The sequence below is a fragment of the Anser brachyrhynchus genome (genome assembly GCF_964034855.1).
Source record: "Anser brachyrhynchus genome assembly, chromosome: Z".
NCBI lineage: Eukaryota > Metazoa > Chordata > Aves > Anseriformes > Anatidae > Anser > Anser brachyrhynchus.
Genome location: NC_137697.1, coordinates 76,017,553 through 76,562,552, shown reverse-complemented (window position 1 = coordinate 76,562,552; position 545,000 = coordinate 76,017,553). Strand labels below are relative to the sequence as shown.

General features: G+C 39.1%; 6 protein-coding genes and 6 long non-coding RNA genes across 50 annotated transcripts in view; 4 read left to right on the top strand and 8 right to left on the bottom strand.

Moving 5' to 3' along the window:
* Positions 1-5,867: 5,867 nt before the first annotated feature.
* Positions 5,868-17,620, bottom strand: LOC308185121. Its single transcript, XR_013943136.1, has 4 exons — positions 17,369-17,620; positions 13,040-13,130; positions 12,536-12,612; positions 5,868-5,994 (listed from the first exon to the last, which is right to left on the bottom strand). It is a non-coding gene; the product is annotated as an uncharacterized lncRNA (long non-coding RNA).
* A 70,860-nt stretch (positions 17,621-88,480) lies between these two features.
* Positions 88,481-100,829, bottom strand: LOC308185506. 2 transcript variants are annotated; one of them, XR_013943428.1, is made up of 5 exons: positions 99,165-100,829; positions 96,060-96,163; positions 93,078-93,207; positions 91,242-91,355; positions 88,481-88,602 (listed from the first exon to the last, which is right to left on the bottom strand). It is a non-coding gene; the product is annotated as an uncharacterized lncRNA (long non-coding RNA). The 2 variants fall into 2 exon arrangements; XR_013943429.1 differs by lacking the exon at positions 96,060-96,163.
* A 1,682-nt stretch (positions 100,830-102,511) lies between these two features.
* Positions 102,512-110,205, bottom strand: LOC308185507. The gene is made up of 3 exons (XR_013943430.1): positions 109,840-110,205; positions 103,565-107,805; positions 102,512-102,890 (listed from the first exon to the last, which is right to left on the bottom strand). It is a non-coding gene; the product is annotated as an uncharacterized lncRNA (long non-coding RNA).
* Positions 110,206-110,411: 206 nt separating this feature from the next.
* On the top strand, positions 110,412-123,718 carry ARRDC3 (arrestin domain containing 3). Of its 3 annotated transcripts, XM_080574940.1 has the most exons (8): positions 110,414-110,941; positions 113,423-113,504; positions 115,966-116,113; positions 117,345-117,447; positions 117,806-118,062; positions 118,500-118,662; positions 119,374-119,528; positions 120,954-123,718. In XM_080574940.1, exons 1-8 carry the CDS (start codon positions 110,662-110,664, stop codon positions 121,008-121,010), a joined length of 1,245 nt encoding a protein of 414 aa, XP_080431066.1. In that variant the 5' UTR covers positions 110,414-110,661; the 3' UTR covers positions 121,011-123,718. The 3 variants fall into 3 exon arrangements, with proteins under 3 accessions (XP_080431065.1, XP_080431066.1, XP_080431067.1); XM_080574939.1 differs by lacking the exon at positions 120,954-123,718 and having other exon boundaries at positions 110,412-110,941; positions 119,337-119,517; XM_080574941.1 differs by lacking the exon at positions 115,966-116,113.
* A 32,322-nt stretch (positions 123,719-156,040) lies between these two features.
* LOC308186067 lies at positions 156,041-169,082 on the bottom strand. Its single transcript, XR_013943892.1, has 2 exons — positions 168,112-169,082; positions 156,041-156,656 (listed from the first exon to the last, which is right to left on the bottom strand). It is a non-coding gene; the product is annotated as an uncharacterized lncRNA (long non-coding RNA).
* A 21,697-nt stretch (positions 169,083-190,779) lies between these two features.
* ADGRV1 (adhesion G protein-coupled receptor V1) lies at positions 190,780-480,750 on the bottom strand. 14 transcript variants are annotated; one of them, XM_080573059.1, is made up of 91 exons: positions 480,602-480,750; positions 468,925-469,109; positions 466,005-466,154; positions 464,823-464,918; positions 463,583-463,687; positions 462,065-462,178; positions 458,600-459,165; positions 457,108-457,378; positions 455,977-456,306; positions 452,691-452,867; positions 451,982-452,205; positions 444,731-444,763; positions 442,857-442,983; positions 442,583-442,768; positions 440,557-440,737; positions 439,779-439,942; positions 439,022-439,145; positions 438,366-438,632; positions 435,738-435,864; positions 433,424-433,641; positions 431,458-432,201; positions 429,731-430,104; positions 427,722-427,898; positions 424,583-424,763; positions 423,760-423,962; positions 422,978-423,107; positions 421,283-421,363; positions 419,801-419,940; positions 416,801-417,410; positions 415,639-415,854; positions 414,444-414,659; positions 412,999-413,243; positions 412,623-412,804; positions 411,070-411,881; positions 409,434-409,643; positions 405,090-405,220; positions 404,728-404,827; positions 403,546-403,725; positions 401,822-401,985; positions 401,165-401,258; positions 398,665-398,743; positions 398,037-398,175; positions 397,391-397,532; positions 396,642-396,904; positions 394,879-395,054; positions 393,911-394,035; positions 392,833-392,999; positions 392,604-392,747; positions 391,279-391,386; positions 390,542-390,794; positions 389,791-389,913; positions 389,363-389,585; positions 388,142-388,346; positions 387,022-387,168; positions 384,012-384,267; positions 382,044-382,246; positions 381,106-381,279; positions 380,449-380,631; positions 379,581-379,760; positions 378,778-378,942; positions 377,368-377,485; positions 376,662-376,785; positions 375,016-375,154; positions 374,694-374,879; positions 374,122-374,354; positions 372,315-372,463; positions 370,874-371,075; positions 370,012-370,231; positions 368,643-368,882; positions 366,912-367,061; positions 365,586-366,059; positions 364,710-364,853; positions 363,282-363,453; positions 362,706-362,841; positions 359,809-360,656; positions 357,547-357,664; positions 356,676-356,847; positions 354,579-354,821; positions 351,793-352,200; positions 350,526-350,710; positions 348,629-348,878; positions 348,312-348,451; positions 347,011-347,171; positions 344,511-344,611; positions 279,403-279,519; positions 269,438-269,616; positions 245,873-246,030; positions 232,406-232,527; positions 201,281-201,472; positions 199,223-199,400; positions 190,780-191,238 (listed from the first exon to the last, which is right to left on the bottom strand). In XM_080573059.1, exons 1-91 carry the CDS (start codon positions 480,621-480,623, stop codon positions 191,120-191,122), a joined length of 18,690 nt encoding a protein of 6,229 aa, XP_080429185.1. In that variant the 5' UTR covers positions 480,624-480,750; the 3' UTR covers positions 190,780-191,119. The 14 variants fall into 14 exon arrangements, with proteins under 14 accessions (XP_080429185.1, XP_080429180.1, XP_080429186.1 ...); XM_080573054.1 differs by lacking the exons at positions 452,691-452,867; positions 455,977-456,306; positions 457,108-457,378; ... (5 more) ...; positions 468,925-469,109; positions 480,602-480,750 and adding an exon at positions 449,296-449,500 and having other exon boundaries at positions 451,982-452,379; XM_080573060.1 differs by lacking the exons at positions 452,691-452,867; positions 455,977-456,306; positions 457,108-457,378; ... (5 more) ...; positions 468,925-469,109; positions 480,602-480,750 and adding an exon at positions 449,375-449,500 and having other exon boundaries at positions 451,982-452,379.
* LOC308185228 lies at positions 287,638-290,908 on the bottom strand. The gene is made up of 3 exons (XR_013943213.1): positions 290,629-290,908; positions 289,268-289,373; positions 287,638-288,567 (listed from the first exon to the last, which is right to left on the bottom strand). It is a non-coding gene; the product is annotated as an uncharacterized lncRNA (long non-coding RNA).
* A 1,615-nt stretch (positions 480,751-482,365) lies between the features above and the next one.
* LOC308185727 lies at positions 482,366-495,452 on the bottom strand. Of its 4 annotated transcripts, XR_013943705.1 has the most exons (5): positions 491,560-495,452; positions 490,763-490,882; positions 490,585-490,665; positions 485,109-488,711; positions 482,366-484,557 (listed from the first exon to the last, which is right to left on the bottom strand). It is a non-coding gene; the product is annotated as an uncharacterized lncRNA (long non-coding RNA). The 4 variants fall into 4 exon arrangements; XR_013943704.1 differs by having other exon boundaries at positions 482,366-488,711; XR_013943706.1 differs by having other exon boundaries at positions 482,366-488,711; positions 490,585-490,644.
* A 100-nt stretch (positions 495,453-495,552) lies between these two features.
* LYSMD3 (LysM domain containing 3) lies at positions 495,553-512,708 on the top strand. 6 transcript variants are annotated; one of them, XR_013943676.1, is made up of 3 exons: positions 495,553-495,924; positions 497,739-498,655; positions 498,987-501,472. XR_013943676.1 is itself a non-coding variant. In XM_080574214.1 (3 exons), the coding sequence occupies exons 1-3, from the start codon at positions 495,568-495,570 to the stop codon at positions 510,559-510,561; spliced, it is 741 nt and encodes a 246-aa protein (XP_080430340.1). In that variant the 5' UTR covers positions 495,553-495,567; the 3' UTR covers positions 510,562-512,708. The 6 variants fall into 6 exon arrangements, 5 of the variants coding, with proteins under 5 accessions (XP_080430340.1, XP_080430341.1, XP_080430342.1 ...); XM_080574214.1 differs by lacking the exon at positions 498,987-501,472 and adding an exon at positions 510,493-512,708 and having other exon boundaries at positions 497,739-498,053; XM_080574215.1 differs by having other exon boundaries at positions 497,739-498,053; positions 498,992-501,472.
* On the bottom strand, positions 501,765-520,621 carry POLR3G (RNA polymerase III subunit G). Of its 11 annotated transcripts, none has more exons than XM_080574228.1 (9): positions 520,603-520,621; positions 519,733-519,791; positions 517,394-517,522; positions 515,175-515,304; positions 509,515-509,577; positions 508,751-508,801; positions 505,313-505,383; positions 504,343-504,471; positions 501,765-503,845 (listed from the first exon to the last, which is right to left on the bottom strand). In XM_080574228.1, exons 3-9 carry the CDS (start codon positions 517,511-517,513, stop codon positions 503,759-503,761), a joined length of 651 nt encoding a protein of 216 aa, XP_080430354.1. In that variant the 5' UTR covers positions 517,514-517,522; positions 519,733-519,791; positions 520,603-520,621; the 3' UTR covers positions 501,765-503,758. The 11 variants fall into 11 exon arrangements, with proteins under 11 accessions (XP_080430354.1, XP_080430352.1, XP_080430344.1 ...); XM_080574226.1 differs by lacking the exon at positions 520,603-520,621 and adding an exon at positions 520,504-520,523; XM_080574218.1 differs by lacking the exons at positions 515,175-515,304; positions 520,603-520,621 and adding exons at positions 510,938-511,263; positions 520,504-520,517.
* A 23-nt stretch (positions 520,622-520,644) lies between these two features.
* On the top strand, positions 520,645-527,925 carry MBLAC2 (metallo-beta-lactamase domain containing 2). 2 transcript variants are annotated; one of them, XM_080574230.1, is made up of 3 exons: positions 520,645-521,143; positions 524,327-524,484; positions 527,439-527,925. In XM_080574230.1, the coding sequence occupies exons 1-3, from the start codon at positions 520,708-520,710 to the stop codon at positions 527,451-527,453; spliced, it is 609 nt and encodes a 202-aa protein (XP_080430356.1). In that variant the 5' UTR covers positions 520,645-520,707; the 3' UTR covers positions 527,454-527,925. The 2 variants fall into 2 exon arrangements, with proteins under 2 accessions (XP_080430356.1, XP_080430355.1); XM_080574229.1 differs by having other exon boundaries at positions 524,327-527,925.
* A 7,086-nt stretch (positions 527,926-535,011) lies between these two features.
* The window catches only part of CETN3 (centrin 3), a 15,973-nt gene continuing 5,984 nt past the window's right edge, over positions 535,012-545,000 (top strand). Inside the window, exons 1-5 of one of the 4 annotated variants that reach the window (XM_080574231.1) lie at positions 535,022-535,141; positions 537,242-537,413; positions 538,557-538,692; positions 540,360-540,474; positions 543,558-543,749. In XM_080574231.1, coding sequence (XP_080430357.1) covers positions 537,322-537,413; positions 538,557-538,692; positions 540,360-540,474; positions 543,558-543,749 — 535 coding nt within the window. In that variant the 5' untranslated portion in view covers positions 535,022-535,141; positions 537,242-537,321. Of the gene's footprint in view, positions 535,142-537,021; positions 537,057-537,241; positions 537,657-538,556; positions 538,693-540,359; positions 540,475-543,557; positions 543,750-545,000 lie in introns of those variants that run through there. The other 3 variants (XM_080574234.1, XM_080574233.1, XM_080574232.1) reach the window with 3 other exon arrangements.

The window sequence follows — 545,000 nt, the reverse complement described above, 5'->3', positions numbered from 1 at the left end:
ATTATGAGATTTTTGGACAATACACATTATAAAAATACTTCATTCTCATTATTGTTCACAGTGGCACAAAACAGCACACACAGATGAAAGAGAAGACACAATACCTTGTTAATTTTTTTCATGATACACCAGAGAGTCATGGTATTTCCCCTGACCTCAAAGAGAGTCCTGCATTTGGAGTCTCTCTCCTTTTTTTAGATGAGTCAGCCAACCATAATATCCGTATGATATCAAGTACGTCCTCAACGAGATAATAAACAGGCCCATAAACATCACTTGTCAGTTTCAGGTGTCAGCTGTAAATGTACCTTTTTGACATTCAACTCATCTTGACTACTCTATTTCTTGAGTACTACCAAGAAAATCAGTAGGATTACTCACTGATTAAACTATATGTTAAACATTGAAGTTAAACTGTGGGAACAAATTTTGTTCATATTCTATTGGAAAATGTGACTTTGTTATATTATCCCATATAACCTTGTCTGTTGTGGTACGCATATTTCAATACACTGAAGCAGTCCAGCAAAACGTGGACACGAGTATCTCCGTAAAGCTGAAAGTCAGTCTTGCAAATGAAGACCCAATACAACTCGAAGAAGTCTGTCATGTCCCTCAGCAGTCTTCTTGGCAAATTTATTAAGAGTCTTAAATTGTTGAACCTGCAGACTACTCCAAGTGAGATTTTATAACATATTTTAACAAGGCACCTATGTACCACTTACCATGGTTTTACAGACCACAAGGCTGGGAACCACTGTTTTTTAATTTGATGTAAGTCGCATTTCACACGCATGCAGAAACGCATACGCAAATTGTCTTTTTACTCAGTATAGTCAATTAGAAAGGTTTTATTAAAAAAAAAAAAAAGCAAAATGCACTAAATGATCAGGAAACAGTTCATTGAACTTAGAAATTTACTGGAATATATATATATATATTTTTTCTTAACTTTTACTTGTATTGGTAAAAATGACCTATCATAGATCAATTTTCCACTGTTTCCACTCCTTTGTCTTGGTTGCTCATTGCATGCTCTCCTTGTGCAACTTTCCACTTGCAACAAGAGAAAGGATTTAAAGATCAAAGAATATTGATCTTCATTCCAAAGTCAATGCCACATCTCCTAATGTGTGCACCAAGGAATGCAAGTTAATTTACAGTCATGCACATGAGGCCATGCAAGACAAACCTATCATCTCTATCAGAGCTACTGTTCAAAAACAAAAAAGTCCAAGAGGCCAAAACTGACTCAAGAATGCTGTATTAACTATTAATGCAAAATGGAAAAACTGAGCCATTTAGCAGAATATAAATGCAAATGCATCATATTTGTATTTTCATTACAGTTTTCCCCAAGCATTTTTTTTAAGACACTACACTTCAGCACATAATCTGTTTTTCTAAGTTCTGCATGCCTTGTTTGCTCTTAAAAAGACTACTGTGAACATTTCTTATTGTTCTGGAGACTATACAGTCTTTATTAATTAAATCTAATGCTAAAAGGACTTGTGAAATGATCTTGTGAAATGATTTTTACATGTTCATATGAATAATTTTACATATTTCATCAGCTATACTTTGGTATCACAGTGGCCCTTAATCATGCTGGAGATTCTCAACTAAATGAAGCAGATTTGTCTTTACTTATTTCTGTAGCTCTTTAAAGAATATTTGCCATCAGTTAAAATGTGTTGTTGCAAAAGTGACAGTGATTTAATTTTTAATTTTATTATTTATTTAGTTTATTTTAATTGATTATTATTTATTTTATTATTTCTCTTTTTCACAAAGGTGAAAATACTACTAAAGACAGCTGTTCAATATTGCAGTATTCAGGGTAGGGAATGAGAAACTGAAGGGTAAAAAAGTAAGTGAAGGGATTTTGTTGTTGTTGTTTTGGTATATGGTATGTTCAAAAGATAAAGGTTTTGTCCATAAAAAGATTATAAAACTATACCCTGCTGCTTATAAAACTTAAGACATATTTTTTCTATGCTTCCAAGGAGTCTCCTTTTGTCACTCTAACTCGTCCTGAGCAATATTTTATATCAGTATTACAACAATATTTTCTCTGTGTTAATAAATGGTAGAATAAAGTAGGTTCCTTTTTATTAACTGCTTTTAGAAGTCTGTTTCTCTAAAATGTATTTTTAAATTTAGAATTATTCTGCTTTTGTCACAATCCTCTCCCCTTCAAATCAAAATGGCTGATATGTAAAAGTTCACAATAGGTGACATTTCAAAGGCTGATCCTCGGGAAAAAATTAAAACAGAATATCAAGCAACCAGTCACCCAATTCCACTACTCTTGGGATGGGAAGATTAATACAAAGGATATGAATGATAGCAAAGTCTGGAAAGTTACTTAAATGCTTTTCAAACCTACTTTAGACCCAGCTATGAATATGCTATGAAGCCATTGTTCAAGAAAGCTATTCTTTCTGACAAAATAAGTGAAATTTCTCTTGATTGACAGCTATGATAAAAAGTTCTCCTTGGCATCAGTGGGACCAGGATTTCTCTACAGGGATCTTTCCTGCTTCTTATTTGCTATCCATTCAAAAAGCTATTACCTGTATAGCTAGTTGCTCCAGCATGTAATGGAGTGATATTTACTTTGGGTGAGGATCCACAGTAATATTTGGATTGTTGTGAATAAACTGCTCACCTACCTTCAAATATCTTTGTGAGTGATACTACAGTGCTTTTCCTCTCTTTCGCACACACACATAATATCATATTATTGGATCTCACTGGTTATGAGAATGTTTACAAAAACCTCTTAGGTGCCATATTATGAACATGAATTAATGGCATTTCATTAATGTGGTAAAACTTTTTTTTTTTCTTTTTTTTTTCTTTTACATGTGCAAGAACAAGGTTAAAGTTTAAGCTGGTTAACTAAGAGAAGATGAGGAAGATTAAAGAAGGATAACATTGATGAGCTAAAGAAATAGATGTAAGAGGAGCTCCTTCACACTCTACAATATTTGACACAAATTATAGCATAATCTCAAATTATCAAGACTATGCAGGCACATCACTTACTGAATTTTTACACAGAATGAATTTGTCTATTTGTGTGGTATACGTCACATTTGTCGCACAGATGCTCCAGAAATCACTGTGGCATCAGATCCAACTCTAGGTTTAGTTATCCTAGACTAATTCTGATCTTTCTAGTATGTCTCATGGGTTTGTTAAAATGACATCTGCAAAGGCACATCTGCAAAGCCACAGTCCCTTTATTCATAAGTATTTGTCACTTAGCAGATACTTAAAACTTTGTAGAGTCCTTTCCTGACCATATGAGGTTGACCTTTTTAGAAGAGTGCCCTTCATGTGAAAAATGTAGGTTGCCTTAGGACTCGTGGACCACTACTCTGTCAAGCAAATAATAACTAATATCTTAGGTTGCAGCACATCAGCATCTGAGGAGTCACATGCCTTTAAGGATCTTGCTGTAAGGGAATTACTCCCTCACTTTGCATCCACATATTCGGATTGGCTGACAGTCTCAAAATCTTAATCCTAATCCTGTGTGACTAGACAGCATTCCTAACAGTTGAACATCTGAGAAAATACCACCATCATCACCTCTCCAGCTGACAGAAATAACATTTGGGAAAGTGAACAGTGAACCTGGTTTTATTTTCAGGAAAAAAAAAGAAAAGAAAAAAAAGAGACAGTCAGAATTTCTTGCAGAGTTATTTCTTACTCTGGTGAATTAATAAATTCTTTTACTGCTGTTTTTGGATATTTATATTAATTTGGATATAAAAAAAGTAGAGCTCCAATTGGCATGAGGACAATTCTTAACCATATTTCTCGACCTTGTAGTAAACTTCCAGACTACTTTATCTGCCCGTATTACTTGTTACTGTGCAGAAATATGCGTATATGTACAAATCTTAACAGCTTTACAGCAGAAAAACAAGGATTAAAGAGAATTTACCTTTTCATCCTTTCTATCATTATCAGCCAGCATGGGATGTGCTCCTGTATTACATGAAAAAGAACATCCCCTGCTTCATCCCCATTTAGAGTAGTAGTTCTACTTCATTATGTGTACCCAGACATATATTAAATAAACATATTCCTTCTGTTTATTAGTTCTTTATGTATGATTAATACCATAAATGAAAACAAAACAAAACAAAAACAAACAAAAAATGACAACAACAACAAAGGAAACAAACAACAAAGAAAAAAAATAAAACCAACCATTCCAGAAAGTTTGGCGTTCCATACAATTACATGCGAAATAAATGCTGCATAGCTGAATATAACTTTGGACAAGGAATAACATTTACACACAAGCTTAATAAACAGGCAGGTCAAGTAAGGTATAAGAACCATGTCCATTCTGCGTAACTCCCCTTGGGTGCATAAAGAACGGCTCTATATAGTCTGGAGAGAAGCCACTTGGAGGCAGAGAGATTAGCTTTTATTAGCTGAGGGCCACTGAATAGTTTGAGTTTTAGGTGTGTCAATTGCATTTTTGTCATCACTGGAATAAAGGTGAAATATTCTTAGTATTAGGAATAAATCAGATGCCAACCTTTTTTTTTCTTCCCTTTTTCTTTTTTTCTCTTTTCAATGTAGTTGGGGTCAACAAGAAAAAAAGAAACAAACAACAAAAAACTGAAACACTACAAGACAAAGAGTAACCAAAACCAAAATGAAATGTTTATGTTGCAGTTCCACAGAACATCTGAAGTCCTTCCTGCTGGTGGGAGAAAACAGTTCCTTCCCAACCCACTTTAGCTTTTGAATGTACAGCAAGATGTTTTTTACTCAGCTGAAAAGTCTCTAATTTAGGAGCAGACTGAGAAGAACAATGAACTTAAGTCACACAAATTCTCTGTGAAGTTCTAATGTCATAGTAGTCCTACACCACTTAATTGAAGGAGTGTTGATGGATTTCTCATGAAATATTCTATCATTTTTATACTTCAGTGGTTGTTGTAATATTGCAAAATATTTTTTTTTATTCAACGGTTCATTTTTTCTCTTTTCAGAAAAATAAATAAACATTTCTGCTGTGGTTGAAGCAAACTGGATTTCTTTGTTGCCTTTTTCAATTCTTCATTTTCTTTTTTTGTACCTGAAAATGTTGTGGGGGTTTTTTGTTTGTTTGTTTTGTTTTTCACAGACCTGTGAAATCATTTTCTCTATTCTTTCAATATTATATATTTTTAGAAACACATTAATATGTAGGTGGTCTTACATATGTAAAGTATACTCCATAGGTTGAATTCTGATATTTAGCCAAAAAGCTACACGTGCTGCACTTAAAACTTACACAATGAGGAATCTGCAAGCAGAAGATAACCTTACCAAGACCCTGGTGATAAAAACATTTGTGAAAAGTGATGTAATACCACTGGCTTACAGTATTAGAAAATATTTTTAAATAAAAAATAAAAATAAAAAATACAATGCTAGAGTTGCCTATATGAATCACTATTTGTGGTGAGCTTTCCCAAAAGTATTACACATAGTATAAAGCCTGTTTTTAAAATATGTAATTAATTATTGAATAATAATCAGAACACTTTCAGTTTTAAAGAGCAAATTAAATTCAGGCAGGTTTTTGGAACACTTTCAGACAGGAATGGTCATCTGCTTGCAGACAGACTGTGATGCTGTTGCAGCTGCTTCTATTCATTATACTGTATTTCACGTTTACTTCACTGTCAACCTTTTATGCATTGAATCAACAGAGCCAGGGAAGGACTGACTATAGGAGCATGTTGCTGAGCTGCTCTGGGCTTACAGCTCCGCACATGAAAGCAGAATATGCCCTAAAATGAAACACAGAAAAATTTACTGAAAAAAAAAATCTTTCTGTTTATTCTTCTCCTGGTTTTATTTCTTCAATTTCCTCACCTATGGAATGAAGCAGCAACTTTCTTCTGTGGCATTGGTTGAGAGTTAATTTCCAGGATTCCCACTTTGATTCTTCAAAGTTCCAGGGAACCCACATTCCTGCCAAGAGGAAAATTAGAAAATCTCAGCTTTTGTAAATATGATGCCATCCAGCAGATTAATCAGACTTTCAAAGCAAATAGCTATGGGATTTGGTAAAGAGTTATAACAAAGCAGAGTGTTAAAATATACATATATATATATAATGCTTGCATTACAGGAGGGAAACAATTAATGCCTAGAACAACTGCATTATTAGTCACAGCACTGTGACCTCTCACCTCAAGTAATAAAGTACACAGGTCAGAATTGACAATACATACTCATGGCTAATCATGGCTGCCAGTTATTGATCCAAGGGGGAGGGGAGGGGAGGGGAGGGGAGGGGAGGGAAGGAAGGGAAGGGAAGGGAAGGGAAGGGAAGGGAAGGGAAGGGAAGGGAAGGGAAGGGAAGGGAAGGGAAGGGAAGGGAAGGGAAGGGAAGGGAAGGGAAGGGAAGGGAAGGGAAGGGAAGGGAAGGGAAGGGAAGGGAAGGGAAGGGAAGGGAAGGGAAGGGAAGGGAAGGAAGGAAGGGAAGGGAAGGGAAGGGAAGGGAAGGGAAGGGAAGGGAAGGGAAGGGAAGGGAAGGGAAGGGAAGGAAGGGAAGGGAAGGGAAGGGAAGGGAAGGGAAGGGAAGGGAAGGAAGGGAAGGGAAGGGAAGGGAAGGGAAGGGAAGGAAGGAAGGGAAGGGAAGGGAAGGGAAGGAAGGGAAGGGAAGGGAAGGGAAGGGAAGGGAAGGGAAGGGAAGGGAAGGGAAGGAAGGGAAGGGAAGGGAAGGGAAGGGAAGGGAAGGGAAGGGAAGGGAAGGGAAGGGAAGGAAGGGAAGGGAAGGGAAGGGAAGGGAAGGGAAGGGAAGGGAAGGGAAGGAAGGGAAGGGAAGGGAAGGGAAGGGAAGGGAAGGGAAGGGAAGGGAAGGGAAGGGAAGGGAAGGGAAGGGAAGGGAAGGAAGGGAAGGGAAGGGAAGGAAGGGAAGGGAAGGGAAGGGAAGGGAAGGGAAGGGAAGGAAGGGAAGGGAAGGGAAGGGAAGGGAAGGAAGGGAAGGGAAGGGAAGGGAAGGGAAGGGAAGGGAAGGAAGGGAAGGGAAGGGAAGGGAAGGGAAGGGAAGGGAAGGGAAGGAAGGGAAGGGAAGGGAAGGGAAGGGAAGGGAAGGAAGGAAGGGAAGGGAAGGGAAGGGAAGGGAAGGAAGGAAGGGAAGGGAAGGGAAGGGAAGGGAAGGGAAGGGAAGGGAAGGGAAGGGAAGGAAGGAAGGGAAGGGAAGGGAAGGGAAGGGAAGGGAAGGGAAGGGAAGGAAGGGAAGGGAAGGGAAGGAAGGGAAGGGAAGGGAGGGAAGGGAAGGGAAGGAAGGGAAGGGAAGGAAGGAAGGGAAGGGAAGGGAAGGAAGGGAAGGGAAGGGAAGGGAAGGGAAGGAAGGGAAGGGAAGGGAAGGGAAGGAAGGGAAGGGAAGGGAAGGGAAGGGAAGGGAAGGAAGGGAAGGGAAGGGAAGGGAAGGGAAGGGAAGGGAAGGGAAGGAAAGAAAAGAAAAGAAAAGAAAGAAAAGAAAAGAAAAGAAAAGAAAAGAAAAGAAAAGAAAAGAAAAGAAAAGAAAAGAAAAGAAAAGAAAAGAAAAGAAAAGAAAAGAAAAGAAAAAAAAGAAAAAAAAAGAAAAAGAAAAAAAGAAAAAAAAAGAAAAGAAAAGAAATCTTTGCAGGAAAAACATTGCTCTGAATTACAAACACGCATTCTCCTGAGACTCAGCAACTCTCTGGGTTTCTCCCACTGGAGCTGGAAAGCAAGAAGTGAGTTCAGTCAGTATTTAATATCAAGTGAATGTGGTGTTTAATCAATACTATTCTGCTTTTGTTCCACGATGTGGAAAGCAGTGTCTATTCATTCAGTAAAGGTTAATGCCAAGGGTCAAGTGATTTCACACTCTCTGTAGGATCCACAACATTTCAGTAGTTCAGATGCCTTGGACAATGATGACTCAGTTGGACTGATTTATTGCCACTCTAAGGCCCTGCTTAATACTAAAGTGCTGTCTTATGATAATACCTCAGAAAATAGCACTGATAAAAGAGGAGGCAATAATTACCTACATTTTGAAGTAATGTCTTCATTTCTAACATCCTATAAAGATGTAAGGTCCATTTAAAATTATCTGCTTCTTGTATTAGCAAGTCAGTTAAATTAGATATTATCAGTGTTCTCTGGTTTATGAAATGCTATCTGTGCAAAAGAAATCTGTTGGACGTATTAAGAAAAATGCAAATTGGAAGTAAATGTAATACAGTACTTCATTTAACATACATTTTAAAGAATAACTTATTTCCTTTTCTACTTGCCCAAATAAAGAAATACTGTTCTAAGACAGGTTAATAAGGCAAAAAAGGGAGAAAATTGTCAGACAATGTAGAATAAAAATATAACATTCATAGACACTCTGTGTTCTAATAAGGCTTTAATATGTGAGATCACATAACAGTATTTATAATTGCTTCTGTTTTTTTTTTCTTTTTTTTTTCTTTAGAATTTCTAACTTGAGGGTAGATATGCAAAAAAAAGGAAAGCTATATATCCCCTTCAACATGATACACTGAAAATGGCATTAGGTGAGGTCATTGTCTAAATCAGAATGCATTTGACTTTGTCAGGGGTTCTAATTTTGAACATGTTAGGATCCCTGATTATTATTCAGCAATGTCTTATTCAAGATGTGTTTTATATAATGAAAGAAGTTCAGATGTCACCAGGAAAATAGTGTGAGAAGAATTAATTGGAAGGCTTATCAGAGAAAAGTCATTTAGAATCCAGCTCTACCTAATATATCATTGAATGATGAATATACCAATCAATTAGCGAAATAAAATAAATTCTGCAAATTTGACTGAAGACATCCTATTATTATAAGTGGGAGGATATTTGGAACAGTTAATTACTCCTTATTTTAGGTTCTAAGTATGCAAAAATCCTTTATGTGAATTTTCAGCATCCCTCTCTCCCCCAGTTACAGATATTTAGAAGTTTCTTCTGACTTGTTTTAAATGATGGTGTCATATTTTCTATAACACTACGGCAGATATAGAAGAAAGGCATCTTAACGTGAGTTAAAGGAAAAAAATCCTAAGGTCTTACATCTGTAAGATATTCTGTTGTCTTACAAAAATAGCATAATCAGTGCAAAAAAAGACACAATGTTTAGCACTGTATTTATGGATAGATGGACTAGTTATTATGTAAGAAATATGTATTGTAATGCAACCATTTTTTGATGTAATATTTTTGATGATTATATCATCAAAATTTTGATAATTATATCATCAAAAATATCATCAATATTGATTAATAAATTGTTACCGATACTGTGAAATGCCCAGCAAATAAATTTGTCTTTCACTCTTCAACTACTCTTTGAATAGGAAATGTCAGAAGTATCAATAAAGATTATGACTGGTGGTGAAACAGTACTGTTAAAGACCAAAAGCAAAAATGTTGGGATTCTCCGTTTAATTTTATAGATTCAAAAACTCTAAACAGTTTCCAGTTCTAGACACCGGTTTCTTACTGTCTGACATCTGTTGATTTCTTCTTCTCCCAACAAGGTGTCAAAGTCACAGCCTGAAATACACAGTCCCACCACCTTTCTAGTTAAAATTTCATAAAGAAATTTAGGTGGCAGTGCCAAATGTACTTTGGAGATAACTACAACTGTGTCCTAATAAGTTTGGAACAGGAAACAAAAAGTTTGTCTGCTGAAAAAAGATACAAGTTTAAAACATAAAATCCATTGTATTAGGAAGGAAAGTTTAATGTTTTGAACAAGATGCTTTTTTAAATTTATTTAAAAGCAAGATGCCTTGGAAAATTGCACCTTCTGATAACAAAGACTTAGCCACACTAAATCAGTCCATCATGCCATTAAGGTCAGAATATCACCTCCAGCCACAGCCAATGCCCAATAGCTTCGACAGCAGGAACACCCAAGGAAAAAGACATGTTCGTTCTGATCCCAATGACAGTGAGTGTCTACCTTGAACTTTATTAATCCTACTTTTTTTCTGCACAATTCAGGGTTGGAAATTATTTGCTGGTAGATTTTAACATTCAACAAACACATATAGATAGAAGAGTGTACAAAAAGCAGTCTGTCCTAATACTGACTAATTTTTACATGAGTCTATACAGGTCCAAAGAACGTGCAATAAGTATTTTCACTGTGAAGTGGAACAACCATCTGTCAGCCATATCTCAATATGGCAATGAAGAACAGGAATATTTGCTTAGTCAGTGGGATAAAAAACCAGGAGAGATGAAAGTTGCAAAATTGGGCTAAAAGACATTCCTAGACAGTTTTGTGTAATCATGTGATCTAATGATTTAAATGTTTTCAGGTTTAATCTAACAGTTCAATGGCATATTACTTTTTTTTTCTGTCTTGCACACTACGTTGGAATTCTACCACAGCATGTACTTTGGAAATGGAGTACTTAAAAAGAGTAAGTGGTAGAAAGAGGAGAATGGATATTCATGTCAACATCTCAGTAATACCTAATAGGATACCAAGAATAAAAAGAAAAGAAAGAAAGACATGCCTAAAATTAGGCTTCTGAATCCATACTTAGGCAATTAAATAAAAGGCCTAATTACCAAGACTGCTAAGCAGTCAGGAGCTCCTATTATAGTGAGTGTCATCCTATTGCAGTGAGGGCAGTGAACTAGCTGGCTCCTGAAAACTGTGGCTGAGTATCCGGGCTAATTATGCAAAATACTTGCTTTGTGACAGAGTGCAACATCAGTGAGATTTATACAGGCAGATTTAGCTGCCTTTTATATACCGACAGATACACACTGAATTTGGATCTCCGTTCATGTACAATTTATATGTGATGTGAATAGACATGTGAATCAATCATGAGTAAAGTGTTTATTACAACCATGTTCCTTAGTTCTGATTTATACTTTTTCCTACTGTTTTGTTTTCTTTTTATTACTTTTTTGTTTTATCTTCAGTTTCAGGGTTTGGAGGGTTTGCAGTAGGTTTTTAACTGTGTAACAATGTTAGAGCACAAAAGAAATTAAAAAAAAAATCTAAATATCACAATAGGATAAAACAAAATTATTCAAAATTTGGTGATTAGAAAACAGAAGTACAGATTTCTTATTACTACACCTTCTGCCAAAGTTGGACAAAATAATGAAGCAGTTAACTTTGGTTAGTTCTGTGAAAAAAAAAATGACACATTTTTTGAGGAAAGTCAGTTTAAAATAAGTTATTTGTAAGACAGTGATTTAGTGTTACTAAATATATGTATAATCAAAAACCACCCCTGTCTTGGTTTCAGTTAGGACAGAGTTAATTTTCCTCCTAGTAGCTGGTAGGGTGCTATGTTTTGGATTAGGATGAGAAGAGCGCTGATAACATGCTGATGTTTTAATTGTTGCAGAGCAGTGCTTACACCAAGCCAATGACTTTTCGGCTTCTCGCTCTGTCCTGCCAGTGAGCAGGCTGGGGGTGCAGCAGGAGCTGGGATGGGACAGACCCAGGACAGCTGACCCAAACTGGCCAAAGGGGTATTCCATACCATCTGGCGTCATGCTAAACAATATATAGGGGTGGCTGGCCGGGGTGGGGGGCCGGCTGCTCGGGGATAGGCTGGGCATCGGTCAGTGGGTGGTGAGCAATTGCATTGTGCATCACTTGTTTCGTACACATTATTATTAGTAATACTATTATCATTATTATTATTATTGTTGTTGTTGTTATTATTATTTCCCTGTCTTAATAAACTGTCTTTATCTCAACTCACAGGCTTCACTTTCCCGTTTCTCTCCCCCATCCCAGAGAGGGAGGGGGGAGGGTGAGCGAATGGCTGTGTGGTGTTTAGCTGCCAGCCGGGTTAAACCACAACAGTAATATGAATCCTTCTTCAACAACAATTCCTTTTCTGCAGCTAATTGACGGTAAAACGACCCTACTCAGACTCAGGGCTCCTGCAGAAAAACTTTCTGGAGGACTGAAACCCAAATTTATAGAAAATTAAAACCAATGTTTTCTTTCTAACATGGGGATATCTACCACGGGGCTTTGAGATGAAGTCTTTTCTTCTAGAATAATTTCTGTGCCATCATGGAGGTATGCAGTGGATTTCATGCACTCAGGTGCAACCTGTTAAGAATGCATACGTGCATCTTAAATCTAAAAATTTCAATCTTAAAAATTTCAACTTAAAAATTTCAATCTGAAGTCTCCAGCTGCTAAGGGTTGGCTTCCACTGACCTAGAAGATTAAACTACTATTGCCAGCATGCTAAACAAGGCTGGCATCCTAACTGAACCTGCAGAGTGGCTTTGGAAAAACAAGACACTGTACACTCCCAGCTGTACAAGTGTAGAGTAAATGTGTTTTTTCAACATCACCATGAGTTGCAATGGACACCGTAACAAACTGAAATAAACAGAAATCCTTTCAGAAATTACTGAGATTATATCCTTTAGACATCATCAGTTTTTCTATCATCAGTTCAGTCATAAGAATTAGAACGAAAGCAGTTCACCAAGCCTTAAAAAATTCAGAAGAATATGTTACCTGTCTTCTCATTTTCTTTCTTTCAAGCTTTTCTTCAGTTATTTACATTGGAAGTACAGGTCATCATGAGGGTGACTCTGGGAGAAAAAGATTTCCCTTTATTTTCAATTCTAATGAAAAATCCCATCTTTCCTCAAAATATTCATACCACTAGTTAAAGTGCCATTATTCTCTGAACTGTCTTTGCTGTCCACAATGTCCCTAAAACAGGAAATTAAATCCATCATTGTGGACCTGTAAGCCAAATCCCCGCCTTTACTGAGAGTTATCAAATGCTGTCTCTCAAAAAGCTGCACAGCAGCAAGCGACCACACACCTCCAGGCTGCACAACTACTGCTCAGCTCCATGCGATGCCCCTTGCTGTCTTCCCTCCACCCTGTCAGGTGTCCCCCCAGGGTACATCTGATCACTCTCTGCTCTCTACAGGGCCCACCTATGAGCCCAGAATTACTCCCTGTGTCCCATCCCCAGGCATATTCAACAGCTTTGCAGGTTCTCCTTACCTGTGAAGTAGGTGATGGAGAACATGTCAAAGGCAGCTGTTTCACTGTGCAGCATTAGTCTGTTTTTAATCTCGTCGCTTCAGTTGCTGAACTGAAATGTTATATAAATATGTCATTCTTTATGACAAAAGCCAAAAAAATGCTAATACTATCATTAAAAAGTAACTTGTGCCTGGGGTGTAATGGGGAGATCAAGTGACAGAGGCAGTAGCTTTTGCTCGAGGAAAGCAAATGTAAGTGTTCTTCATGTTAAAAGAGAGAAACCACTGCAGTGCATGGTTGGAGCCTGGGTTACACTGAGATGGGTGCCACTGAACACAGACACTCCAAACCAGGTCTTTACCTGCCATAATTAAACAGAGAAACTCATCACTGTGACCAGCCTCATCTTGTGCGAGACTGGGCTTGGCTGGCCCCATTCTGCATACCAGCCCCTAACTGTCCCTCACTGTGAGGCACAGTATGCCAGAACATGGTCTCTTTGGTACAAAGTGAGAAGTTTTTCAGAAAATACATTTTTTATTTTTTTTAATCAGTAATATACATACCTTTCCCATGAATGAGGCCTCACCACTTCATTTCTTTGGTGTGATTATCAAATAGCACATATTTAAACTAGATGTCAAGAGGAAACAGAGCTCTCTTTGAGTAGATTGAAGACAGTATGGTTTGTCTAGCATGGATAAAGAAGGCTCTAATCTTTACATGTATATTATTTGTTCTGTCTTTGCACAGTGCCCACCACAGTGAGACCCTCAACCAGTGCTTAGATCACACAGACAGAATAAAAATACAGAATATTCTCACTTCCCTTCGTAACTGATGATTTATGATCTTCTCAGGCATCTAAATACTGTGTTTACACATAATACTGACTAGAGATCAAAGGATCTCATAGACAGCATCCCTCCACAACCTTCCATCCTTTTCCACACAGCTGTTCACATCATATTTGAGGTCAACTCAATCAAAGCTACCTCAGCTTTGTTAAATTTTTTGACAATACTGTGGCTTTTGGATGCCAGTGCAAACAAGCTGCCATCACATCCTCAGGATGAGGAAAGATTTTAAATTTCAGTCAACTTGGCCTTGTTTGTTTGCCTTAGCTAAGATGAGGAGTTGTCAAACTACACAATTTCCATAGCTGTCAAGGATGTTTTTGAACATGCAAATCTGCAGTACATTTTATCACAAACATTGCAAAAAGCTTTAAAACCAGGACATATGAAATATGTATACTTTCATTTTGTTAAAAAAAAAAAAAAAGAAGACTCTAACCCAGCTTATAGGCCTTCACCCTGCATATCAATGTATTTCTGTCTTGCTTGTTTTGTAGCCAAGTGGAAACAATAGAGCATCAACAGCATTGTCAGCTTCTTCCATTTATCACATTTGAGCCCTTTATAATATGAGGGCATGAAGAATGTTATTCAGTTTATATTTTGCTTGGAAACCTTGAAATATTTTGAGGATGTGACCTAACCCCACATCACTCCACCAAGCAAGTAGTCAGGAGTGGTTGGTACACAAAGAATGAGTTTGGCTTAACTTGTCAGCAGGAATGGAAAGCAGCTTGGAGCTGGGTCTGTTTCTCAGTGCTCAGATTGTCCTTGCTCAGTGACCACCCTGCCAGTCCCTGCAGCACTTATGAAGGTGAGTGGGAGATGTCACTCTTTTCACTTAATGTTTGGAAAACCAAGGTTACCACTACAAGAAAATTTACTTCTGCCAAGCATCACCACAATTTAATATTAGTTACATTGTCCAAACAAGTAGATATAACATTGGTAAAGTTAACACAACATATTTGTAGGAAACTTCTCCCACACATTCAACTTCATACATTTCAGCTTCTTCCCTCACCCTCCTCCCCTGCCCCCGCCCCCCCCCCAAAAAAAAGTGCAAATGTGTAGACTTGAAGCCCATTCAATCTTCTTTAGGCACATAGTCACCATCATTGGCTCTCTCCCAGTGCCAAAGCTGTGCTCTGCTCCCTCTCCATAGACCTTCTGGCCCTGTTGACACAGATTGGAGCAGATGCAGTGGTGATTCATCAGCCTGGAGGTCTCCTGTTGACCTCTGTGGTCCTCCCCTGCCTTCTAAGATAATGTACATGTAATCTGGGTCTCACACACAAGAGAGAATTCTCCCTTTTTCATGAGAAAAGGTTGGTTCTTTGAGTTTTACCTGCCTTGAAGTCTTTGTCTTGATTAAAATTGGTGATTCCGTGTAAAATGGGCTAACTCTGCTACAGCAGCAAGCGAATATTTGAAATGCTAATGAAAGACCCAGACAAAACAGACTGACGAATCTGTTGGAGAAACAGCAGAATCAACCAAGATGTAGAGGAGAGAGACTGTGAAGAGAGTATAGTATTTATCTCCTACTGTTGCAAGTACATTGCCTTAATCGGGAAGAAATGTTGGAGAGTATTCCCTGGTTTCCAGCCTTTAGTTTAGGTTCATTTCATGTCATTTATTTCGAATAAGCCAGATCACTATGTTCTGCCTACAGAACCCCAATACAAAATACCATGTTTCTACACTTCCCACATGGAATCAACGTACAGGAGCAAAACAGACAAGATTTCATATTATATTTGGCAGTTAGTCTAATGACTCATTGCCAATACAGACTTCTAGAAACACACTGCATATAGTCTATATGGAGTGTTAAAATCTTTATATTCTAGAATATTATAAAACTAAGCTAAACACAGCTATTTCCAGTACAGAAATACAGTTGTCAAGAAACAAGGGTGATTCAAATACTGCACTTTTTCTTAAGGACAACAATCCTCTTTGCTCCTGCAGACATCTTGAAGTGGTTGTTGAAATGTATTATTCTGCACGTTTTATACCATGTAGGACTCTGAAGAGATAAAGCTATACAGTGCCTTAGGCAACTATAAGCAAGGACTATAAGGAAAAAGAAGGCTGTAAGGTAGAGGATAAGTGGCATGATATAAGCAGAATATTTAATACTTACGACAACAAAATAGATACTACACTGCCTTGGCTATTGCAATGTCAGACACCATTCATTCCCTATGCAGTTCAAGCCCGTTTATCTGAACCAGCAATGTTCAGATTCATTAATGAAGCCATTATTGATTTGTGGAACATGACTTAAAATCTCAGCAAACACTGAACTATCTGTGAGGAGCTCTTAAATACTGAACGTATGTAACTAGACATCTCAATTTAAGAACCAGACATACATTAAACAGCATTAATAGCTAGGCACTTAATGGATCAATTCCTACTGTTTGTGTAATGTGGAAATAAAAAAGGCTTATTAAATGACAAGCTTTCCCTGGTTTGTGCTAATTAATTATACACTGCATCTGACTGCTAATTTAGTGGGAAAATGCAGCCCAAAACTATGTTTTCTGCTTGAACTTTGCCTCAGCACCACCTAATTCAGCGCAGAGTGCAGCTGCGACCTGCCTCTGAACGATGACAGTATTAAATTAGAGCACAAGGCCATCAATTTAATAAGTACTGTAGCAGGTAATTTGAATAAGGACAGTATTAGTATTCTGCCAGTGCACAACTAAAAGCAGCTGACCTTTCAGACCAGAGAAGATCCTTGAACACATCTAGCTGAATCAGAGAACACAGTAATAATCTGGCCATGTTAAGAGTGCCAAGAGAGACTTTTACAGCTCTACACCCATTACTATACATCAGCTACTCTACAGTATATAAGAACACTTTATGTACAAAAAAAAAAAAAAAAAAAAAAAGGGTTATAAATAGAAAAAAGGCAATGTGAAAGATATATTTGCAGTGGCACATTTGAAAATTCTCCTTATTACCTTGATTTATGGTACAAAGAATGTAAAATTAATCAATGCACATAAAAATGCACTATGAATACCCACATAACAACTCAGTGACTTTTCACCACAAATTTAGTACTGAGAGGAACATAGGTATGTGTTTGTAGTAAAAGTACAGTATATAAAAATATTTTGCTACCATAACTGCTTTAAACGCAGTAATATAAGATGAAAATAGCATTCAGGCAGGAGAAAGATAGTGTTTTTCAACTAATTGGCAAGTTTTTCAGAGGTTTATAACTACAGTAAAAATTCCTTTCAAACAGATTGTTGTTACAGCCACAGCCCAATGTAAAATTCCTCTAAAAGTAAATCATTTTTAAAGGAAAGAGGGCTTTTTCTTAAGGGCCCATTTCTAAATATTAAAAGTCACGTATAAATGCAATCAAAGAAAACCACAGTCACACTCATGCAATTGAAAGCATAAAAATTTAGAAAAAAAGAACTATCATTATTCTGAGGGATTTGGGGTTTTTACTATTTACCAGGTGGCAGGATGATTCTTTAACAAGCAGGTAATTCCAGTCCTCAGAGATTCATTCTTGATCCTCTAGCAGATTTTCTGAAATAGGAGTCGAGTTTTCCATAAGGCCCTGGAACCTGTCTATAAAGTTTTCCCTTTCACTTCGCAAATAATTCACAGACTGAAAGAGTGGGAAAGTACACCAACCTACCAGACCTGCTCCAGAAGCTCAGATGCATAGTAAAACCCCACTGAGAGCCTTGTCTTTAATTTCCTTCCTAAAAGACACAGTTCCTACCATATCTACCACTTATTTAAGAAAGGGGCACACGTTCATGCATACTATACGTGAAAAACTGTTTATTGATGCAGAACAGAAACATTCAGTAACACCTGATGCCTCTCAAACTAGCAAGACATTTATTTTTAGGGACATAAATCTGTCATAACAGATTTATGGGGGGGACCAAAAAAAAAAAAAACAAAACAGGGACATAAATTTTGTTAGATCTTAGAGTAGAATTCTGAAAAAAAAAAAAACTAAGAGGCTTAGAATACAAAATAATTATCTGGACATATGAAATGCTTAATAGGCATTAAAGAATTGTTATTTCTTTTGTTTGATGGAGTATGCTGCTTCTTGGAACATCGCTAACAAATATTAAACACAGTCTGAGCTTTTAAACCTCTCATCACAACCAACGGACCTAAGTTCATTTTGGATGTCTACCTTTTATCTTCCTGAGCTGGAGCTAATGAGACCCACCTGGTCTGGTTGCCAGTAAGACTCAGCTGAACATCCATGCATATTTATACAGATTCCTGGAAACTGACACAATTTGTCACATCTCCTCAGAAGCTAGGTCCAGAAATTTCAAACTGTTCTTATTTTGCAAATGCTGGCAGAAAAATCAATGAAATTTGTTGATATTTTGATATTATTGCGATACTGAACACATTTTTCATGGCCATAACCAGGCATACATCATACTGACAGACAATTTACAAAATGGGTATTGTTCAGTTAAAATATGCATAAAGCATTGTGGACTATATAAAATATTTATGGTCCAGATGCAAATGGCAGGTAGAGGACCCCTCTGGGGCAGGAGGAGTCCAGTCTGGATGGAACACAAAAGAAAAGCAACATGGAGGATAAAAGAGCTGTTATGGAAATGGGGAAGGAAAAAATCTCACATGGGGGTGACATGCTGCCTAGAAAATAATGTCATCCTCTGTTGTGGGTTCACAAAGTCCTGTAGTGTTCATGCCATGAAAATGTTGTTATTCTATATGTATTCCAAACTGAAACCAATGCATTGTCACAGATTACAAGTTCCACAAGTAAGTAAGTAAAGTCCGGGGGGGCAATCAAAACAAGCAAACAAACAAACAAAAAAGATGGATTAAAATTATGACATAATTATTCAGAAATTTAAAAATAAAACGATGAATCATGACCAGGACCATGAATCAGACAAAAATAATGATGTAATTCTACTTTTGTTTGTTTACCCAACCTAAATTCTAGTCTAACTCATGCTTTCACATGGTGAAATGCTAAATATACTAAATATATTAAAACACTCCAACCCTAATGAAATGTGAAAGAAAGAAGATCCCCTTTGCTCTTCCATCTCCTCCAGCTTGTGCAGATATTCCAATTGCCCAACAACATGAGAGTCTTCTCCTAGTTTCCTGGGCTAAATTAATTCTGGGAATTAAAAATCATAAAATAAATTTGTAGCTCATTGGATTTTTAGAATTAAAAAGTTTTTTAAACCAATTTAAAGTTTCTCTATTTTACTCATGCTTAGCACATTTATATGTATATATGTTCATATATATATATTCATTTTAAAAAGGTTTAGCTACATGAAACGTTACACAAAAGATACATGACAAGATATTTCCATTAAACTTACACTACATAAAAATGGAGTGTAAACGGGACATGATTCATTCATGAATAGAGCCTTTAGTCTGATTTGTGGCAGTAAGTATGCTGTCATAGGCTTACTTATTGCTAAGAATATATCAAATTACCTTTGCTGCAGTTATTAAAATTCCTTCTCCACCTTCCAAGTGAACTTGATTTCAAGTGCCAAGAATCTCCCCAGTGAGCTTTCCCATCAAATATTTCATAACTAAAACGTTAAATACATCTGCTTAAAAGAGGACAAGTAATAGTATAATCCATTTTATTTCAAAAAGGCATGCAATTTCAGAAAGTACTAATACTAATAATATAACCACCTAGTTTAAATACGATACTGTGTAATACCTTACCTGCCAGTCTGCTTATCTAGCATCCACAGTGGCCATACATACAGATGGCACCGCTTAACACAAATTGCTTAACTTTAGAACCAAAGTACTTGAGATCAGTTTTAAATCAGCCCAACAGATAATGATAATTACTGTAATAAATACTGATTTTCATCAGGGTATCTATGTCACACTAGAAAAAAAAAAAAAAAAAAAAACAGTGTCTTAATTCTACTTAATTAGGCAACTCAAGTTTTCACTACCAAAATGGGATAAAAGTAGTCCATAAATTTGCTAATTAACTAACTGTATTCTGTGATTTCTGACATAACTATGATCTGGACAAAAAGAATCCTAATGATGAAATTCTATTACCTAACAGACCAGAATTATAATGACATACCTATATTTCTAACAAGTGTACTATTTACATTAAAAAGGGAAACATCACTCCCATTTTTAGAAAGGGTAGAAAGGAGGAACTGGGGAACTCCAGAGCGGTGAGCCACACCTCTGTGCCTGGCAAGATCATGGAACAGATTCTCCAGGAAACAATGTCAAGGCACATGCAGGACAAGGAGGTATTCCAAGACAACCAGCACTGCTTTACCAAGGGCAAATTATACCTGACCAATCTGGTGACCTTCTAGGATGGAGTGACTGCATCAGTTGACACGGGATGACCAAGTAATGTCATCTACCTGGACTTCTGTAAGGACTTTGACACATGACATCCTGATTTCCATATTGGAGAGAAAGGGATTTGAAGGGTGGACCATTCAGTGGATAAGGAGTTGGCATGAAGGCTGCACCCAGACAATGGTGTTCAATTGTGCGATGAAATTCATCTGATGTGAACCCAACCTTGATAGTCCCCTTCTGACTTGCACCTCAGCAAGAGCTCTGCTAGGCTTATTCCTGTTCATCCTTACTCCTCTTCACACAACAAAGATCTTTAATGCCATCAGTGATGCAATCCCTTTTGCCCTATCTTATTTCTGTGATTTATCACTTGGAGAAACATAACTATTACTTGGCTCTAAATTACTACTTGTCAGGAAAGAAATCTCTGGAAATGCTAAAAAGCACTCCAAAGTCAAACAGAACGTTAAGAATTATTAAGAATGGAATTGAGAACCCAGGAGAAAACATATCACATAACGGAAAAGAGTATTAGTAAATCCTGAATAAGCCCACATCTTTCATGTTAGTTCAGATCCAGTCACTCTAGCTCAGAAGATTATCACAGACTGAGGGTGGACTATGTTACACAACTGAACGCAAGAATGATCCAATGAAGGGACAAATTTTCTACAGGAAAAAAATAAAATAAAATAAAAAAATAAAATAAAATAAAATAAAATAAAATAAAATAAAATAAAATAAAATAAAATAAAATAAAATAAAATAAAATAAAATAAAATAAAATAAAATAAAATAAAATAAAATAAAATAAAATAAAATAAAATAAAAATTAAATTAAATTAAATTAAATTAAAATAAATAAAATAAAATAAAATAAAATAAAATAAAATAAAATAAAATAAAATAAAATAAAATAAAATAATAAAATAAAATAAAATAAAATAAAATAAAATAAAATAAAATAAAATAAAATAAAATAAAATAAAATAAAATAAAATAAAATAATAAAATAAAATAAAATAAAATAAAATAAAATAAAATAAAATAAAATAAAATAAAATAAATAAAATAAAACATTAGGAATTTATTAGAGGAAAAAATAAAAAAATAAAAAAAAAGAGGGGAAAGGATATGGAAAAGGTCCATATAATCATTAAGGGTACTTTGATGTTCCTAGACAAAAATTACATTATTTCACCCTGAGAACTACAGGTATTTAGAAAAGTAGTTTTAGCACAAACAACAGGAAATTCACACACGTGGCATTAAACATACACAATCTTCTTCATGGGATACAGTCAAGGACAAACAATTTCAAAAAGAATTCAAGGAGTCCAGGAGGGGTATACATTCTTCTGGATATCCAGTTCTCAGCATAATGTTAGCATCATCACAGAAAACTAATCTTTCTGTTGTTTCAGGCATCCTATTACCAATGCAAGGTGAACATATATGTTGAATTATTCCAATTTTGTCAAAATCAAAATGCTGGGTGAAAACCCAGCATTGTGAAAACCCAGCATGGCTTCTGTTTGTGATCTGTTGCAAGGTCTGAAATATGTGAAGATCATGAAGAGATGCAGGCCTCAATGCCAGTTGATTTGCTATTATACCGTCTTTGTGCCTGAATTCAGACTTTCAGGATTATGCTTATCGCTCACTTTCCAGGGACTGTAGAAACCACCCCAGTCCTGTTCCTGATGCTTATAGTCTGGACATCATTTCTGACAGGGTCCTCCTCCTGAGGCTTAAATTCTAGGCTTTAGCTAACTGTGCTGGTTCTTCCTGCATAAAGAATCTCTAATATACTGTCTTATCTATTCATCCTCATAGCTAACCACCCCCGCAAACTTATGTCCTGATTACTAAGACATCATCTTCCATGACCTTGTTAAATAAAACCTTGCCCTCCTCATATCCTTCATAATGCTACTGGGAAGATACAATGTATTGCTTTCACGTGTGATCTTTGTCTGGTTGTAATACAAACAACCCACAATACTATTACTAATAAAAGCAACAATAATATCATGGTAAATATAATAATAATGTTTAAAAGTAATTACATGGTACACACCACCACACACAAATCTCCAAAAAAGATCTACGTCGTGTTCAGTTTTATTAAGGTAGACCCCAAAATGACTTGATTAACTTCTCAGTCACTCTGTATTTATGGTGGCTCTTGGAAGAGGAAAAATCACTATCTTCTGATCTTGGGTGGCCCAAAGACCCCCAAAACAATCAATTCAGAAATGCCTAGGTATTTTCCTAAGGATTGTCTTAGTCTGTTCTTGTTCTTATATGTAACTATCTGAATGTGGCAGACAGAGAGGACTCATCTGTAGCATGCTGGTTTCAATACTTATAACATTTCTGCTTGATTCTAACTAGCCCTTTTTGCTGTATCTACTACTTACAAGGGATGGAAAACTTCATAACTGGTCAGGCAATTGAAGAACCCTAAACAAAATACAGTGAGAAAGAGAGAATGAAAATTCCTACTGTATGAAAGTTTATATTTTTTAACTAGTAAGCTGGCTTTCTTAAATTGGTCCATACACTCAAAACTCCACCATAACAAGAAAATGAGGAGCAAAATTATATGTAATTAATTCAAAACATTGTACACTGTAATCCATTGAAAATTAGAGCACTATTGTGTAAAGGTTTGAACAACTCTTAAATAATATCAATTTACTTTACATCATTTTAAAAATTGAAGTAATAAATAAAATAACTTGGAGGAAATTCAATACACTAGCATGAGTCAGTGACCATTGTAAAAGGAAGAAAAATTACCACAGGTAAACCTGAGAAAATACAAGCTGCCTGCCATATATCAAACATGTCTTTAGCAAGACCTTTTTTTATTATTATTATTCATTTGTTCTTACCTTTATTAAAATCTATGTAAAGGAAAAAATGTTGAAAAGTAAAATAGGAATAAATATCAAAAGCTGACTTTTATACTAAGACTGGAACCATGTTATTCAGTTCTTTGACAACCTTCTCTACCACGTTTTTTGGGGGAGACAGCAGAAATGACTTTTGTACGAAGAAGAGATATAATAACAAAACAAACAAATCAACAAAAAGCTATTAAAATACCTGAGGGCCTTATGAGACCAAACAATCAGCTACCACAACAGAAAATGATCCTATCACCCTTGCGTTTATGTTTATTATCACCATAAACTTTTAACATCTCTGAATGAACTTTCTCCACGCCAAATTCATTCCTTAGACAGATCCTACACTTCCTGGTAACTATTAGAAGATTTACTTTATGCAATTGCTCACAACATCTATGATTAAAAAAATAAATCTTAGAAGGCATAAAAACAAAAGAATTGTCATAACAGGTCAGACCGAAGGTCTGTCCCCAGCACCAGCCTAGCGGAGAAGGAGCATACAAAACCTCTGGTACACTACCACAGACTCCAACAGTCAGAAATTTGGGTGTCTTCCTGGCTGTATTTTGCCTTCTTATCACGTGTACTGGCCACAAGTGGATTTAGCATTCCCGAACCAAACCAAATTCAACCTATTTGGCACTGTTGCCTCCACAAAACCTTACAGCCATGAGTCTCACAACACGGCTGGGAGTTGTATGAGAAAGTACTTCCTTGTTGTTCATTTTCAGCTGTCTGCCTGATTATTTCTTACAATAAAAGAACCAGCAGGAACACAATGAAACTGTAAATAATTGTTTCTTATACACCTACTTGCTGGCTGTGGAGCTGTAATCACCCCTTGGCTGATAGCAGAGCAGCAGCCTTGCAATAGATGTTTTGTCTTGTGCTCCTGTTACCTGGGGACTGTCAGTTTCCAGGTTAGTAATAGCACAACATAACACAGCAAGAACACTTTAAAAACAACAAAAAAGGACTGAGGTGCATCAGTTTTCCAGACACATGATGAATGTTGTGGGACTTGAACTCTACCTCCAGTGGAACCGCTTGTCAGCCAGAGAGCTAATTTTGTGCTCTTAAGCATGAGAAAGTACAGTGCACTGTGCAGAGCTGCTGTGAAGGTCCCTGCAAACCTTGGGTAGTGAATGTCCTTTCTGGTCCACGCAACACCTCAGTTATCCCAGCCCCACTGAGCAAGGATGGAGAGCTGTGCCTGGCTCTGCAGCAGTGTTCATTCTGTGAACAAACAGATAGAACAAAATTATTCCTCATTAATTTCTATTTCTAATTAATTATTCCTAATTTCTAACGTACATGACATTCTTCAAGGTGAAAGGCCAGTGCACCCAACAGCATCCCAGCTCCAGCTGCACTAATTTCTGAAGCTAGATGGATAATGACAGAGCTACAGGAAGGAAAACGTGGTGAGGTCTTAGCTTTATTGTAGGTTTAAGGAAATAATCATCTTCAGACTAATGGGAAAGTGCAGTTACAAAAGCAAGAGTGAGAAAAGAGTGGTTACTTTACCTGGTAGTTACGTGACGGCACACACTCCTCCAGGTCCAAACTGCTTCATCAAAGTAGAATTATGTGCCATAAAGAACACTGTCAAACTCAGAATGACAAAAGAAACCAGAATGTACCACATTCTGCTATACTAAAAGGTAACAAAGTTTACTTGAAATAAACACCATCAAAATAAAATATACTCCATTATGTGTGAACAAGACCTTAACTGAGTTGGAACTGACCCTGTCAGTCAGAGCAGTTACTATTTCTACATCAGATGTATCTTTACCAGAGAAGCTATTCTGCAGATAGATTAAGTTAGTCTGTCAAGTGGCATTCCTTACAGTGTTATTATATAGCATAATAGAAACACAGTATGTATAAAATAAAAGAGAAGAACAATAGCATCTAAAAACAGTCACAGAAAGCAACAGTTACCCTGAAATAGGCAGGGAAAAAAAAAAAAAAAGACTGACAAAAAAAGCACTTCTCAGAGTAAGGATTCTGAAAAGGGAGCCAGGAAATAAGGGAGACAAAGAGGAGAAAAAAAATAATAAAAATAAATAAATTAATAGTAATAATAATAATAAAAGTAAATAGAGGAGATACACCTATTTAAAAAAAAAAAAAAAAAGTTCAGCAGTTTCTGCACTACCTGTATTCTCTATTACTTGGTGTATTAGAATAACAGTCATCTAAATTATTTTATCATATGCAAAATGTAATGCACTGTTTCTGCTCAATTTGTTATCCTATGCACAGGCAAAATTTTGTCAAAGTATAGGATGCCCTCAGTAGCAGAGAGCCAAAAATGTTAAAGAAGGGAGAGGGGCTGGAGGGTTTGCAAGGAACTGCACAAGCTGGCAGAGAGGACGCTGCACTTTGCTCTCCTGGGGAGATGTTACTGTCAGGTGTCAGAAGAAAGACAGGTCTGAGCTCTGGCCTGAGATATTTCCAAAAGCAAAGCAAACACAGAGTGGACCAGCACTACCAACAGCCAGCAGCTGTGTCAAATCCTGATCTGTTCTAAAAGGTAGTTGTGGAAGGAGACTTTCTCAAGAGACTTCATTGTGGGGACAGAGGAGCAGGAGGCTGCGTTCTCCCATAACTGCCGTGCAATACCCGTCCGGCAGCAGCAGTTCCTGCCCTATCCCATCTACCTTAGAGCAGCTGGGCCATTTGTTGGTTTCTCTTTATCCTCCACCCATGAGAAAATGAGCTCTACAACTTCACTACGTTAGAGAAAGTCACAGCTCTGTACAATGCAGTGCTCAGCACGCTGTTGACTACACCAGTGGGGCAGCTGAGTAATCCCCTTTGTGTTGCACATCCTTCTTCCCCCAGGTTCATGGCAACCTGGTCAGCAGGAAAGTGCTACTTGCATACACTAGAACAGTGCTTGATCACCTCCCAGGTTTATTGCATTTTATTTTATTTTTCTTGTGCAAACCCACTAATATTAGAATATTTGCTCTGTGGCATAGATGAAAAGCTAAATTCTCATTCCAGATTTGCAGTATACATTCCTGTAAATGTTAAAATATCTCTTGGAGGGGTCATAATGTGATCTAGAATTCTTACTATTTCATATCTCTCTCTCTTTTTTTTTTTTTTCTATTGGATCAGGTGAGAAATTGAAATCAAATTCAAATTGCTGCCACCCCGTCAGAGGAATATTGAGGTCTATGGAGTCTTAGAACCTCTAAATGCTCTTCCCAACTCTCTCTTATGGCAAGAATGTTTTCTCTGCCTATCTGGTTAAAATGCAGTCATGTTATGTTACGAACAACTCTTAGTATTTAAAGAGTATTTATTAAAACATATTAAAAATCAAAATCGATACTTTATAAGTCAATTACAGGAATTAGATACTTTATAAGTCAATTACAGGAATTACTTGTAGTATAGAAATTTTAAAGAAGTCTTGGCCTGGCAGACTTGATAGTATCTAAAATATTAACTAAGTAATAAAATACATTTTATCTTATTAAATTTCTATGAGTTAGTTCTAAATGTGCTCTCAGACGTGGATCAGTTCAGACACATTCTTAGGTGGTCCAGTTCGCATATACAGTTTCTGGGGAAGACTTAATTACTGCTCCATGTTAATCGGAATGGAATATCCTTATTGTTATTCTGAATGTAAAAAGCAAGTTGGGAGTGTGCAATGGGAAAAAGAATTTGTGTTTTAGAATCAAAGGTGGGATCATATATATAATTTATATTAACAACTCTATTAGTAAAGTAAAAGAAAATTTAAAATATGAGGAAAATTCTAACTATATATTCCCAGCAACAGCCAGCTTCCTTCGCTGTTCAACCATCCCAAACAAATCCTTAAAACACTTATATTTATATGAAACACTTAAAACATTAAATTTTTGTTGACAAATAAAGTGGTATATGCTCACATACTATAGTAATGCTAGGGAGTAGAACTCTACATCAGTACACTTGGTTTCTGCAGTAAAAAATAATACAAAAAATAATCAGCATTTTTGCATGCAGAAATAAGAGCTGCACATAAAGCAATCAGATGCTTAACTAGTCTTACATCTGTTGGCATTAATTCATTTGAATGCATGCATTTGCAGACTTGGTGCATGTTAATCATCTACTTCAGTGATATTGAAAAGCAGTCCTATTGCCTCCCTACAAGCAACGGTAACATCACAATATCATCCACTTTACCACATTATTTCATAAATTATCTTTCTACTATATCCAGATTCTACAATTTTTTGGAGTGCTAAGAGTTCTCCTCTAATCCTCTTTGAAATGTTTTCTATGTATTATATCACTTTTCTGATAACATTGAGACATTGAATATTTTAAGTGAAGCTTCAACACTGACTGACTTTTGCCCATATCTACAGCAACTGAAGATAATATAAAGAAAATGGAAAAATAAACAGCAGAGATAAAATATTTGGTCATATTAGGAGACTCAGATGACACATACAAGTTCATTATACTACGTTAACAGTGAACATGCAGAGAGTTGTTATTGCTGAGCAATGCTAAGTAGATAAGCATTAGAGTATTGACCAAAGAAAAAGAGAGAAAAACAAACAAAATTTAATTTGGTAAAAATTCATTTTATTAAAATAAAAAAAATATACATTAGAAAGGTTTATTCTGAAACTTTATTTAGCAGCCAATAATGAAGAAAGAACAAAAAAAAATTCTCAGAGCACAATATAAGCAATCAAAGTCTAGCTAGGAATGTGACAGATTAACATGATGCTGAATGGCAGCACATTATCACGAGCACTTTGAACCCACCAGTTTATCAGTGTCAGAGGAAGGTAATTTCAGCGGAGACAGTAAAGTTCTTACCAACGAGGGAGAGACTGCAGGGCCAATAAATACTTGCTGTGATGCAAAACGGGGAACTACGTATGCTATCCATCTCCTTGCTCTGTTGTTACTGTTGGTTTGAGAGCAGAGGCCACCCCTAGGAGAATCCCACAGTAGGGAGGCGATGGAGCACACAACAGCTCCAGTACCTGGGAGCTATTTGACTGAGCTACATGTGCTCACGCTACTGACTGATCCCTCTTCTAGAGAAAGTATTTGGCACCTCCAGAGGTCGCAGAGATGCAGACATAGTTCATTATCTGGCTGCTGTCATGAGCACACCACTGTGGGCCATCCCATCCGCCCTTTTCCTCTCTACCTGTTTACTTGTAACCATGTGCAAGCCAAATATATCTTATGAGTCAAAAGGGCACATATTTTTAGGCACGCACCTTGGGGTGCAAAGGAGAGCTGAGGGAATAGCAATAACACTAAAACCTGCAGCAACAAGTATGTGTTAGTCTGACATTAATGGGTAGAGTATGGATTTTGTGTCATTTTGCCAGAACGGAGAAGGAGTGTGAAGGCAAATTCAATTTACCAGTATACTCTTGCAAGAATATCTGCATAACAAAAAGGTCAAATGGTCCAAAAGTATATCTTTTAACATATTAGAGCTGAATAGCTCTGTGCGGTCTACCTAGCAAAACACACTATTTCCTGCCCAGCTTACCCCTGCATTAAATAAGATGGACTATATTCTGCTATTCTGATCTTTTAAGTTACTTATTTTTTCTATTAGGAAATTAGAAGTGAAAATGGGTCTAGAAGAGATGATTTGTGACAGCCATGGCAGATTGTGTATCTGACAAGCATAAGCTCTAAGAATAAAAGAGCTTTTGATAATTTTATTCCAAGTGACATTCGATAGGATTTAGGATTCTACATTGCTCAGACACCTTTGAAATTTTTCCCCACAAAAGGAAAAAAAAAAAAAAATCCATTCTTCAGATGAGAAAATTAAAATCTTAGCTCAAAGCCACAAGTCTTCTCAGAGAAGCAGTCTCAAGGTGTAACAGAGGTTTGTACCAGCAGCGACATAGCAAAAATACCAACGAAACTGAGGCAAAACCTTCCGTAATCCCGCCTTTCAGATAGAGACTCTTCTCCAGACAGTGAGATATTTGGGGAGCTTGCTTTCAACGGCTGGCGGCCCTTCTCCCTCCAACCAAGTGTTGTGGGAACATGGGCCAGAAGCACACTGATTGGGTGAGAAAGTGGAGGAGAGGAGGGAAAGGCTGCAGAGGCCTCCTTAAAGCCACATGTCGTACCTTCTGACCAGCTCCCACTTGCACATTTTGCATTCTAAGCACAGTCACTACTGGATGAGCCCTGAGACGCTTCTGAAACATTGCTACTCCCATACTGTTGGATTAACTGATGTAACTAAAGCCAAGCCAACAAAAAATGAGTCACTGTAAGGCTTTGTTAGATTTTGTTGCTCGTGGTTCACATAAGCATGTTGTTTTCCAAGCAGGCTACAGCTGAGCAAAAGCACAAGGAAAAGAGGGAGGCGGGGAAAAGCACTGTGAAAACGACTGAAAAAAAATTACTAAATATGCTGGCATTTTCGCATGTGGATCATATTTTCTCTCATGCTTTGTTTGTTTTAAAAATATCCAACTAAATTGCCTTCCTTCCATTGTTAAAAACATGCCAAAAAAGCAAGGTGTTCATTTCCTGCTCGTAATTTCCAGAATCAAAGTGCTATAGAGAAAAGGAATCAAGCAGTACAATCACAAGCAGATAAGATGCATAAACTGCAAAGACATCTACTCTACCCATAAAACTCCTAATCTCATTAGGCCTCTTTGGGCCTGTTTTTTGTTGTTTTTTGCCTTATGGAGTTACTTACACAAGTACAAAGTAGGTGTAAGGTTAGGGCAAAGACAAATTACGTCTCTTTAACTACAGAGAAAACTCTGTACAGGTGGAAAACTGGTTGATATTTTCAAACTAGGGGATTTAGCCACACAGTTCCCATTGAAATTAATTAGAAGTGAGCAGATTATTCTCTCAGTTTGCCTTAAGAAGCCTCAAGTACCGAGTATAAATGACAAAAGCAATGGGAGGAGGGGAAGACAGTGAAAGCACCATAAACCCTTTAAACAAAAACAGTCTGAGCAGAATGTGTGTTTCTGTTGCAACAGCCAAAAGATTTACGTGCTTTGTGGAATATAATGCATACCAATACACAAAGCTTATTAAGAGTACTCAAGCCATTTGGGTTACATTGTAAACACAAATTACTTCATAAACCAATACTGTTAGAGGTGTAAGTTACTGTGCAGGCACACAGTAAAAAAAAAACAAGCATACACACACACAAACAAACACAAAAGATTTAAAATAAAATAAAATTAAAATTAAATAAAATAAAATAAAAAATAAAATAAAATAATAATAAAATAAAATAAAATAATAATAAAATAAAATAAAATAATAAAATAAATAAAATAAAATAAAATAAAATAAAATAAAATAAAATAAAATAAAATAAAATAAAATAAAATAAAATAAAATAAATAAAATAAATAAAATAAAATAAAATAAAATAAAATAAAATAAAATAAAACAAAATAAAATAAAATAAAATAAAATAAATAAAATAATAATAAAATAAAATAAATAGAAAATTCCCTGATTTGTTTCCCAGAATTATGGAATCAAACCAGAGATAAAATTTCAGCGTTAGCATCTGCAGTTAACAGCAGATATACAATGGTACTGAATATGCCTTAAAATGGTTAAGGCTCCCTTTCCATGGATATTCAAAGGCAATCCAGATTTCAGTCAGATATATTGAAAGTATTTGCAATGCAAAGCTATGAAGAATAGGTTCCCAAAAAAACTTAAAAAATCCATTTGGCCAGCCAAAAGTCTGCCTTTGGTATTTTTCCATTTCCATTTTGAGGTACTTGAATACCTTTACATGTACTATACTAAATTGTAAATCAAAGAAGATTGAATCATATCTCCTCATTTTTAACAATAATACTGTAGTTCCTAAAAGGAATATTAGTTGTCACCTAACTGATAATCTCTGGAAGCATTACCAAAGTCATGGCTTTCCATTGAAAGTGATGACCACTTTATTACGGCCACCTCAGATAAGCAGTAATATGAGTTTTACAGAGCACTCACAGTGAAATGCAATCACGGACACATTTTCGTTGTTATTTGAAATTCCATCCATACTTCTTTACAATTCTGAGCTTTCCATTTACCGTATTTCAGCTCGAAATGTATAATTTAGAATTGTCATTGATGATTTGGGTAAAACTTTCATTGCACCCAAATTGGAAGAAAAAAATCTTCCAATATTTGCACAAGTATTAAAAAAAAAAAAAAAAAAAAAAAGCACCAACTTTAACAACAGAAGCAATAGACAATAGTGCATTTTGGACTAAATATATCTTTTTCAGATAGGTTATTTGCAGCAATGAAAGTTTAACTCTGTTCCTCATAAAATGAATGTACCTAAAACATATGAAATCTTTTCAAGAAATTCAGAGTCTGTGAAAAACAGAAATTGTTATGAAGGCAGAATGAAAAAGAGCATTCATTTATGATAATACAGTGCAACTTATTTTTTCTGTAAAAAAAAATTTACCCTCACAAGATCATGGATGGCAGCATCAGATTTCCATGTTCTTCAGTTCTCTTCCTTCTTTCCTTGTTAGTTGACTGTAGTTTATGAAATCCAGTGCCCCAAAAATAATGAAGTGTCAATTTCTGCTTTCTAAGTGGATATATATGAAGATCAGTTTTGCTATCTACAGAAGCAGGATCCACTTCAGAACCTCACATAAAGTTCATACTATTGCTTTTCAACTTTTCACTTCTCATTGAAACATTTTCTCTATTAGATAGCCAAACGAGGTCAGAGCAAAGATCCTTTTAGGCTAGTATTTACCTCTGACCATAGCAAATAGTTAGGACAGTGACCCTAAGGAGGATTCAGTAATGGCACTTGCCAGTAACTAATGCCAAAAGAATACAGTAAGACCAAGGCAAGCATGTAGTAATACCAGCTACTTCATTCTCCCAGCCTCCAGTAATAAGTTCTTCTTGAAGTATGTGTTGTGTCTTTTTATTTAATAATCTTTTTTTTGATTTTTCTTTCATTTCTTTTCCTTTTTTATTTCCTTTTTTTTTCCACTTTAGCATGCCCTAAGGAAAACACCACTGAGGATGACCATCTAACCAAAAGTGAAACAAATTTACTCTAAGGAGCCAAATGTTCACACTGTCGTGGTGGGTTCCAACAATGCAAATACAAAATGGCTCAATCCACCTATTCATCCAGTTTTCAAGATAACAAAGTCACCCTTATTAACCCACAATATTGTAGTTCATGAGTCTACATTATTCTAGATCAGACCTAAATTCTTGGCATTTCCGTTCATAATTATGTGCATATTCTGCACATTGCTATACCAATATTTTTACAAATTTAGCTACAAGAAAAACGAGAGAAAAAATGTAAGGTCAATTAGGTAGTATCTTCCAATGTTTTGTGCCCATGCTCTTGATAATAGCCAGAAGTCCAAAACCAATGACAATTACTACAGCACAAAGATATTTAGAGATGACTTTAAAGACAAAGAAAGCAGTCTTAAAGAGATGAGATTTTACATCCAGTTCAAAATTAAGAACCAAAATAAAGCTTTATATTATTCATTATTTCTTTGGAAGTTTCCTTAATACATATATATATAATATATATATATATTACAATGTGATTATTTACATGCTGTGCTAAGTATATCAAAAATAAATAAATAAATAAAAATAAAAAGTAAAAAAGTAAAAGATGTCATCCCTGCCAGGAGGACTTTACAATCTAATTTTATATATCACCTCAAGGTAGAACAAGGCAGGAAGAGTAGGCCTTTCAATAGTTAACTTTTACAATTTATTGGAACTGTTCGTATGCTTTGCTAGTTCCGCTCCATGTTATTTGATTGTCTTGCCCAGATCCTGTTCTCATTTCCTGTTTTATATGACTGTGGGGCAAAGAAAACTTTTGACTGATAACACCTGTACTGGAAGGGATGTGCATCTTCTGAAGAAATGAGAAAAACCGAGAAAGACATTTTCAAATTACAGGACAAGTGAATACATTGCAGGGACACTGAAGAAACCTCAGAAGACCAAAAGAAGATCTGAAAAAAAAAATAATAATAATAATAATTAAACCTATAAATAACAGTAAACCCCTGAGATCTGATAGGCAGATCCAAACACAGCTGTGCAAATACTTTTTAAAAATGCAGTACGAAGTCAGGAAAAGGTCTGCAAGACAGCATGATGTGGGAAGGTGAGTGTTTGGGTCACATGGAATAAGAGCATAGAAAACAGAGATAACGGGGATGGAGTATTCTGTAGATAAATTGACTAAACTCAAATGTTTTGACCATAGTGGCAGTGGCAAGTGGATATACAAATGGACTCAGGAAGGAAAAATCAGAACAATTTCACTTCATTCACGGCTGCAAAAACAAACATAGCAAATTATCACCAATGTCATCTTTGGGAATGAAAAAGGCCTTGGTAACTTTATCTGTGTATGCAGATATTCAAATTTAACACATTAAATTTGATTTTGAGCCTGCTTGTGGCTATACAGAGAAGGAGAAAACTAGATAAATGGGACTGGGCAGAGGGAATTTGCCACTTGATTGTCAAATACTTTGAAATACTGATATATACAATGCTTTGGAAGTACTTAGCTGTGGAACAAATATAAACTTTTATTTGATAATATGATAAGAACGAGGTTGTGGAGAAAACCAGAGATGAAAGAACTTGCTCATTTAAAAAAAATCTGTACACATTTTACAATTTGCAATAGCATATACATTTCCTCAACATCCCATGTACTGAAATCTCTTGCTTGTCCTATAATCAAACTAATCCTCCGTCTCTAGCCAGTTTTTCTAGGCCTTTCTTCTGTTTTCAGCCGGGTTGTCAATTGCTCGTGATCACATCAGAAGCTTTAGAAGACTACTAGGCATCTCTAATCCCACTTACAGCAGGGTTTGCTAAAAAGAAACAACAAATAGTTTAGAGACAGAACAGAAAAATAAACCAAAAGTACAAAAAGAAGGTAGTGAAAGTAGATACACAAAGGAATCAGGAACACAGTGGTGGCTGGACAGGAGTGCTGGGTCCAGCTCTGGGTTCTCAGGTACAGGGGAGAAATGGAGCTACTTAACAGAGACCAATGAAAGGCCACTGAGATTACGAAGGTATTGGAGCATCTCTCCTAAGAGAGCTGCAAGATCTGGGACTGTTCAGACCGGAGAAGAGAAGGCTCAGGTGGATCTTGTCCACGAGCATATGCTGTCCAGAGGTGTTGTAGAATCTCCCTTCCTGAAGATATTCAAGAGTGACCTGGACATGGTTTTGGGCACCCTGTTCTGGGTGGTCTTGCTTGAGCAGGGGTTTGGACCAGATGGCCTTCAGAGGTCCTGCAAACCTCAGCTATTCTGAAGTTCTGTGATCCTGGGACTGAAGCTGGAAGCAGAAAGACAAGGAGGAAACTTGAATGTCAAATGAAACTAAAAAGGACTATCAAAGCTCCTGTAGAGAAGGTGTACAGCTAGTGAAGTACATAGAGTTTGCATAGAGAAACAAAGCAAATGTGTGGGCTTAAATTAAGAGATCTCAAAACCATCAGATATTAAAAACATAAGCTTGCATCATTACTTAAAATAAATAAATAAATAAATAAGGAATTAATAAAAAGAAACACAAAGAAGTTACAAGGTTTAACTGTGAGACTAGTAAATAGTCGCATGTAGTTAAAATTAGTAGAACGCCAAATGAAGTGGAAAATGACTGTAGCTAAGTGATATTATTGCTCATAGCAATAATTTAATAAACATGAATATATTACTTCACTGTACATTGTGCAATAATGAGGGATGTTCATGTTCCACAAGCATCAAATGACATATCATGGTGTGACAAGACAACTCACAGCAAGGCAATGCAGAAATTTGTGCAGAAGGCTGGCAGAAGGCCTCCACTGAACTCACAGAATGAGAAGCCACCCTAACAATCTCATCATAACTCTTTATTGTAAAACACATTGTGATATCCCAAGGTACAGAAGGAAAAAAGAAAGGAAGAAAAGGAAGAAAAGGAAGGAAGGAAAAAAAGAAAGGAAGGAAGGAAGGAAGGAAGGAAGGAAGGAAGGAAGGAAGGAAGGAAGGAAGGAAGGAAGGAAGGAAGGAAGGAAGGAAGGAAGGAAGGAAGGAAGGAAGGAAGGAAGAGATAGAAAGAGAGAGAGAGAGAAACAGAGAGAGAAAGAGAAAGAAAGAAATAGAGAGAGAGAAAGAGAAAGAGAAAGAGAAAGAGAAAGAGAAAGAGAAAGAGAAAGAGAAAAGAGAAAGAGAAAGAGAAAGAGAAAGAGAAAGAGAAAGAGAAAGAGAAAGAGAAAGAGAAAGAGAAAAGAGAAAGAGAAAGAGAAAGAGAAAGAGAAAGAGAAAGAGAAAGAGAAAGAGAAAAGAGAAAGAGAAAGAGAAAGAGAAAGAGAAAGAGAAAGAGAAAGAGAAAGAGAAAGAGAAGAGAAAGAGAGAAAGACAGAATGAGAGAGAAAATGAGAGAAAGAACGAGAGAGAGAGAAAGAGAAAGAGAGAGAAAGAAAGAGAGAGAGAAACAGAAAGAGAAAGGCAGAAAGAAAGGGAGAGAGAAAGAGAGAGAGAGAGAAAGAAAGAGAGAGAAAGAAAGAGAGAGAAAGAAAGAGAGACAGAGATAGCGAGAGAAAGGGAGAGAGAAAGAGAGAAGGGAAGGAAGGAAGGAAGGAAGGAAGGAAGGAAGGAAGGAAGGAAGGGAGGGAGGGAGGGAGGGAGGGAGGGAGGGAGGGAGGGGAGGGAGGGAGGGAGGGAAGAAGGAAGAGGAAAGGAAGAGGAAAGGAAGAGGAAAGGAAAGGAAAGAAGAAAATAACAGAAGAAAAGAAAAAGATGATACAAGCCAATACCTGTACCATTATCTGTAGCAATCTTCACTGGAAATCTGTGGTCTTAACCAGGCCTTAGCACAATGTCAGTCTCCATCTTTCTGGATCTAAAAAGGGACCGTCACCCACTTTTGAGCTTTGAACTTATTCATATGATTTAGTCCCTTCTAAAATTTCATTTTCAGAAAGTGCCAAAAATTAACACTTAAAATAGCATGCAGGAATGTCTTAGTTTTTATTCACACTAGAACAAGCCAATCTAATAATCAAGGTCACCACTCTTGAGCTTCTATGTGACATGTGGTATAACTAAATATATGTACTTATTTGCATCAATTTTCGTTGCAAGCCAATTGAATTTGCAAATCATTTCCATCTGCATACTTACATAATTTGACAACTTTGCCCATCCTCAACTAACTTATTTTCAACTTGCCTGAACAACTCAGAAAGAGTAAATAATTATTATTTATACTACATTGATATGGAGGTAATACTGAATCAAATTTGCAACAGAGCCCGGGACACCATTGGAACAGGAAGTGGAAAATTACCTACTGTGAGTATTTTCAACCAAAAAGAGCTTAAACAAGAAAGGAAGAACAGAAACAAAACATCACATCTAAGTAGCAACTTGCCTAATGTTCATCAGATTAATAGCCCAGATTAGCATCTCATAATGTCTCTCAAGTGGTGAACATTTTTATCCTTAACTTTTGCATTAAACTTTCCTCAGTTCTTTTTGTGCAGTTTCATTTTAACTTTTCAAAATATCATTTGACAAATTTTGAGGATCCAAACGTTTTTCCACAGACACGTTTGTTAAATTAATTTCTAATTCAAAATGTCATGCTTTTTCACTTCATGCATTCAAAATGTCATATACAAGTGCCATGGCAGCAGACTATGGAAATCTTGGCTTGTGGAGGGAAGACGGGAAGGAATACAGTAACAGATGCTCACACATATTTATAGACTATTGTACAGAGAGACAGACACACAGCAGGTAAGGCTAGGACAGAAAGGGATGAAGTTTTCTCTGGAGCCCCTCTGTGCTAATTTAAAAACACTTAAATATTTCTGCCTAGAAGATGACTTTAACCCTAATTGGGTTAATTTCCTGGCTGGAAATTTCCAGTCGGACAGTCAGTGTTGCTACAACTTCCTAATAACAAATCTGCTGCCTCCGAACTGAGCAGCTCGTCCTGGTGCAAGGCACAGTCTGCTTCACTGGTTCCTGTGCCGGATTTGCTGGTGGGCGGAGGCACAGTACTGGCAAAGGAAACATGATCCAGTTTTAGTGATTACTCCCAACAGAGCTCCAGGCCATTTCTTCCATTTCTCTGGTGCTCTTGCCCTTCTCAACAGGTACAGAAGTAGCCTTTGGATGATGCTGGCTGGCAGCACTAAAACATGTGGCAGTCCTAGGACTGGTCTGCGCTGCACTCCACCAACCTTTAACTGATGCTACTTCTGTCACCTGCATCTTCAGGTGTGTCTTCAGGACTGAGCCTTTCTCTTCCTTTTTGTCCTACAAAGAGGGTTCAAAGAGCATTTAGACACTTTCTTAATACTGCTTTTTAACTGAAGCCATCACAGGTATCAGAGAAAGACTGCATTAAATTTTTAAGGAAATGATAATCTTTAATAAAAAATAGTGTGCAGCATTTAAATGCCTGAGAATCCACTGTCTGAGTGGTTTCAGTAGCAATTATTAATATATTTATTTTTAAATATTCTCCTTGATCTAGAAGTGAAGTGTAAAACATTTACTTCTCTTAAGGTGACTAAGGATTTTAAAGGAATTATTCTGGGGCCTGGAAAAGTAGCTGTAAATATATGATTTTGTAAGCTGACAGAACATTGTTAGAAATTTCCTTTTCAATATTGTTTTTTTCAGCAGTCATTTTTTCAACCAGCAACAAGAAGTCAACAATCCAGAACCTGAGGTAGCTTTTCAGTCTGTTTTATCAAAGTCTTGAGTGAAAATAGGATTTAGCACCCTTCCCCTTAAATGCAACTTCATGGTGGCAGAGAACACTAATGCACACAGACAAAAAGTGACAACCTTCCTCACCTTAGGGCACTGTAAGACAGTATTTCACAAGATACAGAAAGATGAGAGAAAAGGTCATTTTTTGCTGCCCTTTCTTATTGTTGTTATTATTATTATCTTTTCTAGTTTTGAAATCCATCCAGAAAGCAAGGGAAGTCTCACAAAAGAAAAAGAGGTCATGTACATGGAAGAGAAAGAAAATATCCTTCTTTTGCATGCTGCTCCAATCATTTTCATTATGTTAGAGTTCAGACATTAACAAAACCACTACTCTGTAAAATAGATTGATACTGATACTAAACCACTTAACATTACAGGTATAGTGGCTCCTAGTAAATAATAGATCCATCCATTTCCATAGCTGTGATTTCTGTGTGACTGCTTACGGCAATTCACAGTATAACTGGTGATAAGAGTTTACAGAATGAACTCTAACACTAACAGCAAGCAGAAAAATCAAGTCGCAATGATCATATTTTTCCCAGAAGTCTTCAAGATGGATGTCTAGCATTTATGTTACTTTTTATATTATACATGTATTCATTATAATTCCAGATTTCTGTAACATCACAAGAGAAAAGTGAACTATGATGGGGACATAAAAGTAAATAGGCAGAATTTTCCTGGACTCCTGAGCTGTGTGTCTTTTCCGGTTTTCACGTGCTTCTCCCTATCTGTTGTATGTCAACCTTCTTGATCTTGTCCCAGCCACAAGAAAAGTACCAGTCTAAATTAAAACCAGCTGAGGAATTATCTCAAGACTGGTTCTAAAAAAAAACTGCTGTTTAAGTCCATCTGTTATTAGGACAGTATACTATATATACATGACATGTACGCATACACATCTACCAACATATATCCGTACTCATGCACACATAATTTATGCATGCTAACACATACTTGCATTTAGCTAAAAATCTCACAAGGTAGAAAAAAAAATTAGGCTACAAATAAGAGGAAGAGGAAGAGTGCTTGGAACATTGAAGTGCTTAGGCTGATGAACCCTAGACACAAAGTCACATTCAAGCTATACCACTGCAAGGCCATGCAAGGGCTTTCTTCTGCCTGTCAATTCACAGAGGGTATCAGTTTGTACACCCTTCAGATACTACAAAGGATCTCTTTGCAACCTTGGCCTGGACTATCATATTTTGGAAGTGACTACAGGGTACAGAAGTCAACCGCAGATGTGAGACGCCAACCCTAACACAGAATTTAAATCAGCACTTGTCTTGCAGAAAAAGAAGCAAAGGGCCATGTTGGGGCTTTGAACATGGCCCAGTGACTAACACAAAGGAGCTGAGAGTTTTGTGAGACATATTCTATTTTTAATTCCAGATTTCTTCCAATTTATTTCAACTGGAGCCTCCCAGTGCATCATTGAAAATCATATCAATATCTGGGAGGAAAATAGAGGATGAGAGAATGATTTTGCCTTTTCATACCAAATGCTACAAGAGCAAAGGCACAGGAATAAATGATCAAGAAAGAAAGGAGGGTGGGGAGAACAAATACAAAATGGAAACACGATGCATACCTTTGCGGTGAGATGTTTCTGAAGTTTACAGCAAAATCTGCTCCTTGTGGTTTACTGAACTCTGATTATTTTTCTTGAAGGATTAGTAGCAATTATCATTAAGGTTCAAGCATTTAACTGTGACTGCTGCAATAAATCTTATTAAAATAACTGAAACATACTTTTTTTGCATGTGGCAACCTGTCTCTGAATCACAACCATCTGTATATAGTTATTGCCTGGTGCACACAGATGGCAGTAAAACAACTATAAAGCTATACCATTCTTTAATCATAACTTCTAACACAACTAAACAAAGTGAAATTTCAGTCAGACCATTAGCATTTGAAAGACTATATGATCACTGTAATTAACAAATACACTAGAATCCTGTTATAAAATGTTTTATTGGTTTCTGATTGAAAAAATAATAACACTTGCACTGGGCAACAGCTTGTTTTAATCTTTGACAGTTCATTTGAAGAAATCATATGTTAACAATAGAATCACAGTCTTAAAGTTTTTATACTGCACAGTTCCTTTACAGATTTAAAATGACAGTGAAAGGTAGTAGAATAATTTATTCCTTCTTGCTTAAGGCACAGAATCATGAATGCTTCAGGTCAGTAACTGCAGGGCTACACTAAACCCCTGTCACTCCAAATCAGTTACAAAGTGAGCATCTGTACTCTCTGCTTAGCCTTCAAGAAAAAAAAAAATAAAATCCACATTACTTACAAATGCTGGGCCTCTGAACATGAACAGCTCTAAATGAAGGCAACAAGCAGCTTCCTGAATGTCTTTTTTTCTAAGTAATACCACATATTGACCTGCTAGATCTAACATCATCTTATTAGATAGAAGGTACATGCTTATTTCTGCTTCAAATGCCTGACCCTGTGCTGTAATTTTTGGTTAAAGAAGAAATGGGAATTTATACTAATGACTACCAACTGATTCAGGAGCTTTAAAGTGCACTCACTAGACAGGTTTTGAGATCTGCAAGACTACTACCAAGAATAAGCCCTCCCACAGGTACATATTGATATTTTCACCAGAATATGCCTCCATTCTGCCTAAAAGGCTCCCCATGTGAAGTGCTATTCTTTCTTCATCTGCTATTTACGTCCAAAGAAGCTATGGGCACAAAACATCTTCCAAGTTCAACACCTCGCTTTTAACTGAAGCAGCAGGGAGGAGGACAGGGAATCACAAGCAGCTGAGTCGTCAAGGCTTAAAAATTTACCATTTATCATCTGACCTGGATTAGCTAATAACATGGACACTTTTTGTAATGCCTCATTATAAAAGCAAGAGCAATGAAAAAGCTCTTCTGTATGAAACAAGCCAGAAGCATGAACGTGATCAGCTACATCGTTCAGATGAGGAGAGGTAGCTTGTCAAGCTGTGGTGGCTTGCTCCAGATCCATTTCAGAAAGCAGACGCATTTTACAGCATTCTCTGGTTAGCTCAATCTTTGTAAGGATAGCTCTCAGAGAAATCAAAAAGGAAATGAAGAAGGCAGCAGGTCCCTGCATTAAGGCTGCTTGTACTGTGTTTTGAGACTGTCAAAGCACCAGATGAAAATGAACAAATTTAGATTTAAAATACTTAAATAGGCTGTCTTGGTATTTAAATCAATGATTTGGTCTTTTATAGTTAAAGTACAGATCAGCTACAGAAGTATTTCACAAAATATACAAAAGAATTTTCATTATGAAATTATTCACTGATGTTTACAAGACTGGTCTTTTAAAAGCACCTTGTTCTTGCTCAGTATTAAACATGCACGTGTTTATCTCAATCCTTTGTCAGTTCTGAGTACAAATAATATGAGACAGATGTGGTGCATGTATATGTATCTCGCAAAGTATAATAGCGATTCCTTGATGGGTTTAGGGTAAGCAATTACCCTCCCTGGGGCATATTTGATCTGTTTGAGATTCTTTGCTGCCAGCTACACAGCTTGCTACCTGTCAGGAACTGGAATTGGCAGAAAACAGCTGGTAGAAATCAATGGATGTGCCAGTTCTGGTTCATCCAGCAGAGATACTATGGAATAGTGCCGTAACTCTGATAGGAATTAGGCAGCATAAACACATTTTATTTGCACATAGCATTAGAGCCTTCTCAACTGGGGAAAATTAAGGTTCAAATGATTTTAGGCAATTATTACATTTTAAAACCTTCAATTCACACAAGTTATACAACAAATCATTTGTAAAAGAGGAAAAACATACACCAAAAATTCAGATGCGGTCCTGCAACAAGATACATCAGCCATGTTATTGGATGTATTGTTCCTGGCCAGAAGAAAGAAGAAGAGCTCAGGGCAGTTATTCAAGGACAACATCCTCCAAGTGCAAGAATGGTCCGACCCAATACTCCAGACAACAAGTAGTTATATAAGAGATGACCTTGGCATGTTAAATGCACCAGGAACTTCTGATGGTACATTGATAGTAAAGTGATGAACAAGGAAAATGCCAGACCATTGCTGAAGAGAGTGGTTGGTTTCTAAGAGCAGATACATACAAGGCTGAGGTACTTAATGCCTTCTTTTTCCAATTTATCACCAGCAAGGCTGTAGACCACCAGGGTCTCCTGAGCCTGAGGTATTCTTAGAGGAAGGAATCAAGGAGAAAAATGAAGAGCAGTGGATGAAGATTGAAAAGAACATGATCCATAGAAGCCCATAGGACTAGAAGGAATGCCTCCAAGACAGAGTTGAGACAAATGCTTAATGTCCTGGCAAGGCCATTATCTTTGAAATGTGACACAGGTCAGGAGAGATTGGTGACTAGTGGAGTCAGGTTACTGTTGCACTTATCTTCAAAAAAAGGCTAACGATGAAATTTCAGGTCAGACAGCCTCAACCAGTCAGGAAGATTACTGAACATATCGCCCTGAGACACATTTGTGGACTTGCTTGTGAGAAGGTGACTGGGAACAATCAGCATGCATTTACCAAAAATAAGTTATGATAGACCAACCTGATTGCCTTTTATGATAAAACAACTGAATCTGTGGACCAGGAGAACAGTAGATATCACTCACATCAGCTTTAGAAAGGCTTTCAACACTGTCTCCTACAATATTCTCAAATGGTTGTATGATCACGCTCAGAGAGTAGTCATTAATGGGCTATATGAGGACAGACTGAGTGAACCAGGCTTCTTTATTCGGGAGGAGGGTGTGGGCTTAGAGGGGCCTAATAGCAGCATTCCAGCACCTTCAAGGGGATGGAACAGCCCAGGGTGGGAGAATGGCCGACCACAGGTACAAAAACTGAAGCAAGACAGGTTCCAACTGGATATAACGAAATACTTTTTACCAGGAGGACATTCAAGCAGCAAAATAGTTATCCCAAAGGTGTTGTGCAGTTTCCTTTCTTGGAAATTTTCAAGACCTGGCTCGATAAAGCCCCTAATAACTTTGACCTTAAAGCCGATTTTCTGAGTGGGAGGTTGGACTAGATGACTTGATCCCTTCCAATCCATAAATTATCCTACAATCCTCTAAGAAAATAAACAACTGTTGATGATGCTGTAATTCTACCACCTCATAGTTATAAATAAAGAATAGGACTAAAACACTTTCACAATATATCTAAGCGGACAAGAAGGAAGGACGGAAGGAAGGATGGAAGGAAGGACGGAAGGAAGGACGGACGGAAGGACGGAAGGAAGGACGGACGGAAGGAAGGATGGAAGGAAGGACAGAAGGACGGAAGGATGGACAGAAGGAAGGACGGTAGGACGGTAGGACGGTAGGACGGAAGGACGGAAGGACGGAAGGACGGAAGGACGGAAGGACGAAAGGACGGAAGGAAGGAAGGAAGGAAGGAAGGACGGAAGGAAGGAAGGAAGGAAGGAAGACCGCCTCCTAATCTGTTTCTCTATTCAGATATAGAATACATATACATATTACTATATTAAAGCCTTCTGCTATTAGATTTTGTGCTTACAATTTGGCTTAGCATCACAGCGTAACCGAGCTTTAAAAAGAGAAAGAATACCTGGAGACAGAGGAGAAATCAATTCTACAATGCTTCAGTTTGTGTAATTCTCTTCCCTATCAAATGTAAACACACTGCATAAGTCCCACACTTATGTACAATAGAGCTAAAAATGTCATTATCACAAGATATGATAAGAAAAACAACATCTGCACACTGAAGGAGGGAAAAAATACTACTTTAAAAGGAAAAATAAAAAGAGAGGAGATTGTATCAGAGGTTTGTGGGTTTTTCTGAGGAAACACCACAATGGGGAATATTTGAAGTTAAATGTATTTTAATATTTATACTGCAGAAATTACAGGTTTAACCAAACCCAGTTGGGAAAAACAAAAGCTAGAATGGAGAAACCAGGCAATAGGAGAGGACTTGGATACATCCCAACTGAGTTTGGAAGCTAAGCACAAGGCTTTGTTAATACTTTGTGAGTGTGCAATGAACTCTCACTGGCTGTCTTTCAAATCTGAACAGACAGTGCTGACCTGATGCTAGTTATACTATTCCTGTCACAGCTCTGGCTGAATGAGTACTGCTTCAAATCCTCAAAAGAGAATCCCACTAAAGAACATTAATGTGAAAAAAGGCACCAAACAGCTATCTGAACAGGCTTTTCTTCAGCACGTAAACAGATACACACACACACACACACAAATCCTCCAAATAAAATTATGAAGGATTGAAGCTTTTGTAAATGCAACATAGAAATATCTCCTACTGAAAATGAAAATGACAGCAGCAATTTACAGTGAAATACCACTTGTGCAGGACCTCCAGAGCTGAAAGCTTGATTGCCTGTTTCCAACAAAAGCACCAGGGTTTAAGGAATGAACTGAACTTAAGGGATTCCTCTGACTGCGAGTGTAGCCTGCTGCTTATTCTGCAGAGCCTATAAGTTTTGCCTCATATATGAAGAATGTGAGGCAGCTGCAGCCTAACTGACCAGCATGCAAATACAGAGTGAGTATAAACAACAAATGCACAGATCTCAGTAGCTTTCAGCCTGTGTAGTTAACACTCTGTTTTTGTAGTTGAACATTACTGAAACAATACTCAGCAGACACCTGGGAGCTAGAGTGCCCACTCTTAAAATGGAGCCCGAATAACTAGACTTTCCTGGTTTGACATAAAATAATTTGGTCCAGAGAGCACGTTAAGAGCTTGGTACTCCAACCAGAAGTTTGGAAAATTTAGAAAGAGTTTTGAGACCTAGTATCATGTCAGACAGAGATTTTCTGTCCAAGCACTTTACCAACTGCCTTTTTCATGTTTCATGGATGGATGAGCAGGTCTCTGTTTATGTCCTTTAAGAAAACAAAGCTTTCAAAGTCTCTAGATGTATACACCACTATTTTCAAAATACTGTTTAGAAACAAGGAAAAACAAACAAACAACAACAACAAAAAAATAACCCACAATACAAACTATGTGTAATTGCATGTTGTGGTTTGTATGTTTGTTTGTTTGTTTGTTTTCTCCTGGGCTTCAGACATCACTGAAATGCAGTCCTAACCGGAGGATGGAGCATAGCATCTTCTCAATTAGGCATGATAATATAACAATAGGGACCAGGAGACTTAGCTGGATTAAAAGAAAACAGATTTTTTTTTTTAAGGAATGTAAGTGAAACCAGTAGGAGTAACCTGACAAAAAGTAATTCCCTATGACACATAGGAGGTAGTAATAGTCCCTACAGCCTCCAAATCTATAAAATGATAAAAAGTTATATCTAGCTGAAAACAAAATTTTGATTTAGTAATACAGAAGACCAAGATTTCCACTTATATTTTGGTTATGTGAATCACTGAAAATCCAGCAGTATTTGTGATTCAGACTGCTATATTCTCTGTTTTCATCCGAAGTGTACTATGTTTAATACTAAAGTGCCTCCCAGTCACCATGCCAACGCTTCTCTGCTTTTACATCCTTTGATACCTGTTATTCTATCATGACCTCCACAATCAGTCCAGCTTAATTATGCTTCTGTCCTTCCATGCCTTCTTTTAAAAAGATTCTTATCTCTTTATGGTACTACCCATCACACTTTTTTTCCTTCCTCTATTAACAAAACTTTTGTCTACAAACAATAGCTCCAATTAAAGTGAAAAGCTCATACTACTCAAAAAAATGGTTTTGCAGATGTGTCTGATAGCTTCTAAGGTAACCATGCAATCTCACAGGCCTTCCTTTGTCTCCTTATCCCCTCCTGTCTCCTCATCAGCACATTACCTTCCATAGCTATTATTTTCTCTCAGTATTGTAGGAATTCATGTGCAACAAATCTAGTTTCAGTTTGTTTGGTGAAATGCCACTCTTATCATTTGAAATCATTTGAAGTCACCAGAGCTATGCTGATTTACTCTTGTTGAAGATCTGGCCCTAAAATACATTGTGGATGCCTCTTCTCGGTTCAGACAAACAGGTAAATACATAGAAGGAAATCTTGTAGTACAGTATTTACTTTTCCCAGTGTGATGAGGCACATCTTTGCTGAGATCTTAGCTTCTGAAGCAAGGCACAAGTGGAAGAAGACATTCATTTGCTGAAGAATAAAACTGAAAAACACACAGCACAACCCTGTATTTCACCAATTCTGGAATGAATTGGTGGCAAGAACTAGAAAAAACCTCAGTAAATTATATGCCAAAGTTATTAGCCTTTTTGAAAAAGAAAAAGAAAGAAAAAGAAAAAGGAAAAAAAAAAGAAAAAAAAGAAAAAAAAGGAAAAAAAAGGAAAAAAAGAAAAAGAAAAAGAGAAGAAAAGAAAAAGAAAAGAAAAAGAAAAAGAAAAAGAAAAAGAAAAAGAAAAAGAAAAAGAAAAAGAAAAAGAAAAAGAAAAAGAAAAAGAAAAAGAAAAAGAAAAAGAAAAAAAAGAAAAAGAAAAAGAAAAAGAAAAAGTAAAAGAAAAAGAAAAAGAAAAAGAAAAAGAAAAAGAAAAAGAAAAAGAAAAAGAAAAAGAAAAAGAAAAAGAAAAAGAAAAAGAAAAAGAAAAAGAAAAAGAAAAAGAAAAAGAAAAAAAAGAAAAAGAAAAAGAAAAAGAAAAAGAAAAAGAAAAAGAAAAAGAAAAAGAAAAAGAAAAGAAAAAGAAAAAGAAAAAGAAAAAGAAAAAGAAAAAGAAAAAGAAAAAGAAAAAGAAAAAGAAAAAGAAAAAGAAAAAGAAAAAGAAAGAAAAAGAAAGAAAAAAAAGAAAAAGAAAAAGAAAAAGAAAAAGAAGAAAAAGAAAAAGAAAAAGAAAAAGAAAAAGAAAAAGAAAAAGAAAAAGAAAAAGAAAAAGAAAAAAAAAGAAAAAGAAAAAGAAAAAGAAAAAGAAAAAGAAAAAGAAAAAGAAAAAGAAAAAGAAAAAGAAAAAGAAAAAGAAAAAGAAAAAGAAAAAGAAAAAGAAAAAGAAAAAGAAAAAGAAAAGAAAAAGAAAAAGAAAGAAAAGAAAAAGAAAAAGAAAAAGAAAAAGAAAAGAAGAAAAAGAAAAAGAGAAGAAAACAAAAACAAAAGAAAAAGAAATAAAAGGAAAAAAAAGAAAAAAGAATGAAAAAAAAGAAAATAAGAAAATCATGTGAGGCGCTTAAGCTTAAAGAAAATATCATTTGACTGGTTTATATATGGGGATTATGTGCATCAGTCTCTAATAAGTCTAACTATTATAGGCTAGGTATGCAGAAAAAGGGTTTTCTTTCTGTTAGCGCATGAAGTCAGCAATGTGTGTCTGCAAAGTGAACTGCTAGGGAAGCCATCTGTGAACTCTCTGCTAATAAATATATAATATAAGTTTTTCAGGAACATTCTTATCTTGGAAACAGAAGGCAAATTTCTTCCATATTAAGTTTTATGTTTCTCTGCAGAATCCTTTCTAACATTAAAAAGAATTTAGATATTTTGTCTCATGCTGAATTATCACAACTCAAACCTTCCAGGAATCATGTAATCTGTTTTCTTTTTGCTATATTCTGCCCACTTTGGATTACTGTCAAAACCATTTGAATGTCAGGCATTTGGAGTATGCGCACCTTCCTTTCCCCCCCTCCACACTTTTTGGCTCCTACTTCTGCTGAGTCTGACCCTTTCCACGCTGGCATGGAGATCAAAGTCCTGTAGTCTTTGGATGACTAGCAGCCTCTCAGCACCAAAGATACTTTTACTTTTGCCATTAGAACAGCAGCCGTTCCTAAAACAGCACCTCTAATATTCTTTGCTTAATCCATATTGATAGGAGCTTGCTGGGCATTTCGTGCATGCCATGCCAAGTGAACAATTGTTGTGGAGTTCTCCGCCAAGAGGAAAAAAGTGTTGAATTGCTGCTAAACACTGGAAGTCACAACACGGAGAAACTGTTCCAGGCTACACTTCCCAGTTACTCCAGGCACTGTGGCAGCCAGCCTTTAAGTACAAAACTTCTTCAGATATCTTCAGTAAGATCTTCCCTATGTTGTGATTGCTTCAGAGATAGTAAAACAGAACAACCATTTTCAGAAACCATTCAGAAAGAGCAAAAAAATCCTGAGGTGGCTATTCTGCCATATCTTTATCCCCTAGTCCCTCTAAGAAGTGATTACAAGCAGAAGAGAGACAGACACAGGAGGGGTTCTGTTGTACACCTGCCCATTTCTGTTGTACACCTGCCCATTCCTTTGTTTTATTTATTTTTTTAAATTCATATTCTTTTATTGAAGTTCTATAATGTATTCCAAGCACGCATGTTTTTGAGTAACCATCCCACCACAAAGCATTCATCTTCATAGTTTACCAGCTGTTGCATCACATTTTCAAAGCCATTAACCTGAAACCTGCAGAATTTACCCTTTATTATTATTATTATTATTTAAGCATTGAAACAATGAAATCATTCTGTAGTACCTTAAATTATGACAACCACAAGGAGCAATAGCAGCACCATCCTCCCCCTTCTTCTACCCACCCTGTCATACCCTTGCAGGAGGGTGAACAGGTTTAATGAAATTACTAAGCAGTCCGGGCTTTAAAATTTTTATCTAAACGTTATGGAACATAACAGCATTTCTTGATTGAAGGAACGTTCATGAAGAATTAACTGGGTTTCTAAGTGTGAAGCAGACTACAACTTGCAGCCTTCGGGACTCTTTGGGCAGATGCTCCCCTCGAAGGCAGCCAGCTCTGAAGCCAGCATAGCCTCACAAGGCTCAGCTTGCCGCTCTGCCAATGGGCTAGGAACAGCTGCTTCAGTTCCTGGTCAGAAAGTCACCTTCTCTTAGCTGTCAGAGCAAGAATGGAAGAAGAGTTTATATATCTGGATAACAGAACATACTCTCCTGGAAATCCTTTCTAGTCACCAGCTGTAATCTCCCTGGTAGCTGTAAATAGCTTCAGCAGATATCATAGAGCAAATGTGCTCCAGCAGAGCAACCCAAAAGGCTTCTGCAGCTCAAGGGAGTTAAAAAGAGAGCGGAGGTTTCCGTGGATGCTGATTCACTGAACTCAGCAGTGCTAACAAAGCAGCCAGTGCACAGGTCTGTGAGTTACCAAAGGAAACTCCTCAATATTTCCCCAGGAAGCACAAGGGGAATGCAAGCGTGCAGTTCAGAAATTGATTCCCATGCTGTAAATTGTTTTGTTTTCTTCTTCGGCCTTATTGTACTTCAATAGCCAGCCGATGGGCATGATGAGACAACATTTGTGCCAGATCTCCTTGCTTCAGAGATACCTAAAACAAATCAATGAGGCTCCTTTGAAAAGGCACTCACTTTTTTGGTTGGTTGGTTGGCTTTGTTTTTTTGAAAAACTTTGCTAATTTTATTTTTGCTGAAGAATAGCTTGGTGCATTTTTAGGTGGGGAGGCAGAAAACAGTGGCTGTATGACTCCAGAAGCAAGAAGCATTTGTGTATTTCTCTCAATCAGACACTCATGCAAATACCACTTTGGTTGTTGGTAATGAGACCAGTTCTCCCTCAGTTCTCTGGATTGGGTGTTATTACTTTCATTGTGAAAATATAAAAGGCCAGTACAAAGCACTAATTTGACACAACTTTGGGGGGGAGAGAGGGGAGGAGAGATAGGAGGCTCCCTATCATTCCTCATTTTCCCATCTTACTCTTTTTCTTATCTCCACCTTACTTTTCCGTATTTATTTGCAACATTTAGGGCATCCACAACTTCTCTGGGCAACCTTGTCCAGTGCCTCACTACCCTCCGAGTGAAGAATTTCTTCCGAATACCTAATCCAAATCTCCCCTCTTTCAGTTTAAAGCCATTCCCCCTTGCCCTATCCCTACACCCCCTGACACAGAGTCCCTCCCCAGCTTTCCTGCAGCCCCCTTTAGGCACTGACAGGCTGCTGTGAGGTCTCCTCGGGGTCTTCTCTTCTCCAAGCTGAACAGCCCCAACAACCCCAACTCCCTCAGCCTCTCTCCATAGCAGAGGTTCTCCAGGCCTCTGATCATCCTCATGGCCTCCTCTGGACCCACTTCAACAGGTCACTGTCCTTCTTGTGCTGGGGGCCCCAGTGCCGAATGCAGCACTCCAGGTGGGGTCTCCTAGTCTTCTCCTTGTCTCCAGGTGGGGTCTCCTAGTCTTCTTGCTTCTGGAGAGAGGCTGCATGTATAGGTACACCATAAATAGATAGTTTTTGCAGCTGCCATGCTGTTATAAGTTCCATTTTATGATTTCCAGGACTTTAAGTGATGTACGCCTTTCCAGAAAGCTTGACTTAACATCCAGCAACATGAACAGGAAATGATTTAGTTGCTCTAGCCAGAGAAAGGTTTCCCTGATCAAAGGGTGGTGCTAGGTATTCATTAACATCTCTGTCTCCCATTCATATAATATATTCATCGTAGTTTACATGAAATTATTCCATTCCATCAGAAGATCATATTCCTACCCAGATGGCAGTACCGATTCAGACTGCACAGTTTCAAGAAAGCAGATGGAAAGAGAGGCTCTTAAACCTCTGGAAATATCCCAAAGATACTGTATGCCACAACTGGCAAAAAGAAAAAAAGATAAAAATAAAAAGAAAGAAATGAAAGGGTAAGGAAACATCCAGAAGATAATGAAGGGTTCAAGAGCAGTGAATTCCACCACAGAATGACAGAGCTGAGATAAAATCACCCCAAATTTAAACAAAATAAAATAAAAAGACCAAAAAAAGGCAGGTACTTCTCTATTGGCCTTAAAACAGCGTTGCTGCAATCTATAATGTTTAACATGATTAAGAAATGAGAGGAAGAAAAGGATATTTAGCTGTTCTATAAGACTTTACTCAAAGACAACAAAGAACTTTACTAACACAAGCAATTGAGAGTTTCTTCATGATTTCCCAAGACACTAAGCTATCAAAATCAAAAAGTTTGTTAAGGATGTGTTGCCTGTTGCTAAATTCTGACAAACATCGGAAGAACCTGTCCTCAGGGCAGACCCTCAGGCAGGCTGCTGCAGACCCCAGGTTCCCAAGCCCCTCGGCATCCCAGGAGGGCTGCACGACACAGTCACCCCTGTCCTCCAGTTTCTACCTGGCAGGCTATTGGAGATGACCCAAGAAGCCTCAGAAACGCCCTAAGTATTTAACAATGAAATGTCACTCTGACCTTCTCTAAGCAAAATGTCAGAATTTTCATTATGTGGAAAATTTCAAAATGTCATTTTTGTTGCATTTCAGAATGATGCTATTTTTAATTTCCAGAGAATAGGAATTCCAGTGTTTGTTTAGCTGTAATCAGTACACATTCTCTTCCCTGGTGAAATCCACGTTCATTGACTTATTGTCTAATGTTTTAATGTCTGTTCTAAAACATCAAAAGAGCCAGAAGCTGAGTACGCAATGCCCAGTTTTATGCTGTAAGCAGTCCACTCCTCATGTTCTCCTCATGCTTGGGATAATTTTCCTAACATCTTCTAAGACCATCATAACTTTTTCAGTGCCTTCATGTTACTTTCAGAGGAAGCGAATCCTGGTAACATCTCAAAATGTTTCTAGTAAGATTTTCCTAATGGCACAGGAGTTGAAGCAGCAACAATTTCCTCTGCTCATAGTTAGATAATGTCACACCATTTGCATCACTCTGATTTGTAATTACAATGTTCAGGCCACATAAAAAATCACGTTTTAGCTGAGAGAATTACCACCAAAAAAAAATGCTCATTTGTAGGTCGTGAAATTTTTTCATTGACAGATTCAGGAGAGAAAACACGTTGATGAGAAGGCACAGAAAGTGATTATTTGACCTCTCTGGCCACATACGTGCTATCTACTCGATGCAGTCTTGTATTGGGAGATGCAGCATCTCAGCCACTAGAGCTGATGCACAAGACAAGGACAGCTTGGTGCCTTAAGAATATTAATTCTTGAAAAGGCTGCCACATTATCATTTGTTGGCATACCTCCAGCAGAACTCAGCCATTTTAGCATTCGCAGCTCCTTCAGTTAATATTCTTTGATATCCATCCTGAACAGATGTTATTACCAGGGTTATCTATAGTTCTGTCTCCGCTGCTGATTGAATGGAAATGTTTGGAATGACAAGCACTTTTGGCAACGGTGACACCCGTTTTTGTCTATTAAGGCCTGAGTCATTTTTCTTTCTCATCGAAATCTGTCCACATTACTTTTCTAGCTGCTGCTGTTTTATATTATCCTTCCAAAATAACAAGTAAGAAGGAGACTATGAACATCACTTTGCCCCTTACTTTTTTTGTTGTTGTTGTTCTTTCTTTCTTTTAATTTTTTATTTTTCAGATTAAATTTCAAAAAGCACTATGGCACTTTATTTGTTTTAACTGCTTCAGTTTTAAATAATTTCCATCCATCGTATCCAGTATCATGACTGGTACAGAGCTAATAGACAAAGCAGCTCCAGATGAAGTCACATCCATGCCACAGAGGAAAAAGTGGATGAGGAATTGGCAGGGGAGGCAGGTGGAAGATTGCTGGGGAGAGACACAAGACCACCAGAATGAGAGGAAGTGTTTTGCTACTTACTCTGGTATACATTTCCTAATGCAGAACAAGAGAAAAACTGTCTTTTTGAACAGTAACTAACAATAGCATGCAGCCCTAACTTCAAACCCACATAAGAGGGAGAGACAGAAGACAGTTTTGCAAAAATGTAATTGTATGGTTATGCACCTACTTTGCACACATCAATCACACACAGGCACAAGCAAATAACCAAAAAGGCTTCTAAATGCAAATCATCTGCATGCATGCCTACTTGAGCTACAGGAGGCACTTGATCCACTGCAAATGCAATGCAAGTCTTATTTACAGTTTTGCTTCCTGCTTCTGAAAACCCTTGCAAGAAAAGACACACCAAATGTCTAAAATTACAGACAACTAGATTCGGCTGCAACACCACAGCTTGAATGGACTTTCAAAGACGAATGAAAACAGCAGTTTTTGCTGCAACCTGTCAGATATGTACCACTGAGGCATATGTGTTTCTCTTCCTTCCTTCCTGTGCTAGCAACTCAATCAACAAGGAGAAAATCAAGCAGGCTTTCCCTGTCTATACTCCTCTTCTCTCTCTGAATGGGCTATCATGGGAGGAACAGGAATTTACTGCAGTCTCCAGCTTCTTGATAGTGCAAAAATAGTAACCTTTTTGTGTTAACTCCTGATGAGGTTTGTAGGACTGAAAAACCTCCTTGTTTTGGCACTCACACTTTCAGATATCTGGCTACTAAATGCTTTCTAATGGTGGTCACCCAGAGATGCCAACGTTCACGCTGTTCAGAAAATTTATTTTCTTTTTGCTTGTCCCCCCAGAAGCAGAGAACATTTTGATTACACAGCACCTGAGCTGATGTCTGCAGGGGTTCAGGGGACGTTGTCCTGCTCATCTTTCAGAATTTACTTTTCCTCCTACAGTCCCAGCCAGGGTTGTTGCATTGTTGGTGACGAATTTAGCTTTTATCTTGTATGTACCTAAGAGAAAACAAAGGATTGCATTACGTTTGTGTTAAAGGCAATAATTACACCTTTCTTTTCTTATGAACAGATGATACACATGGCTGGGACGTTAACACAATGAAACGAAGCAGCATCAATAAATGAGCATGGAGGCAGGAAAATGAAAGGGAAATAAAGATGTGTAAACTGTGTGAATATAGCCCCGTGGTATTCCCAGTCCCATCCCTGACACTAATCAGAAAGAGCTTGCTTAACCTCTGTGAGCCTGTTTCCTCGTATGTAAAACAAATAATACATACCACCTGGATAATAAGGCATTTTACACATTACTGCTCGTAACGTGTCAAGGGCCATGAGTAAAAAGGCAGTAAACAAATGAAGACTATTAATATTTACTGTTTTGAATCCTGGAACACCAATTAAGTAAAAAAGAGGTCAACTTTAATAAACACTGTAAAAATGGTATGACATAATCAGGGAAATACTTCAATCATGTTTTATCATTTGTAGCCAGTTTTCTTACAGTGAAATATTCATTTGACAATTAAAAACATGTCTGGTAGAAGCCTTTCAGAGAGTCTATTCTCTAATTTTGAACAATGGTTGCATTCCTGCTTTTCAGGATACACATGCGTACACTGAAGATGATATAAATGTTACACTGGCTCTCCTGTATTCCTCATTAATGAATAATTAACAGGAATTAATTTACCCTAATTATGTATTTTAAAATAAACAGATCTTTAAAAATGCAGATACAGCCAGTGAATAAGGCTGGTATTACAAAAATGCAAATACACCTGTCCTGTGATTAACCTCACAAGCAACTGAGTGCAAAAATTGACTGTTCAACCTGCATGTTAGAGCCAGACAGAAAAAGAAAGAAGAAAAAATGTTGTGTTTTGAGTCACCTATTTTTTATCCCTCTCTGATAGAAATACTTGGAAGGCAAAGTAGATTTTATTCACGTTTGGCCTCTAAGATAGCTTTTTCTTTCTCACTAAGTAATATATATATATTTTAAAAACAACTACTAGAAAAAGGTGAATATTTTCATAAAATGAGGAATGACATCCTAATCCCACCTTTTCAATTCCAGCCCAGTGCTTATCCCTGGGACTATCTGCTTGTGCTGTAAACCTGGCAGACTCGGGCACCAGTGATGCAATGCCAGAAGCACTACGATATTAACATTTCAGGTTTTTAATCAGGTGCTGCTGATTTTATTTCACCTTGCAAGCTGCAGAACAGCTTCTGCTGCCTGCCAGAGCTACACAGACCGCAGCACCCCGCCACCTCTTTAACACCTGCAGCCTCGCCACGTCAAACCCAGAAACGCCGAGTGATGTCGGTGATGTTATGTCTGGTCCAGTAATACCAGCACTTCCTTAAGCTGCCCTGAAGACTTTTGACTGGGAACATAAGGCTACGTCCTGCTGTGGGCACAGCACAGCTCCCTGCACACCTGGGGCTGGCAGCAAAGTAGCCCTGACACAGGCTGCCAGGGAGCCCAAGCAGCCCATGAGGATGCACACGGCTGCCCACCCCAAAACCACTGCCACCTCCTGGCTGGGGGAACGAGGAGACAACAGAAAAAGAGGGAAAGAAAGGGAGAAGGAGGAAAATTGGCCAGATCATAGCTGGAGGAGACTTGACAAGTCGCTTGGCCCCATATTCAGAATTTATCTCGTTTATCCACGCACCTGTGTGTCCTGCATCAAGCGGAAGCCACTGCAATGCCTGATCTTATTGCTCTGCCCAGTCTTACCACACCATGCAGCTCCAGTGACAACAAACATGCTGGAAACAGTGCCAGAGAAGTAGGTTTCATTTGACTCAATTGCAGGCGGAAGCAGCCCGCTGTGCAGAGAGGGAGCGGCGGGCAGGAGGACATGCTGCCACATCCTGAGGCTGGTAGGTGGATAAGTCTCTGTCCAGCATAGCCCAAATTTGCAGCTGCTGTCCCTGCAATATATTAATTACAATAGTCTTATTTCACTGGTGATTCTGCCTTTGGGACTCTTTGGGCTGCAACAGCACGCTATGCAGAAACATTTTAAAAAAGGGAAACTAAATTTTGTTTCTCATTCAGGTGAGCATGTAGACCACCCATGACACAGTGGTGCTCAGTGCAGGTTTTCTCACCACTGTGCCCCAAAATGTGTCTCTGTATCATGCCACAGCTGTACCACCCAATGTCATGGAGAACCCAGAGGGATGGCAGAGCTGTTTGGATGGTGGCAGACAAGGAGTCACCAGCAGTCAGAAAATTACTATTTTTGTGGTTTACAAAAGTATCCTGAGCTAAGATGATACATACTAAGGAAATGACTGCTGCAAGGAGAAGAAGCCTCAGGTTTCAGGACAGCTTAACACCACTTATGCTTAGAGAGCAATTTACTACATTTTGCTGTTCTTACTGTGATAGATCTGAGCCCAGGTTCTGTCTAGCCCAGTGTCCCAGTCCTTACACAGGCTCTTATGGTATAGCTTGGCGATGCCAGAAGATCAACCAATCAATCAATCAATAAATAAATAAACAAACAAACAGACAAAAAAATGCTAGACGCATTTACATGAATAACAAGAAGCCCAAGATCTGCCATGCGCCCCATTGAGGGGCAGGACAAAGGAGGATGAGGAGCTGTTCACGCACTAAATCTTCATGTGGGACAGGAATGGAGCTGTACCACTACGTGCTACGGGTCACTCACTTGTAGTATGAACACAGATGAACAACTGGCACACGTTATCTGTCATCACCCCATCATCTGCTTGGTGGATGAGCAAAGACAATTCCTTATGCCAGAGGCTAACCAGCAATCCCAATTAATAAAAATCAAATAGCTAAAATTTAGCAAACAGCCTGTATTCCTTATATGATAAAAATTCATAAAATGCCCACGCTTCCAAGTGAGGTTATAAATAAGCAAATATTAGTTGCCATCATGGTCTGAAGAGAAGATAAGCAAGGCTGCAGTGGGATTTGGCCTCCTGATGCATTTGGAAATAACATACAGGCTTTCAGGCCTCAACTTTCTCTATCAGACCTCATAAGAAACAGTAAAATCTCCTGCAGGCAGACATTAGAAATAGTTTTTATTAGTTTAGACTGTTGATTATAAGATTGATTAATCATCTTGAAAGAAAGTTAGTTGGTGCTTGTTGCATAGAAAGATGTTAGGAAGGGGAGAGATCACTGCAACATATGTAACAGGCTGCAAAGCCAAGGTTCTTATTTACTCACGCTGTTAGCATCCATTAGAGTTTTGACCTTGAGCTTGCAGGCATAGGTCTTGGAAGATACTTTACATGTCTTAACTGGGGCTCAGAACTGAGCAATCAGTTCTGGGAGAGTGGTAAGAAGTGTTTTGAAGAAGTGTTTCCTCACTCATAATTCGGTACAGAGCCCCTGTCAACTGTCTGTGTGCGATATGTTCACTCTGGTGCCTACTGATTATTTGGTTTCAAGCCCTGAAATTGAATGAAGACACTTGGTGCATACATGATGTGTGTACACTTATTGATGCCATGGTTAACGATGATGAATAATAAAGTCTTTGAGAAGAAAACAGAATCAACTTGCAAAGCAAGCCAGTAAGAAAGAGGAATGAATTCACAGTCAAAGCTGTAAGACATTTTTCTACCAGCCTCACTGGAAACCACCAGACAGTAACTTTGCAGAACCTAACTGCAGCCAAAGACCAGTCAGATCGGACGGCAATGGCAAAAATTGTTGGGCAGGCAGTGGTCTGTCACTGTAGTCCTTTTCCCCTTCTCCCTGAAAGTGATGAGAAAACTATGAGTCTGAAACTATACATGAACTTTTTCAGAGACATATGAAGTAAGGATGGGGAGAGTTCAGCTGACAGAAAGAAGAACAGAGGGACAAAACTGGCAAGAGAAAATGAAAAAAAAAAAAAAGAAAGAAAGAAAAATTACAAGAGAGGAAACACAAAACAGGACTAAGACAGGAAAAAATGTGATGGAGGAGGAAGAAGGATGGAGATTGTAGTTGGATGAACCATGGAAAAAGGTGAGCAGAGTAAAATGTTTAACACAACCAAGTGAGGAGGAACATGACAGAAAAGAGAATCCATCTGGAAAAAAAAAAAAAGGAAGAAAAAAAAAGTGTATAAGGGTCATGTGCATCCAGAAACAAAACATGGGGAAAAAAAAAAAAAAAAAGAGTTAGTGGGAAAAATAGAAAAGAGTGAAGAGGGGGGAAAATGGAAATGTGCATAAAGAGTGACAGTGAGTTTTGATGATGGGAAAATCTACATTTAAGTTTAGATAGGAAAGTTAAAAGAAGGTGTGAAAAGTGAATAAGTGAATAAATGAAAAAATAAAATGTTACAAGCTGGGATCAGCTTGGTTTACTTGAGGTAACAAACTTCAGGTGAAGTTTAAAAACAAGCAGAGCCCCAAGTCCTGTGTTTGTGCAGCCAAATCCCAATAGCACCTCACAATCAGCAATTCCAATTGCAGTTGAGGAAGTTCTGTAAAAGGCGCTGGGACCCAAAACAACATCTCACAGCGTGACTGGAAAAGATGCTTTTCAAGGAAATCCCTTCTGCTGCATTTGCCCCATCTCGGACCTCACCGATTGCGAAGGTGGATATACATAATATTAAATATCGTTACATAGGGGTGGTTATGAAGGCAGAGGAAGGCTCTGCGGGCTCGGATCCATCTTCCCAAATCCCCCCTGGCCGCAGGCAGCCTCCCGCAGGGCCGGCGGCGGCGGGGAGCCCTCTCCCGGTCCTGCAGTGACATCCAGTGTCGGCAGCCGACAGCGGCCGGCCCGCAGCGATGCTCGTCCCCTCGGCTCGGTTTGTAGCAGCAAATTCACGAGCCCGGGGCCCCGCCGCCTCCCCACGGGAAGGTTTGGAAGAGCCGGCACTGATTGTGGCAGGAGCGGTGCGTTTGGATGTGTTTATAAGCAGGATCCTGCTTAAAATGGGCAGGGGTTAGGAGCAATAGCTTTGTGACAAGCCATTATAGATGAGGCTTTATTTTTCTGACTTTAAAGAATTTCTTCATTTGCAATGGTTATGCTGCACAAAGGCAGGATGTGCTGCCAGAGGTCAGAGATCACATCTGCAATAGGCAAGCAAAGCATGGTCAGACAGGCAGAATGCTCAAAAATAAATAAATAAATAAATAAACTTAAATTCTCACTACAGGGTCACAAAGACCCATTCCTCCAAAGGTAGGCCTGCAACAACCTAGAAGAAAGTTTGTGACAAGCAGCCCCTTAGAGTAATCAGATTGCATGGGAGGACCGGAGAAGTGCTACCGAACGAGACAGCTTTGAAGCCTCTCTCCTTCCTCCACCTACCAAAAACATTAGCCCTCTGTGTTTGCAAGAATAACAGTATCTGGAGGTGCGGCTGTCGTTTTAAAACTTTACGGTTCTGACGGGAAAGTTTCGCATTTCTCCAGCACCCCGCACGTTGTAAAACTCTGCGGTTTTCGTTACGAGGTGCTCTTGCTGTTTTCCTTTCTGACAACACGTATGTCTGTCTGTCTGCACCCATTCGGGTGCGTGCAGGAAGAAAAGAAGCCTGTAAGAGACGAGCTAAATTTCAGGCAGAGTTTCCATAGATCTGTCACCCTTTGGCTGCTGAGGTACCTTAAGGCAGCCTTCATAATCTGCCCCAATTCACAAACCCTCAGTTTTTTAAGATGACGGCTACCCGGCTCCTCTGTGCCTGGCAGACGCGATTTGCAAGGGCTCTATTCACTCACAACAATCTGCAACCTTTGATGTCAAAGGAGCTGTGGAGCGGCTGGCTGCAAGCTGCAGAGGGTCACAGCTCTCTGCTCCACACCCAGCTTCATCTATTCATCAGAAATTCATCCAGGCCATGGAAACTTTTTTATTTTCACTGCACAGGCCTCAGAAAGCCAAATGGCATGGGAAATTTACTGTAAGTCGCTCTCACATGCCCTGAACATGAAAGTGATTAAAAAAAAAAAAAAAAATCTTCTGCAGCTAAATACTTTTTGTAGTCATTTGATATAAAAGGCAATGGTCTGTCACTTATACCCATCACTAAACCAGTGATGAAGCCTTGATGGGGGGGGGGGGGGGCGGGGAGGCGGGGGGATCACTGCCAAAACGGAGCCAAAAATCGTGCTTCAGCACCCAGAGCAGCGGTGATGTCCGCGGAGATGTTGCCCTTCCTCTTTTCCGTGTGTCTGACGGTGTCCACGTTGCTTTCTCCCAGACCTCACCTGGGTCTGCTGCTGTGACATGAAAGGAACACAAGGGCTCGTGGGGCTCCACTGGGGCATGCAGACAGCCCTGGTCTCAGAGAATCACAGAATCTGTAAGGTTGGAGAAGACCTCCAAGATCATCTGGTCCAACCATCCCCCTACTATCAATGTCACCCACTAAACCACATCCCTGAGCACTACGTCCAACCTTTCCCTGAAAACCCCCAGGGACGGTGACACCACCACCTCCCTGGGCAACCCGTTCCAATGCCTGACTGCTCTTTCTGAGAAGAAATGTCTCCTCATTTCCAACCTGAACCTCCCCTGGCACAGCTTGAGGCCATTTCCTCAAGTCTCTTCTGTCTTTGCACTCTCCTTGGCTAGGCATAGGGCATCCCCATAAGAGCCACCCACAGACGCACCCCAGGTGGCAAAGATGGGTGCTGAGCTGGCCTTTGAGCCTCAGATACACTCAACACAATGATAAGGAAAAGTTAAACCCACCCGAGGGAGGAAACAGGAGAACATGAATGGTGACGAGGCTCTGTGACTGCTGCTGCACAAAGCCTGCGTGAGTTATGACTATCCTCAGCATTCGTGACACCAATTATCTCTATAAATGGTCATCAAAAAATGAAAGGAGTACAGTCCTGTAAATATGATGTGCTTCGTATTTGAAGATAAATATGCTGAGAATGTGCTTGATGGGAAATAATGTGTTTTTGTCCTTTTAATTTAAAAGGGAGCAAAAGATTGTTACTATTATGAAATATGGGAGATCTGCTTCTGATGAAAAATCTAAATGTTAAAAAAAAAAACACAGCAAAGATCAGAAACATTTATCATAAGAGTTCATGTTTCTGATAAATATTTAAGTGTGCAAGGCAGAACCACTGAGAACAGTAAATACTTTATAGCTGGCACTTTGTCAAAACTATAAGTGGCTCTGCCTTCGAATTTTACATCATCACTAAATTTACAGTCATTTGATAAGTGGCACAAGACAAGAATTACTTCTTTCTAAATCTAAACCAAGTCATAAATCTAACATCAGGATTCCTCTTATTGTCCGTTATCGTCTGATGACAATGCCTTTTACCTTCATTGTCTTGACAGAAATATGATATGTAAAATTGTAATGTCACATCACTCACTATGATTTAACACTATCCAGCCCATACCATTTTAATCAATCAAAATTGTCGCTTTTTAGTGTAATGATTTTCTGGTGGATTCCCTGTGTTTAATATGATATATATGTCTTATCAGCAGTTGATTTACTATTTCATTTCAAAGTCTAACAGCTCAGAAGGCCATTCTTGCCTCCTTCAGACACCACTGGAATTAGCAAACAAGCATCATTTCAGGTACTACAGGAGAACTAATTGTAGTGGAAAGCAGCTGAAAGGCACAAAATCATTTTTACCACAAATTGAAGGGACCTGGAGGGTGAGAAAGATAAGTAAATATTGTGAAATAAAGGGACAGGAGGAAAATGCCTCACTAGGGTCACACAGCACAAGCAGGAACACTCGTTCTGCCTTTGGTATTCTGGTATGGACTCAGTCACCCCCAACCAGGCAATGCAATTGCTGAGCTCCTCAGTTTGCTTTTAAGACAATGTGAACAGAGCCGCAGGTTTTTCGTAAGCAAAGCAGCTCTTTTTATTACTTCTCTCTGCATATTATATAGTCTTTTTATTTATTACTCACAGGAAACTACTGCATTTATTTCTCAGACAATTGCAAGAAAAACAATTTGTGCCTGTAAAGCTCTTTCAAACACTATCCAATACGATTGGAATAAACAGCCTACATGTCTTGTGTTAGGCTGTAGCAAAGCACAAATGCTTAGAGCTATTGGGGAATGCTAAAGCAACAAGTTTAAGATGAAAATTTGCTTTTACATTCTCTTGAAGAACACCAGAAAGGCTACATGCATGCACAAGCTCAAATCATGAAGTAATGGGTGGAAATTACTAGATTTTGAGGCAACAGGTTCTTTATTAGTAACCTCAGTAAGCTAATGTTTGCCAATGCGTAAGATGTCAGGTTTTAAGGGGCAAAATTACTCCAAACTGAATAAATGTACCACAGATAAAAGCATACCATAGATAAAACTGGAGAGATGACAAAATCCTCCCGTCTTTGACCAGGCATTGCAGAGGTCCTTCAGTCCACATGGCTGTTACCTAGCACCTACACGGAAAACTCCGCTGCAGGAAGCATTTTGGCAAGATCAAGCACATACCACTTGACAGACCGAAGAGAGTTGACTCAGGTTTTGGGGGCTGCAGATGCACACACGAACTGGGCAGCACCAGGATGGCGTCCCCACCATGCTTGCCCACGGAGAGATGACCACGGAGCTCCACACCCATCACGTTCAAGGGGTGGTTGCGCCTCAGACTCATAGACTTGCTGGCAGTGGTTCAAAGGCACAAAACACATTACTGATGCCCTGCCCAACAAGCAAGGGTTGAGGGGCAATCTGCATGAGCTACAAGGGTGCTTTTTCAACAGAGCTTTAAATCTCGCAAAAAACAGCTGAGACAAGTTGTTTTGATTCTTCAGTGTAACTTCATTCTTTGGTATTATTTAACACCTTTGTTCGTGACATGGATAGTGAGATCAGGTGCACCCTCAGCAAGTTTGTAGATGACACCAAGTTGAGTGGTGCAGCTGACATGGAGCAAAGGGATGCCATCCAGACGGACCTGGACAGGCCTGAGAGGTGGGTCTGTGCGAACCTCAGGGAGTTCAACGAGGCCAGGGGCAAGGTCCTGAACCTGGGTTAGGGCAATTCCAAGCCCAAACACAGGCTGGAGGGAGAATGGATTGAGAGCAGCCCTGAGGAGAAGGACCTGGGGTGGTGGTTCATGAGAAGCTCGACAAGGGCCAGCAATGTGTGCTTGCAACCCAGAAAGCCACCCGTACCCTAGGCTGCACCAACAGCAGCGTGGGCAGCAGGGCGAGGGAGGGGATTGTCCCCCTCTGCTCTGCTCTCGTGAGACCCCGCCTGGAGCCTGCGCTCAGCTCTGGGGCCCCAACACAAGGACAGGAGCCTGCTAGAGAGGGCCCAGAGGAGGCCACAAGGCTGATCAGAGGGCTGGAGCACTGCTCCTGTGCAGCCAGGCTGAGGAAGTTGGGGTTGTTCAGCCTGGAGAAGAGAAGGCCCTGGGGACCTCACAGCGGCCTGCCAGTGCCTAAAGGGGGCTGCAGGAAAGCTGGGGAGGGACTCTGTGTCAGGGGTGTAGGGATAGGACAAGGGGGAATAGCTTTCAACTAAAAGAGGGTAGGTTTAAATTAGATATAAGGAGGAAATTCTTCCCTCAGAGTGTAGTGAGGCCCAGGCCCAGGCTGCCCCGAGGAGCTGTGGCTGCCCCATCCCTGGCAGTGCCCAAGGCCAGGCTGGATGGGGCTGGGGGCAGCCTGGGCTGCTGGCAGGTGTCCCTGCCCATGGCAGGGGGTGGCACGGGGTGGGCTTTAAGGTCTACTCCAGCCCAAACCATTCTGTGATGTCCGTGATTCAGGAACAATTAGCCAGCTCCCTGGTGACAGACAAAGAAACAGAGATAAGACAAGTAATGTGACCAACTGAGCTCACTTGTGTACTACAGATTGTGTAGTTAATGGAGGGAGTGTTTCAAAGACATGGAGGTCCTTCCATCCATTCAGGAATGGGCACATGCTCAATATCTTACTCAGAACCAAAGAAATTAAAGCATTGTTTTTCTGTGAAAGAGCAAAAATAATTAGGAACATTTTTTCCCACAAAGCTCATTTTCACAATAAGAAAACATGTAAAATGTTTTCCCTTGTCAGTGCACTTTTCCTTGTTTCATTAATTTTCCTTTCTTTTAAACATATGATGTAAGTTATTCAACTTAGGACATTGAAACTTTTTAGAACAATAACAAAAATAAAAAGTAAAGAAAGTGCAGTGGGAACTGCCAGGAAAGAGGAAAGTCACAGCTGTGTCGTATTGTGCAATGCAGAACTTTGATTTACTTTGACTGGTTTTGGACATCAACAAAATGCTTCTTAATTCCTACTTTTTGTATTTTCCTTATAAAAGTTCACAACCAAAGTGACAAAACCTAATTGCAAATTACCAAAATCACATTGTCCCTGTTGCAGGGAAAGTCCACTCAGAACATTTTAGGTCTTAGTCAGCCTTTATTGTGGAAAACAAGTAAATAAAAAGCATTAGTCTTATGTTACAGAGGAACATTAGACTAAATTGCATTATGCCTTGACTTTTTTTTTTTTAACTGTCCTTAAAATATTCCTTAGTGGCATGCTGTAAAGCTATCAGACTGCTTTGTCTGGACCCCAGTAACCAACTAGATTCCTCATGCTGTTTCCCAGTTCATTCCACCTCAGGTGGTAGAAACTCATATGCTGCATCACAACAGCCTTCAAATGCCATGGACTTCATTCTTACATGTTTGAAGTAAGCATCATTGAACAGGAAGAGCAAGCACCTTGACTATACCCATCTAAATACAAATTCACCCTCCACATACATATTTACACCTCTTGTGGCAAAGAGGTGTATGGGTGAGAAAGCCGTGTTTGGTTTCAAAAAGGCTTAGATGTGGGAGCCTTCAGTAAATGAAGTGATAGGGTGATACATGGGGACAGTAGGAGGGCATACCATGAAAATAACAGGAAATTAAAAATACACTTCAAAAGCTGAGATATCTCAGCACTTCTTGTGGACAAACAGACCAGATTCCACTGGGAGGATTAAACATTGGGGGCAGATTCGTTCAACTGACAATTCACAGCTGCTGATGGTGAGTATAGTCTGTGGCTGAACCTTTTTGATCATGGGGCACTCCTGTGCAGGACCCCCCAGCCTGCAGCACATCACAGCCCTCACACACACCAGAACGTACGATGTTGCTATCTGATGCTCGAACAGCCTGACAGCCACCTCTGGAAAAACAGGTCCGGAAAAAAAGACAAAATGTAATATAGGGCTTGGGGGCTGGGGGGGGCGGGTGGAGGGGGGAAGAGTTTTTCCTTCATCTGTTCTTTGTTTCTCTTGTCCTCAGAGCATTTCACAGTCACAGAACTATTTTATTCCTATTTCTCTGTACACAGCCTAGTTAGTATACTCTTAGCTATCAATCATACAGGAGAGGGAAAAAAAAAAAAACTCTAGCAAGCTAAGAATAACGTTTTCTTGTGACCAGGTAATACTCCCTAATTTTCTGGGTCAACTTCCTCCCACCCTTCTCTGAAGTACATAGGTGCACTTGGAGTCCCAGTCATGACAGCAGTCTCGTCTGGTACTACAGTTCCTCACTTTCCCATATCTCCGCATTACTGTGAGTTGACTGGGGAATGCCAGTCCTTTTTAATTTGACCCTTGGGATGAATCTGTGCACTGATCATTTGTGTAAAAAAGGAGCAAACTGCAAATTTTGGGTTCCAAGATGTCAGAACTAATGCAGCTTCCAAAAAACACCTACCCTGCAGCTCAATACATTGCAATTAGTCTGTAACACTCTGAACTAAATACACCTACGATGCATTTCAGCACAATACTATCAGTCTATACAGGACACACGCCCACATTTCAACTTTCAAAATGCCTTCTGCTGTTTAAAGGGGAGAAGATACCATATGTCATATCCAAGTTTTCATTAATTTTATGTAAGGCATGGTTTCGAGACTGAAATGTGTTGTGATAACTTAAAACACTACTTCCTTGTTATTACCTCATTGTTATACTCTACATTTTTTTGGTTATGACTATTAGTATACTTTACTTTAAAAAATATTTTCTTTGGAAAAGGTGCTTGGCCTGATACACAGACACCAGGCAGAACCTTGTTCAGCTATAAAACCCTGGAACAAGAAATATAAGTCAGGAGAAAAATAGTAGATGATTTCATCAGCAAGTGATGAAATAATATTTTTAATAAATAAATAAAATAGGTAATAGTTTAATAAATAAAAAGTAATATTTTTACTGCACTGAAAAAAAAATAAGGAAAAAAAAAAGCAATAGATTTGAATTCCATTTTTAATAAACCTTTGGCTCTTTGCCCTTATGAAGAGTTCAAATAAGCTTAGTCTCATTACCTTCTTTCTAAAATTCTTTGATCCAGAGGTTTTTCTTGCATGGCGCATAATAAAAGTACTTAAAAACAGCTAATGTAATATAAAGTGTTAGGCCTAGATCTACCTGACAACCCACACACAGGTTCCCACTCCTGTCAGTGGGATAGGACAGTTTAAAACCAGGATTTTTAAACCATCTGCTAGGTCTAATCCTGATGCACACAGAAGAACAGGTTGTGCTCTGCATTACCTCTGGCTGGCATGGAAACTTCTTGCTGAAGCACGGTGTGAACTGAGCAAAACCACCTCAGGTACTGGGAGATGAAGCCCAGAAGTTGTGTTTGTGTTTCACAAAGATAGTCCAGAAGACTGGCATGACTTTCTTCCCAGAGCATCTGTTTGGAAGCAGAGGAGCGCCGTGCCACAGAAGATTGCTGTTGTAACCCATTCTTCTTATGATTTTGCTAAAATACTGTTTTGAAACTCTGTTTTTCTCCAAATCCCCAAAGCCAAGGTAATGTTTAGGTTCCTATTAACTAGACAACCTGAAGTGACCATTAGGAACTACTGAAACTTGCAAAGATTTTCTTCCCTTGTTTGCCTTAACTCTAGCATTGGAAAAGTACTTCCAGAGTCCTAGATGGAGACAAATATGGGAGAAAAAGCAAGCCAAGCACTGCCTTTGCAAGAAGGAGCATCAGAACACCTTGCAAGCTACAGCAGTGGCCCTGTCAGGCTGGGAATCGCCCCATTTTTAGGGCATTGCCTAATGCAGCGCGGCGGTTGGTTGGAGGTCATTTAATTGTCCAATGACAGGTGGAGGAGAAGGAAGACAGAAAAGCAAAATCCCTTATTCTAAACCTATTGCTCCAGCTGTCATACAACATCTGCATATCAGGTGATTGATACATAGCCTCAAGATTAACCTGGAAAATTTAGATGAGTATGCAGCACTACTTTCTTCAATAGCAGTGCATAGGGCAGATCAGTCAGCAAATGTCTAGGGCTCAGCAGTTCTGCAAGTCAGAATCACCGCTAGCAGAAAGTAATTCTCCATGCAAAGCACTTGAGCTCACACAAATCAAGTGACGCAAAGAAGGTTTCATCTCCTTAGCCAAGATCAGGTTGATAACCATGACAGGTTGATATTGGTTTTCAATGCATCCTTCCCTGATAAAATTGGACTGCTGGAAACATACAGAAAACAGTTTGCCTTATACTGAATTGCAGACATCCAGGCTAGTTGCTAAGGTCATATTTCTTTCTACCAGATCCCTTTATAGGCACAAGAAAGTCACCTTTCATGAAAGAATAAAGTTTAATCTCTTTCCTCCCTTTCAGGGAGAGGATTTCAGACCTGAATGGAAAGCACAAGTTTGGTTCTGTGCCATCAGACTGGACTTTGTCAGCTAAACCATGCCCAGACAGCAGCAAAACACTAACAGTGTCTCAATCAGTATCTGGCTAGGATCCTCTGGACATTAACCATTCAGGAATCACATCTCCCACACACACATTACTCAGCTTCTTCTTCAGTACAGATCTGGGACTTGTTTATGACAGACAGTTAAAGCAACAGCTGAAATATTTTAATCAGATTATTTTAATTCAGAAGCAGTTTGAATGAGCTGAATTTTGTTAGAAATAAAAATATCCCTATTCATACCCATGAAAAGCATGGAAGGTGGTGATCCTGTTCTCTGCTTCTTAGAATAATACCCTTTCAGAAAAAAAAGAGAAAAAAAAAAGTTTATATTTTGAAACTCAGCTTTAAAGCGTAAATGATACACAAGTTCAAGTTCACAAGTTCACAAGTTCAAGACCGTAACTGAGTTTGCAAAACCAGGATACTGCAGTTATCAGAAGCATCATTTCAGTTTGCATGTAGAGTAATTTTTATTATAACTTGATTAATTTATTTGTTTTCATTTTTTACATTGGTAAGTCACACAGATTTATTTATTTATTTATTAACAGAACTGTGTCATTAGTAAATAGTGCTATTATTTTTCTAAGCCATCATTTCATTCTGACGGACGCCACAAGTCAACTGGAAATCAGTCCTGGGCTCAAATGTCGCGAAGCCACGGCCTCAGCTGGTGGCACAAGAGCAACCTTCCTTGTGTGAACGTATGCAGTTTATGCAAGCAACTCACCTTTAGCATTTGGGTCAAGAGGGAGTGACCTCCACAAAACATTTGTGAGCCCCATTTCTGGAAGCTGGAGAAAAACAGCACGTGACAAAGCTGTCAGCCACCCACACTCTTTATTGGCAACGAGACAGTGCAATATTGAATATACAACATGAGGAAGAGCAGTGAGTTGAGGAGCACAGAAAGGGCCAAGGTCACAGCTGAACCCACCCCACATCCTCTTGCTGTACCCCAACACCTACAACTTGCACTTCTTAGCGTTACAATATAGTTCCAGCCAAATAGGATACTATATAGGATAGTATTTCTTTAGAACTGCACGGGCAGAATACATCCCCAAACATGGGATAAGGCCACCATCTCACATGCCACATGACTTAGCCAAGCACAGCTGTAAAAGGATGTGCATCCCAACAGAAAACAATATTTTCAGTGCAGAAAAAAGAAAAAAGAAAAAAAAACTTATTTGCCTCCCACTCTAAGAAGTGAAAAGAAGTTCTGAATTGGTAGCTAATAAAGCAGAATATAAACTCTGCAAATATCCAAAATAACAGACCAGTTAAATTATGCAAATGTGCAAATGGCACACATGGAAGCAGACATGTAGAAGCTGATAGATACATTTTCATCCTACCTTTATAGTTCAGGCATTTTAAAATTCCTCTCCTTACACTGAACAAAATGAAACTGTGGACAGCAGCTGCTGTGTACATGGACCACGGACCATGATGGTAGGACATCTTGTGGGATGTTGCGCACATCAGTGAACCAGTATTTGTAATGAACAGTACTGCACCTGCTGCTTTGCATGTGTTCAGCTCCAAACAGCGTAGAGACGCGAAGGAAACACCGAACTTGCTGGCAGTCAGCTCTCCAGCGTAAATCCCTTCCTTACGTATGGAAGTGAGCCACGACTGGCTGTGCAAGTAGTAATACAACAGCAAGTGCCAAAGTAGATGCAACATACTTTGTAGGATAGTAGGCAAAGCAAGGACACGTGAACTGTTTTATTTCCAGAGATACAGAGCACCCCAGGAAAGACCTGGTCAGAAATGCAGAATTAAACTCACCATCTTACAAAAAGCCTAAAAAAATAGTCAACCACCTAATGGACAGTGATTTGGATTTGGGATTTATTTAGGTGACAGTAGAGGGTGGGAAGGAAGATGAAAGGTTTGGGTTAATTTCAGTATGTGCTATAGGTGCACTGAATTTGTTTGCTGTATAGTCATCAAAAAGCTAAGACTACCTCCAGTAAATTTTACCTCATAAATAATGGAACTTGGTCCTTGTTAAAAAAGCATAACTCCACTGACTTGACTGCCTGCAGTGTTTCAGAGGAGTACATCCATGTTGTCCATTAACCTTTGTCTGTGATTTACAAAAAAACAACCTGACATATTCACTTGAATTTGTTAAAAATGGGCATGAAAGTGTTCATTTTAAGTGATAAAGAATTAATGCTTGTTCAAGCCATTGGAGAGTTAGAAGATATTTATTTAGCTTTAGTGTGGTTGTCCTCAGACAGCAAGCTGTGACTTTCAAGTAGGAATTGTGAATTCAAGTATTTTTACATTACATACACACACAACATACTCAGTACATGTTACTTCCTATCAGTTGTTTGTGTTTGGCAGGAGGCACCCCACACAGAAAAATGAGAAATTGTGAGTCTTTGGTATTGGATTTTATCCAAAACAAAGTCATAGGCACTTTAACTGCACAGATTACATTAATTTTAGAATTGCGCAACAGAGAATGCATACGTTCCCACTTGGATACATCCTGCACCAGGACATTCTGATCAGGGACTGCAAAACCTACTGGAAAAATATGGATTTTAAGGAAGGCAGTCTCAATCTACATAATTGCACCATTATAATACTTCTTCATATTTGAAACCCCTAAAAGGAATACGTTATTTAGCCTAGCACTTGTTTTAAGAGTTTAGTGAAGTTATCATATTCCCTTGATACTTTAAAAAAAAAAAAAAAAAAAGTAAAAATCTGCTGCTAAATACAGAATCGGCTCCACTACTGACACATCTTTTTCCTTGACCACTCACTCCTGCCTTTCCCAGTTGACCAATGCAAATGACGAGTCCTGTATCTCCAGCAAGCAGCACAGATCAAACCACCAAATGTGCTACAGAGGTTGCACTCAGGATAGCAGGAGGTCATACAAGAACTCAATACAGCTTCCAAAGTTATGCACAGTGCCAAGGTGGTAATTAAAGAAAAAAAAAAAGTTTAAAACTTCTCAACATTATGTCCTATTTATTTCAGTTGTTTTGGAGAGCTGAGAAAAGTATGATTCTATGAAAAACACATCTAAACCTTTCCCTGAAGACACTGCCACTGTATTTGCCATTCTCCCAAGTTTCTAGCAAACTTAAAAGGATCAGTCTACCTTTTGCCACACATTAAGGATCACCTTGCCAAAAGAGCTGGTGAGGCACCACCTGAAAGAAATACACCATCAAAGAGTGCAGATGAGGACAGTTTCCCAAGTGTTGGCACATGCTAGCTATAAGAAGCAATTGTGTTGCTTTCCTGCAGTGTGCATGGAATGTCTTGTCACTGAATGATAAACCCTTACCACTGAGAAATAATAAAAATTAATCTCTCTAATAAAAAGAGACACGGATAATTTCCAGACGAATTCCTCATATTCCTCAGACCCTTTTCTGATGTGTGTAAAAGTTCTGTGGTTTAGCATAAAAATTGTGGGAGCTTGACCAAAAAGTGTTCACCCTAACTATGAAAACAAAAAAACAGAACAAAACAAAAAAAAATGTAGCATAAAACCAGAAGAAAGTGTAAAGTACATACAACAAGTCTGCAGACTGACATATCTACAGGGAGTTTATAATGCTTTCAGCTGTCATCGATGCACTTTGAACAAAAACAGTGGCCAGAACACCCAAAATGACAATGGCAATTTCCAGTGGCAGTTTTCAGCACCATCCATTGCTGACCAGGCTCTGTTGCTTCTGAGATCAATGGAAGTTTTGCTAAAGAGATTAATGAAAGTGTATTTGGACAACTACCGAATGCTTTGGGAAATGCTAACCAAAAGTGAACACTGTATTGAGAAGGTCAGCAGTATTGAGACCATAACCTGAAAAAGCTGATGGTCCTGTATCAAATACAGACATATGCCAAAGGATTGTGCTAATCACATTTGTTCCTATCTTGACCTTACAATAATTAAAAATTGATGCTTACAGCGTAATACAGCTGTGCAGCCATATTTAAACCTACTAATTTCATAGAAAGAAGAAAGTTGTATCAAAAGGTCACAGTCTAATTTCATGACTGTATATTTACTCTTTATTCCCACAGTGAAAATGTCTAATTTCCAAAAGAGCAAACCAATAATTACTTATTATGAAAGTATTTTAGTCAATACCTAATTTCTTAGTATTGATTACTATTTAGACATTTAAAATGTACCCTACAGCACCAACAATATGTTTATCACACTGTTCTTCTTACTCATGCTTGTAAGTATTAAAGATATTGATTAAAGGCAGTGGTCTAAATGCCAAACATTGCACTCATTAAAATATAAATAAATTTTATTTACCCATTTCAAAGTAGAATTTAATTAACAAGTAATTAAAATACTCAGCAGCTAAAGATACGTTTGTGAAACTATGCAGATTTCTGTCACAAAATGCAATTAGTTCTTCACTGGATTAGACATTATGAATTGTGATTTCTGTTCCAGGGGTACATTGCAAGAGGGAGAAAACCCTACTACACAACTTGGTCTTGATCTAGAACATCAAGTCACCTATGCCTTGATGAAACAAAACAAGTTATTCTTAAGCTCATGTAAGTCTTTGATAAATAACAGATGCTATTTTGTGTTCTCTGTTCTACTTTTCTGCTTGTTTTTCTCATGTGTCAAGGCATTTTGTTCTTCAATGACAATCTTTCAGAAATTATGAAGAGACATTTAGTTGAGAGGTGGTTGAATATCTTATTTTAATTTACTGGCATCCTGCTATGTACAGCACTCCTGCACTTCATTATGTTGTGTTGTAAGTGATCAGAAAGCTAAGATCACAAAGTCAAGCTGGTGAAAAATGGAAAGTGAATAGATGTTTCAAGCAAGTAAGAACCTTTAGGGTGGAATTTTTCTCTGAATCTGTCCTAGGCCTCTTTTTTGTAAAACCTGGGCTGAAAACTCTGCACGGACACTTGGCAAACCAACCTTCTGAGCAAACTCAGCTAGATATAAGAACAGCTTTGTAGTTATTATTTCTGCATGATGACCTCAAAGAGTGGATAGCTACAAAAGAGAAAAGGAAGGAAAGAGGAAGGAAGGAAGGAAGGAAGGAAGGAAGGAAGGAAGGAAGGAAGGAAGGAAGGAAGGAAGGAAGGAAGGAAGGAAGGAAGGAAGGAAGAAAGGAAGGAAGGAAGGAAGGAAGGAAGGAAGGAAGGAAGGAAGGAAGAAAGAAAAAAAGAAAAGAGAAAAGAAAGAGAAGGGGAATTGGAGATTTGTTTATTTTTATTACAGAGAGGAAAATATCAATATCTTAATATTAAATATTCTACAAAATTTGTGGTTTTTTTTTCTTTTTTTTTATCAGATCATCTTTTTTTTTTTCTGTGCAACATCATAGCATTTGACCAGCAATGACCAGGTCATAGCATATGACCTTTGACCTATGCAAATCACCTACCTACCCTTTCTCTGAACGATTTCTGACATTTGGATCTACTTCTTACTATTTTAATTGATAAAACACAGAAAGACTATTGCTCACTTTTTCTTTTCCATTTGAAAGAATGTGGAATACATTTGGCTTATACACACACATGCTTCTCAGCAACCAGTTAAGAAAAGTTGATCTCCTGAATTTTACCTACCTTGACTCCCTTGTTGATAGTATCTGAAGATATGAAAAGAATGTCCTCAGAGGAGGTTCCTCGGATGAGAAATTTCCAGAGCATGCTCCTTCTATATGGAATAGTGCCAAAAGCTTATACTAGGCATGGTACCATAAGGAATAAACGTTCAGAAATGTATGAAGTTGACATATAAATACTGTAATTGTTTGAAGTTCTTACAAGCTTCAATGTGTATGCAAAAATGTTCTGGTGTTTTAAGATAAAATTTTAGTTATTATGAATAAGTATTGAACTTTCTTCTCCTTCCGAATGCTTGCAGACTTTGTTTTTACCTACACATATAATTAACAACATTAAAATAATTATGTTTTGTACACTCTGTAGATATGAATTCTACCCCAAAGGAAAACTAGTAAGATGTACTTTTTAGCAGGAGACATGTAAAAACATCAGTCTCTTACTTCTCTAAGAAGTATGTAGAAAAAAGAGACTTTGCAGTGAAAGTGTATATTTAATAGAAAAGCATATATATACTACTCAGTTTTATGTTCTTCTGAAATTCTTCTCAAAATGCACAGTGCATAGATTTTAAAAATGTCTTTACATTAAAAATAAATGTATGTGTAAATTCCTAAGTTTCGAAATCTGTCATAAATTTAAAAGCTGTGTGTGCTTGTGGGCATGCTTTCTTTACATGAGGTTAGTAGGACAGCTGTCACATCACCTCTTCCAAAGCCAATTTTCAAGCTATAAACAAACACTGTTTTTTATGAATATAGGTATATACTAAACTGAATATGACTTAAGATTGCAGGTGTTGCTTTAAAACTTTTTGCTTTGCAGTTGAATATAAAGTGAGTTTTATATTTTCCCTTATTTTAGTGTTATTTGTACTTTATGAAACATGCCAGACTGACAACACATCTTTATCTGAATGGTACAAAGGTGGTAGGCAAGTCAAAGCACAGGCTATGAACATAGGGGAACAAATGTGACCATCCAAGGTTCATTAAAGAATAAATAAGGACCCCTTCTACAGTTACCAATAGCTTTGAAGAGACTCCAGTGAAGACTGTCAACTGTGTTTGTGATATAGTTTTAACTCTTAACACAAACAGAACCCTAAATCAATAAGCAACTCATAAAACCATGAAATACTAACAACATATGGACACCACCAAGTAGGTCTTGAACTAGCAGCTTAAAGTATACAACACCATGCCAGGAGTCTACAGCATCAAGCTGAAGTTAGTGGCACTCTTTTCATCTGCTTTGGCTCAGGCCTTTGAAATTATGGCTCTTGTAATTCTTACTGAATTAGCACTCCACTAATCTGCATTTTGTGGCCAAGAACAGTCTTCAGCAGACAGAGCAACAGATCAAAGAGTGCAAGGAAACAACTTTTAGATGAGGGACAGATCAGACAGTTAAAAGTAACAGAGAATGACCCCTGTCCATTGCAGACTTTTACTATTTACAGAAAAGGTTAGAAACTGGGGCCTGCTTGTCTACCACTGGGCTGGAAGCAACCCTACATGTTAGCTACCTTATTCATCATTCTTCTCATAGAGGTCTCTTTATCAAGGGGAATCAAGAATTTTCACTAGGCACCAGGGGGAGTTGAAGAATGCAATAAAACATTGACATTAACTGAGAAGGTTAATTAAACATTTTTGTAACAGTAACAAGAGTTCAAATAAAGTGCTTCTCAAGATTTCACCAGCTATACACAAGTATATTTAATACTATAAAATGGTCCACAGAGTCACACCTAGTCAAGAAAAATTCCACATTAATGTAGCAGCTTTTTTCATTACAGGGGAATGAGCATGACCCTTAAGTTTTGCAAGATGCACAGACTATACTGTGAGATCTTGAAAAGGATCCAAGTTCACAAAGAGAAACGGTCAAGTTATTACTACAGATACTTAACAGGTATTTGTCTGGGTGTACTCTGCTCATAAGCCAGCCATTCTTGATAATTTATTCCTCATTAATTAATAATGAGGGCATAATCATACACCTGTATGGTATTCACAAACATCATTTTACTTTATTTTGCTCTTGGTTGCTTCTGGTTCATATCTGGTCAGCTAAGCCAGATGATTCTTCTATTCAGTTTACAGAAATTAAAAGAAATGAAAGAAAAAGAAAGTGGGGGGGGGGGGGGGGGGGGTGGAGATCTTAATATAGTAGGTGGATAGCCTAGTTCTTCTATAGACACTGTCCCATTTATGAATGGCAAGAATTAACCAAAGCCTGTAAAATACGGGAAAACCTTGTGAAATAATGTAATGGGAAGATTCAGACACAGATGAAAAGGACAGCTACCCCTTAATATAAACAAATGTTGCACTTCTATCTTGCTCCGTCTGCACAGATTTCTTCTACAGTAACATATCTGTTTCTTTTTTTGCTGCTTGTATAACAAAATATGTCTTTAAATTAAAAAGTTACCTCTCGTATCGGGGATAGGAAAGCAATCCTCCTCTTGCCCATAGTGCTCCAAGACATTAGTCTTACTTGCAGTATAGGACAGAAAAATTGAGAAGACAGTTCGTATTTCTAAAACCCTGTGCACACAAAAGCTCTTATGAGATTTGAAATGCTTTTGACTATTCATCTCCTAAAGAATGAGCTTTTAGCAGGACTTTGAGAGTGGTGATACTGAGGTGAAACAAAACGCACACCTATTTAAGCAGCACAGACACGGGTTTCTGAGCAAAGGCTGCATTGAAGTCAGGAACCTTGAGCCGCCCCTGCATCTCACCCCCTCATTGAAAGAAACAACTTCACAAGCAGGACTGCTACCAAAAACTGGCTTTGGTAAATTTGTATCTAGAGACTGGGTTTCTCTAGGATCTAGTTACTGTGAAGTTTATCCTTCACTGGAAGGTTAACAAAACCTATTTCCCTCTTTACAGATGCCTACTGAATCTGTAGAGGCTTAGTTACCTTCACAGCCACTGCCCCTCTACCAGATTTATTCAAAAATGGCCAACATATTTAAAAGTTATTATGGAGGGGGGAAAAAAAAAAAAAAAAAAAAAAAAAAAAAGAGAGAGAGAGAGAGAAACTCACACACAAAATACTGCAGCACAAACTTTGTTCCCTTATGAACAATATTAGTGATGTTTCCTGATTCTCATCTTTATTGATAGATTTATTTTATAAACACTTCAACATGATAACTAACTCCTTGCAGACTCACTCTGTAGCTTTCATGAAGGGTCCCAATATCAGTTTTGTTCTCTTAACAATTAGATATAGATTAGATTAGGTATAATACAGCCACTATATGGTGGGTTTCTTTCAATATGTATAATTTAATTACACGGGCCTAAATGTGGTGAGGAAATAGAGCCAGTCTCCTGCATTTGGGGATTCAGCTGTAACACTATAAGTGGATTCAGATGTATAAAACTAGTAAAGTGAAAGAAAAATAGTTCAGTATGTGAGAAAGCTAATGAATAAATCTTATTTGACAGTGCCTTATCTCAGAAGGAAGAATTAATAGCAATCATCAGGGCCCTTTAAGTATATATCAAATGCAAAAAACTGAGTGTCCCCAAGCACAGCAGGCAGCCTGAACGTGGGAAAGGAGATGCACTCCACCCAGAACAGAGACCCCCAAACTAAATTATTCTTGTTTGGATATTACAAAGAAATATTACCTACTATCACGTGTCTGCCATGCGTTGCATTGAATCCAGCTCTCTGATATTTTGGGTCAGCATTTTGAATGTTTGGATATTTGGATTCACTCCGGTGGTGTAACATACATGAGCCAGCGATGTGTCCTTGTGGCAGAGCCCGATGGTTTCATGGGCTGCGTTAGGCAAAGTACTGCCAGCAGGACAATGGAGTGGATCCTGTCCCTACACTCAGCACTGGTAAGGCTGCACCTGGAGCACTGGGTCCAGCTCTGGGCTGCCCAGTACAAGGCAGTCCTAAATGTACTGGAAAAACTCCAATAGAGGGACAACAAGTTGATCAAAGGATGGGAGCCCCTCTCCTGTGAGGAGAGGCTGAGAGAGCTGGGACTGCTCAGCATGGAGAAGGGGAGGCTCAGGGGGATCTCACTGGTGTCCTTCAATACCTGAAGGGAGGGTGCAAAGAGGACGGAGCCAGGCTCTTGCCAGTGGTGCCTAAGGACAAGGCAAGAGGCAGTGAGAACAAACTGGAGCACGGGAAGCTCCCTCTGAGCACCAGGCAGCACTTCTGTGCTGTGCGGGTGGCTGAGCACTGGCACAGGCTGCCCAGAGGCTGTGGGGTCTCCTCCTGGGGGATCTTCAAAACCCACCTGGACACAGGCCTGGGCACCCTGCTCTGGGTGGTCCTGCTGGAGCAGGGGTGGGACCAGATGAGCTCCTGAGGGCCCTGCCAGCCTCAGCCATTCTGTGATTCAAAAAACACCTTGGAGTGAATTCTATGGTGGTTTTATTGTTGGTTTGTTGGTTGGTCGGTCCAGAGGAGCAAAAAGAAAACCAACAACAACAAAATCCTAATTTTGTTTTAATTGCTAGCAGCAACTTAGATGTCTCTTCAGTTACTGATCCATCAGGCAATTTGTCAAAGCATAATCTCACCTAAAAAGATAAGAAAATAAATTACAGTAAATTTGTCTGCTCTTATTCGAGGAAGCAAAACTCCTGTATGTGGGGTACGTTATTAAGTGCTGAGTCTCTAAAGACAGTAGTTATGAAAAAGCATTTTTGTGAGAAAGATATATTTAAAAATATACCTGATGTAAACCATGTGCATCTTCTGAGTTTAATGCACTAACAACAAACCTGAGCTTATCTTGTACCTTATAATAATAGATTCAATCGTTCTATATGTTTCTTGCTATGTTTCAACAAACTGGAAAGTAATATCACCACCAGATTCACTTTAGCTATCTACTTTTATATTTTGATATGCTAATCTCATTCTCCCCCTCAGATATTTATTATACATCAGTCAGTTTCATTGCATTGTATGCAGAACACAAGGACAGAGTCAAAAGTATTCAAACAGTTGTTTCTTATAAAATATGCTGCATGTTGGGAGAGGTGTTTATATTATTTTCTCAGAATGCCACAGTTCTTTCAATTAGAGCTCTTACGTATTTATGTGTCTCATTATAAAGACATTCTGATGGAGTTTGGGGATTAAGAACTGCAGTCATTAGCTCTTCCTTCAGAGGAGAACAACAGTGACCTAAAAAAGTCAAGTTGTAAATAATAATTTCATTTTCAATATATATTCAATGTTTTATTTACAAGCAATGCTCCTACTTATCTATTAACCAGTCTCCTTGAATTTGACCATTTTCTAAAGATTGACCTAATCCTGATTGTCTAAGTTTGGATAAATCACGACATGATCCTGGGAACTTGGCAAGTACATCAATGATTTTACATCTGGCATCACACACCAGCTACATGTTGAGGGAATGAAAAAATTTTCAATTTCTTTACCTTGCCTCATTAGCCATCATGTGGTGATGCATGCATTACCAATTGCATGCAGTCTGCAGCTCCCATGACAGTTAAAAATCCAACAATCTCATAAAATTCATGAATTACTTACTGCAATGCTGATTATCTCGTGCAAAAGCTAATAAGATTATTAGCTCTGCTGAAAAGTGTATTTATAAATCAATATATGCACTGTCAATGTGAATATTAACTTACCGTACATCAGAGGAACCTGTTGAAGAAACAATTAATGTAGGGGTAACCTTCGAGCATAGCAAGTGCTCTGCCAACCTTCAAGTCATTGCACCATTGCACAGAAGGAAACAACAGTCTTTTTCCCAAGTCTGCAGCCACAGATGTTTTTCAGTTAGCTGCTAGAAAACCCAGTATGCTCAAAAGTCATCTGACAATGAGTTAGATGGATTTGGTGAAGTTTTCTTTAAACTCACAGAACAAGCCTTTTTATTTTAATTAGTCACTTAGCATGTTCAGTTACAGAGAAAATTAAAGGTTTAATTCCAAGCTGCAAGTTAAAAGGGTTATAATGGATGATTATTTGCAAACTGCATGGTTAGCTGAGAAATTATCAATCTGTATACTTAATTTTTATATCTGCTGCATAAATCAGATTATTCATAAATACACGTGTCTTCTTCTGCTATTGAGATTTTGGAAGATCACTTTTTTTTTTTGTTTCATTTGAAAACTTACTGCACCAAATAGTTTATTCCAGCCCATGTGTTAGTAAGACAAACATTTATAAAATAGTAGTGGTTTCCAACATACTTGAACATTTTCATTTTTCATTGCATTTCATGTAATACTCATTTTGTCCCTCGGAAGCTGATGATAGTAAAAACCCCATGCCCACTGAAATCAATCCATATCTTTGCATGCCTTTCCACAGGCTCTATCATTTATGCATTAGTTCCAGTGAGAAATACTAATTCTCGTAAAAAATTACAGGAAGGAATTTAATCAATTTATATAAGTCTTTATAATCAGAAAAAAAAAAAAAGTAACAGACTCAACAAAATGTCCTCATTATTCACGTTTACTTTTTTAACTACTTGTCCGGTGAATTCATCAGATATTAAGACTGACCAAACTTTGCTCTTGAGCTCTAACTAACAGTGGGGTGTCCCCTGCTCTTCACTGCATAAGGAATCACTTTCTGCACACGTACGTGCCAGGGAAAGTTCAAGATGCAGTTTCTTTAACTATTCACACATGTGACTGATGGCTGCTTTTCTCATTCTTTTGTCAGGAAATCTCATAGCATGTACTGGAGGAAAATACAAATGCGGAGAAGAATGTGCTTTAAATGCACATAAGTATTTGTTTTGGGGCTTGTTTATGGATTTTTGGTTTTGTTTTTGCATTATTCACCAAAACCTAGCTATAAAGCATGCAAGCAGGCAGAGGCCAGATCCTGAGCTATGTAGCTCAGTGACACCCTGCCGATTTACACCTACTAAAGAGTCACAGCCTAATATACTTCACCTGATAATTCATGAACAAGACGTATGACAGCACTGTCAGCCACTGGCAGGTAGGAGAGGAGAACTCCTGGGCTCCTGGGAGTGCCCTGCTGAAATCCTGCAAGCAAATCAAAGTCTGAGACAATTTCTTTTTTCCCTTGTTGTTTATCCCCTCTGGCTTCTGCTAATTCACCTCTGCCAGAGATCACTGCAGCTAATAGAGTACTCTACAAGTATCGCATTTCAAACTTTAATAAAACGAACTACAGTGAGTGGACTGTCAAATATTTCTCCCTCTTGCTTCTTTCCTGTCCCTCTTTTCTGGGCTGAACAATCAAACAATCCCCCAGAATATCCTAGCTGCAGTCACCACCTAAAGGTAAGCATGTCAAGCACCACACCAGCTGTTTACGTATAGTTGCTTTGGACTTTTGGTTCAAAACTTGTATTTTCTTATGAGTATAATTAACACACCTTAACTTGACAGATTGAAAATTTTAAATGAAAACTGTTTTTTTCAAAAAATAACATACTAAATTACTGTGATACTGCAGGACTTATGTTTTTTTCTCTCTCCTTAGAATGAAATAAAATGTGTATAATCTGTTTTCAAGTATACTTACCAATTTTCACCAGTAATACTTGTTTTCTTTCTAACCGACACTAAATAAAAACACAAAAAATAAACTTGCCTTGTCAGGCCCAATAGACACAAGCTACCTATGTGTCTTCTCCATCAATTCTGAGAGGATTTTTATTCCAAAATTAAAGAATACATTATCTAATTCCTTCATTCTTCTATCTAAAAAGAGTTCCATGGATGGTGTACGGTGCTTTTCATAAAATAGGTGTTCTTTATTAACATAATGCCAGATCTAAATCTATCTGTCCATTCAGTGCCAATTTCAGGTAAAAGAAAGGAAAGCTCAGTGTGATAAGTGGCAATAACCACTATCAGTAATAAGGGAAAAGACTGATTTATAAACCCTACTTTTAATATTCTTGTGGCACTTAATTCAGCCATCATTATTCAAATCCAGCTGACATCTGTGGGAGCTCAGAGTGCTCAGCAACTTGCATAAGTACTCAATAAATTGCTAGATTGATCCCTAATCCTGCAGTCAATGTTATGGGTAAGGGAAAAACTAATTATAGTGAGATTTTTCTCAGGTCTATTTACTGCAAGAGTTCAAAGCAAGATCTCACCATTGATCTCAAACTATAATGCAATCAGACTCAAGAAGGAACTAAAAGCTTCCTTGTAGGTCTGATCTCGTGAAAGCCTTTTATGAAGTATGAGTCAAGAAGTGATAACAAACTCTTCTAGGCCTCTAGGGGATTTGGGGGAAAAAAAAATAAAAAAATAAATGATATTATTGCAAAACAAACCTGCGCAGCTCTGATCAGCGAGCTCTGTGTTGCACCCTCTCCTGGCCACCAGCTGACTGCAGGTATAAAGCTCTCGGTGCACAATGTAGATGCAGCCCAGGAGCTTCGTGGTGCTCAACCTGCGAGTTTTTCATGTGTCCTTGTAAAAAGGCTTCCACCAGACCGAGACAGTAGTTGTACAAAGCTCGTCTCAGGTGGAAGCTGCATTTTGTGGCGTAGTAAAAAAAAGACCCACTTCACTTCCAGATACGCATGTGAAAATTAAGCCTGTTCTTCAGGCTTTTAGCCACTTCACTGAAGAGAAGGTCTGGTTGAATATGAAGCAGCTCGTCATGGTGCCACTGGTGTTTCAAAGGACATGGCTATCAGCTGGCTTGTCTAATGGAAGCTCACGTGCTCACATTTACTTTAATAAACACATGAGATATAAGCATGAGGGTCAAAACGCTATTTTATACAGAAATAGCACGTTATATGTAGAAATATTTTTGTTTTATTTGGAAACATTAACAAATAAAGTGGAGTTCTGATTTGGTTACGTCCCTAAACATAACCCCACTGGAATCAAAATAGAAAAAAAAAAAAGTACAGACAAATGTAAAGAAAGCAGTTTTCTTTGTACATACTCACCTACATAGCATCAGCACAAAATTCCCTTACTAAAAGTACTATCAATACCTTTTTTCAAAGCTTAAAGAATAGCTCTCTTCAGGGGAAAACAAAAACAGAAGCAAAACCAAAACCAAACACAGAACAGATAATACATTTTAACAACAGATTTTAATTTTTACGTTCTGGCTTCTCCCTTATATGAGGCTGACAGTTCTTTGGACTTTTTCTAGTTTTCTGCACACAGCCACAGTTTTGTTCTTCTATACTATTCTCAATATTAAAGTAATAAATCAAAGTTGAACTAGTGATCTAAAAGTAAAACTCTCCTTAAAATATAAAACTGCTTTCGTTTTCAGTGCTTGAAGAATTAAGATAACTGAGAACACAAATGTAGGTATCTAAAAAAAAATAGATCTAAACTTTAGAAATAAAATCTAAAAAACACAAATTGGACAGCCAAATTCTACCCCTATTTAGTGTCCACTTGGAGAAGGAAACCTCCTCTCCTAGGTCACACAGTATGGGAACCATCACTTCTCTTCTAAACAAGAATTAACAGATTTAACAAATTAATCTAGTTCTTGATCTTGTTATTTTTAATTGCTGATTTTCTGTGGAATCAAGCACACGTTGACTACACTATATGCAAGCTGACCAGGCTAAAAGACACAGCATGGTGATATCTGGAAGAGTATCACGTCTGAAGAGGAAGACCTGGGTATACTTGTCCAGCTCTGTTTAGTGGCACATGTAAGTGTGAAGAAAAAAAAATAATAATAATAATTGAAGATATTGCCAGGTCGCTGGATGCAGTTTATATTTATTTTTTTTTTATTTTATTTTTTATAAAGATGTTTTGTCTACAGCACTAGCAAGGGTTTCACGAATCAAAATATGATTTAAATAAGAAAATATGCATCGCCATCCAGCAGGCATTGCCACCATCTTTGCCAAGAGACATTTTGCAATCCCGTTCTCAACCAATTTCTCCCGCTTCTAAGGAGCACGAGAGTTATTGCAATGAAACAGGCAGCAACATTTCAAAACAAATCCTTTTACAGACTTTAATCTGAGGAAAAGAGATTCGAGGTCTGTCGCCAGTGGTAGGAGATAATCTTGTAGGGTAGCAAGAAGAAAGTGCCTGAGCTGTAGATAAAAGACGAGCTCCTGCCGCGGAACATTATACAAATGTTGAAGATGCTGGAAAGATGCCAGAGCTCCCTGGTGATGCAGACTGGAGACATAAGTTACACAGCCACCGTCCCACCGCACAGCAAAGGGAAACAGTCGCAGGATTCAATCAAGCGCAGCTACAGTAAGTGCCAGTGGGGACCTTTCATCTTTGGAGCTGTCAGAAGGCAGGATGGTTCACAGATAGCATTCGCCGCCCGAACCGCCCTTTGTTTACCAAGAGTAATGACAACTTAGAAGGGGGACAAAGTACGGGGAAGAGAAATAGCAGGACAATGGATGCCTTTTTTTTTTTTTTTTCTTTTTTTAAATCCTCCACTTTAATGGTGACGTTGAGCCCATGCAAAATAATCCTGCAGCCAAAGCTGACAAACTGTGCCGCTGTTAACTTTGTAAAGATCTGTTCTTCCATAATTTATAAAAGAATGAAGAGGTGTGAAACACAGCACAGTTAGAAAGCCAGGCTGGAGGAAGGAGCTATTTATCATTGTCTGGGTCAGAGAGGAAAAAAAGAAAAAGAAAAAAAAAAAAAAAAGGAGAAAAGAAAAAAAAGGAAAAAAAGCTCAGTAGTACGTAAAATAAGGCTTCAGATAAAACAAGCTCAATAGTATAAGTTGACCAGAAAATGGAAGCAAGTGACAACGAAGCTGTACTAGTAACTGTTTGCTAGCTGTTTAGAAGATGTTCAGTACATGTACCTTTGTGTGAAGCAATACCCAAGGGAAATAAATAAATAAATAAATGAAATAAATAAAATAAATAACACTGTCTGGAAATACCAGTGTTTTGATAGTACTCAGACTTTGTTTTTCAACTCAGTCTAAAAGAATGGTGTTTTCGTATTAAAAACTCCTTTAAAGAGAAGATAAGGCTCACTTTTGGGGATGGCGTGGTGTTGGCAGCAGACAGGTGTGCTGGTGGATGTGGGGAGGCACTCCTTACATTTATCTTCCCAGAAAACAAATGGGTGTTGAGATATCTAGATGAAGAAAGCTCTTAAAATAAAAATGGGAAATGCAAAGCCTGCCAACACTTCCTCTCATTTACCATTATAGTATTTACAAAGGCTGTGCACTGAAGTCAGGAGCTGTGTATCTTCATTACCCTGTGTGGCTTTTTTATTACCGTGCCAGTAGTACCTATGGCTACAGCAAGTACTGTGGCACTGTCAGAAATAGCATAATGAAGCAAAAGATGCAATACTAAAATATGCATGAAATATGCAGGAGCATAATATGGGAAATTTTTTGTATGAATTTTAAAATCACATTCCTGTACAATACTGTAAAATCCATTTAGACTCAAATACCTCATTGTTTCAAGCCGTTGTGGGGTTGCTGTTGAAACCTATTAACTCCACTTGAGCACAAACAGCCATTCTCTGGGCAGTTCATTAAAATCCACCCTTTCTTAAGCTCGAAGGGACTTCTGACTGTTCAGTTCCCATGGGAAATATTAAAAGAAAAAAAAATGCAGAGAAAAATCAGAGCATGTCACAACACTTAATAATAGCTACAAATGGAGTAATTTTAAATAGTTTGCACAAACTTGATGGGATAAATATTCTGAGGTACTCAAGACCCTTAGGGAGAAGTGTCACAGGGATAAGCCATAGTGTGAAATTGCTATTTGAGCGCTGAATACCAATTATTTGTGATTTACTGTAATTTACTTTTAAACCCAGGAGCTTACCCAAAAGCAGTTGGCGTATATTTTAAATGATGCATCAAGGACTCGGGATGTGAAATATCCAGGAACAGCAACAGAGAGACGCCCTCAGACAATGTTCTCATTACTTTCAACTACCATATGGAAAAATATATATATACAGAAGATATGGGAAAAGTGAAGTGCTGAGAGTGACATGTATGTAGACTGTTACACGGCCAGGAACACGAGGTATGGTAAACTAATACGACTGCATAAACTATTTTTGAGCAAGTTTACTCCTGCAAAAGCCAAAATACAGGTGGAAGAGGAGGGGGGTCTCACCTGGTCATGTTTGCTTAGCTCTTAATCACCTGATTTGTCACTGCTTAAATGATATGTAGTTAGATTAGATGAATACAAAGTGAAATCACATGCATATCCCTCTCCACTGGGGTAGGGAGACAATCCAGCTTTCAGGAAGAATATTATTTATTTGGAATAAAAGTACCCATTATAGAACAGTCTATATTTGCCAGTTTTCTGCTTGGAGACACATGTAGTTTAAGGATAAATCTACACTGTGTTTGAAATGGAAGCTTCTACCCTTGCCAAGTCCAAATTTGTTCTGTCCCCATGCTGCCCGAAAACAAGCCCTTTATCAGTCACAGAAATGAACAGTATTGTTGGAAATACCCAGGGAAAGATTCTTGGAGCTTTAGTCAGCTGCCACCACCTGTCCCTCCAGCAGTGTCACCGAGTCTTACACAGGGTCATCTGCAGAGGGGTCCAGGTCGCGTCGTCTGCAGGTGCAAAGCAGATCTGTAAACCCTCCTGGCGCCAGGCACCAGAAATTCATCCCGTGGGTATTGATCTCGGCACACAGACCAAGATCAGGGAATGGACCCACTTTGTTCCACACCTGGGGCAGACATCAAAGCCTGTGAGGCCACCAACTCCCACCTTTTAAGCTCTCCTTCTGGACGTGGCCCCAGAACGGTTCTTAAATCCAGTAAGAGCTCTTGCACAGCTCTCTACACTTTCATTCTCTTTGAATAAAATACTCTCTCAAATAATCAGTTTGTTGTGTTTTTTCTTTCAGATGTTTTTTGTCTGCATTAAAAAAGGAGATATTTGCAGAATTTACCTAACACGGATTGTGTGCTATGAAAGCACCTCTTACGTCACCCACACTGCCAGAAGTACAAAGCACCAATAAAGCTATCTATAATACCTGCAATATTTGTAAAGAAGATTTGAGTGTCTCACAAAACCATGTGTCTATCCCTTGTCACTAAGTGTGAGTGCTCCTTGACTTTACAGCATCGCTTTTATGACAAGTCACTTAAAAATAAATGTCCTGCGAACTGATTTTAAATAGCCAGTGCTGGAAACTACAGTGATTTTAATTGTAGAGCTTCATTTTAACAGGGTCAGAGTGCTCCATTCTACATTTGTAAAGGAAAGGAAAACTCAAACTGCTATGGCACAAAGCAAAGTGTTAGAAAAGAAGATGAGGATCCTGGTGGAGAAGCTAAACACAAGCCACCAGTCTGTCCTCATGGCAATGAAGACCATGTGCTGGGCTGTATTAGAAACGTTGAGGGACATGGTTATTTCTCTCTACTAGAATATGATGAGGCTGCATCTGAAATATTGTGTCACCTTCCTTGCCTCCAAGACAGAGACACACATACTGAAGAAAGAGGATGGCCACAAAAATCAGGGGTTGGACAACAATACCCAGGACTAGAGGCTAAAGGAACTGGAATGGCTTACCCTTGAACAGAGGTTTGAGGGGGAACCAACTGCCCTCTTCCACAGCCTACAGTGGAGTTACGGAGAAGATGGAGCCAGATCCTTCTCAGAGGTGCACACAGAAAGGACAGGAGGACAAAAGGACAAGTCACAAGTTACAGGAGGAGGAATTTAAAGTGTACATAAAAGAAACTTCCCCGTCTGAGTGGTGAGGGACTAGAACAGGTTGCATGGGCTGGTTGCAGCACCCTCATCCATGGATGTATGCACAAACAAAGCCCTGAGCCACCTAAATCACTGCTGAAGTGGAACTGCCCTGAAAGGGGCATGGACTGAGTGGCTGCCAGAGGTCCCTTCCAAGCCAAATCTCTTTTATTATTACTTCTGCTGTCTTTATTTCACCAAGCTGGAGCTTTGCCATAACTCCAGTCAGTTCTACTTATGTACGTTTTTTCCACTGATAAGTAGTTTTTGCTAAATTGCAAGATACTTTTCTGTGTTTCACAAACTTTGATTCCCAGGTGGTTTCAACAGAAGCTGTGCTCATCTCATGATATCATGGGTATTTCCTCATATTTTGGCATGAAGGACACAGAATTCAAGTCATGAGAGGAAAAATCTCCTTCCATAATGTGCAATTCTGCCAGTAGCAGAGCAGCCTCGACCGTCTCAACTCGACAGAAGCCTCCTCTGGGGAAACAGAGTGCTCCTTCAGTTCCACAACTGCCGAAGACAAAATACTCTTATCAAGGTTTCCTAATATTGATTAGCATGAGATCAGATTCTAGAATATTTGTGTGTGTGCGTGTAATTTTGAGTAATTTTAATAGAAGTAGAAGAGGAAAGGAAGTTCGGTTGAGCATTTTTAACTTTCACTGCAACAACATATGAGACAAGAAGTTAATCCTCTTTGCCACCAGATTAATTATGAGATGCCAAAAACACGTTAAAAATTCATAAATTTCCCTCTTTTTGGCCCTAAACTGAAAATATCAACAGTCTTTTCAGTCTCTTTGTATGTAATAGGTATGCCAGAATTTCTCTTATCCCACAACCTTCTTTACAATTTTATATTCTAGATATTAGCAAATACATCCTTCTGTGTATAAATGGAAGCTAACATACACATGGATATCTATTTAAAAAAAAAAAAAAAAAAAAAAGGTTATCAATATCTGGAAAGCTTGATTATTTCTGAAAAAAAAAAAATCAAATTTTTTTTCAAAAGATAAATTTTAAGGATTTTAACAAGTCCAGATCTTTTTCTCTATATTTAAAAAGGCATTGTCATTAAAAAGAAAGAAATCTAGCTGTGATATAATTGTTTGAATAAAAGAGAAAATTATCCTTTGTATTTCATTTGAATCTGATTGTCTCTCGTCTTTATGTTACAGTTTTTCCACTACAGACTGGTGTAAAAAATCATACACATAAAATCACTCCACATTCTACATGTCTGGAATAGTGGCATGTCTTCAATTTCCCTTTAAATAATAATAATAATAATTTTTAAAAGGCACATTTTGCTGCTTAGTCTTTCTTCTGAGTACAAAACATATGATCACAAAGCACCCACTTTCATAGACCTCAAATACATCCTCAATTGTTTCAAATCCTGTTGATTTAAAAAAATAAAAATTTAAAAAAAAAAAAAAAACAAACTTTGGACTGTTTCTATCTGATGGAAACAATATGAGATAACCCTTTAAGCAGTACATAATTCTCTTCCATTTCTTATTGCTTACTTTCTTACTGCTGTTTTTGTAAAAACTTTTTATGCTACACCTCCTGTCATAGGCAAAATATTTCTTATCTGTCCTATAATTTGCACTATTCTTTCAGGTCTTGAAAACAATCTCTGCATTTTTTCTTTTGTTGCTTTCTGTTATTTCCTTTTCAGTATTTTTTACATTTACTTGGCAAATGACTTTGCAATAGTGCCTGTGGAAATAATTTTCTGCGCTGTTTATACTTTTTTTTTTTACATATTTCTTCTCCCTATTGCCTTTTTCTTCTAAATTTGCAGCCCCTCAGTCCTTATAATTAATGTTGTATCATTGACTCTTCCTTGGGCACTTGTATCTCAAGAACTCAAGAGGCCCAAGACCCAAGTTTTTTCCTCCTTGTTTTAGAAGAAGTTTTTATAGGTCAGGTTTTGGTTTACTATCCCTTCAGAGGAAGAAGCAGCAATTTATGAGACACCTTAATTTTTTTCTCCTTTGTACACTTTACAGTTCTGTAGGATTTGCAGTTCTACAGGCTCTAGGACATGTCCTGTGAGAAAAAAAAAAAAAAAAGGAGATTTAACTTTTATTTTTGTAGCAAAGAAAAAAAATACTCCTACTTTTAAAAATCAGTAGCCATTTAGTCAAGCACTTATGTTCAAAACCTTTCAGTTTTTCACCTTTTCAGTTGATGAGAATGTACAGTAAATGGTGCTGCCCAATTGTTCACCAAGATTAAACAGGAATCCAAAATTCTCTGATTTTTATAAGTAACTGTGTCACCAGTTCCCACAACACAATTACACAGTGGATATATAAACCCAAAATTGAAGCTTACTATCTATTGATACTACCGCTAATATGCAAGAGTAGTTTATAGCGGTTTAATACCTATGAAAACATATTTAACACCTTAATTCTCTAATAACATATTTTCTAATTTTCTAATTTTCATATTTTCTAATTTCATTAATGATGTTTCAGACAGTGATCCCAGCATATATAATGCTACAAGAGATTCAGGCTTAATGTTACAATATCTACATACACTGCATATAAATCAATCTCTAGTCAGTGTTTTATCATTTTGTCATGCAACCAAGGAAATAAAATAAAAACTCTCGGTAATAGTAAAGTAGATTCCTCTTCCTGATGCAAAATTAGTTTGTGCTTTTCTTTGTTTGTATTTTCTCAGAAGTAAGAGCTTACTAACTCACAGTAAAATCTAGTATTCTGCTTCCTCGTATTCAAGTACTCCATTTCATGAAACACTGAAAAATTATCTTTTCAATACTTTTTTTTTTACATATAACTTTGATGCATTTACAGTGTAAATGATTTTCCTATTGTGTGATCTTAACTTCAAGCATTTGCATTCAGCACGTCTTTTCTTTAACAACTTTGTTGAACAATCAAATCTTCAGTTTCCACACCAAGTTCTGTATCAATACCCAACCTATAACTAATAAGGATGATGTTCGTATTCAGGTTATTACTCCTGTACTGATCCTTGGACAATTCCCACAAAGAATTTTCCTTCATCTGTATTGTAGTTACTGCTTAATATGTGTTTCTTTAAGTATAAACAGTTCCTTTTTAGGCATATAAAATACCTGTCTGCACACTTTTGCTCTTGTTTTCTGTGAACCTAGCAGCCCTGCATGAACACAAGACTTTTTGCTCTGGACACAGCTCTTCATGTTGCTCTTCAAAAAACACATTTCATCTACATTTTCTAGACTTTTCTTAAGTCTCAGCCTGTGCTTTGTCTAGCATATTCTTACGGGCCTGACATTTGCAGGTCAGCGTGGACTTATTTTCCTTTCAGAGATGGTCTATTTTTATTCTTATGAAACAGAAATCACACAATTTGTTCACACTTTCTTCTACCCTTTCGTCTCCTCCTACAAATTTAATTTAATATCTTTTGGTGTACTTTTTCTTAATATTCTTTTTCTTACTGTACTTCTGTACTTTTTCTTAATATTAATATTTCCTAACATTCTTTCTTCCCTTTTTCTTGGACCTCTGACCACAATTACAGCCTTGTTCAAAATAAGGATACACAAGCCTTGGGTTCACTTAGCAGCTTCACATATGCTATAAATGCTTTAGCAGTTTTTGCTTATGTGAGAGGTGGATAAAAGAACTCAAACGAAGTTTGTTGATTTCAGTTCTACTATTTCAAAAATGTTCAAACTGCTTTAGCTATGTCTATTAACTGGCCTACTTTTCCTTACTGAAATGTGTACTGTGTAAAACACAGATCACCTGCCTAGGAGTTTACAAAAAATAATTTACCTTTTAGTCCTGATCTTTTTCTTCATTACCACTTGCTTTCATAAAGAAACAATTTTCTTCTTCAGAGTCAATTAAATTATCTGCTACATATTTACGGAATTTGGGCTTCTTTGGAGTCTTTATTTCCTCTGTGGCTTTTACCTACTAGTTCTACATTCATTTCTAGTATCACAGACTAGCAGTTAAAGAGGTTACAACTGAAATACCAATTCATGAGAACTGTAAGGACTGTTAGACACTAGAGCTAATGCTAAAGGAAAAAGTTGATGAGGGTGGAGACTTGAGTTTTTCTGAAGGCTGAATGGCTAACTGACAACTGATAATTAAAACTGATTGATCCAGACTCTCCAGGGGATACCACACTGCAGCACAATCCACTTAATAGGATGACTAATTTTACATATAACTTACATTACATATTAGGCTTAGAAATTTTGACCATGGAATAATATTACAATGAAAGTGCATTTCATAACATACTAAATGTATTTATGATTTCTCTCACAAAGGCTGCATTTTAACTTAAAATAAAAAAACAAACAAACACAAAAAGCCTACAAACTAACACATTAAAGAGTTTGGTGGTAGAAAGTGGACACTCACTGTTAGGTTTTTAAAGTTCAGTTAAAAACACTGCAGTGTAATTCTGCAGCCAACAGACAGGAAAATGCTCATTTTACAAGCATAAGTATTTTAAAATCATTTATAGAGCTCTATTGTAAAATTAAAAATGTTTTTAATAGGAGTATTTCTTAGGAGGATATACTAGTATAACTGAAATTCTGCTTACATGATAACTAGGTGTTAAGACCATATATCTAAATGTTACTTTCAACTCTTAAAAAACAGACTCCATCATACTAAGTACCATTTTTTTCTAAAGCTTACTTGAAATTAGCTGTCTTGTAAAAGGCCACTTCATATATGACTACATCAGCATGTTTGTCATCCCTGACCTTCAGCATACAGATTGGGAGTTGGCTTGGAGGGTCTGAACAGGACCTACCTCAGAGACACAGAAGGAATAGAAGAATTAACTGTCGCACAGTTGGCTAGTGCACTCCCACATCCCCTCAAATCTTTAAGGCAAGAATAAAGAATTGCTGATTTTGTAAATAATTTAAATCTTTGGCTCTCTGTCTGGTCCTGTGGGGAATGGTACATGTGTGTCTGGTATCAGTATGACCTACCCTGTTCTACATAAAAGAAACCAAGACTCCAGCTCATAGTAATTTGGATGCCCTCTGCTGAACCTTCACTGGTGGCACAGATGGTTCCTGAATACCAATGCCCATTGCACGCTTTGTTGTTGGTGAAGAATGACATACCTGACTGTAATCAAATGGATAAAGGAACTGTGAACAGCTGACTGCAGTTGCTTCTTGCCTTGGAGAAAGGAAAGAAAAAAAAAAAAGAAAAAAAAAAGGAAGAAAAAAAAGAAAAAACGAAAAGAACAGAGCTCTTCTATGCAATTCTATTCAATTCATTGCATTTGGATACAAATTTCAGTACAAGAGTGATGGTATCAGAATCACAGCCTGTACACAAGCATAATGTTTAAATTAAGCATTATATTTTGAAACTGCTGCAATTCTCATGCAACGGGTGGTGGCAGGGGGAAAGGAAAAAGCCCCGTATTTAAATGCAGCATGCCACATGGTCTCTTCTGCCTCCACGTGTCAGAAACAACTCTCTTCCCTAATCTAAACCAACTATCCTTTTATCCATGTACTAAGAACTATGCGAACTAAGCAGTGTCTGGAGGAGCAATCAGACCCCTCCTCTACATTACTGATTGGTACTAGCTCTCCTGGCCCAACGAATCCTGAATTGTTGTATACACAGGTGACAAAAGGGAGCAAGAGACACTCTCACCTGAAGGGGAGAGCTGCAAGTCTGGCTATCTTCAGAGGGGACTGTGGCCAAGTCAAGAGGCATGTGCTGTAAAATGGCCATGGTATACGTGGAGGGACTACCCTTGCCAATTAAAAGCAGTGTGCTCTGCCTTGCTTACAAAATATATCACCAATAGGAAAAAAGATAATCATTTGGGGTAAGCTCTGGGTTAAGCAGCTAACCCACTGCTGTGTCTGAGATCCCAGACCCTACTGTTTCAGTCTGTCCCTGCCAGCTTGTGTTGGCAGCTCAGAGCATGGGACGTCCTGGGCCTTTCCTGTGCAGCCGATGTCCCACCTGGGCTTAATGAAGGACCAGCTCGCTGTCCTGCAGCAGGCACACAGAAGTCAAGCCTTGCAGCTCTCACTGCTGTGGCACCAGAGCAACTTTCTTGGATTTAGTCCAGAAACAACATATGGGAAGATAATAAGTGACAGCAGATGTATAGCAGGCAGACAGACAGAGAGACGATAGCGTTGAGAGAGGAGGAATGGAAAAAGATAAAGACAAAGCAAAAGGGTAAACAAAAAGAGAAAAACAATGAGAACAGAGGTGACAATGGTGGAGAAAAGCCACGGAGGAAGTTCCACATCAGAAATAAACAGAGGAGAAAAGTGAATGGGAAAAACAGAAGACAATACTGTAAATGAAAAGATAAGCAGAGACAGAAATGTGTCCCAGGAGACAATCTAGACAGAAAACACTACACCCAAAAGAACAAAAATAGGGAAGAAAAGGCACATCGGTGTTCATTGAAGGAAAAATCAGGCTGACAGGTAAATGAATTATTGAACTTTGCTAGCTGTAAAATAAAAATAACATACGCACCAAGACATATATCCTTCCTCCATACCCAAGTCTAGACTGAGACTCACAGCCTCGTCGTATACACACCAGATGAATCATGGTCTCTTCCCTTGATGAGCTTTTGGTTTAATTAACATGAAAGAAGCATTGCCTGAAAAAAAATAAAACTGGTTGGCAATAAAGCAGGATCTGTTTTCCTGCCATATTCCGTCGCATACGCACACACAAACTCCTATCACTCCCAGCCTGCATATGTAATGTTAGTGCTACATATGACACTGAAGGTTTGGCCCCTTGGTGAGGCTTTTCTTGCCTCTTTCCTCCTTGCCTTCTGAACAAATATCGGCAGCCAGCTACAGTGCTTGTACAGGAGCCCGTTGAGCAAGGCTTTGCTGCTGGAGATGAACATTTTAGTGCTTTCCACCTACAGCTTTCAGCTGAAAACTTCCCCACACCACTTCCAGTTCTGTTTCAGAGATTCAAGAGCTGCATTCTTAAATTTTCTGAAATGTTAAGAGTGGCCTGCCTACACAAGTGACACTCAAAACTTTAATTAGGCCGAACAGCAACCTGATGCTGTAATTCCTTTTACACTTGCTTCCTCTTCTGCTATTGTCTTTTACTGAGCATTATCTCTATGGTTCGATAAACCATGCCTTTTAGCTGCCTTTATAAAGCCTTCTTTTGTTGTTGTTGTTGTTGTTTAAAATTTAAAATAAATAAAAAAGCATTTATTCTGTAGAGGATATGAGTTCAAATCCTAGCCAAAGACCTTCTTGAAATACACTCTTTATCTGTGTCTTTCATCTGGCTCACTTGTGGGAACTTCTGTTGTAAACACTGTGTTTCATTGAACCCAAGCCGTGATTAAAAAAATGTCTACACTCAAGGTACCTTGATAATTAAGTCAATATCTAGTTAATAAGTTATGGAAAGACTCCAGTACCAGTACTTGAACTTCAAAAGAATAGATATCTCTGCAACACAAGCAAGCCGTAAACAGTTGTTGCAAATCAAAATTGACAGGGGAACTTGCTCAGAAAGCAATCCCCCTGCGCCCCCCTCGCAGGAGCAGGCCTTGAGGCCTTGCCTTCGGAGCAGCACAGCTGGAGAGCACGTGTAAACCAAAGCACCTACAGCAGCCACAGGGTCTGGAGCCATAACCAAATAAATGCATGGGCGTCATGAAACAGAAAAGGTAAAGAAGCACCCGATAACCCCGCTGGCACGACAGAGGCAGCTGACACAGCAAACAAGGACAGTGCGTGTGGGGAGGAATATGAGATACCTCAGCCCTAACAAAATGATTCACGCTCTGAGCTTGCTGTTGTAATCGATATATCACACATACATGCTGCTACATCGACAGCAGCACCACATTACGCACTGTCCCCAGGCCACGTGTCCAGGACTGACCCATAACTATGTGGTGCTGGCCACCCAATGCCTCCGAATACCAGTGCAGAATATAGGGCACATAGGCCTTGCAAACATTACACGTGTGTGCCTACAGCTGCAGGTACCTATCGCAAACACCTCACTGTTTCCTTCACACTAGTACAAAGTCCACTCCTACTGTAGCATTATTTTTTTGGGGGGCAAGGCGTTTTAAAATCAGCAGACGGTGCTATTAATTTCAAAGAGTATGTCATGGGACTAGTTTTAAATAAGCAAGGTATCCACTTCCTTAATCATATTGAAAATACAATGGAGGTAAAGACCTACTCCAATGCATTAAGCTTTCAAAAATTGAAACTTATTTGTGTCCATTTATACTGCAACCTCAAAAATCATCCTTATAAACCCAGTGAGGGACAAACCTGATTGACCAGGGCAGAATCCGTTTGTTTTTGTACAGCTTCTTTCCTGTTGCAATACTTACAAGGCCATTTTACAAAAACTGGCGTTATCCCAGGCCCTTACAACAGGAACGAATTGTGGTAACATACACTGAAGTGCTCAGCTGAAGATACAGCAGAAGGAAAGACAGACAGAAGAATGACAAAGCAGAAGCCATCTGCACGGGAATCGGTTCCTGAAATGGTGACAGAAAGACCATGCAGAAAATTAAGTGCCAGGGGAGGGCAAGAAAAATATTTTTGGCTTTTGTAGTTGCTAACTGTTAGCTGTACAGAATAAAGGCACAAACTAGGCAGAACCTTGTCAACACTGGGCTAAAGGCACAACTAAAATCTGACATGTATTATGGGACTCTGATGATATCTAAAACTATTTGCTCCAAAAACAAGGTGTTTGCTTTTGCCCTTATATTGCGATTTCCATTCAAAGGACACAATGTACATTGCAAACACATTTCACTGAAATCATAGCTCCTGCCATAGGTATTTGGTTTTGCAACTCTGTTGTGACTTCCATACACAGGACAGTGTGCTTTGCAGAGAGGCTTCATTACAGTCGTATGTCCCACAACCAAAAGTCCTCGTTTAGATTGCACAGGGAGCAAAAATAAAAGGGACACGAAGCACTGAAAAGAAAACTTGGCATTTTACCCAAGGCTTTTGCTTTTCATACTGTGGCAAGGGTATTGCTGACCAGCAGAGTGACAGCCTGGAAATATCCAAAGTTTGAAAGCTAATTTCTTGCACATTCCATATATTTAAAGAGCAGGGAAAAAAAAATAGATTTTTGTATCTTCATAGTATATTTTGTAGGCTCCAGTTTTCTACTTATGCATTTTTCACTTCATTGTCTTATTTAGAAATCTAACTCAGGTGCTCCAAAATGTCCCCAAAGGCAATTATGTTTTTATTATGTTTGCCAAAAGACAATCTGTTTTTATGAACAGAACCTAGAAACTTAACTTAGCTATCTAAATAGTATCTATATCAAATCCACATAAAGAATCAAGTGAATATCAGCGTGATGAAGGTACTGTGTGTCTAATTTAGCGAACAGAATAAATCAGATTAACATTCAGAGGCTGAGACTGCCTTTTGCATTTGTATGTATTTCTGTAGGTAAACTGTACAAAACGCATCTCACCTCACCATCACTTCTGCAGAGAGGGACAAAGTCCTAGATCCAGCATTACTGCGTAGGAGCCAAGATTTCCATTACTGGTGAGGGATGCACACAACTTCAGATTCCTGTGGATGTTTGGGAACAAGAGTTAACGTTACCAACTACCATTTTTACAACTGGTAGTGGAGGATCTGCTTATGAACTTAGGGTAGTAAGCAGAATCTCAGGTCACACTAGAAGATGGTGGGGTCAAGCTCCCTCCACACCTCTGGGAGGTTAACACCTTTCCACGAGGACTCTGCTACCTGCTCCGAGAAGCGCAGGAGGAGTTGTTGTCAAACACAGGGTGCCTGGTGTTCTGCTCGTGGGCCACCCATACCACACCTGCAGGGAGCTGCAACGCTCTCAGCCTAGAGGTTGGAGGAACCGGAGGGCACACCTTCAGCAGAAGGGTTTCAGACCTCTTACTCCTAAGCAGAATTAAAAAAGCAAAGCAAATCGCCCAGTCAGCAAAGGGATGCTACAGTGCAGCTCTGATAAGCCTGGCTGGAATCAGCAGTAAGGAACAAAGATACCTTTATTTTTTTTTCCACCACAGTGCATCTCCAAAGCTACATGCATCTTAAAAACTGATCACAATGAAGCAGTCTGCGTGCAAGCAGACGTGCTACTTCCACAGCAAGCATTGACAAAGTATTTGTCAGATGTCCTGAGTACTTTGGTACCCCAGATTTGTCAAAACTCAGTGCTTTGGGAGAGAAGTGGGGGGGAAAAATAATTTCATGGAATATGATGACTACATAGAAAGTTACTTCTACCTAGTTTAGAAGATCATTTCCTTTGTTCAAGACCAAGTTGGTTGAAGCCCTGGTCAACCTGATCTAGTGTGTGGCATCCCTGCCCATGGCAGGGGGGTTGGAGCTGGATGGGCTTTAAGGTCCCTTCCAACCCGAGCCATTCTATGATTCTGTGATTCCAGAGGACAAAAGCACCTGCAATTAAGGTTTCTAGTTCATGCTTCAAGCTAAGCCAGAAGATTTCCACAAAGCCACAGCGTACTGGACACTTGGCAGTTTTGGAAATCTAAGCACTAGAAGCTTCTCTGTGTCCAGCAGAATTTTAGCCTACAGATATTTTGATAATTTCTTATCTTAAAAACAGAACTCAGTTTTTATTACTTGAATGGTCATAAAATCCTTTTTATCTCTCTACTATAGTTGTACTCATTCTGCAGCAGATAGCGTTGTCACCCATTGCGAAAACAGTTTGTCAAGGGAGTAAAACTATTCCTCAAACAGGACTGCCGTTAGAAAAGTGTTTCTTCACACATCCCATTATCCAAGGATTTTTTTTCCCTTCAGTCTTAGGCCCTAACTACCATAAATTTTGGGTTCTATGTAAACTAATACTCAAACTTCCCCTCGCTGCCCAGCTTCAGGCTGCAAGCTCTTCCTGTGAGGCTCACACGGCTTCCTCAGGCAGCTGGTTCTCACACATCTCCTGACTAAGCTCTCAGTCCACACCTGTATTTTCTAAACCCTGAACAAATGTTGGAATCAGGAAGTTACCCCCAGGTGCTAGGGTCAGACCGGGGCACTGAACCTTGCCACGCTGCTGCTTTGCAGTCTCTTTAAAGCTCAAAGCTTCTGCAGTCCTTGCTCGGGCAACACCCTGACAGTCACCAGGAATACAAATGGATGCAACAACATGACCGCATTGACAATATGACTGAAATATCAGTATTGCTTTCCCTGACCGAGATTTATTAGAAGCTCGCCTGCCCTCGCCAGCCTGATGCTGAGCATTACGAAGAGGATGGGCAGGAAGAAAGCACGAGGGAAAGATCTACAGTTATCAAGCCATGAGGTATGTGCCAACCCTCTTGTTAAGGGCCAATATGTAAATTCACATCTTAGTACTTTATGCATTGCATATACTGCAATACTTGGTGACGGACCAATTGTCTATTACCAAATGTGTCGCTTCAGGCATCAGCCCCCAGCTTTACCATGTGTAACCCTGAACACAATTCACTTTATCCTATCTGCTATCAAAGCTTTTTATTTCATAATGTTCCCTTTAATTTCCTCGCCTAACGTCTTGTTGCAATTAGCAGCAGGACCTGGAAACAGAAACATAGATCCTAATTCTCAGACCTGACATTGCAGTGTATGGCAGGCAGCCTATGGACTCCTGGGTTTGGGCAAGACGCATTCCAGGTAAGTGTAAGGGCAAAAGACCACTTTGCACATGTATGTATTTTCAGTGGAAAGGGAGCATTTCAGGCTTTGCGTAAGGATGAACAAGGTCCACAGAGCCCTACTCAGATTGCTCACAGGGGCAGAAGTCCAGGCTTCAAAGCAGTGATGCTCACAGCATTCAGAGATACACAGATGCTCTCTTTACTTATGTCTAAAATGAGATGACATAAGAGGAAATTTGTGGCAAGGAAGAAGATAGCACATTTTCTGGTAGTAATGTGTTTTAGGAGGACCGTGTGTTTTGTTTTGTTTTGTTTTGTTTTGTTATTTTATGTTTTGTTTTGCTTTAATTAGCAGGGAGAAGCCTGTTTGAAATGTTTTGTTGTTCTGGTGATGGATAATTAGAGCACACCAAGATGTGTGTTTTCAAAGGATTTGACTTCATAACAATGGCAGACGTAGATTACTTTTTTCCCAGTATAGACTGGAGAAATGTGGATGACAATCTGGAAAACAAAATAAGATCACAGCAACTGAGGCTTGAAGTCCCAAAGAGTGCAGACATCAGCAGAAGTAAAGGTGAGAGTCTTCCCAGAGATCATCTGAAGGAAAGCCTGGCAGACAACAGCCACAGTGTCACCACCGAGGAAGCTCCAGGGTGATCAGGGCTCTCCTCCACGGCTGCTGCTCATTTCGGGTACCAGAGGCCCACAAATCCCCCTCCCACATTGAGGATGCACCACCGGTGCTCTGCCTCCCGACCGAAGTCACCCACATCACCAAGATTTATTGCAAATAATCCACTAAAAGATGTGTAAGTGTCTAGGGGCTGCCTTAGGAAAATCAAAGCCATACAAATAGTACTCTGAATCTACGTTTATATTTGTGATCATCTTCAAAAGGGTTTTTGCCTTGTTTGTCTTACCACTGCCAGGAGGTGGGCTGTTGTTAGACCGGAGGTTGGGTTAAATCTTCATCCAAAAGACTCTGTCCATGGGTTCAAACACAGGAACTCACCCAACTTTCTCTGGGTTTGCGTTGAAATGACCTTTTCCTTTTCTTGTCGAAAATATACTTCCATAAAACCTGATGAGGGTGAACATTTTCCTGAAGAATCTTATTTTACCAAGACATGCAATAACAAAGGTGGACTGCACCTTTTAACAAGGCACCAAAAAAAAAAAAAAAAAAGTCATTGTACAAGAGTGGCATCCTTTCTGCCTATGTAGGATGAAATGGAAATCTCAAGGGGAACCCTTTACTTACACTGAAACTTACATTTCTGGTAACAGCACAATTAAATACGAACCTAAGCAGCAAGGTAACACACACAAACACATCAATGAGCTTAATGAATAGTGTCTATTATTAGCACCGGAGTGTAGCGTGGAGGATAGCAACCAAACACAGGGAAGCAGAAATGCAAGCTGGGCTTGTGCAACCCTGTCCTGTACTACCTTCATAGAAAAGGAACTAATTAAAAGTAGTTCCATGCATTAGATATGCAAAAGACCATCTCGAGGATCTCAAGTATCTCCTTTCATTGTATGATCTCTGAAATTCTTTTTTGTGGCCTCTGTGTTGCAATGCTAGGGAATTAATTCACTTATGCCTCCAGGTCCCCAGATAAAAACCACACAAAGGCTAAATACCCAACACTGCACAGCATCGTGGTCAGCTGGGCTTTGCTCTTACTCTCATCGTACACACAACATTGTTTATGCAGCTGCTGATTTTATGCTTTTTTTTTTTTTTGAGATTATGTGAATACCAGCACAGTATGTGAAAAATCTGAATTTCTCCTTCTGAAATACAAGCAATCAGCCACCAGATGGCAATAAACCCCAGAAAATGAGCTGTGCGCTTGCTTTTATGCTTTGCTCAAGTTCGGTTTAACTGTTGCCTTCCTTTCTACTGCAGAAACATGCTGGAAAATATCCACTTCCATAATTCAAGTGTTATTTGCAGATCGCAGAAGGCTGAAGTGAAAGTGGCAGTAGTACACACTGCAGCACGGAGATTAGTGAAACAGCAGGGTAACAGCCCGTGAGAGAGGAGTACATCCAGAAATACTAAGTACTCAGCATAGCTCACCTGAACCGACAAAAAACAATCTCCCAATCTCCCCAGTTTCCACTATACCCTCACTCTTTTTCTCTTTATTTAGTTATCTTCTCAGTGTTTGCCCAAATTTGCTTAAACCAATGACACTAACCACTGTGGCTCAGATCACGATGATTTTACGGCTTTTTCCTCTGTAGTGCAAAGAACTCTGTAGTGATTTTAGATGTAAGGACTAACGTTAGGATCTACAATACACAATATTGCCTGTTTTAGCTGCTCTCCTTTATTTACCAGAACTTTACTATATATCATCAGATTACCCGTGAGTGGTTGCGTTTTGTTGTTGTTGTTTTCTCCTTACAGATAATTTTTTGTTGGTTTGCTGTGTATGTGTTTTGTGGTGTTTTTTTGGTTTTGGGTTTTTTTCTTTTTTTCAGTGTTGCTCACATCATCTTGGGTATTGATCAAAATTGTATTCATTTAATGAGGGTATTCTTCAGGTTAAAATATATACATATATTCTCACTTTCACACTTCATTTTTTTGTTGTGTGGCTATTTTTGTTGTTTTATTTCCTCACATTGCTTGCGGTACCATCAAACATATATAATTTTGGTTATATAATGGCTTTACTCACATTAATAGGTAAGAACCAACGAAATACTTGGTAAGTATATTACCACTTAAAAAGGAATCTACTTAAGTTTAATAATAAGAAAAAAAATCCATCAGCACAAAAATCCTGCATTAATAGATAAGAAAATCTGCAGAACTTTCTCAGTTTTCGCTCACTTAAGCAAAATTTGATAACTAGGCTTTATTTTGAGGCAGAACTACATGGAGTCGTGCATAGAAGTAAAGCAGTTGCAGCAACTGTCAGGGAACAGCTCTGCAACTGCTCGATGACATGTATGAACTTGGCCAGCCCAAGTCCTGGCACTAGGACTCCTTGTTCCTCTGCAAGTGTTGCAAATAATATTTACTAAGCATTTTATCACCGGGGATTAGTTTTGTAATAAATACAACATCTGCTAGGGAGGACATCATGCTGAACTACTAAATTGCATTTTACATTAATTAAGTTCGTTTAGTTTTCTAATGCTACATTAATCTGGGCCACTTGGATCCTCTGCTCAGCTAACACTTCCTCTCTTTGTGTGGCAGTAAAATGCTGAGGGAGTTTTTGCTTTTTAAAAAGAAAAAGTAAGAAGAATAAAAAGGGATAAAAAGATAAATGATTATCAACTTGTCATTGCTAATGGTACATGACTGCTAGAGATGGACTCACTAGCACAACAGCTGTATTATTAGTTTGCTAGCTTTCTTTATTCCTCACCCACAGAGACTTTGAGATGCTGTTGTATAATCATGGGGGCCCTGAGCAGGATTTTGGAAGAGGGGGATCCGTAACTCACCTCAAAACTGTGGGATGATTTAGGATGCTTTGTGTTCCTCCAGTTCCTCAGCAGGAGAACGGAACTTACTCCCTTCGTAGTCCTTTCTAAGAGTCACTGGTGAAGTTGCTGCATCAGCACTAGCGTGTTAAACCACTTTACTTAAACCACATAAATCTCACCAACAAACCCTGGGATGAAATTTGGGCATGAAAGTCTGAGAGGTATCGGCCCTAATGAATGAAAATATGAGAGCACTGCTTGCCATGTTTCCTATAATCCTGCTGCTCAGCATTGCATTCCCTGCACTGCAGCACCTCAGAGGGCCCTTAACGTCCTCTTAATCAATCTCTGCCTAAAGTTCGTGCTCTGCTGCTTTTTGTGTGAATCTTTTCCGAAGATATTAGTAGCGGTTTCAGAGATAAAAACTACTGACAACTCTTTACGTTATGCTGTAGCAAGCTTCTTCCCTAAGCAGAGAAGCTGCAAAAACTTCTAAGCTGTTGTTGAAGGATAAATCAACACCTCTATAGGTGAAGCATTGCTTCTTTTGGGACTCCTTCTGTGTGCCAGTCGCTATCAATCCAAGAAGTACGTCTGCGTGTCCCTTTGCCACAGCACGAAGAATTTTTCTTGGTCAATTTCCCAGCCAGGTGTATGGGTCATTAAAACTTAACATTCATTTTCCTTCTTCAATGGCTATTTTTAACAATCACCTATGGTAGATGGAAAGGCAGCAGGCAGCAGAAATGTCGTTCAGCTACACTCACTCGTTTGGATTTTGTATGTTCTTCATCTCACTGTGTTGGTGATTTCAGTGAAATGTATGGGGCTACACCTGGGAGAAAGGCTTAATTTACTGGAGTACAATATCAGAGGAAAGCCTGCAGTGTTTCCCCCATTACTTAATAATCATATCTTCATCACAGACAGAAAGGGGAATGAAAGAGGGAAAAACAAAAAAGTGACATGATTAGCTGCAGCGTATGACTTCATCTAGATCACTATTGCTCAGATCGTCTTGGGTGTTGATCAAAGTGGTGTTCATTTAATGAGGGTGTTCTTCAGGTTAAAATAATATATATTCTCAGTTTCATACTTCTCCCAGCATGGCTGTGAGCAAGCACGAGTCACCACAAGCAAGCACGAAACACGCAATCCAATAAAGTGAAGAATGCAAAACCCGGCAGTTCCTGGAAAATCAGGGAGAAAATTTAAATACATATTGTGATGTTTCACTTAAATGCCTAGCTCCTGCATTGAATCCAGACAGGATTCTGCCAGGCCCAAATACAGTACATGTGGAGAATTTTAGCATCTGAGAACTAAACCTGCAGGCAGGGCTAGGCTGAGTGTGCCTGAATGCGACCTGTGGTAGCCCACAGGGCCTGCTGAGGACACAAATCAGCTGCTGCACAGCTGCTTGAGCTGGGGTGCCAGGGAAATGACCCCCTCCTGCTTTTATAGGGGCTTTAGGTAAATAAATAAAAATGAAAGTTTAATAAAAATAGCAAAAGTAAAGAACAATAAAGGCCACTCCCCTGTTTTTTTGAAACGGTGCCCAGAAGGAACTGCGAAGTAACACCCTCAACAACAGCCTGCAGACGTACCAAATCTCACACATGAGTCAATTTTTGGGACCCCCCCCCATCCATTCCGCCCCATGGGGCAATGCCTGAAGCACAGGAGCACACAGCACGTTGCTGGGTGCTGCGCTATGTGCAACAAACCTGACACACGCGCCCACAGACATCCTTGTTACGCGACCCAGAGCTCGTGCTGGCATAACTCTGCAGGCGTACGTAATGTGTTTTCAGGTTACGTCCCTCAGCCAAGCTGTCAGCCCTCACTGTTTAACCGTGCTGACCTGCGGAGCCGTGAGGTGCATCTCCTCCGCCGGACAAAAGGTGCCAGGAATTAACGGAGCGCTGCGGCTTCTCCTGCTGTCGCTGAAAAGGCCTGCCGGGCTAACAGAGGCAGGCTGGGTGCGCTCACCAGTGCAGCTCGGAAAGCTGAATTTATAACAGCCTGAAACACAACTCGGCTTGCCTTGGGGCAGCCGGCTTCCTGAAAGTGAAGATCTGAAGCCGAGCTGAAAGCTGCGCGCTGAAGGCTGGTCTAGTCTGTATTTGTCGGGTTTGGGTTTGTTTTTTTTTTATTTTTCTTTTTCAGACGATAAATTAGTCTAATAAAAGCTACTGCCTCTCCTACAGTCCTTGCTGATTATTTCCACAGATAAGACTGCAGTATGTGTCTTTCAGCTTTGAAAGACGCAGCTGACAAGCACAGTGGTGTCCTTTGATGAATCAAGCGAAAGGTGAGAGTAAAAATAACTGTAGCCATGCACTCATTTATTGATGATTGATTTTTATTTTTATTTTTAGAGCTCATGTCCAAATATATTACTTCTACTGGATGTTGGGAAAGGCACTCCAATCTCTGAGAAAAATAAATAAATAAATAAATAAATAAATAAATAAAATAAATAAATAGAACAGGGACCCTGACGAGTCAGATCTATTTCAATACTTCTCTGGAAGTTGCTTGCAAATTGAATAAATAAATAAATAAATAAAAATGGGCATGAACAGAGAGGATGCAGAAGCAGTACCAACGGAAGCATGGCGGAGCCCGGAGTCACCGTGAGCCAGCCGCGAAGCCCAGCCCTGCGTTCCCAGCAGCGTGTGGGCAAGCCTCACCAGAAAAGCTGCACAACACGTTTTGCCTCCTGGGTGCCCCGTACGGCTCATGGGCCTGTTTATTTTTGCAGCTAAGTCGTTCCTAGGATTTCATAATTCTGCCTTTTCTCACATCTGTGCAAGTGACTTTCCAGGAAATTTTCGCTAGGAACAACAAACAAACCAACAAAAAGTAACAGGGTGCTGAGGAGCTACGCCCCTGTTTTTTAATGAGCGCTGTCTTTATGTTTTTTCACACTTAACCACAAGTCTGAGCCAGCGACGGAGGCTCCGCAGCTATGGCACGGCTCTGCTGAGGTTTCACTGTTGCCTCAAAACTTCAGGTGCACACAGACATCCCTACGCAAGGGGGAAAAGAAAACAGAACCAGGTGCAGGGCACGACCGTGCTCCTTCTAACCCGTGCCTCATGCCCCAGCTCTCGCCCCTGCTGGACCGTCCATCACAATCTCTGAAGCAGGCGTTTCAAGCACATCCTGATGTTTCACTGACTACAGCTGCAGGCTTCGGCTTTGGATGTGCTTTCCGGGAGGGATTAATTTCAGGCAGTGTTCAGGTGTTTGTTTTCTCAGTTTAACAGCTTCAGCACTTATATTCTCAAAGCAAAGCACGCAAGCGTTCAGTTTAAATGTGCCTAACGTGTAACTCCAGCTCTATCTTTGACAGCAAATACACCTCAGAACTTAAGTTACTCTAGATCGTTATTTAACAAGTCTTTAAGACAACAAGGACAAAAGAAAATCTAATGAAGAAGTGCAGTTTCAGTGTGAGTACTTTCAGTACCTCTATAGGCACCTTCTGAAAACAGAAAGATTGGGATTTTCGGCATTACAGCTCCAAATTGCGTGTGCTCTATCCCACCAACAAAACCTCTTCGGCAAGGACACGAATGCAGCCCAGGGAAGCTGCTTCTCAGTTCTGACTCCTTCAACTTCAGGAACCATCCTCTTTTTTTTTTTTTTGTATGGACTGAGGATGATCAGGAACGAGGCCACTAAGAGCAATTTCTCAGTTTTTGAATTCTTTTTGAGTCTCTGCATGAAATAAAGAAACTGTTCTGGGGCTAAAAAGTCAGGGCGGTCTCTGAGGAAATGGGAAATGACTACGGATCCTCCTATTAACACTAGTGTGTCGATCTCTGACTCAGAGGAGCACTGCAAGCTTTCCTGGCTGTGCTTTCAGAAAAAGTAATGACCATTCTCAGGATCACTGAGCACCACACCCAGCCATGCAGATTTACCTGCGGCAGAGCCAGAACTCACACCAGGTAGAGGCACGAAAGGCACCAAGGCAGAATGGTTCCTGTTTTCACATTTCCAGTGGTCGTCAGTGTGAATCATTCAGCCCTGGCAATGCAACGGCTGGGACAGCGTTGAGCATATGCAAAATCCCATCAAGAATTTTTCTGGTACTGATTTTGGACACGGTGTCCTAAATTCTGCCCCTTTGTACATCCACATCCTTCTGCTGGATCTCGGCCTGCACAGCAGTCTGCAAATAAACACGGGTTTGTGCTGCCAAAAATCCCCCAGGATGGCAAAACCCTCCAGGTAAGGTCTGACAGGTGAACTGCTCAGAAACAGAGAGGAAGACACAGACACCATGCAGTCATGGATGACAATAGTTAATTTCAGACGGATCACATTATGTATGGTTCTCATATTTTTGGTAAAAATATATTCTCATATCAATGTTAAAATCATTCTGAATTTTCAAGTTTCCAGTGAAGATTCCCAAGGAATCCAGTCTGTCCTACCCAGCAGGCCAGGACTTTTTTTTCTTTCATTCTATAATTTTCTAACAAACTTTTCTTTCCTCTTTCCACCACACATGCAAACACACAGAGAAAGAAAAAAAAAAAAAAAAAAGAGAATAAAAGGCAGGCAAGGGAGAGCGTGCTAGTTTCAGGAAATGGTTTGTTAAGTGAGGTCTGATCTTTATCTCCTTATGGAGGCTGGAATATTGCCATCTTCCCTGGAGCTACTGGCTCCGATAAAAAAGTATCACCTTCCTGTTTTTTGTCAGAAAAGAAAAAAAATATATATTTTAACCTGTTTTTTCAAACTTTATGCTCCTTTAGCATCTAGATAACTTAGCAAGCAAATAATAATAATAATAATAAAGCAGAGAACAGTCAACTAATAACTCATAATAATTACCCCATGTGTTAGGCTTCAGGAAATTCAGGATGATAGGTCGGAAATAAAGTTATTTGTCTGCAGAAAGGTTGTTCGATTTATTTTTTTTTTGTACTGCTGACATTTTTTATTGTGATTTATACCGTGCATGTTTTAAACACGCCTTATAATTTGAACATTCACCTCATCAGTCATACATTATGGGGACAGAAGAAGCAAATTTTTTACTTGAAGCTGACATTCAAACTTGCTGAAGATAAAGCAGACCTCTGGCTGGACACGAGAGACTCAGAACATGAGAGAAGTGCCGACCTCCACAAGCGATGATCTCCTGAGCTTTGCCAATTTGAGTCTGTCATGTACAGGGCCTGATAAAAGGTTTTGGGGGATCCTGACAAATAATAACCAATCTAAGAATGCACAGACTTAAGTCTTCACTGCCTATTCTTAATCTAAGGAAGTGAGACTCAATCATCTTTGCATTCAGTTTTTAAAATCCTTTTTCAGGTTCTGTGAAACTTGATATTTAGCCTAAGAACAGTTCATTTGGGGAAAAAGAATCCTGAAAAATCACTAATACATGCACTTAACTGAACATCTGAGAGCAACTGCTAAATATGTACTTTAGTTACACTTCATGGCATCTTCTCCATTTAAATAAAAGCAGGTTTAAATAAAGATTTGATGTCATCGCCCTGATTTCACGCTGGTGTTAATTCAGCTTTTAGGAAGTGTTACTTTAATTCCAATTTAAATACTACTCTTTCTCAGTGATGGTATATTTCAAATGCTATATGTACAGCAAGGAGTTTAATATAACATTTTCAAAAGCAACTATATGTCTTGAAAGTCTAACTTAGGTCTTGCAACACTAGAAGATTTGGATTCCAAGTCTCTTAACTGCTTTAGAATATGTTGCCCACAGTCAGAGGGCTTAAATTCAGGGGTCTGTTGTATTTTCACCATGGTATGTGGGTGGATAGTATTCTGCGTGGGCAGGAATTAGATTGTGTGTAATAAGTGGGTGCTGAAAGTGAGAAAAGGGGACAATCTGCATCAGGAAGACAGGAAGCAGGAGGTGGTGCTGTGCAAGTCGAAGCACAGGAGTGAATTTCAGTGGGTGTCAGGGCGCTGAGTTGGGGGAAATGGCTTGCGGAGGGCACCAACACTTCCCTGCTGCATGTCAGGCTTGCAGGAGCGCAGAGGCACAGGGCTGGCAGCACGGGCAGTTCAGCACATTTGCCACCAGATGGCAGGAAACATGCACATTACCTGGAGGGAGATGAAATGAACAGTGTCATATCACAAAGACTTTAAAAGGAAAGAAGAAAAAAAGAAAAAAAAAAGTTACACAGACCGAACGTATGCACGACTTCTGACGGGAAGTGGGAAATGCATGAACACACGCGAGTTGCACAATCATCCCGCAAAAGCGCTGATCTAAATTTTGTTGCTCACGGTGCTCACTTGACCAAACCGAGCGTTAACGCGTGCGTCCCCCCCACACCTTTAAGCTACACACCACCGCACGTCACGGCAAGGTGATGTGCGAGGTGGCTGGCAACAAGCCCGCCTCGGTCCGGCGAGGAGAGCAGCAAGAAGGTGGGTGGCATTTCTGGTGAGAAACGGGCCCAGGCGAGTCGGGACAACCTGGGCAGGAGGAAGCGTGGGAGGTGAGCCGAGAGCAGGGCTCAGCAGCGGGCTGGCGGCCAGGAGGAACGGCTGGCGGCTGGAGGCAGGCTCGGGGAGGGGAGCCTGGGGGTGAAAGGAAGGGGTGGTGGGCAGGGGTAGGGGGCAGAGGTGCTGCTGGACTTGCCGTGCTGAACCCTGAGCTCCCAGAACTTGTGAGGCACGTTTAAGGTCAGGTCTTACAATGAACACGCGTGCGAGGCCAATGCCACCGAGCGATCCATTTGAGCTCCGATTGCTGAGCTACGCTGGTGAACTCCTCACTGGCTCATTCCTGGACTTGTCTGCTCTGAAGGTCTCTGCTAGAGATGAGATTCGTACCTCGCCAAGGCAGTTCCTGAATCTGAGGCTTTAACTTCACATACCAACAACTACTAGATTCATAAAATCCTGTCAGTTCAGGAGTGTAGAGCTGTGCCTACTACAACCAACAAAACGAGATACTGCAAATGCTGGTCCCAATCCGTTCTCCTTCCTCAAAGGGCACAGAGGTGAGAGGCTGCAGGAAGGAGACTCATGTTTTTAGGGAAGAGATAATATGAAATGAAAGAAAAAGGAAAACGAGAAAGAAAATAAGAGACAAAAAAGGAAAATGAGAAAGAAAATAAGAGAAAGACAAAAAAGGAAAAAAGAGAAGGAAAGGAAAGGAAAGGAAAGGAAAGGAAAGGAAAGGAAAGGAAAGGAAAGGAAAGGAAAGGAAAGGAAAGGAAAGGAAAGGAAAGGAAAGGAAAGGAAAGGAAAGGAAAGGAAAGGAAAGGAAAGGAAAGGAAAGGAAAGGAAAGGAAAGGAAAGGAAAGGAAAGGAAAGGAAAGGAAAGGAAAGGAAAGGAAAGGAAAGGAAAGGAAAGGAAAGGGAAAAAAAAAGAAAAAGACTAAAGAGAAAGGAAAAAGAAAGAAAAAGGAGAAAAATCAAAGAAAGAAAAAGGAGAAAGAAGAAAAAAAAAGAAAAAAGAAGAAAGAACAAGAGAAAGAAAAACGAAAAAGAAAGAAAAAACAGTAACAACAACAACAAAAGCAGAATTGTCTTTATTGGGGCACTGGGTCATTATTTCATACCAGAGCTCAGCTCAGGTGCTGTGGGCGCATAGCACAGAGTGAATATGAAATTGATGTATACTGCCTGTTGGTTTTTTAACCAAGCTTTAAGAGGAAAATAGAATTAGTCTTGAAAACTGGGTCGACTTTCATGTAAATCAGCACATCTGATCACTCAGGACATGTTTTAATTAACTCAGAACAACAGCATAGCAATATGCGGGAATTAGACAGCTTCAAAGATTGTACAGTTTAGCATAGCATGGGTATCCAAATGCCCTACTAAATTCAGCGGACTTGGTTCTACATATTTAGAAAAACATCCAAGAATGCTCGGCTATGCCTGCAGCCCCTCAAATTGTTCGCTGTCCCACTGTCAGAATGAAAGATGGATTTACTGGTGCCGTTCTGAGAAGCAGGCTTACCACCCACTGCATTTTCTTCCAGAAACACAGTCCGGGATCTGGCAGAGGATGCCTGCCGTGAGGTGAGGCATGTGTGCGGAACCCCCAAGTGTCCACAGATCAGTAAAATCTGACATGCCAGACGCCGACCCACAAGCTCGCGCATGGTCTGAGCTCACCTGGACCACATCCCACATGGAACCACAGAACGGTTTGGGCTGGGAGGGCCCTTAAAGCCCACCCAGCGCCACCCCCTGCCATGGGCAGGGACACCTCCCCGCAGCCCAGGCTGCCCCCAGCCCCATCCAGCCTGGCCTTGGGCACTGCCAGGGATGGGGCAGCCGCAGCTCCTCAGCCACGCACGGCCGCTCCTTCGCACCCCGCGCTGCCGGGAGCGGAGCCCGGCGCTGCGCGGCCGCCCCGCGGCACACGGGGGCGCCCGCACACAGCGCAACCACCGCCGGCGGCGGGGCCGGGCCCGGCCCGGCGGGGCCCTCGCGGCCCTCTGGGGGCGGCCGCGCTCTAAGGGGACGGGCGGTGGGAGCGCGGCGCGCATGCGCGGGGGTGGGGAGGGGGGCGGGGTGATAGGGGAAGGGGCGGGGCTAGGAGAGAAGGGGGCGTGGTGATTGGCGGAGGGGGCGTGGCGACGGCGGGAGGGGGGCGTGGTGATTGGCGGAGGGGGCGTGGCGACGGCGGAAGGGGGCGTGGCCGGCCGCCGCTCGCCGCGCTTATAGCGGGGTGCCCGCGGCACGGCCCCGTCTTTGTGGGCAGAGCGCAGCGCAGCCGGGCGGCTCCGAGCGCTCCCGAGCGCCGGCAGCCGGGCCGCCGCAGCCCGCCCGCCCGCCCAGCCCGCCCCATGCCGGGGCTGTAGGTCGGCGCCGAGGCTGCCTGGCGGCGGCGGTGGGTGGCGGAGCGAGCGGCCGGAGGCCCTCGGCGCCTCCTCGCCTCGAGCTTTATTTTTCGTACGGTCCTTTTTATTTTTCTACGCTTCGCTGTACGCCATGGTGCTGGGGAAGGTGAAGAGCTTGACGATAAGCTTCGACTGTCTGAACGACAGCAATGTCCCCGTGTACTCCAGCGGGGACACGGTCTCAGGAAGGGTCAACCTAGAAGTGACGGGGGAGATCCGGGTCAAGTCGCTCAAGATCCACGCGCGGGGGCACGCCAAGGTGCGCTGGACGGAGTCGCGGAACGCCGGCTCCAACACCGCCTACACGCAGAACTACACCGAGGAGGTCGAGTACTTCAACCACAAGGACGTCCTCATCGGCCAGGAGAGAGGTGAGGGGGCTCTGCCCTCCCCCGGCCCCTCGCCCCGCAGCCGGCACCGCCGCGCCCTGCCCGGCCCCGCAGCATCCCTGCTCCGCGCGTGGAGGGGGGGGGGGGGGGGATGGTGATGAGGAGGGCGAAGAGAAAAAAGGAGGAAAAAAAAAAAACTCTGAGGGACTCCGGGGTTGTTTTTGCGAAGTTTCCACCCTTTGTTAGAAGCGGTTCAATCCTGTTTGGGACCGGTCCTGGCGAGAGGGAGGGGGGTGCCGCCGCTCGGCGGCGGAGATTGGCTGCGCGCGTCAGGTGGTGGCGATGACTTAATTCCTAGCACAGGAAAATAGTCCCCGAGCCGGTTATGTAATGGGCAACGCTCCGCACCCCCATTTTTAATTATTTTATTATTTTTTTTCCATGCCTGCACACACACACCCCCCCCTCCCCCCCCAGCACGCAGCACGTTCGCTGCGGAGAGCCGAGCGCGGCTGGGGTGTCTCCGCTTTGGGGACAAACCGGGTTCTTTCTCCCCTTCCTTCTGAGGAGAAACGTGGTTTTTTTTACGCCTTCGGGCTTTTTTTTGGAGAAGCTTCTCCGCACCGTGCGTGGAGCTTTCCTACGATCTGTGCAGAAGCAGACCGCGACCTCCTTCTCTCCCCTTCTTTTTGTTGTGTTTTCTAATTCCTGCCACCGACGTGAGGCAGCCCTCACAGCGATCCCCAACCCCTGCTTTGCGGCTGGCCCCCGCACGCCCTGCTTGGGGGGCGGCGGCCCCGTCCCGGCCACCCACAGGTGTGGCTCCGCACCTCGGGGTGCGTGTGGAGGTGGGGGGGGGGGGGCACAACGGGCGGCGGGGCCGCGATGAGCCGGGCCGCACCGTGCTGCGCCGCACCGCCGCCTCCCACCGACTGCCGCCCCTCAGAGCTGGCGGCCGAAGCCCCGCCCCCCGCGCGCCTCCCGATTGGCCGCCCGCAGTTTGTTGCCTTGTTGCTAGGGCGATGCCAGCCGCTGATTGGCTGGCGGGGGGGGGGGTGCTGAGAGGGCTCGCGCTTCCCCCCTTCTCCCCCCTCCCCCCCACCCCCCCCCCACCCCCCACCAACGGCCGCCCGGTAACGGTCGCCGCGCGCGGCCCTGAGGGGGCCCGGCCCGGAGCGGGCGGTGTGAGGGGGGGCGCGGCGGAGCCTTCCTCCTCCTCCTCCTCCTGCCCGTCCTCCGCCCGCCCCCCCGGTGTAATGTATACCGTACGTATACGCGCGGCTGGCTGGGATCCGCTCGCGCCGGTTTAGGCCGGTCCTCTCCTGCTCCAGCCGGGCCGCTGACTGACAGCGCGGCGGGGCTGCTGAGCTGGCAGGGCGGCCGCGGGGCCGGGCCGAGCCGCCGAGACAATGAGAAGGGGGGCGAGCAGCACGGCGGCCCCCCCCCCCCGGGGACCTTCTGCTGCCTGGAGGGACGTTCGTGCCACGCATTCCCTCTCCTCCTTCGCCACTTAATTTATTCATCTTTTTTTTATCATCATTTTTCACTGTAGGCTCGTTGTGGTGCAGTATACAAACGTGAGCACCCGTGTTTTTATAGGACAATGGAAGCCTAAAACTTGATGTGCTTCTGTTACAGCTCCCCACTATTAAAGCAGTTGCCTCCCCCACATCCAATTGCTGTACCTGTGAGGGTATTCCAGCCTTTTTATGTAGGAGGTGCTCGGTTATTTTTTCTTTCCCTCTCAACTTTTCTGCTTCGACGGAGTCAGCGTTTTTTCTGGTTTTGCGGTAATTATATCGGAATAAACCACAAGTTTGTGGCAGCGTTTTAAGCAATAGGAGAAATCATAACCACAAGCAAAGGTCGGCGTTCTTGGAACCAGCAAATATTTGCTCTCCGACCAAGACTGAGTTAAACTCCCGAGATTTCTTGGGTTACCTCCACACAGTGCTGACCAGGCAGATTGCTCTTTCTCTGTGCCCATGAATTTGGTGCTTTCCAGGTGGTGCTCGGATGCCTTTTCCACTGCCCCCCTCCCTTTTCCACAGCCTTTTTCTGGTTATTTCATTTTTGGGTGCTATTGCCAGGCAGTAGATAAAAGGGACCTGAATCACAAAGTGTAGTCTTACACAGCAAACTTCAAGCCACGTATAAGACCAGTTAATACCACTAAAGAGGTCTTCCATTTTAAATTTTAACGGAAAATCATTGTCAAAGCATGGTTTCCACTACCAATCCTTCAGGCAGACCTTGAAAGGGCAGCAGTGACAGCTGTGCCCCTGTTGAGAGGCAGGATTATGAATTAGAGCAAACGAGCCTCCACTTTCACACAAACCTGTCCATTTTATGCACCTCAAGTGCTGCAGCCCAATCCAGAAGGCCGGGTTCCTGGGACACCCTATTTCAGGCCTTGCAGTGAGCGTGCAGATCCCCTTCGTGCCACAGAAGAGGCCTGTGTAATGTACTCTGCTGCCTAAAACGTTTGCCGATGGAATATCATGTTGGGTTTTTGCCTCCTAGATGATGACAACTCTGAGGAAGGCCTTCACACAATCCAGTCGGGAAGGCACGAATATGCATTCAGCTTCGAGCTTCCACAGACGTAAGTGCCTGCTTGTAACACGCTGTGATGCCCGGAGGCGCGCCTGCTTTGGGTGGAGGGGAAACCTTTTCAATGGTGGCAGGAGTTGTGCTGCCGCAGAGGACATCTCCTTCAACTGAAGAGGTTGCTTTCCCACTTCACAAAATGGGAGCACGTTGCTGCCCGGTTCCTGCCCACTCAACCAATTTGTAACTGACTCAGTGTCTTCCAGTATTTTACCCTCTTCCCAAGGTGAGGGGTGAGTTGAACTGGTTTGAGTCCTGCAGAGCGGCTCAGATGCCTTCTAACCCAGCCTGGTGGTGGCAGCCACCCAGGCCAGCAGAACTTGAGATAAGACTCCAGCTTGATTGTCTGGGCTCAGGCCGGAACAGATGTGGCCAGTTAAACTACCTCTGAACAAAAGAGGAGATTGTTCTGGTTCAAATAAGGTCTATGTGCAAGGGCTGGTCTCTGTGCAAAGAGCCTGGATGGAAATGAGCAAATGGATAACTAGATGAGCCCCGAAATACTCCTGTGCAGCATCCCATTTCACTCAGAACAGATGAGTGAAGCGAGAGTGAGAGCAGAAGTGTTAAGGTAGAGATTGCCCCCCATTCCAAAGGCTGAAGAGTGAAAGGTAGATACTGTCAGCAGAAGGTTCATACATAAAGGAGCTCCCAACACAGAAACTAGCTAAGATGTAAGTTGCAGTGAAACCAAATATACAGGATCAGAGAGGGTCTGAGCATGGATGGAGAAGAGGAGAAAAAGGAGTTTCCTCCTTCAAAAGGCTAGCAGTGAAGTCATTAAAGTTGGAAAAAAATTGGCAGAATGTTACATGAAATAGCACAGTATCTCATTAAAGCTGGTAAACCATCTGTTTGTTAGGGGTGCTGGCTTTAGCAGAACCTGCAGATGATAAACACTTCAGCGGGTCAGTTTCAAAGTGAGCAGCATAGAACTTCACAGTAGATATTCCTGGAACATCGGGTAAGACCTGTGTTTATGGAGATTTTTAGAGGAAATTTACTGTTCCATCGGAATCTCAACTACAAAAAGCAATGGTGCTAACGCTAGCCTTACCTTGAGTTGGAAGGGATGAAAAAGCAGGACACATCAACCTGAAATATTTAGTGTGAAATTAAAGAGGCAGTGAAGTACCACAAGCATTGATCAAAATAGAGGCTTAAGCAACCTGAAGGAATGACTCTGCAACCAGCTTCTAATAATACTGTAAAAAAAAAAAAAAGGCTGGTATTAAAAGAGTAAAGGCTTGAATTTTGACACTGCCTATGTTCTATTTCTTGGTACTATCTGTGGAATATTCCCTAAGTTTATTTTAAACAAATTACAGAGTGATAGTGGAAAGGAGAAAGACATTCAGGGGCTTTCTTGATATTTGTCCTTAAGGATATGCGGCAGGATGAAATATTGAATGTCAATTAGAAAATATCCTCCTCCTGGATCATTAGAAAAGTGAAGATTCCATAGGCAAAAATGTCAAGCCTGTAACTGGTAAAGAATCATTCTAGTTAAGCACTAGGATGGCTAACAGCATTCCCAGCAGAAGATAGAGAAGCTTTGTGAATATTTTAAGTTACATACTGCAATGCATCAAAACTTAAATGCTTCAATAGCTTAATACTTAGCTTTAATCAAAAGTACTGTTAATTGGAGATATGTAGAATATCAACTTCTTTTGTTTTTTCATTTTTATGATGTTACAGGAAGAAAAAGGGTAATGCTGAAAGGTTTGGAGAACTTTCCACATCATTTTTCCTCCAAATCCCGTAAACAACTTCTGTAAGAGTTCAGAGCAGAATAGCCCTGGCTGTTTTGTGTGTGTATACCTATGCATATATACACATACACATCATATATTTTACATGATGTTCTAAGCTCGTCTCATCAGGGTGCAGGAGAATCAGAAGACACTTCCAGTAGCCTCTCTCTGTTCAGAACTTGAAATTAAAATACTTACCCTGCTTAAGATGAAACAAATTACACACTACTGTGTGTTCTGTAACCGCTGAAGTAAACAAGACACTGAGATACCAGCTGGGCAGACAATACACTTGCAGTTAAAAAATACAAAGTCCAAAACAGTAATTCGTTGATACTGATGCTAATTTTAAGTTGGTAGTCTTAATGTGGCCTTAAAAGGGCATGCTGAACATGAAAGTGGCCTCTTAAGTTCAAAGGACATGTGAACTCTCCTGGCATTCTCTAGTGCAATTCTTTAATTGATTCTTAAAATCTGTGCAAAACCGTATTAGGATGAATTGGAGATGATTTTTTCTCCCATCTTTAATCTTGAATTTTTCTCAGATACGGAAACTTTGCAAATAAGTTACACTTCCTTAAATATTAGAATGCATTAAAAATACAGTTATATATACTAATCCCTAATCTGATCGATGATATCATTATTATAAAGAGTGAGAAAGATTTTACTCAATTTTGACCTTTGTGTCCTGCACAGACCACTTGCTACCTCATTCGAAGGCAGACATGGCAGTGTGCGCTATTGGGTGAAAGCCGAATTGCATAGGCCTTGGCTTCTACCAGTAAAATTAAAGAAGGAATTTACAGTCTTTGAACATATAGATATCAACACTCCTTCATTACTGGTAAGAATTGACAGAATTATTCTTTGTTTCTGGCATAAAAATAACGAAGGAAAATAACTGAAACAATATCGACATTGAATTTTATCTAATACTTATTTACTAGTTTAGCAACGGCTGATCTTTTGAGCATTATATCAGTTTGGCAACTCTTTAATTACTGGTATTTTGAAAGCTAACTTACCCTGTACTTGGAGTTGCTTTCTTTTTAAGATGTGTAAAATGCATTTGTCAATTTAAAATTGATACCACTAAATTGTAACTTGGCATTAAGAAGGAAATTTTTGTGAACTGTTCCTCTGAAATTTTGAATAAAGAATAATACATGGAAGGAACAGTGTAACTTCAAAGAACGTTTTAGAGAGAGACTGCTAACTTAAAAATGCAAAGTGAAAAATGTACTGGCGTGCATAATTGATAATTTCCATATGGATGGTTTTCTACCAATGGGGAGAAATTATCACAATTCTGTATGATCTTTTCCTGAAATGTCATTTCATTAAAATCATTTCGATATCAAAACTGCTTTCAGTGAGGCAATTAAATCAATCTGGCTTAAAATTCCTTTTTTCCCCCCTTTTCTCAAACTAATCTATGGGAGGGAGAAAAAAAAAAGTCCATTGAAATAGGTTTCTTGTGTGTATGGGTGAAAAATCAGACTTGCAGAGGAACGCTGGCCTTGCACAAACTCCATTAAAATCAAAAGACTCCCGTTTGACTTTAATGGGCTTTGGATCAAGTCCGAAATCCTGATGCTGTGTAAAATAACAAAGTCTCATCATTACAGATGATACGGGATCGTTCAGAAACAGAGGAAATAGCAGTAGTCAAGGTTACAGTACTTTAGTTATTGTTTCTGAAATAATAGCGTAATGGAAAGTCGGACGATGTTCCAATGAAAAGCTTTGCCGACAGTATGTTGGTATATGTAGGCTATGAAGCCTTTTAAGTTACACAGTATTTATTTCATGTATATAAATTGTTTTCAAGTGTGACAGTAGTATGGAGGCTGGCAGAAGAAACAGTGTTAATGAGAAATGGGATTAGGACATACTGTTTGCCTGCCTAGTGCCATTTAGATTGCTTGAGCTTTTTTCCTATAAATGAAACTGTCTTTGTTTAACAACATGCGTAATACTAAGTATGTTACCAAAATTACTTTTCTTGTAGATTAAAATACATGGAGACTTGTGAAACTATTAATTAAATGGGCAATGTTGTTCTTTTCTTGCAGTCACCCCAAGCAGGCACAAAAGAAAAGACTCTCTGTTGTTGGTTTTGTACCTCAGGCCCAATATCCTTAAGTGCCAAAATTGAAAGGAAGGGCTACACCCCAGGTACGTAACAGAAGTAATTATAGGAAATGTTTTTCCTTTCCTTCTTAAACTTCCATGTAAACAGAATATTAAAACTGATCTTACCATTTCAGTCTGCGTTCAGCAATCTTCCCAGTATATTGTTAACTAAGTTGCTAGTTGTGTCCCCAGATTGCTGAAGGACATATACTTTTATTTACTTCTTTACAAATTAGCTAATGCTAGTTTATAAGCCTACTACTGTTAACATCAAGAGATGCTTTTAAAGATGTAATGCAGTGGTAGCAGAACCCCACCACTGCATTAAAATAATGTGCAGAAAGTGGCAGTTTGCTAAAGCTTGTGAATAAAAAGGAGGTGAAATTTTGTTTTGTTTCAGGTGAATCAATTCAGATTTTTGCTGAGATTGAGAACTGCTCTTCCCGTATGGTGGTGCCAAAGGCAGCCATTTACCAAACACAGGCATTTTATGCCAAGGGGAAAATGAAGGAAGTCAAACAGCTTGTTGCCAACCTGCGTGGAGAATCTTTGTCATCTGGCAAAACAGAAACCTGGAATGGCAAAGTGTTGAAGATTCCACCTGTTTCCCCTTCAATCCTTGACTGTAGTATAATCCGTGTGGAGTATTCACTGATGGTACGTTGGGTGGTCTACTTCCCTTGAGCGTGTTTGGTTTCTATCACTCCTTTCAGATCGCTAACAAGCCACTCTGTAGCAGTTGCAAATACATACACAGTTGCAATACATACCACAATACATAAAATATTAGTATCCCAACAGAAGTTTTGTTAGTAATTTGACTTAAATCTAGTAATTTCTTAAACTGTGGTGTGTTAGCTAAACAAGTGAGTCACGAGTAGATGGGATTTCCATGTGTGTGCTCGTGTTAAGAATCTTGACCTGCTTTTAGCCTGCGGAGCTTGTCTCCATAGGGATGTGGGCTCTAAAACTGACCATTAGGAACAAGTTCCTCGTGAAAAGTCCCATGGAAAGAGAACTTCATGGAATAATTGTAAACAATCACACAAATCTACATTTTAATCATACACCTCTCCCTTTTTTTCTCTCTTCAGGTCTACGTCGATATTCCAGGAGCCATGGATTTATTCCTTAACTTACCACTGGTCATTGGTACCATTCCTCTACACCCATTTGGTAGCAGAACATCAAGTGTGAGCAGCCAGTGTAGCATGAACATGAATTGGCTTGGGCTGACACTGCCGGAAAGACCAGAAGGTAACTTGACAATACAAATCCCAATCAATTTGCTAGTCTGTTGCTTTGAATTTCATCTGCTTTGTTTGTTGCTGTCATGCTAGCAGACCCAAATTACATCCTTTCATAATACAGCCTACAGGAAATCCCTTGTGGATGTTGCCTTGACACCTGCTTGTGCTCTGTGGAAGGACAGAGTTCCTTTCCTGTTAGCCTTTCTCTCAAGAAAAAGCAGTGAAATCCTGCTGCAAGTGAAAGTGCATGATTCCATTGTGTCTCAGACTTAGCTAACGAGGCTGGTTTGTGAGAAGATGCTTCTGTTTTCAGTAGCAAATCTCTTACTGAAGGAGAAGCTCCTTCCCTGTGTTCTCACGTACCTAATAAACATCCCTTTTCCATGTACAAATCTCAGTCTTAAATTTGTAGAGTCCAAAGAACTGCAATGCCATCCTGTACAGAAATAGAGCATTCAGGGTGCATTTTAAATCCTAAGGGGATAATTAAGCCACAGTAAGGAGGTGTTAGTCTGTTCTTGAACTTGAGTACAATTTTAGAATAAAATAAAATGGCTGTTTCTTATTCTTCCTTTCATGTTGAACAATTTTTAAGTTACTGATGATTTATCTACCTGCTGGTGCATCTTACAATGACAAAAGTTTAATATTTATCGTGTTATATATTTTGACATGCATAAGAACTGTTGTTCGAACTGCGTGTACCTTTTCCCTGCAGCACCTCCTAGCTATGCAGAAGTGGTCACAGAGGAGCAAAGACAGTCCAGCCTTGCACCCTTAGCTGCTTGTGAAGACTTTGAGAGAGCTCTGCAAGGGCCATTATTTGCATACATCCAGGAGTTCCGTTTTCTGCCTCCACCCCTCTATTCAGAAGTAGGTACCTCAGACAAAACACAATGTGGGGATTAATTCACTCTTCTTCTGAACTGTGTTGTGGAATACATGCAGGAAGTGTTTCTTCCTTCGTAAAATCAGGGAAATATACTAAAATCTCTTTTTAGCAAAGAAGCAGCAATAAGGCAACTGCATTTTTTTCCTTTTTAAATCAAGATGCAGATGAATCGTATCAAAATGCTTCCATGCTTGCTTCACAGCATCGGTTACCCGCAAGTTTTTTAATGACTTGCACAACCTTAAATTTGAAAGGTGCATTGTCAAGTGCCTTGGCTTACCTCTCATGCTCTTTACTGTACAATTCTAATGCTTTTCAGAAATTTCCTGGGTGTTGTTTGGAATGACAGCAACTGTATTTACATGTGTACACATGTGGTTCTGCCTATGTACGATTTCAGAAGCTTCATGCAGAAAAGGAACAAAGGTGTTCCTACATAGGCATTTCTTCAGCAATTGCATTTTTAGTTCTGGAAAAGCCACTGAATAACTTGACTGTGATAAAACTTTAAAAGCTTCCCATGTTCATATCTTCCAGGTAAAAACAGTAGTATAGGGCAAAAGAAAAAGTACTGTCCTTTGGCTAAAGCTTGCCTGAATTCACTCACTTTTTAAGAACACAGCAATATGTAGCGTGATGCACCTTTTTTCCCCCTCTGATTCCTTTGCCTCTTGAAACACCAGCCTGCTACTGAGTGGGCAGAGAGGGCCACTTCATTTGTGTGCTGGAGGCTTCTCTGACAATCGTGCTGGAGCTTAACTACAGAATGCAGCACTTGAATCCTTTTCATTTTAGGTACTTAAAGGTTGAGATGCAGCTTGCTTTTTCCCTTAAACTGGCAGTATAAAATTAACCACTAGAATGCTGTCTAGAAGTGTGCACTTGGGTAGCTCTTGCCACCCATCTTCAGAGGCTTAAGTTAGGTTGTACCCCTTCTTCCTTTCTGTGCAGATAGGAAAGTGTTAAGGTGTAAAAAACAAATAATTTCATAGGTTGAGGACTAAATACTTCTAAATTAAAACCAGAATGACCTACTGATAATTGTTTAGTCTGAAGTAATCTTCTCAAATCAATTCAGTATTTTTAAATGACTTTATTTTAGTGGTGCAAGTCATACATATCGTCTTTTTAGTCAACAGTAAATAATGCAAAAGATCTGTGCTACTAAAGCTGAGCTTTTCTCATGCTTTTAGATAAAATTGCTGTCAGACTGTAGTTTAGAATCTTCTGCTCTAGCAGTATTGGTTATTTTTCATTCAAAGTTTTTTGTTTAAATTATTTCCTTAACTTTGGATAAGGAAATAATGTCATACATTGATCTTTATTAAGCTTGGGACCTTTCATTTCTGCCAGTTCATTCTAAAATAACCCGGGTTGTGATTTTTTTTTCCCCTTGTGTCATTCAGATTGATCCAAACCCAGATCAGCCCACAGATGACAGACCATCTTGCCCCTCTCGTTGAAGGAATCCATAAAAAGCTGACGTGACTTGGGTTTTGAATCGTACCTGCCATGTTGAAGGTCAAGGAGTCATAGTGGAGACGCTTTCGAAGGAAGTGGTTTTGCTCTTGCCTGTATGGTGAATAAATGAAAACAACCTGTGATTATGCTTTGAAGCCTACAATAACATTGTAGGACTGCTCCACATGCTTGAAGACCTGAGCTTCCCCCCCTCCCCTTTAAATACTGGCACATACTAGGAGCAGCCTTACTAACCTACAGTCATGTGTGTCAAAACACTCAAACCACATTGTAAGAGAGGGATGGCTTTCTCTTATGATTTTGAAAATTTGCACATGCTCATTGCTTATGTTGTGCGGTTCGGTGTCACTACAGCTTTTTCTCATTTATGCCGCACTGTTGTTACCCCCCTCTTACTTGTTTGTGGTCTGCACAACAAGGAGCAAAAGAAAGCTTTGATAAAAAAAAAGAAAAACAGCAGCAGACTTCAACAAATGCACTGACTTTTTCTTTTCTAATTTAATGTAGCCTGGACTTTACCTGCATATGCACATGCTCAGAATTGTCCTAGTAGGCTGGTCATGTATCACCTCTTCAGCTTGGATCCTGTTGTGGATTTATTTACAAACATCAAATGCCTTCAAGCCAATCCTTCTTGCTGTATGTTTTGCAGCCTACTGTAGTAGATAAGCAACATAAATGGGGATATTATAGGGTTTGGGGATGGAGAGATACCAGAAGGAAACTAATAGACTTTGTTGAGATTATATTCCTTCTTGATTTCTTTTAAGAATTTGTTGCCTTTCTACTATTACCGCAAAGCAGCATTTTGTTACAGACTGCCTAAAAATCACTTAATCTCAGGTGAACTCATCACTTGCCAAACTGTTGGAATGCTATTTGTTTTGTTACATTGCACTGTTGAATTACTTCTTCTTTGTTTTGTGTTTGTGTTTTGTTTTTGTTCTTTATTTGAGAGGGGGATCTGCAATAGGGACATACACAAAAGTTACAAAAGCCACCCTCATTCCCTTTTCTTTCTACATTACGAAGAAGATGTTCAAGTTGTGAAGCTTTAAAAAAAAAAAAACAAAGGCACAAGTAAAAGCAGCACCCGTAGACACCAGCTCAGCCTCAAATGACTTCTGAAAGGAAATAGGCAAATGCTGTCCAGGATTCATAGGCAGAGAGATACTTCAACTAGTAGGGATGGGAAGGGAAAGTAAATTTATTTTTATACATAGTTACCTAATCACCAAAAATTCTATATATAATGAGGCTCTAGTAGAAAGTATATTTCAATTGCAGGAAAAGTTTGGACTACGCTAAGAGCTCAGTTTGTGCACTTTGTATTATCTTCAGGGTTTATGATACTGTAAAAATAGAGTAGAAGTATAACTAAAGTGGGGAAAGAAGATCAGTGTTACCAGCCATACTTGGGTATTAGTTAGCTGAGGATTGCTTCAATGATTGCATCTGCTATGTGACTCAAGAGCTTTAAGACGAAAAACAGCAAATTCCAGCATGCATTCGTTCAGAACGTGAGAAATGACAAAAGGCAGAGCACTCGCCCCTGAGTGCACCCCAAGGAAGAAGAAAGTGCAGTGGAGCCATGAGATCTGCTAACACAAATACCAGCACTTAGATGCTAGAGATTCATACAAGCTGACTTCCCTTTTCAGAACTTGTAGCGCAGGCCGTTGACAAAGGGACATGCTTCTGGTATTGACTACTTAAACAAATCGAGGCCTAATCCATCATGTGTCTATCTCCTTGTGCAATAATACAGCTCAGAAGGGAGGGGGAGAGGAAGGCTGGTGTTGCTGTGTGGTGCTTCTTCTTAAAAAGCTGCCTTCTTTTTAAGGCTTCACACGTACAAGAAAATAGGCTTTTCCATAAGTGGCCTTTATGAGAACATGAAAGCTAATTCATGTTTCACAAATGCTGACAGGGTGATAAAATACAAATGAGTCGCGTTTTAAGTGATTCAGTTAAAAAGCGTGGGCTTTGAGCATGAATACTGGACAAGAAGGAAATTGGGTGGTGATGTCTTAGGTTATTAGGCCAATTTTGTGAGTGTCCCTTCCCTCTACCCTCTCCAACCAGAAAAAAAAAAAAAAGCTGAGGGGATCGTTGGCATAAAAGGGCATTTGGTGGTTTTACTTTTTTTTTCCTTTTTTGTTGTGTTAACAGAATAGGGAACAATTGCTGATATACATAGCATTAAAGTACTTATCACAATACAATGGAGAATTGCATACGAGGCAGGATTGACCAATATCGTAGTAATTGACATGGCATCACAGCCTTTGTGATCGGAGTGAAAAATCCTTTAACTTTTATCAAATAAAATTTTTCTGTTTAAATTCTTCTCTTAGTTGTTCAGAGGCATTACTCTTCCGCAAGTATTGGTCAATTCTCAACATTACAAAACATGAGGTTCACAGTTGTAGCCCAGTATTTTATATAGAATTCTGATCTGAATTAGGAAAAAGTAAGTAAAATCCAAACATTAGAGAAACAAAGTGCAATATTAAATGTTTGCTTTATAGATTATATTCTATGGCTGTTTGTATTTTTTTTTTTTTTTTTTTAGTTTTGGTGCTGAATATGTCCTTGTAGACTCTGTTTTAAGAAAACAATATGTGGAAAACAATTTAATTTTTCCTATTGCTCTTACTTGTGGAAAATAAACTTTTTTTTAAAAAGATCTTAAATGTTTTCAGCATAAGGCATAATTTCTTGCACATGACCTAAACATTCCGTTCAAAGACCGTCTAGGTGTAAAATGACCCAGGGGAATCGCGACGGTGTTCCTTTCCGGGATGTGCCATGCCAGTCTGGGACCTTTTTGGGGTGGGAGGAAACTGGAAGGGATTTTTTTTCGAAGGCAGGAGGGCCACACGCGGAAGTCGCCTCCTGTTCCCCCCCTGGGGAAAACTAACTGCAGAAACCACCACCTGCCCTGTGTGCAGGATGTTAACGCAGCTCCGGGCGCTCAGCGGCGAGGCCCTGCCATGGCATCTTGCTTCCGCATGCCACACGCAGCTGAGCCCGCCGCGGCGTGGATTATCGTCGTCCTCCGGCATCGGCGTGTTGCTTGACCTAAGAGCAGGTTCACCAGGCCAGCTGTCAGGGCCGCGGGAGGCCGGCGCGCACGGGGCTTCTGCTGATTATTTTATACCAGGACAACGTTTTTTTTTACTACCTAATTTCTGTTGCTACGTGGCAGCATTAGAATTTAAATTAGCATCAGTGTCATTTAAGGGACAGGGCTGTCTAGCAGTTTTCAGGCAGTATTTTCTTGAAGCCTCACGTTTTTCAACCAGAACCTCTTCATAACGATTCTTTGAAGCCTAGGTTTACTGCCAGCGTTATTACAAAGTTGGAAATTACCAGTTTTGTTCTTAGAGGTCTGATTTTTTTAAAAAACAAATCCTTTGTATTTCTGGATATTAAAATACCTGTTCGCACATACAAATCTCCTACACCAGGGTGTAAAACTGACAGCTCTTCCACATCTGCTGCCCGTGTGGTATCCATCCAAGGGATGGCAAGTTACAAAGCTTGCACACTTACACTTCCAAAGAGAGACATTAGGCAATGTCACAAAACCAATCAGCATCTTTTTTTTTTAGCAGTTACCTCGCTAAAACATGTACGTAGCACTTAACCCCTCTTTGGGGCTTTGTAGGGCTGGGTTTCTGTGACAGCTCTTCCACTTTCTTCCCCGGGAAACCAACTTGCAGAGCCAGGCGGTCAGGCATGCTCCACCTGCCACACAGATGATACCCTTGAAATAGGAAATAATTAACCTATTTCTTCTCCCAGCAGTCGCTCCCTCCTGGAACTCCCCTGCCCAGCTACAGCCTGATATTTTTAGAGCTGGATCTCCCTGCCTCCTGACCTCGTGGACATCAGGACGCGGCGGTAGCTTCTGAGCTAGGGCCAGATGCGGCCACGAAATCTGAGTTGGACGGCGAACCCCTCGTCTGATCCAGCTCCTAACAGACGATTCCGCGGTCAGAAGGACGTCGTGTTTTCACTGTGCTCCAGGCACCTTGCTGCTGACGTTAGCCAGACTTGGGTGAAGGACAAGGACCTCAAACAGCGAAGGTGAGAGCTTTAAACATAACAAAAAACCAAGCAGTTTAGATGCGTTTTTAATGAGGTAGGAACGCAAGAGTTAAAAAAATGACACCAACCCTAAGCCCGGGAACTAATCATAAAGTGCAAAGCCAGGTACTAAGTGCTCATACTGAAGTATTACACAAGGAACACAAAAAAAACATCCCTGTGATGGAGCATCAGCGTCAGGGAGAGCAGCAAGCCCCACCACAAGCTCCCCACAGGGTTTCTAGCAGGACCTGCTAGCTGTTTGCTGATTTAACAAATGTTATTTCTAAAATTTATTGGTTATCGTGATGCCATTCCGTCTTTCTCCACGGACATAACGATGCTCCCATTTTCGAATGAATATATGGGAGAAGCACAGGAGGAGGGATAAATCATTGCAAAATGTAATACTTTTTTATTATTTTTGTCCGAAAATTAATGAAGTTGCCTCGATCTAAACAAGGCCTTGCTGTCATCAGGCTGCCTAGATTCAAAATGAAACTTCCCACTAGAGATGGTCACAGCAATGTTGAAGGCAAATCTGTCATGTTTGTCCATCAGCTAAGCAGCACTTCATAAATCCTTCCATGGTTCTGCTAGCTCTGTAAAATATGTACAATATTCCCTGGGTAATGATTTCTGATTAATAAATGTGTTTTACTATTATTATTATTATTTACACCCTCATTTGGGAGTATATTCTAAAGGCGTTGAAGTCTGCTAGCACCAATCCATTTTTCTGGCTAGCCAGGCTAAGAGGAAGCATCTTCCTAACATCTTAAACTCCAGCTCCCATTTCCAAAGCTGTTTCAGTGTTAAACGTGTTATAAACAAAGAAAAAGCTTCACTGATGTTTTACAGCTATTTAATTATCTCCCATAAATTAAAGCAAGTGTTCTTCATACCTATCTTTTACCAGTTTAAGACAGGAAAGACAGTTTTACTGCTGCCCGTTATGTTTTAGTGCATCAGACACCATTAATTGTGACAGGGTTCCACACCTCTAAAGCAATAAAGCAATTTGTCTGCTGTATCACATAAAGGTATCCTCCCAAAGAAAACAAATAAAGAAAGCAATACCTGGCCTAGGCAGCAGTGGAACAACACAGTTTAACTTCAAAACCACATGACTGTTTACTTTTCTTCCCAAGGTTTTCCTGGGTTTTTTTTTTTTTTCCTTTATAATTCAAAGTAATTTAAAGATGGTAACAACCTTCTCTTAATCCCATCCCTGACTTCCCTTTTCTATATTTTATTCAGATATTCCAGTGTTCCAAAACATCCTACTTCTTTGAATGCTTGTCTTTGCTCCTATATCCTACACAACCAATACAGCCAATCATACAGCTCAATTTCCTCAAAAATCGTCTTTTGTCTACCTTCTGTACTTGAAGTACTTTCCCAGAATGTCCTTAAAAAGCCACTATATATTTTCTCCTCAAAACCATATTTTTATTGAAAAAATACCAGGAATAACAATTAGATAGAAGGCTTGTGAATTCACAGTATAAAACTTTCATTTGTTTTCACGATATGACCCAGTCAATAGGCAGTTGCAACATGGCAATAAATTTAAGGGGTTTCAGCACCCTTACCATGAAGTATCTCACAGTGAGGACACGTAACTCACCTTGAAGGTGATTTCATCACGGATTAAAAGCATACACTTGGCTGGTTAATATTGGAATATACCACTGCAAACTCATACTTTCTTTAACTTGTGAGATAACACATCCTAACACTGCATTACAATTACACACACACACACCAAAAAATCAAATTAAGCTTTAAATGGCTCATAAAGATCATTTTCATGTAGCTAACCTATGGAAACCCTGTTCTAATGAACGCTATTTTACCCTACACCCCTGCTCATCCTTTTTGTTTACGACATGCAGTTAGAAAGTCATTTTAGAGTGCATTCATTTCTCTGGCATATTGTTGGTACTACTCCACAGTTTTGCGTGTCCTAATGCTAACTACACTTCTGGCACTACCAGAAGAAACAGGAAAAAAGCACGCTTGAGGGCATGCTTGGAGTTGAAACGGAGTACAGGCAGCACGCTGCCTCCATTTACTTGCTGCTGCAAAAGGCAAGCTCGGCTGTGCCGAGCCTTACTCTCTTGGCAACCAGCTGGTAAATACAAAATACTCCAACAAATCATCTCTTTCTCCTTGGCTATCGGCGAGCAGATCTGGAGGGGACGGAGGGAAGCCACACGTAAAGAGAGAAAGAAGGAACCCAAATTTTGCACTGGTTACTGCCCCCTCTGCCCATAGCAGCCACCAAGAGAGAAGCCAGGCATCGCACCACTGACGAACACAGGGATATCTTTAGCTCAATAACGCAATCTGCGGCTTATAAGTGCATTGTAACAGGAAAGTCCCTCGCAGAATGCCCTGAAAGCCTTCTGGGAACGTCTTATATAGCAAGTGCCCGGCTCCATCACCTGCACACATCCACGGGGAGTCACACACGTGCGTGCACGTACCCCAGACAGGCGTGCACACCCACCCAGTGGGCTCCGGGCAAGGAGCAGCTTTGATTTATGCCGTTCAGAAGCCTGTTTACTTGTTACATGAAACAGAGTTCTTGAAAGTTCAGCTGAGGACACTTTGGACTTGGACAAGCTGTTGTGTTTTCCAACCTTATAAGAAGATGTTCTGTCTCTGCAGTTCATAGATCTTTCTAAATATGGTGACAGTTTTAATAAGGGGTTTCAAAATGCTGTTATGGGATTATGCTAGGATGCTCGGAATCGTACCCAGAAACTGAAGCACAGACTTTTTCTCCAGCCCTCGTGCAATTCAAGTTGCTGACGGGAGGAGCAAGCACCTTGGTGACCTTTAGCAAGCTCCAAGTCGGTAACTTTTAACACAGGCCCCAAGAAGCCTAGAGCATTGTGAGAAACGGGCAAAGAGGGAAAGAATACTAAGAACAGCATAGCACGCGGAAAAGCGAAAGCAGGTGGGATTCGCCAGCTGCAGCAACGTGTGCCACAGAGGCAGCTGGTGCGACGAAGCGAGAAGCCTCGTCACGCTGCCATCCATCCCATTTGCACCAGGTACCATCCGTCTGCTTTCAGCTGGGTCCAACACCACCCAGCGATGCTGAACGCCACGCAGGACAGTGACCAAAGGGCAGCACGGATTTTGGGTGCTGCAGGGGTAATGTCCAGTGGTGGGCATCCCTGCCGAAAGGCGTGCGACGGGCACACCACCTCCTGTGGGAAAGCGCATCCTCACCCGGGCCAGGGCTGGCTGCCCCTTGGGAGCAGCTGCCGAGGAAATCAGTCACTCTCCTATTCATGTGATTTCTCTAAAAGGTGCTGCTGACACCAGCTCTGTCCCTGGGGGGGACGGCGACTTGTGTCACCCTGTTCCCTGAGAGGGTCAGCTCTGTCCACTCTGGCGTTTGGCGTTGCACTCTTGGCATCGCCTCCAGAATTCACAGCTGACACTGGTTATTTCTAGGAGTTGTTTCTCTCCAAAAGGAAAAAGCAAGGGTGGGGGAAGAAGATGGTTGCAATTATTTAAATAAATAGCACGTAAGCAACTGCTCTTATTAAAGAAACAGAAATAATAGGCTCAGACTTTTTACGTCTTGTCTGCTTAAATGGCTTACAACAAACCCAGTTCCATGAACTGACTTTTATGAGTGCCTATTTAGCCTCCACATAATGTCAAAAAGATGCAGATAGCAAGTTTTATTCAGTGCTTTATTTATTTATTTATTTGGCCTGCTATTAGATATATGCAGTACAAGGAAGAGGCAAAAATGATCATCAAATCTAGGATTTGTAGCTCACTGGCTTTGTTTACTGAGCTAAAAAGATAAAATCTATTCTATTCTTGTAGTTCTTTAACTTGGTTTCCTCTACTACTAGAGCTGCAGAAAAGGAAATTTTCAGCTTCCCGAATCATCTTTATTTCTGTGGAATGAAAGTAACAGAGGAACACTTCAACCACACAGAGTCAACACAAAGCAACCAGAAAAAGGCAGTTCTGGGGAAATAACTGGGCACTGATGTGTTAAGAACATCATGTGTTCCCCTACACCAACATCTAAACAGTCACTGGCAATACGCCCAGATATTTTGGATGTTGTGTGTCTGTCAAATAAATCAACAATCCAGATGCAGAGTCTGGCAGTGACGACATTCTGCTGGTGACTTTCAGTCCATAAGCTGGTGAGTAGGACAGAGTGAAACACAAATATTGTGGTTTTTAATCGCAGATGTTATTTTGGGCAGCTGTGTCATTTAAAGGAAAAATGATTTTTTTTCCCTTTTGGTTCACGAAACTGGTATTTTTAAAACTTTTTTTTTTTTTTTAAGAAATGCTTTTAAGAAGGGACATCTCTCTCAAATCACAGAGAACAATCAACCAGAAACATGGCATCAGCCCTCAAAATATCATCTCCATAGAACAACAAGGAGAAAATGGTTTTAAGACATACACAAATGAAGGTAATGAAATTCAAACCATTACTTCGGAAGCGAAGGAACTGCTGCATCCTACAGGGCAGAACATGCTGCAGAGTTAAGAGAGAGAGCCTAGCTTGCACCCGAGTACCTTGTCAGATTGTGCCATGCCAGTGGCTCCCTACGGGGAGAAATAACAAAATGGCTTCTTGTTTGTCACCGCATGACTGTTGTGCCCCAAACCTGAGGACTCTGCAACCAAAACTGCCATCACAGACCCAGCACACCCACGACCACTCTGTACTTAGTATGGCACGCTGGTTCCATTGGCAGCGCTCGCTTAGAACCAGTTATTTAGGTGAGAAAAGACCCATAAGATCATCAAGTACAACCGTTTGATCTGCGCACCTCTGCCAGACTCGGGGGAATTTCTACAGTTCATTAGTAACCTACCAGGTAACATTAAGAGGTTTTCGGTTTTGTTTTCATAGCAAAATGAACGGCACACTTAGCAAAATATACCACACTGGAGAGTTTTGCTCAAATCCAGTGTGTGCTCTGAAAACAGAGCCTTCTTGCCGGCCAGCCCTCACAGAGCTTTCTGATACCTGCTCCGTCTCCCTCTCCGATTCCCCGAAAGCCACGGGTGCTGACCCCAACCAGCTCTTTGTCCCACCACCCCACGAGGACACGGATGGGCTGCGCAGGGGCTGGCGGCAGGACGGGCCCCTGAGGCGGACATGAAGGCTATGGGTGTGCAGGACAAGGTGGAGGAGGCCCGGGTGCCTGGCTCGCCCCATGTTCTCCTCACACAGTGAAACCACGGCTCTCCTGGTCGTGCTTAACCCGGGGGTGTCCCACCAGGGGACGGGCTTTGTGGCACCCTACAAGGGGAAGGCATGTCTGGGCCAAACAATGAGGTAGGGGAAGGTGGAGAGCCAGAAATATGCAGACACCCAGATGGGGCCGGCTGCATGCTGTCAGCGCGGCCATTTCCTAGCAAAGGAGCATGGCTCGCTTGTGGGTTTTTCTCCAGTAATACCGTCCAGTGCAGCACACCACAGCTCACAGCAAACAACATCGCAGAGCCTTAATCTAATGCCAAGAGCCAGAAAACCATGGTCAGAAAACCATGGGAAGTGGGTTGGTGGGAGCCCTGGGAAAGGGAAGGACACCTCTAGGATCTCTGTGGACCTGCTTCTTCGCCAAGTCTCCAACTGAACCAAAAGTCCAGGAAATCATGTGGGAGCCTTGTTCCCTAGGATAGGTTGCACAAGTAAAGGTTAACTATAGTTAACCCTTATAACCTGATGTAACCTGACATTTTCAACCTAATATAAATTGAAGTTGTGGTCTTCCATTTAATGTAACCATTTTCAGTGCCCATCTGTTCCTTTCATTCATTCTTGGGGTCAAAGCTTTAAGATCTATTCAGTGTTTATCCTATCCATTGTGAACCTGCTTTTCAACAAAATCATTTGTTTAGGAAATCTTTATTTATTACTGAGAATATTTAGTGTACAATGGAGTTAGTAAGTATGCTCAGATAAGAACAGGATAGAAAACAGTGACTTGAACTTGTTCTCCCAGTTGGCCTGTGTCTTTAAAAAGTAGACTTATAAACACCCTTACAGCTAAATATGCCAAGTTTAAACATTACCATCTAATATAACTGCTGCAGCTATGTGTTAGATCAACTCTACCAAAATTTTAACTTTGGTCATTTTCACAACATCTAAGCACACTTTTGTGTGTGTGTGAATCCAGAGTAAGTCTTATACCATAAAAGCCTTATTATGCAGGAGACTTGGTATTTGAAAACCATCTTAGTGAACTCATGTCTTTATAATAATACATTAAGTATTTTGAAGACCGGTTTCCCACCTTCATATACTTTTTCCACTATGATCTCAGCAGACCCTTCAGATTTTCAAAGCTGAGCAGTCTTAGAAACTATAAATAGCAATATATTCCACATATTTTCCATCTCCTACATCTTACAGTATGACCATAAAGTGTTAAGTGAAGACTGGGATAATTTTGGATTTGAATGAGGTTTCATGCGAGTGAATCATAAAACACACAACCAGCACTTTCTGTAAAGAGAAGGGAAGGGATTCTTTGCCAGAGAGAGCTACCCAAATGATTTCCTTCATTATGGTTTTTCAATTCCATGTGCTTCTTTTTAAGTAAAGGAAGACTAGGCAATTGCTATAATTGGCAACACATTTCAGCAATTCTAGACTAAAAGACATCAAGTAGTTTGACAGGAAAAAAATCTGAGAAGGATTTAATGGTAAGATTTTCTAAAAATTAGGATGGTTCGCAAGCAAACAAACAAAAAAGACAGCAATTTACTTTCCATACCGAAAAAGCTTTTCTTTCTCTCTTTAAAAAATACAATAATCTATCTTCTGGAGTCTTAAAATTAAAACTTATTTCCTTAGGAAAAATATAGATATTTACACTTCATTTTATACAGTGCTACATTTTTACAATCTCGGTTGAAGCTAATCTGGTAGAACATATGATTTGGAGCTCAGGTTACAGGACTACACATAAAAATTCCTAGTTTCCTGTTTTCACGTATGTGCCTGTCATTTGAACTGACGCTGAAACCTGAATTAACAGCCTGGTCTATTAAACTAGTCTATTAGGCATTTCAGATTCTGCAGAAGAGGCAGCACTTTGGCATGTATTAAGGAAATCAAAGATGATTTGGAAAGTAAGCTCAACAGATTCAGATGTCCCTTTCAGAATTTGCTTTCACAAGGCATGTGTTTAGTAAGCTTGGTGCCATAAATCTCAGAGCCCACCTGCACATGAAATGCTTCCATTTCCTCACTTCTTCTTTCTTTGTATGCATTCAATCCATATGTTTCTGAAGCTTCTAAACGCCACGGCTATTAAATTAATGATTTGGCTAGATTAAATTCTGAAATAAGGAAAAAAATACACTGAAAAAAAAATATTAAAAATGAAAGACCTACTAAATGACAGACGGCTATTTTGGATTTATGAAGCATTCAGGCTTGGAAAGTGATCTGAATGGAGAAGCTGGAATACAGTTGATACCGTGTGCATGCCAGCCCATGCAAACGTAGCCAGAATGGCATCACCTTGTTTATTGTTAAAGGCAATTGAAAGTTTACAGGGTTTATGGCATTCCTTCTTTTCAGCGTTGCTCCCTCCTCATCATTTTACTCACACAGCAGCAGAAGCTGCTCCTAAGCCACGTGCAACTTTGAGGGTGAAACAAGCGCCAGTTCTGCGGGATGGATTATTGTTAATCACCGATTATCACTGCAGATGCAATGCTGGGATGCCTCTAAGGTGAAATCCTGCAAAACCTCCTCCACAGGGGGGGCCCACCTTCACGAGTTGCTGCTGCTGCCGACCACGCTGCTCAGCGCGCTGCCAAAGGAGGTCGGACACGGACAGGAGCGTGCTGCTAAATGTGCTGTGTAACAGGTCGACAAGAGGAGCCTCAGCAGAGGGCTTGCTTAACAGCAGCTGAGTCATGTTTTGGTGAACCAGTGCCTGGTTTCACCCCCTTCTCTCCCTCTCTCCCCACTTTTTTTTTCTTTTTTTTTTCTGAGTCATCTCAGTCAGTCCTGACATATTCCTCCACTGCCTGGATAATGGAGAGCAGCTGTTTATATCAATCATCTCAATAGCACGCAAGACCAAACTTCTCGCAGCTTCTCAGAAGCTGTAGGGAGGGGAAGGAACCTGGGGGGGGGGGGGGGGGGGGGGGGGGGGGGGGGGGGGGGGGGAAAGCAATTCCCTCTAAAAGACCCTGCTAGCGTCATTTTCATTAACCAAAGCCTTTCAAAGGCCATATTTATTTATTTTTTAAACTGGACACAGTAACTGTGATTGCAACACTGCGCTGCACTCACGCTGTTGTTACTAAACCCATACCAGGCAGAAAGCCAATGAATTCATTAATCCATCCTCAGAGCCGGCAGATAAACAGATGAATTATACACGGATTGCAGGTGGGGAACAAGTGACACATCGCAAACTCATTCCCCTGCCTGGACCAGAAGTCAGAAATGTTTAGTTTCTGTAACTTTTAGCACTCTGCCAGGCAAAGATGTCAGCGCAACAAGCACGGATGGGTAGCCTGCTGAAGGAGGAAACGGCACAGGCTGCAGGCTGAACTCTGCTGCAGAAAGTTGTTTAAACAAATACAGCACAAGTCTCAATGTCAAAGCTGGAAAGCAGGTGATTTGTGCCCGTTTCTTTCTTTTTTTTTACCATTAAAAAAACAAACAAATAAACAAAACAGAAAAGCAAAATGTACAAGTTTTATTTTCTATTATTATGTTATCAAAACATAGATTGTCATTCTGACTTTTGCTCTTTGGTTTCAATCATATCTGAGCTTTAAAAACCCCGTGCCTCAAGTCAGTCAATAACAGGAGAATCTCCACTTAAAAAAATAAATGTGTGGCTAATGGAGAAAGGCCTGAAAACAACCGGAGTGAACTCTGACACCAAAAACCTGACATTCACAATACTAGACACATGCACAGGCATCAACTTCAAGCTTCTTTGTAAGAAAAATCCTCTCTTGTAATTTCTTTTGAGTGTCTGGAGTTGGCAATACTAATTGTTTTATGTCACAAGCAAGAATCAGCAAGTACTAATAGAGGAGAGGGTTTTTTTGTACAAGTAGCAATGAGAACATGCTGCTTACCAGAAATAATCAATGACACAGAAGTGGAAGAGGAGAGAGAAAGAGGCAGACCAGGTAAGGAGAAACTAACAGAAACTGAACCTGCTTAAATTTTTTTGATTATATTTTATCATATTTTGCTATTGCCTTCCTTATTTCCCAATAAAACACAAAAGGAATTATACTCCTCATCCTTGTTGATTTTCTCATTGCTGGCAATTGGTAAATATTTCAAATTTACTTTCTTTTTGCCTTCCCTCATGTAGTGCTGCTTAAGGCAGCTTCCTCTTCCAGCTACCTTTAAAACTGTTTCCCTGCACTGAGAAATGCATAGCACCACGGAGATGCCCTGCCACAGGGAGTTCATGTGCTGGGAAGGGAGGCATCTGGCAGCTTTGGCTGTAGCTCTCAGCAGTACCAAATGAGTTTTAATTAGTATAGAAAATTCTGTCAATCTTCATTCTGATCTGGCTCGTTCAGTCACCAGCATCCTCCAGAAAGATGGTTCTCAAACACATGGGAACAACGCCACCTTGGCTGCCCAGAGCCGGGTCACCCACCAGCTCCCTCTTCCAAACAACGACCAAATTATTCACCTTAGTTTTGTAGGTAGCAGACATTTTGTTTTCAAGGTCAGGATTGTTTCCAAAACCTGTCACAGAATCACAGAAACACAGAACAGGGGAGGTAGGAAGGGGCCTCTGGAGGTCATCTGGTCCAGCCCCCTGGGTCCAACTGGTCCAACCCAGCCATGGGATTTTGTTGGTAGCAAGTTTCTAACCACCTTTTTCAGGGAAAAAAGCATGAAACCTAAAAGCTTAAACAAACTAAATAATAACAATAATACAATATAATAATTAATAACAGCAACAATAACAATAACAATACAATAAGGAAAACACCCTGAATTACATTTTTAATTTTACCAAAAGAAAATCTAAAAATAAAACTCGCTCATTGCTCTCCAAGAAGATCATGTACTACTCAGAGTCAGAACATGCACTCTGGTCTTTGTTTTGTCCTCTTGTCCCCAGCAATCCTCTGCCCAGCAGGATCATGTTTTCATGTTAATTCAGGGCGCAAAATGGGGAGAAGAGAATCCAGACTTTTCTTCCTTCGTGAGTTCATCACCAAGGCTGTGTTACTTGTCCAGATTATCTAACTGGTGCGGTCAGCTGCCATTTTCTCAGCTGGTGAACAAAAACATGGAGCATAGCAAGTGCTGGCCCTATTTTCATACATTAACGATCCTGTAACTGCACTCCTGGAGAGGGAAATGGGGAAAATAATCAGCTTGGCACTTATTAAACTCCCTACTCATGAAAGTATTCCCTCAGGTACTTACAAAAATATCTTTCCTTTCATCCTTCTGTTTGTCTTTCCTAATGTCATAAATAACCTTGCAAGCAATAAAATTCCTTATCTATTAGGTAAATAAAGCTTAGCCCAGTTTATAACCTCCACAGTAGGATTTTTCTTTTAAAAGGAAACCTAAACACAAAAGCAGATATTCGTTTTCGTACAGATCTCCATGGGACTCGATTTCATAACCCCCGCCTGTATGAGGCAAGCCAGAAAAAGCCGGGAAGTTCACTGTCAACAGCTCAAACATGGCTCCTGATGCTGTACTTCTTGGCTTTTGCTGGTCTCCTTCTATATTTCCACCTCCTCCCAAGCTATGTGGAAGGGGGAAAAGCTGCTTGCAACAAGTGTTCAGTGCACGGCAGCAGAACAAAGAGAAAGCGTGTGGCAAGCATGAGGATTGATTTCTTCTGGATCTGTTCCCAAGGTAAGGGAAGAAGAGAGTAGGAGTTCAAGGAGCTCGGTATGAAAGACTGAAGGTCAGAGCTTGCAGAGCTGAAGGAAGGACTTGGTGAGACAGCAACAGGGATGAATCCTCAGGCATTTTCCCTCGACGCGCCCCCTTCCTCAGTGCTAACTTTATACCAGAGAACCTGCTCTTTGCATCATCTCTATTCATGAAAAGCCTTCAAGAAGATACGGAGGGAAAAAAAAGACCGGACAGAATAAATCTGAGCCATGGCATCAGGATCAGGCCTTCCCTCTTAAGCTGGCATCTTATGTGAATGTGCCATTAGCACCCAGTGCATTAGTCAGTACCACTCACATAATTACAAAGTGTGTCATTAATTACTTCAATGCACAAACAAGGAAGTAAATTAACCACAAGTTAGTTCACATTTGTCCCACTCGGCAAAAGGGAAAAACTTGGTCATTGAAGAAAACAGTAAAAACAACAAAAGGAAAAGTGAAGGAGAGTTTTCTACCATGTGGGAAAAAAAAATATATATATATACATATATATATATATAGTAATCTGCAGCTTATTACTTAGTGAAAAAGCCTCAGATATGAACTCTACCTAAACAAGCATAAGTCTCTTTCCCCTCATTAGATGAAGTACTGGAACTATCTATTAGTTCGAGTCAGTACCAGCATGACAAGTCTAAAATTTTATAGGATATGCAACATGTTTAGCAAAGATAGATTTTAAAAACTGTGAACACAAATTACAGGAGTTCAGGGAAAGAAAGAAAGAAACAAATTAATTAATTAATTAATTTTCAGGTTATGTTTAAAAGTGGCCACTCAAGAGCAAATTCCCCCACAACAGAAAACGGTGAGAAAAAATGTATGTAAAATGTGCACATTAAAAGCAGGTAGTTGTTGTATGGACCCCTATGTGCTAAGGAATATGCCCCATAATTAATTCCCAAAGATAATGAACTGTTGGGGAATTTTTAGGGGGCCTTAAGAACTGAGAACAATATGCAAATTCATCCCCAAAAGACATATGAATGGAACCAGAAAAATCCTCAAGTAAGCCAGGAAGACTGATTTTTATTGTTCAGTGATGTCTATACTATAGCCAATAAAAAGGCTGACACTGCACCTCATTAAATCTAGCACATCATTTTGTGGGGAAAACCCAGTGAGAACAATTACAAATCTTCAGTCATGCTTTCTTGCCTGAACGGTGATTTTACTAGCGTTAAATACTTCGTATGTCTCTCTATCATTACTATACCAACACCTTGCAGCACTAGGAAATGTGCAAAACATACATGAGAGGGAATCACCCGCAATTCAAAATTCAAAAAAACTTCCCAAAACACTTTCAAATCTTGTCTCTTTAGCATGACATAGGAAATACCACAAATAGGTATAGTTCTCTGTGGAACAAAGGCATTGAGGAAAAAGCCCAGAACTGCTCCCTTATCATCTGTGAGTCCCTCTCATGAAAACACCTGACCTAGAAAATACAGTCTTGGTTTAGGGAATTGCGTACGTAACTTCAAATCTTTAGAAGTCAGTCCACTTCAGTTAAAATAAACTTCAACGTGAGTCGGTCATTGCCTTTCTGTGGTAACTGACATGAACTCCGAGCCACAGCACAGCAAAACGCCCTACTAGTGCAGTCTGAGGGTATAACATATCTTAGAAAGTCTTACGAAGAGGGAATTTTGACCAGAATATAAGGACAGCACTAAAAATAGCCATGGATTTTTATGTCGAGCTGTCTTTTCCACCCTCAGCATCTGCTATGATTCAGTCGTTCCTCAGAAGGGAGAGAGCTTCTAGTGAATCACCACCCTGCATCCTGTAGTAATTCTGTTTTCTCTAGTGGTCTTACATTGCAGAAAGGACAAGTCCCCACCTCTGCAGAAGCTGGAGAGATCCAGCTAGGGACAACCACACGTGTATGAGCAAATGAATGAAAAGTACAAAGCCATACATGACACCGTTTATGTTCCTCAGCCTTGACTGCATATAAACATATGCCTTCATGAGACATATGTAAGCAGTCATGCTGTAATTAAGTAGACAATTATTATAGATAAAGTAACATATTTGTTTAAATCTTTGGAAAACAGGATGCTCAGTAAAGAGCACGCTTTAGAAACAGTGAAATGTGTTGGTTTTTTGCTGGCTGGCTAAGTGACTTGTTCGTGTCGGAGATTTCTACCAATGTCTTTGTTTTTCTATTCACTTTTCACTAGCCGTGCACAGTCTTAAAGCATAGCTGGATGCATTTTTATGAAACAGATATTTCTGAGAAAAATACTGGAACTTTTGTCTCATCGTAATCAGGTCAAGTCTGTTGTCAATATAAGCATGACATTTTGCAAGGCCTATCTTGAACGCATCCTTTCATCTCATTCATGGAAAATGATTTCTAAGAGCCAGGCAAGAATAACATGGGTCTGAGTCTGTCAAATTACAATACATGTGCTGGAGAGTCTGAGCCATGCAGGGCTGCCTCATTTTAGTTTGAAATTTATGACTCGAAGCCATGAATAGAAAGCCAGTTTTCTTGATTTTGCTTTTCTCATCGCCCCAGAAAAATCTATTGGGAAAAAAGAAAAGGGGAAGGGAAGGGAAGGGAAGGGAAGGGAAGGGAAGGGAAGGGAAGGGAAGGGAAGGGAAGGGAAGGGAAGGGAAGGGAAGGGAAGGGAAGGGAAGGGAAGGGAAGGGAAGGGAAGGGAAGGGAAGGGAAGGGAAGGGAAGGGAAGGGAAGGGAAGGGAAGGGAAGGGGAGGGGAGGGGAGGGGAGGGGAGGGGAGGGGAGGGGAGGGGAGGGGAGGGGAGGGGAGGGGAGGGGAGGGGAGGGGAGGGGAGGGGAGGGGAGGGGAGGGGAGGGGAGGGGAGGGGAGGGGAGGGGAGGGGAGGGGAGGGGAGGGGAGGGGAGGGGAGGGGAGGGGAGGGGAGGGGAGGGGAGGGGAGGGGAGGGGAGGGGAGGGGAGGGGAGGGGAGGGGGAGGGGAGGGGAGGGGAGGGGAAGGGGAAGGGGAAGGGGAAGGGGAAGGGGAAGGGGAAGGGGAAGGGGAAGGGGAAGGGGAAGGGGAAGGGGAAGGGGAAGGGGAAGGGGAAGGGGAAGGGGAAGGGGAAGGGGAAGGGGAAGGGGAAGGGGAAGGGGAAGGGGAAGGGGAAGGGGAAGGGGAAGGGGAAGGGGAAGGGGAAGGGGAAGGGGAAGGGGAAGGGGAAGGGGAAGGGGAAGGAAGGAGAAGGGAGGGAGGGAGGGAGGGAGGGAGGGAGGGAGGGAGGGAGGGAGGAAGGAAGGAAGGAAGGAAGGAAGGAAGGAAGGAAGGAAGGAAGGAAGGAAGGAAGGAAGGAAGGAAGGAAGGAAGGAAGGAAGGAAGGAAGGAAGGAAGGAAGGAAGGAAGGAAGGAAGGAAGGAAGGAAAGAAATCTACAACATACGATATCTTGCATGTCTGCAAAAAACAGCAGTTAAGTTAGTCAAATTAATAGTCTGTTCCTTTTCTTGTTTTTCATGACTTCTTGTTATAGATAAAATTAAATAATGTTTTTGCAGTATATAACCTCATTTAGACAGCCTTTTAAAAACATATCTTGGTCTCATGAGGGGAAGATCTGCTGGTTCCTGGGTTCAGTCAGGACTGCGCTGAAGTTAATTCATGAACTGTGTGAATTTTCTAGAGACAATAAAAGAGAAAACATTTGCAAAACAATGCCACTCTCTTGCCAAACATCACACAAAGTAAGTGAACCAAGATAAACTAGCTTCATACTGGAGTACTGGTAATCCAGAAGTATAAATTTTCACAGCCAAATAATGTTATACTGTCTTTATTTTTATATGTTATCAGCGTTAGCAGAAAGTTTTCTGGACATATAGACTTTAATACAGCTATTGCAGCTCCCTCTTTCAAGTAGCACCATAATATAAAGCTACCAATCAAGAAAATTAAGACACTTCTCATTAAAATAGGTATGCACACACACACATATATAAACACAAATGTACATACCCACATAAACAAGCAAATAAAAAATAACCCTAGAAAAATTTGTTTCATGTAATATTCAATTTTATATCAGAAGCATTGGCAAATGGGAGTTACACCGAGGGAAGAAAGCCGTTTTTCATTATAGGAGAAAATTACCAGCAAGATCAGTGTTGTTCAATGTATTCATGAGCAATGTAAAGAAAAGAATCAATGGTGATACGACAGAAACCTCTGACAACACAAAATTATTTGGAAGAATCAAAATGAAGCAAATTTTAAAGTTCTGCAAGAGGACCTCTTGATATTACATCATCAAGAAACAAAATGGTAGGTGAGATTGTGTGTGATAAAGGTACATTTGATACTCAGGATAATAATAATAATAATTATTATTATTATTATTATTATTATTATTATTATTATTATTATTATTATAAAGAACCCAATCTCACAGACTAAGTCATCTTTATCTTGCCTCTTGTGCTTGTTCATAGCCCTCTGATGACACCAGGTAAGAGCCCAAACTGCCTATGCTCCTAAAATTTTGCAATGTGAGGGCATACGGGGGCCCCGCCAAGGGGTATAGGTATATGGGGAGCATACAGAGGCTGTCTTTTTACAGGGCATAAGAATGTATATTTCATCTTGCCTAACACATTTTATTTCCAATTTGTGCACAATCATGACTTCCTTAAGCAACCTGCGATCACTGGTGCGATCCCTTCACGTTCATGGCACTTAATGGTTAATAAATTTTCCCATTCTTAGACTTTCTTAAATGTCAACTTTCTCACACTCATGATGATGTCTTCAGATGTTATGAAACCTCCTGAGGCTGAGAGGAAAGCCAATGATGCAACCTCCTGCTGCCAAACGAAATTTCACAATTTGTTCTTCAGTGTTTGCTTTGACTTCAAAAAATGTATACTACGTATTTCTACGTCCATCTTAAATGGAACTTAACATTACTGAGAACCAAGTTACAAAGCCTAAGAAAATATTCTCTGAAGGGATGGGGTGGAGGAGTCTGTTGAGTCACTGCCAGCTGCTCTCCATTTTCTTTCATCCACTGTGTGTTTACCCTTGGCAGAGATGTTAACTTCAAATCCAAACAACCAGCACCATCATTTCTGACCAACAGAAGAGTAAAAGTCCACTAAGCATCAAATCTACTGACTCATTCTTCCCATATTTTCCTGAGGATGATAAACCTATCTAACAAACACTGGGGTTAGAGTGAAGAGAGGGGCACGTACAGTCAAGGAAGCAGCTATTGTCTTTCTCCAGCTCTCAATCTGTGCACGTATGCAAACAAACTAAGATGGGACGTTAGCCATCGAACAGCGTGACATTAAACACCATGCAATACCACTTTAATCATACTTTCTTCCTGTTTTCTCAGCGTGTTTCTTCTACTTGTCATTTTTCCGTAACTCATTTTGAAGCTGAAATAGCTGGAGAACACGCTGAACCTGTGACCAAGAAGTGAACAACTGTACAACACTCACAGGTGAAGGAAAGCTCCGCTCCCAGCTCTGAGGCTGGTGAGAGGATGGTTGTGCTCAAAGGACGTGACATGGGTCATGGTTACAGTAGCTACCCCTCTCCCACGCCAACAAATACCCACAGCTCTGGTGGTTGCTGCTAATAGCAAATGACCACAGTCCCTGGTCTGTGGAATAAAAATATACTACGGAATTTAAAAAAAAAACAAAACTACAACCATAGGTGCCCCTTCTCAGGCCAAAATTGGCTAATGATGTCATGAAGTTGTGCCACAAAACATCACTAGAGCTCTGCCATCTGGAAGAGCATGGTTTTCAAGGATTAAACGGGTGTGGATATTTCTGAAGATTAATTAAAAGCTGCATGTTTGTTGAAATTCCTGAATTAAAAGTTAGGAGTTTTTGCCAGCTATTTCATCAGAACGCCTGTTGTCTTTATTGGTCTCTATTAAATGGACAGGATCTCAAAACCATGAATTTTTTTTTCGGTATGGTATGAAAATATAGGGAGATTTGAACCTTAGAAACCTGAAGCATTTATGCAACTACAAGTTCCAGCAACAAACCAAAGAGAAATATTTTGGGAACATTTTCTTTTCTCCTCACTGCTTGAGCCATGCGTTATTATCCAGCCTTAAAGCTATGATCTTTTCAAAAGATTACAAAGATACCAGGGCTCAAATGTAAATTGGCCTTTCTCAGTCTGTAGGGAATCTCTAATATAGTAGGTACTTCAAAGCAGAAGTCCTCCAGTAATACGTTGTAAATAGTCATTGAATCATTGAATAACACAAATTGGAAGGGCCCTCTGGAGGTCCCAGACCAAATGCCATTCTCTTGGTGGAGAAGATCTTAGAGCTCCACAGCTAGTTTTCTTCATACATACTGAAGCTTTTGACATTGACAGCTGTTCTTGTAGTCTATAACCAGTCCTTCGTCCTGCCAGTAGCAAAAGTACATAAAACTTCTCTGAAAACAGAATTAGAATGTGAAAACAAACACGTGATCTGTATATATTTGTTCTGTATGTATCTATTGATGTAACATCCAAGCCAAAGGCTGCAATACTGAATTTTTACTTGAAGATTCACATTGTTTTTCACATTTTTTTTTTCTGAATAGGAGCCATGACAAAATATCTTTGCTTTGCAACATGGAGATTTCAATGATAAGCAAGCTATTGTGTAAAAAGAAAGAACGTGTATGTTTGCTAGGTAACTAATTTGTTCAGCAGTCCAAGTACCAAATTTGCTCCCCCACAGTAAACGTGCATCTGGCTCTCCCAGAGCAAAGAGGTTAGCATCTGCTCCAAATCTTGTATTTCTTTAGCAATTTCTTGCTTATAAATGTAGAATTGTTAGGGCTGAAGTAGATTTTGCACCAGATACAAAGCAAAAATAATAATTGGTTACAGATTCTGCATAGCATAAGATATATTAAGTGTGTGCTTCTTCAAGATTTCTGTCAAATAACCAAATATCACGACATGCAGGGTCCTATACCTCAACCCATCATTCTGCAGATTGAAGGTGACAGTTTTCCTTACATTCAGTGGAATTTGTTTCCTTAATTTCAAACTCCATACAAGTCCACACTCTGCATTCTTCCCTCAGCTCCCACAAGTCACCAGAGGGCTTAGAACGATATTTAATTCATACTAGAAGTTACTTATTTCATGATAACTCATTCCTTGCAGCCCACCCAAAACCCAGATGGTAACAGCTTTCAATTACTGTTGACATAAAATCCATATGAAACAGATGTGGAAAGCCTAATGTAAATGTGAATACTGGGTTGACTGAAACACAGTTTGATATTTGCTGTAAGAGATATCTTTCCGCGGCAAAGTTTTCCTGTTACCCCCCAGCACCATTATGAATTCCTGGTCAAGGAATATATAGAAATCATCTATATATTAACTTTAATATCAGCTTGTCTATGTCACTCATTTCTGCTTGATGCTGTTAAGCTAAACCAGCACTTCACTTACAAAGCTTTTTAAGCTTTTTCTTCTGGTTTAATTGGGGATTCTTGTGTTGTTTCTGAGATTTACTTGCCACTTGCTTGTCAGCAGCAGATTATAATGTTTCTCCGTCCCATAGCTCTAGCAGTTATTGCTCCAGTCCTTGTATTTACTACACGATGCCAAGGAAATCTCTTGGGCTATAAGGTTAAAATTTGTCTTGCTATGTTTCTGTTTTCAGCAGTGGCGCACACTGTTTCAGTTCTCTGGTTCCACGGAGGAGTCTAAATGTTTCTCAAATTTACATCATGGGGGTTACACATAACAGGTACAATAAGGTTTCATCTTCAGATTCATTGCAACCACATGTCAAAAGGAATATTAACTTTATTGGGTTTCCAATCCAAGTTTCTCTGCCAAATGTTTTCCCAAAATAATTGCAGCCATAATATTTTCTAGCTAAGGTAATTGCAATGTAGTAAAGTACTGTATGTATGAATATTCACAGAAGTTTGCTAGCCAATCCTTTTTTTTTTTTTTTTTTTTTGTTAACTTTCACTTCCACAGTTTGCATTCACTTAGATGTTAGGGGGCTGGGGATTTTTTTTCTTTCTTTGGTCGTTTTGATTGTTTGGTTGTGTTGGGTTTTTTTGTTGTTGTTGTTGTTGTTTTTGGTTTTTTTTGCTTGTTCAGAGCTTTGTCCGTAGATAGCCTGTCCTCTCCCTGGGCTCTGCACTGTATACCACTCAGATCACTGGAAGCCCCAGGATGAAAATGCTGCCAGGTCTTCAGGATCTACCCCCAACTGACAAAGTGATCTTATCCAGGTCAGCTCCTGGGTATTGTTGACTAAACTTGCAAGGTCTTGTACTCAACTTGAAGATATTGCTCCATTTGGTTGTTACACAACTTCTTATGAACGTCACACATACTCATCAATTCTAAAGTATCAAGGGGAAAAAATAAGGCAAAACTATCACTGTTGTCAGAAAACCAGAAACCCGGCAGGGTGGAGACGTGAGTCTACTGGAATGGGATCATCAAACTGCAAACACTAAAAATCTTTGACTTTCTTCCAAGAAAGTTGTTCCATTTCAGCTCTGACAACTTTCTAATACACTTCTGAAAACACTGGCATCGTGAAACAGGGGGAGGAGAAAGAGGAAAAGGGAGTGAAACTGGTAGAAGGGCAGAGAAGCATAAAGGCAAGAAAGAACAGGTAACAAAGCACAAACCAATAAAGAAATATTTTAAAATCTCAAAGTAGTAGAGGGGGGTGCATAGAGAGCCTTGCCATTGAATGAGTGGAAAATGTGAATTAAACTCCTGTCAAGAAGTGTGAAATTTGCAGGAAGTCCCTGAAATTCAAAGGAAGTAGCAAGGCATGAAGACCTTGCTTTGCACAATGAGTTGATCCCAAAGAAATAACATGAGGTTGCTCTCTAGTTTATATATATTAGGCTATATCACACAGGATTATAAAAAAATAGTTAAAAAAAATCCATGTAATATGCATTTTGGCACATTATAACACAAATCTAGCAGAAGAAATCTTTCTATTCCCCACTGACAATGTTGGAGACTGCTGGCGTCTAATTATACTGCACAAAATTAGCATCAATCAACCAACTAACTAACAAAGGCTAGTCCATGCTCCAAAATCTTGATAGCATGAATGCTGCCTGGACAGTGGGACAGCAGAGCACCAGGGGAGGAATTTGACATGTGGTGACAGCCATACCTCACTGTACGATGACGATTTGAAGCAGTCCCTGTCGTAACTGGTGCTTCACACCCCCAGTAACCATGTAACCAGTAACCATATTACTGTTCATGTTACATGTTCTACATGTGTTACATGTTCTCAGTGACCACGACACCAGCCTTGTGCTTACCACAGTGGTTTTGGCCCTCCAGCAAGGCTAAATCCCCCTGGGAAAACAGAGGCAGGTAATGTCAGGGAGATAAGGGGACAAAAGCATCTCCCTCCTTCACGGCTTATAGTTTGGTTACCAAGAACCTCTTACCCAAGAAGGCTTAGTGCTACATCATGATATTTTGATACCTTTTTAATCATAAAAGATGGGATTGTGGGCAACAAAAAACAGGGATGCTCTCAAGGCCACAGAACAACGGAGGAACATTTCTGCAGCCCCTGCTCCAGCCTGAGATCTGAAGCAGGGTGTGTGAAAGCTGTCTTTACAGTCCACAACAGGCAGCTGTGGGCCAGGCTTGGGCCTCAGCATGTTATTTGCATTCCCTGACCCACACCCAAGCCTCGTACATGACTCCATGCACGAAACGTTCATGGAGGTGTACTCATGGATTGCAGTCAGTCTGCAGCTGCAGTGAGGACCAAGGGCAAAATATTTGTGAATAGGACTGGAGGGGTTGCCAGCTTTCTGTGTATTTAAAATATTTTAAACTATATCATTTGGAGTACAGTTGTAACTGAATACTCACAATGCATTTTCTGTTTGATCAGCTGAAACGTAATATTTCTACAAGGCTGGTAAAAATGAAAAGAGAGAGAGAGAGAGGCAGTATTCTGAATTTAAAATGTAAATGACTGGCTTCAGTGAGGTCCTAAACCCCCCTGCAAGTCTGGCGTATCTGAATTTGCATGGAAGTAAACAGGATTTGATGATGCTTATTGCCTCCCTAGAAAGATGGAGAATTTTTTTGAGCCTCTGTCCTTGAGTAGACTGGTTTTGCCCACTGAATCTTTTTTTAAAGCATAATTTAATTACACAAACACATTAAGAATGGACAATAAAGCCACTGGTAGATAACACAGTAAACATTAAAGAGAATGCACTATCTCATCCCGGACCAGACCAGAAACAAGGCAGTGTAACCAGGTTCTGTAAGTCCTGATAAAAGGACCCCATTGCCCAAAGCCTAGCCTATATCATGTTTTCTGTAAGGGCCCCTTTTCCAAGAGTGTCTCCAGAAGAGCTTCTGGAAGCAGCTGCCTGCCCCCTGTTCCTATGCTACTCCAACTGGCTAGCACAGTCCGCAGTCGGTTTGGAGAGCACAAAGTGATTGCTATGTTTATGAAATCCTATTCCTGTTAGTCAAGGAAATGAGCTTGACTCACCGACTTGTTTATGAGTTTTGCTTTATGCAAGCTACTGCTGACCTCAAACTGCTGATCCTCTAACGCCGCTCAAGACGTCTGCTCAGAGGGGATTTACATGAGTTTCTGTTTCTGCAAAGCATTCCTCTTTCTTCAGATGCAGTGTTTTTACAGTCCTCAAGTGTTGCAGTGAAAGTGACTGGGCCGACGGGCCTCGTACGGTGCAGCAGTGTAACCACAGCAATGCGGCCCAGCATCTCCCCAGCACTCCTAGCTCATTAGCCCCGTGAGTGAGAGAATGATTTACTCTCCCCGAGCACTCCCCTCCCATGCCGGTCCCTGCCAGCAAGTATGCAGCAGCAGTAATTCTGCTTTTAAATTGAAGAGTGGCTGCACAGGCTTTGAATTTAATCAATTTCTTAGGGAAAAATATATATATATATTAGTCTTTCATAAGTGGTTTTGAAGAGCTGGAAGGTGAACCCTCAAGGACTCTGAAGGAATTGTGATTATAAGTTTGAAACAGCTTGAGGTCTCAGAGTTGGAAGTATAACGAAGTTAGCTTAACAGAGAAAATAAGAAAAAATAGTTGAATAACTTGCAGAAATCTCAGTTTGAAAGTTTCCTTTCTTGGCTCTCCTCCCCACTTGATACGCATTGGAAAAATTTAGTGAGATTGATCCCCCTTTCCTTTCCATGGGGACGCAGCACATACCCGGGGCTGAGCTCAGGCCACTGCTCTGCATCCCTTTGTCCTAGCGTAGCTGGGGCTGGAAGCTAGGGCTGGAAGCTAAGGCCATCACGGCCCATACAAAATGCATGTCAGCATGAGTCAGAGAGATTTTTTGGGGGCTAACCGAAGGGAAGTCAGGGAAGAGGAGAAACCACACTCTGTCTTCTGTATGTAGAGCTCACTGATTAAGACGTGATAAGAAAATTGAATCTCTGAATGTACAGCTATATGGCTTGTGTGCACATGCAAGCTTACACACCGTTTGAATTTGAGCCCATTTTCAAATGCTTACTTCTGGGGATTTTAGCTTCTTAGGTAAGCATAATGTTACCACAGACTGTTGGATATTATGAAAAGAAGGGAACAAGGGAAAAAAAAAAAAATCAGCAATTGTCAGTTGTTTTGCCTTTCAGAGGCCTGAAATCTCACTTTCCCTTTTAAAGAATAAAAACACTCCAGCTAATTATATCCTTTCGGTCTTCATAGAAGGAATGTTCTGTGGGTGCTGCTGAAAGACACCGAAATAATTTTTCCTCCCTATCCCCACCCCCACCCCCCCCGCGCCCCCCCCCCCCAGCGGATTTATCCCATTTCCAATGCTCTGCTCAGCGCTGGAGCGGCCGTCCCGCCGTTCCCCCTGGTGCTGGCACTGACCTGACAGCGAGGCAGCTTGGGGACTGAAGCTGGCAGAAAACACGGCATGCAAAAATAGTCTTCTGCCGGCACAGCTCGCCCGCTGGCTCCCTGCGGGCTCACGGGGAGCATCAGGGGCACGGTGGTAGGACGACTCCGCAGCTGGCATTCAGCGGGTCAGGTTAAGCGGTGGTACCATGAGCCAGCTCACGCCGGGCCCGTTCTGTTGTGTAACACCCATTTTCTGGGGCTTGCGAGTTTCCGAGCGTGCTAGAAACGGCTGGAGAACCGCTCCGCTGCGAGCAGCGGTAAATATAGCACAAAGGCAGCCTGCGCACAGCTCGCGTTGAGGCTCTGTGTCACCAGGCTGCCATCTGCAGAATGCGCTCTGGACTGCTGTCAAGTTCCTGAAGGACAGTGCGAAAACCAGGTCACCGTGTGCCGGGCTCTCCTGCTTCCAGCTGCTGAGCCAAAGGGAGCGGAGCAGAGCAGGAAGGCGGCAGGTCCGCTCTGCGAGCCCAGCGCGCACGCCTCCGGCGAGGCGAAGAGCAGGCCGTGAAGTCTGCCTGGCTCCAGCTTGGGGTGGCTTCTTCACGTGCGTTCTCATCCTGCTGAGGAGCCTCATCTCTCACGTGTTTGGGTCCAAGGCTGCACCTTCAGTATCTGTAAGGTCAGCAGGCGCAGCTGGATGGGGAGGACCACGCGTTTCTTCTGGGGAATCGTCACCACCTGGAGGGACAACGGCATGGAGAGTCCAGTGGGGTCATTGAGACCCAGAGGATGGTCTGGGTTCTCAAAGGGAGGCTACATTCCTGGTTGGAGATAAGAGAAAAGCTAGACTCCAAACAAAAGAATCAATTAAGAAGGAGACAGGAATCATTGACTTTGAACATCAAAGAATGTTATTTTCCTTGCAGAGGCAGATTAACACTCATCTGCAGAGAAAAGCCATTGAAGAAATGCAGTTTTAATGAGGAAAATTAGTAATGAACTGCATCCGTGATGTTTTTTGAAAACACAGAGATTTTAAGACAAAAAATAAAGCGGTCATTTCCAACACATTTTTTTTCACATCTTAAAAGCAATCTAATTCTTAAAAAGCTGCGGAGAATTTGAATACTTTGACTTTACACTTCCTTTTTTTTTTTTTTTTTTTTCTTTCACCATCAATCTAAGATTTATTTTTTAGCTCAAAAAAAAAAAAATCAGACACTGAATTTAAAGCAAAACATGGCTTGTCATTTCCCTCTATCCCCAAACCCTTCCAGAAAAAAATAAAAACAATAAAAAAAAATAAAATTCTGTTTTCTCTTGAATCATAGAATCATAGTTTTTGAATCACAGAATCACAGTTTTGGTTTAGTCACCTCTAAGGATCTTGGGCATTGCCATCTGCAGCTGTTTCAGTCTGGGCAAACAAAAAATCAAGGAGTTTAAAAGTACCTGAACTACCTGTTCCTTTTAGATACCCTTTTCCTTAACAGAACAAAACAAAACGAACAAGCACCAGCACCCCCCAATAAAAAACACTGCCACAGCAACAAAAACAAGACTGCTTGCATAAAAATGGTAATGCAAGTCAGCGCTGCGCACATTGTGCACGTATCTTTCCAAGTGTCTCGCACTGTAAAGTAACGACAGGCATGCCTGATGCAGCACAAGCTCTGCATGCTGAAGGCAACCAGATAAATTGAAATGCATCCCCCCCAGTGATGCCAGGTATTAGGAGAATTACAGATATGCTGACAAGCAAAGCTCAGGGCCTGGCCTTGCACATGGAAGATTTGAAATGTACCATTCAACTAGCTTTTGCCTAAGATTTTCTGCAATGCATGGAGTTGATGGTTTCTCCCAGCAAAGCTCTATGAAATTTACGAGTTCCACTCTGTAGGAATTTGCACAAGTGTGTTCACATACTCATGTACCAGTAAGCTCCCCCCAAGAACATCAAACAAGTCCAGATCTCTGGTTGTGCTAATTGAGTCAGTGATAACAAGCTGCAGCTGGTTTTGCAATGGGAAAGAGAATTCTAATAGAAAAAAAATAGTTATTCACTAAACTGATGGTAAAACCAGGAGCTTCCCCGGATTAAATCAAAGGGTTTGGGGTACTCAGATAATATTGCAAACAACCATACTGTAACCTCCAGGATTTTAACCTTTAACATTAAACCATGACCGGAACCTCTGTGCATAATTTGGAATCTTGTGCGGCAGGGAGGGCCGGAGGAGGGAGGGGCTGTTGTTGTCTGCAATCCATGCGAATCCATACAAAGGAACAGCTGGGACTGCAGCAGGTCTTTAACTCATGTGAAAGCATACGTTTTTGGTTTTAGGCCCCAGATCTGTGTTGCATGTGAAGTGCTCCCAGGTTGCATTCAATTCCTCCAATAACTCATTTAAAATTAAAAACAATTAAAAAATGCTGCAGCAGCACCAGCAGGAGCATGAGTTTTTTGTTTCACTGGGTAGGGGGGTGGAGGTTTGGGGTAGGTTTGGAGGTTTTCTTGCGGGTCTTTTTTGTTTGTTGTGTTGCTTTGTTTTGTTCCTTGTTTCTGCATTTTGTTTTACTGGTTTCTTTTTTTGTTTGGTTTGGTTTTTGTTTGGTTGGGTTTTTGTTTGTTCTTTTTTTTTTGACTGGTTGCTTTTTCCTTCTTTTCTTTTCTTTTCTTTTCTTTTCTTTTCTTTTCTTTTCTTTTCTTTTCTTTTCTTTTCTTTTCTTTTCTTTTCTTTTCTTTTCTTTTCTTTTCTTTTCTTTTCTTTTCTTTTCTTTTCTTTTCTTTTCTTTTCTTTTCTTTTCTTTTCTTTTCTTTTCTTTTCTTTTCTTTTCTTTTCTTTTCTTTTCTTTTCTTTTCTTTTCTTTTCTTTTCTTTTCTTTTCTTTTCTTTTCTTTTCTTTTCTTTTCTTTTCTTTTCTTTTCTTTTCTTTTCTTTTCTTTTCTTTTCTTTTCTTTTCTTTTCTTTTCTTTTCTTTTCTTTTCTTTTCTTTTTTCTTTTTCTTTTTCTTTTTCTTTTTCTTTCTTTTTCTCTTTCCCTTTCTTATTATTTTTATTTTTCTTCTTTTTATTTTTATTTTTTATTTTTTATTTTTCTTCCTTCTCTCTTTTTTCTACTTTCTTTTTTTCCCTTTCCTTTTCTTCTTTGTTTTCTTCTTTTTTCTTTTTCTTCTTTCTTCTCTCTTTTTTCTTTTTTTTTTCATTTTTCTTTCATTTTTCTTCTTTCTTCTCTTTTTTCTTTTTTCTTTTTTACTTTTTTTCTTTCTTCTTTTTTCTTCTTTCTCCTCTTTTTTTTCTTCTTTATTTTCCTTTTCTACTCTTTTTCTTTTTCTTTTTCTTTTTCTTTTTCTTTTTCTTTTTCTTTTTCTTTTTCTTTTTCTTTTTCTTTTTCTTTTTCTTTTTCTTTTTCTTTTTCTTTTTCTTTTTCTTTTTCTTTTTCTTTTTCTTTTTCTTTTCTTTTTTTTTTCTCTATTTGTTTATTTATTCTCCTTCCCTTTTTTTCTCTTCCCGGTTCCTTTCGCGTGCGTGTTTGCTTCCTTTTACACCGGAGGGCAAAACCAGGGCTCGACGACATCCCCCGCCTGTGGGGACCCCGCGGCGGCGCCCCCCCGCCCGCCGGCCCGGCTCGGGGCGGCCCGGGACGGCTCGGGATGGCCGTGAGGGGCCGCGAGGGGCCGGTCGGTCTCTGCCGGTGGTGGTGACTCAGCGCTGAGTCAGGGGACTCCCGTGGCGGCTTCCCCGCGGCTCCCGCTCGCCTTCCTGCGCCCCTCTTGCGCTGCAAGCCCCGCGCAGGAGGCTGCGGAGGGGCGCGCAGCAAGCACGCGTCCCCTGCATCCTCTCCGCGGGGACCTCTCCTCGCCCTCGCCTCCCCGGCTCCGGAGGGTATCTCGGCGGCACATCGCGAAATTAGCGCCGGTGCTTAATCACATTAGCGGTGACGCACATCGGGACGGCGCTTGGCGCGGGCTGCTGGCTGCAGCGGCAGAATAAAGCGCAGCAAAGGGGGTTTCGGGGCGATAACCGAGCTGCATGTGTTTGCTCCGGGCCGCTATCGCGGTAGATAGTACCTCTGGTACTGTTATTTCTGAGGTGCCACTAGCGTTTCCCCGAACGTGATAAGGGAACGCTGGTCGTGCGAATTGCTTTCGGGCTTTTAAATAACTTTGAGAGAATTTAACAAGATGCCGCAGAAAAAATGCCAGAAAATCCCAAAGTGCAGGTGCTAAACGCTGAGGTGGTATGGACAGGTGGATGCCTGGAGCATGCTGGCCTGGGCTGCGGCGACAGAAAAGTCTGCCCACGGTGCCCAGCTCTGCACTGCCACTTGAGCAGCGCTGGTTACTTGATTTCTCACTTGGCAGCTCCTCCATCGGTGAAACGGAGCTAATGCGGCAGCATTTTTGGGAAGCGCTGCGCGAAATGCTGCCTGCCAACATCTCCCTGGGATGACTGGAAGGACAACTAATTCAAAGGTCATACCGGCACGTTATTAACCTGTAATCATGGCGCTGGTCCGCATACGTGCAGCTGCATTCCTTGGGGGTCATTGTTCAGTGCTGGAGGGGAGTCACTCACTTTGCTCCACCTGCTTCTCCGGGAAGACCTGTGGTTTGTGGGGCTCCCCTGTGAACGAGGAGGAAGGGACAGAAGACTTGAGCAAGCAAAGGAGATGTGTTATTTCTCCCGAGAGCTTCCAAGGACATTCAAAGGAGTGCTGTAGCCAGCTCTTGTTTTTCCACAGCCCACCATTGGCAGCAGATGAAGTGGAGCTGGAGCTCGGTCCTCTGAGCTCCACAGACCTCCAGGTGGATGAATGACAGGTAGAGGCTCACCTACAGGGACACCTCTGGGTGGAGGAAGGGAGAAGGCACCTACGTGACAGCGTAATGAGGGGTGTGCTCGGCCAAGCTGAGCCCTGAAGCATCCTCTTCCCCAGAACAAGAGGTCTCTCCGTGAGGAATACGCCGTGACACCTACTTTTGGAAGGACAGGAGGTTAAGGTGGCTGCCCCAGGCACTTGCACTGACTTGGACGGTGTGTGCGTGGCACCCTAAATTTCCTTTCCAAAAAAAAAATAAAAATAAAAATCTTGTTCCCCCCGTCTTCCTCACACCATCCCTAAAAACTGCTGGGGAATCAGTTTAGAAGACAAAGCACTGAAGTCTCCTAGCGTCTGCCCACCTCCTGGAGTGGCCGCATGCATGGAGCTCCGTCTCCAAACCCTCAAGCACCGATTATTTTAGAAAGACATTTTCACAGTCTGCATCAGTGCCTGACACATATCCACACACAAAAGAAATCCCTGCCTAATGAAATGCCCGGTTCAGGCTCCTAAAAACCAGATAAGACTAGTTAGACAGTGTTTACTTTCTGGGACTCTGCATCAGAGACTGAGTCACTCACTCTTCCTGTGCTGCCTTTGTTTCAGATTAGGACATATGAAACTCATTGCCAGAAGTCATCACTACTGGGAAACTAACATACTTTATTGTTATTCTTTGGACTCACGTGACCTTCATTATAAAATAGCTACAAAAAAAAAAAAAAAAAAAAAAAAAAAAAAAAAGCTACAGATAGCTCCTGGCATCCCATGGAGAAAGCACAACAGGCAGCAGTTGCACAAGGCTCCTGGTGTTGCCTCAGGTTACTCTGACGAGAGCTGCCCTCTTGTTTTCTTCTAGTTACAGGACAGTTGCAACAGCGCCTGTTCGGTGCTTTGGCACTCGGGAGGGTAGGAGGCAATCCCATAGGGCAGAAACGAACCACCTTTCCCCCTCAAACAGCCCCCAGAGAAAGGGGTATGGCTCTGTTAGCCTTCACCAGCCCGCCCTGCATCGAACACAAGGGTGCTGGGGAAACTGAGGCAGGACGAAGGATCTTTCCTGCCCTGGCACCGTGGCAAAGCTCACACAGCCGTGCCCCTCTCTCCACCCCTGGGACAAGCCTTGGGAGGCTGCACTGCAGAGCCTAGGGTGCTTCTGCTGAGGACACTTCTGCTGAGGACACCCATCTGCTGCAAGCTGTGCTGAAGCCCCTTGCACAAACAAATGGGTGCATAAGTGAGGAAATGCACAAACAAAACAAACTGTGCTGGTGGAATTCTTGCTTTCCAGTACCGATCCAGACATTAAAGTAAAAAATTTGTGCTGGAGTTTGAACTTTGTTTTTGATTTCCAGTCAAAACACATTTTGAATTAAAATCATTCTACCTAAGGATCTTTCAAAAAGCAGAATGAAAACATGCAAGTTTCACAGACTATTTTCAACTGTTTCTGTTAAGAAATACCATTTTACAAGGTGTCACAAATCTATATAATTTGCAAATTAATTTTTGCTTTTCATATGAGATCTTCCACAACAATTTCTTTATCCAGAAGTTCCTTAGAAGTAATATTTTGGGATTAGTGGTGTAACTAATGATCTCACAAGACAGTTGTCTCGTGGCAAGACATTTCTTTAAGACATCTTTAAGTCAAGACATTTCTTTCATGACTTGTTTTTTCTCCATGGGATGCAATATCGCTACTTTCCGCTTTCATCCCAAGGTGCATAGAAGTGGAAAACACTAAATTAGAAAATCTTTAAATCCCACTTCTAAAAGTATATGGTTTGCCACAGCATTTCTGTCTATCCAGAACTAGGCTTACCATGTCTGTACTGTTCCTGTTTCTGGAAATCATAGAATTAAGAATGATATTTTGTACTTTTTTTTTTTTCCCCCAAATGGTTTGTACTTTTTTTTTTTCCCCAAATGGCAGGATATTCATCTCAGAAGGATTTACTGAAGGAAAAGAATCAACAGGGAAGAGGAAAGAACAGCTTATTATCCATAGATTAATGTATTCCCTCCTGCACCTTCATTTTGAAACTGGTGAGTTTTGAATACAGCGTTACAACTGCACTTCTCTATTCTGCCAAAAATAAGTTTCCTAGACAAGCCCTAGAGTGACTGCGAATTTATACTTTAGAGAAGTGCTTTCCTTGCTAATATTAGTATCTCATACTTCTGAATTCATGCTAATTATCTACATATAGACCATTTGGTAAATCACTTTTGCACACTTACAGACTATAGGAAGGATCCCAAAACTCAGCACTAACTGCACTTTCCACTATTAACACTGTCATTTTTGGATTTTTGTCCTGAAGAGCTGAAATGGCACATCAACATTTTAATTCAAGTTTTCAGAGGGAGTGGAAGTCTGCTTTGGAGCAAAAGGAAGGATAAGAATCTAGTTTCCTTCTCTGAAGACGTAAAAGCTTTTCTAGTTCTTAAAAACGCTCTAGCTTTTCCATCAAGGTTGACAATTGTGATGAGTTCTTTGGGCAAGTTTTTTGGTGGTTTTTTCTTTGTTTGTTTTATAAAAAATCCATATATTTTATCCCTTTCCAAGTGAAGGCAGATTTGTACAGGGCAATTTGTACAGTACCATGCAAAAAAATGAATATTTTGGTTGCAGACTGCTAAAGGAAGTATCATGTCAAGCAATGCACTTTATTTCAAGTGGGTTATTTAAGCTTTCAAGAGACAAACTAACCTTGTCACATTGATTACTAAACCATTCCAGATTTCTGAAGCAACCTTTATGAGTCATTATTCTGTTCTGCTCAAACATTTTGTGTTTGTGAAAAAGAGAGAACAGAGCTTAGTAAGATTATAAATTAAGATATCCTAAGGGACACTATGGGAGATAAAGGCTATGCTGGTGAAAGAACCAAACACGTATAGAAGCAAATCCATGGTAGTTAATTCACATAATAAAAATACTTAAAAATCTCTCAATTTCTGGGCAGCATTTCCCTATTAGATGCCAGTTGGACCACACTCCTTGAGCCACATAGAGAGAAGCACTGAATTCTGGATCCAGATTATTTTAGGTGCCAAGCAACTCAGCCCTACCTGATGTATGCATTTTTAACAGAAGCCTAACATGGAAACTGGGAAGTTAGAGGCCAAAAAGGTTAAAACCGTTTGGAAATATTGGTCTTGGTGAGAATCCAGTTCAAGCTTTGGACCTGGCCCTTTCTCAGAGATGTCTGGCTTGCTGGAACAATACTGCTCACCCTTAAACACTGAATTATCATGTGTCTATGTACTCCTGCATTGTAACACACCGCACACAGAAAGTTAATAACAGTAATGCATTTAAATGTTGTAAGTAAACACAACCCAGTATCCAGAACATCTGTCAATTAAATTCTCTACATGGCATAAGTCAAGTACATGCATTACAATGTTGTAACCACGAGCTGATTGGGTGTTTAACAGCAGAAGTAGCACTATGAAATTATTTCAGACCTGCCCCCAAAGTCTACACCATTTAACTCCTCAAACAAGAAAACCAGCAGGTAGGTTAAAATATAACCAGCAGAAAGACAAGAGTTGTTATCACTGGGTCTCAGTGCCAATGGAAAAAAAAAAAAAAAAAAAGGCAGCCCAAAGTAAATCTCATCAGTCTTACGATGATGAAAATCTAATGCAGCAGCTGTTTGTCTGGGAACAGTCTCTCAACACATTTTGATTTCACAGCACAGGACTAATCTTTTCTAGAGAGCACACAAAACCATCAGCTCTCCTTGCAGATGGTAGTGTACTTTTCTTCCTATCTGGTGTAGCTAAGTGTCTTCTGTAGCAGTGACACCATACTCAGGAGTGCGCTGCGTCTGCGGTGGGATGGGAGAGGGGAGGGATGTTCACAGCTGTGGGCGTCTTCAAAGTGGAGAACTGAAGCCTTGAACTCGAGGTCTGATTATATTCAATAATGAAAAGTAAATTCTAAATTAGTAACAGAACATTTGCTTGCAAAGTGATTAATTAACCTTTAAAACACAAAATGCCACCAGATTTAAGGGCTCAGCTAGAGGCAAGAAGGATTACATATTTATGTTTATAATGCCAACATCTAAAGATACATTAGGAGCAGAAAGAGAGCTGCTCTTATGCTGCAGATTTGTGTATATGAACTGTTTTGTGTTAATAAGATTAAGTCAGCAGAAAAACCGAGGCCATTAAATCAGGGAAAATCCTGTGCTGCAGTGCTGTAAACATATTTAATTTTGGTAAACTACTCTGGCATAATTGCAGTGTCTTTGCATTTTAAGTTGAAAAAATCTTCCACTCCTGAAATAGGGCTGATACTACAGAATAATCAATGTACTAAAAACATTGTTATTGATGCTTCTGTAAGAAAACATGGAAAAAAAATGATGGTGCAGGTTGATGTGAAAGCTTACCTGTGAGGGAGCATGCTAGACAGCGAAAAAAAAAAAAATCTCTAAACTACAGTGATTTTTGTAAAGATAATCTCAGTAATCTCAGTTCTTATAGTGAATTTCCAGTACAATGACCATACTAAATCAAACTGATGTATAGAACTGGGGAAGGTAACGTCAACAGGCTTTTTCTAGAGCTTCTCTAACTTTGATAGTTACGAAATATCTGCACAAGTCAGAGAAGAATATCTGCTGGTATTTTTCCAGATTTGTAGTTGTAGCCTTACAGAACATGTTTCACAATTATTTTCAGTCTTTTCTGACCAAACAAACAGACAAAAAAGAAAGGAAGGTAGATTACGAATAGTAAACCCAATCTCACTGAATATTTTATTTTGGCAAGCTCAACTTCATTTTTCTCACAAAATAAAGTGCAGCAGTTTCAAGGAGACACTGTAAGTGCTACAGGTCCGTAGAAGAATATAGAAGCAAATTTAAGTTTTTTCTGACAATTTCAATAAATTGTATGTATTGTAATTGCACTAAAATATTAATATTGTCATTAGACATGTCATAATACAGTGCTTATAAATCCAAAATAATTTATCAGCAGTCTTGATACCATGACAATAATAGAATCACAGAATTATGGAATATCCTGAATTGAAAGGGACCCGCAAGGATCATCTAGTCCAACTCCTGGCTCCACACAGGAGGTTTTGGACAACCCAAAAACCAGACCCTACGTCTGAGAGCGCTGTCCCAACGTTTCTTGAACTGCAGCAGCTCGATGCCGTGACCACTGCCCTGGGGAGCCTGTCCCAGTGCCCGACCACCTCTGGGTGCAGAACCTTTCCCTCACACCCAGCCTGACCCTCCCCTGTCCCAGCTCCATGCCGTTCCCTCGGGTCCTGTCGCTGTCCCCAGAGAGCAGAGCTCAGCGCCTGCCCCTCCGCTCCCCTCGTGAGGGAGCTGCAGGCCGCCATGAGGCCTCCCCTCGGCCTGCTCTGCTCGGGGCTGAACAAACCCAGGGACCTCAGCTGCTCCGCACTTCTTGCCCTCTAGACCCTTCCTTATGTTTGTTGCCCTCCTTTGGATGCTCTCTAGCAGTTTTATGCCCTTATATTGTGGTGACTAAAACTGCACACAGTGCTCGAGGGGAGGCCAGACCAGCGCAGAGCAGAGTAGAACAATCCCTTCCCTTGACCATCCAGCAGTGCTGTGCCTGATGCACCCCAGAACAAGGCTGGCCCTTCTTTTTCTGGCTGCCAGAGCACACTGCTGGCTCACATTCAACTTGCCCTCAACCAAAACCCCCCAGATCCCTTTCTGCAGGGCTGCGCTTCAGCCTCTCATCCCCCAGACTGTCCGTACAGCCAGGGTTGCCCTAACCCAGGTGCAGAATCCAGCACTTGCTCTTGTTGAATTTCATGTGTCTGGTGACTCATTTGTCAAGATCTCTCTGCAAGGCCTCTCTGACCTTGAGGGAGTCAACAGCTCCTCCTAATTTAGTATCATCTGTAAACTTTCTCACTATGCACTTGAGTCCTGCATTGAGATTTACAAAAACATCAAAGAGCACTGGGCCTAAAATGGAGCCCTGTGGAACCCCACCAGTGACTGCCTGCCAGCCTGATGTAGCCCCATGTGCTTTAAACCTTTCAGCCTGACCCATAAGCCAATAGTTCACTCATAGAACTGTGTACTTGTCTAGCTGTAAACTGGATAATTTGTCTGGAAGTATACTGTGAGAAACACTATGAAAAGCTTTGCAAATATTAAAACAAAATAAAAATTAAAAAATCACATTTACTGGCTTCCTGTGGTCATCTATGTGGGTAACCTTGTCATAAAAGGATATTAATTAATTCTCCATAATTTTGCCAGGTATTGAAGTGAGACTGACAGGCCTGGAATGACCAGTGTTTTCTTTCTTACCTTTCTTGGAAACGAGGACAACATTTGCCAGATTCCAGTTGACTGTGACTTTTCCAGATTCCCAGGACCATTGAAAAATTAAGAAAGGTCTTGCAATGACATCAGCCAGCTGTTTGTGTACCCTGGGATGAATCCCATTGGACCCCATATACTGATATACATCCAGCTGGAGCAGCAAATCCCGCACAAGTTCAAAGTTGGCTGGGAGTTTATCATCATCACAGTCCTGAAATTCAGAGCTCTGGGTGTCCCTGAGCCCATCATTGGTGTTAAAGACATAGGCAAAGAAGGCATTAAACCTCTCTGCTTTATTGGCATCCCTATTTGTGAGGTGACCAACTTCAACAAGTAATGGATCAATGTTTTCTCTGCTCCTCCTTTTGCTGTTAGCATACTTTAAAAAAAGCACTTTTTGTTGTCCCCCACAGTACTGGCCAGCTTCAATTCTAACTGAGCTTTGGCTGCGTGAATTTTCTCCATACAGAAGTGAACAGCACCTCTGTAGTCCTTGTTCAACTGACCTTGCTTCCAATATCCATACACTTTCCTTTTCCACCTAAGTTCTAGAAGATCCCTGCTCAGACAAGCTGGCCTTCTGCCCAGCTTTTTCAGCTTCTGACACTTTGGAATCACCTGCTCCTGTGCTCTTAAGAGGTGTTACTTAACTAACCAGCACTGCTGGGCCACAATGCCTTCAAAAGCCTGTCTGCTCTCTGTATCGTCAGGACTGAATATTTGCTAGCAGCTTTCTGCCTGTCATCCAGGATTTTAAACTCAACCACCTCATGGTCACTATGTCCAGGACAAATCGCTACTTCACCCACAAGACCCTCTCTGTTTATAAGCAACAAATCTTGGAGGGCACCTTTGTTAGTCAGCTCCCTCAGTGCCTGTACCAGCGAGTTATTGCTAACATGCCTCAGGAATTTCCTGGACCTGTTTGCATTGGCTGAATGGTATTCCCAGCTAATGTCTGGGAAGTTGAAGTCACCCATAAGGACAAGGGCAGCTGACCTAGAGATACCACTTAATTCCTTATAGAATAGTTTATCAGTGTTGCCATCCTGTCTGGGTGGCCTATAGCAGACTCAAACAACAAAATCTGCTTTATCTGTTTGTCCTTTAATCCTTACCCAGAGGATCTCAACTGTGCCATTGCCAACTGCAAGTTCCATACCCTCCACTCCCTCCATTACAGACAGTGCTCACTCCCTCATAGATTTTGATATGATTTGATATGATTTTTGATAAATCCCTCAAGATTTTAGATAAAAGATTTTAATAAGATTTTAGATAAGAGGCCGTTCCCCAAAGTCTTAGAAAACATTACATAGCAAAATGAATATTCCAAAACATTACATAATTTGTGATGGTAAAAGTGTCTTTTCTGTTAATTTCTTGTGGAAGGGATGTTTTTATTTAACTGCATCTGACCTCTGGCCAAGAAAGAGAGATAGGCTGGAAATAAGTTATAAGATATTAGCACCTTTCTAGTGCTAATAGTTCTCTTGAATTCTTCAGATCTATTCTAGTTAAGGTCTTCTTACATGTGTGAGGTTAATTTTTTCATCTTTTGAGCACACAAGCACACAAAACTTTATCTGGATTCTCTACTGGTTATTTCTTTTATCTGCCAAGATTTTTGTATTTTATTCATCTCAGAGGATAATATTTGTTCTCAGTTGCAGCCCTTAATTCCTTAGGAAACCAAATACAGATCACTTTTCCAGTTAATAAGAAGCTTGAATGTCAGATTTCTGTGTCTTAGTATTGGTAAAGGGAAGCAGCATCCTTGCAGATTCAGCTTTTATATTCATGTTGTTTAGATTCTCTATGGGTGTTTTCAGTCGTGTTTTTATTTTCATACATACATGCTCTCTCTATATGAAGAAAAATCTCATGAACTGTATATTAATCTGTCATGGAAAGATTACCTTGAGGGAAATGCATGAAGACAAAGCAAAATCCTGTTGCTTTCCAAGGAGACTAGTACACATTTATCTGTTCATCTGCAGATACAGTAAACACTCAGAATTGTTAGGGAGATGAATAAACTGCAGAAAATAGCAATGTTCGTAATTAGAGGTTAAGCAAGTTTCCATTCCCATTGTTTGTGCTCTAAAAGACAAAGAGATACAATCCCCAAATTTAATAAAGTCTTGCCACCAAGATACTGAAATTAGTAATTGAGTCATCTGCATATGGACGATGGATCTAAAGTAAACAATTCCATGACAAATGAAGAGCTATTTGTTTCTCACTTACTGCTTAAACAAAGCATGCTATTTTTAAAAGGGACAACAGTTACACAAAAAGGCTGTCCATGCCAGTCTGGCAATGCTGAATTCAACAGTTTTGTGTACTTTAACATTCACATCACAATATTTCGTTACATTAGTTCCACAAGGCCAGAAGAGATTTGGCTTCCAGGTACATACCTCCTCTTGATTACCTGGGCCCAGGCTGAAAACCATTAGAAGACATAAACTGCCTATTGTACATGAGAGCAGAGCAGAAAAGGTTTGACAGAACACAGCCTTATCTAAAGTCCAGGCTCATTTTAGTGGTGTCTCCCTGATGCCCCCTTTCTGATTTATGTCCCCGCACTGAGGCTTGCAAGACAATTTGAACCTTTGCTTAAAATTTTCCTTAGTCAATGTCATAGACTAGAAGATGTGAAGAAACCTGACGAGGGCATCTAGTGTAAAGCTACAGTTAATTACACTGGTCATTCCTGAACAGTATTTGCCTAACCTGTTCACAGCTACATCATGCTGCCAGTACTCCACAGCTTTCTTGCATGGTGCTTCCTTATCCCTAAGGAAAAACCTTAACTAGTAATCAAAGATTTCTTTCTACAAGTTCAACTCATTGTTTTCGGATGTGTTTGCCATCTGTGTGGGAGAACAGACTGTCTTTCACATTTGCAACTTTATCTATTGGGAGGCTTACTTTCTCTTGGTTAGGTAAACATGTTAACAATTTTTATCTTTCCTGTGAAGATTTTTTATTCTAGATCTTTGACCAGGTTGTTGTTTGTTTGACTCTCTCCAAATGATTTTTCCTCCATATACGGTATCTAAAAGACAGCACTACCATGGAAACCTTGCATCACTGAACCACAAAGAGGAAAGACTCTTTCACCGTAGTTTCACAGGCTGTCTTCTAATTTCAGTACTAGGAGAGTGCTTAATTTCTCAGCCAAACTGCGCTGTTGATTTATGAAACCTGCAGACCACAAGAATGAAACGTGCAGACCACAATAAATTCCTGGGTCCCTTTTCACAAAAATGTGGCTATCTTGGTTGCTCTTCATTCCGTTTGAAGAGGTAGTGGCTCCTACAGAGAAGCAGTGACATGCAATTGTCCTTGTAGACCAGTATTCAGCAGCTTGCCAAGATCAATTTTAATTCAAGCCTGTCCACACATTCTCATTCTCTTCCAGCTTAATTCTACCTGTAAATTTAATGACTGTACTGTTATTTCATCATCCAATCACGAATACAAAGCATTGCACCAAGCACAGGTCATATTCACTGATCTTAAGCCACTGCATTCAGTCATTTTGCAGCTACTGTTGCATCAACCCCTCAGCACATACAGCTAACCATGATTCCTAGACAAAAATGTGTCAAGTGAAACAATACAACAACTTCTTATGAAAAGCTGAATGTATAACATCTCCTTTTTCTATCTTTTAAGAAAGCCTTCTTTATTTTCAAAGAGAGAAATTAAATCGGTTAGACATGATTTGTTATTGACAAATAGCCAATATGTTGGCTATTGCTCGTCTCTCATCTCCTAGCTTTCTTCTTACAGACTCCACAGAAACCATCTAGTCAAAGCTCACTGCCACAGTCACCAAGCAAATCTCTCTCATATTGCTGATGCTACGGCTATGCAGAGTTAACCTTCTTTCTTTTGGAAACTTGTAGTGATTCAGTTCATGTAAATGGCTGAATATTGCATCCATTTCACAGAATCACAGAATCATCTAGGTTGGAAGAGACCTCCAAGATCACCTAGTCCAACCTGACCTAACACTACCAAGTCCTCCACTAAAGCATATCACTAAGCTCTACAATCAGCTCCTTTTAGAAGATGTGGGTGGGGGTGTAGATAATGAGCTAGCTCTTCAGACTTTCCCAAAAAGCAACTTTTATTGGGTAATAGTACAAGTTTTCTTGCTGTTGTGAGTCCATGCTGTGTTACTCATGGGAAGAAATAGGAAAAAATAATAGTAATTAAAAAGGATTCCTACAGGAAAGAACTCCATGGTAAACAATGCAGTTTGGTGCCGTTTAAGGCCAGAGCTAACAACTGCTTCCATCCTCTGCCCAGTATCACTCGACTGAAAATTCATCCTTCAACAATGTGTGCAAGGAGTTAACAAGGACTGAACAGGAGAACACAGGAATTTCTTCTCATGTGGGAAAATGCCAGCTCCCACCTTCACCCGCAGACCTGGCAAGATAATTGAACCTAAAGTTAATTTTGCTGGAACCACTTAGAAGTGAACATAAAATCTTTGTTATGAGGGAGGACTTTGTGCCTCAGAAGCTTTCTAATACAACCAAAATAAATCTCTTATTCTTAAAGTCATTTTTTCCCTTGTTCCGTCTGTCTTCATGATAATGACTATTTTCCAGCTGTGCTCTCACATTGGTTCTGCCTACCCAGACTTTCCATGTTGATGAGGAGCCCGATTTCCACAAAGACAGAAATGGTTTGGCTGAGAATGAAACCAGCTCTCCATATAATAACAGTGCGTATAACTAATCAGGAATTCAGCAGTCTCAAATGATGCTGAATGGGCAGACTTGATCCAACTGTACGAAACGTAAGCCAGCTGCCAGCAGGAGTAAGTGCCTTAGGAGGAAGAGGAAACAAACGAGGAAGGAGACACCCGCCTCACCACACACAAAATAAGCAGGGGTTCTCTCGAGTGGGAGAGCAGGGCCCAGTCTTACAGTGGTTCTCCAACCTGTCTGATGGACTGTGCAGGGCTTGGCAGACGGCAAAAGGGGAAAGCTGGCAGGAGAGCAAGAACCAACTGCACTCAGAGCTTATTTCACTCTTGAAAAGTATGACTGCCATATAGGCTTAAAAAAAAAACCAAAAAAAAAAAACCATAAACCCCACCACCTTTGAGGGACAACATGTCATTTCATTACGTTTCTTGATTTTATTTATGTTGAAAGAGTATTGCAAACACCTCCTTATAGGATGTCAGCAAAATTACTTGGAGTCACTCAACTATGCAAGTGATTTGGCAGATAATTGGCATGTCCAGCTGCTGGAGATAGGCAATTAACTCCCTTTCATATAGTACACATTTCAGAAACAATGTGAAGGCATAACCCAGTATCTTTTTATGCCAGTTCTGTTGAGCCATTTGGAATATTAAAGAATAGTAGTAATCATCCAGGATTTTTTTTTTTTTTTTGTCAAAAAAGATCACCTTTATCACAATATACGAAGTATCTCTCTTTGATGTACCAAATGTGTTATAGCAGAATATCCTCCCTGCTTCAATTTCCTGGAGGGAATTTCAGAATTCAGAGTAAAGCAGTTTCATTTGGCCCTGATCGCAGTCCAGTGTCAGAAAATCATCATCATGTGCTGTTGATCAGAGGACTTTGAGTAAGAAGAAATTCTGTAGTTACGCTTGCCCTTACACCTCCAAGGGAGGGACAGCTCTCTGCTCAGATATGCATATCAGCAAGGACTGCTCGAGCTCCTGCAGCCAGGCACGTTGCAGGCTTGCTTTCAGCCTCTCAGCCTCGCAAGATCCTTTCCAGGTGCTCCTTCTCAAATCCAAAATCCAGTGAAGGCACAGCGCGCCAGCAGAAACTTGGACACCGAACTGCATTTTGTTTGTGATAGAAGCTCATTGTATCTCCCTCCGTTACATCCAGTGCTTTCTATAAAAGCGAGCCACACATGTACCAAAAGTAGTTAGCTTTACATTCTTCCACGGGGACGGCTGCCAAGTTAACTCTTCCAAAAAAAATTCCTGGCTGTGAAGGGCAGGAACGGGACTCATGTGATCCGTAAACAAGCTAAGGAAGTAGGAGGCCTGTCAGCCTCGGAGATGATGTCAGCCCGCCTCGGCGTGTGGCAGGGTCCGACCCTGTTGCTTGCGCTTGGCGTTGCACTGATAAGGGCTCCCCTCTTGGCTCCCTCGGTGCAGGCAGGAGGGAGCATGTCCCCCCGGAAGCCGTGGCACGTTTCTTCCCAACAAGCTTCTTCTAGGCACTCTAGCAGAGTCAGGGCATCCTTGTGAAGAGCAGTTGGTGTTAAACACACTCCAGATGCCCGACCCCAGGCCTACCACCCATGGGTGCTACCACCCCACACCAATACAGGGCAGAGAATGGCTTGCCTGCGGCATGGGCTCAGATACAGCAAGCTCCAAAGGAGTGAGTCACCTTTCCTGATAAAATTCCACAAGAGCAGGCTGTTCTTTATCCTGATCCCTCACCTTCAAACCAAACACTTCTGGCCTCTTAGCGAAACACGGGCCGTCTGCTATCGGAGGTATTCGTTGCCCAGCCATGGAGCCAACAAGGAAAGTGCATTGAGCAGGAGGTAGCTGCATCTAGAAAAGCGCCCATCTTACACATCTTCCACCCATTTGTGTCTCAAGGTTGGTACTAACATGATCCTAACTGGTGCAAGAACTGGGCATCTAGGAAAAGTTAACAGGCAACAAGAAAGTAATTAAAAAATGCCACGGCAGATATTACAGGGCGTGGAGCTTACCTGTGTTCTGATGAATTAGTACCTAGCAGCTTCCTGAAAATGAAAGTTTTTCAACCTTCAGTCACCCTCAGTCACCATTTCATTAGTCAGTGCAGAGTATAGGGACAGAACATATCCAGATTATTTTTTTTTTCTAGCCAGTGCTTATTTTTTCCCATGCCCTTCAATGCAAAAAAAATAAAAAATAAAAAAAAAAATTGCAGTGTAAAACAATGCCCCTAACTTGACAAAGTTCTGAACAACGCCCCTGAAAAACAAATAAGTGGGGGAAAAAAAAAAAAAAAGTGCTGCAGGTCAAAATGCACCAGTTAGCCTTTGAGCCCTTCTTGCATAAGATACATGCCGACACTAGTTCCCCAAAAGCTGGCAACATGACTATGGTGAAGAAAGTCAAAAGCAGCTATTTTGACTCACAGTTTGTGAAGCAGCAAATCATTCATCTGAGCCAGGTAGAGAAAGAAATCCCATGTGCTGAAGCAGCAGGGAGATGATCAGTGTGCTGCTCTCTGTATTTTTTAAATAGACGGTTTAAGAAGGTATTACCTCATCATTAACCTTCAGTGCTGTATAGGCCTGCCGTAGGTAATGAAACCTTGGAAAGGAGTAGAGCCTACTTTTGGTAATGTGCACATGCATTTAGTTTTATAGCTTTTCAGTCCCTGAGTGACAACTGGTCTTATGCAAACAGAAGAATTATCAAAGTGCCTTTGTAAGGAGGTATTTGTGTTTACTAAGGAGCATAATGCTACACTACGGCTTTGCGGTTAAATAACTTGAATCCCTTATTCCACTAACTGACAATCACGTCAGTTTTTCCACTCTAAATGACTAATGGAAATTTGAATACCACACATGTTTGTTAGCCTGAAGTTTGCCCAATGCTGCATGATTGCAAAATATTTGTAGATTTAGTCTTTAATGTATTGATTTTTCTTGTTAAGCTTTGCTATTGAGAGTCAGCAAAAGCTAGTTACAAAACAGCAGTGGCCTGATCATCTCCAAGGTACATGGACCTCACAGCCCTCATTAGATGCATCATCAGCTGAAGGTGTTTTAATCCTCCAAAGAAAGGAAAATCAGGACAACAGACTGGTTACCATATTCCACCTATTCTGACAAAAAATATGTTGCAATTGTTGTGGGGGGAAGTGGTCCTTTCTCATTAGATTAAGCTGAAGGCTAGATAAAAATGAATGTAGGCACTGAACCTTGTCACTGTGTTAAAAAACAGTAGCTCCCATGTCGCTGTTTTGACTAGTTTTTCTGTTTGTGTTAAGATAGGGGAAATATAGCAATTTTTTTTTTGTTCTTCTGCTATCCAGTACGTGTCTACAACATGTACTGTACCAAAAGTCGCTTTGTGATTTTGACCAAGGATGAAAAGCAACCAGTTCAAGCTATCTTGTGCTTGGTAGTGGAATTTGGACAGCTTGTCATTGTTTTGGAAATGCTCTGAAGTTTTGAAAATGAGGGAGATAGAGGTAAAATAAACATCTTGTTGAAGTCTTTGGAGAACATAAGTGGTGACCCATGTTCTGCCTGACTCTTTCATGTTAAATTTGTCCTTGTCAGAGGTCCATCATTTTCCCATTAAACGTCGCAGGCTATGCTGAACAGCTCATCTGCTATTCCCACAGTGCATCAAGAAAAGAGAAGAAAAAAAGGATTCTGTTACTGCTTACATTTAGCAGCAGCAGTCCCAGTTCAGTAGCAGCACTTGTGGGACAAAACTTTAAGGCATTGGGGCAGATTGCTATGCCTTTGTATCCCGGTGACTTAAGTCCTTGTGAATTTCATCTTAAAGTTTGTTACTTATCCAGAGACAGTCATCCCCATCAAAGTTGGTAGCATAATGAAGGTCAAATTACAAAGTACCCTCTTCCAAGTCATCTTCTTTAAAAAGCTTCTCAAAACCAAGGGGGTTTAGGCAATAGATGAGTAAGGTTTGAACATAAATTCACCATGTACTTGTGGTGAACATATCATTTACCACATGCTTAGACTTCTTCTCTATAAAGTCTAAGATTAGTATAGCATTCAAATTTAGCTATCTGAGATTTGGGAAGAAAAGTATCTCCTTCTTGAACTTTCTGCTTCATCTCCGGTATTTCTAAAGCATTGCATCTGCATGATATGGAAAGTGAATCACAGACAGAAAAGATTGCAACCCTCACTACAAAATAACAAAAGGCATTTCACATGGAACAGCACCATGTGGCTATCTTGCTGTTCCATTTCCATCAAAATAATTTGGGCAGCCAGATTAAGAAAATTGCTTAAATTACCTTATACATCAAATTGGTGACATCTTCTCTAGATGAAGTTTTCCAGAGCTTTATCCATTAATCCTCTGGGAGAGCACATCCTGACTTTGTAGGCTCTGAACAGGCTGCCAGTGACCTTCACCGAGGAGTCAATGCTAAAGGGCTAACAACCTTCCTGGCTCCACCAGGCTGGTGACAGGATACACAGGGACAACCCGTGCTCTGCAAGTGCCAGAGGAGAGAGGGATATCATATCAGGCCTTTTGAAAAAGAAACAGATTCCTGCTGTAAGCTCCAAATGAAACACACTGGCCAAGATGGAGGGTTTGGCAGACACTTACAAGAATGTTTTATTGTTGATAATAGCTTCATATTGTTGATTAATAAGAGTGTTGCCATCTGTTTAAACTATTCAAATAAAGGCTAAGCAGGTTTGGTCAGTGCATATTTCTACAGGCCATTCTAGATGAGTCCATTCCTTTCCACCTCAATCTCCTCAACTATCTTCTCCCTCTCTTAAAAAAAAAAAAAAAAAAAAAAAAATGCACTGACAGTTTTAGCAGTTTGGAAGAAGTAGGCATTTTCCAAGCTCCCGGGGACAGGCTCTTCTCTCCAAGCTGCGAAAAGTGCAACGCAACTTCACTGTTATTTCAGTTCCACACCATAATAATGGAGAATAGCATTTAGCCCCTGCTGTTTTGTGTCTCTGAAAGAAAATCATTGTCTTTTACCCTTATTCTGGAAAAAAAAAAAAAAAAAAAAAAAAAAGAAGTTAAAAATAGGTTGAGGCTTGTTTCGGAAAGCTGGCCACAGAAGATCAAGTTTGGAAGTTGGATGTTCAAGTACTATTTCTTTTAAATGGGGTTTCAGCAGAAAAATCTACCCCTAAATCAGGGCATAAATGTGTTTGTTAGGCTCTAGTCCATTGTAAGATCCAACATCGATTAATTAACATGAAGCCCTTAAAGCAGTTTTCTGATTTTGCAGCACATTCCTGCGAGTCCTGGTGAAAAATAATAGGATGCCTTTGTCCAAAAGCTCACCTACTGATTACAAAGTCATATTCATTACTGAACCCTTTATCTGTGCAGGTCTGCATCACAGCAGCATCCACCCAGATCACTGAGGGCAGAAGTCACAAAACAAATCCTCCCTCACTGGGAACAAATGTGGAAAATACAGAAAGATGGTGAGGGACATAAGGTGCTGTCCTCTCATAGAAATCAAGCTCTGTTTTGACATCAATACCCCATAAAAGCCACGTGGAGAAACGACTGGCTGCTTGCTTGGCTCAGGCACAGCAGTGCTGCCGGGGCCGTGCATGTCTCTCCAGGAGCAGCACTACCTCCTGCTCCCAGCAGAAAGCACTCTGCCCCATCAAGTGCCCTCCTGGCTCCAGCGAGGTGGGAGCCAGCATTGCTGCATATATTTAAATTTAGAACCTATCTTGAAGTCATGTGGAGGCTTTATATGGGTTATCTCTATCGCAGCAGAAACCAATTAAGCATAGGCAATTGATGCATGAAACAACAGAGCAAGTGCCATTGAGAGCCCACCGGGAAGTGAGAAGGCAATGACTATTTCAACAAATTCACACTCCTCAGTGAATGCCACAAAGCACTCAAAACCAGCACTTTTCCCAGGCTTTAGGAGAAGCAGCAGCAGCAACAACATGCACCCACCTCTCTACCTCCGTTCTCATGTGTTAACTCTGTGATCAAAATTGTGCCCTCAGTATCCAGAAGCTGCCCATTGAAACTGTGAGCTTCTGCACCTCCTGAGAGGTATGACTCCAGGTGCAATCAGACATACCTGCACTCTCCAGCCTGGCTCCGTATTTTTCACGCATGTGGCAGAGCCTCTCCTTGAAGGCACTGCTGGGATTTTCCCCCGGCAAGAGGAAGGCAAGGCATCATGCTCTCAGACTCATCTCTTAGCAAAACTTCATGCCATCCATACAGCATAAGCCCACGTTACTGGAGGTTGCTGTTCTGCTCCACCTGATCCTACACAGACTGATCTGGGAGGAATCTGATCCCTTCAGGAACTACCCTGCTGATGTGCCCCTGAAGCCAGCACAGCTGAGGCAATGCTGCGCAGAACAAAGCCCCCACAAGCAGTCCCTCTGCTGTGGGATGAGGCCATAGATGCTGAACTCCCTTCTGCGGGCAGTGGATGTCTGGCCACAGGAAGCAGCACGAGGCCATCTCAGAAGGTCTGTGAATTCTTGGAATATAGATTTCTGGGGAAAAATAAGACTGTATCTTTGCATCAGACCTCGAGTGGATACATGCTTCCATAGAAAGTTTGGCTGCCTTTCTAAGGCCGACCCTGACAAATGCAGACCCTTCCTTCAGCAGAATGGCAAAAGTAGAGCCAAAATAATAATACTAATAATAACAACAGCAACCATGACCGACAACAAACAAAAACAAACAAACAACTGCCCCCCCCCAACAACCCCAAACTCTGTGCCATCAACTAATCATAGAATCATAAAATCACAGAATGGCTTAGGTTGTAAGGGACCTTAAAGACCACCTAGTTCCAGCCCCCTGCCATGGGCACGGACACCTCCCACCAGCCCAGGCTGCCCCCAGCCCCATCCAGCCTGGCCTTGGGCACTGCCAGGGATGGGGCAGCCCCAGCTCCTCGGGGCAGCCTGGGCCTGGGCCTCACTACCCTCACAGTAAAGCATTTCATCCTCACATCTAATCTAAATCTCCCCTCTTTCAGTTTAAAGCCATTCCCCCTCGTCCTGTCCCTATACCCCCTGACACAGAGTCCCGCCCCAGCCCCCTTCAGGCACTGGCAGGCCGCTGTGAGGTGTCCCCAGGGCCTTCTCTTCTCCAGGCTGAACAACCCCAGCTCCCTCAGCCTGGTTCCATAGCAGAGGTGCTCCAGCCCTCTGATATCCTTGTGGGCCTTCTCTGGACTCGCTCTAACACGTCCCTGTCCTTCTTGTGCTGGGGCCCCAGAGCTAAGTGCAGGGCTCCAGGTGGGGTCTCACGAGAGCAGAGCAGAGGGGGACAATCCCCTCCCTCGCCCTGCTGCCCACGCTGCTGTTGGTGCAGCCCAGGGTACGGGTGGCTTTCTGGGCTGCAAGCACACCTTGACAGCTCATGTTCAGTTCTTTGTCCACCAGTTCCCCCAAATCACCTCCCAGAACCCAATGAGGAGGAAAGCCCTGGCAAGAAGAGTTTATATTCAACCATGACAAACTCTCACCAGTAGCAGAGGCCAAACATTTTTGGGACATAATTTCTTGTTGAAGAACAGAGAAAGCAACAGTAGAAGTGTAACAGCTTGTGCTGCATCTAATGGTACAGGCACCACTCTGAACAGGACCTTGGAACAGAGCTTATGGCTTGGCAAAAAATGTCAGTCTACTTAAGACACTCCTGCATGACATTACGGCTGCATCACCACAGGACAGACACCTCCAGATGCCAAGAGGCATCCACACAGCACTGAATGCTACTGAGCATCTACAGACCACTGAGCATCCCGTGAAATCCTTCCAGATTACACTGAAGTGTAGTCATTTGGCCGTGCTGATGTTGCTATCAGAGATGCTCTCTCATGCTGTCTCACTGACACATTTATTCCGAGATGACACATTGCCATTGCTAAAGTATGCAGGGACACATGATAAACTTCACACAAATAAAATAACTTGGTGCTCTGGAGGCCATTACAGCTAAGATTGTTTCATTACATAGGTCTTCAAGACTGGTTTAAGTCAACAGAAAGACTTAATCTTAAAAACTAGTAAGTTTAAAACGAAATGCTAGAGAGCATTCATGGACCACTAGCCAAAAAAAAAAAAAAAAATTGAGCAGAAAATTTTGAAAGAAAATAAAAAAGATACAGCTGATTAAACTGCTTCGCTTGCAAGTTCATCAGATGTAATGTGTTCAGCACCAAAACATGCCTTATGCAGTCACTCTGTAGATGATGTGCTGTGTTGGCTGTCTCAGATCACCTCCCTCTCTTCCATATGGCTTGACATAGCTTCCAGGAGGACTTCTTTCATGATTTTCCCAAGGCCAACTGGTCAGAAGGGTCCTCCTTATAAACCTTTTTAAAATTGGTGGAACTACCTCTGCCAGTTCCCTCAGGCCCCTGCGATGCCTCATGTCTGGTGGACTTTTGTTTGTTCAGGTTCCTCAGGTGGTCTCAAACCCAGTCTCCTCTTGTGATGGAAGGACCTCATTCCCCCAGTCCCTGACTTGGGGTTCAGGGAATAGGGAGATATGGGAAGAGAGATGGCAAGGGAGGACTGAGGCAAAAAAACGTTGAGTTCAGCACTCCCCACGTCTGTTGTTACTAGTTGTCCCACCTGGTTTATCAGAAGGTCTGAAGTACCTGTAGAAACACTATTCTTTGCATCCTTTGTCAATTTCAGCTCCAACTCTGCCTTAAGCTTTGCAGGTCCCATCCCTACACATCTGAATGGCATCCCTATATTCTTCCATGCCACATGTCTCTGCTTCCACTGCCTGCGTGCTTCCTTCTTACACCTCAGTTTGACCAGCAGATCCCCACTCAGCCATGCCAGTTTCCTGCCTTCCGTGCTCGATTTCTTACGCATGGCATCAAGAGCACTTGTGCTCTACAAAAAGTGTCCTTAAAGAGCTCCCAGCTCTGATAAGTTCCTTTACCTCTAAGGATGGTTTCCTAGAGAATCCCACTAATTCTTCGAAGAACTGGAAGTTTGTCCTTCTAAAATTCAGAGTCCTGACTTTACTCTTCGTCTTGCCCCTATCTCTGAAAATCACGAACCCCATCATCACATGATCACTGCAGCCCCAACCTCTCTAATATTTCATCTGCGTTGGTGAGCACCAGTTACAGTACTGCTTCCCCACTGGTTGGGCTATCTATTGCCTGCCTTAAGAAGTTATCCTTGATACAACGCAGGAGTCTCCTTGGTTGCTTACAGCACACAGTGTTGCTTTTCCAGCAAATGTCTGCATTGTTGAAGTCCCCCAGGAAGATGAGACACTGCGAGCATGATGCTTCCTGTACCTGGAGTAAGAAGCCTTTGTCAAGAGGCTCCCCATGATCAGGTGGCCTCTAATAAACAACTGCAAGGTTTGCTTTGTTGGCTCGGTCCCTAAATGGTTGTCTTTATTTACAACGTATTCAGTAGAAATCTTTAAATTCAGAAGCTTAGTTTCTAGGTGGTAAATTTTTGTTCTGGAATAAAGCAGTTTTCCTGATATATGGAAAAAATGGTTAAAGTAATCACTGAAGTAACAGCCTGTGGGAGCAGAGCTGTATTTGACACTAATTTGTTCCTTAACTGACCTTTCTATCTATATAAATGTGCGTTACGTTCACCAAATGCAAACATATTTTAGCCTAAGGGTTGTTCATGAACGTTTTGCTTCGACTTGTTACTTGTGGGAGTACAACTGTTGTATAAAAGACTGAGTAAATTTAAATTTACAAGCACCCTGATACAACCACAGTATTTGTTTTTTGTTTGCTTGGTTTGGTTTGGCTTGGTTTTGCAAGTAATAAACCTTTCATTTTCACAAAACAAGAATGTTTAGTAACCTGGACAAATAAATGTGCTCTGTGCATATGATAGTAAAATGGAGGTCCCTTCCAGCCATTTAAAGATGAATGGATCAAGTTTACTATCATTTGGCCAGCTCTAGCATGAGGTCTGTAAGTCCAGACAAAGCCGCCTCAAGACCTTGCTCCTATCTAACTCATTAGCCAAACTGTTCTGCTGCCTCAGAACAGGCCCTGAAGTCTTGCATATTTCTTCACTTAGTGGGCTGTAAAATCAATGTGCTGCACACCTTCCATATGAAGGATTTGCTGCTACATATACACATATTAAATATGCATATGCAGTTAACCTTCCAAACTAAGCAGCTCAATACAGCTAAGAGTTGTACTAATGATGTGTCAAAAACAACAACAAAAACAACCAACCAGCAACAACAACAAAACACAGAGAAAGACACTCAAAGTGACTCATGAGCAGCCTGTTTGATTTGTTTATTAATGGTGTTATGCTTGACTGAATGATTACTTCCTTCTAGGCAGTGAGCTAATATCTTGCAATAACAAAAACAATTCTTGGAAAATTTGTTAACAATGATTACTCTTTAAAAAGAAACTCAGAACACCTGCACACTGGGATCTAAGCTCAACTACGAGTGTCATTCCTATTGCCTGGGTTATTTTTTAAAGGAAATACAATATTTTCATTTAAATGCACACACAAGAGATATAGCATGTGATGAATGCGTGAGCTTTACCTGCCCAACCACCAGATGAAGTCTCCAGAAATATGCAGCAGTTGATACTTTTTTCCTAAAGTAAGCATGTATAGCCATAAGCAAATGTATACCTCAATGAAACCAAAACCATAATGTAAAATATATTTGAGGTGCGATCAGGTCTAGGAACGCTAATTATCTGCTTTGCTGGTGCTGCACCAAGAACCCACTCTCCATTTGAAACAGGAAACAGATCAGACAGAGCAAGGGTCCAGGAGTTTCATAATGACTTTCTGTGAGAGTGACTTCCTATCAGCAGGTCTATTCTCATGCAATTCAAAGGGATTCTTCACCTAAAGCTGGGCTAATTTCCTTGCCTTGCCTTGCCTTGCCTTGCCTTGCCTTGCCTATTGTGGCTTTTTGCTATCCAACCTGATGCTGGAAAAATGAGGAAAATATGTTCCTTTAGAAGAAAAAAAACAAAGTTCTGCTTCACTGTGGGCTCTGCCTAAAGAGGAGGGAAGTTGGATACATATGTGCTTTTTTCAAGCTCCCTTTTTTTTTTTTTTTTTGAATAGCGTGCAGCAGACTCAAATTTTATTCCTTTTTAGCTTGCAAAAACACTTCTTCAGGCCATACATCTCCAACAGCTGCCTCTTTACATAAATGCACCAACATGTCCTATTTACCACAAATTCCAAAGCAGAATGCAGCTAAATTACAAATAAAACAACAACAACAACAAAAAACACTGGGCCAGAGCTGCATGGTTGCTTCAGCCCTTCCAGAGACATCCTTCTGTCCCAGTCGGGATCAGAGCTGTCAGGGCGCAGCAAGCTGTGCACCTTCCTTCTCTCCTGGGCATGCTTTGAGGGCTTCATACCACAGCGAGGGCTTGCTCAGGTTCCTGACTGCAGCTTCCTGAAGTTTAAAACAATGAACCTGTAATTGCAGAGTGCCCCCTTTCATCTTCTTTGTTCGTTGCCGATGACTCCTGGGGCCCCGTGGTGAAGAACAGATGGAAACCGTGCTCGCAGCGGCCTTCTCCAGTACCGGAGTCATGTGAGGTCTCGCTTTGGATTAGTGGAACAACAGGTGCTGTTTCTAGATGTCAGGGAATTTTGATAAGATTAGAGAGAACTGGCTGAACCAAACCGTTCGGGTTTCTAGCATAAAGCTGAAAGCTTTATATCCGCCTTCCCACCCCAAATGAATTTCTACAAGGAGCTGAACACCTCGGAGAAGGAAAGCACAGCCAGAAAGCAGAACATGCCCTGCTGCTATTAGTGTGGAAATGAGCAGTGAACCAATAAATAACAGTGCAATAGATAAGATTTTCTTTACCCAGTGAGCCATTAGGAAAAGCAAATAACATAAATATTCACTAAAATGTATAAATATTATTAAAACTGTTTTTAAGTAATACCAATCCAACCCATCACTTTCCCTCAGACTGTTTCTTCCTAGAAGGTCAGAGTTTTTTTCTTCCCTCAGTGAGGACTTAATCTTTATTTTTTGTACACGAGTGTTACACAACATGTTGATAATAAGAACAGTAAGGAAGCATTCAATAAACAATACTCTGAGACATTTTTTTCCAGAAACTCTGTTGTTATTCTTTCCTGTGGTTTGCATTTATTATTTTTTGTTGTTTTGATTTTTTTTTCCTTGAAACGTCTAAACAATATAATAATTCCTGGAAAGTATTTATATATCTCTTTTACACATTTCCTCCTTATAAGTGCTCCAGCCTTGGTTCGGAGCTCGCCAGCGCTCCCATGCCAGCCTTCCTGCGAGGCCAGGGGCACTGCATACATGGGGACAACCCCGCCACATCTCAGTCAGCGTGCCGGCCTGTCTTCTGCAGCCCATGGAAAGATCTCTCACGGGCACCCCGAGCTCATCTCACCACCTTTATTCCCTGCAGACAACTTATCAAAGGCAGCCAGCAGCAGGAGACGCTTCCTCTGGTTGCCAGTCCTAGATAGTATCATTCCTTACCATTTACAGCTCTCGTGCTGGGGAAGGGATTAAATTGTTTGGTGGTTTAGGAGTTGCGTTTGGTGTCTCAGATGTGTATCTCCAGTATTAAACCAAACAAAGGTTAGTGGCATTACAGATGGGGAAAATGGAGCGGGCGCATCTATCTTTTGGGACTTGCTGCAAGGCCTTTCGCCCTGGACCTGAACCCCTGGTACCCATTCCCTGTATTGCCCATTTCCAAAAGGGTTTGGATCTTTTTTTTTTTTTTTTTTTTTTTTCTTTTTTCAGCAGAGGTGCCACAGCCCTGATCCTGCAGATCCTCATCATCCTCCAGTGCGGTGCAAGCGCACTGAGCCACCTGAGCCACCGCAGGGAGCAGGGCTTCAGCTGGTGTTTCAAAGGTCACATAAAAATTCCTCCCAAATCCCTGCTTAGGCACCTAAAACTTCTGAGCCTGGCTGGGAGAACATGCCCAGCCCTGCTGTAAATCCCTGCAGCACAGAAGCAGTTTGAGGACTCCAGAGCTGGCAATGCAGCAGGAAAGCTCACAAAAACAGGGCTACTTCCATTCTTTCAGAAGATGCCATGTCTTTGAAGAATATCCCAGCTTTTGGCTTCTCTCTCCCTCCCTCCCTACCTATGCAGGTAGGAGAGAGGTGGTTGCTCTTCCCTTTCCTTCACACACACAATTTCTGGTAATTTCTAGGATAAAGGTTTCCCTGGAACAGGGTTTGCCTGGAATTTCTCTGGGCGTTATCAGAGTATAATGTTTCTTCCACAGAGCAAACACAGCTCAAAAGTCACATATACTCCCCTTGATGAAATATTCAAAGCCTGTTTGCCCCACTGACTGTTAGTAAAATAAGGGTAAAGCAGTGAAGAAGCACTGCCAGAAAGCAGCTGATTTAGAGCCATGAAGGCAGGAGAAGCTCTGACCTTTGCCTGCAGAAATATGAGCTTGGGAATATTGATGAAAATATCCATAATTAGTGGTTAGAAATAAAGCACTTCTAGCTAGCCATAATTTATGACGCATCTAACTTCGATGGAATAGTTAAAATTGATTAATTACCTTCTAGCATATGTTCACCAATCTACATTCAAACATTGAACAGAAACAGTGAAAAAGAACACAGTCCTTTACAGCCCTGACAGTAGCAGGCCCATTATCAGAGAGCTGCACTGAGAATATTTTACTGAAAGGGAGTGTATTTGTATACTTTTGACATTGTGAATGATTTACTAATCAATATGCTTAACTAGTCACTTTAATTATAGGTTACAAATTGTTTTAAATTACTTAACCAGTCTCTGGCTTCCTGTTATTTGTTTTGCACATTGTGGTAGAAAAGAGGTCAAGGTACGCAGCACAATTATGATGTATTGATTTATACTGTGGAAGGGTAACAGTATTCTTGGCAAGACTTTACTTCTCTAGTGGCTTAAAAAAAAATAGAAAGAAGAAAAAAAGCTATTAGGCAATGACTAATATTATTATAGCTCTAATTTAAGATGATTAAATGGTTATATTTTATTTGGCAGTGGCTGGTACAGTTTGAGAAACAAGGAATCACTTAATTACTAGAGTGATGGGCGTCACGGAAAGACTATTTGAGGCAGGTAGGAAATTGCAATACTTTTGTCTCAATGTGGGCTTTATAGAAGTTGGGTAGTTTCTTACAATTTCAAAATTCAACAGTAGTGTTATTGATATCTTATATGGAGTAAGGAGGTCCAAATCACTCTGGTTCTCCCATTTCCAAATAAGATGGTTTTAAATCCTTAATGATACACATATGCCATGCTAATGTTCATGGCACACTCTACAGAAATTGATGTCGAGCATTACTGAAACTGAAAAAAAAAATGGTAAGGGAGCCTGTATTCCTGGAAAGAGTGCTATGTCCCACTCCAACAATTGCTGGTTGCTTTCAGTAGAATTCTTTGGGCACAGCAAACTGGTCACCTCAATGTTCAGCAAGCATCTGCTCTCAATAAAATCTCCAGGGAAGAGCATTTGGCAGAGCAGCGCCCTAGCCGTGAAAGCCTGGAGGCGCGGTGCTGTCACCTACTGGGTGAGCGCGGGGGGCTGCTGAGGTGGCACACAGAGTCTTGCTCTCCAGCAGTGTCACAGCACCCCAGGCGACACTGGATGCGGGCTGAAAGCGGAAAGTCTGCAGTCAAATGGAAACTGCAACCGAGCCCCACGTGATGGGCCTGTATACCTAGCTAATTCTGCCTAAATCCTCTTAGATACATATGGAAGGTGCGAGCCAAGTTCTTTTGGCTTGTTTGTTTTGTTAATTAATGACTGAATATTCCGGCTGGTTTCCATGGGAAAAAGCATTCACTTTCAGTCAAATGCACTATTCATAGGTACCCTCTACTTTCCCATTCAGTCACCAAGTCCCAACAAATCATTATCTCCAAGCAGTGTAACCTTGATCTTTACATGATGTTAAAGACCTTGTATTTGCATAAAATGAAATGCATCAGTCCTGTGTTCATTTCAACAAAGATAGAGTTATAGGTGAAAGAATGAGGGGAAAAAAAGACCCAAATGCACATACACACAAAGGGAATTCAGCATGTTATCTACAACATTTCCTAACACTTCTTTTCCTCTTCCCTTAACACTGAGAAGCATGTTTATTCTTAATCAATGTCGGGTATTACAGAGTGTACTAGGCATGAGTGTAAGAGCAAGAGTGATTTAAATGGACATTAATAAAATGTGTATCTTTGCTGTGTCTTTCCAACTTCTTGAACATAGAAAAAAACTTCACATTTGTATTGGTTACCAAAGCAATATCACAGTAAACTCTTATGTATTATGAATAATTTTCACCATTTCAATACAAATTGACAACACCAATACTCTGCAGCTTCTGCATGAATAAGCCAAAAGCTTAAGATATTTTGAGATTGGAATTCAGCAAAAATAATGTCTTTAGAAGAAGCTGAAGTCTGAGTTCACTGAGCCATTGGGCTCAAACCGTATGTGCCCTTCCTACAGCAGCCCACGACAGCAGGCAAGGAGCTCAGTCCAGTTCACCACCCACCTTCACCACTGGCCCTCGCAACTCAGATGCTGCACATCTCTGACTTGCTTTGTGCAGGCCCTGGTTGTCCAGCATGTATGTACCCTCTTGATCACCAAACAAAGCAGGTGAGCACTGGAAAGTAAGTGCTGTCACACGGGACAACCAGAGTATGCTGTCCTGAAGGAATCTGAAGGAAGAGAGGAGAAAATGAAGCAGGTGACCGTGTGCCCACAGGCAGACTTTCTGCCCCAAACTTGACAGTCAATCACAAGTAGGAGCATGGCTCTCTTCAGCCCTCACAGTAGTCCTGGAAATGAGTTAAAGATCAATCCAGAAACTAAACCAAGCCTGAAATGACCCCTCGGCATCAAACAGAGCTCCTTTTATGGCCTGGGAGACAAATGGGCCAAAAAACAAACAAGGATAAGTCTTGTATCACAACGTTTTAACCCACCTTTATTGAATATTTAATCTGGCTGAGCAGATGTGCAGCAATTTTACACCCATGTACTCACTAGGTCCTGCTTACGGGGAAGCCAGACTTGACTTTGCTGATGCAGGACTGTGGGCTGGGCTGCCCTGGTGGTCCACAGGGGGCAATATCCAGAAAGAGCTCCTGGCAGCCTTGGCACTGGCTGCAGCTGAGCTCTGGGAAAGTCCCAGGAAGGTCTCTTGAACCCCAGGAGCCTGGACCTGTAGCCTCCTGTCACCTCTCTCTCACCTTGTGCCAGACCAGTTTCCAAAGCTCTTTCCTAACAGTACTAGTCATATGCATGCCCTGCACATCCAGACAACAAGCCTTTTTTCTTCCAAAACATAGCTGCAACATGCATTGTCCATGACACCACTCAAACTGAAGACACAACGGTGGCTTTTCTCAGGTGCAACTCCTTCAAGAATTTCACCCTCAAGCTACCCTAAGCCTGGGCACTGTTTACAGTGTTTTATCTCTGTCCCATCTAGGCCTGCAGTCTGGATGCCAGCAGCATTCCTCTGAGAGAAGATCATCCCTACAGTCTGATCCTACAGCTGAGAGAAACGCCCAGGGATTAGGAGAGGCAGGAGACCCGAGATGTCCCCTGGGCATTGCCCAAGGCTGTTGCTGTGGCTCCAGGAGAAGGGCAAAGCAAGGCCCTGGGCAAAGCAGGTGACAGAAGCAGAATCTGTTTTGTCTCTGCTCATACCTCACAGAGAGGCACTCCTGCTGCGTGCAGGGAGTGTGTGTGGCTCCCCATATCTAACACAAGTGGGGAGTGGATTGTGCATTTCATGTCGATAAAGTCCTCATGAGAAACAGGAGCGATGGCTTCAGGCAACGACCTGACTGTCCTGTTTCTTCCAGAGCTGTGTCAGGTGCCAAATCGTGTACCCTGCTCTGCTTTCCATACTGGCATACACCTTTTATGTATGTCCTTCAGGTGACAGAGGCTGTGCGGGGAAAGAACGGGGTCCCTGAATGTCTACTTCAGGCTTAGGCATCGGTCGCTGTAGGCTGGGACAGTGTCCTCGGTGTCCTCAGTATTGAAGGTACTCCCAAGGCAGCGGCCTGGCCTAGGCCTTGACCCAGCCTAGAGCAGGCAGACATATGTTGAGCCTCAGTGTTCACCTGTAGCTGTCACCAATCAGCCTGACTTGAAAAATGAGCTACGATGAAGGTCAGTCTGTGTGTGCAAGGCTTTGCCCTCGCTTGCCCTCTCATCCCTCCCCTTTAGCTGCACAGCTCTCAAAAAACAGGGACCCCATTCTCCCTGGGGCTTAAATCACCTCAGGTTATACTTCCCATCATCACACTTCTGGCCTAGCATGTGCTTGTTCTCAGCGTTGTCCTGGTTCCCTCAGTAACTCAGATGGAGCCACAAGCCTCAGATGCACCAAGCTCCTACTCTGGCTTCCGCAGTGGAAAGACAAGGATTAAGTGCACTGGGATGCTGCAGAGGAGCACGGGCAGGCCAGGTCCTCTGACAGCCCCGTATGCATGTCCAGGTGGCACTTCTCACCTCTACTCTCAACAGCTGAGCGCTACCAGGAGTCAAACTGAAGATCAAGCATTTGTCAACACACTGAGCCATATGTGGACTGCTGAGAAATGGAGTGTGAGCACCAGCTCACATCCCAGTGCAAGTGTCCTGCCACGATCAGGCAAAGTGTTCCTAAAGCCAGCCCGTCAGTCACGGCATTCAGCTGTTTTTGCTGAGGTTGCACCCACCTAAGACTTGTGCTGCATTAACTAAAGCTGAATTTCAGGTTTTTGTGGGAGATCTGGAGATTCGATGTCTCCATCTGCAAACCAAAAGGCACATTTATGTTCACAACACAAGTCAGTCAAAAACAGATTTTAAGCCTGCACATGTAACACATAATTCCCTGTTGGTGCAATTCAATGGTAAGAGACATTGTGTGAGAGCAGCAAGGATCAGCATCTGACCTTGAGAAACAGCAGAGCGGTCACCGGCTGCTGCACACTGCCAGCACAAATGAAAACGATCGCTGCAGGCTAAGTCCTGCAGTTGCTAATAACCAGGCTAAGACAATGACAACCACTGTCGTTGATCTCAGCTTTGTTTTCAGTTTTGGCCTCGTGTGAATCTTACCAGGAAGGCAATTTTTGTCTTCTTCACACTTAATGAGGTTAAACATCCCACTTCCTTTCCTGCTCTCCATATCGTTCTGTCTACAAACATGTAGAAGTGCAAACATATAATTTTTCAATCATTTTTCCCTCCCCCCAAATCAAAAAGGATTATTTATTGAAGTGCAGGATTAACTCATAAAGTACTGAGCCACTCAAAATGCAGAAGTCCTCTCTCTCCATTACAAGGAATTAAGCATGGCTTTCTTCCTCTCTCCCCAAGGAAAACTAGAAATAATGGACCTAATTTTGAGCAAAACATGTATTGCCACCACTAATATAAAACTCATAGAAAACAAACAGAAAAAAAGCTTTAATTAGTTTCAGTACAACAATTTTCCTTCTAGAGCTAGATACCAGATTAAAATAAGTAGCAAGTGGTTCAATTAGTCAGAACTAATGAATTCTGAAGATTTGTGGTCTACAAGCAGTAACTTTGTGTTTTATGATCTAGATGTTAACTCACTTCATATGGTATGTAAAGCATTCCCTCTTGTTGACTAGCACTTCTGAAAACAAACAAGCAAACAAATAAAAAACAGAGTAATTCAAACAATATTTCTCAGAATATTTGACTATAACCAGAGAAGTCATGAATAGAAATGCACACTTTGTTTCTTTTGTTTCAGAAAGCTAAGATATATTTTTTAATCATGTCAGGCTCAGCTTTTTGAGGAGAAGAAAAATCTCAACTTCTGTTTCCTTTGCAATAAAAGAATGTTTTCATGAACAGTCAAGGCTCCTTTTCTGGGTTAGAAAAGCAAGACGATATTGTTTTTCCATTTACTTTCTCCTCTAGAGCATGCTGCTTTCAAAAACAAGGTCCGCGTCCCTGGGGTCAGATGGCATAACTGTGTACTCTGGCTGCAAGGATTTAGCTGTCCATCTCCTGAGGCTACATAGGATTCTTTTTCATGCTCAGAGGATTATCTTTAACATTAATCTCTCAACGTTTGCAGCGAGCCATGTCATCTGCAAGTCAGTAGGCTTGCAAGCCGGCATTTGCTCTGCTAGTTCTTCCTCTGCTCTCCGCTGCAGAGCGTGCTGTGTCGGGGGAGCAGGCTGTGTCCCAGCTGGTAAGGCAGCAGTGCTCTACGCTGCTGCTGTAACTCAGGCATCACCCTAACCTTTAACTCCCTGTGCAGAAGAGGACTTCTGCTGGCACTGAATTTAAGGAGTTGATGCACTCTTAACCCTGAATAGCCCAGCAAAATAGCCCAATTTTTCCTAAATCTGGCTCTAAAGATGGAAGAACCTAAAAGCTGTAGGCACATGGTCCTTGGTGGAGAGCTGAAATGCTTGCCTGAGGTGCTCTGCATTGGCACGCAGTGCTGGCAGGAGAAGTCTGTGCCAGAAAGCAGCCAGAGAGCACTTATGTGGAAATTGTGGGAAGTGACTGGGTGACAGAAAATAAGAAAAAATTAAGGAAGCTCTGAGGAGTTTCTCCCCCTTGATTTTGCTCTACAGCTGTAATCCAGCTTCATTAAATGTATAACAGAGAACAGATGGATACAGGACTCGTGGGTGGAGACACATGAACCAACGAGCTGCCTAACATGCCAGCGGAATAGCCAAAAGTAGGGACACATTTAGCTCCAAGGACATCCTCAAGTGTCCTTTACTGGAGTAGGAGTTGATTCGCTAGGTCCTTATCCAGCAGAAGGTACAAAATGCAATAACTGCAGGCCAAAAAAAATAAATAAATTAAAATTTAAGAACACCAGCTCTTTCTTAGACCAGAGGGGCAGGGTCTGGAGATTCTTCAGGGGGCTGCTGGAGTACAAAAAGTCAATGAGAGAGTGAGGGAGACCTGCAGTGGAAAGCAACAGAAGTCCCCCCAGGGGCAGCACTTCTGCACATCCTTCCCTTTCTCCTTCCCTCCAGTGCCCACTAGCCCCAGTGGACAACAAAAGCCTGTCTCCAGAGGCAAAAACGAGTTGCTGTGAGCAGCCACCATGTGCACTAACACAGCCACACTTCTTCACAGAGAGCACATGGCTCCTGCATCCTTCTTCCCCAAGAAGCCAGCTCAAGGGTTCGAGGCTGACTCCCCACCAGGGAGGCCCAGGGACTCATCAAAGTCCTGCCAGGGGGATTTTAAGGTCGGGCTGACCCTCCCTATCCCTCAACCTCCAGCCATGAGGAGGAAGAGAAGGAGAAGGCCACTTGTGGCTAGTACCTGGCTGCTCCCCCTGCCTCTGGTGCCCACTGATGACGTGGGTGCGTGGCTGCTATTTGCACCCTCTCTGCAAGGCACTCTAGCCAGCAGCTAGCGAACTCCAGTTTTTAAAACAGCAAGTAACCCAGCATCTTTGGTGACAATGATCATTTTGCTGATGAACAGTTTAAAGCTGCAAAAAAACGTGCATTCATGAACTGAGGGCTACCCTCAGAAATAAAGTCTGTACAGAAAGTAAGTAGTGCCAGGAAACATCCTGCGCCTGTATTTTTGAAGTGTTAAACCGTCCTGGCATCAGCATGGCCCTCTCCAACCTGCACCCTCTCAAAAATTCCCGGTGGCAGCCGGAGGTTAGCACCGCCGTGTTATCTTCCCGTAGGAAAGACCACATGCGCACTGCAGCCCTTGGCGAGGAGCAGCTCATATCTCCCTTTATCAGGGCTCAACAGCATTGATGCAAGAGGTATTTCGAGCCAGGTCACTGTTCGTTTGTTCGTTCTTTTCCTTTTGCCCTGCCCCAATCTCCAGGACACGTTGTTCTCCCAAGGCAAGAAGAAATATGGTCCTATGTGCACATGGAGTAGAAATCTGTCTGGTCCTTGCCAGACAGGGAAATCTTTGTATTTATTTCTCTGCTTTCCTGCCATGCAGAGCCAGGTCCAGACATCTCTGAGCACTGGCATTTTGGTGGGCTCTGCTGGGGGCTCCGGGTCCTGCTCCACGCTCCCAGGTACTGCTGTGGGTGGAGAGAAGAGGGAGATTTCAGACATCCCCTCTTCTTTCACGTCTGTTGGTAACTGCCTGTGTGTCCTGTGCCTCGGACACAACACTCGTTCCAGTTAGGAGATGGGAAAATGACTGTTTAGCCTCAGTTCAGGAATTGCCAGGTAGGAGCCCAGAAATTTATAGGGAAAACCAATTCATAATCTGGACCAAAGTGTTTTGGCTTTCAGATTGAAACTGGGTTTGTTCATATTTGTTAAATTCCTATATTCCATCATTGTTTTCTGTCCCTGTGTGCACAACATATACTCGGGCCTCGTGTACTTTGAACTCCTCAGAAGGTAGGGCAGATGTTGCTGTTTGCTCTGCCTGAAGGGCAGATCAGCACAGAGATTACATATTGTGGAAGCTGAGAGTCTCTGGATAACATCACTGGGTGTTCAGATCAGCCATGCTACAGTTCGGGAGTGACCAGCCCGTCTTCAAAGCTTAACTGCTGAGCTGGGGAAAATCCTGCCAGCTTCAGGAAAAAGAACTCCGTGCACTTTTGACACCGGCCATTGATAGGAGACATTCCTGGGGCTTTCTCCAAGCTGTACGTTTTAGCCAGGGAGCAGAGTGAAGGTTGCTAAATCGATGTGCTCAGTCTCAGTGCTGACAGTCCCCAGAATTCATCTCTCTCTTCTGGATCTCCAGAAAACTCCTTTTGTCACACTGCAGTGTGAGCCACCAGTAGAGGTGACTGAAGACTGGAGGATAGCCAATGTCACTCCGGTCTTCAAGAAGGGCAAGAAGGAGGATCCGGGAAACTACAGGCCAGTCAGTTTCACCTCTGTCCCTGGAAAGGTGTTGGAACAGCTTGTTCTGGATGCCATCTCCAAGCAATTGGAAGAGAAGAAGGTTATGAGTAGTCAGCATGGACTCACCAAGGGGAAGTAGTGCTCGACCAACCTCATGGCCTTCTATGATGGCATCACAAGCTGGGTAGTTGGGGGGAGAGCAGTGGATGTCATCTACCTTGTCTTTAGCAAGGCTTTCGATACTGTCTCCCATGACATCCTGCTAGCAAAGCTGAGAAAGTGTGGGATAGAGGAGTGGACAGTTAGATGGGTTGAGAACTGGCTGACTGGCCGAGCTCACAGGGTGGTGATTGGCGGTGCAGAGTCCAGCTGGAGACCCGTGACTATGACTAGCGGTGTTCCCCAGGGGTCGGTGCTGGGTCCAGTCTTGTTCAACATCTTCATCGACGACCTTGATGAGGGAATAGTGTCCGCCCTCAGCAAGTACGCCAGTGACACAAAGCTGGGAGGAGTGGCTGACACGCCAGAAGGCTGTGCTGCCATTCAGCGAGACCTGGACCAGCTGGAGAGATGGGCAGTAAGAAACCAAATGAGGTTTAACAAGAGCAAGTGTAGAGTCCTGCTCCTGGGAAGGAACAACCGGACGTATCAGTACAGGCTGGGGAGGAGCTCTGAGGAGAAGGACCTGGGGGTCCTGGTGGACGACAGGTTGGCCATGAGCCAGCAGTGTGCCCTCGTGGCCCAGAGGGCCCATGGGATCCTGGCGTGCATAAAAAGGAGCATGGCCAGCAGGTCAAGGGAGGTGATCCTGCCCCTTTACTCTGCCCTGGTCAGGCCTCACCTGGAGTACTGTGTCCAGTTCTGGGCTCCCCGGTACAACAGACAGGGATCTCCTGGAAAGAGTCCAGCAGAAGGCCACAAAGATGGTACGGGGCCTGGAGCATCTGCCCTATGAGGAAAGGCTGAGAGACCTGGGGCTGTTCAGCCTGGAGAAGAGAAGACTGAGGGGGGATCTCATCAATGTGTATAAATACCTGGGGTGTGGAAGACAGAAGGATTTGGCCAACCTCTTTTCAGTGGTTTGTGGGGACAGGACAAGGGGCAATGGCCACCAGATGGAGCCCAGGAAGTTCCGCACCAACACGCAAAAGAACTTCATGGTGAGGGTGACAGAGCACTGGGACAGGCTGCCCAGGGAGGTTGTGGAGTCTCCTTCTCTGGAGATATTCAAGGCCCATCTGGACGCCTACCTGGGCAGCCTGCTCTAGGGAACCTGCTTTGGCAGGGGCGTTGGACCCGATGATCTTCTGAGGTCCCTTCCAACCCCTACAATTCTTTAATTCTGTGATTCTGTGAAAATAAACCTGCGAGTAAAACTGATGTCTCCAGAAAGAGCAAAGCTGACTCCTGCACGTTCACCTTCCTCTTGATGCCAAACAGAATGGCAGCACCAAAGAGATACCACATTAGTCTTGCTGTGTGCAGAGAAAACATACAATGTTGAAAAGTAATATAATAATAATAATAATAATAATAATAATAATAATAATAAATTTTCTCCTAATCTCAACTACTTGTGAAAATGCTATCATGAACACAACTTTGACTTGGTTAAAAAACAAGCAAACAAAAACATTTTTTGTTCTTTAGGTCATTTTACACAACTATCAGCTCATTTTCAGCACATTGTTAGCTCCAGGTATTTCATTCAATAGTGCTTGAGTATTACGTTGCAATTATTTCATTGTATCTAACTCATACAAGATAATGTTGAACAATGAAATGAAATAAGGAAATTCTCTTTGACACTGTGAAAATTAATAGAATAATATATTGAATTGAGTAGAATAGTGCAAAGTTGCACATGGTAGTTTCACCACACGTTACCACCAACAGAAAGAACAAAAATGAAAAGTCTGCTGCCAGCAAACTGGGGATTTCTTACTGGTTTGCACAAGTGCTGGTGAAGCAGAACCTGTGGTAGTAGCTCAAGGTCTGCTTTACAGACTGAGCATTAGGGAAATGCATCTGAAGGCAGGATATGCCTGAAATTAAGCAAATTTGTAGTCAAACCTCTGCATGATCAATCAGCTTAACATAATTTTATGTTGAGTGCACGCGCACTTTATTGGTGTGAAGCTCTCAGTACAGTTTAATCCTTTGCATTGTGCAGTTCTTTGCAGGATTACGACTTTGGATTTGGATACTAGCGTAGTGAGCACTTGCATGGTAGAGGCAGAATATGGGTATTTTGGGGCTTTCCTTTAGGTTCTAAAGAAAGTACATAATCTGAAGATTTTTGTTCAGATCCCTGATATGAATTAACTTATTTTGCATATGCACCAAGGGAAGTGAAACCAGAATTTTTACATTGGTTTTTATCAAAACATATCCTGAAAGGTGTCTGTTGAGCTTAATAATTTTCATCACTTCTGCACTCGAATACGAAATGTGTTCAGACATCTTTTAAGAAAGTGGATTTGCTTGTGTTGTCACATCAGTGATGATGAACTCCTGAAACACAACCATGCACTCGTCTGATCTGCATACTCCGTACCAACATGTGTAAGCAACCATAGGTACAGCTAGTCAGGGTGACTAGGGAATGCTGTGTGTATATTAACTACATCTCCTATCCCTCAAAATACGGGAAATGGCTTCTTGTAGAGGAACGATGGGTCCTTCCTACAGAAAAAAACACAGGCACCAGGTGTCCCAGTGTCTCCTCTTCTGTAGAGGAATGAAGCAAAGAGTGTAATGAGTTACCATTTACTAGTGGTCGGACGCAGACATAAAACCACCTAGCTGTGGATTCATTCATCTTAGGGAAACAAAGAAATGTCTATACTCTCTATCAAGTTTTAAATAATGCCTGAGATCAGAGGAAGCAGTCGGCCTCGTGGGTTGAAGCCCGGCCAGCCATGAAGGTGCTGCCGCCAGGTGTGGCTGCCGGGCACACCTCAGTCACCGCCCACGGCTGTGCCGAGCGCGGGCCCTGCAAAATGCACCTGGGGGACACCCGCGCCACCAAGACCCTGGATTTTCTACAGACAGTACGGTTTCTATACAGAAAGTGCCTCTAGATCTGTAACTAACATTCATCTTGTGCTCCTAAGCCGTGTGAGCACCACCTAGAGATGGGAGATGCAGCAAATGCTGGCCGCGGACGCCATCCCACTGATCTGCCCTGAAAATGCTGATGCACTTACAGTAAATCTCTAACCAGGCCAGTTGTGCAACAAGCTGAAGTGACACAAAGTATTAACATTTATGGTGGTGAGTCAAAATCAAACAAACATCCTTCTTTTATAAGCTTTCTCACAGCGTGTAGTGGCATGCGCTGCGAGTAACGAAGCATCTGTTACAGCCCCGGCTCTCGCAACCAAGCAAGTGTTGCAATCGCTCTGTAGGGCCAGACTTCTGTTAAGGATTAGCGGGTAGATGAGACGTATCAGCTATGGCCAATGCTCATTTCAGTTGATTCAGGAAGAAGAAAATTAAAAAGACCTTCAGGAGCCAGGTTTCCTGTTTAGAAAGGAAAAAAAAAAAAAAAGTATAGCATCACTACATTGCAAACCATCCCAAACTTATTTTAACTCCAGACTCAGAGTCTGATTTCAGTGATCCTTGCAGTTCATTTAAGTGCCCTTTACAGCCCTTGCAGGAACCATAGAAAAGTGAGCTGTAAAGTATGCTGAGATATCTCACTCTTCACCAGGTACCTGTTGTGCTTTGGATGCCCCGCTCCTGGTGTTAGAGGTTGTCCCTTCTCCACAGCTGTGGGGATGCCTCTGACTCCCCTGTGCCCTGCACGCTGCCTGTGCTGCCGCCAGGACCATTCAGCACCCCAAGCTTTGCCACAGACCAGAGAGATTTGGCTCTGCTTGCTCTGCAGCATGACAAGCGTAAAAGGAGTCAACAAAATTCCTGGGAGTCAGAAACTAAGGCCTGATGCAGCAGAGCGTGTGGTTATTAAATACAGATGTAGCCATATTTCCCATCCACTCAAACATCCACTTTAAAAAGCACTTAAAGGCTTTGATGACCAGAAAGTTACCTGTGTCTGTGAAAGCTTTTGCATTACACCACGCCTTCATTTTGAAGATTATCTCTGCTTCTGGACATGGGTGATGCCTGTAAACTGTGCAATCCTAGCAGTTATTACAGAATTGGGACACAGAAAGGTTTCTTCTTCTTCTTCTTTTTCTTTTTCTTCATTTTTTTTTCCTCTTGTCCCAGCTCAACGAATAATCAGTTGCAGTAAAATTTGTATATTACCATGGTAAAATTCACAGAAAAGCTTCCATAAGAAATGTTTTCGTTTAAAAGCACAGGTTGTTGCTTAGAGCTTGCCTGACCTAAAGCCTTTAGGCAAGATCCTGGTGTAGGTATGAAAAGCCTGCTTGACATTTGCTATACTTCTACACCACGTTCAGAAATGTTCAGAGGAAAATTCCCTTGGTCTCCTGCTTCCATGTGTTTTTGTTCCAGAGTGTCTGTGCAGAAGCAGGGAGTTAATGATTCCTGCAAGACCAGCCTGCCTCACCCCTCAACTCTGAAATACTTCCTCTGTGTGTTTTTTTTTTTCAGGGGAGGAACTTTTCTTGCTCGTTTATGAACTCAGATTACTGATCTATGCAAGGCGAGACTTGAGGCCTTCGATCAGAGCAGGAATATCTGTGTAGCACCCACGGAGATTAGCAGAAAACTCTTCTGTCTGGCATTCCTCCCTTATTTCTGTCTGCGAGAAGAGGGAGAGAATTTAGTATTGTGAAAACAGCAAAATAACACAGTCAGCAGCTTGCAGTTGCCTTGCAGTGACCTTTAAGTAGTTTCTCTCTTGTCCTTCATCTCCCCTTCCCTCTGCTTGTTTCAGACCATCACACATTTTATCGTGTCAGAATGTAATCTCTTCGGGTCAAGACTGTGTCTTTATTTACAGAGTTCACAGATTTTGGGTGCTCTGAAACCAGCTGGAACAGTACAGCCTAGGAAACTTAGAACTGTGCAATGAAAATGCTTTCCTGTCCAACAGGGTGTGTGCATCACCTTCCAGCTCCGTAAGCAGCCAGCAGAAATAACAGACGTGTTTATATCAAACAGACTCTATTGCTTTTATTAATCAGTGTTACACATTCAGGTTAATTAAAAAAGCTACAGTTCAAGAAATGTCATCTAACTACAAGATACAAATCTAAGTTGATCCCCACTGTATCTTTGATACGCACTGTAAAAAATTTACAGCTTATTTTTTTGAAATACAAAAACTCAAACATCCTTTGTTAAGCAGTCAGTACAGCTCACAGCATTCTACCACACAGTTTTATATAGTGTTTTAGTGCAAAGGGAAGTACAAATATAAAAATACGGAGGCTCGAATTAAAAAAAAAAAAAATGTTGGGGTGGTGAGGAACAAGCAAGCAGTGGAGTTAGAGATGGGTGTCTGCTATGGGGATTCTCCTAAGCTCGACAATCTGGGAGTTTGCCATGCTGCCCCCGTCCTGGCTGCCGTGGCAGGATTCATTATCACTGACGCTGAGACCGGCACCTAAAACAGAGAAACCAAAAAAAAAAAAAAAGAATCAGTGAGGATGGGGTCCTGAAACAGAAATGGTGATATCGTGTCCTGTCAGAGGGCTCCTCTACTTTATTCTGATTACTGACTGAAACCCCACGACAGTGTGGCAGGCTTTCTCCTACTGGCCAGCAATTCAGAACGTTGTCAGACGTAGCTTGGTACCACCCAGACACACTTTTTCACAATCCCACTGTCGGTCACTTTAATTCTCTCAGTAAATGGCACAACAGCTATTTTGGAGGTTGCCTTGATATCACAAGAGCATAAATCAGGGCCTGGTTTAGGGCTGGGTTCATGGTCTGGCTGTTAAAGTCTGGTGCTTCCAAGGATATTTTCATGAAGAATTGACTTTTAATGATATAATTTCCCTGTTAAACTATAATTCCAGCTGTTTTAATAGGATTGTAATTTCAACATGAGAAAAGACGCTGACTAAATATTCTATAAACCCACATTTGGCACAAGCTGGTGTACCGTGTTTTTCTTCTACTGTGAGAGAACACTAGGCTTTGGACAATGGAAGCTTCCAAAACATGTCTGCAGGAGACCTCGAGAGGCCACCTTCTCCATCTTTTTGTTGCAGGAGTTCTGCTAGCTAGCTGCTTCCTTGCTGTTGATGTACTTTTTTTTTTTTTTTTTCCTTGAGTTGATTAGTTTGAAGTACAGAATCTTTTTATGGAATGAGCATTTTTACAGAGCTATAGGGTGAATCCCCAAAAATACATGGGTTGCGTTAGTGTTCAGAGCATCTGGGCTTTCCATTGCTTCAGAGCTGCATGTTGGTGTACTTTGGCTTGGCGATTTCAAGACAGACTGATGTCAGTCATGGTCTTCCAGCAGCGACACTTACAAATAAGTAGGGAAGTTTTTCATTTGGGGCAGAAGCAGATCTGTGACTACACTCAGTTCAAGGGAGTTGCAGAGGAATGACATTTGGCTCAAAGAGCCTTCAACAGAGTATGCCAGCGAGGCAATGATTTCCATTTTCATACCAAAACAACATTTTCAGAAATTTCTGTGAGTTGTACAATGAACCTCTTATTTCTGTCTCAGCTGACATTCCAGGCTTGGGCTTGCTCGGCAGAAGAAAAGATAAGGGTCGTACATTTCTGGAGCTACCTCGTAACGCCCTGTGCCCCCCCACAATTCCACTTTCAGTAAGTTTTTCCTTACAACCTTCTCTTCCACCACTCCCCAAGTAGGAAAGAAGTCAGGAAAAGGTGTCAGTGGTGGGATGGCGTGAGGGTGCTCACTCCATGCAGGAGTTCAGGCTGGAGCCCTGCGTGCTGCGAAGAGCCTGGAGCTAGCAGAGAACCTGAGCACAGCAACCTGCAGCAACCAGTGGTCCTCGGGACCACTGCCGGGAATATGCATCCACCCGAGGAGACCTGAGCTTGGGTTTGTGTCACCCAAGCTCTTTAGAGACCAGCGGCTACTGGCTGAGCGTGACAGGAGTAAAGAGACATCAGTGGACAGACAGCATAATAAAGACAAGCAGATCAGGCTATGAATCATTAAAATTCTTGTTAATAAGCATACTGAACATGATTGAGACATACTTACTCATTTAAATCTACATGCGTATTTAACCTTTTCATTGAATCATGGCTCTAATGACTAAAAGCTGGTTGAAAGTCCTGGGAAAAACAACAATTGCATGAGCTAAGTATTTGTTTTTTCTTATCTTCTCCGAAACTGTTTGTTTTAGAACGGAAACATGAATGTAATAGAGAAGATAAATCTGACTGCTGTATTTGCTGTTTGGTGACAGAAGGACAAGGTAATAATAACTGTGATATAAATAAGATCCTTTGTGTGAAGAAAAAAAAATAATTCTAATGTTGCATCATTGGAATTCACTAAAAAGATGTCTTTAGGCTAAAGAGGATACAGGTTTCAAAAACAGGAAAATGCATGGGTGAAAACATTTAAAATGGTATTATATAAAATTTTATTTTTATATGCCCATGAACATCCAGGCTGCAGATTTTAAGGTGAACACTGAACTGAACAGGGTTAGAAACATGTTTGTCTGACTGGCGGCTGTACTGCAATTACTCAGTGTGGGGTATCTGCAAGGATCTTGTGCTGGTCACTACAAAAAGATCAGATACCAGATTAATCTGCTATCATATCACTTACTTTCTTAAATGCCATATGTGCAAGTTTTGTGCAAAGCAAGGGGGATTTTGTTTTTTTGTCTGTTTGTTAAGGAGGTTTTATGAGAGACTTGGCAAACCTGAGGCTGCAGTAGGCTCCTTGGGGTTTACAGCAGCCTTGTTCGGCTGCTGATCCGAAGGCAAACTTTTAAGAGTGGAGCCTTTTTAGGAATAAGAGCTGAGATGTAACCAGGATACCAGCCTACCAAACAGTCGGCAGGCTGGGAAGGGTACGACTGTTTACATGATGGAGTTTCATGGAGTTCGTAGGTCTGGCTTGCTCTCAGATTAGAGCAGAATTTAAACACAACCCTATCCAAAAATGCACTTGCTCCCCTAGAGATGCTGGTGTTGGGTGGTGGGTGAGCAGCTGGGAGTATTGCTTCTCCCCGGTTTGTGAAGCAACCACTTCGTGAAAAGACACGAAATAATGAGGCCTTTCTTTTCCTTTCTTTCTGTACCAAAGGACAAGCTAGAAATTGAAAAGTCACAGCTAGCTTTGCAAAATCAGCAAGATCCCTCCAGTGACATCTACTGGTGGAAAGACTTCATCAGTGCGTGCCTCTGTGCACTGAGCTCCGGTTGTTATCCCTTATGTGTTCAGAAATATGTCAAACTTTCACTAAAACCTTCCAAGTGAGATGGAGTTTGTTTTGTAATTACTGTAGTTATATTGTGGGGGAAGTTTTCCATCTCCTAAGCACTTCTATCTTGTTTTCTGAATAACTCATAATGTATGTTGTATGTATAAGACGCGTTAGATAGAAAGGAATTCTCTGCGTGCACCATGATTATTACTTCTTTTAGGGTTTTGACTTTACAGAGATGACACCAACAGGAACCCAGAATTCTGAGAGTGAAGTTCAGATTGGACTAAAAATGCTTTCTGGATGCTGTGCAGTCATGCTCAATACCTAACTGCTAGCATATTTGTGAGCCTTCACATCATAAATGACAAGTTGAATGAATATGCAGCCTGGCCACCCTCTCTTCCCTTTTGCTGTGCAGTGACCCCTTCAACACAGAAATGACACAGGCTGGGACAGCAGGGCAAGAACCTGGCATTTTGCCACTGCCTGCAGTTTATCTGCTCTGTGACAGTCTCATGGATATTCCACTGAGCATCTTTCAGAATTTGGAATTTCAAAGTTTTCTCTAACCCAGGATACCCAACACAAGATGCTTGGTTCTTAAACCAGGTACTTAACGCCAAAGTTAAAAAAAAATGCTGACTTCGGAACCCTACTTCTATTCAACTGAAAATTGTGAGCTGATGTATATCACATCATTATTATCATAAATGTATATATCTGTGCTTTTTTCAAATTTATATAGTAGATTTTTCCAGGTATTCTCATGGTGTAGATTATTTATTGAAAATTTATCACGTATGCCTCTACTTAGAGCAAAAATACGCTGAGATTACAGACGTGGCAACACCCTGTTGATACTGTCCAATGCCCATTTGGAAATTACCACGTGCCCAGCCAAGGTTTGCCACACTTTGCATTCGCATCTCGCCCAAAGGAAAGATCTGGTTTTATGCATCACAGGCAGTGGGGAACAGGAGCATTTGTGGTAGGTGGGAACGTGGATGGAAGCTGAGAGCCCAGCAAAGCTATCATGCATTCATGGTATTTATGCTTTGGAGCAAAGCTGATGGACGGCTTGCTGTCTGGGGACGGATTCCATCTGTTTTTACTCTGTTGGTTCAGTTTTTAACTCCCCAGACCTAACCAACACCAAATTCCCCAGGGAATCACAGGGAATAGCCGGCTTTAGCCTATAGATGTCTGCAACACACCACTCTGTGACAACCTGAGAGGAAACGGTCTTATTAAACTGTCTATCAGTATAGACCTTGCAAAAGAAATCAGGTAAAATGAAACCTAGTCCAAAATAACAGCACTTTTAGAGTTAACTAGTGCAATTAGCAGTGTCTAACTAGCAAATAATTATCCTTCTCAGTAGAAGCTAAGCCTTTCATACATTATAGAAGCCATAAATGAAATATAATAAAAGAAATCATTTAAGCCAAACTAATAACCATCCGGCAAATAAATAAATAAATAGACAGATAGATGAATAAATAAATAAATAAGCTTTAGCAAAGGATTCCCGGAGTATAAGGGCCGAGGTGATATAGTCACCACAGTGAATCCTAATTCTTTATTCCTATATGGACTTGAACATATTTGATGAAAAGGTGTAATTAATTGCTAAGTCATCTAGAGGCCATGGCTTTATGACATATGTAGTCCAGCTTTTGGATTTCTTGCACTAAATAAAAAATCCTATGGCCATATAACACAAGGTTTGCATAAAGCTAGTGTAAAAGCTGGGTACACTACTGCATATTGATGTCCACATCATTTGCTGGAGACACCGTTGTGTGCCTTCATCTGATCCAGCCCACATTTCAGGTTAATCTGTAATTTGGACCAGCATTAATGATTATGGAACTGAGGGCTAAGTGCACAGTTCTGTGACACGTCTCTTCAGCAGTCGGGCCAAGTGTGCCACCGCACCTCTTTGTGGGGCTGCACTGCAAACCGCAAGTTACAGCTGCAAGTTGAAGGAGAAAGTCGTGCAGGGGGGATTTCTTTGATTTTTTTTTTTTCCAGCTGCGTAATTTCAGCCATCCTTTATTAGTACCATGAGTGTGGCCCGCTGCAGGCAAGGGTGGGGCAGGAGGACAGCAACGAGATTTTAGCTTTGCTGACAGCAAAACAGATCTGCGATTATGCCCTCGTTCACACTGATCCTAGCTGCCAGATTAACAACGAGCATAAATTAAAGGAGCCTTCAGGCAGCTCCGCACTGCACGAGCAGAAAGGACAGGAAGGCAGAAAGACATTTCTGCACATCCCTCTGCTGATCAGTGCTGATCCTCAGCCAGCCTCAGGAATGGGAGCTCATACCTGAGCACAGCTCAGGCTGAGTTGGGTTAGGAGTGTTAAAAACAGCTAAAAACAGCAAAAGTGCCTGTCCCTGCTCCCCCAGGAGCTCGCCTACTTCCAGATGAGGAATTCTCAGCTGGAATTAAGCGCGGCCTAATGAGGTGTAGGAGCAGTCCGGGCGGGCATCTCGCCCCGATACCTCTGACCTGTGATGGGGAGGAGGTTGGGGCTGGTGCTCTGAGCAGAGGCATCATACCGACCGTGGGGTGGCCCGCGGAGAGGAAGAGGGTGGGGGAGAGGAAGGAGAGGGAGAGGAAAAGGAAGAGGAGAACTCGGTGACCTGAGTCACTGCGGTTTCGTGTGAGAACAAATAGCGACGCAAGAGAGGAAGGAGAAATGTGCAGCTGGGGGGTCGGGGGCAGGCTCCCAGCAGTGGCTGCGAGCTTAACCACATCATAAATTCCCTTCAGACCACGCTCCGTGAATGCTCTAACAGCATAAGCCTGTGCTGAAACACAGACATCCCTCTTCCCCTCTCCTCTTATCCCTTCTCATTGCTTCCACGCCGTCTCCTGCCTGGTGCCACCAGAAGCACCTCAATCCCTTCGCCATGCACTGAACTGAGCTGGAGGGCAGGTTTGACTGGTTACAACAAAATATGATTATGATTTCCAGTTTCAGAGAGACTCACAGTTTTGTGTTTTTAAAGTATGTGTTGAGACGCAGCCTGTATCTAAGGCGCTAGCCGATAAACATTTACTTTGGAGGTTAAAACTGCTCTAACCTCAGTACCTCCTCGGTTCAGCTTGTTCGAACATATGTGGGGATGGAACTAGCTGAGGGAACTGGTTTTGCTTAGATACAGTCTTTTTTTTTTTGCCCCATAACATTGCTAGGGACACAGTTTGGGCACAAGAATAGGTACTGGGGCAAAAGGGACAGGATCTAGATGAACAAGTAATGCAAACAGAAGTGTTTTTCTCAGATTATGCCCTGAGGTCTCCACTTCAAATCTTAAGAGCTTCTAAAGGCTCACAAGAACAAATTATAATACCAATATAAATATTAAAGAATACAATAGTAAAAGTTAGTCGAAAAAAAATATATCAAAAAATGGTTCTAAACCTACTTCTTTTAGAAGGACTGAAAACAAATGAACTAGGGGTGGAGCTTGAAGACTTATTAAAAAATCATCAGATGCTAAAAAAAGTTGTGGTGAGTTATGTTAACCATGACTTTTAACTACTGCTGTTGACTAGTTTGCTCTTCATGATTTAAGATTCAGCCATTCACCCTGCATAGCATTTACCCCAGTGAATAGGGTAGCTGATGTCAACTGCCTGCTTAAGTACTAACCACCGTGTGAAGCAGTGGGAGTGCTGAATTTGAATGGCTTCCTCTGCTGTTAACATCCTGTGAATTCTCTGGTTTCTGTCACAATATTCTGAAAGGAACATAAAATTGAAACCTATCTTCTTTGGTATTTAAAAGCAGGTTTGCACCTGTAAGGTTATGCACCCAGATTTAAGCAAGTCTTGCCCCAAATCTTTAACTGCATAGCAGAGTATAAGTAGCCTGCAAAGTGTACAGGAAAATCAATAGGTAAAACAGAAATTTTGTTACTATCTTATTTCCCAGCTCTAGCCCAGTTATGAATCATCCAGTTATTTTCATCATTTGAAGAGTTTTCTGCCATGGAGGTTGGCCTAAGAGATAAAGCCTTGTGAATGTGCTGAATAAAGCTCTCTTCATTATCATTCCCAGTCTTCCACCCAGTTTGACTGTTTTCAGTGGTGTCACTGAGGGGGATTACTGGTAAAGTGTCAGAGTGCTTAACCTGCTAATTTAGACAATACCTCAACATTGCGCCTTGCAAGAATCCCAGAGGCTTAATAGCTTGGTGAGGTTGTCCCCAGGATCAAGTCCTCTGGTATTTCACCCATGCCTACAGGGGGTGGGCTTGGGCTAGCATCTGCTAGATCTTATCGGGTGATGCTCCTCGGTCTTTCTGGTCTTCTTATCAAGTGTTCTCATGTTTATCTGTCTTTGAATCAGGTTTTGCTTCATTTCTTCCGCCTAATGCCATGCCTGGCTGCCTATTTATGTCATCGTTTGAATAACCTAAAGTTTCACTGGTTGGGTGGGTGAGATAGCAGAAAAGCAATCCCTCACCAATGGTAAAGCTGGGGATTTTGAAGACTTGATCTCTAAGGCCATTGAGAAGACTGGCTACAAATGGTTTCTTTCGCGGGTGTAGTTTGAGCGTGGACACCCAGAGTGGCCTCCCCCAGGCTTTGTTCTCCAGCAGCATGGTGAGCTCACCACAGCTGGCTGTTGTGTTTGGGCAGAACTCTATCTAGCTTATTTTTCCAGCATACCTCTTTTTTTTTTTTCAGGCCCAAATGCGTTTTTTGACACTGTGGAATACAAATATTTTGTCCTACACTTTTGGGAGCATTGGTATTTATGAAATTATGTTTTTTCTTGCAAGCATACACATAAAATGAAGATCAACAACATACACATACTCTGCATAACAACTCAAAAAAGAAGGGAACAGAAGACAAGATGGACAGTCTCTAGAGGCAGCTAGCTAGCTGTTTAGGAACTTGTGAAAAAATGTCAGAGCCTCCAATCTGCTGCTACTTTCTGCGGATCTGTGTATCGTCATGACTCAAAACATATTTTTGCAGAGTCCTTCACTGATAGTGATAGATTGTCTGCACAATATTTTTAGTTTATAGAATAACAGTCCAAGACAAAACAATTTCAGATGATGTTTTTGCTGGTAATCAGATTAAATTAACAGCAATTGGATCTCATCAAACGGTGACACAATTAGAGTGAAGAACAGCACAACAATCTTGTTGAGGAACAAGAAGAGGAGTCACTCACCAGTCTTTAAAGCAAATATTAGGTCATCAAACTCCTGTGATTCCTCATCAGCAACCAATGAGCTGTTACTAAATCCTCCAGAAGGGTGGAAAACATTGCCGTTTTGTGGACTCTGCTTAAAGGAAGCACTAGCTTGACTGGCCGGCTGCAAAGACGCCCTCTCCCAGTCTGCTGGCACCTGTAAAGTTTAAAAAGACATAGAAATGCAGTAACCATCAAAGTTACGCTATGTAAATGATTTACATGCCTGCTATATTGAGATAACAAACTGAAACCTACAACCAGAGTTGAATTCAAGATCAGATTTGGAGCCAGCTATTCTGTCACTTCTGTGGTGAACAAGGTATCCTAATTTCAATAAATAAATAAGTACATATATTCAGAAAACTCAATTACAAGTAATTTAATCTTGTGCTTGTGACATCTGCCCTACATGTCTCAAACATTTTGCTTTTTCTTAACGTTGGCCCCTGCTATGGAGAACTTTTAAGTAAAAGCACTGAATGACTCCAGTCACAATATGCTCCCTCTCCTCTCTTTGAAGGTGCTGGTGTACAGCCTGGCAGTTTTTATATCAACTTTGCTATATTTCCTCTGCCACTTCATTCTGAAGTGGAGCTGCACAAAAAATCAGAATTTCAGTTCATGACAAAAAGGTGTGGGTTTTTTGGGGCGGGAAATCTATCTCCTCCATAATTGTGAGGCAAATCCAGAATACTGAACTCTAAAAACATAGATTTTATGACAATCAAAATATATTTTCTTGGTCTATTGCTCATCTGCTGCCTAGGAGGCAGGAGTATCTCCTGTGAAGAAAGGCTGAGAGAGCTGGGGCTGTTCAGCCTAAAGAGAAGACTCTGGGGTGACCTCATTGCAGCTTTTCAGTACTTAAAGGCGGCTTATAGAAAAGACCGAGAGCAACTTTTTGCTCATTCAGATAATGACAGGACAAGGGGGAATGGTTTTAAACTAAAAGAGGGGAGATTTAGATTAGATGTTAGGAGGAAATTCTTCACTCAGAGGTTGGTGATGCACTGGACCAGGTTGCCCAGAGAGGTTGCGGATGCCCCATCCCTGGAGATGTTCAAGGTCAGGTTGGATGGGGCCATGGGCAACCTGATCTTGTGGGTGGCATCTCAGCTCATGGCAGTGGGTTTGGAACTAGATATCATCAAGCTCCCTTCCAACCCAAGCCATTCTATGATTCTATGAATACAAAAGGTTGCGACACAGATCTGAGAGGCTATGCTGTCCAGTAATCCAGGGAGTCAGGCACCACCCTAAGTGACATTATGAGATGCCTAATACATTTAGCAGGCTGCCAGGAGACAGCTGAGGAGCTTTAACATCCGGACAAACCTACAGTCAAGAAAGTAGAGAAAAGGGCAAAAAGAAATGCCAGTTGAGCAGCTTGGTTTATGCAAAAAAAAATAAATTACTATGACATGTTCCTTTGAAATAATTTGATTCCATTAAATCAGCTGGAAATTCTCCATCTCCATCAACACGCAAATGTACCTAGCAGCAAAAGTCACCTTAGTTTACTACAGGTAGTGAAAAAGAGATACTCTCCAGTTCCAGCAATGAAGGAATTGAAAATCATCACCCTCAAAATTTCCAGAGATTTCACACACTATGACTTTGGAAAATTAGTGACTTAAAACTCGTCCAGGCCCTATGGCGAGCTGAAAGAAATGGCTTGATATTTTGATTCTTCGTGACCTACTTCTGACAACACTTTAACCAATCTCTACAACAAACTGAAGACCCAAGTAGAAAAAGGAAATTCCCTAGATGGGATGTTACCAGAGACTCATAAGTTACAAGAATATCACCATGGCTACGTATAACATTTCTTGTGGCGAAAAGAAACATTTCCCCTATATCTGGGTGTCTAACCACAAATAAATAAATAAATAAATAAATTAAAAACAAGAGAGAGAAAAAAAATGAGATAATTATAATAATTAGCATCTCATTCACTTAACTTCAGCAGCACCACTCAAACCTCCACATACATTTTCAATACACAAGGCAATGACTTTAGAGCACTGTTACCTCTTCCATAGCACTGATGAGGTTCTGAGTGGACTTGCTGATCTCCCCACCTGCAGCTGGCAAACCACTGCCATGTGTAAAGAAAGCAGATCCTGGAGTTGTATGTCCATTCATGTCTACAGTATAACTTGCTTTCACGGGACAACAAAGTTGGTTGTGCAGGATAAAATACACCACAAAGACATAAAGACCCTGGAACATGGGGAGAGGAAAAGAACATCAGTGTCTGAAACGAAGGAAGCTTAGAACAGCTTTTGAATGTGGTCACAGCAAGGTCCTATATGCTGTGATAGATGCCGGCCCTTACACCATCAATCCATGCCACTAAGGGCTGCAGCCAGTTTCTCTGGAGTGTAGGAGAAGATGGCACTGTCAGTCAGAGACCTGGAAATTAAAAGTAAGTCCTGTGGCCTCCAGGTAAACACTCTGTTCCTATCCCATCATAGTCACAGAAAGTGAACAGTCATAGAAAATGATTATTTGGTTGAACCCACATAGTTGCAAGGCAAATCCAACTTCACAACAACAAAAAAGTTGAGATTTACAGTAGTCATAATAGTGAAAACGTGGTTGCAAGGCAAAGCCAATTTCACAACAACAAAAAAAGCTGAGATTTACAGCTGTCATAACAGTGAAAATGTGGTTACAGGCTGCATTTACAATAGGATTTGGCTGCTGGTCCCCAGCCACATTTTTTTTAAAACTTTCTTACTGAGCTGCTGGCTCTTTACACTTTTGCCCCAGCTTCAGTCTCATGCAAACTGCACTGCTGCTGTGACAGAGACCAAGCTGTAGCTATAAATTTTATTCTCTATGATACCCACTAATTCAACACTGTCTTTCATCTGTGATTGATATAAAGGCTCTACTGTATGTCTCTGCAGTTCTTCTTTAAAACTTGCTAATTTTGACCTTTAGGCTTAGCCAAGAAGAGTATTATAACCATGTCTTTTGTTTGCATAGAAATCCACTGATTGAACTTCTGACTACGAAATCTTTCTTCTTCTCTAATTATTAAATTGCACTAATACTGAGGGGAAAAAAAAATCCATTTTGATTAATGAGCCAACCAAGTTAATAATTAATAAAGAAGGGGTTAACCAGAAGTGTGCATAAAGAAAACCTCATGATTGTTGATTACTGCAGTACAGTTATGTTTGCCTTGTTTTTTGTATTTCATGTTGTCCTCTAAACCCCTGAAACCAATTGTACTAAACAGAACAATTTATTAGAAAGGAGCCCACTGGCATGACAGTAATAACTGGGATTATAAATAGTAAGGAGTTTCATCTAATTATATTTGGGAATTCCTAATGGAAGGAACTTTGTATGTTGAGACTGCAAATACCCAAGATATATGCTCATCACAAATTCCTATAAAACAGGCAACGTAAACAATGCTTCATGGTTCACAGATTCATAATTTCTAATGCCAAAACTATATGACAAAACGGTTTGTAATAGCAGTTCGGTCCGAAGTGACACATAGCAGAAGCTAATGGGATTCAGTGGGAATTCAATCTCAGCTGGTGAACTCTGGAAATGCTCTCATACAGCTGCTATAAACACAGACAGCTATATTGCTCTGCGAGTGCATTTTTCTTAACAGCAAACAGGAAAACAAAAGTGTTGAAACCGATTCTTTTAAAAAAAATAGTTAGCCACTTTTCCAGATAGTGTTTTTTTTTTTTTTTTTTTTTGTCATGAGGATTTGGAGCACTTCACTGAGAGACTTGCAAAGGGAAATTATTTCTGATATATGTAAATACATTCCAAAAAAATGATGTAAACACATTGCACTTAACAGACACTAAAAAGGGACTAAAATGTCCTTTCGTTCTATAAACAAAACCAAGAACTCTCATGTAGGTCAAGCATAATGGGTCCAGCAAGTGGATTTCTTTTAATATCAGTCGTTCGATGGATGTGAAAAGGGTAAGAATTCCAAGAAGAGCAGACAGCAGTGGTGACAGTAATCTCCAGGTTTCAGAACAGCCTCTGGCTCTCCCATCTCTCAGGACCTGGCCATAAGAGGTGCACACATGTTTTAAGTGGTTTCATATTTTTCAAGAAAACCCATCAAATGCAAACTCTGCACAGCCATCTTTCAGAACCAGAGGGACATAGGGCACCACTGGGGAAGGCTGATGCTGTATCACACTCCTGTGCAGCCCAGAGTGCAGACACTCACTCCCAAAACAAACCCAGAACACAGCACGTAAATTACTTCCTCAACTTTGATTTAATTCTGTGTGCTCCGGACAGTGCTATTCCTGTGGAACTATGGCTATGCCAGCACCACAAAAGGCGCTTTGACAGCCAAAGCATCCTTTGTACCCCGTCCTCCCACCTGCTGTCACTACTTCTGCTTTCACTGCCGGGACGCAGACCTCCCTTCTCCTGGAGGCAGGAGCCAGCACCACGCAGATGCATCGGCTCCCAGCTGGCGCCTCTCATTTCGCTCCTGCTGCAGCCCTCGTTTCATTAATCTAGATTTAGAGAGAGGATGATCAGATGTGATCCGTGGAGTTCAAATTGTGTATTAACCTTCTCTTGTTTCATAGTAATACACTCCTGTTGCAGGGGAGCGGGCATCAATCACAGAGTAATTTGCCAGTTACCCACAGCACGCATTTTCCAGTTAAAGGTACTCAGACACCATCCTGTCAGGCCAGGCCCAGTAACGAGCTGCAGAAAGAAGACCAACAGGGACCCGGGGCTCTGTGTGGAATGATCTTCTGCCATCTCCCAGGCAGCTCCTGAATTGGAGGCTGAGAAGGAATTTCAGTGTCTGTGGCTCAGAGAAATCTCACGTGTTGATGCTGAGGCTGCTCCTCTGAGTCCTTCCGTAATGAGGGGGACGTTGTTTGACTGGTCTAAGGTCAGGAGGAGACAAAGACAGGTAGCTAACAGAAGCACAAATTGCTTTGCTCCCACCCTTGCAAAGTGTTATGGCACAGACTTACAGACAGCAGCTTATGAAAATATTGTATCTAAGAAAACCAACACTCCTAAGCAGGTCATATATATATATATATATATATATATATATATATAAACATATATCACTTACACAGGAACTGCACTGCTGTGTAGATGATTACTTGCTTAAGTGGAAAAAGGATGGATCCTTCTTTGACCCATACAGATCTACAGAATCACAGAATCATAGAGTCATTATGGTTGGAAAAGATCTCCAAGCTCATCTGGTCCAACCAGCTCCCGACCACCAATGTCACCCACCAAACCATGTCCCTAGGCACCACGTCCAACCTTTCCTTGAACACCCCCAGGGACGGTGACACCACCACCTCCCTGGGCAACCTGTCCCATCACCTGACCGCTCTTTCTGAGAAGAAATGGCTCCTCATTTCCAACCTGAACCTCCCCTGGCACAACTTGAAGCCATTCCCTCTAGTCCTATCAGTAGCTACCCGTGAGAAGAGGCCGACCCCCAGCTCCCCACACCTTCCTTTCAGGTAGTTGTAGGGAGCAATGAGGTCTGCCCTGAGCCTCCTCTTCTCCAGACTAAACAATCCCAGTGCCCTCAGCCACTCCTGACAGGACTTGTGCTCCAGGCCCCTCACCAGTTTTGTTGCCCTTCTCTGGACATGCTCCAGGGCCTCGATGTCCTTCTTGTAGTGAGGGGCCCAAAGCTGAACACAGCACTCGAGGTGCGGCCTCACCAGAGTTGAGTACAGGGGAACAATCTTCAAGAAAACATGCTTTGTGGAGATGAGGTCCTGTGTTCCACTGTTGTGGTTTTGTTTGAAGTATCCAAAGGAGTTTATGGTCTTACTCTCACTACTCTACGTCTCTATCAGAAACCATTATGTTTGAATTTTGGGAAATCAAAACAAGACAAATGGTTCTGCCCAAACAACACTGAGCTCCAGCAGTCATAAGCACAAAGATGCCATGGACCACCCCATATTGATTGGTGCTTATTTTAGCACCAGCAGCTACCAGATTGTTTACTTTGCACGAGCACAGGAAGCATGCATACATCCCGGCTGTCAGTCCAACCACAACTTCTACAGTCTTAATGTGTTTTTTCAAAAGCGCTAGTTTGAGAAGTGAATTGTCCTTTATTATACTTTAGATGTTCTATGTTTGTTTTAACCTCATCCTTTAATACTGCAAAAATAGACTTAAAAGTACTATGAAAATAAGGCTGTTGGCACTGTAATGTCTGTTTCACTGTATCTATCGTGAATGTCTTTGGCTGTTCGCACCAATCACAGAATTATAAAATCACAGAATGGTTTGGGTTGGAAGGGACCTTAAAAATCATCCAGTGCCACCCCCTGCCATGGGCAGGGACACCTCAACCAGAGCAGGCCCCATCCAGCCTGGCCTTGGGCACTGCCAGGGGTGGGGCAGCCACAGCTCCTCTGGGCAGCCTGGGCCTGGGCCTCACCGCCCTCAGTTATTAAAGGTTGGACTAGATGATCTCAGAGGCCTTTTCCAACCTGAATGATTTTATGATTCTGTGATTTAATGATTCTACGATTCAATCTTGTTTTGCATTTACAATTGATACTTGACCACCCTGATTGCCTCCTATGATGCAGTGACTGATTTAGTGGAGGGGTGGTGGTGGATCACATTTGCTTTGACTTTTACAATTCTTTTAACACTGCCCCCCCTCAGCATTCTGCTATGCAGGTCAGGACATTGTAGTCTACATGGATAAAGTAGCAGATCTACAAAAACTTGAGCAAGTCCAGTGGAGGGCCACCAAAATGGTCAGGGGATGAAGCATGTGCCCTGGGATGTCATGTTGAAGGAACTGGGCTTGTTTAAAGTGCAGAAGGGTCAGAGAAGACTTAATAGACATTAACTGCTATTAGTCTTCCAGTTAACAAAAGGTGGTTTCCAAGAAGACAGGGATGAGAAGAATGAGAGATACTGGTCCTATGTTGAAATAGGGCAGGATCCAGCTGCACATAAGGAAAATCTATTACAAGGGTAATTAAGTACTGGAACAAAGCGACCAAATAAACTGAGAGGAACCTGTTCTCAGAGGCCTAAGCCCTACCTGTGAATTCAGCCTGGACCCTGCTTTGAGCAGAAAGTTAGACCAGACAACATCCTCAGGGTCCTTCTAAGCTGAGTAATTCTCCAAATCTGTAGCAGCTACAGAACTCACAGGAATACAAAAATAATCACTTCCATTAATCACCCAGGGTCTTGAACCAAGCACAGAATAACCACATTCAAAGGTCAAGATCACCGGCTCACAGCTTTTGACTGTCGTGGCTATGAGTGTTATCTAAAAGTACTGCTACTTCCAACCCTGTTTTCAACTAAAAAGCAAATGATGGCATGACAAGATCTAATTTTACTGTGTGACCTTTGTAGGTAATATTACTCTACCTGTCCTTTTATCCTTAGTTTCAACACAGTCAGGAGTTGTACAGATTCACTTGTAGAGATTCAGTTGTCCAGACTCTCCCAAACATTCAACACTGATATTGCATGATATTTTTTTCGGTCTCTAGTTACTCCCTCCTTAAGCTGTACGTAGGAGAAGAAGGGAGGTTCTTCTGGGAGGGTTTGGTGCATGAATGTGTGTGATGGGAATTCTCAAATACAACAGCTTGATTTATTTACTCTGTGGAGGGGTAGCTGCAGGAAGCTGGTAAATTAAGGACAAACTCCCATAGCTGTCAATAAAGTGGCAAAATAAATTTTACTCTTCCATGAGATCACATGCAGACCTGGTAGACTGATCCACAGAAAGACTTCACTGTGCATTTGATGCCCATATTCTCTCTATTCCTATCTTCATATTCTAATTTTGCAGGTTCCAGGATTGCAATATATCTAAATTTGGAAGTTGAGAGAACTCTGCTAATAGTAATAGGAAAGGATACATCAGACTGTATCAACAAATCTCTTCTTTATCTCCTTTTAACACACTGAAAAAAAACAAACAAACAAAAAAAATCAAGATGCCTACTGTCTCCCATAATTTTAAATTGTCTTGTAAGATAAAGGACTTATACTGCTTTAAAGAACAGAAACACACCAAGGCACTAGATTACTATTATTTTTTTACTGGCGTATACTTCTCACATACTTTATACATATCATACTTCTCTCACATGTATTTTCATCTGTGGCTGAGATATTCTGTCCTGAAATTGCAAAACTTCATCCGTTCCAAGGAGAATTATATTCAGATAATGTGATCTATTTTAGAGAAATGGCATTTCTGTTAATAAAACTAAAGTATCTGTGCAGGACTTCTGGACAAGAAATGTCATTTGAACAACCCTAGTTCATGAAATTACTTCAGTGTTTACCATCACTAACAGAAATTTAGTGCACTCTACATATGTATAATTTACTTCACACTTTAATTAGAAAAAATATTTAATCACTAAAATTTATTTAATTAATCACAAAAAGTTGATTTTTCCAAAAGAGATTTTTTTGTGAAATCAAGGCTCATAAAGAAAGATAGTAGTGTGTGTTACACCATGGAAAGACCTCTTTGTCCATCTTGGATCATTTCTTTCTTACTATGTAGCCTTAGATCACCATGGCTACAACATCACTATTGTTTTCAAAGTTACACATTTATTAGTGCCAGGTGGTAAAACAACAAGAAATCGCACAAACAGATGTCTCCTCCAAATGAGGAGTTATCTTCACTCAGATCGGCTTTTGAGATTAGCTGTCTGTAGTCACCATAGAGGAATTTCTGCATGATGGCTTGTGCTTTGGTTAGTTTCACTGTAGTTTTATTAATCTTATCAGGGTGAGATGTAATCTTATTCTCTCTCTGGACTATGCCAATTTACTCTTGGCAACCAGTCTTAGAAAGCCCTTTGCTTGTCAGTTTAATGGTCAGGCCCCCCTTCTTCTCTGCTGCTCACGCTTTTCTGGGGGGCCATGTGTGCTGTTGCCACTCTGGGTGGCAGTGTCTTGGTGGGTGCTTTGGCACCTTAATGCCTTAGCTGACTTCTTGTGAACTACCCTGGGGATTTCACTAATTTACTGGAACTTCTTACGCTCTGGACTTCTGTTTTCTCACATCATTTTCCATCATTGGCCAGTCAAAGCCTGCTTTGGATTAACACTGACTTACGTAACAGTGCCTACTGCTTTTGGGAAAATTACTGGTCTGATTAATCCTGATAATTTGCATGTTTTGCCATGTTCAAGAAGTTAGAATTTACATAGCAAGAGATGACTCACAATGTTGAAGGAACCACGTTCAGGAAATCATGATCAAGGCCATTGTACAATGCATGGTATATATTTGACATTGTCTTTCCTAATCTGTTTTGGAAAAAAATTAGCCATGGAACTGAATATTCTTATACACATCATTAATGCTTACCAACCGACACAGGAAAAACATACATAATTCTCTACTTCTCCAAGTTGCGAGGCTAAAAATGATAAATCCTATGCACAGCACTTTTGTGCATGTTTGGATATTAAAAAGCAGACTTTAAAGTACATGTTATTTTTCCATATCTTTATCATCCACATTTTCTTTGAGAACAGCTTGAAGATCTTTTATTGGTGTCACGATGACAGAAGTATCATCTTAGTCACATGATACTATATCCTAAGCCATCACATAACATCTCCCACTCACAGCTCTCCAGAAATATTAACCTTTGAAATGTAAATCAGATCCTTCTGTTTCAATCTAGTTCTTCTTAGCATTCAAAGCCACTGTTGTAAAAGACATGTCCTCAGCAATGCAACCCTGCCAACTGGTGATTATGTTTAATAAGTCGACTTTGGATCTGCTCTGTATCATCAAGGTTTTGACTGTTTAATTGCCACTAAGCACCAGTTTGCATGAAGTTACTATCATTCTTATCAATCACATTTTTTCTCTTATTTCTCACAGTTGCTGTTGGGAACATTTACTGCTTATCAGCACTTTACTTCCTGATATATTTACTTTCCATTTTGCTCTGTAGGATTTATCTCAGTTACAGCTGAAATTCTAAAAAATATCACATTGAAATCAAACGACAACAATTAATATAATGTAATTGAGGACTTCAAAACCCACACCATTAATGTGCCATGTTATAAGACCACTTGTTGAACCAACCAACCACCACTACCACATACACAAACAGAAGCCAGTATAATAAAATGGAATGAGAAAAGATTCATTCATGTATCTATTGTTAAATTAAAAGTGTATTAACAGGTTTGCACTAAGGTACAGTGATTTCAAGTGGTTTCTCTTGTATAAAGTTATTTTTGTCTAAGGTTATAATTCTAAAGATTGAAATAGATTGAAATATTATGGGTATGTTTTGTAATAATAATAAAAATGTTGTGCTTCCAGCATTGTGAATGTATTTTCCCAATATTAGTGTGACACCTGAAACTTGGTCGAAACTGCCAAGTTTCTCTTTATGCAGAACCAGCTATGCCAAGTCCATGCTGAATCTTGCAGTTTCTACCCAAAGCCAAAGCCATAAATTCCTTTCTGCCAAACTGTGTTCAGCTCAGAATTAGTCTAAACTTGGCTGAGGCTTACCTGAAAGGTTCACAGACTTTGGGAAATCTTTAAAAAGCAGATTTGCTTGGATACTCGGGACTGACTATAAATATTTTGCACAGCTCTCAGCACACTTTCAGCTACTCCCACACAACAGTCATTTGTATCTCCTATTTCAGCCCTGAGAGGGGCAGAAAAGGTTTTTGTTTGTTTATTTGTTGTAAGACGACAGATTCAAACTTTAAAAGTGAGGTGTTCAGCTTGAAGATGCACTGAAAATACAGATGCTTAGCCAAGCTTGCCAGATGTGCAAACTGGGCTAGAATAAGATTCCGCTACTTTCTTCCAGTGAAGTCAGCCCAGAAACATCAAGAAAACCCTATTTTTGTATTTCAGCCTAGCTGAGGAAGAAATAAGTACGGAGTCAAACACCAAGGGCATGGCAGTGACAGGACAGGCATGGCCTATGGAGGGCAAACAAGAAAGTGTAAGCACGTAGAGCTGCTTGAAATTAATTTCTGCAGCTGTGACTGCAGCCTCTTGTCAGAGCATGCTGTGAGACTCAGCAAGTCATGCCAACCACGTGTGGTTGCAGGAGGCTAAGAACAGCGAAGGACAGAAAAAGCAGAGTAGCAGTGCACTGTTTCCCCACCTCTACCCCATTTCTCTGCCCATTGCTTTTTTCCTCCTGCCTTTTTTTTTTTTTTTTTCCATCACAGGCAACAGAAATCAGGAAGAGCATCCCTTGAAGTCCACTCATGTATCACTGAAAAACTTAGATTATTTGCCTATTGGTGAACCTTATACTAAAAAAAATTAGAAAGACCAAAAGCTGTATGGTTATTCCGAAAACATTTTTCAACTGCATTGACTTAGAAAAATCAAAGATCAGAATTTTACACCCAAGCTTTACAATATTTTGCAAATATTTATGGCCATGCTTGTTCCCCAAGATCAACATTAAGAACCCTGCATTTCAGCTCACACCTTGCAATCTGAGCCTGCTACTGTTCTAACTTCTCTCTCCAACAGGCAAGAAATGATGGATGAAAAAGACTTTGTCAAGAGATTTCCTGAATAACAGTGTTAGAGCAGTTAATTTTTTGCTTGTATCTGGAAGCAGGCTGCAAGCTACCACAGGCGAGCAATACTCAGGAGGGAAACTGGCTGCTGAGGAAGCCACATACAGGGATCATACAAACTAGCAGGATACACAGGTCAATCTTGACCATATACAAAGTCCAAGAATGTGATATTTCTGCAACTCATTAAAAGTATTCCTTTTAGTATTATTTTTTTGCTAAAGCACTATTTTCTACTTACGCATTTTAATGAAAAATACACAGAGTTAAAATAAAAGAAATAAGGATTTGAAAGTGTGCATTGACAGACAGAGAGAAGATAATTTTATGTGTACTGCTGAACATTTACTTGCTATTGCAGATAATTTCAAAATGGAGAGTTAAGTAAAGGCTAGGAGTTATCACTGTGACAACAACTTTTTTCCTTTAATTGATTCTTTTGGTGTCATAGTATCTCTTATCCTTACAATTATCTCTTTATTTCCTGTTACTCTTTGATATCTGACTGAGGAATGGGATAGACCATTTATTTAGTGGCATTGCTCTGGAGTGCCATAAAAGAGTAAAACTGCAAGTGATTGGTGCTACTTCAGTAGCCATAAACACGAGAAAACTGTAAAAAAAAAATCTGGCTGGGAGGAACCCAAGTGTTGTGGATTACTGATAGAATTACCTCCCATGTATACCTGCTGCTTTGGTTTTTTGGACAAAGCTGATGGGAATAAGGATTATTTTTACATTTCAGCATTTTCTGACTACTGGAAAAACTTTTCAGGGCTGCCACAGAGCCACAGGAAAAAAGTTCTGTAAGGACCAAAGTCTCATCAGCTTCATCCTCCTTTTAGTTAAAACTGACCCCAGCAAGTACCTTACCATGACATGGATTAATAAATATGTGATGTGCTTTTTCTATCCAGGATAACAGAAGTGTAAGCTACTACAAGAAGAAGTTATTTTGCCAGAGAGCTCTGTGGTCTCAGAAGCAGAGGTCTTGCTGTGCAGGCCTTGCTGTTAAAGGATGAATATAGGATCCTGTCAGCAGTTTATATGCCCTACTCCCCGGGATTTTAATAGAAATTACTGTAGATATTTACCACTTTTCTGCAGCATGGGAAACAGCAGAAGGCAAGTCTTATTTATAAAGCAGGAAGTTAACACTGTTTTGGTTAGGAATGCTCCTCAAAGAAAGGGAAACGTGGGCAAAAAAAGAGGGCAGGGACTAGACATTCTTCCATATCTGACAAGTAGGTGAATGAGAGTAGGTGGAGGTATAATGATATATTTGGCACTGCCACTGAAATCATTTACTTCCTGCCTTCAGATAATCAGTTGATTTTCCTCCCCCCCCCCCCCCCCCGCCCCACCTTGCCCCCCGTATGTGCAGAAAGCTCAGAGTGAAAAACAAGAACCTCAAGAGTTAATGACAGCTTTTTTCAGAGGGAGTGCTACTCAAAGTAAAATCAAAAAAAAACAACTCATGTTAAATATAGATATGATATCAGTCTCATATTAGAAACTTTTGGTTTGAGTTATTTTAAGGTCTGGTCACTCTTACGTTTTCTGCTGTCAGGTTGCAATTTTTGTTTTTTTAATGGAAAAGTCTTTGGTGCAAAAATTTGTGTTGGGGCTTGCTAAATAGCAGCATTAGCACACTCAGTCAGGAATACCACTAATAAACCATGAACAAAAAGTGTGAAATTTACAGAAACAGGAAAGAGGATGAAATGAACATTGAGGCAATTCCACTGGCAAGCTCTAAACAGGGACCATTCTCCTTCTGAGATAAGAACACTGGGTAGAATAATGGCCTCGTAATTTTAGCTATTTCTCTATGATTCTGCTTATAAAAAGCCTAAGTTAAAGCATACCAATGTAATAGCAAAGGATATATATACATATATATCTCAAAACAAAGCAATCAGAGCATTTCATTTCCGTGCCTTGCTATCTTTATTGAATTTAGTGCGAATGAAGCTCTATCCATTGTCAGAAGCAGACAGGCTAAGTCACAAAACAAATTTTTTTATTTTTATTTTTTTCTGTTTGTACTTGGAAAACAAGAAGTTACTTTCCCTTTTGGAAATTCTCTGTAATGGATTAATGCCAGAAGTGACCTAAGATATGTTTGCAGCACGAAACAGAAAAATTTGGATGTGATCTGCTCTGTGACCTGCTATCTGCGGAGCACCTCCTAAGAGGAAAAAGTGATAGGAGCTGTTGAAGGATGGACTTTCACATATTCTCCAAAAAAAAAAAAAAAAGACTCTCGGATGTTTGTTTTTTTTTTTTAAGATTGGATTTTCCTATATGTCCTTTTGAGGTCTCACTCTTTGTGTGAGGGCTGCAGATCACTGCCTCTTCTTTCCAGCACCCTTGTATGGCAATAACTGCTGGCTCTGCAGTATCGTGTTCTCTCATTGCAAAACCACCCAAAGTGTTTGACAAAGCTGTCTTGGCTGTACAGCAAAGTCCAACGCAAAGCAAATATGAGCTGCCAACTCTCAGCAAGAGGAACAGATCTGCGTGGTCACTGAGGAAGAGAGCTCATGACTGGAAGTTGCCTTTCACTGATTTTTCTTCCCTAGTGCCCGCAGCTGCGGTGAGCCCTGGCAGCCCAGAGGGCTTGGCAGGACCAGGAACACTGACCTGACCATGCCCTCACCTCCGGGCTGCATACGCCGAGGTGTTTATGGCTGCATTTTGGCCCCTTGTGGAAGTCAGCAGAGAAGATGGGCAGATAGGCAAGCAGTGGAAAGCCTGGCGAGAGGCAAAAGCAATCTCCCGAGGGAACCGGCATGAAACTCTGCAGTAAGGCACATCTCTGTTAGGGAAACCTTACCAGGCAGGTGGATTTCAAAGCAATTTCGTGTTGAACTGCTCAAACATAAAGCCTATCAAACCCAGCTGTGCAGGCAAGTACCGGGAGTCTCGTTGCCTGGCGTGGCACTTCCCACAAGGTAATGGATGTCAAAACCCACAGCACAACACTCACCGCACTGCTCCAGCGAGGGCAGTCGGACAGTGACATTCCGGATGCTTTGTGTCCCCGCATCTGCATCCAGCAGGGCGTCTGCACCCCACGGGGACGGTGGTGTGTGCCGCAGGCTCACTCCAAAAAATCCACCTAAATGCAATATAATGGCATGGCTAAACTGGCCGAGCCATTTCCTCCAAGCACGCTCATGAGGAAACCCTAACCTCTCCTAGCTGCACTCCCGGCTTCTGCCTCGCTACCGCTCACGTCTTGGGTTAGAAGCGTTTGGAAGCTAAAAAGTGCTCGTAAGTTGGCAGTGGTTTTTTGTTTGTATGTTTGTTTTTTTGGGTGGGGGGGGTGTCTTTGTGTATTTTTTGTTTTGGTTTGTTTTGGTTTGTTTTTGGTTTTAAGCTCATTTCTCTGTTGTCTAAGACATAATATACATTTTCTGGGTATCAGAAATATGCATCGCATTGCATTTACATATAGCCATTGATGTACTTTAATACAGGTAAGTGAGGCACAGGCACAACATCTCCTATAAGCACGATTGCTCTTTGAGCACCATCAGCGAGTACGGCAAGTTTTAATGTAAAGATGAACTTCCATCTCAGGCCTTAGGTAACTCAAAGACTTTGGTTACACTTCACGTGTAATGCAGTATCACATTAATAGATGTAAAATTTACGGCAAAGATGATAATTTTCTTTCTCCAATAAAAAATATAAACATACAGTGAAAACTACACTTACCAATATGAATTATTGTGTTATACTTTAGTTATATTTTTCCTTTTACTACAGAAATGGAATGAATAGATGATAAACTGAGTTTCTTAATTTGGGAAGGAATCTAGCAGGAGAATGAAAAAAAGTAATGATAGATGCAATCTTTCCAAACTTTGCTGAAAGAAACAGAAAATAAATCAGAGTCTATGATTTCATCTTATGTGTGAGTATCACACATACACCACCTCAGGTTCTGTGTGCAAGGAGAATGCTATAATAAAATCCACTAGGAGCATAAAAAGGATAAGTTGCTAGCTGAAAACAAAACAGAAACAAAAAACCAACCAACCAACCATGAAATTGTCAGTAATACTTTGGCCTATACAAGGATGTCATGAGTGGAAGACATTTTATAATAGCCAAGTGGATGCTTATCAGGTGAGATCACTAATTAGTATTAATTCTAAGCTAATTGGTAGAATCTGCTCAAAGATGCTATTCGTGCATGGTTTCTAATGGGTCAGTAAATCATTAATACATGCTATAGACATATTTATTGCGTTTTGCAGATGTGAGTGTATGCAATGACAGGAAAGCTGGGGAGGGACTCTGTGTCAGGGGGTGTAGGGATAGGACAAGGGGGAATGGCTTTAAACAGAAAGAGGGGAGATTTAGATTAGATGTGAGGAAGAAATTTGTCCCTCAGAGGGCGGTGAGGCCCAGGCCCAGGCTGCCCAGAGGAGCTGTGGCTGCCCCATCCCTGGCAGTGCCCAAGGCCAGGCTGGATGGGGCCTGCTCTGGTTGAGGTGTCCCTGCCCATGGCAGGGGGTGGCACTGGGTGGGCTTTAAGGCTTCATGGCTGTTGTGGTCATTGCAGTCCAACCTGTTGGACTTTTACCAGTATTTTGTGCAACCAAGCACTCACCAAAGCATCCAACTAACCAAACCTTAATCACGGCACCTCCCCTGCCGAGGAGCAGGGATGCAGGGGAGCAGCGCATCTGCGTGCGGTGCTGAGCCCAGGCTGAGGAGCCTTTCCCTCAGCACTGCATGCCCTGGCTCTGCATCCTTGTTGACATGGGTTTATTGCTCTTGGCTCCGACGAAGATGTGCTTTATATCTGTTTAGGATTATCTGCGTTGCACCGCATATACAGTGCAGATGTATTTCGAACGGCAGCCCAAAAATGTGGTACTCACACTTTAAGGAGGCACTAACATTTTTGGAAAGAAAATAAGTAAGTCTTTACACCTTTTTCAGTATTTGTGGGATGTGCTGAAAGAAAGGTTTCACTTTCAGTGAGATGACTACATTCTTCTCTGTTCTCATTAGGTCACTGAAATCAGGATTTGATTCAGTTTGTTAATGAAAAGTTCCCATAAAACATGACATGAGTCTAGTCCCACGACTCAGGAGGAGAGGACACCACAACCTCATTCCCTGCTTTCTTCTGGGATTATTTTTGCACTGTTGACTGCCTTAGGTCAGCAGTGGGTAGCAATGAAGACAGCAGTGAAGACACAGGCCTATGAAATTAACTTCTGATACACTCTGCTCAACAGCACTGGTGTGACGTTACTGAGTGGGACAGGACAAACATCCTACAAAACACTGCTGAAAACCACCCTGCAAGACTCTTCTATCCTCATACCCAAAGTCTTTGTGATGACCAATGATGACAGATTCCCCTTTTTTATTAAAAAAAAAATCAACAACAACAAAAAACACTTTAACTCCTCTCCCATACAAACACATTTTTGGAAAAGCTGTAGTGCACAGTGTAAGTTACATTTGTATGTAACTATAATTCTGGGATTTTTTATTTTTTTTTTTAGTTTTACTTCTGCCTTGTTTGTATTGGTACTGCACAAGGGGAAATTTTCAGGCAGGCAAGATAGACATCATTTAGTATTAAGTATTGCATGATTTCCTTCCAGTCCATGCTTGGCATTTTATCTTTTACAAATCTTTCTTACACAAGCTGAGCCAAGCCATGTCCGTAAAATGACTAACAGTGTGTGTTAATGCTCATTGCCAATGGAGAGGAGGGGGGCAACCTGAAGCAAAATGAAAAGAGATGTTTCCAGGAAGAGGAGGATCCCTATTTAAATCATGTTGAAATCTTTCATTCCATAGCTCCTTCTGTTCTCTGCTGTTACAGAGAATTAATGAACTAGTAGTCCTGTCTTGGGCTGCCATTTCTAAAATAGAACCCACTTCGAAAATAAAGTACTGGTGGCAATACAGGCTGAGATTGGTAGTAATGTGGTTTAATAAACTGAGAACCCGAAACGTAAGAGCCATTAAATTTGCTTCCCAAATTAGCAAGCATGCTGGCCCTACGCAAGTCATTTATCTTCCCATGGCTCTCATCCCAGCCATCTATAAAACAGAGATGATAATATCCATCTCAGGAAGGTATGCTGGAGACTGACAGGCTGGTGATATTTCATGCTGCTGTAGAGAGCATGACTACTTACAGGCCATACGAACTACAAAAAGGTGAGAGTCATTAAAAAATAATTTATTCTCAGTTTTTCAGATATTAAATCCACGTATCTTATCATGATAATCTCCACAAGCAGAACATGACTATTTGTGATTGTTTTGAAATTTCTTTCCAATAAATAAGCTTATGATATGATACATTAGTGAAAATACTGCTTTTCTCAAGTCTTCCTACAAGCTTGTTCAAAATAAATGGGATGAGGTTTGTTTTCTTTTTTTTTTTCTACTAATATATTTTCTAAGAGGCAAAACTATTGAAATTTTTGTTAGCTTACTTATTTCTAAAATAAGTTTATAAGGCATACCTTAAAGATAATTTCTCACTTAGTTTTCATATGTCCTACAGGAAAGTAGGACAGCTACACTTTTTTTTTCAAGGGACTGGGAAAATAAAAGAAGATTCACATGTGAATCATGTGATCTGAGATAAATTACTCTCCAGACTCTTTCTGCACTGATTCCTAAGAAAAACTTCAGCTGGTCCAAGATCTCATCACGTCTCTTACTGCCTCACTACATCCTATCCTGTATTCTACCTGACAGCCATCTACAATCTGTTTATTTGTAAAGCAAAACCCCTGTGGAAATGTGGATACAGATGATTTGTTTGTCTTTCTGAGATTTCCATTTTTAAGGAAAAAATTATAAAAGATTCTGAGAGAGGCAAAGAAATATTAGAATTGGTGCTAGCAGACTTTCCGCTCTCAATGTATGCAATGTCTAGATCATTTAAAAATACATATTCTTGTTTAAAACACAGAAGCATTTCTATTTAATAAGACATTAAGAGATAATGAGTCTAAAGACTGAAACATTCTACTAACTGAAAATCAGAAAGCAGGAACCTCACAGTGAAGCATCCTCTGGAATCACACTTCTTTTTCTCCTGACCACATAAAACGTCTTCGGAAACCAGTGTACTAATTGAGGTGCCTAGAGGTGGGGACTGACTGACGCTTTTTTGTTCACTGATGAAAATGCAACGACAGAATTGAAAACAGGCCAATAAGCATACATCTTCCTTTATGACGAAAAAATTTCTGTCACATAGTTTGGCCTATTTGGCTGATTGCAGGTGGTTACACAAAAGCTAGTGTGAAAATAACAAAGCTTTGCAGGACAGCCAGTCCTCACAGTGAGAATCACTGTTTTTCTACTGTCTTTCAAAAGTTAATAATGAGAAGGTCCTGCACCAGCTGCTGGCTCCACTCCATTCAGAAAGGCATCACTTTGCCTATTAAAATGCCAATTTTCTGTTTCCTGGAACTCAGATTATTAATACTAGAGGTGCTGGGGCGTAAGACACCCTGAACTTTCAAAATCCTCTGGTGGGTATGCGAGTAGCTGAGCGTATTTCAGGCTAAGTCTTACTATTTTCAGCCTGTTTTCCCATTACACATTTTCTGAAGCCCAGCCACAACATTAGGAAGTCTCTTCATTTGGACAAAGTGCACTCCAGCAGATCATGGGTTTTGTTTGCATGCATGCCTATGCACGCAAGCATATACAGGGGATGCCCCTGTCAAAACAAAGCCTTCTACTCACTCTGCTTTAAGAAGAAAGAAAAAGTACAAAGAACAAAGAAAAATTATCAGTGGGGTTACCCATTTTGCAACTTAGGATCTATTATATCTCAGTCACTAAAACTTTCCATGACTCTCTTGTAAAAGCAAAACAACACATCTAAAGATTTAAACAAATACTAAGCTGACAGTTTGAGTTGATTTGGTGCTTTTTTAAATCCAATTGACCTTTGTCAAGGCAAAGGCAAAAGAGCAACACTTGACATTTTTCTCAAAATAAAGAAAACATAATTTAGCAATTTTCATCCAACTGTGGTTAACTCCAGCTCCACAGTTGCTCAACTCTTTCCAGACACAAATGATTTGCAGTCCTCACATGCATCAGAAAGCTTCCTGAGAGAGTTGTTCCTAAGTGGTTATATTCAGATCTCACATTGAACTGTTGACACATTCCCCTTTGCAGAAAAAAAAAAAAAATCCATCACAAAAATCCAGTATGAAGAGAAAACGTTGGCAACATTGCACTTAAAAACCTTCAGACAAACTGACTGTAGACCAAATGCACAACAGTACAGATAACGCGTTCTGTAAATCCATGATCCCTCTGTTAATGGAAGAAAATACTGAAAATCTCAAAGAATTTAGTGCTGTGAGATTGCAGCCACGTGCAGTGCTTCTGAGCATGTTAGATATTTAACTGCTTGCCCCTACAAATCAGAACTGGCAGAGCAGTGTTGGAACTCAAAAAGTGGTTCTGAGTGAGGACCAACTCTGAAAAAGGACTGAAATCCCTAAAAAATGCCTCCTGAGAGACGGGATGTGTTATTTTCTGTGCAACACGACACGAGTGTTTTTCCACAGCTGCAGGACAGCATCCAGCTAAGTGTGCACATGGCACAGATGAACTGCTGACATGTAAAATACTCTCAAGCTCCTGAAATAGGATTTTCAAATCCCCAATCACCACTAATATTCTTTTAATGCTCATATCATATAGGGAATTCATCTCTTTGACCAACGGGCTCAGAACTGTGCACAGGATTCCCAATAAGAATGTCACCAGTACCTTCTACGATAGCATTAATATCTTTGTTGGGTACAAAATTAGCATCGCATTTGCATCTTTCAAGGCTGCATCATGCTGGTGATTTGCAATCGTTCTGCAGTAACACAACACATCCACCTCAGCTTTCATTTCTCAATTATATATGACTAATCAGCTTATAGCAGAAATTCATTCACAATAAGTGTCTTTGGTGTATAATTTTGCACTTATTGTCAGGCCACAAAAAAAAAAAAAAAAAAAAAGGTTATTTCATTCCACAGATTAAAAATCATCCATTTAATTGTGCATTCAGTTCTCTGAATCGTGAATTTGTGAATTTGTCTAATGAAGAAGCTGTACTACCATTTATTTCTGCTACAGTCATAATGAAAACTGGAATGCATATTACTGTCAAGATACATTATTACTACTATTTTTCCCCATATTTTTCCCTTTATGTTTAATTCTCCAATTCTGTTGTGCTACTGTATCAAATACTTAAAGTTCAACAGATATATTGCATTTCATTTGTCTGGACTAGTAGACAATGGCTTGGACTAGTACTGGATAGTATGCCTAACTTCACTAAATCCAATCTAAGCTTTACCTTATTTTTATGTATCTAATCTTTAACTGTAATATTAAAATCTAATTAACAAAACTCTACTTGACAAAATCAAAAAGTATTGAGTATATGATGTAACTGAACCTGTGCTGTGGCACAGAGGATTTTGCTGATGTCTACAAGTCTCTTCCAGCTTCATTTTGTCAGGGATTCCATGCTTACTCTATTCCAAAACACTTTTGAGGGAAAAGCAAACTGTATCTTTCATATCTTGTCATTGTTCCAAAGCCCCGTTGTTTCTTCTGGCAAACTGCCTTCCCTTTAGTCCAGTATAACCTGTTAGAGCCCACAACAATACTTCTTTAAAAGAAAGTGCTTCTAAAAAGTATCCTTTAAACGATTTCTTTTAGGCTGACTCTATCCTAGTCTGGACAACTTCTAGTTCATTATTTCCTACGCTGGCAAAAACATTACCAGCTGCACTAAGAGACTGCTTTGTCCTCACTGGCAAATAAGCATTTGCAGCTTATCTGAATGTAGATTGCTAGAAGAAAAAAAAAATAATAAATAAATAAATAAAATGGCTATAAGAAAAAGCTCCCAAGGGTTGGTCTCACTGTTGTTTTCAAGACGATTTTAAATTTGTCGTGCTCACATGTCCTGGTTTCAGCTAGGATAGAGCTAATTTTCCTCCTAGTAGCTGGTAGGGTGCTATGTTTTGGATTTAGGATGAGAATAATGTTGATAACACACTGCTGTTTGACTGGTTGCAGAGCAGTGCTTACACTAAGCCAAGGACTTTCCAGCTTCTCGCTCTGTCCTGCCAGCGGGCAGGCTGGGGGTGCAGCGGGAGCTGGGAGGGGACAGGACCAGGAGAGCTGACCCCGAGTGGCAAGAGGGATGTCCCATAACACACAACAGCTATATGGAGTGGCTGGCTGGGGTGGAGGGGACCACTGCTTAGATATGGGATGGCCATTGGTCAGAAGGTGGTGGGCACTTGTACATCACTTGCTTTGTACATATTATTAGTATTACTATTATCATTATTATTCTTTCTCTTTCTTTTCTGGCCTTTTAAACTGTCTTTATCTCAACCCACAAGCTTTTACTTTTTTTTTCCTGATTCTCTCCCCCATCCCGCTGTGTGGGGGTGGAAGAGGAGGGGGCAGTGAGCAAACGGTTGTGTAGTGCTGAGCTGCCAGCCGGGTTAAACCACAACATCACAATAGATGAGAATTTCACTAGATGATAAAACTTTTAAAGCGGTCTATTTTCTTTAATCTTCGGAATTTCACTGAGCCTTCAGTCACTCTCATAGTAGCATGCAATAACATTTTTATTCACATGACAAAAGTCCCTTTGAGCATTATTCCGTATGAACCATATTGCTTACATGACTGGATTTTCATTTTCCCACTTATATACATTTCTTTAAACCTCTTCCTGTTCTGTCCTACAAATCAGACTATAAACAAAGGCTGGATGTTGGTCCTTTAACTCACATGCCTTTGACACACATCAACTTAATGGCATTCCAAAAATCTAAACAATTTCCAACAGTAACACCTGTTAAAAATGTATTATATGTCAAGGATAAAATTAAAATACAAAGAAGGACAGTACACAGCCGTTAGTCCATCAGAAAAAGTTACTGAAGTCAATCTTTACTGATTTTAGTGTTATTTCAAAATTAAATCTTAGTTACTAAAACTGCATATTATTATTATGTTGAATAATAATGATGCTATGAAAGAGTAAAGCAGTAACACCATTCACTCTTTCTACAGTAATTGCTTGGAGGCCACTGAAGATGTATATAAAATAACAAAAGATTTTTTTGTTTGTTTGTTTGCCCTTTCTTTATTATGAATTAAAAAAAAAATCACCTTTCTCAGTCTCCGATAAACTATTGACTTTGTACAACATTAAGTGTTCTTGTGTGGGAAATGTGTGGGTGGAGGAAAAGGGTCTGGTTCTTTTCCTAGAAGCTATTAAAACTTTACATGCATTTATTTCACCCTTCATAAAGGGTGAAGGGTGCAAATCATAAAGTGATTTCAGATTGCCCTTCTTATCAGAATGATACCCGTTATGAAGATATGTGTGTATATAGACCACACTGCAGTGCTGAAACATGAGAAACATTGAATCCACTGCTTCACAGGAATTCCTACAGATGGCTCATGTTTTAGCAAAATTTTCCTGTCTACAACATTTCAAGCTCTTAAGGATTTATCATTAGTCCTTGATTAGTCATTGATGCTTTTCTGAAAGCTCATGATCTCAGTGGTGTGTGACCACTCTTGCTGTCTATTGCAATGAAGGGCTTGAGAATAAGGCTTCCTGCATGTCAGGTCACCAGAATCACAGAAAAGTTAGCTGGAAGGGACCTCTGGAAGTCATGTACTCCACTCAGAAGGTCAGTCCACTGATCAGCTCAGTATGGTGTTGTCTAGCTGAGTCTTAAAATTCAACAGCACTGGAGATCCAAAAACTCTCTGGGCAACAGTTCCAGTTCTGTACTTTCCTAAGATCTGATCCAAACTTCCTAAGCCACAGGCTTGTGGCTATTGCCCCTTGTTCTTACCACCTGGCACTTAAAGAGAGTGCAGCAGAATTGGTCATAGCCAGCATGGGTTCATGAGGGGAAAAGTCCCCCTTAACTAACTTGATTTGATTTTACATAAATGTCACCCACCTAGCTGACCAAGGGAAGCCAGTAAATGTGACATTATTTTATTTCTATTTAATTTATTTTAATTTTATTTTTGATTTTAGCAAAGCTTTGGATACTCTTTCAGTATCCTTCTGGACAATATAAGGACATAAAACTGCTAAAGAGCATCCAAAGGAGGGCTACAATGGTAGTGAAGGATCAGGAGGGGAAGATAGATGAGGAATGGCTGAGGTCCCTGGGTTTGTTCAGCCCCGAGCAGAGCAGGCCGAGGGGAGGCCTCATGGCGGCCTGCAGCTCCCTCACGAGGGGAGCGGAGGGGCAGGCGCTGAGCTCTGCTCTCTGGGGACAGCGACAGGACCCGAGGGGACGGCATGGAGCTGGGACAGGGGAGGGTCAGGCTGGGTGGTAGGGAAAGGTTCTTCACTGAGAGGGTGGTCAGGAGTTGGAACATATTCCACAGGGCAGTGGTCATGGCACCGAGCCTGCCAGAGCTCAAGAAGTGTTTGGACAATGCTCTCAGAGATGTGGTTTGATTTTTGGGTGGTCCTGTGTGGAGCCAGGAGTTGGACTCAGTGATCCTTGTAGGTCCTTTCCAACTCGGGTTATTTCATGATTCTGTGATTCTTAGAGCATGATGTCATCATCATTTTAACTACCTTTCAAATATTTGCACACTGCTATTACATTTTCCACTTGTGCCCTCCTCATCTAAATAAGCCCAGCTCCCTCAAACACTCTTTAGAGGACATGTGCCCCAAACCTCTGACCACTGTGGTAGCTCTGCCTTGGACCCTCCACCTATCTTGTGAACTGGAGGCCCCAAAACTGGACAGAGTGTTCCAAGTGTGGCCTCATCAAGTGTGGCCTCATCAGCTCTGAGCAGACAGCGATAATCACTCAAACAACTGGCCAAACTTCTCCCACAACAGCCCAGAATGTGGTTTGCCTTATCTACAAGAGGAGTACACTGCTGCCCCATGCTCATCATGGCACACTCCCACTTCAGCAAGACCAACACTCATACTGCCAAGGCTGAACACATGCATGGGGCTATTCTCTTTTAGGTGTACAACTGTGTCTCTTCACTGAGCGTTGTGAGGTCTTCTCTCAAACTTATGAAGTTGCCTCTACATCAGTTCTGACATTTGTCATGTCCCCTAGTTACTGTCGGCCACAAATTTCCTGAAGCTACAGTCTGCCTTTCTAAAATTTGGGAGCAATATTATTGTTTTCCTTGCCATCAGTCATATCCTCAATTGCCATGATTCTTCAAAAATTAAACAATTAAACTGCTAGCTCCTTCAGCACTTCCGGATTAATCCCTTTCAGCCTCATGGATCTGGGTCTTGCAACTTCTCTAAGTGGTCCCCAGAGTGTCACTGCCCTACTGTTTGCTGCCTTTCACCTTCTGAAACTCTGCCAGTGCATGAAGCAGGCTTTGCCTGTGAAAAACAGTGCCAAAAAAAAAAAAAAGAAAAAAAAAAGAGAGAGAGAGAGAGAGACTGAGTATTTGAGCCAATTATAAAGAAATTCATTATTTTCAAAGCACAGAAGTCACATTCTTGAATTCTGAATGCTATGAGCTGGCACTGCTCTATCAATTAGTCTTAAATAATACTACAGAATTTAGAAGGTTGGATGTAAAGGCAAAATACAGACTATTCTACATTATGACTATAATGAGATACTTCTTTCAGCTGAGTTATTGAAAAAATGCTAGTTATGGTGACACAAAGCAATCAGCAGCAATATAAAATGAAAAGGTGGTACTTTTTACAGATACCAAATTAAATTGGTTGCTATTGCATTCTCGGTAGTCAGAGAAGTCAACTCTTACTGACAGTGCTGGAAGATGAAAAGAATGTACCTGATCCCTTGTCCTTTTGAGTGGATAAACTTCCACTGAATATAGTAATGTAAATGACATTTCTTATTTGTCATTGCCAACTACATAATCCTTACTAACTTTCTAGAATGGTAAAAAATGCTTTGTCATCTTCTGTCCCAAAAACTGAATGGCATATTCAAAGATTTTGCCTGAAACGTAAGTTAAAGTTCTTCAGGAACTGCTGAAGGAGTTCAGTAGATGCTGGAAGACCTAAAATGTTATTTAATGTCTACTTTTGTTTAATATATATATATATATTACATTATTTTTTCTCCATATTCTTAGTAGGCAAGTGATTGAAATACTCTAAATGTTTCTTGAGACTGCTTAAAAATCCAGTTAAGTCAAAGTATATTTCAGACTCCTTCACTAATTTTTGCAATTTTATTATGTATTATTCTATATATTTTTATCATCATGAACACAGATCTACTTACTATCTCACTCTTCTGACATCAGTTTATCCTGTCAGGTATTTAGTCCTAACGTAACAATGCTTCCTTTGTTTATCTGAAATTGCACACTTTTTTGCTTTGTTTTGCCTTCAGCTACAAACTGATATCTGGGTCTATCACCTAAGGACCTGAATACAAAAAGGGAATATTTTACAATAATTTCATAAGTAATTTTGTAGTATTTATAGTAACTTATTTCATAAGTAAAATTATGGTACTTATGCATTAGAGTATGCGTAGGTTGGTAACTAGGAGCACAGAAAATTTTTTAAGGAGGAACTCAACATGTGGAGAAGGAGATATAAATTTAAATACTGCATTGTCCTGATTCTTGGAATAATCAAGGCACTCAGGTGGCTTTGTAAGTTTGGACTGCTAGTATAAATCATACCAATGCTATTGCCCAATGAGGATTACATCCCAAAAGTTTAGGTGCTGATGTCAAAAGGTGACAAGTCTCAAAAACTGAAAAGCTTTCTCTATTTAACTACTTTATATTAGTTCCTTTTACTGTTCGGTTTAAAATAAATGCACATATCTACAATGTTGCTCAACACCAGCCAAACTTGCTAGGTTTTTGACTTAAGAAAAATAACTTTTCTGTCTTTTTGTTCTTGTACTGAACCAGTGAACTGTCCTTGTTACATTATCTTCTTTCCTTCCAGGTACAGTGTGTCTGGAAGAAAATCCAAGTCTGCAGAAACAGTATGTAGTCTACTTTATTCCACAGATGTCAAAATGCAATGCCTGTTTAGGCTGTGTATTTAGTCTTATTTATTTTTTCCTGGGTAGTGTATGAATTGTTTAATTGTGTTTGAATTATGCACTCATCTGACAGTATTGCTTGTACTATTTGTATGTGAACAAGCTCTGTTCTTGATATTCTGCTTGAAATTCATCTTATTCTGGCAATACTGCGACAATTTCCTAGTCTTCTATTGGGCTTATCTAAACTGTGGAATCACAGTCTCATATTTGCATAATCTTGAGGAAGCCTTTTGCGGCCCACCACATTTACTCAGGTCTATCCAGTACTTGATTTTGTTTGTTTTTGCACTGCTTAGATCATTGGAACTGCTACGAACAGCATCATGTAGTCCATCGCTGACTCATGGCGAGGAAGATGCCACCAGGAACAGGAAGTTAAAATATTTATAGCTGTGGCTCTCTCAGTATCACCAGATAGATAGCGTACCCTAGGAAAAAGACTCCTTTATTTGCAATTGGCGCCAGCATGAGCTTAAGAACTGCATATTTTTGTTCTTTTTTAAAAAAATAAATAAAATAGTACTAATATTGCATGTTTAAAACTTTAAATCTCTGTTCTTTTTCTCTCAGTATAATGTTTTTACTTTGTTTTGGCCTCTAAAACCTCTGGCATGTCTCTTGCCACAATCATTTTTGGTTGCTCTAGAAACCAATGTTCATGTTGTTTGCTACCGTATCTAAAAATTCGATATTTTATCTCTTTGCTACTGAATCAGCTCCTATTCACATTCCAGTTTGCGTCTGCTATTCTAATTATTGAAGTTTGGTGAATTGTATCTCCTCCAGTCAAGGTCAGGTTAAGGTGTGCACCTGTTCAGCAGACTTCTGTATGTCCACGTTTCTTGTTAAAAGTACCGAGGTTTTCTTAAACTTTTATATCTGAACTTTTGAATATTTTTCTTTTACTGTAGCCCACTACTAATTAGTTGACCTTCAAACTTTTTACTTTTAGAAAAGTCAGCCATTTTGCCCAGTTTAGAAAATCATCAATCAACTGCTACTTCCAGATATTGTCAGGGTTTCTTGGAAACACTTATTTTATATATAACAGTCAGTAATGCAGTCATGTTGAACTAGTGTGTTCAAATACGCAATGGGAAAAGATATTTTATTCATATCTCTGTCAGCCAAAACAACCACATAAGATCTATTTGAATAATGGAATACCTCCCAGTCTTGATTTGCTTTTCTCTTGACTTAAGATCCCTGAAAAATGGACTTTTGCTACTGTTGACATGTAACATTTCACCATTTCTTAAAAGCAAGGTTTTGGTTCAAAATTACTTTTTATTTTAAAAATTTAGTTATTTTTTTACTGGGAGTAGGGTGTGGTAAGGACTAGTACAAGGTACAAGAAGCCACAACAGAGGTAGCTTGGGAGTACCTAACACTTTGCAGGTTGCAGTGTGCATATATTCTAAATTACAAGATAAAGGGTCGGGGTGCCCAGTGAAGTTTGTTGGAAATATAACCGAATAATAATCAAGATCATAATGAGAAAGGGATCAGATAAAAGGATTCAGCTTAGGGGAGAAGCCTCGGCACAGACCTAAAGCCTAACCCCAGCCTCTGCAAACGAGGGGAAGGGATCCTCCCACCTCCCTGAACTTTGGATCAGCCTCGACTGAACGGTAAATATGCCGCTGATGACCTCAGCTACAGAAACCAGAAACACCCCACAAATCTCATGAAAAACAGAGCTATCTTTTATATTAATACAGCATGTGCAAAATGGCTTGTGAAATCCTAACCTTTTGAGAGCCACAGCAGCTTATTCCTTCACTCCTGACCCCAACAAACAGCTTGCGAATAAATCCGCTCAGGCAGTCATATGTAAAAAGGTAAATGCTCCTTTCTCATCTTCCAGCTGAAAGGGTCGGGAGCCCAAGTCTTTCACAGGAGAGGACAGGGTGTGCTTCTGTGACACGGATGCTGCCTGGGTGGGATAATCAGGATCATGCCACAGAGGAACTCCAAGCATCAGATATCCTAAACATGCTCCTTAGCCTTTTCCTTTTACACTTTTCTAAATGTGTTTTGGGATTTCCTACTTTAAGAACATTGGATGAAAAAGTTTTAAGATACCTTTTAAACCTTCATTTTGGCCTTGGTGAATAGAAGGGCTTTAGCTGTATTTATTTGCTGGGTGACTGTTTACTCTGTGACGATGTAAATCAGATATTGTACCCCTAAACAGCACTTTGCATGTTTATTCTTGAAGATACAGGGAAAGGACTGTCCCTCCTCTGCATGCACATGAATAGCTTGTACTGTAAACTCCTCTCTGATGGAAACCATTTCCCACAGGAAGTGCTTGGAAACAATCTGTCCTTAGGAGATGATTTTTCTATCAAGTGCATTTCCGAGGAAATGTTTGTCATGCGGCTAAACAACTAAATTGGATAATATACAGTGCCTTTGCAGTCTCCTGAGCTGGATCCATCTGGATATCAAACACATTTAATGGGTCGTGCTCTGCTCTGCTCAGGGTCTGTAACTCCTGAGCAGCAGGGAAGCAGGGCTCTGCTCCTGGTAAACTATTTCATGTTCTCTTTCCTGTTGGGAAAAGCTTTTAACGAATGCTGAACTGCTTTCAGACTGAAGCGGGGCACACGCGTAGCAGGAATGCCCACTAATAGACGGTAAAGCAGCCTTTGGAGGCAGAAGACCTCGTCCCAGATTTAACAACCACTGCCAGAGAGCTGATGAAGGCGCAGCGCGTGTGAATGACGCGCGAACAGCACGTGTGGAGAGACAGCAAGTTCCACAGGAAATCACTTTCCTAACGTGCCATCCACACCTAAGCCCCTTTTCACACCCCTCTCTCATCCCCAAACAGGCTGAGGTCAGGGACTTGGATGACACTGTCACACCAAGACAAATGTGTCTGTCTGCAGGCCAGGAGGAGCTTCCACCACTGCGTGCTTGCCCCCCAAGACCGCCCTGATGGCTCCTCTCAGGGGAGCACGACCTGAAAAAGCTGTATTTGCTACAAGAAGTGTCTGTAATGCGTACTTCTCTCCTACAGAAACAGCCTGTGTGATGACCCTTTGTTTTATTAACACAAATCAGTATATCTGCTTATCTGAATAACAGCACAGCTCGCAGACGTTGGGTGTTATTTGCAGACTGTTCGCCCTGATGCTTCACCGTTCTTTTAACTCGTGCTGAATGTCTGGTCACCTGAATCACCAGTTGGCTCTTCTGTTTCCTGGTTAGATAACTGCAACTTTTAAAACAGGAGAACAATATGTATGTGGTGAGGTTGTTTATACAGTGGTGGTGTTTCAGGAAATGTTTTTTAAACACATATTATTGTAAAGATTTACAAAGCACCAAAAACATTTGCTATTAGAACGGACAAATAAAAAATGGTAGCACTGAAAAATCTACTCAACTATCTTTTATTCTTCTTAGGGCACCCAATACTAAGTAATTATATTTTCCTTTTAAATATTTGATAAATTCACACATTAAAAAGTAATTTCTAATATCTAGTAATGAAAGGTAGAGGATACTGTCCCATTACATTTCCTGCCTAATATCTCCAGCAGAGCATAAGAAAATGTCTTTAAAATGTGAAGTGTAAAGTCCTCCAAGGAAAAGTTTGTTATTGACTACTATCTGAGTTAGAGCTGCAAATGCACAGGTTTTAACGTAAAATATTAGCCAGGAAGAGATAAGACATTTGAAATTTTAGCACGTCCTTTCAATAGAGGAAACACTTTTATATTTGAGGCTTTGCCGATCATCTGGCGCTAGGAAAAGAATGTCATGTGTTGCTCCTTCTGATGTAAAGGATAAATATTGATGTAATTTGAATAGTAATGTACTTGTGGAGATGGTGCAGCATACCCTGCGGGCCAGCTGCCATCTACAGCCACTCTCCAGACACCCCCATCTTTTGTCAGGGCAATCAGAGACAGAAGATACTACAGGAGTGCAAGTTTCCTAAACAACGTTACCGAGGGGTTAATCGGCATATAGCAAACACGGCCGCTACGTGTTTAATTCCTGCCAAAGCACGGCAGCCTACCGGGAGTCCAGGAGATGTTGGGGATTTAAAGCCTTGCAGGCAGAAGGGCAGCAGGGCAGCCTGGCACGGCCACGGCCTCGAGTCTAAGGCTGTGCCCCGTGCACAGCGCCACGCAGCAATGCTAACAACATAAGGCAAGTTGGTGAGATGGAGGGTGTCTTAATTCTTCATTTCCTAGCTCCTCAAAAAAAGCTGCTGAACGTGTGTTTCCCAGCTTCGCCCTATCTGAGGACGGAGATGCAACGGGGGATAAAGCCATGAAAGATGAGAAATGCCCCTGCCGCCAGGGGTCCTTTTGAAAATGTTAAAGTGCGTGGATGGAAACAAAACTACATGAAGAGCATTAAATAAAACCAACTGAAAAACTTCACACAGATTGAGAAAAGCAAGTATACCATCTCAGTTTTATCTGGATCTAAACAAAATCCTAACTTCAGAGTCATGCACAGGTGCATCTCTATTATCAGTCATGACCTAAACGTTATTCTATGCATGCTTTTTTATCTGTGTTTTCTATGTTACCTCCTATCGTACTGAACTACCAGGTGCAATAAATCCCCTGCAGACCTTGCGGGACTCAAGTTTTACACAACTGGTTTTCAACATCCCATTTCACTGCTTGCTCTCATCACAGGAGTTAGTGCCTTGCAACAATAATTAAACTAACAATAATTCCTAGGCTTTGTGCCCTTACTTGAATAAAACATTTCAGGTTATGTAAGGCAGAGCAATATAACATATCTTCTGGCAGTTACACAGAAGTGTCAACATTCTGGCCATGAATGATAATTCTGAGTGTTCATATCCATCTTCTCTAAATATGCACTGGCAATAAAATATTTTTTTATTAAAGCAAATATCCATGCATATTACAGTGCTCTGTCACTGCTTTACCTCTGGCATAAAATCTGTTATAATGAGCAACCCTCTTCAAGCATTTGTATCCGATATATCTATGTAACACAAGCCTGGATTGGATTCTACCAATAATTCTTTGCAGAATGGTGGAAAAAAAAAAAGGATATATAAAAGTATGTTTTGTTTCTACGTGCACACACACAGAGACATCACCATGTACTTATCCTGCACCTCAGTGACATGTTTCACTGTAAAGTCACAGCAGTTAGGGTTGTACTGCTGAAACTCCTGCGGGGGCCTGCCTGTGCTCTGAGATTTTGCGGGGGGAGAGGGAGAGGGAGAGGGAGGGGAGGGGAGGGGAGGAGAGGAGAGGATAGGGATAATGAAGGATAATGAATTTGAGCCCATATATGCCAACATATACAGTATAATTAAATGACAAGTTGTACTGAATAACTAAATGTACAGGGAGAGTAAGCTACGGTTCTTTTTTTTTTCAATTAAAAAAATGCTTATGACTCAAGAATATTTTTAAAGTCTAGATTTCTGCTTACAAGAATGCCTACTTTTTGAATTAATATCTAAAATAAACCTGTTTTGTGGTAAAGATTCATTTTTTTTACTTTCTAGTTGATGAGGTTAAATATAGTTAAATAATATAGGTATGAATATAGGTATGAATACAGGTATGAATATAGGTAGATAATACATGATATCACACATATTTCTATTATATGCACCTCGGAACAATTTGAACACCATAGATTTCAATATATATGTTTTGGATTCCTCATCATCTCACTGTTTTCAGACATTAGAGGCACTTTCCCATCCATGATATACTGGCCTCTATTCTGTAAACAATTCCAAAATGCACAATAAGGTATTGAATTCCGCGTAGCACAGTAGTGGTCCAGTGGAAGTACTCACATGTGTGAAATTCTGTAAGGGGCAATTTGTATTTTTTCATAACTAATAATCAACATCTAGTCTATATTAGACTTTTTCAGTGAGAAGATCTTTGCTTCTTTACCAATGCTAAATGAGAAAAGTCAACCCTAAATACTCACTCCTAATAATGAAAAAAAATAAATAAAAATCTTAAGGCTACTTTAAAGTATTGTGGCTTTTAGTGATTTTTTTTTTTTTTAATTACAGGACACGGAAAATTGAAATACTCTGTTTCTTTGCAAAGGCTGCAAATAATTCAGTTTTACTGGTATAATTATCTCAGTAAAATTACATAAGTAAGCAAGCAATTTTCTTTCCCAGTGTATTAACTATGAAATTAAATCCATGCAATTATTGCTATTGTTTCAAAACAATGCACCTCTTGCATTAATATGCATTCTATATGTTAATTTCAGAAAGAGATAAACAACACAATTAACATCTCCAGTGTGTCACGTGCAAACTGCTATTTGTTTCTGGATTTTGTTCAGCTGGCCAAGCTGAAATGCCACGGGCACTAAGAAGAGGTGGAGGTGATGCTCCAAGAGGACCAAAGGACCAAGCATCAGCTCTTACCTGCAGGCTGTTGAAGATGATGAAGAAGACCAACATCCAGAGGTGCCGGTACGCCATGTGCAGCCCTCCCCACAGCCAGGTGATGGAGATCAGGGCGAAGAGATACAGGACCAAGGGGATCTCTGGAAATCAGAAGCAGAGGCTTTTCAGCTGGTGCGTGCAGTGCAGAACACTCCCTAAGCATCCCCCAGGCAGGGTCAAAGCCCTGTCAGCAAACCGGGCACGGGAACCTGGCAGGTGGGATCGAGAGCTTGGGGGAAGCATGGCAGAGCCCTGGACAAACTCTGGGAACGTGGAGAAGAAATGGATTTTTGGGAGTTGAGGGGAAAGGGAAAAGAGTGCTAGCGTTATCCACACAACAGGCTGCGATGGCTCTGGCGCTTCGCTGTGTAAGACTAGGTTATTCTCCGATTTGTTGTAACTTTCACTGCAAGCAGAGCTTGAGTACACATCTGATGGCATAAAACATCAAGTGAATACCTCTGCCCGGTCGAGGAGTCCCTCAAAGACAGAATTTGTATGGGTTAACTGCATTCACGCTGATAAATGTAGATGCAGTCTTGCTTGAAGCACTCCACCCGGCTGATAGGTGCAGCTGCACTTCACATCCCTTGCTGCATTCACAGCACGAGAGGCTTCAGGAGTGCTGGCAGGAAGATGCCTGCACAGAGCATAGTTCACGCAGAGGAAAGCTGGAGGGTTTTTTAGCTCCCACCCCCACCCAGCTCTATTCTCGGGTCCACCTCCTCGGCCCCTGGCGTTGACAGTGACAAAGTTCGTGTCTGCCCCAGCCTGCACACCTCGAGGCACAGAGGCGCCCTGTGAGGCATCGCCCCTCTCCACACCGGCCGTGCTACACCAGCCAAGCACTTTTGGGAGGCGTTATTCTAGAAACAGCACTATGGGAGTGCTTTGGGTGTTTTCTTTAATACTACCCAAACAGCAAGCGCCATGTGAACGCGGGCAACAGCCAAAGTCAACATGACCTTACGGCAAGGCAGGGAAGAGTTGCTTGCTATTACTTTGGCAGAAATGGATGTACGTATTTTGGGAATGAGGGAGCAGCTCAAAACAAAGCTCTGAGTAACTCACTCACTCGAGTGGGTTACTCAAGTTACCCCAACTAAAGACTAATGCTGCTTTGGAAGATTTGAGCTGCAAACCTAGGATGTTCTGCACGAGCTGTCTCTCAGTGTGGCCTACCAGTCAGGAAGACAAGTATCTCACCAGTGAATTATAATGAGATTCTGAGTTACAAACTAAGATTACCATTATGTTAGGGTAGTGGTAACCTAGGGACTCCAGAGGCAGTAAAACTAAAGTATTAAAGTTAATCCCTCGGAACAGTTGACATGACCTTCTGTTTCCTGTGAAAATAAGCAACTATATCCACTTGACTGGGAAATAGCAAAGCCCATTACAGCCTTAAGAAAGTCAGATCCTCTAAACAAAGGAGATTGACAACTCAGCCTCCAGTCATGGTTATGATACCATTTTGCCATTTTTGTCTGAGGACACAACATAAATCCTCTCCAGTTTGTCCATTTGGACACAGCACAGTTTCTGTGAATGAAGGGTTTCTAATTTGCTCTCAGCGGATGGGAGGAAGCAGTGCCCCAGTTCCCTGGCCAGTTGGGGATTTTCAGCAGGAATTCAGGAAACATCATGGGTGGGTACCTGTGCCTTAGATTCATTGCCTTATGTCACAAGATATCTAAAGGATCTGTACCTCATCCACACACCTGACACAGGACTTGTGGAAGACCCATTCCTTAAGACAAGACAGCTGGATAACCTCAGTTTTCTGAAATGACAATTAATGCCCATTAAGCACCTGAATCACCTCTCCCTTGGTGAGCTGAGGTCTGGCCAAAATTTATTAGATTGCCTGAGACTTCCCAAGGATCCATGATTCATACCATAACACAAATAATATCTGTATTTTTCAATGCAGCAGCAGGGGAAGAAGATTAAGGCTATGTACCTCTGCTATTTGTTTGGGAGGACTCCGTTTTGTTAGAGGAATAGAATGGAAATACAAAATAATTCCTACATTGCTCCCTATAGACAGTAGTATCCCTAGTGCACAAATCACCCATCTCAAAGTCCCTTTGGGACAATGGAAAAGTTCCTCACGGTCTCAGCAAATGCTGAAGCAAGCTTTTCTTTAGCAGCTACTAATGTACGTCACCAACATCACAATGCTTTTACAATAATAAAAAAGGCAAAGTCCTCTAAAGCACCAGGTAGTATAGTAAGAAATAGAGCATTAGTGTTTGATTTTATCCTACACTGCATACACAATGAACCTAAATACTTATTAGATACGTAATTAATAATGTTCATAAAAACTGGTGAGGAATTGAAGATCTCAGAATATTTCAGGTTACAGAAATAAGCAAATTTAGCAAGGGCTGAAAAAAGCCTTTCTCCTGAAAAAAAAAAAAAAAAAGGAAAAAAGCATACATAAAATGCTGTTTGTTTTTGTAAATTTATCTTTCTAAAGGTAAATTCAATAATTACCTATAGAGGAACTCATTAATTTACTTGTGCATGGATATAAACGGAAGGATATAATCATTTTATTAAACCTCAAAATCATTTAACAAAATTTATCTCTCTAGCATACAACTGATGCAATGGGCTGGCAATTAATGATCACAAATGTATGCATATTCTAAATGCTGTACACAGATCAAAGCTAACATTGTAGAGAATCGTCTCAGAAAGTTCAAACAACTATTTGGCTTTAGTGCTAATTTTCAATGTAGTTCAACTCAGGTTTGGGGTGGGGAGAGAAGAAAGCAAGTTATGGGAGTGCGATCTGCATGCCAGAACTAGCAGCTCGATTTCTGCTTTTACTACAAAAAATGTCACAAAAAAAGTTAGCACAATATTAATCATAACCCAACACCTCTAGATCATTGAAACCATAGGCTGGTGAAACAGTGGTGTACATAAAGCTAAGGGAGATGGTTTGATATACTGCTATCTAGATCATATACTTTTGATGTACATTGATCTGAATATTTTATCTTCAAGTGTGTGTGAGGGGGAGCTTTGATAACTTCAGTGCCATCTCACCAGAATAGGATGACAACAGGTAAAACCAGAATGAAGCTCACTGAACCTAGCAAAATCTCTACTAAGTGTATCTTCAAGAGTAGTTATAAAGGTTTATGTATGAATGCTTCTCAGTACAAACATATGAATTACAGGTTTTATATGTTATAGTAACTGAAATAGTCTGAAGATTCCTGCTTTTTGCCACATGCTAGAATGTTGGTCCATTAAAGTTTCTGCTTTTACTTTTGTCAACAGCAATTGCTTCATTGTCGATATTGCAAAGGGTTAATTCAGAGCCAAAACTTTGGCAGCACTCAAAGTCTCAGCTGTTTGAATTCCCTTCACCTACATTTTTGATCAGGCAATTTGTTGTATTTTGATCAAACAGAAGCTCAATAACTAGAACATACCAGAAAACGTATCAGAAAATCAGCAGCAATTTATAAGTTTATAAGAACAGCCCTGCATAAAAGAAAAGGATGCCAATAAAAAGGCTTGAAATGAACCAAACCTGACAGTCTAGTTATTTGTGGTTTCCTTCGTATGGAAAGAAAACCGACAACCCCTCCTGAGTAAACAAGTGTTATTTCTGGACTGATGTACCTTCACTTACAAGAACTGTGCCCTAAACCCAAGTGCAAACAGTCCCCTTTACAGTACATGAATAAACTTTAGGAGATAAAAGACTGTGGTGGAACAGTCAACTCAGCACCAGCCCGATGTAGGTGTAGGTTGTTCTTTTTTTTTTTTTTTTTTTGTACATGATTAGCACAGGTTTTTTAGTACTTGGACTGATGAAAGGTTTTATTTAAGCAACATTCAGTCCACCCACTCCTTAAGTATATATATATATTATAGATATATATAATGTATGTACATATCACCATCCTGACTGTTCATGTCTCCTGAAACATCTTCCCTTTTCCTTAACTAGAGGCTTAAGAAACGTAGGCAGAGTTGATGACTCAACACAGACAAATGTAGCTCACAGAGCTCTAGCTGCAGTTGTATAGTGTTTGCAGACTTTGTGTAGCCCAGGCTGATATCTGACCAGGTAAAATTACATGTATTTTATTCACCAAAAAAATTCTATTTGAACACTGTTTCTCAATTCTTCCCAGTTGCTGAAAAATGGTTATATTTGTTATTAACTTATCTATATAATTGATTTTTCCGCAATGCTTGCTGTTCTGAGGGCTGTGCTACATTGTAATTAATTTTTATGAGTAGTAAAACTGCAGTTTTTTAAAGCAGGGGAATCCTTAGAGTAAGCAGTCAAGATTTTGTCCAATGTTTTACATAAAAATGTAAAGAATTTGAAAGATAGGCTGTAGTATTTTCGTGACATGTTTGGATTGGATTAAAAATTTCATGAAAGAGGAACAATTCCTGCATGAGGCAGGGTTTCTATTTAGTCATCTTCAGGGCACCTCAGTTTCACAAACTCATCTTGTCTCCTCTTGAGCTGTGAGCTTCAGTAATTGAGAGTATCCAGTGGCAAGGGGCTCCACAAGAATCAGCTGGCATCAGATTCAGGTAGCAAAATGCCAGATTGCTCAGCTGAAACACTTATCAGCCTTGTTTGTTGCTCGGTTGCAATAGAGCAGAACAGGAAGCAGAAGCACACACACGCACCAAAAAAAAAAAAAATCTAAACAGTTTTGCTTTCACTTACAGTGGTTTAAAATCTCTGACAGAATAAATCCACACAACTTTATATTTCTAACATAAATGGGTGCAGGATACACCCATTGTATAAAGCATGAGAAAGAGAGACCTCCAGCACTACAAGCCATGCTGCCTCACAGCAGCCCGAGGCTTGGAGGACAAGGAGGAAGGCAGAACAAAAAAGTGGAAGCAGCTGAGAAGAGGAGCAAGAAAACAAAGAGGAGCCTTCCCGTCTTCCCCATCACTGTCCACCGTCACACCTTTGATGGTTCAGATCACTGCCAGCTGACGATGAAGGTGGATTTGGGTACATCATTTTAATTTCAGATAGCAGTGCAACACGCCTGTCCCTGCATAGTGCCCATTGGTTACGGTAGCATGTTCCCTGCCGAAACCTCTGTATTAGAGAGGGAAGCAGCAGTGACGTCCTCTTGCACAATTCAGCCAGCTGACTGCTGTGGATAGTAAATGGTTCCATAAAAATGCCATCTTGCTTTATATCCTGCCCTTTACAGTTAGGAAAACTAATGGATGTGTACGTGTGCAGATAGAAAACTTAATATCAAATTAATCACTGACTCGTTTGAACAAAGGCATCAGGAGAGGAACAAGTAACAAGCCCTGTGAAACTAAGATCAGCTCATTGCTAGAGAGAAAACCTGTAGCACCATTTGGAAAAGTAACTGAAATGAACTAGGAAAACAACGAATTGCTTTTATAGATTGCCAAGACTGGAACTGTCTTCGGGACACCATAATCGGTCAAAAATCAAAGTTTTACATTTGGTATCCATAAAGCAGAATAAACTTCTTATTTTGGCCTAGATTATGTATTTCAGAAGATAATATCATCTCCCCAGAATTGACATATATAGCTCAAATGAAAACAACCTTCAGATTCTGAAATTGCCAGTTTTCTGTTTCTTCATCCTGTAGAGCTGAGAGCCACTCCTTAAGGTTGTGTATTCAGTCTGTTTCATTACAAAGCTTTGGACTGCCAGATAGAGTGAAGGATACTTCAGGATAATGAAGCATATCTTCCTTCTTTCATTAACTGCTGTTATAGACAGTATTGTCCAGGTGTGTAAGTCTGAGCAGCGAAAAATGTTAAATGAAGTAGAAATTAATAAACCTGGAAACAGTTGGAAAATATTAAAACTCTGAAGTGTAATGCTGAGTATGTGCTTGCAGCAACCATCTAAATGATTTAACTATGAAAAATAAAGAATGCACTGCACATCGCTACCGTACCCAAGTGTTTGTATTCCTACCACTGTGCTGGCCCACATTGTCTTCTTCTACTGCCTGAAGTCTTTAATTTTTTTTTTTTCTAAAAATAGAAGTCAGTAAAAGAACCAATTAAATAATACAGCTTTAATGATCTTCTGAGTTTACCTATAAATATTTACTATACTTCTTCCCCTAAGGTGTTAAACTGATAATGCAACTTTAATTGTTTTTAATTGTTCTTGGCTAGACATGAAGACCTCCTGCAAAAGCTGGATCGTCATTTCTAACATTTTTTCCTAAATGACTGGGGAGAATGTATTACTATTCAGAATTTCACTGTTCTGTGGGAGACCTAATTTCAGTAAAATATTTACAGACTACTGCTTAACAAGTCAGGAGTTAAACTTAGCAACAGAACTACAAAAAAAAGGCACAAAAACTTTTTTTTTTTTTGAAAATAAGTTTGAATAACAGTGTTCCAAATTCTGCTAGCTCCTTTTTTGATTGCTTTTGACAACTGTCGTAGAAAAGGAATTTGGTAACAGGATTTTGTGGCCAAAATAAATAATTTAACAGATTTCCTCACAGAGTTCACAGGAGAAAATGCCACCACCAACATGCAATCAGTAACTCATGACAAAACCTCTGATTCCAGGTTACGAATGTCAAAGATGTGCTGTCTTTAACATTGTCTGATACTGCAGACTAGAAAGCTGGCATATAAAAGTACACAGCATTCAATTGGACAAAATTGCTCATAGATTATTTGTAAAAATAGGAAGCAGCAAAACTGTTAAAATATTATTTTTTGTTCATTTACATTTTTTGATCTGTTGTCCTCGTGGCAAGGAACAGCTTGAAATTAAAGAATACCTCCTAAAATAGAATCACTTATTACATTAAGAATAAAGACTACATGACTAATATAAAAACATAGAAAATTGGCCTCTCTAACCTTCCTATTAAATCTCAGGGTTTTGACAAACTTTCTTATGAATCTTAAAACAATTCCTGGTATAGGAAATGAAAGATCAGGCCTCTTATGACAGATTATGGTACTACTGCTATGCAGTGAATATGGCAAATCACAGAAAGATGGCAAACAAACAGAAAAGGGAAGGGAAGGGAAGGGAAGGGAAGGGAAGGGAAGGGAAGGGAAGGGAAGGGAAGGGAAGGGAAGGGAAGGGAAGGGAAGGGAAGGGAAGGGAAGGGAAGGGAAGGGAAGGGAAGGGAAGGGAAGGGAAGGGAAGGGAAGGGAAGGGAAGGGAAGGGAAGGGAAGGGAAGGGAAGGGAAGGAAGGGAAGGGAAGGGAAGGGAAGGGAAGGGAAGGGAAGGGAAGGGAAGGAAGGGAAGGGAAGGGAAGGGAAGGGAAGGGAAGGGAAGGGAAGGGAAGGGAAGGGAAGGGAAGGGAAGGGAAGGGAAGGGAAGGGAAGGGAAGGGAAGGGAAGGGAAGGGAAGGGAAGGGAAGGGAAGGGAAGGGAAGGGAAGGGAAGGAAGGGAAGGGAAGGGAAGGGAAGGGAAGGGAAGGGAAGGGAAGGGAAGGAAAGGAAAGGAAAGGAAAGGAAAGGAAAGGAAAGGAAAGGAAAGGAAAGGAAAGGAAAGGAAAGGAAAGGAAAGGAAAGGAAAGGAAAGGAAAGGAAAGGAAGGAAAGGAAAGGAAAGGAAGGAAAGGAAAGGAAAAGGAAGAATGGAAGAACAAGAGAAAGAGAGAAACAGAGAAAGAAGAAAGAGAGAGAGAGAGAGAGAGAAAGAAAGAAAGAAAGAAAGAAAGAAAGAGAGAAGAAAGAAAGAAAGAAAAGAAAGAGAAAGAAAGAAAAAGAAAGAAAGAAAGAAAGAAAGGAAGGAAGGAAGGAAGGAAGGAGGAAGCAAGAAAGGGAGGAAGGGAAGAGAAAAACATTTGAAGCTACTCATCTTTATATAATAAAATTATTTTAAAATACTATGCAAGATATTAAATGGGTGCTAAATGCACAATAGCATATGCACATCTCATGCAAATTAACTTGCTTCTGCAGAATTATTTAAAGGAAGAAAGCTAATATGGGCATGTGAAGCACAGTACAAACAACCTAAATTGCAAAAGTGCATACGATGAATTTAAGTTATTATCTTATTCAGATCTTTGCTCTTTATTTCAGCTTGTAATTACGCTTGTGCATTTTGTCTTAAACTGTATTTCTAATAACCTCAGAGGCAAAGATTTGTTTTTGTCCTAATTACAAAAAAGAAAAGCCCCTTAAGCATTATGAAGACTAAAATATCCACTGTGTGACTGCGATGAATACTGTGAATATTGTACATAACTCTCAGATTATAGGTAGCCAACATCTGGTTCTTGATTCTGAAAGCATATTGCTATCTCAAGATGAAAACGCTCCTGGAACTCACCGTTCCTCCGCTCCTTAGGTATATGATATGTATCTCACAGTTTGAGATAAAGGTTTTAGCATGTAGCTTACAGGATAAAGAAGACGTGTAACAACAGGTTTAGATATACATTCTCACTCAGTCCTCAGTCCTCAGCATCATTCCCAAGAGCCGAAGCATGGCTGGAATGTCCTGTACTTGCATTTTGGATGGCCTATTTGTTTTCCTGAGATCAGCTGGTAGAAGGTACAGGTGGGCCATCCACCATGATCTGTTATGGCCAGGAACTCCATACTGCTAAGATGATAAACACATTAAAGAAATTTATACGAATGAGGACACAAAAGGTAGTTATAATTTTACAGCTAAATATTTGGGGTATTCCTCATGAAGTTCTATTTTGGCAACAAAAGGTTTTAATCTTTAGATTCATTCTGGCACATTTACAATGATGATAATCATGTAAATTCTACTTCATTATTTATGCCCTGGGCATAGAAATTATGTTATGACATGTTCAATAAGTTGAGGTCACCTATTAGGATGGTATTATCAGAAAAAAAAATGCAGGCAGTTTTTCAATTCATATTTTTCCCTTACATTTTCAAATCTTTGCACAATTATGAGAAGTTAATAAATAGTTGGAAAGCAAAAACAATGAATTTTGGACCTCTGCCTTTTCTAATTTCAGTTTCTGTATTTTGCATATTTGGACTGTCAAGAAAAAACAATCCTCTGCTATATATCCCTATTTTGACCTCCTGCTACTACAGCCAAATACAACCATCCTGCTTTTCGACCACCTGATTTCCTTGAAAAGCAGCCTTTCTTGCTACAAACTTAAATATTAGTTCACCAGGGGCTGTTTATCCAGCACACACTCCTGACTTGGCAGCTGTCAAGGCTAACTTTTGAGAAGTTGGTTTCTATATATAGAAGAATAATCAGTCAATTGAACATGTTTGCTGAAAGGCTGGCAGCTGAATCAGTCCAAACTGAAGCCTCTTTTCTAGCAAACCAAATGCATGTCTTTGAAAGGGGATACTGGGGTTAGGGACAACAACCTTTATAAATCAGCTTTCACACTATTTTCCAGCACTCGCTTCTGAGGATGAAGAGCTGCTTGCTCTAAAAGATAATTAATTCTTGACTCTCCCATTGCCCTTTCCTCTCACCTTCTGTTGTGGAGGAAAATTCCCTGACCTAAACAAGATGTATCAATCACCGTGTAAAGAAACACGGCTGGTGACAGAGCAACTCTGGAGCAGTAAAAAAGTGAGAGAAGGCAAACTCACACACTTGGTGTTCCAGACAGGGCAACGAGAAGTGTGCATGTTGCACATTCCCCTAATCCGAAGTTGGCAAATTCTATTTATTTCTGTTTATTCTCCAATACAACCTTATTTATGTTTTTACAGCAATACTCCAGGCATAAGGAAACAGTATGATAAGCTCCGTGGGCACATCACAGACCACTGGTAAAGGAGCTGACAGTGATTACTAAAAGCAGGGCTGTGCTGGGCTGGCTGTCCTCATGCCATGATGTTTTCTTTAAAGCCTGAAAGCTTCCAGAGTAGGGTATGGGAGAGGTGACTCCACTCAAGGGCATCCAGGATAAATCTGAAGGATTAGGAAGAATATCCACACGGCAGAAAACGCGGTACGGCTAACAAGTGAATATCTATGTAGAAAATAGATGGGGAAAAAAATCAACCATATCCAATAATTTTCCAAGAAACTATTTAACAGTGAGCAAACAGATACTCCGCAGTTACCAAAGGGCAGTATTTTTTCTCTTAGATATGTACCCAACACTGTTACTCTTCTAGTAACAAAAATACACGGGGGTCCCCTCTGCTACAGGCAACAAACTCTCTGCCTAAGCTCAGAAAGATGTTTTGGAAGAGCAGACAAAATTTATAGTAATAGCTGTAGAAGACTAGATCATTCAAGATGAAAATTCTTCAGCAGGTAAGCCTGAGAGTCTTCCAACAACATGAGAGTAATAATTTATATACATTTTTACTTAAACTTTAGCTTAGCCATCTTCATATCCATTTTCTTTGAAAATAACTGTATATACTACACACAAGGATATACCTTACTGTTCCTATTCCGATTAAATTTCTGCTGAAGTCAGCAATAGCCTTCCTCAAGTAGAGACCACAAATTTGGAGCTTCAGGTTAATCAGACATTGCTTAAGAGGCTTCTTCTACAGTCTGTGAAATGATCTAAGCAATCTACATTTAGAAGTCAGGTAATAAATACGTCTCTTTTAAATCTGCATATCCAGACACTTTTTCTGCTTTATAGTAGCATGGAAGCCAGTGACCTTGGTATTTTGTTTTTTATTGAATACATTCTGTACTTTTTTGCATGGGTTATTGTAGAATCCACCTATGGTCACCTGCATCACACTGCAGCATTAACTATCTTCAAACCGAATGACTTCCAGAAAGGGAATAAACACCACTAGTTCAAATACTCAGGTGCAGGTAGGTGTTTGTATGAATATCTAGATGTAGATGATAATTACGTGGCTACATATGCCACTTTTTCCTTTTTGCAATAATCTTGGCTTTCTGGGATTCAAATCAACAGGTGGCCACAATTACCAGTAAAAACAAAAGGTGTATTTCAAAAATATTTTGTCTATGTTTACAGTGCTCTGCACTTGATAAATCGCCGTTGTTTGCAGTACCATTCACTTGGAATTTTAGTCTCTTTCTGGAGAAGGTGGCTAATGGCGGGAAGGCAGTTTTGAAAAGCGGTGAATTATTAGTTTTTTTTCCCTTCATTACCTACTGCAGTGTTCAAAGTGGAGAGGACTGGGTACCAGCCAGGTGCTGCCACTCAGGTGGGGCGTGAAAATCAGTGGCTCCCGCGCCGCCTGCAGCAAGGTTGCAATATCAGCACTGAAGCAGCCTCAGGTCCCACTGAGATTCTAGGAACATGGAATTTCTCCAAAATGCGAGTCATATGTAAGACCTAAACTTTAAAAGCGGGAAGAGGGCTTGCCACTGCAAACTGCCCTTGACTGCATCTTCATAAGCACAACATCGCTAAAAATCTTTAAAAGTAAATGTAAATATACTGCTACTACCTCAAATTTCAGGAGAGAAGCAGCCACCCAGAGGCCTTTTGTGTACAACTGACGCTGAGTTATGCATTTATAGGCAACTTCACAAACTGAAGAAATCGCCAGCCTTCATTCACCAGCGGCCTCACCAGGCAGCCTTGTCCCAACCCTGCAGTGGCCAGTCTCCCCTGGGTGCACCGTGTACTTTCCTTTCTGCCTGAAAAAGCCCTACCGTAGCAAAACACTCACTTGCCGTGATGGGGTACAAAAAGTACCTGCTTTTCAACAGGACAATGCTATTATTGACATTTTATCAAACACATCTCTTCTTGATTTCTTTTTGTTTTGTTTTGTTTTTTTCCTTTTGACACCTCACACCTTCTCTACCTTTTTCTGTATATGTTGGGAAAGAAAAAACAAAAACAAACAAACAAACAAAAACAACAACAACAAAAACCCTAAATCCTATGCTAAATCAAACAGACTTTTCTTTCCACCTTGCTATTTCACGTCTTGGTGTCTTGGTGATTAAGCTCCCATTAACGCTTTCTGACATTTTGCATACTGACTTTGTCTCTATTACTGTTTCAGTGTATCGTTTTTTTTTTTTTTTTTTTTCTGTTTAACTGCTCTGAGACGCATTCTGAAGTATTGCCCTTCATCATATGAATATGGAATCTCCATCCTTAGTGATACTGAAACAACAACAAAAACAACAACAACAACAAAAACCCCCAACAGTTACTTATAAATAAATAAACTATATTATTCAACACTGAATAAGCAGCCACCTTTGTGATTGCTCCGGGCAGTCCCTTTTATATCAGAAAAAAAAAAAAAAAAAAGAATAAAGTGCAACTAAGGTCTTGAGTATCATATTTACAAGCTGTGTTTATCAGACCTTATCCAAATTCATATATAGTTCTTAGTAAAACTGACAAATAAATAAATACCTAAGGAAATGTCTGGATAATAAATGCTTAGTATTTATTTTCATTTTTCCTTAGAAAGAATACATTTCTATAACCCAAATGTTCAAAATAAAACACAACTCCTCACTTCACACTGTAATAATCACTGCAAAGTGAACAAGACAGCCCACTCTATAAATCCAAACAGTTACAAGCACTGGACTGCTGAATGGAATTTTTTAATAATCCGTGTTCCTTTTTAAGTTCAGATGATATTTATCTAACATATTGGGAAAAATGATTCAAGAACCTCTTGAAAGTTTATAAAATCCAACTGTCTTCATGTAATTTGGAAGAAAATAGATCCATTTCTACTCAAATCTACTATTTGCACTTGTTTATAAAACAGAGATCTATTCTTTTTCAGAAAACATGAAGACAAAAGAATTATTCTCAGCTTCCCACAGAGTGTCATGTTATTACAGTGTTGGTCTAAACTGCTGCAATTTTATTTTGGGAACATTATTGTATTTGAAATTGTTCTAACAGAACAGACAGACCAATACTTCTTGTTTCGCATGAGGCAGATCTTCTCTTTCAAGCATGTTTCAGTTACAAGTAACACTACGAAATTTCAAAACAGACGTGTTAACGCCACGTACTCCAGCACACAGCCCTTGCAAGGCCAGGGCTTAGCACTCTGCTCGTCACCTGGGGCCGAGCGGAAGAGCCTTGCCTGGGCGAGGGCCTGATCATTGCCCCCCAGCCAGGGAAACGATGCTCCTGAGCCAGCTTCGGCCCTCTTTTGGGAAATGCTGTTTGGTACCAGCCACAACCATGCAGGACAGCTCACTGTTTTAGGTTTATTCTCATTGCCAGACTAGACGTAAACAGTGATGCTAATTTCTTGTTTTAGGTTTAACACATCTTTATCCTCATTTTGGTAAGACAGCTCACATCTGCATAACTTTCATCATTAAAGTACTTTCACAGACTTCAAAGGAACTGCTAGCATGCTTAATCTTACACAACTTCTTAGGTATTTATTGAGCTGTGGTTTCCAGTGGGGTTTTCTGGACTGGAGAGAATGATCAGCACCATCCTGAAAGTCTGACTTGTTTGCTCAGGGGTAGCCTATGCATCTTACCTGCAGCATTCGTTCTTCCTCTGAAAATATCATCATACGCTTTCCATTGTGGGGTCACCTGGTAGGCGTGAATGAACACCACAAAAACCACTACCAAGCACATTAACGGCACCAGAGCAGCAGTGAAGAGGGCCGCGTAGGCATTTGGAATGAAGCACCTGACGAAAAGAATGGAAAAATTATGTTTATAAACATGAGAAACACCTTGAACGGTCATTAGAGAGAAGGATTTACTTTACAGACCGCAAAATCTTTAACTCTGTTCCCAGAGTAACCTCGGTTGGATGTATTCGGTTCTTTCGTCTCTTTTTCCCTTATCATATCTTAAGGAATATAACATTTGTATCTTAGAAGTATGCATGCTATATTTTAGCCCGACCAATATTAAAGAGATTTAAACTGTTGCAATGGAACAAATTATATTTTAACCAACTCCATGCAAGCTATGTTCATTTAATGTGATCACTCTTAGTCACCAAGTTCTAAAAGGGCATTATGCAATTTTCTATACTTAGATCCTGAAACCACAAATTAAATTGTGAGAAATATATTCTTTAAATAAATGAACAAGTCTTAAAGGCAAAATTCCTCCCAAGTTGTTGGAAATTATATGTCATTTGCACACTGAAGCCAAATGCGCCCTCCCTCCCACTTTTTTTTTTAACATTGTCCTATCTGTCATTACTGTTTCCATTCATTAAAGTTATAATTATTTATAAAGACGTGATGGGAACTTGAGTTATTACTGAAAAAGAGTCAAATTACGCATGTAAGACTTGAAGGGTACGGAGATGATAGTTAAAGAGAGATTTCCACTGTCTGAGAGATCAGGGTTTGCTATGAACTCCCTTGAGGTCAGCATGTGCTTCACTGCCACTGACCTACTCCAGAGATGACGCAAAACTGAACAGCCCAAGGGACAGCTCAGGAGTCAGTATGTCTAGAGAGTATGTGGTCACTGCTGTCCCTATTAAGAGGGTGTAACTTACCCAGCCCTTCTGTTTTTCAGGTCAGCTCTGCTAAATAAGTTTACAGTTAGTGCTGGTACAACATACGTCTAGGAAGAGGCTGGGTGTTTCTCTGGTATACATTCTGGGTTTGCTTAGAGGTAGTCTGCCCAGCAAGACCTGCAAGCCCCTGGGATTTCATTCTTTGTCACTTCCAGAGCATCAGTCCGGCACAGTCAGTGAAACAAAAAAAAAATTTGTAGCAGAATCTAGATAGCTTGTTTTGACACTGTCCAGAAGATACAACAGGCTGAGATATCACCTGATAACATCAATAAGTAAATAAGTAAGCAAAAGGGAAGGTAGGTTCTCTCTATTGTAATTAAAGTTGTTTTGCAGGACGGAATGGTTGAAGTTGGAAGGGACCTCTCAAAGCCATCTGGTCCCACCCCTGCTCCAGCAGGGCCGCCCAGAGCCGGGTGCCCAGGCCCGTGTCCAGGTGATTTTTGAAGATCCCCCAGGAGGAGGCCCCACAGCCTCTGGGCAGCCTGTGCCAGTGCTCAGCCACCCGCACAGCACAGAAGTGCTGCCTGGTGCTCAGGGGAACCTCCTTGCTCCAGTTTGTGCCCGCTGCCTCCTGTCCTGGCACTGGGCACCACTGACACGAGCCTGGCTCCGTCCTCTTTGCACCCTCCCTGCAGGTATTCATGGACATTGATGAGATCCCCCTGAGCCTCCCCTTCTCCAGGCTGAACTACCCAGGTCGAACAGCCCCAGCCCCCTCAGCCTTTCCTCACTGGACAGGTGTTTCAACTCATCTTTGTGGATCTTTGCTGGATTGTCTCCAGCATGTGCATGCCTCTCTTGGCCTGAGGAGCCGAGAAAAGGACACAGGACCCGAGGTGTGGCCTAGCCAGTGCTGAGAAGAGTGGAAGGATCAGCTCTCTCAGCCTGCTGACTACACTGTTGATCTGTTTCATCTTTATAATTTCAATATTTCTTAGGTATGAAAGTAACTTTTTGTCCCCATATGTAGTTTTCAGTGGACCCAAACAGTATAAAGATGTGGAGGCCCATCACCACAACCTACGCTGCCCTTAGTGATTAGACTGAAGCCAAGAATCTCAACACAAGTATAGTCCTCTATAAAACTAAATTTATACTCTGAAACCTGTATCTCTTTCAATTTGATAAATTTTTGTATTTCAGAGATGAGACATACTGTTAAAAAGCTGTCTGAAAGTCTTGAAAGGTTTCTGTGAGCATTCCTTTGTATTCAGTTAACAAAAGCAGCAAACAAATGAAAACCCACAGAAATGGATCATTTTTACTAATATCCCTAGGTACTTCCTCTAAAAAAGACACCGAAGAGTTACATGGACAAGGAATACACAAAGCCATGTTAACCCACAAAACTTACCTTATTTTTTAAGCAATTGTCAGCAACTTAACAGAAACCAAAATAAAACCAGAACAAAACAAAAACCCCAGATACTATATTAGGTTTTCTCTTTCCTTCAATACCAAGCAATAAGACATTTACAGTACATATTTTTACTGGAACCAGAATAATGAGAAACAGCTTTATTAATATAAGATTTTTTTTCTCTCTTACCACAGATGTATGTTAAAGCTAAACTGATACTTTCAAATAAGGGGCCACACAAACCAATAGACAATATCTTTCTTTTGGAAAGGACAATATCTCAAAGAATTGTACACATTTAAATCAATCTATTCATTAAAATAACCTTGATTATTGGCCAGTAAGAATCAGAGCTTTACCTTTTTTGTTTGTTTGTTCGTTTTTAATTTTTCTTTTAATCTATAAAAATTGATTGTTAGGCTTGCACTCTTCTCAATGGGGCAAAGTATGTTTATTTGATCCTGTAAGTGCCTTTGTAAAGTCTCCTGTGATATCTTAAACCATAACATCTGTTAATATAATGAAAGAGATTCCAGCTACACAAAATATAAGAGGACCTCTTTTATTTCTCAGAATATTTTAATGGAAAAAGAAAATACAATTAACATGATGTATAGTGGAACTATTTGTAAGCGTAATTACGTAACTTATATTAAAAAGGAAAAAAAAATAAATTGTTAAGTTAACAAGGACTTTTAAAAAATATTTGAGGAAGGTATTCAATAAAAGTTCTGACATACTTTGTTCCTTTTTAAGCAAGGAAGTTTTCAAATAGTTCAATGCATTGAAGACAGTTTCATTCATTTTTTGCCATGTTTTGAATTCTAAGGACAACCTCCTTCAAGTGCAGCTTGAAACTCTTCTACTTTTGTCAACAGACATCTAACTGTCTGAATTTCATTTGTCATATGAGTTTCTCTCTGGAGCTAGACCTAGATTATTATTGTTGTTGCTTTTTAAAATTATTATTATTATTATTATTATTATTATTATTATTATTTAAAAATCGTGAGCATGAAACTCAACAACACTTAAGCTTCCCCTTGCCCTTTAGGCACAACTGGTTGGTGGGTAGCCTGTCACAGAGAACAGAGAGTTGTGGCTCCATGTGAGTTTGCTCCTATTGCTCATGTTATATCAGGAAGGTAAAAGACAAAAGTCAGACACATGAATTTGCACTTTTATTAAAAAACAAAACAAAACAAAACACTAATGAAAGTCAAAGCTTAAATTATTTATTCATTCGTGCTCACTCAGCACATTCTTCATAAAGTGCGTGAAACAATGCTAAAAAATGAAAAAAGACAAGTAGGATTACAATATACATGCACTTATAGATATTCACACATGCCAGGCTTTCTCAAAAGGCAACTTGTCTTTCAGATTTGACAATTCTATTCACTGGGATCTTGGCTTTGTTGTGGAAGAAGGCTACATTATCTTTGAATTGGCACTTCATAATTCTATGAACATGCTCATCAATTTTCTATTAAGTATAGAGCAGGCCAGAGAATGGAAACATTTTTTGCAGATAATTACTAGCTAAAATATTGATAATCTGACAAAGTATTTGCAGCAAATTGTGCCTAATCTGTAGTTAAAGAATACAGCAAAACCTAAAACAGTCTTTCTTTTATGAACTCATTTTTGATAATTATATTTATTATCTGCTTCTGATGTTCTGGGCAGCTTAGCAGCTTGATAATCAAACATCTTTTGAAAGCATTATAATTGTTTAATACATGAAAGCTCTGTGCTTTTAAATTCAAGAAGTTTGTTAAGCATAACCCTGTAAGAAGACCTGATCTCTTGCACTGCACCTTAGAATCATCAGCAAAACCAGTTCTCTGCTGAATGTTCATTTGCAATTTCAGCTGACAAACTCATGTTTGCACCCAGTGCAATGCATAGAGGAGTTTAAGCTGCTCTCTCTGGTCCCTTCCTCCAGCTTTCTGCTTGCTTTGCAGTTTTCCAAATCACATCAAATATTGCATCAAATACCTTTACATTTGTTGGCAGTGAGGTGCAGAACCAAAGCATTAAGTGCCCAGGTAATGCTGTACCATTTTATTTCCCTTAGCATGAAAGCAGTGCCAAAAGGTCACAGGTTTAGACCCCCAGTCTTCATCCCACTTCCAGATACACTAACAACTGACCCCACAACAGCCTGAAAACATGGGCTGCACTTACTAAAATCCAGTGGAAAATTTAAAGAGTGGTCCACTCTGATCTGCTTTCTGTTCGCCTTTGTAGTAAAATTCAATTTTATTTCTTTTTGTTTGGTTGGTTTGGTTCTGCTCTGTTCTGTTTTGTTTTGTTTTTAAACTTTGCTACACGGATATGAAATTTGTGACCCAGCCAAAAACAACTGCATGTATAACAGAGGACACCCTGTTATCTAACCTTACAGCATTTGCCTGTGATGGCATCATGGATGCAGCCACAGGAAGGTTTAACATGAGAGAGAATTTGAAAATGTTGCTGAACTACCATCAAATACAACTCATTGTACATGTGAATGTTTTACTAAAGGAAATTGTACTGTAGCTGAGAACTAAAGATCTTTTCTCTCCATAAAAATGTTTTTCTCCATACCACGCCCTGCACTCTACCCAACCCAATGTAGAATATGCAAACGCTCCGAGAAAGTTGTTTCCAGTGCTCACAGTACTCACCTCTAGAGACCATTTCCCCACGTTTAGCCCAACCCTTTCTTGCTGCAGCTTACGCACATTACTTCTTGGCCTAGCCAGCACGGATGTGGGAAACAGATTTTTCCCTTGTTTGCTGCAACACTTCTTTACCTAGTTGTAAACTGTTGGCATTCCCCCCCTGCTCCTCCAAATCTTCTTTAACTAAACAGCCCTAGATCTTTCCATTTGATTGAGCGCACTTTATATTTAAGACCTTTGTCAATCTCATCAATTACTCAACTTCACACTTGTGTTTCTTAAACTGCAAGGCCCAAAACCTTGACAACATTTCATCTCAGTGAATGGCTAAAGAAGAAGGACTTTATGTGTCCTTAAGACTAAGTTGCTTTATATATAGGCCTATACTCTGCCCGCGTGTTACGCCATAGCGCAAAATGCTGACACATACTTATTTTATCACTGATGTTGACACACACTCGGTTTATCATCCACAATGAGCATGAGATTTCTTCGTGCAGAACTGGTAAAGAGCCAGTTATTCCCATCCAATTTTTTCATAGCCAATTATTCTTGGCAAGATGCAATTCTTTCCACATGTCCCTGCTGAATACCATGCTACTTTTTCAGGACAGATCTCAGAAGTCAATAGCACCCTAAATTATAACAAACATTCAGTGGACTTCTTTCCCATCTGTGTGCTGTGGTAAATTTGAATGGAAACTCCTTATCCCAGGCTTGTACTATACAAGGTGAATGTAATATTTTCCATTCCATTAACAGTCAAGGAAGATGTTGAACAATATTTGAAAAACATTTTAAAGTCATGATTTATTGATAAATTTCATCCAAGGATTCTAAAAAAATTTACCTGAGAACACAGATTGTTGATGCTTGTTTCAGTATATCTTGGAATAGGGAAATTTCAGATGAAGTTGTGGCAAAAGTCAGGGCAATGACATGATCTAAATGACATATAAGCCTGTTGAACAGATGTAACTAAACAAATATGAGACATAATAAACATTCAACAAGAACATTCAGGAAGAACTAAAAAGCAAAAATCGAGTTGGTTTTCTGGAACAAAACTACATCAAAGTTGAATTCATTCTTTCATGAGTTTACAGATTTGGCTTGTAAATGTACTTGGAAACTTTTGACAGCATTTGAATTACACAGTGAAATGTAATTTTACTTACACAAGGAAAGTAAATTTGGAAAACCTACTTTACACCTGCCACATTCACTGTTTAGTTTGTAATTCTGCAGAAAACAATCTGGTAATTACTGTGCAATCACATTAAGAAGATGAGCCGTAACTTCATGCTGTTAAAAAGAATACCATACTTGGACGTATAACAGCAGTTTTTGCTGCAACACAGATGAAGTAATGTTATGACCTAGTCAGCATTACAAAGACTTCGGTGGCAGGCTGTATCTGGTTTTGGCACATTTGAAAAAAACATGAACAGAATGAAGAAAGTTCACAGGAGAGCAACGAGGGCTACAAGAGGTCTTATAAATGTATGCCAGTCAGAAAGATGAAAAACATTTTTGTTTTGTTTTGTTCATGTATTGGCAATCTACAAGTAGGCAAACAGCAAAAGAATAACATCTTCTCCGTGTTGTAACATATTTTCTGTGCTGCAAAAGCCAAACTGAGGGACTTAAACTGCTCAGATATAGATGTGAGAAAAAAAGCTTCCTAAGGCAAGAACTGTGAAGGAGTGAATACAGTACATTGTTTCTCTCTGGAGGCTGTCTAAAAGAGACTGGACAAACATCTGTTAGGAACATCACCACTCAGAGCAGGGGGGATAAACACCTCCAGAGCCCTCCAACAACTCTTTTGTATGGTTCTGTGGTTCATGTTCTCGTTTAAAAAATGCAAAACTAATCATAATAGACACTTAATGCAAAGAAAGAAGTGGCTGAAGTAGTAGTAACAGGAGAAAGGACTAGCTATTTTTAGGGGTATTACAGAAGGATCATGGCTAGGTTCTCATTTTCTGATCTTAACAGAGGATCCAGACACAAATTAGCAAGGTACTTTCATTCCCAGAAATTAATGTTTGGAAAGAACACACACAAAAAACAAATGTGTTTCAATGAAAGATGTTGGGCAGCTCTTATTTCTGTGCATGATGTGTTCTTTCCCAAGAAAGCCCCTGAGGTTCAGTTCCAATGTAGATAAGGTTTTCTGTTCCAGTGAACACTTGCTAAACATTTCATAATCAATCCACAGAGTCAAGCCCATCTGATCTGGTATTTAGCATCCTATGTAGTATTTCCTGGGTACTTGCCAATCAGTGCCTCTGATCATTAGCAAACTTATTTCTACCCATAATCTGCTAAAATATCACACAATTCAAACTGAATAATAAAAGTTCTTGGAAAAGTAATCCTTCAGATGCCCAAGGTGAGCCCATACAGCTGCAGCCTAATAAGCCAGTGCTTACTCTACTATGCAGAACCCAAACTAATGCCTACCAACAACTGTAGTTTTATTGCTGTTATGACTTGCATCCTTCTACTTGTTAGACAATGTCTCTCAAAAGATATGCATAACACACACACACACACACAAAAATGAGAATTTTAAAACAACCCATCAGCATAGATTTTATATATTTTTTTTCTTTTGCAAAGGGCAACGTGCATCACAATACAATAGGCGTGGAACCATCCCAAGCATTACAATTTTTTCCTAAGCCTTCAGAAAGCGACCATAAATTTCAGGTGTGATCTGAGTAATAAAACCACATCCAAACAATAGCTTTATGTAATGCTTCTATTACCTAAACTTATTATGTATTAAGCATGGGCTATAAAGATTACAACTTCCAATTTGCAGAGTAGGAAGAAAACTTAGTGAAGAAAAATAATTTTTACAAGACTTCTGAAGATGTCAGTGCCAGGTCAAGAAGCACAATATAAAAGTTAAGCTGTCAGAAGAGAGCATAGATAATCAGGCCTCTTAATCTCTGTGGATGCACTTAAATTCAAGTACAGCTTGAAATGGCATTTTCCAACCAAAATATTCCAATATTGGTCAGAGCACGGTATGTTTGGGTAACTGAAAAAAGAAAACAACAATCTAGGAAGAATTCCCATCCTCATTCAGTACTGCCTGAGGGGAGGACATGAGGCTGGCAAATGAAGATCTCGGGATGGCTGCTCTGTCATGGAGCCTCTGACTGTCCCAAACGCCCATCTCTGCTTTGCACCACTCCAAGACGTTTTCCAGGCAATGTCCAGGCAGAGGCAGACTGAGTCCCCAAGTCCCAAAAGTCATTAGTGATGACACTACAGTGGGCTTGGCTCCCTCCGTGCTCTACAGTGTATCAATAATTTAACTCTACTCCAGGCCTTGGTGCTCTCAGACAATGCCCAAACACCACCTGTGAGGACCCACTGCCCACACGGTGTTACAAGAACACCCCTCTGGTTGCTGTCAATGCAGCTCTGGTTATTTTGGATCCTTTGAATTGGAAAAAAAAAAAAAAAATACCACCACACAGAGCAATCCATTTTAATGCCACAAAGATTCTTTGCAGAGACCAGAGCAGATAGAGGAACGAATGGTGTGTAGTTTTGTCTGGGGAAGAGCTTCCTAACAGCTGTACATAAGAACCCGTCTGCGTCATTCAACCTTTGAACTAGGTTGCACCTCTTTTATTTAGCCTGAGTATTTCGATTTTTAGGTGCTTCTTTATAATTTAAAACATTTTCAAAAGTGACAAGCAGGAGACCCAACTCTAGGTAGCCTAGCATAATCGCTAATTTTAGGCAATGGTAGGAAGTAAAAGCTGGAGAGAATCATGTTCCTTTAGAATATATCAAGTTGATTTAAAAAACGATAAACCAGTATTTTTATTTTTTCTTTGTCTTGGCTTCTAGTGAAAAGATAAACTTCTAGAGGACATGCAATGACAATTAGAAGAATACATCTGCTTACAGTTTTATTACAGCTTTCATTAAACAATATAGCAAATTAAAACCAGCTAATAAAGTATACTGTAATACTGTTTTGTTACACTGCACTCATACACTGATCGTCATATTTAAGTAATTCAAATAAGAGCACATATAAATCAAGGTCTAAAAATAAACTAGACTTTTTGCAATTATGGATGTCATAATTTCCAAACAAGCCAAAGCAAATCCTTACATTTCTACTAATTCAGAAACTGAGAGTAGTGTCTGAGCATCTCTGTATGAAACAGAAAACTCCAGCCACTATAAAGAGAAAAAAAAAAATCATAATAAAATAATGTACTGCAGCTGCATAATGACCTGCATTAAAAGGAAGCAACATTTTCCATTCTTTAAAAAGTATATAATGATGATGATGATAATGATGATGATGATGATGATAATTACATTGTTTTGCTACATGCTATACACCCCCCACCAAAAAGTGTAAAAACATGATTTGATTAAAAACAAACATCTGTCTTCTCATGTTGCTACACATGACTATGGATGCCTTGTAAAAAATAACGATTCAAAAGGCTGTGGCAGCTGTACTGAAGTCGAGCATTAATGGTCAGATGCACTCTGCATTTCAAGCAGCTCGTTATTCATAAAAACCTTGGCCCCACAACAAGTTTTAAAAGAAGGAATCACATGGTTTGGGTAAATCAAACACGGGAACAAAAACAGAGCGGTATCATGACTCAGGAAGACAGACTCTGTCCCTTTTCATGATTCATTGCTTTGGGAATCTTCACAGGGACGTACTGAGCAAGGACATTCCCTCCAAGTAGGCTGATTTTTCTACAGGACTGAGCAGGAAAGAGCAATTTCACATTGGTCAGCATAAACTACGGCAGCCTCGGGGTATTCTAAGTTACAGCTGGCGTCCCAGAGAGGTTGTTCAAGCTGTGGAGGCCAATTGCAAAGCAGCATGGCTTTCATATTTTGATGACTCTCCAATAAGCATGGGTTTCTTTTAACACGAGGTTTCTCTCAGGAAATAGAGTTTTTTTTTTTTTTTGGGCTCTGAAGCAAGAGAGTAGCTCAAAATAACCAGGAGAGAGCCATCTGATGGTATTTGCGCAAGGTAACTCTAATAAATGGCCTTATGCTAAGGTGAAAGTAGGGCTGCGTTGTAACTGAGTCAAAGGGTGTCGGCTGGAGCTTTCCAAGAGGCCGGACAGAGCCCACATCCTGCTGACACTGACTTTACAGGTTGTGGTTGACCAGCCCTCCTCTGTTCTTTGGAAAATCCCTGCTGCCTTCTTTGAGTGACCTGCAAACACACTGTGTGATTAACCCATGTTGGACAAATCACATGGGCTGTAACAAGTTTTAAACTCCAGTTTTCGTACACGGAGTTGCAGTGCAGTGTTATAAAATAGCTTTAATTCTGGTTATATTGGAAAAAAATCTTGGATATTTATTTATTAGACTAGAATATATTAGATTATATATTTATTAGCCTATTTATAACTAGGCAGCTTAAGATTTTTAAGTGATATTTAAATGTCTGTAACCTCTCCCTAGAACTGTTTTGCCTATTTCTTTCCATAAAACAATGCAGCCAGCTGGGAGATTTGGGCCCCAACCCCAAGCATTATATCCTGTCTCAGATATCAGATATCAGAAATCAGAGTGTTCCTGATGAAGTGATCAGAAGTTTTTAAAAAACCAGCGCTCTGCTGGAGTTCCATTTTACAAAGCAAGATGTTCTCTATTATTAGTAGATTCGAGCCTCAGAGAATAATCTTCACACAAAGGATGTGTGAAGTTTCAGATGACAGACATAACAATTGTAAATATTACACTTCTCTCTGCATGATATGTATCTGAAGCTATTTAAATGTCAGTTCCTGTTGCTTCTAGCTGTGGCAAAAAAAAAAAAAAAAAAAAAAAAAAGACCTTTCTGTAGTTTAAAAAGTAAATTTGCTAAAAGCAAGTAGGTTTTTTAACATTGATGCAAGCTGTTTAGGAAAGCTAAAAAAAAAGCAAGGTAAAACAACTTAGAAACTTAACAAAACTCACCAGCAGTTACAAAGTGCCGTCTCTCATTTTCACTTAAACAATACAGTTTTTGTTGAGCTTGTACTATAAGCCCATGTCAGTACTGTTACTGCTAAGCACTTATATAAATATATGTTCTTCCTGATAAGCGAACCACGAGCTTTTCCTGATACTAGTGATTTTTAAAAAATAAACGAATTGTCAGTTCTGACCTACAAATCATGCAGGCAGAGAAACTCCAGCCCTGAAGTTTTGGATCAGTTTGCTCTGTTATTAATAGGCGTTTGTGCACTATGTAGGGTACTGTTTGTTTAGGGTTTTCAGGGAGGTTTTCTCTTTCCTGCTTTGTAAATAGACACGCAGCTCTCAGTACAGCATGTGCAGGACACGGAGCGGAACGGAAACTCGCAACATTGCTGCTGGGGAGGAAGTACCAGTTGGTTTCCTCACAAATAGTCTGAAAACATAAATTTGTGAGCCTGCAGAGCGGCGAGTCAGTGCCCTTTATCGTGGCCCTGCACCTGCCTCTGCCCGGCGGGAGCGGCAGATAGGGGCTGAACCGGGAGCAGCACTGCAGGGCAGAACAGCCTGGTGCAGCATCACGGCTGTGGCTTTGCGAGGTGCTCACGAACGGGATGTCTTGCAAAGACAGACAGAGCTGCTCCACAAGCTGCTTCATATCCCACGCTGAGATGTGGTCTCGATCCGTAAAGCAAAAGGTGACAACTGCACACATCTTGATGTCAAAATGACAGATTCCTGGCTCAATCTCCCTAGCTACCTTAGGAACGGGTAGCAAGAACTGAAGTCAGGGGACGAACACTATTAATTTCAGGAAAGCCGTTGACTGAGAAAGGTTGCACAGACCTATGGAATTATTGCTGGAAATAATAAAAGAGGTGTGTGCTTTCACTGTAGCTGCAGCTTGAAGATCACAGCAGGATTTTACTTTTGCTTTTGTTTAATCATTCTTCCTCAAAAGGAAATTTTTTTCTGGGACACACAGTTCTCCCAAATGCCATCTGCTTATGGGTCAAGGCAAGCAAATCCCAGATGAACCATAAAAGCTGCCCCAAAGCATCCAGCACAGCTGTAAAATGTGACCTACATGCACAACTATATTTTGAGACTTCTGTAACCAAATACTACTGCCCAAAGCACAGCACAGCTAGACTTACCTCCTTTGAGCACTGCATTTGGTATCATCACCTAATCAGAGTGATGGGGAAATGGACCTCAGGGATCTCTTACTGCCCATACCGCTGTGGATATTGTTTGGTGTGAACTCCAATGAATGTTGCATTTGTGTTTGATGGATTTAGACCAGTTTATATCTCATGCGGATTAGTTCAGAGGCAGGCCCATGCCATTTTGTGTCACAGATAATTCAGCATAGGTAAAACTAATTCTTTTACTGAATTTAAGTTTCAAGGAAAGTGCAAAACATTTAATAACAGTTTTTCCAGTTTTTATAGAATGATAATGTGGCAGTCAAACTTTCAGCATTGCTTAGTTTTATTTTTTTATTTTTTTTTCTCTGTACAGAAAAGGAAGAGGAGAGTGAGAGGAATAGGAGAACTAGGAGGAAAAAAAGGATATGAAAAATCAGATCAGTTCAGTTAAGAAACATAAACTCAGAAAGAAGAGGATCTTACACTGCCTAGAAATTAAGCCAACGCTTGCTCTTTGATGTTTACACTTGGACAGGCTATCCCAACAACTTTTTAAAAGACAATTCTACATCAGTGAGAATTGCTGCTAGAAACTAAACAGTGGTATGCCTATCACCTTTACTCAGACATAAAAATTCATTATTTCATAAGTAGTACCATATTCATTAATGGAGGTACAGAGCCACTATGTACTATGAACCATTGGAAACAGTGGGGAAAATTCACTCCACCATGAACAAAGAATGAAGAAGTGCCAAGATGCTGTTTTGAAATAGCAAGAAGAGGACTTTCAGAAGACTCAGCTTGAGTCAGTGTGTGCAACAGCCTTGTCAATAAACCAGACCTATTGCATAATAAAGCAAAAAACACTTTCTTGTTTTTCTCTGCTGTTGCTATTACTGTAGAGCTAAACAGCTGGGAAAGGGGGAAAAAACAAAGTGCCTGAGAAATGTTTTTCTACAATGAGAACCCAAAATGTAAGCCACTGCTGCTTTAGAACGTGGCCCACTGTGTTTCAGCCATCTCATTATACCACTTTCTAGAGTAATGTTTCTGAACAACTTTATACCTAGGTGTTTTCTTTCTTTATTTTTTTTTATTTTTCCTTTGGAAGTAAATCCTCAGGAAGCACCAATTACCAAAGAAGCAGCAGCAGCAGGGATCTGGCACAAGCACTGAGTTAATACAATCAAGACTTCCACAGCACTGGAAGCTCTGGAGTGTCCCAGCAGGTTTTCCCAGAAGTCCCGTAAGTCTTGTAGCCCTCAGAACTTGGCCAGGAAAATAAACTGGTAGAAACCTGCTTGATTTTTTTTTAGAGTATCGTTTTTATTAACTCTGCCATTTTAAAATTATATAAGGATTTACATGACTGATTTTGCTGTCTTGCTCCTGTTTATATCTAAATCTTGTTTGCCATTTGTATCACTCATTATCAATGCCTTTAACATAATAAACTACAAATAAGGTTATTTTTCTATTTTCTTTTACTATTTACTATTTTTTACAGTTTCTCACAATCAAGAAAGTGTTTTCCTGGTACTAGCTTTTAGGGCAGACATTCCTAATTCTTTTTTCTGTCCATTCTTTAAAGCAAGCCTTTTCATGTAAGTCTCCCTGAAAAAGGAGATGTTAGCATATGCAAACTGCCAAACATACGTGAGGCTTGTGCTCACAGCACTGCCCCTTGGCAGGAAGCATAAGAAAAAAAAAAAAAAAAAAAAGAAAAGAAAATATTCCATTGTGCTTTTCTTCCTCTTCACAACACTACTTAGTATGTACTTTTTGTTTATATATATATATATCTGCATGTTTTGTTCCACCACCACCACCCCACGCAAAGCTCTTTGTGGGCTGTAACATAACAAATGCCCAGGATAAGCAAGTATTACAACCATTCCTTTTGAAGACTCCTTGTTAGATACTGACCCTGTCTAAGCCATACTGGCAATTAAATTTAATACTGTTAATGCAAGTCAATCTCCTATCACTGTTTTCCTTTTTCTCAGATATTCCTGAGCACAGTCTGGTGAGATACACTTACATTTACTGGTGCTGCTGCCTAGCACAAGCAAGAGTTTGCATTCCCAAATTACAGCTCACTGCACCAAGTACAGTTCATGTCCACGCACTTCGAGCAACTAAAATGTGAGCAAAAAATTGGCCTGCTGCTGCAGAATGGTGCTGTGGTAAAGTTCAAGAAAAATACTAATTTTCTCTACTGCTTTCAGGAAGATCAAACAGAAGAGGCTAGATGTATTTACTTATTATAAAAAACATGTCAGTGTCAACGAAGTAGTCCCAGCCAGATGCTGGTATTGATCTCAGAATTGCTTTTCTTAGCATTTCCTGTTGTATTCTAGCCTATCAGATGAAGGGTTTTCTAAACTGTTGGAAAACAGATAAACCAAGAACAAGCTTTTTTAGTAGCAGTAGGCGGTATCCTGCTAAATAAAGACCATAAAGTAGGAGGGACTATATTGTTAATTTCTCACACAACCTGAAAGGAAAGATCAAGCTTTTAAAGGCTGTCATCAGCAGCAGGGATACAAGTCTTCATCCTGTGACCACTCTGTGTTACCTTCGTCATAGTGGACGCAGGCTTCAGAGAAGTCTCTGGAGTTTTGCTCAGGTACAAAAGTGCTGTGTGAAGGATCAGGCCCCACGGCCACCTCTGGATGCAGCTTTCACCTACATCAACCTGTCCTCACAATCCTCTAAAATGATGTTGATTTGTCAGACTCTTAACAGTGGTTGAGAATTTTGCCACCAAGAAATAACAAATATTTATTTCTACTCTTTTTTCAAAATTCCATTGCTAAAATCAGCTGCAATTTCTCCTGTATTGTAGGGCTTTAAAAGCACAACACTGCAATTACCCTTCTTTTTGACGTGCTAACATTTGCTTAACATTAACAGTAAATATTTGCCAAGATATAAAAAGCACTCAGCCCCTTGCACTCCCCCTCCCCCCAAACTATCTTCCTCCACTGAAAACATATGCTTGTAATGAGAGATAAATAAAAAGGTAATTAAAGACAGCTCATTTATGAATTATTTTTAGATAATCCATAGCAGTTGGCAGCACCCTAGGCAGCTTCATTGGAAATAATGGAGGGTGAGGGTTAATAAAAGAAAACAGAAGTGCACAAAAAGGATAGATTTTGTGCTTTTTTTAACTGTTCCTATAGGTCAGGCAAGTAAGGTAGTTTACCCAGTATGTGTGCATATATATACATATATACATATATACTGTACATATATATACATATATATATACACACACATACTCATATATCCCATACACATATATCACACATATATCATACACATATATCCCATATATATATATGGGAATGTCTCTGTTGTGGTGCAATGAAGACACAAACCCAGCAGCTCTGGTTCATTAGAAATATTTCTCATATTTCTCATACAGTAGCACACAGCTCAGCATGGTCTAATTTACCCTGCCAAGAAGGGCAAACAGTGAATGGTGAGATCTCAGCCCGTGAAAAATACATGTTTTTTTGCCCCACTGCTTCAGCTGAGTAGCTCCTGCAGCATTTGGCTTCGCATCTGGATGCCAACGCACCATTCTGCACTGAGCTCTAGCAGCAGAGGTCTGTAAAAGATCCTGGATAATTTGCCAGTGAACTGGGCAGAAAGGAAGGGGAAATAGAAGTAGCTGGGACAGCAGGACGCACAACCTGCAGGGAGAGGACCACGCAGGGAGACACTTCCAAGTCCGTATGGAATATAAAACAAGGAACAGGCACTAGGGGTTGGGAATTACACATCCATTCATCATACAAACCTCTTTTAGCACTTCTGACAGTTCAGCTGAAAACACTGAATTCTTTTCCTAGCTGTTGGCTTATTCCTGCGTGTAAAAGTCTTGTGTTTCAAATATTTTGTTCTTAAGAATTAGGACTGCATTCAGCACTTTTGAAGCAATAATAAGAGGCTTCATCCAAATACTTGGCCAGAAATTAACTCACTCGAGCTAACAAATTCCTTTTACTGGGAGTGGCACTAGTGCCTGGGATTAAGAAAGCAGAGCTCCGTTTCAGGGAACAGCTGGTAAGCCAGGGACCTGTGCCCAGGCCATGTGCCAGCAATGCAAGGTCAATGCACCTTGGTGAGGCTCAGCAAGGCTTCCAGCTCTTTGGCTGCCTGGGTTAAACATCGGTGCACCAGCCTGGCATGCATTAGGTCAAAGAGAAGGTACGACTTCAGCCGTAACAAATAATTGATGTTTACAGGGTCCTCCTTGTAAGTGCAGGCAGTTCTGGGGGCTGCAGCCTTTGGGAGAAAACTCCATGAAGAGTAGCGTTTGGAAAGATGCTTCAGGAAGATTTTATCCTTAAAACAGCATCAAAACAAGTGAACCTCAATGGGTAGGTACTACCAGGAGGCATTATGAGCTATTAAATCTTACTTTTTTGTTCAAGTTGAGGCCTGAGCCTAGGCTGCCCCTCACTCCTCCACCTGTCCCTATGAGTTAAAACTAAATACATCTTTGATGGGCCTTGCCACTCAAGCTTCCAGCCTTGGTAATACTTTTAAGTAAATATTTCTCACCACTTGCAACTTTTATGCACTTTGCATAACACCACATCTACAAACAGGGCATAATCATTCACAGCTTTGTGCTTTTTTCAAGCCTTCACTATGCTCCCTAACGAAGTGCTTTACCACAGGAGAGTGTCTCCGGAAATAAATGTACAGTGTTTTTGTGCACTGCCCAGTGCTTCACATACTGATGTTAAACAAACCAATAATTAAGACAATATCTCAGAACATTAGTTGTCTTCAGGCGTCTGTTTTATCACTAATTTGGGCTACAACCCAACAGTGCATGACTCACCCAAAGAACTGAGCATGCAGAAAGCATCTGTGCCACTCGTTTTGTTTGAAGTTCAGGTTTGACTCCCTTTTCTGAAGATAAGAAAGTGCCCTTGACCCATTCCTGCAGGAGGACACATACGCCCGGTACTGGAGCTCATTTTTAGTGAAGTATCTTTTCCAAACAATGTTGGCTGTGGCTCCTAGACATTAGTATGTACCCTGTGCCTCAGTCAAGATCTTGATTCAGAGAAACAGCAGTGTGAGTAACAGGAAGAGTTACTCTCTTAGTCACAGAAAAAAGTTCATAATTTCCAGTTCTCTGTAGTCTTGTGTTCCCCCGTCCCTGTATGTGGCTGCAGACACAGATTCAGTGACTTAGCTGGAAAAAATTCTGCCTAGTCTATTCTGCACAGAAGATAGTAGAGTTTGTTTTTTTTCTAAAAAGGAATTTTGCTAGACAATCTTTTCCCATTATTTCTCATAGATATCATGGCAGATTATACAATACAGAGAAGATACATTTGTGAGAACATTTAGCTTAGCCTTTTTCTGCGGCTAGGTGCTATCATCGCTATCACTGAAACCAAATACAAGTTGCTTCTATAATTTTAAAGGTTTTAAAGAGGAAAATGAATGAATTAGGTGGAACCTCCTGATGTAAAGGGGCGATCATTCTTGCCTTGAGAATATAGATCTTGCTAAAAAAAAAAAAAAAAGAGACAACTCCAGAAACTGAAGGGATTGGCAGAGGGAAAAGAGCTCATAAGAGTGCAAGGAACAGGCACCCAAATGTCAGAAATGAATGAAAAAAAACACATCTTGGGAACCAAAGGAAACTATACAGTTTGGTTCAAGTCAAAAAAATAGACTAAAGCTTGACTAAAAGTGTGCTCGGAAAGCAGCTCAACCAGTTTCACAAGGACATGGGCAGGGAGATATTTGTTTACAATATTTTAAATTTCTATTCTATCATGTCTAATTACTTCCAGTTTTCTCCATTTCAAGTGCTACTTGTTTTAGTTTATACTGTAATAAAAACAGGCCTTTGGGGAGTTTTAAGCAGAAGGTTTAGTCAGATTCAAACCTTAAGGCTGCAACACAGTTATGCACAAGAGTACTTCTTACATTTATGAAAATGTACTTTAATGTTATTGTAGGTAAGACCTCTAACCACCCAAGTGCATCAAAAGTTCGAACTCCACTAATGTGTGATTCTTGCCAATTTAAAAGTGGTGCATATTTTTCTAGCATGTTATACCTCTGGAAGATTTCTTGGGAACAAGTCCAATGAATGTGACATAATTAACATTTACACTGATCTGTGAACAAAAACTGATACAGATAATTAAGTAATTCTGGCCTCTGTTCTCAAAAAACTGTTGAGTAAAGGCAGAGCCCTGTAAACGTGTGAGGTTCCACTGACTTCAAAGGGGTTTGAAATTTGTATGTCTCTGCAGTGTAGACAATTAAGTTTCAGGGTCATATGAGAGAACAGAAAGCCACCTATTGGTAGTATGCCCCTATCAGAAGTCCTTTTCTTGTTTCTTTGTTTTTTTAAGTGTAACAGAGTTATAAGGTGTCATGAACCCAAACCCAGCTTCTTACGTAAAAGATGACCGAGTTGTTGCTAGCCTCAAGTCATTTGTCAGTTTGAGGTTTTATAACTGTACCTGCATTGTTTCTAGAACTGTCTACAGCTGGTAAATCCCCCGTGAAGCAATCAAAGACACATACAAAGCAAATACAACTGACATTTTTCTTCAGAGTAACCACCAGTGAGACTGGGATGAAATTGGAAGCTAGATTTTATGTAATTCTTCAGATTTCTTTCTCTACCTCTCCATTGCATGTTCTGCCTCTCTTTGCCTATGTCTATAATTTCAGTTTGCTTCCATATGTTTCCCACCATACCAGGTGAACTGTGTCTTTGTACTTTATGAGGGCTATCAGAAATAAACTACTCAGATTAAACATGTTGTTAAAATTAAGCCCACATTGAGAACCTTAGCTAACAGCTGTTCTAGAAGTAAGGCCATGACGGGCTAGCAGCATGTACCAGGACAACAGCAAATTTTGAGCTTTCTGACGTTTCACACTGAGCTTTGGAATTTGACTTAAAGCTGAACTTTTGACTTTTTGTGAACTCATCTGCATGTGGAGAGGAGGGAACTCGCTCGTCACGGGCATAGGTGTGGATCTAGCACACACCTAGGTACAGATTCCCAGGGGAAAATAGACATGAGAGGAACATACTGACTTCAGTTTTGCTTTGAATTTATTCATTTTTTTTTTAATTTATAAAGCCAAACTATAGACAGAGGAGGAATTTACACACACTTTGGCAGCCCAAGTGTAACATCTGTGTGCATACACTTCAGAGAAGATAGCTGTCTGACAGGACGATGGTATAAAGTGACAAAATGTTTTATTATTTCATCTGCTCCTAATTCCTTACTTAACAGGGAATGACACATTTTTACTGGTTTGAGTTTTTCTTATTCCATAAGAAAAAAAATATATTTGAAAGAAGAAGAAGGGTGATGAAGGTGTAAGGGCATTAAAAATCCCAGTGCAGAAACAGATTTTGGTTTTGGTTTATAACCTTTAAAATCAAGTAGCAAATGAGTAAAATATTTTTTTTAATGGAATAGAAAAGGTTATTTGAGTTCTGTCCTTGTGTCATAACACAAAGTCACAGTGAACTCCAATGTAATAAGAAATGGCAAAAGGAAATACTTTTTAGAACAGCGTGTACTTGAGTGGTAATTTATGTCATTGGAAAATATTTTAGACAGAGATTGCAGAAAATTCAAGCAGGGATTGAAAAATTACATGTACAACATGAAGACTCAAAGATATAGAAGGATGATGTACTTTTTATAGAGAGATATTAAACCACCTAGTTCAGAGCTTAATTCCAATTTCAGTTACTAGCCAGCCAAAATGATCTGACATCTTTCTCAATAGTCTTCCTCTTATCACTAAAAAACATTAATGTCTCAGCCATCAAAGCAATTCCTAAGCATTGATATATTCTTAGAATACAGTTACTAGAGACCAAAGTAGACAATATACTTGAAATTTTACATTAGAGATTTCATTTCCAAACATTGAGAAACCATGATGCAAGCCTTCAACGAGAACTTAAAAAGTAAAAAACAGGATAGATGGTAAATGCATATGTAGACCCCTTCTCCCACATTTCTCTTGTGTTCAAAGACAAGTCAACTGCCCACAGAGAATTTGAAGTGCAATGATGTGATTGAGCAAATGGTTATTACACAAAGAAGTTATGCAGAGGGGCAGTTATAGACACCCTGATGTGAAATAACTTATTATTCTTTCTAAAAGAAGACATGAGAACCAATGCATATTTTTTTGAAGGGATCAAATCTTATTACTTTCTAGTAAACGTATTGCATCAAAAATTCCTAGAACCTCCGCATTTTTCATTACAGATATGCAGATAGACTGCTTTCCCACCATTCAAACCCACCAGAGGCAAGCAGCCATCTCAGTCCAGAGCCATTTCATTTCATTTGACTTATGTCAATATCCCTCTCATCAGCAACCTCTTCAGTCCTATTCAAACTGCCTTTCACCTCTCCACAATTTCATAACCAATTCTTAATTTTTGCCAACTATTTCCTGAGTAATTTTGCTTTAATTCTTCAATCCCACGTACAAATACAAAATGTATTGAGTTCACTTATACCGCACAGAAGCAGCCTGTGACCTGGCACTGCTCAGCTCCAGTAGGTCCCAGAGCACAAACCTCCTTCCAGTGCATTGGGGCAGAGCACTGCTGGACAGAGATCTTCGACTGCCAGCACCTTTGGAGTGGGACAAGGAAGAGTTGGGGCAAAAGCATGGGCTCCAGGTACCAGAAGCAGGGCAGAGAAGATCTCGGTGTCCACAATACTGGTCTGCACTGCAGACTCTGCTCTAGGTAAACCCTTGCAAAATGGCAATGAGATGGTAACAGCTGAGCAACAGGGTAATTAGCAAAGGGAGGAATACAAGAGCCCTTTCTTCATGCATCACTGAACTACTGTCCAAAAATATCATGCTACTTGGTGCATCATGATATGGAAAAATTTACCAGTACCATAACATTTCTCGTAATGCCAAAGACTGCAGTGTTCATACCACATATAAAATCAGGCAATTATGAAGATAATCACCGTCTCTATGCTACTGTTATCATGATGACAGTCTGTTGGTTTTACACAGTAACATGTTATGGGTGTTACAACATATTGTACAAAATATATATTTTGTGTAAAATTTGTCATATCTAAAGGGTAACACTTCTTTTGAAGTAAAAAATCTAACAGCTCAAATCATCTTTTTATTCAGTGCAAGCATATAAAGACGTTCTTTCAGCATAAGTTTCAGCTTTTAATTTCAGCTATTAATTGTGCCCATGGCATTCTGGTTAGGAACAAAACAGTCAGTTAGACGCCACTGTAATGCAAAAATGAGTTTCCTGAAGGAGCGATCACTTAGGGAGAGCTATGAAAACAGGCTTCAGCACTTTTATTACTTTAACCTGTCTTCCAACTCTTATGTGAAATGAGATTCTTAGTAACAAACCATTATTCTCAAACTATTTCTCAGGCTGATTCTGAAGTTATTTTGCAATGACCTTGACTTTGGAAATCTCTTTGTTACTTTTTCCAGACTACTACATCCTGGTTCAGAGAAAACAAACTAAGTGGTGTGGTTCAATCCTCTTTCCTATATTCTGGCTTTGAAAGTCCTCTCTGTATAATTATGAGAAACTTTTCAAGTGCTCTTCAAGTTAGGATTTAACACTGATGCTATTTATGAAAATCCTTGCAGTTATCTCCTTACAGTGTTCATAATGACTGAGCTGGAATGAACTGCACACTCACTTAGCTTAGCATGATTTCTGGCATTTGCCCACTTTAATAAGATGCAGGAAAAGTTTTATATTTAATTTGGGAGTGTGAGTTGGAATTAGTAATTTTCCACTAGTTAATATTTTTATCACAACTAGGGATTTTTCCATGTTTTTGAAAAAATGAGACAAAAAAACAAACAAAAAAAAAACCCTGTAAAACTGTGTTTCATTGCATAATGATACCATTAGCCCACTGTCTGATTGCAATCAGAAGACTTGATTAAACACATTTCTTGTGTCTACTACGCACAGAGAAGCATTTTACCATGGAGAAATGTATAATACTATATTGTTCACCATGTTCTGTGGAGACACATCTGCACGTATTGCATGGTACATAGTTGATGCAGCACTCGCTCATGTAGCATGAACATTAGAAATGGTGTGCTATTGTGGACCTTGGATACTCTCCCAGGTCGAGAGCTGGTGTCTCTTAATGTGGCAGCAAACCTTGGCTAGCCTGGCTAGACAGCTTCCATTACTAGTATAGCTCATTTATATAAAATGATATAAATGATATAAATCAGGGATATCTTGCAGGGATAAGCACTTGTACAAATAATATATACGTTCATGCAAGTAGTATTTATAAATGCATATACAAATACAAATATACTGAATTCCAATATCTACTCACAGTAAACACAGTAATTCCCTTTCTCCAGGAAAAAAAAAAAAAAAGGGGGGGGGAAAAAAGTGCACTGAATTTTTCTGGGTTGTAATGGAATGATGCACGTGGTATCCTACTCCTTTATGGAAGACAGATGGATGTTCTCCTGTTTTGGGCCTGTTCTGCAAGCACCCCCATAAGAAGTTTTCATAAAAAGAACTTGTATGTTCTTATATTAATTTAAATAGAAGCTGTGTGTTTACTTTTCTGCTGTGCAAGAAGCATGTAATTAAGGCACAAAGTAAGCAAGCATAATAGCCTCATATCCTAGAATAGCTATTATCATTGATTAACTTTGCCAGAAAAGGCACCACGGTAAAAGAGGTAGAGAGGATAAAAAAATAACACAGATGTTTATCTATGTATCTTTCCACTTAAATGTCTCAAGTTCTATGAAGATGTATTTTGTTAATTAGCACAGTTTTCTGTGGTTATATATAGCTTTGAAAGGGCTGTGTTAATTATTGGCATTACAGCAATGTTTAGGTTGAGAACAGTTTGGAATAGAACATGTTCAATATTCCAAAAGAAACACTTCAGGAAATATATCTGACATGTTAATATAGTAACATTGCTTAGCAGAGAATATTTTTAATAATCTAAGTCAAGAGGGTTGAAGGTTTCTTTGGGTTTGTTTTTGCTTTTTAAATCACGGAAATGAAATGGAAGAAAAACACACTCTTCTGCTCACTTCTACAGCAGTGGCTATTTCTATCCTTCACCCTGGAACTGCATCACCTCAGAAAATAATAAATAATTTACCCACAAGGCAGATGAGCCCAAGCTGGCTCCACCAATGCTCAGGATGAAACTGTGGAGAAACTGGAATTGTATGGAAGGTGCAGCACTGTATACGGGTGACATGTCTACATGCAAGCAAATTAAAAATAACCATAAAAGTTCAATAGGTAACTCATGGATATTTGAAGGGAAACTTACAGATCACTGTAGACCAGGCCATAAATCTGGGCTGTGCTGTGATGATAGATTCCTCTCAGAATAATCAAAAGCAGGATCACAATAAAAGCTGGAAGCCCCCAGCTCAAAAGGAAGTAAAGCAGATAGCGCCTCTCTGTGTGTTCATCGTTCATCACCAGGACGTACCAGAAATTAACAGCCTGAAAAATAATGCAGAATATTAATCAGTAGCCTTAGTAGATGATTAGCTATCCCAAAGACTAAATCACTCTGAATGTCATACAGTGTACTTCTGTCCCAGCATATGTCCAATATATGTCCCAACATAAACATTTTTCAACATATTTCACTTTCATTTTCTTCTCTTAAGTAACCAAAAGAGACCAATTATAAAAAACTACACTTAATTATGTAATTGTTAGACTTGCAATTAGACTATTAGAGAGGAAGGGACGCTCTAGAAGAAAACACTATTTTCACTGTGCAAACATTAGCTTTCTTCTTGGATTTCCACAATGTGTTATAATATTGCTAAATCTGATCTGTATTAAAAGTTTTTTATGCTATTTTTCAGTTGTATATGACTTTTTGTAGGAAAAGCACTATCCTCCTTCAACGTTTCAACATGTGGTATGAATGTAGGAATACCATTGCAACCAAAATTTTAATGTAACAGGCACAGCAGTGGAGGCATTCACATCACAGGCCCTGATCAGACAACAGAAAGAGAATTATTAGCCAGGAGAAAGACACAAAGTCTTTGTGCATGCGATTATGCTGAGACCAAAAATAGTTGATCTGATAGCTAATAAAGTTTATTTCTGCCCACGTGATATGCTGACTTTGTTCCATTCTACTTTTCGGAAAGAAAATGATAGCAGTTTCATTAGAAGAAACTCACAGGTTTTTGTCTCCTTTGATCACTGTTTCTGTTCTTCTCTACCCGAGATGGAAGAGACAGCCTGACAGCCTACTTGCCTTTCTTGCTGCTCTAAACATGAAATACTCGACTAGTCTGTACAGAGGATTGGACTGAGGAAGACAGAGTTTCTCAAGTAATCATATATACAGATTTGGAGGTTGGATAGACTGGTAGTGTAAATGAATAGGAAGGGGAGAATAATGAAAACAGGCCACATCTGGAGTGCTGGGTCCAGATCTGCGTTCCCAGTACTAGATAGACCTGGAAGTACTGGAGAGAGTCCAACCACAATGATCAAAGAACTGGAAAGAAGCACCTCTCCTATGAGGAGAGGCTGAGAGAGCTAGGACTGCTCTGACCAGAGAAGAAGAGGCTCAGGGGAATCTCATCAATGTCTGTAAATACCTGAAGGGAGAAACTGATGAAGAAGGAACCAGACTCTTCTCAGTGGTGCCTGGTGGCAGGACAACAGGCAATGAGCACAAATTCACATACATGAAATTCCATCTGAATACAAGAAAATACTTTTTTACTGTGTGACGGTGGTCAAAGAGTTGCCCAAGTTGCCTAGAAATATTGTGGAGTCTCCTTCTCTGGAGATACTCAAAAGCTTCCTGGACATGGTCCTGGGCAACCTGCTTTAGCGGACTGCATGAGCAGGGGTTTGGACCAGAGAATTTCAAAATATTCCTGCAACTTCGGTGGTTCTGTGATTCTGTGCACTATTAGTATAAAAGTTTGAGGGGAAATAAATAATGAATGAATGAATGAATGAGTGTAAACTCATATGCATCTTTACAATATTCTGCATCTTCTTATGATCAACTCCTCATCAAGCATAAACAAGAACTTAAAAACATGTATGAATCAAAATGAAAAAGTGGAATAGCTAACATCTCTTGAAATAACTGGTCATATAAGTATGGAAACCACTCAAGTAGAACAAAATATTCAGAGTTTTACTTGGATTTTTGTGTTTGTCATAAGTTAATAGAAGAAACATTTTCCAATGTGGTATGTTTTTTGTTATGCACATTTGTTACTGTTTTCTAATAAAGACCCAAATCATCCATGATCAGAATGTTTTGCAAAACATTTCTTCAGCCCCTCTACTTCAAACCAATTTAAGCTACAAACTATACCAGCTACAGCTGTGCTTGTTATAAAATTATTTCTTAGCCTTCTATATGTGATAAATAAAGGATTACTTTTACCTTTTTCTAGCTAAAGCGCATCTAACTCAAAGTTGTGCCTTGAGGGTCTCTTAATATTCAGAGCAGAGAGGACAGACTTCTTCAGGCACCCAGTGATCCTTACCCAATCATATTCATGCCTCTCCACTGAATTTCATATAATACAGGAATATAATAATGTTGATTTATAATGTTTCATGTAATAATGTTGATTTATGTGCTTAACTTGCAGCTGTCTATTGCTAGGATAGGTGAATCCCATACTCAGAGACAAGAAAATCGCAAAGAAAAACAAATATTTGTGTTTGTGAAATTTTGCAGATTCCCTTCAGCCAACAGGTTGTCTAACATGTTGTTCAGGCAGGCTGAATTTTTACAATCAAGTACTTAATTACTGCTTTGTGGATTGCTTATGCAAGTCTCAGCAGTTAATTTTTATTATAGGTGTTGTTCTGTGATTTATATAGCATGAGCATACAATACTTTCTATCATGGATCAAAAAGCACATTACATTTGCTAACAACTTGTTTTCAAAAACAATTATTAGTTTAGTAAGCATTTTTGAATGCTCCCCTAAAGACTGACATTTTGTATGCCTGGTGTATGCAGTTATATTAATAATATAGTAATTATTATGACGTTTGTTATTGTCATTTGGTGACTGGTGCTATGTGAACAAAGGCAAATTTTGTTTTCCTTGAAAGAACACAGGAAAAACCTACTGAATAATCGTAACTTTCCTGTGTAACTTAGCACAGAAAAAAAAATATTAATTCCATTACTGGACATTCATAGGAATAAAATATTGAACAGATGAATATTTGGGGAAAGAATCCACACAGAGTTTGTGAAAATATTTTTCGAACTTACTGGCTCTTCTCTTACAATGCACTTCTTTACTTTTACACGAAATTGAGAACTTGAATTCAAGATTTTATTTGTCACCTTATTCTAATACACATTCCCTGTTCTCAAAAGAAATGGATGGATGTTAGCTGTGCAGTGAAACGTGAAACATGAGTGAAGAAATGTTCAAATTACGTGTCTCTGTAATTGTGACTAGGCTGTGCTTCAAACCGAGTGTTTCCAGACAGCGAATCCTTCAACCAATCTATGCCATTATGCTCAGGGATTGTTGGTTCTGCTATTTCTGACTACCCAGAGAATATTGTTCTCGGCCATGCAACTGAGATTGCTTTCTAAGAAACTGTACTTAATGCCCTTGCTCCATGTTTGTTTAGTCATGTTTACCTGCCTCACCTCATTTGTCACAGAAAACACATTAACACTAGTACTCCAGCAAAGACGTAAGGGAGTTTGGGTTAGTTTGCTGTTTCCTGTGCAGTGACATTTCTATCTTGATAATTATAAGTTCTTGTCTTCAACCTTTTGAAGTTTCAAAATTAAATCAATGAAATGCAAATACTGGTGCTAATTTTAGCATATTGTTTCCTGTTGCCATGCTGCAACAATAACCAGTCCTACAGAAGAATAAAACATACAGTCCACTTCTCGACTGCTCAGGTGGAAGAACAAATGTATAAGTTGTTATTGTTCTGACGTAGGATACGAAACTACTACAAATTCAAATAGCACTCTAATGAAACAATGCTAAGGTAAGTGAACCTTTTTTTCTTTTTGAATGAGGTAATCAATTGAAATCACCTTCCTGAAACTCGAACGCTTTTTATTTCTTTGTTCATTCATTTATCTTTAGTGATACCTGTGGATTTCAGGTAAACGTTAGCTGCAAGACTTTAAATAAAAGTTTTCCCAGCTCAATGGGAAAGCTTCTATTTCCGTACATCCTTCTTTTTATGAATAGCGACAGCTTTCATTTTAAGAGTGGCTGTATGGTTTTTTGTAATTCCTTTTTGTAAGCTGGTAAACAGCCCTTTAATCATGCTCAAAAATAAATAAATAAAAAAAAAAGAATTAAACATTGTAAAATAAGTAATTGTCTTACAAGTCTGCAACAAATTTATTTGAAAAAAAAAAACACAACCAAACAAACAACAAAAACTTAGGTTACCATAGGTTACCATTAAAAATCCACAAAGGACAAGGATTCAGGTATGGGTGACATCAAGCTCATGACATTCACTCTGGTTTGCTTTGCTTATTGAACTGCCACTTTCTCTGCTTACTCCACTTTTACAATGGATCAAAACAGAACAAAGAGTCTGCCTTTTACCATAATCTTTCTCTGTGTCAGAAATCACAGCTGAGGACTACATAAATTTCATTCTCTCCTCAAAAGACAGTTTTTACCATTATTGCACTCTTTTTCTTTCTTTCTTTCTTTTTTTTTTTTTTTTTGTTAACAAGTTAGAAAATGCTAAAAGAAGAGAGTCATGTTTCCTGAAAAATGGTTGTCACAAGAACAACAGAACACTGAAAGGCACCCTTAGTTTGTCCCCCTAAGATAAAAGCACAGACTGCATTTGAACATACAGGCTTATGTTGTAGCAACAGCCATTTGTATGCGGGGACATTTGTAAGAAGGAAGTCTTCTGAATTTCAGCATTAGTACAAGGCAAATATTTCAGGCTAAATTCACTCTGTGGGCACAAAGTGTAATATACACCTTGCTTACTCCTTTCCTTCTGCAGTCAAGACTGCCTCATCCTTGAAAGATTAAGTAATGTCATTAACATTCTGCAACCTACAGAAATTGTCTTTGGTCATAAAATGGAACTGGCTGATGTGGTTTCCAAGCCTCTCTTCATCACATTTGAAAAGCCCCGGCAGTCAGGTGAAGTCCCTGGTGACTGGAAAAAGGGAAACATCACTCCCATTTTCAAAAAGGGTAGAAAGAAGGACCCGGGGAACTACAGACCAGAGAGCCTCACCTCTGTGCCTGGCAAGATCATGGAACAGATCCTCCTGGAAGCAACGTCAAGGCACATGCAAGACAAAGAGGTGATGTGAGACAGCCAGCATGGCTTCACCAAGAGCAAATTGTGCCTGACCAATCTGGTGGCCTTCTAGGATGGAGTGACTGCCTCAGTTGACACAGGAAAACCGACTGATGTCATCTACCTGGACTTCTGCAAGGCCTTTGAGATGGTTCCACATGACATCCTGATCTCCAAATTGGAAAGAGATGGATTCGAAGGATGGACCGTTCAGTGAGTAAGGAGTTGGCTTGAAGGCCACAGCCAGAGAGTGGTGGTCAATGGCTCCTATCCAGGTGGAGGCTGGTGATGAGTGGTGTCCCTCAGGGGTCTGTCTTGGGACTGCTACTGTTTAATAGCTTTATCAATGACTTAGACTGTGGGATCGAGTGCACCCTCAGCAAGTTTGCAGATGACACCAAGCTGGGTGGTGCAGTTGATACAACAGAAGGAAGGGTTGACATCCAAAGGGACCTGGACAAGCTTGGGAAGTGGGCCCATGTGAACTTAAGGAGGTTCAACAAGTCCAAGCGCAAGGTGCTGCACCTGGCTCAGGGCAATCCCAGACAGGAGTCCAGACTGGGAGAAGAAATCACTGAGAGCAGCCCTGCAGAGAAGGACTTGGGGGTTCTGGTGGACAAAAAGCTCAACATGAGCCAGCAGTGCGTGCTTGCAGCCCAGAAAGCCAACTGCATCCTGGGCTGCATCACCAGAGGGGTGACCAGCAGGGCAAGGGAGATGATTGCACCCCTCTGCTCTGCCCTGGTGAGGCCTCACCTGGAGCCCTGCGTCCAGGTCTGGGGCTCCCAGCACAAAAAAGGTGTGGGGCTGTTAGAGCAGGTCCAGAGGAGGGCCACAAAGCTGATCAGAGGGCTGGAGCACCTCTCCTGTGAATAAAGGCTGAGAGAGCTGGGGCTCTTCAGGCTGAAGAAGAGAACACTTCACAGGGAGACGTCACTGAGGACTTCCAGTACCTGTAGAGGGCTTATAAAAAAGATGGAGAGCAACCTTTTGCTTGAGCAGATAATGGTAGGACAAGGGGGAATGGTTTAAAAGCAAAAGAGGGGAGATTAGATGTTAGGAGGAAATTTTTCCCTCAGAGGGCGGTGAGGCCCAGGCCCAGGCTGCCCAGAGGAGCTGTGGCTGCCCCATCCCTGGAGGTGTTCAAGACCAGGTTGGAAGGGGTCATGAGAAACTTGGTCTGGTGGGTGACATCCCTGCCCATTGCAGGGGGGTCGGCATTAGATGACCTTTAAGGTCCCTTCCAACCAAACTCACTCGTTGATTCTATGATTCTATGAAATCCACGCATAAAATCCAGGAAGCAAGACAATACAATACAAAAGGAACACTCAGACAACCTTGTGACAAGGATGATTTGATGTGCCCTTTGTTCTGCGTCTGCAGACAGCCCTTTCTGTCCTGCTGCCTCTGAGGTCCTTTCTGTTCCTGCATTTTGGCAAGCATGTGGGCAGTAACTGTGTGGGTAGCATAAATAGTGATATCAAATGTAAGCTTACAAGAAGCTAAAAATGGAAGAAGAATTAGGATACTGTGCTATGTGTTTTGTTATTGCAACCATTACTAAAATATAATAATGTTTAAGCATCTAGCTACATCTAGCAACATGCAGGAGATACATAGACTAGGACAAAAAAGTAAGGAAGTTGTCCTGGAATCTAGAAAATGAAGGATCTGGACTACAAAAATGAATATGTATAGGTCCAGCTTACTATTAAATCTGGGTTTTCCAATTGACATTTGATGCCTGGAAATGTTGCTCAGTCACCTTTTCATCACTTAATATTGTCTGGATTTTCTGGATGTTTCAGCTCATAGCAAGTTGCACACATCTGCACACAGCTCACACTCAATTGTCATGTTTATCTACTTCTGTGTGCAGTGATCAAGCCTGGCACTAGCAAATACGTATAGAGTGATCAGGCATATGCACTGTTCTGTGCAGCCTTGCAGATGGCAGAGTGACTGCATGAGGAATACAGAATCTGTTCTCATATTTTCACTGTTTCCCAGACAGAATTATGTAAGTCCCACGTAAGTATAAATGTATTATTAATTCTGCACACATGATCTGTGTGTTTTAAGTATACAATGCTGAGAAATACAAACAGCAACACAGAAATATAACAGAAATACAAAATGTCCCATTAATTTAAACCTGCCATTCAGACAGCTGTAGCATCTAGATTTTCCCTGTCCAGTTTTCCCCTAGATCCACAGCTTTTTCCAACAGTGCTGTGGGGACCAATTCAAGCACAGAGATGTCCCTGTCACTCCTTTAGGGTGCTGTCATTGCTTCCTCAAGGCTTTGGGTGGAAATGCAAATGGAGAATGGATGACAAGGAGGTCTTGACAGCAGAGTAAGGCAATCTGTCTCCATCCCTACTGCAGTATTAACAACTGAGATTCCTAATGATATGGACTGCACTGTAACCAAGATAGCTGTTACAATTCAGAGGACAGTCCTCTCCCCTCCCAAATTGTGTCAAAGAAGGCTGACCCATCTGCCTACTCCAAACTATCCCTATGGCCAAGGCACTGTTTCTCTACTGCAGAACAGGATAAAGACGAGATACACCGTCAGTATAAGGAAATTCAAGGTTCAAGCCTGTATCCAAAGAATGATATTGAAACCCAAGTCTTCTCATAGGTCAGTTGAGGGCTCCAGTCCACAGAAAACTCAAGGTCTTCTGTTGATCTGAGTCATCAGACTTGAATCACAGTAGGGAAAGAGATGCAAGAAGTAGCAGCTAGAGAAGTTCCTGCTCCGATAAATATATAACTATTTTTATAAGCTGGGACAGTTCCAACAAAATTATTACTGCAAAATAAACAATTGCTAGGAAGTTAATTCACTTAGTTCTGCTATGAGAGATATAAATTCAGGACCTACTCCCTATCAAGAGGATTAGATTGCAGCTGAGGGCTGGATTCATTTACATTTCAGATGATTTCTTTCCTTTTGGGTCTTTCAAACTACAGAAATTATTCACAGATGAAGACCTACACCTAGAAAAAGGGCCATTCCCCTTAATTCTGAGTTTTACTCCTGGCTACTTGTCAGCTCATCATTCAGCACCTGATGAAGGATTCCCTCTTAAGCACCTTTGTCACCTCACATTTGCATGAAGAGTCCTCATGACTAATACAAGCCTGAGGCCGCACAAAATCAAATGGCATGTACAAGTTCATAGGATCTGGCAGAAGTTTATTCCAACAAAAAATAACAACAGATTTCAACTATAGCCGTAAAAATGACCAGCTGTTAACAGTCAACGCTTTTTGTTGTTGTTGTTGTTGTCATTATAAGCAATTAATCCTTGGAAGAGCAAGCATTCCAAAAGGGAATTATCTGCTACTTAATGTAATGTAACACCTGTAGAGTGGGAACATGAAGTCCTATCAAGCCACTTTGCAGTCAAAACATGAGATATCCTAGTAAAGTGGTAATTTAAAAGCATCAATTTGCCTGTCCAAAATAGGAAACATTCAAGTGCTCTGAAGTGACTTAGGAATGAAGTAAATGAGGAGCTGCGAAGAAGATGGAAATATATCTACAGGTCACAAAATAATTTAGGTTAGTCAACCTAAGAGAATGTCATACACCAAGCAAGATGAAGGAGAAGATGAAGAACTGAAAAATCAGTATTGACAGAGTGAGCAGAAAGAAACATCCACTAGGGAGAATACTTTTTCTGGCTAACAGTATACATTCGGGGAAAAGGAAAAAATGACAATAAAAAAGCGTTACTAGAGCAGCATTACTGCCTCACTAGAGACAAAGCAGTTCAGACGTCTGTTCAGAATGGACCAAACAAACCAAGGATAACACTGCATTTTTAGCAACAATTGCAAAAGCAACATAAATGACAGACCATCTACATCCACATCTAACTATACCACAACACACACACCACATTAAACAGTACCTAAAACACCCATTCACCCCTTTCTCCATTAAGTCTGTAATGTGCTTTTAGACGATTTATTTGCTTCTCTTCTTAAAAAGCGCCGTTAGTTAGTCACAGTGGAGCTGTTGAACAGCCTGTTAGGGTTCTCAGTGAATGTCAGCCTGACACAATCCCAAGAAAATGCCTGATACCACATGAATATCACTAGAAGAAAAAGCTGCATTTGGATATATACCATAATTTGCAGTTCCTTGTTTGGTCTGACAATCTGCATATTAGAGAATTGGTATAGTAATGTACGTGGCTACATCTATAATGCTAAATGCTACAATAAATGTGCTATAGTGAAATACTATTAAAATAACAGACAAAAAAAATCTCATAATTCATGCATTAGTGTTACATATGTACATTTTTTAGAAGAGAGTCTGATAATGTGTTTTCCAAACAACCTCACAGGTTGCTACTTTGACTGAGTTACAACTGATACTTTTCCATGACAAATTTGATTGTTCATGGTCTTCCACATAAGTTCAATTATTTTTTCTATCATGTACTGTTGTATAATACATCAAAATTCTGGGAGTATCTATGAATGTATATATTCCTTATTTTAATGCAATCTTATGAAGCTATGTTTGTCATATTATACAAGTCTAATGACAAAAACACTACTGACTCCAAAAGTGACTGTAGTTTATACTTGCATTTCAACTTTAAGAGACTGTTTCAACAGACCGAAGAAGAGACATTTAAAAAACCAATAAACTCCAATAAAACAGTTTTTCAGTGTTCTGAGACAATAACTTCTATAGGACAAAGGGAGATTATTATGCAGTTGTAATGGATATTAGGGGAAAAGTCTTGAATATTTACTCTGACACTGTAGGTTGAATAAAGAATATATAATGCTTTGCCTTCCCAGTAGTATTGAATTGCAGATACATACGTATAGTAAGAAATAATAGAATCACAGTTGAAGTATCAGTTACTTTTAAAGAGGTTTTCGGAAGGGGGGTGAAAGAGGATTTTGAGACTAACCTGAATAAGCATCCAGCTGAACTGGCAGAGGTAAAGGTAATGCGTAACAGATGCAAGGGCAGAGCAACTTTCCTCCGAGAGATGTTGGCTGAGGTAAGCAGAGGCCAGGAATGAAATCTATAAGTGAAAAATAAACACATAGTGAAACCAAACAAGATTATCTTAATAATAATGATGAGGGAAAAGATGATGTTATCTTCAGTTTGAAAGTAAAATATACACTAAATTACAGTTCCAGAGGCTGAGCAGAGCCTTGGAAAAATACATTTAATATTCATCCAAAAGGAATGACCCTTTAGCAGCGTCAGCCACAAGACCAGCTTTACAATTCTTGAAGAAAACTCATATCCGTTACATCCATATCTGAAAAGACTGTGGAGAGATTTAATTTTTATTGTTTAATGTTGTTACTCACACTATTTACTATGCAACATTGGACACCCGATTTTGAACTGAGGTTGGAGATTTTCCTCCATAAAAAGGGAGAGACATTATATTCTGTTTTCAGTAAGGACAGAAATTTTATTGAATGGTATGAAAAACAGTTTACTGATATCACAAATTTGTTGTGTTTTGCAAGTATATAATTTTTTTTCCTGCAAATTGTAGTTGTGCAAATATCTTGTTTAAAAACTTTCATTGCTGTTTAGACTTCATATGGACGTACTACCTTCCACCTTTTCCTGCTCATTGTCTTTTTCACCCAGATGACTTTTCTTGATTTGTCTTCTATTAGTATGGATGGCAGGACATGAGGACGCCAAATCTCCGACTCACACACAGACAAATCTGATTGTTCTTACTTTGCACCACCGTGAGAGGACAAGTGGGCCCACAGTTTTCCAGAGTCTGAATCTAGAATGTGTAAGATCTATCCAAGCTGTAAATTTCAGATAATGCTCATTTCCAAGAGGTCCAGAAAAAGCAACACACCAGCACCTGGGCTTAGCTGTCTCACTGAAAATTTTTATTATGTTGCATATGTCACCACCCTGTTATGTATAACTCCGGAATATCACATACAAAACTACTATAAGTTCTATCAGCTTTCAAAAACCCCAAGCAAACAAACAAAAACAACAACAACAAAAAAAAACACAAGCAAACAAACTCAGGAGGCATTAACTGCCTTCCACACTGTCAGCTGCAACATTACACCCCATCACATAACATGGTAACAGTGGGTAAAAGCGAGTATGAGCCTTTCTGCCATTGCCTAAGAGCAGGCCAGGATTTCACACTCACCAGAAAGCTACAAATTATTTTCCACAAACATGCCAAATATCAAGGGACAATATGTCAGTGGAGTAAGCAGCCAATCCGTTGTCTAAGGTATAAAGGTATTCCACCACTGACTCTGGCTGCATTGAACGCTACTGAGCAACACCAATATAAAATTTAATATTAAAACACATCTCAGAAACTTTCAGCTTTGTCTTCTGTGAATTTATTTAAGGAGGAAACAATTCTACAAGCAGGCCTCATTAAAGAATTACAGTGTTCACATAAAGAAAAGCTTAGTTTACCTACTGAATGCCTGCAGTAACTGATGATTTTTTCCTTTCCATTACATAGAATACTGTTCTGAGCAACAGCCCATTAACTTGTTGGTAATACAATTTGTAGACTGTGCCGGCTGCTTTAAAACAGAGTTAGTGAAAATATTTTAGGAGATGGGTGGAGAAGGAGGTTCAGTTATACCAGATGAGTTGGTATATACCTGGGCATCGTATTTATAAGAGAAATGCACTCATACCCAGTGTCTTTTCTATAAAAAATATCTTTATAAAGGCAGTTTTATTGACAAACACTGCAGCAAATAGGTATCTGTCATGCAGACAATGTTATCTAAGAATGAAATGAAAGAATATGAATGAGCAACTAGGCAACAACTGGGCTAAAACCTATTGCAAGATGGATTTCATTATCTAAAGAAGACAAATGCACTTTTAGTATTCTGTGTGGAGTTAATGGGGGTTCTGCCGGGAACTGAAGCTTGGCCATAGCAACACAACCACTTGGTTATTAAGAGGTTAATACACAGCCTAATACAGACTGCAGTTTGCCAAGTGCTGACACTGCTGAAACAAATGTCATTGTCTGGAGTGGGTTAAACACAATTGAAACTTGTGTGCAATAGCTGCGTCCCACTGGGGATAAACACAAGAAATGTTTGTGTAAACAGCAGTGCAGCACCAGCTCGCTCAAACCGCACCAACAGTGCTTTTCCCAAATGCTTGTACTCACAACAAGCTAAATACAGCATGCAGGTGGAGGGGCTCTGCCACCCTTTGTTCCCAGAAGGTTTGTGTATATGTCAAGGGCAGATTGTCACACTGGAGACAAAGGAGGGATGAAAGAAGTCCTGGGAACATGTTTTTGGAACCTTCTGGGCTAAATGTTGGCTTGCAAGAGTTTTGCATCTGCAAAGAAAGTGTCACTGCTAGCTTTTTCCTGTGTTTCAATAAAAATTATTTTTGTATACTTTTGTATATTAAAATAATAATAAAAAAGAGGTACCTCACTCTGCCAAGAGTTTTCTAACAAAACAAGGCTAAGAGGCCAAAGTTGTGCTAAGCTTGTGTTCCTCTCATGGATACTGACCAATGTTGGTGAGATAAAACAGCATTGAAGCTGAAGTAATCACTCATCTAAGAAATCATTGTAATTAATATCATTAGAGTGTCTAGACAAAAAAAAAAAAAAAGTAGAAGAGGCAAAGAAATATCTATTATTCTCATATGATTCTTATCTTGCATCTTGGGCAGAACATACAAGTGCTCTACTAAGACCTGGATTACAGCACAAGTGGCAAGCCGTATTTTGAAATGTGGGTACGAGAAGCTGTACTTGAACTGTGCTGTTCTGACAAACACTGGCTGCATCGTGACTCACAGCTTAAAATGCAACGCACTGCAACTTACCAGAAACACCAGGAGTGCAGGCCACTAAACAGGCCTCTCTCTTGTAATCCCTGGGATGTTTAGGGAGACAAAAAAAAAATAAATAACACCTTCTAAATAAATCGTTCCTTACTCCTTACTGTGTCATGCCTTCTGTACTTCACTAAGTTTTAACTGCAGTGGGCAGTCTTTTGTACTGATGAACCTCTTACTTAATAAGGGAAAGATGTACCTCATATTGGAATAAGTTGTTCCCTCTTGCAACATTAAAAAAAAAAATACAGGGAGCGTTCCTCTTGGTACCAATTCTTCAGAGCTCTGTGTATAGAGATCATATGATTGCAAATGTCCCTTTGCAAATAATCTTTGTAACCTGCCATTTGGTTCTATGCAGAGATTATACACATAATGTTTCTGCCTGCTACTCAGTCAGTCTTGCCCACAAAATGATTTAACTAAAGATAATAACTGACTTAAGTCACTCACATAGGAGGCTGCTCATTTTGTTAATTTGTACGTGGTATTTCTGTGCCACACTCAAAATCAAAGTGATAGTGTACCACTCAGAAGATTCTTCATCACAAAATGAAAAGGAAAAAAAAGTTTGTTAAAAAAAAAAAACAATAATACACATCTGTTAATAAGCGAAGAGATCTTTGACAAGGTTCCTATCTGACAGTCATTTACTCAGTAAATTAACCAAAGGATACTGCAATTCCTTTGTAACACTAAGATAATTACCTAGCAATTATATGCAAGGAAATTAAAACCTGAGCATTCAACCTAGGTCCTCAGCATCAAATGAAAAATGAATAAAAAACAGATTGTTTACAAAACTGAACATTTGTGTATGAAGAAGGGTATTTTTGAACTGTCTCACTCCTCTTCTAGCTATGAGCCTTCCAGTTTCCAGCTTGCACTTGTTTGTGGTCAGCTTCTATCTGTTCTGCAGGAAGCCTCTCCTGCATTAGACAGCATTTCCTTTTCCCTGGAGTTTGCACTGTCATGAATGCAGGGAAAGCAGTTCTTGTGTGGAAGTCTTTGCGGTGTGCATACCAGTTTTGTTCTCCGTTTCCATACCAATCTTGCTTTGGTTCTGTCTGTCGTGAGAACACTCACTCAGACATGGATGAAGAGTTGCAGAGGTCTCACAAGATTCTCATCCAGCAATTTCCTTAACTTCCTGTCTGCCCTGAAAATGCTTCTGCTATACTGCATTACCGTTACCTCATGATCATCTGCTACACCCAGCTTTTCTTCTCGTTTCAACCCGTTTCATGTCCCGCTCTACTCTGTGCTGGTGCAGCCTCACCTCGAGTACTGTGTGCAGTTCTGGGCACCACAGTACAAAAAGGACATGAAACTGTTGGAGAGTGTACAGAGGAGAGCGACGAAGATGGTGAAGGGCCTAGAGGGGAAGACATATGAGGAGCGGCTGAGGGCACTGGGCCTGTTCAGCCTGGAGAAGAGGAGGCTGAGGGGAGATCTCATCGCGGTCTACAACTTCCTCGCGAGGGGGAGTGGAGAGGCAGGCGACCTATTCTCCGTAATCACCAGTGACAGGACCCACGGGAATGGTGTTAACCTGAGGCAGGGGAGGTTTAGGCTGGACATCAGGAAGAGGTTCTTCACCAAGAGGGTGGTCACACACTGGAACAGGCTCCCAGTGAAGCAGTCACTGCACCAAGCCTGTCTGAATTTAAGAAGCGATTGGACTGTGCACTGAGTCACACGGTCTAAAATTTTGGGTAGAGCTGTGCGGTGCCAGGAGTTGGACTCGATGATCCTTATGGGTCCCTTCCAACTCGGGATATTCTATGATTCTATGACTACCTCTTGCCAGGGAGAAATGTTTTGCTGTTAGCCTGCAAGTTACGACTTTTCCCTTCGGTCTAGCAAATAGCACCGTATTTCATGATTCAGCCTTCAAAGCTGTTCACATCTTTCTCCACGCTACCCAACACCGCTTTGTAGTGTCAGTGCATCTCTACTTTATGCCGTCAGTGCATTTTGCCCAGGCATGTTGTTTTCTGTTCCACGGCCCGGTCCCTTCGTATCTGTGAAATGCCTCTCATCACTCACTGCTCTCTCACAGCTGTCTTCTTCCCATTACTCTGTCCCTTCCCACACTGGACTAATCCTATTATTATTTTACTAATTATGTGACATGTATTTATCTCACCAAAGAAAAACATCAGAATAGTCTGGCCTGATCTAAGTTGAAACACAGGGGAGGTCTTATTATACCTTTCATTTATCTCTGCACCTTTTGATACATTTTTTTTTTCTGTCATATTTTTTCTGAAGCTGAATTAGCGGTCCTGCAGTCGTCAGGATTACTTCTCCCTATTTATCTATTATTTTTCGGTCACAGAGTAGCACTCTGAAGGACTTGTGAAAAATACATGCTACTAGACCTGCAAGGTCTCCTACCAGCGTTTTCGAAGTCAGGAACAGGGATGCTTCTGTTCAGCACATGAATGCACCTATCCTTCAGGTTCCCCTCACGCCTCAGTAGCTGCAACCTTCACACCGAACTATTCACTCTACCCTCTATCTTGCCTTTATTCCAGTCGTAATCTTCAGAGTCATTCACTATCTTCTCTGAAAGTATGAAGATTTTCACTTTGTTAGTTTGGAGTCATAATTAATATATTTCCTTCTCCTGCCTCATGGCACATTTTTTTACCAGAAATTTTTCATTATTTTATCTTAATTTATATAACTAGAAAAAATACCAGAAGTTCCACACAAGACTACACTATTGTCATATAACGTGACTAACCACATGTATATGGCATATTCATTTATGACAACTACAGGTGATGCAGGGAAATCAATCAACTTTCTATTGCTAAAAGAATTTATTAAAATATGAATTCAGAATTAGCAGAGCTAGATTTTGTTTGTTACAGAAAGTTACAGAGAAAGCCTAAGTGAGAGCTGCCTTTCAAATATTGTATAAAAGAAAAAAAAGGAAAGACATGAAGGTTGAATTGGCTTTGACCATGCCAATCAGCCAAACAGTAGTCGACTGAGAAGTGGATTGGCTCAAACTTAAATAAGAAGAAAGAATACATGAATTGAATACAAAATAGCAGTAATTACAGCTTGCTATGGTAAGTGTGGATATGCTACCATATGATGGACTTTAAAATGAGAATAAAGCATTTAATGGATGGAAACAAACCTTATCTTTACTTTGAGCCATAAAAGTAATGACCTTAAACTGTGTACGTCAGACCAGAATGAATTGTGCCTGTTTTTGGACAATTAGAGTATGTACAACATAATTTACAGTATAATATAATATTTGGTCACTGTACAATCAAATCAAGACTTATGCATGGGAAAATTTACCTGTGCACAGAGTTGTGAGTGACTGCCTTTGAAGAAACTTAAATATTAATGAATTGCTGATTACTATTTTCAGCATTTCTCATTCTGAGTGCAGACAACAGCACAAATGTGGTTTTTCAAGTAGCATTGAACCATACAAATTTGCAATGGTAACTGGGCATCACAGATTTTTCATCAACTCTACCAAACACATATTTCTCTGCATTTAGAATTTTGAGAGTGATAACTCCACACAGACATCCAAAGTGTCAGTACTTCCTCTTCTGCACTTCAGCCTGCACTGCATCTTCCACCAATTGTTCTGAAGTTGTTTCTGCATTACAATGGTTAACAGTGTGCCATCCCTCCAGAACCCTTCCACAGAAATGTAGTACATTTACTGCATTTGGAATATTTTGATGAAAGAAGATTCATTTTTTTTATATTTAAATGATTATTTCTCCTTGCTTTTTATGGCAAACTATATTGTATCATCTGTTCCTGGTCAGAGAATATGCAACGCCCAATAAGGAGGACAGGAACAATTTCTGTTGAAATCCATAATAAATTAACCATGTTCCCCTTAACTTGAACCAGTCCATCTTAAGATTCTGTGCAGATATTTCAGCCTACAATTCAAGAAGCACTGACAAAGAAATATCTTACAATGATCAAGGTATATCTGATGTGATATCAGCTACACAGCTCCTTCACAAATACTAGAAAACTGATGCTTTCAGCATTGATATTGTAAATGTTCAGATAAATCCCCTAAACACTGAATAAAGGGTAGAAGTGAAATAATAGAGCAGTGAAGTGTAATCAAAACCTGTTGTAATTTTAAGAATTGCAACAAATATTTTCAAACAAGGAGAATAGGTCTGAGAGTAACAACCTTTGCCTTGCATTGGAAGAAGAGCTGAGGAAGCAGTATGTTGTTTTGGGGAGAAAGAGGGAGAACAAATTGCTCTGCTCTAGAGCAAAAGCCGTGGAGAAGGGTAACCCAAGCAGGTGCAATGGGCATCAAGCAGCAGAACAACACAGGGTGGGTTCTGGAGGAGCACGCAGGGATAGGTCCTATGCATCTGCTGGTTTCACTTTCTCATCCAAGCAGGAAGCACCCCTGCTTCTACATTTCTTCTCAGACTTCCTGAGAAAAATATCCTTTCCCACCGGGAGGAACCCACACACCAAGACAAATGAAGAGCATGTCAGTATACTTATGCTGCATTTTTTGTAATTTCTGCAAATTTCTGCCTCACAGTAAGCATTCACAAAGCTTTACACATTGCCTTCTTCTAGCCATAAATGTCTTCCTGTAGGTCTTACAGAAACTGATCCTGACAGTGGCCGTTTCCTTTCTCACACTAAGTAAAAACACTTGTTTTATTAATTTTATTCTTTTCTAATCCAAAATTTATTTCTCTGTTCCAGAAAGGAAAAGATTATCTCCTTCCTTGTACAACTTGCTTACATGCATTTCTACTAAAGAAGAAAAGAAAACAAAGAGCCCAGCCACGTGCTATCTGTCCTTATACCAACAGAATCTCGTAAGAGGAAGACTATCACAGGCCGAATTTACTGTGGTTTGTTGGACTTAATTGTAATGAACAATAATGTAGGAAAATAAGCACATAAAAACTCCCATGTGCTCACCGAACTGCTCTCTTCTGCTTTGAATTTACTTTATATGGGTAAAAATCCTGGGGTACCCTCCAGGACACAGGGACACTGCTTAATAATAGTGCACATGAATCATACTTTTTGTTACTGTTTGGTAGGTTAGGACACCACTGATGTGAGCCAAGTGTTCTCTCTGTGTTTTGTGTTCTGATATTAAATGCTGGGACAAAAATACCAACAAAGGATGTACCAAAAATTCTGGAGATTTATGGACACAAGCAACAATTCGAAGTCAGACTTCCTGGAAAAAGTAACAATACAACACGCAGCATGTTTTAGAGCACAGAGAAAAAGAGGTTATATAATTTAGAGGATTCAAAACACAGCATTTAACTAGGTCAAAAGAAAAGTTCAAAAACTAACTTTTCATCTCATCTTTCTTCTGTATCGAAGCACAAATAAAGACCTAAGTTCCTATGTGAATTTATACATGTGCTACATGACTTCAGTGGTCATGAAACTGTTTCAGAAACCACCATAATTCAGGTGGTGATGCTTTGCAACTGCCACCAGAAAAATAATACACGTATGTTTAGCTTTATTTCTTTTGTCTTCAGTTATGATAATGAAGATCTATTTTAATATGTAAGTGCCTTATGAACAGCAACTCTGAAGTCTTATTGGGTAGTTTGCATTGTATGTTTTAGAGACATTTTTGTTTTTATGAATTATTTGCCTACAGCATGCTTATTATATATCACTGCAAACTGGCACCTTAAAGTAAGAAAAGCTAAAGAGCTAACTAAAATAAAATTGCTAGAAATACTGATGGCATATTTACAACACAGTGACCCATGGTGCTTTTGTATAAAGATGTTTACACTTTATTAAGCAGCAGCAGAACTGGCAACCATTTTAAGCAGTGATTAGCCATCAGCAACCATATGTTACTCATTCCCTTCCCCCAGCCGAGCAGGATGCCAGTCGGTTTCATGCTGGGTTCACTCTCTGCCATTCCCACTTCCCATTTTCAGGCTCAGGACTTTTTTGCTTCCCCAGGCAAGGCAGCCAGCAGTCTGAGGGTGCAGGATGGAGAAGAGGAGTGGGCGAAGCACCACGATCGAGAGCACATCAGCTCGTAGCTGGCTGTGCAGTGGCAGCTGGAAGCCTCAGGAAAGGGCTGGGGTAGCTCACATCCTCTGCAAATACCAGACTGTGTGGTCAGATGTAGCATGGTTTCTCCTCTGTTCCAGCTGTGTCCTTTACAGAGGATGCATTGAGCAATACGTGCAAAGTTATACTTGATTTTATTTTATTTTTAATAAAGAAAAATAAGGAATAGCAGGATCTTAGCAGGTTGTCACCAATTTAGTTTTTATATACAGATTCAGAACAATGTATCTGGCATAATTGCCTATAGTTTGTATTGGACCTGGTCCAAAGATGCAAATTGCTTTGTCACTTGTTACAGAACACAAGCCAGACCCCATGAATCCCACTGCAAGGTCCTCAGCAACACAACACTTCTGCCTAAATGATGCAAACAGAAGCTGGGAAAGCTTCTTTTTGCAACCATAGGAAACATATCTGCAGTCTTTTCCAGCCTTTGTTACAGGGCGCTTTTCTGATCACTGAGCATTTACTATGGTAGGATCTGCCTCCTACTGTTTTCTATCTAGAAACTCACATCACACCCCAAGCAGACCTGCCATGACAGATTAATTTGTTCTAGAAGCTTCTTAAGTGAGATATATATACACTTAGAAAGTATGTAGGCTAAAACTGTTACTAATGTGACTTTTCACTTCCTCCATTTCTGGATATAGTTTTTCCTGAAGTTCAGATGTCAGTCTCCTGAAATAAGTACAAGACAGCAGCAGCATTTATTAGCTCTCAGCTGAATTTAGGAATCTATCCAGGGTCAGCAATTTATGATGTTAGGTAAATAACTGCAAAGGAAAAGCAATTATTAACTCTTGATGCTCTATGCAGATAGTTACCTTTCTCATTTTCATTTTTCTTCTCTAAAGTCACTCCCTATAGTCTTGACCATGGCTGGAGTAAACTGAAACTCTGTTTTGGCCTGCATTCCTACAGGAGATTTCCCTGTGAAGTAATGACAATACAATGTAGGGCATCTTCACCATAAATTGGGGTCAGGGTGCAATCTGGGTAGGCCCCTGGTTAATATTTTATGTGTGGTAGCAAAGATCTCCCATGCTTCTCTATATGATTAGCCAACTGTAAAGGATAAATGTTTACCCATCTTCTTTAAAAAGAAATAACTAAGACGTAATTATAGACACAGTGTATTCTGGCTTCACTATGCTTCAGCAGCCAACCTCCACCTACAAATTCGTCTCCTTGTATGGGTCGGAGATCAACTTGAGGGATTTCTCTTTTCTTCTTCAGTTAACACGACCTACGTTAAGCAAAGACCTTCTAGTTAAACTGCTAAAGGTAATCTGAGATATGTTTACAGAATTAGTAGCTGTGTAAGCAGCTCAAAAGCAGGTATGCTAAAAATGTAACCTCTAGAAGAAGGCTGATGGTGGTAAATGGTTATGCTTTTCATCAGTACCTCTGTTGGTAGAGCATGTACTCTCTAGAGTATTAAGAAGAAGAAAAAAAAAAAAAGTTTTAGATATAGAAATCAAGATCCTCACAAGACTATGGGAACTGTCTTCATTTATTCATTGGAAAGACTATTCTAAGAAGTCTGGTATGATATGAGAGAATATTTAATTGGAAGAGTTCAACTTTCGTCAGACATTTTTCACACATATGGAAGTTTACTTAGAACAAAACAAGCATTCTTCAACAAAGGCTAAGAAGTAAACTTCCTTGATCTACTATTATTTGTAATCCATGATATTTAAGAAATGCTGACATTATTTACATATTTATGGCAACATTTGATCCACACTTCTTCCAAATATCCAAAAATGGCCTAGAGTATGATTACCTCAGTGACCGGTATTATATATTGTGATACACGTATCTCTAACTGTCTGCTTTCTCTGTGCAAAACTTCACAATTAACAAGCAGAAAGCAGCTTCCCTCCCCAATAAAAAATAAAAAATAATAAACAAAAACAAAAAGCTTTGGATTTTAGAATAGAATTCTTTGGATTATTGTGTTAAAGGACAGATTGAATTTTGAGCCTGCAAAGATCAATGTGAATTCACAAATAGCATAGGCTATAAGAAGCAGTAAAGATTTAAGATAATTTCATTTGAAGATAGGATTTTTCAATTGCCTATAGTAATACCATCACAAGCATGCCAGCTGACACAGAGTATTAAATCGTATTAAATAATCTCTTAGTACTCATAGTTTATCTGTTTAGTACAGACTCACCTCAACTGTAAACAAGCCAGGGAAGGAACTGGGTCACTAGTGCTCTAAGCAATGGCTTAGATTAAAAACAGACAAACAAGAAAAATGCATTAAGTATGCCAAAAAGATAAGGATCCTAGAATTGTGCCTAACCTTAAAGCAGTAACATAGATTAGGTATCAAGTACAATTTCTTGTACTGAGAGAATACTGTAAAAATAAGTTCCAGAGTGTCGTTCAAGTATTTATAGAATTTGGAAGTCGTGTCGCCTGGTGCCTGGTGCTGGACTTTGTTCAGGGGTACAGACTTACCTGTTTTTTCAAACTCAAACACAGAAACTTTCTCATCTAGCTAGAATCTGTGTTCTGTGTTTCTTCATGAAAACGAACTTTGGAGAAAGTTACTTATTCCTAAAATAAAATAAAATAAAATAAAATAAAATAAAATAAAATAAAATAAAATCTTCTTACTTTCTTTATGTAAACATGATTTCTAAAATAAACTGTTGTTTATTCTGGAGTAAAGCATCTGCATAGGAAACTAGTCAGAACAATTACTCTAATGCTTACTTTTCTTGATATTTACTTAATATTTAGTGACTAGAATTTCTGGTGAGCACTGGAGAATAGAACAGTTTCCTTAACAGTTTCTCACTGGGTTAGCTTTGTAGAATGTATGTTAATCTTAATCCCTCTTCATCTGTGTTGGAAACAAAATGGGACCATATGTCAAGGTATGCAATCTATGTAGACACCAGTACAATGAGTATGCAGACCACACAGTAACTTCCTTGCCTAACGTAAGTGGACTTGCAGATAGCAGTTAAAAGCCAGACATAGCAAAATTTCTCAAAATAGAAAGTGTATCAAGTCTAATTCTTTTAAATGATCTCTCACATGTTTTTAAAGAGATTTCTATTAAGGCAGTAATATTCACGTAGATATTTGTATTAAAAAAATAACTAAATACTACCTAGGAAATTAGACAGCTGTGCACCAGGCTGGGCTATATAGGTTCATATGGTCTCATTCCTGTTTCACGGTCAAGATCTCCAGTCAAATACTAAACAAATTTGAACATACAGTTCTATGCTGTCAAGTCATCAGCTTTTTCAATGTTTCTGTCTTAATTCCTTTCAATTTGAAACATTAGTTTGGTAAATTAGTACTGGGGGATGCTAAGAATGAAGCACTTAAACATACTCCATGCTTTGGGCAACATTTTGATCATGTTTTCATTTACTATGCTTACTAGCTTCACAATTCTAATGGACATTCATGGAACATCAGGATCAGTTCGTTAAGTTCATGTAGTTTATGTAAAAGGTGGGACAAAGCCTGCGACGTGAATATTTTTGTTTCACAAGACTTGAGATATTGCATAAACTTTCTTGTTCTAACAAATCCCCAAACTGTGTGTAGGAATTAGAGTTAAAAAGGTATTTTATCTGTCACACCCAAAGCAGCCAATAGCCAGTGATTTGTACTCATCATAGCTAGGTGCATCTGAATTTGAAGCACTGTAAATGTTTTAAGCTACAGGAAGTAAAACAAGTTGTAATAACTTCTAAATGCTGCAAGTAGAAAGACATACTAGCGTCCTTGGATTATCTCATTTATAAATACTTTTCCAGCTGATCCTTTCCAACATTTTTAATATTGAATAGCTTTGGATGTGAATAATGGTCACAGGATTGCCTGATGACTTGAGAGAAGCTGCAGGGCCACGGGCTTGCCTTTCTGTATCTTGCTTTATATGGAATCCCTTGGTCCAAAAGCACTTAACTGCATCACTTGGGCTTCTGTTGAAAACTAACAAAATATCCAAATAAGCCTGCTCTATTGTACTCATACAAGAACACAAATTTACTTACTAGAAACTCATTTTGTAGGGAATCTATAAACCAGCTTGCATTTGCAGGTACAGTAGGACATAAGGACAAGAAAGAACATATAGACTCCTGATTCCATCGGAAAAGTTTAGTTATTCTCAAAGGAGGCCATCTGACATCATGGGACAGACAGGGAGAGTACAGAGGCAGGAGACTGACTTGTCTGTTGAAAATTGTAACTAGGATGGGACAGGTCAATAACGCATTTCTGCATCTGCATCTTTTCTCTGAAGGTGATACATAAGATCAGATTTTATTGTCTTCACTTGTGTTGAAATGCTGTTTCCTAGCCTTGATGGTGACGGGGATGGAAAAGCAGTGATTCAGGACATGTCTCACACTGGAGTTAAGGGCACACCAGTAGGTTTATTCCCAGGCTGTCTGAGTTAGCTGTGTGGATGTGGAAACAGGGGTATGACGGCCCTGCTAGGAAAACTAAAATAGTTGATGACTTTCTGGGTAGAAGTGACCAGTTAAAAAAGAGAGCTTACATTAGCTGCAAGACATGAACAGGAAAGCCTGGGAGAACTCTAAGAGCCCAGTTTAGGGTTCAGCCTAAATCTAGCAGGGAACATGCAAAACAGATCCTGCACTAAAGGAAATCTTCGGTCTTCAGCCCAAAAAGCTGGGATTAAAGTATATTTGACAAAAGCAAAAATGTCTTCCAGTGCTTGGGTCACAAGGAGGTGTGGGAGAACTAACAAGTCTGGATCAACTCTGTATTATCAAATTTCTCAGGGAAAAAGCCATTTGAAAAAGGAGCCAGAACTTACTGCTTCAGAATGAACTTCTCAAAGCCTTACACTGCTATGAACACAGCAGTTGATAACTACCAGGGAACATTCAAGATCTCACCCGAATGAGGAATAAAAACCTCTTCTCTCAGAGTAAAACTGACAGTGTGATTTGGGTCTATTTCTACATCTTTAACTTGTAGGAATGTGTTTTAAAATGAAAATTCAGACTCTATGCTTCTGTAATAAGCCATTTCTAAATTATACAACCCATGTACTGCAAAAACCCACACTCAGACACAGGTAAAAATGGACCCATGCAGGCTTCCTTGCAGTCCCAATCCAACTGGCTGGGCAAATAAGACCTCCTAGAGAGAGATCATTGTTTGCATCAGATATGAGCAGCTTCAAGAGTCTTTTACGACCACTGGCTATTGGTAACGAGCCTGCAGTTATGGGACACTGCACATGAGAGAGGCTGCATGGGCCAGTCGGCTTTAGGGAAAACAAATTTGTGTTAACGTCCAGCAGGATTTGAGCCCAAACTTTCTTAAACAGCTCCCTGAAACATAGTAGTTATGTCATAACGTGAATATATGTATATACATATTTTTGAAGTAGTGCTTATTTGTTGTTCGAGAAAGGTGGAGTTCTGGTCTTGTCACAGCTTCAGCTTCGTGTGGGCCGCGTGGTAGGCCCGCGCAGGACCTGGTGTGGCTGAGGGAAATGGCAGCCTGCTGTGGTGCCACCACCAGCACCTCACCTTTGCTTATGAGCCCCTCGGGCCCCAGCAGTGGAGAAGCACTAATAACCCCCATACGCTCCTCTTTTATGCATTGCAACTGCATTTATTGTTTCCAGTTATGTGATCCACCGAACCCACCTTGTAAGAGGAACAAAGCCCGTTTGTGATCAGGCAGCAATTTAGAAGCATCTTCAGCTTCCTTGTGTCAGATGAAAAACAGAAAAAGCAATTGGAAACATTTCAAATCCATTTCCAAATGAACCTGCTTGCACAAAAATTGCTTTTAGGCAACAAAGCATTTCAAAGGTAGTTAAAACAACAGGGAATTTTTAGGCTCGAAAATGTTTTGTACTGTATCTTCCAGAATAGTAAGGAAAGTTTATGACCCTACTATCTGACAATTAAGCATGTTTTTTGTTTGCTTGTTTGTTTTTTATTCTATGGTCTTAAAACCGATATCCAGAAAATTCTATATACCAACAGTTGACTGACAGAAAACAAATAGCAAGAATAGACAGTCTGCTAGGACTTCATAGGACATACACTGTATAATGCAGTGCAATGAAGGATTCTCTTCTGAAAACATTCACAGTCAGAGGAATAAGTATCTTTGGCTTAATTCTTTTTCTTTTTTTTTCTTTTTCTTTTTTTTTTTTTCTTTTTCCTGGGTATGTTTTGAACACTGAATATGTTCCTGTCACTCACAGCACAGAGACCAATTTCCTCTTGATTGGACCAGAGTCAAACAACTTAAGATCTAAGCTCTTTAAAAAGAGCTGTTTGTTAGCAGATAGATGCTTAGCCCAGTTTACATTCCTTCCCTGAGGTGACTGCAGTTCCTCTGCAGCTCTGTCACTGTAAAACTGAGAGCTGTTTATGTTCTGCAGGCCCAAAACAATGAATATTTCTCACAGATGTATGGTAATTTTGCAGGCAAAAAAGCCAAGACAGAAAACAGTTCTGAAAAACCAGCTTTAAGGAACATACACTTAAATCAAATATGCATGCAAAAAAAAGGCCAAACAGAATGGTATTGTGTCTGGGCGCGTATACAAGAAGGCAAACACCCTCTTGACTTAACTGATACTTCCAAAGCAATTAATCACTACATTTACTTCAAAGAAGTGAACAAAAGCACTTTTTCTGTAGCCTCTTTTTTTTTTTTAGTTCTTAGGAGCATGTCCTTATCTTTCATTGCAACACAAACCAAACACAAAGAATGTTTGTATTAAACAGTCACACATCTTAAACCAATCACCTTTTAGAGATTGTTTCTGTATTTAGTCTCAACATTTTGCCTGTTCCTACAGAAACATGGATGTTTTGCTGAGACCAAGTGCTTCTAACACTTCCTATACTCAATCATACTAATAATAGCAAATACACTCCTCAGACCCCTCCCACGTGTAAAATTAATCAACACTAGAAGGTCAAAAGTGCATAAAGTAGCTTACGAACCTTAATTTATTCACTGAAATGACCTCACTGCCACATATTTGGCCTGTTTTTCTGTTTCTTCTTAATATGTTCACATAGTCAATTACCGTCATTGAAATAACTTCTGAACTCCAAACTGACAATGACTCTGTGCCACTTCCATACTGCATTTTTGGATGAGTTTGCTTGTGCTCCCTTCTAAACAGCAAAACAAAACTGATTTTGTCATGTCACAGAAAAAAAACTTAATTTGCTGAGTTAACCACGTCTGTGCAGGTCCTTTCCTGCACTCTCCCCCTCTGCACGTCCCCATTCACCTACCCACCTTGAAAAGTTATGCTAGCAAATACCTCAGCTGTCCACAGGCCCTTTGGCACAGTGAGGGCAGACCTGCTGTGCCTGGCAATTGCCCTTGTTACATAAGACCAACTTTTATTTGTTTTATAGCTTGCACACAGATGTGATTTCATCTGCCTTGTGCTTCAGGTCCAGCTGACAGTGAGCTAGCACCAGATCGAAAACCATGCATTTGGGCTAACGCTCTATAGCACTTGAGAAAGTAATTCTTGCTGAGAGGCTGGGTCCCACATTAATTTGAAAACAAAGCAACTCTAACTGCAACTAAGCAATGTTTGCTCAGCTCTGGCCTGAATCCAGCTTGAACCATGAGAAGTCTATACTTATTTCTGCCATGAAAGGACTACACAGGCATATCCTTGCTCTCTCAGGTCTGATGAATAAAATGTCACTGGAAAAGATCAGGTTCATATGCTTCATCTTTTGCATTACACAACCACTATGATGGGAGTTTAGGGTAAAGTATTATGCAAACAGGTAGGGTTCTCCTACTTTTTTCAGCAATATCAGGCTGCTGTGATGTCCCCTTTGGGTCACAAGGAACTGACAAAGCTTACAGTGAAGCAAGGCAATTCAGTGAGGTAGTACCTTTTTGCAAACCAGCCACTTAGAAAAAAAATGCAGAAGTTGAGAGACAGAAGCACTTTCTTCAGTTCTTCTTCACTAAAATGTTTGCATATTACAAGACTTGTCTAGTTTCTCCAGCTGTGCTAGCTGGTGTAATAAAAGACATTATCTCGTCCCACATTTTTTTCTAGGAGCAAACTGAAGCTACAGTGGCATTATTCCATGAATCATATTGCAATTTATCATATCCTCTTGAATGTGAATATCTGTACTTTTTATTTGATTGGATGCAAGTACACAGCATGAAAATATAGGTGGGAAATGGATACAAAAAGAGGTGTACACCCTATGCCAGGCTCGACCTTTCATACAGATGCAGAACCCTAACTGCAGGTTCTTCTCTGCTACCCTGATTTGAACACAGTCATCAGCCAAGCTGAGAATCTTTCTCGGAAGTAATTTTGAGTTTAACTGAAAAACTTAAGCCCCATTTTGTACTCCAAATGATGTCATTTCAACCTGTTCTTATTACAAAGCATAAATTAATAACGGGATTAGTTTCCTCTGTCTTACTGCATTTAAGTGCATATGTAAAACCCTAAGGTTACAAAAATTAGAATTTACACACAAAAAAAGAACCCAAAACTCCATTAATATTTTCTGTTCACAGTCTCGTACTTGTTTACTTAATACTTATTTTTTTCTGATATCTGTAGCATATTGCAGCTATTGATATGACTGCTCAAGACAGAGCAGTAATTCAAAACATTAGGGAACGTGATATAGGAATCCCCTTCATTCCCTCTTCATGTAAATTAATTGCTACGCAAGTCCACATAGAATAGCAACAAAAACAACAAAAACAAAAGGAATGAATTTGAAGAAACATCAGTCTTCTGAGCATTCAGACTGGAGTGTGTGTAAAGACTGCCTCTCAGTGGGCATATCTGTTTTCATTGTGAAAGTGAAAGTCATCTAATTAAGTGGAAATCCCCCATCATCATGTGTGTTCTAGTGGTTTTGTCACTGCCTAAATTAAACAGATCTGCAGGGAGATACCCATCAAGCATTTTGCCCAAAATGCAAAAATTCATTTAATTTACTGTATTTTTGTGTGGAGCTGTACCTATCATAATTAGAATTCCTATAGTGAGGTCTTTCCAGGAGTGAGAAGGATTCTTTATGGACTGCACATGTGTAAAGTGATCTGTTCTTCAAATCAGAGATTACTTCGGCTATTTTTCTAGCTTTGTTTCTCTTTCTATTTTTCAGAAAAGATGGATTCAACAGAGATTTTGGCAAAGGTCCCAAATTTATCTTTTTACCAGACATATCAACTCCTTCCCCTTCACCCAAGTCCATGGGTAAACAGCATTGTTCTGCTCTCAAAATCCCTACCTGGCACCAAATCTCTTCAAAGCAGAATTAAAGAACATTTGCTTTCACCACAAAGTAGAATACTAAAATTCAAAAGATACATTCCTTGGAATTAATGTTTAAATAAAAAAAACAGAGGGCAATCTCATCTGTAATATTCTGATAATTTATGTGAAAACAAAAGATAATGCTGAAAAGATTATTAGCAGCTGAGCAAGGATTACACAACTGTTTACTACCCGTGGTAGCATACTATGTTAATTTGATAGAGCAATACACTTTATTTCCTGCAGAAGTAAGCAGTTCAACAGTCATATGATAAAATGGACATGGAAATTAGCATCTTTTTAATAACTATTTAGGAACCTGTCCAGTGTTCTTTTTTTTTTTTTTTTTCACTGACTATTGATTTTTGTCTATAATGTTTTTACTACACTAATCTCTGTCTCTGTTCCACTGACTTGCAAACTTTTGTTATATTATCTTCAGTCTCATACAACTTCTTCATCTTGGGAACCAATTTTGCAAATATCTACCTTCCTTCAAAGCGGCTTCTTACATAACGTTTAAACAAGGCAGAACACAGTCACAGAATAAAACCAATCCTGCTGCTTGCTTTCAGTCCTGAATGAATGATGCAGGAAGAGAGGGTTGGGAGAGAGGAAGAGGCACTGAGAAACAGGTTAAGGTGGAATAAAGTTGCAGAGGATTAGAAAAAAATATTAAGAGTCTACAAAGCAGCCTTTTTAGAAAGCCTGAATCAGAGCACAGGTGGAGAGGAAAAGTCATTTTTTATACCCTTCAGGACGAGAAAATTTCTGAAACCTACTTGTTCACTTGAAGGCCAGCTCTTCCTAGACCTTCAAAGAAAGGCGTTGGAAGTGGAGGAGGCTAGAAGGCTTATGCTCTTTGCACAGGGCTGATATAACCAATTATGGATTGGTATCTCCAGAGAGGCTAGCAAGCCAGAAAACTTGGAGAAGAACCTATTTTCAGCATGCACTAGCATCAGGTCATTGCTGCATAGTGAAATCTCATATTTTCTGCCTCAAGAACAATTAAACAGGTTTCCATTTCTTTTATTCTTCTAAAACCTCTTTCCTCCAGGCCTGAACTGACCCTAAACAAAGGAATTCAGTCAAATTGGTGGGGCATGAGTCACTGCGGAAGCTGACATGAAAATGAATATGCTTTGGCTTCCCCTTTTCTCTCCTATTTCCCACAGTCTTCCCTGACTGTGAGTTTTTCTACTCCTTATATCTAGCCTAATGATCAAGATATTTTATTAAAAATTATTTTAAAGGAATAGAAGCAAATGGAATGAAGCAAGATACACAGCAGAATGAAACCACCAGCTGGAAAAACAGGAAGGGACTGCAGAGAAAAAAGCTAGAAGCAACTTCAAATGACGCAGAGAACAGATTATATTCATATTATTCAAGTTTTGGGAAACCACACAAAAAAGATTGCCTAGACCTTAAAGAACTATGATGAAACTCAGAAGCAATACCACTTTAAGGAGTTAATATTTCAGCATTGTAGCAGTAACTCTTAAAGTCTAAATTGACCCAGAACAGATTTTATTGCTAAACTAACTATCCACTAAGAGAGCATTTTGCAATGTGACGGGGGGGGTCAAAACCATACTGAAGCTTAGTTAAAAGAACTAGCAGACCTTTTTCCCCCCTAAGAAATAATATCAATTATTAGTTGAGTGATAAGGTTTAATTCCCCATACATTTTTGCACTTTGGTAGAACGGTGCAGCAGAATGACTTAGAAAAACACTGCCACTGAATGCGGAGAATTGATTCAGAGCTGCAGGCCAGTTTGTCGGTTTTCAGACACTGTAATAAATCTGTCACAAACACCGCTGCACAAATAACTTACATACCCTTAACACAGAATTTTCTTTTCTTTCCTTTCAAATGTGAATTTCCATTACCTTTGTGAATATAAGCAAGAAATAGTTACAAAGAGCAATTTGCAAAGACTTCGGTACCATTTGCAAGCGGAAGGTCGAAGTGACAAGGTCACTGCCCAATAGGGGACAACATTTTGTAAAAGACTGGGCACTGGGTCTCAGCAGGTGGTGCTGTGGGTAGAAAACTACTCTAGCTGTCAGCAACAGACAGAAATTTATTCATATACAAAGAAATACAAGAGTACAGTTTATAGGTATAAACTCAAGCATATTAAGTATATAAGCAGCAGCAGAAGTGTGTGTTCCACTGCGCTGTCTTCCATTTTTCCCATATTTGAAGCTGAAATGAATTTTGCTTAAAAAAAAAAAAAAAAAAAAAAAAAAGCCAGAAAAATATCCTCACAGTAGAATATATGAGAAATGAGTATGAGACCACAGACATATTAGTGCAGGCAATTAATCTTACATGGGTAGCATATACCCACCTCTAGTGTAACACAGCCACAAAAGGCCAAGTAAGTGTGCCTTTCAGAGTAATCCCTCCTACAAATACAATGCAGAGACAGCACACAACCTTGGCATTTTCTGCCAGAAAACATAAGGATTACGGTCAAAGGAAACCTCTCTCCTCTCGAGCACAGAGCATGTTTTCCAAATGTGCTCTGAATGTAGGTATCAAAATAGGAATGAAATGATAGCAGTGAATGGTGTCACTATGGCCTGACAGGAGTGCACCCCGCTTACAAATTTAGCAATGCATGACACCCCTGACACTCAACAAAGGTTTGCTGGAAAGTATGATACATTTGTAAACACACTGTGAGTTAGAATATGGCTTTTTTCTTACAGATCTACAAAATATAACCCATAGGATCCCTTCCTTTCACAAAAGCTAAGGTGAGCACTGAGCATTGTTCCCCCCAACACACACCAGTGCTTTCTATTTCAGGTGAGTAGTCACCAGTCTCTAAAGAATAGATGGTTCTTTGACGTGACAGCAACCAACCCTACTCAGTTCTGACCATTGTGGTACTGTCTGGCCTGCAAATAAGTCTTAAATATAGTAAATGTCAACAAAACTTCATTTTGTCTCTCCACTCATCCTACTGAATTATTATTATTATTATTATTATTATTTTTATTATTATTATTATTAATATTTTTTAGAAGGGAAAAGTGGAAAAGCTTCTCCCAAATCCAGGCTTACCTAAACATTTGGAGTTTCTTATGATTATGCGTGGAGTTCATATGAAGAAATGCTTCTCAGAGTAATCTGAAAAGTGGATTTTCATACACTTCTATACATTTCCATATTGGCATTTAATTTCCTTGGAGGCATGAGCTATCTCAAATCTTCATAACTGAACTTGAAAATGTGGTTAGGTTTTACAGACGTATAAATTCACTGAAATATTTTGTGTTTCTAAGGATTTTTTTTCATTCTAGCACACATAAAATAGAAACAACAACAAAAAAATACTTTCAGAATTCTGTGTGCGAACACAAAATAATGCTCTTTAAAAATCATTTCCTCCTCCTCCATTTGCCCCCCTTTCCTTCTCGGTATAATGGGAAACCTACCAATGGAACCACTGGAACTGTCCTTGTGTGTTTCTGTTCCAGCTGCTAACAAAAATTGAAAAGTCCTCTTTCCTGCGGAAAAAGGATTGAAGCCTCTGGCTTCAGTTTAATAGTTTATAGCTCCCTGAGGTGTTCAGTTACTCACTTCACTCCTTTGTAAATTTAGACCTTGAAATAAAAGGAGATGTTTATATATAAGTGTATGTTTTTAGCATTGCAAGTGCTACTGCAGAAAGTACATATATGACTCTATGGCTTCAACCCCTTTCTCAAGGGAGAGATTTTTCAGGAAAAATAATTCATTGTTTGAGTGCAGGTTAATGGCATTGTTAATTTATAGAAAGGAATCATCGATAGTTTAAGAACTTTATACTTACTCTGGTCAATCAGTAACAGGTAAACCACATTATGAGGGGGAACCGCATAAGTGATTAATTCCAAATCTCACCTAAACTTCTAAGTAGCACATGGAAAATTACAAAGTAACTGCACTGTAGTAAGAATGTAGCATCCTATCTACTGTGGAAAGATTTAGGAAAATACACAAGAAAATTACAGCAGGTTCTGCAGGAAGACAGAATTTTAAACACTACAAAATAAACTACTTTGAGAAAAATAATAATATATATATATACATTTAACTATATTATATTTTCAAGTGGCTACTGTTATTTAAGGAGCTTTGTTTAAACATGAGCATCTCAACCTAAGAACAATGAATTTATACCATCATTTTGAAAACACACAAGAGGAAGACTGCTTGCTCAAATACTTTCGAAATAACCCTTTGAATTCCAGCTTTACTCTCTGGCAGAGGAATTGCTTTTTGTCAGAAAACTTAAAAGAAAAGTTATCAAAGAATTTGAGCTGCAGTCAATAGGAAGCTATTAAAGCTTAAGGTTGAAAAATCCTTCTCAGAGTGGAATATTTTTTTTCAACTAATCACAACGGTTAGAGGACTAAAATTCTGAGGAAAAAAAAAAAAAGCAACTCAGAATATAGCATAGGATCTTAACTTTGGTTAGTATCTGAAAGACAAAAATGGATTATAGAGTTTGTAGGAAAAAAAAATAGATTTTTATAGAAAATATGCTTGTGGGGTGATATTTTTCACAGTAGAGTACACAGAGCACTAGATTGGGACTGAACCCTGGTTCTGCCCTACCCCAATTTAAGGACTCACAGAAAAGTAAGAACGATTTTTCTCTGCCTCTCATGACCCTCACTTCCTCCCTCTATAGCATAGAGATTTCAAATATATAAATATATATATATATATATAAGTACTTTGTGATGGACTATGAGAAAATGACACTGAAGTACTACATGTTGTAGCTGTGATTATTTTTAAAACCATCTGGCACTTGAAAGAATAGGAGACAACTTGTCATGCTCGAGCCACACAGCTGCTTTTCAAAGCTCTACTGACCTAAGGCTACAAAGATTAATAAGTAATACCGCAATTATGAATGGTGGTTAAACAGCAATCCAGACTCCAAAGCCAAAATAGACAGTTCTATTTCATGTACATAAGCTTGCCCCAATTTAAACAAACTAGCTTCAAAGGTCTACAAGACCAGAACTGAACTCTGTCACCTTTGCAGGTCACTTTATTTGAGAACACTGTCCTTGATGTGTTGAAGTTCACTGAGCTACATCCACACTGTTTGTGTTTAAACATTAAATCTGATTCTGTGGAAAAAAAAAAATATGTATATTCTTTTTCTGGAATCTCACACCCTGTGCCAGAAGCTTACAACTGACAGCCCTACTGACACCATCTGAAACATCAGCCTATAAAAAGACATAGCATAGCATTTCCTAGTGGTGTTTTCCCTTCTGTTTATCTTACCATAGCAATCAGAAGACAATCAAGGCCCATACATGCTGTGAGGTTTTCATCTGACAAGCTTGGTTTTATCATATTATTTCACTGAAGAGAGTCCCAACTGGCTGAAATGTTTTATGCCAACAAACATCATCTTTTTTTTCTTTTTTTTTTTTTTTTAACTAGAAGAGTTTTGTCTCTTTACTGTAGTCTGCTAGATATCACTGCAAAAAGTCTATGCTGAAGCAGCAATATCTAAAAAAAAAAAAAAAATTAAAGTCATGAGTCATGACCACTATGAAACAGTAAAGTTAAATTGCAGCAGGGGCTACTTTTGGAAGTTTTACTTGCGGAAGATGTGGTGAATGAACTTAGGTTCATTCCCAAGCCTTCCTGGTACGCTTCTGAAATTACTTATTACAGAAGTCTTAGTTCACTTTGAAGTTGCAAGATATACATTAGAGTAGGGATTGACAGTGGCAGCGGAAGGAATGGTCACATATTACAAGAAAGGGATCTTAGAGAAGACAGCAAAAGAACACATTTTGGTGGCCAAAGCACTGCTGTCATCGGTGCCCCCACCTTTTGGACTCCACCTTGCTGAGCAATAGCAGCCGTCTGGAAGGCACAAGCATTGATGTCTTGCTTCATTACTGTTTAGCCCTCCACAACTCTGTAGAGAAAGGTTGCTGAATGTTTTTAGATCTTTGTTTTGCTATCATGAGAAAAGGAAGTACCTTAACAAAGCATAGTGTACATGAGCTTTTTGTGCATGATCTAAGCACAATAGGTAAAGATCTGTGGTCTTTCCATACGGATATTTTTTATGAAGTTTGCCAACTCTAGATTTTCAGTGGATGGTCTGGATCAATAAAACAAAATGTTTCAGTTCCACCCATTGGAATCTTTGACGGAAAATTAAGTTCTGATCATATATATATATATATAATTATTTTTTTTGTAAAACATCACCTGCCAGTGAGAAAATGCTTAACTAAAATTCTTCTGAAGAGCCCTGCTGTGAACTGCTGTGAAACATCTTCTGGAGAAAACTAAGTTAAGCTGATGTTTTCCTGCAAAACGGTGATTCAAGGGGACAGACAGAGCTTGTGTCACATTTCTGACTGTACCCTAATGGCTGTTTACCCACACAAATCCTGTTGAGCTGCCAGATTCTGATCAAGCCGCAACTCAATGAGAGGTACAAAGAAGTGAGCAGGTGCTTCTCTGTGGTATTGTATTTCTGATTGAGGGTTCAGGAGCAAAATTCAGGGTGTCAAAGAATTGTTTTATTATCCAGTTATGCCCTCTATTATGAAGCCAAATATGCTAACTGCTGCCTCCTAGTGCTCTGCACCTTTCAGTAATTCCCCTCTTTCTCCAGCAGGTTGACTCAAGAGCACATTTTCTTCTAAGAAAACATATACTGTATCCTCATCTGACTTTAAATCTCTATTATTTCACTGCTGTAAATCTCAGTTTCACTGTCTATAGTCCTTTTGATTCTCTATAGGCTTACCAACCCCGAATAAATGTATAATATAAGAAAACTCTTCTCTAATACAGTTTACTCATAGTAAAAACTTTAGGTTAAGAGAAGTACCGTTGTTTCCCCTTTTTAAACACTGTGAACAACCATCAAAATTGTAATGTGCTCTAGAATGATACAAGCTTTTCAAGCATGAGCACAAGTCCATTGAAAATTGATGCCTATTAAGACCTGAAATAATTCATCTTTTGTAATTACCTCAGAGAATAAAAAAAAAAATAAAATGTTCAAAACCCCTGCAGTTCTGCTTGTTTATGTGAGTAAAGCAGGAAAGTACAATTTACTTCTCATCTATTGTTAACATTTATACTCCTTTATTTATATTCCTAAAAGGAATATATGCCACCATCACATAGAATATACATATGAAGTAGCATCACCCAGCTAGAGAGGAAGGAGTGATGGAATATTCTTATAAGAGAAGCCAAAAGGTGAGTCTGTACATTGTGAACAAAATTTCCCCAATTTCTGATAACTTCCAAGAGAAAGGATTTTAATTAGGGGGAAAAGGGTTTTAATTTTTGGGAAAAGGAAGGGAAGGGAAGGGAAGGGAAGGGAAGGGAAGGGAAGGGAAGGGAAGGGAAGGGAAGGGAAGGGAAGGGAAGGGAAGGGAAGGGAAGGGAAGGGAAGGGAAGGGAAGGGAAGGGAAGGGAAGGGAAGGGAAGGGAAGGGAAGGGAAGGGAAGGGAAGGGAAGGGAAGGGAAGGGAAGGGAAGGGAAGGGAAGGGAAGGGAAGGGAAGGGAAGGGAAGGGAAGGGAAGGGAAGGGAAGGGAAGGGAAGGGAAGGGAAGGGAAGGGAAGGGAAGGGAAGGGAAGGGAAGGGAAGGGAAGGGAAGGGAAGGGAAGGGAAGGGAAGGGAAGGGAAGGGAAGGGAAGGGAAGGGAAGGGAAGGGAAGGGAAGGGAAGGGAAGGGAAGGGAAGGGAAGGGAAGGGAAGGGAAGGGAAGGGAAGGGAAGGGAAGGGAAGGGAAGGGAAGGGAAGGGAAGGGAAGGGAAGGGAAGGGAAGGGAAGGGAAGGGAAGGGAAGGGAAGGGAAGGGAAGGGAAGGGAAGGGAAGGGAAGGGAAGGGAAGGGAAGGGAAGGGAAGGGAAGGGAAGGGAAGGGAAGGGAAGGGAAGGGAAGGGAAGGGAAGGGAAGGGAAGGGAAGGGAAGGGAAGGGAAGGGAAGGGAAGGGAAGGGAAGGGAAAGGAAGGGAAGGGAAGGGAAAGGAAGGGAAGGGAAGGAACCGAAAGTCCTTAATAATGCTTATATAGAGCCAAGGAAAAATATCATCATGGGCATACAATGTACTTTCCCATCAAACATGATATTCCCAGCTGTTTAGTAAACCACTACTATTCTACTCTGTTTCTATTTCCCTGGAAACACAATAGGAATGAACACAGAGTAGACCTCAACGTGAACTCTGGAAAGATACAAAGGTGACTTGTCCATGCATTCAACACGTGATTAGTGAATGTTTGGGTCTGCCGATGCTGGCACATGCCTGAAAAAGGTTAATAAAACCAACAAACAACTTCCAACCCCTCTGTGGACGATAACCTAAGATGCTCTTTTTAATAATTTTCATTTGTCCTTTTGAGAACTGGACTATTCCTGGCTACAAAAGTTACTCCATGCACAATTCTTATCTCTCTTTGGAGTGCTTGCCATGAAATATGGCAAAACAGTCAGCCTCTACAGTGGCTGTTTGTTTGACCTGCCCTAAGATTAGATAACTTATTTCCTAAGGAGCTAAAGCCTTACTGTTGTGCAAGAGGACAGTGTCCTGATGGCACTTTGTCTGTCTGTGAACAGGCCCAGTGAACGGCGTACAGTAACAAGTATATATAACTTTCTCAAAAGCGTTTAATTAGAATGTGAGAGAACATATTTAGTACAGATGGCAGCCTCAAGACATTTGGGTTTTGTGTGCAGGTCCTTTCCTCTATCTGCCCAAACATGGGCAAAATCTCTCTCGTTCTTTCTACTTAATCATCAAATATAAGATTCTGGACTCAGTGCCATTAAGGTTAATCAAAAACACCAGTGATAGCACTGAAAGAATAACAAGATCAGAGGTATTAGACAAGAAAATAACGCTATGTAAAAAAGGCTGGATAGACTAAGCTCTTGCATTTGCCTGCTGTCAGTACACCCAAAAACGTAACAACTCTTTGAGGCACACAGATCAGATAAAAAAACAGTTAGCCAAGCAAATAATTTCCGTGTTGGATAGTTGAAATTAGGTTCAAAAATACAAATCATAAACATCACAGCAATGTATCACCTGCTTTGTAGTAAAGAAGTACACCTTCCCAGAAAGATCAGGCTTTTCTCATTAGTGAAAAACAAGCTGAAATATACTGCTGTTAACAGCAGAGTACTTCTGTCCACCACAGTTGGCAACATTATCACACCTAATCCTTAGCAATGGACTTCGTTTACGATTCTTGATTGGAGAAACAGAGTACTAAAGATAATCACCTCCACTGCTGTAAAATTCCACATGTAAGGATTTTCCACCAGTAAGATATTTAATCAAAACCTCTTACTTGCTGAAACCAATACTTAAGCTATAGCTGCCAAGAAAAAAAATAAATAAATCTATTCAAAGACAAATGAATCCCTGCTGTGGAATATTTAATAACCTAGTAGTTAGGATGTTCATCTAGGACACGGTGGGCAAAGGTAAAAATTTCTTGCTCTGTCATCTGGGACTGTGTCATCTGAGGTGAATATAGCACTAAGGAGCTACAAAACTCTTTATGTGGGTTGGAATAACTTAACCTCAAAGATAAAGAGAGGCTCAGGCTGTAAAATTTTATGATGGTCATTGAAAAAACAATTTTTCTCCAAAATTCTTAACCCAAGTATAATCTATGTTATTATATGGCAGAAAGGCAGGACAATGGGAACATTTAAATGACGGAGTAACAATTTTTTGTGTGATTCTAATGAGTAACTCTTTACTTTAAATAACTCTAAACTTTAAACTCATTGCTTTAGATAACTAAATAACTCTTTGCTTTAAACCTAAGCTTGGCATGTGGTTCAGCTCTTTTGCAGTGTTTTACATGACATTTTAAAAACAAAACTGCCACTGTGAAATTACAGTTGTTTCAGTCCATGAGTATAATTCTGCAGCCACCTAGGGCCACATTTTCTTTCTGTTATTCCCAGTTCCCATTGAGTTCAGTAGCAAAATTGGCATGACTAATGCCTTACCAGCATGAGCCTGAAGAGCTCAGACTGACCTTCATTGCTTTATTTATTTGAAATACCTAAGTATGTATATGTATTTTCCTATTCCTACATTTACTAATATAATACGGAGGTATTAGCTCAAATGAAATGCATGGGACTGTACTCAAGCTGTATAATAGAAAGAGAAGAGAGGTTGCAACAAACTAGCTGGTCATTTCTTATATAAAATCCAGCCTTGAAATGGTGAGACATCCACTGCAGGGTAACATGTCCATCGCAGAAACTCCCAATTTCGAACAGATTCCAGCAATTCAGCTGGGACTATAAAAATGTAGAATTTAACTGTGATGCTTTTTAGAGAGCATCAAGTGTAGCAGCCTTGAAAGCTACTTTCTGTCAACCAAGTGCATCGCACATCCAGGGCTGCTTGCTTCTTTTCACTGTTTTGTCCACAGAAAACTTCGGAAAGGTGATTTCATCAGACAGAGTATGCAAAGGAACACTTTGGAACACTCATCAGGGAACACCAAAGTTCATCTTGACTTCACAGCTGGTAAATTGCATTTCACTGACTGGAAAGGCTTTACGTGAGCTTTCTGGTTGCTGTGGGAGACTGTAGAGAACTATTCCGCATTAACAAATGTTCTAAGCCTGAATATCATCATCACCTATTTCTGTTACCTGAATGACAGTAAGTAGACAAACCACGCTAGGTCACTTTTTGAAGCACTCCTACAATAGATTAATGGATTCATCATCGTATTGGTCCTTCAATATATATACGGCAGCAGCAGAATTACTTGGAACACCAAACTCGATTATGCCAACAGCTATTGATTTGCAGAAATAAGCGACATATTTTCTGATATTTCCTTTATTTAAAAAAAAAAAAAAAAAAGTGTATCCGTTTCTACAAAGTCTGTTTTGAGAAAATCTAAACCTTGCAGGAAAATTATAGGCACCATTCAGTTTCAATATTTAAATTAATTAAAATGCTTTAAAGTAGCATTCCTATACAAGGACAAGATTTCTTAAGGATTTCAGTCATCTAACTAATTTGTGTTGATGGATCTCTGTCTCCTCTTTTTAACAAAACTGGGAGTAGTGTGCAAATAAATGATTTCACCTATTTGTTCAATTAAGTATAGTTTTTAGGAAGCAAACATAGGTACCGTCTTTGACAAGTTCTTGCTTTTCTTGTATCAGCAAAAAGATGCTGCGCGTTTTGTGGATTTTTACTGTTTTCAGAAACAAAACCCAAACAGAAACATACTCTTGCTTCAGTCTCGAGCAAGGGTAATTAACATACCAAGAAATGATGAAAACACCGTGTTTATTTCACTTTCGAGTACAACTAGTTCTTAAGTTTTTCTCGAGAACACTCAATAAATCTAATCAGCTTGTTGCTGTGTAATGTCAGGAAAAAGGAATGTGTGCCCTCTATTGATAGTCCTATGCAGATTCTTCTTCACTCTGGAAGGGAAAAGCTGCTGTAAAGCTTGCCTGTTAACTAGACAGACGTCCAAAAGAGGCTGCTTGTAAACACAGTGCAGGGCAAGGAAAATTTCAGAGTGGCAGTAGAGAAAAATGTGCCCTGTATCCAGATAACCATGCTCATGGTTACTGCAAAGCACAGTGCCAGGAGCAGGCACTCAGGACAACACACCACAGTGCCTGTGGCAGAAATAATTTCATATAGAAGGTTACTCAGGGATGGAAATGGACTCATCTGAAGCAGCTATATCAAAATAATAATAATAATAAAATTGGAGAATCTCTACACGATTGCCAGGCTCAGAGCAGAAGAAAACAAAATGAATTCTGTCAAATCAAAGGCTTGAAGTGCAATAGATTTAGGAACTAATCTGGTTATCAGAACCAGATACTTTAGGAGGGAATCTTTAAAGAACTTTTGGAACACTTTAGGATGACATTTCAAAGTTGTTTTGTTTTGTTTTGTTTTGTTTTTTAATAACACTGTTCTCTTCAGTAACATTTGCAAGTTCTCTCTTCCTGCCAAAAGCAAAACAAAAAACAAACAAACAAACAAACAACAACAAAACCACCTGTCTTACATTACAGATGTATGAAAGTCTGCTTGGTCTTCGTAATAGGCTAGATTCCATTGGTGTCAAACCAGGACCACTGGTTGCATCTGATGTACAGTATATCCATCACTTGCTAAGCACATGGGTCTTGGGGAGGTTTAGGTTGGAAATTAGGAAAAAATTATTCACTTAAAGGATTGTGAAGTGTTGGGAGAGGCTGCTCAGGGAAGTGGCTGAGTCACCATCCCCAGAGGTCTTCAGAAAACGTGTAGACGTGGAGCTTAGGGACATGGTTTAATGAAGGACTTGGCAGTGCAGGGTTAAAGGTTGGACCAGATGATTTTGGAGGTCTTTTCCAGCCTGAATGATTCTGTGATCCCGTGATTCTAAGTAGATCAGCGGTATAGCAAAAGGGCTGATAGACAAAACGAAGTACAAGAAAGTGGTGGGGAAATTTGAAAAGATCCCCTCTGTGGAGTCAGAGCATGAAATCTGTGCCAAAGGACTGCTGTTTGGGACAGGCAGCTACGGAGCTGAAGTTAAGGAAATGCAGTGAACCCAACCGTGGATGAGGTCAGAAGGCAGAGGGCATGCAATCTCTGATCTGCGCTTAGACGATGGTAAGCCATTTTGGAAAATAGTGTTTTATAACTTCAAAACTTCAGTTAGAGCAGCCTAAAGTCGGCATCCCTGCCAATGGGAGCTGGACATACAGAAACATTTGGCTATCCACAGCATACTTCTACGTGCAGGTTTTATGCTGTTCGCTTACAACTAGTCATTTCAACAAAAAGCTATTGCTTTTAAGGTTATTCTCTATTTCAGAAACATATTACTGCTAGTTTAATACTTCTTTAGTACCTTACATAAACTTTCTTTGAAATATTTTGAAAGGGGAGGGGAGGGGAGGGGAGGGGAGGGGAGGGGAGGGGAGGGGAGGGGAGGGGAGGGGAGGGGAGGGGAGGGGAGGGGAGGGGAGGGGAGGGGAGGGGAGGGGAGGGGAGGGGAGGGGAGGGGAGGGGAGGGGAGGGGAGGGGAGGGGAGGGGAGGGGAGGGGAGGGGAGGGGAGGGGAGGGGAGGGGAGGGGAGGGGAGGGGAGGGGAGGGGAGGGGAGGGGAGGGGAGGGAAGGGAAGGGAAGGGAAGGGAAGGGAAGGGAAGGGAAGGGAAGGGAAGGGAAGGGAAGGGAAGGGAAGGGAAGGGAAGGGAAGGGAAGGGAAGGGAAGGGAAGGGAAGGGAAGGGAAGGGAAGGGAAGGGAAGGGAAGGGAAGGGAAGGGAAGGGAAGGGAAGGGAAGGGAAGGGAAGGGAAGGGAAGGGAAGGGAAGGGAAGGGAAGGGAAGGGAAGGGAAGGGAAGGGAAGGGAAGGGAAGGGAAGGGAAGGGAAGGGAAGGGAAGGGAAGGGAAGGGAAGGGAAGGGAAGGGAAGGGAAGGGAAGGGAAGGGAAGGGAAGGGAAGGGAAGGGAAGGGAAGGGAAGGGAAGGGAAGGGAAGGGAAGGGAAGGGAAGGGAAGGGAAGGGAAGGGAAGGGAAGGGAAGGGAAGGGAAGGGAAGGGAAGGGAAGGGAAGGGAAGGGAAGGGAAGGGAAGGGAAGGGAAGGGAAGGGAAGGGAAGGGAAGGGAAGGGAAGGGAAGGGAAGGGAAGGGAAGGGAAGGGAAGGGAAGGGAAGGGAAGGGAAGGGAAGGGAAGGGAAGGGAAGGGAAGGGAAGGGAAGGGAAGGGAAGGGAAGGGAAGGGAAGGGAAGGGAAGGGAAGGGAAGGGAAGGGAAGGGAAGATACAACAGGAAATGGTTGCAGGGGACAGAGGCACCTATCTGCAGACCTGACCTCCTGTTTACAGAGGTTTTTTTGCCAGAGGTTTTTTTGCCTGCCAAGAGCTCAAATATGAGATGTCACGGAAAGACAACCAAAGCTTGTCCACATGTTGTCTATTACCCTCTGCTGCTCTTCTGTGTGGGCAGTAATGATACCAAGGGCAAACTGTTTGGAAGAGAAAGTCAATGAAGCCTTCTACAGACAGCTGGACCTAGCCTCTCAGTCACAAGCCCTGGTTCTCATGGGGGACTTCAACCACCCTGATGTGTGCTTGGAAGACCACACAGCTAGGCACAAATGGTCCAGGAGATTCCTGCAGTGCACTAATGACAACTTTTTGACACAGGTTGGTTTAGGAGCCTCAAGGAGAGGTGTGCTGATGCACCTTACACTAACAAAGAAGTGCTGGTTGGAGACTCAGACAGAATAAGGAAGTATACAGACTCTGGAAAAAACAACAGGCCACTTGGGAGGAATATAGGGACACTGTCAGAGTATTCAAGGATGCGACAAGGAAGGCCAAGGCCCATTTGAAATTAGATCTGGAAAGGGATGTCAAGGACAACAAGAAAGGCTTATTCTTACATCAGTCGCAAAAGGAAGACTGGGGAAAATGTGGGCCCACTGCTGAATGGGTTGGGTGCCCAGGTGATGAAGAGAAGGCAGAGTTACCGAATGCCTTCTTTGCACTGTCTTCACTGCTAACACCAGCCCTTGGGAATCGCAGACCCTGAAAACAAGACAGAAAGTCTCAGGACAGAAGGATTTTCCCTTGGTTGAGGAGGATCAAGTTAGTGATTGTTTGGGCAAACTATACACTCAGAAATCCACGTGCTCCAATGGGATGCACCCATGAGTGCTGGGAGAGCTGTCGGATGTTACTGCTAGGCCACTCTCCACCATCTCTGAAAGGCCACAAAGAACAGGAGAGGTACCTGAGGACTGGAATGAAGCCAATGTCACTCCGGTCTTCAAAAAGGGCAGGAAGGAGGACCCAGGAAAATTCAGGCCAGTCAGCCTCCCCTCCATCCCTGGAAAGGTGATGGAATCACTCATCCTGGAGGTCATCTCCAAGCATGCGGAGGATAAGAAGGTGATCAGGAGTAGTCAGCATGGATTCACCAAGGGGAAATCATGCTTGACGAATCTGATAGCCTTCTGTGATGGGATGACTGGTTGGGTGGATGAGGGGAGAGCAGTGGATGTTGTCTACTTTGACTGCAGCATGGCTTCCCACACTGTCTCTCATAACATCCTCATAGACAAGCTCAGGAAGTGTGGGGTGGATGAGTGAACAGGGAGGTGGATTGAGAACTGGCTGGATGGCAGAGCTCGGAGGGTTGTGCTCAGCAATGCAGAGTTGAAGGCCTGTAGCTAGCAGTACCCCCCAGGGGTCAGTACTGGGTCCAGTTTTGTTCACCTTATTCACCAGTGACCTGGATGAAGAAACAGAGTGCACCCTCAGCAAGTTTGCAGATGACACAAAGCTGGGAGGAGTGGTTGATACACCAGGGGGGCTGTGCTGCCATTCACAGGGGCCTGGACAGGCTGGAGGGTTGGGCTGAAAGGAACCTCACAAAGTTCAACAAGGGCAAGCGCGGGGTCCTGCACCTAGGGAGGAATAACCCCAAGCACCAGTACAGGCTGGGGGCTGACCTGCTGGAGGGCAGCTCTGCAGAGAGGGACCTGAGAGTCCTGGAGGACAGCAGGCTGACCATGAGCCAGCAAGAAGCCAAGAAGGCCAAGGGCATGCTGGGCTGCATTCAGAAGTGTTGCCAGCTGGTCAAGGGAGGCGATCCTCCCCCTCTGCTCAGCCCTGATGAGGCCACACCTGGAGTGTTGTGTCCAGTTCTGGGCTCCCCAGTACAAGAGGGACAGGGAGCTACTGGAGAATCTGTCATACGAGGAGAGGTTGAGAGAGCTGGGCCTGTTTAGCCTGGAAAAGAGAAGGCCGAGAGGGGATCTTATCAACATATACAAATATCATAATGGAGGGTGTCAAGAGGATAGGGCCAAACTCTTTTCAGTGGTGCCCAGAGACAGGATAAGAGGCAATGGGCAAAACCTGAAGCACAGGAAGTTCCATCTGAACATGAGGAAAAACTTCTTTGCTGTGAGGGTGACAGAGCACTGGCACAGGCTGCCCACAGAGACTGTGGAGTCTCCTTCTCTGGAGATAATCAAAACCTGACTAGATGTGAACACACACAACGTGCTGTAGGTGACCCTGCTGAGCAGGGGGTTGGACCAGATGATCTCCAGAGGTCCCTGCCAGCCTCAGCCACGCTGTGACCGTGTAACTTTTCTCTCCTACATTCCTCTGTTCACACAAGTCACTCTGACTTCTGCCTCACCTCAAATAGGAAAATGGGAAAATGAGCTGCCAATACTGCAGTGAGTCAACAGGACCCAATTAGCATGTCTGTAAGCTTTCTGTCAGCTACCAGCTGGGAAAGTCAGGAAAAGAAGGTCACTGCAATCATGCTTACTCACGTATTCTTTTTCTTATTATTTAACTGTTTTTAACTGGTAGGAAAAGAAAGCAAATGGACTTCAAATTTCCATAACTGTACTAGGAATAATGAGTAAGAGAGACTGTATTCATTCGCCTGTAACTACCCACTCTCACTCTCTCATATAGTCTGATACTAAATAATCAGCTTAAAGGGTTTTGGTGGTGGTATTATTATTATTATTATTATTATTATTATTATTATTATGTTTTTGTTTTGTTTGTGTGATTGTTTTAAAGTATAAGCAACACTCAATTTTTAATAACAAAAAATTGAAACGCTAGCAAAAGTGTTTAAGATAAGTTTTTGACCTTAATCTCCACTTTTTTTTCTCTGTTCCTCTCTCCATTCTTTAACAATTTAGCTTGCCCAATAATTCTTTTGTGTGCTACTACTAAAAAAATAAATGCAAATCAATGTAAAAAGTAATCTTTATTAGATGACAGACTGCTTAATAGTCCCTGCTCTGAGTAAGAGTTTTTTCTTAGATGACCTTGAGATATCCCTTCCAAGGTAAACTACTTTCTGATTCCATGACCAAATCCCAGTACCATGTCTTATTTGTGATACTGTCACAACAGTGTAGAAAAGACAAAAAAGTCTGTTTACTCATCTGCCTTTCATGTAGGAACCTGTAACTAAAAGGGAGGAAATGAAAGAAGACATCACTCATAGAGCAGAAAATGAGAGATGTTTAACAAAAGGAGAAAAAGGATATACGGAGGACTGCATATGTTGCATAATGTTGCTCTTGAAAACTAAGGCATGACATTTAGTCTCTGTGAGATCCAGAGGAGCAACTCGAAGTCCATTTGTGTGACCTAACTGCCACGATATGCAAGCAACATTAATTTTGCTAGACTAATTTGAGTAGAAAGGATTCAAGATCATGTGAATGATCTGCTGGAAACAAGTAAAATATCAGTGAGTGCAGAAAGGATTTGGGATACAATCTAATGTACTTAACTTTAGAATGCTTTGAAGAGGAAAACACTTGAACATGGCCTGGATATGCACAGTAAGTAGATGGAAGATTTCACAGCAAATCCCAGGTTATACATCTAATATACAAAAGCTGACAAATATGTTACAAAAAATAAGAAAAGAAGCTTGAAAAATAAGATTTTTTTGAGCTGAGACAATGCCAAGTAATTCAAGAAATGATTTGGTACTAAATCACGAAAACAAATTGGTTTGTGTAAGCTTGTAGTTTTCCACACTCAAAAACCCTCATGACACCTACACTGAAATGATATTGTGAATCTTACTGCAATCCTGTGAATTTTTGGCTTAAATTAAAATTTCACTCAACACCACTAATTAAGCAATGCCATATCTCTAACAGCTGCAGTACATACAGTTTTAAGGAACCTCCTGTTTGTTCATGGTATATCTAAAGAGACTGGCAACCAACTGCTGACTGTGCACTCTTACTTGGTTTTATAACCAAGTTACAAAATACAGTAATTTGGCAAGTGGTGTAGTAAATCACAGCAAAGTAATATTTATTAGACAGTCTTTGTGATGAGTTCATTTTGACAATGTACAGTTTAAGATACTTCAAACTTCTGCTAAAATGGTAGTGTTTTTTTGAATATTGTCCCATGTAAATTAAAGGGTGTTTCAGAACAAAAATTAAATCATCCCCCACACATCTGCTGAAGGAAGACACATCCTACAGAAAATGATGAGAGAGAATAGCTGGCACAGAAAGACGATAAATTTGCAAAACCCACATGTAAAGAGTCTTCCAGTGTCTCAGATATTAATGATGAAGAAGATCCCATTCAAAGCGAAAAACAAACTGAAGGGTTGATCATTGATACCCAGGCAGTATTAAGAATTTAAGTAATTCAAAGCAAAAGCATGTACAGAACAGACAGTGGAATCTTCAAATGGTGTCTCAGATGCATAAGGAATGCTCTTGACAATGCACATGAACCTACCAATGAGACAGTTTGCAAGGAGTAATACTGCCATTAAGGAAGGGGTCATTTCTGAGTCACCAAATGCAATAAAAAAGCTACTTATCTATCAAGAAAAAATCTCTTATGCTACCTCATTCTTTCTTTTACAGAAAGAATTCTTGACACATAAATTTCCCTCTTCAGACTGATCAACTATTTGTTCCTATATTCTTCAAGTGGTGTTATTTTCAGGGTCATCACTGTAAAGACCAGTAAAATTACTCTTGTTCATATTCATTCAGATAAGAAGAAAACACTGTCCCTGAGACAGTGTTTTGTGGGTGTTTTTTTTTTTTTCTTATTTTCTCCACAGGATTTCATTTTCCAGTAACTTAATTTTCTTTGAAACAAAGCACATCTGTAGCAGAGAAAATTAAATAACTATTCTCTTTCATATTTTTTCTTTTATCGCACAAGATAACAATGTTATCTTACTCTTATATTTGTATATTTGTATCTGCTCACCATCATTTTTTTATTAAAATGCAAGTCAAGAAAAAATCAAATAAACAACAAAGCATGATCATTAACAGCATTTAAAAAAGCTATTTGATTTCCTTAAAAGATTGTATTAAACAGCCACATTTCGTACAGAATTGAATGATCTGCATATTTAGGACTTTTTGTTCTATCAAATTGTTGCTGTTTTAGGTTACAATCTGGGGTAGTGTAAAGATGATCCAGGACTTTCTCTGTAGCTGAGAACATGAAACCTTGACATTAGCTTCTCAGAACATTCTTTTTATACTGCTTAATGTTCTCTAGAGCTGCTTATTTAATCACTGATGTGAAATGCATGAATGTAGGTTTTTCTGTGTATGAAACATTTTTTTCAGGTTTGCTGTTATTTGGGGAAGGCAGTGGAGGAGGCTGTATCTGATTTATGGCTAAGGGTAGACTTCATTAATTTGCACAGGAAACTAGAAGCCCCACTGCAAATTAACTGAGATTGTCAATTTAAATAGTGAAAGAAAAAGCAAGTATATGTGGAAACCAAAAAGCTGCAGAATATCAAGGTATCTCAACAGGTTCTATATATAAGAAACAGTGTAAATTGTATCATTAATAATATTTTCTAAATAATATAAGTTATAGCATATCATTCAGACTATTACCAGACATTCCAAAAACTATGCTTGATTACCCTCTTTAAATATTCATCAGAACGTGAAAAGGCAGTCTTAAATGCAAATAATGTTTTGTGCTATGGAGGAAGGATAGAAGGAAGCTGCCGGTCAGAGGTGCGGAAGTTAAACAAATTCCCAGTATCACCATAAATGCGTGATTCATGCTCCTGTGTGAGCAGATAATGTTACTTTAAAAACCTAAAAAACAGATTGTAACCCTAAAATGTAGCTGCCTGGCTCTTGGACTGTGTCTCTGCTTTGAAGTGAGAGTCTGATATCCCCATACATTTCAAAGGGCATTCACAGGGCCACCTCCATACTGCAGGACGCAGGAATGCTTCCAGACTGGACACGCTCAGATTTGCCTTCACTCCGCTGTCCTACAGTTGTGGAGGACATTGTTCCAACCACTTCTTCCACATTTCTTTGTCTCTCTGAAAATGTAGCTCACAAACACAGGCTGGAAGGGAGCTCCATCCAGATAACCTGCAGACAGGTCTCCAAAGTGGACAAGGAAGAGACAAAATAATAAGGACATGCCACTGTATGTACGCGGGCATGCTCAGGTGCATCTCAGCACTGCCACAGGCTCCCAAGAACGTATTTCATAGCAGCCAGCATGGCCTGCACAGAGCATGAATTCCCAACAACAGAGAACACAGAAGAGAGAAAGCTTCAAACAAAGCTTCTCTCTTCTCAGGACCTAGTCTTGCAATTCTGAGTTGCAGGGAGGTGCCTGTATCTGATTAGGGTTCACAGCCAGAAGATTTTTTTCCAATCTTTGCCAGAAGACTTATCTTTTTCTTTTTAAAAACACAAATGGTTGAGATGGTAGTGATGCCCTTCTTTTACACACCAGGGCAGTGGTTGTACGATCCAGCTAAGAAGTGCAGAGATTTGGCTTCCATCGCCCTCCTCAACCTGAACACTGGTGTGGGGAGGCAGACTGTCTCTCTGAACTCAAATAACTCTTCAGCACAAGGTTCTTGTGCTGACTTTTGAGCAGAAATCAGAACCAGGATCTCCCCTCTTCTAAGTAGGTGCCCCAATCATCTAGCCACAGAGTCAAGCTCCCTCTTGCTCCCTCTCTTTGACATCAGGAATTCTGATAATTTTTTTTCTGTACTGGCACAGCATCAAAAGGTGAAGCGGAGGGAGCCTCCCACCCAGACTAGCCTATAGCCTGGTAGTCAGGTCCCAAGATGAAATGAACCATCTTTATTCAGGCTGGGAACAGGGCATGCTGAAACATTTCACGTTAGGGTGTGTAGTTTATGTGGGACTGTATCTCCATATTAAAGCTTCACTCTCAGGAAACTGACTGTATCTGACTGTCAACAACACACAAATTCTTATCTGAACAAAGGCTCTAATGCTCCAGCTTTAAGAGAATTTTTAAAAGCAGCACTGTAAATGTATTGTGCACATCTTTTCAGTTGTGACAAGGTAATACAAGATTAATTCACCTGGGAGCAGAAATAATTTTATACACAGGGGTTAGTACACATTTCTTCATTGCATGCATTACCTATCAACAGGTAGAATATCTAGGGCTAAAGGGAGCAATGAAAATCCTTTTCAGACAGTCTTCCATGGTCACTAGGTGTTGTTTCACAAGGCTGTAACCCCAACAGATTAAAAAGATATAAAAATGTTCATTGATAGGCAAATGGGGAAGAAGAAAGAGAAATCTAACTGGCATTAGCTGCAATAGCAGCACTGTATTATTAGTATCTTCGGTGCTGTCCTTTCCTCATAGCGTTTGCTTGTTTAATAAAAGTCAAGGAATGCAGCAATGTTGACAGAGTTCTTCTAAAATACCCGTACTCAGTATGGAAAGAGAGATAAGCTGAGAACTGGCACATTTTGTCTAAGGCAAACATGGCTGATACATTATCTCATGAGTTAACAGTTTGAATAAATAGGAGCTGGTATGCTAAGTCCTAGTGATGCTGGCTGATGAATGCTGCTTGAGGTTTAAGGTGTGGCAACTGTTCTTTACAGACTCATTGGCACACACACACTGAGCCTTATTACCTCTCATTTACTTAGGCTGGCACACCTTGTTTTTTTCTTTATTTAATCTTATTTTTTTGTTGTTGTTGTATTATTTTTAAAGAAAGAAGAACTGAATCATAAGAAGACAAGATGGGAGATGTCAAGTCTGAGACACAGATGTTTGAAGTTTATGAAAAAAGAAACCAAAGAGTCATAATCAGATCACTGTATCTCTGCAGCACATGCTGAATGAAAAACTCAATGGAAGAAATAAAAAGTTTGAATCTGAGAAGGGAAAGAATGATCACACCATAAAAAAAAAAATATATATATATTTGTATATTTCTCTTTAAACCAGATCCCCAGCACAAATGACACATGGAGAGCTAAACATTTTTTATATCCCTCATCCCTTTATAAGCATTTTGGTATGTTAACACAGTATGTTACTTCGCGGCACAAACTTTCTTTCTAGGTTTACCTGCTTCTGATTTTTCTCTAAGATGTTTGCTATCTTATCCGTCCTGGACATCTCAGCTGAAGAACCCCTCCCAATCTCCTCATATATGAGTAACAATCCATACACAAAGAGTGAGTCAGAAAAATGCACTTAAAATTCTTGGGCAGAATTAACAGCTGATAATGCACTGTGTCAAGTAAGCACCCAGAGAATTGCTGAGATTCTTTGACATCTGTAGGTAATGAACAATTATTAACAAGTCAGGCTTTTATGCAGAAGTCATTAAAAAATCACTTTTGAGCTGAAAAGGAGAAAGAAAAAAAAGAAAAAAAATCACATTCCAAATTAGTGTGAAACTAAAGACCATTTGATGTTCTTTCAGGGTGTAAATGAGAGGAAAAGCATTAGAAACCTTCAACAGAAGAGCCAGCAGCCCAGGAAGTCCAACTACCTGCTGTGCCATTCCCCGTTATCGCAGAAGGACACCTCGACCAACAGGTCTCTGCTGTACTGCATCGGGTTCATGTTAGTATTTCTAGATGCAGCTTTCCATTTCTGAACAATGTTCAACAGAGCCGGTTCCATCCACTATCTTTTCTCTTTTTCTATAATTTTGGTCAGAAATATATGCAAGCTTTCCATTCCAAAATAAAAAGTGAGATATATCTACAGAAAATTTCTCACCAGCTCTTATTTTAGTAAAGATGTATATGAAGAGGCTAAGAAAAAAATAGATTTTTTTTCCTTCAAATATACTGGAATACGTGTTGTTAATGTAATTGCTAAAGCAATATTTTAAGGCTGTATTTGTAAAGTGATTGTGGAATTTGTGGAATTATTTGCAAGGTTCAGAAGTAGTGTGAGAAATCTGCATATTATACACCATGATCAGTGTTTTTGGTATTCCAGGTTTTGACAATTTTCCAAAACAGAATGCAGATTTATCTCTACCATCTACTACTAAACAATCAAAGAATGACGATGTATATATATATTTTTTGACATATACTAGCCAATATGCAATATACTAGCCACAGCAAACATGAAGTTGAAAAATTTCACTGTAAAATCCACAAAAACAAGACAAGAGAAAGATTTAAGGATAGTGAAAGTGAAAGAAAAAAACACTGGACAGTCAGGTGTAACCTACTTTTCAAGCAGCTAAGACAGCAGTATAATGGCTGAAGTGGACCTTGGAAACAAAAAAAGAAACCCTTTCATTGCTGTTCCTTAAGGCAGAGTTGAGCAAGATTCAAAGAAGAGATTTCCTAAGCCTTAAGCAGAGGAAGACCAAAGGAAATCAAGGCAAAAGTGATGGGTTAAGAAAAAATTACTGCAGAATTGAAAATTCCAGAGATAGAAATAGTAAAAGGAGCAGCTGGCCTTTACTGATGAATTACAGACTTCTTTATTTAACAATATATTTGCAGTATATCCAGAAATATATTTTTAAAGCTCATCCAGTCCAACTCCCTTCCACTGACAGGGATGTCATTCACCAGATCAGGTTGCTGAAAGGTCCATCCAACCTGACCCTGAATACTCCCAATGATGGGGCATCCAAAATTTCTCTGGGCAGCCTGTTGACGTGTCTTACCACCGTGATAGTATATAATTTCCTCCTTATATTCTCTACCTTCTTTCAGTTTAAATGTGACCAGCTGGTCATGCTTCTTTTCGTGCAGCCCAGGATACAATTGGCTCTCTGGGCTGAAAGTGCACATTGCCCACTCAGCTAATCTTTCATCTACTACTCTTCCCCAGATCCTTCTCTGGAGAGTTGCTCTCAGTCTCTGGCTCTGTACTTATATTGTGGTTTGCCATGACCCAGGCACAGCAGCTAGGACTTCACCTTGTAGAACTTCATGAAGTTCACACAGACCCACTTCTCAAGCCTGACAAGGTCCCTCTGGATGGCATCCCTTCCCTCTAGTGTATCAACTGCACCCCTCAGCCTCATGTCATCCATAAACTTGTGGAGGGCGCAGTCAATCCCACTACGTTATTACTGAAGATATTAAACAGTAGTGGTCCCAGTACAGACCCCTGAAGGACACCACTTATCACTGATCATCTGGACGTTGAGCCCTTGACTGCAACTCTCTGGATGCAGCCATCCAGCCAACTTTGCATCCATCTAATTGTCCATCCATCAAATCCATATCTCAAATTTAGGGGCAATAAAGTTGTGGCGGCCAGTATCAAAGACCTTACAGAAGTCTCTGTAGCAGACATTGGTTGTTTTTCCTTCACCCACTGATGCAGTCACTCTATCACAGAAGTCAGTCAGGCACGATTTGCTCTGGTGAAGCCATGCTGGCTGTCTCTAATCTCCTCTATTCGTTACACAATCTTTGACGTAAATTCCAGGAGGACTGCTTCCATGATCTTAACAGATAGTGAGGTGAGGCCAACTGGTCAGTAGTTCCCAGGGTCCTCCTTACAAAGCTTTTCAAAATACGTGTGATATTGTCTTTTCGCCAGCACTGGAGACTTCTACCTGAGTGCTGTGACTTTTTAAATATGACGGAGAGTGGCTGAGGAACTACCTCTTCCAGTCTTCTCAGGACCCTGGGATACCTCATGTCTGGTGCACTTTTGTGTGTTCAGGTTCCTCAGGTAGTCTCAAACCTGATCTCCTCTTATGATGGAAGGACCTCATTCCCCTATTTCCACCCCTGAGGTTCAGGGGATTGAAAGATGTGGGAAGAGGGATTGCCAGTAAAGACAGACAAAAAAAAGCTGTTGAGTACCACAGCGTTCTCCATGTGTTACACCAGTTCTCCCACCTGTTTTATCAGAGGGGGTGTACTCTCTTTAGACTTTATTTTCTGGCTAATATACCTGTTGAAGCCTTTATTATTCTTCATATTCTTTGACAATTTCAGCTCCAACTGTGCTTTAAGCTTTCCTGATCATATCCCTACACACACAGGATGATACCTCTCAGTTATATTAAAATAATGAAAAATATATTCATATAAATGAAAAAGCAATTAAACTTTGTATTTGCTGCACTGCATAAAGTTCTCATTTGTTAAAGGTCATACAACATTACCTTTCCATTTCTTAGTTACTCCTTTTCATTTTTGAAATTGCATTTGGGGGGAGGGGGGCTCAAGTGTTCCTAGGCTGTCACAGATTTAAGGTGTATGTGCTCAGTTGACTGCACAGCCACTTGCCCACTCCACCTGCCCCAGCAGGACAGGGGAGAGAACTGGGAGAGCAAAAGTGAGAAAATTCATGCATCAAGATTCATAAAGAACAGAAAGAAAAGAGAAAAACAGAGAGAAAACAGGAAAGTTAAAAAAAAAAAAAAAAAGCAGAACCACCACATTGGAACCACTCTAATATTTGAGCTAGTCAAACATATATAAAAAATCCATAGTCTTTTATACTGTCACAGACTGAACTCTGCTCTGTGAAAACACCTTCAGATAAGAACAATAAATAAAGTAAACAAACTTTTTTCTATCTCACTGAATATTCAATTGACAGCTGGCCAAACTTGCTAGAAATTATATTCAAAAGCTCAGAACTGCTGAATTCTTGAGGCTGGCATATTTCACAAGTTTATGGTCTTTTTGGGTGATAAACAGCTTTGTGTGGTAAGGACATCAGACTTGACACTTCAGAGTGTCCAAATGAGGGCTATGAAGATGATGAAGGGTCTGGAGGACAACACGTGTGAGGAGTGGCTGAGGTCCCTGGGTTTGTCCAGCCCCGAGCAGAGCAGGCCGAGGGCAGGCCTCATGGCGGCCTGCAGCTCCCTCACGAGGGGAGCGGAGGGGCAGGCGCTGAGCTCTGCTCTCTGGGGACAGCGACAGGACCCGAGGGGACGGCATGGAGCTGGGACAGGGGAGGGTCAGGCTGGGTGTTAGGGAAAGGTTCTGCACCCAGAGGGTGGTCGGGCACTGGGACAGGCTCCCCAGGGTAATGGTCACGACACCGAGCCTGCCAGAGCTCAAGAAGTGTTCGGACAACGCTCTCAGACGCATGGTCTGATTTTGGCTGGTCCTGTGTGAAGCCAGGAGTTGGACTCAGTGATCCTTGTGGGTCCCTTCCAACTCAGGATAGTCTATGATTGTATATTATTTAGGAGGTGACCAGCATCATATCTGGTTAATCAAAGAACTATCACTTCTCTCTCATCACTTCTCTTAAAAACTTTAACTCCCTCAAGTCTTCCCATGAAAAAACCTGTCAGCAGGAAAAAAGTTCTGGAAGGAGAAGTCATTGAAATATGGACTGAAATTCAGGGAGGCAGATGACTGATCCTGTCTTCAAGCTGCTACCTCTTCTTAATTTCAAATTTCCCACCCTGACAAGTTTTCAGTTCTCCTCAAAGTACCAAACTCCTATCTTACAGATACTGACTGTATCTGCACAGTCTGTACAGATTAAATCTCAGTTTAAACTACATGCAGTCCTAATCTTCCCTCATCACAGTTTATTAGGTATTTAGAACATGACCGGACTGTGCACACTGCATTCATCTGCACGACCACAGCAGACTAATGGGACAATTCAAAGGAGTATTCCTGTTTACTATGAAATGAAGTTGGGTTGGTGTCCTGCTGTGATGTTTCATGGGAAAGGAGACTAGCTCATGTTCACCACCATAGAGAATCCATTTGTAATGAAGTTCATAAAAAGGACTTCCACACTAAGAAAGAGCAAGGAGGGTACAGTGCGCATGGTAGCCATGATCTGAAGAGTTAACAAGGACCGCTGGTTGGACAAAGAGGACATAACAGAGGTAATGAGCTTAGCTAAATCAAAGAAACTTATGTTGAGATTAGTGTGGAGAGTAACATGAGTTGCAGGAAGGTGGCAGGAGAAAGGCTTTTATGAAAGAGCAGCAAAATATCAAATTAAAGCACCCAGTACGCAAACACTGCTAAGGGCTAGATGAGCAGTGGTCATGGATAGTAATGATCAATAAACAGGTGAAGTGGGCTTAGGCAGAGAGACTGCTGAAGACACAAGGAAGGAAAAAAATGAAGCAAATATAGAATTTCAGTATAGCAAGGGTGGGAAGAAGAAAAGGATGGAATGGAGAGATGGAAATTATGAGCTTGAGCATGATATGAGCCATAGTTAAGCAAAAACTGATCAAATTTAAGAAAGAAGAAAAACATGGAAAATTTCAGTAGATACTGTGTAAGGAAACCTACTGATCTCTCTGCTTGTGAATCAGTCTTATTTTAACTTGTCAAAGAAAAGTAAAGGCAATATTCTGGCCTTTGCACTTTAAATTACTCTAGCAATCCAGAGGAAAATGTTGTAGGCTTGGAAGGCCTACAAGAGTCTAAGTAACAAGATTAAGCATACCACATATAATCAGCACCTTAAGAGAAGCAGCACATTTCTTCAATGCAATTCCATCTTGGAACACATTTGAAACACTCTGAAAACAGTGAGCATTGTGTAATTATAAAGGAAACAGTCTCCTAAACAGGTGAGATTTCACAGAAAAAATGAAGAAAAAACAAGAAGGCATTAGAATGGCATAAGCAGAAGGCTACCACATGCGCTAATGCTGTTACAAATGATATAATAAAAAATATGTATTTAAATATTTATGCTTTCTGTAGTCTGTCATTTTGTGTAGCTTCTTTTAACTGTAACTTGCACCAATGTCTATGTTTTCAGCTTAGCCTTCTACTCTGTTTCTGCTAGTTTAATCTGGTTTATCTGACTGAGCTATTTATTCTCTGTATTTTGCTCTTTTCTCTGTATCTATATCCCTTATAAATATGTTTATATCTATGGTTGTATACATAGAGAGAGAGGTCAGGTTTTGGTCTAGTCAGTTTGAAACATACTTTTAATATATGGAGAGTCTTATGCATTTTTTTTTCATTCACACGATGATCCCTGAGGAATGATATTAATTCAGTGAAGATCCTCAAGACGTCCTTAATATAAGATCCAACGTCAACGACTGTACTCAGAGTTTTCCAGTTCTGAAAGATTCCAGGATTATGCTCTTCTATCTTGAGACACTTACTCCTAAGCAGCCCTGATGAAATAAATGAACCTACTCAAAGAGTAACTTATTCCACTTTCTGTCGGTGACAAAAATGGGCTAATACCCCCTCTCTTTGGAAACAGAGAACTTCAATCAGATGAAAATTACTCCATACTAGTCATAATTCAGAAAATACATTGAAGAAAGGCATTTTTTTTTTCATGCTTTGGCAAAAAAAATAAAAATCAATAGTATCATCCTTACCAACCTAGCTGTCGGTATAATCAGAACAATTACTAACTACAAAGAAAATACAACACCTAAGAGGGTTAGACATGAAAGACTTTCTTAAGTATGAGGATATTAAAATTCCAGTTGTCCAACACAAAGGGATAAAAAGCAATGACACCAGAGCTGAACTCTTTATTTTCTATTAACTACAAAGTGTCGAAAATACACTTCCAACTATGCAACACAGCAGTACCTGGTTGCCTGGTTTCTCATATTGGTATTCTGTCTTCTGCCACTGGCCAATTGTGAAACTCAGTACTGTTTAATGGGACACCCTCATCAAGACAGGAAATTGTCCCTTGCTATTGAGACCCTTAGGAAAAATAAACACCACCTTAACATCAGATAATGATTTCAAAGAGGAAAATGGAAACTGATGATGCTTAAATTGTTTCCAATTTCTTATATCACCTGAAAACTATATAACCTCTGCTTTCACTAGGAGCCTGAAAGCCCATATTCACTGTCCAAATAAGTTTCCCAGTTCATAGGGACAGCGGGAAATATAACCCTGGATGGATGGAAAAATACAAGATTACAAAACCCCCCACGGTAATCCTTTAATGAAGGTTTTAAACTAACACAGACCCATTAAATAATGTCACATTTAATGAGTACTTAAATAATATCATTAATAATGCAGTAATTGGACCTCTTAACAAAAAGAAAATCTCTTTAACGCTGTCATCATTTCCGGCAATACAAGTTACTGAATAGTGCCTTATTCTTAGTTGTTATTATTTTTTAAACATAAATAAGCTAGAAATAATGAGTGAGAGAACTTTTCCGGTAACTGCGGCCCAAGCATTTAATTTTTGTTCTTAAAGAAAAAAAAAATATATAAAACCACCATTACTGCCCATGTGTGGTTATATCAGGTACGGATATAAAATTACTATTGTGCTTGTGTTGTCTTGGAACCATCTGCAACTTGGCCAACTTACTCAAGCAGGATTGTATTGTACAGAATTTCAGAAACTCTCACTCCAAAGGCACAATCTAAAATGATTTTTTGCCACATATTTATTTACTTTCTGATATGTCCTAGACTGTATACTGTTCCACATATTTTGTTACGAATTAATAAAATTTATTTTAGTATTCACCATCTGAATTGTTAAACAAAGTCATAGTTTAGATACAAAACTATTATGATCCTTACAAATAGGATCATAAATACTTTTAAATCACTTTCAACTACTTAGGTTACCATCTAAGCAAAAACACTGATGGGGTCCATTTACTGTACCTGTCAACATATAGTTTTCTTTTTATAAAATTTTAGAAGCTACCTTATTTTTTTCAGCCACGTTCTGCATTTCTATTAAAAAAAAAAAAAAGGAAAATATCTGTTATTCTGTTATTATTAGAAAACCTTGTGACTACTGCTTACAGAAATGAGGAATATGTTTTAACACTCCCAAAAATGTTAAGGTTTTGCTTTGTTTCATACTATGAGGACAAAGACACTACTAAAGAGAAGAGACTCATAAAGGCTAAATTCAACATGGTGAATGTAATCTCCCTATAGACAAGAGAGAGTGACAGAATTCACCGTAGAACAATTCAAGACAGCAGTCTAATTCAGCTGTTCTGATGCTGAGTAAGACCCTCACCACATGAAGGGAGCGTTAGGCTCACTCAAAGTTAATCTTTGTGTATAGCCCTTACTTTACATTATTTGGAGTAGTCACTGAAAAGTTAAAACTTTTAAACCTCATGCAGTTCTCTCTCTAACAAACATAGCTAGAAAACACAGTGCAGAAAGTCTATGCAAATGCAGATTACTGTATAATTTTGTTAGTCCAATATTTTGAGGATATACATTTTTTTAGTGATGTCTATTCTGTGCCTAATTATGGGAAAATTGATTTTTTTCTCAATTCATATTTTGTTAATTAATAACCATGCTAATTGTTCCATCGTTGTTGTTTATAACAAAGATTTGCAAAAGAAAATGTTGGTTTTGGTCCCTGTGAGTAACTATTGACCCAGAATCTGACCAGAAAGGTGGGCTGTACAGCATTATGTAGCAGTCATGTATAATCTGAAGTGGGGGGTGTAAATCAAACATGACCAACTGATGAGGGGATGGATTGCTTCCTTTTCTCTAGTTTCTCACAAAACTGTCTGGAGTTTACTTCCCCTTTAGCTCAGGAGAGTGGCCAATTCCAACAGAAGCTTCAGTTCTCCCGTATTCCATTCCTTTGTATTTCTCAGAAGTCTCATCTGCTGTTATTCTTGTTCCTATTAATAACTTCAACACAATGTGTAAAGCACAATTGTTTCTTTTCACTTGTTTGCTTTTAGAAGTTTGTTTTTTTTTTTTTTGGGGGGGGGGGAAGTGGTTAATAAAATGAGTATTTTTCCTGTACCGTGCTGCACTATTTTTCATTTGTTTTCTACCAAAGAGAAAGAAAATACTTTGATCATAATAAGCTTACAAAAGTCTGAGATAGATAACCATCAGACGTATCTAAATTCACACTTCCAAGTGTAATTGCTAAATGTAGCATTTTGAAAAATAGATGATGGTAGGAAATACTTAGACTATTTAGTATTTAGACTACTGTTAAACTATTATCCAATTTAATGGGAAGCTTTTGATTTATAATTCAGCACAATCTGAATTATATCAAGAAAAAAAATACAAATCCCATTCTGATTTTCAAACGAGTCTCATATCCATCCAGAAATATTAGAAATATTGAGAATACTCACTTCTAAGTATACACGTATATGATCAAAATGAAACATAAACTACACAGTTCTCTGTGCATATTCTCTCACGTTCACTGAGAACTTTGAGAACTTTACTACATGATTGCTAGATGTCTCCCCTGCCAATCCTCATTACTACATGATTCTGTTCTGGGATGGAACATACAGGAATTAACTGCTTTGTACATTAATAACCACTGAATTTCTACCGTGATACTCAGCAGCTGTATTTGGGTCAAACCCTCTCTTTCTTCATAGCTCTCCTTCAATCACTTCACATGTTACCAGAGTATTAGACTGAAGAATCGTATGATAGAAGGAGCTTTCATGGACAGATTTCTTTTTGGAACAAATAACAGCAAAAATACAGAAAGACACAGTGATCCACTGACAAGATACAATATGGAATCAAGTTGACATGCAAAACCAACAATAGCTGAAAACACAAGGCTGAAATTACTGACAATCCTATTATTCTCAGGGGGAAAAACTACTCATTCCCGAAGTGGATTAAGAATCATAAAGTGCTACAATGATGGCTTCTATCAAACATAAGAAAGTCTGCCAAAGCAAAAGCAAAGCAAACCTCAGCACCTTGAGGAAGGTGCAGTCAACTGTGAAAACAGAGGACATAACAATAATTCAAATAATAAAGTAGATCAGAGAATTTTTTCTTATTTTTAACTGACTTCTAGACTCACCAAAAGTGAAATGAAAACAGAATAGCATGTTAAAAGTGCACTTACTCCTTACCCTATTCCATACCTTTGACTCCATGCCTCTTTAAGTTAGAAGGGATATTTTAGCAGCTAAAATAAAAATAGGGACAACTGCAAATAATATATTCTCCCAGCATTACCCTGATAACAAGGATGTTAAACAATGAAACAAAAAAAAAAAAGTCTTCAGGGAATTTAGCATAAATTCTACACAGTTAAACAAAGCTGTCTAGTATGATCTGGAACAAGCTGTATTATCAGCATTAATGGATAGGCTTTTTCATGTAACTTGGAAATTTTTAGAATAATTATAGTCCAAAATGGTTATGAAGGGCCAATATGCTAATTATCATCTAGAACAGAAAACATTTACATGGGCCCAATCCAAGTTTATCATCCCCTGCAGAATGAAATAGACTTTGAACAAAATCTATTTGCTTTTTACTGATCTGCTCAGTGGCACTGTAAATTTATTGCTCCCCTTAGTAAACACATCTTCTGTTTGATCATTCTCAAAATATTTTATTGACCAAACATTTCAGGACAGGGAATATCCTTCAGGCTACTACTGTAACGATGCAGTCAGTCCAAGGTAAATATTATTCAACATGATCTGACTTAGCAAACCAGAGTTTAGTAGTCAGATTAAGCTTGGCACTGAATTTTTTTGAATATGAAAATAATAAACACGTCTGTAGTTGCACTACATAAAACATATTATTATTGGATTTAAATTTTACATTGTTTTTATCAATATGATAATTCCAAAAGGAAATTTAAGGAAATTTAAAATTTAAGGAAATTTAAAAAATAACAAACAAAAATAAATCCAAACAGAACTTAAATACAGAATTAGTTTGAGAAATCTTAATATCTTAATATGATGATATTATATGACATTATGATGATGTTAAGATGATATCTTAACAATATCATCTGATATCATAGAAACTGCTATTATTCTGCAGTGTCACAATGAACAAGTAGAGGACAATTTTATTATTGCACTGACCAATAAAACATCAGTTGGAATGAGGTGAAAAACAAACTATAATGAAAATATTTGTCTTCAGACTTCCCCTGATGTGCATGGATATCTTAGTAGGACAGGGGGAAAAAAAGGGGAGGGGGGCTCACAGTCTGAGATAACTAATATGTGTTCCTCAGTGATATTTGACTTTTCTGAACAGTACTGTCTGTCACAGGAAGCTACAATGCAAAGCTTTGCAAATCCTAGTTGAAAAACATTGGCCATATTAAAAATTATGTTCAACAGTGGGACTTAGCAAAGCATTTATTCTTGGGTGTGTACCACAATCAACCCATCTATCTCATTCTGTCTTAAGAAAAAACACTCTACTTGTGAGTAAATGACAGCTCATAATGCACTATATTATTTAACGCAAATTAGTTTGTAATTACCAAGTAAGAGACCATTTTTAACCTCATGAATTTGTTTCTTTTAGTGAAAATTAATATACCAATGCTCAGAGGAAAGTCTTGACAAGCTGCAAGAAACATTAGAAAGCAGAACATTGAGTCTGAGCTGAGAATATCCCAGGTCCTTTTCCTTCATACTAAAAGTATTGAATACAAAATTACAGGGACTCTACCCATTTCTTTTACTCTCCAGAATTGCAATAATATTTAAAAATCATGCTTTTCTGTAGTTTGGTGTTTCCTCAGCTGTCTGACGTGCCAAATTGTCTAAGTAACAGACCTACCTAGGATTATTTAGTATCTAAGATCATTCAGCACATGTTAGGACAGCATCACTGAAACACGTTATGGTTGTTTTAGGACTGCATTGTGAAGGAGTAAGAAATCAGCTAAGTGAAGCTTACCTTTTCATCACTGATGGCAAGTGATGATCTCCAAAGTAGGAGTTGTCTGATAGATGGATGGATGGAGGGAGGGAGGGATGGGTGGATGGATAGAAAATTGCCCTTCTACTACTTCTACTTGGCTGCTACTATTAACTGGTGCTATATCTTTAATATCTGTTTAATTATGGACACACACGCACCTTTTCCCTGGTAATATCTGTAATAGCTTTTTATCCATATACGTATATATTGTTGCCTTACTAATCATAATATTCTTGCTAGTGGATTTGAGCTGATTTGTAATAAATAGAAATCTTCAGTAACAAACACTGTGTCCTATTGTATCACAGAATATAATCCTTTGAACTCACTGTTGTGACTTCCGTGTACCCACTGCCATGTACGGATTGCGACAACACTGTTTAGCACACTGTAACTATCACAGACAGTGTAGCACTTCATAGACTAATGAAGCTACAGGTAAGCAACCGTATACAGCTAGGGATTAATTAAGATGGCAATGCACTGCTGAAAAATAAAAGCTCACAATAATTTGTATTTGCTTGTAAATAAATGTTTCTAGTTCTGTAATATGATGCTACTTAGTTAGTTCATTTCAAACAAGGGCCAGCTATGTTATGCTTAGCTAAATGTTAGCAGGATCCTGCAGAAAATCTAAACATTTTGGAGGTAATGATGCATCAATAATTTCAGAAGTCACAAAAATGAAACATTTCTTTATTCCTTTGATAAGCAGACTACCTACTGATATCTGACATTTATCAGGCTCACTACTAACACATATGCACCTCAGTATTTCCAAAGAAATAGTTGCTGAAAGTGCTCTGTCCTGCAGCAGAACTTTGTAAGGACACTTCCTGTTGTGAAAGCTGGAGGAAAGAATACAATCCCTTAAAAACAGCTTGAAAAAACTGAAGTATTAGCAAATGTTGTGAAATTTACTACAGCTCTCTGCAGAATGTTAGAAACTCTGGCAACTGTGAACAGTTACCTTCAGAAAGGTCTGTTATTTATTATTTTACAATGCATTCTTTCTAGGCCTCTAAACTAGGGTGAACTTAGTAAAAGATTATTATAAACCTGAAGGAAAATTTTCCAGGAAACAATGAGGCAGAGCTTCTGGGGTTTTGTGGGAAATCCCAAATATCTTCTGCTCCCAAGCTCACCAGCTGCAGGCTCAGTCCACTGCTGTCACTGGATTTAAAGGAGTTTTGTGTTTGTGATAAAAAGACACATTTTCCCTTCATGCTTCTAAACAAAAAAAAAATAATATAGCCTTACATTTGCTTCCTATGTCAGGAACAATCTGTTAGTACAATTAAGATCAAGTTCACCTTTGACTGTATTATTTTAGTAGTGCTGAACATACTAGCACAGAACAAAGAAATTTTACGATCTTAGTGCTAGAAGCATCAAAACTAAATTGATTTAAAACTCTAATAAATAAACAGAACCACGAGCACATTACAGAGGAAAAAATTCACACAGACAAAGACGAACTTTATAACTGAAGAATTTTATAACAGAGAAGGTGGCTGAGGAGCTAATGCTAATCACACAGTGAACACCATTCCACACAACTTGCTTATTTGCTTCTACTCCACCCCTTTTCCAGTGAAACCCCATTTACAGAAGGCTTTAATAAACCAGTCTGAAGTTAACAAAGTATATTTTAACAATAGGTAGTATTTGCTATCAAATGTAATACTGAAAGACTGCGTTGTTCTAAGACAAACCTGGGAAGCTCAGACACCCACACTAATAATTAACCCCAAGTTCCTATCATGTTTGGTCTCAGCTAAAAGTTAGTAATGAGATTCAAAGTGTTAATGCCACGTATTACTCTGCATAAAACAGAAGGCATGTTACACATTTACGAAGAACGTAAAGCTTAATAAAGATTAATATACGAACATCACTTTTACCTTTCCCAGGTCAAGAGTAGGGCCGTGTGTATCACAATGTTTTAATGACTTGGCAGCTGCTAAAATGAGGGTTTAGAAACACATTTACAACCACCCATTTACCCAAAACTCTGCTCCAAGGCAAGAGACTGCAAGGATCAGCACCAATTACAGAGTATGATTAAATGTGAGGATGGATTTTGTTACAGAGCTCAGACCTTTATCTCCTGTGGAGACCTTTTGAAAATGTTGATATAATTGCCTCTAATTGAAACACACTAGAGTATCTAGATAACAGATTATACTTGAGCACAACTTGGAACATTTTAAAAATACTTCAGAAGTAACAAGTAGCAGCAATGGTGAGCCACTTTTAAGGATGAATTTACCTAGAAGCAGCAGTACGTACACTTTTCAGCTAAAGATTTCTCTATCTGCCCAGGAGTTATTTTGTGCTGAGTCACGCACTCCTATGAAAGTGGTGGTGGGAAGGTAAATTATTTGTGTATGTGAGATTTAGAGGACTGATGCATCTTGCATTTGTAACACATTTACATTGTGTGACTTCTTGATCTCTCCCCAGTTTTGTTCTGATTGTGGGAACACATTTTTTAAAAAGGACAATCATCATCTGCCAAGGTTTCAGTTATTGTCTTAGAAACATTCTAAGCCTCAAAAAGATTTCCTAAACTATATTCAGAGTTGAGTTTTCTGGATTTTAACCTCAGGAACATGGAAGACAACCACTCTGAAGAGTGGTACATGTAAAGAGGATCCCATTGACCTTATCTGACATTGTGAACACACACCATTTGCCACCTGCCTTGATATAGTAGTGAAAGAGCATATCATCAACCACCACGTTTTTAAAGCCCTTTTTCATGACTGGACATGGCCAGTTTCTTCTTTTCTGCATACAAACATACACTTCATATGCTCCTGGCTTCTCCATCCATCTAATATACAACCGAAACTCCTTATTACTTATTTCACTAATCATTCACCATGATTCCAAGCATTTATGCATTTCTCAGTCACTCTTCAGAGTCTACTCAGATCTACAGTTGTATCAGTGGCTTTATTTCAATTAATATTTAGTTTAACACAAAATACCAACTCAGCCTACATGGCAGTAATAAAATCATAGGTAAAGTGAACAGTCTCTCTTGTCTTTATGTTATGACTTGTTTGTACAATTCTTATAAATCCACATAATGGCATTTTCAACTGGTGATCTTTCTTCTTGCATTTTCTACACAACAGGAAAAAACATTCCATGTGAATAAAATCCCACTATTACCTGCCGATAAAACAATCAAAAATTCTACTATTGTATTTAATCGCAGTTAAGTGTACTCATTGGTAAGCTGGTATTCATGAAAATCTTACTGAATTAGTTTTTATATGCAACTTAGACCCTGGTACACTTTCAACTGTACTTGCTATATGAATCTGGCACAGCCAGATGCTGGTTTCATTTACAACAATAATTAATCCAATTTAGTCTTTAAAAGGACTTGTTAATCTACCATGTATGGAACACTAGCTGCATGGAAGATGCAAAGAAACAGGTCATAATAAAATTACCAAAAACAGAAACAAAAAGACTCATTAAAAATATATGCATACATATTGAAATAAGCAAACAAATGAAGTGATAGTGGTGGAGAAAAAGTAGAAGCTGGTTAGCTTCTAGTCACTGGTTAGTATAATTTTAATTTGCTGTAAAGCAAAATCATTGAGGAACTATTGCTCAAGAAAGCCAATGGTTTTCTCTCTCAAAAGATGAGTTGTCTAGGTTAAGAAAGTTTTGCAGACTTCAAATTAACACTGCACAGGAGTTGCTAGGGTCAGAATTTTATGAGTAACAGTAACTGCTGAGGGAGGATATTCTCTTCAACAGGACAGGTCTGTGGAAACCTTTTAGCAGGGAAATGAGCAATGGGAGATTTGCTAATTAGGAAGAGTAATAGTTATCCACAGTTTCATTATAGCAGAATGGCACATGAGTTTACAGAACAAAGGGAGAGGAAGAAAGGACGCAGAACATGGCAATAAGAATTGAAAATGACACTGAAAAGCATGAAACAGAGAGAGGTAGAAGAATAATCTTCTTCAAGGTAAGATACAGAGAAAAGGGATGAATAGGCTACTTGGGAATGTTGCTGTCTATTCCACTCTGTGTGTGGTCCCCAACTGTTTGTGATGTTGGGAAAAAGTAGGGTATAATGAAAAAAGAGCTGGAAGGCATTAGCTGATAGAAATCTCATACTCTTATCCTTTAAAGTGATAAACAGAACATTTGACTGTTTGCAATGAGGACAGGAGGTGTGAGATAATATAGCAGAATTCTAACATATGTTATAGTATTGCTCATGTATCTGAGTTTTGGCAAACAGTAGGAGATAACTTATAAGAAGATACTAACAGCCTGTGCGTTAACACTGTATTGTGACTCAACATCAGAACAGTGAACAAGGGTGGTAAAGTAACATTATCTCTATGAGCAGCAAAAGTACAAATACACAGGTACTACCGTAAAGATAAGTTATCAGTGACAGACCAAAATCATGTGTTGATTGATGAAAAAATATGACACAAAATTTAAACTATATGAGTATCTATGATTTATTTCTTACAGGCTCCATCACTTGGCCATGACTCCAAAAGCACTTTTTGCCTTCTTTATTCCAAAGATGACATGAAGCTATTTCAGCTACTTTTACATTTCAACACTCTCTGGACTGAGACCTTAAAGGCCCCTTTTATAGCAGCTGCATTGCTGCTTACTTTTGCCTGTCCTTCGGCTTTAAATATCTGCAGATGGTTTCATGTTTATATCAAGCATCTCTGCACCACAGCAATTTCACATCTGGTGTGATTCGCAGACTCCCTAACAAGAAACTCCAGAGGTGGAATTACTCACTCTGCTTAAAGAAAGGGAAAGGTGCAGCAATAAGGTTTCTGTGGGAACCAGTTCCCACACATTTAGGTGATCAGGATAAAGGACAACTCACTGTTTTACAGCAACAGCCCTTCCTCAGGGTTATATAGGTATAATACCTATTCTGACAATCATGAGCTCCAGTACTTGAGATAAGTATTTCTTGGCCCTCAGTTTCTAAAAGACCCCATATACACCTTATCTGTCATCTGAAGACACCGTATATCTAAATTTAAAATGTGCTCATATATATATACATATATATTCAAAACAGCTTAGAAAGTCATTGACATCTTGAGATAAATGATCATTTCTTCTGCTACAGATCCCTGATTAGCTCCAGCTTTGACTATCTGATTCTAATTGGATATTAAGGGCTCACAACTGGCAACAGAGATGGGCCTTCAGAGCCTTCCTGATCATAAAATCATATTGCTCTGCAATAAAAGTATTCAGTTTAGGTTAATCTACTGTGAAATTGTCTTTTACACAAACTAATCCACAAATAGTTCTAGGCTGAAACTGCTTTTGAAAGGAGCTCTATGAACTTAAAATTGTGCTCTGATTTGGTGGGAATGACTGAAATCAGTTAATAAATAATTTACAAGTTCAGTAAAAAAACTACTAATTTAACCACTGGGAAGAAAGGTTTAGGTGCTAATTCTCAGATGAAACAAAGAATAAAATTGGATTCATTCAGCTTTAGCCCAGCCTCTGTGGAAGTAATGTAAGAAGGATGCTGAAAATATTTACTTATCTATTCCTGGGAGGTCAAATGACTACCAGAAAGGCTGTCTCCTTTTGTTAGTAAATCTGACATCAAAAGGTTTAGCAGTAAAATCTGCCCAACCTATGGAAATTTCACTTATCCCAGGATGAATGGAATATTCCTCATTGTCTTAACAGAAGTTGTGCAGGGACGGAGAGACTGCACAAAGTCCTCAAGAAATCTAGCCATCATGAAATAAATAACTGTCATCTCACATACAGAGTCAATGGCTTAAGACTCATTTGAGTAAGGTTCTAATCAATGGCATCGAATAATCAAAATAAAGAAAGAATGTCCAGTTTTATTGAGTAAATTAATATTCCTCTAACAAAAGTGGAAACCTTTTCCATTTTCTATCATAAGTTACACTTGTAGAGTCTCTTCTCAGTAAGAAAGTTCTAGACAATGTCATTAGTTTTATGCTAGGGACAATAAGAAATGAAGAATATTTTCTACTACTCATAAATCTCCTTACTGTAATGTTGAAGATTAATGGGATAAAACATATTACCATGAAGCTGAATTTCTAGAGTGGGCAGCAATTCTGGGCCACTGCGTCTAGTCGTGTTTACTCTGTGCTCTCACTAACATTGTGGACCAGCAGTACCACACTTAGCATTGTTTACTGTTGTCACAATACATCAAGGAAATCAGAGCAGGAATCTCAGACCTCAAGGACAGCTAGGTTTTAGAAAGCAGATTTCCTCACTGGGCAACAGGGCTTTTTAACTGTATAGTAACTGGTACAAGTATTTGCTGTTTGTTATTCCACAAGAATTTCATATGGAAATGAACTCTAGACCAGACTTGTTTAGAAACAGTCCTTTAATTAGTATTTCCCATTGGCTGACTCTAAAAAGCACAGACTTACTGTAAAGGAGGATTGAACTGCTGAAAAGACTTCTCTTTACTGTCAAGACAGAGACAGGTACTTGACCATTTACTGGCATGAGCTGCTCCTGTGGAGGATGGTGAGCAGGATCCCTCTACCCCATGCATTCTGGACAATTCTGTTTAAACTACCCCTATCCAGGTACATATGAGAATTTCTTTTGTGTTTTGACGTGTAAAAGGGAAACTGAGAATTCCCCTAGTTTGGAAGATAAGGGTAAAGGTTAACAACAATTCAGCAGTAACAACATTTCACAGTTAATGAAGAGGTTCCACTTTCATACAGTGGCAGAACATACCTCCTCTACAGGACAGAATTTGCTACTTGAAGATCAAACCCCGAGTTTTGGGGGATAAACCCTTCTGCCTCCCACTTTCATACACCATCCTGTTAGATGTCCTCTTCCTACTCACTTCCAAGTTTACTTCATGAGTTTTACCCTCATACACATTGCTTCTGCATAACCCCTTGCCTCCCTGATACCCTTCTCCTGTTTCACCTCTTGGAGATTCCATCACATCCTTAACATTTATCTCAGTTCTAGCACAATTGTGTTTCCTATCTTCGTCTGAATCTGAATAGGTCCAAATGATAAAACACCAATTCTACCAAGCGTTAGGTCTCAAGGCTACAATTTACCATTTTCAAATAATGTTTAACAATTATTTAAACTGGGATTGTTTTCACAATATGTTCTTAAAAACATATAACTGACATGTATGGCTGACCACTTCTGCTCGGGCTGAATAAAACACTGCTTTCAGACGGCTAAACACAGTAAGTCTCCTGCATCTAGCATTTCTGTCGAAGACAATGGTAGGATGATTTTGGCTTGCCAGCTTGATAATTATACTAAATGATATTGCAGCATGAGGACTGGTTAGATTAGCAAATATATGCCTATTGTTTGACAAAAATAGGGTGACATGTTTCCCCATATGCCCTTTTTTTTTTTTTCTATTTGACTATTAGACTTGAACTTTGCATTACTGGCCAGAACAGCAAGCCATTTGTTTGCCAATTACCGCTATAAGCAGATTGTGAGTGCTCAAATCTTCCAAACAAATGGCTACAGCCCATATATATACAGAGCAGTTCAGCAGTGCACACTCAAAAAAGCAAAACTTATCACACGTTCATGTCACTTGCAATGCTCAATGCATTCCAGACATGGAGCACTTACTGTACAAATATACACACGTTAAAATTTGCTGACAAGATGCATCAAGATGAGTAAGCAAGCAGAAATCACTCAAAGTGCTTATTCATATATTTCTGCTTGGAAATTCCCAGATAAAAGCATGGGAGCCATAAAGAGTAGTTCCTGTTATGATTGTAATCTAGGTTTTTAGTTTTATGAAAATAAGAATTTTTAGTTTGAGGTGTTGTGAGTTATGTTCACATTATACTTTTTCAAATGTATAAACCTTCACATAAATTTACTCCAAAACTGAAAATCTCAGCCCAGTAATTCCTTTCTTTGGGACTTTTATGGAATTGCTGCATGAAATTTGATAATAAAATACACTAGCTAAACAAACTAACAAAATACTCTGACTAACTAATGATTCAGGAAATAACGTTTGTTGTAGCAGTCGTGATTCTTTGAGTCAATATCATAATGGAAAGAAAAAGAAGTTTCAGAAAAATCTAGCCTTTTATGTCTTTCCAATGAGATTCATCAAAACTGGGTATATTAAACGCACAAATGTCCTTCCTTGAATGCCTTTCAAATGCTCAATTAGCACTGGAAGCTCTAGACCCATGGAGAAGAATGAAACAAATGTCATATTTTGTGAACCAACGTTTCCCCCCTCTGATGAGTAATGAATTACAGTGAGCAGTCACAAAGCAGGCATAGCCCTGGAAGAGCAAGTTTCTGAGCAACGTGCTGAAAAGGTTTGACTGCCATCTACAGATAATAATAATTAGTGCAGTGGTAGCAATCAGAAAAATATATAAGCTTCATAAACATCCAGGGTAAATATTGGAGGAAAGATAATTATTAACATATGTATAGAATGTAACTATATTGAAAATCTTCTATTTTTCTGGTGAAAATGTAACTGCAAAGAAACAGCAGTTCCCTTCTTTCTGTAGAGTGGGTTGAGGCCTAATGGTTGCAAATTCAGCATCTACTCCTGCCTAAACTAGACACACTAGATAGAAATGCAAACTAGCACTATTTTCCATGTATTTAAGCTACTAATTATGAAGTGCTGATTTTCACATAAGAAATTCTCAATTAAAATGTCTGAACACCTAACTTAAAGATTTGTTAGTTAACAAAAACACACAAAAAATAGTGGCATGGTAAATATCTATTTACACATATACTTTCCAAATATTTGTAGATGGATATAGTTGTACGGATATCTGTTTAGAATGTTCCATTAAAAATAGGCTTCCTAATCAGCCTAGTTCTCTCTAGGCAGAACGTACACCACATATCACAACACAAATAACAGTAGAAAGATTTTCTTTCAGCTGTTCAGAACAGCTAGGAGGGTAGTTCAGTTCACTTCTGTCAAATATATCCCTTCTCTATTCCTTCTTTCTTGGAGTCACTTCCTTTTCTTGAAAAGCTACTGTAAAACTGTCTTTCCTTCCTCTGTAACCTAGCAAAGTGGCTAGGCAGTTACCCAGCTAAAAACCTCTTTCAAAAATTTTGTTCTAAACCTGCAGAATAATTGCACAGCATCCATCACAGCAAAAGGAAAAGAGATGTCCACAGAGCAATGGATTTGGGGTCTGGGGAAGAATGACAAAAGGACATAGAAATTTTCTAAATAATATCGCTAAAATTAAATTAAGTAATGATGTTTAAATACAGCATGATGTTTGAACGCATTCATATAAAAGGTGTGCTGTGCATTTATACAGAAAAGGGTCAAACAGGAAAACCTGTGGGTCCATGCTGAAGTTAACTTCAAATTCAAAGTCCTTCAGCAGCTAGAACTGAGCACAGTATTCCAGAAGCCAGAGACCATTGACTCTTCAATAACTTCTTCATATGTAAAGAAGAAAATGCAGTACTGGCATTTTTACACTCTTACATCTTACTACAAAAATTTCTATTTTAATCTGCTAATTTCCTGAACTTTTCCTGCATTATTTTTTCTCAGTCTTCTCCACCTCCATGAAGTACATTTCATTTTTTTCTTTATATATGGTTTTGCTAATTCTCAAAAGTTATTCTACTTATTAAAATAACTTTGAAAAACAAAGACATTCATACCCTCCCATCATGTTTAAAATGCTTAGTAGAGAAAAATAAAAATGACAGAAGCTGCCTTTATATTGGGGTATTGAGTACACAAATGAGCTTTAATGGCCCTCACCAGCCTCATCTGCAGCCTCCAGCTACATCCTCTTCTCCTAGGCCCAGAAGCTCAGTTTGAACTCATCCCTCCAGTCTATAGTAGATGGAGGAGTGCTGATCTTCAGCCAAACCCATGCCCATCCTTTAAGAGACACCTCTGAGATAAAATAGAGTTTGTGTAGAGAAGTCTGAATTGTCAGCAGATAAAAAATGCTAGGCCATGCTAGCAAAGATATGTTTGCACATCAGCAGATGAAACAAAGTTTAAAAGTGATATGTTTATAATATTTAAATTAAACCACATTTGCAGAAAGAAATGTAGCAGCTTTTTATTTATTTTAGTGTCCACTTAGGTCAAGCTTTAAAAATGCCTTCCTCTTTAGTTTCTTCCATACATGTTTTGGAGATAATTTGACACGATTTTTATGAAAACTACATTTTGATTAAATACACTGTGTAAGTGAAATATTTCCTATAGCTCAATCTGTTTTTTACTGTACATTCTTTGGCATATTTGGGCATCATAGAGTGATGTTCATGTTAGAGAGACACAGCTGTAGCACTGTCCTGAGAACTGAGAAACAGGAGTTTAGCAGCTTGTTAAGATACAGAATGAAAAATGGATTAGTAAGTCAGGGAAATCATGTGTCTGATTTTACTGAATGTATCTACAAGAGAACAGAGCACTAAACAAACAAACAAACAAAGATATTCCTATTTTTATTTAGAGAATGGATATTCAGTGTATCTTCAGAAACAAATTGTTAGTTCCCAGACTGAGTAGCATTTATGGACCAAAGTAACAATAAAGTCCTGTGCAGATATAGGTGCCAGATTCAGACTATTTAGTGAATGCAGCTAAGTCACTAAGGATGATAAAGTTATGTAATGAAATAGACAGACCAAAACAGAAAACCAAAGCAGGTTAATCAGTTAATGCCTTCAAGTGCAACAAAAACAGCTTTAGAATGCAATTTAACATATGACTTTTTTTTTTTTTTGAGAACATTCAACATGCAGTTTTTCGCCTGGTGTATACCAAATTGTGAAAATGACCTTTTGGTAACATGTTTAAAGGTACTTGTTCAGGTAAGGCATTACTTTATTTTTATTTCTCCTTCCTTCTGATTGACACAGGCATAGAGATGAATCATAAAATTTGTGGAAAAGAGAATCTGAACTACATGATAATCAGCCCAAGTGTAGTCCCCAAGAAAGTCATGGACTAAATCCTCCCGGAAGCTGTATCTGGGGCACGGACAAGAAGATGCCTGGGAACAGCCATCATAGATTTACAAAGGGAGATTTACAAAATCACACCTAACTAACCCAAATCTCCTTCTGAAAGGAGACGAATGGTTCAGGCAAGTTCAACAAATGTTGTTTACCTTCACTCCAGCAAGGCCTTTAACATGTTTTTGTTAGATGGATTATAAAGACAGTGGAAAACTGCCTGTACTGTGAGGTTCAAAGGGTTGTGATCGACAGTATGAAGTCCAGCTGGAGTCTAGTCACCAGTGGCAATTCCCAGGAGTCAAGTATAGCTAATACTATTTATAGTATCCAGACACAGATGACGGGACAGAGGGCTACACTGGATGTTTGAGGAAGACCCAAAAATCAGGGTTGCAAGTTATTTGTAAGGCTGCTATTTAAAACAACAGGCTGGAAAAACGGGATGAGAGAAACCTCACAATGATCAACAAAGGCAAATGTAAAGTCATATACCTGGTGACAGAATAACCCTAAGTAACAGCATAGGCTAGAGGCAAAATGCAGGGCAGCAGACCTGGAAAACAAGACCTGGTGTCCCCATGCACAGCAAGGTGTGCGTGAATCAGCAGTATGTCTTGTGGCAAAGCAGTCAAGTATTGCTGATTGATTTTTATTAGCAAAAGGTAAAGGGAAGTCATTCTTCCCTTCTGTTCAGCACTTGTATGACCACATCTGGATATATTTGGTCTATCCACTACAGCAAAAAAGACTGACACATGGAGCAAGTTCACCAAACTACTGGGAGTCTATACCACATGATACACAAAAAAGCCTGAGGTTCTACAGTCTTAAGAGTGTAGGAGGAGAAAATCTTATTGCTGTTGTCAATTACTTCATAGAAATGTCTAGAAATGAGGGAGCCAAGCTCTTCTTGCAGATGCACACTGGCAGCATGAAAGACAAGTTGCAACAGCATGGACACTAGTTCCAACAAATGGAGTTTTCACAAAGTAGTCAAACACCGAACCAGGCTGCCCACAGAGCTGCTGGGGTCTACTCACTGAAGATGCTCAGAATTCTGCTGGACAGGGTCCAGAGCCACCTGTCCTGAAAATTAAAAACTGAAATGTCAAAATACTTTTATATCCTAAGACGCAAAACATCTGTTTGTATCCAGTGATCTCTACTAGTGCCGTCAGGACCTTTCCATCTCCTTCGGTTCTAAGTCCACTTGTCTGATGATCATTATCAATGTACTCCATTGTACAGCAAAGAACTATCTCACGGGGTAACATAAATAAAACGATAAACTAACCACAGCAGTGTACAAAAGCTTGTCTGAGCAAGATGCCAGTCGATAAGCTTTTAAAGGTAACACAGAGCTGCTATGTTTATCTACAGAGTATTTCCCGGATATTGCACTATCCTCTGCTAATCTGCCTACATTCTCTCAGCATCCATGCCTTAAGCATATCTTTAAATTTCTATTTACATCACCTTTGCAGTATTAAAAATGTACAAAAATTCTCTTTCTTAAGGAATTTTTCCATAAAGCAGTTTTAAAATACTCGATACATAGCTTTCCATTTCGCTAGATATGCCAAAGCTGACAAAGCTATGCTATTTTACAGGACAGATGGACATGTTCTCCTTATGCATATTCCTTCAGTTTTCTGACAGTTGCAGTTAACTACTATGTGAACCAGTATGAGACAACTAGGAAGTTCTTTGACAATTTATGCTCTTTTATTATTTATTTTTTTCATAACTATACCTTACTACAAGCACTAGAGTGGAAAAGAGCTTCCATCATCTACTACTTACAGTAAATCTTTCCAACAGAATTTATGAGTACTGATATTAACCTTTCTAATACACAATTCTGTTAACAATGTAAGTTCTTAGTCTCAATTATATTCCCCAACACCTAAAGCTTTGCTGTTCTACATGCAGGACTGTCTTCTCACGTGGTCATATCAACCATAAGTATTCTCTAAATATATTCAAAAATATGCAATTTCAATTGAATTCACAACATAGGATATTAATATTGGATGAAATATAAGTACCGTGTATTCAAATTCTATACTTTCTGAAAATATATACACTATGGAAAAGAAAAGGTCTGTTCGCACATGGCCATGAAAACGAGGAATGGAAAATAAAGATGTACTTAATTTAGATATAGAGACTTCAGCCTTTTTTCTTACCTGAGTACCCAAACAAGCAACCATCATGTGAGTAAGAAGTTTAGCTGCAAACATTGCACACCTGGTGCAGAAAAGATGGGAGATTATAGCCAAAGCAAAACCTACACAGGAACAAGAAAAATGAAAATTTAAGGTTTAGGCTAATAAGCTATAGAGGATACATTAACTTTGTTTCACACTGGCATCACTTATGAACATCTAACATCTTTTAACATCTATTTAAGCTTTTCATAGGACTAGGAGATAAAATAATTGCATAATGTAAAAAATTCACATTTGCAAAAATTTTTTTTCTTTTTTTTTAAGTTTCTGCATCATATGGATGATTGTCATAATAATCAATAAACAATTAACATAAGCATTCAGTGTTCAAATTAATGTAATCAGAAAAAGCTTTCAGTAACAAATAAAGAAAATAAATAAATGCCTCCAGCTACGTAGCACTGCTGTAGAAGAGTTAGCTCTATACCTTTCTAAATACCAGTCTCCTGTTTGTGTTCACCATAGAAATCTATCTGAGAAGTACTCAGATAAAATGACTTTTCTATTCACTAATTCACTGTGAACATGAATAAAACTGAAACGGGAAGGCTTCTTACTTAACAGTAAGGAGGTTTTAGAAGAAGGACCCTGGGTAACCTGAACCAATAATAAAACCACTACTGAAGCTCATGTAGAGTTAATTGTATACTTCCACTCCCCAGAAGGGGGAGGATTTGGATACTTAAGACAGATTTTTTATTCTCCTTTGAGACAGGTTGATAGCTCAATTATAAGCATTTGTAAGACATTAATGAAATAAATCATTTCAGAAAATCAGTTCTTGACTTTTCATTTATTAGCTAGTGATAATTGTATAACTATCTAAATAAGAAAATTGGAAAAGATAATATTGTTTGATTTTGCTGTGTTTTGTGTTTTTTTTTTTTTTTTGAATTCTTCACACCAAGGTAGAGATGTTAGAGAAATAGCTAATACCCTAACAGCTCTAAAAACTAAAGCAACAGGTAAATTACTAAATATAATTATATATATTCACATAAAGAAATACCTTCAGCCACCTAAAGGTGCTGAAAGACATTGCAGTTAGGCAAACCTTGAACTAGGATAAACTGTTTAAAATTTTTTAATATATGCTCATGGCACAAGACTGAAATAAATGACAAGTGCCAAACAAGGATCTGTAGGTCTTTATTGCCTTCAATTCAGCATTTTTCTCAGCTTTAATTCCTATGGCATATTGGCTTCCTTTTTATTGTCTTTTATTTTCTATAGCATTTTGCATTCTACAGCATATTTGTCTCAACAATTTACTATTTTTCCCCATGCAAAGCGGTAACTGTACCTGTTCATTATAGTTTGTCTTTTTATTTATTCATTTATTTTTAGCTAACACAATCTAGGCTAGAAGATAACTTTATTTTAAAGTTTGATTTTTTTGCCTCCTCAAATTTTCTCTTATTACCGTTAAATTAAACCATCTGTTTGCATTAAGAAGGTGAAAATCTTTGTGGTTGTGGGGTGAATCTCTTTTGCTGTCTTTTTTCCTTCTCTCAACCCCCCCCCCCCCGCCCCGAGCTGACATTTTAGAGTAAATAAGCAGTCTGCCTTCAGTCTGTTAGGGCAGTTTGCTGACGGGATAAATAGGTGATATAGCTGCTTACACTGTTTTTACTTTTTTATGATGGAGATGTGACCTAGTATAGGTCACAAGGAGCAGACCTAGAACCCCATTTCAGTGCCTGAGGGCTAACTAAAGAATCTCTTTCATATGTTTTCTTGGTGATCTCATTGCTCTTAGGTTCTGCTTGCACAGTGTCCATCAAGAAACAAAGAAGAAAGTATTTTCATCTTGGATTGCCTGCAACAAAAGTGAACTGACTGCTGTGCGAAAGCTTTAATTTCAATAACCTTCGGAAACCATGCAGGATTTAAAATTTAGATCTTCTTGTCTGAGGCTTTGTGCCTTCTGCAAATACCATAGCTGTCAGTGAAGACAGTCTGGTCTAAACTGTCATACTTCTCTCTAGATGTGACAATGCAGTTAGGCAGCAGAGTGCAGGGGAGCTCTGCACATGATATGGCATCTATTTCCCTCAAACATTTTCGTCGGAGTGTAAATTGTAAACTGAAATTGTCAAAAAGCTTTCAGACTAAGGAACATAATGCCCGAAAGACTTGAAAATGACTATGACTGTACTGCTGCTAGAGACACAGGTGGATTTAAGATTTTAAAGTTTCTCCCCCTAAATAAGTGACATATCTCACTTTTGCGTGGATCGATACAACATCATAAGGAAACATACTTCTTTGCTGGCCTGTATTTTTTTTCCAGTGGAAAAATTTGTGAGTGTGCAAATACCAGCCCATCTGGCAACTTCAATAGCATGAAGTTAGTTAATATTCCTCCAGTTAAACAGACATGTCACTGCTAAAAATCAATCATTTTTACTGGTCATTTGCTGTTAATAAAAAAAAAAATAATCTTATCTCAACTGACCTGAAATGCAGATGAATCCAGACGAGAAGAAAGCCTCATTGTATGAAGACAAGTTGTCTGTCTGGGCATACACTGCGTAAATGGACATATGAGAACAAGAGCATTCTACGTAGTCTGAGGTGTCATCAACCACCTTGCAGAACCCGCTATCAGATAACCAGCTGCAGAACAAAAGATTTACAAAGCTGTAAACGGATTTGTGTAATTTACATGATAAGCAGGCTTGAAAATTGTTGTATCCCTGAAATACCAAGTTTTCTGAACTATTACATGTATGTAACGTGTTATCTTTCAGAATAGCACATTTACATAACGTTAAAATATTGTTAATAGTTTTGAATTTTATGATTTAAAATAAATTATGAATAAATGATAATGAACTTTTTTTTTCCGCTAAAAAGTTTTTGTGGCCATATTTTTAAAACTTCTGCCACAAATATGGGGCTGTCTGACTTCACAAATTGTTTGTCATTTAACTTGCACTATACCTTACCCCATTGTGACAAGTACATCATTTTATACTGATATTTGTTGTTCCAACACTACCATTCACGTTCTGTTTGTCTTTCAGTATTGCTGAACTGAGTTGGCAAGATGATAACACAGGTGACATACTAAGTCATTTCTAGTGGAAAACACATCTTCTCTATGATAACTTCTAGATAACTTCTAGAGTCACTGGAGCAGAAAGCAGTTAGAAACACAGAGTATGGAATGAGAGGAACCACCATTCGTGCTTGTCCTGATCTTACTCTTCCATAGCTATCCTCTTTGAGAGGATACTGGTCAAGATAAATCCCTGACCCGCCCCTTTACAGGTTTTCTTTTGTTTGCTTGTACAGCGTCTTTCTTTCATAGACCCAAAGAAAAAGGTTGATAATTATAAATTAAGAATATTCTAAGTCACTGACTTGAAACAACAACAGAGATGCAGAATTAATTCTCTTCTTCTGTAAGAACACATTTGAAGTGTTGTCTAATAGCAACTGCAAAGAGCAAAAAAACACTAAGCATTGCAATTCTGGAATTTCTGGTCTGTCAGATTTGCCTAGCAGATATTTTGGTGAAAGAAGACAGAAGTTTCAGAAAATTCTGAGCTAGAATAATTACCTATTTTGTTGCATGAGAAGTTTTATGTGCTAGTACAAAAGCCAGAAAAGTTAAGAAAAAAAGATAGGAAGTGGAAACAATTTTATACTTGCAGTTGATCTAATCAGAGTTATTACATTAATATGATCTTAATCAAATGCAGAGGTTCATTGTGGAAACTGGAACACTAAACAGATAAAAAAAAAAATAACCTTTCTGCAGCTTGATTCCAAAGGAGACATAGAGACTTTTGTGGAACAATACGACTTCCTGTAGCATAAATCCGATAAATGACTTCATTGTTATCTTTCAGAGGGTGTGAACTCTGACCCTTCAAACTCATAGAAAAAACCTGAAATATGCACAAAGTAAATACAAACGTAATATTAAAAATCAATGGTTAGTGCTCATTTTAATCAGAAATACACACACACGTTCAGACTATTTTAAGTGTATTTAGTAAGTTTTGAGTGATATCTAAATTGAACTGATTTCTTGTAAAAAAAAATAAATTGCATTATTTTCAAACCTTGTTCTTTAAGGCAAGTTCTTTATCTCCAGTGAGAAACCACTGCTGACTGCTGTATTCTGTGAACTGTACAGATTCACAATTCTGTTCTTGAGGGGGAGATAATACAACAGAGACCTCTAATAGATGCTCAGGCACTTGAATTGAATCCCCATCTCTTCCATCAAATCTGTGTCCATTGATTTGCTGAGGATACCAGTTGTGAGCCATTATTGTAATGTACGGGCAGCTGTCGAGGATATTTTTACCTCTGTTAAAATGGAAAAGCAACAAGGAAGATAAGTGAAACTGAGCTTTTGCTAATTTTCACACAGTGACTCTAAATTAATACGTAATTAATACTTTATTCCTCCATAATTTTAGGGTTTATGACATTTAATAGAAAGTTTTAGTTGCTGTGAAAAAGAAAAAAGGAAAAAGGAAAAAGGAAAAAAGGAAAAAGGAAAAAGGAAAAAGGAAAAAGGAAAAAGGAAAAAGGAAAAAGGAAAAAGGAAAAAGGAAAAAGGAAAAAGGAAAAAGGAAAAAGGAAAAAGGAAAAAGGAAAAAGGAAAAAGGAAAAAGGAAAAAGGAAAAAGGAAAAAGGAAAAAGGAAAAAGGAAAAAGGAAAAAGGAAAAAGGAAAAAGGAAAAAGGAAAAAGGAAAAAGGAAAAAGGAAAAAGGAAAAAGGAAAAAGGAAAAAAGGAAAAAGGAAAAAGGAAAAAGGAAAAAGAAAAAAGAAAAAAGAAAAAAGAAAAAAGAAAAAAGAAAAAAGAAAAAAGAAAAAAGAAAAAAGAAAAAAGAAAAAAGAAAAAAGAAAAAAGAAAAAAGAAAAAAGAAAAAAGAAAAAAGAAAAAGAGGCTGAATTATTTTGTATATAATGTATACATGTGTATAATAATTATGTATTTTAGATCCTCCATTTTCCCTCTAGGTTTTTCCTGCTATGATCTGCAACCAAAATTCATCCATGGTAAACTAGGTTATCATTTTTATGACTTGATATGGGGCTGAGTCTACAAGATGGGGAGGCATCAGAACTGATGATCTTGTTTCACCATCCAGCAGATGATGCAAAAATACTTGAAATAAAGAATTGGAACTTGCAAGTTCTGGACACACTGTTCTGGATAATATTAATATCTATGCCATTTGCTGTCCTTTGTGTTGAGATGGACCTCAGACCCTCTAGAACTTAGCAAATGGGAAAAAAGTTACATCTCCAAAAGAAGTTGAGGTGGAAATCTAAAATATGCTGATGTGGGGGGAGGTCAGGGAGGGGACTTTTTTATAATTAATTCAATTAGCTATTTACAGATTCTCAGTGGGAGAGAGCCACTGTTTAAAAGCATGCATTCCATAAATGATAGACATCTATTTGCATAGTCAGCTATTGCCCTTGCCCATGAGCCTGACCAGAAAGTACTATGCACTTGCAGATGAAACTAGCAATTTGAAGTAATTTAAAATAATGTGCAAGTGAATAAAACCAAACACACAGAAACTACAGAATCCCAGAATTAAAGAAGCCAGTAGAATTTGTGGTTTACATAATCTCATCTAAGCCTTAGAACATAGCTTGTCAACATGCAACTATGTATTATTTTCTCAATGAGATTAATTAATCTTTTTCCAGAAAATCTTTGAGCTAAGCATGAAAGAACAGGTCAGAGATCTAACTTGACTCCCACAGCTACCCTGTATCAATGTACCACTTACTTGTGACACCATTTCATAGTGCCTATATAGTGCTTTGTACAATTGTTACGGAGTGCAACACATTTTCACACAGGGCACATATCAGATAATAGGCAAGATCCTTATCTCAAAATTTCGCTTATTTTTTTTTTCTTATGAGAATGTACAATATACTGATACTGTCATATATTTCCAAACAGACTACGAATTCAAGTTTACTGACCTCTCCCCTGGCAATCCACACATCATCCCAGTCAAGAGGGAAAAGGCAAACTTCTCAGTCATCTCAGCAAGCAGGCTATATCCTCGTGTGTCCTTGCGTTTTGGGCTAGCCAGAGCACAGAGCACCTCATAGAAAAGACTTCTACTTTTATCAGTGAGTAACTGTTTCTCACCTACATCTGTAACCTATTGTGAAGAGAAACAAACAAACAAAAAAATACAGCATTTTATACACAGAAGTCTGCTTAAAACATTTCCTCATGTTAATCGTTTCACGACTGTTAGCTAAGATCAAGCGTAGCAGTAAGTGTAGTGTACTCTGATTAATCACTTTTGCAACATCTTTTTTGTCGCAGTGTTCTTTCTAAAAGTTTAGGACATTTTTTCCATCTTCTAATCACTGCTGCCAAGATGTGAGGGGCAGTCTACTGAAAAAACTACATAAAGATATATTTACTAATAGGGATTTGATTATTAAAGAAAACAAGTGGTATTCTTCATTCTTTCACAAATCAAAGACTGTTATCCTTCTGAGAATTTTTGTCATTATTTTCTCTGTTTACTGTGTAAAAATGGCAACATTTCAAAATGATCTTCTACTTTTCATGAATATTGCTATGTTTTGGGGTCTAGATACTTTAATGTTTTCCAGCTCGTGCGCATTATTCCACAAGTGCAGAAGAGCCAGAAATCCATAAAACTAGTCCCAGAGTTTTCACAGAACTAAGTGCAATTCCTAAGTGTTCAGCTACCCTGCCAACCTGATTCCCAAAGCTACCGCAGGAATACAGACAAGCTGCATGCCTGGTTAAGAGCGCATGGGACTCCAGCTGGCCCTGGTAGGATTTGCATGTGTGTTGACTGTAGCCAGCTGTGAAGATATGAGCAAACTTTAGTCCTCACTGTCCTGAGCCAGGGCTAGAACCAACAAAGATGTGGCCTGAGAATCAGAAAAATATAGAAAGCTCTCTGAAAGTTTAGTATTAAAGAGAAAATTCTGTATAGCAGGTAATCTTAAGCTATCCATACATATAAAAAATTAATACTGGTTGCTCTTCTCAACCTGACTATTTTCTGATTTTCTGCCACTACCCTCAGTAGCAGCAAACTTCTTCCTTGACTGTGGGACTTCATGACTATTTTTATTTTTGCATCCTGTACCCCTGACTCACTGCTGTGGATTCTAACCTTGATCTTATCACAGGCTTAAGTATCATCAGATTACTATTAAAGACATCGGTCATTCTAGAGAGAGCAGGAATGTTTACCTTATTTATTATATGCATCACAGCAGTAAGCTGCTCTTCAGTAGTTTCTGTAGCCACTTTGATATTGAGATTCTGGAGGACTCTTTGTATAATGATGTCATCAAGAGTCTGATGAAGCTGATCAATCAGCCCCCAAACTGGCAAAGAGTCCAAATCTGAGACAATGGTGATGTTAGCAATACCATACACGTCATCTACTCTGGCACCCCCTGTAGGATTAGAAAGGACAACCTGGAAACGTTTAGGAAATGGATTTAAAGATCCTGTCTTTGGAGTCAGGGTCACATCCAGAAATGCATTTCTCTGTCCAGGTTCAAAAGTCAATAAACCTTCAGATCTGGCAAAATCTTGTCCTGCAACAGCTGGAGATACGAAGGTCCGACCAATAGCTTCAGGTTTTTGCAGCTCCTTAAAACAAACCAAAAGAGTTTCAGGTAATATGATGATAGACACGACAGTTCAAAACCAGCTGCTGTTCAACACACATATGTTAAGTGGGTTAAATTTAAATTTGTGAAACTAATTTAAATTTTCAAAATGCCCTTCTTAAGAATAATATCACAATTACATTAAATGAAGTATGTCCCTGAAGTAGCAATCTGTCACTTATGGTCTGTGGGAATCTAGAGGAAGTATTATACAAATTGAAATCAGCAAACAGGCTCCCTCTCTTTATTTTTCTAGAAAAAAAAATTAAAAAATCACAAAGCTTTTCTTGGTAAATAGGTATTACAGAAATGTTAGAACATCAGTAAAGTGAATTCCAGAAGAGTTGATGTAATTTTATGTCTGCAGCATCAAGTCCCTCAATTCAGGGTACAGATAGGCACTGCAGATAAGTAAAAACTCCACAAAAGCCAAGCAAAAGTTTCGGAAATCTGAGCCCAAAATAATATTAATTCATGAAATACTTTGAATTCCCACATAACTATTTAAAATAAAAACCACCCAGTTATAACCAAAAGCAAGACAACCACTACAGAATAACCATGCAAGGCAGACAAATGAACTTATCTAGGAATGCTATAGGGCCTCATTTCCCTGCAAAGTAGCACTATTTTTACCTTCTGTGAGATTTGCGGATACTGTTTCATCCTTCACATTCTTGTTTTTTTTTGTCAGTTGCCATAACCTTGATATTATATCTGGCAATATAATAAACTTTCCTTAAGTGGAAACTAACGTTCTGGGCTATTGTTCATATGTTTGATTTTTTAATAGTGTCTATTCGTTTAATAAATATAGATTATATATTTACTCAAATATTCTTGAAAAGGTCTCTTACTGTATATAAAGAGCAAGGATTTTTCTTTGTGAAACACGAACCCTCTTTTGAAAGAATTTAGCTTTAACTGGTAAAGTTTCCTTATGGAATAAGAAAGATAATTTTTGAGTTTGCATAAGACTGTAAATCAGTGTGGTGTCTACCTGTTCAGATTTGCTCTAGAACAAGATCTTATCGTCTGTGAGGATTCTAGTGAGAAGTTTCCTTTTGTTTATCCCTTCCAATTGAGAGTTAGGAAACAGGGAAATAAGTGGTTACGAAGTGACCAGTTTTGGTAACTAGTGGCCAGAGCAATGTTTAAAAAAAACTACATAGCAATGAGATAAGCATCTGTTTCCAGTGTCTTACACTTCCTGCCTGCTGTAACCTCTTGTTTTACATGTACCAGTAGTACCAATACTTTGGTACTTGGCCATGCATGCTCAAATCTTAAAACTGTCCAAATCTGCATTGTTAACTAAAAAAATACAAATGGATAAGGAACTGCTCTGTGTATTTTAGCCTAAATACACACTGGAAAGTTAAAAATTCCTTCTCGAATTAACATCTACATGACGATAACCACTTCCTCTTGGCTGGAAAGAATGTGAAATTTTGCTACAACACATTCTAACTAAAACAGCGGTCAGCTACTGTGTAATAAATGTATGGAAATGTTGAGTTATCCTATTTAGTTAAAATAGTTACATATGCAATACAGCTATAGAATGCAAGGTTTTGTATTAAAAATGGTGACGGATGTATGCTGATCACACAATGCTTTGTTATAAAAACTGTCCCTTGAAATAATCCTTTTTGGTATAAAATTCAACATACTCAAAGTAGATCAGGCTAAGCACTATTCCAATACAATGGGCAAACTCAGAGGAATCCTTCTTGCAGCATGTGCCCTGATGTTGGAGTCACAACTCTAGGTGGAAGGAAACATGTTTTTGCAGCTATGCTACTTCTGCTAAAGGAGAAACTTTGTCTTCTGCCAGTAAAAATGAGGTACTCATTTACAGTTAAAAGGGTCAACAGTTAGAACATACAAATGTTAAATCTGTAAATATAACAAAAATGAATGGGGATGATAAAATTCACCTAAGCACATGATTCTCAATCAGAGAATCTCAGTCTCTTTTTTTTTTTCCCAAAATTACTAAACAACATAGAAGTACTCTTTCTAAGACTGCTCTCTGTATTAATAAAACTGTGACCTGAGACTGTTGGTATCTTAATCTTGATAGTCATACCCATCATTAAAAAAACTTCAGAGAACGAAGCCTCAAAAATTGGAGTCTCATAAGAGCCTTAGGACAAAGAAAAGAGTGTATTTAATGCCTGACTGAGCATACTCTTTGGGGCTACCGAAATGTATTATGAACAAAACCAATCTTGACAAACTAGACTACATATGCCCAGCAAATGTTTTACTGTTTCCTGAAAAAAAAACAAATGCTCATTACAGTAAAATTTTCTTTAGAGAATAAACAGTGATTTAACAATATGTCAGTCTTACCTGCGTGTTGTAGCTAACCATTGTGGTTACGGATGTACTAGAATCTCTGAGCACTTGCAGACTGACTAAAGTTGTTTTCTTATGAGCCACAGCAAAACGAGATCCCACGGCAAAATATACTAAACCACGAGGAGCATCACTTTCAAGAACGGTTACAAAAGCAAATCTGGAACTGCTGTTCAATGCAGCTCCTGCACTTACAGCATACAGCTCAACAAAAAAATATGTTTCAAATTCAGGTACCTGTAAATGAGGGATGATTTTCATATCATTATAAGGCTTACTACTAGTTACTTCCAGCTTTAAAAAATGTATGCATTATTTTCTATGTGCAATGAATTACTTCCACTAACACTTATCAAAACCATATTTTTTGAAATGTGCTCCAACCTTCATGAGGTTTAAGACATACAGAAATATTCTGTCTATTTGTAAACACAGGCTATTGAATTTTAGCATCCATTTGTCAAAGAATCAATCTAGTCAACTCTACATTCTTTATGCCTGTCTATTGAAAATAAGGTAGACATAGTAAAATTCTGTATGACACACACTGTCTCATTTTTGATTTTGTACCTACAATAGAAACATAAGGTGTTTAGAAATAGATATCACACTACTGAGATTCCAGAAATCAATTGGAAGTATGTCATTTGTACCTATTACTTGCACTCATAAAGAAGAAAACTTGCAAAAGAGTAGTTCTTTACAAGACAATAGTATTACAGAAAAAAAAAAATGGGCATTGAAGGTTTTTTTTTTTTTTTTAGTGAGCACAGCTTTTTGTGTCAACTATGGCCTTTTAGAAATCCTAATTTAATTCTAGAAAAGCTGGAGTCATGTCTTAGCTAACAAAGTCTATATAGCTGGCTAAGGCAAAACCTTTAAAGCCCAGAATGCTACACAATATGCCATAAAAATGTAAAATATTTATTGAATGTATTTATTACTTCATCATTTTGATATATATTTGGTACTAATTTATAAACTACCTATAACTGGAAGAAGAAATGGCAAGTATTTGGGGAATTAATTTTAACATTTTAACATTAACAATTTTTTAACATTTTAATTGAGTTGTTGTTAAGTAATTCTTTAAATTGAATGATCTTGACCAATCGAGGGCAGGCACCAATTTATTGGAATGCCATAGGGACCTTTTGCCCTCCATTAGAACCTGTTAGATCAGCACTTGCTTGTGGTAAAATCATGTGGTGCAGCAGCTGCTGCACTACTGTCATTAAATAATATCACTCCTTTAGACTAAGGATTCAAAATTCCACTTTACTCAGCAAGGTAGCCTGTGTCCCACTATTTTATTTATTGGCTCTTTCATTTTAAAATAATATCTGAAGAAGGAAGATGGCTCTCTTCCTGAACTATGACAATGCACCCCTCTTATCACCATTTCATACATCTTGCACTACTTTACAGAACATAGTCAGAAAAATGGGGGAAACCTTCTCTTTTTGGCTTTTTCAGTTCCCTGTACTTCAGCTTTGACAATATCCTAACTGCTAGGATAATTTCCTGCAAAGTTTCAGACTTTTTGAACGCTCTGTAAGAATGAGAACCATTAACACAACATTTCTTAAGAGTCTCCTGTAACCTAGATGGTGACTAGATAGTCAGAGATCAGCAGTTTTCACATATCATTGTGCTAGACCTAGACATGTAAAAATAAGAAGTTGCACTAGAAGATTTTTGCTGAATGCGAAGATATTACTTGCAGGATACGTTTTGCATAAGGCACACAAAGAAGTGCTTTGATAGATGAAAAAAATATTGTTTGGAGGTTAAGAGCACACTGAGATGAGTCCATTCTGTTTTTTGTCATTGTTATGTAGGAATCTGAGACCTGCATTTTACTCTTCAAATTAAATACTTAACTCCTTCCTGAATTTTTACCGGTCACAATGGAAACAGTAGAAGCCTGTAAGTAAATGTGTTTGCAAAGGAACTGAGCAGATCTTCAGTTGTCATCTTCAAACCGCATCTACACATCAATTCCTCTGTATCAGAGGGGTGTTTTTTTCATCTTGATAAACTGCAATTCAGCAACATTGCGATGTACATAAATGAGCAAAAACTACTCACATTATCAGGTTTTATTTCAATGGAGATGTTGCATGTTGTTTGACCTGCCACGCAGGTAGTGGCTCCCAGAACAGACACTAGCTCGTTCTCCAAGTTCATGCCATCCTTCAGAAGGACAACACCTGTTTTATTGAAGGTCACACGCCAAAAGACCTTCACATCTTCAAATGCTCTATAAGCAAATCAAAAGAGTAAACATGTACTGAAAGACAGCACTATTACTTTAGGAAACAAACCACAGAGGTAACGTTGTTCTTTAATAGTCAAAATCAACTAGGTAACTAGGTGGGATCAGCTGAGTAAGAGACTTACGTTTGAAAGACAAGGATGTGCCCAAGTACTTTGATTAATACTATGGTAAACATTTGCCTGGTAAGCCAGACAGAATCTGGCTTTCCTGCGAGCTTGAGGAACTTAGAATACTTGAGAATACTTGTCTAAAACACACATAAGTGTGCAACATGTACATGAGTTAGAAAAACACAGTATCAGTGTGACTGAAGACATAGTGCTGACACTTAAGCGTTGTCTTAATTGCTCATTCAAATATTCCAACCTCCTATTCCTACCCAGTGAGATGAGAATTTTAATTTCACCTCTAGCACTATAAATACTTTATGTTTAGCAAAACTTCCAATTTTGCTGCCTTATGGCATAAGTTGGAACATATTTGCATTTTCAGTTTCAGTTTTACAACAGCAACAGACCTAATCACATCTAAAAGCCAGTTTGCCAAATTCAGGGTAATCATTAAAGGAGCAGAAAGGCAAAGATTTATTACAAAACTCCATGATAACCTCTTCTGCTAACAGCAGCATCCTTGATTCAACAAGCATGTGGGAGGAGCACTTGAATCAGCTGTTGTCTGCACCTGTTTGGTTGTCTTGCAACAATCAGCAGCACCTCTCTGTTCTCAGAGTCTTCATCAAGTACAAGACCACTTTGTACTTCTGGAATGAATCCCAAAATGCCATTCTGAAGATCACTTCCTATATAGAAAACAGTCCAAGAAATTAGTTAGCAAGAAAGTTAAGCTGGGACTAAATTATATTTTTAACATGGATAACTGATAAAATGAAAATATAAAATAAAAATAAAAATATAAAATAAAAATAAAAATATAAAATAAAAATAACATAAAATAAAAATAAAAATAAAAACTAGGTACTAATAGTATACACTAAGAGACCACCAAGGGCTGCCTTAAGAAAATTTCTTCTATGTTACTATTCTTAATTTACATTCCATATCTATCCAGAACTTCAAATGTTGGCATTTCTACATTTTATTTTAACCAACAGAACAGAAGTTTTGAACATAAATTCCTTATAAGAATCCTGGCAGCACCCCTGCACTTAAGCTTCTATTTTCAGCAGCATTCAGCAAACTGACTGAATTTCTGTCCCATGACTTCAAGAGACAAGGTGTTACAGTAATCAAGAACAGTTTCAAAAAACATACTTATAATTACCTTATGAGATACTGATACTCAGTCTCAGCTATATTATTTTACATCTACCATACCCATTAAAACATATTCTTTCTAAAAAGAAATGGACATCAGCATGCCCTTACACAGCGTTGTCATGGTTGGTTATGGGATAAAGACAGTCTTCTAAGGACATGACTTCAGCTCCCTTATTCAGCCCACCCATAATGTTGTTGATTCCATTCATTTTCCTAAATTGCTACGTTAGGTTTTCTCCTAAATATTTAATTCAGTGCGAGAAACTATGGAGCTGGAAAATACTGTATTGTTCTCATGAGAATATAAATAGCTTCAGCAAAGCAGCAGTGGAGAAAAAAGAAAGAAAAAAAATCCTGGGCTAATGAAGGGAAACTAATGCCTCTTCACAACGTCCCATAAAATCTCACTTCTAAAGGATTTCTCCTCATAGGTACTGACGTTGTTACTCTGCAGCCTAGTTCTGATGCAGTGCATGTTTAACATCAGTATACATACCACCGATTAACAGAAACTGTGTCTGGTTTTGTGCATGCACAAATATTTAATCTGTGGTATCTTTCTACCTATATAGTTAAATGCAGATAGATCCTTTGATGCTTCTCCTTAAACCAAGCTGTCTCCTACCTTACTTTGTGCACACGCTGTACTCAGGGTGTAACTCTGGAACATGGTAATACACTTCTGTAGGATTCAACACAAGTTCAAATTCCCATCCATGTTTATGCACACACTTGTTTAACCTGCATGTATGGCCAATTGGTTGCTTGAGTGGTGAATTTCAGAAGCTGTGCACATCCATTTAAAATGGTCTGTTCCTGCACACCTAATTTTGGTCGCCACATACACTTATCCAACAGCAAAGTTTAATATCTGTTCCCAGCACCTATCTTGCATTGTTAAGACAATTTGAATACACAAAGCTTCCAGTAAATGCTGTACCTTACATGTAATTTTCTTGATTAGCCTAGTGTGTTCCAATTCCCCATTAGTTTCTAGAAGTTCAATTCACATTGCTGTCAAACAATTTTATATTTTTATAATTTATATATGTTTATATTCAGTGGAGAAGTCTGTTAGATATTGAAAAGCTAACAGTTTTTAAAACCCAACAGAAATTGGAGCTTTCTCACAGCAGTGTGCACTGACTGAAAGAAAAATTCTTTCCTAGATGTCCGTTCAAGCACATTCTTATCTTCCGTCTTCAGAAGCAGAGGATAACTAAACTGCAGAGTTGAATTACACAGTATCAAGATGTGAAAACACACTACCCTGTTTTTTACACCTCACAGAAACCCCATTCAGGGTGAAGGTGACAAAATGACCAAAAAACAATCAAACAAAAAAATGTGATGCCACTACTTGTGAAACAAAACCACTCAGACTTTCCCTTCATGAAGGGAAACTGGACAAGAGCAGAGATAAGCAGCATCTATAAATGTATCTTGAGCTAAATTGCTAAGGGATTCATGGTGGGGTTGGGTGTATTAGATGTTTTCTCCAATCCGAAAAACTCAAAATTTGGTAACGTAATATCCTGTTTATGGTTCAATAGAAATGCCATACTTCACATAAAAATCGCTATAAGCACCTGCAGTTACTCACTATTGCTTAGGTCTGATATATTTACTTATTTTCTGGGCGGAAAAAAAAAAAAAAAAAGGCTACCTGCAATAATTACTGTAGCAAAAGCAGCAAATCCATGTTCATCTTTTCCCTCCACAATCTGAGCTCCACATTCAGGATCTGAGAGGAAAACATAGAACAATTCCTGTCCTTCAGGCTCATCATCATCAAAAATTTTTATGGACACCTTGCTTTCTGTTTCTCCATCCAGCAAAGTCAGAGAGACTGACTGTTCCTCAAAATCTTCTCCTTCCATTGCCCACGTGAAGTTTGATTTTCCATAAGCATTTTCAAAAGGATATGAATCTATTCCACTCTGTGCACTTACTCCACCAAAAGTTTTAACAGTTACTTCAATATTACCAGTAAAGCCCTGGGTCCTTCTGATACTAATTATTACCGTGTTGGGGGTACTACTGTTTGTGTCTTCTTCAATATAAATCAACTCTGGCCCCAAACTCAGTATTCCATGAAGAATGTCATTATCCAGGATATTAATTTTTGCAACACTGAAAGCAGGATTCAAACGTGGACTCCAGTCAGGTTTCACAGATTGAAGATCTAAAATTTCCACAGCAGTCAAATTTACAAAAAAAAATTCCTCTATTTCAGAAACAGCATCATCGATTATTGATATTTTTATTGTGGCATTTGTCTGAAAATGTACAAATATAAGCTCTCCATTATAGATAGGTCTAAAGTCCTCTAGTGGTTTGGCACTTCCTGGAGTGGTTTGATATGTCAGCTTAGTGAGATTACTTTGAAAACCAAACAATCTTTGGACATGCAGTGTGACTGCCTGAACATCTTCTTCAACTGAAACAGATGTTGAGTTAAGAGCAAACTGAAAAATCCCCATTGGCTCAATTTCAGCTGTTGTAAGTCCTGACCTGAAACAGAAAAGATATTGAAGTTGAGTGAACAAACATGAAATGTGAAAATTAAAACACCCAAGCAGAACAGCTTCCATTGAACAGCCAGTAATGGCTGTAAGAACGCAAATTAGAAGAAAAATGTGTAATAGTAGAGGGAAGAAATAGCAGCCATACAAGGCAAGATGTGAAGAGGTTCTTTGAAAAATGTTTTTGGAATGATTGTGTCAAACAGCCTTCCACAGGCTTAACACATCCTGAGTCAACACAGAATACAGAATAAAGGATAAATTAAATAAGGCCTTCCTGAGAAAATGTAGAGGAAAAGAAATGTATCATGTCTTTCTACTGTACATACAATACAGGAAGATATACTGCAATACAGCCGCTCTGAGTAATAATAGTTTTAACCATAGCATGCACTTCCTGTACAAGGAGAAAACCGTGGACTAAACCAATGCCAGCACATCTCCTATTTTAATTAGGAAGCAAAAGAAGGATGGAAACTATTTTAAGACTTACAGTGGGGTTTTGAAGTATTAACCTTTCCCTCCCGATATTACTCACAGTATTTTTTCCAGATTTGAACCCCATTAGCATTATCAATTTGAACTCTATTATGTTCATGTAAAATATATCCCCTTTTTATGAGAAAAAAGCATAGAGATGACAACTGGGTTATTCTGCTCTCAAAAGAGCCTTTACTAAACCTTGGATCTTACACATCTCTAAAACTGACCCAGTAGTCAGTGCTATGGGTTACCAAATAGCACTGCAATTACAGTGTGCAATTTTCATTAATAAAGTCCATAAAGTTCCACCACTAAGGAAGTCAAAAACTCTTTAAAGTAATTGTCAGCTTTGCCTCCCACGCAATCTTGTCTGAAGTTTTCAAGAAAACACCATTCTTGTACACTCAAGACTTTTAACTCACATGGTAAATAGGTGCTCTGAGGACACCAGTCCACAGAACATACAGGCCTAGGAGAACAGGTCAGTGCAAGAAGTTTAGCCATCCAGCTCATTCCTTACTTCCTTCAGATTTGCCAGTAAAATTGTAATGTGAAGAAGCAAATACCTTTCTCCATACACAGTTTTGTTCTAGGTCCATTCATCTTATACCATTTTTAATCAATAAATTATCAATAAATAAAGAAGAATGAAAAGAAAGTAATTTGAAGAATAGATAACAGCCTAGCTGAGTTGGAAGCCTGTAGTAAATGTAACGGTTTTGCTTTTAAGAACACACACATGCACGCACATACACACACGCACTCATATATATACATATATATATATATACATATATATAAAATGAATGAAGTAGGTTCTAAGCATATTGCTCTCTACAATTACCTGAAATGAAGGTGTGGGGAGCTGGGGGGATCAGCCTCTTCTAGCAGATAACTAGTGATAGGACTAGAGGGAATGGCCTCAAGTTGCGCCAGGGGAGGTTCAGGTTGGAAATGAGGAGACATTTCTTCTCAGAAAGAGTGGTCAGGCATTGGGACGGGCTGCCCAGGGAGGTGGTGGAGTCCCCGTCCCTGGGGGTATTCAAGGAAAGGTTGGACGTGGTGCTTGGGGACATCATTTAGTGGGTGACATTGGTAGTAGGGGGGTGGTTAGACCAGGTGATCTTGGAGGTCTTTTCCAATCTTAATGATTGTAAAAACAGTGTTTGTTACCTTAGATCATCTAACTATGGATTTTTAGGGAGACTAATGAAAACTCTTAAGAGTCCCTTTCATTCTTCAGCTTCCTAGCTAAAGCTGTCAATCCTAATCCTTTATTTTCTTAACTGTCCCCATAGATTGAGACATGTCCCAGACACCATGGATCCCACTGGCATGAAACAGATTGGAATTTGAGATGAGCCTCAGTTCTGATAAGGTCAGGTCTGCAGTACTGATATTTGATTCCAGCTGAGACAAGATTTACGAATTTATCCAAAAAGGCACTACATCTTCCTACCTATCAATAATTTAAAAGGGATTTGTATAAGGCATATTCCTGCATGCAGGTTCTTACAGTATCTGTGCAACTAAAGGTTATGAGTAATAGCTTTACCTCAGGCGAGCCCCACCAGACGCATTGCTGTGCACCGATGTTAAAGAGATGGCAAATGACTCATGTTTGTTTATGCTTGGAGTAGCCTGAAATGAGATTACTTTACTTTTCTCACCAGGTGAAAATAGAACAGTACCTGAAACAAAAGAGACGCAAGAAAGAGAACACAATTCAAAACCACTAAATAGTTCAAATTCGTTTCAATAGTTCAATAGTTCAAATTCACAATTCAAAACCCCATTTTACCTGGGAATATACTGAGACAGAGCCTCTAAAGGCAATTCCACTCCATTTTGGAAGAAGAAATCTGCATGAGGATCTTTTTTATATAAAGCTGTCCATCAGTGTACAGCACTGTGCTTACCTCTAATACATGTATCTAAGAAGTTTAGCTCTCTTCTTTTTTCTTTGTTTTCGTTCATAAAATGAAAATATTGCTTACAGATAAAAATCAGTTCATACAATTTCATCCTAATCACACTTATTAATAGAGGAAACGTGTACAGGTACCAATAACTAAAAAGTGGTATCACCACTTAAGCCACTTTCACAGCTCTTTCCTCAGAGAGTACTTACCAAACGAAGGAGTAATATTGCCTGACTGAGCAAAGTCAGTGATCAGGTCTGGTGGGTATCCTGAAATCCAGTTAACTGTTACAGAGCCATAAACTCCCTTTCTGGTTATGACAGCCTGACCTGTCCCTGCTACAATGTCTGTAAGTCGTAAAGTAACAGATTCAAAGCCAACCTGTGGAAACATCAATTTTGATAGAGAAAACTGAATAAGAATGGGCAATAACATATGTGCAAGTGCACTAAATATTTTGAAGCAGGCATTTCACAATCATAAACATAGCTGTGACAAATATAGATATCATATGTATGTGTGTGTATTCTCTCTACTTCTCTCTCTCTTTCTCCCCCTTCCTCCCTCCCTTGACAAGTCTTTAACAATTCTGCTAAATCTGAGATTTTTTGAGAATTAGATCTCAGGGAAATTAACAAATATTACTCAGATTTCAGTACTAAAAACACTAAACACAGCATTCTGTGTCCGTTGTTTACAACAAATACCCTTAATACTCATAGTAATAGCTGTAGTACTATACATATATGCATAAAGCTAGAATAAATTACTATGTATCCAGTACAAAGTTGTTGCCATATGAAATTGCTAATGGGAATATTTTTGCTAGCATAATCTACTTTTCTTTCAGTTTAAGAAGCAAATTGGTCTAAAAGGATAATTCTCACATTCTAAAAGCACTGATAATTAGATATATTATATGATAGTATATAATATTTACAGTAAGACCATTTAAATTAAGTTTAATTATAAATTAAAAGAACGAACAGCATTTCAAGAAAAAGAAATATGTAATTAAAAGATAAGCAAAATGTGAGGGCCAAAAACTCAGCATGCTTTTGTCTTTGCCTGATACCTAAAAAGTAGCTGAAACATATACACTATATCAGAATACACAGATTCTCTTTTTTCACTATCATATAAAGTAGCCGGAAGCAGAATTTCTCAGAGATTAGCCAAATGTATTGTCAACTGCTTTAAAAAACAGCATGACATCCACCTCTTTTTGCACATACTACTGCATACATGCCGTAATCTAATTTTGGGCAGCTGTACTTAAAGGAAAACATTGTCCAGAATTAGTTTTTTTTCCTTTAAGTCTCAGAACTTCCATTTCATATAAACAATAATACAAATTAACCATAATATTTACATTATTTACTGTAGCTTTAAAAATATATATCAAAACTAATAGATGAAGAGACATTTTCAAGCAGTACTAACAAATTTGTATAAGGATTTAAAAAAACATTTCCAGAAATCTTAACACATAGTATAAGTAATAACTGGAAAAGTCGCTCATTAAATTGGCTGCAATTACAAAAACTTCATGGTGTCAACTGAATCCTCACAGCAGTTATCCTCTGTAATGCAGTGTGGTAGCTATGCCATACTTTAGCCTGAAATGTCATACTGACCTCTGAATTGGCAGCTTCCTCAGGAATAAGCAGAACAGCTGACTTTGCTTCTTCTAATATTTTAGGCACATCCTTGGCACCTCCCTTAACCAGACTTACATTAATCAGTTCCAGAGTAAAATTCAAGCCCAGTAAAAGAAATGCCTTTGAAAGAGAGAATTTAAATAAAAAGGTATAAATTTAATTCCACTAAAACATGAGATCCACCACTTCAAAGAATTAAGCAGCAGACTGATGTGCCTCTTTTATTCCACTTGCATACAAAAGCTGTGTTTTCAAGACAAGCATTTTATTGATTACCTTTCTCAAAAGAACTACAGATAAAACATCAATGTTGTGAATGTGATTATCAGCAGTTTGTTAGACTGTGAATTTGTAAAGCAACTATTGCCATTTTAATAAATTGTAACTGACTTAGTGGGCCTCAGCTTGATTTTAATCCTTACGATTCACCACAGTGTGGATGTAAAATGGTAATAATAAAAAACTAACTGGAAACACAGAGAACTGAAGATAACATATCTGCTGCTTCATGTGTCAGCACCACCAGATCACTACTGACAATCCAAAATGGAAACTTAAGAAAGTATTTGGATGCATATAATAATAAAATATTGAAGTGATAATAGTGCTAATCAATGATTGAGGGAAAAAAGGAATATATGAACATATGCACCATAGTGATTTTGTAAGATTATGTAAAAATATGATATTTAACTCCATCTCTATTGCATAAATTCATAATATTAAAAAACCTTCTTTGATGTTTCTTCATAGTGGATTCTGTTGAGTCTAGTCATCTTATTACAGATTTGTATTGTGATTAAGACAACAGTAAAAAATAAATATCAAATAATCTAAAAGGATAATACAGACCTGGCTGCTTATTGGCACTCTTTTCACTCCAAAGCTGGCACCATCTTTTATGGCAAGGTATCCCTCCTCATCCCCAGGTGCAGTTAGTGCTTCTTTGTGATGAGACAAGATTTGGTACTGACTGACCACTTCTCCAAATGCCCCAGCATGCCGAGTTATGTTAATCTGAATATACCGATTGAGATCTCTCTCTATTAATACTGACTGCTGATCAGAGTACAACGCAAACACCCCATGGGGATCATCATTTGCAAAAACATTGATCTTTGAAGTTCTTCTGTCTTGGTCTAAATCTGCTCCACCTTCTACTGAAATCAGCTGCACTGTGTAGCTCTCATCTAGTTCTGGAACATCATCAGGTAACAGGTAGATAATTATCTCAGCTGTACTCTGCTGGTCAGCAATGACAACAGATCCTTCTGTCATAAGAAAGTCACCCGTGATGTCAGATTCACTACGTATTTCCCAGTAAACCTGAAAAGAGTTTAAAAAATTAACAAAATAGGAGAAAACAAAATTACCCACAGAATCAGAAACTTTCACATTCAATATTCAAAATAGAGAGGATATGGAACAGATTGGCTTTAAGTAGATAAATTAGAAATTGTTTTAGATATACACAGAAAGAGACATACAGGTTGTCTTGCAAAAGGAGTGTGTGTTGTTTCTCTAAAAATATAACTTTTTCATTTGTGTATCTTCAGAAGATTTATTTAAAATTCTGTAGAATCTCTGAACAGTGTTCAAAAATTATTTTTATTTTTACACCATGATAGCCCTGCTGTTTTTCCTCCCTTCAAGACTCCTCACATCAGAAAGAGGTCAAGAGTCCTCGTTAAACACAGCAGATGCTTTTATTAATTGAAATAATGATTAAAAAAAAAAAAACTTGTTAAAATGCAGACTTCTAAAATAATTTAGTTAAGTAACAATGTGATAGTTCAAAAAAGTCCATTCTTACCTTTAAGTACAGCTGGAAAAAAAGTAAATTGTGAGGGTCTCAAAGAAAGCTTACTAAAAAAGTGTGTTCTGTTCTGTCCTCCCATCAAAAGCACAAGGGGAGACAGACAAAGGAGAGAGACAAGCATTGCATTACTGTTTCTCTTTTTTCTTGATCAGTGAGGAGACTGAATCTGACTTTCCAAACCACAAGTACTGAATCTGAGCCCCTTGCTAAAGTCAGTCGACAAGAGAGCCCTTCAAAAATGAATTTGAGCAACAAGCAATTGAAAGGCATGGAAAAATCATTTCTTTTGTCCTCCATATGTTCATACTGATGATTTCAGGTTGTACTGGTTATTAGGAAAACAATAAGAGTAAGAGTACCGTTATGTTTCCCAGAGTGCCTTGAATTCGTCTGAGAAACAGTGGTATACTTTGTGGCCCTTCCACTGCCGAGGGCTCTGTATAGTTCTTCTCAGACAACGATTCAGGAGCAAACTGTACGATTCCATTAGGATCACCAAACTTCTGTATCTGTAAAAAAGCAAGTAAGCAAACAAAAAATCAGAAATGTAGACTGAGTTATATTCTTGCTCAAGTCATTAAGATCTTTGTTGCCAGGTTCTACAGGACATGTATCTACTAGCTCTTGGTAAAGAGTTTTCTCTCTTAAGATTCAAGAATACAGTAGCAGTTAGAATAGAGACTGTGAGGAGAACAACGACAACAAAACCAGACAGAGACAGGACCATCAGGGTATCAGAAAGGAGTGATATCAAGCTCACATGCACGCACTCACATGCACATGAAGCAGTCGCTCTTCTGTGAGAAGATCCTACAGTGATACCTGGAGAATTCTGAGAAGGCTCTAAACTGAGCAGGAGTCAAAATATGAGGTTGTCAATAAAAAGGCAAGCTTGGGCTTTAATTAATTGAAGCTTCATATGAAAACAAATGGCAGTGATGATTCTATCCACTAAGTTGAGCCTCACTCAACTATAAATAACTTGTACTTTAAAAATCATCTAAATACATTTGAGAGTAAATTAATTTTGAAAGGATTTGGAAAACATATCTCCTGGAGCAAGACACAGAAGAAAAACCACACATCCCCTTTTCAGTTTTCAGCAAACCTGCCCAAACCTGATTGATGGAAACAAATGACAAAAGCAGACAGGTATACTTATGAGAAGTCCTTGCTGCAAATTTATTCTGAAACTTTTGCTGCGAATAAAAACTTTCAAAAAAGGACTAAAAATCCAGTGTGCCCTCTAAGGCTGCCCTCTGCCCTCGAAAGACCTGAAGAGAAATGGAGGGAACAGTATATATACAGAACCAGCAACCCGAGTAGCAGTCACTTTGATCGGTTTTGTGTTCTCACGACACTGATGTAGTTCTGCCAGACCTAAAGGCTATGTAAAGAATCGAGGTGGTTCGCCCTGGGTTAGCTCTGCACAAACATCAGTGCCTACTGAGAAGAAAATTCAATGGCATGCAGGGTGAAACACTCCATTCTGAGGAAAAAACCTAGGCCCCTGATAGAGAACATGAAGAGTGTGTGGAAACAGGAGCTAATTGCATCAATACATTTCTCTACAGACAAGAAAAACAAATAAGTCCAGTTTATAGGAAAGATTTTTTTTCTGACTTCTGTAAGAAGTCTCATCAATATTTCCTTAACTGCAGTATCCCTAGAGCAAGTATTTGCCCTTGACATCTCCTCTGCCTTCTCCAACATACGTCTCTTCTGCCTATCTGTCCTGCTCTGTGATTTTCCCATTTCTTTTACACAAGCTAGCTATAGGAGAGGTAGAGGGCAAAAAAGGGAACACACTGACAGTTAGGAATGAAGACCCAATCCATGCTCCAACAAAATTCTGCAAGAAAGAGGGCCAGGTCAGGGCTTATGTACCAATTATTACTGATAGATTATTTACTTTTTCTTTTCTTCTTCTTTAACAACGAAAGCCTTAACGATACATGTGAGTAGTACAAGGGACAAGAAAGCCAAATGACAGACAATGCAACTGGTATGATTAATTTTTAAAAGTTTTGCAGGATAAATACCAGTATCAACAGAGGTCTCAGAAAAAAAGCAAAGCAATAATGACTTACTATTAGTGTAACGTTGTTTGCCTTAGGATCTATTTCTGTTTCACCTTTCCCAAGGCTCAGTCTAATAACAAATATCTCCTGAACTTCAACTTCTTCATGAGGATAGATTTGTAGATTAATAGATCTCAGACCTCCTTCTCCTTCCCCAAAATAAAATGATCCATTCACAGGGTCACCAATGTCATTATTCACAGGAGATAAAACTTCTTCTGAATTGGGTCCTAAAATGTCCCAATTAATCTGTGGAAGATATCAGTCCTAGATTAAGAGTGGTGATATATTATAGTAGCCCCCCAAGGGGGAGAAATGAATGAGTACCATAAGCGACAAAAAAAAATCCTGAATCTGGTAAATAGCTATGTTTATATCTTTGTTGCTAATACTGTTACTAATAATTTGCTTGTGGGAAATCACACAATCCTTTAGAAAAATAAATGCAAAAAATTAGAAAAGGAAATTGTGAAAGATTTCTACAATGCCAGTTTATGAAATTTTAAATATTAGTAACTAGAAAAGAAGAGAAACTGAAATTTCTTTACTACATAATGGGAAATATACTGGCCAGTTTCTATTTCTCTCTTTCCAGATTGTTTTGCAAAGCTCCCCAAGTGTGTACTCATTCCCTGTGAAATGGGATATGAAGACCTAAAATGACAAGCATTTACTTAGCAATCTGCAAGAAGTTTTTAATTCCTCAAATGATTATCCATACTTTTTCAGCCTGATTAAAAGCTAGTATTTTTGAATTTTCCTGTAATTAGATTTGGTTTTGAGGAGTTCATATTCAACACTTTAACGTTATTTTTGTTTTGGTCATTTTCATTGCTTTCCTGCTTTCTCAAATTTATTTTCCAGTAAAAAGACAAAGAAGACTCTGGTAAATTTTACATGGGAAGAGGGAGAGCTCATGGTCTTTAATGCCAATTTTCCAGTCATTTGCCAAGACTGTGAAAGACCTACCTTAGTTCATGTTTATACCTTTCTTTGCCAGTGGTCTGGGAAAGAGTTAAAAAAAAAAGAAACACTAGAAATTTCATAGTAAACAATTTACTGAAAAAAATGACCTGCTTTATGAAGTGATTCAACTGAATTAAAAGAAATTGCCTGTGTGTGAAATTAACCATACTTTTGGCAGGGTTAGAAGCTAGTTTAAAACAAAGCTCAAGAGACCAAAAAAAAAAAAGGAGAAGGAGAAATAGAAGAAGAAAAGTTTAACTACATTTTCTGTTATAGTGCAACTACAATAAATGCATAAGAAAAGCAGGAATTATCCCACCACAAATCAGTCACAAGCCTTTGAAGGAAAACGCAAGAGTTTTTTGACCTAGTGACTGAAAAGCATCCAGAGTGTTTGACAGTGAGGGCCTACCTGTGTGTCTCCTAACAATCTTCCAGTTCTTTCCAGCACCAGGGACACTACCATGGGTATATCAGGATTGGGAAGAGTAATTCGACTTTGGTTGAGAAATCGGACAATGCCCTGGGGGGAGTCGCTTTTAGCAATAGTGATCTGGCTCACTAGGTGGAGCCCAAGGACTGCTCCACCAGTGGCTCCTGTGAGCTGGATTTCAAATTGCTCTGCAAATTCACTGTATGGAAAGAAGAAAAAGGAAAAAGGAAAAAAAAAAAAAAAGGGAAAAAGGAAAAAAAAAAAGGAAAAAGGGAGAGATTATTCGGTATCCAATAAAAAAAACGTTAAAATATACTTAGTAATTCAATTAGACATCCAATTGGATCTGTTTGAAGATATACATAAGTCAAATCTGTACACATGCAACAGAAGATTCTTCCCATTTGCACAGAACAGTGGTATCTGAAATATAAAAATAACATTCTTCCTATTCATGTTAAATTAATGTGTTGTTTTGATTTTTTTTAAAGCAGTGAAAAATATTTTATTATTCACAGTAGTACTATTCTATTCAGTACTATTCTATTCAGTACCTAATAATACAGATAATGTAACGAAATGTCTTGGTTTTGCATAAAGTTTTACACGAACTATGAAACATTAGTAATAGTTTTTTTCCTTTTATATTTAGACACTTTTTTTCAGCACTACAGCAATTTGCTGCAGCACTGCATTCTCAGCATTGAAGCACTGCAGCAATACATTCTATTCTATGAATCTGCTTTTTAATTCCCATTCTACATGTAAGCATACTGCTCATTAAAAAAAAAATAAGACTTCTAAAAAGAAAAGTAAAATAAACATCAGAAAAATTAATTACCTTACTTCATCATCAATAATAGAGATGTAGATAAAAGTCTGGTTCTGGCCATGATTAAAAGTGACAGAGTTATTGTGGATTAAATAGTCAATACCATTGGGAAGTGCAGAAATGCTTCGAGAAAGAAAATTAGCTGTTACATAGCCATAAGTTCCACGCTTCCTCACAACAGGAATCATGATTACTCCAGCATCTTCCTCCACTGCAAGCATAATTGAGATAAAAAGTTATCACAGGTATGTGATATCAAATCTTTAAGTATTGTGTACAGAAGTCCATTTACCTTTCAGTACTCACAACCAGGATTTTCTGAAGCTACTGTGAGCATTATTTTTGAAAATTGAATACAGCACATCTAACACCACTTTAATAGCAGCAAGCAGATGTTTCTTGTAGCACAGTAGCACATGCTTCATTAATCAAGATGAAATGAGGTTTATGTTCTAAAAACTTCCTCACACATTTTTCCCATTCAAATTTTTAGTCAGTGATTAAAGTTAGTGTAAGTATCTTCTAACAACCAAATCAGTAATAGGAAAAAAAAAAAAGTGTTTTACTCTGCTATAACCTCATTTGTACAAATGACAGTTTACTGTTCCTTTAAAAGAAAATATTACATTTTAATGTACTTTATTATACTATAGTCACTCATTTGATCTTCAAAGATTATGTAAAAGCAAATCTTTGGGATTATGGAAAAGTCTACTCAATGTGATAAATGAACAACACTTCAAACAGTTTTTAAACAGTTAATTAAGCAGAGAGACTACCATCTTGGGAATAGCTTAGGTTTGTAAGAAATATTCAAAAGCAACCTGAAATGGAGCTAAGTTAAGAACCCATCAGAATACTGATACGGAATGAAATTATTACTGCTGATATGAAAGGTCAATTCATTTCTTACATGTTTTTACCGTCTTCAAGGGAGCAATATACAGGTTTCAATTGTTGTTCATAGGCATATATATCAAGTCACATTAGTTATAAATTTTTAATGAAAATATAAATAAAGAAATATGTAAGTGAAGCAATGTTTATAACTTCCTATAGTAATTTCCACCTAGAAATACCAAAGTAGTTTCAGCATTAGTGTTGAATGTCCCAGATGCAACTTGAGAATACAATGAGTCATAGGAGACCAACTCTGTTCTTATGATGAAAAACAATGAAATGTGTGGTGGTCTTTTCCTCCTGTCCCCTCACTCTCAAATTTATTGCCCCAGGTACATAAGTGAAAAAAGTAAATAAATCTGCACAGTCATGCTTTTACTATTTTTACAGTGACAGAAAGTATGAAGAAAAAGTACTCAAGAATTTATTTACAGATGGTTATATAGTTTGTATTGGAACTCAGGGTAGATGTTGAAAGGTAACTCAAAAATTTGTGACCTGGTCACAGGCTTATCTTCTAAGCTACACTGAAAACTTAAGGTAAACCTACCTTGTAGATGGATGTACTGTGGATCAAATTCTATGATGCCTTCTGCATTGTCACTTTTTGCTATAGTGACTCGTACTGTGGAGATATTTCCTATTATAGGGGGTTGATCCACCTGTAGACCATTTTCTTTTATGGTAAAATCAAATCCACTTGCAAGAACATAGCAAATAAAATAAAAGAAAAATTACAAATCATGTTAAAGTTTTAAGATGCATGTATGACAATTTAATGATTACCACAAATACTTCTGCTTTCCGAGTGCAATCACTGAAGACTTTTTGGGCACATCTTCTCAAACTATTATATATCTAAAAATAGTAGTTTATTTCCAGATATATATATTTCATTTTTTTATTTCTCATTTTATCTTTTTTTTCTATTTGTACTTCATGCAACTTGAAACTCTAGCAAATATTAATGAGCTCACAATCTGAGCAAAGATTAGCTATTAGTGACATCTACGCATTACACATGACAGCGTGCTTTCAAAATGAAGCATTAAGATCTTGAATCAGGAAAAACTTAACTGGTAATTGTTTGCAAAGGTCAATCCCATTGCTATCTTATGACACGGCTATCACAATGCACTGTGTATGTACATGTCTGTTGGAATCCAAGACTTTGATAATCTTTCCTAATACAGTCACTGTTAATACAAAATATTAATACAACTTCTTACAGAAACATAAATTTAAAAAGCTAAAGGGCCAGAGCTCTACAAAATTTAGTTGCACGCCAATGGAATTCCACGCAGTGACAACTTGCCACATGTGCATTTTTATTCCTGGTAACATATTCACACATAGAAGAGTCTACTGCATCATGAATATAGGGGCTTTAGTTTTCATTCATGCATATGAAGTGAGATATACAGCAACTCCAGACACTGCATATTTACTGGAATTCATATGCAATGTGGAAATTCCAAATCATCAGTCATTCAAAAATAGGAAATTACAGTAGCCCAATAGTGTTTTCAGATATGACAGAAAAGTCGTATCAAAACCTGGGAATTCCATGAATGACAAATATACTTACTCTAATATTAGACTTCATAGTTACAGGTACAAATATATGATTTTAAGCATCAACTTCCTGAGGAATATGATAATGTAATTTCAGCCACATATGGCAGTACTGTCTTTTTATCATGCAACTTTGTGAGAGTTATCTTAATGCTCACTTATTCTGATTTACTACAACAAGTATTGCAGGTTGGGAAGAAACACCATATCTGGTGCTTTATTTTAAATAATGATCACTTATATTTTTGACAGGATGCAAGAGATGATGAACTACATAGTAAGTAAAAAGAAACCAAACAGAAATGTATTTACCATGCAGACCTGAAAGTCCCATATTGTTATATCTGCTTGAGATGTAGCATTGTATTTTTTGTGTTTTCTCTTTTGGTAGAAGATATTCTTTCTGGTATTTCTAAACCACACATTGTATTTGTAACTTTATAAGCATATCCCAATTAAACAATCATATTTTTCTTATCACAGTGTGTATGATAATCTTGTCAAAACTTGTTTCCGTACCTTTTAAAATATACAAAGCATACTTTTCATGGAATGGATGCAACATATGGACTTTTACCTTTAGTTAATCTCAATCAACAAAATGTTTATGCTAATGTTGAGAAAACTGAGATAATCATTTCTATCATGATCTGTCTTATGAAATTTTACAGTAAAACAGCTGGATACCAGTGGTGACTTTAGACAGCTAGATGAGATCCCACATATAGCATGCCTTTCTGTTTGTCATTGACCTCGTGTTCAACGGGGAGTTTTATCTTTACCTTCCTTCGACTTCCACTTTGGTAATCATCACTGAAAAGTCTTCAGGACCTTCAGGAATGTCATCATCATGAATTTCAACCTCAATCATTTTACTGTCCTCATCTGGTTCAAACAACAACTCCCTTACCATGGGAGTGAAATCAATTCCCTCCTCTGCAGTCCCATTTATTATTTGAAACCAAAGATGCACTCTGCCATAGCATCCCCTGGAACGCACAATAGTGATGTTAACCTGAGGGGAAAAAGGCACTATTAAAAAAAAAAAAAAAGGCTTTGCTCTTCTGTTACAGTTGCTTTTAGAAGACTGTTCTAAAGGCATATTTTCAATAGATTCTGATAGATAACAATATCTATCTTTAATAAATACAGAGTATATGCAATATAGTAGACAGCAGTCTTTCTCAGATTTATTAAAATTCTCCCAAAACCTCAGATGACCATCAAGGAGACTGTGCTAAGATAAACGCAGGTAACTGTTGATTTATTTTTCTTCAAAAGCTTAGCTTTAGAAAATAGCAAGAATACTGATATCTTTGCATATTTTACATATGAAGGAACTTTAATCTAATACCCATTTTTCTTCTTCTGTTATTTGCATTAATTCCCTTGAAAATGTAAATTCTCCATAAGGAAAATCACTGGCAGCCATTGTGATATTTGCTTTGCTGCTGGATTCATTTATGAGTGCTCCATCACTGATTCCGGTTAGCTGAAACTGGTAGTGATGCTTCTCCTCAGGATGGTTGTCATCTACAGCCTAAAGCGAAAAAATACTGAAAGCTAGAAGTATTTAAACTATTTCCTGGGTGAGATTTATAATTAGTTTCTAACCAAGTTACTCTAAATTAAAGGAAGTGCTCAAAATAGCTGCTCATGTAAAAGCTCCCACATACCTGTATGAGAACAACGGCTGCAGACTGCCTGTCTTGCATTGTCAAGGTCCCCGATATCTCAGCAAATTCCATATGATGAGGAGGTGTTATATTCCAATATATTAAGATCTCACCAAAAATTCCCGGGCCACGTGTCAGGCTGCAGGTAAGAACACAAACACAGATTTTATTTTCTACCTTTAATAGTTAATATTCAATCCAGAGACAGACAGTGTATCACATTGTTGTGCATGACTGAAATGCTATTAGCACTGTGAAGATGAGTTCTAATGTGACAGCTCACTGTTAAGATAGCTCACATTACAATTCTCTCTTCAGAGAGAGAACATTTCTGCAGTTCTGTTTTATTTCCCTATGTTGGAAGGCATCTTAAGCTGTGTATTTACAGAGAGCACGACAGTTTCCTCACACTTAGAGCCCAAAGATGGGGACTGAAAACTGAATGTTATTTGTTCCATTGTGCATTTTGAGAAACACTTGTGCGTAGCAGAAGCAAAACAGGACTGAAAGGTAATGCCCCCAGGCAATTTGTTTCTAAGGGGTAGAATACCCACTACAACACTAGAATACTACAGTGAGACTGCTGTGTGCTGGTTCTCTAAAAACCTAAAGCCTAATCCTGTTCATGACATCAGTTAACTAAGTCATGGCAAAAAATCGTCTATACCTAATATGATCTATATGGCACAACTACTGCTGCACAAAGCATCCCTTTATCTTTCATGTGTCTCAGGGCAGCATGAGAAGCTGGTGTTTTGCTCATATTTGAGGTTCTACCGGGGGAAAGTTTCATATTCCTTTTTCAGTAGAACCACAGAAACATTCAATGGTTTGGGTTGGAAGGGACCTTTAACAATCACGTAGTTCCACCTCCTTGCCATGGGCAGGGACACCTCCCACCAGCCCAGGCTGCCCCCCAGTCCCATCCAGCCTGGCCTTGCGCACTGCCAGGGCTGGGGCAGCCACAGCTGCTCTCTGGACAACTTTTCGGGTGCCTCATCACCCTTACAGTAAAGAATTTCTTCCTAATACATAATTTTAAACTGCTCTCTTTCAGTTCAAAACCATTACCCTTTGTCCTATCACCACAGACCCTACTAAAAAGTCTTTCTCCATCTTTCTTACAAGCCTCTTTAAGCACTGAAAGGCTGCAATAAAGTCTCCGAAGATATGGTAACATCTTCATTTCTTTCTCCTGTTTTCGGCTGACTGACTGTAGCAAAATAATTGTACCTTGTTTCAACTAAAACACAAGTTACCACTTTGGTTTTGCTAACCATCACAGCAAAACACCAAAAAATGGTACAGGAACCAGCCCTGAAAAGCACAATTAATCTTTAAATGTCATTGATTCCTTTCTTTCAATTAGAAATATTTTTTTCTTTTTCATTTAATGAATTAAATTTGTAAATAATTTGAAGACTAAGAATAATATTTGGGGCTCCCCAATCACAGTGAACGGACTTGACACATACACAGCATATTCTGCCCTCCTTTAAAAACACACATCTAACTTTAAAAATAGTTCTCATTTTAGAAGTGATAATGAAATGCAGCTCTCAAGAAATGCTTGCCAAATGTGGAGTCTCACAGCTTCTCAAACTGAACTGTTGTCCTTTCTTTGGAAAAATAAGTGATGTACCCACCTAATAAGAGCAGTTCCACTGTAATTTGCAGAAGGTTCTCCAATCAGAACGTGCTTGGATGAATGGGCTATCCCAACAACCCCAGAAGCTCCTTCATCACCCATAATAATGATGGTTGCCTGACCTGTGAAAAGAACATAGCTTCTACAGTAAATAAAAAAAAAATTACAACAGAGAGCTAACTTGAAAATGTTGTGAATTTTAAGGAGACTCTGTGGAATCCTTGGACATCTGCAAAATTTGATAGGATAAGGCCCACAGCAACTTGACCTAATTGAAAAGTCTCCTGTTCCCTTAGCAGGGTTTTCCACTAGATGACCACCCTTGATGGTCCCTTACAAATGAAACTAATCCGAGTTTCTTACAGGTCTGAAGCTGATTTTGATTGTTGCTTCCTCTTGTTAAAAGGTTCTTTTTGCACAATGTTAACTCTTCTGTGGTTTGTTTATTGTTGTTGTTGTTTTTTTTACACCTGAACACAAAAGTCTGTACCAACAATTAATTTAGAGTGAAAAATTACGACCTAAAATTCTCATTGATTTCTTCAGACAAGTAAACAACTTACGAGAAAAAGACTGACATTTCAAAACTGCTATCTACTGCACACAACATATTTAGGTACTGCAGACTAAAATAATACAAGCAGACTTACTAGAATTGTTGTACAAAGTGTCTCAAAATACAACGTAATTAATTAATTCTTTACCATTTACAGGGGATATTTCTGCATCACCAGCAGAGACTAGCTGAATGGTAAATGTTTCATTTCCTTCCAGGATGCCATCTTCTAGTGCACGTATAACAATCAACTTCTGGGATTCAGTCTGGATCACATAAAGATATTTAAGTTGAAACTAAACAAAATTCACTATTATGAAAAAAATAAAATAAAAAAGTTTTTCTTTACGAATTGCGTTAAGTATGCATATGTTTGATATATTCTGTAATCTGACTTTTTTAAATAAGAAATCTCTGATTCAGATATTACATTTTCTCGCAGATTAATACATAGTAAAAATTGCCTCTCAAACATTATGTTACACCCCAGAAACTAAATAGCAATTTAATTATTTTTAAATTATATTCACATGGAAGTTTTCGTCTTAGAGGAAACTTTCTAAACATAATCTTTTCCAACAGAAAGTACATATTCAATATAATGCATAAACTCTAGCAATGTTATTAAGATTATATGTAACAGATCACAACTAATTCCTTTCCAATCCAAATTTTTGACAGGTGGCAAATGTTTAGAAGAATAGATGGAAAAAGTAGACACATATAACTTTAGTAGACCAAATGTACATGTTTGTATTCTTGTAAGTATGCACATGTAAGAACTTCAGGAATAAAAACTACTTCTAGGTCTATCAGTACAGATGGGCAAGTAAAATTTTGCCAGATACCAGTGTCTTACAAAGAAAGTTATATTCCAGCTGGTTAAAAGTAAAAGAAATATCAAGTATACCTATCTATTTAATGCAGAGTAGCCTTGTATATGCAGAATAAATTATGCGTTATTTTAAAAGACATTTCTTCATTAAATACTTTTGGTAGCCTGTAAAATACAAATATTAAGATGACAACAATATCCAACAGTGTTGCTCCTGCTTTAGAGCTAAATGAAACTCCTCCTGCCATGAAACTCAGAGTCAACTAACACTGTCCAATTTGAAAGTCACTTAAGTGACTATGGTGACATTATTTATTTTTTAAATCTGCAAGCGTTGAACACTCATTTATCCTTCTTACCCCTTCAACTTTCCTTTTTGATAGTACGATAATGCAATGGAATAACTGTTCCTGTAATCATTCTTCTCATTCAGAACATTTTTGTTCCTCTTTCTTAATAGTAAAAACAATTCATATTTGAAGAGCCTGTCTTTCTGATGATTACATTACTGCTTTAAAACGAGGATGACAGCTTTCCTTTTCAGTCTGAAAAGATGCCAGATATTGCTAACCCCACCAGTTCAAACTGGCCCTTTGCTGCTGTTATCATACTTGGTAATTCCTACTTTTACAAACACAAAACAACCTTGCAAACACATCCAAGAAGAAGAAAATATCTGTAAATCTAAGAATAGTAGATCTTTTATTACAATATCAGAAATACCTCATTAAAGTGAAGGGTACCATTCAGAGGGGTCAGATCATGTCTTGCTGCTTCCTCAAGAATCCATATCACTTTAACTGCTCCCCGTCCTCCTTGACTCCGACTTACAGTGAGCAAAGTAATTGCAGCAGAGTCATCAGGTGTCTGAGGTTCCCTCACTGTCACCTGATGAATAAAGAAGAGGAGGTAGGAAAGGTTAAATAAAGTCATCAATACTGATTTGAAAAAAAAAAATGTATATATCTATATATATATATAAGTGACAACACAAACTAAGGACAAGAGTAAATATCAACAGGAAGATAATAGATATAAGGAATGTGTTGAATTCTGCTAGCAAAGATGAGTCACTCAAGTTATTTTTGTATGCCCTATGATTCAAAACAATTACAATGAGTCACAATCAGGTGCAGCACCAGCAGAATGAAGAGTAGAATCATTCACTGTCAAGCAGTAAGATGGCAAACGTTTTCTAATTTTTTTTCCAAACTTTCATTTCAATAATACAAGTTATTACAAATCCATTTTAACAATCAACAGAACATGAAAAATCCTATGTGGAACATCGTAGATTATTAGCACATTGAATTAAAATTTACTCATGCAGAAGTCTAAGTCTATGCTGCTGTGCTTTCATTGTTGTTATCACCCTACACAGCCAGATGAAGACAAGTACTAATATGCCTTCCCTGAAAGAATCATCTTACACTTCAATGAAAACTTGCCAAGATCAGTTATGTGTTAATGACACAAACCCACTATCTTGCTTTTTCAGAAAAGAGTACAATCCAAATCAAACTCACATTCTTTTCTTCAAATCCAAATACTCCAACAGGGGAGTCATTGGGTGGAATAGCAACAGTTACCAGGATATCATCCCCAAGTCTTGCACCACCAGTTACCCTTACTAGGGCAATCTTGAATATTTCAAGGAACTCAACTTCACTGTCATCTATTATTGTAATTTCTATTTCTCCTGCAGCCTGGGGAAAAACAAACAAACAAAAAACTAGATTTCATTTATAAAATTCTGTGAATTTTTTGAAAAAATGTGAAATGCAAAATAAATTTTATCTAATAATAGATAAAAATACATTGGTCAGTTGTGCTTACTGTGCTTGTATATTTATAATAAGATAACAAAATGTCAAGATTGTAAACCAATCTAAGTCTTGTATGTTAAAACCATAGGACTGTTCTGGCTTGATAATCAGTAGAACATGCAGGCAGACAATACTGTACTTTAGCCACAATTCTTCTCAAAATGTATATCCTTCTATTGCTTTTCACTTGACATCAAAATCTTTTACATACAGTAAGTATTCCCAGGGGAAGCATGAAATTTAAAACTGTGTGTAGAATACAACTAAAGAAACATATAGGCTTATTCTGAAAGGGAAGACGTTACAGATTTTTAGCGTAACAGGCTTTATTATTAGAAATTATGCCATTTCTTGTGAAGGTACCAAAAGACATACATCCCTACCTGGTCAATACTTATGAACATTCTGTTTACCCATGTCAAAGCACTATAGTAAGTCAGAAGAATTATTTATAACCCTAAGGCCATATGATGTTTTCAATGAATGGATGCAAATTCTACTGGAGGAAAATGTGAGAAAATCTTAACTTCCTAACCCAGAGACAATTCAATTTTTAGCAAGTGCATACCTGCCCATCTGCAAATGTAAGGTTTCCAGATGATGGTGTGAAGTCTTCAATGCTAGCAGTTGAATGAATGGCTTCCCAATACAGAGTTGATGTCCCGAACTTCCCAGCCTGTCGAACAACTGGAAGTTTCAGTATATTCTGTGGTGGCGGTACCTCATAACCAGCAACAGTTCCAGTTATATCCTGTAAAATCACCATGAAACTGCTGAGTGTCACAGCTTTTATTATGTTTTATTTATTTACTTGCAGGTAAGAATAAACGAAGAAATATATAATTGCCTGTAAATTGGTCTGATTTTAGCATTGATCCTGCATAGTAAAAGTATGGGTTAGATGACCTTCTGAAGTTCCCTTCAGAATATTATATGACTTTGATTTTAGCACTTCCACCTCCCTTATGAATTTCATACATTAACTGTGAAGAAACTTTCAAGCATGAACTCGTTGTCTAGTATCTGGTTTATTTCTTCCTGCTCCGTCAGGGGTATTGGACCCCTTTCAAGGTCCCTTCCAATCCCTAACATTCTGTGATTCTGTGATTTATCCAGAACAATTTAGTGTCATAAAGCCTATTAGAACATTACAGAAAGTAGTCTGAAATTAAGGACTCTCCTACTGGAATGCAACTTCAAATATTGTTCATTCAGATTTCCTTACCTTTGTAACATTGAAACTAAATATTCCTCTCGCATCATCATTTTCTTCAATTGTTATTTCAGCTATTTCTAACCCAAGCCTCTTCACACTTGGCTGACCTCCAGTGTGAGAATCGACCAGCTGCACATCAGTAATATTGATTATAAATCCTTCCTGTAACTCTGGAACATTGTCCTGCAAAAAAAATATTTTTAAATGTCACTTTTTTTTCTATAAAGCACTACAATAAAGATATAAAGTTATAAGGTTTATAAAGTTATAATACATGCAGAAAGATGATCACTTGTAGGTTGCTTACTCTTCGGAAACTCCCAGTACTTGGGATTATATAACCACTTGTTTGCTACATATCATGTGAAAGATAGAGGATATAATTCAGTCTTTGCTGAATTTTAGAAACTGAAGCTGGTAGTCAGATTCCGTATCTGTTAAAATGGTAGGAAATACTGCTGGCTGCTACTTCTTTCTCCTATCTGTAAGAAAGCTGGCCAGATTTCAGAGACTAAGACAGAACTTGAAAAGTAATACCTCCATTCTTAATTTATTTTAAAAATTTACATATTTTTAGTGAAAAATTAATACATCTCAAACTTCAGAACAAATATATTAAGAAGCATTTAAAGTAAAATATATCCTCCAAAAAAACTGCAACAAGTTGCAAAACCAGCAGGTACCTAAGATATTTACAGTTGTCTCCTCTTTCATTAATATATATTCGTTTGGAGATTACAGCAAAGCAAACTACTTGGTTCCTCCCCAGTAGCAAGTACACAAATTCTTTTGAAACAAATGACTACAATTCTTACTAATTTGCAACTATCTGATGATGCAAGAATCCTTCCTTATCCTTCCCTAGAATATTAAATCGTTCTTTTTAAATAGTAATAATATCTTTTTTAAAATACATCATAGGCTAAAGTTGTTGTTAGACTACTCACAGGCAAAATAGTGATCATGACAGAAGTTATTGTTGCATTCTCTGCCATAATGATTTTCTTCTTTTCTATTATATAATCCTCATTCTCTGTTGCTTGGTTGGAGAGGGGAAGCTCAACGTTAGGGCTGGCGCTCAGCTGAACTGCAATCTCTCCAACAAATCCTTGCTCACGAACAATTTGTAAAGTAACAGTATTCACTTCTCCTATTAAAAGGAAGGGGGAAAAATCAAGATATGATTGTTTTAACCCTTGCCCTGTTTGATTTCCAGCTTGCCTAATTGTACTGGATCTGATTACTAGAATCCACTTCAGCTCTGATTAGCAATACAACCATACTTGGATAACTCAATGACCCAGGCAAATGAACACATACAAGTGGTGTGAGTAAAGACACAGTATGTAAGTTGGGAAAGTATTTTAAGACAGAATCTAGAGGAATAATAATATACTAAGTATTTACAGTTTGAAATGCTTACTACACAAACTTTTATTTCAACATTACTATTTATATTCAATTTTCCTTCAAAACTCCCATCTCATTATTTTCTCTGGACTTTACATGCCTAGGAGATCACTATTAATTCTATCAAAAAAAAAAAAAAAAAAAAAAAGCACTGTAGCTAATCATACAGCTAGCTATAAATTTTAAAGAAAGCTGTTGTGCTTCCTTCTAATGCTGGAATAAAATGAGATGCACTTATATCACTAAGGCTCAGGTCCCTTTGGGACCTTTTTACGCTTTAGGAAAGAAGATTTATTTTATTTATTTATTTTTAAATGAATGACCAACACCACGTTTAGCTGAAAGTGCTGGGTTTATGACTGGGAAAATTGTAAGAGATAAAAATCATCAGACTTTGTTCTTCAAATCAGTTTCGTCAAAGTAATCACTTGTATTATTTAGATACTACTTCAGAGTTAGCACCTTTTCTGTATGTAATTAAACCTACAACATTTAAAGATGAGAAAAGAAGCTATGCAAAAAATAAAACCTAAGAACATGCCTTAAATCCTAACTTAAAGGATAAAAATTTATCAGGGGTGGGGGGACAGGGGTGGATAACCCCAAGGAACCAAGAATATCCCTTCACAATACCTTCAGGTGGAAAAATAAATAAATAAATGAATAAATAAAATAAAGCATCACTAATTGGCTGTAAAATAGAATTGGCAAGGAGGTTTTAGCTGTCCTTTTATTCTGATGGAAAATGTACTTTCCATAGATTTTTTTTTTTCTATGGACAGGATATTAAATTGCCAGCACATTTCAATTGGGCTTTTGAAGTATTAATAGCTTATCTTCCCTCTTCTCCCAGCCAGCTGCTGGAAAACCACCAGGCTGGAGAGAATGCCAGAGCAATCAGCTGCCTGCACCCCTGGCCCAGCAGGGAGGGCAGAAGCTGGAGCACCACTGCAATTCTCCTCCTGGCAAACTTCCTGGCAGATTCTTTAAAATTTCACTTGGTGCCTGGAAGAAAAGCTGACATCACCCAATCAAATGAGGAGCTGGCAAGCAGAAAAAGTCCAATTCAGTTTTCTTGAAATATAATTCACTCTTGTTCTGCTTCCCTTTTTCCCCTGTCCCACAGAACGAAATGTTTCCAATTTTTTACCCAACTCACGAGCAAAGTGTTTTTATGTATATTATTTTAAACAGATTATTAACCTAATCAAATGAGCAAACTTGGCTAAGTGGAAGGATTTTATGAGCTAGTGAAATACAACACAAGATGACAAGATTTTAATAAGTTAGCCCCTACAAAATGGCTAGATAATGTTCATATGGGAATTTGACATAGAAATACATAATGAAATGACATAGTTGTGTATTTTTAAGGTATTTCTACTACAAAAATGTATAGAAAAATGCTACTCTTCAAGACAATCACATAAACCAATGCTGTAACTTCAGTGACAGAAACCTTAAAAATCACACATTTTTTCCTTAAAATCAAGTAACAGAATTACCTTCTGGCTCTGTGACTTTAACAAAAAGAGAGTCTGTATGCCAGCCAATCACACCATATGGAGAATCGCTAGGTAAAATGGTAAGTACTGCTCTTGCCCTTTTGGGATCAATGATAGCTCCTTTTGTGGCATCCTGAACGCCCACAGTGGTAACGTGACTGAGGGTGATATCCACAGTTTCTGAAAGCTCTGCAACACTGTCTGCGAGAATTGTCAAGGTGATCGTGGACAGGGCCTGACCTTCTGAAAATGTAATCTGAGGTTGTAGAGAGAGAAAAAAAAAAGACAAACTTCTCAGTGCTGTCATACCAACCAGTTTATTCTGTATAACTCTATCAACAAAAACAAAATATTAAGAAAGCATACAAAAAGAAATACGAGATCCAGAAGAGACAGGCAACATAAAGAGTCACTTTGAGACAAAAGCTCCGTGGTTAAATAGTTTGAAACAAAGATCAGAAAGCAAAAAATGAATTCTCAATCAGAATCATAACAATCAAAGAGACCAAGCACCCATCTGACCATAAGTTTGGTGTAATCAAGCTAACTACAACTATCTTCATTACAAACAGGTATTCAACTCTAGACATCTTTCTTACAGCTGCACTCCAAGTTTAGGAAAAACAGCTCAGTCATTTGAAAATAATTATATATCCTCATTATTACAGAACTGTAAAATGGTTGAGGTTGGAAAGGACATCTGGAGATCAACTAGTCCAACCTTCCCTGCTGAGAACAGGTTCACCTAGAGCAGGTTGCTCAGGGCCATGTCCAGACTGCCTTTGAGTATCTCCAGAGATGGAGACTTGGAAAGGACTCATGAGGATTATCAAATCCAACTCCTCACACCACAGTTCTTATGTTTAAATGGCATCTCCTGTATCATGCCCATCGCAGGCACAGGACACAACTGAGATGTATCTCTCCATCTTCTTTACTCCCCTCCCAGGTGGGATATACTGTGATAAGATGCTCCCTGGGCCTCTCCCCATATGTCAGATACTCGAATCCCTTAATCACATTGAGGACCGTTCCTTGGACTCTCTCCAATACGTCCATGCTTTCCTTGTCCTGGAGAACCCAGAGCAGTACACAGCACCACAGATGGGTCTCACCAGTGCTGAACAGAGGGGGCGGGATTACCTCCTTTGATCTGCTGGCCATGCTCTGCTCAAAGCAGACCAGTATGCTTTCTTTGCTGCAATCACACATTGCTGTCTCATATTTAACTTGTCTTTCATTATATGCCTTTCAAATTATTCAACAATACTTATATTCACTGAGGTTTCTTGCATAATTAAGTTTAACACTTTCTCAAACATTACAAAAATAGGAAGAATCATTAAACTGCTGACAATTCAGCATTATTTCTTCTATAACGTGCTGCATCTGTCTGGGATGGAGTCAACTTTCCTCGCAGCAGCCCATACAAGTGCTGGGCTTTGCGTTTGTGGCCAGAAGAAGTCTGTCTCTCCAGCTAATCAGCCCAAAGCCCCACAGGCTGGGGGAGGACAGGAGGTTGGGTGTATTGGGTTTATATGCCCAGGTTTTGGTAGCAGGGGGCTGCAGGGGTGGCCTCTGTGAGCAGAGCCCAGCAGCTGCCCCATGTCAGAGGAGCCAGCTCCAGCTGCTCCAAAAGGGACCCACTGATGGCCAGAGCTGGGCCGTGAGCGATGCTGGTTGGGCTCTGGGAGAGCAGATTGAAGAAAGGGGAAAAAAAAACCAAACTGCTGTGCTGCAGGAGCTGGGAGAAGAGATGTGACAGGAACTTTACTTATTAAGCTACTGTTATCTCAACCCACAAACTTTTCCATCTTTTTTCTACGTCTGTCCTGCTGAGAAGGCAGGAGTAAGAGAGCAATGAAGTGGAGGTCTGGCAGCTAGCCAAGGTCAACCCACAACATACAAATATATCAAAAGTATGATGAATGCATAATATGTATCAACATCACTGCTAATTTTAAAAATGCTTAGTCAGCAGTGCTGTTAAACTTTTTTTTCCCCTCATATAAAATGACTGATGAATGTTTTGTCCATCTTATATTCTTTTTATTTTTCAATTCAAAGGGCCAGTCACTTGGTTAGGTCTCTCTCAAAAACAAAGATGTATTTACAAACACTTATGCTACTCCTGAACTTTCCATTCAATGACATTACGCCTGTACTTTCAGTTCTGTCTCTTCCTACCTGCAAAGGTCTAGAGGAAAATCATGCAGCATCCTCTTTAGCTTCAATTTAATCTAGAATGTTCAAGCACTATTTAAATTATTATTACTATTATTATTTTGCATTCTTGTCTTCCCCTGTGTTGATTTTTCTCTAAATCTTTTTACTGTACTGCAGATGCCACAATTCAATATTTCCAGATGCAAAGTTTATTTCTACAATCTTTTAGCCCTTTCTTCCCACAGCTGTGGCTTGTGCTACTCCTCTATAACCTCAGGGCTCACAGGGCTTTGTGTCTTTACAGAAGGCCACTAGGTGGAGTCACTTGACTTAAAGAACGCGGCATCTGTCGACCACAAAGCGTTATCAGGAGCTTAAGCTAATCGAAAACACTGGATTTTAATACAGTTAGAAATCTAAACTGTCTCAGAAATAAGCAAAACTGGGACTTGTGATATTCCCCTAGGTCACTGAAACTCTCGAGTGTATTGTTATCATCAGGAAGAAAAGCAAATAATTCCTCGATTCACATCTATGCAAATGATTTGACACTGTAGCTGGATCTCACAGCAGGAAGAATGGAAGATAGGAACAGGATACTACAGATACACATTTCTACTGCCCAGACAGAATTGCAGTATCTGGTTCTAGAAGAGCAGGAGTGATACTGTGGTATTATGTGCCAGCCAAAAGCAAGAACTGTCAACATCACAGACAAGGACTGGGAAGCATAAATTAACAGACCAGGACAATCTAATGTGTGCTATCGTTGTTTAGGATCTGCACCTATCGTCAGAGGCAATATAGTCAGTGATCCTCTAGTACCAGTGATGTTATTACATACCATTCCAGAAGCTGGGAATACATCACTTGTGCTCCCATTGGCTATCCACTCTACTGTAACTCTTCCATATGTTCCTATTAAGCGTTCAACATTTAAAGTGATTAAGCTGTCCTGTTCCATTTCTTCAACTTGCTTAAATAAAGAATTCTGGAAAACATAAAGTAGCAGAACCGTAAGATTATTTTCTTTTAAATAAAAGTTTATTTATGGATCTTGGTATCCAAAGTATGCCGGCAATATCAGGCATCAATGAACTGGTCTACCGTTAAGTAGCCAAGTACATGTTCATTGATTAAATGAAGATGACCTAATGAGGTACTCAATACTCCCAGCTTTCATGTATGTTAGAACTTAAAATGTCAAGCCTCTTTAACCTAAAGAAAAAAAAAATACAAGTCCTAATCTATTTTTTGAGTATAGTATTTTAAGTCCAAACTGTATGAAGCAGGCAACAAATAACTGGAACTTCAAAAGAGATGTATATTTACTGCTGTTATTTTTCTGTTATTCATCCACCTTACACTAGTCCAGATGCAAGTTTCATTTCAGTGATGACTCTTCTGTTTCATACCTTCAGTATGCATTTACCATATCACTCTCTGGATGTCTTCTACAGTGTTTGCTGATTTAAGAATTAACCACTTCAGATGCAAGCTTCAGTCTGTCATTTTCTCAAAATAAATCAGTTTGTTCTGGCAGATTGGCTCACCTCATGACATAACCCAATTAGCATATTTTTTGGAGGAAAAAGATCTTCTGGTTTGTTTACTGACTTCCCTTGATTAACAAACTAGTAGCATCTATACTATGCTACAAAATATGACATCAGAAAACTGAATTTTTAGTTTGTTGCAAAACCAAGTCAGTAAACTAACATGTTATTCTAAATATAAGGGGATTATAAAAATCTTATAATAGGGACAGACTGTGGAACTTATTTTTTATCATTCTGTGTTCTTTATAATCACATAGCAATGCTAAATAGATATTAAAAAGTTTCTGACACGTTACTAGAAGACTTTAGAAAAACAATCCTATCACATTCTCCATTTTATTGTTTGTTTCCCATTATTCAGAAATTATATAAACATATATTAATGATTTACCTTATAATTTTTACCTGAGCAAATGCAATGACTCCATAGGCATTGTCATTGGAAGGAATAATAATGTTAACAAAACCATGAGCACCAATCTCTGCACCTCCCTTAGGGTTTTTCAGCCACACTGTGAAACATTCTTCCTCCTCTGGGATAGTATCATCAAGGATATTGACAGCTATCACAAATTCCATGTCCCCAGGCTCAAATATCAATTCACCTGAACTAGCATAAAAACACAAATATCAAATAATTATAAATTTAGGATAGCTCTTTGATGATCTTTGAGCATTTTTTCTGGTGCAATTATTGCTTATTTTACTCATGCAGTAATTTGGGTTATAAGAATATTTTCTTTACCAAAATAATGATAGATCATAAATTAACTGGAATTAATTATGAAAGCAATTTCATTTATCCTAAATACAAGATTGTTAAAAATAAAGTCATGACTGCAAGTCCTCTCTTACCTCATATTTTAAAAATCGATTGTAGGCTGTTCCACTGCAGCTTATCTTAAACTGTGAACAAAATCTCTTTAGCACTGTCCTGGTTTCAGCTAGGACAGAGTTAATTTTCCTCCTAATAGCTGGTAGGGTGCTATGTTTTGGATTAGGATGAGAAGAGCGCTGATAACATGCTGATGTTTTAATTGTTGCAGAGCAGTGCTTACACCAAGCCAAGGACTTTTCGGCTTCTCGCTCTGTCCTGCCAGCGAGCAGGCTGGGGGTGCAGGAGGAGCTGGGAGGGGACAGACCCAGGACAGCTGACCCAAACTGGCCAAAGGGGTATTCCATACCATCTGACGTCATGCTAAACAATATATAGGGGTGGCTGGCCGGGGTGGGGGGCCGGCTGCTCAGGGATAGGCTGGGCATCGGTCAGCGGGTGGTGAGCAATTGCATTGTGCATCACTTGTTTCGTATACATTATTATTAGTAATACTATTATCACTATTATTATTATTATTGTTATTATTATTTTCCTGTCTTAATAAACTGTCTTTATCTCAACTCACCGGCTTCACTTTCCCGTTTCTCTCCCCCATCCCAGAGAGGGAGGGGGGAGGGTGAGCGAACAGCTGTGTGGTGTTTAGCTGCCGGCCAGGTTAAACCACAACAAGCACTAATGAAATAGGCCACCATACAAAGAAACATAACAGTCTCCGCTATCACAAGTGAGTATCACAGAAAAAGAAACGCAAGGTGACTCAGACAAGTTATATAAACAAAAAAACTTACCTAGGTATAAAATCTGACTGGTTGGAAATAGTGGTCAGTTCATAAATCTGTGAGCTCGAGTTAACGGACAAAGCAATCAAGCTCTTGCTGATGTTCAGAGACCTTGCAGTAACTGAAGTGATATGATCTGCATATGGGGCTTCCAGCATTATAGAGAACTGGTTCGCTTCAGAGTTCCAAGCATACAGTGTTGTTATATCCTTACCAGCTAGGAGGACATGGACTACATGGAGCAAAGAGGAAGAGAATATTTTTTTAGTCATATATTTAAAAGTTACTGTCTTAATGCCAGAAGTGCTCTTTGCAGAACACTGATTACACTGACTTTTAAGGTCTGATAAATACATATGAAAAAATAAAGACATGCATTTCTGAAATTCCAGCATTATATACTAGGATTTGAAAAAAAATTTTCATTTAAGTCTTACCTAAACCTGAAGGAGGCATGAAGACATGGATATTTCTTACATCATGGACTGGAAGAGATTGGAAGTGTCTAAAAGTAGACTGCCCTGTCTCCCAGACAAAAATTTCAGAAGAATTTCCAGAGTCTACCAAGGAACAAAATGACAAAACTCACATTATTTTGCTGCCTTTTAGTTAAATCACACACTGGTGGCCATTCAAAAGCCAGAGTCTGGCAGCTTTAATTATGAAGTGACACTGATTGTATTATTTTCCTTATTATTTGGTGCATAACTTCGATGCAAGAACATTAAGACTGACATTAGACAACATCTAATTGCAAAGAAACCTGTGGACTGCAACAAAAACTTTTTAGTAGCCATAGAGACAAAATGACATATAAAATGTCAACCTTGTAATAAAATACACGTGTACTTTGCTGACTAGTGATCTGTGTGTGGCACAAAGCTCAGAAAAGCTTAGAAAGAGTGTGATAAGCAGGTAGATTAAATAGAGTTATTATTTCCCATTGTTACTGGGAAAGCATTTCATTTGTTTTGTAAGTATTTGAGAACAAGCACAAGGCTTTTATTTTCTGAGAGAAAAAGTAGAGATTACTTTCATAAAATACTTACTAGGGTTAGATGCTTACTGAGTACTGTCACCCCCCCAGTGATTCCAATAGCTTTCTATACTCCTTTACCACAAAGGCCTTTGCTATCAAACAAGCCATTGTATACTCAGCAAACTCATTCTTTGTTTTCTGCTAAATACCTTTTGCAATAATTACAAAGATATCAGATCCAGAAATCCAGGACTCCATATGTTTTATTTCCTTTGCTGGTACTTGATGAAGCTTCCTAAACTCATTGTTCAACCACTGATACAAGAGAATGTTTTGGCTGGTATTTGACAAAGAAACTAACAGGTACGTAAAGCCTCCTCTAGGAAACAGGGCTATGTCCACAACTCCATAAAGTGGAAGCTGATGATGCAGCACAAATATGTCTTTATTCCACTGGAAAACCTGTGGAAATACAAAAATCTTTTCTTTATATATTCATAATTAGCACCGAGAGAACTAAAACTAAATGACATGCCAAAAAAACTGGGAAGATTTATGGTGAACTGAATTCCTGTATTCTTATGTGGACTGTACTTTAAAGTAGAAGCCCACTGGTAAGTAATTGGTAATTAACCCTACTGCAAGAAGGTGTGCCTGCTCTTCAGAGGAACAGGTTTATGTTCAGAAGCTACTTCTTTGTTTACATGCTACATTTCAAAACTGAAATAACAGTAGCAATAAAAACAAACCAGATGTAAATTATACATTCAGGTAGAGTATTTATACATCCAAACAAGTCTGGAATTTTAACTGTTATAAATTTCCAATAGAAACAAAAATAATATGTCAGAAATACATGCTTATAGATTTACTTGCTTTCATTATCCTTTCAGAACTAAGCAAACTACCCACATTAAAGCCAGAGAAGACTGAAGAATATTCAAACCTGGATGGAACTGGAACTGTTTGTGTGACTCACAATAATCAAATAGTCTTCTTCCTCCACTGCAAAATGTTTCACACGTCTGGTATCCAGAACAGAGAGAGTCTGTATCTGCGAGGGAAATATGAGGGTGACTATGTTTATCTACATATGTATATAAACAAATACATTTTATATTACATTGAAAAAGTATGCGTAGAATGTTAAGAATTCCAAAATTACGTATAAAACTATACATGAAATACCTTTTAAAACTTTATATATATATATATATATAAGCAACTAATTTACAGAATTAACATAACTTATCATACATTTTCCAGAAAATGTTCTATGACTTGATTGCTTGAGAATTTCTTCCCCCACTTCCAAGCAGAGCTACAGGCTGGGAGATGAGTGGTTGGAAAGCTGCCTGGCAGAGAAGGAGCTGGGAGTATTGGTTGACAGTCGGCTGAATATGAGCCAGCAGTGTGCTCAGGTGGCCAAGAAGGCCAACAGCATCCTGGCCTGTATAAGAAGCAGTGTGGCCAGCAGGTCTAAGGAGGTGATTGTCCCCCTGTACTCGGCTCTGGTGAGGCCGCACCTTGAGTACTGTGTTCAGTTTTGGGCCCCTCGCTACAAGAAGGACATGGAGGTGCTCGAGAGAGTCCAGAGAAGGGCAAGGAAGCTGGTGAGGGGTCTGGAGAACAAGTCTTACGAGGAGCGGCTGCGGGAGCTGGGCTTGTTCAGCCTCGAGAAGAGGAGGCTCAGGGGAGACCTCATCGCACTCTACAGGTACCTTAAAGGAGGCTGTAGCGAGGTGGGGGTTGGTCTGTTCTCCCACGTGCCTGGTGACAGGACGAGGGGGAATGGGCTAAAGTTGTGCCAGGGGAGGTTTAGGTTGGATGTTAGGAAGAACTTCTTTACTGAAAGGGTTGTTAGGCATTGGAATGGGCTGCCCAGGGAAGTGGTTGAGTCACCATCCCTGGAGGTCTTTAAGAGACGTTTAGATGTTCAGCTTAGTGATATGGTTTAGTGAAGGACTTGTTAATGTTAGGTCAGAGGTTGGACTAGGTGATTTTGGAGGTCTCTTCCTACCTAGACAATTCTGTGATTCTGTGATTCCCAGGTAATCCTCCCTGCAGCCTCAAATGTAAATATATAAAAAATAAAAACAATGTAAACAACTAACTATGACAAACTTACATCAATGAAGTTATGTAGTATTTTAGGACACAAAACTAACTCTTGTCACACAGAGTGCTTTTTTCTAAAACATGGCCAGACTGGAATACCTCCCTTGGTCCAACCCATACTATTTTAAGACTTTAAAATTAAAATCGATTTACCCACAACAATCTGTGTCCAGCCATGAATGCATACACACTGTTGTTAGAAGCTCCCTGTGTGGCTCCTCCGTGAGTAACCACAAGGTAGGAAGAGGCTCCAATTTGGAAAGACACACAACTTGTAGGATTCCACATACTGAAATTCTGTGAAAAGAATAAAAAAAAAGTAAGATTGTGACTTAAATTCCTTATTAACTAGCATGTCTGGTGTTCAAAAACAGACATTTACCTCAACAGGAACAAATACTCCTTTCCACTGGTAGACAGTAGAAAACAAAGCTGGAGGCATACGCAACAGAACACCGTACAGGATTTCTCTTGAGGTAAAGAAACACCAACCAGATGCTGATTCTTCCACAAAACTTTGCAAGACAGATAGGACACTGATACCACCCCCTGCAATATAGTAAAAAATAAAATAAATAAAATAAAATAAAATAAAATAAAATAAAATAAAATAAAATAAAATAAAATAACATAAAAACACTATTTACTATTATATTACTCTTGAGATCTTTTCTAACCCCATTCCCATTATTTACCTCCCAAAGCCAGACCTAGTATGAGAAATGATGAAGTTGTGTCTTAGTATTTGTTAAAAGTGTATATAAATACATAGAAATGTTACAATACTAAGGATATAATGAGAGTTAAGCAGTAAATGTATTTTTCATTCATTACAACTGCACATGGAAGATACATAGGCAATTTGAGTCTGACTAATAATAATTTATCTTGGAATTTAGCTAACAAGAAAATTAGCTAGATAGCAAGTAGTAAAGAAAAAAAAAAAGACAAAGAAATTACAAAATGTTCATGTTTTGTTCCCCAGTTACATGTTCATGTTTTTATTCCAAGACGGTCCCTAAGCACCATCTTGTCAGAACTAAACTCCAGGAGCTAGACTCTTGCATGTCACATGTCATTTATACTGTGTTAGAAAGATCCTGAGTTACAAGTAGTACGGAACAAATTTTATTACACACACACAAAATAAATAAATAAATAAATAAATAAATAAATAAATAAATAAATAAATAAATAAATGGCTAGTGACAATAATGTTCATATTAGCAGCAAAGACAGAAATAGAGATTACTGAAACTGGCAGAAGTGGCTGATGACAAGGTGATTCTTAAGCAGCTAAAGTATTTTATCTACTAAATCTTACATAGGAAAATATTAACTGAATTGTGTCTGAATACTTGAATTTACATTCCCAAGCTACATCTCCTGTATGCTTGGCTACTCTCTTACTATCTCCACTTCTACAAAAGCAGTGGACATTCTCTGTAAAGTGAACGTACTGATGCCAAATGCAGTATCTGATGATGTCTCCCACTCAACGCTCACAGAAACGTTAAGCCCGTTACTCCGTGAAACTTTCAAATAAGCTGTAGTGTTGGCTTCTTCAATTATGATGAAATTTGTCCTAAATGTGAGAATAATAAAAATAAGGAAAAAATAATTATTTTATAGTATATTCATTGCTGTAATAAAAATAAGATTTTTACTGTACAATTCCAGATGCAGAATATACAACAGAAATAAAAAGAAAATATCAATAACAGCTTTCAGTATCTGATGGACTGGTAGCTACATTAATTAGGGTTTCCCAATGATCCTTACCACAATGATGCAAAATCATAGGCAATTCAACAAAATCTTTAACCAGACTGAAATTTAAGTGTATTAAATTCACGTAATAAATGTTTAGATAATATTATTATTAAATATGAATATAAATTATTAACTCTAAATATCAACATATTAATAAAATAGCATACATACGTTTTTTATTTAAATAATAAATTTATTTAATCTGTATGGTTTCAGCTGAATGGTTTTTAAAAACGGCATTCCATGTGTCACTTACTTCTGAAAAACAGCCTTCAGTGAACGTATATTTTTTACAGGTTTAAAAATGAAAGTAAATTACAAAACGTATGACTTCCTGGACACTGATATGAGGTTTGGAACTTTTAACATGGAACACTATCAGTGGAATATGCAGGCACTAGTGAAGTATTAGTTTATAAAGAAAAATAATAATAAATAAATTGAAATTTTGGATTATGAATAGTCCTTTTTATGCATTTTTCTACTCTTTTGTTTAGCAGGAATAGTATTTCACAATACCTTTCAAAGTTACAGATTTACAAATTGGGTTGCTAAATTTCTTTAATGTGATTCATCAAAAACAAAATTGTAGAGAAATATTATCTCTTTGGAGTACGAGCAACTATCTCCTTTTTACTGATCAGTGTAACAGTACCTATTTCCAACTGTATAGATGCTGAAAAGCCCTAGTGGAGCCTGGTTTTGTAATACTGTAATCATAGTTTCCACTCTCGTGCCTAGTCTGGCTCCTCCAGTTGGATTGAACAGGGTGACAATGAAGTGCTCATCCATTTCTGGTTCTTCATCTAGTACCGCAGAAATATGCAGCGTCTGATAACAAAACAAGCATACAATGTTATTGAGACATGATAACAGATGATGACACAGCTCTATCAGAATATGCTACCTTTTTTTTAAATTTATTTCACTATAAGGCTTTGGATAGCGTAGCAGGAGAAGAGCAGCTCATGAAGCTGGAGAGGACAGAAGTGAGGCAAGCTCAGACTGAGTTCAGACTGAGGTTCTAAAGCCATCCATCTAGTGGCCTCCATTGGTGCAACACTAAGATGAGCATATTCACTTTTTGTTGTTGTTGTTCTCTTTTCTTTCTTTTCTCATCCTATGATCCTCTGAAGTTTTTGATCCTAATTTCATACTTTTGTTCTCTATTTATTCCATACATTTCTGGGTAGTTTATACTCACAATACAGCTATAAGTGTAATCAGTTAAGTTGGCTTTAATTTATTTTAGTTGGCAACTAAGCTATCTTCAGGGAAACAGGGTAATCTCACTACTGGTGCTGTCAGGAAAGAAAAGGAAAAAAAGAAAAAAAAAGCAAGAATAGTGAGAGATTTGAAATACTCTTTCCTCTCGATGCTTCTTTCCCTCTCCTACACCACTGTGGATGAAGATCAGGTCTTCTCAAGGCAATCTCAAACTAGCAAAGAGCAATCTAGAGAAAGCTAAGTGCTTCACTTTCATTTGGGGCTCACTGTCATCCTTCACACTACTCAAACAAGCAAAAAAATTCATAGGTACGCATAGCCTTGCTGTACAAAATAAAAAGTTAGCGATGATGCATTTGGAAATAATACAAAATTTACAATGTTTTATATTTCTGTTCATTTCCACAATAAACCATATTTACCAACTATATTAAGAAGGCTCCAACTTCTTATAGATCTGCTGCATTGTGATTCCAAATGCATCTAAAGGCCAGAAACTGAAAACCAGTGTTTCCAAGAAAAGTTTGTCTCAGTTTCTATCCTGTTGCCTGTAATATGCTAACACTAGCTTCACCAGCCTTACTGGCAAAAATAAATAAATCGAATTGTGATTAAACCTTAGAAGAGTCAGGATTCACAAACTCAAGCTAGTTCATTTTGTAGCTGACATTCTTGTGAGGACAGTATAGAGGCAGTGAGCTTAATACTTAAGTTATTTTCCAATCCTAAGAAAGACAACTGTTCTACTTTTTGTATTTGTTGCAGCACATTCTGTTTAGTTCAGACTAACTAAAATGTTAAATTACAGAATGGGATTTTTACTTTGATCTTAACTATTAGGCTTGTAAATTATCACTTTAATTTAAAGTAAGTTTGCATTTCAGCTATAGATTGACTACATAAAAAGAACTGTTCCAAAGCACACATGAACGTTCTCAATAGCGTATTGTTTTCAATTTACCTCAACCCTTACAAAGTAAGAAACACCTAAAGATGAGCCCATTTAATTTTCACACACTCCCACATCAGATAATAACAGGAAATCAGTCACAGCTCATGACTCAATTTACTTTATGAATGAAAGAAGTAGAAAAAATATACAGAAGATAAAGCACAGACATTTCTGAAATCTTTCCAATATTTCCAAAAAAAAAGCTTCCTAGACTTCTCTGGTAATAACTAGCATATTACCTTGAACCTGACACCCTCTTCGAGCACAATATATCCTTGAGAAGGGGTCAAATCCATTGTTGCCTCTGAAGAATTAATCTCACTTACAAGATACTGAACAGTCACAGTGCCAAATATTCCCTGAGGTGGTTCTCTGATAATATTCAATACTGCAACACTTTCCATCAAATGGATAGATGTTTGCTCTCTCAGAAAGAAGTGATTGCTGTTATTGAATGACAAAACTCCATGGCCATCATCATTGGCAAGTATAGTAATTGTAGCTTTTGAAAAAGAAATAATGAAATTATTCTTTGGTTAACATAGTAAAATATAAATATACATATATAGTAACATAATACATAACATAAACACAAATACGTTCTTCCTTTAGTGTGTATATAATGCTTATGTGTCCATGACATTACCTGAAGAGAATGGGAAGGCATTTCACTTTAACTAGGAAGATCTCTAGACAGGAAGAATATAGTCTCTCCTAGAAAAGGATTATGAACTCTCTAAAAAGACCTCAGTTCAGTGAGGCAGTACACATTGAAAAACTCATCTTCGTGCTTTCTGATTCATTGCTTTACATATAAACTTTTTAATTGCACAGATTTCACAGGGATGTTTCAGAACCTTCCAAAGGAGTATAAAGATTCACCATAGCAGGACAATGGTGCTTTCTGAAATACGATTATTCAGAAAAGTGGAATTAAAATGTGTGCCACAGAATTCTAAAGAAATGGAACATTAAAACTAAGTTTTACCTGTTGTGTTCTCCCCTAATTCCAGCCCCAGAGATGGATTTGTTAAAATTAACTGGAACTTCTCATCACCTTCAGGAATCTCATCATCAAAAATCATGACATCAACAGATTTATGCCTTTCTCCATCAGCAAAAAAAAGAGTCTAGCGTTGAAACACATAAAGCACCGAATACTTACATCAGTTAATATCACACAGAAATTTTTGACTACGGTAAACAGAATTCTGTGAAATAGGAAGGAAGGGAAAGCATAGGAAGAGCCATATTCTCTGTTCCTTATAAACTGATTGAATCAGAAATATAAAGGTTCAGCACATTACAGAATGAGGACAAGAAAGAATAATTTATTTTGAAAGTCCTGTTGCAAAAATAGTCTATGAAAAAGTTTGTATGTCTAATCAAAATTAAATTTGAAATCGATGTTTGAAAGTTTACATTTTGCTTTATATTAAAAAATATATTTTTAAAAAAGAAATAAATAGTAAGAATAAGAATATTTTTATTTCATTCTATTTAGATTACCAAAGCAACTGAAACACGTTGAAACATCTAGCATCACTACTGATCATTCTGCAGAATAATCAAGAAGATATTCTTTTACGGAAGCTGAAAGAATAAAAAGTACTAGATTTAGAGTTGCTTCTTACCCTTGAGGTTACATTAAAATCCAAACCCAGCTGGGCCTCCAAATTTTGGGCATAAAAAAATACAGACACATTGCCATATGATCCTCTGTTTCGGTAAGCCATTACTGTCAGATTCCCATGAGATTCACTAACTTCAAAACTAAAATAAAAAGAATAATTCTCAATGTTCACTGATTATGTTCTTTCGAAAAAGATAGTACATTTTTATTACATTTTCACTCTGAATTATTCCCTACATTATAGTTCTCTAACGCATCCTTTTTACCTTTTTTTTCTTATCTAAATTGAATTAAGTAACATGAGGTTTTTGTTTTGTTTTGTTTTGTTTTTTGCTTACATGAATGGTGAGGCTGGAAGAGTTGATGCAGGCTGGGGAGGTTAGGCAAATTGGTGATATAAAAGGACAACAGTGAAAGTCGTAATAAGTAAAAGAATTCTGATTAGATGAATAGTGAATTTTTGTTTTCAGTGTGGGAATCCCACTTTCTAGCTCAGCTGAATTGAATGATTACTTTACCATCTCAAAGACATGGCCCTATTTTTAACAGGAGTTTTACTTTTAGAAAGAAAATGGGCAACACCAATCACTAATTGGCACAGTAAGTTCTTCAAGGAAGATGAGACTTACTTGGTACCTTCCCATTCAATTACTCCTCTTACACCATCATTAGCATCAATAACAATTTGAGAAGCTAAACCTTCCACATCTAAAAGGCAAAACAGAAAGACAAAAATTAAAGAACAATAAAATCAATTTTCTTGATTTTCAAGAATCACAGAAGCATTTATTCAATCAGTTCTAATATTACAGTGTCTTTCCAAAAAATGTATAGGAGAAAATGGGAGTGAGCAAGATAACTGGAAAGAGTCCTTACTACTAGAAGTGCAATAATGTGTCTTGAATTAGCACTGTAATATTTAATAATGCATAAAAAAAAAAAAAAACAAACTAAGGAAAATGTAGAAAGTTAAACAGCACATAAAACATTAGGAAATAATAAAGTCTAGATTTGCAATGGAATCTTAATTTGTCTTCACTATAAGTGTTTATTACAATGACATTCAACATTTTGCATTTGCCATTCTGAGTATGAGAAAGACAATGAGGAAGAATAATAAATGATTCAGCATTTCATCTTCTATTTGTGCTTCAGTGCATCATACATCCTAATGTCACACCTCAGATTTCACTACAAATACACAACTATTAATTTATTTGTGGGGTGTTCATATACTGTAACATTCTACTGCTCCATAAAGACATACAGATATTTACAATTAGCCTGAAATCGTAATTGAATACACTGCAGTGTGAAAAACACCAAATAATAGGTTAATGTCGGAAAAGTCTACTAACTTCAGAGACCAGAACTTTACAGTCAAAACTTAATACTTCTCAGAAAATAGGTTGTTGTTTTTCAGACAACAGCACCACACAACTACCTTAACTTACTTGTTTACTTTTTATAAACTTCAACTTACTTTCTAAAACCAAATTGACTTCACTGAGTCTGCCATAAGTATATTATATTTAGATCCATATACATTTTTCCATCAATTCAGATAAAACTGAACAAAAGTAGAAGATTATTGCCATGAATCTAAGCCTGTCACTATGAGGTAGAGATGACGATGAGCAATAGCTCTACACAGACAACAGAAGTGTTACTGAGGTTTACAAATCCTGAGGGAGTAATGGCAATTAGAGACATTTCTGCTTCACTCCTGCATTTTCTCATGTCACTTTGAAGTCAGATCTGTTCACCCAGGATCTGTAAGAGTTTGCTCACAGACACACACGCGGACACACGTATTTGAGTCAGGCTATGTCTTCTACCAGAAGACTGAAGCAAGAGCAGAATGGACAAAATAAGAAAACTATCTTTATGCTGTTTGAGTGAAACCTCAATCAGAAACACAGGTCACTTAAGCTCGGCATGTTCACTTGTTCATCACAGACACCAGACTTACTTAACATATGGCACACAGATGGCCATGACAGGAGTACTGCATGCAATAAAAGCCAGATGTGAAGAACTGACTGCACATGCCTGTAACACATGCAGAATACTCATCTCTTATGATATTAGACCCCTCGTTAGAACTCGTTCAAATATCTTGGATAGGGTATGGGATTGCTAGAAATCCTGAAGGAAGGCATGGCACTGACTAGGATCTAAATTTTTAACCATAACAAATCAAAACACACCAATGCAGAAAACAAGATTAGAAAACTGTCTGATAACAGAATTCACTGACATGTTATGTGAACACATTTTTTCCTTATGACTTAAAACTATTATTTTCTCATTGTAAGTAAAGCTGACCCAATGCAGTGTCACATCAGTGTTAAACGGTCATGGTTCAAGGAGACAGCCAAAGAGAAAGTGAGACTATACAACACTGTTTAGTTTGGATGAATCTTTCATTCTTATATGCTACTCCTTTCATATTTTAGACTCAACTATTCACAAATCAGCAATGGGTCTTGCAAGTTACCTTTCAATCTGTAACGAATTAACTCAGTCACTTCTATAAGCATGCAAAGAAAAGGGAAAAGAGTCAAAGAAGATGTCTGACATTATATAACTAGTCTTTAGTACCACAGGATAATCCAACAGTTCTTAAAGCTAATGACTACTATTCTACTGAATTCTGAAGAAGCAAAATGAGAAGCAGACTAAGCAAATAATAAAGATCATTGCAAGAGTAGGAAAACCATAAAATATGTTTCCTAAAAGTGATAAAAGAATAAAAACAGACTTTTTTAAAAGAGTGAGCAGAGTAGCCACATAAAGTTTTTTTTTGACTTTTTTTTTCCATTTTGTAGTTTGTAAATGAAAATCAGATGAAAAAATCACCAATAAACTTTTCAAATAATTGTCCTTTCCAACTGATAATTACTAACTCCTCTACGAAAATTAATTTAAATTTTCCCAGAGTTTAAAAAGCAAGAGATTAAGTGTAATAATAAATCTATTTCATATTCTATGATGTTTCTTCTAAATAACCATGTCTAATCTCAGCATAGTTGGTAAGTAAGAGGAATAATGGTAATCTCCCAAGGTAATATAATATAAACCATTAAAAAGGAAAAGTAAAAATAATTTGCTATAAGATGTTTTTACCTAGCTTAGGTGGGGATGACGTTGAATGGTTCATGATGAGTTCCACTGAAGTTAAATTAACCAAGAAGAATTCTTGCACCTCTGGTATATCATCCTGCAAAACACAAATACAGTACATCCTCTTCTCATTGTCCTTTAAGAAACTTCCACAGAAGTCACCAAAAAGGATCACACAACAAGTCTCTAATATTACTGTGACACTAGAATTCATTTTTCTGTTTTCCTGAAATAATTTTATTGGGTCTGAAACTGATTATCGTGGAAGAATTAAGTAAGACATTATGTATCATGAAAAAGATCCTGTGGTGACGCTAAACTATTCTTGCAAATAAATTACTGACCGATTTTAGAGGCATGTATCTCCAGCAATGAAAAAGTATGAGCCTGTAGCCAGCCATGAAGCACACTGTTCTAAATACTACTAGATAGTTGGTAAAGTTTTAATGAGACAACTTTATTACCTTTAGACAGAGGTAGAGCTGCTTTCTGTGACTATTTGATCCCTTGTGATTTTAATATTAAGATTGAAACCATCTTTCTAAATGATAGTGAAATATAACACAGGGCTTCAAATAATGGCTGCAAGCTTTAGTTCCCAAAATATTACCCTTTTGAAATCATACAGAAAAGTACAGAATTAAAGGGTTTAGAGGTTACCTCTAGAATAGTAATATTTATGGCAACTGATGTTTCTCCTTCTTCTAAAATCAGTGAGCCAGAAGCAGGTACATAATCAGCTCCTGGTTCAGCCACAGTCTCTTCTGTCTGATTACTTACAGTGAGCAATCCTGTAACTGTGGCATAAGTAACATTGATACTACCTGTTTAATTTGTGAGGAGAAAAAAAAAAAGAAAAAAAAATTGTTTTTCAGTTCTTATATAATGTTCACTGGAATGGATAAAGACAAGAGATCAAATTCTCATCCACAAAATAAAAAGACTAACTGCAAAACAGAAGGATTAAAAGAGTTATCCAAAGTACATTGGAGCTAGTGTACCTTTGTTACCGTTATCAATATGCCTTCAATTTGACCTTTGCTGACTTGTCTGTCTGCATAGGACTCAAAAATCATTGGGTCCAAATGCATCCAGAAATTTGAAGTTCTGTGGACCATAAATATGAAATTGCTGAAAGACTAACTGGGACATCTCATGTACCATTAATATGAGTTTTTGCAACAAGGACACTTTTTGGGAATGACAGATATCTAAGAAAGGCTCTAAAGACAGTGCTGGGAAACACAGATTAATAAATCTAGATACTTTCCTGGGTAGATTGACAAACTTCAATAGAGAACAAAATTAGGGGACACACGGATAAATATTACCAAGCAGAAAAGTTATACATTATAGTTTTGAGAATAAAGCCACCTCTCACTAATCTGTTAGGGTAAGTCAAGCAGCAAACATAAGGAGTATGAACCTGAAATAAAATGATAGATGAAATTAAAAGCTGCTCTGTATGAAATAAAATGTAAGAGATAAAAGAGTCCTAATTAATAAATAAGTAACGATGCTTATTTTAATTCAGTGAGAGATCTTGCACTTACTATGAACAATTATCTTAAAACATTAGTTTACTGAATAGTGTTCAAAGAGTACACTAGAGTATGGACTGGTATTAAAAAATAAATGGAAAAATAGTGTCATTAAAATGTCTCTAAAACTCTCTGGTGTCTCCAGATCTTGAAAAGCACTGTAAATGTTACTTCATTTCAAAACAAGTATGGCAAAAGAAACAGCCAGATTATCACCGAGGTGTAAATATAGTCCAAAAAGGCAAATAGGAAATTATTATACATGTTTTCTCACAACATAAGTTGCTATTTTCAGGCAACAAACACAAGATTCATTTTTTTTTTCATGAAGCACACTATTGTATTGTAGAATTGAATACTATATAGTTTAAAGGATGTTAATGGATAAATTGATTCAAAGAGGAATCAGAAATTGTCAGAGGAGACAGATAAATTGAATTCAATGGTCTGGACACAACTTTTTCCATGTGACATTCCTAAGGTGCTGACTTCCTGAAATTCAGAGAAAAAATATGTGGGATGTGTGTACATGTCACTTTTCTCATGTTTTTTATTTTTTCTGAAGAGACTAATGCTTTGAGACAGACTCATTAGACAAAAATATGGTAACCTTAATAGCCACCTGATTATGTTACAGCTTTCAGATCCCTTGCTGTATTAATGAGGATTATGACTCTAGTAATCAGTAATATTTAGTTTCCAAGTCTGCAGAAAGAAGCTTAGAAGTTCTGAAAAAAATACCAACTGTAACAAAGATTTTTCCAAACTTTCATTATCATGGCTTTTATTTGCCTAATGATAAGCAAAACAAAACTTCCTTTCTCTTGGAGTTGTTATACAGACCTAGAGATCCAAATTCTCTGTTAATAAAAAGCTGAATTGTTTTGTTTTCCTCTGGGATTAAAACCACCCTGGATGTGGAAGCAAAATTCAAGATTCCATGTGGTTCATCACTAGCTTCTACTGTTAGAACAGCTTCATATCCTTGACTATCCAAAACAGCAGCACCTGTAGAAGAAACTCCTGCAAGAGAATCAGTGGACTGCAGTGAATGAAGTGTTATGCAACTAATATTTTTGTCTTACATTATTGTTAATATTACATTTAAATAACGTTCAGTAGCCATGCAAATACCACGAAACCAAAGCTCACTGAAGTATGTGGATGGTGTGGGACCTACACACATATATATACTTACATTCTATAACAAATAGAAACAGAAATTTTATGCATACCTAGTACAAAGTCACAAAAATGTATTAAAAAATAAGAAAACTTAACAGGCCAGTGCCAAATATCAACTTCCCTAAATACCCTATATTTTAAAAGGAAATAAACCATTTTCCCAGGAAGTACCTCCAAAAGCTTAAAACTATATTCCACTTCACAATCATTACATCAATAAACTGATATGTTTTCCAACTATTGCTTTGATGAATAATTTTGCTCATCCCGTTGGGCCACAGTGACTCTCGGAAGTTGATAAGGCACCTTGCAGCAACACAATCCATGTCAAGTTAGTTTGGTGTTTGGACATTAATTTCAGTTTGAAAAAAGGTATTTCAGAACGGATGCAGTTTAAGGCTTCTTTTCTCACTATAATTTTAATGGCAAGAATAAAATATTCTGACCACCTTGAATTCAGGGACAGATCAGTAAGTCTGCAGCTTGACAAGATTGTTTTAAAAGATAAAAATATCTGCATGTTTCATGGCAACTCTATCCATGACATATTAGTAAACTCAAGTTTGCATTCAGATTAAGAGAAGAAACAACCATTGAATTAAATAGGCAGAGTTAAATCATGATTGAAAACCATTTAAGTGTATTTGTGGAGACACGGTGGGGTTTATATATACATACATAAGGACCAAGCCTATTTCAATAAAATGTTAATGAACTTGCGTACTTTGCACCAGCTGCAGTTTGCTCAGTCCTATACCTCCAAAATGAATTAATAAAATTAAAAATATTATATTATTAAATGGTATTTTTAAGATGTAGCTGGCTATAGTTCTGCATTACCTTCTGTTTTGATGTTGTATAGGATGACTTGGTATTCTTCTTTTTCTTCAGGAATATGGTCATCCAGCAGATCAACATACAATGTTGTATTCAACGTCCCCTATTTGTTTTAAGGGTAAATTGATTAGCCATTATTTTATAAAACACGAGTGATATCATAATGACAAGTATTTTGAACAATTTCTTTAAGAAGAGTTAAGTATCAAGAATTGTAAGCTCCCTCCAGTTTGTAAGTCCAAAAGTAAGTGAGAAATTAAATAATCAAACCAAGAAAGAAGGACTGTTGAAAAGGCACACTTTTTCTCAGATCAGTTCTAATCACACTATTTTCCTGTAGCCAACATCACTGTTTATGGACTTACCTCAGGAAAAAAAAGTATTCCAGAATAGTTTGCAAAATTTTGTTTTACATTATGTCCTACTATCTTCCACTCAACAGTAACATTTCCCAGTCCTGGAGGAGTTCTTATGATGTGGAATTGTAATTGTTCTCCTAGGAATAAAGGACAAGATGCAATGTTTCAGGGTCTCCTCTTCTACATGTTGGTTATATAAATGAGAAGTCAAAAACATGCATCACACAGTTAAAGTATTTTTCCTGAAAGATATTGCTATTTTTGTCAGTTTGAATTTCACAGTAGTTATATACCACATTCACTTTTAATGCTGAAAAGAAAAACCTAAACTTAAACTCTTCTAGTTTTTTTTTTTTTTGTTTTTAGTTCACACTTGGAAATAATTATGAACTTATGAGGGAACTTGGTATAGATGAATAACTTAGAAAGGGAATGCTCATGAAAACACGCGCAAACATTAGAGCAATACAAGTCTGTAAACTGTACAAAACAGTAACTGCTGTATGTACCAACAATAATAGTAGTTTTCTACAACAGTTCCCTGCAAAGAATACACATTATCTGAACATTTGCACTGTCTTGTGACTTTATTCAATGCATGCAGAAAAAAATGCTTATAATTATCTGCAAGTTCCATTTATGTGAGTTTGAACTTACAAATATGGTCACTGTTAGAAAACAAAACATTCAGAAAATATTAATAATTTCTTATAATCTCAGAGGTAATCAGTATTGCTGGACAATGTGCATATAAAGGAAGCAAATACTATGGTATTTTGCACATTTATAACATTTAACCCCAAAGGCACTTTAATTAAAAAGAGCAGACCTCTTAGTAGGCTTTGTAAAATGTGGAAATTGTTTTATATTCACAAGTTTTTCACAAAATTTCCATTAAATATTTTAAATGTGGACATGTGAAATTAGCATGTTATATCAACATGGAATAGATCAGTAGGCAATATTTTGCAAAACATTCACAATAGAGGACAGATGGTTATTTATAATAGGTAGGTATATGGCATTCATATTTCACATGCATTTTTCAGGTCCACAGAATTTAAGTTTGACAGCATATTTTGTACTGCATTGGCTTTCAGAGACATGAAATATGCAGAAATCTACAATTCTGAGATGTGTGAAAACAATACATGAGATTTCTTTTGCTTATTGAAGAATTAACAAAACATAAGATAATGTTATAATAACATTATGCTGCCCAACTAGTCTCTTTGATTATGCAATTTAGAGAGGAGCAACTTAGGATGCTGTCTTGCTATTCTACTGTATTACTTTACAGAATTGTACAGCATTGTACAGCTAAAACTGGCATGAAAAATCTGAAAATTTTCTAGTTACATTTATTTTTTGTAAGGAAGAGTCAGAGATATGCATGTATATTGGCTACCAATGAAAAAGAAAGGAATTCTTAACCTCAAGAGCCCTTAATATACTTAAATAAAATTTAATATTGTAAAGAAGTAATACAAAAACTGTATACACCCATTTTCAAATACATAAATGTGCTATTCAGCCCCAACATTTCAAACTTCAGTTAAGTCTCAGAGATGTATTGATGTCGACATCTTTGGCTTAAGTTGGTCCATGTTGCTTCTAAGAAAATTAAGGAATTCAAAATTTATTGATATCACAAGGATTCCACTTCTACAGTCAAATATCTGGATGGTAGACTCCCAATTTACAGGTTCCTCTGAGGCTAAATCATTACAGTGTTTAACACTGCACTGCAATCCACTATGTTCTATTTGAGAATCTTGCATATCCATTACAAAGAAATAAGGATTTAAAAGACAAGTGGTTTCAATGGTTTAGTACCATTGGGAAAACACACACACACACACAAATAAGGCAAAGCTTATTTCAATATATCTCTATAAGTTATAATGAATTTTCATTGAAGACTGGGAAAAAATGCTTTATGATATAGAAAGCTGTTCCACTATAATCCAAACACTGAGAAGAAACTTGAAGTCATTATTACAGATTCCAAGTAGTTATTTACTGATCCACGTTTCCTACCAGCTTTACCAAGATTTTTTTGGTATTCCTATCCAGAAGAAATGCTAATATGCACACTAATTGATTTCTGAAGATTGAAAGTGTTATTAGGCTAAATTCAATATTTTTTTTAATATTTAATCCTTATCCATACTTTTACATTTCTACATTGTGACTTAATAAGTGATGCATCTCTTACATAGAGAAACAAAGAGGTGGGTATTTATCGCTGTGAAGAAGGGAGCATCAGCCGCTCTCCTCTTCCTCATTACTTAAAGCTACTGCAGTGCATTTTCTTGTAATAACAGTTACACAACTGTCGCAGACCCCTGTCCAATAAAAAATACTACACTTATCCTCAATAAGGTAAAAAATAACATGCACATTGTGAAAACAAAATGTATTCACTTAACAGAAAATTTTCAATAACACAATAACTGTAAAAGTAATGATATTTAGATTTATGTCTGGTAAATTTTGCTTTCGAATGAAAAAAATATTTTGACAAACTAAAATAATCTAAATGCCTTAGCTCTTTTGCTCTTTCTCGATTTCTCCCTTTTTCTCTCTCTTTTTTTTTTAATCAAAGACACTTAGTTCACTTGTTTTGTTTCTGGCTGGAAGGCAATGAACTATTTCTTTTCACAACCTGGAAAAATAATATAATAATAACTATATATAATAATAGAACTATAGCCAAGTACTTCAGTTTCAAGCAGCCAGCATTTGGTGGCATGCTATGAATAACATTTAACCAGTTGAAAGTATTCAGGGACTTTGGGACTGAGACAGTTTGTATTAATTCCTTGTGCTCATTAACAGCTCTTCTTAGCTAATCATATCACAGCTGGCTTGGCACAGAATTAACACAAACCATACCTAGATAAAAAACCAAAGGTTATGATGCCCTTTCATGTTGGGAAAACAAAACAAAAAACCTTTGGTTGAGAAAGCCATTTTTCTTCAAACAGAAAATGTAGTGCACACATTAGGGGACAAGTTCCTGTTTTGTGAACTTTCCCTGCCCATCAGTTCAAACATCAGAGAAACGTGATACTGCAATACACTGAGATTCCATCAAAGGCCACCTAAAGCAATCACCACCAGTACTATTATCATCCTATGCAAAACTGCATCAAACTGTAGATGAAACATGCCGTGTATTCTTTAAAACAATAGTAGAAATGTTTAGTACATACCAAATTATTATTGTTCTTTCTCAAATGTTTGGTTTCTCTTATAATTGCTACTTCCCAAATCATCTGCCGTAAAAAAGCATCAGGTTCATGGGACAGACAAAGGGAAGATGTTACCCTAATGTTTCTGCAGTAATGTTTTCTAGAATATTTTAAATTATTTGTAAGTTGCTGATAGATCTGATGTGCTTATGACTATTAGGTGTGTGTATGTTGGCAGTCATGAGGTGGGCTGGCAGGAGCCTCGTGCAGGCCAACAAAGAGAAGGGCAGAGTCCTGCCCCTGGCGGGGAGCAGCCCCAGGCACCAGGGCGTGCACCCTGATGGAGAGCAGCTTGGCAGAAAGGGCTTGGGGTCCTGCTGGACACTGCACTGGGCAGGAGCCAGCAACATGCCTTGTTACTAAGAAGGCTGATGGCATTCTGGGCTGAATTAGGCCAAGTATCCCTAGCAGGCTGAGGGAGCTATCCTTCCCCTCTACTCTGCACTGGTGAGGCTGCACCTGGAGCACTGGGTTCCCCAGTGCAAGACAGACCTAAACGTACTGGGAAGACTCCAACAGAGGGACACCGAGGTGATCAAGGGAAGGGAAGAGAGGCTGAGAGAGCTGAGACTGCTCAGCCTGGAGAAGGGGAGGCTCAGGGGGATCTCATCAGTGTCCTTCAATACCTGAAGGGAGGGTGGAACAGGACAGAGCCAGGCTCGTGTCAGTGGTGCCCAGGGACAGGACAAGAGGCAGCGGGCACAAACTGGAGCACAAGAGGTTCCCTCTGAATATCAGACAGCACTTTTGTGCTGTGTGGGAGCACTGGCACAGGTTGCCCAGAGAGATTGTGGGGTCTCCCTCCTTGGAGATACTCAAAAGCCTGGACATGGTCCTGAGCAACCTGCTCTAGGTGGCCCTGCTTGAGGGGGAAAGGACCAGATGACCTCCAGAGGCCCCTTCCAACCTTAAGCATTCTGTGATTCTATGAATGCTTGCAAGAGTTTAAAGTACATGTCAAGTATGTGGATATTCTCTTCTTGCTGGTGTTCTCTGAACAGTGAAACACAATCATTGTGAGTCATTATCAACCGAAAGCACAAAGATGGAAACTGACATTAAAATTTGAGCGTGGTCAACACAAAGAACACACCTTCACAACCAATAACAGATCTTGAGGCTGTATGGAAGCTTATAATTCCTGCCACATTGTCACTTGCCAGAATAATCACTGTGACAGTGTCAAAACTGGGCAAAATTCGACTCCCTCCTTCAGTATGGACCAGGCTGATTTCAATACTTTCATCAACCTCTGGCTCTGGATCATCTATAATGGGCAGCGTGACCATCTTCTTTGTTTCACCTACAAGGAGAAGAACGTATACAACCGTGTGTCCACTTGGAAACCACCTTGTAAAAAGACTCAATCATCTCATTTTGAAAATAATTAAATATATAAAATATATTAAAATTGCATGAAACAAACTTATTTACCTTTCTGGAAGTCAGTGAATGTCATTATGAAATTTTATCTAATTACTATTGATCAGTCACATTAAGCCAATAAAACGATCACATCATTAAATATACTATGTAGAAATTAATTATATAGGAATTATTTCGGAGTGCCTAGAATTCTTTATTTTCATTACAAATTCTATGACTTTAAAATTTAACTTAGAAAAGGGGAATATCATTCTTGAAAAAAAAAATAAATTGCCAGGTGCTAAGCTCTCCGATGAACCATTTACACAAGGGTGTACATTCAATATGAGTACATTTACTGAGCCAGAGAATGCATTGAAATGGGATGACATTTTGTTAGTTCCTTGCCTTTGGGACTATCAAAGAATAATAATGTAAGCAGCAAACACCGTTAATCTCTAGTCGCTGTATATCCATTAAAATTTACAACACAATCCTGTTGTTCAGTGCGTGTGCATAACCCAGCTGTGTTTTATGATCATTAGAATATCAATTTACAGAATACATATGTATTTCCTGCTAGATTGTCTTTCAAAATACTTCAAAATCAGTTTTTACTAAACTTATAACTGGTAATGTAATTACACGTCAGCCTCAGAATCATTGCCAGCAGCCATGCCTTACTATTCAGATGATTTATCAAGCTAGCACACTAGAATCTTTACTACGCACCTGGAAATTGCTTTCAAAATATCAGTTCGATTAACTCAGACTTTGAAAAAATAAAATACAGCATAAAATACAGCATGCTGCATGGTACTTAAGTAATGTCTGAGAGGGACTTGTTTGTCCTGTTTGCAATTCTTTTAAATATGTTCTGTTATGTTACGTTTAAATATGTTTTGTTATGTTACAATATGATCTCAGAATTTAAAGAGATGTCATGAAAAATTAGTACTGTAGTGACCGAGGGCTAACAAAAGACCACTTAGGCCTGATTCTCATTTCCATTATCCTTGCTGTAACAAGTATCTTCGACTTTATTAATCCTTACTTATGTGGTAAAGGAAATCTTTATAGTGCAATATTTATACTGCAATATTTCTTTAATAAAAACCCTTAGATATTTATTGTGCTTAGATATTTCATTGTGCTTTGCTACCACTGTGTGTGTTCTGCAAGATAATGCTACATGCTAATGAACAACCATACTCTTTTGCACGTGTATCCTTAGCATTCAGGAAAATTTAGCCTAAGAAGAAGATATCAGTTGTCAAAACATCCACAGTATCGTGTACTTGTCACGTTCTTTTTTCTTTTTCTTAGTTTTACAAAACAGAAGCCAAAACGAGAGCTTGTCTCACCTTCAGCAAACACCAGAGTCTCACCGACACCTATAAAATCCAAGTTTGGAGTAGCAGTCCCACCAATGACACGCCATTCCACTGTCACTTGTCCCAGGCTGCCTTCTGTTCTGTGTATCATTAGCTGCACGTTGGTCTGAGGACGTTCCTCTACTTCAACATACAGACCTTTCTCTGTTGCATTGGGACTTACACTGTAGATCTTAAACACTCCAAATGCGTCTCCATTCATCATTATGATAACTGTGGAGGTATTTGGCTGTCCTATGGTTGGTTGGTTTTTTGAGCTGGCTGAGACGTTCATCAGTTCTGCTTTCAAAAGGGTTATAGTGAATCTCTCATCCAGTTCTGGCAGGCTGTCAGGCAGTATGGTAACTGTTAGATTTGCAAACTCTTCCCCTTCCTGCATTATGGCCCACTGTCTTGTAACAGGTTCATAATCACTGCCAGCGATGGCTTGTGTGCTGAAGAGGGCGAATGCACTGGTAACGTTTTTCTTGTAGGTCCGGAACCCTGAAGTGTTAGTTAATGGGCTGATATCTGACGTCAGCCAAAGGCAGAGAGGAATCCCTGAGGCACTGGAAAATGTAAAGGCCGAACATGCTTGTTCTTTTAGGCACTGAGCTGCACAGGAATACACAGGGTCACTTGCTGCTGACACATTCACTCTGGTCTTGGATGGTTTGTCAGGAATTCCTTGTACAGGAGGCTCGTAGTAGGCCAGGATATCCTGACCTTGCTCCACAGCAAGAGCTACAACGTCAGTCTCAGAAGTGCTGTAGAAAATCTGCAGCTGACCAAATCTTCCCTCACTAAAAGACATTATAATAAAATAAAGTTCTGTTAGTTGACAAAGGATGTCTAATATTCTAAGTTTCTGGGTTAATAATAGAAGTGAACAACATCAACTGACCCTTTCTGAATTGCTGAAAAATTCCAAATAACACATCAAAATGCATTCCCTTTGAAACTAGCACCAGAATAACTGAGTTATCTTATTTTTTTGTGGATAGCAAGTTTGATTATTTATAGCTTAGGTAGTAGTCTGTTAAGAATGCATATTTATAAACATTTGGTTCTAGGAGTTAACTTAGTCTTCTTCAGGACTTGGCAGCTCTCCTTACTAGCAAGGAAGAAAAAGCCGGTGACGCCCAGACTTATCATCCTTCCTCTAGGATCACATGCATAAAACCTGTTTTCCTTCTCTTATTTTCATCCTGTAAGGGCTGGCCATTTTGTCCTCCTGTTCAAATCACAGGAACAGGCTACCATGCAGGTTTAAATGATTTGATGATTAAATGGACAAAATGAATAGTACACTGTGTACGCTGAGTTTACATTGTGCATTTCAATGTATACTACGTTTAAGTAATTTATGTAATAAGCAGACATCTACTTCAAAAACAATGTGTTTGAAATGAAAATATGTTGAGATGGCAGATCAAAGAATTGATGCACATATTTTTATGAGAGGAGCATGAAATTTGACATTATAGTGAAAACAAAAGTGAAGAATAAATAGTAGTTATAAATAAAGCAAACATTATACAAACCTTCGCCTGACTGTTATGTTTGCCAGCAAATTTCTTTCTAGTGGCTCCTGAACTCGATATAAGGATTGATGAAAGAAAACTGTGCCATAAGGATTATCATTGGCAGGTATTATAATAGTTGCCACGCCATCTAACCCAATAGCACCACCATTGGAGGCCTGAGTTAATTCTACACGGACAATCTCAAAGAGAAGAAAAGAAAAAGAAGTAATGCAGCTAGACAATTTGTGGTTTTTCTAACAATAATTACAAGCAAAGTATAACATGAAATTCTAGCACCTTCCTGCCGGAACATTTCTTGTTTTCCATCATACATATTTCTAGAACAAGTCAAAAGTAATACCATCTTCAAGGAAGATGTAAGTGCTTGACTTACTTCTTCTATTTCTGGAACATCATCAGCCAGGATTTCCAATAGTAGCATCTGAAAGGCTTCCCCAGGGGCAAAAGTAATATTGCCTGAGGCAACCTGCAAGTCCTCATCAGCAGGGTGTCCACCAATGGTAGCAACCCACTCAACAGTAACGTTACCAAGTGTCCCAGCGTTGCGGATTACTGGCAGATTTACGGGTACTGATCCAGATTCAGGCTCCTCCACAGTAAATTCGGTCATCTGGAACACTGAAGTGCAGCACAAAGAGGTGTATTTCATTAACAGTAATATTTAAAATAAAAACACCATCCTAGTTACTGAATTATATATTTTATTTCACTTGATTGCATTCATTTGCACAATTAAAAAAATGTTAATCAGGTTTAAACTTCAAATTGAACTTTTAGTATTATTATTTTATCTGCAAATAAAATTGGCATGAAAATTCAGCCCCCACCCAAGAGTTTATTCCAATGTATCCATTGTTCAAGGCTAGCCATGATCTAAGTTTTTAGAGGACGGTCAGAAGGTAATTTTTCCCTGTGAGGAAATTTTTTATCATTTTTTATGTCACGTATGGAAAAAATGTGTCAACATATTCCATCTAAATTGTTTCAAATATAAGTCTTTCTTGTATAAAATCTTTAGTTGTTAAGAATGAAGTTAATGAATTATCCATGTGGAATTATTTACTTTTGTCAATTTCCTTTACATTTTGCTGATAAAATGGAATAACTGAAATAAAGTAGGGTACTAAAGGGAGAAAGAGTAAGTCAAATAAAATGGCTGGAAAACATACACCAGAAATACTGAAATAGAAAAAATAAATAGAAAAGATAAATTTCTAATATGTCATTAAATTTTTGAAATTACCATTTTTTTCTCAAAACCTGTGTAATGAAACTATTTTTGGAAAGTGTCCACAATCCATTTTATTGATAATGATAGAAAGAAGAAAAACTACAATAACTAACAACCAGAACGTACAAGAATGCAATTTAATTCATATTTGTACTTTCCAATTTCCCCAGATATTTAAACCTGCTTTGCCTGATTATTTTGTAAAACAATGACACTGCACTATCTAAACAGGTTTTGGCATGTAAACTTAAGCTTCAAGCTATTGCAGAAATGCAACATTTAGAATAGATAAAAAAATACAAATTAAATTAAAATCCATCCCCATTAGAAGACTCCAAAATCCACCTTCGTCTCACAAAATCTTGATATATAAGTTGACTGAATGCTTCAATTCGCTATATAAGGGCACAATTTGCCCTTAATTACACGTTTTAATTTAGTTTATCTTATTTTGTCCTTTACTGTGTTCATCCAGACTTCCCTTTTTGTATTCTGAAAATCTTTATTCCATTGCCCAGTAATAACTCACCCACAAATCAGCAGATTGCTACTGGACAAGAGAAAATATGCAAATAAGACTCATTTACCAAAGGATCCAAACGGGTCATCAGAAGCCTCAATGGTTATGACTGCCCTCGTCAAAGATCCAAGCAAGGCTCCTCCTGTCGTTTGATTCAGCAGCTGAACATAAAAGGACTCCTCAACTTCAGGATTGATATCATTAATTATATAAATTGGCACAGCTTTACTTGTTTCTCCTTCTAGTAAGACAACATCTGATGAGGCTACACTGTAGTCCTCACCTAGATTTGTACATGAAAAAATAACAAAACAATCAAAACACAGAAGAATATTAAGGCATTCTGGTTCATTATGAAACATCACTAATGTTTATCAGCACTAATATTTATCTGTTCTTTTTGCATTCCCTTGTGTTCATATGTTGGTGTGTTTTTTTGTGGGTTTTTTTTTTCTTTATCTTCATACCCAGAAAATACAATTGTTTATTTCCTAGTGCCTTTTAGATATCTGGATGGATGAAAATAAATCTCATCTTGGCCAAAACAGAGTTTACACTGTCAGTCCAAGAAGCAATTACAAAAGGTCTATTATTATCTTCCATTGAGAAGATCACACAATTGTGACATTTCTATATTTGATTTCTGATAGTTGTCTGGCTTTCCAAGAGATAAAATGAAACAGAAGTACCTTTTTCAAAGGAGATTTTACTAAAGGACATAAGGTCACTCCTTCCCTCGTGGAGTTTTTCAGGGATCACCTGAGAGCTTTACCTTTCATTTGCAAAGTAAAAGTCTTCTTGAATTGTGCTTAACATTTGTCTGTTTCACAGAGGAGTCACCAGCTCTCAATTTCCCTCCAAGAAACTCAAATAAGCCATGTATGGTAGGTTGAAATATGTACAAAGGACTAAGTACTAGCTATATATACTACTACAGGATTTTTTATTTTATTTTATTTTTTTGAGAAAGTGAGTGGCCACCAGGGAAACAAACAGCCAATTCCTTTCCTTAGTTTTCTTGCTAGATTCTTCAGTGATGATATCTCTGAGTTTTTTTAAATTTGATGTAAGGTCTCTTCTATAGGACCTGAATTCCTGTCTCCTAAGTACACTCAGTAAGTATCTCACACTTTGGTATTTTTTCTACTTGTTTTACTAGACTGCATTCAATACACACTTGCTTGCTTTGGTTACTCGAAGCATACAGTATGCTCTTTCTGGTTTAACACAGAATGTGTATTTCTGCTATTTTGATTTCTTACCAGCTGTTGCAGTTATTGGCATAGCTTTGAATTTCACAGAAACATCTGCAAAAATTCCCCCAGTTCTGGTCACGTTAATGATTGGTCCAACATAATTTTCAGCAACTCGCACAGCTGAAGCTGAAAGCTGAAGTGTTCCAAAAGCATCATCATTGGCATTGATAATTACATGAGCTATAGTCTCACCCACTGATCCAAGACGAGGAGAATTTACAACTGAAATATAAAAAAAAACCTCTTAGAGCAAGCCTGAAATGCCTCCTATATATGGCTATACTGTTCATATACATACACCTGAGTTTAGTGGCTGGCCACTACTAGCTTTCAACAAAATTTTCATTTTAGATTTGGACAAAATATAACTACAAACTGCACAAACATATTTTTGATGTTTGAATTATATTATGTCAGAAAATCCACATTTTTACTAACTTATTATTCTACCCTGCTGTGGAGCATACAAAACACCAGTTCTTTGAAGAGGTGAGGTACTAACAAAATTAGTTATTTATTTGTCCATAGGACAATAGAATTTTACACTAGCAATGATGAACTATAAGTAACCTTTCAGTTTCCCAGTAGAATTATTTGTAGTGTTTCCCTTAAAATCAAGATTAATGTGGGAGAGTCATGGGGGAGAGGGAAGGGAAATTAGGCATGCCAAGAAGCTCTTAAGCATAAATAAGGCTGTAATGACCTGAATTTATCTGATCAGGCAAACATCCTCTACGCTAAAAAGCCAGCATGAAGCTGCAATTCTACACCACTTAATGTTTAAAAGGCTTTTTTGGCTTTCAGTAAGTGCAACTAGCTTATTTCCTATCATTGTGCTTTACAGAAACAACAGGTGAGCAGGTATTAGCACACAAAAGCAATACAGTAATACAGTTGGCCTAAAACACCTGGGATAAAGCAGATGCAGAAGGGAGAAAGAAATGTCCACCCCTGACAAAATTTTGTGGTAAAGGAAATATATGCTGACACACAGAATCTTCATACTTAATGTGAGATACTCTGACATATAACTTACAAGATTCTTAACTATACAGAGTTAGGCAGAGGTAAAATTTTACTGTAATTTCAATTGCTGCATTTTATCCTATTAAATATAAATATTAGCCTACATACTTAAGCTTTTGGTTTACATATGAAAGACACTTACTTGGCCGATCCTGTACTTTGTCGATCAAAACAGTATTGTTTAGCTCCACAAAAACAGATTCTGACCTCTCAGGATCATCATCATCCAAAACAGGCAAAGATATTGTGGCTTCGCTTTCATTGGCTGTGAAGATCACATAACCAGTAATGGGTATATAATCTTCTCCTTGTATTGCTCTAACAACATCAGGTGGAAGAAAGGGTGACTTTTCATCATCACCTAAAGTTCTGTATGTAACCACTACTGTACCAAGAAGACCACCAAGCCTTACTATTGTCAGGGAGATATTTTTTGTTTCTTCCTCAACTTTTATTGGTCTGTTTCTCTCAGAAAAGATGAACAGTCCATATGGATCATCATTAGCTAAAACTGTTAATGTTGCATTAGTGTGATTTCCAAGACGACCACTGGACACATTGATGATCAAAACTGAAAACACCTGATCCAGTTCAGGCACGTTGTCAGGAGAAACTTGTATGGTAATATTTGCTCTCACTTGGCCAACATCAAATGTTACATTCCCATATGCAGAGACCAGGTCTTCTGTAAGATCACAGTCTATGACCCAATACAGAGTCACCTCAGACAGGGCCCCATGAGTTCTCACAACCTAAGTGGAAAACACAAAGATTTATGTATTTCTTTGTACTATAAGAAAGAAGAACATAAAAGTGTAAAATGGCATACAGCAAAGTCACAGAATCACAGAATATCCTGAGTTACAAAAGATCCACAGGGATTATCAGGTCCAACACCTGACTCCACACAGGACCACCCAAAATCAAATCGCATGTCTGACAGAGTAGTCCAAATGCTTCTTGAACTCCGGCAGCTCGGTGCTGTGACCATGTCCCTGGGGAGCCTGTCCCAGTGCCCGACCACCTCTGGGTGCAGAACCTTTCCCTAACCCCCAGCCTGACCCTCCCCTGTCCCAGCTCCATGCCGTCCCCTCGGGTCCTGTCGCTGTCCCCAGAGAGCAGAGCTCAGCGCCTGCCCCTCCGCTCCCCTCGTGAGGGAGCTGCAGGCCGCCATGAGGCCTCCCCTCGGCCTGCTCTGCTCTGGGCTGAACAAACCCAGGGACCTCAGCCGCTCCTCATACTTCTTGCCCTCTAGACCCTTCACCACCATAGTAGCCCTCCTTTGGATGCTCTCTAATAGTTTATGTCCTTCATATATTGTAGCACACACAGTGCTAGAGGTGAGGCTTCACCAGCACAGAGCAGAGCAGGACAATCCCTTCCCTTGACCATCCAGCATTGCTGTGCCTTATGCACTCCAGAACACAGCTGACCATTTTGGCTGCTAAGGCACACTGCTGGTTCATATTTCTCTTGCTGTCAAGCAAAACCCCCAGATCCCTTTCCATGGGGCTGCTCTTCAGCCTCTTGTCCCCAGGCCTGTCCGTACAGCCAGCATTGCCCCTTGCCAGGTGCAGAATCCAGCACTTCCTCGTTTAACTTAATTCCAGTCAACTGTGACCTCTCCAGACTCCAAGACTATTGAAAAATTATTGAGAGAGGTCTTGCAATGACATCAGCCAGCTCTTTCTGTACTTTGGGATTAATCCCACTGGACCCCATAGACTTATATGCATCCAGCTGGAGCAGCAAATCCTGCACAAGTTCAAAGTTGGCTGGGAGTTTATCATCATCACAGTCCTGAAATTCAGAGCTTTGGGTGTCCCCGAGCCCATCATTGGTGTTAAAGACAGAGGCAAAGAAGGCATTAACCTCTGCTTTATTGGCGTACTTATTTGTGAGGTTACCAACCTCAACAAGTAATGGATCAATGTTTTCTCTGCTCCTCCTTTTGCTGTTAGCATACTTTAAAAAAAGCACTTTTTGTTGTCCCCCACAGTACTGGCCAGCTTCAACTCTGAGTGAACATCACCTCTGTAGTCCTTGTTCAACTGACCTTGCTTCCAATGCCCACAGATTTTCCTTTTTCGCCTAAATTCTAGAATAAGATCCCTGCTCAGCCAAGCTGGCCTTCTGCCCAGCTTGCTTAACTTCTGACTCTTTGGAATTGCCTGTTCCTGTGCTCTTAAGAGGTGTTACTTAACTAACCAGCACTGATGGACTCCAATACCTTCAAAAGCAGGTTCCAAGGGGACCTCACAAACTAGTTCACTGAGTAGTCTGAAGTCTGCTGTCTCCATAGCTAGGGCTGAACTTTTGCTGGCAGTTTTCCTCCTATTACCAAAGATTTTAAACTCAGCCATCTCATGGTCACTATGGCCAGGACAGCCTCCAATCACCACTTCACCCACAAGACCCTCACTGTTTACAAGCAACAAATCTGGAGGGCACCTTTCTTAGTCAGCTTCCAGAGTAACTGTACCAACAAGTTATTGTTAACGTGCCTCAGGAATTTCCAGTACCTGTTTGTATTGGCTGTATGGTATTCCCAGCTAACATCTGGGAAGTTGAAGTCACCCACAGGGGCAAGGGCAGATGACCTAGAGATATCCCTTAGTTCATTATAGAATAATTTGGCAATGTTGTCCTCCTGGCTGGGTGGTCTATAGCAGACTCCCACAACAACTTCATCTTATTGTTATAACTTATTTCCATGTCCCTTAATCCTTACCCGGAGGATCTTAAGCATGTCATTGCCAACTGCAAGCTGCACACAATCCAGCCCCTCCATTATATACAGTGCAAAGTCATTGACATGATGAGTTAAAAATAAACTAATTTTAAAAACAGTGTAATCTTTATCATCTTAGCTTTGCTGTATTTGTTGTGTCATCAGCACTTACTTTACAATATTCATACCTCAAATGTAAACAAGTAGAAGTAAATTTAAACTTATATAAAACATTTTAGTTTTAAGCTGAAAGATACACTTTAGAAAGTGAAGTATAAAATGTCAAGACAAATGTACATGATAAAGTTAAGTTAAAATGCTGTAGACCTATTATAAAAATATTGCAGAATGCTCTGTAAAATAGACACAAAAGAGGACTGCATAGCAATATGAGACCCAAAACTTTCTAACCTGCAACATAATATTGCTATCTCCATCTTCAGGCTCAGTTCCATTTACCGAGAGTGACTCAGTACTGAACTCAAAGACACCATGAGCATCATCAGAAGCCTCAATAGTCACAACGATGTGGGATGCAATTCCCAAGCTGGCTGTAAGTGCAAGTGCCAAAATGAGTTATTTTTTTATACCATCTTTTCTTAAATGAAAGAAATCAGCTAAGGAAGTTTGTTACAAAAAGCACACAGAAAAGCATAACTGGAATATTTCTGCTGTTTTGCATTTTGTGGTGTGTTTTTTTTTTTTTTTTAAACGTGGAATAATTATCCACATGGATAAGGAACTCACTTTCAATAATGCAGTCCTGGCAGCCCTTCTATGGAACAACACTCCAAAGCAAGATATAAAATGCAAATATTTTAAGAGAGGATCAAAAATAAAATTACTTGTCTAATTAAGGAAAATGAACTAGAATTTAGGGTAGGGGAGAGTTACGTGGTAAAACACAGTGTAAGCAGTGCAGACAGGACAAAAGCAGGTACTATTTTAACTGAAGCTGGAACAAAGAAAAAGCTAGTCCAGGAAATTCTACTACTATAATGATCATCTTGTGTGAGATAACTTGCTGCTTAGAAAGAGAAAGAGATTTTAAAAAAAATCTGGAAACACAGAAGAGGAAACAACACTTCCCAGGAAGTTCCAAAAAGTGGTTAAACCACAGACTTACTCTCAGGTTCAAACTGAACTCCTTTGTATTTTCAAATAAAACAGAAAATCAGGCTGTCACTGTGGAATAAATTATTTGATTTCGATAATGGGTGCTAACACAATATTTTCAGGTCTCTAGGGTTTAATTCAAAATCCGCCATCATTAGCGTTTCCCTCATAGTAGGTGCTTTTGTTTTCATCTTATTTCTGCATATTGTACGTTTTTAATTTTCTCAAGATTAAATTATCTTTGTTTTCTGTATGTTGTGACAAAAATAGACTTCAAAAATGAAAAATAATCAAAGCATTCTTTTAGAAAAAAAAGAGCTAACACCACTTTTTATTAAGAGTATTTTTGAGATGCAGAGATCAAAGCATAAAGCAAGTGGCAAAAGAAAGTATCAAAACACACAGTCAGGTAATTTTTAAATTACCTTAAATTTAAAAAGTTTCTCTCCTCTTTGCTTTCCAGAAAATTTTACAAAATTTACAAACAAAGCTAATTTTTCAAACTACTTCTGGAATAACTACATTGTGTTCTATAAAAATACAGCTTTGAAGATAGAGAAGCTGTTATTTTCTGTATTACGGTTAGTATTGACTGCTGTTGAAATTAAGCGTTTTTTAAAATGGGAAAGAATGTTTTGACAGGACTCTATGATATATCTAAATGAAGCATCTCAAACCACAAGCAAAATAACACTATGATAACCTGTGTCAGTAGCGTAGTTCATGAGGGATATTACAGTTAGCATAAAGAAATAAAGATTAATCCAAAATGCTTACCATGCTGATGGACAGTTGGAAGGAAGAAATCCACGTTCCCATCACCACTACCACTGCCATCATTTCTAAAGAGCTCAGCAACTTTAAGGTGACAGACATACAGATATATACACATATATACATTTATAAATTAGAGCGCAAGCAAAGAGAAATTTAAACTATTCTGGACAACAGGAAAAAAAGAGGGAAGCACTCTAGGAAGGTATCAACTTTGCTTCTGAAAGTGTACAGGAGTTCTAATAAAGACTGAAATATTTACATATGCCACCTCTTACTTAATTTATGACATTGGAAATAGCAATGGGAGGTCAGAATGAAAGAAAACACATACACATAGTTTTATCTTTCCTCTCTTTCCCTCTTTGTGTCCCCATTTTGTATTTCCCCTTTCTCACTCCTAACTGAGGCTTGTCATGGAGGAATCTAAATTGAAAAAAAGAAAAAAAAAAAGGCGGGGGAGAGGATAAAGTCCCTCAAGCTCCTTATTCTAATATTTTCTCACAAAGTGAAAATGTTGGGAAAATCTGCAGAAAACTTAACTAATGGGGACTTCATAAGCTTTGTGTTTGTGTTGGAAAGGCCAAAAAGAAGGCTCATTTTAAAAAGGCTATATAGTTACTGGATTACTAAAGTTAGTTGTAAATTTTCTGTCACAACAATTTGAAAGAGAAAAGTTTGACTCCTTTTAACAAAACAACTATTCAACCAAAAAGACAAAATACGTGAAAAGTCTCAAGACTTTACCAAAAGAATCACTGAGACCATGTTGCACCATAGACACATACAATCATAGCAGAGAGCTGGGTTAATTCAAGGAGATCTGATACATCCTCCCAGAAGGGACCACACTTGCAATTTCTGAATTGTTTAAAAAAATAACATCAGTTTTAAAAAAAATCAATTTATGGCTGTCAGTGTTTCTAATTACTTTTCCCTCCAACAAGCTTTACAATCTCCTTTAAAATTTTTCTCAAATGGAAAAAAAAATCTGTAAGGTATTCAGGGGTTTATGTGGCAGCACCACTATGCTTTGCCGTCCCTTCAGACTAGCCCTTCAAACCAATAATTCTTTCAAGTGTTTGTCTTGTTCTTACAGACAGTTATCTACGAGCTACCTCTGCAGCTACAGCTCAGCAAACTCCCTATGGCCCTCAACATCCACAGCCTATTACTGCTATAATCCATTTGACCTATGTATTGCAGTTCTTCTGATTTCACTCATGTGGAAGAAAAAACAAAACAAAACAAAAAAAAAACAAAACAAACAAACAAAAACACAACACTTTGACTGTTTAGCCTTAAATATTTTATAAATATTCCATATTTTTGAAATGCAACATATTGCTAATATATTTTTGCATTATTTTAGTTCTCATTACCAACCATGAAGTTATACAAAGTGAAAAGCAGCAATTGCCTTTAGATGACCTAACAGATGGCAGTAATACACTTTCCCTAATACATGGTAATAATATACTTGCTATGGGATCTGGTTGTTTCCACCAAGGATTAAGAAAAGAACTGAGGAACAGTTCTTCCCTACGAAAAAAGACAGCTGTATGGGGGTGGGGATGTAGAGGTGCTTTTTGTTTGTTTTCAGAAATAACATAGAAAATAATGCCAAGAAAGACAAGATTTTTATGAACGAGTAGAGGTCATGAAAATACAACTAAGGGACTGATATATGTGCCTTACCTCCTCCCTCTGGGTTCAACAGCTCCACTTTAAACGTTTTTTCTAATTCAGGAATAGTATTATCAGTGATGTTAACAGTAATGTACTTGTATCTTTCTCCTGGCTGAAATTCCAGTGTACCCACAACAGCCTGCAATATAAGAGCTCTTCATATTTTTGTTCAAGTCTAATGTTTTCATTCATACAAAAAAAAGAAACAGAACCTTCATTTTGTCTTTTTCAAAACATCTACTTTTCCTCACTTAAGCTTTAAAAAAAAATCTGAAAAATCTGTTTTACAAAAGAAAAAAAAAAAGAAGACGACATCTAAGTTGACATACTGGTGGGCATCTGCATTCATGTACATTTTTCTTATTTTTCTGCACAAATGATCAGTTGGACAAGCAAGTGCAGATACATGCAGGTTATTTTGCTAGGCATATACAAATCCCAGTATGTACAAGCATAATGTTAACCTGTACATGCACTTGAATAATATGGTCTGTAACAACAGGAAAACTCACAAATTGCTACACTGAAAACTCTGTTAAGAAAAAAAAAAAAGTTCAAAACCAGAGGCTTTTCCTAGACAATGCAACTTACTGCAGAGAAAAGAATGGAGAAGTCACATGATGTACATTTTTAAGTGAATATTACATATCCATTTGCCACATCACCTTGTAAAGTAGTCTTTCTGTGAAAGAATCATAGCTGGGCTAGAGCAGTCAAACTGAAAGCTATCTCCACGATAAATAACTCTAATTAATTCCAAAACAATTATACCACCTTGGCAGTTGCCATACCTGATAATCTTTGGGACTGAAAGCTGTGACTGGCACTGTTCTGTATTCCACCAGAACTGTTCCAAGAAGGCCTTGTGCACGAACTACCAGTAATCTGACGTGTCCAGCTTCTTCTTTAATAGTAATATGGGGCACAGAAGAGGCTGGAAGAATCATTTTATCACCTGGCTGAGGAGGTGGCCCCACAGAGAACTGGAGCAGACCTGGAAGACAAGAATTACTACTTACATGGCTTTTCATAACAAATTTTAAAGATGATAAACAATTTAAATAAAGTGATTGATAACATATCTTGTGATGGTTCTGAAATTAAAAACCACATATACCAGTATACCCTTAAGCCTCAATCACGCTATTTCCAGAGATGTGCTGTGTGCCTTACCCTCTCTCACTGATATTCTTGTCAGTCTTGATAAAAGGCACAGCACAATAATAAAACCTTCTCTTCCCAAAAGAACCTCACAGGCCACGGTTTTGCGTATTTACTGGTACAAGACATATGGAGAAATGACTCTCATTGTCAGGAATTCTCATTTGATGAAAAACCTGGACAGGATCAACTACATGCAGAGCCTTTATTTGCCCTCACAAGAGAATCATTGCTTGTTTGGTCAGGGAAGATTTGAGGCCTTTTTGTAAAATTATAAAAGAAAACTAATTCAGTATTCATTCATGTATATAAACAACGAATTAATTCAAGTTAGATAAAGTGGAATATATGAGATTGCTTCCTCAACTATTACAACCAAGCAAAGTTTTCATCTGACTGGAAAGAACTACACAATAATCTGAAACAAAGCTGTATAATTCCCATCATTGTTACCGTATGGGTGGTCACTGGCTTTGATGCTGATATCAGTAGTTTCCTTTTCTGGATCTATACTTGCTCCACTGGTGGGAGTTGAACCTAGTTTCCCATCTCCAGACACTGCAGAGACTAATGTCACACGGAAATATTCATTTAGCTCCGGAATGTCATCATCAATAACATGCAAATTTAACACCTAGAGAAGGACCAAATCATGGAGAAATCAAACCATGCAACATTCTTTGATTAGTCAGTCAGCTGTATCTGCTGTATAGTTCTGAAAGCAAAGGACAATATTTTTGCTCTCCACATAAATTCAACTAATTTCTAAGATAACATTTTATGTCTAGAATATGCTTTCCAAAAACAATGCTTCCAAGCTACTGGAAATGGAAGGCATATTTTCTGAATTGTTTCAAACTACATAAATAAGTGATAATAAATACTTGTTTGGTTGGTTTTGTATATCTTCACAAAAGCAGAGTTTAATTTCCATGTACTGAACATGAAATATCTGATAAATTTTAAAATCTTTTTGAAATTATGCTTATGAAGAGACATTACAGTGATTAATCCAATTTAGAGAGCAAATAAATTGAGCTTATTATACCACCTGACACTTTGAACTGCAGATCATACGATTTACTAACATAACCTTGCTCTAAACACGCTAACACATTCACTTCAGAAAATTCCATCTTTCGTTATGTTTTGATATGGTTGGACAAACATATAGAAAACATTTAAGTAGCTGATCATATTTAGAGGCATGGTAATGAGTAGATTACAAATGTCAGTTGAAAGTCCCTTAGGATATCCCACCTGAAGAGCAGCTTGCTACCAGCCCGTTTCTTAGAGCCATGCACATTAGCTCCTCTGTATGTATGCAGTAAATTGGACCAGTAAGCTGTGTAGCAAGAGCCTACATCAGCCATTTTCTGCCACTAGATAGAGTAATGTGGGCCTCGTCTATGCTGCCATGCTAGAAAAGCTTTGGAAATTTCTGCTATACATGATTGTATGAAATGCAGTAATATCATTTTACAGAGAAATAAAGCTGAATGAACAAACTATTATAACATGAATGAACTATTTTCAGATACCACACGCTTTTGCCAGTCATTACATTATCCAGATTCACAGTTCTAGTGAAGTCACTGGGATCCCTGCAAATGACTTCAGCGAATTTGAGTCCACATGGACTTCTGCAGCCTGATATAAGTGAAACTGAGGATGGTATTTTCTACTCACAATTCATCCTTATTATACAAACAATAATAGAAAGTGTATGTTGTTTCTACAGTACTGTGGTCCCGCACCACTTCTTCAAATAAATTTAACAATTCTGTGCTGTACATCAGGATTGAATTCATTGAAACAGATTATTTTTATTTCTATTTCTAGCACACGCTGTTTATTACCACAGAATTTTAATCATAGGACAGCCCACGTTGGATGGGACATCAAAAGATGAAGTTCATGGAAAAAAAAAAATAGATGAAATAATCCAGCAGCATGTTCAACTGCATCTTAAGCACCCCTGGTGATGGGAATTCTACCATAGAACCATACATTGGTTTGGGCTGGAAGGGACCTTAAAGCCCACCCAGTGCCACCCCCTGCCACGGGCAGGGACACCTCAACCAGAGCAGGCCCCATCCAGCCTGGCCTTGGGCACTGCCAGGGATGGGGCAGCCACAGCTCCTCTGGGCAGCCTGGGCCTGGGCCTCACCGCCCTCTGAGGGAAGAATTTCCTCCTTCGCCCCCTCCCTCGCCCTGCTGCCCACGCTGCTGTTGGTGCAGCCCAGGGTACGGGTGGCTTTCTGGGCTGCAAGCACACATTGCCGGCTCATGTCGAGCTTCTCATCAACCACCACGCCCAGGTCCTTCCCCCCCCAAGGGGTGCTCTCAGTGCTTTCTCTGCCCAGCCTGTGTTTGTGCTTGGGATTGCCCTGGCCCAGATGCTGAGGTCGGGACAACCCGACCCTGTCCCTAAGGAAGTCGTTCCAGTAGTTGTAAAAAATTTCAAGACAAAACCTCTCCCACTCTATCTTTGTACTCTTTGCCCTCTGTCTTCTCCTGTGGTTTCTTGAGAAGAGAGAGCCTCTGTCAACTCTGGAGCTGCCCTTTAGGTACTGTAATAATGGGATCAAAGTCCCCTTCTAAAGGGTGAAAAGATCTAACCCCTTGAGTCTTTCCTTAGAGGACAGGTTCTCCAGCTCTTTGATCATCTTTCTGGCCCTCTTTTGGACCTCTAGTCTGCCCACATAATTTTTTAATTGTGGGCCTCTGTAGCTTTGAATTCCTACTCTTCAGTGTATCCTGGTATCCTGGTATTTCTTTTTTCTTTTTTTTTTTTTTTTTAAACTAATTCAGATAAGGAATTTCGTAAGACTTTTAGAAAGCTTTCTCAGAAGCAGCTAAAGCTTCCCTTATGTATCATTTCTCTTTCTCTCCCCCAACTCAGAGATGCAATTCTGATTACCAATTTCAGGTGTCTCTAAGGCCAGAATATTGAATAATTTCCTTATGTTCCAGTTGCTCGCACACTTTATGCAGAGGAATAGATTAAAGCAGACAGTAATCATTTCAGGGAGACTCAAAAACAGCTATTGTTACAAGAACACCTGTAATCTCCTGTTTCTGATTTTGAATTTAAAAGGAGACAGAACCTGGATAGCCTTGAGTGCAAGAACAGCAATGAATCTTACTATTGCCTATTTAATTGTTGTGGACATAAATTTGAGTTACAACACTCAGATCAAACCTGATCATTTTCCAATTTCGAAAGTACATGGACTATCTACACTTTTTAAAGTATATGTACACATACACATAAATACAGTTAATATTTTTTATGTATATGTACATATATCTAATATGTACATGCACACATGGTGACTTTTGAACTGACATATACACAGAGCTACAAATAACACTTTCTTGTTGTCAGGGATGGAAAAAAAGAAAGAAAGAAAATATATATATAACAAAAAAATAACAACATAAAATAACAAAATAAAAAATAATACGAAGAAAAGCCATGTGAAGTAAACACTCTCTAGTATGCAAACCAGCCAAGCACCCTCAGAAGGTATTTTCCAGGAGGTTTGTAAAGGACAGGATGAATTGTTAATAGGAAGGTAGGGTTTACCTCTGATCTCTGCCAAGGAACGAATGTGATAGTGCCACTGCTATTAGAAAAATCGGTAACAGAGTAATTAATGCCAGTGGAATCAACCTGTGAGATAATGTACTTTATATACACATAGTCTAGGGCTCCCCTTGTACGCTCCACAACACAGGATATAGTGGAACCTTCATCAGCAGTCTGGAAGAAAGCAAAAATTTGGAACGTTTATTACTGTCAAAGTAAATCAAGGCAATTTCATTAAATAACATGAAAATATTTAATGCCAGACAAATGTTCAAGTAAAAAATTGCTGTCATGTTACTTTCAGCTCTTTTGGAGTGTTAGGAAGCTGAAACTGACCTTGATGCCAATCAGAACAATCCTAGTGGAATCTGCAAAAGTCTGATGCCTCCCTGAGGACTATTAAGGTAACAAATAACAATACACTGCAGTTCGTCCTGGACACACACCCTTTCCTAAAACTATGCGTCAGAGACAGAATCAATATGCTTGAAATGTACCTGTCGAAAGCAAATGAAACTATTGCTTTATAATAACGTCAATATTGTAATTTTCCTTAGCAATAATTTAAAGAAAGATTTGGATCAGCACTTTCTCTAACCAGACACACTATGGATAGAAATAAACTATACCATCATCATTCAGAAAAACAGATTTTTCTCTTCTACTGTCCTCCTTACAATTCTGTATCTTCACAGATAACATGACTTCTGCAGCGACAACTTCACATCTCTGGAATGAAGCTTTAATTGGTACTGACCTTCTATTTTAGAAAATAACGTTCATAAAATTAACATAGAAAATAATTTTATCTGAAAGTTATTGGAAAGGTTAAAGCTATCTTATGCATTAGATAAATTTCAGGGCTGCTTTGTAAGAAAGCATAGATACTGTGTGTGACTTCAGCTGCCTAGTAGACAGATATGCACAGTTAAACTACTGGTAAAAAAATGCTGTGTTCCTGCATCACCACTAAGAGCTCTAATACTTCCCTGGTGAAATGGACATATGATAGGTGCAAAACAATTACCGTGCCATATAATTATTTTTTTTCTTCATGGTTGGCTGATGATCTGTGGCATCACAGTGTATCAGAGGTACTTGAACCTGAAGGAATCTATTATCATAGCATATGGTAGGCACACAATAAGCAAACTGAACCAAACTGAAAACTAGTATCACTCAGGCAAGACAGTTATTTTAAAAACATCATAAGCACTTTGATTAAAAAAGAATGTAATTAAAGCTCATAAGAGTTCCCAAATGAAAACTATATTGAATTTTTTTTTCCACAAAATAATCCAATACCAGTAGAGATAGCTATCATGTTATTCCCCCTTATAATTGATTAAAGAAGTAAAGAATGATTTATGTTTATTTCAAGCCTCCTCAAAAAGTAGCAAGTTTACACTCTGCATATAGAATGGATACCACTGAAAAAAGATTTCATCTGTTAAAACTAAAACAACAAAAAAAACCACTACTAAATCAACCAACTGACATCAAACATATGCAAATTATAACTTAGTTTATGACAGCAAATGAAGGTGGAAAAATCCATAACACTTTGTCATTGCATGATCTCTAGTAAAATTATCTCAAACACATCATGTGACACAGAAAACTAAAATAAAAATCTTTGCAATAATCCATTCTCAAAAAAAAACCAGAGAATTAATCTTACATTTTAACTGGTAACTCAAATGTAACAGAAGTGAAGGTAAAATATTTTTCTAGAAAAAAAAAAATTAAGCCTTAGTCTTCAGTTTATATAGTAAACTAAATTTTCTTAACCATTTTTTTCTTTAGTTTTTTAAAATTATATAGTAAATCCCAGTGGAACTGAGGTTGTATTAACAGAACATATGCATCTCCAAATCCTAGGAAAACTTTGCTTAACCACAAAAGCAAACACTGCAAAATCTAGGGTTTGTTCAGGTCACTTGGTCCTGCCATTTAGCTTTCTGTGCCTGAAATATCACCTACAATTTCCATTATGACCACCTTACCTCAGGGATACATGCTCCAGTGAAGCCAAATAAACCATTAGCATTATCACTTTTCTGTATTCTTAATCTTGCTGTGGTGTTTTCTTGTGAAATTCGAGCTCCACCACGCACAGAAATGAGCTTTAGTATGAATAATTCTTCTCCTTCTTCCTCTTTGTCATCCTTTGCAGACACGATGAATGATTTATTGGTCTCTCCTTGCCAATACTCCAAATACCCAGAGACAGGGTGGACATCACTTTTTGCAGGAGTTGCATGAAGTTCATAGATCTCTGCTCGTGTCAACTTACGCTCATAAAGCCTTACATCCTGCATTAACCCTGTGTACCTACTGCTGCCGTTGATTCCTGCTCCAATTCTTACTATTCCTGGACCTGAGAAGGAAATTATAATTTTTTCTCATGTTATTGTATTTGTATGAAACAGTCAGCAACTGACTACCTGTTTTTCTTAAAAACCAATGGTAAACTGTTCATTGTCCCTGGATGAGGAATCATATTGATCTTGAGATCCAAAATCAGGAGGTTCCTTGAGCCTCATCTCAATGTTACAGGTAAGTCCTCACAGGCCAAACAATTCCATCCTATGCTGTCCAAGTTTTTCATCCTATTAGTTCTAGCAGCACATTATCATCATCCCTCATTTTTATAAGTCTTAGAGACTTGAGGCTCCCTCTTTCCTCCACAGATTTTCAGAGCAGAACTGCAACCCCTTTTAGCCCTTGTTTTGCTGAACAAATCCTACTTTGTTTCCCTCTGCTAGGGCAGCTGATCCATTCTGATGATACTCATGATTACTGCATTAACCCTTCTGGACATCCATTTCATCCACCACACTGTAATTCCATGCAAATTCCAAACTCTTTTTACAACAGCATTTATATTTCTCTGTCTCCAAACTATAGGATCACAGCTGCCTCATATTCATTCCTACTCTATCCTATTCTGTGCCATGCTATGCTCTTGTGCTAAAACACACACATCAGCTGTTTTCAGTTGCCTTTCAGAAAACGAAAGAAAACAAACAAACAAAAAAAGCTGTGCTCTTCAGTGTATTGTCATACATATGACACTGAGTGGCAGTTGTAGAGATGAGCAACCACAGGAACTGATAAAAGTCCCAGGGCACAAAGTGGAGGATGCTGAGAAAAACTGGGCTGCTATGCACACCACTGTGTATTACCCAACATTCAACGGAGAGAGATGACATACTTGCCTTACTATTGCATTATCCCCAGACACACGCCATCTCCACTAATAAAGAAAATTTACAGCACAGACATATCCTTCTAGCAATAAAAGCATAATTGCATTTCACATATATTTGTTCTAGAAACCGAGGGGGGGGGAAAAAAAAACCTCTCAGCCTCTCAGCTTAGCTACAGTACTGCAAGTGTGATGGAAATTACTAATTGCAGAAGTACTATTCTTTTTACAAATGGAAAATTTGATTTCTTAAACTTCAACCTGGAATTTTAAAAGCAGAAATAAAATAGTACACCATACAATTAATAGTCCTCTACTCTCACTCAACATCGCAGCAGTTTGAATTTTTTAGAACATTCACACAATTTCCATAGGCTTTCTGAAAATCCTCAAAGAATTCTTATCCATTCCTTTCAATTAATTTAACAGATATAATCATTTCAGTGTATTTCTTCCACCTTTGAAGTGGCTAGACTATGCATTTCAGAGCTTTATATATGGAGAAAAATAGCAAAGGCTCACCATCAAGAATTGCTTCTCCTTTTAGACTCTTCATTCCTCCCAGAACTAGAATTCCATCAACGTAAAATTCAATTATACTTTCATCCAGAGTAATCAGAACGTGAAGCCAAGTATTCTCATCCAGGTATTTCATGACTGATGTTTTAGCCATGTATGTCATATTGGACCCTAATGCTGTATAATGAAGCACTACAGAAACATGAGAATCATTTGTCTGAATTTTCACACCGTAATATAAAGTCCCATTATCGTTATCCTTTTCAACTACATAGCCATCTGTACTGACATTAGGAATTAACCAAGCTGAAAATGTAAAATTGGTTACTGCATTATTTCCATTGTATGGGTATTCAGGACCGATAATGCCAAATGCATCCTCTTTTCCACTGAAATACAGAGCGTCTGTTCCACTGTGATGGCGCCTCATGTGGGGCTGTGATTGTACTGAGCTTGGGAATGATCCAAGCAACAAGAAATCTACCATTGATGGCAGTCCAGCTTGGAAGGTACTAGACAGTATTTCCCAACCTAGTCGGACAACACCAAAGGTGCCTTGCTGTCTCCAGATGGTGAAGTCCGTAATATAGGAAAGGTCATCTTCAGAAAGAGTATCTTCCACTATCTCTCTTTCCTGGCTCTCTGGATCTATAACAAACACTCCAAAAGGGTCATCATTGAAAGGGATCATGACAGTTACAGTAGGACTGGTTTCAGATAACTGACCACCAGGACCAGGAGACCCACCTGCGTAATAGAAGTTAGAGTAAAAGTTAATGATTAAACAACACGCTCAGAAAAAAGTTTCAAAGTACTTTTTTTTTTTTTTAATAAAACAAGTTTCTAAAAAAACCTCAAATCCTCCTTTAAGATCCTCTGGACTTATAGCAAATGATCTAACTTGAAAATTACATAGGTTAATTGTATTATTCTTAAAACACGGTGCTGATGTAATTTCAGTAGAAAACAAACCCACATGCTATTTTTCAGCTGTAAAACACACAGATGTCTTTCAGGTGAAACATGACAAGGTCCATCTTTTCTTAATTAGCCAATAAGGTAGGTTACCTTTGATTCGTTTGATAAGCATGGGGGCCAAATTCAATTCTTGTATTGCTCAAAGACTTACAGGAATAGAGAATGGCAAAATCTTGCCTGTTGCCTCTGATACAGAAGTACATACACCTTGCAGAAACAGTAACCAGTTGTGTATTAAAACTGCTGCCCAGTCCTGGTGTTAGTCATCTATCTTTGCACAGTAAGAATTCATGATATGAAGATCATGTTGTGAATGGAGAATCTCCGTGTTCAAAGTGTACAGTGATCTACCTGTTATAAGCAGGAAATATTTTGTACATCCGTATGGACTTCACTTACAGGAAAGGCCAACACACATTTTCACTTGTATCAGAGCACAGAAGACCATGAATAGTACTAAAGTGGAATTAATCCAGATTAGGAAATGTGTCCAGTAGCAATTTAAAGTTGTAATTTAAGTCATGTGAAGTGGTAACTACAAGTATTTTACCTCCTCTAGGGAAACAAACAAACAAAAAAGCAACCTCTATTATGGTAGACACACATAACCTTTAATACCTTTGTTATTCTTTGTTAGTATCTTTGTTTTATATTTTGTGCATGGAGATCTATGTATCTGAAATTCAGAACTCTTGGTTTTTGAAATGAAACTTCTGAACTTTAAGAAGTTTAATTTCAAAAACCAAGAGGCATCCCTTTTAAAGTTCAGATCACCAAAATGTGTTAAACAGTAATTCGGGAACTGAGTAACTCTCTATATATGGAAATCAAGATTAAATGAAAAATAAGACCTAAAACCTTACCAGAAAAGCATAGGATATCAAGACATGATTCAAAGCAATGCTCTTTCCAGTGTTGGTTTCTTTTTGATTGATTAAACATAACTCTTTTCTACCAGATATGAAGGAAATGGTGGTATGGAAGACAATACCTGAAGCATTCACCAACTTTAGAATGTAAAATTCATTGAATTCAGGAATTCTATCTGAAATGGCACGTAGTGTTATTGACTTTGACCTTTCACCATCCATGAAGCACACAGTCCCATAAGTTTCATAGAATTCTTCTCCTGGCTTCAGTGCAGAGTTATTATCAAACAACTGCCAGGTCAAAGAAACATTGCCGAAGTGTCCTCTGTGTCTCAAAATCCTGTTCAGTGATACAGAAAGAATGAGAGTCCTGGCAGGCATGCATCAGCGTTGAGTAGAAAAGGAAAATGTGGAGACTCCTTTTACTGTAATCTTCCTTACAGTAAGAAGTAATATACTATGTAATATAAAGTAAAATGCTAATATACTACAACTGTTCCATGAAGCCTTCCTTTTAAAGGCAACCACTTTTGCAGTACAATTCTACTCCCGGAATACGTACTTTAGAAAACAGAAGTAGCATACGCAGGTCCATGCAGAATACTACTGTGAAGCTACACATCACTGTGTCTTGTAATTCCAATTTATAATAATAAATATGAATGCATAATAGTTCAGAAAGTTAACATTAAAAATTAATATACTTGGACACTCTTAGACAGGAAAGAGAATCATCTACATTTAACCACAAACGTTTCTCCTTTCAGTCATCAAGTCTACTTAAACTTTTTCTTACACTTGTATTAAATTAGAATTACATTCTACGGCTTTCAGAAATCTACTGTTATTTGTGATTAAGAACGTAGTAAATGAAAAGAATTTTTTTTTTTTGGTAACTATCTGCTAACACAATTACACTAATTTCAAAAAGGCACTACAAATAAAAAGTGACCCATACAGTGCCTTTATTAAGAGTGCGCTTACATACAGGAAGTTTGCTTCTGTCGGTTTGCACGGTGACATAAAATGCCTTATAAATAGATTATATCAGGTTGAAGAATTAGTTCAGCTAAACTAGTCCAGCCACAGCAACACATTTATGTTGTTTCTGCTTCCAAAGGTTTTTCTTCTGTGGCGTTAACCAGGGTGCTCTATCCCAGCTGTGTAGCGCTGCTGCACTAACTCCAATTACCTCATTAAAACCTCTGTGTTTTCGGTGGTTTGGTTACATGCTACTTTGACCACTTTTTTATATGCTACACAACTGTCAAAGTAGTGACAGTATGGAAGAGACAGATCCCTAGTAAATATATTTTATCAATGATGACTGAGCAGGTTCCTCAGATGTTGGAGATCTTGGTATCCTATAATTCCATAAAGCACCTGTATATAAGCATGTTTACATCAAAACACTATTCTTAACACCACCAAATCCACAAAAATTATCCTGCAGATTAGACTATAAAGGACAAAAAAACAACAAAGCCCAAAACAGTGAACAGCACAACAACAAACACACAATGAACTTAATATCCTCTTTTCTTGGGACTATTCATTTTTCAGATGTATTGACACAAGCATAAAGAACCAATTCACAGCCATAAGCATCTGCTTCAAGGCTTTAAAACAAACAGACAAAAAAATAAAGGATGATTTTTTAAATGCAAGAAGAACCTCTTCCCTAACTATTTGCACTATCACATTTATTGTGACCTAACTTCTCTTTTCAGCCTGTCTCAAGATTTCTTAATGAAAAATCATTTTTTCATCCAATTAAAACCCCATAGTAAATTTATGAAATGAATGTAACAAGGCGAGATGCCAAGTGCATTCAATTTTTAACCCTGCTAATTCTTCAATATATCATGGTGGCACAAAGGAAAATACTTTCAAAGGTCAGACTAATGAAGAGTGTCACATCCGGACTTTAAGTATAGATTTCAATCGGTAATTAACAGATAAAAGAAAAAAAAAATACAAAAACAGAAAGAAAGAATACAGTAGTTTGCAGTTGAAAATTTCAAAGATGGGTACAAAAAGCCACCTAGTGCCACACAGTTTTATTTAGCTATTTGTTGAGTGGTTTTTTTTCTTTTTCTGTCAGCCTAGGTTATATTGTGCTCAATCATTCAGATTTTTCTGTATCTACAGGTTCCTGAGATTATAACAGAACATCAATGCTGAAGTCTTATTTAGTTACATTTCAACATGAGCTTCTGTGCACTTTTTAATATTTACTGTGTACTCCATAGTATTACAGGTGATGTCTTCAACACATTACAAATCATTTAATCCAAAATTTTGTAAAACTGTTTTTCTATAGTGCACTTCTATCAATGCACACTTGTGCATTTGATTTAATCAAAGTGCTATTTATAAAGTACCACATACACCAGTTCCAAAAGAGTGCAAAGATATTCTTTAAACGTTACTTACCAAAAAATGTTACTTTTGCCTTCTTCAACTGGCTTCTCTAAAGGTTCCAAAGAGAAAATTCCATTAGGATCATCATTTGCTTCAATAATAACTGTTGCCATTCCAGCCTTAAAGATAACTGTATCTCCTAAAAAAGAGGACAATTATTATTATTAAAATTGGAATCAGAAATGTAGGTAACTCTAAATCCAATTATGTTTTCTACTCACTACAATTGCTTTTATACAAAGAAAAGGACAATTATAAAAGTCAGTGAAAAACAGAATTTGAGGTATTCAGCAGCAGGCAAATCAGAGTAAAAGTATTTAAGTAGTGTACCATCCAGAGAGCAAGACGTAAGATTTTCAGGAAAAATGACATGAACTGAGAAGATGTGATTCTTACTACACAGTATCCTTGCATGTAGTTGTTATGTGAGGTAACATTTTCTGTTTGATCATCTGGACAAGTCAAAAGAATAAGATATTCAGAGGTACAGAATAAAAGAGTAAGGTATTCAGAGAGCCCCGACCTTCTTTAGACCTAGAAGAAAAGTATTGCATTTAAACTAAATACAAGCTATGAGCAATGTCTAAGAGTTTATTCACTCCCATATCAAAGAATATCTAAAAGGAAGAAACATAAGATTCTTATTATGTAGATGGGAAGCTAGCAGGATTTCAGTGTGCATATTAGTACAGGTAAATATTAAGGGATGTTAATTCTAACTCCATTGCATTGTCCATAGATGAACATAATGTGTCCACACCCACCCCATTTTTTGTCTTCTTTGAAAGTGTCCAACTAAATTTTGTTCCACGTTAAACAATGTGCTTATTCCTCTAACTTCATATACCTCTATTTGTATATATGTATACTCTATTTGTTCTCAGGAACAACAGTCCCCAAAAAAATTTCAGAACAGTCAAGGCCACTGTATGTAACCAATCATAGAAAGAAAACCAACTTTTGCTTTCAGGAATATGTATAGAAATATTCTTTATTCTTAGTGATTCTAGAATGGCTGTAAAACTATATGATGCTCATTTTAGAGGAAAAAGGAGGCTATGGATACCCATTCCCCATGTGCTAGGAGAAAAGCCATGATATGTTCCCAATGGGGTAGTATTGGGAGCTACCAGTAGATCCTGAAGAAAGTTATTAAAGTAGAAAGAGACAACAAAAGAGAAAACTTATGAAGGAAGAAGAATGGTTTTGTCTAATCCTTTCCCTAGTCTGATATTTTATAAGAGACCTGGGTACTACAGTGAATACCAGCCGACCTTGGGAAATAGCTTAGCTGCCTTATACTCAAATTACTGCTTTCCCTGTCAACCTCTGGCTGCCTGCTACCAATGTTCAGGGAAGGATTCAACTCAAGATCAATGCTGCCTTGTGAGAAACTCACAGGCCAGCCGCAGGGTGTCCACTGTAGCATGACCTCAATCACTTCAGTCTTATCGACTGCTAAAGACTAAGACCATCAGAGACTGTAATGAGAACTAAGATGCTTAGCGTGCTTACAGATGAAGAAATCTAATTTTAGGTTTCCTAATCTTGAATTGAATACCTGGTAGGTATTTTACTTTGAGAACGTGTCACACAATCTGAAGGTATAGTCTGATGGTTAATTGCCATCATCTTTCTTTGCTTTATTAAATTACAGCCCCTCAGGTTTCAATGGCTGATTCAATACAGCTTTGCTTTGCATTGCAAAGATTTGCAGCAGATTCAGAGCCTGTTATTACCTCTCAACTAGAGAACAGTAAAAAATGAAGGGCAGTAAATTAAAATTTGATAACACAATTGCAAATGACTCTCCCACAACACCATGAGTTTTGTTGGAGCTAGGTGTGGGGAGGGTCTTTATTAAATACTTAGGGCTCTGGAAAAATTATGAATTTCTTATACTTCACTTTTATTTTCTCATGTATATTACATAACAGTGATAATTTATTCTAAAAGATATGTATTTCAAAAACGTGAGGAATGGGCTGAATAATTTTGGTCATTCCTTTTTAAGTGTAAACTTTGAAAAATAAATAAATAAACAAAAATACGTTATTTCTAAGGTAATAAATCCTTTCTTTAGAGGTGGTCCCCTGGGTAAATTGTGACATATATTTTTCTGCAAATTAAGCCTTTTAAAACTATAGTCTCAGAGTGAAAAAAATGTATGCATACTTTTCGCTACTAATAAAATAGAGCAATTACATACCCTTCCTCCAAAATATGGCAGTTCTGTTTGTTTTTACAAAAATCATGTAGTTTTGTAATACACTCTGGAGCATGAAAAAAATAACTAAAAGAATACCTCTTTTCCTAAGACTGTTGGGTACTAAATTTTGTTTTTTTTTTTTTTGCTTTGTGTTTTTGTATTGAAGTCCATCTAATTTGGAGCATTTATATTTGAAAAGGGACTTTCACTCCAGTTGTTTTTGCAGGCAAAGTATCAACTCTATCATTTGATTTTTGTTTCCAATAAAATAATTAAGGATGAAAATTCAAACACAGTATGCATTTATTGTATAAAAATCTTGAAGCAAACATTATTCGTATAATTCTTGGCATTTAAATATTGCTTTATGATAAGACCAAGATACTAAGAAATTGCCAGCAAAAAAAAAAAAAAAAAAAAGGAAGACTTACCTGTAGAATTGAAAAGGATAATATAAAATGTTTCATCAGTTTCAGGGGTATCATCATCGTTGATATACACAGATAAATTCTGCTCCTTTTCTCCAACATCAAACAAAATGACACTGTTCTTTCCACTGGGAACAAAGTCTCCCTCTTCAGCTGTTGCATCTCCATTAACAGTAGTATACTGGACAACAACAGCGACATCAGCAGATCCATTCCTTAGGACTGTAAAGTTTGCAACACTTCCTTCTTGAACACTCACTGTCACAGGTTCTGAAAATACAAAAGCAACAAATCTGTCTGAGTTCAAGCCTGAGTTGCTTGCATTTGCTCTGTTTTCTTAATTCTCTCTAGTAGGATCTTCCTCTTCAATGAAACAATAAGATGTATGTGATAAAGGTAGGAAATAATTCAGGTACGAGAGAATATTTTGTACCTTGCCTCCTAACTGATCTCAACATCAACAAAGAGAAAAATGACACACACAAAAAAATGGGAAGGTTCTGAAGGAAACAAATATAAATTAAATACAAAAAAAAAAAAGTTTGGGGAGCTTTTCCACTTGCTCTTTTGGGATTACGATTTCGCAATGATCTGGTTTGTGAAAAAAATCCGTTTTAGGTAGTGTATGTATTCCACATTTATAAACAATAATATCTAACCTGCAAAATAAATGGGATCATCATTCTTTGTTATTTGTAAAATTGCAGTGGTTACATTGCCCAGCCTGGCTCCACCGGTAGCATTGAATAAACTGATGGTGAATACTTCCTCCTCTTCAGGCACCTGAAAGTATTAAGACATTAATTTCTAGCATAAAAAACACTGAAGAATTTAAAACGAAAAGTTAGGGGGATTAATAAGCCAGAGATTTCTGAGTGTTGTTTTTATTTGTCAGTCCTTATGTGTCTCAAGAGGGATGATAATTCATACAGTTATACAGAAATTATCATCCATCTACAGTTTTTGTAAGTCCCTTCCTCTTTATCTTGCACAGATGACCCAAAAGTTACCTTCCAGTTTTATGTTTCTGATACATGTAGTTTTTTTTACAGCTTTATTTATTTATCATTAGGTGTAATCTTTCTTATATTACTTCAAATTTATCAGCATATAGGATTAGGATTGAAATTAGGATTCCAGTTATCAAGATACGAGTTTCAGTCAAACTTTCCTATAACTTTACCACAGTACAATTACTCTCAGCTTCTACCTTTTTTGTTTAGAGGTATGCACAGCTTCTGAAATTTCTCTATGATTTGCAGACATTATCTCAGTTCTACCCAAGTATTTTGATATTTCCTACAAGTTATTAGGCTCTTGAGAAACACACATTCCTTTTTTCTCCTTATACTCTAATGTTTTAGTACTTACTCTTTGTCCCATATTCTCACCCCAAAACACTGTAAAAGTGTTTACCTCATCTGGCAGTGAGTAAATGGTGATATTTTTTGAAAACTCCAGATTATCAAATAAAATAGTCCCTTGCTCTGGATAGACGTCATTGGTACATGCTGGATCAACAACCCAAGACACACTAACATTTCCATAGTTTCCTTGATTTCTTACAACTCTGTAAACAGCTAAAAAACATAAACAGAGTCAGTGTGCATATTCAGAGCAACAGAAATCAAAAAGGAACATCTGAAACATCTGAAACTGAGAAAAAGGAAATAAAATAATAACCAATTTCACTTCTTATGAAACCAGTAACATGTTGGAGTGCTACAGAAAAGGACACACAAAGACAGATTACTAAAGCAGTGCAAACTGCTTTAATTTCACATGTTAATTCTTGCCTGTAAAAGTAATTGATAACTGAATAGATCAATTAAAATCACCCATAGGAAGATTTAACTCTATGTTTCTCTTATATAACACCCCATTCTTCATTCTCCACAAACAGAGCTACTACCTCCACGTTGCACTTTGCACATACATCAGTACTCCATCCCTCCTGTCTGGAAAATTCTCTAGCAATCCTTTTTACTCAGTTAATCCCTCTGTTTTTCCACACCCATACTTCTCCACTTCACTCTCCGCTGCTCATCTTGCTTGGCATTGTACCAATCTGTAAAGTCCTGAGTGGAGATTTTAGTAAGAAGTCTCCTAGACTTCTGTTATCCTAGAACGGGGAAAATAAGACTTGCAGAAGCAGACAGCAGATAAAGAAGTAACTCTAATAAAAAGGAATTACCAGTATGGATGACTTCTCCTTTGCTTTCACTTATTGTTACTGTTAGTTCGTAAGGTAGAAACTGAATGATACCATGCGGATCATCATTCTTCAAAATGGTTATATTGACCGTTGTGGCATTCCCCAACTTGCCTGGCATTTCACTGTAGCCACTAAGTACCACAGAATATAGCTCATCCAGCTAGAAGAGGGAAACTCAGTCAGAACAAAAATACATATTCAACATCCACATCAAAAACAAAATGGTCTATAGTCCACAGTCCCCCATCAGGCAGAAAGGGATACAAACTTAAAATGAAATCACACACATTCTACATGCAATAAACGTTTGTATAATGCCATCAAATAAAGGAAATTGTTAGAACTTTCTATCTCTAAAAGCATCAGTTTCTCCAAAAGTCTATTATTATTATAAGCAAGGACTTATTTTGTGTACTTAATTTAGAATCGCATAATTTCACAAGTAATGTTTGTAACACACTCTGAAATGTAAATTTTCTTTCCTCCAAGACTTCTTAAGATTCCTGGCTTTGTAACAGGTAAAGCAAAGATTTTTAAACCATGGACAGCATGCTAATTTAGAAAGAATTGATCAACTGGCTTTATTAATCTAATGGGACATGGTACTTTCAAAAAAGTATCAGAGAACATTAGAAAAAATTATTGAATTTATCTATCTAGAAAACAGCATTACTCTACACTGGGGAGAACTCAGTGAAACTGGCTGGTGGTTAGCAGTAAAGAAACACACATGAACTGGTTCTTCACATACAATTCAATTAAACAATGGTGTTCAGTACTACAGAATGTCATGGATGCTAAAACCTTACCTGCGTTCAAAGCGTAACTGCTTCAATTAACAGAAAGAAAATCTGAAGGCACCCAAAGATACCATCCATTACTCCAGACATCCTTGGACTGCCCACCATTGGAGGCTGGGATGGCATTCTGGAGGAAAGTGATTATATATGTCCTGCTCATGTATGTGGCTTTTGGCCACTCTTGGAGATAGAAGAGTATAAAAGGACCTCCTTATTTTTCAGTCCTGACACTACAATTCATATGTTTTTGCCTGAGCATTTCAGCAGGATGACTTACCTAGTCTAATAATACTGCTGTAAGCAGGGAAATACTTTTATCTCAGCCTGCTGATGAACTAGTAAAAACTGGGAATGGAACTATTAAATAACCCGCTGTTTTAGTGCCTAAGTTTTACTAGATTAACTTATGTTCCTGGCTTCTGTAGTGGAGTTCAGACTTCTTATGTCTCTTTTCTTTGGAGTATATAGGGAAAAGAAACCTGAATTTCTACAGCAGCCTATGCAATTGAAGTTGGAGTTGCTGTGATCCCCTGATTTCCTCATCATATGGTCCTCCATCCCTCCTTCAATCCATGACTGATGACCACCTGGCCCTACAAAAAGATTATTAACCTTCCTAAAACCTTTATGTTTTGTAAAGCTGGCTTTCTGACATCTTACTCCTAGATCAGCTCATTAGCAGGATCAGACAAACACAACTAACTGCTTATGCAAAATACAGCATAGGAATGTGCATGTAAAGGCAGCAAAAAATGCTGAATCACAGCAGCTAAAATTTATGTTAACATAAATGTGGTAAAATCAAACCCTAACTTCCTGATGGAATCCAGGATGGCTGATGCACAGGAAAGGGAACAAGCTACAGAAAAGCAGAAAGCAAAGAGAAAAGCAACAGACACATGCCTCAAATTCTGCAGATTTCTGGGATTACAAAACAATAGAGATATCAGAGAAATGAATATTCAGGCAAGACTGACAAGACCTGATTTGTATTGATATAAAATGCTTTCATATGGTGCTTGACTATCTTATAGGCCTTTCAATCACTCCTCCTCTATCTATTTCTCACACTTAAGAAAAAGAAAGCCTTCAAATGTTACAGAAAAATTGCTGGTATTTACAGGTGAAACCATCTATATTTTAGTAAGTGACAAACAAATATGTATGTGAATGCAATTTAAAGAGAGAAAAATATTAATTCTTACCTCTGGAATCCCATCCATCCTTGTCAGTAGAGTAATTATGATCTCTCTTTCACCAGGCTTAAACTCCAGAATTCCTGTGCTTCCATAAAACTCATTATTATCTCTTGGTTCTACAGTGTAGCGCAGAAACTGTCTGATGAGGCTTCCTCTAGTGCGAACAATCTGCAGCTCAACAGACTCCCCTTCCTGCAAAAAAATAAAATTAATCTTTTTCTAGCACTCTGTTAGAACTAAGTCGTCTGTAATGTTTAAGTGACGTTACTCAGATAGCTACCTTGATGCTGTAGGGACCTCTGGAAGAGGAAGAAAATTCGAACACTCCTCCAGGATCATCATTTTCCAAAATTGTAATTTCACAAGTTGTAAACCCGTATTTCAGTATCTGATTTTCCACACTGACCCTGAGAAAGGAAGGTAAGAGGTTTTTTTCAAGTTGCAACTCTGTTTAGCAAATCCATACAGAGGAGATCAGGATATTGACAAATTTTATGAATAAATTATGAAAGCCAACAGTTACCTACAAGGATTAAAACAAGTTAAGAATGATACAACATCAGAATGTTTTATCCATTTGTAAAAAATAAATAAATAAATAAATAAAATAAATAATTGCCTCTGAAGTAACTTTTTGTTTGTTTGTTTCTGATTAGCTTTTTATAGCTAGTAACTCTGTTGTTTGTTTGTCTGTTTTTGATAACACATGCACACAACACACAGGAAAAGAAACAGAATAGTTCCAGGAAAAAAAAAAAAAAAAGTTAGTTAAATTCAGAACTACTTTGTATTTGGATCAAGGTATAAAGGAAATTCCAGAATCACCTATGCTGAGATTACACTGAAAAGCATACATTTCCGTTATTGCTTTGTTTGTCAAAGTTTACTACTGACATAAAGAGGCAGAAATTTGACCCTCGATACCACGGATTTCATCCTCAGCTCTGTGTTAGCCTGCCTTCTGTAGATGTGGAGACTACCTGTAGGATCCCCATCTGACTCTACAAAATGTTGGACCTGCTCTCAGTAGCTCAGACTCATTCCCCTTTCTCATTACTCCTTTAAAGCACATGCTGAATGGTGCAAGAATGAAGTACGTTGACCAAATACGCATACTTCAGATTCCCCTCAGTAAAGGATTTCTCTCTCTGGGCTTCTCCTACACCATCTTGATCGTACTCTGTGACAGGAATGGGCAGTATCTGATAACAGTAATGAACCTTGCATATTACTTGCTTGCCTTTCCTCAGAAGCAGTAATTTTCATCATTTTAAATTTCTTATAATAAAAATTCCAGAGAAGCACTATTGCAGGATGCATCAAGAATACACCTTCAGATTGATGGTCTGCATATGATTTATTACATGTAGTTTTAGGTACTTAGATTCCTTTGCATCTTTCACGTTTCCTGTCAGTATTGTATTTTTCAATGAAATCGTGGTCCTGCATACTGTACATATTTTTGTGCTTTCACTGTGCTACAACCTAGACTTTATCAAACACTATTTCATGAAGAAATGTGATCTATTATATCCAGTTTTTGAAATCAGGCCCAGAACTGTGTCCAGAAGCACGTTTTAAGTAACTGGAACCTACACACACAAAAACAACTTAGCATTGTTGTAGCACAGTCTACAGGACAGGGTACAGGATGCAAAATAGGTAATACCTATTTAATAGAGTAACGTGCTCATGTTTGTTACATGTTTAAAAAAAAAAAAGTCAGTAGAAAAAATAACCTGTGTTATATAAATTATATGCATGTTAGTCTAAATCAAGATAACTTTCCTTGTCTTTGACTAGAGAAAATTACTCTGTAACTCTAATCAGTTCAGCCATTTAGTTGGGGCAAACTGTATTTGTAGCAGTTTAAAACAATTAATTCATTATTCCATGAAACACTCAAATATCAAACACTGAGCCATGCATTCATAACTTTCATCATTCACAGATCCTACATAAAGAAATGCCTTCAAGCAAGAACCCCATGCCATCAAACGAAACACCAAAGGGGAAGCATGCGTTGTCTGAAGAGATGCAGAGACGTGATTCTTGGGGGGGAAAGAAATGATAAAGACAGTTTCTCTCCAAACCAACCACTTCTAAAACAAAGCATTGATTCACTGAGGACAGAAAACAGTTCACCGCACTTACCCAAAGAACACGACAAACCTTTCTGTCTCTACCCTGTCAACACAGAGGAAAAAAAAAAAAAAAAAGAGGATGTAGAAAGTAATGAAAGTGCCACTTACTAAAATTTCAATACTACCCATCTTATAAAAGAACAAAAAACTAACAAAAGGGACAAAAAAAAAAAAAAGAAAAAGAAAAAAAAGAAGGCTTTCTTTTTACTTTCCAAAAGTTTATAATGTTCTTTTTATGGGAACCCTGCTTGCTTGGCATTTTCCTGTTGACAAAGGCCAGCAAGTGGGCAGTTCCCACTTAGGAGGAGTGACCCCGTGACCAATTCAGCATGTCAAGAGCCACTCAAGGTGTTCCCTACCAAGCCCTCCTCAAAGAGCTTGATTACTGACTGCGTGATCACAACTGCAGCAGCCATCCACGATTATAACCCTTTATTAGGGAAATACATCCATGTGCCTCTGTGATATGGTGTTTCATCAGTCTGACAAAGTAATGATAAAAACAGATAAGCACAGAAAGAGTACTGATGGGTACACAAGGAAAAGTAATTAGGCACAAAATCACAGCAAACCTCATTTACAACAATTTTTTAGTTAATCAGATTACCAAAGTAGTATATATACATGTATAACATAAATACAAATATAAGAAAGAGAAGCAGAAGGAGAAAAAGGGGAAAAAGAGGGGACAAGGAAATAAAGGGACAAAAAAAAAAAAAGAAAAAGGGGAAAGGAAAAGGTATTTGCTAATCAAAAGGTTAAAAAATTAAATCAAGTTTCAACCAAGCATTTATAACAAAACTGCCACATGAAGTCAGTCAAAAGGGCAGCATTATTCTGCAATAGTAATCATGTATTTTGGCTTTCTTAATCAAAAATACATTAAATACAAAAACTGTATCGTCTATCAAAGCACCAAAAACAGATTAAAACAGTGTTTGTAAGGTGATAATTGGGCTCCACTAATCTCAAAAATAATTTAGATTTGGAATTCAATACAGACAAGAGTTCACTCTAAATTCTGAGAAGTAAATACATTCACAGACGTTCTTTCGAATAGGAAGTCTGAATTAATTGAAATTTGTTATTGATATTCACTCAAGCTAGGTATATATTGAGACATTCTCCCTTCCCTCAGAAACATGCAAAAGCATTCAAAAAACAGCAAAATATTAACACAATGAAAAGATCAAGGAGAAGATTCCAGAGTTGGTAATGCTAAAATTTAATTATATCGCTAAGCTGTTAGTAAAATAATTTACAACAGAAAATAAAAATGAATCACTATATCAAGTGAGCTTTTGATATGTATTAAACCTAGACAGCTTTCAGGTCAGGAAGCAACCAGTAAAATTCAGTCCATCAACTGGTAAAAAAGAACATTGTTCAGGTGGTTTCTCCATACAAACCCCATCTTGAACACCTGGATCCTTTTATTTATTTACTTATTTGTTTGTTTGTTTGTTTATTTATTTATTATCTGGTCATTTTTTTTCTCTGGCTGATATCATGAGTGGTCAGACCGCTATCACTGCCCTGGCACAGTAATGTTAGTTACTTCTCCAAAAAGTCATAAAACATCCTATGCGGAAACTTAATAGAAGCAGCTAGGTTTAGGTTTCCAGCTCCAAGATGCTGTTAAGCAAACAATGAATGAACGAAGCTGTGGCTGCCCCATCCCTGGAGGTATTCAAGACCAGGTTGGATGAGGCTGTGGCCAACCTGATCTAGTAGGTGCCATCCCTGCCCATGGCAGAGGGGTTGGAAGTGGATGATCTTTAAGGTCCCTTCCAACCTGAGCCATTCTGTGATTCGAAGAATGGTGCACTCAGTAGTATTCTTTATATCTATACTCTAAGGCATATACATGTAACTTTTCATAACATAGAATGCATATCCCTAACAAGAAATTTTTAAAAAATAGTATTGAAAAAAAAAAAAGAAGAATTAAGAGAACAAAGATAAATTAGGAAAGTACATTTTAAATTTAAATCCAAAATGTTTGTTGTAAAGTATTCTCACAGGTTTACTTTTTTCTAGGAATAAAAAAAAAAAAAAATCCCAATTCTATTGTTTTGAACAATTACATTGTAATGCAATTATCATACTCACATCCTGCAAACTTTTATCCTTTTAATCCAAATGCTTGCTTTTCGGTTCAGTGTACTCTTCATGTGCTAAACCTAAGTCCGTACAGGGCTAAACCAGGCAAGGTGAAGCGTTCAGCAAATAGCTGCATAATACTTCCAGCAGCCAGCTCAGATCGACCCGGAGCAGCTACGGAGCTGGACACAGGGTCCGTGCCACCAGAGAGCTGCCAGGACACCAGCCCCATCCCCTGCCACGTGCACTTCCAACCTCGAAGAACAGAGGGGCGTTCATATACCACCCTTACACCACGGAGGAGATGCTCCCAGACTGCCTGACACTACACGGGTCCAGTTCAGTCCCGTTTCACTCCTCGTGGTATGTGAAACCAGCTCTTTAGGTGTTCCTCTGACAGCAGTATGGAAACAGGACAAAGAGGGCTATTCAGAAGCAGCAATAAAAGTTAAAACAGCTGCTTTGACATGGTGGCTTAACCGTGGCCAGCAGCTCCAGCCAGTGAAAAGAACTCTTGACCAGGAATAAGGAGATACCAATCACTGGGAAAGCCACTTCCCTGTTTTTATCCTCAGCTTATTTTTTCCTGTAAAATGGCTATGCATGGACATGAAGTTTCATATCGTCACAGACAGTAAACCCTGGCAATGCTTATGATGCTGCCATAAGAAATACAACCTCAAAGTGTGTAAAGCATTTCTTATACAACAAGACTAATGTGAAATGACTGATCATTAGGGAAATTCTTTCGGTAAAAAAAATCATAATTATTATGTAGCAAGAACTACAGATGAATTAGGACAACTGACAGGAGCTTCAAAATGTTTCTTACACTTTTTAAAACATGCAGTACAAGAAAATAGGAGAAATTAGAGTTTTGACTAAGTTTAAGGTACCATGAGAATTTCAATGTTAAGAACTAACTAGAACCACAAAATAATTAAATAAATAAATGAAAAATAGCTTTGAAGTTAATAACTTTTGACAAAATCTGGAATTTCTGCAGAACCTGAGTGTTCTGAAAGACACATGAGAAACTTAATTTCCACTGTGAATCTACATGGCTGTCATTATTAAACCACACTTCTCTAAAAGACTTTCTTTTCTATCAGGGTATCTCAAAAAGGGGGAAGTGAAATTGCTTGTGGAACATTACTCAATTTGCTTGCATTCAGTGTTCACCCCCTCTTCAATTTTTTCAGGATTATCTACTGATTTAATTAGAGGCAGGCTCTAGCTCTAAAGAACTGCATTAAAGTAGGATTTGCCACATTAGACTTTCCATAGTGCCTCTCATCAGAGGAAACACCTTCTCTCCAGGTTTAATCCATCATTTATTTGATTTTTGAGGCTATTTTAATTTTTCTGAGTCATAGCAGGAGAGATATGTTGTTATTTTGAGAAGTAATGAAAACAAGCAGTAGGTGTCCAGCGCACTCATTTCAACATTCTACTATTTTCAAATGACTTTTTCCCTGTTAAAACACAGTCTGATCAAACCCTTGAGGCATCCCTGGAGGTTTTCAAGACCAGGTTGGACTAGGCTGTGGGCCGACCTGATCTAATGGGTGGCATCCCTGCCCATGGCACTGGGGTTGGAAACTGATGATCTTTAAGGTCCCTTCCAACCCAAGCTATTCTGTGATTCTATGAAAATTTACATAAGTAAGATAGATATGCTTTTGAAACAGACACTAACCAAAGGGAATTACCAAGTAAGGAGAAAATCCTAGCTCCATTAAGCAGTATGGCAGTGAGTAACCCACAACACATAAACCCTTAAGCCCTGTCCATCAACACTACACAGTGATTTAAATGGCCCTCCTATGCTTTTCTAACTTTTTGACATGTAGCAACCTCTAAAACCCAAAAATGTTTAAAAACTGCCACATATTTCACAGTGAAATAGTCAAGTCTGTATTTTACATTTGTAATTTTCAAAAAATTACTTCATAACTCATAGGTCTAATCATTTTCCACATAAACTGATGACAGAATGTCAGCCTATGGAAATCTGTATCCCATCACAGAAATCACTAGAACAATAAAAATAACGTTGCTTCAGTTTATTATATATAGTAAATGAGATTTATGTCGTAACATATGCATATGGATCTGTTCTGGCATCCTAACTTCCATGAGTTAAGACTCAAAAAATGCTGGAGCATAAGGACTGCCTAAACAGTTGTCTGTTTGTTGATTATCACTTCCATAAAATAAAAGTGATTTATCCCCAGATCCCAAAGTCTCCAAGTTCTCAGTCTCACACCACTCACTCATGAGCACACACACAGGCCACGTCCCCAGCCCACATACCCTGCAGGTTCTGGCCCTCTGGTTGTGCCAGGTGCCAAACTGATAGCTGTCTGCACCTTAACTGAGGGGCTGATAACTGCCAGTGAGAGATTACGTTGTGTAGAAGGAAAAAACAGCAATCAGATTTAAAAAAAACTGATTTCTGTTTGTGCTTACCAGGTAAAATGAACAGCCCTAGTATGCATATATGCTCTCACAAAGCACACACACAATTTCCATGGCCTGTTCCACCTACATTCATCAAGAAGACCAAGGTCTTTCCTTTCTCACATAGATTTCACTACAGACATCTGGTTTTATTTATGCTTGGTCTCAATTCAGGCCTATTCAGATAGGGCAGGCATTCAACCTGAATCTGCTCCTAAAAAAAGAAAATATAAAGAAGCTTCAGCAGATACAAGACTCTCTTGCTCCTTCATTACTCATCATTACTCATCTGTGTTCTTTGGAATCATATTTTTCATGTTATACATTTTCCTCCAGTTTGTGGACAAAATTCAGAGCTAGTTTTAATATCTATGGTCTAAGTATAGAGAGCATAAAGCAAGAAAGGATAACATTGTTTTTAATGGCTTGGAAAAAATATAGTTATGGATGCACTTAAAGCTTATTTAAAATTGAACTGCCTTGACAATACCACTAAGCCGTAAATAATACATCCTTGTTAGAACTAATTATTTTGATTATTTTACCCATGCTATTAATAATTGCAATACATTGAATGCTTATGAACATATGTCTATGTCTGTAGTTTCATTAAAGTTCTTACATGCTTTCTTTTCTCGCTGACTTATGCTACAATTTATGGAACAGTACAAGCACATCTACAGCACAGTGCATCTTTGTTTTCATGCTCATTCACTACTGCTGTGAGGTGCTGGCTGCCAGCCTCGGAAACTGAAATCTTCTATTTGTCCACAAAATACCAACCAGGCTGAAAGCAATAGCACGGGCTTACACGTAACCCTGCCAGTATCCTTCAACCCTAATTTGAAGAGTCATGTCTAGTACTGAAAGGATGATCTCTGCAGTCATTTCATTCTTGGCTTCTGCTAATTAGTTGAAGTGAGGGATGCTACCCAGGTCTAGAGAAAAGTTCAGATTCTATCTCCTCCTTGCTTACTTCTTTTTCCAGGACAGACCACCTGTTCCTCGATTCACTCTCTGACCCTGCCAAGTGTGGGAAAGCTGCTTACTGTTGGCACACTTTTCACCATCCACTTCATGATCAACAGAACCTACGGCTTGCACCATACACAGCAAAAGCAGAACACTGGTTGTATTTGTTCAGCTGCCAGTTCGATCCCTGTTGCAGCCACCATTTTCAAGGTATAGCCTACAGTTGTAACTCAGGATAAATGGCAGAAAACTGTACTTTCACACACGTGAATCAAAAAAGTTACCCTTTCATGCTGCTTACTTCTATCTACTTACTTGTTTACCTCAATACCACTCTGCATTCTTGGCCACCTTACACTCAAAACTTGAACCATCATTTCTAATCCTAGTTTCCCCCTTTGTGCCAGAGACTCTAAAAAAATTCCTTGAGACAAACCAGTTTCTCCCACAGAAAGAAAGCGGAGAACTGCTTGCAATAGTCTCTGTTTTTATTCTGAAAAGGATTGCCTTTTTAATGTAATGAGTAGCCAAGGTAGAATAAAATAACTAGTTCTGAACTACATGCATTAACCAGCCACCTTTTAATCAAGCAAGCCAATCCCACAAAGGAATAACATCTTCCCTGTGTGCCATAAAGATGTTCGAAAACCACGTTTTCTGAAATGGGATCTTCTAGTGATCAACAACAGCGTGAGGAGCTTCTTGCCTATTGTTTGCTAATGTGGAATCACTGTGGATATCTGTTGTGGATATCTAAGAGCTAGCCTACGCTTCCTGTACAGAATAAAAATACTTCTTCTGCATAAGGTAAGGACTATGTAAGTAGTAGATGTTCAGTGTGGAAGCTGGTGCTGGCAGACCACTGTAGTATGTTTTCAGTAAAAGTGGAAAATGTACCTTAGACAAATAGGAGGTAATACAAGAGCACGTGTGGTGGTATTTCTGTATTTACTTATGTAACTGAGCTGTGGGAAGCAGGACAGACGATATAGCCAAGACACTCTTGTTAGTAACTCAAAGAGGGAAAAGACTCCTGATTATAAACTAATTTAAGTTTTCTGAACAGTGTTCACATGCAGATAATAGTATCACCTGAGGGCCCTTACAGCCTGTTATCCTAAAATCCTCCACTAGATGAGAAGGGAGACCAGAACACTGTGCTTCAGAAACCCCACTGCATTCTCATTAGCAGAAGACTGCAATAATAGTCACACTGGGATATTCTGGGGGCTATGAGCTGACAGAAGTATCTAATTATCAAGGAATATTGAACATGCAGATCAAACAAATAAACTGCAAGTCTAATTCTACAGTGACACCCAAGTTATAAATGTTTTTTCTGACAGAAAAAGTTCTGCATTGCTTTTTAGTTCTCACTTTAGTTTTTCCCATTATCTTACTAAATATTATTTTTCCGAAAAAAAAAAAGTGTTAAAACCAAGAGCTATAAAAAAGATCAAAACTGAAAGAACTTTCTAAATAGCATACAGAATTTTCATGAAAATATAAACAGTTAAGTCATTAGATAATAAATGCAAAATGGTTTCTTACATTGATCTCCAGTCAAAGAACCCATACACAGTCTGAAACAAGGGCCCACTATTTCTTCAGACACATATCAACACAATGCAAGCAATACCATGTAATTAACACTGTGCTAATCTGTTATGCATAAATTGAGTACTGCAGCTGATACATATGAATAGAGAATAGGGTACAATACCTGTCCAAAGTTAATAACACAGTTTCGTTCATTTCAGGTACATCATCAGCTTTAATGGTGATGTTAATTGTGGTATCACTTTGTCCAGATAAGAAAACCACGGAGCCGTTAAAAGGACTTATATCATCCTGTGTTACCGCCTTTTGATTGGGACCAGAGGGTTTCAAACTCCAGAACACAGTTGCTTGACCATCAGTCCCATCTCGATGCAATGCAATGGAAACCTGTGAAACACATTAATTTGTTGTGACTTGCAAAAGTAGATGCAAAACCGATTACTCCCTTGCAAATTACTATTTGAATAAATAATAATAAAAACAAAAGTTTGGCCAGTTCTAATTTGAGAATGGGAAATGATCTATCTTATTCAGGATTTGTCTCAGTCCTACTTTACATGACTATGCTCGCAATTGGTGAGAGAGACTACCTGCAGTATCTTTTGCTCTGTGTGAGCATCAAGGGCTAACTGGTTTTAGATACTTACACAGAAAGCAAAGACCAATCTCAGTTCTCTGGAAATCAGTAACAGATTATTTCAGAGCATTATTATTTATTTTTTTTTTAAAGAAGAGAATATTTAGGATAAGACAGAACTTAGAGGAAGGCTTTTCCTCACATTAATTTTCAAATGCTACACTGAATACAGCAAACTCCACCTTCTCCAAATAAGTTTTCCATAGCAAAAGACAATATAAAAAGGCTTACTTACCAGTGTAGCAGGGGAATCTTCTGGTTCAGAAAGAATAATCGGTAGATTGCTAATAAAGCCTATTTCTCCATTTGCAATATCTGGAGTAATCCTCAAAGAAATATTTCGAATTTCGCCTAATCTAGGACTCACAGATGGGACTAGAGGAATTCTATTCACCAGTTCAACTCCTTCCAGCTGTAGGAAAAAGTAAAAGAAAAGTGAGAAATAAGAAGCCTCAGCACCAAGTCAGAACAGTTCTGACATTTCAGAGTAATTTTCATATAAAGGAAGTATACATCTCCAGAGCAAATTCTTCCTACTGATAGCACTGCTGTTATAAAAATTTATAAGTAGACATGTCAAAGAAATTAAGTGGATATTGTTGAGCTGTCAGCAGAATGGTACACCTCCCAGACAAATCATGTTAGTGTATGTAATTAAACACAGATCAAGCCAGAGAGAGAGATTCTGTTCCAGATCAGCTGATTCATTACTAGAGCTATTAACAACAGTCATTGATGAGCAGCATAGGCAATTGTCTAACATCATTTTTTGTGTCTTGCATTGATAAAAATCTAGGGAAATCACTGAAGTCATAATAATTTACAGCCCTTAATCAAACAGCCAAATAATAATCCACTTTTCTTTCCTCTCCACAAAATTTTAAGGAATTCTCTATCTAAGAACTACCAGAGCCGCATTAAGAATTTAAATTCAGTACAGTATTTCAAAACTGTATTTTACTTGTCACTGCATTTCTGATAGATTATAGATACTAAGAGGAAATAGATTTTTTTTTCATCCTTTTCTTTAAAAGGGAAGCATCACTCGCTAAGCCCAGCACCAGTAGTGACACACCAAGGAAAGCAGAACTTGCCTGTTTAATTATTTCCTTTAAATATTATTTATTCCATGTGATTCTATCTACATGCATCATTACAATAAATGTTTCCATAACAGATTCGCATATATTTCTGTGAACATTTCACTGGGGCATAAACTCCCACTGACATTTTTTCTTGGAGTTATCAGGTGTTATCATAGAGTAAAGCTTTATTTTTTGGGGATAAAATAGTGGCCTTTCTTAAATTCATATAGTAATCATGGTTCACCATTTCAAAAGATGATTTTTAAAGTCTTACAGTTCTTGAAACCAAACTCTATAAATATGTGGGCTGTATCATATTTTGTTCCACAACTGCTTGAGTAACACCCAGAAATATGCATAAACATTTATCTGATGATAGATGGAAATGTTTTACAAATACTGTATTTAGTAACTGATTCTCAACCATTCCAACTTGTTATCAAAAGTCTGAAGAACAGATGATGGCACTGTTTGTTTCTCCTCTTTTCTGAGCTTTCTCCTAGCATAGGCCCCGATTCTGCAATTAACAGGATGAAAGTGCACCATTGTGCGGTTATTAGCTCAGTAAACTTTCTGAAATACTACACAGCCAAAACAATTTGCTCTATTTAAAGTGTATGCTGTATTTGGATCCTGTATGGTACCTTTGGAATAAAGTAATAATCAATAAAGAACAGAGATTTTACTCTTTCTGCAATGTTTCCTTTAGTACCTTTTAAAGGAAACCAGTACAAAGAGAAAAAAATATATAGTTATTTGAACAATAACAATTAGTTTATGAGCTTAATTTTCAGAGTTAATCTTCCTAGCTATACCAAAAACCGCATCTCTGATTACAGCACGTTATTTAATTGAAGGTGTCACTAAGGAATATATCTCACATTAACATTATCTCCTGTACCTTTATTCATCCTACAGTTTCATTTGCTTCTCTGCTGATTCCTGAGTCAATTCTTTATTTTGCCTAAGTACAACTCATTCTAAACATGTTCACTGAGATTATCATTTATTCACGATGCAGAAGGATTGTCACAGTGATAAATAGTGGTGTTTTCCTTCTCTATGAGTTTCTAAATTAATTATTTGAGCTGGAAAGCTCCTCTGATTTAATTTCTTCAAACAAAGATTTTATTTATAGTTCATGGAGAAAGTACAGAAAAAAAAAAAAAACAGATTGGAATCTACAGTTTGAAAATCCAGGCAAAGTGCTTGGAATGACTGAACATTCTGAAATATTTATCAGATGTGTGTCTTGACTACAGTCAAAGGACAAAAAAAAAAAAAAAAAAAAAAAATTGAATACATGGAATTAGACATTTAAGAATTTTGTGGATCTCTCAAACCTCTTGCAATCATAAAACATACTAACGTGTTCTAGTATTTCAGAAGGCAATTCCTAATCTAACTGTGAATGCCATAAATAAATAAATAAATAAAATTGCATATTAGATAAACAATATAATTCTGGCAAAACTTTTTGTTCTCATTATTCCTCCTGTAAGAGAATGTAGGGAGAAGGATGTGGAGGGAGGAAATCTTTCAAAGGTCTTAGAAGTGATTACAACGTCTTTGGTAGACTATAAGGAAAATATAAAACCTGGCAAATTTGAAATTCATGGATATAACATCAACACCTTCAACGATGATAAAAGTTATCTTTTACAAATTGAGATAGAAAAAAAAAAGGAAAGAAAAAAGTGAAGAAAACTATACAGGGAAAAAAAAAAGTAAGTTCTCCTAACAAATTTATATATAAATGCAATATAATATACATATAATATATAATGTATATTTGACCCTTTTTAATTTAGAATAGTTCAGCTGGAAGAGCAAAGATCACAGTATCACAGAATTGTAGGGGTTGGAAGGGACCTGGTCAGGCTGGAGAGTTGGGCAGGAAGAAACCAGATGAGGTTTAACAAGAGCAAGTGTAGAGTCCTGCATTTGGGAAGGAACAACCGCAAGTATCAGTACAGGCTGGGGGATGACCTGCTGGAGAAGGACCTGTATCAAGCCCAAGATACATTTACTTGCATGTCATTTCTGAAATTTTTCCTGCTTCAGTAATTTAATTTTAAGAACCTTATTTTTTTCACGTTCCAAGTCAGAGGCCAAGCAGAAACATGCTTCAAGGGGCAAGCAACAGACAACGCTGATCTCATTTTGATAAATTCCATGATTAGTACCTGAATCCTCTTTAGTTTTAAAATTTGTTTAATTACTAATGATTAGGGATAGAAAACGTTATAGCATAGTTATGAAAGATGTCTTTTTAAATAAGAAAATCTTTGCTTCAGAGCTAAGCACTTTTTTTTTTTTTTTTTTACAGGAATGGTCATTTAAATTACAGTCAAGGGGAAGGATCAATTATTCAATCATATTCCTCATATTAAATAAGCTAAAAAACAAAAACAAACAAAAAAACAGCTGAGATACCTGTATGAGGAAATGAGCACCATTTTGAAGAAATGCATCTTTTCTTATTGGTATACTCAAAGTATGATGTGTTTTTCCTTCTGGAAACAGGAGGATGCTGTTTCTAGACATATTTAGAATGCCATCTTTTGCTCTCTCAGGATCCAGAGCTCCAGCTGGAATATACAGTGCAGTATAAACTAACTGCACATTTCCAACTGTTCCTTTCTCCCTTACAAAACTCAAGGATAAAAAGCGTCCCGTTGGATTACTTTCAATCTTCTGATTCTCCAAAGGATAAAACTTTATTACGCCATAAACATCATCACTGTCCTGAATGTAAAACAAAAGCTGCAAAACAGAAAACAGCATCACTTACTCAATGCTACAATTAATATACACCACAGTTTTCACGTTTTCATGAAAGTATGTCCTGACTGTCATCATACATTTTTATCGTTAGTGAATTGGCACTCAAGAAAGAAATCAGATTGACAGCCCCAAAGTGTTGCTTGTGCACAAGCAGCACAGCACTGATAGCAGCAACTTTCCTGCTATGCCTCATCTATGTCAGAATGAGCTTTGAATAACTGATTTTTGGTTCAGCAGCCAAAGTGAATAATTTGAATATATTTCAGACTGTGAAAAAAAAATCATTTAATTCACCAAATTCATTCCAATCATATGTTCAAAAAGCAAAGTAGGGACCTGAGTCACAGAATTGTCAGTAATGCTAATTACCCCTTATTTAAAAGTTCAGAGGTTAGTCTTAATCACTAAGCCATCCTCTTGAAGCTGTTACTCTGTGTAAAACATTCCAGTACCTACAGCAAATAAGCAAGTGAAAATAAATGCTCAACCTTCTCTTAGCAAGCAACCAATCAAGATAGCAGTTATGCAATGATATTTATGATGGGAATATTCTAAGCTAAATGCTACTGCATTAAATAGGTCTGGCCTTATAAAATATGTTAAGCCAAAGACTTTGGATGTGGCTCTTTACACTGAGAATACATCAGCTTGCTTCACTTAAACTCAAGCACAACTACTTCAATTTAGCCAATCCACCAAAACTGGTGGATCCTAATCCTAATCCTACTCCCTAATTATTATCTATCACCTCCTCAAAACAAGTTCTGAAATCAAACTTACCTCAGATGGTTCGCTGACTTCTGCGCCTCCCTGTATTGTATGAGCTAAGAGCTTCAGAAGATAGGGCTCTGCTTCTTCTGGTATGTTATCATCAATAATGGTCAGTGAAAGCGTGACCAGCATCTGTCCTTGATCAAAATGTATCTCCCCGGTCTCTGGAACAAGGTCTGCAGTCACAGGTGACAGATCACTGCTATTTCGAGTTATGACCCAGGTCACAGAAACATTTCCATGTGTTCCACCATTTCTTACGATTGTGATCCCTTCAAACCTATGGTTTTGAATGAAAATAAAAATCTGTAACATGCAATTATAATTAATATCGGTTTACTTAGCTATCTGTTCCCTGGAAGATTTATACTGACTTCAGTGGAATCGATATTAACTGCTGCTACTGACATTTGAGTCAGGACTTAAAATTTGTGAAATCATACCACAGAAGTAGACTTTTCTCAGGTTGCTTATTCATGAGATAATATACATAAAGACATGAGTAATGTATCTAAAGACATTAGTTAAAATTTATTTTGTTTACAGTAAGAAAGATACTGAGAAGAGGAAAGTTGGCATGTTTATATTTTTTCTCAGGAAAGATGTTAAATTTCAGAAAACTTTTTCTCAACTAAATTTCTACACTGTTTTATGGACTATATCAAAATACAATTGTCAGGCATGAGTGTTTAAATAATGATTTTATTTAAAATAAAGTGACTCAACTATTTGCCTATGCACTGAAATATAATTTATCAATATTTGTGATTATGGAAATGTCACGTTTCCTGTATCTGTGTATAAGAAAGAAAAAAAAAAAAAGTGAATATTGAAGTGCTGGGCTCTACATACTAGAAATTGTTCATAAAATCATAGGTTGATACATTACCTCTTTCTCTGGGGATGAACCACCATCACTAGCTAGCAGTGGACATTTTTACTAAAACTGGCAATATTGTATAGATATTAGTCCTGCTTGTAAAGATTTGTGTGGAGATTTGTTTTTAATTTATCTGTAAAATTACATGTATTTAACTTTTTTGGAAGTCTATGGGTATTCAGTACTTCACAGAAGACACTCACCACCATTTTTTAACCAGAGACTGACTTTAAATACAGTATAGACAAAGATTTACTGGGAAAGGAAGCCTGAAATATATTTTCCACGTGTATGAATGGGTGTGTGGCCGCATCACAACTTCACTGATCCATCTTTTAGATTAAGGGTTTTTCAGTATTTTGATAATGTCATTAAATATTTACAGTTCTCATATATATTAATAAATATATAATATTCATAAATATTAAAATACTTCTGCATAATTAGACATTTTCTCCCTTGAAAATTCTATATCGTTTATAATAATTACACAGTAGGTGATTTCTATATTAATTTTTCACTACTGATTTTATAATTACTGTCAGTGAAATCCTAAGGATGCTTTACAGTGCCAAACAAATCCCTTAACATGACGAGATACTGTTTGAAGATCTGTAGTACCTTGAAATTTGGTCTTCATCAATGATAACAGTTTGAGTAAACAGGATACTGTTGATTGAAAGCACTCCATAGGGTTTATCATTTGGTTGGATGGTGACGTGAACAACAGATGGATTAACCAAAACAGCATCTCCCTGTAACGTGTCCTTAAGAAGCATAATTTGGAAGGTCTCAGCAATTTCTGGTATGGCATCATCAAGGATCTTGAATTTCATATATACTTCATGAACTAGAGGTGTGAAGACAATAGTTGTATTTGGCTGAAGATCTAGGAAGTCTAAATTGAGCTGCGCATGTGCTGTTGAATTCCCAGTTATGATGGTGTAACTGACGGAGACTTCACATTCATCAGGTCCAATTAATTTTCCACTGTCATCCTTACCACGAATCACTTGAATTGTGAGCATTTCGACTTCCTCAGGCACCATGTAAGTGCTCTGAGCAAATCGCACAGGGCTGTCATTTTTCTTAATATTAATCTGAACGGAATTCCTTGTGGTGTTGATTTCAGCCCCTCCCTCCACACTCCTGAGATGAACAACAAACAATTCATCATTTTCAGGTATCTGGAAAAATAATAGTAGCAACAGGGTGTAAGTCCCATTTCAAATATATGCAGAAGACTTACTTAGAAATATGTTATATATGTTTAGCAAAAAAGGGAAATAATATAAACATTACAACCCTTTTCACATTAAAATAAACAGGCAAAAAGAAACTCGCTTGCAACTTTGAAAATCCCTTCTCAAAATTGAATGTTTCCATTTTCTAAGATATATTTCTATGCTATGGAAATACGAAAAAGTGGGAAAAGAAAAAAAAAAAAAGGCAAACAAAAACTAGGCAAGAATCAGATGAAGCTCTATCTTTCCAACTAGAGAGTGTGAGGAGATCCAAACTCAACTTGTGGAAGTTGCTCTGCTTGGACACAAGTGTTCCTGCCAGTTATTTAGTCTGACATCTTTATTTGCTGATGTTAACACCATTTTACATCTATGCATGCCTGAAAGAACAGAGGAACAACATATGAACACAACCTACCTTGGCCCTTTTGTTCCTATTCAACAGGAAAAAGAACAGTTCCTACTTTCAGACAGACTCACATTCCCAGCAGAGCTTCAGTCACAGCTCTGAGAATGTGCTTGCTGATGCTTATCTATTAATTAGACTTTGGCATTTCTACATGTGGTTTGTTTAGAACTGCACTTTAGTTTTAGCTCTTTAGTCTCTAATAACTGATGCAGCAGACAAAAAAGAAGGGTTTATAAGCCTTGAATTGCAGAATTTAATATTTTTTACTTTATATTATTACATTTTATTCCCCAGTCTTGATAGGCTAAGTCTGTTGAACTGGAAAATATCATTATTTTATTAATACAGAGAGATTAGAAGGAATATTTAAATATTACATAAGATCCTCACATGTCATTCTTGTTGTGGACTCTCAGAAAAAACAGTATTATTTGCTTCTGAGATAAATTCCACAACAAAATTGCTTATGTGTTACTAATGGCATTGCTTTGTTATAGGGCTGATGAATCCTTTCCATGTAGTTCTGTTTACTGAGCAAAAAAAGTTCAGAATTCCTTGTGGTCCAATATTTCTTCTCTTTTTACACATTTGTTAATTGGCCACCCTTAGATCCTGTTTCAGGGCAAAAAGGGTATGCATGCAGCTGTCTTTGTAGCTGAGGCCAATTTTGTCCCTTGTTTGACTTGTGGCACTTAAACTTGCATAATATTATTGACTGATGCAGGTTGTTTGTTTTTTTTTCCAGCGTGAGATTTGCAAGCTCTCTGTCACCTCTCTCCTACACTACTATTTCCTATTTTATCTTATTAAAATTGATGTTAACTTACGCTTGTTTTAGTTCACTAGTTCATATACTGTCTTGCACTACAAAAATACGCATTTGACAGTCAGAACGTACATGCCATTTTAGTTGCAGATAAAATCTTAGTATCCTACATAAATAAGGCATTGTGGAGCTTTCAATTACATCATGATTGACCAATAAATACATGAGTCAAACTTCGAATATAATAGTATAAATGATTTCCAGTGCTGCCTTGCCTCTTTAATTTTCTCTTAAAGTTGCCATTATACTTAAAAAGGAAACCTGCACAGGAAAAGTACTATAAATGCAGAGCTGTGGAAATCAGAACTGCAGTCCCCTACCTTCTGTAAGGCTGCACAATTCAGAAAAATACTTGTTTCATTGGTTTCCCTAACTCAGATCCTAAAAGCTCAAATTAAGTTCTGACAGTAGTGTTACTGGATTCTTGTGAACTCTATCATCATCATCATCAATAAAGGTTTTTGTGCAAAATTCATCTTTCACATACACTTGTGAAAGACTTTCAAAGAGTGGAATGACATTGACTAGACACACCAAATACAGATCAAACTTTTAGAAACAGAAGTTTGAGAGCATTTCTCAGAATAAAAATAAATAAAATCACATCCTCCCAAGAGAAAAGACCCTAATAATTTATTTCTGTGTGTAAGTCACTGAAATATTACATTGAATTGGAAAGAGATGTTTCTACACTTCAGCACCCCAGGTTGGCACAGCTTCTTAACACTAGAGTATCAGTAGAAATGTGGAAGGACATTTTTTATAACTAAGAGTAAAAAGGAAACAAGCTGCTTTACAGTTCTGTGCTCACTTCTGAGACAGACACCTTTCACCATTATTGTTTTCTTATGAATTTCTTACTAAGTTGTTTTGTATCATATATACTTATTTTGATGTCCCAGTTTTCCCTCTTAAGCTCATTATAAAGGAAAAGAAAAACACAGAAGAAAAGTGCGGGTAAGAAAAAAGGAAAATCACAAGTTGCAAATTAGAAGAATGTTTTGTTTACTCTGAGATAAAAAGAAAGCCTCACAACCTATGAGTTATGTCGTGTTTTTTGGTTTGGTTTGGTTTGGTTTGTTTTTTTTTGTATGTGTTTTTTTTTTTTAACTGGCCAATCTGAAAACAGAAAAATGTTAATTATCACCTAGTATTCATTCTTTCCACAAGACTGCATGTTTGTTTCAGGAATCTCATCTATTTTTAGGATTTTTTCAAATATGTTTCTACCCTGAAACATATCTGAACAAAAAAAAAAAAATAAATAAACACAAACAAACAACGACAAAAAAATATTTTTGAATCTGTCTTTTCCCTGTGAATCTTCAATGTGTAATATTCTTTCTTTAGTGACAAAGATAACATGTCTGCTCAGCCAGGATATGCTCATAAACTAAAAATATTCACTGATGAGAATTAAAGAGGGAGCTTAGAAAGAGTAAAAATAATAGACCAGAGAGCCAAAATTTAACATCACTTCATCAAATAGAACTGCTTTTAACCTTATTTAAGCCAAGCCTTTTTGTAACTTATTACTCTAAGTCTTTCCAGAACTTCAGTTAACCTTCTACGTATCAAAGCCTAAGATGAAGTCAGCTTGTTCCTACCTGATCATCAAGCACTGTTAAATTATAAATCAGCTTTGATCTCCCAGGTGTGAATGTAATATTTCCCTTAGCTGGACTTAGGTCTTCTTCAGCTGGGTTTGGACCATCTTTTATCTGCAAAGAATTGATTTGTCTGATGAGAAGTCTATAAAGCAGGAATACAAATCCAGTGCAAGTACAATAACCAATATGCAGTGTGACTTGCATAACAAATGACTATCTGTTCAGCCATCTCCAACTTACATGAACATTCAGTTGTGAAAATCTGCTCTTTTCTGGCAGACAATGTTAAGTCAGAACAGCCACTCTGAAGAAATCCTGTGTTTCCAGAATAAGAGGAAGAAAACTACTTCCATATAGGCCTATGGGGACTCTTTAGTATATTCTGATGCATAACTGACTCTTTCATATTACAGAAAGGATATTCATGCAAATTCAGTTTGAATCAATAGTATTTCATAATAAATTCCAAGACAAAGTAATAGTACTTACTGGTTTTGTGTCCCTTCTATCTTGACTTGTGATATTAAAGATACTAAATTTAACAGTGAAACTCAAAATACTACAAAGCCTCTTAAAGGTCATATGGGATTTTTTGGTTTTAGAACATTTTGTAAATTATTTTTCAACATCTATAATGCTGTGAGATAGACCTAAGTAATTGTCCAGAGAGTAAAATTTACTGTACCTTAAAACAAACACATTTGCAAAAAATTGCACAGAGAATCATATTCAGTACTTTAACTATTCATGCTATATTTAGTATTAATAAAATCCAGTGCAAAGCTTTTCTGGTTTTGACAGATCTAGACTAAAGCTTTGAGGTCTAGATTAAAGCCTTACCCTATAGGACCAGGCAACTAGTACAGAAATATCTATATGAAAGATTTTATATATAATTTTAAAGTAAATAATAGAATCTGAGCTAGATAAGAAAAAGAAAGCAATGAAGTCAGTAATTGTATCACATTCAAATCACATATGTAAATAACAGGATAAGTATTCAACATGATTAATTATTTCAAAAGCTTTATGTGCAGGGGATTCAAGATAGAGATCAAGATACAGATGATTATAGATACAGAAATTCACCAAATCCTGAGCACTCACAGTTCAAAGTTGGGATAATCATTAAAGACTCACTTGAATATTTGTATGTAAAATAAATATTTTAAAAAAAAATTAAAAAAATTTAGATAAGACACTTCTTACATACTTAATATGCATTACTTTCTAGTAATACGTACTGATGTTGCCTCACGTACCTTTCTAAATGACAGAATATACTCGGTTTTCTCTAGTACCTCTTAACGTTAAACAGTCAATTAAACAGTCAGATAATTACAGTATTTTCTATATGACGGTTAATATGAATCCCTTTTATGAAACAGATCTACCTAATGTAGATGTAGGTATTTTGTCCTTCTTCCCCTTTTGCAAACACTTCAATAAATTATGATTACAGCCTCTCAGTTTAATCCAACAGACTACGGTATGAAGTCTTTTGGATAAACTCACCTCAAAAGTTATGACGACCGTCCCATAGGTTCCCCTCTCTCTAATTAGAGTGAGCGGCACAAATTCATTTCTGCCCCTGGGCTCATTCACTGTGATTAAGGCAGACTAATGAGGAAGAAAAGGAACAGACAATCAGACACAGATCAAATATCACAGCAGAATGAAGAAACTGTTACCATAGAAATACCAAACTCCCACAGACAAGTTAATCCAATCCGCAAACCAGTCCACTGATGGCATACATTTCCTAGCAACCAATTAGTTCAGCTAATGAAAACCTTAAAAGATTTCAGATAAAAATGTATCACGTAATGCAATTTGTGTGTTGTTGTTGTTGTTGTTGTTGTTTGTTTCTGTAAATGAACATAGTCAACATACACAAAGCACTGACATATCATCACTGGTATTTTTAGGAGCTCCTACACCCATTAAAAGTAGGTTTTCACCATCATGAAGTCGTTTATTAGATAGCTAGCTAAAAATGTACTCAGGACAATCATTTAGGTCACTGGTCACTTTTTTAGGCTATTGTAGGTAACAGATTTTGAAGATATCCACAAATCCCAGAAGCAGCTTGGCTTAGTACTGTGGCTCTAAAATTTTCTTATGTTCTTATGTTTTTTCAGAGAAGTCCTATACAAAATTATATTGTCAGAATGCTGTCAATAAGGCATAGCTACTCGTTCTACTAATACAACCTCTGTATTATTGCAAATATCATCTGCTAGAGTAACAACAGCATCTTATCCCAGAGGGTGTTATAAAATGCATATATTATGACAATGTTCCCTCAGCTTGTCAGTCAAGTATAATAAGGCTCACTACTGATGGTAAAATGTATATATTCTCAAGATTTTCAAATCACATTTTTACCTTTAACTTTCCTAGGGTATTATTCCTCAGTTTCTTCCCTACTATATTTAGATCTTGACTTATAGATGAGGGGCAGTGAGACTGAACAACTTTAAGTAAGTTTTATCTTTAAGATGAGCAACATTGATATCCATCCAAGTGCGAGGCTCTCAGGCTATTTCTCAATACCTAAAAGCATACAGTAGTATTAAAGCTGTATATATGCATGAATTACATACATATGTATGAATTACCTCTAGAGACGGTTTAAAAGATGTAACTCAGAATCAGTTTTCGAGGGATTCAGTTGAATAACTAACCAGCATCTTTGAAAATTTCACCTTTATGCTTTATAAAATTTTCATATATACCATATAAAAAGCCATACCATGTTAAAAGAAATTATTCCAAAGGCATTGTCATTTGATAAGACTGTTACAGTGACAGACTTGGGTGAGCCAAGCTTTATCTTTGCAGACGGTTTCTAAAATTAACAAAAAATAAGATATTAAATATGGTAAATATAGGCAAAAATAAAAGCATCTTGATTTTACTGTTTTAAATATTATTCTCTGAAAATTGTACATCTTTTTATTAAATATTACAGTAAAAATTATTTAAAGCAACAGAATGCACCAAAATAATTCTTCCTCATTTAGGAAGTATATTCTATATGGTCAACAGCAAAGTGAATGAAACAAACCTTTCGAATGATTACTTACAGTTTGGCAATCTACTAGGAATAGGGAACTAGGTTTGAAGCATGTAGGTCTGCCAAGAACTCAAAAATTATTCTTTTTTTTCCTAACACTTGTATAAAACTGAAACTTTGAAGCTATTATGTGAAGTGAGTTATCAACTAAAGGAAACTTATTATTTACAGTGTTGTAAAAATGAGCTACTACATTTACATGTCAAAAGAAGAAGGAAAAATATAGACTTCTACATTCACTGCCAACATTTCCCGAAATGTATTAAAAGCATAAAATTTTTCTTTACAGAACTGATTTCAAGCTTAGTCATGAACTGCTACCTTAAAAAAAAAAAAAAAAAAGAAAAAAAAAAAAAAAGGAATGCAGGCTCCTCATAGAATGACTCACATGAGATAGAACCATATGCACAGATTTATCAATATGTTTTTTAAAAATGTTTGGTTGTTCAAAGGGAAGTCTTGTTTACCCTCTGCAGGACTGGAAATCATCCTGCTTTTTTTGCTACTTCCACCCCTTCTTGCAGGTGCAGTGTGTAGGAAAACAGGAAAGGCTGACCCTTCACAGTCTAATTCCTTGGCACTCTAGCACAACACCTTCAAATACCCACAACTGAATGCAGCGTTTGCTGAAGTTTCAGACTATGTCTATACTGCACAGCAATGTCACATAGACACCCACAGGAACAACAAAAAGGAGCAATAAGAACCATCCTGGCTAGTCTCCAAATTTTAGTTCTTACCTATTAAGACTCAGACCCACAAGCATGACTGCACAGAGTTCTACAGAATACCATTCATTTCTGTCAGATTACATAGCATTTTCTGGGCAAACGGATAAATTGAAAAACTTAGACTTACTGGTAATGTCAAGTAAAATGTGAATGTCTCATCAGCCTCTGGAAGATCGTCATCACAGACAGATATATACACTGTTCGGTTTGTTTCTGTATCAGGTATAAATGCAGCTGCATATGTGTCAAAAAAGTCTCCTGTATCTTCTCCATAAAGCTACAATAAATACACAAGTGAATGACATTTTCTTCTTCCCCTACAATCTTCTTTAATATTATTCTGGACTAATTATATGGATTTCATGCACTTTTCTATGCACATGATTCCTCCCACTGTTTACCCTGCCGTTATACAGTTTATTTCTAGACAGAAAGTACAAATAATAGCCCCTTGTATCCATGCTAAGTAACCAGAAATAACAACACTTTATTCAGAACCACTTATGATGTCCTTCCTTAAAACTGGTTGTCTTTTGCTTAATGTACCATAGGACCAGTTTTTAATTAAAAGATTGTTCTGAGCACAGAGCTGCACACCATGTATTAACTCACCTGAATTAAACTTACGTTAAGATGCAACTGTCTTCTGCTTTCCTCTCTCACTCTAGGAACTAGAAGGAGCTTAGGAGTTTAACCTAAATTAATGTTTAGATTGCCAAAGCTGGGCAAGCTGAATTTTAAAATGTAAAGCTCTGCTTTCACATCATTCAACAAAAGAAAATTGCACCAAATCAAATATTAAGTAAGGTGCTTATAGGACAGAGTACAGAGCCAGTGGTGTCAAGATCGGCAAAATCTGTAGGCTAATTTTACAGTTTGAAGCTGAGACTAAATGGCATAGTCCTCTTCATCTTACCTGTTTTTGCAAGATTTTCTTGACTGTGACCTGATGAACTCTCAAATTCTCCAATGCATTCAGTAAGTCATTTCAAAAACATCCCCATGGCTGCTACACCTTAAACTACCACCCTTATAGGCACTGATAGTTTGAACAGACCACTGTGAAAAAAGCTATTCTTTTTTTGAGAATAATGAAATTAGAATTTCAGTGAAGAGAAAACAAAGTATAGTCGATATTTTTGTGTCTGTAACCTCTCACTGGACATTTTGGTAACTGTATTTTTAAAGTATCTGAGCCAACACTAGACCTACCAAAAGACTTTTATGAAAATGCATTTTTACTTTTATTTTTCTAAAAGAGATCAGGTCTAATACAGAAACTAAGTTACTCTGTTTGTTATGGCAACATATAACACTACTTTCAAACTAAAATCACATTTTCTCAAGGTTTCCTCCTTAGACATTAATAAACTCTGAAATCCCTACAGATCAATTTCTATTCATTGTGATTTTTAAGGTATGTATTTTTCATATTTAGATACAGGAGAATAAACGGTATCACAGTGTAGATACACAGTTTATTTTGCCTACCCACTGAAAAGAATCATAAGCAGTACATCTCTGCTACACTGCTGTGTTGTCCTTACTCACACCCAATAGCATCTTACTCCATACACATATAGTTTAACACACTCTAAAGGGTTTAATCATTTAAATGGAGTACAATTGAAATCATGGTTATTAACAGCTAAAAGATAAAATCAATGATGTAAAAATAGTAACTCTGACTTCTCAAAGAACTGACTCAAAAACTGGAGTAGCTATTAAAATCCTAAAATCATGGAATAACAGAATAGTTTGGGTTGGAAGGGACCTTAAAACCAACTCCCCTGCCATGGGCAGGGACCCGTCCCCCCAGCCCAGGCTGCCCCCAGCCCCATCCAGCCTGGCCTTGGGCACAGCCAGGGATGGGGCAGCCACAGCTCCTCTGGGCAGCCTGGGCCAGGGCCTCACCACCCTCTGAGGGAAGAATTTCCTCCTTATATCTGATCTAAACCTACCTTTTTTTGGGTTTAAAGCCATTACTCCTTGCCCTATCCCTACACCCCCTGACACAGAATCCCACCCCAGCTTTCCTGCAGCCCCCTTTAGGCACTGGCAGGCCGCTGTGAGGTCTCCCTGGGGCCTTCTCTTCTCCAGGCTGAACAACCCCAGCTCCTTCAGCCTAGCTCCATGGGAGAAGGTCCTAAACTGCAGGTTGTAGAGTAATCTTGAAAAGGAGAAGTCATTATGTAGATGAATTTTCATTATGAATGCACAGCTAGCATTGATATCAAACTTTTTCCTGAGCAGCTTGAGCTGGCTCCTTCAGGAAATGTTTAAACCGTTTTCTTGACACCACTGACACTGACAAAAGGAATTTGCTCAGTTACAGAAAATGGGTTTGGCTTATCCAAACCGTAGAATCACGGAATATCCTGAGTTGGAAGGGGGCCACAAGGATCACCGAGTCCAACTCCTGGCTTCACATAGGACCACCCAAAAACTACACCATGTGTCTGAGAGCATTGTCTAAACACTCGTTGAACTTCATCAGGCTCAGTGCCGTGACCACGTCCCTGGGGAGCCTGTCCCAGTGCCCGACCACCTCTGGGTGCAGAACCTTTCCCTAGCACCCAGCCTGACCCTCCCCTGTCCCAGCCCCATGCCGTCCCCTCGGGTCCTGTCGCTGTCCCCAGAGAGCAGAGCTCAGCGCCTGCCCCTCCGCTCCCCTCGTGAGGGAGCTGCAGGCCGCCATGAGGCCTCCCCTCGGCCTGCTCTGCTCTGGGCTCAACAAACCCAGGGACCTCAGCTGCTCCTCGTACGTCTTGCCCTCGAGACCCTTCACCATCTTTGTTGCACTCCTTTGAATGCTCTCTAATAGTTCATGTCCTTTGTATTTTGTATCACCCAAAACTGTACACAGTGCTCATGGTGAGGCTGCACCAGTGCAGCGCAGAGCGGGACAATTCCTTCCCTCAAATTGAAGCACTGTCCCAGTGAAGTATCACATTCCTTTTTGTTGTCTTGGTACAAGCATAAGCAACATTCAAAGCTTCAAAAATACATTAATATTCAGTGACGATACAACTGGCATGGTTTCTTACCGACACAATCGCTGTGACGTTAGCAGGCTTCCCTGTTCTCTCGATTACAAGGCGTATAACGGTTGTACTTGTTTCATTAACTACAAATTCTGTTTGTCCACTGAATTTCACTTCTGTTTCTCCAGATGTGAAGTGAATGAGTAGCAATAAAAGCAAATAAACTAATAAAGAATCAGAGGGCATCCCTATAGAGGAAAAAAAAAAAAAAAAAGGAATAATTAAAAATAAATTGTGTATCTAAAACATGTAAAACAACCTCTGTTGGCCTTTCCAATGCAGTCAACCTTTCGGGAAATGTTTCTGCAAATCCTTCAGGTACTGTGATTTTCTTGTAAACTTCAGAAATGAGACAAAAACAAGCACAGGTCTCAGCCATAATCAAGTTAGATAGCATAATTATCTTCTGGATTCAATTCTGTTTTCGTAATTTACATCTAATGATATTCCAAAAAACATACATCAATGTTTTCCAAATGGAGGAATAAGTAGCTTTTAAGGCAAAAAAATATTTAAAAAAAAACACAACTGTTTTCATATCTAACCAACAAAAAATAGCTTGAGGGTTGACAGTCCAATACTTCTTTTATTTCCACTTTTTTTTTTTTTTTTTAAATCTGGTGATTCTCTTTAGAAATATAAATGAACTGGCATGAAAGGTGAAGACCTGGATGTTTGTGGTCATCTCATAGACCATTTTTGACATTTTATGGACCATGAAATGTTCTTAAATATTTACATATTTACATGAGATTCTTTTGACTGCTTCTCTTATCTCCTGATTCTTTCACATTCTCCTGTCATACAGAATCACTGTGGCACATTTTAATGTGATCGTAACCTTTGCACAGACAGATATTTATTTTTATTTGTTTATGCACAATGTCTGGTTTTCTTTTCTCTTAAGATAAGACAACTTACACTAAGGTGGTTTATCTTTCTTACATCATAGATCAATTACATGATGTAATACACATTTTTAAGTTCCAGTGAGGTCATCAGGTATTGATACTCTTAAATATGCATTTTTAAGAGGCTTTGGCACAACAAACTGCAAACAGATGCTATGTTATGCAGAAGCTCATATTGTGTACAGTGGGGATCAGAACTAAGCACTTGGATGTGGAATGGAGCAAATTTCTGCCATGAGATTCTGAGCAATTAATGAACAAACCAAGAGAACATAAAGACCAGAAAGTATTGTGGCATGGATCTTTAATGGAACCAGTTCTTTCAGCAAGTTTCTTTTAACTTGCAGTCACAATTTTATAATTTTAATTTTAAATCTCTGTACAAACGATACAAATAATATTTGTGTAATTACATTTAAATAAATTGTCACTTTGCATAAAATTATGCTTCCAAGTACTGTGTTTTTCAGGTTAATCTGTCAATGTCAATTGGATGGATTGTACAGAACATACTGCATATCAATTATATCTAAGCTAAGCTGTGTTAGCAAGAACTCATCCTCATTACTTGTAACAGTTAATGAAAGTGCAGTCAGAAATGGTCAGAAGATTTTGTAAATTTATGAAAATTTCTGAAAATTACTGAAACATATTTTTTAAAGTGTATGTCAAATTTGTAATCAGAAAACACTTCAGATCCAGTATGGATTTTAAGTCTTATATGTATGCACTCAGATAACATTTATCTTCTACTGAACAGAGAACAAACTAGTCATCAGACAACTAAAATTATCAAAGCTTCAGAAAGAATTCAGGACTTTCTTTCTTCTTACAATAAATTCTGTCTGGATAAGGGTTAATTCTACACTGTGGGGATTAGAAATAAAACTGCTTTCAGACAATTAAAGAACAGACACGACATAAGTTGCGAATACAGACAAGAACACTAACAGTGTCTCTCAGAATTATGAGATTGGTGGGATGACAATATCAGCTGACTTTAATTACTTGCAATGAAACATTCACCTAGCTCCACTGAACATCACTGAGGGAATAGGTTAGCAATGAAACTCAGTGCAAAAAATCAGGGCCAACCATTACCTCGATGAAAAATTTTACAACGTACTTAAAAAGTGTTTCATTATTTCCATCAAGAAAGTCACACAGTAAAATAATTTTACTGCAGAACTTCACACTGCTACAAACTGAACTTTTATTACTGTGAACACGGTCATTCAAGATCTCTATGTTTTTTTATTAATAAGTAAATGCATAACAGACTTTCAGGAACAAAGTTTTTCCTACACGGTGATCTCTGTGGTGATGTTAGTGCAAAAAATGATTACCATAAGAAGCAAAGATGAAAAATACATTGCAATAAAAATCAGGACTTAAAATCCTCCGCATCTCAAAAGCTGACTCTATTAATCTGCAAGATATTTTTGTTGCTTTTTTTTTTTTTATGTGGAACTGCTCAGAAAAATACAAGCCTTCAAGCCTGAAAGTGAACAGTTGCATAACCTTTGTAAACTCCTAGACAATTACACTGTCTGCAAATGCAGGCATCATCCATACTAAACTGAGGAATTTGTTGACCTTTTAGCTTCAGCTGTTACCTTGTCATAGACTTCGCAAATATCTTCCCACGGTACATGCTTCTAGTAAGTAATACTGAAAACATGATCCTTCAGGGCAAGATTACAAAGTTTAGGATTACTTGAATTCTATTACTTCTACTAGAGAGCATTCTAAAACTATAGGATTACTCCTGTGGAACACGAGAGGTTTCACAATCATACCATCAATTATTTAGCTGGTGTGTATTCTTCCTTGTTACATTATTTGTACTAAGATTTACCTTGCACAGCCTGCCAAAAGTAGTTTTTACTCTACTGACATAAACTCAGCTTTGAAAATCATTATTATTTTTTTAAAAATGATGTAATATAGTAAATACAACATCAGAAAAGATTTAGAGAATGCAGAACAAATTTATTCAAATAACCAAAAAGATATTATAGGTCACAGTATTTTATTTTATTAAATACCAACTCAATTTGTGTACTAAATTCCTGGTTTTGCTACACAAATTTGTATTGGAACATAATTTGTTCCATATGAATTGCAAAGCATAGAGTTCAGCAGAAGCCTTTGTAAAATCATGGATTAAAAAATAACTCTTCCCCACCTTCCTCACCCCAGTATATTGCTGATAATTTTGATTTTTTTTCAAATGAAGCTGAAACTGTAGTTCTTGTTCACTGCTAAGTTTTGGTAAACCATGCATTTGGAGGATCAGACAGACAGTCCTCTTTGGTTCAGTTAAATTTCAGTTTTTTCAATCGAGGATATTCAGTCCAGCTATTATTAAGATTAATGAATCAAAGTCATTTAGGTTTTTTTAAACAACAACTAGCAGTGGGATATCATACACCTCCAGAATATCTGCAAGTCTACGGACCAATTCTATTAGTGTTACTGGTTACTAAAGCCATCCCAAATAATGATTTTACTCTCAGTTTAAAAAAAAAAAAAAAGGCAATAAAAAGGCAAAAATATAAAGCAATATTATGTAATGGGATCTAGATGATCTCTTTAATGGGCTTATAATAAAGGTACCTAGCATCAAAACCAAAGAAAGTAACTCTCAAACAAGTTACCTAGACATTCTAATAGTATTAGAGAATTTTGAAAGTCTAAAAAGTACATTCTTCAAGATTATAATAAAAAGGCAAAGAAATCAAACTCAGTAATTGAGTAACGATCCCTAACTAATGTTTGCAATTTACAGCACTTTCTGAAGTGCAGTTATACTTCCCCTGACGAAGCAGACTCTTAGAATAGCACCCAGCATAGGCTGATTTGACACAGTAATTTCCACAGTAATGTCACAAATCCTGTAAACAATACCACTTCAATCTACTGTCCAGCTGGAGTTAAGGAGATGTAGGCTTATGAAACTGCTGTTTCTCATAACTCATGAATCACCAAGATTAGCTTACTTTTTCCACTCAGTTTCTGGAACAAATACGGGATGAAGATTATAAACTTTATAAGGAATGAGTGGTCTTTTCAGCAGACTTATATAAAGAAGGGGAAGACTTTTCTGCTGACTTTTACACTGGCTTTCGTGCTTAATAAATAAAAACCCTTTAGAAAGTAAGGATATCCTGGGTGTTTTTAGTGAAGGATGAGGAAACCTATAAACCAGGGGCACATGCGGAGATGAAGAGAAATAAAAGGTCCGCAAAAGACTCTAAATCTGAAAAGCAGTAAGTAGAGGATGACAGATATGAATCAGAATGGCAAAAGAAAGGGGAGCTCGCTAAGGAAGTAGACAGAAAGACTGATTAAATACCCTGTCCCTCAGACTTGCCACTGCTGCTGGGCAGAAGAAACAAGCAAGCCTTCTGAGGCAGGACCTCTCCAGCTCAGCAGCCACGGCTTGATTACCACTGCTCATCTCTGCACTGCTCGTTGTAGATTTCTAAAGTCCACCGATGTGGCACAGCGCAGCAAGCAATGTCTGGTGCACTTTTCACTGCCTGTCCTTGTCTACTCCCCGTGATTACAAATCCCCAGCCAAGTAGAACATTCAAAAACTGGCATGCCTGGTACTTTGCATTGAGTACAGCATTACCGCCATCAATGGTTGCCAGACAGAAGTCTATTCACAGCAGAGATGTCAGCACCCAGCAGCATCTTTGGTTGAATACAATGAGAGAGAAATACATGTGCTCTTTCATATGTAAAGAGGAGATTCTCTGTAGTACGCTGGAACAGAACAGAGCAAGAAGTTTCACAAGGTCATTGCTCTCCCTGCACCTGTTGCAGAAATATATCAAAAGCCTGCATATTTTCAACATTTCTATTTTTGGCAGTTTCAGAACCACTGAAACTTACAACAGTTTTGATGAGAAACCTGGGAAAGCAGAAGAATTATGCCAGATTTGATGGTCTAAAATTCTACTTTACGCGTTGTTGTGATGCCAAATTGACACAAAAATTTCAGACTGTTGATGTGCGATTTTTTTTCAAATTGCTTCAGTGTTCTCACAGTCTCCACATATGCAAAAGGAGACACAAACACTGTGCATGCAAAATCTAGCATTTGGATAGTGGGTACTAACCAAGTTTGCACTTTTTTGTTTGTTTGTTTTTTTCCTAATTTTTCTTTAGATGTGGGATAAGTCTCTCACTGTAAGTCTAAGTCTCTCACTTTTGGACTAGAAAAGAGAGTGTTCCAAAACCACTATTTTGAACGAATATCTGTTTTTGTTTGTTTTGTTTGTTTTTTGTTTGTTTTGTGGTTTATTTTGGTCTTCAACATGCTTCAAGGTGAATAAAGCACGACTATTACAGTAAGTAACAACAACTAATACTTTATCTGCACCCCTTCTCACTCTGGTCTGCACTAACAGTTGCAGCATTTCAGGCAAGAATCTGTTTCCATGATTCCCATGCATGTTATTTGGTATCACTGACACTAATTCTCCAGGGTTTCCTGTCTTCTTCCTTACCATAAAGGCACTCTAGGTGTCTGCCCATCCTCTCCCTTTATTACTAACATTGGAAAGTGATAGAAAAAGAATAAATGCAGACTACATGGTGCCAAAATCCCATGATAATCTTTCAAGGTCCTGAAGTTCTGGGGCTCAGCTGCTTGCTCACAAGCTACTGCCACGACAGTACCACGGCACAACCTCAAGTACTAAGATGTATCTGCATTTGGGACACTGATATCAGATTCACCTGATCATTTGTTTTATAACAATTTCAGGTTTGTTTGTTTTTTGTTTTTTGTTTTTTTTTTTTAAATAATCTTATTATCAATGGCCAAATATATCACCAGGAATGGTGATTATTGCACTGAAAACGGTAAACCTGCAGGCCAAGGCCATGACAGAGCCCTGATGAGAAATTCAAATCATCTCCTCTTGTTAACAGATGCCACAAAGAGGAAAAAAAAAAGTAACAGGCCCAGAGTACCTCTTGCAAGTTTTCTGGCAGCTGCTTCATTTTCCTTCCTCAGAAGAGTTTGAATGGATCTGAACTATACATTTGAATTTTAAGTTCTAAAGCACATAATAGTTACCAGAGAACCCAGTTTTAACTCGTAAATGCTAAAGACTTTCTGAGGTAACTACTTGCTCTGCTTGTTCCCATTCAGAGCAGGGAATAAAAGACAAAACTAACAAGAACCACTGAATCCACTACTTCTGTGCAAACAGCAAGCAGAGGGAACACAATCCTGTTCTGCAAACATGTGCTGTTACCTTATAATTTGCTGGTCTAACAAAGAACCAGACAATAATTTTGAATAGCTGTAGGACTCAGATTAATTTAATCCAAAGTAACTCTGATGAAATGACTCGCAGTTATTACTTTATATTTAGAACACAAATCACAGTCTAATGAAAACAAACTTTGGCTGAAATCTGCTAATCAGAATGTTCAGAAAAACACCAGTAGGAAGTTGAGTATACTCTAACTTGTACAATTAATAAATAAATAATAATAAAAAAAAAAACGGTAACACTGATTTCAGCTGCAGAACTTCAAATTTATTGTATGCAACTGAAGAGAATCTATTCACATCTAGCTCTAACTACATACCGTAGGAAACTGATGTATTATTTTGGAATCATATATGTATCATGATATATAAATACATATATATAATATATATATATATTTATATTTATCATACAGTATAGGTTTAAGTAAAAGGCAAATCTAGTTTCCAGCTCCACTCCAGAAATTCTTTTCTACACATGTGAAAACAGCAGAGATCTTTCACTAATGGAGATTATTTTACAGGGTTATCCAGGGTTTGGGTTTTTATCCGTGGAATTCTGTCCAACGTACAGTTCGAAACACTGTAAGTAAGCTTTCACACTTGTTCTCAAATGGTTTCTTGAACGAAGAATGCAGGCAGATGTAACACAATACAAAACAAAAAACTATGAAGATGCTTAGCACTCCCAATTCACACTTATGCAGAAGCAACTGCATGACTGAGGCTGTCTCAGGATCAGACTTGTGCATATATGGTACAAGAAATCCAGCTGAGAAAGGTCTGCAGGCTTCAGTGAGGCATAAGCTATTTATTCTACTTGAGTAAAGATCTTATAATTTCCATTTGTATCTCCACTTCAGAGGTTTTTCTCATGTCCCCAACACTTAACAAATTTTTAGAACTTGTGAGCCAAGAACAAAAACTACCACAGCGTCAAGTACCTAATACTTGTCCTGAATGAAGTACTGTGGCCTGAATGAATAGCATATATCAGAATAAGTAATTTGGGCAGTCTGCAACCTGCTGGTCATTTTTCTCATACTGAGAACCAAAAATAGAATGAGCTGTTTTGTAATAGTGCTTCACGCATAATAATCTTGCAATAAAAAAATCCATAGGGTACAGAATAATAAATTATAGCCTCATGGTGAGGATTAGATGGCATTATGTGAGATATACTGACAGAAGAATTATTGCTATCCACAGTGGATCCTTACAAGTTAATACGCATTTATGAGCCAAACAGTATTTTAATGGGTTGACTAATTATTAGAATAAATGTCTTGAGTTATTCTTGACTTCATAAAATAGTATTACTAAATATGAAAACATTTATACTAAATTTAAGAAGGATATACAAACTTCATTTCTACAGTTAACTGTATTCATTTGTTATTAGATGGCAGCAGAGAATGTTGCTTTTATTACGTATTTGTATTTTACAAAGTCCACCACAAAGACTTCTTTCTGCGTAAGTAAAAACATATATGTATTGTTTTCCAAAAGAATCGTAGCGTGAGGCTCCCTCTCTAATCAATATTATGGATTAATCCCTTAAATATGGGCAACGCATTTTTACATAAAACACATGGTAAAGTATTTGGGTGCTGGAGAGAACTCCCCAAGCAAAATTTGTTTGGGTTCAAAGACTTCTCACATTATCTTTCTCATGTATTGTGGTTCCCTTGGCTTTTCTAAACCTTTTAACCTATGTCACAATTTAATAATCACTATTTAATAATTATAATCATTCCCTTATTAACTGGGTATTTCTTTTCCTTGTTCTAAGGCACCCTGTAGCTCAAGACAAGGAAATCTCTTTGTTGATTAGTTATTTAAGACCAGCAACAATAACTATGCTGGAAAGAAAGGTGCTTTGAGAGGATTACACACAGCTAGTTCTCAACAGCACCAAACGGAGAGCAGCAAATTACAAACCCAAGTACTTCATTGCATGTAACCAAATTGGCTGGTTGAAATGCTAATTGCCTTTCAGCAGAGCTAAAGACAGACAGGGGACCCTGTGCTTCACAGAATGACATGCATTTTTTATCCCACTTCTGCACCATTGTCTTGCTGAGAATTATTCAAAATCTATTCTTAAAGGTAACTCTTTTCCTAACCTTTAAAAATGTGGGAAATTTCTAAAGCTCTAACCAATACTTCAGATCTGTTGGTCTGCCAAACCCATAACAGATGGCTGAATTAAGGCCACGTTAAATCCTTAATGAAGCAAAGCTTGGAACAACTCACAGCAGTAACGTACTGGACAAGTCCGTGATAAGTGACTGAGGAGAATAAAGTTTCTTTTGCTATCTAAAAATGAGACTTGGAATTATACTCTGAGAAAGCTGTATCAGATACAAATGAGATAACCAAACAAAAATCTCTTGGTGTATATATATACATTAAAAATTCTTACGTTATTCTCGAGAAAATTCTGTCTTCAACTTGTTAAAAAATCTACAATCACAAAAGCTGCAATGTTCATGGAAAGTATTTTCTCTGTTGCTTAATTTTGCCACCGAAATTTAGGCTGTTAGATAAGCCTGTTTAAATAAGTACAACTTTATCCTAAGAGTGACCTTAGTTATACTTACAAATTATCTTAGTAAAAGGAATTTAAACTAGCTTTATAGGAAATATTAATAAGCCATACTATGAAACTCTGTTTTTAGTATTTTTAATGTATTTCAGAACTCCCCGTTTTCAAATTATTTCTGAAAATAGCCACAAATACTCATGTATAAACCCGATCTTGAAAATGCTTATTCACACAACGTATTTCCCAGTGGGATTATTCACTCGAAGTGTGGCTTTGACAAGTGAGGCTTTGTAGAAATGGTATCACCTGTGATTCAATGGTACCTTTTGGAGATAAAAAAGGAAGCAGTGGATCCATCTGGAATAAGATAAATGAACGGCACATAACATCAGTTCCTTCAATTCCTCCTGCCCTGTTCCTTCTGTCCTAAAAAACAGTATCATAGTCCTTTTTTAAATACACAGAAAGAATTCTTGAACTTCTGGAACTATGACCGATGCCTACAATCTGCAGCAATGAGAAGTATTACATCACGGTTGTATCCAACAATGACTTATACCTAAATCCACCATTCCCGTAGAGCTGAAACGCAAGCGCAATTTATAAAAATGAGTAAAACCAATCAATAGGATTACACCTGTAAAAATAGCTATGTATGTGATTATATCTTTGGAAGGTCAAGGCCTAATACTCCCTGAGAAAACAACTTCACCATGATCATATTTCTTCTTGCCCACCTACATATTTTGATTTCCTAGATAACAACTTATAAATGGATCTAAAACCAAGAACAGGTTTGGAAGAGGCTGGCCAAAAAATAATAAAATGAAAAAACAGAGAGCTGGGTTATCTAGCAATAAAATGAAGCTAAATTGCATCAGACATCCAATCTCAAGTAATGCCAAGAGTTAGATACACAGGTTACTTCCAAAAACACCTGAAGCTAAAAAAGTCCAGATGTAGCCAAGAAAAATGTTAAGTCTTCCTCTTTTTCAAGTGTCATTCAAGGATATACTTTTCCACTGAGTTTTCAAAGAAGCATTCTTAAATTATTTTTTTCGTAAGCTTATAGGCCATTACTATGAAGTACTCCTAAAAAAATACAACAATTAATTATCACCTCATTTTCACCATTTTTTAATTCTGAACAACTATAGTAGTTATGTAACAACAAATCACTTTTTAAAGTGGATTTGTGATCAACAATATTTTTCACCCAAAGTGCCTTAAATTCTTTGTGTCTCATGACTGAGTTCCTACAGTTCTCTGGAGCTGTATTCTTCTTTAGAGATATACATTAAACGTACATGCTTTCAGGGCTTCTGCAACAGCTCAGTTTAAGTCATTGAAATACTCAGGTGATAAATAAAATATATAGGTAAGCAAGCTCTTTTTTTAATGGAAATCCAAAGGCAAAATAAATAAATAAATGGAGTCCAAATGCCATGAATATTGGAGGTCTTAATAACAAGGTATGTTTCTTTCTGAATCTTTCATTCAGATGAAGCTCAGAACAATTTCCAAGAGAAGAAATCCACTGTAGGTTTGGTTGTTATAATGATCAACCTTATTCACTAGGAACATCTCTTTAAACCTCACCCTGTATTATTTTTCAGCCTTAAAAATTCTGGCAGCACAAATAAATTGCCCAGCCCAAATTCTCACAAAAGCAAATGTAATTTTTCCCATTGATTTCCATGTAAGCAGGACACAGACTGCGATTACAAGCTTATAAGCATGTGCTCCTGTTATCGGTGCTAATTAGTTCACTTCCTAGTTCACAAATTTGTTAAATATCATTGATTTTTTAAATTAAAATTATTAAAACACAGAAGTACATGGTATAAATCAATAATAACATTAAGCATTAGTAATAATACTTAGTAACTAAAAATAGTACATCCTTGAAAATAGTTAGCTTTCATATTAACAATTATTTGGGCATTTCAATTCTGAACTTAATACTCTACAAGTGATTTTATTTCCTCGGGAATCTGGTTGCCCTTTTCACATGGAAACGAATACATTTAGCAGGAGAAAGCTTGCTTTAGGCTTCAGGGACAGACAGACAGTTTTCTAAATATATCCCATTCTACCTTTAGTTATTAAACTGCCAAAATGCATATTATTTAACTGAAAGACTCATTCTAAAAGATGGGTGCAAAGAGTAACAGTTAAAAAATAAATAATTTAAAAAAAAAAAAACAATTTTGGCTTTTATATAACAAGTAAGATTTTAAAAAGTCACGTTGTTTCACAGCAATATTATAAAGCAATTATAGTCTGATTAAAAAACAATGAATGATGTTTCGCAGGCAGTTTTTTATCTTCGCTAGCCAAAGCGAATTATGCAATATTTTAAATTGAATCAGCACATCTAAGCTACAAGCAAGAAAAACATTTCCAATTGTTACCACTTATATTTTTAATCACTAACCTGTTTAAAACTCATTTCTTATCGGATGGTGATTTGAAAAAATTCATCCTGACTTTAAATTCACTTTTGCAATACACCGTGCATAGAAAACTCCCCCACTTAATTCTCACCTAATTAAAACAGCCTGATGTCTTGTGCATTTTTAAGAGTTAAAAATCGCCAGTTGGATCACCTCAGACTGAGTTTCATCTTGATACGATCCCCTGAGAATAGGATTTTCCATCGGAAAGATTATTGCCTCCACCTGCCCTCCTCTGCTGAGCAGAAAGAGGAGCTGCTAGAAGAAGAGAAACCTTAGCGCTCTTTTCCTATCCATCAGCCACTCGTGGGCGAGCTGCACGCTCACTGTCTGCTGCCGGGCGAGCCATGCCTCTGCTGCAACAGGTGCTGCTGGCACAACTCTGGAGCTGGAAAGCGAAGATCTCTGCTGCTGATGGAGGATGCTCCAAAAGCACCTACCACCTCAATCGGAGAGACACCAGACCTACCTAGACCCGGGGACAGGGACATCTGCCGCTTCTGGAGTCGGCGAGCCGCCTGCACACACTCACTGTCACGCAGGCATTATGCATTCCCGTCTCCTACTCCTCCCTCCTCTCCGCACAGCGTCCAGCAACTCTCCTCCCTCTTCTGACTCCTGCTGCCTTCACGCTGCTCTAGAGATAAAAGGGGGTGGGATGGCAGAGGACAACGTTTTTCAAACCTCAGTGATTGCCCCTGTGCTGATGTAGCTCAGACACAGACAGACCTTCCAGTCGCTGCCTCATTAGTTCTTCTGCATAGCTAGGGCTGCTGTGTTTAATTACTGAGGGCAGCAATTAAACAGGTTTTGCTCGGAAGACGACAGATTTTAGGTTCAGGATTCAGGACCAGGACATGCAGCTCATCACAACTACGCAGTGCTGAGCAGGGACACACAGTTTCCACCCCTAAATCAAGCATTCTGGATTCAGTAATTTCTCCAATATCTAATTCCTGTTTTATGGTCACCCACACTTCAACAAATCCTGAGCCACTGCTATCCCTCACAACACAGATGCAAAGACACAAAGGCAGCAACCAGCTCTTGCCAGTGTTTGCCCCCAAACTCCCCAGTTCTCCCATTCAATGCTAAACAAGGACCAAAATTCCTCCTTTTCAAAATAAATGAAATAAATCAGATTAAATGAAATAAAAATAAAATTTGCACCTAAGCCCCAAACCAGAAAATACTGAATTGTGATGAAATCTCTTTTACTTAGTCCCATTTACATGATCTTTACTATAGTTACAGAACCTGTGAGATAGCTACTAGCTCTCAAAAGGTGGAAATGCTATTGCAAACTAATGTAGCAGCAGCAGCAACATGATTTCAAGTAGGCTGAATCCTGTTAGACGTATTAACGCTGCCAACACTCCCTACATCTCATGTACAAACTGAAACCATTCTGTCAAATTTCAAAAAGCATTGATTGTAACTCCAATGAACTCCAACTCTCAATACATTCTTAATCTATAACACTACACAACCATGTGCTTCATCAGGTGCTTCAAGTTTACTAGATCTTTTAATTTTTTTTGGTCCCAAATCCTCTAACTGTTATCAAAACAGTACTGCTAAGTATTTAGGAAAATCATAGCTTTGACACAACTTGGTGCAAAAGCAATGCAAAAACATGCATTTACTGTATGAATCTTTACAGATGAATTTTTTTAAAATCCTATGTTATTAGTATTGAATAAACAAAATTTAATGTAAATTCCTGTTTTGATATATATTACCAAGATATATTTAGAAATGAATCCAAATATAACTCCAGCTTAATTTTAGATATACTCACAGCTTTATTTCACAAACAGCACATTTACAGAAAGGGCTGAGGGAAATGCTGAGGACAAAAAAGGATTCTGCCCTGAATAAAAGCTGGATGATATTTGCAGAGTTTGCTATAGTTTACTGAGAATTAATTTCATATTAGCTTCTTTTGCTCTATTTTTAGCTTATTTAGAGTACATGGAGTATACAGAAAAAATATCACAGTGATACAGAGCAAGAACTAGATGTATCCTTGGAAGCAGTGATTTTGGTAAAGCTAATATAATTTTTGCATATGCAAAGAAGCAGTACTGTGCAGTAGTATTACGAACAACAACAACAACAAAAGATAAGGATCTAAAAGACTGCAGGCCTCCTGATAGAATTAGTCTGGTCATTATGCCAATACCGTGTCAAGTTGTATATTTCATAATTCAGGAATAATGTGAGTAAACTGGAAAAGACAAAGAAGATGTCAGAGAATGATGAGAGGTTTCAGCAATTGCTTTGTAAAAGGCTCAAAGACCTCAAGAAGTATTTATCTTATAGAACTAAACTTAGAAATGCTTGAAAGTATATAGCCTTCCTGCCAACAGCAGCCACTTAGTCTCACCTAGTCACATAGCAGGATGGAATACGCTGCCTCCAAGAAGTGCTGCTTGTTTATCTCCCCTGACTAAACAGGGAAAGTACGTAACAGTCTTTGACTGGGCACTTAGACTTTTGGATAATTAAATTAGGTAATGTTAGGTAAGATGGATCTCTGTACTCTGTATGCAAATGAACATTGAAAGATAAAAATCTGTACAGTAACACAGAAGCACAGATGAATTAATTTACAAAAACAAAATTAGATATTAACACCACAAAAAATTTCCAGTTGTTTCTATTGTTCTATTACGTTGTTTCAGCCTGAATTATTTCACGCTGTCCTTTGTCTTACAGTTTGTGTGGGAAGCAAAGTGACCCTACGTTCAGTTTGGCTCTCACGAGCAGCTATCCAGCTGCCCGGTATCAGAGGGATTGACTTAATAGCCATCAGTCCTCAATTACAGCAGAGCAGTGAACATTAAATGTTTCTAATTATTGAGACAGAAAACACAGGAAGAGGCTGAGAACTCAAGTTGGGCTCGCTAACTCACAGGAGTAGTTTCACAGTAACTTTCAGGAGATTTTCAACAAAACTGCACTCTGATCTGAAACGATTGTACTACTCTCTCCACTCAATTCTCAGTACTCTGTGTTTTCTCTAGATCCCGAAGGAATTCCTGATTACTTTTTAAATTTTATTTTCAGCACACCACTCCAGAGACCTATGCTTCCCTTTGTTGCACACCAGCGTAAGACAGCGCCCATGGGATTTTGTCTGCGGTGCTCCTCACCCAGCTGGAAGGTTATTGATGATTGACATGGGACACTCTGCACGCACTTGGAACAACTCAGCATGCTGCCCACACAGCACTCTCACCCCTTACAAATGTCAGGAATAAACAATTGGGCCTGGTTTTGGACCCACAATAGATCTGGCATTGCACAGAACTATGCCTTCAGGTCAGCCTTAACTTCTCTTTTCAATAAAAGCAGTAAATAAGGTGTACTAAGTACACCCCTCAATTCTTTATTTGTTTGGATTTCCTTTGGTTGGAATTCATTAAAACTCGGCACGTTAAAAATGGCTCTGCTGTGGGTAAACCAATATTGAAAGCAGCGGCAATAGAATCAATAGACTCCAGTTTGTTTGTTTGTTTTGAAATCTTGCCTTTTCCCTTCATTGGCATCATCTGAAAGGAAAGATCAGTGAAGAGGGAGTTAAAAGAAGAAACAAATCCCTGAGAAGGAAAGTTGGACTTAAAGGAGCAAGAAGAAAAAACTGAAAACAAAGGGCTTCAGAAGGGAGCATTTTCTCTTCTTGTTTACATTTTTGTTTCTATTTATAAAGCAGATTTCTGTGTTGTGTGAATATGAAGGCCATTTGGCTTTCAGCCACAGTATTGCAATCTTTATACACTGTTAGCAAAAATAAGCGCTGATAGTAAAGTTTGCTGAATATCTCTAAATGCCACAAAACTGAGATATCATTAATGCTTCTCAACTGTTAATTTTTTTTTCACTGTATAAGAAAGTTTTGCTTTCACCTGAGTGAGGCTTCCAAACTTCAAAATTCTGGGCCAAATACTTATTTGGACATAAGTAGCAAACAAGTAAATCCTGAGAATTTTGAAATGTTAATCCTGCACAGACATTGCTCTGTCTTTTACCTTTCCTGGTACTGCAGCTGAAGCAGACTGAACTACTCTGAATGAGGAACATAGGCATGTGCAGAGGTCTTTCACAGATCAATCCTGAATTAAGATACATCAGACACAAGTTAACTTTACATTTTGACTGTTTATTAATGAATCACTTGCAATACAGTGGAGCATTTCAAGAATACCTAACATCCATCAGATGCTGTTCCGATTAGTTCTAGTGTATTGGTAGAACAGGGGCTGATCTTGCTCCTCTCTTCACAAAGTAATTGGCAAGATACAAACGATGTTCTTGTAAGAAATGCCTTTTTTGTTTGTTTGTTGTTTTGTTTTTGTTTTTAAGAAAGAGGATTTTCTTTGAACAATAGTTCATGGTAGTAAGTCTCTTTCAAATGGATTCCTGCAAGAGAGACTATTATTAAGAATATCACGGACCACCACAAGCACTTAAATTCTTCCCTGTGTGGTTGTCATTTCATATTTGATTCCATATGGATAACTGTTTGGTTGGCTGATGTCTAGGATGCATTCCTTGTGTGATTACTTCCTCTCAGTGTGATTTACAGCAGGAAGCAGATCTAACTGCAGTGTTGAAAGAAACAGCAGCCAGAAATACAGAACATGACTGTGGTAGCTTAGTCTCCAGGGAACTATGCTTCAAGTCATGCTGTGGGACAGGGCATAACTGACTGAGACTCCTACTAAAGAGGTGTGCTCACCTGTCTGAGAGGCTGACTAGTCTGTTTATCAAGCTTCTGACCACTATCCCATAGCAGCTTAGGATCACACTTGTGTTTTCTGTTCTTCAAGATTTAAAATGAAATTTCTGATTAATTTCCTCTTCTCAGCTGCTCTCTCTGAAGAGTCCTTTCCAGCTATCCCCACCCTGAGGAAATGCACAACCACGGTCAGGTATCACCTGATGCCTGGTTAGAAGTACCAAATACTCGCACTGCTCTCTTTACTGAACTGCTGCATGTCCTTCTTCATGGGCTGGGAATGCTTTAACATTAAAATATTTACTGGGAAGTTTCCTGATGAATAAACACATCCATGAAAAAGCACAAAGTAAACAAATACAAATAGAGGATACTGCATGACTAAGTTTGAGTGTGATGTTTCTGCCTCAGTAGTTAATGCCTGACTGATGAATGTGCAGATGGTTATAAATAAATTCAGGTTTTGATCCTCTGTGTTCTGGAGATGTCCAGGATTTAAGACAAAGAAAAATGAGAACTTCTAAGTGGACTGTGCTCTTATTCTTTTGACAAAAATTTAAATCACCTTCCTGCGATTAGTTAGGCAAAGGTTAACCTATACACAGTACTGCTCCTTTCTAATATACTGGCAGAGTACACTGATATTAATGTTTAAAAAGAGATTTTAACTGAAGAAAAAAAAAGAAAAAAATATTCCTAATATCATGAAAGAACAGTAAATGTTCCATGGCATCTGTTCATGGGAAGTTGCTATATTTTAACACAATTTATAACAGAAATGTTATTCACCTAATCATGACCTTTTATTATTGAACTTGGCTATATATTTGACAAGACTCACAAAAAATGAGATGACTTTTAAGGAAACATTACTATAAATATGTTCAAGTGTAAAACATTGAACTAATAATGAGAAACTAAGCCCTTTGTTTCTACTTAACACATCCCAGATTTGGTTGATCAAAGTTGCAGCATGCAATTCTGACACAATTTATGTTAGGACACAAAGAGAATGCCATCTCTGAAGACATCGCTTGGTCTTACAAAGCTCAGTGGCTCCTTTCAAACCCCAGTGGCAGCTTACTGGCTTGTAGGTCACATGGAGAAACAGTAAGATGAGGACTTGGCATGGGTTGTCTGCCTGCTCTTCTTGTGCCGTTATTGTTGCTAAATAAAGTTGCAGTCTTGTTTCTTCAAATGAAGTGTGTCCACTTCCTCATTTGCAGCACGCCTCAGACAATGTAGATAGTATGCAACAAGTCAGAAGCTTTCTCATAAAACATCCATCAAATTACTGAAAATGCACAACTTGAGAGAATGTAAAACACTAGACTGAAATTGAAAAACAATGCTTACCAGAATTGCATTGTTCCGAAGATAAAGCACAGCAAAAATATTAAAAACTGTCCATAAGCTCTTTTATCTGTATTGCTCTTAGTTTCGGAGTCCTCCAAAAGTATTTCAGTCTAATTAAAAAAAAGCAAAAAGGTTTCCAGCTCCTGACTGACTTTCCCAATTCCTGATACGTATTTTTTCTTCCTTTCAAATAAAGAGAAAACCCTACTTGGAAACACAAATAATTTACATTTTTTGACTTGAGAGTTGATTCCTTTTTTTCTGAAATTCTTTAAGTGAAAACTTTAAGTGTTTTCTCATTTGTGGCTCACTTTTCCCCCTTGAGACCAAAGGGATATTACTTGAATAAATGTGTAATAAATGTACCATAATGTATGATTATATATGTATGTTTTTTATATATGTATGTTTATATATGTATAATAATGAATAAATGTAAGCTTCCAAAGGAAAGCAATAAGGCCAGAACTATCCTACAGCTCTATGAATTTGTCTTACTGGCTGTGGAAATCCTGCCATCCAACATGGCTGTAAAATGGTGTCTGCAAAGGAGCACTGCAACATCTTAGCATTCTAAAGCTTGGAGTGATCCTGGGGACTCTCAGGCATACAGAAGAGAAAAAAAACAAACACATCAATTGGTAAGACAGAGGACAAAACTCACTCTTTTCAGAGTTGGTCTGCAAGGGGAAAAGGTGCAACTACTCTCCTTAAATGTCCTTTAAGTTTGTCCTAAGCAACATCCAAGGCCTTCAGGATTTCTTTCTCTAAATGTAATGCTTGATCTGCAACATTTTTAAGTTAATGAAATAACTATCTGCCATTATTTCTTATTCTTTCCTTAAAATTATTTCTTTAAAACTATGAAGTTACTTATATATTATCATCCTCTTCCCTCTGACACCTGAAATTTGAGTACAAAAGACACAGGATGGAAAAGCAAACATCTTAATTATGCTATACTGTAAAGCACCCTAAACAACAAACAACTTGCATCTAAGTCCTATATGTGATTTTTTATTCCACATCTAGGTATTGTAGGAGTCTATGCAGTGATGCAGCAACATCACTTGATACAAAAATATTCCTAGAAAAACATAATCCATTTAACACTGTTATGAAACACACTCCCACATAGCCATTTAATTTATCAAAAACATCAAAAGTTGGAAGCAGTGCAGACAAGCAATAAAAAGGCTCAGTGAGAATGAGATACACGAAAGAGAGAATACTGAAATGCATGTCTCGGGTATACAGTATAAATCAACAAAAACAATATTGTTCAAAATCTGTATAAGATCAGCTAGCTTGATCTTTTAAAGTTGCTTCCAGTTTCTGCCCACCATGTGTGGTGCTTCCCTGTGGTTTGTTATTTTACTTCAATGGCAGAGGGAGGAAACCAACAAAGCTCAGTAACCATACTGCATAGCACAATGTAACCATGGAAGCATTTGTCCACTTGTCAGAACCTCTCCAGAAGGATTCAGCCATTCATTTCATTGAATCAATATTGAAGCTTTTAAGATTTATTACTAGAGGGTGGAGGAAAACTAATAAAACAAATTCCTTGTTGCTTCCCATTAAATACATCTTGTCACAGTAGGCTTATTAATACCTTGTAAACACTTTACTGATGTCGTGTGGGCTACGTTACTGTCTCTCCTTACGGGGGGATTACTCCTAATGTATTTGCATTAACATGCCTGATACTCAGTGAAAGAACTTAAAGGTTTTTGACACATTCTGATGTCTCGTATAGAAGCTGAATCGAATGGAAGGACAAAAGCTGTAAGAAAACACGGGCGAAGGGAATCTGTTTTAAAATTCATGAAAATGCCCCCCGATAAAATGTTTCTATGTCTATTAGAGCACTCCTTTAATTTACATCATAAATGGGACGTCTGTAACCATATCTTAAATGCTTAAAAAGTTGAATGGGATGATTTGTTTTAGAATTACTTTAATAGTTGTTATACATTAAAGTATGGTAAAAATATATTAAATTAGCATCAATTCTTATCTAATAATGACTGATAAAGGCAAAGCTGAAAACAATATATCTTGAATGAAAAGCACAACTAAACATTCTAGACTACAGATTGCTGTAGCACATGACATTTAAATTTGTTATCAACTTTATAATGAAAATGTGAAAAAAGAAGCATAGCAAGAAGTTAAGTTGCAGTATAATTACTATTATTAATATCAGGACCAGAGAGTATAATTGAACAGTTTACTTTACACTAATATACCATTACAGGGGAAAACTGAAGCACCTTAACAACACATTACAAATATTTATCAATATATCAGGCTGTGAATGCCATACCTGTTAGTATATTAAAGCTTTTCAAGACTGAATTAGATCCTTCTTCATGAGATCAAGTCTCCCTTCTCCTGCTCCAACTCCTTTCTAATATTCGGTCTTCCTTCTGCAAAAGCTGTGTGGCTTACCCCACACTGTTCCAGTCATGAGGAGCTTAAAACAAAGGATGAAAGTAATGCTAGGGTTTTCCAGACAACTCCCTTACTTGCTTATAGGCCTGGCTTTATGTGGGAAGAACAGTACAGGGCAGAAGAAAAGCCCGCATAGTTGACTGGATTGCGCTGATGTATCAGGGCCTGCATAAAGGCACTTTCTCACTCTGTGGAATAAAATCAAAGGACTGCTTGCCAATGAAAGCTTTTCTCAGTTGCAGCTGTAGGTAGCTATGTACCAATACAGAATAAATCTGCAGAAAAACTGCCTGTGCTTGTGGGCTTGTAACAGGGGAATAAATACGTATCAATAGAGTCCTATCCACACAGCAGTGTCAATGGTTAGGCTATTTACCAGCACCAAGGAAGCCACAGCTGAAAACCCAGTGTTCAAAAAATACCGTATCATATTCAACTCCTTCCCGTGGAGTATCAAAACTGCCTCAAAATCCCTAAGCTTTTTATTTCCAAAATTAAGAAGAGTTTAGCAGAGTGACAGAAAGTCAGTGTTCTACAATCAAGAACAAAATGTGTTTTAGCATGTGTCTTGGTGCAAAGTGTGGCAAAAATTCAGTCAGAAACATAATTGTTAAAAAAAACAATGGTTATGAAAAAGAAGACTGTAGAACGGACATTGTAACTTGGACTGTATAAATTACAGAAGATTAAAAATATAAGGGAAAAACACTGGGTTGGGAAAATAATGACAAGTTTAATAACAGTATTTTTAAAGTCTGTAACACTCATTTCCAAAGATACAAAAGGACATTTAGACAATAAATATAAGTGGCAATTTGAGAATTTTCCCATACATCTGTTTCTCTAACTGGCAAAGAGTATTCCTTAAGAGTACACCTCCTCCTCTTAACTTGGTTCTGACTATCTGAACTGATTTTCAGTGCTGCCACTTGAAAGTTAAATATATTTTTAGAAATGCAAAATGTATGTGAAATAAGCTACACGGGGAAGAAAGGAAATCATAGCAAAGACAAAGACTGTAGAAATGGTGACTAAAAGCTAAATGATTGAATGCAAGTCAAATACCTACTCTAATCATCCATTGCGGTGTTTTATCCCTTGGGATGAACTACATTTTCTTAGGAAAAATGTTTTTTTTTTCCCAAAGTTAGCTGATCTGTGTACGTTTCATTTGAAGAATTCTAAAATGCTCAGCTACAAAGACTGTTTGCTCACTGCTGTTTTTTTAGTATCTTCTAATATGTTATGGGAAGAACTAAGAGTGTTGGTCTCCCACCTATCAGAAAGAGAATGTGGACTGTTACAGTAACGGAATGTCAGACAGACTGACAGCAAACCTAGACAGAATAATGTAAAGGCTAATGTGAAAATTCACTTACATAAGGTAAGAGAAAGGAATAAAAGAAAAATGTGATTCTATTCCAATAACGCAATTTTGGTTAATTCTGAGAGATTATAAATTTGGATGACAGTAATTATGCTCATGTAACAGAGCTGAACAGTTGGAGGACTTGTTTTATAATCACATTGCTACACTTCACAGACATAGCACAATGCTAGGAAATAGCACAATGTTGTTAAATGAATTAAAAATTAGCTGGTAGCTCTCGAAAAGCATTCTTCATTAAGATATTATGAACAAAATACAAATTTCCCTTCTAAGAAATGAAAATACTTCTATTATGTAGCTCAACAAGGACCACAAAGAGATCTGCTGCTCCTCAGTACTATCTTCATGTACATGTAAAAATGACAATTGGATGTTTGTGATGTTGGTATCAGCAGAAAGGAAATTACAGTATTACAGTGGTATGGTTCACCTGGTAAACTGGTCCCATAAAACCAAGTCATGCTAACACTACTGAATACTTTCAAAACCAAAATGTAGGTTATACCTTACGAATGGCCTCCTGGATCATTTTCTTATGAAGGAATTCTAGCAGAAAAGCATCTCACTTTAAGTGTCCAGTGTGATGCTGTAAGAAAGAAAAAATAGAATTAGTGTGATCTTTGGCTGTATCAACAGCAGATTAGCAACAAGCAGTTGTGGGGAAATGGGGAGGAACCTTTTACCTTTGTACATAGCACTAATGGATAGATATTTTAAACTGTGTTAAGTTCTGGTGTCCACACTAGTAAAGATGCTGAAACCCAGGGAGGATGGAATCAAATCAAATTCCTAAAAACTGAGAGCTAGAGAAAGCAGGAAACAAAAGTTAACGAGCTCATAATGTTAAATTCATTTAAAAAATATGAAGGAAAGAGTTGAGTACAACACAAAAATTCTTTCTGAGAAAAAATAAGCTGCACACTGCAAGGGTTTCTAAATTTACTCAAGGAAGACAGCTCAAAAAGTAAAAGCTATTCCTGGACTTATCTGCTGATTCAGAGCTAAAATTGGAAGTAATCTATGACAATCTTTAAAAAAATACATAAGTTATCACACTACAGAAACTCTTATTCATCACTATGGATAAATGAGTAGGAATTGAGAATCTGATAGGAAAATCTGTCTGTGGATAATGTGAAATAAATATTCAAAAGTCTATACTCCATTTTGCTCGCTGCCTTCGCTGTTACTGACTGGTTTCACTAGATTTTGTTATTCAGAGGATACCTAAGCTGAGCAAAGTAAAGTGTAAACTAGATGCAAGTACAGTTCTTTAGAGATTTTTGATAAATAAGTGTCAGACAAGCAATGCACCCTACTGGCTGTGTTACGGAAGGTGCACAGCATATTTCTATTATGAATACATACTTATATAAAAATTAAAAAGTAAGCAATGCAGGCTGAGTAACTAAAGGGAAGCAACAAATACATTAAATATGAAATAAGGAAACAACAGATTTAAGAAAATGTTATTAATTACCATTTATTCTTATTGAAACTGTGACAGTGCTGATTAAATTTTATAGTTTGATTCTTTTAACCGATATTTCAGTGAAGTTGTCTGAACCTTGTTGATTAAAAAGGGTTTCTTCAAATTTTGAGAACCGAGGCCCGGATTTTAACACTAATATAATTAAATGTATATATGCAAATATTCCCACTGGAGAACAGACTACTCCACAAATCTCTGCCGACCCAGCACCACCTACTTTCTATGTAACTCTGTAGTTCTTAAATAGCTCCTCTTCTTGCACTTTACACATCTTGGACTCTACTGAAGCTACAGATCTACCGTGACTTAACTATTCCCTATGATTTTAGTACAACTCCCAGGCACCACATAGGGAAGCAGAGACAGACAAAGGCTGTATATATTTCTCTGTGTGAATCTTTTGATGATTCATAGCTTATAATTTCATTGAAGTAACTAAAACATGCATTTAGATACCTGGTGCTAGCCATCTGAAGGTAAATCCAGCCCCATGGCCTTGAACCACAGAAAGTTATAGAAATATATAAAGACTTACAAAAACAGTGGTGGGACATTACATGAATGCCATCTCCAGGCAGATTTTTTTTTTTGATTAAATATAACCTGGAAGCCACATGAGCCCTCCAACATGTTCTGTACAGCTCCCTTTTACAATTTCCTTAAAATACTTTTAATATCCCTACGTGTACACCTAAGTGCCTAACTGTGATTAAGACACGCTGGGTGCAGAATGACCAACGGGAATGTGGTAGAGATCCCTGTGGCTGCTCCTGGAATGCCACAGAGTGATTAACACTGACCCTGCTGCTCATTGAGAATGCGCTATTAGGATATGCAAAGCAACTTACATGGGGACGGAGAAAGGCCGTGTTCCCATTAGCATTCATGGGAGCTATGCAGCTACAGTCTTGTTCGTCAAGTTTGGAATATACCCTTTTGTTATTGATGGGAAAATGTCACCAGTTACAAATGGTTACACACGGGGGTGTACCAGGGTCAACCCAAACTCCAGGACTTTCTTTCCCCCTCTAAGGCAGAGTGCTGCTTCAGCAGTTCTTTTTTGACCTGATGGTACACCTCTTTAGATAAAAGAAATGGTGAAATTCCCTGCGCTGACCTTTTTTGTAGCCCCACCACCCAAAGATTAAAGAAAACCTCCACAAGGATATGCCCGTACCGGCGTATGAAGGGACAATCATCAGACACTGCTGTAGGCATCAGTGGGTATGAAGTCTGCCTTCACACTCCTCTCCAGGTCAACCCACTGCTCTAACGAGCCTCATAAAACAGTCTTTCAACAGCATGAATAGGGGTTGAGTCATCAGTTTCCCAGCTACAGACAGCTACAGTCACTTCATTCCTACTACTGAAAGCTTCCTTTAAAAAACACAACAGAACGGATCGGTGCCGTAGGTATTCTTTGCCAGATGTGGCACGACACCTCTCAATGGACAAATTCTCATTCACTTTGTTATAATTACTCTTTAGCAACTTGGGATCCCAAGAGAAAGCTTAGGGTTTATGGGAAATTAATTCAATCGTGTTACCTTCAACAAGGCACACTGCTCTTGCTGGAAATACAGCATGGGTTTTGGTGGGAAATCTAACCTGCTTACGTTCCACCATCCCCAGAAATACATACAGTCATCCTGGGACCACTACCAGCATGTACACACATTTGTCGTGTAATCTGACAATCCTGGCTCATCCTTGATACGCAGAAGCTTCTATTTAGGGCTGTGCATAAGGCCTTCAGTTCAGCTACGTTAATTAGCATGAGCTGTGCGTCTGACCCATGACAAATACAGAAAGCTTGCTTCTGAGCAGGCTCTGACTGGGATGACCCATGAAATACCTAGCAAAGAAAATATCCCTAGTAAGGCTCCAGAACTATTTAGAAATATTCTGCTGATACGTAAGAAACTTTGGTTTGGGGCAATTCTAATTACACGTGGCATCAACAGCAACATTTCAATAAATGCAGAACAATAAAGTCCACAAATTAGCCCAACTTGCTGCTGGAAATATTTTCCTGTCTGAGAGTTAGCAGGTTGGCACTACTGCGTGCTTCTTGACAAAATACAGCAATCAGAGCTGCCCTGCCTGGCCAGCTCTTCATGTATGCTCACCTGCACATGAGAGTATTTATATTGTTTCATGCAAGTTTCTTACTTAAAACATAGAACTTCTCTACTCCTGACAAAATACCTATATGGAAACGTACTGCTTTCTTTGTTGATGCTATTTGGCTAGAGAGTACCTAGACACTTTAGGAATACTTTAAATAATTTAACCCGATCCTTTCTTCATCAACAATAAATCAGAATTTTAAGGTAGATATTAAAACATATATTGACTTTCAAAAAATAAACTGAGAAACAAAAACACATTATACCTTGACAGCTTATTTTACAATGCCTGGAAATATGGCTTGAATCTTCTCCAAGTTCTGTGAGAGCAATGTGTTTGGTGCTCCATGGAACCAAATAATTGTTAGCTTTTGCATTTATGTCTTGAGACTTACAATATGTAGTTTTCAAAACTAAAAAAAAGTCATTAAAGAATTCTGCATTTTTTAATACCAAGCACACTTCTAACCTCTTTAGTTGTACAAGAAAGTCTGAAAACATCATGTAAAAAAGCTCAAAAAACGAGGCGAAAAAAAAAAAAGGAAAAAAGTTAATTAAGATTACTGTGGTTTGTCTTTGTTTTTTAAGCTTAGATTTAATCTGTTTAGGAACTTGATTCACAATCACATTTCCCTTCAGCAATAATGCAGTCAATTGTTCAACACACCCAGCCTAACCTTAGAGCTGCCAGCTTTCGTAAGAAATACTGTACTTGCTCCTGCTGTAATCAAACACGCCTTCCTAAGGCTTTGTCTGAAGCAACTTCTGCTACATTGAACTTCCTAGTCAGACCGGAAAGTCCTCCAACTGCAACAGGTCTTTCCTGTAATACCAAATAATTAGTATGATTGTTAGGGAAGACAATGCATATAGAATATTTAATTTATGGTTCGTTTCTTCTGAGAGAATTTTTTATATATATAAACGTACACAGAGATGTGTGTGTATATATAGTATTTATATACATGAATATAAATGTTATTACATAGGCTGCACACTTGCATCTCTGCAGTACATGTCCTGAGGAAGGAAGGGTGAGGAGGGCCAAAAAGCAGAAGGCAGCTGAATAAGCAACAACACTCTTAAGAGCCAAGGCAAGGCTGACACGTCAGCAGTCTCTGCAGACGAGGAGGGAATTGCTACAGCCAAAAAGGGCTCTCAAAAAGAGCTGTCTTTCCGCCACAAACACGGTGCAGCCTCCTGCCCGTTTCACCACAGAACGCCTCGCAGAGATAAAAGGCAGGCTCAGCCTGTTGGGCAGAGCCCCTACGTGCTACTGCTATCCCCACGATCCTGTTGTTATCTGTAGGATCCCGCTGTTATCTCTAGGATCCTGTCACCCCTAGGATCCTGTTGTTACTGTGGGGTCTTGCTATCCGTAGGATCCTGTTATCCCTACGATCCTGTCGATATCCCTAGAATCCTGTTGTCCCTAGGATCCTGCTGTTACTGTCGGATCTTGTCACCCCCAGGGTGCCGTCATCCCTAAGATCCTGTTATTATCCCTCGAATCCTGCTGTTAACCCAAGGATCCTGTTGTTACCGTTGGATCCTGTTATCCATAGGATCCTTTTGTTATCCCTATGATCCTGATATATCTAGGATCCTGATGTTTTCCACAGGATCCTGTCACCCGTAGGATCCCGTTGTTACCCCTGGCATCCTGTTATCCCTAAGATCCTGTTGTTACCCACAGGATCCTGTTATCCCTAGGACCCTGTTGCTGTCCCTAGGATCCCGTCAACCCTACGACATGTTGTCACCCCCTCCCTCAGGGCCACGCACGGCGCCTCTCCTGCCCGTGTGTCCGTGTGAGGGGGCAGGACGGACGGCTATAAAATGGAGGACAGCTCCCCCCCAGCGCCGGATGGCGGCCTGCCCCTTCCGGGGCGGTGCGGGCGGCGGGGCCGGGCCGGGCCTGGCCCCGCGGGGAGGCCGGTGCGGAGCGGCGGGCATGGCCGGCAGAGCCACGCAGCCCCCGGCCGTGTCGCAGCCCCCCGGCGGCGGCCACCACCACCACCCCCCCTACCCCTACCCGCACCCGGTGGCGGCGGAGGGCGAGGGCCCGGAGGAGGAGGCCGAGGCCTTCGAGCTGCGGCCGCGGGGCCGGGAGAAGGTGCGGCGGAGCGCCTCGAGGGACCGGCCGGACGACATCGTCCTGCTGACGAGGGACATCCAGGAAGGGGACACGCTGAACGCCATCGCGCTGCAGTTCTGCTGCTCGGTGAGTGCCGGCCGGGGTGCGAAGCGCCCTGCCCTTGGACAGCCGAGAAATAAAGCCCGGAGGGTGTTGGGCATGTCTGGGCTCCGCAGAGCACGCCGCGATTCTGAGTTCTGTAGGTTTTTCGGTGAAAATAAGAAGTAAATGCATGGTTTTGTTTATGGCATTTTCACACTACAGGGAAAGTTAGCGTAGTGCATCGCGCCGGTGGTCGCTTCTGCTGGCTGTGACGGAGGTGTTGCTGAACCACCTGAAGTGCTCGTGTGAAGCCTTAATCCCGTTAAGGAGAGAAAAAAGTAATAAAAACGTATAGTTCTCCTTGAAGCTTTTCAGGTTTTCTTAGAGCTAAATTGCCCACATATTTATTGCTGTGAGTGTGCTGTAGCATGGGGAAATCTGTCCAGACCATTAAGATTAGTGTATCCCTCCAAGACCATCTGGTACAACCATCCCCCTACCACCAATGTCACCCACTAAACCATGTCCCCAGGCACCACGTCCAACCCTTCCTTGGACACCCCCAGGGATAGTGATGCCACCACCTCCCTGGGCAACCCGTCCCAACGCCTGACTGCTCTTTCTGAGAAGGAATTTCTCATAATTTCCAACCTAAACCTCCCCTGGCACAACTTGAGCCCGTTCCCTTCAAGTGCACTTCTGGTGCTCAGACCTGAGAAGTGATCTGCACTTTCTTGGGCACTTAGGGGTAATGTGAGAGAGGTGCGGGGCTTTAGGCAGAAAGCATAATTTGTGCTGATCACTGGGGTAAATGCTGCGTTTTGCAGTCCTTCATCCTACTCTGACTTAGTGTGGTATAGTTAATAAATAACACTTCCATGTTATGAGGTTAGTGGAGGCAGTAGGCATTGATTGTTCGAACTTTTTCTGGCCAAGTCTGTGTTTTATGTGCAGCAGTTAGAGGGAAGAGGGTTTCAGACCTTACTCTTAACTACCTTGATTTTTTTCTGATGTAGATGTCATCCCAGTGAGGATAAGAAGCATCTGAACTCTGGTACTGTGTATCTTTAACAGGCACAATTTCTGTGTTCTTCTCAGGTGTTGCAAAAAAGTACTGACTTCCAAGTACTTAATTATGGTGAGGTTTGTGGCTGTGCCTTCCACATTGAAGCAGTTACTGTACCAAAATAAAGCTGCTCATTCTCCAAGGGCAGTTAAACCCTTACAGATATTTCCTATGAGAGTGAAGATCTGAACCTCTTAAGAGCAAAACTAAATTTGTTTTGAGGTAGAATAGGCAAAGGGGAGAGCTGACTTTGACGGAATTGATTGAATGAGGGAATTTTATTTATAAATATTTATAAATGAGGGAAGATTATAGTGTGTTAAGTTACGTTTTGTTTCTGCCTGAGGACTCAAAAGCAGGAATCATCTCCAAAACAGAGCTGTGGCTAGATGAATTGGAAGCTTGTAATTTGTAATCTTTACTCAGAAGTTTTGAATTTAATGAGGAACTCACAGCCATTTATTTCATTTGCAGAACACTGGGGTGAAGTCCCATTCATTTGACAGGGATAGTTGACAATGATGGGTTAATACATTTTAAGGGACTGTCTGTACCTGACTTTCAGTCATCATCTGAAGCATGAGGGTTTGTTAGCTTGTAATACCTTCTTGCTTATCGTTGTTCAGGTTTGCTTTTTAACCTCTTCCTACTTCAGCCTGTTCAAACAGGTATCAGTTACCCTGTCTTTTGTAAGTGGAGAATTTGGTTTCTCAAGAATTTAGAACTCTTAACAGCTTCAGGTCAATGGATCTTTTAAACTTATTTACATGTAAACTGTTGTTTTTATTTTTAGGTCGCAGATATCAAGAGAGTTAATAACCTTATCAACGATCAAGATTTTTTTGCCTTGAGGTCTATCAAAATCCCCGTGAAAAAGTTCAGTGTACTGACCGAGACACATGCCTCTCCAAAAGGAAGGCCAGTCCTTCGGCCAGCTCACTGTTCCCCAGAAGTGCTGGAAACATCACCTTCTGACAAATTCTCTGCGAACGAGACTGCTGGCAACTTCTTAAAAGAAGTGGATCGAGATATAGAAGAGATTGTGAAGTGCAACGATACGAAGAGAGAGAACCTTAATGAAGTTGTTTCTGCCTTAGCAGCCCAACAGGTCTGTTTTGAAACTGATGGTAAAACTAAAAAATCCAAGGATCCTTACTATGGAGCGGATTGGGGCATAGGGTGGTGGACAGCTGTAGTGATTATGTTGATCATTGGCATAATAACTCCAGTTTTTTATCTCCTATATTATGAAGTTTTAGTGAAAGCAGATGTCAGTCACCATTCTACAATGGAATCTGCCCATTCCTTTGTCACAGCAGCTCCGCATCAGAAACAAATAGAAAATGGAATGAATCCTGCGAATATTATAAATGTTGATAATCAAGGAGACCTTCAGCCTTACAACCGAAAACCCCAGGCAACTGTCATTCATAGACACATAACATAGCGTTAGATGAAGAGGAAACCACAGAATGCAAAATGCATCTGTTACACAGATGAAATACTTAAAGAGAAATACTTAATGATTTACCTTTATGGGCAGTGTTCCAGCACACAGATATTTCCGTGGATCATGTAAGCCCGTTAATGTGCTTCAGGCAGAAGACTTTGATGCAAGATAGGAATATAAATTAAGATATGAAATTGTCTCTGAAGCTTTGCACTTTTTTTGATAGTGTGTGTTTTCTAATAAATGACGAGGTGAAAAAGGTAGGTTGAGCTAACACAAGGAATCTCACTGTACATTTTGCAGCCCTAAGATGGGCATTTGGGGATATCTATCTTTTAAATATCTTAAAGTATTTATAGAGTGCATAGTACATTTGACATTTTAATATCAGGTTTACAGTTACCAGATAAGACTACATTCTTATAATTGTATTTTTCTTACAGAATTTTTAAAACTCAGTCATTCCATAATTAACTGCCACTATAAAGTCCTCTTTTTCTTAGATGTCTATGAAAGAGGCAGTAGCTAATATTTAAGCTGGAGTCTTCAGATCTTGTGCCTGTGGTCGACCCATTCTTTATTACTTTTCAGTATAGGTAGGAGGATAACTTTGGTTCCTATATACGTCATACTGTCCTTCAACACAGTCCAGTTGAGAAAGTCTTTTGTTTGAAACTTCACATCCTTCTCCATGGTATCCTTCTACTGCAAGCTGACTTGGCTGGACTGCAATTCTCTTCTGGTCAGCTGCATGTGAGAAGAAACAAGTGAAGATGTGTGACACCTTGCTGTGACTGCTTCATTAGTCTTTATGGTTATGGCTTTTTCTTCCTCCAGTACATCGCAGTTCAAGAGCAGCTAATTCTTCAGACAGCAGCTATTGAACTGCTTGGGGTTCCTTAAACGCCAACTTCTTCCTGAAATTTCATGCAAACCTTCATATGATGTTCAGAGGCTGCTAGGAAGAAGCCTAGTGCTGCAGCAGAATAGACCAGCCATAGCTTCAAACTGTTCTTTTGCTGATATTCTTCAACCACTCTGTTCTTTACTGTTTCACTCGATGTCATGGACAAACTTCTTTTCTTCCCTACCTGAAAATGCTACAGGAGAAAAATTAAAAAAAAAAAAAAAGACTTCTACAGAAAGAAGTAAAGAGGTACTTGTGTGCTCTGAATATTATAAAATAAAAAATGAAATGTTGCCTATAATCTTTTTTTATATTTGCCTTGTGGAATAAGGTTTCTATTGTGCTGTTTAAGTAATACTTGTTACTAAAGCTGAAGCTAACAGACTTTCGTAAGACTTACAAATGGAAAATATCACTATCTTTTCAATTTAAACACTATTAAAAGCTCTCCTTTGAGTGTCTTGATCAAGTATATGCAGTGGGGGGGGGGACTGATAAAGCAACTTTTTTTTTTTAACTATAGGAAGTATTCAAAAGTGCTTTATCAACTTGAATTTTGAAAGTAAAGGCTTCTGCCATTATGGGGCAAATATTATTCACTGGCATGCTAAGGGCATGAACATGAATCGGTTTACTTTCAGTGTAGATTGCAATAGGCTAAAGCTTGAAGGGAATGCACGGTTGGACCTGTGAACTGTGGCTACTGGCTGTGGAACCCTTCAACCAAAGTAATATCTCTGGAGGCAGTGTGGCTACTCATTGTTTCCACATGAGAAGAGGCATTCTAAATGAGTGTGAACTTCGTGTTTCGCGTGCCGCTTGTTTTCAAAGATCTTTTTAAATTTTATTTCCATGAAAACAATACGGTAATAACGCAAGCATGACCGTCCAAGTGCCAGTTCTGGGTAAGGCTGTGCGAAAAGTTGAGTTGCAAAATAATTTATGGTGGCAAGTGTGATGTAGCTTCTATGGCTAGAAGTTTAAAAGCAAGCCAACTTTTAGGAAGAGGTGGTTTGCTCTTGTCTGTACAACAGAACTTTAGCACATTAAGACAAAGTAGCCAGTGGTCTGCGAAGCCTGGGACCTGGTACATAATGGGTCAATTTTTTGCTGTTAGCTTATTTGTTGGTTTGTCTCTTCCTCCATCATTCCCTCTCCGTTTATGGAACTTTATCCTTTCATTTCTTAGGAAATTGTTTAAGAACAAGAGATTAACTAGTGTGATACGCAACATAAGCCTAAGTTACCATCCATACGTTAACAGGCTGGAATTAAATTGCCATCATGTTTGAAGTGAACTTAATTTCAATTGTGGTTTAATGTGGTCAGAAAGGTCTCTGCTCTTTATATTTAAGAGAAGAGATCCTTTTGTCAGTGGTGTTAGAGCTGAATGGTTCTTCAGTGTCTCAGGCTTCTTTGGCCTTTTTACGGTGTTTTAAGGCCTGTGGCTTTGTCACTCAGTTGCTAAAGGTGTGATAGTAAGCATTGATTAGGGGAAAAAAAAAAAGGAAAGTTTTGCTGAAAAATACTATACTCTGACCAAGAGCCTGGCATGTTTTTACTGTTATTTAGCATATTTCACATAGCATATTTTTAAAGTAGAACATTAACATTATGAGAAAACACAGTAAGTCTCTTTCCAAGATCATGGGACTTCAGGCAGTAGGAATCTACAAGCATCAGCTGGCTTTTCTATTTGCAGGGTATGGGGATTTGTACTGTTTTTTTCCAAAGTACAATGTATTACTGGCACTGTGTCCTCGTCTATTAGTTCTGAATAAACTAGGTAACTGCTCTGTATGGAACTAAAAACTGATATAGTAAATTAATTGTAAAACCAGTCTTTTAGAAATTGACTTTAAAAAAAAATGAAAGCAAACTGAATGGTAAATTGTATTACAACACATTGTTGGTCTGGAAGTTGGTTTTAAATTTAAGTGCATATTGCACTGTTGGATCATATGAAATTTTAAATGCTTTAAATCTCCTATATTTTGAAATATGTTGTCAGAAATAATCTTTGTATAACTGTTTTTATAAAGGTTCAAACTATAACTTTGTGAAATAATCCTGAGTGAGGATGCAAGTTTTATTTAAAATACTTTTGCTCCTCTACTTTTAGAAGAACATAAGTAATATGCATAAAATAAAGATTTTATTTTAGACTGCAGTGAAAGTGGTACATACAGTGTATTCTTAACTCTATATTTTGCATTTGTTATAGGAGGCCACTGCTCGTATTTGTTTTGGCTAGTTTCTCTGTGTGATCTAAATTACTCTTTGGCCAACAAGTTAACTTTGTTGGCAGAAGCTGCCTGTAGCATTCACATGTGGTGCAGTATAACTGGTAACTTAAACGTTTGTCCTGTGCCTGTCTTGTGTAACTTGGAACTCTTCCGTATAAAGTTCCAAGAGCTTGTTAGTTCTCTGAAATGAGCATTAAAAAAATAGGTTTAGCTGGAAGCTAAAAGCAGTGCCTGCCTTCTTGTACAACATACCAGTATTTTTCTGCTGTGCTGTTAAGACAGAATTTGAATTTAAGTCTACCCAAATCCAAAGTTTGCTAAGACCCAATGGACAGCCTGAGTTTTATCAGCGTTATGGTGTTGCAATAAATTCTCAGCAGTTAGAAACACCTGTTTTCCTATGTTAGTGTTTTGTCTCTCTACCATTTCATTTCAGAGGTGAATCCTAGAACTCTGGCTGCTCTTCAGCTTTGGCCTTATCTGCCATTGTTAAATTGGTCTCAAAAGATCTATCCTGAGACTTGTGTGGTTCCCTCTGTGGGACAGGTAACCATAGTTCACCTTTTAAAGCTGATGAAGAGTTGTATGACTCATCAAAGAAACAGGCCCAACTGTTCCATAAACAACTGCTAGCATCTATGTTGTCAAAAAAAAAAACAGAATGCACTTCCTGTGCAATACAGCAGAACGTTTATTAAACACTATTTGTACAGGCTTCAAAACACAAATATACCTCTGAGGTGTGATGTGTGTTGAATTCAATTTTCATTTCCTTTAGAACAGATATGTAACTTATCAGAACACTTGAAAGCTATACCTTAAGCTGTACCTTATTGCACAGAATGAGCCATAGAATAATGGTGTACTATTTTCTAGTCAGTAGTGAGACACAGCACTGCTTGACAAAACGCCAAACTTCCAAGGAAAGCTCTTCTGATAAAAGAATTGGCTTTGTCTTAAAACTGTTCTTTTGTTAACCCTGATAATCGTTAGCACTAAGTTACCAGGAACAGAACGTAGTAACCTGATCAATAACACTGATAAATAGCATTTCATATCATCAAAAGACAAAGGGACACAGTCATTGTCAATACGTTGTCGTTGTGTTCCTTTGCTTTCTAATCTCACGAATAAATCTACATTTTGTCTGTTGGCTCTAAAATAAGATACGTGTTCCCAAGCATTGTAGCTTTGCTATTCTCAGCACTCATGTTTTCCTAATTAAAACCTCATGCATCAAAATATTTCACCACTTTCCTTTCCTACATTTTTGTCTTTTTATTGATTTTGCTGTCTGTAAAGCTTGTCTCATTTTTGTAGGAAAGCAAGTAAATGCTTTAGCAGTTACATAGATATCTGCCATCTCACTTAACAGTTCTGTGAGGTAGAAAAGTTAGTTTTGCCTTAAAAGGCAGAGAAACCAAGGCAAAGGACTAAAATTCTTGTCACTTCAATCTGTATGACGAAGATGAAAATTATGATTCACATTTCTCAATCTTAATTTCTGCCATATATTCTTGCTAAATGAAATTACCTTTAATTATTACTTACGCTGATGTATAAGGGCCATGTAACACGGTTAAATGTTACTGTCCCTTTTCAATAAAGGTAAGAGTTCCGCTGACTAGCGTAACAGCTCTTCAAAATACTCTCATTACCTTGTTAGTCCGTATTTCAAGTCAGTTTATATTAAAGTGCTTAGTGGTCAATTATTTTCAGTCACCTGAATTCAGAAGTTACATAAATTCCTTCAAAGAAGTCTGCTGCTAAATATAAGCAGCTTATTCCCGTAAGGGTCCTATCTTTGCTTTGCTCCAGTTATCAAGAATTTCACTTGTTTTCAAGATTTAACAGCTAAAGCATAGAACTGACTAGTGCAAATGCTTAGGCACAATTCAATTAAAATGCATACATTCTTTGTTTGTGCAGAGGCAATACAATGGCATATAGCTTGCTCCATCAGTAAACATTCCAGAGAACCTTAAAAAGGTGCATGTCTGCAAAACATAGCAAAAGAAAAAAATGTGGGATCCAGGATCCCATTTCACAGCATAGTACGATTAAAATAAAGTTGTCCAGTATGTTTTTGGAGAGTATACTTAAACCCAATGGAGATAATGCATCAGTTTTGTCAGTGATACCCAGCCTACCTCCAGGTTTATATTTCAAGTAGTGTAAGGCTTGAACAGTATACCACCTAGCAACAATAGCTAGTATGTTGCTTCATCCATATTGTCATCGCTGTCAGCACCAAAGTCATCTCCATCTTCAAAATACGAAGAAATGTAGTCATTTTCCTAAAAAAAAAAAAAAAAGAAAAAAAACAGTGCAGATCAAGATACTGTTGCTATGCTTGTGACAGGGACAATTTATTAAAAAACTGTGTTTTAAACTAGTTGAGCACAGAAATTTTGAAACAGTAACATGTTTTTCCTTACTTCTTGTGGGAAAAAAAAAAACATAATTAAGTTCCAGTATCTATGAAAGAAGAGGCACGGTTTTTCAATGTAATTGTCGTGCCCTATTTTGGTGAAGAAATTAATAATTTTATGTATTGCTTGGGGCAGGACACATTCCTGTTTGCAACCTCATATTTCGGAGCTCTTTCAGAGTATCAAATCTGAAATACTTAACTACAGTGCAATGTACTGCAACAAAGAAAATTAATGTCATAGTGCCTTTCACTACAACTCTCATTCTGCTTCAGAGAGGCTAGGGACATTTGGCTCACAGTCAGCACACAACTCAATGACTGCAATCTGACTTGGTGTAAATAGAAAACTAAAAAAAGCACCTCTTCATGCTCCTCTTCATCATATTCCTCTGGTTCTTCTGCTTCGTCATCATCTTCACCTTCTTTGTCTTTTGTTTTGTCTTTCTCATCTTCAGATTTCTCTTCTTCATCATCCTTCTTTTCCAACTCCTGTCAGAACACAATTTTGTTTGTGGTGATCCCATGTTAAGGCAACAGCATACCCTCCACACTACCGAAGTGTTACACTGCAGTTAACAGTGAGATGACTAGCATAACAACATTGCACAACTATTTTTTTGACAATAACTAAAGAAAACATTAAGCGCCAGAACTTCATACAGACTTGTTTTATCAAGTATAAGCCATCAGACTTCCATTCTAAAAAAGGTATGTCTTCCGTAATAAATTGAGATGATGATTTCCCTTTGGCATCCACTCTTGGAATAATTCACAGTAGAATGCCATGTCACACCTGACAAAATAATATCACATGCCATAAAGTATAGGCACCAAACAACTATTTCACCTTTTGGCTTCCCATTTACACATGGTGTGTAATCAACACCAAAATCATGTTCACTTTCCTCCTAAATTCTCCCTTATCTGTGTTTCTTCCCTCTCAACTTATTAATAGGTTTATTTCAAACATCAGCAGAGTGGTTAAACAGCAACAATTTAAAAGCTCTGGCACCAATTCCTCCTTCATTAAGCTGTAATAGTAGCTCTATTGTTCACAGTTGGTCTGCATAGCTAGTGGAGAAGATCAACTGGACAATGTGTTCAGAGTCAAACAGAAGCAAGAAAAAAGCAGTTTCTCCACAGCCCAGCTTTATCCTTACCCCCTTCCTTGTGCAACCATACTGTACAACAGCTGTCAGTCAGCGTAACAAGACAAGGCCAGAAAAATGCCGCTGTGCTTATTCCATTTAGTACCAAGAGCCATAACACAGAATTTGTTTTCCTTCAGCAATTTGTGTTGTACAATTTAGCAAGATTAAGCACATCTTACCTCAATTTTTTTCAACACATCCAGATTACTTTTAGGGTCAGAACTGTTTGCCTTTCTTGGTTTCGCACCTGCTGAAATAAAATATTACGATTATTTATTTGGATATAAAAGAACAGTAATTTTTTTATTTGCTCATAAGAGCACGTATCTTGAGAATAGGAACTGCCATGGAAACCCCATATTCTCTATATTAAAATTATCTTAGACTTTAAGCTACATCACTTATAGAGGTGTAGTGGCCTTATTTATCTAAGTGATGTGTTTGGGGCCAGTTTTAAATTCTCTTTAAACAGGTATTTGACCAAAGGCTTGGCCAAACTATGGCATTTAGTTTTGCAAAATACTTTTCACCTACATACACTATATTAGGAAACTAGAAAAAAAAATCCATGTTGTTATTTTTCATCAACTGAAAAGATAAAAACAAATTACTGTTACTATGCAGTAATGACAGCAGCGCTCTTCAGATAGATAAGTAAAAAAAAAAACGCAGACAGGAGAGTATATGAGTTACATCACGGTAATGTGGTTACTGCAGTGAAATGGCTTGTGGACCAGAGATGGCTCTTAATGAACACAATCTTTATCAAGTTACTCCCTAAAATTCAGCCTTGTACTACTTAATTATATTGTGGAGTAAAGGTCAAAAATAGCATTCCGTGTACCCAGGTATGAGCTGTCTGAACTGCAGCACTCTCAGCTTAGGAATACCTCTCCCAGTTCCAGGAGGGGAATTTGACCAGGAGAAACATGGAGCTCCAGACTGAGAAATATTTGAGCAGAGTTAAAGAGCTCTGCAGAGACGTCCTGTTTCCGTGATTTAACTGCCCTTCAGCTCTCCTGCTGTAGGGCACACCACTGCATAAAATTTACACTGTAGGGCTACACCTAATATGTGAGCTCTTCTCAGTAGGGTAAATCTGCCTTTGTGAAGTTCCATACTGGTGAAGCTACACAGCTTCTGACAGAGAAGGTAGCTTCAGCCAGGCTAGTTCATGTTCCTTGCACCCCTTTTTTTTACACTACACGGTAACAGAAAGGAAATTAATATGCACTGATAGAAAGAGAGGATAGCCCTTCTGAAGTGGACAGTAACCCAAAGCGAGATATATTTTATGTGGCCTAATACTTAAGGAGAACACTAGAAGCTGCAAAGAGAGTGACTGCATTTTGTCATAAGTAAGATTCTGTTCATTTCAGTGTTTTGCCTAGGAAGGGATTATGTGACAAAAGCACTGCACACAGCTATGGGAAGTCAAGCTGTTCTGTAATAACATATGAACTCTCTCTAAGCAAACACATCCAGAATGAAGGAGGCTTTTAAGGAAAACAAGTGTGATTCAAAACGATCGTATCTGCACAAACACCTGCAGACTTTTAGAGATAATTTCTATTGAACGAACAACCTGGAAGCCAAAAGAGACATGCAAAATCTTTCCTTAAATGGTGGGCGTCTCCAGAGCTCATCGTAGTATTAGACACACAGACCCATTATTGGACAGTAGAACTTCAAGCAAAACAGCTCCTCACATCCACGTTGTTTTGAGGTGCGACGGAATACAATCTAATCTTTTGAAACACCTGTTACAGTAATTTGGCTTAACTGCATACATCTAATTGATGTAATATGTATGCATATAGCCGGCCTACAGGAGCTGAGGCCAGTCAACTTACTTTTTTTTTTTATTGTTGTTTTGATTTTGAGGTGTTTTTTTTGGAGACATTGGTGATACCTAGGATCGCATGGTCCACAGCCCAGGCTAAGTGTGGATGAGATGTGGAATTCTACCTAAAGTTATGTCAGTAAAAGTCATGTGGTCAGGTGTTAAAACACTCAGGGAAACCAGGAGGTAGGATAAAAACGAAGCCAGCCCTGTACATGTAACTGTGCAGTGATCCAAAAACCACTCCTACAGTCTATGAGGTAGGAAACTTGTTTGCATATCAGTGCAGATAAAATTCACTGCACTCCCTCACCTTTGTTCCACTCGATTATAAAGTGTCACCTAACATGTCTGTCCTCAAAATAACCACGGATGCACACCAGACAGGCAAATGTGTCACTCATCAGCTACATACAAACCTCAACACAAAAGTATTACAACTTTTGTATGGTCTCCATATATATCATCAATATTCCCCCCGCCCAAAAAAAACCAAAACCTAAAATATATGATTTTTGCTTTTAGAAAAAAAAAAAAAAAGCATTTTTTTTTTTATCCAGTCAAATTTGGATGGTCAGCTGGTCTTTGTCATTAAAATTTTGTAAGAAAATGTACTTTTTAAGAGCAAATAGAGAAACAGGCACAAAAGACTGCTGAAAGAAACCGCATTAATCAGTAATTCTTTGTGATAATCAGAACATTAGTGTATCAAAGGAACAGTAGGTTGGCATTTAAAATTTCATGGAATCTCAGGGAGATACTTGTTGCCTGCAGGCTTATAAAAGCCAATGTAATTTCTTCTTTTTTAAGAAAGAAAATGGGTACGTGCTGTTTTCTTCTTGAAAGATTTTGCAAATAAGTAGTTAATTTGTGGTTGAATCTTGCAGTCTACCTTTAATACCGTGCTTCTCAGTGACGCTCTTAAAAGGAACAAAGCATCCAGCTGAGCCAGTCTCCATGACTACTACACATTCCCTTTTCTTTTTCTATTTTATCCTTGAACTGAAAAATGACACATTAAGGACTTGGACAAAGAGAACAAGAAAGTAAACAATTATATTTAACAGACAGCTAGAAACAGGGGGCCAAGCGTTGTTTCACATCAACAGAGCAACAGGCTTCTACAGAGAACTTAAAATAACAGTCATGCACAGGAGGAAACACTTTTAAGAAGTTTTTTTGTTTGTTTGCTTTTGTTTTTTTTCCTTTAAGAACAACCAATACCAGCTCCAACTGCTGTTGAAGGATCTGGTTCACAATTCTGCAGAAGAAAGCTGAAAATAAACAAAAAAAGTAAAACCAGGGAAAATAGAAAGTAACCTATTTTAAATCACATATGAAACGCCTAAAAGAAATGCAAAATTCAACCAAATCATAAACAATATAACTGAGAAATTGAAAACATGAAGAAAATCTGAACAGCTGGCTATTCTTTGAATAGAAGAAGGGGGAGCGATCACAAAATTCCAAAACAAAAAAGTTTTTTACATTTTTAATCTTCCACTATTACGTATTGGCAGCTAGCAAGTTAATACAGTACATCAACATCAAAGGAAGATAGATCTTTTCCTCTAAGTTAAAACATCCTACAGAAACAAAGCAAAAAACATAAAAGCCAGGCAGACTAGTAAATTATTTAAAAAATAACTGCCAAAAGCCCTGTTTAGTAGGCCTAGTTAACATTTCTACCATTTTTTCCCCCTAACCAGCTCCAGCATGTTTTCTTACACTCAACTAGTGTGTATTAAATGCTCTTTAAAAATATATAATCTACCTTTTTTCATTTTTTTTCTTGGCTTCATCTCTCTTGGGAGTCTTCTCCAATCTGCAGAGAAAATAGCTTTAATACGTGTGAATAATGATTTACTGCAGTAATCCCCCCGCCTCCCACTGACCCTGAGAAGGCTGGGGCCCCTGCTATTTTGTTTACATGTATGCCTAATTGTTTTAGCACCCAACAACTTTACTGAATTTTAGCTGTACTTTAAGTTGAGGAAGTACAGTGAGGACCAGGATTTCACCCAGTTAATGGAAACTGGTATCTGCTCAGATGAGACGAAGTTCAGCCCTTCCAGTGGCCCAGATGGCCTCCAATTTATGCACTATGATTAAGCTTGCAGTATTGACCTACACTGGTACCTTTGTGGAAGTTTAATGTCATAAAACCCATTTAACAGTGACAAAGAAACCGTGGTGGTTTTTTTTTGTTTGTTTGTTTTTAGTAACATTTATGTTTGTTCCCAGTTCAAAACTGGTATCTGCATGGGGAGTAAGGAAGAGGAAAAGCTAGAGGTCAAGCTTGCATTCTTGCTGTTGTTTTGAATGAGTAAAAAATAAAATCAGATTTGTATTTTTTTGGGACAAAACACTTCCCCTTGATCTGAAAACATGACAAGGGCATAACCCTCAAGAGGAAATAGATGCCTTGGTAAGGATTTGCGTACTTTGTATTGCTTTTAAAATAATGAATCAAACATTTAAGATCGGATGATTGCACAGGTTAGTAGAGAATTAGCCTTTGGTAATCTCAGATATTACCTGGGGTCCACGCTGCATGCTCCTTTTCCCTACTCAGGTACTTTTTACTGTACCTTTCAATTGCTGTAGAGAAAGATACAAAAAGTTATTGAATTCATTAAAAAGGCAATCCAGACACTCTCTTTGGTATTTTCCTGTGACTAAACATACAGTATATCCTCCTTTTCCCACACAGAGCACTTTCTCATGCTGTTGTTGAACCTAAAAACAGTTTCATGTCACTGCTTTGAGCAGTTGTCATGGCACTTCCCAGGACTAATCATACACCAAGTACTTGAAAAATCTGGATTTTATACCCACCTCCCTCCCCAACAACAGAAAAAGAATATTGGTTTTCATTTTTTGAGTATCTCCTTTCAGTCAAGAGAAAGCTGTTCCTGTCCATCAAGCTGATGTATGGGCTGGAAGGGCAGACAGAGAGGCGGATCAGAACCTGGCTGAACAGCCAGAACCAGAGGGTGATGATCAGATGCAAAGTCTGGCTGGAGGTCCCCAGGGTCAAAAGTGGTTTCAGTCCTGATAGTATCTTCATTATGATCTGGATGATGGGTAGTGTGCATCCTCAGCGATTTTGCTGATGACACAGAACTGGAAGGAGTGGCAGAAACACCAGAGGGTGGTGATGCCATCCAGGGGTACTTGGTCTACAGCTCCCTCGCGAGGGGAGCGGAGGGGCAGGCGCTGAGCTCTGCTCTCTGGGGACGGCGACAGGACCCGAGGGAACGGCATGGGGCTGGGACAGGGGAGGGTCTGGCTGGGGGTTAGGGAAAGGTTCTGCACCCAGAGGTGGTCGGGAACTGGGACAGGCTGCCCAGGGATGTGGTCATGGAACTGAGCCTGCTGGAGTTCAAGAAGCTTTTGGACAACGCTCTCAGGTTTAATTTTTGGGTGGTCCTCTGTGGAGCCAGAAGTTAGACTCCCTCATCCCTGTGGATCCCTTCCAACTCGGGATATTCTATTTTGTTCTGTACTGGACAGGCTGGAGAAATGTTCTGTCAAGAAAAATTTGAAAAAGGAGAAGTGAAGAGTCCTGCCCCTGTGGAGTAACAAGCCCAGGCACAGGGACAAGTTGGAAAGCAGCTCTGCAGAAAAGGACCTGGGGTCCTGCTGGACACCAAATTGCACGTGAGTTAGCAAAGTGCCCTTGCTGCCAAGAAGTCTAACGGCATCCTGGGCTGCATGAGGCAAAGTATTGCCATCAGGTAAAGAGGTGATCCTTCCCATCTTCTCAGCACTGGTGAGGCTGCACCTGAAGTGCTGAGTTCAGTTTTGGGCTCTCCAGCACATGAGAAATGCAGACATACTGGAGAGAGTACAATGGAAGGCCAGCAAGATGATGAAGGGACTGGAGCACCTCTCCTAGGAGGAGAGGCTGAGAGCTGGGACTGGTTAGCCTAAAGAAAAGGCTCACGGGACGTCTTACCAATGTCTATAAATTTCTGAGGGAGGCTGCAAAGAGGACGGAGCCAGGCTCGTGTCAGTGGTGCCCAGTGCCAGGACAGGAGGCAGTGGGCACAAACTGGAGCAAGGAGGTTCCCCTGAGCACCAGGCAGCACTTCTGTGCTGTGCGGGTGGCTGAGCACTGGCACAGGCTGCCCAGAGGCTGTGGGATCTCCTCCTGGGGGATCTTCCACAGCTGCCTGGACATGGGCCTGGGCACCCTGCTCTGGGCGGCCCTGCTGGAGCAGGGGTGGAACCAGATGAGCTCCTGAGGGCCCTGCCAGCCTCAACCATTCCGTCCTTCCATGACTGGGGGAAAAAATAAAAATAAAAAGATAAAATTTTATATTTCTATGCTTGAAGCGTATAAAAGGATAACATGCAGATATACTCAGGTAAACATGGCTGAAACATTAGAGGAATGCTAACCCTTCCGCTTCCCTTCAACAGTTTCACAGTCAATTGGTGTCACCAGTCGGTGACATTTATCACCACTGTCCCCAAAGCATCCAGAACTCCCAGCTCTCAGAAGGCCATGTCTCTGACTGATCATGACCAAGTTGCAGGACTTTTGCAATGGCAAACCTCTGCAGTACAACAAAGAAATGTTTCTGAAACAGCAGCAACATTTTTGTCCGTTTTTCCTCTTTCCAGGCACAAGAACTAAACTGAGAAATGCACTGTAAATAATACAGTAGTTATACAGTATAGGTACATGCATTTATACTGCAAAAAAAGTCTTCTACAATCTTTCATGACAAAAGCAGTACCAAAACTTAAGTATTTTTTAATCAGTCCCATTTTTTCTTATCACATTACCCTGCCCAACTGCAAAATCCACTTAACACAAAATTATTGATTCTGACATCAGTAATAACTCATTACTTGAACAGGGATAATTTTTGTGGATGTTGCACAAAAAAAAATCAACTTAAGGACTGTGACCTGTACAGTCAAAGATTTCTAATATACTCACCAGGGAAAACAGTCAGAAAACGAAGATGTCAGAAATTAAACTCAATTTTAAACTTGGTTGTGGCAAGGGCAAACAGAAGACCTACCTAAAACTGTGCAACAAAAATACTGTGTTTAAAATGGCACTGTCTCAAGGGGCATTTAATGTATGTGGCCTTTACAGATGCTGTAGGAAACTATCAGCAACAGAAGGGAAAGAAACTAGTAGTTTTATTTCAGCTTGACGACCTTTAGTGAAGAATTAATTGCTGATGCCATCAGTAAGAAAATACACCTGACTGACTCTTGCTACTCACAGTTAATGAATTAATTCCAAACCACTGCCAAGGTGACAGTCACCCAGCTGCAGCAGATATACCTGCAGGAAAAATATGAATGATTCATAGCTTAGGAAGTGAAGAAAATTGAGAACTTAAGGAATATGCCTACTACTTGCTCAAAATAAGTGTTGAAATGAATGATGAAAATCTCTTCTGTACAGTATACTACTGCATCAAAATTGCCAGGTAGTATTAGATATGTACCTGAATAATGAACGAAAGATAGATAGCTATGTCCTAACTAATTAAAATGTTTCCCTTCTCACACTTCAAATGACATTTGGCTCTCAGATGTGCTGTTTCAAACAATACTTTTGCTCTTGTAGCAAAGCCAGTCTAAGAAATTCCTGCCCACAGTCCCCCTACTGCCTTTCTCTTACTCCTAACTGATGTTTTGATGAAATAGAAGAAAAAAAAAGGGCTGTAAAAAAGAAAACCAAAAAAAAAGAAAACCAAAAAGATCAGTTAAAAATAATGAGATGAAAGCAAGCTGTTTAAGCTGCAGACAACCATTGCACCATACTAAAACCCTGAAACTGAAGTGTTTTTCTGCAACTGAAAGTTCAGTAGAACTTAAAGCAATTTATCAACTTATCCCCAGGGAGACACTGAGAGTAGCTGAATATTTGACTCCATTCAAGTAGCTGCATACCTGTTTTTTTTACTGAAAATGTCATTTTTTTGTGGAAAAACAGTCACGAAAGATGACTGGGCACAGTCATCAACACACAAGGCACAGTCAGCAATACTGAGAGAGCAGCACACCTCAGAAAGAAAGATGCAGAAGCAAAGATGATTTTGAGGTAAGAACTACCATGTGAAGCACAGTTGGAAAAGAGAGCTAATGTTCTCATGAAATAGCTGCTTCCTTGGAAATTACTCTGACAGGCTTCCAGGCAAGGCAGTTTCCTTTTTTGTGCCTCAAACAGAAATAGCAAATTTCAAGCCTGACAAAGATCAAGGATACAGGAAGCTTCTGCGAGATAAGAACCTCAAAATAGTGAAATTTGTTTACTTAAGAGATGAAGGAGTAATTTTGAATTCTTTTACAATCATAAATGGATCTAGAGACGAAGATCAGATCTCTTGTTCTCCTTGCCTCATAACCAAGCGTTTACCTGGCAACACCACTGCGCTGTGCTACAGCTGCCTTCTGTGTCCTGGTGATTGCCCTACTCCAGCTGTGGGTCAGAAGAAATATTCTGCTTTTTGAGAACCACTTGTTGAGAGTTCAAGAGGGACTGGGATCCAGGAGCTCATGCCTGCCACAGAAATAAGTAGCAAGTATCAGATGATCAGAGGTATCTGCTGTGAGAAGCCAGGGCTCCTGAAATTACTTCGGTCTCTGTAGGAATTCAGGGGCAGCAGAAATTCCCAGGGAGTTTCTGAAGGCATACTGAAACACCACAGAGACTGGCTGAACATCTGTGTTCAAACTAAAAAAAAGCGGGGAGAAGGCTGTATGCTCATACCGAAGTGTGCTGCTCCGGTTCAAACAGTGATTTAGTACAAGAACAATTGGACAATCAGTAAGGTGCGTTAATCACAGTACTGTACTGAAAGCCTAGCAAAAGATAAAAGTTGCACACAGTCTCAAAAACAGCTGGAATTTACCAGTACACCATGAATTAAATGTACTCACATTTCAGAGAGGATGAGACTGTGTAATTGTATATCTTTATCATGAATATCCAGAGTCAGAAAATTCTTTGATGGGTTCAGGATGGATATTAAAGCTCATGTTTCGGAGTTCAGGTGAGTTCTCATTATTCAGAATCAGCACACAATAGCAACAAGAAAGATTATCTGGTGTTTGGCTATACTGGATTTCTTAAACATTTTTATAAAGCTTGCTAGAGGCAGCCTACTGCACTGACTGGACCTTGGGTCTGACACAAACAGCATTGCCCAATACGCTCTACTTCCTACCTTCTGTAATAGTGCTTATCATTTATATCACTCAGAAAAAGCACCAGCACCCACAGGAGGATGGCAGAAACAGGCAAAAATCACAAGTGAAAAGAAGCACTCCTCCCAGTAATAACCTCCTGTGACTCTTCTGTGTATAAAATACTGCCACAGTGAGATAAACAGACATTGAGCTGTTCCTTCCCTGCTCCCCTTTCCTTCCTTCCCACTAGCTCAGTTTTCTGACCAAGAAGCTTGGATTTTAAAAGTATAATGATGTATGATTGCATGTGCAGTATCGCAGAGCATTTCTTTTTAACCAAGCAATAACAAAGCTGTTGATGTTTAATTACATATAAGAAAAAGCCATTCTCAAGTCACATAGAGTAAGAGCAAGCTTTTAGCTTCAAATCCAGCTCTAGTGATGCAAACCTTGGTAAATCACTTATTCTCATCTCAATCTTTGTATTTCAGGTGACTTGTCAGTAATACTTACCAATCGTCCCTGAATGGACTCGGGAAAAAAAATCATGTTCTAGAACAGCACATTTTATAATATCCAGCTATTAAATAAAATACTTTAAGTATGTCTTTACATAACTAAAATGGCAGATGAATTTCAACTCTAACATTTACTATAGATTTGTCTGCTCCACTGCAAAATTTTAGGGCATTTTAAACATGTAGAAATGTCTATTTCATTAACATATAACTGGAAGGATTGCAAATACTTGGTCATAATGTTTCTTACATCATATCAAACAGAATAGATGTTTAATACCTCACTTTTTTTTTTTTTTTCACACAGCAGTTGCTTTCCAGTTACAGCACTTGCATGAGTGATCTGCAACTTCTGTAAGTGTAAACGCAGCAAAAATCCCTATTGTCTTACCCTGGCTAATTATCGTCCCTCATTATCAGCACTAGATACATCTTCAACACATGCATTTCACTACATTATCCTCCAGAGAATAAATACTGAAGACATAAGTAAAAATGAAAAGCACATAAACAAACCTTCACGTTCTTCTTCTACTGCCAAAAAATATGGCATTTTTTTCATAGTTCCTCTAAAATCTTGTTTTAAGGCCAACATGTAATCTTCGTCTTCTCCTGTTTTCAGAGGCACTGGCTTATTGTCTGTACTCTGTACAAATTATGTTTATTATTTATAATGTCTTAATATCCATCAAACATGCAGGAACACTAAAAAAAGCTACAATAAACACATCTAGTCCTGAAAGAGCGCAACTCTGCATTATACCACTTTGCAAGTATACTTTACTGCATTCTGACATGCATAATTTTACAAATAAATTATACCTTTTATGACTTCACTGTATCTGTCTGTAAAGATGTATCAAGCAATAAAGGAAGAATACATTAAACTTCTGAAATAGCCATTCACATCCATGTTAAGCCCACAGGGTTCTTAAATCCCAAGAGTGCTTTTTCTTGCCAATCTAAATTAATCAGAAACTGTGGCTTCAGTCAGTGTAGCCCAGGTCTTAACGTCTTCTAAAACAGTATTGCACCTACATTAAGTATGATTACTCTGAATAATATTGACACAGTTTGACTAATGTCATGTCACAACCAGGTAGCACACATCTCACTTCTTTCACTTGAGTTTAAATGAATTGTTAAGTTTTTCTTGGTGTTTTGTTTGTTTGCTTTTGAACTATGACTCCTGAAACTGGAAGTATGAATAAGCAAAAAGAATTTTTTAAATATACAGCAAACTAGGGCCGAAGATGGAATTAGTATGTAGTAAATGGATATTTTTGTATGTAGTAACTGGATATTTTTGTGTGTAGTAACTGGAATTGGTATGTAGTAGCTGCACATCACCTGACACATGGTGCACAGTCAGTATCTGAGCGGTAGGTTGCAATGCACAAAGCACTGTCACAAGTCCCAGAGCTGGATCATGAAAGGATTTTACTATTTACAGCTGTATTTGCTAGATGGCCAACATTTTAAATCTCTAATGATGCTGATGATATGCTGATGCACCTTAACTGGGTTTTAATTGCATTTACAGGAAATCCATAAGAACACAAAAAGCTCCTGTAAGAAATGCGTAAGCGCAATGATTTACTGCTTAAAATAATTTCAGCATCAGTCAGTCAACAGCTGTGATATCACACTTTTGGTCACTGCCCAATCATTAAATATAATTCATGAAATTTTTAACAGTTCGAATTATGCCACAATTTTTCAATGGCAGAGTGGAAGAAAAATGTTTAAATTCCCCGTGGCATACATTAGATATACTGGGGCTAGCAATTCTGCTACAAGGCAAATCCACTGCTGACTGCAGAAGCTACAGTTGATACAGAATGCAGTTTCTTAGTGCTGTCAAGCAGACAACATTTACAATAGGAACCATGTAGATGGCTTACTACGAATGAAATCATAAAATTTGAATTGTAAGGGAAATAGTGTACTATGAGGATATGTAATGTGGTTCAGTAAATCAAAACCATAGGCAAAATAACTATTCAGGCGAATCTCAGAATAGCACCAAACTTACAAGTTCTGTAACATGTGTGACTGAGAAAAATTTCATGCACCTTGATCAAATCCTGACATAAATGGGAAATTCTGTCATATGGAACTGCAACACTGCAAGACTACTTTCCAGCCTCAGAATTGCCCAAGTTTGCCTGCGTAGCAGGCTCAGCCTAGTAAGAAAATTATTTACTCTTTCTTCCCCTTTAATGTTCAGATACATCCTAAACACAACCCAAATATCCAGTCTCAACTTCCTTAATTATATAGAACATCTCTCCGTTGTTTTCAAGTTATTTTCACATTCTGGCTACAGAGGCACAAAACACTCATCCTGAATCTTTCTGTGTTTGCATCAACAATAAACTTATAAATCCAGATCCATTCACAGCTTCCAAGGCTAGCATAACTTTATTTCAAACAAATTCTGATCTTCAGTGTTTCCATTACTGTAATGTCCAGAAAACCAAATCAAGCTGAGGACTTTAATGAATGAACATCTTGCAAGCAATCCAGTTAACCATGGGACACCACAGTTAGCAAAGGGACAGGAAGCGGTAACGATAAAAACAATAACGGCAACAAATGAAAGTACATTAAGTACTTCAAAACTGACCCAAGTGCTTAGGGTTGTTCTTATACTTCATCCTATTATCACGATGGAAGTGAATACACTTTACCCAAACAGTAAGAGCGTGCTCTAAGGTAGCTGCTGTACTTACAGGAAATGGTGGGGGAGGCTTACACACAACGTCGGGAAGAGATGCACCTTTAGAAAAGCCAATGGCCTCAATGTTGAAGGTAAACGCAGCACGTCCTCTTCCTCTACCTGACCCAGCCATCTGGAGTTACTGAAAAGATTACAAGATTACAGGTTTTTAAAGATTTATTTTTGTTATGTATATGAAATGTATTACCTATAAAACTGCTGTGTGAAAACCCAATGTATAGCAAACATTGCAGTAATTTTAAAACGGCTCTCAAAGATCATTCTAAATAGGCAAAGACTTTAATGTCCAACTTAAGCTCTTCTGCATACTATAAATTCGGTACATGCTTCAAACCAACTCCTCTCCCTCGTTTCTGCTAGCCACCTCTGCATGCCAGGAATCATCTAATTACCTCCTAAACTAGGAATTTCATACTTTCCTCTTCTAAAGCTTAGATCCACTGAGTTGAGTTCAATCAGGGCTGACAAAGCAGAAGAAACGTGAAGCAAGATAGGCGAAAAAAAAAAAAAAAGATCATGGATCATCAACTTACTATGAAGGCATTTTGCATTTCCTGAATGTGTCTCAAAAAATAGTTTGGATTTGTCTCTCATGCCATCTTTGTCCCTTTGTTTTTTTGCATTTCCTTTATCTTTGTAACTAGCTTTGGGTTCAGAAAAAGAGCCAAAAGCAAAGAGGTTTAAGGTAAAAGCATAAAAGGATTTCTCTCAGCTCCACTTCAGCATATTTGCAAGCTAACTGTTGATAAAAGGAGGCTGCTTTAAACTGTTTCACAGAGTATATTAAAGAAATAGCCTGCAGGTACAGTAATTTGCTGCAACACTGTAAAAAAAAAAAGCCTACCTTAACAGCCACATCTCACTCCATCACAGAATTGTATGACCCATGGTCTAGCAGGTAAAGCAAACTGTGAGAAACATTTTTCTGGCCCAGAAATCCCATGTGCTGCTTACCATAAACTGCACTGCTACCCTACGGCTTACCAACCTGCTGGGTATGATCAAGCTTGTTCCTGCCATCCTGCTCTACTTGTAACAACGAAAATAGTTCCAAGGCATCCCACTGCAGGCATCAGGGTGAGACAAGAACTCCAAATGGGAAGCAAGAAACAGCTGCCAACCAGTCAACAAGGAACCCAGGACAGAATGATGATTAGGAACAAAGAAATGCCTACTTAAGATTTTTTACAATTCCTGCAAAAGCAAGAAATGGCCTTTCTATTAAATGTCGGTGAAAAACAGGTATGTTCTCGTGTATTATTTTCAACAGGAATAAGCCCTGCTTGGATAAAACAAAATCACTTTATACATTTCCAGGTCAGTCAGCAACACAGAAAACTATCTAAAAATAATCATAAAGCCCTAAATAAATCATTTTAAGAAAGACAGCAAAGAAAAATCTAAGCCTGAGCATTTAATTAACTAAAAATACAAAAATAACATAAATTAGCAAAGTCATTTGAAAAGAAGATGAAAAAGAAGACGTAAGCCTGACAGAATTGAAGACAGGTAAAAGATAAAGCAAAGTCGGAAACATGAGCAATTATCTAGGTGTGAAAAAAGGGAAGCAACGACTGAAGAAAACGAAACAAGAGTTGAGGGAGATGTCCAGGTATCAAGGAAAGGCACATTTTTTGGATTCAATATAATGGTCACTTTTTAAAGTTCAGCTTTAAAATTAGTTCTGAGATTTTCCTGAAATAGTGAATAAGTCTGGTAAGAAGTATCCAGCTTTAAAGCTAACCCTCTTCCAAGTGAGAAGTTTTGCTGAAACTTACAATTTCTTGAGTGTTTAAGACGTTTCTGTCTACTGACATCATAAGGCGATCAAGAAGGAGAAATGACAAGGGATACCATGTTTTACAACTAACCCACTAAGCCTGACAAAGTTACCAAGACAGCTTTATACCTCAAGAGCCATGACCGAAGTCTGACAAGCACCTGGGTGCATCTTCTTATCTGGGGACAGTTTCCATCCCATTGCACCAGAAGGATGTGAGGGCCACCTAAAGCACAGTTTAAGTGTGCACCGTTCTACATACCAGCCACAGGAGCTGCCCGTGGTGTTGTGTTATGTCACCCAGGCAGCCAGAGGCCTGCAGAGGCCTCGTGCCTGCTGCGGTGGCCAAGCACCTGGATGAGTCCCTGTTAACCTGTCCTCTGAGCAAAACTCCCCATCCTGCTGACTTTCAGAGAAGGGTGAAAGGGGACTGGAAATCCAGTGGAGGATGCAAAAAATAAAAAAAAAGGGAGGTGGAGAGGTCGGGGGGAGCAGGTAAAGGAGAAAGGGCTGAAGTTTAAATGCTGGGATTTTGTTTGGCTTTGCTTTACCTTATGTCCCTGAAGGTATCAGTGTGGGTGCAAACACTTGTCACAACAGCCTTGGTCCCCTGCAAGGTGAAAATATACCCGTTTGGTTCCCCTTTACCTTGTGCCCTGTCACACCCATCCCCTCACGCTGCAGGGCACCTACCCTATCCCCATCCCCTTGCACCCCCAGTCTGTGTCCCCTCATCCTCCACATCCCCTGATGCCCCCCGGTCCCCTCACACATCCCCAGTACCCTCACACCCCCTGTCCCTTCACCCCCCCCCCCCCCCCGGTTCCCTCACACCCCTTGTCCCCTCACAGCCCCCTGTCCCCTCACCCTCCCCATCCCTGTCCCCTCATCCCCCCCCGGTCCCCTGACACCCCCTTACCCTTCATCCCTCCAGTCACCTCATGCCCCCCATCCCCATCCCCTCACCCATCTGTCCCCTTACGCTCCCTGGTCCCCTCATGTCCCCCATCCCCTCGCACTCCCGTCCCCACACTTATCCCCATCCCTGTCCCCTCATCCCCCCCGGTCCCCTCACACCCCTGGTCCTTGTCCCCTCACATTCCTCCATCCTCTCAAAACCCCTGTCCCTGTTCCCTCACCCTCCCCGTCCACTGAAGCCCCCTGGTACCCTCACAATCCCTCAGACCTCTCACACCCCCTGTCCCTTCATCCCCCCCGGTCCCCTCACGTCCCCTGGTCCCCTCACACCCCCGGTCCCTTCACACACACACCCCTCGGTCCCCTCACGCCCCCCGTCTCCTCACCGCACCCTGTCCCCTCACCCTCTCCATCCCTGTCCCCTCATCCCCCCCCGGTCCCCTCACACACCCCCGGTCCCCTCGCACACCCCCGGTCCCCTCACACCCCGTGCCCCCTCTCACCCTCCCTCCCTCCGCCGCGCTCCGCCCGCCGCTGCCGCAGTGGGGCGGTCCCGGCCCCCCCCAGCCCCGACTCCGCCCGGCTCCCGCTGCCCGCCGCCCGGCGCCATGTCGGCGCTGGAGTGGTTCGCGCACAAGCCCCTGGGCGGCGGCATCTTCTGGATCCAGGAGCGCTTCTACGAGTCGGGCAACCGGGCCAACATCTGGCTGGTGCGGGGCTCGCAGCGCGACGTGGTGATCGACGCCGGGCTGGGGCTGCGCAGCCTGCCCGACTACCTGCGCGCCGCCGGGCTGCTGGAGGGCGCCGGCCCGCGGCCGCTGCTGGCCGTGGCCACCCACGTCCACTTCGACCACTCGGGCGGGCTGCGGCACTTCGAGGAGGTGGCGGTGCACAGCGCCGAGGCGGCCGCGCTGCTCCGCGGCGACAACTACGAGGCCGTCACCTGGCTGTCGGACCGCGAGGTGGCGCGGCCGCCGCGGCCCGGCTGGCGGGCGAGGCAGTTCCGCGTCCCCCCCGTGCGGCCCAGCCGGCTGCTGCAGGACGGTGAGGGACGGGAACGGGGGGGCAGGGGGACACGGGACGGGGGACGCGGGTGGCTGGGGGCGGCGGGGACGTGCGGGGTTGTCGCCCCCCTGCCGCGGCGGCTCCTGGCGGGCGCTGTGGTGAGGCGCCGCCTGAGGGGATGCCCGCGTTGATTCCAGCCCCGGGCTGCCCAGGGACGGCTTTCTTCCCTCCCTGGCGTCCTTAACCTGGCTTTTGTGCCTTTTTTACTTTTATTTTTTTTCGGAGTCCCCTTTCTCCTGCCTTCTTTATGCGTCAAACTATGGATTTACAGGTTTGTACAGGCTCCACAGCCCACTCGGGGGGGGTCCACCATCCAACTGCAGTCCTCAGCGTGGCACAAACGTTAACCTGGCTTTTGTGCCTTTTTTATTATTATTTTTTGGCATCCCACTTTTTCTGCCTTCTTTCCACATCGAACTCTGGATTTCCAGGTTCATACAGCCTCCACAACCCACTTCGTGGAGTCCACAGCCCACCCCACAGTCCTCACCACAACACAAAAAAATCAGCACACAGCAGGTGAAATCCCTGTTTCCACCTGTTCTGAAAGCATCTTCAGGAACATGCATAGAAATGCCCCCTGCTCGCCTGATTTGTTTGCCTGAAGGTGGAGGATTTTTGCCTTGGAATAAGAACTGCTCAGCGGCACTGGGGGGGAGCAAGGAGCCAGCATTTAAAGGCTGACTAATTGAGACTGACGGACCCTCAGGCTTCTTCTAACAGTGTGCCAGCCGACGTGCCAGTCAGTTCTGGCATCTGGTAACCCTTATTGCTTATAAACAGGCAAGGCATAACAGTGAGTAAAAATTAATTAGTGAAATACGCACAGCAAAGCATGTGAGTTGTGTTTTGCAGAAGAATTTACACGAATGTAACATTTCCAGAAAAAGCTTTTTACAGGTATATAAAAAAACAGACATTTCTGCTCATTTTTTCAGTTTGATATAATCGTTAACAATAAGTAGGTTATTTCAGCAACAGGTAACCTAACTGCAGAATATCATGGGGCAGGAGTTAAAGGGTAGCAGTGCAATAGACAGATTACACCTGCAGATGATTTAGGTAGTAGCTGTCCTAGCCCATCACCCTGCAAAGGTGCTGGAGAAGGCTTAACTGAAGACTTCAGAGAAGATTTGATGAGCAGTTTGGCAACAGTCAGCAGGAGTTTAGGTTGTTTATTCTCCAAAAGGGAGGAATTATTAAAATCATAAAAGGTCAAGCATACTCACTGTCAAAGGAACATCAAAGTTTCTAGTACAGCTTTCATTGAGACAAACTGTGTGGAAGTGGCATGTCATGTCAATGCATGACTAATTGCTGTGGGGCAAGTATATCCAGTAATACTCAAAAGTAGGCTGCAGAGTTACGTTCTGTTAGAATCCAGAGACATGGCTTTTACTCATACAGTGCCCGCTTCATTTATTGGCATCAGTTTTTGCATTACTGTAATCTTACGGGATCTTTCAAGCACCATTCCTTTCAGCTATTTTAGCTAAAATGGCATCTACTTGTATTCTGCCTTACCACCTACTGTCTTCCTAGTTACTTGTATTTTATATATATATATATATACACATACATATATACATATATACATATATACATATATCTGTATGCTTCTTTCAATTCTGGATGTCATATTCTGTTTCCTTGCACTTTTCTTCTCAGCAGCTGGAGCAATCTGAAACCCATTGCACCACTTTGTTCCCATAACTTCACCATCTCCGCTGCTGTTTCAATCACCAGAACAGGCATTTTCTATATAATCTTCTCTAAAGGCAGGCCTGCTACTTCTATCAAGGCTTCTGAGCATTTCCTTTAAAAGAGAATTTGACTAAAAATTCTCTCTGATAAGTTTGAGGCTGGCTGCTGCTGCATATGTGGGGACCCAGTTCCCAGATAGGTACAGCATGGTTAAATGCCAGCTCTGCAGTGACTTCTAAACACTGTTCCCGTGCTTTGCGAATGGACATGAGTGGATGACATCCCCCATCCCTACCCGTAGCACTTCGAGATGACTGCACTCCCTGAGTCGCACTCAGCCAAGGCACTGTGCTTTACATCATCCCAGAACATGAGGCAATACTTGCCAGCCCACTCCCAAAGCACTCAGGTCCTCTGATGAGAGGTTTGGCTTTCAAGCGTGAAGTACCCTTGCTGTCCATAGGACAACACCCTCAGGCTTGCTGAGTCTCGAGTAAATCTGAGGATACCTGCTGGTTGAGTCAGATGGTTCTGTAACTGTCGTACTTCTAATGTAATAGAAGTTTGGGAGCTTTTTCTTGTTCACTTTGCAACCTGAAATGCATATTACAGTTCCAAGCATCATCCTCTTATGCAGGTCTTCATTTCCTGAAGTTTATGGTACTGGATGTTATTTTTTATAACTGTTTTGCATAGTTATTAAGCACATGCTTTAGACAAGGTTTCTTATTCCTTCCCTTCACAGCCCTAAAGTTTATGTATTTTATCACCTGTGAATTAATGGATTTTGCACTTTTATAACTAAGTTGGCATTATAACTTAAATATAACAGCAGACTTGTTGTTAATTATCTGCCAACCCTGGACTGGTTTTCTGCTGAAAACACAAGTTCGGACTAGAGCAATGAAAAGACTTTCACATTTAAAATGGAGAATAACATTCTGTTTTTATGTGTCTGATTCAAGACGGTTAAGAAACATATTTGGAGGCCAAACTTGCTCCTCCTTCTGCAATTTATATCCTGTTGTTTTTCCATGCAAAAGTGGCTGCAGTTAAGTTCTAGGTGAATTGAGGATAAAGTTTAATAAAATGTGAAATACTTTGGAAATTTTCAAAGGAGACATGGCTTAGATGTGTTCTGTTTGTTTCCTGTTTTATTTTCTCTTATCATTTCTTTTTATATTGTTCAGCTCATTAGGGTGAGGGTTGGTTCAGTTAATACAGCTCAAGCCTGTGTTATTCATTACTATCACTGGAAAATACCATCTTGTCAAGTGCATTTTTCAAATGCCTCTGGCACTCAGTGAGAAAAAAGGTCCTGCTCCCACTGTTGTGGACGTACGCTGTGTATAAGCACACATGGGTAGCTGTAGCACATGGGTAGGCTGTACATTTTTCGTGGTGTTTAATGTGCATGATAAATGCATGCATTTATCCCCGTAATGCCTGTGTTTGCAGGGGATGTCATCAGCCTTGGAGACCGACAGCTCACCGTCATGCACATGCCTGGCCATTCCAGAGGAAGTATTTGCTTACATGACCGAGAGCACAAGATTTTGTTCAGCGGAGACGTCGTGTACGATGGATCCATGATTGACTGGCTTCCCTACAGCAGAGTAAGTGACTACGTTGCAAGCTGCCAGCGCCTGATGGAACTGGTGGACAGAGGTCTGGTGGAGAAGGTACTGCCTGGGCACTTTAACATATTCGGAGCAGAAAGGCTGTATCGCCTAGCTTCCAACTACATCTCCCAAGCTGGGTTTTGTCACAAAGTGTCTACTTGTGCCATGAGATCCATTGCAAGCATAGCACTTCGTGTCACAAATTCCAGAGGCACTTCTTCTTGAATGTGCATTTTGTGTGGTCTGTCCCCTTGTGGAAAACCAAATGACTTGTGAAGATGTTGGCGCAAGCAAAATGCAGTATGCATTAGGGAAGAGCTGGCAAAATGATGTGGAGCTGTAAAAGTTCTCGTTTTTGCCGACTCTATTCCTGTTTTTATGGAAAAATGCATAAGCTAGTAGCTTAGCCAAAGCTGCCATTTTTCTTTCTATTTTTTTCAGGGCATGTTTGCACACATATTGTGATTGAAATATATCGTTTTATTTTTGATATGATTCTAACAGATACATATATGCCAAAATGAGAGGTTTTACATCCATGCCTAAAACTTCTTTGATGTAGCACTAGCATTGTGGCTGCTCACCCAAATCCTGCTCAGGTTTTGGCCTAGGACAGCTGATACTGATGCCTGATTTATGCTGGGAGTTGCACCAAAACGAGAGCAATACCAAGGCAGGATTCAGTGGGCAGAGAGAGGTAAGGACTTTGGTGTAGCCATTATCACCCGCAGCTCGCTGTCCCCTGCAGCAGTCATCTCAAGCATCTTTGCAAAGTAACTGCTTGGCAGTTTGTGCAGAATCCACTGATGTATGGAAGCAGTATAGACCAAACTTCCAAGCTGGATGATACAGATAACACCAGCTTAACAAAAAACCTATTGATGTGGATCCCACAGCAGACAGACTACTAGGGCTTTCATGCTTCCCAGTAGGGTGCAGGGGACACGTGTACCCTGACCGAGGAGGAAGAATAAGCACTGTCACTGCCAGGTAGGGAACTGTTTTGCTTACAGGTGTGCTAGTTAATGAATTAATGAATGCATGTGTTATGCAAGACTGTACAACGTGGATTGGGCCCTTGCTTGGTGTGTTGTTTTTCTTCTTTTCTGATGAGCTCATAAAATAAAGTTTGATTTACAGACTAGGGTGTTCTCTGAATTCGAGAGATCCAAATGGGCTGTTGCAAATATGAAGCTTTTATTTGTGTTTAAGAGTATTTCCGTGTGACTGGATTGTGACTTGGCTGTTAGCGCTCTGTGGGAGGGACAGCGTGGAGGCAGTAACATCGCTTTGCCCAGCTGCAGGTGCTGGATGAAACAGCTGGCACGCTTGCTTCCACACAGGGAATGTATCTTGAACTGTTTACTGTTTGCTTATGAAGTGTTTTGGTGCCTATGGAAAAGTAAAGCACTTGCGTCTGTTCTAAGAAAAAGCTGAATACATTGAGGAATGCCAAGTGACATCGCAACTTGCTTTTGAGCCTGGAATGTGTGATATTTAAAAGTTGTTGAAATGGTTAATGTTCATGTAATTATTATAACAGTCTATGTACTTATCTTCTTTAAAAGGACACTGTCTGATGTTGTTTTAATATATAAACATATACTTTCCTAATAAGATTGCAAATGTTTTTCCCAAATTTTAGTGGAGTTTTGCCTTATTTGTTTGGCTTTCACCTTATGTGGAAGCTTTGTTTTTCCCTCTCATCATGCCCGACAGAAAGGGAGCCCAAAGTTTGGGCCTGAAGGCATGGGAGAGTGGAAATTAGTGGCCTTGTTAATAGGTGTAAATTCCGGTGATAAAAACGGCCTTTTTGGGAAACCAGTTGCAAAATAAAAAGCACCTCTGTCTAAAAGTGATGGAGAGTATCTTATGTGGCCCTCTTCTCCTTTCACAGCTCACTGCACTCCTGTCTTTACTATTTGAGTATATTCTTCACTGAGAGTAGTGCTGATACGCTGCCTCCTTCTTGTTAGCAGTGCCTGCTACGAGCTGTAGCAAAATTGTAGGTAGGCAGAACAAGCGTAACAGTGTGGCACCTGGAAGACTTGTTATCACTTTGGATCGTAGTCTCTCTTTTGGAGTAATTCAGGTATGCTGACGTATTACATGGGGAGTGTTTAATCAGTGGATAGGTTTGTGTCATATATGAAGCCAAGAGCAGTTTGTTTGGCCAGAGGAAGGAATACAAAAGGTTAGTTAGTCTGGGAAGCAAAAAAGCCATTCTGTGAAGAGGCACAGAACAAACTTCACCTTGTGGCTTTCTTTTTTTCTCTGCTGACTAACACACTGCTTGTTTTGTAGCAGTCCACACCGTTCTTTATAGCCAAGGGTTCACAGTGGGCAGTCACATTGGTGGGAAAGTCAGAATGGGTGAAGAAATACATGGCGGTGAAGCTCACACCAGTTATCTGGATGAAGCCATGGTGCCTCAGGTTACCCAACAGCAATGGATTGAATTCCTCCAAATTAGACGTCTGCAGCATCACACCAGTAGTAATCTTGCTTTATGATTTTGTGATGAGTGCGCAGGAGCACTCATGATAAACCTGTGCAATAATTTCAAGAACAGAGACCTGTTCTGTCACAAAGTCTGCCAATATCTAGGAGATTGCGAGAGTTTCAGAAATGTTAATTAGCAGAGTGAGATCAGTTTGAATTATCATTTTGTCTTACACAACTGTAGTTTCACCTATTCGTTCTCCCCTTACAAGTCCTGAAGCCAGATTCTCCTGTACTCAAACCAGAGCTCCTAGCAGGAGGCTCACAGGTATGCCAATTGAAAAGGAAAGATTTCCTCTTTCATTTGTGTTTAAATCTGCGCTTAGTGTTAGCTAAAAGACCCTTAAGTGTCCAGGTCACTGTTAAAATGCCCTATTGAACCATACTTAAGCCCATTAAGTATATGTAGAAAACAGCAATTACCTGTTCCTTATTTTCCTTTACAGGAATCTATGGAGTAATATCCTAGATCAGAAGTGAGCTTTATGTGAACATAGCCCAAAATGGGGTGAGTTAGTAAACTGCTGCTATAATCCCGTTGAAAGTAGTTTCTGAGGTTTTGAGATTATTTTTGTATTATAATACATTATTAGGTAAAAGATATGTTTTATATAAAGAACTGTCTCTGACTATTTTTGTTAAGTATTACCAAATTTGTCGTTGCGAGACTTTGACAGTGTCCCTTTAACACTGCTTGGATTAAATATTTAAAACAGACATTGTAAGTTTAAATATTGAAGCATTTTGGACATTTGGAACTGTGTTGCTTTCTTTGTAAAAACTAATGTATGTTAATTCAGTTTTCAGTAGGCTAGAGAATTTACAAAAAATTCAGCTGGGAATTTGTGCTCTGTAATTTGTCAAGACTTCTGGTGTTAACAGTTTACACAGACAAAAAAAACATAAATAATGATAATAAAAGTGTTACAGTTCTGTGTGGTCTAGTAATTTCTGTTATTTTAAAGAGAAATACTTACTCATTCTAAATAGAGTGTAAAATCCTTAAAAAATGCTAGTGGTGTTCTGTGACAGAGGATGCATTAGAAACATTTGCATATCATCGACTGCTGCTGCATATACAAATCCATGAGTAGGTACTTCTCAAAAAAAAACCACCGCAAAACAGGCTTTAACACATACCAGAATTAGGTTTTCTATGGAATTGGCACACAGAAAGTGTAGATATGATGAAAGTATATACTGAGGGATGAATTTGAGTTTGGGAAGATTTTGTTTATTATTTCCATGCAAGACAGCAGCTAATGAGAGCTGTTACGTCTACGTGAAACAAAAAATGTTCATGTAGCTTTTGCTTAACACATAGCTTGAAATAATGCCTCTGTACTTCCTGTTTAGTTCCTAATAAAAGAAAGACTCTAATCTATTTTGAATAGTCTCTGAAGCCTCTGAAGGACTGAGTAGTGCTGACTACAGTGATGTGTGGACGTGCAGCTGGTGTGTTTGTAAACATCTCCCAGGGTATGATATCTGCCTAGTAATAAAGAGGTATACCTAATTTAGGACCAGAATTTGCACATGACTTCATTTGGTACCATTGGCAAATCTTGCTTTCAAAATGAGTACACCTTGTTAAATTTTGAATTTTATGGTGATGCTAATGACAAAATTTGAAGGCAAATATAGGTAGAAATAAAATGATTTTATTAGGAAAATGAATAAGTAATGAGTAATTAGTAGGAATGCAATGCAATTAAATAAAAATAATTTAAAAATATCACAATGTTGGTTCTATCTAAAGGATAAGAAAATTTGCATGTGTTCCCAGAAGAGACACACACATGAGCGCACTTGCTCCACATGTCCTATACGTATATACATGGCTGCCTGTGCAGATTGGCCTGGATGGAAACAGTTGGGTGCCCCCAGAAAATCTTGAGAAATGGATTTTGGCAAGAAGACAGTAAAGATTGCAGCGATGAGGCACAGGGCATGGCCAGGCACGGGTACTGACCAGGAGTCTGTTTACATGCAACCAGCCTCCTTCACCCCCCATCCCTCTATTTTCCCTTGCTTGTTCCTCTCTGAATTGCCTCTTTTTGCCTGCTGAGCTGCTCTAATGCCCAGGTTTGAAACAGGAACATTCAGAACCTAATGTGTCAGCAGAATTCATTGCTGTCACTACTTGTTCCTCAATTAATGGGTTTGCAAGTGTGATACTGTAGAAGTCGGTCAAAGAAACTCTTCTAAGACTCAGTCTGGAGTTTTAGAAAACAGGCATTGTTTAATTGCGGTGCTGGACGGTGCTGGACACATGATTGCTCCACCTAGTGTGTGTGCTGGATTGTCCAGGCTACAGGGGTTATATACAATCGAAACATTCATTGGATTTAAAAAAATATATATACACTATTTCCCATAACTTGTTAAAGTATGTGCTTTTGTTTCTACTGATGGTTTTTCAGATTCTTGATGTTTGTGGATAGGTCGGTACTCAGCTTAGACATGCATACTAGGCTGAGTCATTTTCACGTCCAAGGACATGAATACCCTGAGTTCCTCACCTGATCTTTTCAGACACGTCCTCCAGGCTTGGAACATCATTTACCCTTGCAAAGTTTCTAAACCTCCTTTTATCTAACTAATCATAGTCATAATATCTAACTAACCATAGTCATAAAACATTTCAGATTTGTCTCTATCAGGGAGAGAAGCGTATGTCCTTCTCACTTGGTATCAAGTGAATCAAAGGAAGTTTGCTATATGTACTGGACTTTTTGAGAGCTACCATATTTGACATCGGATTTGATATGATAAATTGTGCTAGCTACAAGAATGAACATTTTCGTTGGCATTCAGCAGATAAGGAGACAGGTTTGTTTTGCAGATGAGAAATCAAATGCTTATTGCACTCCTTTGCAAACAAGTAGGAAGAAAGAAGACTGCAGAAGACCAGCTTGAGGTCACCTAGTACCAGCTTCAAGCAAAGAAGCAGAATGTTTGCATTAAGTGTGAGGTTTGCAGGTCTGCCTGCCCCCACTGTATCCAGTTCTCCGTGGCTTGTTCTCTTTATGGTCCCTCAACTGCTCCAAGTTTCTGGCCTGTTACCAACTTTCTCCTCTGTCCCACATTATCTGCTGCTACACCTCCCCAGACTTACGGCTATGCCTCCTGATGAGTTTCCCCACCTTTTCCCCCTTTACCTCACCTGGAGAAGCAGCTTCTTTTCCTTCCTAATGTTTGTAGTGGGCCACCCATGGAGCATTCAGTCTGAAGCACAAGCTGAGAAACCTGGCAGGCGAAGGGAAGCCCTGTGACTCACCAACCAGTCCTAAAGTTCATTCCACAACACATTATTGCTTACTGATCCTCCTAGATTTTTCACATGCAGTCCAAATTACACTTTTCTACAAATTAAGCTGTTTTTCTTGAGTGCAGGGTCAGTATAACATCTTTTTACATAACAGAAAACTGTTAGCAGCAATGGTAGATAGGGAAAGAGAAACTGACATCAAGCATTTGACGCTGCCCCCATGATATCCTTGTCTCTAAATTGGAGAGACATGGATAAGATGGACCACTCAGTGGGTAAGGATTTTGCTGGATGGTCACACTCAAAGAGTTGTGGTCAACAGCTCAATGACCTGGTGGAGATCAGTGACCAGCGATGTTCCTCAGGGGTCAGTATTGGGACCGGTAATGTTTGACAGCTTTGTTGGTGACATGGATGGTGACATTGAGCAAACCCTCAGCAAGTTTGCTGATAACAAGGCCACAAGGATGATCAAGGGACTGAAGCACCTCTCCTATGGAGCCAGGCTGAGGGAGCTGGGGCTGTTCAGCCTGGAGAAGAGAAGGCCCCAGGGAGACCTCACAGCGGCCTGCCAGTGCCTAAATGTGTCAGGGTGTGTAGGGATAGGGCAAGGGGGAATGGCTTTAAACTAAAAGAGGGCAGGTTTAGGTTAAATGTTAGGAGGAAATCCTTCACTCAGAGGGCGGTGAGGCCCAGGCCCAGGCTGCCCAGAGGAGCTGTGGCTGCCCCATCCCTGGCAGTGCCCAAGGCCAGGCTGGATGGGGCCTGCTCTGGTTGAGGTGTCCCTGCCCATGGCAGGGGGTGGCACTGGGTGGGCTTTAAGGCCCTTTCCAACCCAAACCATTCTATGATTTTAAACCAGTCGTCTCTAAAAAGCTTAACAAATTTGACATACGGATGAATTTAATACCTTTGTGTTTTGTTTTGTTTTCTCAAAATCTTTCCACTTTGTTTATTCTTGTCTTTTAACTATGCTCTGTAGAGCTGTACTCCACCAGCACCAAGCAGAATAGACCAGGTTCAACCTTGCATTCCACAGCTCCCCGTCCCTTGTTAATATCTTTATTTCTGGTTCACTGTAATCTCCATGTTCTTCTCTATAATAGTGTTTTCTACCCAACTATTTTGCATCTTACATTTCTGCAATTAAGTTTTCTCCTATGAAAGAAAGTGCTTTCTTTCAACTTGCATTCATCCTTTTAATATTACCGATTCCAGACCACTTCATAAATTAATTAACATCATTTGGAATTCTGATCCTGTCTCCCTTTATGCTTGTAACTCCTCTCAGTCTCTGTGCGGAGGATATACACAGCTGTCCTTCCTACAGCTTAGCAGGTAAGGAAATGAGCTACAGAGTTTAAGGAGGCTGCTTTAGTCACAAAGAGGATCATTGCCTAAATAAGAATTGCCTTCAGGCTGCCACACAGGTTACTTCAGCCTATGTTCTGCTCATGTAGAAGGGATTTCTCTACAGCAAAGACTTGGTAGGTTTTATTTTAAATTTAACATTATTTAAAGCTAAATATTACATACAAGTTTTGTAGGTAAAAACAAGCAATACTGAGACTGCCCACACTGTGGTGCAGCACAGGGTTATCCAGGCTAGTCAGATAGCAGCCTGGTCCTGTGACATGCGTAATTGGCCAAGACAACTGTGTAGGATGATGCTAAATCTGTTTACCACTATAGCTTACACATTAGCTTACATATAGCTTACACATTAACACCCTCTTGCTTTGTGTAGTGTACTCGTACCTCAAAGTTAGCTAGCACTCCTGCAGAGCATGCACAGGCAGAATATCCCATCTTTTTTCTTCTCTGACATATATTCTGACATACAGAGCATACAGAGTTGTTACTAGCTACTTACAGGCTACTTACAGGTGCGTAAGGTGTTGTAGCTGCTGCTGGGCTGGGTGCAGGGGCTTTGTCCAGTGGCACAATCGCAGCCAGGAGCTGCCTCCAGTGCAGTGGCAGAGCTGCTGTGCTCGCTCCTGAGGGAAATGATTGCTGAGAAGGTTAACAAACAGACAGAAAGATGCCACTGGGGACTATATCTCTGTACAATAAATAACTAAATAAATAAATAAGCCCTTAAATTTACCATGAAAATAAAATAATAAAAAAATATACTTCGTTCCAGAATTCAAGTAGAAGCCAATAGTGCTTTAAGTTTATTATTATCTTTTTGCTATGCTATCTCAAGCCATTTCCAGCTTGTTCTGTCATTGCTACGTAGTTCTCCAACCAGTCAGCTTTTACTGGATGGGATAATCTAACCAATCTAATAATTGACTTTGCCTGTATGTGTCCCCATATATGTACAACACAGCCTTGGGAAGGTAGGAGGCATTCTACAGCAATTACAATTGGGGAAAAAAAGAACCCGGACACGGGGAGGACTCTGTAAAGGGCCTTGGACAGTGTTTCCATCACTTTATCATAGCTAGCAAGTAAGGGACTGCTCAGCCGATCGACCCAGATGTGTACAGGAATACATTTCCATCAAACTGGCTAGAACACGTGCTATGCTTTTCATATGAGTTTCTATTTTTGCACTGATTTTGTGCCTTTGATTTGTCGTAAGAATGATGTGGACAAGCAACACCTGACATTGAATGCAGTCTGCCAAAGCAAAACTATGGCTTTAAAAGTTTCTAGATTAATTTTATTGACAATGCAGCCTGTTTTACATCAGACAGTTATGTTATTTAATCTGATTTTGAACAGGTGGGACAAGATTTGTAAAATTCTGTTTGGGACAATGGAACAGCTGCATGGTTTCAATTCTAAAAAAAAAAAATAGGAATAGAGAAGGAAACATTCACTCAAAATGAATATATGGCTGGCAGACAGATCCACAAATGGCTTTCATATAGCAGTAGATGAGTTTGTGAATTAATTAAAAGCTGAAGATAGATCTAACAGTAGAGCCTTCAAGGATATCCCAAATATAAGCAATTACTTTCCTTCCAAAACTGGCAATACGCAGTTGTGAGGCCCCTGTTCGTGATATTCTAATTAATACCATTTACTCATAAGTAGTAACATTAGAAGGGGTATTGCCAGCTCGGAAAATGTAAGGGTTCACAAGTCTCACTTACTATACCCCAAATCAAATATTTACTTTTAGCTATTATAATTCTAGCCTGTCTTTTTGGTTTTGAACTCCTGGCATCCCCTTTTCATGTGCAACATGAACACAGCAGCTGGCTTTGCTATATTTATAAACAGTGCAAGTTTGGTTTCCAGGGTTGTAAATGGTAAGACACTCTCCCTTCCTACACTTGTAAATGGGACTAGCTTACAATCATCAAATTTATAAGCAAGAGCACATGGCGATGTGCTTATTCCTGTGGGTTTTATAGCACCACCTCCTCCATGCTCTGAGAGTGTGTTTTCTCCACTTAGTGCATCCCTTTTCTCTCTGGACACGTGTCTATGTTCTATAAAGTGCAAAAATTGTTTGCAGGTACGCTTGTTTACTACGGAGCACCAACTGCTTCCACGTGATGAGCCCTGACTGCGGAGCGGCCAGCACGGAGGTCTGTGACCCACATTCAGGATCTGTATTCAGCTCCCTGCTCCAAACGGTGGGGAAAACCACATCTGAAGGCAAACAGGTAATTGTTCAGAGGAATGCATCTAATTGGAGATCTACCCAAATGACAAGGACTGAAATTAATAATTCTCTAATAAAAAGTCTTGCTACAGTGCAGGTTGAGAGTTAAACCTGACAATAATTTATGCTTTTAATTACAAAGGTGCCATCTGTTCACAGAGAACAATTACAAACTCCTCACAGTACCTCTGCTTACTTGATCTGTGGGGCAGAAAAAATATGACGAGCCAGTCAAATAACCCTTGACTCTGCCTGACTTTGTTCAGGATAAATGTCTTGAGCATACCTACTGATTCCAGCTCTTCAGGTCCAGTAGAGCACCTAGGATCAACCTGCTGCATCTTCACAAATCTGTAACTAGTGAGCAGCAAAGTTGTTCAGTGTGGAGATTTAACTAGCATTGCCTGATCTATTGCTGGAAATCTGTGTGTCTACAGATGTGAAACACCTATGTAATGTGCTGTCAGTCAGTGATGAACACTAAGAACAGGACTTCAACGCCTGAGCCCCTTCAGTGAATCTAGGTAGGGCTTCACTCATGACAGCAGAGATTTGAACATCCGTGTGGTCCAGTGAACGACATTGGACTGTACTGTTAGCACTGGCTGTGTAAGAGCCCTGTCCACTAACAGGCATCCCAAATGACAAGGCAGCAGGGACACACAGTGAAGCCAGCTGATGGTATGCTGAAGCGACACTTCTCCATGTCAGTGCTATCAGTGACCTGAGTATTTCCCCCAGCCACGGAATATGTCACGTCGCATTGACTGGTTTGCAGTGCTCAATACTCGTGGCACTGGAGCTACATATTAAGGTTATGAACCTTGTGATGCGGGTTGCCTCTGAAATCTTAGCGTTACAACTCGTCATGCTGCTACCAGGCTGTACAGCCTGGATTGGCTGTTATGCTTGGAGTTAAGTGTCAAACCAGACTTTATATATATGGATTAATATATTTTTAGGAGGCCAAATCGAGACGATTCTAAGCTTAGGAAGCCGTAACGGCTAAACAAAACACCTCCCCACGCACGCTGCGTCCACAAACACACACCCTAAGCGCAGGCGCACAAGATGGCGGCCCCCAACCTGGGCCATAACACCTCCCCCCCCACACGCCGGGCCCGCCCTCTCGCTGCTGAGTGACAGCCCGACGGCCCATCAGCGAGCCGAGGGGGGCGGGCCGAGCGGCGGCCGGCAGCCAGTCAGGCGGCGCGGCGCGGCGGCGGCGGCGGCAGCATGAGCTTGTCCGTGAGGTGGGGGCGGCAGGGCGGAGGAGGGGGGTGGTCGCGGCCGGGCGGCGGGGGGCTGCGTGCGGCGAGGGGCGGCCGGTGCGGGGCTGTGGTTGTCACCCGTGGGGAAAACGGGGCGCTGAAGCCTCGCTCACCTCCGTGGTGAGGCTGCGGGTTGTCTCCAGGGTGCCCGCTGCACTCGTCTCCAGGGCGCCTCGCGCCTCGGGCGGCGGTAGTGGGAGGGTGGCACCAAAATGGTGGGGTTGGGGCGATGCGGTGTCCCCTGAAGAAGCGCTCTTTGTGCGGTTATTAAGCACCTGAGCAGACAGGAGGGTCCTTTTTGCACAGGAGTTCAGTGATAATCCACTTTCAGGCTTACAAATATGCCTGCTTTCCCTGTGCAGCCAACCAAGGGCCATTGGGGCTGCTCAAAGCTGTGCTAATCCAGAGCCTGTCTGCTGTCCTCCAAGGCTCCTTGCTCCTGGAGGCGCTTATGCTGTGCCAGGTTCACCTTGTGCAGCATGCATCCTTGTCCACTTTGGGAATTTCTGTGGTACAGCCTCAGCTGTGCTTGAAGCCTAAATCGCAGCTGTGCATTTAATCGCTGGATTTGATTGAAGTTAGATAGTCCTTTTTTTCAGTAAAAGGGAAGTAAAAGCGGCTAGCTGCAGGATTTGGAAAATAAATACCCCTGAAAAGCAATGTTCCGTTCGTACATCAGTTACCTTCAAGCACCTTACGTTATGTGGCGCTGCATGCATTTTTTCTCTGTTGCAGATGAACATATAATAGGTTTCTTCCCGAAAGCATGTAGAATTACACAATAACCAGATGGGAAAGGGCTTCTGGGTGCCATCTAGTCCAGCTTTCTGCTCAGAGTATGATCCATCTCAAAGCTACAGGAGGTTGCCGAGGTTCTTTCCAGCTGGGTTTTGAATGTTTCTAGCAGTGGAGGTTGTTCAGTTTGCCATTGCGGCTCTTCCTGTACATAAATGTGAGAGTTTTCCTGTGGATCCACTGGCAGCTTCACCTGTTGCAGTTTGTAGTTGTCTCTTGTTCTTTTGATGTGTACCTCTGAGGGGAGCCTGTCTCTGTCTTCTCTATCTAATCCTCTAGACAGTGAAGGACCGTAGTGAGTTTATGTGGCAAGGTTTTGGCAATGGGGGCTGGCCTCTGTGGGAAGAGCCCAGCAGCTGCCCCATGTTAGATAACGGCCAGTTTCAGCAGGCTCCAAAGGAACCCACCGCTGGCCAGAGCTGAGCCAGTAACTGATGTTTTTTGTGCCTCTGTGAGAGTAGATTTAAGAAAGGAAACAAAAACTGCTGGTCAGCAGCAGCAGGGAGAGTGAGAAGTGAGACCATGCCCTGCAGCCCCCAGGTGAGTGCCGCAGGAGGTGCTCCAGGCAGGCGGCAGCAGTTCCCCTGCGGCCTGTGGAGAGGCCCCTGGTGCAGCAGGCTGTCCCCCTGCAGCCCACGGGGCCCACACGGAGCAGATCTCCACGCTGCAGCCCGTGGAGGAGCCCCCGGTGGAGCAGGTGGATGTGGCCTGGAGGAGGCTGCGGCCCATGGAGAGCCCCCGCAGGAGCAGGCCCCGGGCCGGAGCTGCAGCCCGTGGAGAGGAGCCCACGCAGGAGCAGGGGGTCTGGGGGGAGCTGCCGCCCGTGGGGGACCCGTGCTGGAGCAGTTTGCTCCTGGGGGATGGATGGACCCCGTGGGACGGAGCCGTGTGGGAGCAGTTCCTGAAGAGCTGCTGCCTGTGGGCAGCCCCCCAGGCTCAGTTCGGGAAGGACGGCATCCCGTGGGAGGGACCCCGCGTGGAGCAGGGGCAGAGAGGGACCGTGAAGGAGCGGCGGAGACGAAGCGTCAGGGACTGACCGCAGCCCCCAGTCCCTGTTCCCCTGCGCTGCTCAGGGAGAAGAGATGGAAGAGAGTAGAGGGGGGTGAGGTTTTTTAGTTTGTTTTTTGTTTTTTACTTCTCTAACTTGTTAGTAATAGGCAATATATTGTATTACTCTCTGTATGCTGAGTCTGTTTTACCTGTGATGATAACTGTTGGGTGATCTTCCTGTCTTTATCTCAACTCCTGAGCCCTTTGCATTGTATTTTCTCCCCCTCATGCTTTCAGGAGGGGGACTGAGAGAGCAGTAGCGGTTGTGTTGGAGCTCAGCTGCCCAGCTGTGTAAAACCACCACAAGGACAACACAAATGCCATGTCTGTGGCCCGTCCCCACCTGGTCCTTCTGCCCCCGTCACTTGGGTCAGAACAAACTCGGCTCCTTCAGCTTCTCCTGTATCAGGTGCTGCGGCCACCTAGGCGTTGATCACGGTCTGCCTTAGAGTACAGAAAACGGATAAAGCCTCTGCTGTACTGGGGCACCCCCAGCTGGATGCAGTACTTCAAGTGTGGCCTTGTGATTGCGGAGTGGAGGGAATTATCACTGCAGTTAGCCGAGTTTATTGACAGGATGATTTCCTGCTGAGCTTTGTGCATACCTGATGCTTCCAAGAGTGTGCTTTCAGCCTTCTGAGAGTTCTAGCAGGTATCACCTTTTACCTCGATCGAGTGCACAACTTCTCTTAGACTTCTTGCTCTGAGGCGGACATCTTCCAAGCAATCACTCTGTATTAAGCATTCAGTCTCTGATTTAAATAAAGCACAGTTAGAGCAAAAATGATACACCGCTACTTGATCTGAGTAGCCTTTACCTGTGTCATCTGCATTTTTTCCCTGTTTTCCCCGTGACTTTTTTTCTATCTGTCTCTGTTACCTGAATATTTAATCTTATTTCTAGGCTAGCAAAGGAAAAAAAGATTTGTCTTTGATTAATATTTGCTGATTTGGGGGACTCGAGCCTTTTATATGCAACAGAAGCAGATCAAAAATGTTTTCAGATTAGTGTGTCTATGATAATAAAGGATTTAAAAAAAAGAAATCCCTAAGTGTCAAGTATCTGTGGAATGCTTCTGGCAAAAAAAAAAAGCCGAAGATTTGTGGCACACAACACCCACTGTAGCAGCTGGATGTCCAAGTTAAATGTTAAAGCTGTAGCTGCATCTGTGACTCAAAACTCTTTTAGGCAGCTTAGAAATAAGGTGTTTTCAGGAGTTGTGTCATCTCAGCTGCTAATCTAGTTTGTAACGTCGAGCATTCTTTTCAACAGGTAGTTTTCCTTACGCTTTTTGATGGTTTGTTATTGATCAACTCACCTCTGCTGATTTTGTTTCGGATGGGGGAGTAGAGGTGCTATTCAGCATGCACAATGGGCTTGTCTGTTTTGGGTGTTATTTTATATTGGGAGGAGGCAAGCTGGAGAGATGTTGGATGGGGACGGTAGTGATCTGTGCAATTATGGTGAGTTTCTTATTGGTGGAAAACATTATCTATAGTGGTATTGTCCCAGCAGTAATCACTTACATTGAATTTCTCTCTTCTTGTATAGGAATGAGCTTTCAGTGGACAAAATGAAAAAGAAGAAGAGAAGAGAACTGACTGAGGAACAGAAACAAGAAATTAAAGATGCCTTTGAGTTGTTTGATACAGACAAGGATAGAGCAATAAATTACCACGAATTGAAGGTATTTTTTTTTCGTTTAATTAATTTTAGGACAGGCAATATATATCTCCTTCTAAGTGAGTTTTTATGATGGCAGCTGCATCTTTAAAAATGCTCCATGTGTCACATCTCCTGCCAGGCTGAAGGAGTGGAGATATTCGAAAAAGAAATTGCAAATATTGCATTGATTGCACTGATGTAAGATTGAGCTTTTGTCCTCTCATTGTACGCAGTGTAGTAATGGAATTGCTCTGGCATTCTGCATAACAGAGATCTGAATGCTCCCCAGGTGCAGCTTGTGCAGACTAGTAAGTGGGAAAACAGCTCTTGAAAAGCTGTTTTGTAGTGCCTTTTAGAGGCACTAGATAATGTAATGCTTGGTGTTGTGAAAATCCACAGGTTTAAAAAAACTGAGCTAAAAGATGTAAGTCAGGTTTATAAAGTTGCTGACCAGAAACCAGAGCTTACCCACTTTGCATTTTTCAGCAGGGAGCCTATGGTCTGTAGGAATGAGGTGTGCTTTTTGCGGTGCTTACGGGGCTCTGTAGTTTTACTTCCCAGTGGAGGCCTCTCCTGTTACTAGCTATCAGCAAATGGAGGTTGGGATGGCAGTCCTTGTTCCTAGTGAGTCCTCTTGTCTCAGGAAGCATTGCATTAGTTTATTAAAGGCTCTTTAAGCCCTTTATGAATTGCTATTCTAATTATACTGGCTTGGGGAGGCCAGTGTTCCTGTCATCGGTAGAGTAAGATTATTTGGGGAAGAAATGCCTAATCCAACCTGCTTGTTCCACAGTCTTGCTTTATCAAGTAACTCAAGAAAGGAGTAAAAATATTTTCTATTTTACCTTTATTTCAGAGTTTGGGTATTTTGTCTCTGCTGAAAGCTATAAGTAGGGTACTACTAGGGACTGTTGGTACAGTTTGTCCTGTTAGTGTGCTTTGCATTCCCAGCTGTCTGACTGGAAATACGTTTATTAGCTGTCCAATTAAATATGGTGCCCCTGAATTTAATGCTGTTGAACAGAAATATATAGAGTAAAGAAATATCTCCTCCTCTACAAAGTCAGCATGTAGCATAGGTTTTGAAAGGCTATATTGAATAGGATTGTGGCTTTCTATTTCTGGTTTAGTGTGTGTTCATATGTTTGAATGCAGTCAGGGCAGTGTGTGCTGAGAATTGCCATCTCTGTTGAAATGTGGAAACTAAGCATGTATCCCTAACCTAGTGGAAAAATAAGTATTGGTTTGTGTGGTTATAGTTACATAAGTATCAGTGGAAAAGTGGTAAATTGAGTCTCTTGTAGGATGACTTGTAAACTTAGACATGTTCAGTAATTTAAAGAATGTTTTTCAATTTAATCTTGGAAGAAGGGACAGTGCTTGAAACTTATTTGAAAGTCAGGATAGAAGTCTGCTTTTCCTAAAAAGCATTTTATACATTCTACAATATTCTTGAAAATGCAAAGGCTGTTTTTTCCACTTACAACCTGATGTTCTATTTGCTAATGCTAATTTCAGGTGATATTTTTATACAAAGCATTTTTTGCTTTTATTTTATTTATTATTGTTGCTGTCCCACTGATATGCATAATCACTCCTGGGCAATAAGGTGCTTATTAAAAATAAGAAACTTTTAAAATCTGTAGTTTAATATTCATATTTGGTTGCACTTCCATTTTCTTCCAAAAGGTGGCAATGAGAGCCTTGGGTTTTGATGTGAAAAAAGCTGATGTACTGAAAATACTTAAAGATTATGATCGAGAAGCAACAGGCAGGATCACTTTTGAAGATTTTAATGAAGTTGGTATGTATTTGATTTTATACCTTTAGAAGACTACCTTCAGAGAAACTTAGCCTACAGTAGTGACTGGAGTTTGGGCAGAGTACTTTGTGTGCGTTTTCAGTTACTGGTTCTACTGGGAAATAGAGGAGGGAGATTTAATTTCATATTTTTATTCAGAAACATGAATAGTGAAGGAAAGTAATTCTTTGTATATTGAGTAGTCGGTTGATAAATGGAGATGAATACATTTTACAGCAGTGTAAAAGGAAACTGGCTATACATATTCCTTATCTGTATAAAAATGCTACAAAGGAATAGCCCCTAACTTGAGAGGTAGATGTTTTTGTGTTTATTGATTTTTGTCAGACTCTCCTTCCTGCTCGGAAAAAGTAGTTGGCACTGGTTTTCATGGGAAGGAGTGCACACAGAGACAAACTGTAAACTGAATACAGATTTCATATATAACAAAGATAAGAGAAATTGAAGCAGATGCTAAGTATTGTACATCAAGGATTTTCAGCTGCCGATAAAAACAGTGAATTTCATTAGGCTGCTTCTTTCATCTGAAGAGTGTGTGTTTTGCATAGTTTTACATACTTTGTATATGGAGTGATCTGCAGAATTAAAAAAATGAGGGATTACACTTCCTTAAGGATTTTTTGATTGTTAGACATAATTTGTACTTTTGTATACAATTCGTATTTACCAAAAATATAAACTGGAATCCCTTCATATATATGTTACAGCTTTATATCTCTATTTCATGATTCCACTCCATGTGTTCAGGGTATTAAATTTACATAAGGTTTCTGAAAAAAAAAAAAAAACACCATTGTAGTGTATTAGCTTTTGGCTACAAATAACAATCTGCTTGGTAATGGTGAAACAATTATTGTTGTAAATGTGGCAATCTTTAGAGATTTTACAGGTTAGGATTGGAGAAAATGTGTTGTTAATGACATGTAATATTTTTCCTTAGTCATATTCCAAGTTAGAGCAAATTCTGAGTCAAAAGGAAATTGAAGTCTATGGTGGAATAAAATTGATCAGTCCTTATTAAAAAAATAATAAAAAAAAGATTTAATATTAGGTCCTAATGTTCAGTTCTGTCACAGCCAGGACCAATACAAGGTAGGCAGTCAAAAAGTGCTGTGAGAAGCTAGGAAAAGTCCTGCAGAAAGCACAACATGCACCAGGAAGGCAATTGCACCAATCCGAAAACTTGAATCTGATTTGAGTGCAGTTATAACATGATATGTCCTTGTCACAGAGTTGAACTTGATACCAGCTGTAGCAGAAAGATCAGGGGGTTAGAGAAAATAGGTTATAGAAACTATTATTCTGAAGAGCTGGCTGAATGTAGTTTTTAAAAAAAATGTTGAGCCATCAGTTTTGCATAATTATAATCTGTCTTTTAAATGTTGGAACTGACCATCTGAAATGTATAAAGATACAATTGTATTTTGTCTTGTTCTGTACAGACATTTGACCTATGATATTTAGAGACATAGTGTTTTATTGTTCTTCAGCTAGTGTTGCAGTTGCCGTTCTGCCAGAAAAAGTAGAATTTATCAAATGATGTAGTGCTGTTATGCAATGTAGTTTTAGATAAAAATGTTTAAATAAAAATCTGAGAGATTTTTATATGCATTTTAGTATACATTATATAAATAAATACCTAAATGTATAAATATATAGAGATATGAAAATGGGAAAACCTCATTACTATAGCGAGCTTATCTGAGCTTGAATCTAATAGTTTCGTTTCAAGTTCACTGAGCTAGAGGAGGCATTCCATCTGCAAACAGTAGCAGATGCTAAGTGCTTCTCTTTGCACAAATGAGGATGGTGTATCTTTAATGGCTTTGTAAAAGTCTTAGTAAGTCCTGTAGTACAAGACTAGCAGGTACAAAGATGTGAAGGTATTTCAGAAATGTCTGAAATAATTACAAGCAAAATATTTTTGTGAAACAAGCTAGTTTGTCTGTCTTCTCTGTTGCAGAAGCTAACAAATGGATTTGATAAAAGGAATAACCAAGACTGGTGAATTCTTTCAAAATTAACATCTTGCAGCTCATAGCTGTGTCCTCTCCATAATCCTTGGGCTCTGGTTTTGTTGTTGGTGTGAGAAACGCTCCGCAGCCAATAGCTTAGGCTCAGGCGAGGATCTCAGTGAAGTAGTAATTTATTCGCGATTGCAATGGCGGGCACCCCACAAGCAGGAGCGCACCTCCTGGTTCCAAAACACAGTTTATGTACTTTTTGATGACAGGACCCTCCCCTGTTTCCCCATTGACTGGGTAATCCAGGTTCGCAATCTATCTGATGCTTCACAGACAATGCCTGGCCTTCAGTTGCCGGCCTGTTAAATTTCAAATTTCTTTTGACTTTTTTACTGTTTGAAGTGGTAATGTTTCTTCACTTATCTGACTTGACTTAACACCGTGATTTTCACCTAATTGTTCTAAGGAGTCTGGTTGTCTGCATTTTGTAAGGTCGCCTGCTAAGTTTTCTTATCACTGCAAGCATATCTCAATACCCCCCATTCCTTACCTTTAAACAATGTAAAACCTGCAAAACCAACATTTTTATTCCCACATTGGGATTGTTTTTTTCTTTTTTGGGGGGCACTTTTGTATCTAAAAGAGAAGTTCCATATGAATGTTATTCATTACTTAGTGTTGTTTCAGTGTTCTCCCCAAGTCAAAACTCTGTCCAGATCATAACATTTAAAATAAACAAATTAAAATATCTGTCTGTCAGAGCTGATGGTTTTTTTTTCTGAAGTGCAAGCTTGGAACAGAGTAGGCACATGTATATTTTCAATTTATATAGGAAAGTCTATTGAAAGCATGAGTGTGTCTAAACTACCATGTAGCTTTCCCCTGTAACTGGTATATGCCAAAGAGAAACTCAACTTGTGAGAAGAGTTGACAAAGGTCAGATAGCTGCCAAGCAATTTATGCATATTGAATTGGCATAGATTAAAAATGGAAGAATAGTTCAAATCTGAAATACACATTCTTCCTATCACCTCAGTCTGTTTGTCATTCTGAATTTACCCTTTAGAATCTTTTCGTCTAATTTCAGTGTCCTTCTTACAGTGACAGACTGGATATTGGACAGAGATCCACAAGAAGAAATACTCAAGGCATTCAAATTGTTCGATGATGATGACTCTGGTAAAATAAGTCTGAGAAACCTGCGTCGGGTTGCTAGAGAACTGGGTGAAAATATGTCTGATGAAGAACTACGGGCTATGATCGAAGAATTTGATAAAGACGGAGATGGAGAAAGTAAGTATTAAGAGTTAAAATCCCATATAGTTCATTCTTAATCTTCTTCCCTTTTTAAATGTAGTATTATCTTGAAAATGCCTGAAATTTTAACATTGTCATCTTTTTTTTTTTAAATAACTCTCAGCTCAAACTTGATTTAGCTTACATATAAGGGAAATAGTTTTTGATACCTACTAGCCCTGGAAATGCGTGGTGGAGTCTAAAAACCAAATTGATTTCTCTTCCTCAAATTCATCACAACTCTTAATCAACCAATGCTTATTAAAAGATTTGTTAAAGTTTAGCTGAAAGTAGAAGTAACTGAATTGGTAGAGTCCCTGTGCTACATTACATTCTTATTTCTGTATGAATCAGTAAAAGGGTTAAAGTGCTAAGAGGACTTCTTTTGATCATCTAGTCCAATATTTCTTAAGTGGTAATGTGTCACTGTTGTGATTTCTGCCTGTTAGTGTAATAATCTGTACCTGACTAATAAATCATGCTGGACTTAACCCTGGGTCCAAGCAGCATCAGCTGGGATGAGTCTCTGATGTGCTTCTGGACTCAGGGGTGCTGAAGAACTCGGTGTGAAAAATGGCTCAGGGCAATCAACCAGGTCTGTACAGAGTGGGCTGCAGAGGTGGTTTATTAGCTGCATAAAGAATGAAATAGCAAATCTAACTTGATGCTATGCTCATTAAATCTTCCTAAGCGCTTCAGCTTAATGTTGGTGTCTTCCCCCGCCTCCTTCCCCTTAACTTAAACCTTTACATTTATACCAGAAACCTTAACACATGGATTTCGGGAGCCACTCACTTCAGACAGTCAACACAGATGCTGCATTTCCAAGAATCACGGAAACCTGCTTCTGAGTTTTTTCTTTCTTTCTTTTCTTTTTTCTTTTTGGTGATTCTCGTCTGAGATTTCAGTAGCAGTTCGTCACCTTTTTCAGAAGCAATAACATTTATATTTGTCAGCAACAACATCTGTTGGATTCAAAACTCCAGTAGTGGGGGAAAGACAGTGCATTGCTGTCAGCCCTGACAGATACTTTTCTCTGTTCTGCTTGTGGTAGAGTGTGGAATAACAACTGCAAGTTTGTCAGCTGCTGACCTGTGCTTGTTTGTAATTACTCAAGTACTGAAACAGTCAGATGGTTTTCTTTCAAGGGGAAAAACAGGCCACTCAAACAAGATCAGTGCTGTGGAAATGCTAACTTTGTGTCATTGTAGTGGTGAAAACAGGGAGCCTGAAGGCAAAGATAGCTAA

Coding starts and splice junctions, on each gene's coding strand:
- ARRDC3 (XM_080574940.1), top strand. CDS start 110,662: ATGGTGCTGGGGAAGGTGAAGAGCTTGACGATAAGCTTCGACTGTCTG. Junction 110,942..113,422: donor CCTCATCGGCCAGGAGAGAG/GTGAGGGGGCTC, acceptor TTTGCCTCCTAG/ATGATGACAACTCTGAGGAA. Junction 117,448..117,805: donor AAGGAAGGGCTACACCCCAG/GTACGTAACAGA, acceptor GTTTTGTTTCAG/GTGAATCAATTCAGATTTTT.
- ADGRV1 (XM_080573059.1), bottom strand. CDS start 480,623: ATGTCCCTGTCCCCGGGTCTAG. Junction 405,221..409,433: donor ATCTGTTATTGGTTGTGAAG/GTGTGTTCTTTG, acceptor CTTTATTCCTAG/GAGAACAATTACAATTCCAC. Junction 350,711..351,792: donor TGATGCATATAATAAATAAG/GTAAACATTCCT, acceptor TCTTCACAATAG/GTTACAGATGTAGGTGAGAA.
- LYSMD3 (XM_080574213.1), top strand. CDS start 495,568: ATGGCGGCCTGCCCCTTCCGGGGCGGTGCGGGCGGCGGGGCCGGGCCG. Junction 495,925..497,738: donor CGCTGCAGTTCTGCTGCTCG/GTGAGTGCCGGC, acceptor TTTTATTTTTAG/GTCGCAGATATCAAGAGAGT.
- POLR3G (XM_080574218.1), bottom strand. Junction 517,523..519,732: donor GATACCTTCAGGGACATAAG/GTAAAGCAAAGC, acceptor TAATCTTTTCAG/TAACTCCAGATGGCTGGGTC. Junction 511,264..517,393: donor AGCCTCCCCCACCATTTCCT/GTAAGTACAGCA, acceptor TTTTTCCCCCAG/TCATGGAAGGACGGAATGGT.
- MBLAC2 (XM_080574229.1), top strand. CDS start 520,708: ATGTCGGCGCTGGAGTGGTTCGCGCACAAGCCCCTGGGCGGCGGCATC. Junction 521,144..524,326: donor CAGCCGGCTGCTGCAGGACG/GTGAGGGACGGG, acceptor CTGTGTTTGCAG/GGGATGTCATCAGCCTTGGA.